The 576,716-nt window shown below is 37.8% G+C and overlaps 2 protein-coding genes and 1 non-coding gene across 9 annotated transcripts; 1 reads left to right on the plus strand and 2 right to left on the minus strand.

The window, feature by feature from the left end:
- Positions 1 to 19,889: 19,889 nt before the first annotated feature.
- Positions 19,890 to 99,606, minus strand: KIF18A (kinesin family member 18A). The gene is made up of 17 exons (XM_069552951.1): positions 99,444 to 99,606; positions 89,127 to 89,499; positions 87,419 to 87,576; positions 83,952 to 84,056; positions 83,417 to 83,527; positions 82,170 to 82,367; positions 80,190 to 80,366; positions 78,678 to 78,752; positions 78,374 to 78,480; positions 73,529 to 73,691; positions 66,463 to 66,627; positions 63,198 to 63,319; positions 57,154 to 57,389; positions 29,350 to 29,788; positions 28,524 to 28,631; positions 23,239 to 23,348; positions 19,890 to 20,534 (listed from the first exon to the last, which is right to left on the minus strand). The coding sequence occupies exons 2-17, from the start codon at positions 89,449 to 89,451 to the stop codon at positions 20,452 to 20,454; spliced, it is 2,682 nt and encodes an 893-aa protein (XP_069409052.1). The 5' UTR covers positions 89,452 to 89,499; positions 99,444 to 99,606; the 3' UTR covers positions 19,890 to 20,451.
- Positions 99,569 to 348,127, plus strand: METTL15 (methyltransferase 15, mitochondrial 12S rRNA N4-cytidine). Of its 7 annotated transcripts, XM_069552958.1 has the most exons (9): positions 99,693 to 99,796; positions 101,654 to 101,878; positions 105,269 to 105,555; positions 208,377 to 208,513; positions 280,838 to 281,029; positions 287,743 to 287,921; positions 340,104 to 340,170; positions 341,405 to 341,500; positions 348,043 to 348,127. In XM_069552958.1, the coding sequence occupies exons 3-8, from the start codon at positions 105,286 to 105,288 to the stop codon at positions 341,451 to 341,453; spliced, it is 894 nt and encodes a 297-aa protein (XP_069409059.1). In that variant the 5' UTR covers positions 99,693 to 99,796; positions 101,654 to 101,878; positions 105,269 to 105,285; the 3' UTR covers positions 341,454 to 341,500; positions 348,043 to 348,127. The 7 variants fall into 7 exon arrangements, with proteins under 7 accessions (XP_069409055.1, XP_069409058.1, XP_069409056.1 ...); XM_069552954.1 differs by lacking the exons at positions 340,104 to 340,170; positions 341,405 to 341,500; positions 348,043 to 348,127 and adding an exon at positions 323,520 to 326,555 and having other exon boundaries at positions 99,569 to 99,695; XM_069552953.1 differs by lacking the exons at positions 340,104 to 340,170; positions 341,405 to 341,500; positions 348,043 to 348,127 and adding an exon at positions 323,520 to 326,555.
- On the minus strand, positions 169,079 to 169,150 carry TRNAS-GGA (transfer RNA serine (anticodon GGA)). The gene has a single exon. It is a non-coding gene; the product is annotated as a tRNA-Ser (tRNA).
- Positions 348,128 to 576,716: the final 228,589 nt, after the last annotated feature.

A 576,716-nucleotide genomic window follows, 5' to 3' on the forward strand; every position in this document is an offset into this window, starting at 1 on the left:
AACTCATTGGAAAAGACCCTAATGCTGGGAAAGATTGAAGGCGGGGGAAAAGGGGACAACAGAGGATGAAATGGTTGGAGGGAATCAATGATTCAATGGACATGAGTTTGAGCAAACTCTGGCAGGTAGTGAGGGACAGGGAAGCCTGATGTGCTGCAGTCCATGGGCTTACAAAGAGTTGGACACAACTGAGCGACTAAACAACAACAATGCACATAGACAGCCAAAAAGTAATTCAAAAGACTTGGATTCTTCATGGCAAGAGTTTTCAGAATAGCTATGTAGGTAATTTCTTTCGCTTTTATTTTCCTTGTTGGGTAGTATGATGGTTAATTATGTGTTAACTTGGCTAAACAACAATGCTCAGATATGGGTCAGACATTATTCTGGATGTTTCCGTCAGCTATTTTTCGACAAGATTTACATTTAAATTGGTGGACTAGGAGTAAAGGAGATTGTCCTCCACAGTGAGGGTGGGCAACCCATTGAAGGTTTGAACAGAACAAAAAGGCTCACCTCCCTTAAGCAAGAAGGAATTCTCCAACAGCCTGATTTAAGGTTCTAACTGTAACTCTCCAGAGTCTGCACCTTGCCAGGCTTCCCCAGCAGATTTTGGACTCAGGAAGCCTCCACTAACACATAAGCAAATTCCTAAAATAAATCTTTGTCTATAAATATTCACAGCCTGTTGTTTCTGTTTCTCTGGAGAACCCTGACTAATACAGGTATGAACACTGATATAGAACACAATTTTGTCTACAAAAAAGAACTTCTACAACAAGCATGAGATAAAAATTTTAAATGACAAGGGTATATGTCAAAGTTTAGTTGAGCATGGGTTTATTTTCCCTATTCTTGGTTACGTAAGTTATAATTGATGGTGTCATGAACACAATGAAATATAATAGTTAAAGCGAACATTTAAAAATCGTCCTTGAAAATTTTCCTCACTAATAAAATGCACAGATTCAAGCTGTCCAAGCACTTCCAGGTACGACTGAAAAATAAAAAGGAAAAGGAAAAAACTACACTCACATATAGAAAATTTGTAGAAAGCTAAAGAGAAAATCTTAACAGCATTCAGAAAAAAAGATTATTTTTCAAAGGAGGTTCAAAAGGGAGGGGATGTATGTATATCTATGGTTGATTCATGTTGAAGTTTGACAGAAAACAACAAAATTCTGTAAAGCAATTATCCCTCAATTAAAAAATAAATTTAAAAAAGAGCAGCGCTAGGATTGACATTGACGTTTTATGAGCTAAAGTTGAAACCAATGAAATGAAGTCATTAAAGTACATAAAGTAAACACGTAGCAACCCAGAATTCTATAACAAGTTAATATTCATCAAGAATAAAGTGAAATGGGCAAAGATGATCAAAAGGTAAAAACTTCTAGTTATAAGATAAAAAAGTTCTGGAGCGATGTTATGCCTAGGATCTGGAGAAGGAAATGGCAATCCACACCAATATTCTTGCCTGAAGAATTCCATGGATGGAGGAGCCTGGCAGGCTACAGGGGTTGCAAAGAGTCGGAAATGACTGAGCTACTGACACACACAATGTATAGTATGGTAACTATAGTTAACAATGTGTGTGTGTGTGTGTGTTCAGTTGTGTCTGACTCTGCAACTCCACGGACTGTGGTCTCCCAGACTTCCCTGTCCATGGAGTTTTCCTGGCCAAAATACTGGAGTCGGTTGTCATTTCCTACTCCAGGGGAATTTTCCCAACTCAGGCACCAAAGCTGCTCTCTTCCGTCTCCTGCACTGGCAGGAGGATTCTTTACCACTGTGTCACCCAGGAAGCCCATAGTCAAGAATATTGTAATGCATATTTGAAAATTGCTAAGACAGTAGATCTTAAAAGTACTCATCACGAGAAAAAAAGTAACTGTGTGGTGATGGATGTTATGCAAATATATATATACACATACATATATTTCACTATATAAATGAAACCATTATGCTGTACGTCTAAAGTACTACAATGTTATATATTAATTATATTTTAATTTAATTTAAAAAAGAATAAAAGTGAAATAAGACAGTCCCAAGTAAATAAAAACTCATAGAATTCACAAAAGGAACTGGACTAAAGGGGAGTTTTCAGGTCAAAAGAAGAGTCTGACAAAGGATCAAAATCAACCAAAATGTAAAATGATGTGAGTAAATTCAAGCAAACATTGTATATAATATAATTTTGTTTGCAAGTTAAATACAGGACAAATTCATATATAAAACAAAAGCATGTAAGTCAAGTGAGGGTAAAAAGAGGTTGTGGTGATCTTTGTTTTGTCTAAGAAGAGGTGAAAAAACCAAGTCATTAGACTTTAGTAAGTCAGTGATGCATGATGTAATTCTTGGTGTCATCACTAATAGTAAAATAATCCATACTTTCAAACTAAGAGAGAAAAATGTGGTAAATACAATCTAATAGAGGGCAGCCACGAGGGAAAAAGGAAGTATAGAACAAGGAAGACAAAGAGAAGGTGATATTAGATTGATTCACATGAAATTCTTGGTTTGTAGGAAAAAGTATTCAAATGTTGGTGATTTCATATAGCTCAACCTATATGACATATTGGTGAAAGTTGCTCAGTCATGTCTGTCTCTTTGCAGCCAGAATACTGGAGTGAGTAGCTGTTCCCTTCTCCAGGGGACCTTCCCAACCCAGGGATTGAACCCAGGTCTCCCACACTTCAGAGGATTCTTTGCCAGCTGAGCCACAAGGGAAGCCTGAGAATATTGGAGTGGGTGGTCTATCCCTTCTTTAGGGGATCTCCCCAACCCAGGAATTAAACCATGGTCTCCTGCATTGCAGGCGGATTCTTTACCAACTCAGTTAGCAGGGAAGTCTTAAGCGGCATAGCTCTAATGCCATGACTCTGAACAGTACGCCAACCGAGAACTTCCAGATGTTCAAGCTGGATTTAGAAAAGGCAAAGGAACCAGAGATCAAATTGCCCACATCCATTGGATCATAGAAAAAGCAAGAGAGTTCCAGAAAAACATCTACTTTTGCTTTATTGACTATGCTAAAGCCTTTGTGTGGATCACAACAAACTGTGGAAAATTCTTCAAGAGATGGGAATACCAGACCACCTGACCTGCCTCCTGAGAAATCTGTATGCAGGTCAAGAAGCAACAGTTAGGACCGGACGTGGAACAACAGACTGGTTCCAAATTGGCAGGAGTAGGTCAAAGCTGTATATTGTCACTCTGCTTATTTAACTTATATGCAGAGTACATCATGAGAAATGCTGGGCTGGAGGAAGCACAAGCTGGAATAAAGACTGTTTCTGGGAGAAATATCAATAACCTCAGATATGCAGATGACACAACTTCACTTTTCTCTTGGGCAAAAAGCGAAGAAGAACTAAAGAGCCTCTTGATGAAGGTGAAAGAGGAGAGTGAAAAAGTTGGCTTAAAACTCAACAATCAAAAAACTAAGATCATTGTATCCAGTCCCATCACTTCATGGCAAATAGATGGGGAAACAACGGAAACAGTGACAGACTTTATTTTCTTGGGCTCCAAAATCACTGCAGATGGTGACTGCAGCCATAAAATGAAAAGATGCTTACTCCTTGGAAGGAAAGCTACGCCCAACCTAGACAGCGTATTAAAAAGCAGAGACATTACTTTGCCAGCAAAGGTCTGTTTAGTCAAAACTATGGTTTTTCCAGTAGTTATGTATGGACGTGGGAACTGGACTGTAAATCAAGCTGAGTGCTGAAGAATTGATGCTTCTGAACTGTGGTGTTGGAGAAGATTCTTGACAGTCCCTTGGACTGCAAGGAGATTCAGCCAGTCCATCCTAAAGGAAATCAGTCCTCAATATTCACTGGAAGAACTGATGCTGAAGCTGAAACTCCAATACTTTGGCCACCTGATGCGAAGAGCTGACTCACTGGCATAGACTCTGATGCTGGGAAAGATTGAAGGCAGGAGGAGAAGGGGACGACAGAGGATGAGATGATTGGATGGCCTCACTGACTTGATGGATATGAGTTTGAGCAAGCTCCGGGAGTTGGTGATGGACAGGGAAGCCTGGTGTGCTGCAGTCCATGGGGTTGCAAAGAGTCAGACATGACTGAGCGACTGAACTGTAACTGTACTATATGACATATTTACACTCAAACATATAAGAAAAAGTGTTTCCTAGGTGGCTCAGTGCTAAAGAATCCACCTGTCAAGCAGGAGACATGGGTTCGATCCCTGGGGACATGGGTTTGAGTAAACTCTGAGAGCTGGTGACAGACAGGGAGGCCTGGTGTGGTGCAGTCCACGGAGTCGCAAAGAGCTGGACACGACTGAACGACTGGACTGAACTGAACTGAAAAATTTATTGATCATTTATCTTATGTTTACTATTATTATTTTATTTGAAAATAACTATTACCAAATGGTTAGCATTACAGTCCCCTTTAAATAACTAGAAAGTTTTAAATGACTAGAAAGCAACCAAGCAGCATTTAAACAAATCTCACTATAGTACCTTCTTTCTAGTGGCTTTCTTGTCTCCTTCAAAGAGGACTGAGAGCTTTTTGATTGTTTCGTATTTTGATATTACATTTATTCCCTCTCTGGTCTGAATTCCTCTAAAGCCACAGTTTTATTCACATGGCAGTGTTGATGTAAGACATTTATTCATGTACTAATGTCACATTTAGCGATTACTTGCTGGGCATCACATTCTGTTAAGGGCTAAGAACAAAACTGTAAATAAGCCATACAGCCCAGTTGGAGCATTTTTGGGGAAGCTTTTGTCTTTTTGAAGAAAGGATATATCTGGGTAAAACCTTCCACTTTCTTTATCTTCTTGCCTTAAATATAGACAGTGACAAGAAAGACCAAGAGGATTGCAGAGAAAACTTTACTGAGTATTGCTGAGCTACTGAACAAACACCAGCAATTAGTTATCTCGATTTCTAATATGTGAAAAAATCAGCTCTCACTTCTTAAACTATTATAGTTGAGTATTCTTTTCCTTGGAACTGAAGGCATTTTTGACTCACACAGCATATGCTATCAATCAGGAAATGGATTGATGTTTCCCAGTCATGTTAGTAAGTACTTGTAATAACAGTTAATGATACTGCACAAAATTTTACATTAAGTTTAAGTGAGTCCATGGGATCGCTACGAGGCAGACGCGACTGAGTGACTTCTTTCACTTTTCACTTTCATGCACTGGAAAAGGAAATGGCAACCCACTCCAGTGTTCTTGCCTGGAGAATCCCAGGGACAGGGGAGCCTAGTGGGCTGCCGTCTATGGGGCTGCACAGAGTCGGACACAACTGAAGCGACTTAACAGCAGCAGCAGCAGCAGCATAAGTGGTAAAACGGGAGCAAAAGTTGTAGCCTCATTGCTTGCAAAAACAGAACTGAAACCAATGGTCCAAAGTTTCAGTGGGTCAGATTTGGATTCTACATAAATTAGAACTTTAAGCAGAGACATTACTTTGCCAACAAAGGTCCGACTAGTCAAGGCTATGGTTTTTCCAGTGGTCATGTATGGATGTGAGAGTTGGACTGTGAAGAAAGCTGAGGGCCAAAGAGTTGATGCTTTTGAACTGTGGTATTGGAGAAGACTCTTGAGAGTCCCTTGGACTGCAAGGAGATCCAACCAGTCCATTCTGAAGGAGATCAGCCCTGGGATTTCTTTGAAAGGAATGATGCTAAAGCTGAAACTCCAGTACTTTGGCCACCTCATGCAAAGAGTTGACTCATTGGAAAAGACTCTGATACTGGGAGGGATTGGGGGCAGGAGGAGAAGGGGACGACAGAGGATGAGATGGCTGGATGGAATCACTGACTCAATGGACATGAGTCTGAGTGAACTCCGGGAGATGGTGATGGACAAGGAGGCCTGACATGCTGCGATTCATGGGGTCGCAAAGAGTTGGACACGGCTGAGCAACTGAATTGAACTGAACACAGTGTACCATTAATGGAGTGTGCTATCTTGCAAAGAGATTAATTTCTGATCCATTAAACTTTTCAGGAAGAAAGAATTCTAGAACTGCATGGAAGGACAGATGAGAAACTACTAATATTCCTTCCTACTCCAAGGTTCTAATAGCAATCTTCAACAATGAGTGTCAAAATGAAAAAAGCTTAAAATCACAAATTTAAAAAATGGTAAATTCCAAATTCAAATAACCAGAACATCCCATTTCCTCATTTCTGATCATTTTATTTACATCTACAAGTGTAATTTTTTCTTTCTTCTATGAGTCAATAGACATAGAAAAATGAGACTATAATACAGAACCTAGACTTCTAAGCATATTCAAGAGGTAAACTTATACAGGGTTAATTGTTGTTGTGTTAGTCACTTAGTTGTGTCTGACCTTTTGCAACTGCATGGACTGTAGCCCTGCAGGCTCCTCTGTCCGTGGGATTCTCCAGGCAAGAATACTGGAGTGGGTAGCCATTCTCTTGGATCTTCCTGACCCAGGGATTGAACCTAGATCTCCTGCATTGTAGGCAGATTCTTTGCCATGTGAGCCATCAGGGAAGCCCACACAGGGTTAATAAAAGCTGTCTAACAGATGTGTAGCATGAGTTTTAATTCAGCAAAAGAAAGAATTCTTTACTTTTAGCTAAGAATACTCTATAAACAATTACAGTTATAACTCAAGGTGATTATTTAATAATCTTAACATTACAGGAAAGTTCAATATGTTAAGATGTGATTTTTTAAAAACCTCAACCGAAGTTATTATTAAACAATTCAATGTTTAGGGCTAAAATGAGAGCCTTGCTAAGAATGATATAGTCACATATTCCACTGCCCACACAGAGGGGAGAAATGGCATACATCTCTCAAGTTGCATGACTCACTCAGTACCTGAGAGATATAGAACATATGACCCAGGCCCCTCTGGAGAAGTCAGAATATATTTTAAAAGACAGTTATAATAAATAAATCACTTTGAAAAAAATTGCTGGTGAAAAACAAAATTCATGATGCCATTTGTACAGTATTGGAGGTGTGTTCCTCTAAACGAAGCAGCTTGCTTTTCTCTGGGAAATGCCAAACATGAACCATGGTAGGGCCTCCCACTGGATTTCTTGAACAGGGGGAACAAAAGTGATATGATCTTGGATTTCACAGAGCTTATAGCCTGGTTGCCATGAACATCACATGACTAACATGAACATCACATGACTAACATCACATTCCATGTGATGGAATATTAAATACTGACTTATTCTTTTTTAAGTGAAGTAACTTCTTTTTTGTTTTTCACACTCTAAATAGAAACTGCTCACTCCCAAGAAAGACCTTCAAATAACACAATGGGTTCTGCCCAACATTTATTGCTTATACAAACCTATTTGACTACTGGCTCTGATTTAAGTTAAGTAAAATAAATATAAATGACTCTTCTGAACCTAATGTGTATAGATTAATCTTATAATACCAAATCTAAGGTTTCAAAGTCTAATTGCCACATTAATATTTACAATGGGTATTTTTCTACTCAGCTTTTTGTTTTCATCTACAGTATATACAGTTCATGTTTGCATCAGTGATTTATTTTCACTGACTTTTCAACCAGTTGTGAATGCTTCTTAACATACACCCGTGGACAGGCTGATTGGTCCTTTCACAGACACATTTGAATACAAAAGGTCCATTCTCCTACATGTCTGCTAATACTACAACTGATCTCATCAATATAGTAGTCTGAAGAATTGGTTATTCATGAGTAGGTTTTCTCCCTTCCCCCAACACTAGCATTTTTCTTTCTAATGACACTTCTAACTGAAAAACATTCTAAGTCCAAACCACTTGCATTGTTGAGTCATGCTAAGTTGTGCAATATTATGTTCCGTTCCATCTGGCATTAGACAATATGATAGGATCTAGAATCTTGAATTTTTATTCAAATATGTTTCAGATATAGATGTTTCAAGGTATCATGAAACTATCTATAAATCAGGATTTATCTTGCAAATGTGTTCCATAGTCTTTATGATGGTCACCAAAAAGTAAACAACTACATTTTTCATTGTACCAAATGTGGTTTTCTTATCCAAATGTTAAAAATTATTGCCATTCATTTGAAGAACTTGTTAAGCATCTAAAATTTTGTACCAGGAAGTATCTGGAATATGCCTTGAAGCAACTTCTGTTTACAGACAAAGTCTGTAAGATATCCAAATACCGCTGTGATGTGTTTACAGTTTATAAAAGAATGAAATATCAAGTCCTTCTGAGTGCATATTTCTAAATGAGCATTAAATGAATTGGGAAAAAACTAGAAAATTTTCATGTCTGGTGCATGCCAAGTGAATGATTGCATTCATCTTCCCTTTGCAACTTGCTTTTGGTTGATGAGGGATTCGCTCTAATGGTCATTAAGGTCATTGCTGGGAATTAGTTTACTTTTGTAAATGGATTTCACCTGGAGATGTCATTTCCCTGCAATCAACTGTATCATCTTGGGACTATGAGCAATGATGCTGAACTACTGACAGATGGAGAATTTTGAAATGAGTTCCAACTAATTCTGACAGCCATCACTTCCCACCACCCTTAGCTAAAAATTAACTTTCAATAGTGGGAAAGAAAGATGATGAAACCTACCCAATACCTACAAAAGATGCTTAATATCACGAATTGTTATCCATCATTTCTTTTTTGGGGAGGGAGAATGAGTCGATCTACAGAGTTATTATGACTACTAAATAAAACTGAAAGTTCGTTACACTATATCACCTATGAAATTAAACTTATAGTCAGTCATGAGAAAGCAATCTCCCAGGAAACATCATTGTTACAGGAATCAAAAATATTGTGTTGAGACTTCCCTGGTGGTTCAGTGGTTAAGAATCCATCTGTCAATGCAGGGGACACAGGTTCAATCCCTGGCCTGCGAAGATTCCACATGCTGCAGGGGAACTAAGCTTGTGTGTCTCAATTACTGAGCCCGCGCTCCACAACAAGGGAAGCCATTCCAACTAGAGAGAAGCCCCTGCTTGCCCCAGCTAGAGAAAGCCAACGTGCAGAACAAAGAGCCAGCACAGTAAAAAAATAAACATTAAAAAAAAAAAAAAAGCATTGGTCAAAAAGAAGCACTAAAATTCACCTGCATAGCTTATCTAATTTAATTAATTCTTAAGGCTCATCTTTTAAAGTTTTCCCGAAATGGGGAATAGCAACAGTACATTTCTTCACTAGTCAAGATCATCCAAGTATTTAAAGTATTTCAGAGAATACAGTTGGCTGGCTGGGGCCACAAAGAGCTAACAGGCTTGATCACTGTTTCATAACTGAAAAGGTAAACAAGAGGGAAGCCTCTCTCATTATAAGCTCTGAAAGCGAGGTAGGATAATGGATGCTGAGCCTTCAGTAGTGTAAGCACCCAATTGCTGGAATAATTTATGGTCTCGTGGGAAAGTCTCTGGGGGGCTCTACCCAATTAATAGCAAAATAGGTAAGTTTGGCAGAAGCATTAGCTTGCAGCTAAACACTGCTTTTGGAAAAATCCAGGTGAAAGATGACCGAAATACACAGTTCTATGTTACTAGAATTACTGACAGATGTTCTACCTTTTTTCAGCATGTGTATCTGTTTTTGATACCATATATCCCTGCCGGCTTTGCTACTTTTGTGCCAGTGATGGCCAGGCAGAGAAATGCAAGCTCTGTTCATGCTAATATATATATAGCATATTAGGAAAAGATATAAGGATGTTTATGAGGGAAAGTTGGAATTTTATGAGATAGATAGGTAAAGAACAGTAATGTAAAAATCGTACATTTCAGTCATGTACCACTGTGAAAAAAACACTGATCATTATAATAAAGGTGTGTTTGAAATGGGGATGGAAACTTGAGGATAAATGGAATTGAATGATGTAGCTATGGTTCATCTGTACATGGGAGTGATTTAATTCAGAAACTCAGGATCATATTTGGTGTATATGTATATGAAAGGAAGAAAGAAGGAATACAGTGAACATGAACAGATCATAGAGTTTAAGTGAGCACTCTGATATAATAAAAAAGAAATATCAATTTAATTATGTGAAGAACTTAAACCTGGCCATATCTTTGAGAAGTCATATAGTACAAATAAGTATTACGTGTTGGGAGTTTTGGGAAAAACTAATCCCTCACATCTCAGCTGAGAAGTAGCCATGAGATCTGGATTGGAGAATTCATAGGGTATAGAGATTTTTACAACTTTTCTCCAAGTTTAGATCTTGAAATTCTTATCCAGTCAACCCCATGAAGGAACATGGCTTATACAGTGCTCTCTGACTGCAAATGAGGACTATGTAAGGATCGAGAAAATTTTTCTTCCTACACGCTTCTGCTATTTTTCTGCTTGTTTTATTCAAAACACTTTCAGTTTTTGTAAATGACAGAAAAATCAATGAAAAGAGCTCAACATGCAAAACCTGTATGTGAATGTGTGTAGTGATTTTATTTGCAATGTCCTCAAAATAGAAACAACCAAAATGTCCTTCAAGAAGTGAACAGTTAAATTATGGTATATTCACATCATGGGATACCAAATAAGAACAAGTAAAAATAAAAGAACTATTGGGATTTCTCTGGTGGTCTGGTGGCTAAGAATCTGAGCTGCCAATGTAGGGGCCCTTGGTTCTCTATCTTTACATATTCCTTCATTTGCCCATGTATTTTTTCAAAATTTTTTTTCAGATATATACCCAGAAGATGAATTGCTGGGTCATATGGTAGCTCTCTCTATTTTTTTTTTTTTTTGAGAAATCCCCATACTATTTTCCACAGAGGCTGCACCAATTTACATATTCACCAACAGTGTACGAGGGTTTCCTTCTCTCCACATTCTTGCCAATGTGTTATTTGTGTTATTTTTTTATGACAGTCATTCTGACAGGTGTGAGGTAATAAATACCTCATTGTGATTTTCACTTGGATTTCTTTTTCCTTTAACATACGGCTGTCTAGTTCTCCCAGCACCACTTGTCAAAGAGACTGGGAAACCACTGAATTTTGGATCAGATGTCTACCAGAAACCAACCATTGTTGAAAGGAAGTTGGGCTACAGAGTAGTCATGATGAACTGAGGGAATGCGTGTGTGCATCTGTGTGTGTGCAGAGGCAATTTGATTAGGATCTCACTGACGGAGAGTGGTTTCCCACAGAAAAAGTGAGATGGCTTCATCAAACTCAGGTTAGTTGAACCAAGCGAAACAAATGTCTGCTGTATTACTAAAATGTCAGAATAACAACTCTGTTCAGTTCAGTTCAGTTCAGTCGCTCAGTCGTGTCCTACTCTTTGCAACTCCATGAATCATAGCATGCCAGGCCTCCTGTCCATCACCAGCTCCCGGAGTTCACTCAAACTCATGTCCATCAAGTCGGTGATGCCATCCAGCCATCTCATCCTTGGTCGTCCCCTTCTCCTCCTGCCCTCAATCCCTCCCAGCATCAGAGTCTTTTCCAATGAGTCAACTCTTCGCATGAGGTGGCCAGCGTACTGGAGTTTCAGCTTTAGCATCATTCCTTCCAAAGAAATCCCAGGGCTGATCTCCTTCAGAATGGACTGGTTGGATCTCCTTGCAGTCCAGGGGACTCTCAAGTGTCTTCTCCAACACCACAGTTCAAAAGCATCAACTCTTCGGCCCTCAGCTTTCTTCACAGTCCAACTCTCACATCCATACATGACCACAGGAAAAACCATAGCCTTGACTAGAAGGACCTTTGTTGGCAAAGTAATGTCTCTGCATTTCAATATGCTATCTAGGTTGCTCATAACTTTTCTTCCAAATCTTTTAATTTCTTTTAATTTCATGGCTGCAATCACCATCTGCAGTGATTTTGGAGCCCAGAAAAATAAAGTCTGACACTGTTTCCACTGTTTCCCCATCTATTTCCCATGAAGTGATGGGACCAGATGTCATGATCTTCGTTTTCTGAATGTTGAGCTTTAAACCAAAGTTTTCACTCTCCTCTTTCACTTTCATCAAGAGGCTTTTGAGTTCCTCTTCACTTTCTGCCATAAGGGTGGTGTCATCTGCATATCTGAGGTGTTTGATATTTCTCCCGGCAATCTTGATTCTAGCTTGTGCTTATTCCAGCCCAGCGTTTCTCATGATGTACTCTGCATAGAAGTTAAATAAGCAGGGTGACAATATACAGCCTTGACATACTCCTTTTCCTATTTGGAACCAGTCTGTTGTTCCATGTCCAGTTCTAACTGTTGCTTCCTGACCTGCATACAGGTTTCTCAAGAGGCAGGTCAGGTGGTCTGGTATTCCCATCTCTGTCAGAATTTTCCACAGTTTATTGTGATCCACACAGTCAAAGGTTTTGGCATAGTCAATAAAGCAAAAGTAGATGTTTTTCTGGAACTCTCTTGCTTTTTCCATGATCCAGCAGATGTTGGCCATTTGATCTCTGGTTCCTCTGCCTTTTCTAAAACCAGCTTGAACATCTGGAAGTTCATGGTTCACGTATTGCTGAAGCCTGGCTTGGAGAATTTTGAGCATTACTTTACTAGCGTGTGAGATGAGTGCAATTGTGCGGTAGTTAGAGCATTCTTTGGCATTGCCTTTGTTTGGGATTGGAATGAAAACTGACCTTTTCCAGTCCTGTGGCCACTGCTGAATTTTCCAAATTTGCTGGCATATTGAGTGCAGCACTTTATTTGAAATAACTCAACTAGAATTCCATCACCTCTGCTAGCTTTGTTCATAGTGATGCTTTCTAAGGCCCACTTGACTTCACATTCCAGGATGTCTGGCTCTAGATGAGTGATCACACCATCGTGATTATCTTTGTTGTGAAGATCTTTTTTGTACAGTTCTTCTGTGTATTCTTGCCACCTCTTCTTAATATCTTCTGCTTCTGTTAGGTCCATACCATTTCTGTCCTTTATTGAGCCCATCTTTGCTTGAACTGTTCCCCTGGTATCTCTAATTTTCTTCAAGAGATCTCTGTTGTTTTCCTTTATTTCTTTGCATTGATCGCTGAGGAAGGCTTTCTTATCTTTTCTTGCTATTCTTTGGAACTCTGCATTCAGATGCTTATATCTTTCCTTTTCTCCTTTGCTTTTTTGCTTCTCTTCTTTTCACAGCTATTTTTAAGCCCTCCTCAGACAGCCATTTTGCTTTTTTGCATTTCTTTTCCATGGGGATGGTCTTGATCCCTGTCTCCTGTACAATGTCATGAACCTCAGTCCATAGGTCATTAGGCACTCTATCAGATCTAGTCCCTTAAATCTATTTCTCACTTCCATTGTATAATCATAACTCTGTGGACATGTATAAATACTTGATAATCTAACTTGCAAAACATTTGAGTAATTATATATAATAGTATAATGAAGAGAGGTTACAGGTTTAAATTATACAAATCTTGGGGAAGAAAAGTAAAGGCTAGTAAGAATGAAAAAAATTTAGTAATTAACTAAACACCTGCAAGGAATATGGTCCCAAAATTTGTGGCAAAATCAATTTCATCTACATGGCAATCCTAGTGAAGCTGATAAAGAAAAGCTAATTCACTTTGGTCTCTAAGTAAGAGAAACAAATTTTACAGGTAAAATGATGAATAGCTGAAAGAGGTTAAATTGAAGTTTTTGGAGAAAAAGTAGAGGCCCTTCAATATTGACTCCAATATTTAAAACTACTTAGGCATTCAAACTTGATAGTTCAAAAAAAACTATCATTTTTTATAGGGGAAAACTCCCACTGTAGTTATCTATTAAGCTCAGTGGTGTAACTGGGAACTTTTTTTCTGAGTTGGGGACATTTTGGGTAGTGCTCTGAAATGGCAAGACAGTAAAAAAAGTTGATGGCTGCTGGGAATCTATTTTGTAAGTAGATTCTCTTCAAACTGTAGGGGCTAACTGGGGGCTCAACGGTTCAGCTGTCTTGAAATTGAATAGGGAAGTGGAACGAAGGTGGATTTATTTGGAGAAAACAAAGGAAGCAGGACGAGTAGAGAACATACAGTCAGAGCAGTCAGGTGACGATCTTTCAGGCTTAGCTGAAATAGATTAATATTTTTTATCTGACATGAGTATTTCAAGGGAGCAATGCACTTGCAGCATTCTCAGGCAGCATTTTGAACTGAATGAGGATTGGGGTGGGAGTTAACCTACATTAATAATTGTTGTTTGGAAGAACAGGGGGGAAATAATAGTCAAAAAAAGATACTGTGATTCTGAAACAGGCACATGAAGGGAGAATGGGAAAGAAATGTGAGCAGAGGGTGGTGGTATTGGAAAGGATTCCTTATATTTTCTATTTGAGAAGTGGCTTGCAGAGAATAAGAATATTCTGCAGGGATAAGAAATGAGGCTGAGGACAGTATTTGTGTCCAAAGTCCTGATCATAGAACTGTTTTCCTCTCATGTCACTAATCTTCTTAATTATACCAAACAGACATCTTTCACCTTCCATCTGTTTGAAAGTATGAGAATAAACTACTTTTTCATTCTTAATTTTTTTAAAAATTATGGCTCTTGGCTTATTTTGTCTTACATCTGCTTTATGTACATATACACATGTGACAGAAATACCTCAGAACTAACCTTTCCTGGCAGCTCTTAACTTGATGGACTAATCCCTACAGTGGCTGTTATGCAGATCTTGCCATTTGCAAAGCTTGAGTGGTTTCTTAAATGATGTTCACTCTGAGAAGTATGGACTATCTGTCAACTGCCACCTTTTGGGGGAAGTTATAAGAGAGGAAGAACTCATCACTCTATATACACATTTCAAAAACAACCATCCTGTGCTGACTCCTGAAAACAAAGTTATATTTTGTCATAGTGTCTGAGTTGTATCTTCAAATTTTGATTATACACGAAAACATTTTGAATATAAACCAATGACTCAAGTTGAGTAGTTGCCAACAACTTTTCAGAAAGTTGTGAATATGCAACAAGTAACACCATGTGATATTTTGATTGCAAGACACACATAAAATTGTCCTTGAAAAATCAATACATAGGATTTGTGAATGCCTTTAGTAATATTAAGGGCTTCCCTTGTGGCTCAGCTGGTCAAGAAACTGCCTGCAATGGGGGAGACCTGGGTTCAATCCCTAGATTGGGAAAGGCTACCCACAATAGTATTCTAGCCAGGAGAATTCCATGGATTGATATAGTCCATGGGGTTGCAAAGAGTCAGACACAACTGAGCAACTTTCACTTTCACAGTAATATTAAAGACTGCTACTAATATTTAATAATACTCTAAATCATTTTCTTTTTGATATAAGCAATACAAGCTAAACCTAATTTACTTACAACTATATAAAACATTGAACAAATCTTTCTACAAATCACAGATGACCATGGGAATGGAATTTATTTTCTGTAGAAGATCTTTTTTGTATACTTTATTTATCTATCTATCTGTGCAGAGTATTACCCCACTGTAGATGGAGGCAATGCATGGACTAGGGATAGCAGTAACTCTTTTACACCAAACTGAGTTCAAAGTTCCAACTCTGCTACTGTGGCCTTTGACAAATTCACTTTTCTAAGTGTCATCTTTTTTTCTAAGTAGAAAAATAAATATATTTTGTCTATAAATCATCATGTAAAATAGTTGGGGCTAGCAGTTTGGGAATTCAAAATTTTCATTTTAGAAAATATGATATATATGCTATACTTATATAACTACACCTATGGGGACTGAGGCAACATCTCAAAATCAGACATTAACACTTCTGCAGTGGAAACTTTGAATGTTCACACTAGGTGGGATAAAGACCATCAAATAGTCCCACATTAGCAGAAGTAAGGTTTTACAGACAAAAATTACAAAAACAGAAAACTTCTGATTTTCAAAATTTGTGATGGTTTTTAGAACTGTAAATGAGGGACTGTGAGTCTGTAACATCTACTGTAAAGGCTTGTTGTGAGGAATAAATGAAAAATGCATTTAAAGCGATTATCACGTGACAAGAGTCCAAAAGAAGACTATTATTGAGTTACTGACTGACGACAGCTCCTTCACAAATGATGGGACACTATAACGTCTGTGACTGGAAGTTGCTCTCAAAGCAAAGTTAATATGTCTGATCTGATTCTAGGGCTTGAATCTCCATTAATACCAAAGGGCTAACTGAGCAGTTACCTCAGATATCCAAGTTATTTAAATGTGAAAGAACCAAAGGATAATTTAAAATAAATTTCTTATGCATGCAAATCCTTTTTCTGATTATTAGGCATACATTCAATATGTATAGTTGGTTCTGCTGTAGCTGTTTTGAAAATACGCTTGTGCTCTGACACCATTTATACATCAGGGAACAATTTCAGCATAATGTGCATTTTACATTTATGAGATTTCATCCAAACGCAACATTAGGTAAACACAGAAAACTGCACACAGGTAAACCAAGCCATGGGGTACACAAAACACACACATCACTCAAGAACAATGGGCCACAGCCATCCACATCTGATGTTACACGTTTCTACCTGATTTAGATCACCCACTGGCCTGCCATCATTTCATTTTAACCCATATGCTGCAACTCTCTTACACCCATTTCCATGAGCAAACTTCACTACTTTTTCAAGGCAAAGCGCCTTAATTATAGTAGCATTTATGCATTTCTTAAACATTTAATTAGGTTTTGGCGTTTACTGTGCCAATGACAAAGTTTTTGAGTGTGGTACCCTTAACTCCATTTGCCTGGTAAGTCCTGTGTCTTCATCACACAAATTTGGCATAGCTCAGTGATTCTGAGAAACATGTATGCCCTGTTATAGCAGAGCTGTCATTCATCATACATGGTATGTACTATACCTACCTCCTGGCATGTAAACAAAGTTAATACAATATCCAGGCACATGAGAACAAGCATTCCAACTAATTTACAAAAGTAGGAAAGTATAATAAAAACTTATTTGTATTAAGTTACTTTACCAAAACCAAACTTAAGTTTTAAGTTAGTAAAAATGAAAGACTGGTGGAGTTAGCATTAATGTGTGAAAGTGTTTGTTTCAAACTGGCAAATAATTTTCATGAATATAGTTTCAACTCTATTCTATAATGTTCTGTTAATTTTAGTCATTATCAATCCCTATATTTTTGCTCAAAGTATGTTCTTAGGGGTATCACTTAGTTCAGTTGCTCAGTCATATCCGACTCTTTGTGACCCCATGAACTGCAGGATACCAGGCCTCCCTGTCCATCACTAACTCCTGGAGTCTACCCAAACCCACGTCCACTTATTTGGTGATGCCATCCAACCATCTTATCCTCTGTCATCCCCTTCTTCTCCTGCCCCAATCCCTCCCAGCATCAGGATGTTTTCAAACGAGTCAGCTCTTCGCATCAGGTAGCCAAAGTATTGAAGTTTCAGCTTCAACATCAGTCCTTCCAATGAATACCCAGGACTGGTCTCCTTTAGGATGGACCGTTTGGATCTCGCTGCAGTCCATGGGACTCTCAAGAGTCTTCTCCAACACCACAGTTCAAAAGCAGCAATTCTTCAGCACTCAGCTTTCTTCGCAGCCCAACTCTCACATCTATACATGACCACAGGAAAAACCATAGCCTTGACTAGACGAACATTTCTTGGCAAAGCAATGTCTCTGCTTTTTAATATGCTATCTAGGTTGGTCACAACTTTCCTTCCAAATCTTTTAATTTCTTTTAATTTCATGGCTGCAATCACCATCTGCAGTGATTTTGGAGCCCAGAAAAATAAAGTCTGACACTGTTTCCACTGTTTCCCCACCTATTTCCCATGAAGTGATGGGACCAGATGCCATGATCATAGTTTTCTGAATATTGAGCTTTAAGCCAACTTTTTCACTCTCTTCTTTCACTTTCATTAAGAGGCTTTTTAGCTCCTCTTCACTTTCTGCCATAAGGGTGGTGTCATCTGGATATCTGAGGTGTTTGATATTTCTCCCGGCAATCTTGATTCCAGCTTGTGCTTCTTCCAGCCCAGCATTTCTCATGATGTACTCTGCATATAAGTTAAATAAGCAGAGTGACAATATACAGCCTTGACGTACTCCTTTTCCTATTTGGAACCAGTCTGTTGTCCCATGTCCAGTTTTAACTGTTGCTTCCTGACCTGCATATAGGTTTCTCAAGAGGCAGGTCAGGCGGTCTGGTATTCCCATCTCTGTCAGAATTTTCCACAGTTTATTGTGATCCACACACAAAGGGTGCAGACAATGTCCTGGAAGGCTGCTGCTTCCCACTCTTCGACACGGAGCCCTCTTCTTGGCAGGGTATCCAGCTGAGCCATGTTCTGTGGACTATACTTTGGACATCATGACGTAGAGATTATACTGACTACTCCTAAATATTCTCAGAAATCTTGTGCAGTGTTAGTCAAAAGAAACAGCATCATTTGGGTTTCTCTCTGATCTTTGACTTGCTTCATAAAAATTATTTGCTACCAATTGTCACTAAAGAGCAATCTATCTGCGATAGCGGTATTTATGAAATTCACACTTAGGAGATTTTACAAAGATGCCCAAGCTGCTTTCAAATGAGAATAAAAAAGTAAACTGTAAAACAAATCAGATGATACTTGAAAAAAAATTATAGAGGCTTGAATATAAAGAAATGACTTGGCAGCATACCTTAACTATTAGCAGTGGTTACAACTGGGAACATTGGTAGAAGGTGGTTGAGAGGAGGAAGCATATTTGTATTGTTTATGGAAAAAAATATTACCTTTTAACAAAAATAAATTATTTTAGTTAAAAATCAATCTATGGTGTTGGGATAGTGGTCAGCCTTAGAGGGAGGTGCGATATGAGAGAGGCTTCTAGGATTCTCTATTCCTTGATCTCAGGGCTGGTTACACAGGTGTGTTTATTCTGTGAAAATTCACTGAGTCATATGTTTATGATCAGTCTATCTTCTACATAAAGTTTATTTAAAAATTGCTTTCTAGTGACATTAATTATAGCATCTTATTTTAGTTTAAATGCATGTAGTTTTTCCTTATTCATATATCCAAAAGTCCTTATTCATATATTCAACAGGTTTCTTTTCCCACATTCATTACAATTTATTCCCTCTAATTTCTCCTTTATGTGGTTGTAATGCAAAGGTAGTGTTAGGAACTTTTATGGAAGGTGAAATCCCTAGTCGATAAAAGTGGCATATAAGAAAATCACTCATGTCTTATGGTATGAGGGGGACCACGAGGTAGGGTTATTTAATCCTGCTAGCTAGCCATTCACCAGTACGTGGTAAAAAGATTTCTTTGGAAACCTTATAATTACCTAAGAAAAATGGAAAGGAATAATAAAGAGGCCAATGTAGGCAACACAATCAAAGTCCTAATGACAAAGGGAAAACAAAAATTGTCTATGTTTGTTCTCCCTACAATACATCCTGTGTGTACTTTGATGAATATGGAATTATACGGGTCACAGTGGGAAAAAACTTCAAAGATCATTATTCCATCTCACACTCTTCCAATTAGATTTTGATTTGAAAAACATGATCAACAACTAAAAGGCCTAAAATATGCAGCTGATTGTTAAATGGCTGTTTGCTTAGATGGGATAGTTCCTAAGCCATATGAAATTAAAAGTGCATTTAACCAAATACTTATAATCAGAAGATCAACAGGCCAAACAAGGCAGGTGAACAAGGACATAAGATTAAGTTGCAGCTCCATGTACTTCCTATCACAGAAAAAATGATTAAAACATGTTCTCATTATCATTAAGAAACCTACAGATTATTCTCAGACTTGGTTCTGGTGCTGTTTATCTTGGACTAATTTGAAATACAAATATACAAAATTGACAGTTTATGAAAAGTAGTAGTTTAAGGTGTGTAAGGGAAGATCCCCGGGAGAAGGGCATGCAAACCACTCACGCACACACGCACGCAAGGGGTAGTCAGTCATGAGACAGAAAAGGAGGCATGATAAAGTTTACATATTTAATATATCAAGTAGCAAGAGACAATATTAGTATTTTATTAATGAACACTATTTAAATAATATTTACAACAGCTTTATCGGCACATATATGTACATTTGTACATCTAAATATGTTTGGAAAGAAAGGTCAGATATATGATTAAAACAATGTCAGACCAAATAAATCCTGGGTCATAATTTTATCACTCCTAAATTCTCATTTTAAAAAACCAGTAAGGGAAATTTAACTCTATTATTTTCTAAAATGTTCTAATCAACTTGCAGCATAGTAAAACTGAGCTGCCACCACACTGACTCAGGAATTTTAAAGGGAAGCAAATATTTTAGGAATGCAAAACATACCTTTTCTCTTGAAATTTTATATTTGCTTAGAATACAAAAGCACAAAACAAAAGGAATTTCATTTTTTGCTTGCTAAAGGTATTTGAGTACACCTAGTTTTTAAGATGGTCTTCTTTCAAAGAGTTTAAACAAGTTCCTGAAAGGGTCCTGGCAAAAAACTTTTAAAAGCAGACTCCTCGATTTTTTTCCCCTTGATTTCGAAGAGGCTTATCTTAGGTTTCCTTTTGAAATACTTCTTCCAAACTTTCTAACCATGCTCGGCTTTATTTTATGGATGTTTCTTTTATAGTCTAGAGAAGAAATAGAGAGATACATAAATATTGTAAAAGTATAATTCAAAAAGAATTTTCACCATTCACTAAACTTCACAGTTGGTAATTAATGATTTAAAGTATAACACCAACAAAGGAACATTAATACTTTGGCTTGAAAGTAGAAATAGATTTCTCTATATTACAGACTGAAGTTTTAGTGCAGAGGTAACATATGCCCCGCCCATTCCCCAAAGTCACCAAGTGAAGTCAGTGAAAAAACTCTCACATTTACTTCTGTTCTTTTTGAACTAGGAGAGACTACTATGAGCACAGTTCCCTTTCTTTTGTGCACCATCAAATTTTTTTTTCATTCTTTGGATTACTTCCCTGGACTTTGAAACTTCTGTATTTTTCTAACTTAGAAGTATCACTGGAATCAGCACTTCTTAATGTGCTGATCCTGATGCCACAGTCCTTTTTCCTTCCACTGCTACCTCACAAATGGGTTCCATTTCTCTGTGCCCCTCTTCTGGCTCTTTATCAGTGTTCACAACGATTCTCTACCCAATGTAGTGTTGTTACAACTGGAGGGCACTGACTTCTTTATGGGTCTGACTAATCAGTCATTTTCTTGGTCACATTTGGTTTTAGTTCTAGGGGCACATATTCTCTCGACACTTCTTGTTTCTCTCAATGCTCAGTGAACAGAGTTAAGGTCATTTTCACTGATGCGTCCCTTTTTTTTTTTTTTTTTTTCCCTTGGTACTCTGTTAGTTGGAGAAGTTAGTTGCATAGATTCTAAGGAAGGCAGCCCTGGTTCTCTCTTACTTCTTTAGTAATTCCTAATGTGTATTTGGGAATTTTCACTTGGATATCCTAATGGACACAAACCATTCAGTATGTGTGGGTGTGCTCAGTCACGTCCAACTCTTTGTGACCCCATGGACTGTAGCCCACCAGGCTCCTCTGTCCATGGAATTTTCCAGGCAAGGATACTGAAGTGGGTTGCCACTTCCTATTCCAGGGAATCTTCTCGACTAGGGGATGGAACCTGGGTTACCTGCATTAGCAGGTGGATTCTTTACCACTAGCGTTACCTAGGAAGCCCACATAAACCACCTGAAGTTGAGTTAGCTGGTCAGTCATGTCTGACTCTTTGCAACCCCATGGACTATAGCCTACCAGGCGCCTCTGCCCATACGGTTTTCCAGGCAAGAATACTGAAGTGGGTTGCCATTCCCTTTTCCAGGGGATCTTCCTGAGCCAGGGACTGAACCTGAGTCTCCTGTATTGCCGGCAGATTCTTTACCATCTGACTACCAGGGACCTTCATGTTAATACCCTTTTCTAAGGGCTCTGTTATTCTTAAATAAGACATAATTATTTCCCCTTTGGCAAGTACTGTAGTTTAGTATTCTCTCTTACTGTTCTCTCATCTCTCTTTACACATAAGATACTTGATGCATTTTATAGTATTCTTAGAAAATAAGCATATTAGGAAACCCAGATCTCTATTATTTGACAATTATCATAAATTTATTATTTAGTTGTAGAATTATGACTTCCTGGAGAATTTTTTCAGGAGACCAAAGGGACTATATATATCTATACCACCTGCATACACACACTATTAAACATTACTAAATATGGCATGCTAAATCAAATAGTCATAGTAAATTTTTCTTTTCAGGACTTCACTGATTTTTAAATTTGCATGAAAGACATTTCCACTAAACTTAAGGAACTCCTTGTGGCCACCACAAGAAGTAATGATTTATCAATGCAGCCTGACAACGCTATTGAGAAATTTTATATTACTCCAATGAAAAAGTGTTGACAAGAAAAAAAGTAATAATAGTTTTCATGTTATTCTCAGTATAATCACTATCTCATGAACTCCCTTTAAAAATTCCAAGTACTATAATCATAAGTTCCTTTAGGGAAGAACCAAACTGAGTCTTAATGATCTCTATATTCATCACAGAACCTAGCACATAGTGAGAATGTAGTAAATAAATACTTCCTAATTGAAGTCTTAGGAACTATAATGTCAGAAAAATGGGTCAGGACACAAAGGCCTAGGAACTGACGGGCACTATACACTCTAGTTTCATGAAGATGTTTTGTTACCATGGACTCATGTCACCTCTGTAAGCAACTGAGGGGATGTTGTCACCAGATGTGGTTGCAAAGAGTTGGACACAACTGAGCACAACACAAGCACAGTCACTGCCATCAGCATTCTTTTCAACTTGCTAACAGGAGTTAAAATATGATTACAACCAGATATAGACTTGAATCTCCCAATAATTGCACAAATGAGTCAGAGGCCAAATTACTAAAAATAATAGGCAAAGAGAAAAATTTCAGATACATTTACAGATATAGTTTATCTGTAAACCTATTAAGTAATATAGCTAATTATATCAAATATTAGTTAAATTAATTACCCACCCTTCTGCAATATAAGGCAGTTTCTATAACCAAAAGGGTACAGAATGTAGAGTCAGGAGACCCAGTTCTGAGTTCTGGCTCCATCAAGAATCTCTTTGTGGTCTTGGGTAAGTGTGTTTTCTATTTTGTGTCTTAAGTTTTCTTATCTATATCAGGGGTAGCCACTCACTATGTAATAAAGGTGATGAGTATATAAAAGGAGATTCTTATGAAAGCACTGTAAAAATGAAGCTTATACATGTTAGTTAACCATTTATTAAATATCAGAATAAGAGCTGAGACATACCCATAGTTGGTCTGTTTTCTTGTAAGTGCTTATCACTTGAATTATCTTGATGAACACGCTTGGCAGATCCAGAATTTAACTCAGCAGTTAATGAAGTATTTGATGCAGAGCTTCAGGGGAAATTTTTTATTTTAGTAAAGCATTCTTTTATATCTCTAAGTTCAAATACATATTCTACGTAAATTATGACTAAAGAAAAAGTGAAATACTAAATATTATGTTGTAAAATCCCATAGAAGTAACTGGAAATACTAAGTAAATTTTCGGCCCATAGGAGAATTCGGCTGTGTGTGGTTTTAATGTGTATTCAAATCAGAGATTATGATTAGAGGTATATGTCACAATTCTTTAACAGAACATTTCAGGGTGCTATGTTGAACTGCATGCAAACACTGTTATTCAAAGTGTAGAGATAAGGAGCTCACTCCAAGAGGTGAAACACTAAGCTCAGATTATAATACCTCTTATCTGGGGGATATAAACAAGTGAGATTGTTTGGAAACCTTGTTTTTAAATCAAAGCATGATAATAACTGAGTATCTCTCTCTGATTATTGCAATTATACAAAGCAAAATGAAAAGAATATCAGTCTCATGCTATTAACGGATCAAATTTCTATCTTAATTTGAGTTGACAAATTACTGAGCACCTACTGTGGCTTCATGTCACAAAACACACAAGTGAATTAGGGCATAAACAACCCATGTCCTGAAAATTTACATAATAGATATATGGTGGGGTGGGGGAAAAATAAGACACATAAAATAATACAAGACAGAGTAAAAAACAATCTGGCAGGTTTTCAATGCTGTAGGTTCCTGATTTCAGAAGAAGAAAGAAAAAGGGAAGATTCTGTGGATGGGATGAGTTTACTCTGGGCCCTGAAAACAGCGATCCAACCCTTCCCAGTCCTACAGAGGTCAAGTTTCAGCAGGCAGCGTTGGAAGTCAAAGTGGAAGATCTCTTTCTACACTGATTCAAATAAGCTAATTTTAGGAAAATTTCTTGCAAGTCAAGATATTCTACACCATTTTACAAGTTTATACTAATCTGATTGTCTGTTGGATTAACAATTAGAGACTTTTCCTTATGGCAACAACTTGTTCTGGGAATCCTAACCATGTGGGAAAGTGATGAGGGTTTATGTCTGTGGAACAGCAGAATATGGGTTAGTTATATGGTCATTCAAAATAGTCAGAAATGGCAATTTAATATGCTAGTAAAGAAAGACGGGTATAAACTCAGTGAATGCTGGGAAAAATAAGTCAGCCTGTGTATCTAAATTTTTTAGAGCCTGTAAGAGAAATGATCATGGTGTTCATAATGGTGATTTACCAACTCTGTTCAATAATGCAAATAATGCCTTCCCAAAATGGTTATAGAGAAGTACCTGCGTCATCAAACTAAATTCATTTGTAGAAATTCTCTATTCCTAAATGGTACCAAATAAACTAAATTATTATAAATCCATTTTGGATACTAAAGCACACATTTTTTATTTTATATATATAAAAACATATACATTTATAAAATCAAATTCTTTTTTGGTCATTTGGTAATTTTTTATTTCTTCAAGTATAAAGATCAGTGTCATTGGTTACTTTTGATAAAGTTTGTTTTTCCAAACAATTTATGTTAAAGTTGTCTTAATGATTTTATGGTATGATTCTTCACTTTGGCTAGTTCTAAGCCTTTTGTTTTCACTTGAAAATCAGGGTTTTACTTGAGTAAAACTCACATTTCTAGGAATGAAATCAAAGCCTAATAAAATAAGTTATATATTTATATAAAAGTAAAACATTTAAGTATTTTTAGGATTTAGTCAACTAATGAAACATTTGTTATAAATTTCTGTAAGATTTATTTTAGATCATAAGATAAAAAGGCCTAACATTGTTATAGGTACAAATTCAAATTATTTTAAAGACTATCTTGAGAAGAAACCTAGAGAATATTCTAGCTGTGTGCCAAATATATTTCCATAACTATTAATAAAAGATTAGCTCTTCATCTCTGTACATAGGTGGAATATTTCTGCTTAATAAATGTAATGCATCTCATATTCTTTCAGCTGAGATAATTTCTAATTGTAATCAAAGACTTTTTTCAAAACCAAAAATGTATGCACATGTGAGACCATTTTGAGTGCCAAGAAAGACGGTGGAACAAACAAAAAACCAAGCAACCAACCAGACATAAAGCAAACAAAACCTCAAATTAATAAATATAATTTATAAGTAAAAATTTACATATGTATTTTATTTGTATATTTGGCAAATTGATTCAGTTAGTTAAAATAGTCTGTTAGAATGATTAAGAAATGGAAATTATTACATATCTGATATTCTCAATTTAAGTAGTACTAAAAAATTCAGTCTGGTAGGTTTTTGGAATATCCAGTGCTTCTGGATGATAATGTTTTGTTTTTTTTTGAAAGAAAAACTGACAAAATAGATAAATAAATAACTATACACATGGAGCCATTCTTTATTTTTAAAAACGATAATGATATATACACACATCTAAATATGTATATAAAATTGCTAAGTGGAAAATACCAGAGTTTATTACTCTCAAGCTCATGTAGGTTTAATAGGGGGAAAGGAAGATTTTTAAAAAAAAGTAATTATGTACATTTCTAACATTAATCTCTTTTAACTTTAGTTAATGGCAGGATCTAATTATTGGTACCAGAGGGAATGTACCAGAGCAATTAATAGGCTATGAGAAATCTTACTTTATTTGTCCTTTAATATTATTTCACAATATTAGATGTTTGTGTGGAAGCCCTTTAATTTATCTAAACCCACTCCAAATACACCATTTATATACCTGGATATTTTTTGAAAAATCATTTCATTTTGATAATGTCTATGTTTGCATTTCGGTTATTCTTAGTTATAAACTTTTGTTAGATTTGAGTTAAAACAGCAGGGCATGTTACCAGTGAAGAACAAGTAAAGTCTCCAGCACTAATTAATGAAAAGAGTAACATGACTGACATAATAAAAATTAGTGAGAAGATGGATAAAACAGATGATGGTGGTTAGCTAGGCTCAGTAAATGATTGATTCCTATATATAACAAATTACACAATTCAAATTAGTGACATAGCAAAATACAAGATTGTAACTGTCATGGATAATCAGAGACATTCAGGAAAAATCAATCCATGAAATTTAAACATAAACATTCCAAGACTCTACTGTACTCTGGAGAAGAAAGAACAGATGTTGGATGCAGCTATGAGATCACACTCTATGTGGCACAAAAGAATAGGCTATTTGTAAATTTGTTAACATTAGCCCAGATGATAACAGGTCCACAGTGGAAAAAAGGAAACTTAAAAAAAAGTTATCTTAAGATTGTATACTCTTCTTTCCATAATCACATACTAAAGAAAAAGAGTTAAAGCAAATCAGATCCATTTTATAATTTAACCACTCACTATATCTTTTCCTGAATTCAGTGTTCTAGGATATAAAGAATATATAATAAACTTCATGTCATATAACAATATATTTAAGATATTTTTCCCTGTCTTTAACTTTTAGCTGCTTTACTGCTATTTACCTGGGTATGTTGCTTGGTATTAATGCTGCCTGCAGTTTGCAGTGCTTCTTGAGCCTATGTTCTCTTATCTTTGGTCAGTTTTGGAAAATTATTAGCTAGCATCATTTCAAATACTAGTTTTTTTTTGTTTCTTTGTTTTTGTTTTTACATTTTTTTTTCTCATTTCTTTCTGGGACTCAAAATGTATACATGCTAGGTCTGCTGTGTACCACAGATCTCTTTTTTGCTCTTCTCTGTATTTTAATCTTTTTATTCTTTTGTACATTAGTTTGGACATCTTTTTATTAACCTATCTTCTTTAATCAACCCTATCTTTCTTTAATGAAAGTTCACTAAACTTTCTTCTGTCATACCTAATTTGTTAAATTGATTTATTGTGTTGCAATTTCAGTAAATTTTATTTTTCAGCTCTAGAATATCCATTTGATTCATTTTAATAGAATCCAGTTCTCTGGGAAATTATCATCTGTTTTATTGAACTTAATCACAACTAAATTTAAGTCCCTACCTGATAATTTCAGTATCTTCATTACCACTTCTCTGTTTTTTTCTCTTGATTATCAGTCATTTTGTCCTGTCTCCTGGCATATTTGGTAACTTTTGCTTAAGTGGTAAACACTGCATATGAAAAACTGGAGAGGCTGGAGATCATATATTCTTCAGAGATGATTAATTTTCTTCTGGCAAGTGGGCAGAGAAGGAATTCAACTGGTCTAAATCTGTTTCAGGTTTTCAAGAACCAGCCTATTTCCAGTTTGCCCTATTCCTACCTAGAGCATAGGCCTGCAAAGATTTCAAATAACACCCTGGGTGTTTAACGGGGCTTCTTCTCATGATGATCCCTAAACGGTAATTTTTGTATCCTGGCCCCATGAGAAGATCAAAACCTTGTTTATTACTTTAGCCTTTTGGTAGCCACTTTTAGCTTGGTTTCTTGGTCTTTTATTCCATGGAGTTTAGAAACTGGTGAATATGCTGTAGGCAAAAGTTACACAGGATAATTTTGCTTCCCTAGCTCAGAGAGGTGCTGATAGCACTAGGCTTCCATTTTCTGCTTGACCTCTATATTTGATGCCATAAATTGAGGAGTCTGATGCAAATGCTGAATGGAAAAAAGAGGCAGAGAAAGTCTAGTTCTCCACAAGTTGTTTTCCATTTTTCTGGGATCTTAGACTCTCAAGTCCTGGCTGTGTTGGTTTTTTCCCCAGGGCTTTCAATCAGCTACTGGTTGAATTTCATTAGCTTTTATAATTGCTCCTGATGGAAAGCCAGGTCTGATATAAGCTACAATGTCATAGCCAGAAACAAAAGTTTATTTACTTATCACATTTTAACCAGATATCAAAATCCATTAAAACATTATAATTTTAGGACTGAAGAAATTCAGTAATGTCTAAAGGGAAAAATACCAAATGAGTAAAAGTTGTCAACAGAAAAAACTTAAAATAACTTTTTTGAAGGCCAGAAGATGTTTAAATTTATTTTAAATAATCTGAAACATGGAACATCTTATGCAAATATCAAGTGAAATATTTGGGCTTTATCAAGATCTTTGATAATATAAAAGTAGTGCCACATTCAGAGCAACTTATTATATGTATGCTCACATGTGAATTGCCAGTCTAATTTTAATAAAAAGAGCTGTAGGAAACAATGTGTAAAGATGATCTTACATACACACAAAGATCAAAACAGTTTATATTTAAATGTACCTTACTAGTTTCCGTTTCCTTCTGGCAGCAGCAGTCATTGCCATGTAGGATGGTTCTATGCTTGGTATAGGCAGAGGATGTTTGGTTGAGATTGAAGAAGGGGCAAGCCTGTATATTAAATAATGAAAAATAGAGTAATTTTGATTTGTACTATGGAGAAAAAATGGGACATATACTCCCATAATTTGAACAGCACCTTGCATTAATTGATAAAGGAAAACACTGTTCAATACTATAACCTTTCTTTGATTGCCTGAGGTTTTCTTTTCTCTTTTTTTATACCACAGATGGACATCAAGAGATTTCTGCAGCCCCACAGCATAGAAAAGTGAAGGTATCATTCTTCCCATAGTTAGATTAACTGTGAATATACAGATTAAGTGAGAAGGATATGTTTTTGCTTGGATGACATGTAGTCAACCATACCTTATATTTATGACTATTTCAGAGCAAGTTGAGAGGCTTGTTAATATCAATCGAAACTGTGGTATTTCTTTTAGTGAAGATATTAATGAATAATAATAAACATTTGATAATCCACCATTGATAGTTTGTAATATCTAATGCTGAAGTATGAACAAAATAAATATATCTTAAGGTTTTCTCTAGCCTAATGAGAGCCAATCAACTTAAGCTTCAAAATTAAAGACTTCACAATATTGTGTTAGTGGATTAATATTTAATGAAGGTAAAACACTGACTTTTGTAATCAAGACAGCATACTTCATCTATGAAATAGATCTTAAATATACCTACAGAGCAAAAAGAAAGCCAGTAGTTTAAAGGCTATATAAATAAAGAAGAATTGGCAAATACTCCTTTGTACCTTTGCAAAATGTTATTGTTTGGTAGGGATTCTTGTTCAGGTAGTTCACTTTCCAAGCTCCTGGTATCTTCACATATAAGAAATGTAGACTTTAAATCTTCCTGTCCATGTTCTTTTCTCATGCTGAGAGGGATATCTACTTCATACAACATTTTCAAAGAATTATCACTGTTTATATTTGAGCTGATGGTCTGAAAACTGGTAGTATGTAATGGTTTTAATAAGGTCCCTGTAGATGGATTTTGATAAGTTTTTCTACAATTTTCTGGAGTATACACAATGGGCTGAAGGTCTTTGCTGAGGGAATCATTAAGCTGCATATTTTCAGACTCTACAGACGTTTGGGTATGTTTTATGTTCAAGGGAGAAGGCATTAATTTTCTTCGGGTTCTTTTTTGTGAAGGAATTTTAAGCAGATTAGATTCACCTGGAGATGTGCCTGTTCAACAAAATTAAAAAGAAGCTCAATAATGTTTCCTAAATAGTTTTCTAATAACCTTATCAGTTAAAAGAAGAAAAAAACCCTAATAATAAGCATATTTTATGTTAAATTAATAAAAATTTAAAATAAAATAAGTCAGAAAGAAAAAAGCTATTGCTAATGTCAATAAACTCATTATAAAGCAATTCTAAAACAGAAAAAAGCACTAAATAGCAATATCAATATGAATTTATAAATATAGCTATCTTGAGATACTGGGCAATTATGACAACAAACTCCAGAAAATGTATACATTTCTCTAAGGATCAGTACTTGACCTTCTAAGTCCATAAGGTTTTTTTCTATGTCTGTGAACCTGTTTCTGTTCTGGACAATCAGCAACAAACAATAGAATAACGGAAATAAAAAATATATTAGAGGGAACCAATAGCAGAATCAGTGAGGGTGAAGACAGAAAGGTGGAAATAACTAAAGCAGATTAGAATAAAGAAAAAAGAATGAAAAGAAATGAAGACAGTCTTACAGACTCTAGGACAACATTAAGTGGACCAGCATTCGAAATACAAGGGTCCCAGAGAAGAAAAGAACAAGAAAGGGTATGAGAACCTATCTGAAGAGATTATAGTAGAAAACTTCCCTAATGTGGGAAAGGAAATAGCCATCCAAGTCTAGGAAGCCCAGAGAGTCCCCAGCAGGATATACCCATAGAAAAATATGCTAAGACACATAATAATCAAACTAACAAAAATTAAATATAAAGATTAAAGGCAGCAAGGGCAAAGCAAAAAATAACATACAAGGGAACCCCCATAAGGCTAACAGCTGATCTTTCAGCAGAAACTGCAGGCCAGAAGGGAATGGCAGGATATACTATAAAGTGATGAAAGGAAGAAACTTACAACCAAGATTACTCTACCCAGCAAGGATCTCATTCAGGTTTGATGAAGAAATCAAAAGCTTTACAGATAAAGCAAAAATTAAGAGAATTCAGCATCACCAATCCAGCGTTAACAACAAATGCAAAAGAAACTTCTCTAGATAGGAAACACAAGAGAAAGAAAAGTCTTATAAAAACAAACCCAAAACAATAAAGGTTTTGGTAACAGGATCACGTGTGTGCACTCAGTTGCTTCAGTTGTGTCAGACTCTTTGGAGCCTAATGAACTGTAGCCCATCAGGCTACTCTGTCCATGGGATTCTCCAGGCAAGAATACTGGAATGAGCTGCCATGTCCTCCTCCAGGGGCTCTTCCCGACCCAGGGACTGAACCTGCGTCTCCTACATTTCCTGTATTGTAGGCTGATTCTTTACCCACTGAGCCATCCTTAACAATAGTTACCGTAAGTGTAAATGGGTTAAATGCTCCAACCAGGCTGATTGTATAAAATAAGACCCTTAAATATGCTGTCTATAAGAGACTCACTTCAGACCTAGGGACACATACAAACTGAAAGTGAAAGGCTGGAACAAGATATTCCATGCAAATAGAAATCAAAAGAAAGCAGGAGTAGCAATACTTGTATCACATAAAATAGACTTTAAAATAAACAATCATTACAAGAGACAAGGAAGAACACTACGTAATGATCAAGGCCTCAATCCAAGAAGATATAATGATTATAAACACGTATCATTTTTTATATTCAATATTCAAGTGATAGTATATATTATTTGTCTTCCTCTGATTTACTTCGCTTAGTATGTAATTGCAAGGTCCATCCATGTTGCTGCAAATGGCATTACTTCATTCTTTTTTTTATGGCTATACACTCTTATTCTGAGTAACCTCTTGCCACTACTTTCTCAATCACCTGAGTCCAAAATAACTAGATTTTTACCTTTTCCTTGCATTTCCCAACCTTCACCAATCTTGCCTTAGTTAAAACATAATTCTGATCATCCCATTTTCCTGATTAAAAATGTTTAGTAATTTTTAAACAGAAACATACTATACAAAGACTTTTAGTAGGATAATTCTTGTCCCTTGCTCTAATACTTAGAGACAAATGGTTTTGTGTGAACTCCCACAATACTAGACATGATTAAATATTTAAGCAAATAGAGATTTCTCACTTTTTTTTAGTACAAAATAATGACTTGATTACATAAATAATAAACTTGATCAGCTTCAGTGAACTTATGCTGCGTTTAATTTTTTTTTCTCCTTTGCCTATTTCATTCTGGTAAACGTCATGGTGCCTGACACAAAGTAATTCTGCATGAAGTGTGCTGTTAAGGGAAGAAACTATAATGTGTATTTTACAATATAACAATAACTTAAATTACACTGAAAGTTGAATTAAATATGTGCTATGTAAATATTTCAACAAAACAGTTCAAACTTTCAACCAAGTTAAAAAATACAGTTATAACAATCAGCAAGAGTACATGCATTATTCTTATTACATTAGTTGACAATAGACTGCTGTGGCTAGGTTGACAATCACCCTCTAGGAAATATAATTTAAAAACAGGAAGAAAAATATGATCCCTATTCTACTAAGGAATTTTACTTTTCTGAGAACTAGATAAATGAGATCCAGATCTTAAAATAATTTTCCACTCCCTTTAACATGACATTTGTCAAATTTTCCATTACCAGATATTTTTATACTAATGCTGCAGTGTAAAGACAGTTACTTTTCTCCACTGTGCTGCTACCACCAATTTGGTGGCTATTAATAGCTGGAAGATTAACTTCTTTTCCCATGAGAGGCAGTAGGGGTATATAGAGGATAGAAAACTATATTGAGGATGGAGAACTGAATTGGAAGTCAGGAGACTTGGATTCTATTTCTGGTTTTACCAACAACACACTGAGTGACCTTGGGCAATTCACTTGAGCAGTATCAGTATTAATGCCCCCTAGAAAAACAGGGATATTACCTTTCTATGTACAGGGATTTTTTAGGATTAGATAATATCTATAAAATACTTAAGGTTCAAGGAAAGGCCCTAGAATTATAGGCTTCAACTGTTAGCATTATGATATTCACAGGGTAAGCTGTAATTTGCTCTTCAGTATTCCATCAGGTGGTTCAGTGGTAAAGAATCTGCTTGTCAGTGCAGGGATGCAGGTTCAATTTCCTGGGTTGGGAAGATCCCCTGGAGAAGGAAATGGCAACCCACTCCAGTATTCTTGTAAGAAAAATCCCATGGATTAAGGAGCCTGGCGTGCTACAGTACATGGGGTTGCAAAGAACTGGACACAACTGAGCACATTCCATCAATACCCAATGCATGATTATCACCAAAAGAATACATTTCAAACAATGTTTTGCTTTCAGTTCATGGAATACCCAGTTTATAAAATACCCAGTTTGTCAAGGCTGATGATAAACTGTAAGAGAAACCAAAGGTATTATTAAAGAAGAACATCTAAGTATTATTTGAACACGCAGGCTTCATAACAACATTGTAAAATTCAGAACACACAGGGCCATGAAATCTCAAGGGATAAGGATTATCCAGAGTAACTATTTTTCTTGCCCAGATCTACGGAGAGAGAACCGCTGGAGAGGCAGTGAGCAAATTCCCATGATAGTGGACCACATTTGCTCTATTGCTTATAAAGAGTATGAGAAGGGGGCACTATCATAATACACCAAAGAAATATTGACCTGTTCTTTGGGATAATCTAAACATACATCCAGTATCAAATGTTGATATGATCAAACATTATCTTTAGCCATAATTCTGCTCTCGTTAGGATATATTAATAATCTGAAGGAGAAACATGAAGATGCGGCTGATAATGGATTCACACACCACTGTTTTATTGAACCTGAAAGAAGAGATGCTACAGACACACAGCATGTACAAAATACAAGTCCAGGAGGTTCTTTTCTTTTATCCTCTCAATTAAGTACAGATAAAATAATAAGAGAGCAGAAATCTAATAGATAAGTAGTCCTGAATTGACTACTTAGACTGACTAGTTACTAAAAAATGTTCAGAAGTTAATCAGATCAAAGTAAGATTTAAAGACTTAAATAAAAATTCAGCAGTCAATTCACTGAAACTATAAGCATATGACTCCTTTTACTCATACTCATTATGACTCCATTACTTATAATTGTATAAATACAATTTATACATTATATATACTATATATATATTATATATATAAACTATATATAATATAAACTATATATAAATATATATATTACACATATATAATAAATAGTCATTCCCCTGTAGTTAGGTAAAGGAATACTTGAAGTGGGTATAGCAAACTAGAGAGTGCTGGGCTAGGGGCTGTAACAACTACTGGATATGCTAGGTGTATAAGAGAGATCTGCTGTACTTTTCCATTACAAGATGTGCAGTAACTTTCCAGAAGAGGAGGCTTAGGCATCTGTAGCTACCACAGATTCAGCCTGGGAAAATACTATCTAAGAAGATTCTGTAATTCTTGAGCTTATAGTGGAAATGAAAAAGAAAAAACCTGGAGGAAAATGATAATTCCTTTAAAAAGGGTCCCTAAAACAAGAAAAGAAATCATGTAGTTACGGATTTTCAGAACAAGAGGTTCTAACAGGCAATGTTAGGTAATGAAATACCTCAGTAATGGAGGTGCCACACAAGAGGTGATGGGACATTAAAAATGCAGTTTTATAAGGTAGGCTCATAAAACTGGGATGGAAAAGACTGGCAGTTGCTTGGGAGGATAGCAAGTCTTCTCTCTAGGGTCTCTCCATCTAAGGAATCAGCCTACTATATCATATACCAAGCACAGAAAATAGTAGGTACCCTACAGTCTGAAAAAATTTGTTACTTGTAGACCATGTCTTGGAACTTAATTCTCCAACAAAAAGTGTAGGTATACTGCATTTCTATTGCCCTGAAATGGTTATGATCCATGGTTATGTGAATATGACTTCATGTCCAAATAACAACAAAAACCATAATGTTGAGACTGTTAAAAGAAGTTACTACAATTATTTTCAGTACAGTTTCAATGTTTATTTGATTAATGAAAGAAAAAAAAAGTTGTAGTCAGCTATGGAACAAGAAATGTACTCAGATTTTTCTCCTACATGTCTAAAATACTGGTAGCTGGGCTTATACAGACTGTAAATGGGAAATCAAATAGTTCTTTCTAGATAATAAAAGCAATAAAATATAGCAATAAAAGAAGACCTAAGTATTGACATTTTCAGGTTCCCCTCAACTAATTTTTTAACTAATTTTTTAGACATTGCCATAAATCAAGGCTAATTAGCTGAAAGACCTATGTACACAGAATACATCAAGTCACCAGATATTTGAGAATAGATAATAAAGGAAACAGACAAGTATTTTAGGAAACCATGATTAACGTCTTCAGAGAAATGAGAAATTATTACAATCATGAAACAAAATCAAAGTGCTATGGAAAAAAAACACTGAATTATAAGATAGAATTCTTAGAAATTTAAAATGAGAGGAAAAAACTAAAAATAAAGGTTATAAGATAAAGCTGAAGACATCTCCTAGAAAGACTAGCAAACAAACAAAAAGAGGTAAATACTAGAAAACTGATAACAGAATTAGAAGATTAATCCAGGAGATCCAAAATCAGATTAATAACAATGCTCCAAAGACAGAAAAGAAAGAAGGGGAAAAAAATATTACAGAGGTTTATCTATGTAAGCATGTGTATGTACTTTAAAATAGGTGAAAATTTCCCAGAGTGAAAAAGATAAGGTTTCCAGAGAAAAAGGCCCACAAACTGTTTAGTATAATGACTTAAATAACACCAAGGTATAGCATTATAACATCTCAGAGCACCTAGGAACCCAAAATTTTCCTGGGAGAAAGTCTCACACAAAGTATGAAAAATAAATGATATTTACTTGATAACACTCAAAATTTATTTTTTAAAAGGTGAAAAACTGTTCTGGCAGAAAGGAGGAGGAAATGTATACATACTGTTAAAGGAGTTAAATCCTTATCTTCTAAAATAAAAAACAAATATTTAAAATTGGAAATTATAAGCAAGAATTAGCAGCATAAATCTGAAATTTAGAAATTAGGATGAAAAACCAAAATAAATAGTTAAAAGATGAATAACAATTGGGAGTGAGCAGTAATACTTCTTCAAATATTATAGTACTTTTTGGCTTACATAGGTATTACTATAAACAGGTATTACTTCATGCAGAGGCTTTTAATGAAAAGAAAAAGTCAGACTTTGGGGTTGTAAAAGGAAAGAACAGACCAAAATCATCTCTTGCCTATTCTGGGATAGCTTTACTCAAAATCTGTGGACAGAGTAGCTATGAAACTTTACATTCAAAAGTCTAATTAACTGAAACATGCAAGGAAATAACATGAAATGAATTGGCAATCAAATAGAAGGGCGAAGATCTTTTCTTTATTTAGCCCCATTCTCCCCTGGCTGACTATCTCACTCTCCCACTCATGTTTTCCCTAGCATTTAACAAAAAGAAAGGCAGGACAGTTACCTTCCTAGGAGAATTTAAAGAGGGCCAATAAGTAAAGAATATGAAAAAGAATGTATAATATACAACTGAATCATTCTGCTGTATGGTAGAAAACAACAACAAAAAGAAATTAACACAGCATTGTAAATCAACTGCTACTGTTGCTGCTGAGTCACTTCAGTCGTGTCCGACTCTGTGCGACTCCACAGACAGGCCGCCCACCAGGCTCCCCCGTCCCTGGGATTCTCCAGGCAAGAACACTGGAGCGGCTTGCCATTGCCTTCTCCAATGCATGAAAGTGAAAAGTGAAAGTGAAGTCTCTCAGTCGTGTCCAGCTCTTTGCGACCTCATGGACTGCAGCCTACCAGGCTCCTCCATCCATGGGATTTTCCAGGCAAGAGTACTGGAGTGGGGTACCATAGCCTTCTGTAAATCAACTATAATTCAATAAAATAATGTCAGGAAAAAAAGTAAAGGAGGCCAATAAAAATGTGACTCAATCAGCAAAAATAAATCATTCAATATGATGAGAATGAGCAAAACACATTTAAAGTCATGAGTCCCATGATGAAGGAAAATTCCTTTTCTTCGGGGAACAGGTAATCCATTCATGAAATTTGAATGTTCGCATGAGTAATTCTAATATACTTTAAAGTTTATAGTGAACTATAAATAGTAGAAATAAAAATAAAGTTTTATTTCTTAGAGAAATAAAAGACATATTTTGTACAAGGATATGGATATAATCATTTTGCTTCATATATTTTAAGTATCCTAAAGATCTCTGCATGTGTGCTAAGTCGCTTCAGTCGTGTCTGACTCTTTGTCACCCCATGGACTGTAGCCTGCCAGGCTCCTCTATTCACGGTATTCTCCAGGTAAGAGTACTGGAGTGGGTTGTCATATCCTTCTCCAAAAGATCTCTTGTTATAGTTATGTTTCTTATACCTTTTCTTTATCTTTACATTTAGATTCCATACAAAGGTAAGATGTACTTAATTTTTTTATAGGTTTGTTGAGAAATATTCAGATGATTAAACAGAGAGGACAGTACTTTAAGAATCAAAAAATTTTCTATTACTGTTTTCTGATTAACTAGAACACATCTAGGTCTAATAACAATTTGGGAATGTCCTGGAGAGAAACTGTTCATTGAAAAATAACTTTGGTATTGCTTTATCTATAAAGGTCTAACATAGTTTTCATGAAATTCAAATGGTCTTCTAAAGTTTATTACACCTAACATAGTTGAAGGCACATATTAATAAAGTAACAAGGTAATGAACCTGATTTTTGTTTTTATGGTAATGAAGCTTTTCCTAAAAACGATAATTTAGCAAAAGTGCAGAAACAATGCTAGAGATTTATTCAACAGCTCCTAGTTAAGGGAAAAGGGTAGGTGATGAAAGTTACATGATTAAATAACTTCCAAAATGATTATGAAATACCATTTAACCAGGCTTTTATAAGTGATCAGAGACAGATCAGAGCTAATGAAAGATACAAAAGAGCCTTTCTGCTACACCCTGGGGTAAGTTTTGCTTAATGAATCCAATCCTAGTCTTTGTAATACTTATCATTAATAGTTTAGGAAACATCTTAAAATATTTATATAATGTTTTAAGGCATCTTATATACAACTGAAAATGTGCATTTCAGAATAAAGTGGTTTAGTGTTCTATTTATCTGTTCCTACATTATGGCTAGAGATTCCCGCTTCAAAAAGTTTGTTTACTGTAAGTCTATAAAGAGACTTAAAAAGGAAGTAAAAAACATTTTGTTGAGATTGCCAAGTTTTAGAAGCCTTTCTAAAGTCTTTTAAGTATTAAAATGACTTTTAAAATTAACTGCAAGTGCAAAAGTTGTAGATGAGATGATGAAAAAAACTAATTTTCATCAGTAATAGTCTGAATTCTAACATAATATTACCTAGACTACAACACAAGTAAATTAACATTTGTGTTGTTTGTATAGCATTTTATAGATTAAAATATGCTCTTAATATAATCTACAGCTTACTATCAAAACAAAAACCATGAAAATAGTTATGAAGTTAGAATGAATCTGCCTTCCCACTAAATTATATTTGCCAAGTGGTTAGAAGAAATTATGAATAAATATTTGATAACTGGTTAAGTGGTTAATGAAGAACTAAAAACAATTTAGATATTAGTCTGTCATTTGCTATAATTCCCCCAAACTTTTTAAATTTTGAAGAATACGATGAACTGATGACAGTGCAATAAAAGCAGTAAATTTAGATATTTCGACTTTGTTAGTGAAATACAACTGAGTTTCATAAAGAAGTATAACAAAAAGACATTTGAGAAATTGCTTCACTTTAAGAGAAACATGGCTTCCCAGGAGATGCTAGTGGTAAAGAACCGACCTGCCAATGCAGGAGACATAAGAACTTGGGTTTGATCCCTGGGTCAGGAAGACCCCCTGGAGAAGGAAATGGCAACTTAATCCAGTGCTCTTGCCTGGAGAATCCCATGGACAGCGGAGCCTGGAAGGCTACAGTCCATGGGGTCGCAAAGAGTTGGACATGACTGAAGCAACTTAGCACACATGCACAAGAGAAACATCTAAAAATGCATTAATTGGCTGTATTGTTCTTTAAGCTATTTAAGTCTACCTGTGAGCACAATGTAGTTTGCTTCATTACTTCAATCTTTCAAATATTTCATTTCTTCAAGAAGTCTATCCCACAGATTTGGCTTAGGGCTCTAAAATGTTTCCAGTAGAAAGCAAGAGAAAACATAGTTGTTTCATGTCTGTCTTTCTGAAAACAGTTTTAAGAAATATCAGTACATTTTTATTTTTAAAAGAATTTTTAGTATATTTATTTTTTACTTATAAACAAATTTCCTTAATTAGGCCTTAGGATTAAATACTACATTTTTTAGTATATGCCACTTCTTATATGCTCCCACTAACTGACAAGCCAGTTCATTTCAGTTCAGTTCAATCACTCAGTTGTGTCTGGCTCTTTGCAAACCCATGGACTGCAGCATGCCAGGCTTCCCTGTCCATCACCAGGTAAAGGAGCTTGCTCAAACATATGTCCATCAAGTCGGTGATGCCATCCAACAATCTCATGTTCTGTCGTCCCTTATCCTACAGCCTTCAATCTTTCCCAGCATCAGCGGATGCTTTTCCAATGAGTTAGTTCTTCGTATCATCCAAAAAATTGGAGCTTCAGTTTCAGCATCAGTCCTTCAGATGAATATTCAGGACTGATTTCCTTTAGGATGGACTGGTTTGATCACCTTGCAGTTCAAGGGACTCTCAAGAGTCTTTCTCCAACACTACAGTTCATAAACATTAATTCTTTGGCACTCAGCTTTCTTTATAGTCCAACTCTCACATCCATACATGACTACTGGAAAAACCATAGCTTTGACTAGATGGACCTTTGCTGGCAAAGTAATGTCTCTGCTTTTTAATACGCTGTCTAGGTTGGCCATAACTTTTCTTCCAAGGAGCAAGCGTCTTTTCATTTTGTGGCTGCAGTCACCATCTGCAGAAACTTTGGAACCCAAAAAAATAAAGTCTGTCTACTGTTTGCACTGTTTCCCCATCTATTTGCATGAAGTGATGGGACCAGATGCCATGATCTTAGTTTTCTGAATGTTGAGTTTTAAGCCAACTTTTTCACTCTCTTCTTTCACTTTCATGAACAGGCTCTTTAGTTCTTCACTTTCTGCCATAAGGGTGGTGTCATCTGCGTATTGGAGGTTACTAATATTTCTCCTGGGAGTCTTGATTCCAGCTTGATCTTCATCTAGCCTGGCATTTCACAAGATATATTCTGCATATAAGTTAAATAAGTAGAGTGATAATATACAGCCTTGACATACTCCTTTCCCAATCTGGAACCAGTCTGTTGTTCCATGTCCATTTCTACCTGTTGCTTCTTGACTTGCATACAGATTTCTCAGGAGGCAGGTAAGGTGGTCTGGAGAAGAAAATGGCAACCCACCCCAGTACTCTTGTCTGGAAATTCCATGGATGGAGGAGCCTGGTAGGCTACAGTCCACGGGGTTGCAAAGAGTCAGACACGACTGAGCGAATTCACTTTCTTTCTTTCTTTCTATAGTTCCTTTTGGAGATGGAGATAGCAACCCACTCCGGTGTTCTTGCCTGGAAAATTCCATAGATGGAGCAGCTTAGTGAGTCAGACAAGACTGAGCAACTAACACACACAGGTAAGGTGGTCTGGTATTCCCATCTCTTTAAGAATTTTCCACAGTTTGTTGTTATCCACACAGTCAAAGGCTTTGGCATAGTCAATAAGCAGAAGTAGACATTTTTCTGGAACTCTCTTACTTTTTCGATGATGCAATGGATGTTGGAAATTTGATCTCTGGTTCTGCTGCCTTTTCTAAGTCCAGCTTGAACATCTGAAATTTCATGGTTCACGTTCTGTTGAAGCCTGGCTTGGAGAATTTTGAACAGTACTTTGCTAGCGTGTGAGATGAATGCAATTGTGTGGTAGTTTGAACATTCTTTGGCATTACCTTTCTTTGGGATTGGAAAGAAAACTGACCTTTTCTGGTCCTGTGACCGCTGCTGAGTTTTCCAAATTTGCTGGCATACTGAGTGCAGCACTTTCACAGCATCATCTTTCAGGATTTGAATTAGTTCAACTGGAATTCCATCAACTCCACTAACTTTGTTTGTAGTGATGCTTCTTAAGGCCCACTTGAGTTTGCATTCCAGGATGTTTGGCTCTAGGTGAGTGATCACACCATTGTGGTTATATGGGTCATGAAGGTCTTTTTTATATAGTTTTTCTGTGTATTCTTGCCACCTCTTCTTAGTATCTTCTGCTTCTGTTAGGTCCATACCATTCTGTCCTTTACTGTGCTCATCTTTGCATGAAATGTTCCCTTGGTATCCCTAATATTCTTGAAGAGATCTCTAGTCTTTCCCATTCTTTTGTTTTTCTCTATTTCTTTGCATTGATCACTGAGGAAGGCTTTTTTTTTTTTTTTTTAATCTCTCCGTGCTATTCTTTGGAACTCTGCATTCAAATGGGTATATCTTTCCTTTTCTCCTTTGCTTTTCGCTTCTCTTCTTTTCACTGCTATTTGTAAGGCTTCCTCAGACAACCATTTTGCCTTTTTGCATTTATTTTTCTTGGAGATCGTCTTGATCATTGACTCCTGTACAATGTCACAAACCTCCGTCCATAGTTCTTTAGGCGTTCTATCAGATCTCATCCCTTGAATCTATTTCTCACTTCCACTATATAATCATAAGGGATTTGATTTAGGTCATACCTGAATGGTCTAGTGGTTTTCCCCACTTTCTTCAATTTAAGTCTGAATTTGGCAATAAGGAATTCATGATCTGAGTCACAGTCAGCTCCTGGTCTTATTTTTGCTGACTGTAGAGAGATTCTCCATCTTTGGCTACAAAGAAAATAATCAATCTGATTTCAGTATTGACCATCTGGTGATGTTCATGCATAGAGTCTTCTCTTGTGTTGTTGGAAGAGGGTGTTTGCTATGACCCGTGCATTTTCTTGGCAAAACTCTATTAGCCTTTGCCCTGCTTCAGTTTGTACTCCAAGGCCAAGTTTGCCTGTTATTCCAGGTATCTCTTGATTTGCTACTTTTGCATTCCATTCCCCTATAATGAAAAAGACATCTTTTTTGGGTGTTAGTTCTAGAAGGTCTTATAGATCTTCAGAGAACCGTTCAACTTCAGCTTCTTCGCATTACTGGTTGGGGCATAGACTTGGCTTACTGTGATAGTGAATGGTTTGCCTTGGAAATGAACAGAGTTCACACTGTCATTTTTAAGATTGCATCCAAGTACTGCATTTCAGACTCTTTTGTTGACTATGATGGCTACTCCATTTCTTCTAAGGGATTCTTGCCCACAGTTAGTAGATATAATGGTCATCTGAGTTAAATTCACCCATTCCAGTCCATTTTAGTTTGCTAACTTCTAAAATGTCAATGTTCACTCTTGCCATCTCCTGTTTGACCACTTCCCATTTGCGTTGATTCATGGACCTAACATTCTAGGTTCCTATGCAATATTGCTCTTTACAGCATTGGTTTTACTTCCATCACCAGCCACATCTACAACTGGGCATAGTTTTTGCTTTGGCTCCATCTCTTCATTCCTTATATAATATCTTAGTGCCTTAGTAGATCAGGGAATTAAAAATAAAGTGGTGGTTCTTTATCTCTTAGAGTGATAATACCTCAATGTAGATGAAATCAAGAAACAGCAGTAAGCAAACTGTTTAGAAATAATAGGTGCATACTAATAATGTAATAAAAATATAATGGGAATGTAAGAGTGTGTGTAGGCAAAGGGGACAGGACTCATTAATAGGAAGGTTTGAATAAGAAGGCAGTGTCTGAAATAGACTCTCAATGAGGATAAGGATTTTAATTAACTAGGATGTGGAATGGAGAAGAAGTAGCACTCAAGATTGAGGGAAAAGCCTGCAAACCATAGAGGCGAGAAAATGAAAGCATGCTTAAGAGAAGGTTGGGCACCAAGTGCCATGGGAAAGTGAGTCCTTAGTCTGACATGGGACTGGGCAAGCTTTTAAAGGTTCTTCTAAGTAAGAGATCTGTACTTTGTGCAGATGATCATTTTAGTGTGAAGAGTAGACTGTAAAGGGGGATAGATAAGAAATAGCAACTAGTCTAGATATCACTATAATTATTTCTTACATCAAATTTTCTCAAAATGTTTTTAAAACAAATTGAATTAAACATTTTATTCTCTCTGTTTATATAAATCTCTAAAACTCAAGTACTAACTGGCAATTTCATGTGGTTTCTTAGGTTGGAGGGGTCTATATTTATTTTTCAGCTTTTTGAAATATTCTACAGATGGTTTTTCTAAATAAAGAGACTAGATAATTTATCACTAACAAGTTGAAAATCCCACTCTTAAAAAATGTGCAGACCTTCTGGGGTCATCTTTTGATGTGTCATATCATGTGTCCTGAATGATTTTACTCAAAGGAACTAATTTATCAAAAGCTTAAGACTGCAAATGTTAAAAGATTTACAGAGCTGTACGTTAGTGTAAAAAGCAGAATGCAGTGTTTAGCTAACATGAGTCACAGGCTGCAAAGTAGGGTTCATGACAGGGAGACACTGATGAATGGGATTAGATCTAATTGAGGTTTGGTACAAAATGATGGCAAGGATTTTTTCTTTTGCTAGCACTCATGTTAATATGTATGTGAGCAAGTATTTTGGGAAACGATGCTAAATTAAAATTAGTTGACAAAGTTCTAAAGTGAAATCAAGTATTAATATATGCATTTCAATAAACATTTCTGGGCTACAAGTGATTGATACAATTACTGTTCTAATCATAAATCTGGATTCTTTTTAACAGCCTTGTGACTCATGGAATTCATAGTTGCAAACGTACAAGTGAATGAATTACAACTATTTAAAAGATCTATAACCTTAAAGTACTAATGAATTAACGAAACTAATAACCATTTTATAATGAATTCATAAGACATTATTGTGGCTATTGTAGTATTAATGCCTATACAGATAATGTCTGTTATTTACAAATATCACAAAGAAAGAATACATCTTAAGAACTGTCATACTCCTTTAAATTAATCCAGCACTATGAGCAATAAATCAACCACAACCTTTTGAAACTTGTCTCCATGGGAAATAGCAGATACCATGTTTTCCTTTCAGTCTCATTTTCCTAGTATTCATCCTTTTTTAAGATGGGAAAAAGAAAAAGACAATACAGAGAATCTTTTAATTTGCAGCAGTATTTGCAGTTATGATGAGTAACTGAACACTACTTTGTGGACAAGGAGACTAAGGGCCAAATGAAATATATTTAGGCTTCAAAAATAACTTCCATTGTCTATTGGTATTGATTTAATTTTGTGGCCAAATGTGAAGATATAGGAAAGATTTAGCTTATAAACGTTTTGATATTTCATATTTTATATGAGGAATTAGTATAGATAGAGATCTTTTTTAAAAAATAAAATTTTTTTTGTATTCAACTAATTATAGGGGAAACAAACTTACATAGGAACCCTATGTAACCCAAGAATATCTGTACAAGAAACTGGTTCTACTAGTATCTTTTGTGTACTCTAAGATAAAACCACTGACACGGGGTGCAAAATTTAAGAAAAAGAAAGGTTAGAGACAGAAATATTACTAAATGTGAGTTTCCAGATGGATAATGAGGAAATCTTGACTTTTCATTTAATGTCAGAAATTTTATCAGTTCCATAAATAAACTCTGCAGCCAGCATCTCCACACTGCGTGGCACTCAGTGAGTGCATTTTCTGTTTTCCAGACCCCAAAATAGGTGTATGCTTCATTCCAAGTCAACAGACATGTAATTTGGAGTCAAGATTTAAGTCAAGTAAACATCAATCCCAAAATTAAGTACTGACCTTGGTGGAGTATTAAAATTAACAAAATTCAAAAAGTTAGTTTCTTCTTGAATAAGGAATACTATACAGGCTTATGAATATAAGGAAAACAGTCCATATAACAAAAATATAAAACCTATGGATGTCTTTAATAACAAATGTATAAGACATATATGAAGAAAATTCTAAAACTTTGCAGAGGAACATACAAGACGGTATGAATATGGAAAGACTATTCTAGACAGAGAAGGTTTGACAGCAGGAAAATGTGAAGACAAAACTGATTTACCAATTTTTAAAAGAATTTTACTTCCTTGGAATTAGAAAAATATTATTTCTCAGGGACAAGTAAGAACAGTTTAAAAACAAAGAATAATAAAGGAGGGTTAGCACTGCTACCAGAGAAGGCAATGGCACCCCACTCCAGTACTCTTGCCTGGAGAATCCCATGGATGGAGGAGCCTGGTAGGCTGCAGTCCATGGGGTCGCTACGAGTCAGACATGACTGAGCAACTTCACTTTCACTTTTCACTTTCATGCATTGGAGAAGGCAATGGCAACCCACTCCAGTGTTCTTGCCTGGAGAATCCCAGGGACAGGGGAGCCTGATGGGCTGCCTGTCTATGGGGTCGCACAGAGTCGGACACGACTGAAGTGACTTAGCGGCAGCAGCACTGCTATATGTAAAAAAAAATATTACAAACTGTTATTAAAATAAGTTACTAGCTCTAGGATAGACAAATAGGTAAAAAAATAAGAAACAAATCCAATAAACAGAATTATCCATGACTACTTACTGTATGTAAATTAAAGGTGCCATAAGGATAGATTGTGAATATATTACACAAGAATGACTAAATCCTTGGGAAATAATTAAGTTAGAGTCTTGCATGTTATCTTACATCAAAACAAATTTGGAATAAACAAAGTGAAAATTTGAAAAGATTATGGGTGAAAAGCCCTTATGAGGAATAATTCCAAAAGCAGGGAGAGAAAACAAAACAAAACAAATGAAGCTATTTTATTACACAAAATGTTAAAATTTCAGTATTAAAAAGGATGCCTCAAAAAAAGTTAACAGTAAATGATAAACTTGAATAATTTTGCAACATGTATCTTACAATAAAAAGTTAATAACGTTTGATGATCTCACCTAGTCCTACAGCCTTAAAAATCACCTAAGTGTTACTAATTCTCAAATTTATCTTTGAGTTTAGGCTTCTCTCATAAAGTCCAGATCCTTGGATCCAACTACTTACATGATGTCTCCACTTGGATGTATCTTAGACAAGTTTAAAATGATCCAAAGTGAACTCCTAATCTTCTAACACCTCCACCCTGTAGGCCTGCTCCACCATCTCTTTTAAGGTGACTCAATTCTTTCAGTTGCTGAGTTCAGAAATCTTAGTCATCCTTGACCTTTCTTTCTTTCACATCCCAAATACAATTTGTTACAATGTCCTGCTGACTATACCTTCAAAATACATTAGAATCTGACCACTTCTGACCAACTCCACTGCTACCAACATGGTCAAGCTACCATGATCTTTTACGTGGGTTATTGCAGTGGTGTCTTAAAGAGTTTCAGCCCTTGCCATATGACAATCTATTTTCAACACAGAAACCAGAGGGATCTTTTAAAATCATGACTAAGATATCCTACTTTTCTGCTTAGATCATGTTATGGTTCCCTGTTTCATTCAGAGTAAAAGCCTATGTCAGTAGAATGACCTACAAGGCTCTATATGACCTGCCTTTGTACTCTAATGTGTCCTTACTATCAAATAAGAACACAGGAGAAGTTCAATAAATATTACTGAATGAATGAATGAATATCTGTATCTTAAGCTCTTATAAATAAGTAACATTTTTTGCTATACAGACTGTGAAAAAAAACAAAAATCATCAAATGATGGCTAAGTCATTCACAGAAAACCTATCCTTAAATAGATGAAAAAATTACTCAAGTGTACTAGTAAACAAAAGAAAATTGGAAAGATGATATTTATGACTATTAAACTGGCAATGAATCAATATGTAATTAGCAAAGACAAAGAGGGAGGGAGAACCACAGATTTAAAAGGATTTAAAGATACATCAACCAATGACTAATAATAACAAGGTATGGGTTTTTTTTTGAATACTGAAATTAAAAAGCTATTAAAAATTAATCTGCTCCCTCTTATGTTTATATATGTGTACCTGTATATATATATACACACATATATATGTATGTGTATCTGTATATATATTTATATACATATATATATATTTTTTTGTTTGTTTTTTTTTCTTCTCTCTCTTTCCTATTGGGAGTCTGGTTTTACCTTCCAGGGGTCATTTCAAACATACTGTTATATTTTTCTTAATGTATCTGCTACTATTCTATATTTATTTCATTCTTTGTTATTGTTCTGCTTTTTTGTTGTTGTTGTTTTTCTCCCCTTTTCTTTCTTCTTTTTTTTTTGCCCTGCACCCAATGTCTTGGGGGATCCTTGAGGATCAGATCCTCAGGCCTGATCTCTGGGACCAGAAATCAGGCCTGAGCCCATGGAAATGCTGAGTCCGAACTGTAGGAGTAGCAGAGACCATCAGCCCCCAGGAATATTAACCAGAGTGAGATATTCCAGAGGTCCAAATCTCAACATTAAGATGGTCCTACTGAACTGCCTATAAACTCCACTGCTGGAGACCTCAGGCCAAACAACTAGCAAGACAGGAACACAGTCTCATCCATTAAAAAAAAAAAAAAAGAAATAACACAAAAATATGTTACAGATGAAGGAGCAATGTAAAAAGCTATAAGACCAAAATAAGTGAAGAGGAAACTGGCAACCTATTTGAAAAAGAATTTAGAGTAATGATAGTAAAGAAGTTTCAAAATATAGAAAATAGAATGGAGAAAATACAAGAAACATTTAACAAAGACCTAGAAGAAACAAAAAATAAACAAATAGTGATGAACAGCACAATTACTGAAATTAATAATACTGTAGAAGGAATCAAGAGAATAACTGAAGCAGAAGAATAGATAAGTGAGCTGGAAGATAGAATGATATAAATAAATGCTGAGGAGCAGAATAAAGATAAAAGAATGAAAAGTATTGAGGACAGTCTCAGAAACCTCTGGGACAATATTAAACACACTAACATTTGAATTATAGGAGTCCCAGAAAAAGAAAAGAAAAAGAAAGAGTATGAGAAAATATTTGAGATTATAGTCAAAAACTTCCCTAACATGGGAAAGGACACCCAAACAGCCACCCAAGTACAGGAAGCCCAGAGAGACTCTTACAGGATAAACTCAAAGAGACATACACCAAGATATATATTAATCAAGCTAACAAAAATTAAACACAAATAAAAAGTATTAAAAGCAGCAAGGGAAAAGCATAAGTAACATACTAATGAATGCCCATAAGGCTAATAGTTGATTTTTCAGCAGAAACTCTCATGCTAGGAATGGCAGGATATATTTAAAGTGATGAAAGAGAAAAAACTACAACCAAGATTACTCTGTCCAGCAAGGATTTCATTCATATTTGATGGTGAAATCAAAAGCTTTACAGACAAAAGCTAAGAGAATCTGATACCACCAAGTCAGCTTTATAACAAATGATAAAGGAACTTCTCTAGGAAGAAACACAGGAGAAGAAAAAGACTCACAAAAATAAACCCTAAACAATTAAGAAAATGGTAATAGGAACATACATATTTATAACTACTTTAAATGTAAATGGATTAAATGCCCCAACCAAAAGACAAAGAGTGGTTGAATGGATACAGAAACAAGACTTAGGCATATGCTGCCTAAAAGAGAGTCACTTCAGACCTAAGGGCACATATGACTAAAAGTCAGGGGATAGAAAAATATATTCCATGCAAACGGGAATCAAAAGAAAGTGGGAATAGCAATACTTATATCAGATAAAATAGACTTTAAAATAAAAACTGGTACAAGAAATAAGGAAGGACACTACATAATGATCAAAGGATCAATCCAAGAAGAAGATATAATAATTATAAATATTTATGTACCTAACATAGGTGCATCTCAATACATAAAGCAAATGCAAACAACCATAAAAGGGGAAATTGACAGTAACATGGTAATAGTAAGGGACTGTAACACCCCACTTACACCAATGAACAGATCATCCACACAGGAAAATTAATAAAGAAACACAGGCTTAAATCACACTTTATACCAGATGGACCTAACTGGTATCTTTAAAACATTCCACTCCAAAACAGCAAAATACACCTTTTTTGTCACGTGCACACGGAACATTTTCCAGGATAGAACAATTCTATCAAATATTTAGAAAAGAACTAAAAACCATCATTCTCAAACTATGTCAAAAAATTACAGTGAGAGCAACACTCTCAAACTCATTCTATGGGGCCATTATCATCCTGAAACCAAAACCAGAAAAAGATATCACACACATACACACATATACATACAGGCCAATATCAATGATGGACATAAATGCAGAAATCCTGGACAAAATATTAGTGAACAGAACCCAACAACACATTAAAGGGATCATACACCATGATCAAGAGGGTTTTTCCTTAGGGATGCAAGGATTCTTCAATATATACAAATCAATGTGATATACCATATAAACAAACTGAAAGATGAGAAACTCAATACATGTAGAAAAAGCTTTTGACAAAATTCAATACCAGTTTATAATAAAAATTCTCCAGAAAATGGGCATAGAAAGAACTGTAAAAACTCTATAGAAAAATGGGCATAGAAGGAATGTACCTCAGCATAATAAGGGCCAGATATGACAAACCCACAGCAAACAATATTCTCAATGATGAAAAACTGAAAGCATTTTCTCTCAAATCAGGAACAAGACAGGAGTGCCCACTCTTACCACTATTATTCAATATAGTTTCAGGAAGTTCTAGCTACAGTAATCAGAGAGCAAAAAGAAATAAAAAGAATCCAGATCAAAAAGGAAGTAAACAAAAAAGAAGTAAAACTCTGTTTGCAGATGACATCATACTATACATAGAAAACCCTAACGATGCCTCCAGAAAACTACTAGAGCCAATCAATGATTTTAGTAAAAAGTTGTAGTATACAAATATACAGAAATCCCTGGCATTCCTATATATTAACAATGAAAAACTAGAGAAATTAGGGAAATAATTCCATTCACCATTGCAACAAACAGAATATCTAGGAACAAATCTACCTTAGGAGACAAAAGACCTGTATACAAAAAACCTAAGACACTAATGGAAGAAATTAAAGATGACATAAAACAGACGGAGAGACATACCATGTTCTTGGATTGGAAGAATAAATCTTGTGAAAATGACTATGGTATCCAAAGCAATCTACATTCATTGTGACCCCTATCAAATTACCAGTGGCATTCACAGAACTAGAACAAAAAATTCCAAAATTTGTATGGAAACACAAAAAAGACCCCGAACAACTAAAGCAATCTTGAGAAAGAAAAATGGAGATGGAAAAATCAACCTGAGTTCAGACTACAGTTATTAAGACAGTATGGTTTGGTCTTCAAAGCTACAGTCATCAAGACAGTATGGTATTGGCACAAAAACAGAAATACAGATCAATGGAATAAGACAGAAAGCCCAGAAATAAACCCACACACCTATGGGCACCTTATCTTGGACAAAGGAGGCAAGAATATACAATGGAGAAAACAAAGCCTCTTCAATAAATGGTGCTTGGAAAACTGGACAGCCCCATATAAAAGAATGAATTATAACACTTCCTAATATCATACACAAAAAAAAACTCAAAATGAATTAAAGACCTAAATGTTAATGCAAAAACTATAAAACTTTTAGAAGAAAACATAGGCAAAACACTCTTTGACATAAATGGCAGCAATATCCTCTTTGATTGACCCACCTCTGAAAGTAAAGGAAATAAAATCAATAATTAATAAATGGGACCCAATTAAATTTAAAAGCTTCTGCACAGCAAAGGAAAGATGAAAAGACAATCCTTAGAATGGGAGAAAATAACTGCAAATGAAACAACTGACAAAAAAATTAATCTTCAAAATATATAAGCACCTTATATAGAAAAACAAACAACTCAATCACAAACTGGGAGAAGACCTAAACAGACATTTCTCCAAAAAAGACATACAGATGGCCAACAAGCAAATAAAAAGATGCTCAATACCACTCATTATTAAGAGAAATGTAAACAAAAACTACAATGAGGTATTACCTGACATCAGTCAGAATGGCCATCATCACAAAATTTACAAACAATAAATGCTGGAGAGGGTGTGGAGAAAAGCAAAAGCTTTTGTACTGTTGGTGGGAATGAAGACTGATATAGCCACTATGGAGAACAGTATGGAGATTCCTCAAAAAACTAGGAATAAAACTACTATTCGACCCAGCAATCCCATGATAGGGCAAATATCTTAAGAAAATTATAAATGAAAAAGAAATGTATACCCCGAAGTTACTGCAGCTCTATTGACAATAGCTAGGGCATGGAAGCAACCTAGATGTCCATTAATAGATGAATGGATAAAGAAGCTTGGTACATATATACAATGGAATATTATTCAGTCATAAAAACGAACACATTTGAGTCAATTCAAGTGAGGTGGATGAACCTACAGCCTATCATACAGAGTGAAATAAGTCAGAAAAACAAAAACAAATTTTCCATATCAGCAAATATATAAGGAATCTAGAAAAACGGTACCCATAAACATATTTGAAGGGCAGGAATAAAGACACTGATAAAGAGAACAGATTTGGGATACAGCAGGAGAAGGAGAGGGTGGGATGAGAAAATAGTATTTAAACACATACATTACCGCATGTAAAACAGATAGCTAGTGAAAAGCTGCTGTATAACACAGGGAGTTCAACCTGGTGCTCTGTAGAGGGGTGGGAAGGGGTTGGGGGTGGTTCAAGAAACAGGGGACGTATGTATACTTATGACTGATTCATGCTGTTGTATAGCAGAAGCCAATACAATATTGTAAAGCAATTATCCTCAAACTAAAAATAAATTTTAAAAAAGTTATAAGAAGAAACAATTTATGTTATTTGGCCATTGCTTCATGTTTTTAGAAATGGAAGCATAAATTTCACTATTTATACTTTTTTAAATGGACTACTTCAATATTCTAAGATAAGAAAAATAAATATTTATTAGTGGACTTGCTTACCCCTTCCCTATTATTTATTTTTGACTTTCTTTTCATAATGAATATAACATACATAATTCATGGAATGAAAAAAACATACTAAGCAAATAGTTAATCTATAAAATCACTTGAATATTAAAATAACAAAGAACAAAACATAATAAAAACAAAACCTACTTTCTAATACATTTAAAAAATCCTAATTATAAAGGTAACATGACCTCAAATCTTTCCTTTTGAATGCTATGAAAAAGAATTAAGTCAAATAAAAGTTTTGTTTTACTGTTGACAAGAATAGTCTATGCAACTGCATTGTAAGTGAAATACAGATTTTTAAATAAGGGATAATGATCATCATATAGCAGGTGGTATTTCTTAATCATGGTGTTAAAACTCTATTTCCTCTCCAGCATCTTGAATGCATTATAAATTAGGAATCAAGGCCCCAAAGGCATGAGATAATCTGAAAAAAATCTCAAGTTTTCTTTCTAAAGATCTCAACTAGGTCAGTTCTAATGATGATAATGCTTTATTAAGAGAAAAAGAATATACATACATCTGCAACTTGCCTGTCATCTTAATGTAAAGATGTAGTATAGGAAACCTGATAACAGAGACGAAGGTAATTCAGAGCAACCTGTCTATGGAATGCAAGTAAAAAAATCTGGGCAAAATATAAAAAACATATGCTAGAAGGCACAGGAGAGCTAACAAGATGGTGAAGAATTACAGGCAAGTATCAGGAGGAAGTTGAAGGCTCAGGAGAGTAATCTCTGCATTTATAGCTATTTCTCCCTTGAGGTGATTTGCTGATGCTGGAGGAGGTGGCAGAAAAGCTTAGCAACACTGTTGAGAGCTTTGTAGAACAGGAAGGCAAGAAAGAATTTAAGGCCTACTATAAAGAGTTCTCTGTAAACCCTGAGTTGAGTTGGGACACAGCTAAACTGGAGAGGGTAAACTAGGAGTAGTCAGGCCCTTGCAGAAGTGGAAGTTCAGAAGTTTCAAATTATCTCTGGCTCTAAAATTGTACTGAAACAATTTTAGACTGCTAACCACACAAGGAGTCTGGAATAAGCAAATGCAAATCCTCATTGAGGAAGACATTATCAGAAGCCTTAAATAATTTTATAAACAATTCTGAAAATACATGTGTGATGTACAAAAATTAGCATGCATTCAAGGCAAAGCACATGAAAGAAATCCAGCAGAAAGAGAACAGAAACAGACCTAGAAGGTTCTCGGCTTGGGAATTCTCAGACAGATTTCACCTACTGTATTCAGTGAAAATTTTTGCAAAGAAATGGAAACTATTAAAAAAAAATCAAATGGAAATTCTAGAACTGAAATATAAGTGAAATGGAGAACTTGATGGATTTAAGACTCATTTGACACAAATTTAAAGAGAAATTATAAAATACGTGAAAAGAAATTTCCAGGAAAAGAAAAAACAATGAAAAGCAGAAGAAAGCAAAGGCATGGATAAGAGAATAAGACGGTAACATGCAATATAACTGAAGCCTCAGAAGCAGAAAAGAGAACAAAAGTGGCAGAAGCAACATTTGAAGATACAATGGTTAAGAACTTTAAAAACTGATAAAAAACAGTATAGACAAATTCTGTGAACCCAGTAAGAGAAGTAGAAATAAAAGTACATTTAGGCACAATATAGCAAAACTATTAAGACCCAAAGACAAAGAAAAAACATTTTAGGAAGACAGAAAAGAAGTCAGATTATATTCAAGGGAGCAACATTTAGAATTAAAGCTGGCTTCAAAAGCAAAAATGAAAACCAGAAGATAATGAAACAATGTCTTTATCAAGTGTCTTTAACAAGCGCTAAAAGAAAAGAGTATCACATTGGAATTCTATACCCAGCAAAACAGTCTTCAAGAAACTTAAGTAAGACAAATACATTTTAAGATCTAATTGAGGTTATGAAATTTAAGATAGGGAGATTATCTTAGATTACCTGGTGGGCTCAATGTAATCATAGAAGCTTTTAAAAACAAAAACTTTCACTAACTGTAAGCAGGAGATAGGCAGAAGGAAAGCTAAGAGAGATTCAAAGCATGAGAATGACTTGCCTTTTGTTGGCTAGGAGATGAAGTGATGAAGGGACGCACATGCTAGAGAACAGAGTGAAGTTGCTCAGTCGTGTCTGACTCTTCGCGACCCCGTGGACTGTAGCCTACAACACTCTTCTGTCCATGGGATCTTCCAGGCAAGAGTACTGGAGTGGGTTGCCCTTTCCTTCTCTAGAGGATCTTCCCAACCCAGGGATTGAACCTGGGTCTCCCACATTGTAGGCAGATGCTTTACCATCTGAGCTACCAGGGAAGTCAGAGAACAGAGGTGACCTCCAAAAAAACGGAGTGTCTGTACAATGCCAGGTACTTGAGCAAGTTCGGACTTGCTCTGAATTTGATCTATCTGGCTAATAATCAACAAGAAAACAGAGACCTCAGCCCTACAGCCACACAGAACTGAATTCAGTTAACAACAGAAGCACATTCTCTCCCAGAATCTCCAAACAGGAGACCCAGTTGGCGGACATCTTGATTTTAGCCCCTGAAACTTGAGGCAGAGTAACTAGCTGAGCCTGCTGGACTTCTGATCTAAAGAACTTTGAGATAATAAGCCAGTGTTATTTTAAATTGGTATGTTTGTGTTAATTTCTTAGGGCAGCAATAGAAGTCTGAAATAAATGGAAAAATCCAACAGTAATAGATGAGATTGTTAATAGCTCACCTCAGTATATGACAGAACATGAATTAAAAAATTAGTCAGTAAGAACATGATTTGAAGAACACAGCCGATTTGACCTAACTTAATATATTCTTTAAAAACATAATTGAAACATTTATACCAACTCTATGCTGGCTTTAAAGAAGTCTTCACAAACTTCAAAGAATTAAAATCAGTAAAAATGAGTTTCAAATTTAAAAAGAGGCAACCCACTCCAGTGCTCTTGCCTGGAAGGTCCCATGGACAGAGGAGCCTGGTGGGCTGCAGTCCATGGGGTCACTGGGAGTTGGGCACGGCTGAGCGACTTCACTTTCACTTTTCACTTTCATGCATTGGAGAAGGAAATGGCAACCCACTCCAGTGTTCTTGCCTGGAGAATCCCAGGGACGTGGAGCCTGGTGGGCTGCCATCTATGGGGTCGCACAGAGTCGGACATGACTGAAGTGACTTAGCAGCAGCAGCAGCAGCAGCATGCATTAGTTTAGTGTTGCTGTTCTTACGTTGGGTTAAGGTGAAGATGAGATACAGAGATTTGTAAATGCAAAATCTCATAAATGTTTATATAAGAAAATTTTTGGAGCCTGACAGATCGTTTTTTTAAGTTATTTATCCTCTGATCTAGGAACCTAATTCTTATGAAACTAGTACACATGTTGAAATGTTAATACAGTAGTCTCCCCTTACCCCATGGGAGGAAACATTCCTAGACTCCTAGTGGATACCTGAAACCAGACAGCACTGCATCATATATTTCCTATTTGTGTGTGTGTGTGTGCCTTTTCTTATCTGGAGAATCCCCTGGACAGAGAAGCCTGGCAGGCTGCAGTCCATAGGGTCGCACAGAGTCAGACACGACAGAAGTGACTTAGCACGCACACATGCATGAAGCGACTTACCATGATCTATCTAAGGTAAAGTGCAATTTATAAATCAGGCAATAATTCTAAGAACATAATGTAATAAAAGTTTGCAAATGTGGACTCTGTGTCAAAATACCTTATTGTACAAAGTTAATGCCTTTTCCTACAGAAGGCAATGGCACCCCACTCCAGTACTCTTGCCTGGAAAATCCCATGGACAGGAGCCTGGTAGGCTGCAGTCCATGGGGTCATGAAGAGTTGGACACTACTGAGCGACTTCACTTTCACTTTTCATTTTCATGCACTGGAGAAGGAAATGGCAACCCACTCCAGTGTCCTTGCCTGGAGAATCCCAGGGACGCGGAGCCTGGTGGGCTGCCATCTATGGGGTCACACAGAGTCAGACATGACTGAAGCAACTTAGCAGTAGCAGTAGCAATGCCTTTTCCATCTTAACTAATCACTTATGCATTCTGACAGTAATTTTTGCAATCTGAGGTCCAACAGCAAAACTAACATGAATTTCTTCTTCCTTCTTCATGATTTCATGGATAGAATACCTGTTCTTCCCCCAAATTTTAGCACCTCACATGTGATTTATTTTTCTTTCCTAATTAAGCCAAAAACTTTCACTATTGCACCTAAAAGGAAGCTCTTAATGGATTCTCTATAGCATTATTGAATTGCTAGCATCACTTCTGCACTTTGGGATTATTGAGTAAAATACAGGTTACTTAAAAACAAGCACTGCAATACTGTGACAGCTGATCTGATAACCAAGATGACTACTAAGTGACAAACAGAAAGAATATGTTGGATAAAGAGATGGTTCTTATCTTGGGCAGGACAGAGTATGACCCCATGAAATTTTATGATGATACTCAGAATGGTGTGCAATTTAAAACTGATGAAGTATTTATTTCTGAAAATGTCCATTAGACATTTTTGGACTTCAGTTTACTGCAGGTAACTGAAATGGTGAAAAGTGAAACAGTAAAGAAGGGAGGACTACTGTATTCGGGTGTGTTCTCTGACATGCACTGTTCACCAATAATAGAACAATGGTTAAGTAAATGATTGCACAACAATTCTCACAGCTATTAAAAAAAATGCTAGATTCTTTATATATGTATCCTAAAAATGATGAAAATGTAACAAAAAGCTTAAAAGTTAGATAATCTGATACAAATATCATACACACACTGTAAAGACAACCAAACTGTTAATAAGCATTTATCTCTAACCTAGCATAGAAGATTGAGAAAATCTGGGAAAAGCTGAAGAGGGCATTCTGCTTCTATATTATCTGAATATTTTAAAGCCAAGATTATATGTTAGTTTTTCAATTAAAACGCCCCATGCAAATTTTTATGAAAGGAGAGATATTAAGTGAGCTGCCAACAGAAAAACAGTAAATTCAACACTGTCAGTTGATCTTAAGGACATAAAAGATTGTTATTTATTACAGAACATAATATTCTTAATCATAATCTTCAGTCTTTAATATAGGTAAAGTTTTAAAGAAGGGTGGAAATAAAATTATCTCATTAAAAACAGGTAAAATAACTTCACTGCTAGCATTGTTTAGAACATCAAGCATACTTCCTCTTACACCTTTGAAAGATACCAGTTAATTGAAATGATTCTGAAATTAATTCTCACAAAATAGCAAAATACTAAAACATTAACTGCTCTATTGATTAATATTAAAAAGATTAATGAAATAAAAGCTGTACTTACAACAAGGAGAAGAATGAACTGGTCCAAGTTGTGGGAAGGTCATAAGAATAGAAACTTCTGGTAGATTATTTTGCTTTGCAGGTTCACTAGTTTGATCAGCCCAAACCACCACTTTTTTCCTCTCGACCAAATGTTCAATTTCTTTGATGTCAGCCTCAATAGTAGCATTTAACAGGCCAGATTCTTTTAAAGCACAGTATTGCTTTCTTAGGGCTGGAAGTAATGCATTTAATACTCTACATACAGAAGGTGACAAGAAGAGAGAGATAAATACTAAATTTTAAATACTGTATTACAGATTTATGTAACATCCAAAGTATTTGTTGTTGTTGAGTCACCAAGTCGTGTCCAACTCTTTGCTGCAGCATGAGCAAAGATGCCACCCTTTGCCATGAACTGCAGCATGCCAGGCTTCTCTGTCCTTCACTATCTCCCTGAGTATGCGCAAACTTATGTCCATTGAGTCAGTGATACCATCCAACCATCTCATACTCTGTCACCCGCTTCTCCTCTTGCCTCAGTCTTTCCCAACAGCAGGGTCTTTTCCAGTGAGTCAGCTCTTTGCATCAGGTGGCCAAAGTATTGGAGCTCTAGCTTTAGCATCACTCCTTCCAAGGAATATTCGGGGTTGATTTCCTTTAGGATTGACTGGTTTGATCTCTGTGTTGTTGTGATCTCTCAAGAGTCTTCAACACCACAGTTCAAAAGCATCAATTTTCCGGTGCTCAGCCTTCTTTATGGTCCATCTCTTACATCCATACATGTATGTGTAATATGTTCTTAGTCGCTCAGTTGTGTCTGACTCTTTGCAACACCATGGACTGTAGCCCACCAGGCTCCTCTGTCCATGGGCATTTTCCAGGCAAGAATATAGGAATGGGTTGCCATGCCCTCCTCCAGGGGATCTTCCCAACCCAGGAATCAAACAGGTCTCCTACATTGCAGGCAGATTCTTAACTGTCTGAGCCACCAGGGAAGCCCAAGAATACTGGAGTGGGTAGCCTATCACTTCTCCAGTGGAATCTTCCTGACCCAGGAATTGAACCAGGGTTTCCTGCATTGCAGGTGGATTATTTACCAGCTGAGCTACCAGGGTAACCCCACATCCATACATGACTACTGGAAAAATCATAGCTTTGACTATACAGATCTTTGTTGGCACAGTGATGTCTCTGCTTTTTAATACAATGTCTAGGTTTGTCATAGCTGTTCTTCCAAGGAGCAGATGTCTTTTAATTTTTTGGCTGCAGTCACCGTCAACATTGATTTTGGAGCCCAAGGAAATGAAATCTGACACTTTTTCAACATTTTCCCCATCTATTTGCCATGAAGTAATAGGACCAGATGCCAAGATCTTAGTTTTCTGAATGTTGAGCTTTAAGCCAGGCTTTTTCACTCTCCTCTTTCACCTTCATCAAGAGGCTCTTTAGTTCCTCTTCACTTTCTGTCATTAAAGTGGCACCATCTGCATATCTGAGGTTGATATTTCTCCCAGCAATCTTGACTCCAGATTGTGATTCAAAGTATTAGCAGATGATTAAAATGGTCCCCTGTACATATCTTTCTTTAGAAATTTCAATCAAATACCTCTAATCAAATATCTTTAATACATTAAATATAGACTGGAAAGTACCTTGTATGGGAATTACAAGAACCAGGCTGCAGTGTCAGCTAGTATTCACTTGCTTCTATTTGACCTTGGATAAAGTACTAACTGAGGTTTTTCCTCTATAATATGGGCTACAATTGGATAGCCACTACCTTCAACAGGGGACTGTTTTCAGAACTAAATTTCATATAAAAGACTTTTACAAAGCATAATGTGATTTAACAATCGAAAACTGTGTTGTGGACTTCCCTGGTGGTCCCTGGTTAAGAATCTACCTCATAATGCTGTGGGCACAGGTTTGATCTCTGGTCTGGGAAGATTCCACATGCCAAGGGGCAACTAAACCTATGTGCCACAACTACTGAGCCTACGCTCTAGAGTCCAAGAGCTGCAACTACTGAGTCCCTGTGCCTAGAGCCCAGGCTCTACAACAAGAGAAGCCACTACAATGAGAAGCTCCTGCTCCTCCCAACTAGAGAAAGCCTGCATGAAGCAATGAAGACAGTGTAGCAAAAAACAAGTGTTGCTATTGTTACTAAATATTATGAGATTGAAATGAAATATTAATACACTCTGTCAAATGATGAAGCTCATCTTAGGTATATAAGATTAGAACAAAATAACAAATGAACAAAACTCACCTCTCCTTGAAGTTAGTTCTTTATGAGCTAAAGCAATAATTTGCCAAGGCATTCAAAGGAGAAAACTGCAGAAAAGTATGGTGGGTATAGGGCTTCTCTGGTAGCTCAGCTGGTAAAGAATCCGCCTGCAATGCAGGAGACCCATGCTCAATTCCTGGGTCAGGAAGATCCCCTGGGGAAGGGATAGCTACTCATTCCAGTATTCTTGGTGGCTCAGATGGTAAAAAATCTGCCACAATGCAGGAGAGCTGGGTTTGATCCCTGGGATTGGAAGATCTCCTAGAGGATGGCATGGCAACCCATTCCAATATTCTTGCCTGGATAATCCCATCGACAGTGGAGCCTGGCGGGCTATAGTCCATGGATCGTAGAGTTGGACACGATTGAGTGACTAAGCACAGCACAGCACAGCACATGGTGGATATGAAAAAAAGACAGGGTGCTGGATGCTTAGCTCTGATTCAAAATCTATCCTATTGCTGTCAATCAGAGGAGTACTAAACATTTCTTTTTATGTATTAGACCTCCATGAAGAATATTCACTGAAGAAATGCCAGCAACTAAAAAGTTATAAATGGTTCCTAACTTTTATACCAACAAGATGTCAAACAACATGAGTAACTTAAAATAACTTAGTCCTGGTGTTCCATATTACTAAGGATGTCCAGAAGAACAGAACCATTTGATGTATGGATAGGACAGTGGGAAAAGAACAGGCATTTTAATTTTAACACACTGGGAAATAACTGCTTTATTATCTAGGAATCTTAAATATTTAGATAGCTGTACAAATAAATAGTTTGGGATATATTTCTTTTTGGTGATTGTGGGGAGTACTCCATTTAAGCCTAGTAGGTAACAACTGTAAGAAAAACTTCTCAATCAGAAAGTTAATAAAAACAATTACTTGTTGAGCACCTATACTAATCAGATGCTAAGCATAGAAGAGTTAACACAGCAGGTCTGAAGTTGACATCCTTTGAAAGGCTTGTCAACAAGGTTGGCCCTTGGGTCGTATCTTGAAACACAAATTTTGAGAAGTTCAGATAACTCCCAGAACTATTAGAGTGGCTCACTGTGTTTAACTCTTTGTACAAACAATGTGGTTTATGCTGAACAACTGCTTTCCTTTTAGAAAGGTTAGAATTTTGAGCCATCATGCTTGGCAGACAGTACCTATGCAATCTGCTCCCAGTGAAAACCCAGGGCACGAAGTGTCGGCCTAATGACATTCCAAAGTAAGCACCATTTCACGTGGTCATCACAACTTTTGCTGGAACTGAAGCATATCCTGTATGGTCCACAGGATGAAGACACAAATGCCTGTAACTAAGTGATTTCCTTTGAACTTTGCCCCATTCACTTTTTCCTTTTGTTGATTGCGTCTTGCCTGCTTTTACTCTAATAAATCACAACAGAGGAGCCTGGGGGCTATACAGTCCATGGAGTTGGAAACAATCAGACACAAATGAGCAACTAAACCACCACCATGGGGTCAGCCATATGATGGATTCTATGAGCCATTCTAGTAAATCATCAAACATGGAGGTGGTCTTAGAGACCCAGGACATATGCCATTTATGCATGTATGTATGGCGTATGTTTATTTGTATGTATTTATGTATTCATTTGGGGCTTCGCTGATGGCTCAATAGTGAAGAATCTGCCTGCAATATGGGAGACCTGAGTGTGATCCCGAGGTCAGGAAGATTTCCTGGAAAAGGAAATGGCAACCTACTCCAGTATTTTTGCCTGGAGAAGAATTCTGTCCCACGGACAGAAGAGCCTGGCAGGCTACAGTCCACAGGGTTGCAAGAATAGGACATGACTTAGCGACTAAACCACTAATTGGATATTCTTGGCTACTTGGTTGTAAATTAACTGACCATATATGCATGGGTTTATTTCTGGCCTCTCTGTTCTGTTCCATTGATCTATGTGTCTGTTTTCACACCAGTACATACTGTTTTGATCACGACTGCTCTGTAATGTAGTTTTAAATCTGAAAGTGTGAGCTCTCAAACTTTGTCCTTCTCAGGAATGCTCTGGTTATTCGGAGTCTTTCATGGTTCCACACAAATTTTAGAATTATTCATTCCAGTTCTGTGAAAACACCCCATCTTTTATATCTTTTTATCTTGTATATTCCTTAAGTAATTATTATTACTTACAGTTACAGTTATTTTCACTACTTTTTTATCTTAACCTTCATACTAGCATTCTAAGTGATTAAAACACTACTTTAACTATATGTTCACTTTTACAAGTGAGATTTATACTTTCACATTTTTGTTACTAATTAGTGGCCCTTCTTTTCAACTTAAAGGAGTTTCTTTAACATTTCTTAAAAGGCCAGTTTAGTGGTGATGACCTCCTTTAACTCTTGGTTATCTGGAAAACTCTTATTTCTTCTTCAATTCTTATTGATAACTTTGCTAGGTAGTCTTCATAGCTGAAAATTTTTTCTTTCAGCACTTTGAATATGCACAAAATCTTTTTTATTTTTTGGTCTTCACTCTATAAGCTCAGGCTAAGACAGTTCATCACATCTGTTGCTTTTTGTTATTTAATCCTTACAAACTTGTTATAAGGAAACTGTTACAATTGAACAGATAAGAAAACTAAAGGTTAGTGAGGCAGGATAATTTATGCAAGGTTATACTGCTTACATAAACTAGAACTCAAGACCAACTTCAAAACTCATACTCTTTCTACTATATTGTATTGTCTCTGTTTTAGTTCATCAGTTTTCTAAATAAATAAGAGAATTTTTGCCTGTTTTGAGGCAAAAATTTATAGTAAATATATTAATCTATTTTAATGATAAACCAAATAAATATGGTTGAAATAAATTAATGTTTCTTTGATAACTTTTAACTCTTGCAGGGGGTGTGAATGCAAGTAAATGAATGTTCAATGTTTGCTCTGTGTATAAATATAGGAAGTATGGGAGAGCAGGGTGAGCTTCTATCCATAGGATAATATTTCCCTGAAGTTTTTCCCTTCCTTTTTCTTCTTCTTTTTAAAAGTAATTATGCTAATATAATTTCCCTTAAATCAAAAGTATGGAAAATTAATTATTGTTATTTGAGAACACTAGAAGAACTATAGTAGAATTTTAGACTGGCAGAAAGCCTTTAGAGAAATAAATTTGTTATTTTGACAGAGCATGAAAGTGACGCCTAAGGAAGTTGATTGACATGTCCAATGTAATAAAGATCAAGGCATACTTTTTTATTATTGTGTTTCAGTAATTAAAAGGAACTACTACTGAGTTAGAGCATGAATGAGATAGTATAGAATCACTTAAAAATTGGGACATGATGTTAAAAAATATATATATTTAAATGATTTCATTTTAATTATAGCAAAAATTCTTTCTGGAATTATGAATGCTTAAAAACTGTCTACTTAAAAATTCAGTTGGTATTAATAGTAGTAGTTTCTAAGAGGGGGAAAAGATGGCTAGAGGACAGGTAGAAGACGGGCTCCTTTTCACTGTAGAGGGATCTTTATAATTTTGTATTACATGACATATATTGCATAAAAACAATACATTAAAAAAGTGTTTTCAAAACTATAAAGCACTATAAAGAAATCCGAGGAGAAGAACCACATCCTTTACACTCACTCTGTGTTTCCTAACTCAGCATGATTTCTAATGCTGGCAGACATTTAAATAGTAATGTATTTTGTATTGGATAAAACTGAATTTTTTGGAAATGGAAACCTAAACTTCTATGCTTCAGGTTCCTTAGGTCTACAGTGTTAAAATTTTTAGAACATGTACTTACGCTTCTGTCTGTCTGTGTTGCTGTTCTTGAAGAGAAGCTAGATCCATCATATGTTTAATTTGTGCTTTCAAATCTTTGTTCTGGAGGTGCAGATGGTGGCAATGAAGTTCTTTACTGAGCTCCTGAGGAAAACAATACAAACTATATCTCAGATTCTTTTAAGAATATTGAAGTTAAATCAATATTAATAAAACTTATTTTATATTGGTGTTAAGAGTTTTAATTCTTAAAAATATGAAATAGTATGTATAGAAACAATTTGAAAAACAAGTATTCTGGTACAGGTAATCTATAACTTACAAGTGAGATAAGTTTCAAGTTTCCTTGGAAACTGAATGTCTCAGAACAAATTTTATTATAATAATAGTTTCTTGGTCTATCCAACTTGTATATAATACTGTGAAAATACATTAATTTGGTCCATTTTTGCTTAAATGTCACTTTTTCAGGGAGGCTTTCTCTAAGCATTACATTTAAAGATGGACACTCTTCACCTCCAATAGTCTCTGTCATAGCATTGATTAGTAACAATTCCATTTATTTATTTGCTTATAGATTCTCCATTCTAGACCACCATGAGAGGTGTTGTCTCAAACTAGTTCAGTGTTTAGAGTTGTCAACTGTGTCAAACTGTCCAACTGTGTCTAACAACTGCAGTGTCTGGAGTTGTATACAATAAAACTTTCTTGGGGAATTCCCCAGCAGTCCAGTGGTTACAGCTCTACACTCTCAAAGCAGGCGACATGGGTCAGGGAACTAAGATGACGCCTGGTGCAGCAAATGAAAAAATTCTCACCTTCACCCAATCTTGGTATAAGCTTCATCCTAGTGCAAAAGTGTAGAAAAGTTTTTGCAGTCTCCCATTTCCTAAGCCTCTTGTGCACATGCCCAAATGTTTTCTAATTTGCCACCTAAAATTATTTCTCTTTCCTGAATTCTACTAAGCCTTAAGTATGGAAAACGTCAGGTAAGTGGTTATACTAAATTATGAATGGTAATAATCCAAAAGCATTTTCAGAATTTAAATTGGGAAAATTTTAGTCAATAAAAGGGAGTGAAATATTTTGGACACTGTAAGAGGCTGAGACAAAAATACGGAAGCTGTGCCCAAGAAACTTCCTACAGATAACTCTCATAAGCCACTTTAGGCGTTCAATACTCCTTTACCAAACTGCAATTGGCCACTGACTCTCTATAAGCTTAAGGCTTTTTGCTTTTTCCTTTTTAGGTAATACTTCCTAAACCAGTGGTGGGTGCTCTGACAAGGAAACAATATAATTCTATATGTCTGAGATATATTAAAGTTGGGGGTTTATTATTTAGATGATTCATGATTACATTTCAGAAACAACAAGTATTTTAGAGCAAACTCTCTTTAGGGAGTCAGGTCAGGATGATACAATTAGAGCACTGGTTCATGAGTCATGTGGTTTTAAAGATGGCTCGACTATGACACAAATGCTACCTGAAGTCCCAAATATGGTCTTTATGGAGATGACTTTACTTGACTGAAAGTTAAGAGGTTTACTATATGATCTCTTTCATCTTTCCCAGTTAGAAAATTAAACAACCCTAACAGTATGAACATATTTGCCAAATATTCCATCTTTTCTCCAAAAAAAAAAAAAAAAAAAAATCCCTTACTTATTTCTTCTGATAATCTTGTTTTATCTTTCTGTATCACTCTTAAAGAGACAAGCCTTGATTCTATAACTATTTTATCCAATAATAATTCTTGGCTAGTCTGTCATCTTTGAAAAACCAAGCTTACAACTTTAATCTTTTTCATGCCTTGATATACTAGTGATTTAATATGATTGGGAGAGCATAGCCTATCATGAGAGCTACAGTTAAGTTAGTAATAGCTGAAGCAAGAATCTGAGAGGTAATATATAAAACAAGAGGTTTTTAGATGCCATGCTAGGCCTGGGAAATCATAATAGAGAGTTTATATATGGGAGAAAGCACTTAAGAGTGATTCAATCAAAGTTACTTTTTAGAAAGCTCATTTTAGTTGCAGTGTAGAGAATGATTGCAGTAGGATATGAATGGAAGTAGAAGGCCACACATAGCAGTCCAACAATGGGGGCTGGAAGTCTGAACTAGGGTACTGGTAATGGGAGATGCAGAAGTGGATAAATTTGAGAGGTTAAGAGGAGCAATATGAAAGTCACAGTACTGGGTCTCTATCTAGAGTTGTATGACTGTGAATAAATCTTTTCACAAAGTTATGTTTCAGTTTGCTTATATAAGAAAGAACGGCTTAAAAGTAGATACCTATTTCAGCTATGAAAATATCCACAAAAAAAAAAAAAAGGACTGAGAGTGGGACAGGTTGATGGGAACAGAAACAGTTTTAATTTTTTCAAATTATTTATAATGAAATGCATTAAAAAACAAGAACTGAAACACTAATTCTAGATTCACATTCAGGTGTGAAAAGTTCTGCTTATGAGAGTTATAGAAGACAGACTGCTAGAAAAATTAGATTGGACCATGGTAAATAAAATTTAAATTTACTGAAAATAACCTGAACAATATTAACTTCATAAATGCTAATAAGTAGGCAAAAAAAAGCAATAATAGTACTACTAAAAAGAATACTGTACCATTTTAAAAATTGGGAGCTTAAGATAATTATGGGAAAACAAAGGCAAACTAGTAAACATCAATGGATTTTTTTGCTTTTTTAATACTAAACAAGTTCTTAAGCACTTTTCTAGTTGGTGATGGGCTATATTTTAGACTGTCAATTACATGAATATACTAGATTATAAGTAAAATGCAAATTATACTTAATTTACATTCTAGATGGACTATTTTCAATTCAGTACATAAACATAAATGCATACAGCTTTCAAACTGGTTTTATTTGGCTATAATACAAATAATGGTGACCACATTTAAAACTAATATTAAAACTAATATCAACTGATTAAATTTAAATCACCTACATGAAAATTCACATACAGTCTGAAAGTCTGAAATAGAATTACTTCAGTTTGACTTAAGAACGACCTTATAAAAGGATGCAATCACTTAAAAAAATATTTAAATGTAACTTTATTCTTCTGAAAGTAAAGAAAAAGAAACTTAGTAGGTAAATAGGGAGGTAGAAGGCATATTTGGTTAAAAACAGTAAAATGAGTCAGTTAAACCTGAGGGAGATGAACCAAAATTTGCCTTATGAAAGATATTTACACAACAGTGAGTTTAAGAAGTTCAGTTCTAAGACAATAAATCTGAATATAAAACATGTATGTACCTTTGGAATACTACCATTTTGACCTAAGAGTCCCATTTCAGTCTGGACACGATGGAGCCAATTAGTATTCTCATCAAATTGCTTCAATTCTTCCTCCCTTTTCTTCTCTAGATAGCAGCGGCGAGTTTTCAACATTGCAAGTCTGTGATCTCTTTTGCAAGTGGCCTGAAAAATAAAGCATTTAATTGTCAATCTTTTGTGATATTTGATGTATGTGATATTAGTACAGTGGTATATTTCCTTTTAAGTGTGCTAGTGTAGCCTATTAAATTAGGCTATACTTTTATACTTAAAGCTATTTCCCCTTTGAAATCTCACAATACTGCTGCTTGCAGGAAAATAGGAAATTGAGTTGTGAGTCATTTTTATAAAATTACATGTTGAGAGTTTATGACTTTAAGAAAAACAATGGCCAAATTGAAGACTATAACTTTTTTGCTGTTGCTAAAATATATGCTTTTAAATGTTGCATTTGAAAAGTTCATATGGGGCCTGACTCCTGTGATTTCCTCATTGAAAACAAAGCAGATGCATGTACTGCTCTTATCTTGCCTTCAGTTTGAAAGATGTGAAGAAACAGAGTATTCTATTGTTCTAAGGTTTTGTCTATAAGGCCTTTAGACTGGCTGTTGTCAATGACAGAAAACAGAGCTTGTTTCTGAATATAATAAACGTCTGATCTCGCCTGATGGTTGGTTCAGGACACATAATGGATAGCCCAAATACTTTTGGTGTTTTATCTACAAATGAATTAGGTTCAAAACTGGCTTTCTAGTTTTTTACTCCAAGGGCCCTGCACACTATCATGGGCACAGTGTGGCAGAATGGTAGGACTTCTTTGGGCTAATTGCCAAAAGCCACTAAACTCAATAATCATCAGATATGATGGCTGGACCTGAGACAATACATCTCTAAAGGTTAGAAGAAGCACTTGCAGCAGTTTTGGAAGTAGGGATGAACATACCCTATGGCGGGAAAAAAAATGAAAAAAGGAGCAGGAAATACATTTGAACTGGGTTAAAGGCCTCACTCTCTAACTTTCTTATTATCTTTCATAAAAGGTTGACATTTTGAGGAAAAACCAGGCAATGAAAAAATCTGCAAAAATAGGAAACAATGTCACTCTTCTTACTGCCTCTTTCTGGTTTAGAAAACAACTACTTTCATTAAAGTGTTGCTTATGTTGTCATGCAATGGGTAATTAATTGTTCTTAACTAATACATAATGTACTTTTGAAAATCTCAGTTTAAATTTCATACAGAATATTGGTAGATGAAATCCATATAAACAAAAGCTGTTTAAGGTTCTAAAATTTTATTTTAAAAGTAGAATGGGGTCCTGAAACCTGAAAAGTTTAGAGCCGCTGATACAACAGAAGGTAGGATACATGGCTTCTTGACTTTTGCTGCTATGCAGCAGGTGCGAACATTTAGGCAAGTCAAATTTCTACGGCTCTTCAGTCACCTTATCTGAAAAATGAACATAAATGTATTGTGCCTGTCTGAAGGAAGGCAATTAAATCAAACTACCTTTATATTTCTCTAATGTTTACAAATATTGCAGATAGTCTTAGAATCAGGGAAGGAAATGATCTATGGGTCTGATGGCAGTCAATATTTAACTAAAAAATTTTGACTGACAATCTCAAGAAATATGTTTTTGAGTTTGTACTTATGCTCATGAAATGTATCCTCTATGATGGTTCTTTATGGGGACATTTTTCATCAGGGTAATCCTTACTATTTTGAAATAAATATCAAGTAAGTGTTTGGAAATAAGTTCTAAAATATGTATATTAAATCCTCACATTAAAGTAAATTGTTTCCTATTAAAGTTTCAAAAAAGCTTTATATGTTTTATTAATATAATTTCTAAAATACCATAAAAGGTCTTGAGCGAGAATAAACAGGTAATTTTAAAATTTAGGTATTATAACACCACTGCTTTGTGCAAAAGAACTGACCAACACAGTGAACTCATTATTTCATTAATATAACTTTTATATTAACTCTATACATTCATAAAATTACCCAGGAGCTTCACTTTAATACTATTCTCAGAGTCCATATTCTAGAACCATTCATAGCTGAATCAATGAGATTCTTTTAGCAATTATGAGAGTAAACCTCTTTGGAGAGGGTCCAAGACAGATATAAAATCCCTTACTCTAGCAAGCAGTTTAGTAAAACTATACTTTGACAATTCTGTGGGAACAAAGTAAATCTCTAGATATCTTTCTACATTTTTCAGTAGTTTACAGCCAATAAACTTAAGAGGTTTTATCTCCATTCCTTACCTAGTCTCATGAGAATAGCCATAAAAATTGGAAAAGCAATTGAAATGACCAAAAGTGAGGTATGAGAAAAGGCAAATGTATTGAAAAAAGCAGAATAAGGATGCAAACAGAAAAAAGAAATTAGCCAAATCTATTCCTCACTCTATGTCTCAATGTTTCCAATCACACACTGACAATTCAACAAGGTAAGAAAGACAGAGAAAATAACTATTATGTAAATTAGCTTGGTATTAAATAGATCAAACTTATTAAATGTACTAATATTCTAATGTTCAAAAAATGGCAACCTGAGTCTAAGCTCTGCTAATAACACTACTTATTTGCTTCAAAGATTGCCTCTTGACTATAAAAATAGACTATAAAATTCCTGGCAACCAAAGCTTCCAGAATTTGGCCCTCCCTTCAAAATAGAATTGATTAATTCCCAATATGGCAAAATATGTCTTGTATCATGTGCCATTTCCAATCTATTCACAGTGGTTAACTCTGGCTATTTCAGATTCAGAGAGGAAGAGTGCTACAACGACTTCAATGGTATCTGCTATGGCAAAGGGGTAGGAATTGGCAGGAAGTATTGAGTATAATTATGGACAACACTGTGCTCTGGTCAAACTGATGTTCTGTTTTGAATATTGTATTCCTTTTTTTTTTTTCCCCACTAATAGTTCTTATACAGGGTTTCCCAGGTGGCACTTAGTGGTAAAGAACCTGCCTGCCAATGCAGGAGATGTAAGAGATGTATGTTCAATCCCTGGGTCGGGAAGATCCCCTGGAAGAGCGTGGAAACTACTCTAGTATTCTTGCCTGGAGAATCCAATGGACAGAGGAGCCTGGTAGGCTACAGTCCATAGGGTTGCACAGTCGGAAACGACTGAAGCAACTTAGCATGCACTCAGTATTTTCATTAAAATGCCCAGTATAAATCTCATCTCTCTACTACGAAGCCTTTCTTCACCACAACCAGAAGTCACTGTTTTTTACTATGAATAGCTATAACACTTAGTACTTATAGTATAGTAGGATCCTCACAAGTACAGACTGAGGCCAGACAGCCAGAGTTTAATATTGGTTCAGTCATACTGATTAGGCATATATCTATAGATAGCTTACTTGAATTCTTTGTATCTTTGCTGCTCACAAACCGTGGTAATAATAGAGGATATACCTCATAGGCTTGTTATAAATCCTAAATGAAATAGCCCATGCAAAATACTTTGAAAAGTCTGGCAAACAGTTAATGCTCAATATTAGCCATTTTTATTATTGTACTATTCCTTACATGATAATCATACAGTGCTGTGTCATTTTTATATCATTTTATTGCTCCAACTAGTTTATAAATAACTGAAGTACTATAATGTCTGTACTTTGGTTTATCTCTATTGTGTTTAGCACAATGCTTAGGATATATATAAAAGTGTTCAAAACAAGCTGCTCTCAATCAGCTTTCCATGACTGAATTTCTTGTCTTTTTTCAAGACGTAAATCAGGTAATTGTACTTTCAGAAAATTGGCATTTATTTAAAGGAAACCTACACAAAATTGAAAAATATTACCATTACTGGAAATTATAATAAATGCAAATAATTGAGATATAACATATAACTTTTAGAATAGGTAATACAGCAGTTTCTCAGAATTCCATTTAACTAACATATGTAGGGATTTCATAATAACAAACTGACATATTGGTTGGCCAAAAAGTTTGTTTGGGTTTCTCAAAAAAACTTCAAATAAACTTTTTGGCCAACCCAATATTAATCCTATGAGATATTTTATTATTTGGAAGTCATGAAGGTTATCAAAAATATTGGCAACAATCTTGTAGTTCAAGAAAGTTAAAGTACATTGCAACAAATTTTAAACAAAGATATACATTCTAGTCTTCTGCCTTAAAAGGATGTGAGGAACATTTTAAATACACTTGGAAAACAAAATTAAAAAGAAATTTTCAGTATTCAATACATTACTAACTATAGGCCCTATGCTGTACAGTATTAGATCTCTAGGGTGCATTTGTTTTACATTTTTACCCTTTGACTGGTACTTCCTGATTTTGCCTTCCCTATAACTCCTGGCAACACCATTCGATTCTTCTTCTGAGTTTGATGATTTTAGACTTTTCATATAAATAGTATCATGTAGCATCCATCCTTCTCTGTCTGGCTTACTTCACTTAGCGTGTCTTTCAGGCTCACCTATGTTGTTGCAAATGGCATGATTTTCTTCTTTTTTAAAGGCTGAATCATAGTGTATTGTTGTATATTTAAGAATCATTAAGAGGATAGATCTTATGTTAAGTGTTTCTGTTAATATAATACTACTACTAATAAAGTGGGTGGGAGGAAACTTTAGGAGGTGTAATACAGGATTATGGCATAGATTGTGGAGATGGTGTCACTAGTGTATATTTATCTCCAAACCTGTCAAGTTGTCTATGTTTGTGAGTTTCTTTAAACATCAATCATATATCTCAATAAAGTGGTTTAAAATAAACATATTTTCAATAAGGCATAATAAATGCATATTCAGTAAATAAATTACTAATTTTGATAATTAGTTTAATAGTAACTGATATTCTCATATCCATGACACATTATTAATGCTTTATGATTAACTTCTTAGCCTATCACATCTTTCCCATTTCTTGGGCTGAAAAAACCTAAAATGCTAGTTTTTTAAAGTACTATCAAAGTTTGATGGCTTTCAGATATTAAAAAATATGTAAAAATTTTATAAATAACTGTTACTTCTGGGTATGTGGGAAATGAAGACTCAGTTAAGGTAGAAGTCTAAGAGGACTGGGGGTTATCTACAACAGAAAGGTTTTAATAAGTAATATGTGAATGCATCTCATGCATTTAATCTCTATGTGATTAAATTATATAAACTACTTTGAATGACTGATTTAATGTGTTATTAATAAACACATTAAATTACAAAGGTACTTAAAAATGCAATTAACCTTATCATCAGTGAACACCAAAACTGGGGAGAATCTCTTATTTTCAAAATGCTTATTTTTCTGATTTTCGGTACTCTGGAGTTGCACACCTCCAAGCACACATTTTCCTTTCCTGCTTACAACTCACGTTTCTTGAATTTACATTTTATTGACAACTTATTAGTTCTAGAAAAGTCTAAGCCCTAGAGCTTGCACATTATCCTTTCCCCTTTTGCATTAACACATCTCCTTCAATGTATCTACTAGATGAATGCGTGACTTTCTAGTTTTTTTTTTTTTACATAACAACATCCTGTTCACACCTGGCATCTTTTTATCTTGTATTTGGTGTGATTTCCTTGGATCTCCCAGTTCTTTAATTCTCTCTTTGTGTGCTGTGCTTAGTCACTCAGTTGTGTCCAGCTCTTTGCAACCCCATGGACTGTAGCCCACCAGGCTCTTCTCTCCAGGGACAAGACTCCAGGCTCCAGCATCAGCTTGCTTGAGTTCAAATAGTAGCTAGGACTCTATGAGCTGGGTGATCTTTGACAGAATGACTTCTCTGGGCCTTGGTTTCCTCATTTTAATTACAAGGATAATAATATTACACAGCCCACAGGATTTTTGGAGAATTAAATGTGTTAATGGATGTCAAGTATTTAAAATATTGCCTAGTACTATACCTATACGTTGAAATTTTAAATTCTAGTAAATAAATCTTTAATTTCTAGAAGTTTCATTTGTTTTCTTCTCATATATATATATATTCTTTTCATCTTTGATTCCTTCTTTGATGACTGTTTTTACAGGTTTTATCAGTTTGTTGTATCTGATGTTTTGCAGGGGAGGGGGTTCTATCATATTTACTAAGTCTGCTGACTTGCTTGTGGAGGGCTGTTTCACATGTTTTGTAATTTTGGACAGTGAGCTCTCATTTGTGGTTTGAATTGAAAATCCAAACCTAGGCTTGTTTCACTAGGCTGATTTTATATGGCTTCCACTTAGTTCCCTATAGATTATTACTGCTCTGATACCATTTCCTATGCTAATTTCTCACTTTAGGGATTTGCTAAACAAAACACACGGACTGTAAAAATTCAAACCTCAAAATCCTGTGAAAAGTGTATCAATAATGATGGTCATCAAAACAGACTTTCTTTTCTTACCCTAGGCTTGGTTTCTTATTTTCCTGTGCTAGTTGGTAACGTTTTCTTCTGGTGTACTTCCAATACTAAGAGCGAAAGTAAACGATTCATTTCTAAATCCCCGTCTCCCTTGGGCCCCTTATCTAAGTGTAGTGTAAGTGGTCTGTGTGTCTGTGTGTATGAGGGGCACAGCAGTGCGCTTTTTCTACATTAAATAATAAAACTGAATAAAAGTTTCTTTTTTTTTCAGCACTGATGCAATGGAAATTGTAACAATGTTAGTGACAAAACATCCTTCTGGGGTGGGTTGGGTGGAATCTCCTATTGATTTAAGCTGTAAACTACTGCCTGCATATGGGGTCAATTGTTCTCTCTGCTCCACTTTGGTACCCAACTCTCCCTCAGTGTGTTAACTTCCTGTTAAGCATTCTGTCAACCCTCACAGAAGCAACAGATTTAACTGAGATTTTACATCTATTTCCTTTTTGTTTCTGACACTTAGGAATTTATTTATTTTTCTTGTACACTTAACTATCCATTTCAAAGAATGTTCTCACTATTTCCTCTAGCATTTCCAGGTATTTATAGATGAGCGATTACGCAACACTATCAAATTTCTAGAATTATAAGTCTCCATGTTTTTCCCATCTCTAGGAATTAATGATAAAGATGTTAAATACCTTTTCTACTTTGTCTTCAGAACACATCATTTCTATTTGTTTATGACACTGTTGTTGATAGAATGATTTAAGTTCATTTTCTTTAAGCAACATTTCTAACTTCAGATATTCTTGCCTGATTTCTTCTCGATTCTGGAACAAGCAGTTCAGAATTTCTTGAAATCTAACAAAAATAAAACATAGAATCTCAGTATTTTGTGCTAGGCAATGCTGTTTACTTAGAGAATTGCATGAACAAGGGCATATGGTGCTTCTATGGCCCCCTAGGGAAAGTGAGATAGCTGGTAAAGGGTTATGAACATTATTTTCGTAACATTGGGTTGCTTTCTCTTTCTCTCCTCTCCAAGAAAGATCATATTATTAAAAGATAGCAGTATATTAAGGTCTATGGCATCAGTCATACACTGTATTTTTGTCTGCGTAATCTAGTAACTTACCAAAAATTAAATACTTTGTTTGTAAGAAAAGGATGATAATGTGGACTTGTACTATCTCAATCACAAGGCCCCAGAAACACAGTATTGTGTGTTGTTTTGGTGTTGGCTCGCTGTAAAGAAGTAAGCAGTGTGTGGCATAATCATATGGTGCCTCTATGGCCCCCTAGGGAAAGTGAGATAGCTGACTTTTAGCTTCAGAACTTGTAACAGTGAAAACACACCATACGGTCAGGTACCCCCTGCAGCCTGGCCAAGAGTCAGCTGACAATGCCAAGATCCAAAATATCCAAGTTCACAATGTGGTAAATCTACAAAAGCCACTCCACTGTGTTTCCTTCAAAATGCAAAGTTGGGGAGTATGACTCACATATCCTCCAAATGCATAACTACCTCAAGTGGAATCACTTCTGTGAAAGCCCTAAATGGAGTGTATGGGCTTCCCTGGTAGTTCAGCAGTAAAGAATTTGCCTGCCATGCAGAAGATATGGGTTTGATCCCTGGGTTGGAAAGATTCCTTGGAGAAGGAAATAGCAACCCACTCCAGGATTCTTGCCTGTGAAATCCCATGGACAAAGGAGCCTGGCGGGCTACAGTCCTTGGGGTCACAGAAGAATCCGACACAACCTAGTGATTAAACAACAAAAGGAGCCTCCAATCCTGCATCCTCCAGGGTCAGCAGAATATTGGTGACAGATCCTGTCTGAGCTACAGTAACAGTAGAGACAATCACATACAGGCAAAACTCTCAAAGAAAAATTAACTGTGAACCTTTTAAAATAAAATGGTAACACAGTATATGCATTTAAAAATAAATGTTCCTTGGCAAGAATGTTAGGTATATTTGTAAGGATTTGTGGTAAAAACCCTGACAGTTTACGTCAGTAGTAAAGAGTTCTTAACTCTTCTGGGAATGAATATAAACCACAATACATCGACTTCACTGAAGTTTTGTCAAACTGATAAATATTTCATAAGAAGTATGTACGGACATTGCAATTTCATTGTATTACATTACAACAACTCTAATGCCAGTAAATGATTTGATAAGTTATCTTTAGGTTATACCTGAAGATAATTTCTTATATTTTCTGTTAATACTTTACCCAAGGACATAGTTAAATATTTGTTAGTTTTGAAATTTTATGGTCCATTCTTATTTTAGTTGGTGGTGTTTAGTGATTAGGAAGGAAGGAAGGGAATTAGTATCAAAGAAAGCTCTTAAAAAAATCATTTTTTTATAAAGACAGTCTTATGGGATTGACTAATAACTATTTTCTAGTCATTTAAAACATTTGTATAGCTAGAAAACAAAATCTTTGCCAATAATTTCATGTGACATATGATGAACTCTAGACAATTTCTTGGTATAGTCATAAGTGAAGTTATATAGTTACTCTGGACATGAACAATTATACTTTTTCATGATTTTTTTGAGTATTTTCTCATTGTTCAGTTGCTCAGTTGTTTTTGACTTTTTGTGACCATGTGTACTGGGAGCACGCCAGGTTTCCCTGTCCTTCACTATCTCTGAAAGTTTGCTCAATTCATGTCTATTGAATCGGTGATACTAACCATCTCATTCTCTGCCACCCTCTTCTCTTTATGCTTTCAATCTTTCCCAGCATCAGGGTCTTTTCCAATGAGTTGGCTCTTTGCATCAGGTGTCAAAGGATTGGAGCTTAACAATTATGCTTTAAGATTTTTTTTGAGTATTATCTTTCTAATAGCTTTAACAGAGAGCAAATAGGACATAGTCTTCCCTTTACCTGTTTAAACTTCATAAAAATTATATTTCTTAAAGACAATAAAAATTCATGGCATTAAAGAAATTTTATGTGAAGTATGATTGATATGGTTCAGAAATATTACATATATTTATTTCAGAAGACTGATGCTTTGGTGAGAGAATGAAAAAGGCTTTGGGGTATATAACTGTATTATTACCTTCTTTATAAATACATGCAAATTATTTCACCTGTTGAGTGAATTACAACTCAAAGTTTTTATAGTTGGTTAAGTCACATTGACAGAGAAGGCAATGGCACCCCACTCCAATACTCCTGCCTGGAAAATCCCATGGATGGAGGAGACTGGAAGGCTGCAGTCCATGGGGTCGCTGAGGGTCGGACACGACTGAGCCACTTCACTTTCACTTTTCACTTTCATGCACTAGAGAAGGAAATGGCAACCCACTCCAGTGTTCTTGCCTGGAGAATCCCAGGGACGGGGGAGCCTGGTGGGCTGCTGTCCATGGGGTCACACAGAGTTGGACATGACTGAAGTTACTTAGCAGCAGTAGCAAGTCACGTTGAAGTGTCAAAAATACCCAAATAAGTGTTCGTAACTCAGGGCATCTCCTTCTTGAATCAACAACCAGAAAGCAAATGTCAATGATTCAAAGCCATATCAACTCCAGAAAAGTCTACCAATTTGTACAATTTCAACTGATAATTAGATCTGGTTAAGTAGAGCTGAGCAATTTCTTGCAAGCAATGATTCCAAATTTGAGCAGTGGGTGGCTGCTTTAATTTTCAAGAAACTTGCAACAACAAAGAGCTATCTGGTTACATGAGGACCAATCCCATATTTGACTAAAAAACACAACTAATGATATAGCAGCATTAGAAGCTTCAAGATTAAATGAATAATGAGGAGTCAATTTTACTTAAGTTATTTTTCAAAAGACAGTGTAAAGTTGGTAGAATATAACAAAAAGTATTTTAAGACTATTAAATATAACTTTAGCTTGACAATGGGTTGTTAGTGGGATTAACAGAAAATAATTTAAACACTATTAAGGAAATCTCTGGCATAAGCAGAGCTATTAATAATACATAGGTCAACTTTATGCTGTATGAAAAATGGACTCATTGTCACTGATAGAGAGAAATAATTGTTTAATTGTTTCTTATTGTATCTGTAAAATAGCACAGTATGGTAGCACTGGATTAAGATTTGAAAGGATGACATATAATCCTTGTTCTAATCTATGAGTTAGAAAATAATACCCCATTTCAAATTTCAGAGGAGTTGTAGTCATCAGATGAAATTAATGTGGGCTTAAATATCATCAAAAACTACAAAGACAGTTATAAAAATAAAGTGTTATTTTCCTAGAAGTTATCTTAATATCTAGGGTATTCTGAAGAAAAAATTATTTTATGTAAACTTCAATACACACTTGAAACTATGTTGAAAATCACTGTCAACTAGTCTTCCTTATGTACACTAAGACATCTGCAAACTCAAGAGTTCTAAGTGTGAGTAATCAGTGCTTTAAGATGTGGTTAGTTTCTCATATTATTGATAATAGAAAATTAGCTTTGGAGAAGGTTTACTCAACTTTCAATCAAAGGTGAACAGGTTCCTTTTCCTATGGGCCTCTTGGAGCTTTCAATATGTTCATGTACTTTGGAAACTTCTTAAATTTCCTTAAGTAAGGAACAATTTTCAAACTTGTTTGCCTCAAGAATTCCTTTCTGTCTTCTTAGAACTACTCAAGATTCAAAGCTCTTCAACTATTGCCCATCAGGACAATTTGGAAATTATCTTGGTGCTTGTGAGTACTGTATTACAGCTTTCATTTTTTAAATTTATCTGCTAAGAAACTTAGATGAAACAGATCATTTTTCTGTGTCAACTTATATCATTGAGAGATGTCCCTTTAAATAATTAATTGCGTAAACTCAATTAAGTGGATTAATAGAGTTATATCAAGTTAGGAAAGAGTAGACACAATTTATATGCACCATGTAAATAATGATAATGCCAGATGCCATTGCTTGAACACATTTGTGTCCCCTGAAATTTACATGTTGAATGAAACCTAACACCTAAGGTGATGGTACTGCAAGTGGAGCCTTTGGAAGGTGGTTAGGTCATGAGGGTGGAGACCTCATTGATAGGATTAGTGCCCTTATAAAAGAGCCTCCAGAGAGACCTCCCTCTCTTTTGCTTATGTGAGGATTGAAGAAGTCTACAACATGGAAGGCAGCCCTTACCCAACCACACTGGCACACTAATCTAGGACTTCCAGCTCCCAGAACTGTAAGAAATAGTTTTGTTTGTTTATAAGCGATCCAGTCTGTGGTACTTTGTTGTAGCAGCCAGAAGGGACTAAAACACCACAGAAGAAAAACATGGAAACTATTAAAAACCAATTTCATAAGTGACATAATTAGCTTTACTTTTTCCATCCCACACTTAAGACCTGCTTCTCACTATCTGCATAATCACAATTAAAATTACCTGATCTCCAAAGAGTACTATATAAGACTAATCTGTGACTTCCTGAACAGTTGAGAATACATAAAGACATACAACAAATGATGATAACAATAAATTTCTGACTTAATCATCTGACTAAAGTTTACAAAATCCTAAAACAAGATTTTAATGTCAATTTTACCTTTCAATTTCTTTTTTCTGAGGGTTTGAAATCATTAATTTGCTACTTTCATCAGTAAAGGCTTTCTGTTCTTCATAGGCCTTTAGTTTTTCTTTTAACATTAAAATCTAGTAGAGAGAAACAGTAGTTAAAAATTCAAATTATCTGTTTCCATTATACATAGCCACAGAAAAATTTTACTGTGAAAAATAACTGAACAAAATTTCAATTATAATAGACAATAGAGTTTTAGACAATAAAGATTGCAGAATCCCATAAATGAGGAACTGAGAGAGATTAGCAACAACGTAATGAAAAGACGTACCTCTTTCTTCTGTTCATTACAGATTTTTACATACTGAGTTATATGATTGTCAAGGTTAAGAACATTGCTCTTCAACTGTTAAGAAAAAGAAATTATGATTGTGCATATACGGAGGTAACAATCAGTTATATATGTAAACAAAATAGCATTACATCCTCATTAATTCAGCTTCATTAATTCAAAATTTGTGACAATTACAGTCATGACAATATAATCAACTATGCTCATGCTTAAAATCTATGACAAGTGGGTAAGGGTATACTGAGCATGTTAATAACATTTATAAAAGAAACTGCCTTCTTTACTATCGGAGAAAAAGTACTTTAAAGAACTTACAAAGCAGGCATTCATATAATAAAAATTGCTCATTTTTTCCTTTGTCCTTTAACTTTTAAGATACAGAGATAATTTAAAGTTTTACCAGTTTGTATGTTCAAGTAGCTTTTAACAAGTTCTCAATATATTTTATCCTTTTTATGAAAGTATGAGCCCTCTGGCAGCTATGGAATAGTGGAAAGAACATTAAATCCAAATACTTGATTTCAAGGCCTTGCCCACTTCTCACTTAACTTAGAATTTAATACTTACAACTTTGAACATGTAATTCCTCAACTGTAAAGAAGAGCTAAAAATGTCTTCCTCAGTGGTTTGGTGTAAGCAGTGCACGAAAAATATGTGTGAAAAACTTCTGTATACTCAATAAAGCATAACCTTTCCCAATTTATTATATAAACAATATATGAATAATTCTCTAAGGAAGACAATAACCCACTTATCTTCAATAAATGGGAGTAGCAGAGGGGTAAGTGGGAAGAGAGGCCATTACTTACCAGTTGAACTCTAGGTCTGTTATAACTCTGAAGTTTTGTGATTTTACACATCCATCATCATGTTTGACTTACATTAAAAAAAAGTTACTCCAAATTATTGGCAAAAATACCAACCTAACCACTCATTATTACATTGCTGTAGCAATACAGATTGCCTACATCAATATCATGAATGTGAAAATAAATTATTTTTAAAAAACTATTTACTTTATAAACTGAGACAGATATTTTATCTACTTTATAGATGAAGTAAATAACTAAGGCTTGAAGGGATTAGCAAACATGGCCGTGGTTTTCAGGTGGAGAACTACTGGTGCTGGGCTACAGCAGAGCATCAGCTTTGGCTGCAATAAATGTGTCAGAGGCCTTGACCAGTTACACCAAAACGCCATCAAAATATCACGTGTCATGATGTAAAAAAGGTTAGAGAGAAAGGCACTAAAACATCCTAATTCTCCAAAGATTAAATAATCGTATTTCTTATATATACAATTAAGATGTTTAATGTTTTAACTGTCCTAGTTAATGCTCAATTAACTGGGTTAGTAAAGACATTTCTAGCCTTGATTTCTTAACTCATTAGTAGAAATATATCTCTACTTCATATTTCACTAGAGGTATAAAAAAGAAAAAAAAAATGCACCAAGTACTCTTACCACAAAGGCAGAGTAAACACACTTACAGAAGATTTAATATCCTTTGCGCGGTTAGCATACTTAAGAGTGTTATATGTGTCATCGTAGAACACAGAGGAAGGACTAACAGCAGCAATCATTATAGTTTGACAGTTTCCTCCGAGAGAATCCTTTAACAAGCGAGTGAGCTTACTATTTCTGTAAGGAATATGCTGATTCTTTTTCTGAAAGAACAAAAACAGGATTCTTATGTCATTTTCCACATGCAAATGCAAATCTGCTACCATTTCACTATAAGAATTTAAGCACTGCACAACTATGCCCAGCCTTACACATCTTATGGGACTGCTCAGTGAACATAAACAACAAATTTCCCACTGAAAGATTATATCTCCATCTGATTAAGTGTGAATGTTAGTTAACCATAAAATATCAATACTGTTTCATTAGCTGTAATAAGTGTACCGTATTAATGTGACATACTAACAGAGGAAACTTGAGTGTGAGGTATATTGAATAAAATCTTCCTGTATTATCTAATCAACTTTTCTGTATTTAAAACTATTCAAAATCAAAATGTCTATTAAAAAAACTTCATTTTTAAAAAGAAATTAAAATACAAAAGTAATATATGCCCTGGAGAAACACTCCAGAGGAATAATAAGAATTCTGTATGGCAGAGAGCTACTTCTCTCTTTAAATAACCATTTAATATGAATACAAAATAAATTATAAACTTACAAATACTTTATCTGAAAGCACAACCACAGGTCTAAGAGAACTTTATTTTTCTGGAAAAAGCAATCTTATGCTATCCAGTGTAACTCTTTCATATTACAGAAGAGAAAAATGAAGCTAAGCAAAAAGCCACATGACTTGCCTCAGGTCACATGGGTGGTAATTCACAAAGCTAGAAACTACCGTGAGGACTCCCAGCTCCCAGTAGTACTATGCTTTTCATCAGAGCAGTCTTTCTCAAACGGTGTGGAGTGTGCACAGGCTGGTGCTACTTGAATTGATTTTGCATGTATAAGATATGTATTAAACACTGACTAACAAATGACTCAACAGCAGTCGATTATTAAAATTAAATCAGTTATGGAAAAAATTTCATGAATGGCAAAATTTAGGAAATCAGTCTCTATACCACGCTGTCTGCTCATATTCTGAGATTTTAATTTAGAATACAAAATATATTTTGCTTCTGTAATATTCATGTGATTTTAGAAACTTGCCTTTTTTTAAAAATAAAAGAGTTCCCAAATCATTTTAATATACTTCATATTTATCAAAATGCAAATTTTGAAGAGTTTAACAGTAACCTTCCTACAGCTTCTGAGCTTGGTTTGAACTAAAATTATCACGTATGTGAGTGCTCAGTTGTGTCTGACTCTTTGTGACCTCATGGACTGTAGCCCACCAGGCTCCTCTGTCCGTGAACTTTCCAGGCAAGAATACTGGAGTGGGTTGCAATTTCCTACTCCAGGGGATCTTTCCAACCCAGGGGTCAAACCCACATCTCCTGTGTCTCCTGCATTGGCAGGCAGATTCTTAACCAACAGGACCAATTAACTTTAAAAAAGAAAGGAAGTCATTTTTACAAATATAGAAGTTATCGAATATGCTGTGCTCCTGTAAGCACTTCTGGCGTTGAATAGACAAAAATATTTTTTAGTGACCCAAATGCATCTAGCAAACATTATCCTATTAGGTAATTTAATTATATTTTATACCCTAAGCTCCTCTTTTAAGAGGACTCAACATTCTTTAATATTTAACTCAATTTTACACGTATATATAAAATACTAACCAGACCAGAATTAACTTTTTCTAAAGTGTGCTTTGTCTTCATGCCAATTTAATTATCATGCTTATTGTGTAGTGCTCATTAAATTGTCATTTAAAAAATCAAATTCAAAATAAATGATAAGGAAATACCATAAATATTAAAACAAAATTATATGAATATGTTTCTGGGAATTATACATATTTCAAAATACTTACACAAATAAACATATAGTACCTACCTTTGTATCTGCTAAGGCATTGATAACATTCCCAAGAGCTAAAAGTGATCGATTGATATTTGTGCCTTCTATAAACCGGGTCCCTTTAGCGCTGGTAGCACTGGCTCTTTCAGACCCTGCCAGGTCAATGAGTGTCATCTTGGCAATTCGGACATTTTGATTGATACTTGCTGTTTTATCTTGTTGTCTCAAATAAATCTTTTTGAAATTACAGGTTAATAGGGAAAATGAGGATTAGATTTAAGAAAAATGTAAGGGAAATGTATACTTTATTTTTAAAAGAGCAAGAAATCAATTATTTTCACTATAAATACATACTGAACAAGGTACAGCTTGACTGGACTGGCTGATATCCAAGAGTATCGAAAGTAATTACTAAAGTTGAGAAAAATTTGAAAATGAAAAGACTTACTATATGTGTACTAGAGGGTAAATAGTAATAACTCCTTGTTTGATAGAAGGTTAAAACAGTTGCCTTTTATACTCTGGTAATACTTAGTCTAAGATATTTTGGGGAACTTTCAATGTCCCTGATAAACATTTCCCTCAAGATTACTGATAAATGCAGAAGAGTCAGTGGGAAGAAGAGAAAAGATTAATGAAGCTTTGTGGATTAGAGACTTTCTGAAAGATTTGATATCCTCAGATTTGAATTCTTTCAACTATAACTATTAGATGAGTTTCAAACAGCATAATCCAGAATAAAGCATATAATCGTTTGAATTTTAATAGAACTAGAAACTACAAATAATAAACTACTAACCTATGCTTTAGGCTTTTCTAGACCTGTATTCCTAAAAAGTACTGTATCAACTGAATCAAACTTTCTCTTAAAGAATGCAACTACTTACATGGTCACTATGGTGAAATCTTAATCAGTACCTCCCCAATTTATTGGTTCTGTAAATCAAGAGCTATAAAGAGAAAGTCTGCTCTGAATAAAATATTATCTTTTGGAAAGATTAGTATTTTTTACCAATTTAAGAAAACGAAAGAAAACCTCTAATACTTCCACTTTACTGTCATGTATTTTTACACAGGTTAAAAATTTACATGTTTCTAACTTATATCATCTCAATTCTAAATATTCTTGACTGAATCTTCTTAAAGCTGCAAAGTAAAGGAAGTGCTGAGAAGTAGAAAAGTTCACAGATGAAGAGATATTTTAGAATGTTTGAAGGTTACTATTCATAAATTTGGCTACATCTAAATCCAATTTTAAGAGCTATTGTCTAGTGAGCTATTACCTGGAAAACAGCATGAGAACGAGAAGATGTAGCATTTGTATCAGTGGGATGTTGCGTCCTGTTTCTGTTACCATTATCCAATAACTGCAAAATTTCCTCTGAAGATTTGGGCTAAATTAGTTGAAACAGAAGAAAAACATACAAATTAATCACTGGTCTTTAAAGTTTTTAATAAACCATCAACAATCAAGCAGACTTTTATAGGTAAAATAGAATTTATTTTCCATATATTAAATCCCACTAAATATCAATCGTGTATCATCTGCTTAGCACTTTTGTGCTATATGAAAAATAAAAGATAAAATCTAATCTCTGAGAGATAAAATAATGCATTAAGCAGAATAATATACTATATTAAATGTCCAAGTAGAGTTTTAAAAGAAAAGCCCATTTGATTATTATAAAGGAAAACAAAAGAAGACTGATGATAAACTTGATTATTTTAACTTGACACTTCATTATTTTAAAATAAGCACATGGCTAAATTACCATACTTGCTATTTGAACAAGCAAAAAAAGAAGTTTGTAAACATACCTGATGTAAAGTCAGTCCCTGAACAACCACCCCTTTTTGGGCATCTTCCCGGACAGCAAGTGGCCCTGAATTTACTAAGAGGTCACGAATCTGTTCATTATATACCTTAAAATAAAAAGGATTGCTTAACATTGATGCTTAGCATTGACACTGAAACAGTAGCAACAACGTCACACAAACATGTACACATTGCTGCCTTAAGGTTATATTAGAGTTTGTCTCAAAGAGAAGCAGCATCTCATCCCTCCTATCACACACTGCCATGACTTTTCTAACATCTGATAAAACAGAAGAGTTTGATAACCAGCACTTGAACTTAAAATTCAATGATGGAGTCCTTATATCCTCCTCCCGTAATTCCCCATTTGATGACTACAAGTCAACAGAAATAGGATAGCTGGAATTGCCTCTTCCTATTTTCCGGAAATATACGGAATAAACAGTCTTGGGAAACTCTATAATGGATTGGAAATGCAAGTTGTAAGGAAGTAGTGTGGTTCTTACTGGAGAAGATATTATTTCATGATGCCCAAGTAGCTCAAACTTTTTAAATTTCAGAGCTTAAAAGTTAAAGAAAACCCTTGAAAGATGGATGGTATTTATTTCACTTATCCTTCAATTGCATTAAGTTTAACATGTAATGATAATTCCATAATGGGACAGTCTCCCCCCAACCTGAATGAGGGATTTGCCCTAGTTCACAGTCACAAAGGTAAGAGCAGAGTCTGATATCCTCACTCTACTGAATGGTTCTAAACACACATCTGTATTTTAAATTTCTGGCAATTCTTTTTCTTTCTAGTAATTTCTGTAAGTAATGTAGGGCTTCCCTGTTGGCTCCCAGTGGTATAAAAGCTGCATGCCAATGCAGGAGACATGGATTTGATCCCTGGATTGGGAAGATCCCTTGGAAAAGGAAAGGGCAACTGACTCCAATACTCTTGCCTGGGAAATCCCATGGACAGATAAGCCTGGTGGGCTAGAGTCCATAAGGTTGCAAATGCGTCAGATATGACTTAGTGACTAAACAACAACAATATAAGTAATGTATAGAAATTGTACAATTGACATAATTTTATGAATTTACTAAAGGTACTAAGTTTTCTACTTGATAACAAAATGACAATTATACCTATTTGATAAGATTACAAAAACATATAAAATTTAACCTTTAAGAATTATTTTCTGTAAGTTATATCCATGTTCTAATAAATAGCCTACAGTGATAATTCATTGCTGGTAAAACTTGCTATAATGAATGATAACCATTTTTAAATGCAATAAATTCTTAGAAGTAGTAAACTGAGAAAATGAAGAGATTTTTTTTGGTTCTTATTTTTCTGATAAGCAACAGTCACTTTTTAAATGATTTCCCTTACCCACTTCAATCACACAAAATACATAATTATACAATTACTATCAAGCTGGTCTATGCATCAAAATCACCTGGAAGCTTTTAAAATACATAGATGTCTTGGCCACAATCCAAATCTATTAAACTAAAATGTCCAGGGGGTGAGGTCTAGGTGTGTCTAGTTTTAAAAAGCCCCACAGCCAATTTTGGTGCACAGACTTGAGTGGAAAGCCGTTAGATTAGACATTGCCTTACCATTAGTAAAATGAAAACAGATTTAAAGAAAGAAAAAACAATTAAAAACATTATAAAAACAAGCAAACTTCGAAATTCTCCCAGTTATAAAAGGATCTAAGGAAGAAATAATGAATACGGTGCCATGCTCTCTTTCTAATTAAGTTCAGAACAATTCTTTTCAAAATACTTAACTACAGAAAATGAATTTGATTTCTCTTTTACCACTAAGTTCTATAGACTGACAACAATTTTTAGCAACATAATCTTAAATCAATATTTGAAATGTGAAGAAACTCTCAAACAATAAGATGTCAGCAAGAGCAGTAAAAACTAGAAATTGACCCTCTGACATCACAAATGAAAAGGCAGTAAAATCAGGGATGTCTGTTTCTGCACTGGTTTCTAAACACTATCTGAACACAAAGTGAGAGTGCCAATACTTAGTTATTATTTGTTGAATGTCAGCTATTAAGAGGGTAGAAAGTCTCAAATGATGAGGTATGTCAAAAAAAACCATACACACACACACACACACACACACACACACACACACACACACGAGAGAGATAGCAGGAAGGAGCCTCACGTGGCCAAATTTGCACAATTTAAGCATACAGGTAAATACTTAGAGAAAAGGATTATAATCTATGAAATAATATTAAGAATCCGTAAGTCTACATTGATACAGTAGAGGAAAGGGAAAGCTCTTCCTCTTAGTAGAAAGCCAATGAAGAACTATAGAAGAAACGATGAAATTTGAAAATCACTATCACCTGCAATCATGATAGTAATTGATTCAGGCATGAATCATCAGTGGATACTAAAATGAACAGACCAAAGACTGAGGAGTCACAGGATTTACACTGTTTCCCTACAAGGTATTTATTAATTATAAAGGATAATGCATGCTCAGCCGATTGGCAACTCAGTGGACTGCAGCCTGCCAGGCTCTTCTGTTTATGGTATTTTCCCAGCAAGAATACTGGATGAGTTGCCATGCCCTCTTGCAGGGGATCTTCACGATCCAGGCATCAAACTGGCGTGTCCTGCACTGCAGGCAGATTCTTTACCGCTGAGACACCAGGGAAGTACCATAAAGGGAAATACAGTACCTTTATAGGGGAAAAACTTTGTAGACACCAGCGTAATGAAACTGATCAAAGTTAACACAGCCAGTATCAGGACTAACTAATTATATAAGCCTCTTGATATGTTATACAAGAAGAATTCATCAACACTTATGTGGTATTCCTGCCAGTTCATAACCTGAATGTAATCATGACAAATCCAACTAAAAGCTTTACAAGAGCAACATAAAATAGATAGAAAAAAGAATCCTGATTAAAGGACTAAAGGGATGAATTGCAACTAAATACAATACATGATCTTAGATTTTATTTTCAATAAAGGGAATTGTTAGAATAATTATCAAAATCTCATTATATCATTGTTAATTTCCTGATATTGATTACTATTTAGCTTTTATTTAAGAAATTTCCTGTTTTTACAAGCCTGTAACAAACAGTTCGGGGTGGGGGGAGGGGTGGGAAGGAAAACCACATATGCAGAAAGAAAGAAAAAGAGAGTAAAATGTTAACATATGGGGAATCCAAATGAAGGGAATCCGGAAGTTCTTTATACTACCTATACTAATTCTACTACTTCTGTATAAGTCAGCAGTTATGGCAAAATACTTAACAGAAAAAAATAAGATCTACAACAAATAATTGAAGACTAGGAATTTTAATAATTTTATATTAATATATTCATAAAAAAATTTCTGCCTGATAGAATCATTTGAAAGGACAATGGAATTTCTTATGAAAAGATTTCTCAATACTACTGATTAAACTAAAAAATAACATTGCCAACTTACCTCCAGATAAGAAACTGCGGTACTACATACTTTTTCTTCTTTAATCTCGTCCATGGATTTGTAAAGGTCCAGCATTGTTAGATACATCACTCCAGGGTCAGCAGGTGATCCTAGCATTGTGTGGGTCTTTCCAGCTCCCGTGGCACCATATGCAAGTACTGAGTTTATATGAAAAGGGATCAGAGTTCTTTGTTATGACACATAACATTACTGTATCTACTGTCTAGTGAACAGTCCCACTGGATATCCTAAACAATAACTTGTAAATCCAACAGATCCAAATTCATTTATAGCCGTTCTTAAATCCTGGCAATATACAGTATCATACTGTATTTCTAACTGTGAGTTCCACCAAAGCAGAGACTATGTATCCTTCCTACCTAGTAAGTGACTTACACTACTAGTAAGTGATCTGGCACAAAGCAGGTACTAAATATTAACACAAATTTGCAGAATTCCAAATAAAAGTCATTTATAATAATTCCTTTTAAAATTTTTGTTTTAGGTAAATTACTTTGCTTTCAAGACTCTATCCAGTACAACAGAACAGTAATATATTTCTTCAAATGCCAAAAAAAGAAAACCACTCTGAATTACATATGGCAAATACCCAACATAATATTCAGTTAAAGCAATAAGTCTTTGAGAATTATTTTTATAAATTAAATCTGCTAAGTTTGTTAACTACAAAAATACTTTTTAGTAGGATGGATTAAACTGATTCATGTTTCACTCTATTTTGTTTTATGTAAGCTGGCAGTACAACGTGAAGTCTTAAGATAGGTGGATAATATAAAATAAAATCAAGAAGAAACCAAAGATTCAGTATTAATTTTGTAGAGATTTTTTCATTTGGAGTTAAAATAATTTTTTAAATCTCTAGAGACAATATGGAGTTTCATGAATGAAGAAAAGAACATCTGCTTAAAAATGAGAATCAAAGAAGGTCTAATCAATAAACCACATTCCATTTTTTCTTGACCTAGAGGGTAAACCTTCTGCAATAAAAGTGAATGAATCAGTGAAAGACAGGGAAACATATTATAGTTTTGGGGTATCTTAAAGATAATGCCATAAATGGTGGTAATTACAAAAATATTAATAATGGTGTGAAGTACTTGGTAAGCATTCAATTAACTGGCATTTTGGAGAGCTCTTTTTCTAGGAAACCAACAGAATCATTTTGAAAGGCAAATTATTATAGGTCTAGTGAGAGCACTAAAGATGCTTCTTTGGGCTGAAGATATGCTAAAACAGCACATGTGTGATACTCAACATGGGCTTTAAAAATAGTTACTTCAAGGTATTATAAAGAAAAAACAGTGCTATGAAGAAATTGCTAAGTGTTCAGAAAGGTTCCACTATCCCCTAGGGATAGAGTGCTGCATAGGTAAACATTGGGAATATTTATGAATACAAATTGTGAGAAATCTGGCATCAACTATCTGAAGCATGTGGTTTTAAAACATAAGAAATGGAAAGGATGACCATCTATAGGAACCAAAGCAAGATCCAGGAAAAGAGAGTTTCAAAAATATTATACATGATGACTAAATTTCAAAGAAAATCTACATTTACCAAGTACTGAACTGAAGAATTTTTAGCAAACAAGCATCTTAAAATTGATTATATTTAGAAGAGTCAAGTAGATGTCCTGATATAAAAGTGAAATCAGATGGAATCATTAAATCCCAGCTGAAATAATTACCTGTGCAATTATATCCATTCAAAAAACTATGAAGAATTGGCTTAGTAGTATGTTCAAAAACTTCCAACTGAGTTGAAGTTTCGTCAAAAACAGCATCAAACACAAATTTAAGATCCTTATTTTGTCTCTTTGTAATGTCTCGATTCATAGTTTTCTTTCCATGGAAAAAGCTGATTTCTTCTTGTTTGGGATCAAAAACAAGAATATGCTTATCCACAACATGGAGTACTTTATGAAATCCAGAGGCCTTTTCTTTTGTGTTCTCAGGACGCACACGGACAACTACTTTCATGTGATGACACAGGTCTTCCTCAGTGACAGACATTGTTGGCTATCTTGATTCCTCTGCTTATGTGAGTGGTTGAATATTTCTCTGAAATTAAGGAGTATCAATATTAATTCTACTATATGCAAAATGACTAGCATGTAGTACTAACTAAAAAAAAAGGTGTTAATTGTGTTTCACTCACATAGTAAACGTTACTGGAAGTCCCTAGTTTGAAACTTTCCAATGGTTCTTATTTTGACCTGAATTTCTTTTAAAGGCCTAGGTCTTCTGCCTCATGTCCTATTGTCTTCCCCATTGCCCCTACTCCAATTAACGTGCCAAGTGCTCCAATTACGCCCTTCCGATAGCCATTCTGTCATAAAGTCCTTCCTCAATAATTACATGACTAACTCTGTCACTTCTTTCAAGTCCTTGCTCAAATGGTGCCCATTCTGCCCACCCTTATTAAAATTGCCAAACCGATTTCTAACTGCCCTTATACTGCTCAATTTTTTCCCAAAGCACTTATCACCTCCTAATAGAATATATATTTTCCATCTATTTAGCATGCTTAGTGTTTACTTTCTCAATTCTAGTTAAACTATAAGCCCCTTAAGGGCATTTAAAAAAAATCTTGTTTTGCTTACCAATGCATTCCAAGTCTAAAACAGTGCCTAGTACATGGTAGATACTATAATGTGCATGTTCAGTTGCGTCCGACTCTTTCCAATCCCACGGGTTGTGTGGCCTACCAGGCTCCTCAGTCCATAGAATTTTCTAGGCAAGAATACTAGGGTGGTTGCCGTTTCCTACACCAGGGAATCTCCCGGACCTATGGATTGAACCTGCATCTCCTGTGTCTTCTGCACTGGCAGGCAGATTCTTTACCACTGTGCCACTTGGGAAGCTCAACAGACATTACAAAAACTGGATTACAAAATATGCATAATTTTAGAGCAGAGACTAGGATCTATATTCAGAGATTAGAATTTCTGAATACACAAAAAATTAGGGAACTATACCATCTCTATTACTTTCTACCTGAACGAGCTAACTGACATATACCTGGAACTATTTTTAACTCTATGGGTCTCTGAGATACAGGTGCAGATAAGCCTGGTTGTGTCAGTTTCCAGTGCCAAGAGACTTGCAGCCAAGATCAATTTTATTAAAAACAGTTTGCAAGCCAAAGCTATCCCTTCGGTACCTTAATACAATTCTAAGAGACCCTTTCCTGTCCATTCTCATGACCCAAACTAAAGCAGTATTAGAGCTCTCCTGGAAAATCAAAGCTAGGTTTTTCCTGTGATTATATATGGTTTAGCTATAAAGTTAGGACTTCCCTGGTGGCTCAGATGGTAAAGCGTCTGCCTACAATGAGGGAGACCCAAGTTCAATCGGGAAGAACCTCTGGAGAAGGAAATAGCAACCCACTCCAGTACTCTTGCCTGGAAAATACCATGGACAGAGGAGAATGGTAGACTACAGTCTATGGGGCTGCAGAGTCGGACATGACTGAGCGACTTCACTTTCTTTTCTTTCAGCTATAAAGTCTGAGTTGAAGTGGAAGCCCAGGGTCTGATTAATATTTCGGAGATTTATGAAGTTTTTGTATTTGCGTATCATTTAATATTTTTGCATTTGACTTTTGCAATCTGATCACTTTCACTGTTGACGTATTTGAGGAAACGGAAACTACTGAGGCCACTGGAGTAATGCAGACAAGAGATTATGCAGTCAGCTTAGAACAGGGAGTGGTAAATATAGTCTGAAAGTAAAGACAAAAGAATTTTCTGATAGATGGGGGGAATGAGAGAGATAGGATTCAGGAATTACTCCAAAGTTCTTGGCCTGAGTTTGGAAGAACAGAATAGAACAGAGTAGCCATCAACTGAGATAGAAATAACTGAGGGTAAAGCAGGTTTTGGGGTGAAGATCAGGAGTTCATTCTGGGTATCTTAAATCTGAAAACATTAATCAACATTTAGATGGACATTTCAAGGCAGCTGAAAGCTAAGTCAAGAAAGTAAAGGCTGTCCTCAGAGTTTTAACGCAATGTGAAGCTTTTCAGTTTTTCAAGCTTATCATAGTATTAAAACTTAGGGGGGCCTTCTAAATTAAGGAGGAGAGAATGATCAGTTGTGCTAAATAACTGCTAATAGGTCCAGTTCACTTCAGACGCTCAATCGTGTCTGACTCTGTGACCCCATGCAGTGCAGCATGCCAGGCTTCCCTGTCCATCACCAACTCCCGGAGCCTACTCAAACTCATGTCTATCACTCCCGGAACTTACTCAAACTCATGTCCATGAGTCGGTGATGTTATCCAACCACCTCATCCTCTGTTGTCCCCTTCTCCTCCCACCTTCAATCTTTCCTAGCATCAGGGTCTTTTCAAATGAGTTAGTTCTTCACATCAGGTGGCCAAAGTATTGGAGTTTCAGCTTCAACATCAGTTCTTCTAATTAATATTCAGGACTGATTTCCTTTAGGATGGACTGGTTGGATCTCCTTGCTATCCAAAGGACTCTCAACAGTCTTCTCCAACACTATAGTTCAAAAACATCAATTCTTCAGCACTCAGTCTTCTTTATAGTCCAACTCTCACATCCATACACAACTACTGGAAAAACCAAAGCTTTGACTAGACAGACCTTTGTTGGCAAAGTAATATCTCTGCTTTTTAATATGCTGTCTATGTTGGGCATAGCTTTTCTTCCAAGGAGCAAGTGTCTTTTAATTTCATGGGTGCAGTCACCATCTGCAGTGATTTTGGAGCCTCAAAAAATAAAGTCTGTCACTGTTTCCATTGTTTCCCCATGTATTTGCCATGAAGTCATGGAACCAGATGCCATGATCTTAGTTTTCTGAATGTTGAGTTTTAAGCCAAATAGGCTAAGTACTTACTAAAAGTCATCATGGGATTTGGTAACATAGAAGCAAATAAGAACAACGTGGGGCAATGGTAGGACAAAGGCCTGAATAGGAAAAGACTCAGACAAATGTAGGAAGCACTACTGCACAAGTAAACAAAGAAATGGTGTGGGTAGAGAGGGATAGGGTTAAAAGAAGATATTGTATTTCCTAAAGTAGAAGAAATAATAATGATAAAGCTAACATATATCAGAAAACCATACACTTTTGAAAGGAATTCAAATCAAGGCCAAGACAATCTAAAAGCTGAAGACACTGGACATAGCACTCCCTTTTTAGGACTCTGTGAGTCCCCAAAGTAGAACACTGAAAAGGAAAGGATGGTTATTTAGATTCTAACAGTTAGGTCCCAGATGAATTACTACTCTGGTCTTTCTTCACCCTGAGCTTCTGTCTAGCCAACTCCCATAAATACCTATACCCCTTTTCTTTGACCTTGGACAAGTTACTTGACTTCACTGAATTCCAGGTTTCTCGTTTGTATAAAAGAAATAATACCTAATAGCTGTCTTTAAGCTAAAAGAGATAAAAAGCATTAAGCGTATTAAGGAATTCAATAAATGCCAATTCTCTTCCATACCTGCCTCTTCTTCCCAAAGATAACTGGCCCATCTTTTCATTGTTTCCCAGTGAGCTTATCATTGGCATTTTGGGTAGATCAATTCTTCCTTATTTGGAACTGTCTCAAACATTAGAGGATGTTGACATTTCTGATCCCTGTCTATTAAAGGCTAGTAGAATCTCACATTCCTTGTGATACCCAAACCTAACCTCTACATGGATTTCTAATGGGGGAAAGTGAAGAGAAACTAAAGAGCCTCTTGATGAGGGTGAAGGAGGAGAGTGAAAAACAGGCTTATAACTCAAAATAAAAAAAAAAAACAAAGATCATGGCATCTGGTTCCATCATTTCAGGGCAAATAGATGGGGACAAGGTGAAAGCAGTGACAGATTTCTTCTTCCTGGACTCTAAACTCACTGCAGATGGTGACTGCAGCCATGAAATTAGAAGATGACTGCTTCTTGACAGGAAAGGTATGACAAACCTAGACAGTATATTAAAAAAGTAAAGACATCACTTTGCCGACAAAGGTCTACATAGTCAAGACAATGGGCTTTCCAGTATGGATATGAGAGCAGGACAATAAAGAAGGCAGAGCATAGAAGAACTGATGCTTTCAAACTGAGGTGTTGGAGAAGACTCTTGACAGTCCCTTGGACAGCAAGGAGATCAAACCAGTCAATCTTAAAGGAAATCAACCCTGAATACTCTTTGGAAGGACTAACGCGGAATCTGAAGCTCCAACACTTTGGCCACCTGATGCGAACAGCTGACTTGTTAGAAAAGATCCTGATGATGGGAAAGACTGAAAGCAGAAGAAGAGGATGAGATGATTGGATGGCATCACTGATTCAACAGACCTGAACTTGGGCAAACTCCAGGAGATGGTGAGGGACAGGGAAGCCTGATGTGCTGCAGTCCATGGGACAGCGAAGAATTGGACATGACTTGGTAACTGAATAAGGAAAACAGATTCTCACATTCCTTGTGATACCAAAAACTAACCTTTACACAGATTTTTCTAGAAGCTTTTAGAAATGTTCAACAATGCCTTGCTTTTAAATGATATGCTTTTTTCCCCCCTCAATGATAGATAAAACATACACAAATGAAATGGTTAAAAAACATATAAAACATTAGGTGATTTCTTTCAAAACAGATCTTAGGTTGGAAGGTATCTCTTGTTAATTAACTCATTAACTCAGTAAGTTAACTGTTAAAATCCCAGTTCTTCTACTCACTGGCTGTGACAGTGGGCAAGTTACTGAATCTCCTTATGGATTAGTTTCCTCATCTGTAAAGTGGGACTAATAATAATACCTACCTTATAAAGTTCTTGTGAGGATTAGCACTTAGAAAAATACCTGGCACAGAGAAGGCATTATAACATCTGCTATTATTATTACATATAGCTTAGTGAGCAAAGAGCCATTGACAAAATAGTCGTGCAAATATGCAAAGCTGCAACTCTGATAAGTGCTATCAGATAAAGGTTAACAGTGCTACCTAACAGAGAAGGCAATGGCAACCCACTCCAGTACTCCTGCCTGGAAAATCCCATGGACGGAGGAGCTTGGTAGGCTACAGTCCATGGGGTCGCTAGGAGTTGGACACGACTGAGCAACTTCACTTTCACTTTTCACTTTCATGCATTGGAGAGGGAAATGGCAACCCACTCCAGTATTCTTGCCTGGAGAATCCCAGGGATGGAGTCACATACAGTCGGACACACTGAAGCGACTTAGCAGCAGCAGCAGTGCTACCTAAGATTTATGCATTCAATAAATATTCACTGAGTGCGTTATATGTGTAAGGCATTTTTCTGGGTCTTGGAACAGACAGTTAGAAGCGTATGTGTGGGTTCTTGTTTTAGATGGGAATGTTGTGGAAAGAGACCGAAGTGAGGGAGTGAGCAAGTAAGTGGCTCCCAGGCAGGAGTATTTCAGGGCCGCAAATCCAAAAGCCTGTGGTAGGAAACAGCTTGTGCAGAGGACATAAATGGCTGTGTGGTCAATTTGCTTAAATCTCATTTTGTTTAACCATTTAGTTTTATATGATTTTAATTCTATCTACAGCATCTAAAGAGATGCTCAGTTCCGCTTTGCTCAGTTCTGACTGTAGTTAGAGAGAACACAAGGGAATGGAGAGGGCTGCATTAAAAAGATTAAGCTGGATAAAAGTGGGGCCAGATCTAGAAGATTTGAATGTCAAGTTATAGAACTTAGATTTGACTTTGAAGTTAATTGGAAATTATTAAATGAAAAATTATGCTCAATTATGTTCAAGTATGTTGATGTCATTAGGAATTAATGAGGTTGTTCCTACATTAAAACATGACGACTGTTTTTTTTTTTCTCTTCCCTAACATGGCCAAGTAAAAGAGATAGAAATCCAGTTGATTCTGACTAAGGCACACAGAAATTACATTCCTTGACCATTTTTACTTAAGAAGCGGCAAAAGAAAAGACTACATATTGTTATCTGTGCAATAATGTGTTACCTGAAAAATTATTTTCAGATGATCATTCAGAAGATAGTATCACAGTCTCTGTTCAGTTTTGTCCTATCTACTTTCAAGTGATATCTGTTGAATAGAATCAAAAAAGCAAGCTGGTAGGATTTCACTGGTGGGACTAAAACATTAAGGACAAACATAACACCATTTCCTTTATAATAGAAAGGTATCTCTAGAGTGGGTAGAGTATGAAAGAGGGTGATGAAGGGGCTTTAGTAGTAATCTATAAAATGATAGGGTTGGACTACATTGATAACTAATGTTCTTTTCTAGCTCTAAATTTTATGATTATTGTGTATGACAAAAACGTAACATCTAATAGGACTATATGTTTCTACCTTTACATTCCTCCTTATCTCTTGCTGTGTGCTCGGTATATAGTTAAGTTTTCAAAACATCTGATTAATGAATAAATTAATGAGTTACAAAAAGTAGACATGGAATTCAAAAAAGCAATATAGCCATTTTTGGCAAACACATACTATACTTCTCTAAGAGAACCAACATACCATAGCAGAGTAAAATGGTTGGCAATAACAAGAAATCATAATGAGGACCCTGAGGCATCAAAAAAAGTTAAATAATGTGCCCAATTTCTTTACAAAATTAGGAAAATGAGATCATTTTTATGTTGATTGTTGAAGATGGTTAAAACACTATCACTTAAATAAGGGTAACATTCAATTTTCTGGGAGAATGACTTACACAGAGAGCCTCATTCTTCTGTTATGTTTAAGGAAGCAGTGTTAAAACTAATTCTCTTCAACAGTTGCAAGTTAATATAAACCAAGTTGAACAGGCAAATCCTCATCTTATATCTAGCTACTGTTTTCCTAGATAAAATTTCAGCCAGTTAAGTCAAAGATCATATGAACATATAATAAATTTGACTTAATTCATCAATTGTATGTACTGATACCATCTTCAAAAGAAATCAGATCATGTGACGTACCTCATCTTGTTCTGCTCCAATGACTTTCCAGCATATGAATAAAATGCAAACTCTTACCAGGTCCTATAGGATCTATACCTTGTTCCTGTCTAATGTTACCTTCCCTCTCCATTACTGTTTCAGTCTCACTGTCCTTCTCAGTGTTTGTTCAACACCTCAGTCTCATTCTGGCCTAACTTTCTCTTCTCTCTGCCTGGCAGGCTCTATCTTTAGGTATTTACAAATCTTAATATCTCAGTTCATCATTCAGGTCTTTGTTCAAACGTCACTTCACAGAGGTTTTCCCTAAAGATTTCATTCCAAACTGTATCACCCTGCCCTTGCCTCTCTAATTTCTTATCAGTTTTATTTTCCTTCCTGGCATATAAACTACTTGGAAAATATATATTATTTGGTTACATATTTATTGCTTAGTTCCCTTCTAAAATGCAAGCACTATGAGAACTGGAACTTTATCTGCACTCCAGAAACTAGAAAAGGGCTTGTCATATATTTAGAAATTTTTACATACTTGTTGAATAACTGAATGAATGAACTAATGAAGATTTTCAAGATACGTGTTCAAAAAATAAATGCAGAATAGTGGATATGGTATTCAACCATTTGTATTTTCAAAAGACATATACATACTTGTATGTGTGTGGGCTCTCTCAGGAAGAGAACACAAGAAATTGATAATACAGTTGCTTGATGTGGGAAAATAATTGACAAGCAGGTTTACTTTCTCCTTATATTCTTTTGTACTCTTTGGGTTTTAAACAAGTCTAGGTATTTTTATCTCAAAAACAAAACCAAAAAATATTAAAATTTACCTCAAACACAAAGTTTCTCTTAATAACTTTGGAATACTTTTTCCTGACTTGTTATTCTACAAATAGAAATGTGCTAAGCAATTTACATACTTATTTAATCTCTGTAACAACCCTATGATATAGGATTTTATATCATAGCATATGATACAAAATCATACCTATTTTATATAAAGAGAAACTGTAATACAGAGAGGTTAAGTTAACTGGCTGAAGTCACATTATTGGAAGCACAAGACATGAAATTTGAACTCTGACTGACTGAACCTAAAGTTCAAGTATTTAATCATCCTCTCTATAATGAGATAAATATATAACTCTAAGATATTTTCTGATAGAAGAAGTTAAACTATCTTCACTTTTGATAGAAACCTCAGGGCCTAGTACTGGGGCTCTTGCAATGAATGTTGAAACAAAACTGGAAGTTCATGATTTTTCTGTGCCAGCTGGGTAAGTATCTACTTCCAGAAAATGTTATTAATTTAGAACTCTGGAATTAGGTGGATATGGTGATAATTAGTAATAATGAACAGTGGCTGTCATTTGAGTACACTCTGTATGCCAGGCATTATGATAAACAATTGACATTCATCATCTCATTCAATCCTTAAAATATAAAGTAGACTCTATTACTGCCTCCAATTTACAAAAACAGAGACTTAGTTTTAGGATAAGGAATTTTTTCCAAAATGACATGCGATTAAATGAGAAGACAAAATGTGGATCCAGGTCCAAATCTACAATCCATGTTCTTAGCAGCTATGCTCTATTGGAATCAAAACGAAAGGCTTTCAAAAAATGGAGCAGAAGTGTTGTATAAATTTTCTTGAAGGTGTGGAGTAATACAGTTATAAATTATTTCTTAAATACAAATTCAAATTTGAATTTGATGCAGATTCCATAAACATTTTTTAGGACCAGGAACTACCTTCCACATTATCATGTACAGTCTCTATGTAACTTAATCCTCTTATTGGAAATAACTTGAGTGCTAGAGCCATTGATTCTAGTAACTTGCAAGCATCAAGGAAGAATGAAAATTTCGAAAGGAGGGAAGGGCAGTACTAACATCTGGACTATTTTTTTCCTTCTAGTTTTCAGAGTTGACAGCATAAAAGTCATTTTATTGTGTACCTTAATTGATTCAAGATATATTTAGAGTGGAACAAGATACATTTTAAAATGAAAACTTTGTGTATTTGTAAATACTTGTTTAGTAATAGAAGAGGTGCCAATTTCTACCGTTAAAAGGCAGGTAACCTTTGTGTACTGAAACAAACAATTCCTACAAAATAGTAGAAAGTAAATAAAAAGCAGTATCTAACCTTTGGATGTCATGTTCTCTGGCAACAAAGTTCATAAATACTTACCAAAATCCGAGATGGGGTCGCTGACCATGGTAGAATAACACTATCAACTGAAACCTGTAGAATGTCTAACACATCCTACCTGGTTGTTAAAAATTAATAACCTATACACAACACAAATTTTCAATTCTGGCCAAATAATGTCATAAACAGCAGTCAGCCTTGACTTCTCTGAAACGGAGTGCCTAATGAACACTCCTCAAGGCGAATCTCGCAGACACTTAAGAAACGATGGTAGAAGAACTGATTCTCAGTGCTTTAAGTATTTTTCATTTGCAGAGCATCAACTACCAGTATCTCTTCCATAGCCTGGCTGATCCTCAGCAAACCCATTAGTCACTGCTGGCAGGTTTTATCTTGATGCTACAACTGGGGCTCGGGGAAGGTTCCCAGCTGATCTTTGACAGGTTAACAGCAGAACCTCGCTGGACAAAAAGCTTGCAAGTTGGTGAACCAAGGCTCCTCATCTGATAGTTAAGCCTAGAGCTATACTTCAAAACAAAACACTCTGTATATGGAGTCCTGAAGGAACTTTGCACTGTAAGGTACTGAACAGTTAGTGTTCAACCAAAGTCTGGGAAAAGAGCCAGGATGCCCTTTAAAATTTCCGATTTCCTCAGAATTTCAGGTAGGAGATCTCTGATCTTCCTGCTGAGCCGTCGAGGACTCTCGTTCAGGCAGAGCCACATTCTAGTGCGTTCTCAAGTTCCTTCCTTTCACTTTATCCCCAAGGAACCTTAACCAGGCCCACCCGCAACCCTACCCCATCGCCGCACTTAACGCTTCCGTGTTTGTCAACAAGCCCACCGGGTCCTCTATTCCTGAGGCGGCGGGACCTCTCCGCTTCCACCGAGATAGGTCATCCAAAAAAAGCCCCCGAGACCAGTTTTCTCCTCTAGCCTTACACTCACCTCAGGCTCAAAAAGTTTCACTCGAATGTCCGCCACCCGGCTATTCAAACTCAGCCTCGAGATTCAAACTTAAGCCAGCTTCCTCAGCGCCTCTTTTCATTGGCTTCCGTCTTCGTGACGTCACCACGCAGGACGTGGCCGTGGCGCGCTGCAGATTGGCTCCAGGCGTCTTAGCGGCGCGGAGCACTAGAAGCTGCCTAACTCCGCGTCACCGTGGCAACGCGGAGGCTGCTTCCGGAGGCGTTGGCCGAGGTGGGCGGGGTTAGGCTGCAGCTGCAGGTGGGAGGCAGACACCTGGGATCTTCAGGAAGCCTTCAGACCGTGGGCACGGGCCCGGTTCCTGGGTTCAGGGTGTGAGTGAGACGAGTGCGGGCAGGGCTTGGCCATGCCCTCTGCTAGGGGGAGAGGGGGAGCCTGTTGGGTATGGATTAATGGGTTTTGGGTGTTTATTTTCTCCTGTTCTCTATTTAGCAATGAGGCCTCCAAGGCATAGGTCCCGTGATCTGGAAGCTATAAGGGCCTGTTCCTTCCAGCCACTTTCACGTGGACAAAACTGGGGTCAATTCATCTAAATTAATCGAAAGTCCAGGACTTTTGGTTTGAGAGCCCAGGCTTCATTGCTCAGGAACCCCAGGCTCATTCCCTTAGTGCCTGCTGACTGTGAAACTATTTGTTGTATGACTGTTTCTCCATTTCTTTCTAAGATGGCATTACAAAATAAATTTATTCAAATTTATTGGCCTAGTTCATTATTGGATGCAGTGGGCTTTTAAGTCCTGGGTTGTAGTTAGAATTTTAGAATGTAACTATAAAAAGGAAAAAAAAAATATATCTGGAAAAAAAAAAGGCAGATGTGTTTGCTAAGAGAATTCATCGTTTATTTCTCAGGATATTTTTAATAGTATGATCTGAATTTTTGTTATTCTTATGTTACTATTGTTGTATCCATTCATTTAATAGTTATTAATTGTATATTTTAAGGACATAATAGCACACAGTTGAGTCAAACTCCTGGCCCTCTTGGAGCTTATGTTCTAGTGATTCAACATCACCATATATACAGGATGGCACACCACCAAATGTAGAGTGTTATAAGTGAACAATGTAGGGGAGGCCCTCATATTATAGGCATTTATTTCCTATTGAAGAAAATCAGAAGCACTTTGTATTGTATATGATGCATAATATATGATTATTTCTGAGCACTGGATAGAGCATCAATAAAGTTAATTGCTGGCTGTACTAGATGGATCTTAGCTAGTGAGATAGTGATTTGTATGGTGCTGGGTCTGGTAGTAAAACTGAGAAGGCTTTTCATTTTATTTCAAATATGCACTCACTCTGTGGTACTTTACCTTTGATGTCCCGGGCATTTTATTAATTATATATATTATCCAATCACTTCCAAGTTTCAAAAGAGCCCATGAGATGTATATACTATTTATTTTACTGAAAAGAAAACTAAAGTTTTCAGAAAATCTCTTAAGAAAAATATTTCTTTTGAAGGGTACAACCCAGCCAATTTAGAATGAAGTCACTTGTTTCTGAAATACTTTCTAGGTTAAGTGATATTAAGATGATATCCTAATCTAGTTTGAAAATAGGCATGTTTTACCAATTCCTTGTAAAATTGTACTGATCATTGGGAAAGAAGTGTTTAAATTTCTTCCTTATTGATAGCCACATTGTATAAGGCTGAACCAATTTCACGGGTGTTTTTACACCTAATCTAGTGCTTATTTTACATTTAAATTCTGCATGACACTTGCCGTTTAAAAGCGTTCAGATTATGAAGTTCATATTCTTAAGGAATTGTCCATATGTCTTAAGGAGTAAGAGAAATTTTAACGTTACAATCAATGTCATTACTCTGGCAGCTGGCTTCTCTTTAGTGAGCAAGTCATTAGGAGTGTAATAGAAAGGATAGGAAACTGGTGTATTTTGTAACGAAATGAAGGCAAAAGAACCAAAATCTTTCAAACACGTAGTGCTAAGGAGATAGAAATTCCCACCTTTCGTTAGGAAATGAGTATAACTAACTGCCGTCTTTTAGAACACAGAAATTTAACAGGTTTAGAGTAAACTGAAAAGAGTGGAGAAAAGACAAAATGGAAAGTTAGATTTGAAGTTGCATCAGACATTAAAAAAAAAAGTAAAAGTGAGTTTAAAGCTGGCAATGGTTAGGAGTTTATATCTCACTCCACCCCCAGGAACACTTTTTGGAACCCGAGCGCCTGCGGGACCCTTTGGCAGCTGGGGACTGGAAGCAACGGAACCAAAGGCAGACGGTCCTCGGTTGCTGGGGCGGACGTGGGCCCAATCTGTCCGTCCCCGCAAGTTTCCCCCAGTGCTGGGACCTGGGCGAGCGGCAAATTCAGATTTTCCCGACTCGCGGGCCCGAGTTGGAGGCTAACTGGGAAGTCTTCGTTCCTCAGGTGAGGAGAAGGTGGTCGAGTCCCGGGAGCTCTTTTGGAACCCGCTCCACGCCTGTGAGGGAACTTCCAGGGGACGACGGATTCGCCCAGCGCAAAGGAAACTCGCGCCTCTGCTCTCATGCTTACTCTCCTCAGTATTCATTCATACCGAGCTCAGAAGTTTCTAAACAGTTTCCCTCGTCCGAGCGTAATTCTTACGCAAAAGAATGGATTTTTTTTTTTTCTTCTTCTTTAGGACCTTTTTCACGTTCTCTGCGTTCGGTTGCCAGCCTCCAGGTCGACTTTTTGGCCTTAGGAATTAAATTTCCAAAGAGTTTTCTCTGCAGGGGGAGCTGACTGCAATGATGGTAATTGGTAGTACCGTTGAGGAAGTAGTTTTCAAAGGTATCGCTCACCTTTGTGTTCCCACGTTTAAAAGAGTAACCTGGCTAATTCCGTGGTCTCAGCAGCTTAGACTGAATTTTGCTGGCAGGCAAAAGTTAAATGGCTTACCTAGAAAACCACAGAGTTGGCTCTAGAGCTTAGATTTCCTGACATCCGGCTTCTTTACTGTAAACAGAGGGAACTTAAAACTATCTTAAATCTTTTAGGGTGGCTGGTTCTTAGCAGACTGCAGGAGTACTCTGAGTTACTTGGTAGGAGATTGGGCTGCAGAAGAGAGGGGATTCCCTTTAGATCTTGCCCCCTTCCATTTTTAGGGACATATTAAAAAACACAACCAAAGAGGAAGGTTAATTATTGAAATGTTTTCTCTATGCTTACTCAGGTTAGTAGCCAATTCATGCATAATAAACTCTACAGGCTGTGTATTTTGAATATATTTGAGTAAATACAAAGAAATTGATTGCAGAAGAAAATTAAATGCTGTTGAAAACTTCTTTTTTTAATCCTACTTGCCTTTCCCTGCATGGTTCTGATTCTGATATTGGCATTGATGGACTTTTTTTATTTGTTCGATTGCTTGTTTTGTTAAAAAATTATCAAAATCTGAACGTCCAGTTTAGATTGTTTACATATATTGGATAGGCAAAATAATAGAAAAAGTTTTGGTTGTATTGTTTAAATACTCCAGATTCCAGTATTGAGGGCTGTACATCGTTAGTGTCTTCTCTTGGGTTCCACACTGTATACTGTTTCCAGGTGGAGTAGACCAAGCAGTAGGATATTGGCTCCTTAAAAAAGATGAGTCTAATTCATGGCATACTAAAAATACATAGTATAATCAAAGTATCTTTCAATTACATGACTGTATTAAATAAAGCCAGTGGGCTAGGCTTATAGATTAAGATGAAAAATTCTAGGGAAAGAATGCTGGTGTTACAGTTCTAGCTTTATGACTCTCCAGCTTTGTGACCTTTTGCAGATTACTTCTCTGTTTTCTCCTCTGTAAAATGGAAATAATAATAGTACCTACCTCTAAATGTTGGAGTAAGGATTGAATGAGTTAGTACATGTAGTGTGCTTAGGCTAGTAAGTGGTACTTAGTAAGTGCTCAATAAATGTTAGCATTTATTTTGAAATATGTTAGAAATGCCAAGTTAGAGCATAATTTGGCTTGTGTAAACTTTCTGGAAGCATAAGGCATAATTCATAATCTGGCTAATTTGTTAACTGGTAAACAACTAAAATTGTTTTACTGTTATATAACATATAGCATTTATATAATTGTTATACAGATATTATACTGAACATCTAAAATTAAAACACTCATTTAACAAACTCTTTTGGCATAGTTTTTCTGTGTCATATTTGCAACATAATTATGTGAATTATGTCTTTGGTACAGTTGACATATTATTTTCACAGTTATATCTTATGGATACTATATACAATATCAAATATATATTTTTATTTTACAGTTATTACATGTGGTTGACTTTTCAAAATCATTCTTCATTTTCTATTGCAAAAGGAAGTTAAGGCATATTTAAGCAAAATTTATCTTTCTTAGCTATTTTGAGAATGTGATTTTTCGTAGGGTTAGGGAGACAGGTGAAATTTTCTAAAGTAAGGTTTGATACAAACATTAATTCTATAGAATCTGGAATTTATCCAACCATTCCCCACCCCCCCCCAAAAAAAAAACACATATAAAGCACCTAGTATGTATCTAATTTTGTGGATATAAAGATGTGGTTCTTACTTCTAAGTAACTCATAATTCATGAGGAAGGAAGAGTAGTGTTAAATTGTTATTTATTGTAATAGTGTCAAAAATGTTGTTTGTGACCACAAACAACATTTGGAGTAAAGAGCATAATATTTTCAAAAAGTATTCTATTAATATATTTCATAAATTATGTTTTTTCTTCTGCAGTTTAAAGAGTAGAGCATTACAGACTAAAACGGAGCAAGTTAGAGGGAAAAAAAAAGAATGTATCAGTTATTCACTTGATTTTTTTGTTGGGGGCAGGGAGCAGACAATTAAAATAGTGTTGGATGTGAAATGTCAAAGTGTGTTCAGTGGAGTGTTTATAAAGTATAGTTTAAAATGATATATATGTCACTGATACAGGGCATGGTGAGATGATTTTGTCAAAAATTATCGTGACAAATTAGAAAGTTTTTTTCACAGACTGATAACCTCTTTCTTTTCGGTTGTACATGCATAGCCTTTTTTCAGTTTCTCAAAGTTAAATTGAAAATTAAGATTTAGCATTATGTGAAAGCCGATTAAAAGGGTTTGAAATTAAAGAATCTGTGAATCTAAAACAGAATGATATTTATAATCCCTTAAGCCGTCTAGATAGATTTTTCAGATTAATGGTTTTGATGCATTGAACCCGTTCTTTAAACTTAATTAAAATTCAAAAAAGCATATTTCAGAAAATGATCATTAATAAATATTCATATCTCTGATGGTTAAAACATTAATGGTCTTAGAGCTTATCTGCTGCTGCTGCTGCTAAGTTGCTTCAGTCGTGTCTGACTCTGTGCGACCCCATAGACGGCAGCCCGCTAGGCTCCTCGGTCCCTGGGATTCTCCAGGCAAGAATATTGGAGTGGGTTGCCATTTCCTTCTCCAATGCATGAAAGTGAAAAGTGAAAGTGAAGTTGCTGAGTTGTGCCCGACTCTTAGCAACCCCATGGACTGCAGCCTACCAGGCTTCTCCATCCATGGGATTTTCCAGGCAAGAGTACTGGAGTGGGTTGCCATTGCCTTCTCCGTAGAGTTTATCAGGCCACATTAAACATTATATTTTCAGATAGCCTTGGGGTTCTGTTGGGTTCTTTGCCTTATGTAAGGAGGGTAGTTACCTTCACTTGTTTGAAATGATGTTTTATATATTTTTCATGTGGTAAATATTGCACACTAATTTGTTTTCCCCCAAGTATTATAACAGTCTTTTTTAAAAAAAATCCAACAATCATGATTTTAATTTTTTTCTAGATTTGTTGATCTACAGAATGCTTCGATACCCATGTTTTTGTAGAATCTATAAAAATTTTCTTTCATGCTGGTTGGAATCTGGCATATTTAATTTGGGTGTCTGGCCAAAAAAAATACATGCTACAGCAGAAAGATATAATGAATATGAAGCCCAGGAGGAAAAAGATCAAACTGGAGTTCAGGAGTTACACAGATCTCAAGATAGAGATTCTGGAGTGATGACTAAGTTACATATTCCAGTGATGGTGGATGAAGTTGTTCATTGTTTGGCACCACAAAAAGGGCAGGTAAGTTGATTAATCTTTTATTTTCTAACACTTTTTACTTGAAATTACAATTCACTTAATGTTCACATTTAAGTGGTTTTTAGTATATTTACAAGGCTATATAATTATCACCACTGTCTAATGCAAGAACATTTTTATTATCCCAATAGGAAACCCCAAACCCATTAGCATTCACTCCCCATTGATTCCCTTCTCTTTGTGCCTGACAACCTTCTAATCTATTTTTTGTCTATATGGATTTGTCTGATCTGGACATTTCATATCAGTGAATTCATACACTTTGTGATCTTTTCTGCCTGCCTTTTACTTAGCATATTTTCAAGATTTATCCATGTTGTGTATCAGTAATTGTTTCTTTTTATTCCTGAATCATTCCATTGTATGGATATGACTTTTTTTTAAATCTGTTCATCAATAGATAAGGTTTACGTTTCCATGTTTAGACTACTCTGAAATGCTGCTATGAACATTCATGTAAAAGTTTTTGTGTGAACATGTATTCAATTCTTTTGGGCATGCGCCTTGGAGTGGATGCTGGGTCATATGCTAACTCTATGCCTAACTTTTTGAGAATCTGCCAAACTGTTTTCCAGAGTTGGTTAGTTTCATCAAATAACAGTTTTAAAAGGAAAAGAATGTTATATTCTATGTGGTTAGGATATGAAAACGAAATTCTATTGTAGCTTCTTGAGAATTTTAATATCTTTTTAGGAATGACTGAAGACGAAGGTGGAAATTTCAGTTCCTATCCTGTTTTCTTAGGCTGAGTTTTCAGCTACCCTTCTGTCTTACTGAGAATTCACCAGAGAAATAGGACCAACAGGATGTGTAGGGGAGGTGTGAGTATATATGTGGTTGTTAAGAGAGAAAGAGAGATTGATTGATTTTAAAGAATTGCCTCAAATGATCATAGAGGGTTGGTAAATTCAGAATTTCCATAGTAGGCTGGAGACTCACTTAAGACTTCCAGTTTGAGTCCAAATGACTGGAAGCATTTCTCCCAGTTCCAGGGAGGGCAGTGTTTGTTCTATTCAGGCTTTCCAGTGATTGGATGAGACCAAGACATTTTTTTGGAGGATAATCTGCTTTACTCTGTCCAGCAATTTAGATGTTAATCTAAGTTTAATTTAATTGTTATCTGAATGTTAAGTTTAAATTTTATCTGAACCCTAGTTAAATGTTTTCTGCTAGTAGCAAAAACCAAATATTTATTTTGCAGTAACCCATGAAGTAGAAAAATAACCAAAGGAAAACAAACCCCATAAAATCTCCTCCTAATTATGTATTTTATCTGCCCTTTTTCAAAAACCAAGTGGAATAAAATTAGGCAATTCTACAACTTGACCTACCCTGCTGTTTCATTGTTTAAGTTCCTGATAAATATAATGTTGGTTTGTTTTTACATTTCTATTGTTCTGATTTGAGTTTTCCAGTTAATTTTTATTGGAAGTTTAATTTTATGAATGTTATTTCTGAGAACTTTAATGTGAGGTACACTTAGAGACAGTGTTATTTCTTACCTTTTCTGCTGTCTGGCAGACAGCTTTATTCACTATTCCCTTAATCTTCAAGTAATAAAGAACTGCTGACAGTCCTTGGACAGGAAAGGTCTTCATTCTTCCAGAATCCATTATTTGCTGCTTTTCTTTCTGAGCCTTTTCTCCAAAATCATATTCCTTTGCAAACTATGAGTCATACATTCACCTGTATCAATCATCCACTTAATTACTGTTTTTCACATCACCTTCAATGATAAATTTACAAATGAAACTTTGGATCATAATAAGAACGTTAAAAAAATCTACATGCAGTTTTGAGTGAGGCCTTGATCACTAATAATTAATAATTATTTCCTTTTCTTTGATATTTAAAAGATGCTTACTTAAAATAATTGGTTTTGGGAATTTCTTCTGTATCATAGCCTATTCACTACATATTAATTGTACAAATATTTATGAGTTTGAATTAAAACAGAATTGCTCTTATCTTTGTCTTCCTTAGGGCTTTCCTGATAGCTCAGTTGGTAAAGAATCCGCCTGCAATTCAGGAGACCCTGGTTCAATTCCTCAGTTGGAAACATCTGCTGGAGAAGGGATAGGCTACCCACTTCAGCATTCTTGGGCTTCCCTTGTGGCTCAGCTGGTAAAGCATCTGCCTGCAGTGTGGGAGACCTGGGTTCAATCCCTGAGTTACGGAGATCCCCTGGAGAAGAGAAAGGCTACCCATGGGGTCACAAAGAGTCGGACACATCTGAGCAACTTTCACTTTCACTTTCACTTTTTCTCTTCCTTGGGAGTTACTTTTCGTGACCCCGTGGACTGTAGCTCACCGGGCTCCTCTGTCCATGGAATTATACAGGCAAGAATACTTGAATGGGTTGCCATTTACTTCTCCATGGAATCTTCCTGATCCAGGGATTCCTGCACTGCAGGAAGACTCTACTGACTGAGCCACCAGGGAAGCATTGGGAGATACAGAAGGAATTAAACAAATTATAGTTCTTTCTCCTTTCCCATTTTTCATCATTTTGTATTCTGGGTGAATAATTTTTTGTAAGAAGGTGCTACTTGTTCTAAAGACATTCTTCTTGCTCTTGAAGATGTTTTAGTATAGGCTACCTTGGTCAGTCTTTTATTCCTAATTTCTGAAAGCTGGAGACAATAAGCATGATCCTGTCTAGCTGAAGATGATAGCAGTTCAGACGATACAGGAGACTTGTTGTTCTTTGCCCAGTAGTGTTGCTAATGTAGCTTGGTGCCTTGAGGGTTTCTGTAAGAGTGATAAGTTATGAGGGACATGTTGGTCATGCAAGGACTAGTACCAGTAGCTATGTAATTTCCTTCAAGTAGCTTACTGTGGCTCTGCCTCAGATTCCTCATCTGTGAAATGAAGTACAACCTGTCTCATATGGTCATTGTGAGGGTTAAATGAGTTCCTTTATTTAAATTGCTTAGAATGATATCTTCTGAGTAGTATAAGCTCAGTAAACATTAGCTGATTCTATTATGGGGATTAAAAAGGATCAGCATTAGTAGCTAGATACAATAATATTCAAGAGAATATGTAAAATAGATAGCTAATGGGAAGTTTCTTATAACACAGGGAGCTCAAACTGGTGCTCTGTGACAACCTAGAGGGGTGGGATGGGGTGAGGGGTATATGGGAGGATTAGGAGGGAGGGGACATATGTATACTTATGGGTGATTTATATTGTTGTATGGCAAAACCCAACATAACATTGTAAAATGTAAAAATTTAAAAAAAAATCATGGAAAAAAAATAAGGAGAAAAATGCTAAGAGACAGCAAAAGTGGAAATAAAAGTACCAACAAAGATGAAACCAACATGTTTGCAGCTGGAAGGTGCTGTTTCGTCTGCCTTGAACCATTCTTCAGGTCTTGAGTTAAATTTCACTTTCTCAGGGAAGCTTTTCAAGAGCCTACAGAGGAGGATCGTCTCCTGGTTAGCACATTCATGGAGTCATACAATTTTCTTTCATAACATTTATAATTTTTTTTTAAATGAGATTATTTGTTCAGTGGATGTCTTTCGTAGCAGACTGCCCTCCATGAAACTCATGGACGTGTTGATCTTGTCTACCATTTCCAGGGCCTAGCATAAGCACTGTGACATGATGGATTTGTAATAATTTTTAAGGCAATGGATAAAAGTCAGAGTAAACTGGAGCACAGATGTGAGGGGTAGATAAAAGGAATATCCCTCAGGTACTAAGGGAGCCTCTCAGGCTCAGGACTTCTGTATGATTCCAGCTTCAGTGTGGCAGGCCCAGTCTGATGAAGTAGCTGGAGAAATCTGGTAAAGGAACAGATAGGAGAACTGAGAAAATGAGCTGGTATCTAATTGATGCAGAATAGGTTATGATAAACATCAGGTTAAGATTGTAAGGTTGGGTTTCTAAATACTCAAAATAAGTGTTTTATCTATTTTGATATTCTAATATTTAATATTAATTTCATTGTTACTTGATTTGCTGAAGTTGTCATGGTACAAGGTATAATTTTCTTTATAAAAATGCATTATACTCCATATAATGGATTTTCCCTAACATCAATAGCAGCATTTCACTTGTTTTACTTTAAATCTTTACAATCTTTAAATAGAGATTGAGCATAAAAGAGAAAATCCTGGAGCTATAGATTTACTTTCTTTGAATATTAAAAACTGATCAATCACAGAAAAAAGGAGCTTATCTTGTTTGACCTCAAATTATTGAGAAAGTTAGGAACCTCTATGAGACAGGCCTTGTACCACAGCACATATATGAAGATACATTTTTTTCCTAAAGAAAGGACTATATAAATTTCAGATGAAATGAACTGTGTTGACATGGAGTTGTTTCCTCTCCTTTATTTTTAAACATATAGCTTTCTTGGAAACAAATTTTTATTTCAAATTTTATTCTACCTTTGTTTATTTGAAAAATGTTTCTGTTTTAAAGCATCATGGAGCCAGTTAAGTGACCTTTGTTATCAAAATACCTTCAAAACTGTGATATTTCCAGGGTTGTACTGGTAAATATTTAACACCTGGTCTGTGGGTCAGGGTGGAGTATGGATTTCAACAAAACAAAAAACCCAATTTATTTTGTTTGTAGATTTTCATGAAATACAAATTTCTATTATCATCCATTTCAAGCTGCTAACCTGGTATCATTGAATGTACCTTTAAGAAGAAATATGTACAGTTGGCTGTCTCCAACCTGTGTGAATGACACTGGATATGACTCTCACGATTGAGGCCATTAGATATCTGTAGGTTATATATAATGGCAAAAAATTTTGCCTGACAATTCTGAAAATTCGTATAGTCTGTCAATTTTTCCCTTAGCTTATTTGACATTCCCTACTTAAGATCTGTATTTTGTATTTCTCTACTCTGGAAGGTACCATGGTATAGCCATAGAATATTGTATTCATTTACTTTTTTAGCAGTGACATTCTTTTTTTTCTCTAATAAACAATCCATCCCAAATATAAAACAGGTTAAAAATGGTATTCTATAGTGTGACTTTGTTTATATTATTTACTGGTGCTAAAATCCATAATGCATTATATAACAGTGAGACATTTTGTTGAGTACAAAAACTTTGAAATCAGCATCAGTGTCCTTTTATTTTTTGCACAGTTTGGGTTCACATTGATAAACAAATATAAAATGTAACAGTTTATTTTTTAAAGTTGTCCTGAAATCTCACCTTGATTTTTATTTCTATAGAAGTAGTAAGATAATTTTAATTAAATCAAAAGGGCATTTTAGTAATAAACATATAATTAAAGTTTCAATACAGCAATAAAGCAATTATAAATATTTTTGCACCTAATTTCAAACCACCAAAATAAATGAAGCAAAAACTGACAGAATTGAGGGGAGAAAGAGACAGTGCTATAGTAATAGAGATATCAGTACCCACTCACAATATTCTGTAGAACAACCAGACAGTACAAAGGAATAGAGATCTTAACACAATAAACCAATCGTTTAAGGCATATACAGAACACTGTACTCAATATCAGCAACATGCACGTATCTTGAGTACACATGGGATATTTTCCAGGATAGGACATATGTTAGGCTATAAGTTCAGTCTCAGTAGATTTTAAAAGATATCGTTCAGAGTATCTTCTCCAGTCACAATGGGATAAAATTAGAAATCAATAGCAGAATACAATTAAAATATTCATGAATTTGTGGAAATTAAGTAAAACATTCTTAAACAACCAATAGATCAAAGAAGAAATCACAAGGGAAATTAGAAAATACATAGAGATGAATAAAAACAAAATCACAACATACCAAAACTTAAGTTACACAGTGAAAGAAATCCTAAGGGAGAAATTTATAGCTATAAATACCTAGATAAAAAAACAAAGTTCTCAAGTCAGCAACCTAGCTGTACAACTGAAGGAACTAGGAAGAGAAGAGCAAATGAAACCCAAAGAAAAATGGTTGAGAGGATCAATGAAACCAGTCTTCAGGGACCAACAAAATTGACCAGTCAGTTGTTCCATACAAGGGTCTTGACCGGCATATAGGTTTTTCAGGAGATGTAAGATGGTTTGGTATTCCCATTTCTTTAAGAGTTTTCCACATTGTCTTAAGATCCACAAGTCAAAGGCTTTAGCATAGTCAATGAAACAGAGGTAGATGGTTTTCTTTAGTTCACTTGCTTTCTTTATCATCCAGTGAGTCTTTGCAATTTGATCTCTGGATTGAGAAAGGAGTATAACAAGGCTGTTTATTGTCACCCTGTTTGTTTAACTTATATGCAGAGCGCATCATGAGAAATGCTGGGCTGGATAAGTTACAAGCTGGAATAAAGATTGCTGGGAGAAACATCAACAACCTCAGATATGCAAATGATGGCACTCTGGTGGCAGAAAGTAAAGAGGAACTAAAAACTTGATGAGGGTAAAGGAGTAGAGTGGAAAAGCCGGCTTAAAACTAAATATTAAAAAACTAAGATCATGGCATCTGGTCCTAGCACTTCATGACAAATTGAAGGGGAAAAGGTAGAAGCTGTGACAGATTTCCTCTTCTTGGGCTCTAAAATCATTGTGGATGGTGACTGCAGCCATGAAATTAGAAGATGATTGCTTCCTGGTGGGAAAGCTATGAAAAACCTAGCCAGTGTGTTAAAAAGCAAAGACATCACTTTGCCGACAAAGGTCCATATAGTCAAGGCTATGGTCTTTCCAGTATTCATGTGCAGTTGTGAGAGCTGGACCATAAAGAAGGCAGAGTGCTGAAGAATTGATGCTTTTGAACAATGGTGTTCGAGAGGACTCTTGAGAATCCCTTGGACAGCAAGGAGGTCAAACCAGTCAATCTTAAAGGAAGTCGACTATGAATACTCATTAGAAGGATTGAGGCTGAAGCTGAAAACTTAAATACTTTGGCCACCTGATACGAATAGCTGACTCATTGGGAAAGACCCTGATGCTGGGAAAGATTGAAGGCAGAAGGAGAAGAGGGCGACAGAGGATGAAATGGTTGGATGGCATCACTAATGTAATGGACATGAACTTGGGCAAAATTTGGGAGGTGGTGAGGGCAAGGAGGCCTGGCATGTTGCAGTCCATGGGGTTGCGAAGAGACAGATGCAACTTGGCAACCAAACAACAGGAACAAAAACAATATTGACAGTCTTAGCTGGAAGGACTAAGAGAGAAAGAGAGAAGACTCAAATTAACAAATTGAAAATGGGGTGATAGCCACCAATTCTACAAAAATAGAAAGGTTTATATGAGAGTTCTAAGAACGATTGTATGCCAACAAATTCGATGGTGGTTTAGTTGCTAAGTCATGTCTAACTCTTGTGACCCCATGGACTGTAGCCCACCAGGCTCCTCTGTCCATTGGATTTTTCCAGGCAAAAATACTAGAGTGAGTTGCCATTTCCTTCTCCAGGGGATCTTAATGACCCAGGGATTGAACCTGGGTCTCCTGCACTGCAGGCAGATTCTTTACTGACTGAGCCAGCTTAGATTAAATGGATAAATTCCTGGAAACAACAGGACCTACCAAGACTAAATCAAGAAGAAATAGAAACTCTGAATCGACCTATAACTAGTAAAATCAACAATCTCTTGACAAAGAAAAGCCCCAGACCCGATGGCTTCACTGGTGAATTCTAGCAAACATTCAGTGGCGAATTAGTATGAACCCATATCAGACTTTCTGAAAAAACTGAAGAGGAGGGAGTGCTTTCTAAGTCATCCAATAAAGCCAGCATATTCTTGATACCAAAGCTAGACAGAGACACTACAAGCAAAGAAAACAACAGACTGATAACTCTTATAAGCATTGACACAAAAATCCTCAGCAGATACTTATATACAGAGTTAAGCAGCACATTAATAGAATTATACACCATTACCAAGTAGAATTTATTCCTGAAATGCAATGTTTTCATCAGACAAAAAAAATTGATCAATGTTATATGTCACATCAACAAAATGAAGGAAAAAGAAAAAGCATGTAATCATCTTAATCGATGCAGAAAAATCATTTTACACTAAACTTACCACCTTTTCATAGTAAAAACACTGAACAAACTAGAATAGAAGTACCTCCATGTAATAAAAGCCTTATATGAAAAATCTACAGTAAATATGATGCTCAGTAGTGAAATACTGAAAGAGTTTCCTCTAAGATCAGGAACATGACAGTGATGCCCATTTCACCAGCTCTGTTCAACATACTACTGGGAGTTCTAGCTGGAGCAGTTAGGCAAGAAAAACAAAAGGCACCCATATTGCAAGGAATAAGTAATGCTATAACTGCAGATCATATGATCTTATACATAGAAAACACTACAGATCCCACATACAAGAAATAACCCAAATCAAAACAACAAAAACCTCATAAATTAATTTAGTGAAGTAGCAGCATACAAAGGCAGCACACAGAAATCAATACATGAACAATCAACAATCTGAAATGAAAATTATGATACGGTTCCATGTGTAATATCATTGAAAAGAATGAAGTACTTAGAAGTAAATTGAACCAAGGAAGTGAAAGACACAACGAAATCTATATTTGTAAAACAAGCAAAAACACATAAAAACACATTATGTGTTCACAAGTTATAATACTATTGCTAAAATGTCAGTGTGACCCAAAGCTGCCTACTGATTCAATGAAATTTGTTCTAAAATCTTAATGATGTTATCTTAGAAACAGAAAAATCCATCCTAAAATTCATATGGAGTCTAAAGGAGCCCTGAATGGTCAAAATAATCTTGAAAAAGACCAAACCTGGAGAACTCATGTTTGCAAATTTCAAAACTTACTGCAGAAGTACAGCAATCATGAGTGTGATACTGCCATAAAATCAGACATATAAACCAATGGGATAGAAAAGAAAACCTGGAAATAAGCTCTCAGGTATATGTTCAAATGATTTTTGACAAGGGTGCCTAGGATAGACAATGGGAAAAGGGCATTCTTTTTAATAAATAGTGCTGAGAAAACTGGATGTCCATGTAGAGAAGAATTAAGTTGGACTCTTATATAATACTACAATACATAAATTTACTCAAAGTGGATCAAAGATATAAATGTAACACCTAAAACCATAACACTCCTGGAACAAAAACTTCACAACATTGGATTTAGCATTGATTTCTTGGGTATAACACCAAAGGTAGTCAAAGAAAAAGATAGATACATTGTACTTCATGAAAATTTTAAAAATTTAGGCATGAAAAGACACTAACAACATAATTGAAAAGGTGACTTATAGAATGGGAAAATATTTGGAAATCATATATCTGGTATCAATTTAATATGCAGAATATATAGAAAAAATTTAAAACTCAACAGTGCAAAACAACCTGATTCAAAAATGGGCAAAGAACTTAAATAGACATTTCTCCAAAGAAGAGATACAAATGGCCAATAAGCACATGAAATGATTCACAAGATCACAAATTATGGAAATGAAAATCAAAACTATAGTGGGATACCACCCCACAACCATTAGAATGACTACTGCCAAAAAATGAGAAAACAACAAGTGTTTGGTGAGGATGTGGAGAAATTGGAACCTTTGAGCACTGCTGATAGAATATAAAATGATATAGATGCTGTGAAAAACAGTTTGCCACTTCCTCATGAAGAATTTAAAGCAGAATATTATGATCCAGCAATTCCATTTCTGATAATATGTACTCAAAAAATTGAAAAAAGGATCTTGAAGCAAAATATTTGCACACCCATGTTCATGGCAGCATTCACAATATCTAGAACATGGAACTAACTCAAGCGTTCGTTGATGGGTGAAGAGAAGCAGAACATGACCTACACATATAACAGGGTATTATTCAGCCTTAAAAAGAAGGGAAATTCTTCAGTATGCTACAGCATGGATGAGCTATAAAGACATTTTGGTAGATGAATAAGCCAGTCATAAAAAGACATACTAACTGTATGATTCTACTTACTAGAGACACTTAGTGTAATCAATATCATGGAGACGGAAAGTAGAATGGCAGTTGCTAAGAGCTAGGGAAGAGGGGAATGAGGGAGTTATTGTTTAATAAGTATGGAGTTTGAGAAGATAAAATGAGTTATGTAAATGGATGGTAGTGATGGTTGTGTAATGCTGTGGATGTGTTTTAATACCTACCATTGAAAGCTACACTTAAAAATGGTTAAGATGATTAGGTTTTATGTAGCTTGTTTTAGCATAATAAAAATTTGTTTAAAAAAAAAGTTCCTGATTTGAAGAAAACACACTGTTTCATATTAATTAATGGCTACTAGAAATAGATGATTGTTTCATAATTATATGCAAACATTCAAGTAAAATATTGTTGCTTTTCTATTTTACTATCACACATTCTGTGTTTCTTGCAGATTGTTTTCTAAGTGTACTTCTAAAATATCTTTAATATATATTTTAAAGCCCCATTAATACTAGATTTCGTGATTGGTTTTCTGTTTATTATGTACGATATTTTATTAGTACCATGAAATCAAGTGGGCCTTAGAAAGTGTTACTGTGAACAAAGCCAGCTGAGGTGATGAAATTCCAGCTGAACTATTTAAAAATCCTAATAGACGTTGCAGTTAAAGTGCTACACTTAGTATGTCAACAATTTTGGAGAAGTCAGCAGTGGCTGCATGATTGGAAAATCATGTTCAAACTACTGCACAATTGCCCTCATTTCTCATGTTAGCTAGGTTATGCTCAAAACCTACCTTCAAGGTAGGCTTCAGCAGAATGTGAACTGAGACCTTTCAGATGTACAAGCTGGGTTTTGAAGATGCAGAGGAACCAGGGATCAAATTGCCAACATTCGTTGGATCACAGAGAAAGCAAGGGAATTCCCACATTTGCTTCTGCTTCATTGGCTACACTAAAGCCTTCGACTGTGTGGATCACAGCAAACTGGAAAATTCTCAAAGAGGTGGGAATACCAGACCACCTTACCTAGAAACCTGTATGTGGGTCAAGAAGCAATAGTTAGAGCTGGACGTGGAACAACTGAGTGGACTGGGAAAGGAACGTGACAAGGCTCTGCACTCTCACCCTGCTTATTTAACTTATGTGCAGAGTGCATCATGCAAAATGTTAGGCTGGGTGCATCACAAGCTGATATCAAGATAGCTGGGAGAACCATCAATCACCTCAGATATGCAGATGATACCACTCTAATGGCAGAACATAAAGAGGAACTACAGAGCCTCTTGATGAGGGTGAAAGAGGAGAGTGAAAACGCTGGCTTCAAACTCAAAAAAAACAAGATCATGGCATCCAGTCCCATCATTTCATGGCAAATAGATGATGAAAAAGTGGAAACAGTGACAGGTTCTCTTTTCTTGGGCTCCAAAATCACTGCAAATTGTGACTGCACCCATGAAATTAAAATACACTAGCTCCTTGAAAGGAAACCTATGACAAAACTAGATAGCATATTAAAAAGCAGAGACATCATTTTGCTGTCAAAGGTCCATATTGTCAAAGCTATGGTTTCTCCAGGAGTCGTGCAGATGTGAGAGTTGGACCATAAAGAGGCTGAGCACTGAAAAATTAATGCTTTTGAACTGTGCTAGAGAAGACTCTTTGGAGTCTCTTGGACTGCAAGGAGATCAAACCAATGAATCCTAAAGGAAATCAATCCTAAATATTCATTAGAAGGACTGATGCTGAAGCTGAAGCTCCCATGCTTTGGCCACCTGATGCGAAGAACTGACTCACTGGAAAAGACCCTGATGTTGAGAAAGGTTGAGGGTAGGAGGAGAAGGGGATGACAGGATGAGATAGTTGGATGGTATCACTGACTAAATGGACGTAAGTTTGAGCAAACACCAGGAGATAGCATGGGACAGAGGAACCTGCTCTGCTGTAGTCCACGGAGTTGCAAAGAATCTGACATGACTTAGCGACTGAACAACAATTTATTTAATATATTATCTGATATTTCAGATACTTGTCACATTTATAGGTGGTCTGCACTACCTGGTTATGTGATGAACATTTTACATACTCTTATTAAGGTATTTAAAATCTTTTAGACAGCTAATAGTAATAAACACAAAACAACTAGACAATTACATATTGAATTCTTATATTTGATCACTTAATTAAAATTTTTTATCTTTTTTTTTTTTTTGGTAAAAACTACAGTTTTTCAGCTCTAATGTGTACTAGTGAAACCCACGTTATTCAAACTATCAAATTTAGAATTTCCTCTTAGAGTTTTAAGGTGGAGTGTATGGGCATTTGGATCTCAATGGTAAATTTAGCATATTTTCTCTAACCGGAATATATATATATTTAATGCTATTTATAAAATACTTTTTCATATCATAAGAAATGTGAAAAACTCATTCAGAAATGAGTTTTCTGGTTGTATTTTCAAATTTTATTTGGCTTTTTTGTTGTTTAGTTGGTAAATTGTCTTCATCTCTTTTGCATTGCGCGGACTGTAGTCTACCAGGCTTCTCTACTCTTTGGATTTCCCAGGCAAGAATTCTGTAGTGGGTAATCATTTCCTTCTCCAGGGTATCTTCCTGACCCAGGGATCAAACCCACCCCTTCTGCTTGGCAGGTGGATTCTTTACCACTGAGCCAGGGAGCCTTTAGCTAAATGAGTTACTCATTTGGGCCAAAATGCTTCCTAGTTTCTTTAACAATTCTTAGTTTTAGAAATCCCTGAGCAATAGTCTAGTCATAGTTACAGAGTTTATAACTAAAAGGATAATAAGTTGTTCCTGCTTATTTTCCCATAAAGATATTAGTACTATTTAAAATACTCATATTATGTACTTTTATAATTTACATATGATTACAATAGTTTTCATAGTAAAATCTTTAATAATTGCAGTGTATTTCTTGAGTGTATATCCACCCTTTCTAGTAAGTTCAGTATCTGTGAGAATTTTCTGGCTTTCCTTTCAGTGACTTAGTACAGTTTTATCAGTGAATATAATTGTCTTCTTTAGAATTTAGAAGCACAGTATAAATACAGGACATTGGGCCTTTATTTACATAAATAAGACCAATAACGTAATCAGTTCTTTTTCCTACTCAATGTCTTTAAATTATCTTCTTATGATTTGCTCTTTTTATTGTCCAGAAACTGAATCCTAGTTTTTTGCCATTCAAATATGAGAATTAAATTTTTTTTTTGCTTTAAATTTAGCCTAAAAATTAATTAGAAATTACAGTTTTCCTGCTTTGATGATAACTTACAAATAAATGTGGTTCCATTGTTGTGAAAATGATCTTCCATTTAAAAAGTCAGATATATGTACTGAATTTTAAGTTTTATTTGAACCATTCTTTAAGTTTAGTAAACAGAGACCTAGGAAGAAACAAATGTCCATTCTGTAAGGGAAGCTCACGGGAAGAAAAAGAAACACATGAAGTTTTTCTGTTCACAAAGCACATTTGCATGAGTCATCCTGAGTACTGGTTACTCTCTATTTGGGTCAGCACTAGTCCCTGATCAATAGTCTAATCATAGTTACTGCAAGAGGCTAGGTCCAATGGTTCTTTCTTTTCCCATTGTTTTTCTAGGTCCCATATTATTTCTGTTAAAAGTGCTTGTAAGTATACCTTGACCTTGTGAGTTCTCAGAACATTTCATTTTACTCTTCTTCCACTGCCTTCTCCTCATATAACTACTTAGCTGTAAGTAGCATACTTAAAATGTTATTTTATAATAAACCAAGTTACAAAGCTTTATGGTGACTCATCTTACTGTAATGATCTGTGAACTCTCTCTTTTTTTTTTTGTTGGGTGCTAGTTTTTGTCTCCTTTGGGTGAAACAAATATTTACCAGGAGATAATGTACATTTAAAGATTTTATTTGCTTTTATGAATGTTGTTTCAGAAAGTATTTATATGCATTTTTATAGCTACTTACCTTTTCTTTTCTGTGTAAACGTTTCACTTGGTTGCTTGAGTCCTTAATGTATAAGATGTTATATTGCATTGTATATTAATTTTAAGGATATATTTTATCCTTGTCATATTCATTTGCTCTGTGTGATAGAGTGTTTCTGTATGTTTATAATTAAATTTCTAGAAAAGAAAAATAGTTATTTTGTTATATATATTTTTTTCTTTTTGAAAAGCAAAATAAATTAATTCTGGATATATAATATATTTATAAAGACAGGATTTTTCACATGAGGCCAGTGTATGCTGGGAAAAACATTATTAGTAACAACAACATGAAGTTGTAGAACGTTTAATGTTTGTGAAGCCCTTTTATATATTATTGTCTGTGCATTCCATTAGTGTTGATCTCAGTAGCATTTTGTACAAAGTAACATGTTAACTGCAGGAAAAAACAGAGGGAACATGTCCAGTCCTTCTGTTGTATTGGAACTGTGTAGTGATAAATGATATTCGTTGGAATTGAATGCTCCTAGCTACCAATCAGATTATGTGGTTTATGTTTTGTTTTTCCACCATTAGTATTAGTTCTTAGTACCTGGTGGTCAGCCCACAAAAGCTTCAGGACCTGTATTAGGTCTCTAAACTTATAGGTCAGGTACTTTGGTCTAACATCCCTAGAGCATACATCACTAGCTTCCTTGGCACATGGGGGCCTATATCAGTGCTCAGTTATTTGAAGTATGTTAATTCCAGAAAAACATCTGCTTCATTGACTACACTAAAGCCTTTGTGTAGAACACAAAAAACTGGAAAATTCTTAAAGAGATGGTAATACCAGACTACATTAACTGCTTCCTGAGAAACCTGTATGCAGATCGAGAAGCAACGGTTTGAACCGGACATGGAATAATGGCCTGGTTTAAAGTTGGGAAAGGAGTACATCAAGACTGTATATTGTCACCCTGCTTATTTAACTTCTTTGCAGAGTATATCATGCAAAATGCTGGACTGGATGAAGCTCAAGCTGGAATCAAGATTGCCTGGAGAAATATCAATAACCTCACATATGCAAATGACATCACTCTATTGGCAGTAAGTGAAAGGGAACTAAAGAGCATCTTGATGAAAGTGAAAAAGGAAAGTGAAAAAGCTGGCTTAAAACTCAACTTTCAAAAACTAAAATCATGGCATCTGGTCCCATCACTTCATGGCAAATAGATGCAGAAACAATGGAAACAGTGACAGATTTTTCTTGGACTCCAAAATCACTGCTAATGGTGGCTGCAGGCTTGAAATTAACCCTTATCTTCGACAAAAGAGGCAAGAATATACAATGGATTAAAGACAATCTCTTTAACAAGTGGTGCTGGGAAAACTGGTCAACCACTTATAAAAAAATGAAACTAGAACACTTTCTAACACCATTCACAAAAATAAACTCAAAATGGATTAAAGATCTAAACGTAAGACCAGAAACTATAAAACTCCTAGAGGAGAACATAGGCAAAACACTCTCTGACATAAATCACAGCAGGATCCTCTATGATCCACCTCCCAGAATACTGGAAATAAAAGCAAAAATAAACAAATGGGACCTGATAAAAATTAAAAGCTTCTGCACAACAAAGGAAACTATAAGCAAGGTGAAAAGACAGCCTTCAGAATGGGAGAAAATAATAGCAAATGAAGCAACTGACAAACAACTAATCTCAAAAATATATAAGCAACTTATGCAGCTGAATTCCAGAAAAATAAATGACCCAATCAAAAAATGGGCCAAAGAACTAAATAGACATTTCTCCAAAGAAGACATACGGAAGGCTAACAAACACATGAAAAGATGCTCAATATCACTCATTATCAGAGAAATGCAAATCAAGATCACAGTGAGGCACCATTTCACACCAGTCAGAATGGCTGCAATCCAAAAGTCTACAAGCAATAAATGCTGGAGAGGGTGTGGAGAAAAGGGAACCCTCTTACACTGTTGGTGGGAATGTAAGCTAGTACAGCCACTATGGAGAACAGTGTGGAGATTCCTTAAAAAACTGCAAATAGAACTGCCTTATGATCCAGCAATCCGCCTGCTGGGCATACACGCTGAGGAAACCAGAATTGAAAGGGACACGTGTACCCCAATGTTTATTGCAGCACTGTTTATAGTAGCCAGGACATGGAAGCAACCTAGATGTCCATCAGCAGACGAATGGATAAGAAAGCCATGGTACATATACACAATGGACTATTACTCAGCCATTAAAAAGAATAGATTTGAATCAGTTTTAATGAGGTGGGTGAAACTGGAGCCGATTATACAGAGTGAAATAAGCCAGAAGGAAAAACACCAATACAGTCTACTAACACATATATATGGAATTTAGAAAGATGGTAATGATAACCCTGTATGTGAGACAGCAAAAGAAACACAGATGTAAAGAACAGACTTTTGGACTCTGTGGGAGAGGGAGAGGGAAAGGGAGAGGATGGAATGATTTGGGAGAATGGCATTGAAACATATATACCATCATGTAAGAAATGAATCACCAGTCTAGGTTTGATACAGGATACAGGATGCTTGGGGCTGGTGCACTGGGATAACCAAGAGGGATAATATGGGGAAGGTGGTGGGAGAGGGGTTCAGGGTTGGGAACTCATGTACACCTGTGGCGGATTCATGTCAATGTATGGCAAAACCAATACAGTATTGTAAAGTAAAAAAAAAAAAAATAAAAAAAATAAAAAGATACTTGCTCCTTGGAAGAAAAGCTATGACAAACCTGGACAGTGTTTTAAAAAGCAGAGACATCACTTTGGCCACCTGATGCAGCGAAGTGACTCATTAGAAAAGACTCTGATGCTGGGAAAGATTGAAGGCAGGAACAGAAGGAGATGGGAAGACAGAGGATGAGATGGTTCGATGGCGTCACCGACTTGATGGACATGAGTTTGAATAAACTCCAGGAGATTTTGTAGGACAGGGAAGCACACAAAACACTTAAGTTCAATTAACAACTATTTACATGGTATGTACATTGTATCAGGTATTCTGAGTAGTCAAGGGATGATTTAAAGCATATGAGAGGATGAGCATAGGTTATATGAAAATACTCCATGAGGTTGCAAAGAGTTGGACACAGCTGAACAACTGAACAACAACATGCTTCTTTTGTTATCACAACACTCTGCCAAGGAGTTCTGGTCTGTTTCAAAGGTCAGGTCACTGTTTTTTTCAGAGCTTGTTCCCTGATTGATCTTTCACTCTAGGTAGGAAATCTTCTGTTTGTAATGATAGGAGAGGGGGATAAATTGCTCAAAGAAAGGTACAGGATAAATTGACTAGAACCATCAATAGACTGAGTCTTAGAGCTGGAAAGAAAGGGTGCTTGCTGTCAAGGGCGGGAAACTGTAAGAGAATGTTTTCAGGAAATAGTGTTACTGCTAAAAAGGGAAATGGACTTCATGATTTTCCATCTTCTGTATGTTTTTCCTTCTTTTTCTTGTCCCTTGCTACCTAATGTTTCTTCACTGTGGTTTTGATTTTACTCTTCTTTTATAGCAGAAATCATGAAATAAAGCAAATTCAGTCATCTGCCCTTCCTATTTTAGAAATGATCTTCAAAATAGTCTCATGAAGACTGACTTTTCCACCAGTCCAGAATATTTCTACTAAGGTGATTTCTTCTTTGAGTAATACGTGTGAAACCAACATTTTTGAATAGAAAGTCTTGATTTTGCTTTAATTTAAAATGATCAAAACAGCAAATGAATGAATGAACGTGAAGCCAGCTTTTCTTGCTAAGGACTACTTAGAACTTAAATACAATTTGAGCTATTTCAGAAAGGAGATTTAGATAATTATGAGAGAAAAATATTGTATTTTTCCTGGTTTAATATTTTTGAAACATCATTTTCATAACAGAAACTGCCCAGATTTTTCTAAATTATTTAGTTAATCATATATAATTATATCCACAAAGGGAAATTTATGATATAAAAAGTCAGATATTCATTTGCATTATGATATAAAAAATAAGGTATTAATTTGCTTTTTAAATAAGATGAAATACAGCATTCCTCTCTAGCTCATTAGGTCAGTTTAGGATGTTAACCACAGTATTGCAATCTCTGATACTTTTTACTTAAGTTCTATGATAATGAAAGATCAAGAATTAACTAGTTAGATACAAAAACAATCAAAACATTTTTAACCCTTACGTTTGATTTTGAGTTTGGATGATTGCATATTTCAGTTACTGCTTTAAGTTGTATAACTGGTGTTCATTTCTTTTGTTTTATATTGGTTTTGGGTAAAATGTCTTATAAGTCTTTCCAAAATGTAACCTTATAATGTCTGGGAATTTAAGTCAAACTCTTCTAAATGGCTCAAGGTTGTAATTTTGAATATCTATTCTTATTCTCTTCTACGTAACAGTGGTTTTGTTGATGCCTTAATTTCTTCCATCCCTAAATCCCTACATGGCTGTGTGTTTCTGGGTGCCTTTTTACTCTTTTTTGCTGGTATTCATTTCTTAGTATACTGACTTATAGCAAGGTCATCTACACTAAATTTTCCAATAGAGCTAACATGCCTGGCTCCCTCACTTCTGGTCTTTATTTGAGTATCACCTTTCTAGAGAGATCATCCTTGGTGACCTTATTTAAAATTTCAACTACCTTCCCACAATGTTTGATATCCCCTTTGCTTGCTTTTTTCCTTTCGCTCTAACACTTACCATGTTTTTTCATTTTCAATTTGATTTCTAACTGTCTCTTATGCCCTCCTTCTATGGCATCCTGGAATTTAAGTTCCACAAACTTGAATTTTTGTCTGTTTTTTTTCAACTGCCTCCTCAGTGCTGAAGACAGTGTCTGGCACTTAGAAAGTATCCTATAAATATTTGTTGAAATAATTATCACAAGGAAGAATGAAAAGTACTAGTAAGAGAAACATTAAGAAGGTGGGCATGGCAAGTGATTGGGCGAAGCGAAGAAGGCCTTGGGGAAGTGACAAAAAAGACAATGGGCTGTTAGGTCTAAGTTTCTGTGCAAAATGAGACCATTTCCACATTTTTTCAGTAAATATTCATTGAGCTTCTACTGTGTGACAGGTGCAGTTCTCTTCATCCTGGCAATACAATGTGGAACAAAATTGGACATGATTTTAGCCTCCAAGGAGCTTACAGTTTAGTGGAGGAGGCAGGCATTTATCAAATAATCATCAAGGTGAATGTGAAATTTCCACAGCTGTGATAAAGAATACAGCTAGCCCTCCTTATCTACAGTTACACATCCACAGACTCAACCAACTGCAGATCAAAATATTCAGGAAAAAAAAAAAATTTCCAGAAAGTTCCCAAAAGCAAAGCTTGAATTTGCAGCCCACAGGCACACAGAACAATTTATGTGCATTGTAATGATGTGACTTACCTACATCATGAAATGATTACCACAGTAAGTTTAGTGATATATCTATTATCTCATATAAGTACAAAACTGAAGAAATATAAAAAAAAATTTTTTTTCTTCTGATGAGAGCTCTTAGGATTTACTCTCTTAATAGCACTCAAATATAACATATAACAATGTTAATTATATTTATCATATTTTACATTTCATCCCTGCTGCTGCTAAGTCACGTCAGTCATGTCCGACTCTGTGTGACCCCATAGACGGCAGCCCAACAGGCTCCTCTGTCCCTGGGATTCTCTAGGCAAGAGTACTGGAGTGGGGTGCCATTGCCTTCTCCAATGCATGAAAGTGAAAAGTGAAAGTGAAGTCGCTCAGTCGTGTCCGACCCTTAGTGACCCCATGGCCCGTAGCCTACCAGGCTCCTCCATCCATGGGATTCTCCAGGCAAGAGTACTGGAGTGGGTTGCCATTGCCTTCTCCACATTTCATCCCTAGTACTTACTTATCTTATAACTAAGTTCATTCCTTTTGATTTCTTCCAGTTCCTCCTCGCCCACCTTCTACCTCTGTTAACCACAGTGATTTCTTTTTCAATGAGTTAGTTTGTTTGCTTGTTTTTGAGGTATAATTGACCCACAGCACTTTGTTAGTTCCTGTTATGTAACACAGTGATTCTGTATTTCTACACATTTCAAATCGTCACCACAATAAATCTAGTTAACCATCTGTTACTGTATAAAGATATTACATTATTATTGACTGTATCTCTATGTTGCTTTTTATTCCTGTGACTCACTTATTTTTCAGCTGGAATTTTGTACCTCTTAAACCCCGTCACCTATTTCTCTTCTTTTTTGAGCCCCTTCCTCTCTGGCAGCCACCTGTTCTCTGTATCTATGAGTCTGTTTTGATTATGTTTATTCATTTGTTTTTTAGGCTCCACATTTAAGTGAAATCATACAGTATTTGTTTTTCTTGTACTTCCTTCATTTAGAGTAATAACCTCTATATCCATTCTTGTTGTTACAAGTGGGCAGATTTCATTCTTTTATGACTGAGTATGATTCCATTGTATATATACATCACATTTTCTTTATCCACTTATCTCTATGTGGGCACTTAGGTTGCTTCTATATCTTGGCTACTGTAAATAATGCCACTAAGTGATGTGTATATTTTCCAGTTGGTGTTTTGTATCCTAGGCATGAAATTGCTCGATCTTCTGAATTTTTAATTTTTTGAGGGGTCTATGTACTGTTTTCCATAGTGGCTGCACTAATTTATGTTATTAGGTACTTAAGAGAGGAGCTAAGCCAGAGAAACTGGGAGCAGGGGTCTGTCACAGGAAAGCCCACAGGGTCCTGCTTGGTCACAAAATCAGGGAACATGATGCCACTAGCTTTGTTCTTTCTTAAGATTGTTTTGGCTATTTGGAGCCTTTTGTGTTTCCATACAAATTTTACAATTCTTTGTAATTGTTCTGTGAAAAATGCCTTTGGTATTTTGATACAGATTGCATTGAAACTGTAGATTGCCTTAGGCAATATGGTCATTTTCAGTTCAGTTTAGTTCAGTCACTCAGTTGTGACCAACTCTTTGTGTCCCCATGGACTGCAGCACGCCAGGCTTCCCTGTCCATCACCAACTTCCTGAGCTTGCTCAAACTCATGTTTATCAAGTCAGTGATGCCATCCAACCATCGCATCCTCCTCTATCGTCCTATCCCTTTCTCCTCCTGCCTTCAGTCTTTCCCAGCATCAAGGTCTTTTTCATGAGTTCATATCAGGTAGCCAAAGTACAGAGAAGGCAATGGCATCCCACTCCAGTACTCTTACCTGGAAAATCCCCATGGATGGAGGAGCCTGGTAGGCTGCAGTCCCTGGGGTCACTAAGAGGTGGGCATGACTGAGTGACTTCACTTTCACTTTTCACTTTCATGCATTGGAGAAGGAAATGGCAACCCGCTCCAGTATTCTTGCCTGGAGAATCCCAGGGATGGGGGAGCCTGGTGGGCTGCCATCTATGGGGTTGCACAACTGAAGCGACTTAGCAGCAGCAGCAGCCAAAGTATTGGAACTTTAGCTTCAGCATCAGTCCTTCCAGTGAACATTTAGGGTTGATTTCCTTTAGCATTGACTGGTTTGATCTCTTTGCCATCCAAGGGACTGTCAAGAGTCTTCTCCAACATCACAGTTCAGAAGCATCAATTCTTTGGTGCTCAGCTTCCTCTATAGTTTAACTCTCACATCCAAACATGACTACTGGAAAAACCATAGCTTTCACTAGATGGACCTTTTGTCGGCAAAGTAATGTCTCTGCTTTTTAATATGCTGTCTAGGTTGGTCATAGCTTTTCTTCCAAGGAGCAAGGGTCTTTTAATTTCATGGCTGAAGTCACCATCTGCAGTGATTTTGGAGCCCCCCAAAATAAAGTCTGTCACTGTTTCCATTGTTTCTCCATCCATTTGCTGTGAAGTGATGGAACTAGATGCCATGATCTTATTTTTTTGAATGTTGAGATTTAAGCCAACTTTTTCATTCTTGTCTTTTACTTTTATCAAGAGGCTCTTTAGTTCTTCACTTTCTGCCACGAGTGTGATGTCATCTGCATATCTGATATTGATATTTTTCCCAGCAATCTTGATCCCAGCTTCTGCTTCATCCAGTTTTGCATTTCGCATGATGTACTCTGCACATAAGTTAAATAAGCAGGGTGACAGTATACAGCCTTGACATACTCCTTTCCCAATTTGGAACCAGTCCATTGTTCCATGTCTGGTGCTAATTGTTGCTTCTTGACCTGCATACAGATTTCTCAGGAGGCAGGTAAGATGGTCATTTTAACAGCATTATTTCTCTCAATTCATGATCATGGTGTATCTTTATACCTCTTTGTGTCATTTTCAGTTTATTTCAATGTCTTATAGTTTTCTGAGTACAGGTCTTTTACCTCATTAGTTCAGTTTGTTCCTAGATATTTTAGTTATTTTTGTGTGTGTGTGATTGTAAGTTAGATTGTTTTCTTAATTTCTCTTTCTGATAGTTCATCGTTAGTGTATAGAAACATAACAGATTTTTGTATGTCAGTTAGTATCCCATAGTTTACTGAATTCATTGATGAGTTCTGGTAGTTCTTTGGTGATTTCTTTAGGATTTTTTATGTATAGTATCAAGTCATTTGCAGAAGAAGTTCTACTTCCTTTTTAGTGTGAATTTCTTATTTCTTTTTCTTGTCTGATTGCTGTTGCTCAGACTTCTAATACCGTGTTGAATAAAAGTGGTGAGAGTGGGCATCCTTGTCTTCTTCCTGATCTTAGAGGAAACGCTTTCATCATTGAGCTCTTCATCACTGAGTACTATCTTACCTTTGGGCTTGTCGTATATGGTCTGTATCATGTTGAGGTATGTTCTCTCTAAGCCCACTTTGTTGAGCGTTTTTATTATAAATAGATGTTGAATTCATTCCAGAGAGAAGGTAGGAGTATGGCAAGAATGAGGGTTGTAATCCATCCACTTGGTAAGCTGAAGATGCAAACTGGGAGGTGGTGAAAGATGAAGCTAGAGAGGAAAGTGAAGGTCAGAGATGGTTAAGTTTGGCTTTTGAAAAAGATTATTCTGTCTACACTATTTAGACTGGATTGGTACAGACTAATCATGAGACATTTGTTCAGACTAAAGATAAAGTGAGTGGTGATAGTTACAGATTTGGAGATGCATAGACAAATTTGAGAGAGAAATTTAGGAGGTAAAATGTACACGATGAAGCTAACATAAACACTATTTTCATGTTAGATACTAGGTACTAGGGATACAAAAAAGATAGCCTTCAGTAGAGGAGCTCTCTGGAATAATACATTCCTTTATACACAAATACAGAAGCATACACATCTGTGGATATTTATATATGTATATGTATTGCTTTGGGGTGATAGTGAGGGAAACTACCACCTGTTTTTCACAAAAGAGATGAATGAAGACTTTTATATATCTTCTGAAATAGCAAGGAATTTCCTTAGTGAGTAAGGAGAAGAAGGGAATTCTAGGGAGAGAGAACTATTTGAACAAAGTTAGAAAGTCATGAGAAAGCAACATTTGCTCAGGAAAGCAAATGTTTAGAACATGAAGGAATTTGTAAGGCATGCTAATGACATAGAATTTTCCTTTTAAACTGGAATAGCCTTAACACTGTCCTCCTCTCTCAGTGCCCTGAGGTTTAGCAAGGAATCTCTAGCGTTGATTGGGAATAGAGATGGAAAGATGTTTGAAGAGGGGGCTTTCACTTGAAATGTTTACAAACAGAAATGAGACTAGAGATAGAAAGTAGATATGGAGATTGAATGTACCATACAGGTGATGTCTAAGCCTTTGATAATAGGTCTTGTCGAGGCAAAAAGAAGGAAACCTTGTATAACACGTACATTGAATATCAAAGTTGTAAAAGAATTTGGGAGATGGAAAAAGAAGAGATGGATAAGAGAAGTTGGTAAATATGTAAAGTAAGTTGGAATATGAATGGCTGCCATGTCTAATTTGCTTCATTACTTTGGATCCCTTGGCCTAGGACTTAAGGAAAGGGTTGTTTTCTTGCTTTTTGAATAGGTTACGTAAAAGCTAAAAGTGATTTTTTTTTTATGCCTTCTAAACCTAGACTGTTTTCTTACTCATATTTAAGATTAACTGTTCCTTTGCTTTAATTAGCACTATTTTATCGACACTCTAAAACACCTGCTTGGTAGTCCGCAATGTATGCATTATTGTATTTCTACTAGAAACCTAAGTGTTGTAAAATGACTTTAATTTATTTCAAAGCTTTTCATTGTTGTTGTTTTATGTAAAATAAACATTACCACATAGATTCAACTAATCAAACTAATATTATTTTACTGCTAATCCTGACAGATTTGTTTACAAAAAAGATACTAAACAAATTACTCAGATAGTTCAAAGTGTGCCAGCTTGGAGATTATACATCTCTGGTCAATTATTTAAATTTTGCTGTATTTCTTTCCATGAGTTGATAGCTTCAGTGCTTTGGGCTAATATTCAGCCTATTAGTTGGCTTATTACCTTTCAGAAACCAGCTTGTGTTTGGTGTAAATTAAGTGACAGAGAATACCTACTTGAGTTATGAATGTGATTTCTTAATTTTATCTTTCTTGATCTACTTGATGAATTATTTGATTATACCTAATGGAGAAGAGGGAAGGATTTTCTTGTATGTGAATTTCCATTGAATGCTCTGCAGGTATTTCCTTATGAAAATTATTTTAATCAAGGCAGAGGCTTTTTCTTCATATTTATGTATTGATAGTATTAAACAGATAGGGTTAAAAAAATTAAGAGCAGAAAAACAATTAACCAGGAATAATAGTATAATCTCCAGGTTAATTCTAGATGATTGGATATTGCTTAGGTATTATATACCACACTCATAGTCTGTAATAAATTTTAAATAAGAATAGTTTAGCTTAAGTCTGTATAATACAAAAGTAAAGTTTGTATGGTGTTTAAGAGAGGCATTCAAGGAGTATGGTTTTTGTAAATGTATTGTCAGTTGCTGAAAATTAACAAAAATGTGTATACTTGCTATAAACATTTGATGATTCTTAAAAATTAGAATTGTATAATTTTCCCCTCAATAATGTCAGTGTTGGAGATAGAAACTAATTTTTCTGGGGATCAGAATGTTTTATATGAATCTTTGATTGTGGTTTGATTTTCTAGTGTCTTGCATAAAAATTCAAATGTGAGCAGAAAGTATTTAATAAATTTGGGGATATGTGATTCTAATAAAAGTGTAAGTGAGGAAACTAAATTCTTTGAAATGAGTTTTCTGATTATTCAGACTTTAAAGCCATCATGGTCAACAAAAGAGTCCGAAATGCAGCACGTGGATGCAGTCTCAAAAATGATAGAATGATCTCTGTTTGTTTCCAAGGCAAACCATTCAATATCATGGTAATCCCAGTAACGCTGAAGAAACTGAAGTTGAACAGTTTTATGAAGGCCTACAAGACCTTTTAGAACTAACACCCAAAAAAGATGTCCTTTTCATTATAGGGGACTGGAATGCATAAGTAGGAAGTCAAGAAACACCTGGAGTAACAGGCAAATTTGGCCTTAGAATGTGGAATGAAGCAGGGCAAAGACTAATAGAGTTTTGCCCAGAAAATGCCCTGGTCATAGCAAACACCCTCTTCCAACAACACGAGAAGACTCTACACATGGACATCACCAGATGGTCAACACTGAAATCGGATTGATTATATTCTTTGCAGCCAAGATGGAGAAGCTCTATACCGTCAACAAAAACAGGACCAGGAGCTGACTGTGGGTGGCTCAGATCATGAACTCCTTATTGCCAAATTCAGACTTAAATTGAAGAAAGTAGAGAAAACCACTAGACCATTCGGGTATGACCTAAATCAAATCCCTTTTGATTGTACAGTGGAAGTGAGAAATAGATTTAAGGGCCTAGATCTGATAGATAGAGTGCCTGATGAACTATGGAATGAGGTTCGTGACTTTGTACAAGAGACAGGGATCAAGACCATCCCCATGGAAAAGAAATGCAAAAAAGCAAAATGGCTGCCTGGGGAGGCCTTACAAATACCTGTGAAAAGAAGAGAGGCGAAAAGCAAAGGAGAAAAGGAAAGATATAAGCATCTGAATGCAGAGTTCCAAAGAATAGCAAGAAGAGATAAGAAAGCCTTCTTCAGCGATCAATGCAAAGAAATAGAGGAAAAGAACAGAATGGGAAAGACTAGAGATCTCTTCAAGAAAATTAGAGATACCAAGGGAGCATTTCATGCAAAGATGGGCTCAATAAAGGACAGAAATGGTCTGGACCTAACAGAAGCAGAAGATATTAAGAAGAGGTGGCAAGAATACACAGAAGAACTGTACAAAAAAGATCTTCACTACCCAGATAATCATGATGATGTGATCACTAATTTAGAGCCAGACATCTTGGAATGTGAAGTCAAGTGGGCCTTAGAAAGCATCACTACAAACAAAGCTAGTGGAGGTGATGGAATTCCAGTTGAGCTGTTTCAAATCCTGAAAGATGATGCTGTGAAAGTGCTGCATTCAATATGTCAGCAAATGTGGACAACTCAGCAGTGGCCACAGGACTGGAAAAGGTCAGTTTTCATTCAAATTCCAAAGAAAGGCAATACCAATGCTCTAACTACTGCACAATTGCACTCATCTCACATGCTAGTAGAGTAATGCTCAAAATTCTCCAAGCCAGGCTTCAGCAATACGTGAACCGTGAATTCCCTGATGTTCAAGCTGGTTTTAGAAAAGGCAGAGGAACCGGAGATCAAATTGCCAACATCCGCTGGATCATGGAAAAAGCAAGAGAGTTCCAGAAAAACATCTATTTCTGCTTTATTGACTATGCCAAAGCCTTTAACTGGGTTGATCACAATAAACTGTGGAAAATTCTGAAAGAGATGGGAATACCAGACCACCTGACCTGCCTCTTGAGAAATCTGTATGCAGGTCAGGAAGCAACATTTCGAACTGGACATGGACCAACAGACTGGTTCCAAATAGGAAAAGGAGTACATCATGGCTGTATATTGTCAGCCTGCTTATTTAACTTCTATGCACAGTACATCATGAGTAACGCTGAACTGGAAGAAGCACAAGCTGGAATCAAGATTGCCGGGAGAAATATCAGTAACCTCAGATATGCAGATGACACCACCCTTATGGCAGAAAGTGAAGAGGAGCTAAAAAGCCTCTTGATGAAAGTGAAAGAGGAGAGCGAAAAAGTTCACTTAAAGCTCAACATTCAGAAAACGAAGAACATGGCATCTGGTCCCATCCCTTCATGGGAAATAGATGGGGAAACAGTAGAAACATTGTGAGACTTTATTTTTTTGGGCTCCAAAATCACTGCAGATGGTGACTGCAGCCATGAAATTAAAAGATGCTTACTCCTTGGAAGGAAAGTTATGACCAACCTAGATAATATATTGAAAAGTAGAGATATTATTTTACCAACAAAGGTCTGTCTAGTCAAGGCTATGGTTTTTCCAGTGGTCATGTATGGATGTGAGAGTTGGACTGTGAAGAAGGCTGAGTGCTGAAGAATTGATGCTTTTAAACTGTGGTGTTAGAGAAGACTCTTGAGAGTCCCTTGGACTGCAAGGGGATCCAACCAGTCCATTCTGAAGGAGATCAGCCCTGGGATTTCTTTGGAAGGAATGATGCTAAAGCTGAAGCTCCAGCACTTTGGCCACCTCATGCGAAGAGTTGACTCATTGGAAAAGACTCTGATGCTGGGAGGGATTGGGGGCAGGAGGAGAAGGGGACGACGGAGGATGAGATGGCTGGATGGCATCAGGGACTCGATGGACGTAAGTCTGAGTGAACTCCGGGAGCTGGTGATGGACAGGGAGGCCTGACGTGCTGAGATTCATGGGGTTGCAAAGAGTCGGACAGGACTGAGCGACTGAACTGAACTGAACTGATAGGTAATGCTTTATTATCTAATTGACTTAAATGATATATGTATGTATTGACTATCCATAGAACTTTTTAGACTGTAACTTAAAGTAGTACTGATGATATTTTAAGAGAGTACAAAAGCATTAAATTGTTTACACTACATCAATTAGCCTTTGATGGTTTTTGTCTTTGTTATGCAAATTTATTCTCCTTACTCAGAAATGAGCGATCTTTTAGATGTTTATTTACACAGCAGGTCAGTAGACTTTTGGTCTACACATCTGTGAATAGGTACATGTGGTTATTTTGAACATTTCAAATTGTTTAGGTTTTCCTCCACTTTTCATAGCATTTTATATATTGATTTTGATAGATTAGAGAAGAAAGACACACTCATATACTTCGTTATTTGATTTTGTACTTTTAAAATTTCTAACATAATAACTGAGGGAAATCTTCAAGTCATATCAAATTAGTTTTGGCTCTTTTGTATGCCCTAAAAGGAATTTATAAAATTCAATCCAGTAAGTATGTTTTAAATGTTTTTTATGTGCCTAGCACTGTTGGGGAATCAAGAGGTTACCAAAATGGAGATTATCACCTGCCTTGGCATCCAGTTCATGTGTTACTCCTGAGTAATGATGTGACCTTGAAAATGTTACTTGATTATTTAAGCCTCAGTTCCTACTACGTTTATTTACTTTTATTTTTTCATTAAAATTTTTTTCTTTCTTTTTCCTTTACTTTTTTTTAACTCTCTTTTTTAAAAATTTTTCTTTTTTTCTTTTTGTTTTTGTTTCTTCCTTTCTTTCTTTCTGGTTCCTGCTATGGAAAATGAAGATTTTGGAGCTATATCCTCTGTAAGGTCTTACAAATGTAACATTATTTGCAGTTATCAGAGTTGACTTTCTAAAGGGCTAGATATCTTCTGATTACATTTCTAGAACCACTCTCTATTCTTCTCCACCCTGTATGTGTCCTGAGAGGCTGACTTTTACCAACTATATCATCTGGTTCCCCTTCCCTTTGACTTCTGATTGTATTATACCAGTTAAGGTACCAGCTGGAGATCAAAAGGTGAGGGGAAAGTGAATTCACTGTACTCCCTTGTGTTGCCTTGAGTTGGCTGCTTTTCTCTCCCTAAAGTCGGATATCCTGCCGGGGGCCCTTTGTGTATAACTAATCATTACTCCTCTTGCCCTTCAGGCTTAGGAATGGTAATGTCTTTGGTTGTTGTGAGATCTGGAACTGTGCACTGTTCCCCATTCTCTATTCCCTAAACTCTGTCTACATCTTTGTGAGTAGTTCCTTAGTTAAGCTGTCATTCTCAAATTGCCAAGATTGGGTGTGCTACTTTTTTCTTTTCTGCCAGAACTGAGTGAATTATTCTATCTTCTAGGAATCAATCTTGCCATAAGGTCTTACTACCAATAAGTGTCATCAAGAGTCTTTATAAAATGAAAATATTCTAGGAGGGACTACATGATAAGCTCTGTGACTAATGTTAATTTTCAGCAGTTACAGTTGGATTGTATGCTACTTATTTTAGAGACATGTGAATGTACATGTGTGTGCTCCCTTTTCTTCACTTTGTAATCAAGTGAGAGCTCAACAATTTTATTTAAGTAATTTTCCTTGCAGAAAATATCATTAGGCTAGTTAGATTAAGATATGTGGAATCTTTTCTTGTGGCAGTGGAGAATCTTTGAAGAGTTTTAAGATATGAAGTGATCTGGCTAAATTTCCACTTTTTTATAGGCTACTCAATGGCCATATGTTGGGAGAATTTGTAGGCAAGGAGACTGATGTTTTATATTAGATAAAAGATAACAACTGAACAAAACAGTGATGATCAGTGTGTTGAAGGAAGGAGTTGAAAAGTCAGCAGTTGTAGCAGTGGATGAGATGAAGGGGAAAATACTTGCCATCGTACTCTTTTTTGTGTGACTAACGAGACGGAGAGTGATGTTGCTCCATGATATGAAGAATAAGGAAGGAGGGTTAGGTTTGGGGGAAATTGATGAATTAAATATTGGGCTTGTGTGTTTGAAATGCCTAAAGGACATCTAAGTTTTCCTGTCCAAAAGACAGTTGATTGACTGAATAGTCTGAAATAAGAAGACCTGATTAAAAATTATTATTTAAGGCATCATCAGCAAGGCAGTATTGAAGCCAAAAAGAGAATGAAATCCCTCGTGGTTTGTTTGTTTGTTTGTTTGTTTGTTTTCTGTGTGTGTGTGTATTAAAAAATACTGTGCACCACAGAGGGAAATGCAGGGGATACTACTGCATTACAAATTAGATAGAAGAAGTTGACCTAAGGAAGGACAGAGAAGGAATGGTTAAAGAACTATGCAGGGATCCAGGAGACTGGTTGCATATAAGCTAAGGAAATAAAGGTTTTAAGACATAAGCCATCAATAAGGGCAAATTTACCCAAATTTCAGAAAAAATATTATTTTAAGCTGACAGTTAAGTGGTTATCTTTGGAAAAGCAGTTTCAAGGAGTAAGGATTTATTGGAAATCAGATTCCTGTATGGAAGGAACAGAGAGAGCCAGTATAAGTTGACAGGAAAAGATTTGGATGGGTAAAGGAAGATGTGCTTAGTTGCTCAGTCATATCCAACTCTTTGCGACCCTTTGGACTGTAGCCCACCAGGCTCCTGTGTCCATGGGATTTCCCAGGCAAGAAAGGAAGATGGAGGGTTTTATGTGTGTTTGTATGTATGCGCACATGTCTATGGTTGGTTAGGAGGGTAGGTAGGTAGGTGGGCAGTTATCCTCCTTATTTCTGTGAGGATAGAGCAGGCCAGAGTGAAAGTTTGAAGATAACAGGAGAAGGGATGTCATATAAAAGCTGGAGGGGAGTCTTGGTTCAGTAGCACAGTACAAGATTGGCCTTGAGTGGAGGAGAGACTTGAAGTGAGGACAGGTGTGATTGAAGATAAATTTATAGGTAATGGGTCAGAAAAATTGAGATGAATCTGGTCTGAGTGCCTTTATTTTCAGATGATGTCAAAGACAATATCTGTAAATCAGAAAATTGTTTATAGATATTATTGAAGTGGGGGTTCAAGGAAGTTGTTGAAAATTTAGGATAGTTGAGAAGTGAGGCAGTGTGGTGCAGTGGTTTAGAGCATGGGCTCTGGAACTCTTCTGCTGATTACTTGCATGACCACAAGCAAATTACACTATCTGTGCTTCAATTTTCATCTAAGAATGGGGATGATTATAGTTCCTACCTCATTAAAATATTGTATTAATAAATGTTTAAGTATAAATATATGTGTGAAGTTTATCTGGTACATAGTAAATATTCTATAAATTATACTTCTGATTTATACTGCTACTTATCAAGTTTTCTTATTCTCTTTCTCGCCCTTTCTAATGCTCTCGAAATGGAATACTACCTGACTTAAATGGTGCTGTGTAATTATAACCATGAATATATGCATGGGTGCTTCTCAAGTGGCTCAGTGGTAAAGAATTCACCTACCAATGCAGGCTATGCAGAAGACTCAAGAGACATGGGTTCAGTCTCTGGGTCGGGAAGATTCCCTGGAGGAGGAAATGGCAACCACTCCAGTATTCTTGCCTAGAGAATCCAATGGATAGAGGAGCCTGGTGTACTACAGTCTGTAGGTCCAAGAAGAGTCAGACACAACTGGGTGACTGAGCATGCATAGTATGGGTGGCATCTCTTTATTAAGTTATGTTCTTTTACATTAAGGTATATTAGGTTTCCAAAATGTTCATTTGAGTTTTTTCTGTATGATGGTATGGAAAAAACTGAATGAACTTTTTTGCCAATCCAATATATAATTTTTATGTGAGAGAAGTTAGATGTTTCATAAAATCCAATTTGTTCTTATCCCTTAACCTTAATATATTACTTAGTCTATGTGTTTCCATTTCTTTTACTCCTTTTATAATGGGCCCTTAATAATCTCAAAAGTGAACCATTAAATCAATTAAAAAATTAATTTGAGCTACTTTTAAGTTCATCTTGTGGAGGGAGATTCCTATGAGATTCTCATAAACTATAAATGAGTTTTTATTTGCCCGAAAGTGAGTTGTTCAGTCATCTGTCTTTGAAATTTTACTTTGATGTGTCATGTGGTACATTAGATGAGAATTATTTCTTTCTTTGACACACAATATAGTGTTTTTTGTTTGTTTGTTTGCTCATTTGTTTTACCGGTGCCTGAAAAGTTTTGTGAAAATCAAATTAAAAAAAGAAAAACTTTTCCTTCCCCATTGCATTCTACTATAATTTTAGTATGTTTTATTTGAATAAAGAATTAGTTGTTGTTTAGTCACTAAGTCATGTCTGACTGTTTTGTGACCCCGTGAGTTGTAGCCCACAAGGCTTCTCTGTCCATAGGATTTCCCACACAAGAATACTGCAGTGGGATGCCATTTACTTCTCTACAGGATCTTTCCGACCCAAGGATTGAACCCTCATTTCTTGCACTGGCAGGCAGATTCTTTACCACTAAGCTACTAGGGAAGCCTCCAATGAATTAGTAAGTATTCCAGAAATCAACAAAAGCTTGATATGATTAAACGGTAAATTGTATTTTTTAATTTTCAATTTTCATCTCAGATTTGGAAGTCCATAAACATATTGGAATACTGTTGCATAACAAAATTAAGTGCAACTTCTAAATTTTACAAAATAAAAAGTTTTAGTATATAATATTTGTTAAAATATGTCAAAACAAAATCCTATCTGGGACTATTACTTAAGAGTAATCTGATTTAGAAAAAGATAAAAGGTAAATCTCAGGATATGAAATTTTGTAAGTTTTCCTTTCTTGGAATATTTAGAAAAATTGAAGAAGTGTCTCTTGAAGTAGTAGGGCTAGAAATAGTTGTTGAAGGGCGAGAAGCAGGTGTAGAATGCTTTCAAGAGGATGTTTTTGGAACAAGGCAGGAAATAGGGTGCCTTCAGGATGGGAGCTGTGACTCAGATTAAGCATAAGACTTAAGGTAATTTTATTTCTTTGGAAGGAATGATGCTAAAGCTGAAACTCCAGTACTTTGGCCACCTCATGTGAAGAGTTGACTCATTGGAAAAGACTTTGATGCTGGGAGGGATTGGGGGCAGGAGGAGGAGGGGACGGCAGAGGATGAGATGGCTGGATGGCATCACTGACTCAATGGACGTGGGTCTGAGTGAACTCCGGGAGTTGGTGATGGACAGGGGAGGCCTGGCGTGCTGCTATTCATGGGGTCGTAAAGAGTCGGACACGACTGAGCGACTGTACTGAATTGATAGTTACTTCAGTCTAGGTCTTGGAGTTTAATCTATTAGAAGATTTAAAAACAGATCAGTTAACATACTATGATAGCCAGTGTCCACAAGATGGCTTCCATTGATTTTTACTCTCTGATGTTCGTATTATTTCACAGTTCCTTTCCATAATGAATTGGGTTGACCAGTGTGACTAATAAGATGTTAAGAAATTATGGTGCTTTTCATTTCAAAGGCTAGGTCAGAAAAGAAAGTGTATTGTATCCTGGATTACTTGCTTTGAGAGGCCAGTTCCATGCTATTAGGATGCTTAAGCAACCCATGGAGAGGCCTACATGGAGTGGAACTGAGGTCCCTTAACAACCAGCACCAGGTGAGTGAGTTCTCTTGAAAGCAGATCTTCTAGCTTGAACAAGCCTTCAGAGGAATGCAACCTTGGCTGACCCTGTTACTGCATCCTAAGAGAGACCCCAAGCCAGATACTTATATATCTCTGACCCATAGAAATGGTGAGATAATAAATGTTTCTTGTTTTAAACCCTTTAATTTAGGGTAATTTGTAACAGAACACAGAGATATAATATACACAAATAAGAACAGTTTCATCTGTGATAATTGCCATTAGAGAAAGTTGTGTACCTTTGTGAGAATGGCAAATAGACTTCTGAGTTAGTATGGGCATTTGGGAAAGGCTTATGAGCTCAGATCTAAAAATAGGAAAGAACATTCCCACCAGGGATAGCACATGAAATCCATTGTGGGAGAAAACAAGGCACTTCTGGAAACCCTGAAGACCAACCGATTTGCTAAAATAGACATCAGAGAAGAGATGGAAAGAGATGAAGTCTTCATCAGAAAATGGTAGGCCTGAGACTACATTAAGGGTTTTGATATTTATTTGAAAAACAGTGGGAATCCATTGAAAAGTTTTCAGTAGGAGATGTGGGTAAACTAGATTAGATATGTATTTTGTAACAACATTTTGTGAGCATAGATAAGAGGTTGTAGGCTGGGAATAGGCTATGTAAAGGTGGATGCAAGCAGACCAGTTAGAAAGTAATTGAATTTATTTAAAGAGATTTTGATAGAGTGGTGGCACTTTAGATGGAGCAAAGTAGACAGATTTGAGAGGTTTTGTATTAAAAATAAACAGAATGTGGTGATGAAGAGGTAGACATGAGAGGTGAAGCGGGATGAAGCTGTTAAGGGAGGTAGGTATATGACCTTGTCATTGGCTGCATGAAGACTCAGATTTTTTAAGGAAAATTTCTGTTTTGTTTTGGACATTTTTTACATGCTTTTCACATAGCTAACGTGGAGTTTCAAGAACTAGCTGGATAAATTGTTCGGGAACTCAGAGAAGTCTGAGCATGAGATAAGAACTTGTCAAATTTATTTCATATAAAGTCATAAATCATGTGTCGCAGTCCGAGGAGTATTATGGTCAAAAGAACATGGTTCATTAAAACAACAATTATTTCAAAATAATGCAAGATTTTTATGCATTTCTCAAAACTATGACTGGAACGCTTAATTCACAGTAGTACTTTCTAATATTGTTCTCGTTCCTTTTCTCATCTTCTGTCTTCATCAAATGCAGTGGCTCTACCATCTCTTTTTTCAAAACTCTTGAAGAAGCTACCCCTCTGCTCCCATCCAAGCTAACTTTTATTCTGATTCATCCTTCATCTGCTTTGCTGTTCATTGTTTAATGTAACTGTGTTTTTCTGTTTTGACAACTTACCATAAAGCTTACAGTGTAGTATAGGGAAAGAAACTGGGAGCACAAAGCCAGACGTTCTTTTGATGATTTAGGAAGAAAAAAGTCACAGAACACATGAGAACAGTTACACATTACTGATTTTTGTCAGGCCACCTAGTTATCAGTGTGTACGTCAAAGTTGAAGTCATGGGCTTATTCAGTTATTTTTGCCTTGATCTTTGAGTGAATGAAAGTGTCCCGATCCTTACGTAGCTCCATCATTTAATGGTTGGGGTAAGGAAACTGAACCTAGAGGAGGACTGATTGGGATTTCTGTTAACTTCTGTCTGGGAGCCCTGAGCTAACTGCTGCTTCAAGTCTCAGGTCTCAGCTTAAATGGTAGTTTCTTTGGAAGGCCTTTTTTAACATTTCATTTCCAGGTTAGGTGCTTCTCCAGCAGCCACTCAATTTTATCATTGTCTTTATCACTGCTGTAATTAGTTATTTAATTGCATGTGGTCCCCAGCACTCTAAACTCTGCTATAGGAGGATGGTAGACAAATTCAGCATTGTATCCCCACTAAGTACTACCTTATCTTTTATGTAATGAAACTCATTAAGCACTTGTTTAATTAATTCAAGCAGATGTTCTCATTAGATTCATTTGGCTTCCTATGTGTACATCAGCCACATTTCTTTTCCCGTTTAGCTTACTGTCGAAATATATAGACTTATTCTTTTGCAAATAACATAAAATAGCTAGACTCCAGGTTCTTGTCTAAGATTATGACTTTGAACTCTCAGCCACCTATAAAAAGTTTGGGGGAAATAAAATTTATGAAGGACTGCAGTGTACTTGGACCATATCGTTTTCACATTCTTAGAATTGGTTTAACTGAATCATCCCTCACTGTGTTATTCCATTGCTTATATTGAGGAATATTAAACGTAACACAACTTTTAAACTCATTGTTATATTTACTCTAAGGGTGGAAGAGAAGGTAAGAGAAGTTAGTTTTCTGTGATTTCTTTATGAAGACTGATTGGAATTTTTTTTTCAAGGTACAGTGGTAAGGAAACATTTTGAATGACTGTGGTTTGTGTGTATGTGTTTAAATTTTTGTGGATATAACAAATGATGCAACTACATATGTTTCTCTCTTTTCAGTGGCTTCTAGGAAACTCATACATTTTGTAGTCTGCCTTTATCAACTAACATAAACATTTTGTGTCATGTCTTTTGAGTAAGCCTTACTACTGATTTTAATTTTACCTTTTTATTTCTTCTGTCTTCATTGCCGTCTTCAAACCTTTTCTCTCTCCATTTCCTTGCTTTTTTACTTTCTGAACTAACTTGTCTTTATAAGTCATTTTAATTTTCTTTTAAATCATAAGGCATTAAAAAATTACATATGGATTTTTACAGCATAATGGATCTCTTATTGACAATTTGTTTAGGAACTAACTTGCTATTAACTTGATTTCTCTCCATGGATACTCTAGGCTCTCCAGAATATTAGGACTGGCTGAGTCCAGCCCCTCCCCTAGGTTCCAGTTTCTGAATAAAGGATCTTCTTTGTTTTTTCCTGAAGGGAGTAGTAGTCTTTCTTTGCTCTTTTCTCTCTCTCTCAGCCCCCAAATATTTCTAAACTATTTCAGAAATAGTTACCTATATGCAACTGTGATTTAATGAAATGTTTGAGTTAAGTAAAGATAAATTTTATAATAGAAGGAAGGAAAGGTAGTTACTTGCATTCTTTTTTTTTAACATTGTATTTTGTAGTTATTTTGAAGAACCATTTAAGACATTTTTATTCTAGAAAGGCCAGTAATGTTGGATCACACTAAGGATAAACTAAATCTGAAAAAAAATAAGTCATCTTCAATGGACTAAATATATATGGTGATTTTAAGCTCTTGTTCATGTCTAAATTTTGTTTCCGCTGCTGTTTTAAGAAGGTATGAAACATGGGATATTTATATATGATGAACCAGTGAATTTAATTAAACACTTTAATAAATATTGGTTATATTATTTATGTCATCTATATGTCAAATAACAAGTAACATTCTTTATAGATATATTTGCAGTAGCAGTTTTAAAGAATATATTTTCATTGTTTTGTTAACAAATCAAACTTTTCAAGTTATTTTTGACTATTAAACCTTTTTGGAAAGTTGTTCCATATCCTTCCGGTCATCTAAATTTATCACAGGCCTTTAACTAAGAAGGTTGGTGAACCTTCTTTCCTTTTGATCTTGCATCCTGGCGGGTGCTTGGATATTTCTTCTGTAAGAAAAGTTTTGGTGGATGAGTCAGTGCACTGAGTCATAGGCAGCATGAAGCCTCTAGTGTTCTATACTAACTAATTGGAAACAGTTTCAAAATTAATTAAGGCACAGTTGTCAGCTCAGTGTTACTGATTGACATCCCACCAAAGTATTTTGTTTTTTGGCAAGTTGCTTAATTGTTCTTTGGTATTTAGGTTTTGTTTTGCTTTATGATTTTTTTGGGGGGGAGGTCTGTTGAATAGACCTATAGTTACTATGTTGATTTTTTAAAAATCCCTTTTATTAACCCCATTTAATGTGTCTTTAATTTCTCCCTTGCTTGATTTTTTTTCCCTTAAAAATTATTTAATTCAATCCCTTCTCTTTTTAGCTTGTTGATTTATCAGTCCATGAGATAAGTCTTTTATGCTCCACAGAAACTAGTTCATATAATAATCGTATATTGATTTGTCAAATAAAAGCCTGATGTCTGATGAAACATTATATGTTTTATTTAAGAAAAACAAATTAAATGGCTTGGTTAGTTTCCTTTACATTGCATTAATTTTACCTTAATAAACTTATTAAAAATTATATGGTTTTGAAATAGTCTGTTTCTTCATTGTGGTCATATTTGTTTGAAAGTACTTTGATTTATATAAAGGATTCTGCAAGGGAGGATTGATTAGGTGTTCTTCATGTTTACAGAAGATTAAACAGGAAATCAAGACCAGGAAGGCATTTTAGCTGAAGTGATCAAATATGTTCTGGCAAGATGATAAAGTGCTAGGGTTAATTACTGAGAGGGAAAACAAAAGAAGAAGAAAGAGAAGGGGACTCACATATTAAGTGCTTACTAATTTCCTGGCATTTTACATATATTATTTCTTTAAATCCTCTCAGCGTCCCTGGAAGATGGGAATTATTTATCCATAATCAAATGTGCAACTTGAAGCCCAGCTAGTAACTTATTGAAAGTCTTCAACAAATCTGTGTAATAAATACATTAGGCAATTATGGCAACACATTAGAGTGCTGTCTTGTGCCAAATTTGTAAAGGAAATTTAAGAAAGTATGTGATCTAAATATACAATAGACAATCTATATGACAGTAAATTGGAAGAGAAAATGGCAACCCACTCCAGTATTCTTGCTTGGAGAATCCCCATGGACAGAGGAGCCTGGCGGGCTACAGTTCATGGGGTTGCAAAAAGTTGGACACGACTGAGCAACTAAGCACAGCACATGACAGTAAATAGATTACAATCTTTTAATCATTACTCTTAAATATTTGGCAGAGTGGTAAAGAATTCACCTGCCAGTGCAGGAGATGCAGTTTTGATTCCTTAATGGGGAAGGTCCCATGGAGGAGGAGATGGCAACCTACTGCAGTATTCTTGCCTGAAAATTTCCATAGGCGGAAGAACCTCGTGGGCTACAGTCCATGACATTGCGGAGTTGAACATGACCGAACAACTGTGCATGAGCACTTAAATATTACTTTTGAAGTTATTTGAAATAGACACATTTTACAATTAATGACGTCATAATTTATTAACTGCATTTTTTATAGTATATATTAATATTGCATCTTATAATCAATATGATCTTAGATTTGTTGGACTATAGTCAATGGTCTTTGTTCTTTCACTCCTTAGAAACATTTAAGAACAACAGCAACCATTTGACCTTTTGGTTTTTCATTCACTTTATTCTAAGTCTGTTCTAATGAGATGGGCTTTAAAAAATTCTATGGTTAAGTTTTAGAAACAGGAAAATCTGCCCTTCTGTTGGACATTCCTATTATACACTAGTATGTAAGAATCCTAGGACGGGGAAAAAGCGAAATGTTTTTAACTTTGTGTAGCCCATTGTACAAACTTATTTAACCAAAGGGTTCCCCCAACCCCACCTCTTTCTTATCCGTTTTTCAAAAACATTGTTAATATGCTTGGAGAACTTAATGCTCTGCATGTGTAATGTTGGGAGATGCTGAACTGCACACTCTTGTCTAAGAATATCTCCAGTTAGTCTCACCTTTCTGAGGGTCAACAGATTTTTCTCTTTTTCTTCCAGTTTTAGTGAGATACAATTGACATATAGCATTGTATAAGTTTAAGATGTACAGCGTAATGATTTGACTTACATCAGGAAATGTTTACCACAATGTTAGTGAACATCCATCATCTCATATAGATACAAATTGTGATGAGAAGTCAGGATTTACTCTCGTAACATTCATAAATAACATATCAGTGTTAATTATACTAATCATGTTCTACATTGTGTTGCTAGTACTTCTTAATTTGTCACTGAAAGTTTATACCATTGCACTGCCTTCATCCCATTACCAACTCCCCCACACCCTCCATAACTGCAAATGTAATCTCTTTTTTCTCAAGTTTGTTTTTGGATGTGTAATAGACCTATGACACTATGTTAGTTTACTGTTATACAATATAGTGATTTGATATTTTCCAATATCAAAATGTCTACATTACAAAATGATCATCCTGATAAATCTAGTTACCATCTATCACCATACAATGGTATTATTATTAAGTATATTTTCTGTGCTGTACGTTTCATCCCTGTGACTCATTTATTTTATAACTAGAAGTTTGTACCTTTTAATTTCCTTCATCTATTTCATTCCTCCCCCATCCCACCTGAAGGATTTTTTTTTTAGTCTTCTTACCCAACCTCGTTTTTATTTTCTGCTCATGACTTGGTGACACCACTTTACTAATTCCTTGACTTGGTGACACCACTTTACTAATTCCTTGTCTTTTTTTTTCCCCCTTGAGTCATGTCTTGGTATATAGTTTTTCCTCTTTTGCTAGCAAAATTGTGATATTTAAATATTATTAACTGGGTGTTTAGAGTTTTTATTTGGGATTCTAAGCAGCTAGAGAATTATTGATAAAGTATAAATTGCAAAGGAAAAAAACTCCATTTTCTAGCATTTTATGACATCTAAAGTTCAGTAGGTTATGGGAGCCTCATTACAATATCTTATGCTGATCTCTTCAAAGGTATGACATTTTTCATTCTCAAGAACTCATACTAAGAGGGAGTAAATCTCCATTCCCTGGTATATTTCTTGTTTATCTCTTTACTTCTTGACTCCCCTCCTTTTCTCTCCTCACTTCCCTTTGCCCTCTCTCTAAATCTGGAGTCAGTTTACTTACCAATACTGTGTTCTGCCAAGATTATGTAATCATGTAATAGTTGGAGCCATATTAACACTTCTGTGAAAAAGAGCCTACCTAAGTCTTTGGCTTTTTATACCTAAGCTAAAGTAGCTTCTCCTTATCAGTCTTTATGTTGACAAATAGATGACCATGTTTCTTCAGTCAGCAAGATAGTCAGTATACTTGATTTTATTGTTACCTTTTTCAGTTTCTTCATGTCTTACCTGTGGTGCTTGTCATCATTCCAGTCAACAGGTGTTCTTGAGTTTCTATTATGTTTTTAGAACTGTAGTGGCTATCATGGAGTTCATATTCTGTGCTATTAAGCATACTATGATCTCAGGGATGAAAAAACCATTAATGCATAACTTACTGCACTTATAAAGATGACCCAAAAAGTATAATGCTGCTTTGAAGGATATGGGGAATGACATTAGAAGTGTAGACTGGTGCCAGATTGTTAAGCAATTTGACTACCAGGCTAAGACACTGTTAGGTATCATTGCTTTGGGGCAGGGAATAATATGTTTCATTTTTTCTATGCTGCTGTTTATTTAGCCCAAAAACTAGAATTTATTTCAGGTAACTTGATGCTTTATTACCAGCACATCTTGGCTTCAATCTCTTTTCTGATTGTTTTAGCCTTTTCTACTTTGATGAATCTATGTCAGGATTTTCTAATATTAAATTAGACATTGTTCATAAAACATTTCATAAACACTGCTCGGTACATATGGAGATGACAATAATATGATGAAAAAGTGTACTGGATTATAGATGTAGCCAAGGTGTGTGTGTGTTAGGGGGTGAGGAGGTGGGTTGGTGAAACCACACAATCTGTTCTAGTCTAGGAAGCTTCAGTTCAGTTCAATTCAGTTCAGTCGAGTCCGACTCTTTGTGACACCATGAATCGCAGCACGCCAGGCCTCCCTGTCCATCACCATCTCCCGGAGTTCACTCAGACTCATGCCCATCGAGTCAGTGATGCTATCCAGCCATCTCATCCTCTCTCATCCCCTTCTCTTCCTGCCCCCAATCCCTCTCAGCATCAGAGTCTTTTCCAATGAGTCAACTCTTCGCATGAGGTGGCCAAAGTACTGGAGTTTCAGCTTCAGCATCATTCCTTCCAAAGAAATCCTAGGGCTGATCTCCTTCAGAATGGACTGGTTGGATCTCCTTGCAGTCCAAGGGACTCTCAAGAGTCTTCTCCAACACCACAGTTCAAAAGCATCAATTCTTTGGTGCTCAGCCTTCTTCACAGTCCAACTCTCACATCCATACATGACCACAGGAAAAAAAATAGCCTTGACTAGACGAACTTCAGTCGGCAAAGTAATGTCTCTGCTTTTGAATATACTATCTGGGTTGGTCATAACTTTTCTTCCAAGGAGTAAGCGTCTTTTAATTTCATGGCTGCACTCACCATCTGCAGTGATTTTGGAGCTCCCAAAAATAAAGTCTGACACTGTTTCTACTGTTTCCCCATCTATTTCCCGTGAAGTGATGGGACCAGATGCCATGATCTTCATTTTCTGAATGTTGAGCTTTAAGCCCACTTTTTCACTCTCCTCTTTCACTTTCATCAAGAGGCTCTTTAGTTCCTCTTCACTTTCTGCCATAAGGGTGGTGTCATCTACATATCTGAGGTTATTGATATTTTTCGTGGCAATCTTGATTCCAGCTTGTGTTTCTTCCAGTCCAGCGTTTCTCATGATGTACTCTGCATATAAGTTAAATAAGCAGGGTGGCAATATACAGCCTTGATGTACTCCTTTTCCTATTTGGAACGAGTCTGTTGTTCCATGTCCAAGGCCATTCTTGTAGCTTGCATGTTTTAGACATGCAAATCTCTTGATTTGCAAATCAAGAGACCCATGTTCTGATCCCAACTCTGTGTGACTTTGCAGATAACCTTCCCTTCCAGCCTGCTGTGCCTGCTGCTGCTGCTGCTAAGTCGTTTCAGTCGTGTCCGACTCTGTGTGACCCCATAGATGGCAGCCTACCAGGCTCCCCCATCCCTGGGATTCTCCAGGCAAGAACACTGGAGTGGGTTGCCATTTCCTTCTCCAGTGCATGAAAGTGAAAAGTGAAAGTGAAGTTGCTCAGTCGTGTCCAACTCTTAGCGACCCCATGAACTGCAGCCCACCAGGCTCCTCCGTCCATGGGATTTTCCAGGCAAGAGTACTGGAGTGGGGTGCCATTGCCTTCTCCAATAGATTAAATAATTGTTTTGAATTAGACTATTATTAACAAAGGTATGATTCTAGATTTACAGTATATAATTAGGGTGGGGCAGGCAAGTTGTGACTGAGGATGGCTTAAAGATATGATGAGAGTAGGGCCATCTCTTTTCATTGGAGTATTTCTGATGGATTACCCAAACGAAACTAGTGAATGATTGTTCAGAATTATTTTGCTTCCAACAGAAATATTATGTTAACTAGAAAAAGGACCTATACAAAAAGCATGATAGGAAGACAAAGCTTAAAGTACATTTGCATTTCTCAAATGAGTCAGTAAATAAAATTCTGAGGCAATAAAACATCCCCACAAGTGGAAACTACTCACTGAGACAACTGAGGAATTTAGAAAAAGAAGTTGGTTAATATCTGATACTTTCACACTCTTTACATGACTAGGGCCAATGTAGCCTCTTCAAATTTCTAATATACAGATTATAGGCCTTTCATTGCTTAGGATACATTTCTTGGGCAGGTAGTATTAAACTTCTTGCCAGGTTAGGTTTGAAAGGCTTAATCAAACCTTAATTGAATCAACCTTAATTGAAAGGCTTAATCCCTATTCTTCCCACACCCTCCAATCTCCTACAGTGCTCCTTCATGTCAAAATGTCCACAAAGTACTTTGCCTGGAAATATTTTCATTTTTTCAATTTGGTAATTATAATGCACTAGTATAGTACTGGTCTTTCTTCAGCTTGGTCCATATTTTACTGTTACTGATTCTTTTCTCTTTCTCTTTCCTGTTATTACCTGTTTCCCTCTTCTTTCTTATTACTTCTCTCTGGGTCATGGCATTGGTGTGAATGTGTGTGAGAGAGATTGTGGGAGCAAAGAAATTTGAATGTTATCTTCTTGTTAATACTTCTTCCATAAACAAACAGAGAAACAAACCGGTATCTATTGTCTTGGATCCGGAGAGGTTGGAGACAGAACAAAAATGAAAGAGAAGGTTGAGTTTATTGAGTTGGGAAACGTGCTTTAGGAATATCTCTACTGAATTTGAAGTGGGGATGATTTTAAAAAATGAAAGATTCTCTCCCTACACACCCCCTGAGGGAAAAAACAAAGCTAAACAAAAACTCCCTGACATTTATATAATTTCATTATAAAGGGTGGGGATATGTTGCTATCATTTCTAGGTATCAACAGTTTGGGAGTTCTACTCATAAGGGTTAGAATGTTAAAAACAGAAGAGAATAATGCTATCTGTTCAGGAGAGTTGAGACTTTAACCTTACTTTCATTTAAGGCTTTATTTGTCAAAGGTATTCTCAGGAGGTAATGATGAACCTGAAACGGTTCCAACCTGTGCTGAAATAATCCCACACTATGTTGTTGGAATAGATTTAAGCACTCTTGTAAAATCATGCCAGAAAGTTCTTACCATTTGAAGTTTCTGCCCTCAGTTGAATTAAGAGGAGGAATTTCCCATCTGTTTAGACAGAAGAACAGTGATCAAAAAATAGGTAATAAGAAAAGGTTTCCCTGTTTGAGATGTGCTTTTTATGGAGCAAAGCTTTTCACTGGAAGAAATTATTTGTTTTCACAAGACAAATATTTGGACCTGATATTCAAAATAGGTATTTGGAACTGAATTAAAAACAAACATATAGCTCTAAATATTCTACTATATAATTATTTGGTTGGTGCTTGAATTAAAAACCCAGTAGGTATTCTGGATTGGATTATGCTCACTTCAAAATCTCCCCCACTTTAAAACACCACATCACCACTTTCATATCCCTTACCAGGACTGCAAGAATGTCTTAATTGAGCACTTACTTTCAGTATATCTTCCACTTTGCTGTTCAGTGGATTTAACTTTACATCTGATCAAATCACTTTTCCATTTAATGGACTATAAATTCCTGGCATATGTACAAGTTCCTTTACCATCTGGCCTATTCTGTATCATCAACTTCCTCTTCTGCCACATGTCCTGCTTGCCATCCACAGCAGACCTATGAGTTTTTTCCAGTCTTTGCTCCCTTGTAGTGCTTCTGTTCTTTCTTTCATGGTGCCATTTATTATACTGTTCTTTCTTCCAAGGTATCATTTACTATACTTTTGTTCTTGTCTGCTAACCTACCTGTTTCTTTAAACCAGAGAGGTCATGCCTACTCTATATTTTTCTAACATTTAACTACACTGTCTCAGTTCAGTTCAGTTCAGTCACTCAGTCGTCTGACTCTTTGCGACCCCATGAATTGCAGCACGCCAGGCCTCCCTGTCCATCACCAACTCCTGGAGTTAGTAACTGTTTATTGCATTACTACCCCTTCTCCTGCATCTGTAAATGTCTGTGTGTCTTCACTCACCAAAGTTTAGAATTGCAAGTAAGTTTATGGCTGTTCCTTGAGACCTGTATTTTCTAAATTTTCTCCTGAAAGGGAATCTTTAATTTCTAATTTTTACCCCTGTTATTATTGGTTCTACACTCTTTCTTCACATTTCAGTTATCCGATACAGTTATTTGTTTCTGAAATAGGGCCAGCCGGTGGCATGAGTGTCTGCTTTATTCATATTATATAACCATGGCTATTATATATGTATTTCTGCTTTTATTTCCTGAGACTTTTAGAATTTCTTTCTGTCTCCTTGGCCACACTTGCTACTTTATGTACATTCTAGACAAGTGAATTTAGGTTTAGAGAAGGAAAATGAATCGCCCAACTTCACAGTGCAAGGAAGTGATAGAATTAGTTTTATATTTTGCTGTACCACACTGCTGCTTCCTTCTGCATTATGCCAAAGCTGCTTTTTAAAGGCATCTTGTAATCTCCCCTCTTTTGAATTCAGTTCTCATTTCCAAATGGATGGCAAGAAGGAAGTGGGGTTCAGGATACAAAATTTTTCTTTCCAGTCAATTTTACTGAAAAAGATTTGTGTATATAGTTAGTGATAGCCATATGGTGGTCATACCACATTCTTTTTATAGTTTGATAGTTCACGGAAAGCAAAAGAAAAAACAATGTTGTGAAACTTTTTTTTTTTTTAATTCATGGCCTTTGTGGGACTGTTTTTTATTCTGGAAAATAATTTTTTAAAAGAAATTTTCTAATGTGTGTTTCATACAGTTGGACTTGATAAATCGAGGTGGGGGGAAGACAGAAAGAGAGAGAGGTAGATGAGTCCATAAAAATATTAGTCTATTGGTTGCTTGTGTGTCCTTTGTTATTGTAAGAGAGAATAATTAAAGACTTAAAAAATTTCATTATACTGTTATCCCAAGTTTTGTCTTGGTGACCCAGTCTATTGAGTGGGCAAAAGAGTGTGCTCAGAACATGATGGAACTGGCATTTAGAAAATCCAGCAGATAAAATATTACACCCACTGAGTCATGAAACAGAAACAATTAAGGTCCCAATTTAGAATGATTCTGGACAGAGGCTCTAATCGTTAGACTCATTTAACAAACATCCATGTGGTAGAGTTGGAAGCATGAGCTAAGTGCAGAAATTAGTAGCTCTTGAAAAAGTTCTGTTTTACAGTTTGAGCCTCTGTTAATCTCCTTAATTGACTTCTTTGCATTTTAATATAAATACCTAATATCAGTTGGAATAACAGAGCTATTTAAAGTTTCAAACTAGGATTCTTATCTGATGTTTCTGCTATTGATTCTTTTCTGTGTAACTTATAAGTGCAAAGTTTATCTTATTTTTCAAGCAGGCATTTTTATTTATCAAGTCTCCATGAAGAGCTAGAAAGGGAATTAGAAAATCCAACTTGTAATTAAAAAGCAGGTTTTGGTGTAGTGACTAGAAACAAGACTGTAGAGGCCAACTGAGGACAAACCTCTGTTCCTCCTCTAACTTGTTACTTTATAATCTACACCAGCCACTTTCCTTCCCTTTGCTTCAGATTTCTCATTTATAAAATTTGCTTTGTAATAGTACCTACCTTGTAGAGTGATAAATTCACAGTGAATATTAGCAATTTGTAGTTTCTGCCCTGCCATTAACTTGTTCTGTCATCTTAGGTAGGTTACTTTATATCCTTGGGCTTTGTTTATATCATTTATTTTGTATAAGCTCCAGATCTTCTTTGGGAATGGTATGCTGTTTGGAAAAATTTGTATGTTCTCACATGCATCTAATGTGTTACTACTCTTTTTCTTTAGGTCTACAGTGTATGCTAGGATAGGAAATTAAAGTTGGAAGGGACCTCATAGAAATCTCATTCATCCTTTGTACTTTATGGGAGACATGATCTTGGAACAGTACCTAGTTGTAGAAGAAAAATAGATGAAGACCTGAAATTTCTATTAGGGCAAATATAACATGGAAACATTTTTTGATTCACAATAGGTAATGGTTAGAAACTCATTTTTCTGTTCATGTCATAAATGTGTTTTATGTTGATGGTTTTTAACGGATCTAAATGTATTAGGAAAGTATCTTTAGTTCAGTATGCCATAATTCTTTGTAACTGTGGATATTCGTTACAACAGAATATTTGAAGTCTTTAAAAATGACCTTTTCGAATAGATAAATATCTTTCCTTGTAAACATTTGTGTCGTCACTTAAATGTTTTAAATCTAGATGTTTTAAGTCACTCTTATTTGTTTCTCAAATGTTAAAAATTATCAGTGCTTTATTCCCAGGGAAGAGGGAAGGAATAAAAACAACCAAAAATATTTGTTCAAGATCATCTTATGAAATGATAGAAACTCTAAAAAATAATTTTTATGAGTTTTCAAACTTGTCTGTAGACAAATGTATTTCCCCTCTTCTATTATAAAATTATGTGTATGTACTGAAAAACTGGTCATAGCAAACACCCTCTTCCAACAACACAAGAGAAGACTCTACACATGGACATCACCAGATGGTCAACACCGAAATCAGACTGATTATATTCTTTGCAGCCAAAGACAGAGAAGCTCTATACAGTTAACAAAAACAAGACCAGGAGCTGACTGTGGCTCAGATCATGAACTCCTTATTACCAAATTCAGACTCAAATTGAAGAAAGTAGGGAAAACTGCTAGACCATTCAGGTATGACCTAAATCAAATCTCTTATGATTATACAGTGAAAGTGAGAAATAGATTTAAGGGCCTAGATCTGATAGATAGAGTGCCTGATGAACTATGGAATGAGGTTTGTGACATTGTACAGGAGACAGGGATCAAGACCATCCCCAGGGAAAAGAAATGCAAAAAGGCAAAATGGTTGTCTGAGGAGGCGTTACAAATAGCTGAGAAAAGAAGAGAAATTAAAGGCAAAGGAGAAAAGGAAAGATATAGTCATCTGAATGCACAGTTCCAAAGAATAGCAAGGAGAGATAAGAAAGGCTTCCTCAGTGATCAATGCAAAGAAATAGAGGCAAACAATAGAATGTGAAAGAGTAGAGGTTTCTTCAAGAAAATTAGAGATACCAAGGGAGCATTTCATGCAAAGATGGGCTCAATAAAGGACAGAAATGGTCTGGACCTAACAGAAGCAGAAGGTATTTAGAAGAGGTGGCAAAAATACACAGAAGAGCTGTACAAAAAAGATATTCACGACCCAGATAATCATGATGGTGTGATCACTCACCTAGAGCAAGACATCCTGGAATGCAAAGTCAAGTGGGCCTTATGAAGCATCACTATGAACAAAGCTAGTGGAGGTGATGGAATTCCTGTTGAACTATTTCAAATCCTAAAAGATGATGCTGTGAAAGTACTGTACTCACTATGTCAGCAAATTTGGAAAACTCAGCAGTAGCCACAGGACTGGAAAAGATCAGTTTTCATTCTAGTCCCAAACAAAGGCAATGCCAAAGAATGCTCAAACTCATCTCACACGTTAGCAAAGTAGTGCTTAAAATTCTCCAAGCCGAGCTTGAACAGTACGTGAACCATAAACTTCCAGATGTTCAAGCTGAATTTGAATAGGTAGAGGAACCAGAGATCAAATGGCCAACATCTGTTGGATCATCAAAAAAGCACGAGAGGTCCAGAAGAAAATCTACTTCTGCTTTACTGACTATGCCAAAGCCTTTGACTGTACGGATCACAACAAACTGGAAAATTCTTAAAGAGAATGGAATACCAGACCACCTGACCTGCCTCCTCAAAAATCTGTATGCAGGTCAGGAAGCAACTGTTAGAACTGGACATGGGACAACAGACTGGTTCCAAATCGGGAAACGAGTACATCAAGGCTGTATATTAAATAACTTGCATGCAGAGTACATCATGAGAAACAGTATGGTAGATGAAGCACAAGCTGGAATCAAGATTGCCGGGAGAAATATCAATAACATCAATTATGCAGATGATACTACCTTTATGGGAGAAAGCAAAGAACTAAAGAGCCTCTTGATGAAAGTGAAAGAGGAGAGTGAAAAAATTGCCTTAATGCTCAACATTCAGAAAACTAAGATATTGGCATCTGGTCCCATCATTTCATGGCAAATAGATGGGGAAACAATGGAAACAGTGGCAGACTTTATTTTTTAGGGCTCCAAAATCATTGCAGATGGTGACTGCAGCCATGAAATGAAAAGATACTTGATCCTTGGGAGAAAAGTTATGACCATAATAGCATATTAAAAAGCAGAGACATTACTTTGCCAACAAAAGTCTGTCTAGTCAAAGCTATGGTTTTTCCATTAGTCGTGTGTGGATGTGATAGTTGGACTATAAAGAAAGCTGAGGGCTAAAGAATTGATGCTTTTGAACTTGGTGTTGGAGAAGATTCTTGAAAGTCCCTTGGACTGCACAGAGCTCCAACTAGTCCACCCTAAAGGAAATCAGTCCTGAATATTCGTTGGAAGGACTGATGCTGAAGCTGAAGCTCCAATACTTTGGCCACCTGATGCAAGGAACTGACTCATTTGAAAAGACCCTGATGCTGGGAAATTGAAGGCAGAGAAGAAGGGGACGAAGAACATGAGATGGTTGGATGGCATCCCTGATTCAGTGGTATGAGTTTGAGTAAACTCCGGGAGTTGGTGATGAATAGGGAAGCCTGGCACATTGCAGACCATGGGGTCTCAGTGAGTCAGACACGACTAAGTGACTGAACTGAACTGAACTAATTTCCTCATATTATGTAAAGAAAAATGATTCTTAACTATAGGCCTATTGTTGGGAAGTAATCAAGGAGCAGATGATGGCATGATCTTTCTCTTAATATTGGGTTATTATACTACTTTGAGTATTGTTTGCGTTAATACAATGAAAGTGGAAGTGTAAGTTGCTCAGTTATGTCCCATTTTTTGCGACCCCGTGGCCTACAGTCCATGGAATTCTCCAGGCCAGAATACTGGAGTGGGTAGCCTTTCCCTTCTCCAGGGGATCTTCCCAACCCAGGGATAGAACCCAGGTCTCCCACATTACAGGTGGATTCTTTACCAGCTAAGTCACAAGGGAAGCCTAAGAATACTGGAGTGGGTAGCCTATCCTTTCCTCAGCGGATCTTCCCAACCCAGGAATCAAACTAGGGTATCCTGGATTCTTTACCAACTGAGCTCTCAGGGAAGCCCTGCAATTAACTCTCTGGCTTAAGTTTCAGACTTAGGTATTTTTTAGACTTTAATCTCTAAATTTAATCAAGAATGGTTTCCTTGATGTCTTTTATAAAAAAGTCTATGGTTAAATACTGATCTGCTCAATTTATTCTTAATGTGACCCTATCTTCTTAAATGGGACCCTTGTTATTTTCTAAAACCATTTTAAAAATATTGAAGTCGTTATATTTAATTTTGGCATAGAATATGTATATATGAAGTTAATATGGTAAGTGAGATTTTGTAGTAGCTCTGAACAATAGGAAGTGAAGTGAGCTCGCTCAGTCGTGTTCCACTCTTTGCGACCCCATGGACTGTAGCCCACCAGGCTCTTCCATCCATGGGATTCTCCAGGCAAGAATACTGGAGTGGGTTGCCACTTCCTTCTCCAGGGGAACTTCCCGACCCAGGGATCTAACCTGGGTCTCCCGCATTGCGGGCAGGCGCTTTACCCTCTGAGCCACTGGGGAAGCCCTGAACAATAGGAACCAGAGATCAAATTGTCAACATCTGCTGGATCATAGAAAAAACAAGGGTATTCCAAAAAAAAAAAAAAAAGAAACATCTACTTCTGCTTCGTTCGCTATGTTAAAGCCTTTGACTGGACCACAGCAAACCATGGAATGTTCTTTAAGAGATGGGAATACCAGACCACTGTGTCTGTCTCCTGAGAAATCTGTATGCAGGACAAGAAGCAATAGTTAGATCCAGATATGGAACAAGGGACTTGTTCAAAACTGGGAAAGGAATACGTCAAGGCTGTATATTATCACCCTGCTTATTTAACTTCTCTGCACAGCACATGTGAAATGCCAGTTTGGAAACTCACAAATTGGAATCAAGATTGCAAGGAGAAATATCAACAACCTTAGATATGCAGATGATACTGCTTTGTTGGCAGAAAGTGAAGAGGAACTAAAGAGTCTTTTGATGAAGGTGAAAGGAGAGTGAAAAAGCTGGCTTAAAACTCAGCATTCAGAAAAGTAGGATCATAGCATCTGGTCTCATCACTTCTTGGCAAATAGATGGGGGAAAAGTATAAACTATGACAGATTTTATTTTCTTGGGATCCAAAATCACTGCAGATGCTGACTGCGGCCATGAAATTAAAAGATACTTGCTCTTTGAAAGAAAAACTATGACAGACCTAGACAGAGTTTCAAAAAGCAGTGACATCACTTTGCTGACAAAAGCTATGTAGCCATGTACCAATGTGAAAGGACCATAAAGGAGGCTGTGCAGTTAAAGCTATGTAGTCATGTATGGATATGAGAGCGGACCCTCAAGGAGGGTCAGCACCAAAGAACTGATGCTTTCAAATTGTGGTCTGGAGAAGACTCTTGAGAGTCCCTTGGACAGCAAAGAGTTCAAATCCTCAGTCCTAAAGACAATCAACCCTGAATATTCATTGGAAAGACATGCTGAAGCTGAAGCTCCAATACTTTGGCCACCTGGTTTGAACAGCTAACACGTTGGAAAAGACCATGATGCTGGGAAAGATTGAAGGCAAGAGAAGGTGATATTACTGACTCAGTGGACATGAGTTTGAGCAAACTCAGGGAGATAGTGAAGGACAGGGAAGCCTGGTGTGCTGCAGTTCATGGGGTTGCAAAGAATCAGACATGAGAGCAACTGAAGAACAACAACAACATAATAGGCATATGTAAAGTAATTGATACTGGTAGTGATTATCATTGCCCTACTCTTTGTAAATAAAATATACTAAATAGACAAAATATTTTTAAATAAAGCAATAACAAACAATTCCTTCCTTTAATAAACCCAGTGAGTCAATAAAACTCCCTAAAGTAGCTCTTCATTTAGTACATTGATTCTTAATTCTGTTATCCCTAATGTCCTTTTTTTATTGTGAATGTTTGTATCATCCTTTTTTTATCCTGAACATATAATCAAATACACAATAAAAAAGCAATGTAATGTATCAACTGTAATTTAAAGAAATAAAAGTGAAATGAAACATAATAAATATTAAGTATTATATGTCAATGATAGAAAACAGCAGTATAGTGAAAAGTTGGAGTTAAGATAGAAATTATATATCATTCCATACAAGAAAGTTAAGTTGAAAGAGTTAATGTACAAATAGATACTAAAGTAAAAATGAGTGATGCTAGAATAACTTATCATAGACCACATTTCTTACTATTTGATTTAAGTAAAAGGGTAATAATTTTAGTCAAAGTACAAAAACAGGAGAAGACAAATTATATACTGCCAAATTGGAGAAAATGGATTGGAATAATCATCTAGATTATAATTTAAGATGGTACAGTAATAAATATTACTTACATTTTGAATTTCTACATTTAGAGAGAAAGCATAAGAAGTGTGATAATTTTGAGGTGATGGTGAGTTTTGTTTGGTGCCTATTGAATTTGTCCTGTTGGTAGGGCACTGTAGTGGAGATATTCAGCAGGTGGTTCAAAATGAGAATTCAGTTCAGTTCAGTTCAGTCGCTCAGTTGTGTCCAACTCTTTGCAACCCCATGAACTGCAGCACGCCGGGCCTCCCTGCCATCACTAACTCCCAGAGTTCACTCAAACTCATGTCTGTTAAGTCAGTGATGCCATGCAGGCATCTCATCCTCTGTCGTCCTCTTCTCTTCCTGCCCCCAATCCCTCCCAGCATCAGGGTCTTTTCCAGTGAGTCAGCTCTTCGCATGAGGTGGCCGAAGTACTGGAGTGTCAGCTTCAGCATCATTCCTTCCAAAGAACACCCAGGGCTGATCTCCTTTAGAATGGACTGGTTGGATCTCCTTGCAGTCCAAGGGACTCTCAAGAGTCTTCTCCAACACTGCAATTCAAAAGCATCAGTTCTTTGGTGCTCAGCTTTCTTCACAGTCCAACTCTCACATCCATACACGACCACTGGAAAAACTGTAGCCTTGACTAGATGGACCTTTGTTGGCAAAATGAGAATTAGATTTCTAGAAAGAGGTTACACCAGCAAAATTTACTTTTGAAGATTATTCATAAAGTAGAAATAATTGAAGCTTTAAGATTAGATAATATTACAAAGAGGATAATAGTAATAATAGAAATTAACATCATCATTGCTGTTAGCATTTGTTCATATTTATTATGTGCCATGCCCTGTATGTCTATTAGACATAATCTTTTTCACATATTTCTCATGCAGCCCCTATAAAATAGATATAGTACAACTCTTACCAGCATCTTTTTACAGATGGAACAACTAGCATACACAAGAGATTACCTTAGTTCACATAGCTAGTAAGTGGAAGAGTTTGAATACAAACTCAGGCAATCTGGTTTAAGAACTCACTTCCAATAAAGGGAATTCTTGAGACGCTCCTTCATTTTAAAATAAAGAGATAGCTGTTAGTGAAGAGAGTAAATTAGAGTGCACATTGTTATGGAAGTCCAAGGGCAAAAGTGTTTGTTAGTATCACAGACTTAAGAGCATTTTAGAAAAGGCTATGGGATTTGATGATTAGTAAGTTCTTGGGAAATAATCATTCAGTAATGTCATAGAGTCTAAGAAAATTGCCCTAGTGTTTTTTTTTTTATCAGAATTTGTTAAAATTTTTTATATTCTATTTATTTGTCCAATACCTATTCTGAACTTTTAATATACTCTATCAGACTGAATGTAAACCTTAGGAATCATGGTGTATTCATTCTTTTAATAAATCCTGATGCCACTCTCTAAGGAAATCTATCAGAAACAAGCAATCTAATTTTAGATTTGTTTGGGGCAATGGAAACTGTTGAAGATACCAAAAGCTACGATTAAATTAGTTCTAGATGAGAAGGGAAATACTGCAGAAAAGTTTGGTGCAGAAAATGAAAAAATTTTAAGTATGATTTGTATTATGTAGTTAAGAAAAGTAACTCATCATTCTTGGGTGTGATAATGAGGAAGAAATATTCATGTGGGTGTTTTGATGATTAATTAGTTGATGTGTGTAAAATGCTTGAAGGAAAAAAAAGTGTGGCATAAATTCTAAATATTTTATTCCCAGAATTCTGTCAGGCTTCATGGCTGCCTTCCCATGTGCTTGTCTTTCTGCACCTGTTGCTAAAACTTCTTTCCACAGTAGTGCCGCTTTTGCTGTCATTTGATGTCTATTCCAGATTTCTCATCTTATAACTCTCTCTACATGCTGTCACTTGGTTATCTAATTTTAATAGGATGCTACTTTAATATCAGTTTAATGAAACTATATGTATGTGTGTGTGTATAGCATATACATGTTACACAGTGAAGTGCATTTTCTCATCTTTAGAGATTTAGGTAAAACAATTTTGTTCATATAATATTTTCCCAGAATCATCTGCCCCAAAATGGCTTATCCCTGGGAACTTAATATCTTTAACTAAATTTTAGTTAGCTGTTTTACTAGCTGTTTTTTTTAATTCTTCAATGTTCATTTCTTTCTGTCGTCTGGATGCTTTTTCCTTGCCCATTAAAATAAGAACTTCAATTTGAAAACTTACCACAAATAACATATATCCCCTCCTTTATTAGAATATTTATTATTTATTAATATGGGGCTTCCCTGGTGGCTTAGAGGGTAAAGAATCTGTCTGCAATGTAGGAGACCTGGATTCCATCCCTGGGTTGGCAAGATCCTCAGGAGAAGGGAATGGCTACCCACTCCAGTATTCTTGCCTGGAGAATTCCCTGGACAGAGGAACATAGAGGGCTACAGTCTGTGGGGTCACAAAGAATCGAACATGATTGAATGACTAACACTTTCACTTTCATAATTTTAATAACATTTTCCAAATTATAATTCATATCTCTTTAGAAGAGGCTCTTTTTTATTTCTTAAGAATGAAGCCAAATTTTTTTCTAATGGGCTTAAGTTTATTTTAAAAAATTAAATATGAAGAGATATTTGTAAAGTCTGAATAAAACCCATGCATCAAAATACCATACGTATAGCTCTTTAAACATAAACATTAATTACTCCTGGGGATTAATCATTGGCAAGATGAAATCACTGTATTTCGTTGGTACTTTATTTTGACACTGAATTTATCACACAAATGCACACACACAATTTCTCACTATTGTGTCTGTCTTTACTGATCTAAAACCAAGACCAGTATTTAAAAAGTGCTTATCTGTGAACAAAACAAGTACTTCAACTAAATGGCACATTAGAGGATGGTGTTATCATGATGTGATCATTCTGTTCAGATCATAAAACAAGAAATGCTTCACTGTTGCCTTTAATGATTATCTTTATAGGCACCATTTTAATTCTGTTATTGGTACTGTAGAATGTACTTATCTGGAAAGAATTTATTTCTGCTTGAAAGAGAGTAAAACAGTCCTTGTCTCATAGTTTATAGTTGTCTCTCCCAATTTAGACATGTATGATTGTCTTTTGCTTTGAAAAACTTGATTATACTGTAATCATATCAGTGCTTTCTGCATTTAGTGGTATACATAACTAATTTGCATTTACTTTCTGTCCCATTTTGCACACACTGCTCTTTATGCTGATGACACAATTCTCTGTCATTAGTGATCTTAGATAATATTGTAAGATAGGTTTGTGTTCTTAATGATAATGTGAATTTATAGTTTAAATTGGTTCCTCTGGAAAACAATATAAGTGCATAGGAAATATCCCAATAAAAGTAAGAGGAATTATAGAACATAAATTTTGTAGCCCCATTGTCTTTGGGGCTTCCCTGGTGGCTCAGACAGTTAAGAATCTGCCTGCAATGGGAGGCAGATTCAGTCTCTCGGTTGGGAAAATCCCCTGGAGGAGGCCATGGCAACCCACTCCTGTATTCTTGCTTGGAGAATTCCATGCACAAAGGAGCCTGGTGGGCTGTTTTCCATGGGGTCGCAGAGTCATTCACGACTGAGTGATTAAATCACACTTTCATTGTCTTTCAAGCTTTCTTCTTGATTAGCATTCCCATTTCTGATATTATGAGCTATCTGAGCGTGTATGCTCAGTTGTTTCTGACTCCTTTCAGCCCCATGGACTATTATAGACTAGCAGGCTCCTCTGTCCATGGTATTTTCCAGGAAAGAATACTGGAGTGGGTTGCCATCTCCTACTCCAGGAGATCTTCCCAACTCAGGCATCAAACCCACATCTTCATCTTCTGCATTGGCAGGCAAATTCTTTATCACTGAGCCACCTGGGAAGCACATTATGAGCTATACTGTATCACTTAAATTTTCAGTTCTACAGAACTTAAGGTTCTAGTCTGGGATTCAGCTGTTCTTTTATATATTGTTGTTCAGTCTCTCAGTCATGTCCGACTCTTTGCAACCCCCTGGACTGCAGCATCCCAGACTTCCTTGTTCTTCACCATCTCCTAGGGTTTGCTCAAATTCATGTCCATTGAGTCGGTGATGTCATCTGACCATCTCATCCTCTGTCGTCCCCTTCTCCTCCTGCCCTCAATCTTTCCCAACATCAGGTCTTTTCCAGTGAGTTGGCTTTTCACATCAGTTGGCCAAAGTTTGGAACTTCAGCTTCAGCATCAGTCCTTCCAGTGAATATTCAGGGTTGATTTCTTTAGGATTGACTGAATTGATCTCCTTTCAGTCCAAGGGACTTTCAAGAGTCTTCTCCAACACCACAATTCAAAAGCATCAATTCATCAGTGCTCAGCCTTCTCTTTGGTCTGACTCTCACATCCATACATGACTAGTGGGAAAACCATACATTTTTATTTAAGTGGCTGTTAATTCCTAGACCAGAACTTCACAGTTTAACAGTAACTGCTTTAAACTGAAAACATATTTCATCTGTTTTTGATACCCAGCATTTCCAACCTAATTTTTTGATTGCATTTGTTGTTGTTTCTTTTTCCCCTGAGTTAACAAGTTATGCTGTTGAATGACATAGTTATTAGATAAAGGAGCTTCCGGGAACTTTTGTGAGATTTTTGTATTATAGTCAAACAGATGTATATCGCTAAACTTCAAGCACAAGTAGGGATGGGTTTTGGTAAGTCTGAGTTAGGGCTCTTTAATGCGAGCAACAGAAACTGACTTTGGCCATCACAGTGGAAAAGGAATTTACTGAAGTTAAGTGGGTAGTTCTCATAGTCAGCAGGTGCCCTAAAGAAGCAGATATATAAAATGGGCAGAAATCAAGGGAAGCTGGGCACTGGCAAACATTACCAGGACTGTGTCACTGAACAATCCAAGTTGGGAATCATTCCCTGGACCTTCTCCATTGGATTCTTAGTCCTGTTGCTGCTTTTGAATTCTCAGTACTTTTGCCACCACTGGACTCTAATCTCCATATGGATAGCTTTTTAAATGTCTCTGCATCTTAGCATTACTCCTTCAGGTTTCAGAATTCCAGGTGAAACATCTAATAGCCTGAATTCAGGTCACTTACTGCCAGGGAATGAAAGCAGAAGGGATGTTATGGTACCCTCAGCTTACATATGAGGAGACAGAATCTTTTCTTTCCAAGGAAGACCACACAGGGAGATTCACCTCCATAGGATATTGTTTGATGTGGGGCATAAAAAAAAAAAAAGATTAATCACAAGTTAAAACCTTGTAATCTTGATGTTGTTTCAATATCTTATCACTGTGTTCTGCTACTTAGATATTCTTTTATCCAGTATAAGTTAACTTTTTAAATGATTTTATTTCCTCATTTTAGTGCTGAAAGCATAGAAGAAATCTGGTTAGCATCTATCTATGAAAACTCTTTATATCCTATAAGATTGTAATGTGACAATCATAAAGAAAATCATTCAAAACCTTTAATTCAGTTTTTGCCTGTATTTGAGGAAAGATTCCTATTCTTACATTAATTTTTTCTCTTACCTTTTTTCCTACTTCCTTTCCTCCTTTTCCCCTCTCATTCTGTTTCTAGTTTTTCTTTTCTTTTGTCACGTATTTATAGAGCACTTCTATGTTCAGGCATGCATGTCTTTTTTTTTTTTTTTTTTTAAGACATTGACACCTTCAGCCTGACCAGTGTGGAAATGCAGATTTGAATGTTAACTGAATGCACATGATTACTGTTACAAGTGAGAAATGAAACAAATGCTACAAAATAAGAAATTCTGGTTTTGTGAGTCATATTGGTAGGATAACTAAGAAGCATAATCTTGCTCACTCTTTTTTTTGTTTTTTAAGAATCAGTAATCCTGGTGATACTTCTTTTAAAGAGAAATTCTGAAATATAAAAAACCAGAAACTGTAGTACAAGTAACACTCATATTCCCACTGTAGTACAAATAACACTCATTCTCATTTTCCTGAGTTTAAATTGTATCTTAATTTTCTTTAGTTAATTTTTTAAAGAAATAAAACAATAGGTACAACTGTAGTTCCCTTTAACAAGACTCTCAGTTCCATCCTCACCTCCTTTCCTCCATGGACAACTGTAATCTGGACTTCAGCTTGCAGGCAGCAAGGCAATCAATCACTAGTATTTTTTAAACAGGGAGTAACATGCTTAGGTTTGTTTTCTTAATTAGATATTTCAAAAGCCAAAGTAGAGTTTAGACCAAACTGGGAAGAGACTGGTAGAATTAATGAAAATACTCATGTAGTAATCTAGGTGAATGATTCTAAGAATTTAACTAATGCAATTTTTGTTACAGTGGAGATGGGAGAATATTTTTTTGAGAGTAGATTTTGAGGATGAATTCAGAGGACTGGATAAGTGGATGTTAGTGTTAAAGGAAAGTCAGATGTGGTTGTCAGTTTATGTGTTTTGAAAATTTCATGGGAGAAAGGTTCTCCAGATGCTTCTCTTGCTGTTCAAATCTTTGAAAGCTTCAGATTTGAAACTTATATTTATAAGGTAAGGGTTCTTCCTATTTATGTTCTTCTATAATAAAAATGTAAACATTAATTCAGAAATTCCAGGCAAATGTAATATAGAAGAATACTATACAGCCATTAAGACATTGATGTAGGTTTGTAGATCTGAAAGGTAATATACTGAAATTACTGGCTGTAGACTCACAGAAGGTGATTCCTGTTATTCAATATATTAAAAAATATTTAGTAATTTTCTTTAATAATGAGCATAATGTTTTTTACAATTAAAACTTGTTCTAAATAGGTTTGTGAAATCTTGGTAATTAATAATCTATGTTAATATTAATGATTCAAAGTTAATATAAGGTTTTTTTGGAAAAAGCATGATTTCTAAAATCAGTGCAAACTCCGACCAGATGAGAATAATTCTACTTGTTCTCTTGCTGCTGTAAGTAGTGATTGTTTCAAATAAAGTGATTTCTGAGCATATTTCCTCAAGCCTCAACAGAAGCAAAGTTCATCCTTGTTAATCTACTAATAATTTTCTCCCACTCTGGTGAGCTGGGCTATCTGTGTGTGGTTGAGTGAGGCTGATCTGGTTGTGAGGGTAGGGCATGAGGCTTCTCTAGAGAGTGACCAAGTTAAGATCTGGTTATTTTAATGGGAGAATCCAAGTATCACTAGCATTGGGTCTTTTCTCTTGGGCTGGTCAGTTTTTCTCAAGAAGAATCTTACAGTCTCTCAGCTACTCAGAACTGAGTAGAGGAGAGTCCCTGAGGTCTCTGGGCACAGGATGGGACTTGTACTCAGTTGCCTCAATTTCAGTGTGCACCTTTCTCTGCCCTCTGCTGTGCCTCATGACCTGGAACCCAGGTCTGTCTGGACTGTTTCACCAGAGAATGAATTTCCTGTCTCTTGGAAAGGGTGATGAGAGGAAAGGACAGGGCTCTGAGTGCTCCTTTACAGATTCTAACTGCGCCTACTTTGTCTTTCCTTGTTCTGCACCTTCTAAGGAACTCCTAGCTGGTATCTGTTTCAGGTTCGTAGGCTTTGACAAATCAGTTTTCACTTATTTGCACTGTCATGTGAACAGTTATTGCCATCTCTTATCTTTGTTTTGGGGAGTTTACAGCTTTTTTATTTATTAATAAAAATTCTTAAATGGAATTTTGGGAATGTGCATTAATTTTAAAATGAAAGAGAGATAAGTAAAGAATGACAGTTAAAGTATATGAAGAACACTGAACGAGGTCAGTTGATCTGAATGGAGCCCTGGCTCTGTGTGACTTGTAATATGACACTAGGTAAGTGGCTTGACTTCTTTCAGCCTTTATTTCATCATCTGCACAATAGAGGCAATATTAGCTATCACCTTGTATTGTTGTGAGGTTCCCAAGAGAGGATATATGTGAAAGTTTTGCCAGATGTTCTTAGATTCATTTTTTATATAGCTGAAAAATGAGATTAAAAGGTTTATCCTGACTGTAAGTCATTCTGAGATTATTTTAATCTCAATTTTTGTGATGAGAATAAACAATTTCCTAAAACATTTTAGGGGACATTTCACTTTAACACATTATCGTTAGTGATGCTAAATATAGTGATGCAGTAGTGTCCCTAACTTAAAACCTTATTCTTAAAGGTTTCTTTCTTTAGTATATTTATAATTATTGACATACCGTAGGAAACTTTCAAATCTTTGCTTTTTTAAAATTTACTTTGATCATAACCACAGAAATTAATATGTCTGATTCAGGAAAATGTGGTTTTATCTTTCGTCACAAAACAAAGCTTAAGAAATGGCAATGAAGAAACTTAAAAATTCTAGGGCTGTGTTTTGTCTGCCTGCCCTGCCTTGTCTTGCCTTTTCTTTATCATTATCTTTTCTAAGCATGTGAAGAAGTATTGGTATTGGTACTAAGAAATAAACACTTTTGCCAGATATCAGAAAAGATAGTTAGATTTGCAACATACTACGGCGTAAAATGAACCACTTTCTTCCTTAGTGAGTATTTGGGATTCTAGGTAGCATACAGAAAGTCTAAATTCCTCAGATCACAAATATAGATTAAAGCCATTAAATTTCTAAATATATTTATGTTTGTATCCAATTTTGATAACCTGCTTTTAATTAAAGGTGTTCAGCACAATTTTAGCCCATCTAAATGAACTGGAGCTGATCTACTTCAAGAGAACAGAAATAGATTGCTCCCTTTTTTTATATTGTTCTTGTACCTTAAATTATACTGGGGATGATTAGTTTACTGAACACAATACTTCCAAAAGCATCAGAATAGCTATATCTCAGGACCCAGCTTGATGAAAATTCATATGTTATTACTTTTTACTTTTATGTTGCATTAGAGAATATATATTTTCTTTACTCCATCACTATTTTCTACTCACCTATTACTCCTAGTAGCTTCAATTTATTATACCATGTTTTAGAATTCTACCCATTGCCTTGCATTATGTTTTACATTTTATCTTCATAGTAGCTCAGTAAATGCCCATTTTAGAGATGAAGCGACTGATGCTGAGAGAGGTTGAATTAGTTTTTCCATCTTCTCAGACACTGTATTTGGTACTACCAGCTTCCTGAGGGAGTTGAGAACAGTTTTTGATTTCCTGTGTCTTCTAATATCAGACTTATATGTACTTCTCAAAGAAGAATAGACAGAAAAAAGCAGTCTTAGTGAGAAAATTGTTCAGTCCAAGGAAAGAAGAGCAAGAGCAAATGGCTCTTGAAGAGCAAGAGATTATGAACAAAATCTCTCTTTTGTTGATTGTGTTTTTTTTTTTTTACCCCCTTTCAAACTTTGGTATTTACTTTAGTTTGCATCTTTATTAAGAGACTGTGTAGAAGAAATTAGTGAGTGATTGAGGCAGCTGATTTGAATGTAAATAATCTTAAAAGTTCCAAAGAATAACAAGGAGAGATAAGAAAGCCTTCTTCAGTGATCAATGCAGAGAAAATACAGGAAAACAACAGAATGGGAAACACTAGAGACTTCAAGAAAATCAGAGATACCAAGGGAACATTTCATGCAAAGATAGGCTCGGTAAAGGACAGAAATGGTATGGACCTACAGAGGCAGAAGCTATTAAGAAGAGGTGGTAAGAATACACAGAAGAACTGTACAAAAAAACATCTTCATGACCAAGATAATCATGATGCTGTGATCACTCACCTAGAGCCAGACATCTTGGAATGTGAAGTCAAGTGGGCCTTAGAAAGCATCACTACGAACAAAGCTAGTGGAGGTGATGGAATTCCAGTTGAGCTGTTTCAAATCCTGAAAGATGATGCTGTGAAAGTGCTGCACTCAATATGCCAGCACATTTGGAAAACTCAGCAGTGGCCACAGGACTGGAAAAGGTCAGTTTTCATTCCAATCCCAAAGAAAGGCAATGCCAAAGAATGCTCAAACTACCGCATAATTGCACTCATCTCACACTCTAGTAAAGTAATGCTCAAAATTCTCCAAGCCAGGCTTAAGCAGTACGTGAACTGTGAACTTCCAGATGTTCAAGCTGGTTTTAGAAAAGGCAGAGGAACCAGAGATCAAATTGCCAATATCCGCTGGATCATGGAAAAAGCAAGAGAGTTCCAGAAATTTCTGTTTTATTGACTATGCCAAAGCCTTTGACTGTGTGGATCACAATAAACTGTGGAAAATTCTGAAAGAGATGGGAATACCAGACCACCTGACCTGCCTCTTGAGAAACCTACATGCAGGTCAGGAAGCAACAGTTAGAACTGGACATGGAACAACAGACTGGTTCCAAATAGGAAAGGAGTACGTCAAGGCTGTATATTGTCACCCTGCTTATTTAACTTAAATGCAGAGTACATCATGAGAAAATGCTGGGCTGGAAGAAACACAAGCTGAAATCAAGATTGCTGGGAGAAGTATCAATCACCTCAGATATGCAGATGACACCACCCTTATGGCAGAAAGTGAAGAGGAACTAAAAAGCCTCTAGATGAAAACGAAAGAGGAGAGTGAAAAAGTTGGCTTAAAGCTCAGCATTCAGAAAACTAAGATCATGGCATCTGATCCATGGGAAATAGATGGGGAAACAGTGGAAACAGTGTCAGACTTTATTTTTCTGGGCTCCAAAATCACTGTAGATGGTGATTGCAGCCATGAAATTAAAAGATGCTTACTCCTTGGAAGGAAAGTTATGACCAACCTAGATAATATATTGAAAAGTAGAGATATTATTTTACCAACAAAGGTCTGTCTAGTCAAGGCTATGGTTTTTCCAGTGGTCATGTATGGATGTGAGAGTTGGACTGTGAAGAAGGCTGAGTGCCAAAGAATTGATGCTTTTGAATTGTGGTGTTGGAGAGGACTCTTGAGAGTCCCTTGGACTGCAAGGAGATCCAACCAGTCCATCCTAAAAGAGATCAGTCCTGGGTTTTCATTGGAAGGACTGATGCTGAAGCTGAAACTCCAGTACTTTGGCCACCTGATACGAAGAGCTCATTGGAAAGCACTCTGATGCTGGGAAGGATTGGGGGCAGGAGGAGAAGAGGACGACAGAGGATGAGATGGCTGGATGCCATCACTTACTCGATGGACATAAGTTTGAGTGAACTCTGGGAGTTGGTGATGGACAGGGATGCCTTGCGTGCTGTGATTCATGGGGTTGCAAAGAGTCGTACACGACTGAGCGACTGAAGTGAAGTGAAGTGAAGTGAAGTGAAGTGAAGTGAAATGAAGTCGTTCAGTCATGTCTGACTCTTTGTGACCCCATGGACTGTAGCCTGCCAGGCTCCTCCCTCCATGGGATTCTCCAGGCAAGAGTACTGGAGTGGGTTGCCATTTCCTTCTCCAGGGGATCTTCCCTACCCAGGAATTGAACCCAGGTCTTCTGCATTCCAGGCAGATGCTTTAACCTCTTAGCCACCAGGGAATCCCGAATTGAACTGAACTGAATCTTAAAAGATTTCTGAACTTAGGTTTTATACGGAGGTCTGAAAATTTGTGAAGATACTACAGGGAGTTTCCATGTAACCTGCGTCCAGTTTCCCATATTGTTTAACATTGCACATTATTTATAATTAATAATCCAATATTGATACAGTATCACTAGCTGAAGTCCATATTTTATTAAGATATTCTTAGCTTAATTACTGGCTCAGATGATAGGCTGAGCTACAGTCCATGGGGTCGCAAAGAGTCGGACATGACTAAGTGACTTCACTTAATGTCCATTTCCTCATCCAGGATTCCAGACTACATTTAGTTTTTCTCATTCTTTAGATTCCTCTTGACTGACAGTTTCTCATATTCTCCTTGTTTTTGGAGGTCTTGATAGTTTTTAGCTTATTAATCAGGTATTTTGTAGACCACCTCTGTCTTGGAATTTGGTGCTTTGCTCCTGGTTAGACTGAACTTAAGGGTTTTGGGGAGGAAGGTCACAGATGTAAAGTGTTATTTTTATTACTTTATGTCAAGAGTAAGTTCTAATAACATGACTTAACACTGTCGTAAGCTTCATCACCTGACTGAGTTAGGCTTTTCAGTTTTCACCATTCTTAGATTCTCTTTTTCCTTTCTCCGTGCTGTACTTTCCAGAAGGAAGTCACCACACGCAGCTGACACTTGGGGAGAGTGGGGATGGGGGATAATTATGCTCCCTTCCTTTTCCTTGTTTTTTGCTTTGTTCAGTCCTGTATTTATATCAGTATCGACTACTGGATATTTATTTTATATTGGGATATAATCCAGTACTTCATTTTATTAAAATTATTTCAGTTTGGCTCTTGGGAGCTCTTTCAATTGATTTCTGTGTCCCTTTGATAAACCTGCGTTAGTTAAAGTTTTTGATTTTTTTTTAAATTTAGTAATTTCTTTCTAGTACTAGAAATTCTACAGGTTCACTTTGTATACATTCTGCCTAGGTCCTAGAATCATCCATTTCTCCATTTTTTTGGAGAGTGGTATTAGAAACCAAGATCTGGGTCCTAGGTGTGTTCATTTCTACTTGGATGTCTTCACCCACTCAGCTGACAGAAGAAGGAAAGGAAATAAATGTGTGTATACCAATCTGTTTCTAATCTGTATACTAATATGTTTTTATATACATATCTAAATATTTATCTATGTAACTGTGTATATCTGTATTAAACTAAACATTATACTGTCTCTGCTGTATATTTTATTTCTGTCCTTACATATAAAAGTACTTTGGGATTTCTTCCTAGGTTCTAGCACCTTTTTTCTTCCTACTTTATACTTTTTCTTCTCAGTATCCAGCTAATAGACTTTTAAAAGTTTACTGTTTTTAATTTAAATATTTGAATTATCCATTAATAATAATAAAAATAATCATTAATATCTTTGTATCTTCTCTATCTGTCTAGAGATTCTTAATATATATGCAAGCAATGACAAATCTTTGTCTTTATATATATATATCAGTAAGATTTTCTCTTTGCTTATGTGAGTTCCTAGGATATTTCTCCCACTTGACTTTGCTTGAAGAGGATTACTTTTGTTTTATTGTTTCTGGATTTTGAGTCATTGTAAACACGAACTAGATTTCTTGCAGGCACCTTTTAAAATTATTCCAAACAACACTAACTTTCTCAAGCTTGTACCTTCTTATGTCTTAGTGAATGGTATGGCTAACCTATTGTCCAAGTCAAAAACTTGGGTATTCCTGTCTTTTTTACTTTCTGCATCTGATAGTAACTAAGCATGGGAAATAATCATTTTAAAAAACTAATGAAAATGTTTGTCGTACTTTGACATTTCCGAAGAAATATATATTAATTTTAGGAAGAAAAAATACAGATAAGTTTAATGGAGTCTGAAAATATCGCCTGTGATTTGGGATAACCACTGTCAATCCTCTTGGCGAATGTCTTTCAAAACTCTTTAGTGTGTATATGAATTTTCTTCTGTTAAAGAATTGCAATCATACTATTCATACTTTTTTGTACATAGTAAAATAATACAAAAACCTTTTTCTGTAATGTCTTCATTAAAAAAGTGACTCGGAAGCCAGAGTGTCTGGGTTGGATCCTAGCCCTATGACTTACTAATTGTGTCCTTAGGCAAGTTGCTCTGCTCCTCTCTGCATCAGTTTCTTCATCTATAAGGTGATAGGAATATAAGAGCTTCTCATGTGGCACCAATATAAAAGAATCCATCTGCCAATGCAGGAGATACAAGAGACATAAGTTAGATCCTTGGGTTGGGGAGGTCCCCTGGAATAGGAAATGGTGACCCACTCTAGTATTCTTGCCTGGAAAATTCCATGAACAGTGGAGCCTGGTGAGCTAAAGTCAATGGGATTGCAGAGTCAGACACGACTAAGCTTGCGCACACTCGATAGGAGTTAAATCAGTTAATGCTGGCAAAAGTTTGCAACACTGCCTGTTTTAAATAAGTATTTGGTATTATGATTATCACCCACAGTTATTGTACACTATTAATTTTTGACTGTATAGTATTACCTCATGTGATATCTAAAAAGGTGGTATAGTTTGTGGGATTTGTAGCCAGATGGACATGTCTAGTGCTTCTGGTTATTATGTGTGTAACCCTGAGCCATTGACCTTACCTATGTAAGATTGTGGGGTTATGATAGTACTGGATAAGTTTTTGTACAAATAAACTAAAGCTTTCATATATAACACCAACTTAAAAAACTTCTTGGTGTGGAATGCACACTCATTTAATTTTACCTATTATTCTTGTCAAAGTAAAATACCTACATGAAGGGCATGAAAAGTCTTTTTTTAAAATATTTTTTACTATTAAAAAGCCATGAATTTGATAAACTTTTATAAAATAATTCTTAGCTGGACATACTAAGAGAAAAGTTCTATATACGTAAAAGCTGATTTACATTACAGTTATTTCTGATGCATTATTAATTTATTTTATGTCTTAGAAATGAGAAATTTTGGTAATGTCTGAAAGAGCATGTGTAAAAGTTTGAAAATATTTTATATACATTTTTGATGAAATGGTAAAATGAAATGTATCTTTTCTGCAAAGAAAGGATTAATACTTAATATTTTATTGTATAAATTTCTACCAGTGAGTAAGAACTTGCTATTGAAAATATATAGTAGAGTTAATTTTTAAGTACTTAGCTTCAAATCAAGAAAAATGCTGATTTCGACAAAGATGATTGAAACAAATGTCTTCAAATTTGAAACATTTTCTGGCAAAGCAGATGTTTTATTTGAGGCAAGTGTTTCGAGTTGTGTGAAGACTCCAACTAAAATGTTTTCTATGCATGTAAAAAGCTGTATTTAATATGAAATATGTCAGTGTAGGCACAATATTTGGGTTGTATGCATTAGGTAAGAAAAAGTGAAGATCAGAACACTGAATTCTGGAAACTACAAAATTATATTACTCATTTACCTTATGAGATGAATTAGGAAAGCATTTGAACTTAGTTGCTTTCTTTGTTTAATTTTCTTGGCATTCGTTTCCTCATCTGGTGTGATAAAAGTAATGGAGTTTAATGGAATTTAGATCTCCTTGAATATCCTTAGGTTGTGAGAAGGAACATTGACTGTGAAAGTCTGAAGAGAGGTTATAGCTTCAATTGCTTTGTGTGGATGGCTGGATATATGGATTTAAAAAAAGAAGTTGAGCAGTGCTTCATGAGTTCGTGAGTTTATTGTATGTATATAGGACAAGAATTTAAGACATGACTATAATTTAAGACTATAGCTTTTGCTATGATATTATATCTCTGATTTGGGGCTATAATCCTTCTGACTTTAGGAGGAGAAATGCTTAACCCAAGTTGCTTGCTTTTCACTTTCCATAGAAGTGGAAGTAATTTGATGCTTGATTGCCTAGTTTGCTTCTATTTTCCTTTGCCTGCCCAAACATCTACTAAGGGAAATCTTTACTAGCAATGTGATTGCTTATTCAGGCATATGGCATTATGAAAACCTCCATATTTATACACTTAAAATGAATTTTTAATGTAGCAGTACATCATTAATATTTTTCATATTAATAAACATAAACAGTGCAAATACAGTGTTCTCCTATAAAAAAATACCACACATATTTAAACTATTCACTTCTGTTAGAAATTCACTGTTTCCAATTTTTGTTATGGTTTTCTGTTTTTCATGGGAACTTACTAGCTGCTTTATGTAATTATTGCATTGGCATTAATTACTTAACATGGACCAAAGGTTAAGTATATTTTATGGTGTTTGGTTCATCTTACCCGATTGACTTCTAGCAAATATCTGCCAGTTGACATTCTATAAGCAGTATTACATGTGGCCAAATATTACTACTCTTTATCAAGAGCAAGTTATTTCTGTTTTAACTTACATTCCCTTATTATATCTGAAGTTGAACACTTTAATAGTCTATATGTCTTAATAGTTTAATATGTCTTACTTTTAATGTGCTCACTTAAAAAAATTCAGGTATTAATCTTACTGTTTCAGATAAAAACTGTTATTGACATGCATAATTTCAAATCATATTCATTAAAATTATTTTATCTAGTTTGAAAAATTGATTTTTAGATTATCTTTATAGGTTTGTTGTATACTTTAGAAATTTTCATTTTTGTGAAACACAATCTGTTTTCCATTCAGTTAACTGCAATTTTTGGTCATTGTTTTTGTGCTAGGCTAGACCTTCTTCACTCCAGAACTCTATTGATAATCACTTATATTTTCTTTTTATATTTTAAATATATTAAAAAATTTTTAAAATATTTTTAAATATTAATTTTTAAAGTAACTGAAAATTTTTTTTACTCAATATATGTTAAAATCTTTTTGTACTGATTTAGTGTGTATGTTTTTGTGCATGTGCACATGTATATGTGTATTTAAAATCCAATCTAGACATATTTTAATCGGGACATTTAGTTCATTGCATGTAATATAACTGCTGATAATTGTGGGTTAAAGTATATAATCTTATCCATTTTTCTATTTGGTGGCTTAGATATATTATTGTTACTTTTACTGCTTGTTAATTTTCTAATTACATATTCTTTTTCTAATGATAGGTTTTATTAAGTGAAGTCTAGCATACATGCATGAAAATACATTCTAAGTGTACAGTTCCATAAATTTTTATAGATTAATATATACTTATAATTGCTGTTATAAATTATTATTCTTGTTCAGTCACCAAGTCATGTCTAACTCTTTGAAACCCTGTGGACTGCAGGACGCTAGACTTCCCTGTCCTTCACCATCTCCCAGAGTTTGCCCAAGTTCATGTTCATTGCATCAGTGATGCTGTCCAGCTATCTCTTCCTCTGACACCTTCTTCTCCTGTTGCCCTCAATCTTTCCCAGCATCAGGAACTTTTCCAGTGAGTCATCCATTCACATCAGATGTCCAGAATACTGGAGCTTCAGCTTTAGCGTCAGTCCTTCCAGTGAACAGTGAATCTTTAGGGTTTATCTCCCTAAAGATTGACTAGTTTGATCTCCTTGCTGTTCAGGTGACTCAAGAGTCTTCTCCAGCACCACAGTTTGAAAGCATCAGTTTTTCCCTGGTGGCTCAGATGGTAAAAAATCTGCCTGCAATGCAGGAGACCTTCATTAGATCCCAGGGTTGGGAAGGTCCCCTGGAAGAAAACTTGGCAACCCACTCCAGTATTCTTGCCTGGAGAATCTCCTTGGACAGAGGAGCCTGGTGGGCTACAGTCCATGGACTGGCAAAGAGTTGGACATGACTGACTATTATACATAGGTATAGGTATAGAGCAATCACTATTTACTTTACAACTTTTTCCTAGTTTTTGAATTTTATTTAAGGAAAATCATAAAGTTATATTAACTTATTCCAATCCCAAAGAAAGGCAATGCCAAAGAATGCTCAAACTACCACACAATTGCACTCATCTACACGCTAGTAATGTAATGATCAAAATTCTCCAAGTCAGGCTTCAGCAGTACATGAACTGTATTCAGGCTGGTTTTAGAAAGGGCAGAGGAACCAGAGATCAAATTGCCAACATCCACTGGATCATGGAAAAAGCAAGAGATTTCCAGAAAAACATCTATTTCTGCTTTATTGACTATGCCAAAGCCTTTGACTGTGTGGATCACAATAAACTGTGGAAAATTCTGAAAGAGATGGGAATACCAGACCACCTGACCTGCCTCTTGAGAAACTTGTATGCAGGTCAGGAAGCAACAGTTAGAACTGGACATGGAACAACAGACTGGTTCCAAATGGGAAAAGGAGTACGTCAAGGCTGTATATTGTCACCCTGCTTATTTAACTTATATGCAGAGTATATCATGAGAAATGCTGGGCTGGAAGAAACACAAGCTGGAATCAAGATTGCTGGGAGAAGTTTATCAATCACCTCAGATATGCAGATGACACCACCCTTATGGCAGAAAGTGAAGAGGAACTAAAAAGCCTCTAGATGAAAACGAAAGAGGAGAGTGAAAAAGTTGGCTTAAAGCTCAACATTCAGAAAACGAAGATCATGGCATCTGGTCCTATCACTTCATGGGAAATAGATGGGGAAACAGTGGAAACAGTATCAGATTTTATTTTTCTGGCCTCCAAAATCACTGCAGATGGTGATTGCAGACATGAAATTAAAAGACGCTTACTCCTTGGAAGGAAAGTTATGACCAACCTAGATACTATATTGAAAAGTAGAGATATTACTTTGCCAACAAAGGTCCATATAGTCAAGTCAGTTTTTTCCAGTGGTCATGTATGGATGTGAGAGTTGGGCTGTGAAGAAAGCTGAGCGCCGAAGAATTGGTGCTTTTGAACTGTGGTGTTGGAGAAGACTCTTGAGAGTCCCTTGGACTGCAAGGAGATCCAGCCAGTCCATCCCAAAGGAGATTAGTCCTGAGTGTTCATTGGAAGGACTGATGCTGAAGCTGAAACTCCAGTACTTTGGCCACCTCATGCGAAGAGTTGACTCATTGGAAAAGACCCTGATGCTGGGAGGGATAGGGCACAGGAGGTGAAGGGGACAACAGAGGATGAGATGGCTGGATGCCATCACTTACTTGATGGACATGAGTCTGGGTGAACTCCAGGAATTGGTGATGGACAGGGAGGCCTGGCGTGCTGTGATTCATGGGGTCGCAAAGATTCGGACACGACTGAGCGACCGAACTGAACTGATCTGATTGTTGTTCTATTGCATTCAATATGTTAGTGATAGTAATCTATATTTTGGTAGGATTAGTAGTTCTTTCTTTTTTAAATTGTAGTACACTATTCTGTAAACCTAAAGCAACATGTTTGTCCATTCTTCTGTTAATGGGCTGTTGGATAGTTACCAGTTTTGCCTATTGTGAATGAAGCTGATGTGATCTTCTGTACATACCTTTGAGTGTATCATATGCACTCATTTTTCTGGGGTATGTACCTAACAGTTTAAACACTAAATCAAAGTGTAAGCATATATTTAGCATGTAGTGCAAAGTTGCTTCGGGGGTCTGATTGTAGCACATCAGGCTGCTCTTTCCATTGGTATCTTCAGGTAAGAATACTCGAGTAGGTTGCCATGCCCTCCTCCTTCAGGGAATCTTCCTGACCCAGCGATTGAACCTGTCTTTCTTGCGTCTCCTTCATTGGCGGGTGGTTCTTTACCACTAGGGCTACCTGGGAAGCCCTTAGCATTTAGTAGGTACTGCTAAACAGTATTACAAAGTGACTTAAGCTCTTTACATTTCTATCAGCAATGTATGAATGTTCGAGTTGCTTTACCAACAACAGTTTTGGTATTATCAGTCTTTTAAATTTTAGCCTTTTTTGATATGTCTATAGTGGTATTTCATTGATTTCAATTTTTGTTTCTTTGATGAATAATGATAATTATCATTAATAATAATAAGCAGACCACCTTACCTGCCTCCTGAGAAAACTGTAAGCACGACAAGAAGCAACAGTTAGAATGAGACATGAAACAATGGACTGGTTCAAAATTGGGAATGGAATATGTCAAAGCTGTATATTGTTACTCTGCTTAATGAACTTTTATATGCAAAGTACTTCATGAGAAATGCTGGGCTGGATGAATCACTAGCTGGAATGAAGATTGCCAGGAGAAATATCAACAATCTCAGATATGTAGATGATACCACTTTAATGGCAGAAAATGAAGAAGAACTAAAGGGCCTCCTGATGAAGGTGAAAGAGGATAGTGAAAAAGCTGGCTTAAAACTCAACATTGAAAAAACAAAGATCATGGCATCCAGTCCCACCGCTCCATGGCAAGTTGATCGGGAAAATGTGGAAACAGCATCAGATTTCATTTTCTTGGCCTCCAAAATGAGTGCAGATGGTGACTGCAGCCACAAAATTAAAAGACGCTTGCTTTTTGGAAGAATAGCTGTGACAAACCTAGACAGTGTATTAAAAAGCAGAGACATCACTTTGCTGACAAAAGTCTGTGTAGTCAAAGCTATGGTTTTCCAGTAGTCATGTATGGATATAAATAAGAGTTGAACCATAAAGAAGGCTGAGCACCATAGAATTGATGGTTTCAAACTGTGTTGTTGGAGGAGACTCTTGAGAGTTCCTTGGACTGCGAGGAGAGCAAACCAGTCAATCCTAAAGGAAATCCTGAATATTTATTGAAAGGACTGTTGCTGAAGCTCCAATACTTTGGCCACCTGATATGAAGAACTGACTCATTGGAAAATGCCCTGAAGCTGGGAAAAATTGAGGGCAAGAAGAGAAGGGGGTGACAGAGGATGAGATGGTTAGATGGCATCACTGATTTGATGGAAATGAGTTTGAACAAACTCAGGGAGATAGTGATGGACAGAGAAGCCTGGCTGCAGTCCATGGGTTGCAAAGAGGTGGACACAGCTTAGTGACTGAACAATACTACCAAGAGAAATCAAGTCCTCATTCCCTTACTTCATATCTTACATTTTTAGCTAATAAAAGCATAATCCCACTCAATTGTTTAAATGAGAAGCTTGTGATGTCTTCTATGTGTGCTATGATATAGTGCTCTATAAAACTACTCATTAAATCTTTATTGTTGAGTGAATAAATGAACAAATGAATCCTTAACTCTTCTCATCTTTCTTTTCAAATGGATGTATTTTGATAATGTGTACATGAGGCATTTTAAAATATCTTGTTTAGTCCCTGATATCACTGCTTTTACCCTTATCTTTCCACTATCCAGGATTCAGCAAAACTTACTTAAGAGTAATATGGCCAATTTTCTTGTAAACTTGAAAGTGTCCTAAAAATAAGCTCTGTTGAAAAAAAAAAAGTAATATAAAACTCTGGTTAGTTTTCTTCTTTCTATTTTCTTGTTTACTGGCTTGGCCCAGTCAGTAAGGATGTTATTTACCGCACAGTTGCACTCATCCCACATGCTAGTAAAGTAGTGCTCAAAATTCTCCAAGCCAGGCTTCAGGAATATGTGAACCGTGAACTCCCTGATGTTCAAGCTGGTTTTAGAAAAGGCAGAGGAACCAGAGATCAAATTGCCAACGTCCACTGGATCATGGAAAAAGCAAGAGAGTTTCAGAAAAACATCTACTTCTGCTTTCTTGACTATGCCAAAGCCTTTGACTGTATGGATCACAATAAACTGTGGACAATTCTTCAAGAGATGGGAATACCAGACCACCTGACCTGCCTCTTGACAAATCTGTATGCAGGTCAGGAAGCAACAGTTAGAACTGGACATGGAACAACAGACTGGTTCCAAATAGGAAAAAGAGTACATCAAGGCTGTATATTGTCACCCTGCTTTTTCCATCTTATATGCAGAGTACATCGTGAGAAATGGTGGACTGGAAGAAGCACAAGCTAGAATCAAGATTTCTGGGAGAAATATCAATAACCTCAGATATGCAGATGACACCACCCTTATGGCAGAAAGTGAAGAGGAACTAAAGAGCCTCTTGATGAAAGTGAAAGAGGAGAGTGAAAAAGTTGGCTTAAAGCTCAACATTCAGAAAACGAAGATCATGGCATCCCATCACTTCTTGGGAAATAGATGGGCAAACAGTGGAAACAATGTCAGACTTTATTTTTTGGGGCTCCAAAATCACTGCAGATGGTGACTGCAGCCACGAAATTAAAAGACGCTTACTCCTTGGAAGGAAAATTATGACCAACACAGATAGCATATTCAAAAGCAGAGACATTACTTTGCCGACTGAGGTCCGTGTAGTCAAGGCTATGGTTTTTCCAGTAGTCATGTATGGATGTGAGAGTTGGACTGTGAAGAAGGCTGAGCACCGAAGAATTGATGCTTTTGAATTGTGGTGTTAGAGAAGACTCTTGAGAGTTCCTTGGACTGCAAGGAGATCCAACCAATCCATTCTGAAGGAGATCAACCCTGGGATTTCTTTGGAAGGAATGATGCTAAAACTAAAACTCCAGTACTTTGGCCACCTCATGTAAAGAGTTTACTCATTGGAAAAGACTTTGATGCTGGAAGGGATTGGGGGCAGGAGGAGAAGGGGACGACAGAGGATGAGATGGCTGGATGGCATCACGGACTCGATGGACGTGAGTCTGAGTGAACTCCGGGAGTTGGTGATGGACAGGGAGGCCTGGCATGCTGCCATTCATGGGGTCGCAAAGAGTCAGACATGACTAAGCAACTGAACTGAACTGAACTGAATAAGGGCCTGGTAATGCTCCCCTTTAAGGATGCTACTGTTTCTATTAGAGACATATTACTATAAATTATGGCAATCCTCTCTTTGTATGTCTGCTCTGTACTAGAGAATTAACATGGAATTTCTTAACAGTCTTATTTTTTCAGGTTGAAATGTGAGGTAGAAACAAGATGATCTCCATAAGCTATAAAAATAAAAAGAATAACATATTTTAAACTCCAATTTCCCCTGTTCCTTTATACTTTTTAGGAATTTTAGAGCCTTTTTTCTTCCAGTGATGCTCTCCATGACTTGAGTGAGAAAAATGAATTTTGAAAAATTGTTTTTATTTGTCACCAGTTTTTCCTTCATTTTTTTTGGTAAAGAAGGTAAAAGCATGAATAAATGAAATTTACACATACACTCTAAATCTTTCATATTTTCACTAAGTTTCATTTTCTTCGTCTCAGCTCTGACAATAGCTCCTGGAGATAATAACATTGATTGATGTAAATTTATTTTCCCTTCTTTTCTGTTTGTCCTGTGAAGCTAGAAAATAGCCAAAAGCCAAGATAAATAGTAAAGAAAATATTCATGCCCAGAGGCATCAATAACTAACCTGTTATAAAAAGACGTCATCTTAAATGAATGTGCAGAGACACACTGGTGAGTCACAACCAATTGTAAGCAATTTGTTGCTAAGAATATTTAAAGATAATACATTTAAATACTTAAGACTGCTTGGCTTATACATCTCAAGTGATATTACCTCTTATTATCATTACTACCAAAATGTTTGCTATATCTTGGTGATAGACAGGGAGGCCTGGCGTGCTGCGATTCATGGGGTTGCAAAGAGTCGGACACGACTGAGCGACTGAACTGAACTGAACTGAACTTAAAGTTTTAAAAATTATAGCTGATTCAAGTTTATGTTATTGTAATGTGTCACTTAGAAATTTGCAAATACACCCATATACACTCTTATAGGGGAGAAAAAGGGTAAATAATAGATAGTTATTATTGAATCCCAAGGATAGTCTCCAAGAAGTTTGTGTAACCTGTGAAAGCCATCTTCTTTCAAATGCATCAGAGAGAAACAAACTGCTCTGTTAGGGAGTTCCTGGGTAAAGAGATATATTGGTAGTTTGCTTTTAATGAGTAAACCACTTAATCCACATTTTACTTAATGTTTTTTAATTTTAAAATAGGTATTGTAAGAGTATCACATTTTTAAAAGCATGAAATAACTGCTCTGTATATTCTTAAAATATTTTCTTATTTGAAATCTATCTGTAATCATCTCAAATTATTTATGATAAAATCTGTAGGATCAGGGATCGTATCTTTTCTATGTATGTTTACTATCCTACTGTGGATTAGATACTGTAGCAGTTGGCTGATTTTTTTTTAATTAAATTGAATCCTATTAAAAAATCCTACTAGAATTAAGAAAGGCAGCCAGAATACAGATTTCTTTTAAAAGCATTAAAGTTGGTTTTTGTTTTTTAAATTGAAGTGTAGTTGATTTACAATGTTCTGTTAATTTCAGGTATACAGCAAAGTGATTCAGCTACACACACACACATATAACTGTAGATATAAGTGTGAGTATATATTCTTTTAAAAAATTTTTCCATTGTAGGTCATTGCAAGATATTGACTATATTTCCCTGTTAAAAGCATTGAGTTTGAGTCTGATGGATTTGGATTCAAATCCCAGCCCTGTTTTTCAAAGCTTAGGCAAGTTGTTTCATCTTGAGCTTTCTTTCCTATATCTGGCTTTATTCTTTGTGTTTGAGAGGATTATAATACCTATCTTTTAGAATTGTAATTAGAATTAAATAATTCAAAGCATCTTCAAATGACTAGCACATAATAGCGATTGAATAATTAGTAGCTATTACCATTTATATTTTTATTATTGGTAGTTCAGAATCAACTTGACTTTGTTCTGAAATCAAAGAGTCCGTTATTCTATACTGCATTTAGAAATAAATGTTAATTATTACCCACTAATGATTTTAGATTTAAAACCATTTTACATATTATGTTAAAGCCCAAGGTAAAAGCAAAGTGAAGAATCATTTTTTTTCCTAATTCTGTATGTTATTTATTCACTTCATAAGTATCTGTAAATTTCTGACTATGTTTCAGGTACTGTTTGTAGCACTGAGGTTATAAGTTAATAGGAAACATCCATGTTTTCATGGAGTTTATGATCTTTTGAGGTAGATATAATTAATATACAATCAAATAAATATATAAAATATGACCTTTATATGTTATATATACCTTAAAAATATGAATATTTGTGTATGCTATATATTTTTTAAATATAGTAGAATCAAGAATTCTGTTTTACCCATGTTAAGTTTTAGATGCATAGTAGAAATCCAAGTAGAAATGACAAATATGGCTTATTTGGGTTTTTGAGTCCAGAGAACAAGTGAAAAATTGGGCATTAGAAGGTGTTTAATCCGATAACTAGGGAAAACATAATCTGAATAATGAATCAGCCATTGTGTGAAATGCTATCATCAAGTTAAATATGATCTGAATTTTTTGTATAGAGGTCATTGGTGATTTTGTTAAGGAAATGTTTTAGGAATATGGTTAGGATTGAAAACCTGATTGAAGTGGGTTGAAGAGAAAATATTATAGGAACAGCAAATGATGTCTTTTCAAAAATGTTCTTTCTTTCTCTGCTGCTGCTGTTTAGTCATTAAATCGTGTCCAACTCTTTGCAATCCCATGGACTATAGCCTGTTAGACTTCTCTGTCCATGGTTTTTCCCAGGCAAGAATACTGGGTTACCATTTCCTCCTCTGGGGGATATTCCCTAAACAAGGTTCAAACCTGCATCTCCTGTGACCCCAGCAGTTCAGGTGAATTCTTTACCTAGTGAGCCAACTGGGAAGCCCTTCAAATTAGGAAATACTTGCTATTTGGAGTATTTCAAATAACACATAACAATGAAAAGTAGTTAAATCATAAATTAATCATAAATAAAAATAAAATTATACTCTGTGTCTAATGCTACAACTATAAGGTAATTATAAATTCTGTATTATTGTTAATCATTTAGAAATATAGCCAATAAAATGTATCATTTCTTAATGTTCACATGCTCATAATTTCTTTTTTTTTTTGTAAAAGTCTTAAAAATTTTTTCAATCTATATTACTGATTGATTTTTTTGAAGGATAGTTCTGTGAGTTTGGATTTTATACTTATAATAAAAATTGTTTTACTGGTTCCCCCCTTTAAAACTACATGTTTTTCATAAAAATTTATTGACTAATTATAAATAGCCATAATTGTCTAGTTTTTCATTCTATACAATAATATATAGTACTTCTATTATGGACAAAAATGACATCATTAGAGTGTGGCAAAAATTTTAAATCCTTCAAGTTTGATCTTATTTAATTGGCTAACAATTCTATATAAAATTTTTTTGAAATCCAATATACTTGTTTACCTTTAGTAATTGCCTTAACTGTCTTAATTTTACCCAATACCATAGTAAGATAACATTAATTTTTTTCTTTCAGAAAGAGGATACTGTGGTTCTGTAAGTTTAATCCATGTATACAGTATACTTGTCCAAAGCCTGGAGATTCCTTGGGTAGAAGAGAATGATGGAACTTGTGAAGATATACTCATGCTGGTTAATCTTTAAATATGTATTTCTGGAAATAAACCACTTTGCTAATCACATATTTTCATCCCAGGAATCAGATAGGATGAATGTAATGTTAATACACTTGAAAAGAAACTGCATAAAAATATAAAACAGTACTGTTCTTAATGAGCTTAAACAGTATAGCCTTGAATAATTTTTTTCTGAAAACTTAGAAGTACATAATATAAAGCTTCAGAAGTCAGTGAGATAATGGTAGCTCTTTAGAAATAAAAGTTAAGAAATATAAAAGTAACTAAGGTTTATCCATAAGTCCAGAGGTTTGTCTGAACTAAAGTAGGTGAGTTTGTAAGCTGTCACATTGGCCATGGTCCTCTTTGACTAGCCAAATAAATCCTGGCTGAACTTTGAATACATGTCTTCAGTTAGGTTGCTAAAGATTTTTAGAATGTTTTAAAATGTACCATTCAGGAAATACATGAGTAGAAGGTACATTAAGTATGAGTGTACATTAGTATACCATCTTAGAAAGGATGAGGTAGGGCTGGTAAGGGAGGTGGATGATACTAGTAAGTATAACTCAGGATCATTATGTGGATTATAAAGGTAGAACATATTAGATAGTATTCAGAACATAGGAAGCAGACAATAAATGTTAACCTTTTTTTTTAACATGGAAGGATGTCCATCTTATTAAAATATAATAAGCAAAAGAACATGCTTACCTCAGAGTTGCAGCATTAGACATATAGTATAATTTTATTTTTATTATTAATTTATGGTTTAATTACTTTTCATTGTTATTTGTTGTTTGAAGTATTCCAAATAGAAGTATTTCCTATATAAATATACACACATATACTTTGGGGAATAGCTTTACTGTATTGTTTGTATATAAAAAAGTGTAAAGTTTGAACTTTTATCACAGAAGTAAGTGATCAAGTTTATGGAAAAATATACCTTCGATTTTATAAAATAATAGTATGTAATATTTATAATATGACATAGATATGCAGGCATTGCTGTCTTTGATATTCTTCACTTTTAGCCATGTTCTCTCTTCAGGTTTCCCCAATCCTGATCCGTAACCAGATTAGGTTAATATTTTGTCAGTTGTCTTCTGTTATACTAGTTTTTGTGGCATTTGAAAATACAATGAATACCATATCACAAAATTGGGTATAACTAACCTAGATAGCATATCAAAAGCAGAGATATTACTTTGCCGACTAAGGTCTCTCTAGTCAAGGCTGTGACTTTTCCAGTAGTCATGTATGGATGTGAGAGTTGGACTGTGAAGAAGGCTGAGTGCCAAAGAATTGATGCATTTGAACTGTGGTGTTGGAGAAGACTCTTGAGAGTCCCTTGGACTGCAAGGAGATCCAACCAGTCCATTCTGAAGGAGATCAGCCCTGGGATTTCTTTGGAAGGAATGATGCTAAAGCTGAAACTCCAGTACTTTGGCCACCTCATGCGAAGAGTTAACTCATTGGAAAAGACCCTGATGCTGGGAGGGATTGGGGGCAGGAGGAGAAGGGGACGACCGAGGATGAGATGGCTGGATGGCATCACGGACTTGATGGACGTGAGTCTGAGTGAACTCTAGGAGATGGTGATGGACAGGGAGGCCTGGCGTGCTGCGATTCATGGGGTCGCAAAGAATCGGACATGACTGAGCAACTGAACTGAACTTTATAAATGGAAAGGCATTCTTGGACATCTCATAGTTGACTCAGGCTATTTCTAGCGTTTGATTCACAACATATGAATCACATGTTATTGAAAATAAATTCAAATATATCATTGGAAAGATATTTTAATATTCTGACAGAGTCTTCAACCAAGGCATGGATGTTGTTTAATTCATTGTGATTTTTAACATTGAAGATTATTAAATAACTTTGGTCTTTTGTTTGGACTTATTTGGAGGTAAAAATACCATGTCAGATACTCATTTACTGGAGTTCATTTACTATGAATTAGAAGTTAATGATGTAGCAATATCAAGCAAATATTGAAAAAGTTGACTCATGCCTAAATGTTAACTTACTTATTTGTAATATTCACAACAATAAATTGTTGAGTAGAAGAAACAGAAAGATATGAAATGTCTTTTTTAAAGTGAGGCAAAATAATAACTGCACAGCTTATGTGTGTGTGCACGAGCTGTTTCATCCATCTCTTTGTGACTCCATGAACTGTAGCCCTCCAGGCTCCTCCGACAATCGAATTTTCCAGGCAAGAATACTGGAGTGGGTTGACATTTCCAACTCCAGGAGATCTTCACTGCCCAGAGATTGAACCTGAGTCTTCCGTGTCTACTGTGTCTCCTGCATTGGGAGGCAGATTCTTTACCACTGAGCCTCCTGGGAAACCCATAGCTTATGCTGAAGTGCAAGTGTTAATCACTCAGTTATGTCTAACTCTTTGTGACCTCATGGACTGTACCCTAGAAGGCTCCTCTCTCCATGGAATTCTCTAGGCAATAATCCTGGAGTAGGTAGCCATTCCCTTCTCCAGGGTATCTTCCTGACACAGGGATCAAACCTGGGTCTGCTCCATTACAGGCAGATTCTTAACCATCTGAGCCACTAGGAAAGCCTGCAGCTTATGTTAGGACTCAAGTAAGTTCACATTCAACTACTTAGTTTCAGAGTCTTGCTGCTGCCCCTATATTCTTTTGACTGAGCCATACCTTTTGGAATTCCAGTTGAAGCATGATGTTTATATTTCCTCCAAAGTCAACACAAATGATATAATTATAGATTATTCTTACTTTCTCCTTTTATATTGTGAAATGCCATCAATAACTATTTTGGTGTGAAATAATTTTTATTTCCTAAAGGAAACTGATTGTTCATGTAAATAGTAGTATAAAAATATGTAAACTTTTTTCTTTAGTTCAGTCACTCAGTTGTATCCAACTCTTTGCAACCCCGTGGACTGCAGCATGCCAGGCTTCCCTGTCCATCACCAACTCCCGGAACTTGCTCAAACTCATGTACATCAAGTTGATGATGCATATAACCATCGCCTCCTCTGTCATCTCCTTCTCCTGCTGCCTTCTATCTTTCCCAGCATCAGGTCTTTTCCAGTGAGTCAGTTCTTCACATCAGGTGGCCAGATATTGGGGCTTCAGCTTCAGCCTCAGTCCTTCTAATGAAATATTCAGGACTGATTTCCTTTAGGATGTACTGGTTGGATCTCCTTGCAGTCCAAGGGACTTTCAAGAGTCTTCTCCAAAACCACAGTTCAAAAGCATCAATTTTTTCTGCGGTCAGCTTTCTTTATGGTCCAACTCTCACATCCATACATGACTACTGGAAAAACCATAACTTTGACTAAATAGACCCTGGTCGGCAAAGTAGTATGTCTGCTTTTTAATGTGCTGTCTAGAGTTGGGCAGACTGAGCGACTTCACTTTCACTTTTTGCTTTTCATGCATTGGAGAAGGAAATGGCAACCCACTCCAGTGTTCTTGCCTGGAGAATCCCAGGGACAGGGGAGCCTGGCGGGCTGCCATCTATGGGGTCGCACAGAGTCGGACACGACTGAAGCGGCTTAGCAGCAGCAGGTTGGTCGTAGCTTTTCTTCCAAGGATCAAGCGTCTTTTATTTTATGGCTGCAGTCACCATCTGCTGTGATTCTGGAGCCCAAGAATATAAACTCTGTCACTGTTTCCCCATATATTTGCCATGAAGTGATGGGACCTGATGCCATGATGTGATGGGACCTGATGCCATGATCTTAGTTTTTTGAATGTTGAGATTTAAGCCAGCTTTTTCACTCTCCTCTTTCACTTTCATCAAGAGGCTCTTTAGTTCCTCTTCGCTTTCTGCCATAAGGGTGGTATCATCTGTATATCTGAGATTATTGATATTTCTCCCGGCAGTCTTGATTCCAGCTTTTTTCTTAGTGATCCATTTATCTTAGCTTATTTTTAATGTTTTCACTTATGAAATATTGTTTACCGTAATTTCCTCAACGTGTAATTTAGATCTGCAGCTTATTTCATTATTGTTCTATTCCCTAGAATACATTTGAACTTATAATAAAATATAGCATATAGGTGGTATTATAAACTGATTGAAATACTGTGCTAGTAAGTATATTGCTAAATTTTCATTTCCCTCAGAAACCCACAAGAATGGATAAATAATTTAGTGTGGATTCATAATTCTCAGTTCCTTTTCTTTCTTTAGTGTACTGTTTTGAAATTTGGGGATCTAAATCTTACTGCAACATAACTAATTTGAACTACCAAATGAAATTTTTGTGTTTAATGTCATTATATTTTGTATATCTTCATTTTCTTATTTCCCAAAGAAAGCCTTCAGAAAGTCATGATGGATAAAGGGAGGATTATGTCTGAAGTCAGTATCAAATATTATTTGTGGAAAAAGAGATGATAAAACAACTGTGAGGATTTTTCTTAAAACTCTAACTTCTAAATTCAGTTCTAAATCAAACTATTTAATTTTGTTTATAAACTCCTTCTTTCTATACCTTGAGTTCTTATTTTGATAAATTAAATACATCTGGATCAATTTATTATAGTCTCACTTAACCATGGAGCAAGTGGTAATAAATAACAGAGGCTCCTTTTAAAACCTTCTAACTCCATCAGTACTCCATCAATTGAAGTGTACAAGTGGTTAATGATTATAGGAGTCAACGTCCATGAATGAATCATTTCCATTTGATGATTCCCTGTGGTGATGAGCTAGCCAATACAGTAAACTTCACATTTTATAAAGCATTGCTAGGATGCTGTACGGGAGTATTTTGTGATTTGTTCAAATAATATTGTAATGGAAATTTCAATAAAATGAAAGACTCCCAAATTGATCACAATCAGCTGTGTTTTCATTGCAACAGCACTTAAAGCAATACTACAAAGTCCTTTGAAACATATTTCATGTATATTTGCAATGCTTTATAATTTGTATTTGATTTATAATTTTTCTTTTCAGGGTTCCTGCTACAGACTACTGTGGTGCTCTCTATTTTGATTTATTGTAACTGATCTGCTCTTAAATGTTGATTATATTTTATTGACTGCTTTAATTTTTCCCCTCAGAAGTTGATTGAATACTGTTTATTATTGATGATTTTACAGTTACTTCTTATAAAGAGAAACTTCCTACTTCTAATTTCCCTTAATAGTTCTCTTGCCTGTGACAATAACTATGTAATCAAAGAAGGAAAATAGATGACCTCTTTTCTCATTTATCCTAGAACATAGATAAAATCCCTTCCTAACATGAACCTTTTTTCCCATGACTAACAATAGCAAAGAAAATTTATGTTTTATTAGATGATGAGTAAAGGTCAACTAATGTTTTCAGAAATTATAGGATAAAATTCATTGTTTCAAACACTTATCAATATTTTGATATTTATTTTTTGGATTTAAGTTTCTAGCTCACTTGATGTGATATTAAGTTATAGAGTTATTTCAAGTTTACTTAGTTGTATTAAATATGCAAGGGAAATATCAATTAATAGTCATATGTTCAGATGCTGTTTATTTTAGAATTACAGAATATTTGAGCTTGAAGAGATCATGTTTTTAATCTTCTTGATGTATCACTGAAAAACCTGAATCCTAGAGGTAAAGTGATTTGCCTGAAGTCATATAGCCACATTTTTATATAGAGAGATTAGCATGTTACTTATACACTAAATATTTAATAATTAATCTGTTGAATTATATGTGTTTCAGAACTGGATAAATGATCATGATAGAGGAAGCAAAAATATTGTTTACATTAGAATTATAATGTGAATTATGGCAAATTAAAACAATTAACAAAATAATGATAGAGTAAGTCAATAGTTGCTATATTTAGCTCATTTGCTTTAGTTACAACTTATTCAACCAAAGTAATAGATGTAGACTGGCTCTGATGAGAATTATCCTAGATTTCATTTATATCATACAGTGTAGTGAAGTTATAACACTAAGCCTACTAATAATACCTTTGCTTGATAGTAGAATGTTACTGTATATCTCCTAGAATGCAAGTATTGCTTCCTTCATATGATTATCGCATTAAGGTTTATATTCTGCAATTATCCCTGAAGTTATAAATTGTTTTGTAGAATTGAACTCTAGCATAGATGTTTTTAACTTTTGCTTGTAGAATTTAAAATCGGTCACAATACTTGTATTTAAAGTTTTACTTGCAGTTTTAAATAAATATTTATTCTCTGTGTAATTTGGTGAAATCTAGATTGTTTCCTTATAATGTCTTTTGTTTAGGTATCAAATTGTACCTATCAAGTTGTACCAGTAATTCAAATTGCTTTTCTTCCTCCTTTGTGTTATGGTTTTTTAGTACTTTGTGAGATACGCCTGAGAATTTAACAATTAACTAAAATTGGAAGACTTAGAAAAAACCTGAAATAGAGGTTTAAAGAGGCAAGAAGATCTAAATTTATTTAAACTTTATGTTAACATAGAAATTTAACTTTCAAGGACTGTACCATTTTTGTAAAAACAAATTTTTTTAGAACAATTTTTTATTTTTTACAACTTAAAATATTTCTGTAAAAATAGTGTATGGACGTACATCTGTGGTGTATTTCACATCTTGTGGTAGTATCCTAGTGTTAATTAAAACTCCAAATATAAAAAGCAAGCAGTGATATGTTATGGAAGAGTGGTTTTGGCATAGAAACATTTTAAGCAGTAACAACAATTACAAGTCTGAAATTAGATAAACTCCTGAAAGGCAAAGTTGATTTATTTTTAAACCTATTGTGAAAACTAGTAGTCAGAAAATAGTTCAGCATTGTCTTCTTACAGTAAAATATCTTGCTAATTAACCAAAAGTAGCTGGTTGGTTCTGCCTAATTTTCTCTTCCCAGCAATGATAAGAAAAAATTTTCTTCATCTGGTTTAATATTTTAATGTTTATTATCTTATATTAGCCTGTTCCTGATCTCATTTGATATACTCGGTGTTTATATATTTTAAACCTTTTTCAAATGATTAACCAGATCATTTGAAGTTATTTGAGGTATTTTTACTTCAATCACAGATAACTAAACTTCCTTCTTTGATTTGTTTGTTTTGTAGGATCAGGTATTCATTCAAAGGTATCTTTTCTACTTTGTATCTTCTCTTAAAGTGAAAGTGAAAGGGAAGTTGCTTAGCCGTGTCCGACTCTTTGCGACCCCATGGACACCAGGCTCCTCCATCCATGGGATTTTCTAGGCAAGAGTACTGGAGTGGGTTGCCATTTCCTTCTCCAATCTTCTCTTAAGATTGTGTCAAATAAATAATAGCCTTGATACTTTGTAATATGAAGACATATGATATTGTCTCATAACAAATGATAACATATTCTGTAACACACAACTTGGCATAACTTTCCAGGCTTTAACTGATTATCAGCTTATTTTGTAGTCATGTTTATTGTGACATAAATCTAGAACTGAAGATGGAGAACTGAGAGTAGAAACTTAATTTTAGGTGAAGGATTGAAGGAATAATCAGAAAAATTGACTTTTTGTATAGTTTAATAGTGTTTCCTTCTCAAATCCAGAAAGCATGATTCAAGTTGATCTAATTTAGAATGAATTGGAAATATTGGACATTTTTGGTTGTTGTTTAATAAATAGAAATAACTCTGAAGAAGCAGTTGAAAAGTGAAAGTAGACACACAGGGAAGACTAGCTTCCCTTTGTTATAGCAATTTATAGTTTTTTGTTTGTTTAAAGAAGTTGTTCCCTTTGTATTTTAACATAATATAGTCCTGGTGCTTAAAAAATATCCTTGTACTAGTTTTCAGGTTACACTTATTGTTTAGAAACCTAAATAATCTCTGCAGTAATGCTCATATTTGACATTTAAGTACCTTTATAACTATGAAATGCTTTTATTATTCTGGTTTATTGCTTCAAGTACTCCAGCCACACTTTTATTGAAAGTGGGAGCGGGGAGTGTCATAACTGCGGGAAGTATGGAAGGCTCACGACACAGGTTTCATGAACACAGGCCCCCAAATAGAGACCATCATATAGGCTTTTGAGGTTCCCGATGCAGTCAAGCTAAACAATTGGTATATCTGTTATAGTGAGACCTTGAAGCTCTTTAATTATTTTTCATAGGCAATAAATCATTTTAACTCTCTGACTTATTTTTCTGATTTTTGATTTATGCTGTTTTGAAAGACAGTATTTCTAAACATATTTGAGACAGAATTAGATGTCATGCTATTATTGTCACCATCAAATATTTAATAGCAATAATAATATTTTTAGTGATCTACAGTGTATAAAGTGTTTTTATATGAATTATCTCTTTATTTCATATAACTGTATTAAGCCTCACCTTTATTAATTGACTTTCCAAGGTCATAGAATGGAGACCCTTTTTTAAATGAACCCCATTTGTTAACTTCAGTTTCCATGGTCCTTAAGAGTACCCATGTGTTTTTCTAGCACTATGTTAGAAGATTCTGTTGAAGTAGTTGGGTAAAGTATTGGCATTTCTTATGCAATAATCAGAACGAAGAACTCCTAAAAGAATCCAAAATCTAATCTAAGATTCAAACCAAATAAAATTGACACTAATTCCAGTTATCTCTAATAAATTTTAAGGATATATAAATTAAACAAAATCTTCATTTAATATCTATCTAAACTTTATTAAAACAGTTTTACTTGACAAACAATATTTTCTTTAAGAATTTTATAGGCTTTCCTAGGTAAACGGGGTGAACAATTTCTATCTCTCACAGGATTATTAGTTGAATGTTTAGTGAGTTAATGTATGCCAAACACCTAGTAGACCTTCTGGCACATGTTAGATGCTCAATAAATAATAATTCCTTTTCCTCTTTATCCATTTGAAAACAAAATTTATTTAACTACCTATTGGTAGTTTATATCCTTACAAATATAGTATATTTGTATGCATTCAACAAATATTTATTCAGCTGTATGTGACAGGGCTTCCCAAGTGGCTCAGTGGTAAAGAATCTGCTTGCCAATGCAAGAGATGCTGGTTTGATCCCTTTATCGGGAATATCTCCTGGAAAAGGAAATGGCAACCCACTCCAGTATCGTTGCCTGGGAAATCCCATGGACAGAGGAGTCTGGCAAGCTACAGTCCTTAGGGTCACAAAAGGGTCACACATGACTTAGCAACTACACAACAACATCAGCAACAATGTGACAGGTACTGTTCTAGGTATTAGAGATAAAAAATTGTATTTCCTCTTTTAGAACTTGTCTTCTCATGATGTGACACAGATCATAAACATAAGAAGGCTATAAAGAAGGCTATAGCCAAAAGAAGGCTATAAAATTGATTATATTGCATGGATAAGTACTATGAAGAAAAAGTGAAGCAAGGAAAGAGTCAAGGGAGAAATAAAGATTGATGGTGGAATAAACTTTTATTTGGGACAGCCTTACTAAAAATTATATTTGAACAAAATCCTAGAAGAAAAGATAGAACAAATGCTCCATCCTTGAATATCTGCTGTGATCGGGCAGGCAGGTGGCACATTAAGTACAAATACTTTGTAACAGGCATGTGTTTGAGGAACAATAAGCAGGCTCTGCTAACAGAATAATGACTCAGGAGGAGAGGAGTAGAAGTTAAGGTGAAGTAGAAGATGGAGTCAGTTAAGTTAGATGAGGTTTGCTGGTTTTTTTTTGTTTTTGTTTTTGTTTTGGAAGGGCTTTGTGAAATAGGAGGTCATTAGCCTTGAGCAGAAGAGGAATGACGTGATTTGATATTTGTGCCACTCAGAAATAAATTATAGAAACTATAGCAAGTTTTGTTAAGAGCATATCAAAGGTTCAGATAACTCTAATGTATTAACTATGCAACCTTAGGCAAATATTTCTCCACGTGAGATAGAAACAATAATAACATCTACCTAATAGATTTGTCATGTAAAGTAGCCCCTAGTTGTTGTACATAGAAAGGATCTGGTGAATCTTTGCTATTATTAGTAATAATGAGGATCGATTTATAGGATGATCCATTCTGTGTTAGTGATCTAGAATTGATTCTTAACACCTGTTAGTGTCATTGATTTAAATGTAAAGCTATGTGATAAACTAGAAGTGGTCATGAGTATGAAGGAAAAAAATGCCTCTACTTGTAAACTGGTACTTTAGATTTTGAGAGGATCATGTTGATTCCCAGTAAAACAGATTACTTATTCTGATTATAGCAGAGGTTTTTGTGGTCAGTGCTGTCATCTTTCTTTGATCCAAACAGGTTTGAAAGTTTTGTGACAACTTTGACGTTTTTTACAGCTTTATCATCTGTATCTAAACTAAGCTTTGGTTCTGGTGAGTGCCTCTTCATGGTAGCTTTCCGTCTGTCATTCCTCACATGAACCCTTCCATCCCTACCTTTCATTATCCTAATGCAAGTCCTGTACTTCATGGCCTCTCATCTGTTTTTGTGCTTCTTGAAGGTGGAAGTAGTAAGTATCATTATTATTATTATCATCACCTTTATAATTATTACTTTTAATCACTCACTGTGTGCCAGGAAGTATTCTAAGCAGTTTATATACACAAATTTATTTCATTCTCATTGTAACCCTGTAAGGTGAGGGTTTCAGAGTTCATTTTATAATGAAGAGAGCAGACTCAGAAACATTAAACAACCTAATATTCAATCTAGTCTATTCTTTTTACAAGTCTTGTATGCTATACAATTAAACCAGTTAATGATTCAAGGATAATGTTCCTTTGACTTTATTTCAGATTTTTCCTTTCTTCTGGTGCCCCTTCTTTCCTCTGTTATGCTTAGCTGGTTCTAACCAAGGTTTGACTTGGGGCCGTCTTCTTTGAGGAGGGAGACTTTTCAGACCATGACCCCCTATAGTATTACTTGCTTTCATAAAATATAATTTACTGTTTGTTAACATTGACATATAACTATACATTGACACTTGACATGTCTGGAATTTTGTTATTTAATCATTTCCAGGGATTCATGTTTGGTCTCTTCAAGTAGACTGAATGTCCATTAGGAAACTAGCAGTATATTTTATAATTCTTTTTATCTCCCTGTAAAATTTATACTCAAAAATTCTCTATACTCCGTATAGAATTTATACAATAAGTATATAATTTTTACTTTATTATCAAGGTAATTAGATAATTGATTTTAGTATGACTGTCGCTTCATTTGGTCAATTTCATTTGACCACAATTGAAAGATGTATAAAGTCTTCCTGGTCAGTTAAAAATTGAGAAATTTTGGATTCTTTGTTTCTAGTAATATGTCAGAATACCAGTGTAGTTAAATTAGGTCCTGCTGTCCAATTCATTTGAAAATGCAGTTGTTTATGCTCCAAAATATGATTAATATTGTGATAAAATTTTAAAGAGCTATACTAAAAACCTTTAAATGTGTTACTATCTGAACAAGAAAAGTAATAATAATATTTACATTTTAAACATTTGCTTTTAAAGAGTATTTAAATGATCATCTAGTAAGCTGTATTTTTTTTCATTTAGGCTGAATTAGAAGATAATTCAAAAATATTTTCTTAGTTTTAAGATATAGCAAAGTAGGAGTAATTATGAAATTGTCTTATTACAGATATATCATAGGTGATTTTTATTGCATTTAAAATTCTTTGAAACTTCTCCTTCTAGAAGTCTTAGCATTATTAAGAGGCTCCTTTTAAAGACCATCTGCCAACTGAAGATTCTCTTTGTGTTCCTTCAAATTAAGAAGCTATGAAATGTTTTTTGTATGCTAAATTAGTATAAATTATTTGAGCTTCCCAGGTGGTGCTAGTGGTAAAGAACCTGCCTGCCAGTGCAGGAGATGTAACAGACAGGGCTTCAATCCCTGGGTTGGGAAGATGCCCTGGAGGAGGCATGGCAGCCTACTTAAGTATTCTTGTCTGGAGAATCCACATGGACAGAGGAGCCTGGAGCACTACAATCCATAGAGTCGCATAGCCTTGGACACAACTGAAGCAACATAGCCTGCGTGGATAAATTATTATGGAATTTAGGCCTTTTGTGAATAACTATTTTCTTAATTAAGCTGTATTTTATTAATATTATTTACATAGTACTATACCATTTGCCAGACTTTATTTTTTAGGGCTCCAAAATCACTGCAGATGGTGATTGCAGCCATGAAATTAAAAGACGCTTATTCCTTGGAAGAAAAGTTATGACCAACCTAGATAGCATATTCAAAAGCAGAGACATTACTTTGCAGACTAAGGTCCGTCTAGTCAAGGCTATGGTTTTTCCAGTAGTCATGTATGGATGTGAGAGTTGGACTGTGAAGAGGGCTGAGCGCCAAAGAATTGATGCTTTTGAACTGTGGTGTTGGAGAAGACTCTTGAGAGTCCCTTGGACTGCAAGGAGATCCAACCAGTCCATTCTGAAGGAGATCAGCCCTGGGATTTCTTTGGAAGGAATGATGCTAAAGCTGAAACTCCAGTACTTTGGCCACCTCATGTGAAGAGTTGACTCATTGGAAAAGACTTTGATGCTGGGAGGGATTGGGGGCAGGAGGAGAAGGGGACGACAGAGGATGAGATGGCTGAATGGCATCACTGACTCAATGGACATGAGTCTGAGTGAACTCCGGGAGATGGTGATGGACAGGGAGGCCTGGCGTGCTGCGATTCATGGGGTCGCAAAGAGTCGGACACGACTGAGCAACTGAACTGAACTGAACTGAACTGATAGCATTTTCAAATTTCCTTCAAGGATATTGTCTTGTTTGCATATCCCACTAACATGGTGATATGGGCTAAAATGGTACATTTGTCTCCATATATACATGATGGAGAAGGCAATGGCACCCCATTCCAATACTCTTGTCTGGAAAATCCCATGGACGGAGGAGTCTGGTAGGCTGCAGTCCATGGGGTTGCTAGGAGTCGGACACGACTGAGCGACTTCACTTTCACTTTTCACTTTCATGCATTGGAGAAGGAAATGCCACCCACTCCAGTGTCCTTGCCTGGAGAATCCCAGGGACAGCGGAGACTGGTGGACTGCTGTCTCTGGGGTTGCACAGAGTCGGACACGACTGAGGCGACTTAGCAGTAGCAGCATACATGAGGAAATTGAGATTCAGAGAAATTAAGTAACTTGCCCAACCTTTATGGCAATTAAATGATAGATTCTGGATCAGAAATCAGATATTTTGACCTTTGATCTCTTTCTTGTATACCTTGCTGCCTCATTCATATCTTATTTTTCAATTAATGTAATACTTGAAAGTCACAGAAGCAATTTGTTCTAGATTAGATAGTTTCTTGAACTTGCCTCTTCTAATTGTTTTGAATTTTTAAAGACTTGTTTGACTATTTTTCTTCTTCCTAACTTATGAAACTCTTTGTAACTTAAGTTTTACCTTCTAACATGTACTCCACATGAGGATTTCATGGTTGTGTAGTGTAGCTTAGTCTGAAACTTGTCCAATCTTGAGTCACATGTTTAAACAAGTTAAGGAATATGGAAGTTCCTCCTCACCCACCCTTATACATGTGCATTTGCACATAGTCACACATACACACAGTGAATTGAACACTAATACTTAGGTATATGGGACTTCCCCAGTGGCTCAGTGGTAAAGAATTCAGGAGATGCAGGTTTGACCCCTGGGCTGGGAAGATCCCCTGGAGAAAGGAAATGGCAAACCACTCCAGTATTCTTGCCTGGAAAATCCCAATCCATGGGGTCACAAAAGAGTCAGACACGACTGGGCGACTAAACAACAGCAACTTGTGTATATTGGTTTGCTCTGATGTGTATAAAATTAATGTTATTTGGAGGCTGAGTAATAGAAAATATTACCATCATTGGTTTTAGTTTAATGGCGATTAAGATTTAATACTTAAACCGTGTTGAAGCCACCATCAGTAAAATGACTTGTGCCCCCCACCCCCACCAAAAATTTTTGGAAAGAGCATTTGCTGAACACATTTATGTAAGGATTCAGTATTTCATTATTTTCACATTATTTTTCCAAATCTATACACTTAATAATCATTAGAAGAAAATAACTGTCTATCATGCTTGGTAGTTGTGTGTTATTCCTAGAAAAGCCTGTCCAGAATATATTATCTGAATTTCTTGATGGTGTTGAATAGAAACTATTTTTCTTATTCCAAAAGATACTGACAGATTAGCATTGTCTGTGCCTGAGACCTTTGAGAAATTAAGCTTATTGAGACCACTCATGCCATATTGTTCTTAGTCATTTGTGTTAATTCAACCATTGTATTTGAAAGCAGATCAAATGGCAGTCCATTGTACAGGGCTAAGATTTGTGATTGAAATTCATTCCTTATTATAGGTAAGAGTAAAAGTTACTCATCACCAGCAAGGATGAATACTCTAATTGTTTGATATAATTGAAGAACATATTTTGTGAAGAAGAGAAAAAATAAGTTTTGTTATGACAAGTAAGATTTCTTTTGTGAATAAGATAGAATTTAAGCTACAAGATGAAATGTTTGCAGAATTTAGGCAGAATGAGTCATTATAGTAACACCAATACTCTTGATAAAATGAGGAAGGAGATAAATTTATTGCAATGCGTTGATTGTTTTGTTTGTCGTATAACTTTTATGTTCTTTTGAGATTTTTTCCTTTTACATAAGCCCATGTAATAGTTACAAATAAAACAAAAATAAGCACATAGCAGATGGATACTCAACAGACCTTGACAAGACAGTAATAAATCAAGGGGTTTTGTAGGAGAAATGGTTGCTGACTATGAGGTTGGTGGCCTTCTATGTTCACAGTTATATGTTCTAATTTATTTCTGGTCTGCAAATGCATCAGTATGACAAATGTCTACCTGTCAACCGATTAGACAGAAAACATAAGTAAAGCCTTACAGAATTCTCTGAGAGTCTGAGTGATTTAAGCACACAATGGTGGAATAATAGCTTGCCTTAGCAATTATAAACATCTCAGTGACATTATAAATCAGATTACTTTGTACTTTTTTTTGGGGGGGGTCAAAATATCTGTCATATCTTATATCCAAATAACTAGCTCATCTCAACACTTTTCTCACTAGCTACATCAAAGAGCTCTCCTCTGTTCCATTTGGTAAATGTATGCCAAGTGCATTATATTTGGGACACAATGTTTCCAAAGGCTGCATGGTGTAATATATAGTATAATATATATAATGAAAATAAGTTACTTACTCATATATATATATATATATATATGTTTGTGTGTGTGTTTTATTAGGATGAGCTTTTAAAACTACAGTTAGGACTTAATGTTCTTCAAGTACTTTCAGGAACCAAACTTCTTGCTTCCTCTATGTATTACTGCTATTATCATTGGGCCTATTACACTTGAGTGTGTTTGTGTGTGTGTGTTTTAAACTCTCTTCATAATCTCTGTTCAGCAATAGTCCTCACTTCACTGTTTCAAGTTTACTACAAAGACTTATTCCACTCCTGTTTGAAATTCTTAAACCTCTTTGTTCTCCCTCTCAAGCTGCATGTAACCTCACATATTTTTAGTTTTCTCTCTTCTGGAGTAAGAATTGATACTTGGCCCTTCTGATCCTAACTGGGAGGTGGCAGGGCATGGAGGGCAGTGCAGAAGTGAGGGAAAGGAAATGCTTATTTCTGCCTCTGTCTCTAATTATACCACTAACTCATGTTTTCTTAAGTAAATGACTCTGATATACTCATCTGTAAAGTAGAATTATTTTACCTACTGTGCAGGCTGTGGTAAGAATTATATGAGATCAAGTTTTTAAAGTGTGTGGCATAGTTAACATAATTGCAAAATAAATGGTGTCAGTTATCCTCTTAGTTACCTAGATAGCATGCTTTGTGATCCTTTAAACAATTCTTACTTCTTCACTTACCATATCTATAATAATTACTGTCTTACCTCTGTAAGCAGGCTTCCTTGGTAGCTCAGATGGTAAAGCATCTGCCTACAATGCAGGAGACCCGGATTCGATCCCTGGGTTGGGAAGATCCCCTGGAGAAGGAAATGGCAACCTACTCCACATGCCTGGAAAAATCCCATGGACCGAGGAGCCTGATGGGCTACAGTCCATGGGATATCAAAGAGTTGGACACGACTGAGTGACTTCACTTTTTTCACTTATATCTGTAAAGGAGCAAAGTAATTAGTAGTACATGTTCAGGAGACAGAACTGTTTTTGAAATCAGGTTTCACCATTCATTAGCTGTGCCTCAGACAGCTTAAATGTGCCTAGCCCTCTCTAAATCTCCCCTTTCTCCTCTGTAAAATAGTAATAATAATAGTGACTTGGCTCAGAGTGTGGTTTTGAAAATTGCATTCAATTAACTAAATGTGTGTGTGTATTTATGCCTATGTATAAAATGATTGAAAACTACAGATAAAATATGTAGCACCACATTTTGCATAAAATAAATATGAAATAAACATGCATACATTTGTTATTAGTCTCCAATCCTGTTGACATTTCAGGCTTTTGTGTCCTCTTAGCTGAGTGCTTCACACCAGGTCACTGCTATATTCTCATACCATCCATCTCATACTGTTGGCAGTCAAACTATTTTTTGTATACAAAAACAGAAGCCCTCAAAGCTGTCCAGTGTCTAGCAAATATGGGATAAATGACTTACCCTGGCCTTTTAGGACTGCTGCAGTAGGATCTCACACTGCCTTTCCTGCATGATCTCTAGTTTGGCTATCTTATACTGCTGCTATGTGCAGTAAGACAGGCTACATACTGTAAAACTAACCCAGTATCTGGAGCATAAGTGAAAGGTTTTTTTTTTTTTTTTCTTTTTTCATTTCTCTTGTTTCCCTTTTTCTCCTTTCTACCCTCTTCTTCTAATAAATCCTGGAGTCTAGTCGAACATGCTCTCCTTGTACCAGACATATCCTTTCCTATGTCTTTTTAAAATTCTTTTCAAATTTTTTAAAAATTTTAATTCTCTTTGTTTTTATTTATCCAGCAGGTATTTATGGATTACGTTCTGTATGTTATTTATTGTTTGGCACCAGCGACACAAATGTTTAGGACACTTTCAGAGGTCATTATATAAAAAAATATAATAATAAGATACTATATTAGAGATATTAGAGATACTCAGGCCTCCAGGCTGAAAACTACATGAGAGCAGCACCCGTGTCTATTTAGGCATACTGTTGTATTTCTAACTTTTGGAATAAAGCTGTGGACGTATTAGTGTTCTCAAAATTATTTGAGAATAAAATTTGAGAGAGAGAACAAGACAAAAGGGAGAGAAGTCATGAGACAGCTTGGCATATTTGATTATTGCACATACTTCTGTATGGCTGTAGAATACATTGTAAAATTCATGCCTGGGTGTAGTGAGAGATAATGTTGGAAAGAAATGAAGAACATTGTCCATTTTGCCTAGAAGTTTGGACTCTATCATGGACTTTTGGAGAGCCTGTGAGAGGCTTTAAGTAGGAATGCCACATGCTGCTACTTTATTTTAGAACGGATATCCTGTTAACAGTGTAGTGAGAAGAATCAGAAATGAAATTAGAGGTATGGATATGAGTTTTGAGGTTATTGCATTAATAAAGCAAAGAAGTTTGGGTACTTTGAATTGATGATGGAAATAGAAAGACTTAAGATATATTTGTATGATAAAACTAACTGAACTTGATAACTGATTAGTTTTGGAGACTGTGGAACATGAGAAGAAAGGGTAAGCTCTGACTTCTGCCCAACCTTCAAGGCCCAGCTGAACTATAACCTACTACACTTTCATTCATCTAATTTCTGATTAAAATTAATATTTATTTTTACTCCTTGTAAAATATTTTATATATCTTTCTTACAGTGTTGATTTCTTTTTACTAATTGTTAATTGTAAGCATGTCTAAAGTTTCTCACCAAATTGGAAGTCTCCTAACTTATCTTTGTGTTACCTTCTATGACCTTATCTATATTGGATATTCCATAAATACACAGATTATCAATTAATGCTATGCATTTTAATTTAATAACCTCCTAAAAAATCTCTAGAATGTTAAGTATATTCCTGAGACATTTCAGTATTTTCAAAATGAAACTAGGTACAAATAGGTGAAATTTAACTAACATTCTTTCAAAAGCATTTTAATTTGAAAAATTCAAAATGAGTAATTGCCAGAAAAGAAAATATTCATAGGAAGAAATTTTAAAGTGAAATCAGGCCATATTGTTTCCAAATTCAGATGAGGAACTTACTATTAAAAATCTTGCACAGATTGGAAATGACTAATCAACATTAGAAAAATGAAATTGGAAGATCTGCCCTCGTACTGTTCGTGGCTAAAAATGTTTTCCTGTCCAATTTTAACATTGTTTTTCCAGTGTGAAAATGTCAAGGATTAGAAGTTTTATGGTGGAAAAAAAAGAAACATTTAAGTATCTAGTCTATGGAGGGTGATCTGGGGCAAATCCCGTGATTTCTGTCAGTCTCACCCCTTCAGAGAGAAGCCTTAGCTGTCTTAAAGGATATCACATTTGAGAGATATTATATAAAAGGGATATAGATATAATCTAAAAGACAGAGTGGTATATAATGATGATAAATTTGGATTATCTTTATAGATCCTTCTAGCTTTAATCACCTGTGAGTCTATGATTTTAGGTGTATTAATTTTTTGTTTTCAGTTTCAAGATCCATTTGAAAGCTGTAACATCTCAAGAAGTAAGTCTTCACTAGTTGCTCTCGTATGTAATGGCCAGAAATTTTTTTTCAGGTCACATATAAAACATAATTGTCTTTGGAATTTACTTCAACATACTTATCATCATGAAGTCTTAAGAAAATTAAAATGGTGGAACAGTAATTGTTTTTAACTGTGTTGGAGGCTCATTGTTCAGAGTTCTCACTTGCATATATCTTTGTATTAGGAAAATGCTTTTCAATGAGGAATTGCTTTTATTACAATGTGATTATATAGTTTCAGTGGGGGAGTATTATGAGATGAAGTGGAAAGAGTACAGGATCTGCTTTTTGTATTAACTTTGCTCTCAACTAGCTACCAGCTACCTTCTTTGGGCCTTGGTCTCTTCATAAGTAAAATGAGGGGGTGGAATAAATAGTTTGTTATGTCCCTCTGAATCAGTCCTGAATATTCATTGGAAATACTGATGCTGAAGCGGAAGCTTCAACACTTTGGCCATCTGATGCAGAGTCAACTCAGAAAAGACCTTGATCCTGGGAAAAATTGAAGGCAGCAGGAGAAGGGGACAACAGAGGATGAGTTGGTTGGATGGCATCACCAACTGTATGGACATGAGTTTGAGCAAGCTCTGGGTGATGGTGAAGAACAGGGAAGCCTGGAGTGCTGCAGTCCACGGAGTCGCAAAGAGTCAGACATGACTGAGCGACTGAACAACAGAGTGACCCTCTGAGCTCTGAAATAAGAAAAATATTCAGTGTTTGTACCGTGTCCATATCAGATCCACAGCTATTCAAGTGTGACTCATCATGGTGAAAAGTAAAATCTAATCTTTTCTATGATATTTAGAAGACCATGGGGATAAAATGTCATTGAGTTGCATTTGATCAAAAGAGCTAACCCAAACTAAGAAGTGTCATTTTCGTACTTCAAAGGAGAATGATCAGTAAATAAAAGCATGTTATAGAGTTTTATAATTATTTATCATTAATAATATTCTGAAGAAATTCTGTTATTAATGAGTCTATTGCTAATATTAGAATACATAGATTTTAAGTGGGTTAAAAGTTGGGCATCTTGTGACTCTTTTATATGATCCTATCATAATGAGTCTTAAATCTTGAAGAGTATCTCTGAATTCATATATACAGATGAGTATTGCTGTCTTCATAGTTGCTTTGGGAGACTTGGCTCTTTTTTTCATTCACATCATTAAATACATACTACACACCTACTACTGTGCACTGATACTACCATATTAAATTGGAGGCAAATTGAAGAATTGTAGTTATGCATCCTATTCTGCAAATGCTAGTTTTTTATCTTCTCTAAATAACCTTCATTTCAATTCTGTTCCTCAGTCTCCCTGTTCTGTAAAGCTTTCAATTTCATTTATCCCCTAGGCCCCGCACACCATCCAGAGCTATGCCCAAGCCCTGCATCATCTTACTCACCTCATATCACATTGAATTTCCCCTAAGATGCCTTCTGTTTTAACCTGTGTAGACCCACTAGGACCAATGGTTGTTTTTGCTGCTTCTATGCCATAGAGAGGCATGGAACTCGAGTAGCACGCAGAAGCCCATGACCAAGGATCCATCCCCTTCATTCTGTCATCTAACTAGCAGCTCTGAGATCTTACCACCTGTCAGTCACTTCACTGGTCCTGCACCTCTCTGGAATTTGTTCATCTTTTCCTCATCTCTTCTATTCAATTTCAAAGAAATCTCTTTCTTTTTCTTAAAGATACTACCTACCCAGTGTAACTAGCTTTCTCTCTTTCTGAACTTTGTTGTTTTTTTTTGTAACTAAAAGATATAAAAGTGGTTGTAGAAAGTTTTTCTTTCTTTTGTGCAAAAATCCTGAAAGAACCTACTTTCTAAAGCTCTAGATACCTAATGCTACCGCTAAGTCACTTCAGTCATGTCCGATTCTGTGCGACCCCATAGACGGCAGCCCACCAGTCTCCCCTGTCCCTGGAATTCTCCAGGCAAGAACACTAGAGTGGATTGGCATTTCCTTCTCCAATGCATGAAAGTGAAAAGTGAAAGTGAAGTCACTCAGTTGTGTCTGACTCTTAGCGACCCCATGGACTGCAGCCTACCAGGCTCCTCTACCCATGGGATTTTCCAGGCAAGAGTACTGGAGTGGGGTGCCATTGCCTTCTCTAGGTGTCTGCTTGAAACAGGAGAAGAGGAACAGAGACGGGGGGAGAGAGAGAAGGAGGGAGGGAGGGCGGGAGGAAGGGAGGGGGAAAGAGAGAGACAGAGATGCATAAAGATGGATTTTCAAGAGCCTGAGTTCCAATGGGAATGAGTCATCTATAAAACAGTAAATTTTTCTTGTATGCTTTTTATAAAGCCATCTCAGACCATCCACTTATTTTTTTTTCTTATTTTTGTTTTGTTCCTTCCCTCCTTTTTTCTCTTTTTTTATTTCTCTCAGAAAGAGCACAGAAATCAGAGATGGTGAGCCCTTGTTTAGAATTCTCTTTCTCTCACTTAACTAGTAATATGATCTTCAGTTCAGTTCAGTCACTCAGTCGTGTCTGACTCTTTGACACCCCATGAATCGCAGCACACCAGGCCTCCCTGTCCATCACCAACTCCTGGAGTTCACTCTGATTCACGTTCATCGAGTCAGTGATGCCATCCAGCCATCTCATCCTCTGTCGTCCCCTTCTCCTCCTGCCCTTAATCCCTCTCAGCATCAAAGTCTTTTCCAATGAGTCAGTTCTTCGCATGAGGTGGCCAAAGTATTGGAGTTTCAGCTTTAGCATCATTCCTTCCAAAGAAATCCCAGGGCTGATCTTATTTTCTCTCTGAACCTGAGTTTTCTGTTTGCAAAAATGTGGATAATGCCACTTTTCCATACTCCCTTACAGACTTTTGTTAGACCAAGTAGGAAAACATTAATGCTTGGAAAGCCATAAAGCAGTGTGCAGATATATAGACTTTATTGATTTAATGCAGTCAGAGTGTTTTGGAGCCAGATACTCCTGTATTCAGCTGTTGCATTTGCCACTTACTAGCTTAGTGTAATTTTAGTTTCTGTGTGTAGAAAACTTACTAACACCTACTTCAGGGTTGTAAGGAAGAAATAAAATAATCTTTATAAATTTCAAGATAAACAAGGGTATGTTTTATTCCCACGTCTTAGATGAAGAATTTGAAACTTAGGCAGTTAAATCATAACTCTGATTTGGTCAGGGTTATGCCAGTATTCAATGAAAGGACCAGAAAAAAACTCTTGGTATCAAATATGGGTTTGGCTTTTTAGATAAATTATATCAGGTAATTCAAAGAATTCCATATGTTTGTAGCATAAACATTTACATATATGTACAGTTGAGAATCATAAAAATATTATCTAGAAACATTCAGATTAGTTCTTGTACATTTGTTAAGCAAAGAAAAATTTTCCAGTTTCCTTATTTTATTATCAAATTGTACAAATTAAAAAATGTAATCGCATGTCATGTTAATGACCCAAGAGAAAGGAGAAACTAATTGGCTCCTTTTTCAATTGTAGTGCTGGGTAACTCACAAAGGCTAGATGTAACTTATTATTTTTGATGGGCATTGTGTATTAGAATTTTAAAAATGAAATTTGATGGCTCCACTCACCTATTAACCCAAGACATATGGTAGGGTTCAGTTCTCATTTCATAAATCCCATTTGTCTCCTATTTCATCCTTTGTGTTACACTTGACTGGTAATAGTAGATTATGTTTTTACTATGAAAACTTCCTTTATTTTCAGTATATCACCAAGGGCATAATCATGATAGATTAAAAATAATCATGTAAATTATAATAATCTAATTCACATTTTCCAGAATATTTTTTAATAATGAGAAGTTTTCTTTTTACATACTGATTGGGGCTTTCCTGGCTCGAGAGAAGGCAATCATGTTCAAATTACTTTATTTGGTATTTGTTGTTGTTGCTAAGTCACTTTAGTCGTGTCCGACTCTGTGTGACCCCAGAGACGGCAGCCCACCAGGCTCCTCCATCCCTGGGATTCTCCTGGCAAGAACACTGGAGTGGTACTCTTAGCTTAAACCTAGGGTTATATAGGATTTGATATTAGGGATTAACAAGAAAGCATGACCAGAATTCAGCTACTTGGTTCACATGTATAACTTTTCCAAGCCTGGAAAAGTGCTCTGTTTGAATCACGCTAAACCACTAGCAATTTTAAAACTGAGGTGAACTATGGTGGAAGATTTTTAGTTTTTCATAGATGTATAAAATAAGTATACAGCCTGGAAGAGGAAATTATTCAATCTTAAGATTTAAGGATATACTGCTAGCAGCCATAAAAATAATAAGACTTCAAGTATTGTTTTAAAGTTACTGTTTAAAAAGGTGAAAAATGTATGTAGCCATACCTTTCGTGCTGACCGTTATAGAAGTGCAAGGTTAAGTTATGCTAAAAAATTTATGTTAAAAAGCAGTGCCTGTACCTTTTCATCACATTTACATCTGATATAATGCTTTATATATTTCTTATTCTCAATTTTCATCAGAAGACTGCCTCCATATTATTCTTTGAATAGTAGGCTAACTTTTCTGAGGGCATGATTGGAACACAGGACTCAGCATGGTAGCTTGTAGCAAAAAAAAAAAAAAAAAAAATCAAAGCATAATTGTGCCTTGTCTCCCTGGAAAAAGTTATGACATTCAGGACAGAGAAATGTTCAGATCCATTACAGGAATTTCCTTTGTGCAATGTACACATGAACTTTTTAAGAAGTTTAATGTTTAAACATTTTTAACAGTCTTCTAGTGTATGTTGTCATAATAGTATTATTGGAATAATTGTTTTTATTTTCATCATACCAGTGAAATTTATTGAGAGAGTGCATTAAACTAAAGAGCATAACTTTCAGAGGATGTGTTGAGAGTATCTTGACTTCCAGTTCAACAACCTGTTTACATATATATTTCTTGTGCTCCAGGCTTGATTTCTTCCCACTTGGGCTTTTTGTTTTTTAATTGAAGTATAGCTGATTTACAATGTTATGCTAATCTCTGTTATACAGCAAAGTGACTCAGTTTTACACACACACACAAACACACACATATCTATCTATATATAAATATTTATAATCTTTTTTTAATATTCTTTTCCATCGTGGTCCTGGTCTAATTTCTAGTTTCTTGCCCAACTCTCAGCTGGCTTTTTTTAGTGCAGCTAACTAAAATAGCTAAGAAATAGATTCAGATCCATAACTTCATTAACTGGATCTTGAATGTATCCAAGCACTTAAATGCATGTACCCGTGTATATTGGATCCTGTTTTCCTGGTAAATCTTTTACTTCAAAAGTGTTTTGGCCACTACCTAGAATTTTGGGGCTTCCCTGGTGGCTCAAAGAGTAAGGAATCTACCTGCAATGCAGGAGATCTGAATTCAAACCCTAGATCAGGGAATGACTACCCATTCCAATATTTTTGCCTGAAGAATTCTATGGACAGAGAAGCCTGGCAGGATAGAGTCCATTGACTCACAAAGAGTTAGACACGACTGAGCGACTTTCACTTTATATGAGAAATTATATGTCACCTTACCAATCAGGCAGATATTGGGATATCTTTTTCTAGACCTTCTTTTTCTTTCTTAACTCTGAAAAAGTCTAGACACCCTGGAATTTTAAGTGACATTTCCAGGGCAACATAGCTCCTTAGTGGCAAAGATAGATTTTATCACAGATGTTTTGACTTAAGCCCTGGGCTTTTTCCTGGTCTGATTTGTTAATTAAATATTCGTCCTATGACTACTGTTAGGTATAATCTCTCTCTCTCTCCTTGAATATCTTTATGTTTATCATAAAGTGTTTATAGAGAAACTGTGACAAAGTGAGTCACACCAATTGCAAACTGTTTCAAATGATGAGAAATTGTTGGAAATATTTTTAGCCAGGAGCTTAAAAGCACTGAAAAACTAGCAGCACAACACAATGGCCAGTATGACCTCATGAGAGGAAATGTAAATTTGTCGTGAACTGGCCAGCCTATGACAAAAATTATCATTTTGTTGATACTCGGACAAATTCTTTTGGACTGATCAGTCATAATTGATCCAAACTTTATGTAAGATAAATTGAACTCTAGGCAAAAATAAATATATTACTAATAGTATAATTGTTTCTCTATTTGCTATCAGCTCTGAAAAGCATTATGTGTGTTTAGAAATAAAGTAAGCTGGCAAGAATAAATTTTGTTCTTACTAAGTGGTAATTTTCTCTTTCTGTGTTGGCTAGGTTTTTCTAGATATGACATTTGGTTCAGGAGGACACACAAGAGCCATTCTGCAGAAGGAGCCAGATATTACTCTGTATGCATTAGACAGAGACCCAACAGCATATGCAATAGCTGAGCAGCTTTCAGAATTGTACCCGTAAGTAATACTCTTGTATAGACAGTTAATTTTGTTGCTCAGTTTTATGTATCTTGGTTTACCTTTTGGAATTTGTGTTCCCTTGTATGATATTATACTTAATGAAATATTTCCTCCCTTTTTATACAAAAAGAATTGATGTAAATGATATTTTTAGAACCACTTAAGAATATTACTGCATTTATCCTTTGTAAATAGGTATAAACACAAAAAAATTATTTTTGGCAGATATTTGAAGATGTGTTGAAACCCATCCTTCAGTAGTATTTTGCCAGATAATCCATACTTTAAAAACATTAAAAAATATTTTATTTACAGTTTCTAAGAATTTAGTGGAGTAAATAAGTATGTAAAAATTCTTTAGAATTCATGAGGTTACATACATCAATGTAATACAGTTTTCTTTGAAATCTTTTGGCAGTTCACAAATAAATTTAGACCTTTCTATCCCTCTGTCAAAAATAGTGAACATTTATGGTAGAACTTTAAAAAAATTTAAGGTTATTGTCTTTATAAGTCATAAAAGCATTTTCCTTTAGAGAAAAACATTTGAATTAATGAGTTATGTCCTTTTGCCGTGTTGTTTAAGACATCAGGCCGTAAAAGACAAATATCTTGGAATTCAGATGGCCATCTCCAAATATGTAAAGGGCTCTTTTCTGTAATGGGGAGTTGTTCTATTGTGCTAAGCTCCAGAGACTGAAATTCAAAAAAAAAAAAAAAAAAAAGGTGAGAATTTTAGAGGTAAATTGTGACTGGACATAGAGTTTTTACCAGTTGTAGCTGTCCAACAATGAAAAGGTCTCTGGTGAAGTAGCGAAAGTAAGACCATGGAAAGGTTTAATCACAGGCTAAAGTTAGAAAGTTGGATTACAAATCTAGAAGAGTCTTTTCAACCTTTCTAAGGTCCCAGACTCTTTGCAAATCTATGTGATTACATCTCCCAATAAAAGGGTAAATATACCTAGATTTTTGTTTGCAAAATCACAGTGTTTGTGAAGTCCCTGCTGCTGCTTCTAAGTTGCTTCAGTCGTGTCCGACTCTGTGTGACCCCACAGATGGCAGCCCACCAGGCTCCCCCGTTCCTGGGATTCTCCAGGCAAGAACGTTGGAGTGGGTTGCCATTTCCTTCTCCAATGCATGAAAATGAAAAGTGAAAGTGAAGTTGGTCAGTCGTGTCCAACTCTTCGAGACCCCATGGACTGCAGCCTACCAGGCTCCTCCATCCATGGGAGTTTCCAGGCAAGAGTACTGGAGTGGGATGCCATTGCCTTCTCCTGAAGTCCCTAGAAACCTATTTGACCCCAGGTTCTTTATTTCTAACAGAAATATGAGGGTGAGTTTTCATGGAACAGTATTTTTTTTTAATCATTCTTTCATTTTAAGCAAACTAACTTAAAATGCACCTTCTTGAAGTATTGTACTGGGGCATTCATATTTGTGAAACTTTTTAGGAATTTACTTGATTATGATCTGAACATTTATAGAATGAATATAGATCTCCATTATATATCACTAGCATAGACAGCCTGGTTCTCTTAGATATTACTGTTCTAAAGGTGGTGATTCCCAAGGTCTCTTATTCTTCCAGACACTCTAGTTTCTTAAATGGAATCTCAAGACTGTATTCTCTTTGCAGTTTACAAATGTGGAAACTATTAGCTACTCATATTAGTTTGCTAAAAGGCACATATGACTTAACAGTGACAGAAATGGGATGTATATTTTGCCCATCACCCAATAATCTCATTTTATTAAAGTATAGTACCTTATCTCAAATTTTACTGAGTTTTTTTTTTTTTTTTGGTTCATGCACAAAGTAATTCCATTTAATAAATTAAACAACAAAAAGATAAAACAGAAAGAGATAATTCAGCTGAGTTCAGTTCAGTCACTCAGTCGTGTCCAACTCTTTGTGACCCCATGGACTGCAGCATGCCAGATATTCCTGTCCATCACCAACTCCCAGAATTTGCTCAAGCTCATGTCCATTGAGTTGGTGATGCCATCCAACCATCTCGTCCTCTGTTGTCCCCTTCTCCTCCTGCCTTCAGTCTTGCCCAGCATCAGGGTCTTTTCCAATGTCAGTTCTTTGCATCAGGTGACCAAAGTATTGGAGCTTCTGCATCAGTTCTTCCAGTGAATATTCAAGGTTTATCTCCCTGCAGTCCAAGGGACTGTCAAGTCTTCTCCAACACCACAGTTCAAAAGCATTAATTCTTCGGTGCTCAACTTTATGGTTCAGCTCTCACATCCATACTTGACTACTGGAAAAACCATAGCTTTGACTAGACGGACTTTTGTTGGCAAAGTAATGTTCCTGCTTTTTAATATGCTGTCTAGGTTGGTCATAGCGTTTCTTTCAAGGAGCAAGTGTCTTTTAATTTCATGGCTGTAGTCACCATCTGCAGTGATTTTGGAGCCCAAGAAAATAAAGTCTGTCACTGTTTCCATTGTTTCCCCATTTCTTTGCCATGGAGTGATGGGACCAGATGCCATGATTTTAGTTTTTTAAATGTTTGAGCTTTAAACCAACGTTTTCACTCTCCTCTTTCACTTTCATCAAGAGGCTCTTTAGTTCTGCTTCACTTTCTGCCTTAAGGGTGATGTCATCTGTATATCTGAGGTTACTGATATTTCTCCCAGCAATCTTGATTCCAGCTTGTGCTTCATCCAGCCTAGCATTTTGCATGATGTACTCTGCATGTAAGTTAAATAAGCAGGGTGACAGTGTACAACCAGAGAAAATTTAGAATCAAAGATACTGAAAAGAAAAAAAAATAGAGAAAGAAATCTCAAATGATCATTCTTTGAAAATAGCAAAATCCCTTTCAGCCTGATTGTTAAGGGTAAAAGAGAGCAAAAATATTTATATGATTAAGATTGAGAGAGAAAATCAACCATAGTCACAAGGTAAATTGTTAGGTGATTTTATTGCAATTCTGTGGCAACATGTGAATCCTAGATTAAATGAATAATGTACTAACAAAATATAAATTGTTAAAATTGACTCAATAATTATAAACCTTTAATCGATTTTTTCCATAGAAAACGTTAGAAAGGTAACTAAAGTATATAGAAAAATGCATAGTGACCAGGTTAGGAATTGTTATCTAGCTCTTAAAGAGTAGGAAAGAGCATTGGCATTTATGCTAGTCCTGACCTTGGTAAATATGAAGAGCTCTTAAAGTTCATTTTGTATTGAATTCAGCAGTGTTTTAATGCCTAATTCTGCTAGAGATAGTATAAAGGAAAAAGAGAAAAAGTTCAACACCATTGAAGCATATAAATGCAGACAAAATGCAATGCTAGTATATCTAAGTCACCCATAATTTAGTTAAAAGAATAATAGTCCTTGGGGTTTCAAAAAGAATAATCAGTTCAGTTCAGTAGCTCAGTTGTGTCCGACTATGACCCCATGAATTGCAGCACGCCAGGCCTCCATGTCCATCACCAACTCCTGGAATTTACTCAAACTCATGTCCATTGAGTCATTGATGCCATCCAACCATCTCATCCTCTGTCGTCCCCTTCACCTCATGCCCCCAGTCCCTCCCAGCATCAGAGTGTTTTCCAGTGAGTCAACTCTTCGCATGAGGTGGCCAAAGTATTCGAGTTTCAGCTTTAGCATCAGTCCTTCCAGTGAACACCCAGGACTGATCTCCTTTAGAATGTACTGGTTGGATCTCCTTGCAGCCCAAGGGACTCTCAAGAGTCTTCTCCAACACCACAGTTCAAAAGCATCAGTTCTTCAGCCCTCAGCTTTCTTCACAGTCCATTTCTCACATCCATTCATGACCACTGGAAAAACCATAGCCTTGACTAGGTGGATCTTTGTTTGCAATGTAATGTCTCTGGTTTTTAATATGCTGTCTAGGTTGGTCATAACTTTCCTTCCAAGGAGTAAGCATCTTTTAATTTCATGGCAGCAATCACCATCTGCAGTGATTTTGGAGCCCCCCAAAATAAAGTCTGACACTGTTTCCACTGTTTCCCTATCTGTTTCCCATGAAGTGATGGGACCAGATGCCATGATCTTAGTTTTCTGAATGTTGAGCTTTAAGCCAACTTTTTCACTCTTCTCTTTCACTTTCATCAAGAGGCTCTTTAGTTCCTCTTCACTTTCTGCCATAAGGGTGGTGTCATCTGCCTGTCTGAGGTTATTGATGATATTTCTCCCAGCAATCTTGATTCCAGCTTGTGCTTCTTTCACCCCAGTGTTTCTCATGATATACTCTGCACACTGCTGCTGCTGCTGAAGTCGCTTCAGTTGTGTCCGACTCTGTGTGACTCCATAGACGGCAGCCTGCCAGGCTCCGCTGTCCCTGGCATTCTCCAGGCAAGAACGCTGGAGTGGGTTGGCATTTTGAAAAGTGAAAGTGAAGTTGCTCAGTCGTTTCTGACTCTTAGCGACCCCATGGACTGCAGCCTACTAGGCTCCTCCATCCATGGGATTCTCTAGGCAAGAGTACTGGAGTGGGGTAGCATTGCCTTCTCTGATGCTCTGCGTAGCGATGGCCTAATAGGATTAAATTCAAGAATACAAGTATGGCTTTATGTCATACAGTTAATGACAGGTTGATAAGTATCACAAGAATCAATTAGCTGTTCTGATTAAAATCTCAAACACTTGTAGATGTAGGCAGGACATCTCTCAGGCTTCCCTGGTAGTTCAGCTGGTAAAGAATCTGCCTGCAATGCAGAAGACCTCCATTCGATCCCTGGGTTGGAAAGATGCCCTAGAGGAGGACATGGCAACCTACTCCAGTATTCCTGCCTGGAGAATCCCCATGGACAGAGGAGCCTGGCGGGCTACAGTTTATGGAGTCACAAAGAGTTGGACACGACTGAGCGACTAAGCACAGCACAACACGGGGCATCTCTCACTTGAGGCTCTTATGACCTGCACGTGCCATTTCACATATTCTTTCAGTGTAAAGATATTCAATATGCCAAGGTGCCATAGTCTAAGATAACTTTTCCTGAACCGTATTAATATTTATCAAATAGAGTTCTCTCAAAATCGATAAGAAAACAAATTCCAATTTGAAAAGTAGACTAATAATAGAAGGGTCAATCACTAAACATCAGTGTGTGAAAAGATGCTCCACGAAAGCAGCCATGAAAAGGGAAATGAAATTAAAGATAATAATGGTATAAAATTTATCCATAGTAAACTAGAAGACAGTAGTTTTAAAAATGAGGATATGGGGGAAAGGATTCTTATTTTTCATGGGTATCTTTTAATATTAAAAAATAAATAGGCTGCTTAGAATCTATCACATCTAAATAAAAGAAGCAGTATCTAAAGAAACATATCCATAGGCTTATTACAGACTTTGTATATGCATTTTTGTATGTATAATCATAGAGAACTTGAGAAAGAAGAAATTAATGGTGGAGAGAGGTACAGAGAAAGGGAAAGTAATAGTTAAGAAAAACAAGACTAGATGAATGATTACCATCCTTGCATACATATGTAAAGTAGAAAAAACTAAGTGATACTATATATTATGTATATATATATCGCCAATTATAGTGATAGTATAAAGTGTACATAATGAAGATAAACACAAATTTGGGCTAGGAATTATTTCTGAGGATAATGGATAAATGGATGGATGGTTGGTCGGAAGGATGGACAGATTAGATAAATTGATTATATTCTTAAAAATACATCTATAATTACAACATACAGTAAAGTATGCCAAAAGGAAATATTTTGTCATTTCAATGTGCACATCTTTTGAGGAATTAATTTCTTTCTCTCTTTTATTCATTTATTTTTCTGTTGTCAAAGAGTAGCCTATGCTTCTGAAAAATCCCAAGTTCTTCCCTCTGTTAAAACTAAGTCAAAAATAGAAACTAACATTTTCACAAAAAAAAATAACCAATTCATAGGAAAGCTGAATTTTAGGCTAACCCATTTTAGCACTTTCAGAAAAGATGACATGTCAGATCACCTGTTGTTTGAAAACTGAAGCTTTTCCCTAGTGCCTCTGAGGACTGTACAAGAGGAAACACATTAAAATCGGAGCATTGTGGTGTTAGCTGACTTCTACCACAGTGGAAGATGGATATTGGGAGACAATTTTTTTAAAACTTTTTTTTCTGAATTTAGAGTTAATATGTGCTCTGCATATTGAGTTTAGAGAATATACACATGTGTAAAGAAAATAAAAATTATAATTGATTACATCATTTGACTAGCATATTGAGAAGCAGAGACATTACTTTGCCGACTAAGGTCCATCTAGTCAAGGCTATCGTTTTTCCAGTAGTCATGTATAGATGTGAGAATTGGACTGTGAAGAAGGCTAAGTGCCAAAGAGTTGATGCTTTTGAACTGTGGTGTTGGAGAAGACTCTTGAGAGTCCCTTGGACTGCAAGGAGATCCAACCAGTCCATTCTGAAGGAGATCAGCCCTGGGATTTCTTTGGAAGAAATGATGCTAAAGCTGAAACTCCAGTACTTTGGCCACCTCCTGTGAAGAGTTGACTCATTGGAAAAGACGTTGATGTTGGGAGGGATTGGGGGCAGGAGAAGGGGATGACAGAGGATGAGATGGCTGGAAGGCATCACCGACTCAATGGATGTGAGTGTGAGTGGACTCCGGGAGATGGTGACGGACATGGAGGCCTGGCGTGCTGTGATTCATGGGGTTGCAAAGAGTCGGACACGACTGAGCGACTGAACTGAACTGAACTGAAAGGAGTTATGGTGCTTCCCTGCTTGCTCAGTGGTAGAGAATCCACCTGCCAATGCAGGAGATGCAGGTTCAATCCCTGGCTCCGGAAGATCCTTCAGGAGGAAATAGCAACCCACTCCAATATTCTTACCTGGAAAATCCACTGGACAGAGGAGCCTGGCAGATTACAGTCTAGGAGTTGCCAAGAGCCAGACATAAATTAGTGACTAACAAAGAACAACAACAACAAAAACTAAATTATAAAAATACAAGAAGCTGTTGCTTTCAATAGTTTGTAAAAGTAGATATTCTCACTTGGGTAAACTTATATAGAAAAGTACACAGAAAAAAATTAAACTCACTTGTTAAACCACCACTTAAGTAGTAACGATTTTGTATATTTCATTCCATCTTTTTAATTGCTGGTGTTTCATTATATTATATGTATTACTTCTTTTGTGAACTTCTGGGGATTTTTTTTCCTTTTTGTACCTTTAAAGCTTTGAATATCTTGGCCAAGTTTAAAAACCATTTTGATCAATTGTGGTAAATACATATTAAAGAATTGACATCTTTACTCTGCATTCCAATCCAGAAGCATGATATATTTTTCCATTGACCACTGTATTTGTGTTTCTGACTAATATTTTTTCTTAATTAAAATGACAAAGTACAGAAAAGTGCTGAGAAGTAAATTAAAATAATTCATAGTCCATGACCACCAAAATAAGCAGCAACTTAGTTTACTAGAATTCTAATATAGTCTTATCTTTATCCATATTACTGCTATTCTAAGTCTTTCTATACTATTTTATTTTAGGTGTATTTCCATTAAACAAATACCAGATGTACTTTGTGTAAACAAATCTGAGCGTGTTTTCTGTAAAGGGTAATTAAATCAGGAGAAGCTTACTGTTTCTATGTCATCTTGTCTTACACTTTCTATTTTTGTGTTTTATTGAAATTTTCTTCAGCATTTAAATTTTCTCTTGTCCATTGTCAATGTATATATATTTGTCTTTGCCTTTCTCTACCTATTTTGACAACATTTAAAATTTTTTTTTCAATTTATTGACCGATGTCAATATTTTTTAAGATTCAGTTCAGTTCAGTTCAGTGACTCAGTCGTGTATGACTCTTTGTGACCCCATGGACAGCAGCACACCAGGCTTTCATGTCCATCGCCAACTCCTGGAGTCTACTCAAACTCATGGCCATTGAGTCAGTGATGCCATCCAACTGTCTCCTCCTCTGTTGTCCCCCTCTCCTCCTGCCTTCAATCTTTCCCAGCATCAGGGTCTTTTCAAATGAGACTGTCCTTTGCATCAGGTGGCCAAAGTATTGGAGTTTCAACTTTATCATCAGTCCCTCCAATGAATATTCAGGACTGATTTCCTTTAGGATGGACTAGTTGGATCTCCTTGCAGTCCAAGGGACTCTCAAGAGTCTTCTCCAAAACCACAGTTTAAAAACATCAGTTCTTCAGTGCTCAGCTTTCTTTATAGTCGAACTCTCACGTACACGTGACTAATGGAAAAGCCATAGCCTTGACTAGATGGACTTTCGTTGGCAAAGTAATGTCTCTGCTTTTTAATATGCTGTCTAGGTTGGTCATAACTTTTCCAAGGAGCAAGAGTCTTTTAATTTCATGGCTGTAGTTACCATCTGCAGTGATTTTGGAACCCAAGAAAATAAAGTTTCTCACTGTTTCCACTGTTTCCCCATCTATTTCCCATGAAGTGATGGGTCCAGATGACATGATCTTAGTTTTCTGAATGTTGAGTTTTAAGCCAACTTTTTCCCTCTCCTCTTTAATTTTCAACAAGAAGCTGTTTAGTTCTTCTTCACTTTATGCCATAAGGGTGGTGTCATCTGCATATCTGAGGTTACTGATATTTCTCCTGGCAATCTTGATTCCAGCTTGTGCTTCATCTAGCATAGCGTTTCTCATGACATACTCTGCATATAAGTTAAATAAACAGGGTGACAATATACAGCCTTGACGTACTCTTTTCCCTATTTGGAACCAGTCTGTTGTTCCATGTCCAGTTCTAACTGTTGCTTCCTGACTTGCATAAGATTTCTCAAGAGGCAGGTCAGGTGGTCTGGTATTCCCATCTCTTGAAGAATTTTTCCACATTTTGTTGTGATCCACACAGTCAAAGGCTTTGGCATAGTCAATAAAGCAGAAATAGATGTTTTTCTGGAACTGTCTTGCTTTTTCGATGATCTAGTGGATGTTGGGAATTTGATCTCTGGTTCTTCTGCCTTTTCTAAATCCAGTTTGAACATCTGGAAGTTCACGGTTCATGTACTGTTGAAGCCTGGCTTGGAGAATTTTAAGCATTACTTTACCAGCATTGGTCAAACAGGAGATGGCAACAGTGAACATCAACATTATAGGAATCAGCAAACTAAAATGGACTGGAATGGTGAATTTAACTCAGATGACTATTATATCTACTACTGTGGGCAAGAATTCTTTGGAAGAAATGGAGTAGCCATCATAGTCAACAAAACAGTCTGAAATGCAGTACTTGGATGTAGTCTCAAAAATGACAGAATGATCTCTGTTCATTTCCAAGGCAAACCATTCAATATCACAGTAATCCAAGTCTATGCCCCTACCAGTAATGCTGAAGAAACTGAACTTGTACAGTTCTATGAAGACCTATGAGACCTTCTAGAACTGACACCCAGAAAAGATGTCCTTTTCATTATAGAAACTGGAAATTTTTTAGGATTAAAGTACTTAAACATTTTTATTGTTAATTATGCAAAAAGAAACATTTATTGGTTAACCACCCCATGTAAAGTGAGAACTTACTAGTCTAATTTTTGCTTCCTATTTTTCTCCTAGATCTTGGCTTTTAAAATATTATTTTTGCTTTTAAACATTAATATCTACTATTATGATGATTATCAGATTGCATGTGTATTGTTTGGCAGTAATATCTAAACTTAATTATACTTAAATTAGCTTTATTCATTTTAATGCATCCCACTAGCCTTTTTCTAACACTGTAAATTCCATTTTGAGTTCTTTATATAGGCTCAGTTTTCTACCAATTGATCACATCTTAGTTTTTCTATAAATATGTAAAAGGGAAACATCTGTGTATTTGTCTACCTAAGACTGTGTTACTAACGCTTTCTTACATAGGTAATAGTTTATTTAGGGTAACACTTTGGAAGTTGTGTAGATATTAGTCTTTTGTTTGTTTGTTTCTTGCTTGTAGTGTTGTTTGTCTAATCTTACCTTTGATAAGAGATATTAATATGTATCCTATATTCTCACATCCTCGAGGAGCATCATGTTATTAATACTATTTGAACTTCCAGGGTTTTGTTTGTTTTCAGAAAAAATAAGTATCAATAACTGGCTTTTTGTGTGAAGTTTGTTCTATGATCATTAACTTGGAAAGTTACAGGTGAATTTACTTATAGGATGTGATCTATTCTAAATTATGCATATAATCTGTCCAAGTTGTATAGTCTGTTCTGTAGCACTTGAATTTTACCATTTACCTTCTTGGCCAACGTTTCTTATTTTTCATTACATTTGAACAGGATATCCTGGCAAAGGCAAGTTTTGGCTTCAGGTTCACTGCTTGGCTTCTTGCTACCACACTATTTTATATATACCTGTAAATATATAAAACAGCAATTTGGTCGCATTCAGTAGCAGAGTCCAAACTCAATCCCAGGCATTTTGTCTCTAGGACCAATGTAAAAATCATGTGAAATAAATATACTATCTTCTTAAATAACCGTATTTACCTAAAATTTAGACTGCAAGGATAAGATATGAGACACAGTTATTATTAATCTTACTAACTGGAAGAGATTAGTTATGCTATGATTGTCAAAGTGAAAGAATTTTTATAAATATAAACAAGCATTAAAATAAGAAAACTTGGAAAAATTAACTAGATCTTTTGTTGATGATGGTATGTCGCCTCTTCAGTCTTTTTGGTAATATAAACATTACCAAAATAGAACCTTGCATTTTGCCCCACTGGATACTTTTAAATATAACCTTTATGTAAGGGATATCAATCATTACAAGGTGTTTTAGGAGATGAAAGTACTTGACTCTCTGGTTTACTAAATGTTCAGTTCTGAAGCTTGGAGAAAAGCATACATTGGACTAAGTAATTTTCAGGCATTCTGACAGTTCTAATGGTTTCAAAAGGATTAGGAAATATAGTCCCCGCCTTCACAGAGTTTTGTTGTTGTTTAATTGTTAAGTCATGTCCAACTTTTTCTGACCCCATGGATTGTAGCCTGCCTGGCCCTTCTGTCCATTACAGTGAAGCACACAAATAATTCCACTATTTGTAATTTAAATACAATTGTGATTTGTCAGAATGGATATAGTATGTTTTAAGAGAAATATGAGTACAATATGTTTTAAGAGTGATATGTTCTTATCTAGTCTAGAACATCTTGAAAGGCTACCTGAGTATGTGAATTTAAGTCAGAATCTGAAGTAGTGACTGGTAGCTCAGTAAAGAGGGAGGGGTGGTGAAGCAAGAGGAGCATTTGTAGTAGTGAGACCAGAATATTTAAAGATCTTCAGCAGGAAAGAGACTGTTATATTACTGAAGGGACTGTAAAATGAACAGTGTGAGTGGATGATAGAGAGCAAGTGTGGCTAGAGAAGTAAGCTAGTCCCAAACCATAGGACCTTATTAAAGATTTTGAATTTTAAGAGCAATGAATGGGCAGCAGTGAAAGAAAGAATTGATATAATCATATTTGCTTTAAGAGATTATTCTGCCTGCTATATGAAGAATGGGTTGGAGAAGGGTAAAATTGAAATGGATTCAGTAAGACTGGCACAGTGGTAAAGAATCCACCTGCCAATGCACGGGTCACAGGAGACGTGGGTTCTGTCCCTGGGTTGGGGAGACCCACTGGAGCAGGAAATGGCCACCCACTCCAGTATACTTGCCTGGAAAATTCCATAGACAGAGGAGCCTGGTGGGCTACAGTCCATCTGGTCACAAAGAGCTGGACACGACTGAGAAACTGAGCACACACTGAGACCATTTAGAAGGCTAGGAATTGCCACTCTCCCTGGAAGCCGATGGCGATTGAGACTTAAAGAGTTTCTTTTCCTTGTCTTCCTATTAACATTTTGCTTTGCTTAATGGTCCCTAGCATCCCATTCCCATTTTGATAGTATTCTAAAAATAATTCATTCCAAAGTAAAATTATGTTGCGTGCTTACAGGTGAAACCGATGTTAATATTGTGGCACTAAATTTTAAAAGACCCTTCAAGTATTCCCACTTCTTTGACTTGACCAATATAAGGAAGAAGAAAAAGGATAAGAATATTCAATCCTGCCATTTTTCCTAATTCCTGCCAAGTATTTGCATTCTCACTGAAGACTTTCAGTAATTTTAATTCCTCCAGAATCTGCTCCACCTCTTGTCACTCTCTGGGAGAATGGCATCAGCTGGGAAACATTCATTCATTTGTTGGGTGAATGAGCCCAGGCAGTAGTCTTGTTTAACTGTTTCCTTTCGCTCACCCTTTGTGTGTAATCAGCAGTGAGGGTCATTTAGTTCTCCCTCAAGTCTTGGTAACTTAAATATTTAATCTCTCTTTTTCTTCTTTATTATAAAGTTCTACAGCCAGACTGCTGCTTTTTTTTTTTTTTGATCACAGCTCTGATTTTCTCACTGAAAAACTGGACAAATTACTTGACCTCTCTGTTTCTCAGTTTTCTCTTCTCTAAAATAGGGATAATAATAGTATCTATTTCCTAGGAATGTTGTGAGGATTAGACTTAGAACACTGTATTGTGTATTCTTTTAGAGAATACATGAAATCATTTTTGAGGGTCTTAACATTTTATGGAGTAGAATGGAATAGAATAGAAAATATATTGCATAATGGAAGTTAAGTATCGTTTCCATGTATGTGTATGTATGTGCGTGTGTGTGTGTATGTATATATATGCATATGGGCTTCCCAAATGGTGCTAGTGATAAAGAACCCACATACCAGTGCAGGTAGATGCAAGATACATGGGTTCTATCCCTGGGTCAGGAAGATCCCCTGGAATAGGAAATGGCAACCCACTCCAGTATTCTTTCCTAGGAAATCCCAAGGAGAGGAGCCTGCTATCCATAAGGTTGCAGAGAGGTGGACATGACTGACGCAACCCTGCACACACATGCATATATGCATATTTTATATTTTTGTATATGGGATTGCAGTTGAACCATATTTCTATGTATCGTGATCAAAAAATTTTTAAAACTACCTATCCTTATATGGTTCTGTTCTACATATTTGTTCACATTGTGTACTAAATGTTCATTGAAGACAGAAATACATTTGTCTAATATATGTTCATACCCCTAGAACCTAGGTCTGCTTGGAATATATTAATATATGTAAGCTAGCAAGTTTTCATGATTCGAACAAAACACAGACCAATGTATAGATGACAGTTAAACTTTCCAGGATCCTGTCGCCTGGAAATCCCAATTTGCCTGGAGAATTGGAAGCCCCTGAAAACTGCCTTCTCTTAACTTGTGCTTTGCTTGACTGTTTTGCAATGAATGAAACAGATGTGAAATATAGACACTGACTATGAACAAAGGACATATAGTTGGGGAATAGAATTGAATTTCCGAGTAAGAGATGTCTGTAGTCAAAATATTTACAGTGTATACCACTGAATTGTATACTTTAAAAGGGTGAATATTATAGTGAATGAATTGCATCTCAATTTTTAAAATTATGATTGCTTTAAGATTCATATCTTTTAATTTAGATTTATATGAAATAAATGCCTTATGGCAGAAAGCAAAGAAGAACTAAAGAGCCTCGTGATAAAAGTGAAAGAGGAGTGAAAAAGGTGGCTTAAAACTCAACATTCAGACTAAGATCATGGCATCTGGTCCCATCACTTCATGGGAAATAGATGGAGAAACAGTGGAAACAGTGACAGACTTTTTTTGGGGGGGTTCCAAAATCACTGCAGATGGTGACTGCAGCCATGAAATTGAAAGACCCTTGCTCCTTGGAAGAAAAGCTATGACCAACCTAGATAGCATATTAAAAAGCAGAGACATTACTTTGCCAACAAAGGTCTGTCTAGTCAAGGCTATGGTTTTTCCAGTAGTCATGTATGGATGTGAGAGTTGGACTATAAAGAAAGCTGAACGCCAAAGAATTGATACTTTTGAACTGTGGTGTTGGAGAAGACTCGAGTTCCTTGGACTGCAAGGAGATCCAACCAGTCCATCCTAAAGAACATCAGTCCTGAATATTCATTGGAAGGACTGATGCTGAAGCTGAAACTCCAATACTTTGGCCACCTGATAAAAGAGCTGACTCATATGAAAAGACCCTAATGCTGGGAAAGATTGAAGGCAAGAGGAGAAGGGGACGAAAGAGGATGAGATGGTTGGATGACATCACTGACTCGATGGACATGAGTTTGAGTGAACTCCAGGAGTTGGTGATGGACAGGAAGGCCTGACGTGCTGCAGTCCATGGGGTCGCAAAGAGTTGGACACAACTGAGAAAATGAACTGAACTGAACTGGCGTGACTAAACATTTTAATCAAATCATTTAAAAATTTATAGTATATGAAAGTAATTTAACTTTTCTTCTTATTGGGGATTACGATCATACCTTAGAAAAGGGAAGATGGACAGGCTCATAAAGGTATTTTATCCTAGATTTACCAAATTGACTGCTTTTCTCAGTTTTCTTTGTCAACCCTTACTCTTCTGAATTACTACCAGTTGTGTTAAATACTCTCCATTTGTCTTTAGATCCTCTCTCTGCCCTTGATCCCAGGAAGATGACTTTTATAGATAGATCAACAACATTTATCTCCTGGCTTCTGATTGGGTTCAGAAATTAGTGAAAAGGGCAGAAAATTGGAGCACAGAGGAGATAAGATCTGAGTGTGTCTTAGCAGTGACCACATTCGTCTGCAGACTTCATTGTTCATAGGCCTCTTCTACTACATAACAGCTCTGGCTTTTGAGAATTTCAGTCACCGCTTTTCACCCTTGACTCTTCACCTCTTAGCTTTAGGATACTTCTCACTTCCTTTTTTGTCTCTCCTTAAACTAGTCATGTGTTTGTAAATAGTCTCTTTATTAAACTTTTCAGTTACCCTGCTTGGATGTTTTTTCTTTTTTTTTTCCTTGCCAGAGACTTGGTGGACTCACAAGATCTGTGAACCTTCTTTGTCTCTATCTGGATCCTTACCCCTTGGACTCTTCTGGGTATATCGTATGACAGATATCCAACTATATCCAGATATGAACTGCTGGAGAAGCAGTCTGGATTTTGGAATCAAACACTCCTGTTTTGGAGTGTTAGTTCTGCCTCTTTCTAGCTGGATTTAAAAAGCGTGACTTAAGCTTTCTGAGTTTTTATTCTCATCTGTAAAATGAGTTCCTATTCACACACACCTTATGGTGTTTTATGAGGATTAACTAAAATTCTGTAATTAAATGCTTTAGCATAAAATTTATAAATATTAGCTATGGTTTCTTTGTTATAATTATTATAGAAGACAATGTTATTGTCATTGTTCAGTCATGTCTGACTCTTTGTGACCCCATGGACTAAAGCAGGCCAGGCCTCCCTATCCTTCACCATGTCCCGAAGTTTGCCTAAGTTCATGATCACTGAGTCAGTGATGCCGTCCAGCCATCTCATCCTCTGACACCCTCTTTTCCTTCTGCTCTCCATCTTTCCCAGCATCAGACAGTTTTCCTGTGAGTCATCTGTTTGCATCAGATGACTAAAATTCTGGAGCCTTAGCTTCAGCATCAGTCCTTCCAGGGAATATTCAGGGTTGATCTTCCTGAAGATTGTCTGGTTTGATCTCCTTTCTGTCCAAGGGACTTTCAGGAGTCTTCTCCAGCACCACAGTTCGAAGGCATCAATTGTTTGGTGTTCTGCCTTCCGTATGGTCCAGCTCTCACAACCATACATGACCACTGGGAAGACCATGGCCTTGACTATATGGACCTTCGTCGGCAGAGTAATGTCTCTGCTTTTCAACACACTGTCTAGGTTTGTCATTGCTTTCCTGCCAAGAAGCAAGTCTTCTGATTTCATGGCTGCAGTCACCATCCGAAGTGATTTTGGAGCACAAGAGGAAATCTGTTACTACTTTCACCTTTATACCTTCTATTTGCCCATAGGAGATTAGCCCTGGGATTTCTTTGGAGGGAATGATGCTGAACCTGAAACTCCAGTACTTTGGCCACCTCATGTGAAGAGTTGACTCACTGGAAAAGACTCTGATGCTGGGAGGGATGGGGGCAAGAGGAGAAGGGGACGACAGAGGACGAGATGGTTGGATGGCACCACTGACTCGATGCACATGAGTCTGAGTGAACTTCGGGAGTTGCTGATGGACAGGGAGGCCTGGCGTGCTGCAATTCTTGGGGTCACAAAGAGTCAGACACGACTGAGTGGCTGAACTGAACTGAATGGGGCCGGATGCCATGATCTTAGTCTTTTTAATATTAATCTTAAGCCAGCTCTTTCACTCTCCTCCTTCACCCTCAGCAAGAAGCTCTTTCGTTCCTTTCACTTTCTGCCATTAGAGTGGTATCATCCGCATATCTGAAGTTGTTGATGTTTTTCCTGTCTGTTTGATTCCAGCTGGTAACTCATCTAGCCCGGCATGTCTCATAATGTGCTCAGCGTATAGGTTAAACAAACAGGGTGACAGCAGACAGTCCTGTCTTACTTCCTTCTCGATCTTGAACCAATCAGTTGTTCCATACAGGGTTCTAACTGTTGCTTCTTGACCCATATACAGCTTTCTCAGGAGACAGGTAAGATGGTCTTGTATTTCCATTTTTCTAAGAGCTTTCCATAGTTTGTCATGAGCAACACAGTCAGAGGCTTCAGCATAGTCCATGAAACAGATGGATGTTTTTCTGAACTTCCGTTGCTTTTTCTATAATCCAGTGAATGTTGTCAATTTGATCTCTAGGACCTCTTCCTTTTCTAAACCCATAATGATGACAACAATTAGTATAATCATATATTATTATCTTATATGATTATATATAATTATAATAATTGTTATCATCATTATTCTAAGATCCTGAGAAATTTCATTGGTGTATATCAAGATGATCGGCTCTTATTTCCTGTCTCTATCTGCTTGGTTCCTTAACATGGATCTATCAGAGATGGTTTAAAACTTAAGGTAAGGGACACTGCATCCAACATTCCTCATGATGCAGAGTGTTTTCTTCAGTTCAGTTCAGTTCAGTCGCTCAGTCGTGTCCGACTCTTTGCGACCCCATGAATGGCAGCATGCCAGGCCTCCCTGTCCATCACCATCTCCCGGAGTTCACTCAGACTTACGTCCATCGAGTCCGTGATGCCATCCAGCCATCTCATCCTTGGTCGTCCCCTTCTCCTCCTGCCCCCAATCCCTCCCAGCATCAGGGTCTTTTCCAGTGAGTCAACTCTTTGCATGAGGTGGCCACAGTACTGGAGCTTCAGCTTTAGCATCATTCCTTCCAAAGAAATCCCAGGGCTGATCTCCTTCAGAATGGACTGGTTGGATCTCCTTGCAGTCCAAGGGACTCTCAAGAGTCTTCTCCAACACCACAGTTCAAAAGCATCAATTCTTCAGCGCTCAGCCTTCTTCACAGTCCAACTCTCACATCCATACATGACCACAGGAGAAACCATAGCCTTGACTAGACGGACCTTAGTCGGCAAAGTAATGTCTCTGCTTTTGAATATACTATACAGGTTGGTCATAACTTTTCTTCCAAGGAGTAAGCGTCTCTTAATTTCATGGCTGCAGTCACCATCTGCGGTGACTTTGGAGCCCTCTTTCCCACTGTCAGTGTAAATACTGAAGACTACATGTGAACTGTATTATTGTCTTCCTCTCCCTCCCACCCAGACTTACTGGTTGTAAGTTTTGATTTCTCCATCAACTCTTGGCTTCAGGCCAAAATAACTAATATTTATGAATGTCACCAACCAATCAGAAAAATTTCCTATGTGTCTCCTGTTCTTTGGCTTTCTCCTTCTTTATTCATAAGTTGCTGATTTCCTGAATGCTACTTTTTCCTCATTAAAGAAGGTTGAAGGTTTTTCCATATTTAATTTTTAGTCCCTTCTTATTCTGAAACCTGAAAATTCTGGAAGGTGATTCTTGAGTTGCCTTCCTTTTCTGTAGGTTTAAGTTCTTATTATTATTTAACTCATTGCTGGCATAAGTAGACAGTCTGCAAGTGTTTATTTCAGATAAACTCTCGGGTGGTTGTTTTCTGACAATACAAACTTAACTGTAGATGTGTGTTGCTGCTGCTGCTAAGTCGCTTCAGTCATGTCCGACTCTGTGCGCCCCCATAGACGGCCCCCCACCAAACTCCCCCTGTCCCTGGGATTCTCCAGGCAAGAACACGGGAGTGGGTTGCCATTTCCTTTTCCAATGCATGAAAATGAAAAGTGAAAGTGAAGTTGCTCAGTTGTGACTGACTCTTTGTGACCCCATGGACTGCAGCCTACCAGGCTCCTCCATCCATGGGATTTTCCAGGCAAGAGTACTAGAGTGGGGTGCCATTGCCTTCTCCAGTAGATGTGTGTAGACCTATATAAGTAGCATCTCCACACTCATTCCCAAATAGTGTTATAGATTTATTTCTTCAGTTAGAATATTTGGTTTAAAGCTTACAAAACCGATTCATGGAAGTCAACATGTATATTTGAAATGCAAATGGTGTTTCGTATTATCATAACTATGTGAAAATGAATTACCTCTTCACAAACTTAAGATAATCCATTTTTATTGCCTACGTCATTTGAACATAACCATATGGTACCAGGATAAGAATAGCAGCTTGTTCAGCACAAGAGTGACTATACCTAGAAAGACTTCATTTTATTTTATCTTGTATAAGCAATACATATTTAGAGACATATTTTATTACATGCGAGAAAATTTTAGTAAAACCCTTTATGTTTGGGCTTCTGAGTTATTAAAAGAATGAAAACAATAGTTGTATTTTCTCTAACATCATAACCTAATTAAATCAAAATACATTTGCTGTAATTATATGTATAATCCTGTTCTCTACACCCCCATTTTGTCTGATATTTAAAGTAAAACTGAAACAAACAGCTGCTGGATTGGATTATCTGCTTTAGTATTTTATTCTTGTTTCCTGAGAGAATGCAATCTAAATTTAATGCACAATTCAACATTCATTTTAGTGCCTGCTGTGTATAGGGAAATAGGCTAGGGAATGGGAATGCTCAGAAGCCCAAGATTAGGGCACTGTGTCTCTGTACCACAGAGACAGCTCATTATCAAATATATAGGTAAACCACTAGTGATATCAGGTAGGTAAATCTCCTGGAAGGGAAAATATCAAATGCATTCTAAACTCAACCTTAAATTATTTTTGGAATATCTGTTCCTATTTTTGCTTTAAGTATTGTTTGTTGCTCATTTAGTTCAAGAAACTATTTTGGAGCAGATATTAAACTGCATTCTGGAAATATAGCTCGGTAAAAAGAGCAATATAATCTTTCTACTTTGCCATGCATGATAGATACTAAACAGGAATTTATAATGCAGAGTAATGAGTGCCAGGACTCTTAGATATTGTGGCAATAAGCTTTAAAAGTATGGAAGATCTTACTCTATGTTATTTAAATAAAATGCCATTGTTATCAATATTTATGAGGAGGAAGGATATACATTACATAGGACATATTATGGACATTTCATAGGACAAGTGAAATGTTTATAATAACAGAATGTCACCGATCAAATTAAATAAGCTATCCAAGTAATACTCCCATACAGCAGGCTTTATTCCATGTTAAAATTATTAAAGTTTTTCAATGATGAACCATAGCTTTCCAAATAAAGTTAAACTTCTTGGCTTACCGTAGGAGGCCATTGAGCATTTGACCTTTGTCATTTCTCTAGATTTATTTCCTGTGACTCCATACCAGTCTCCTTATACCTTCCATGATGTGTTAAACTACTTTTACATAATAAATGCATCATGTTTTGTCCTACCACTCTCTATGTCTACATGCGTTCATTTAACTGTTCAGTATTTACCCCACTTATCTTTCAAGACTAAGTACCTTGTCCTTTAGGAAGTCCTCAGTAACTTCCCAGTTTGATTTAATATCCTTCCTCTATCTCCTTATTACACCCTTTGCAATCTTTATCCAGGCTCTTAACACATTATTCTGTTGGTTTACTTCCATATGGTATACTCTGTAAAGCATGACTGTGTCTTACCTGACTTTGTATCTTCCAAATTCTATAGCAGATACTGGATTAAGGTCATATGGATGGATAAATGAATGGATGATGATTTCCCATTTTTTGCATCAAATGTGTAAAATAAAAAAATTAGATGCAGTTTGCTGAGTTTATCTTGCTTTCTACTTTCACAGTGTAAATAGAACTAGTAAAATCTCCAGACCACTATTTAAAGTAATGTTGTTAGTCTAGATCTAGGTTCCAGAGAGAATTAAGGGGCTAACTGCAGACTCAACTCCTCATTAAATACAAATTTTCTCACTGAAATAGTAGGAGATAAACTTTGATTAAATACAGTATACCTTCCAATGAACTCAGAGCACTTATTACTAGCTTTTACTATATAGAAACCACTTGAGGTCCTGCACACCTAAGGAACCTCTATGGGAATATACATAGTCTGTTTTCCTTTCACTGAAATTGAAAAATTCAGATTTAAAATGTCAAATCCCTGAAAACAAAAATAATCATATCTTTGAAAGAAACAAAGCTAATTATATGACAGGAAATTGTCATGTGATAATTGAGGCTCTCAGGAGACATAGAATAAATGTAGAAAATATTTTTTGTCTTAACACCCTTATTTTCTATCTTAGAGAATTATTTTTCATATCAGCAAGTATATTAAAAGGAACATATTGTGTGCAGTGTGTAGGCTCAGCGTAGGATTTTCTGCATGAAAATTTTGCAATGATGTTGGTTAATTGCTAGATTTCAGGCACCTTTCTAACCTTTTTTTAGTGGGTGTGAAAGGGTTTATTTGTAAGAGATAGTGCCACTGACAGAATTTTATCTTTTTCTCATGGAATCTCAACAGCAATTCCCATGTTAAGAGGCATCCCCAGAAAGCTCGTCAAAGGATTTCCACCCACACTCTGAATATCTAACAGGGCTTGACCCATTTTTTTCTCCTTATTAAGGTAGCAGCATACGCATCATGAGGAAAAATAGAATAAGAACTAGTCTAAGCGTGGAATTTCAAAGTTATGTACCTGTATGGAAGGAATTCAAGTGGAAACCAAAATCAGTCTTTATTTCTTATTATATCCCTAATAGCAATCTAAATTTCTCACATTAAGGAACCACATTTGGTATTATGAATATGGTTTTAAGTGGTTTAAAATTTATATTTATATTATCAAATGCAATGAATATAAATACCCCAAAAGGAGCACATTATAAGTCAAGAATACTTCTTTGTACTTATTTTTATAACACAAAGTAATTTTTTGTAAACCACTTTACTGAAAGTGAATGACATTTTAAAACCTGTACATATTAGACATATACAACTTGATGGATTTGGAGATAAGTACGCATCCCTGAAACATCACAACAGTCTGTGCCATAAGCATGTTCATTACCTTGAAAGGTTTATTTCCATTTATTTATTTATTATTATTCTGTGATAAGAATACTTAACATAAGATCCACCCTCTTAGCAAACTATAAAGTATGTAATGCAATATTGTTTACCAGAGGATCTGTGCTGCACAGTAGATCTCTAAGACTTACTTATCCTGTGTAACTGAAACTTTGTACTCTTTGCCTAATATCACCCCAGTTACCCTTTCCCCTAGTACCTGGCAACCACCATTCTGTTCTGCTTCTGACTATTTTAGATTAGAACACAAAGTATTTGCCTTACTGATTAAATAATGCAAATAGTAATAATAAAAAGCAGACTAAAACTTTGAATATTAATATTAGAATTCTTTAAAAGCAAGCAAAATATTAGAGAATAGGAAGGTATTTAAAAAATAATTTTGCTCCTATAAGTAATTACATATAGATATTAAATTTCTATATCCATCTGAACCATAAAGCTCTTCCCCCATCCCCACCCTGTGGCATACAAATACTCATATAGATTGTAGATACCTGAAGAATGAAAGTCCTTTGGAAGACAAGACTACCTGCAGTTTTTTTCCTCCTGTTAACTATGTGACTTTGGTAATTTACTCTATGTGTCAGTCACATCATCTTCATGATGAATAAAGTATCATAAGTGAGAAAATAATGCCTACTTATTTAAATGAATCATAACTATTGTTACCATAGCAGTTGCATCTTCTGTTTTTATTATTTTGGAGGCAGTCTCCGAGTTAACATTCAAGTACAAATACAAAAGTGGTGTATTCACTTCTCTGTTGTAGTTATTCCATCATCTAAGTTCAGTGTTGAACTTCTTTTTCTCTTCTTACTTGGGTTTACCCAAGTAACGTTTTCACCTGCTCCACCTTCCATCTCTACCAAAAATCTTCCTATCACAGAGACCAGTGATATCCACATTACCAAATTCAATGGTGAATTCTAATTTCTTACTTGAACTGTCAGCATTGTGTGATGCAGTTTCCCACTTCCTCCTCCTTCAAACTATATTATTTAGATCCTTTTGCTTTTCTCCTCCCTGTTAGTTCAGTTCAGTTCAGTTGCTCAGTTGTAACTGTCCATGGACTGTTTTTGCAATCCCATGGACTGCAGCATGTCAGGCTTCCCTGTCCATCACCAGCTTCCGGAGCTTACTCAAACTCGTGTCCATAGTATCGATGATGCCATGTCCCCTTCTCCTCCTGCCTTCAGTCTTTCCCAGCATCAGAGTCTTTTCAAATGAGTCAGCTCTTCGCATCAGGTGGCCAAAATATTGGAGTTTTAGCTTCAGCAGCAGTCCTTCCAGTGAATATTCAGATTTCCTTTAGGATGGACTGGTTGAATCTCCTTGCAGTCCAAGAGACTCTCAAGAGTCTTCTCCAATACCATAGTTCAAAAGCATCAGTTCTTTGGCGCTCAGTTTTCTTTATAGTCCAACTCTCACATCCATACATGACTACTGGAAAAACCATAGCTTTGATAGATGGACCTTTGTTGGCAAAGTAATGTCTCTGCTTTTGAATATGCTATCTAGGTTGGTCATAGCTTTTCTTCCAAGGAGCAAGGGTCTTTTTATTTCATGGCTGAAGTCACCATCTGCAGTGATTTTGGAACCCCCCAAAATAAAGTCTGACACTGTTTCCATTGTTGGCCCATCTATTTACCAAGAAGTGATGGGACCAGATGCCATGATCTTAGTCTGAATGTTGAGTTATAAGCCAACTTTTTCACTCTCCTCCTTCACTTTCATCAAGAACCTCTTTAGTTCTTCTCAAACTCCTTTAGAAGTTCCTTCTTACCTTCCCATTTTATTTGTGCTTCTCTGGGGATCATTCTGCAGGCCTCTTTTCTGTTTACACTGACTCCCTCAGTAATCTTATTCAGTCTCAGAGCTTTTAAAACTACCCATTGTTGACTCTTATATTTTTATCTCTAGACATTTTCCTCCAATTGCTTAGTCAACATTTCCACTTGGCTGTCTAATAGAAATCGCAAATCTAACACATCCAAACAAAGCTCTTGATCTTCCTCTTAAAACCTGCTTTGCCTTGAATCCAACCATCTGTTAAGGGCGATTATATTTTTCTATTTGCTCAGGCAAAATAAAATACAATTTTTAATTCGAAAAAAGAATCTTCTCTCTTTTTTACTTGCAATACAATTTCCTCTAGAAATCCTGTTATATACATAAACTTTGGCCCCATTTACCACCTTAGCAATACCATGCCAGATCAGTTTGTCATCATCTCCTAGTTTCATAACCAGGACAAGTTTTCCTTTTTTAAAAACAAATTTGTTCATTCCAGTCTGCTCTGTGCCCACCTCCATTTTACTCTGTTCTCGCCTGACCAACCTCTCAGCCTGTTAGCTTATGGTGAATGTGTCCAATGCTTGATCTCCAAAGAAGAAGATTTAGCTTTGGGACCAGGGACCAGGCTTGATCACTCAAGAGCTCTTATGTAGCAGAGTTTTATAAAAGTATGAAAAGGAACAGAAAAAGCTTCTGACATAGACATCAGAAGGGGGACAGAGAGTGCCCCCACTCATTAGCCATATCAAGGCCTTATATACTTTATCAGAACCACTCCCACAACATATATCTTAAATTAACAAGGTTGAAACTAACAATAGAAACATATTACCAGATCCACTTCCACAATATAAGTCTTAAGATAACAAGATTAGTCAGAAAGTTCTTGTTAGGGAGAAACATCCTTGAGCACCATACTTTGTTATATTGACTATGACAAAGCAGTGTAGAGAAAAAATGTTTGTCCTTTTCTTCTTGAGAGCACCAGACACCTTTCTCCTTCTCAAAGGCTCCGGACTCCTTTCTCCTCCTAGGGGACCCTGGACTTCTTATCAACCTACCTAGGAATTGATTCTCTCACCTCCTTTCTATTTCAATATTCCAAGTGTGCTTGAAACAATTAGAGAGATCTGAGTGAAAAGATACCTGTTTGACAAAGAAAGTGATAAAATGATAGAGAACATTTTTAATTTGCTGATGCACCCCAAACTTGAAAAACAATAAAAGCCAAATGGAATTATTTAGCAAGATAAATATCAGAAAGCAAAAGATATATTTTGAAGGAATTTATCAGATTTCTCAAAATAGTAATATACTCTGGAAATGTTGTTCATTCTCTATGTTGTGTTTAACTCTTTGTGACCCCATGGACTGCAGCAGGCAGTCTTTCACTATCTCCAGGAGTTTTCTCAAATTCTTGCCTGTTGAGTCCATGATGCTGTCTAACCATCTCATCGTCTACTGCCCACTTTTCCTTTAGCCTTCAATCTTTTGCAGGATCAAGGTCTTTTCCAATGAGTCAGCTCATCTCATTAGGTGACCAAAGTATTGGAGTTTCAGCTTCAGCTCTGGAAATTGTATTCTTGAAATAGCATTCTAGAAACATGCTCATTTGTTCAACATATATTTGTTGAACCCCTACAATGTGCCAGGCACTTTTCTCTGTGCTTGGGCTAAATCAGTGAACAAATCAGACAAAGAGCCCTGCCCCCATGGAAGTTTATCCTAGCAGCGGAGAACATATAATAAATAAAAGTAAATTGTCTATGTGAGAAATGTGATAGGTACCCTGGAAAAATACCAGAACAGAACAAAGAGGATTGAGAATCTGGGGGAATGTAAACAAAGCTAGTTGCTGTTTTCAGTGGGGTAAAGAGGGTCTCACAGGAATGGGACATTTGAGCAGATGCAGAAAGCGTTAGATATTAGCACATGATAGGTCTGAGAGAATAAGCATTGAGGAGCAGCAGCAGCCAGGGCAGGGCAAAGGCATGAAGGTTATACCACACATGCCTGATGTGTTTAGAGAAAAGCAAGGAAGTCTATATGGGAAGTAGATAATGAGCAAGTAACAGTTAGTTAAGAGTAAGAGATGATGTCAGAAAGCTAATAGGTGGCAGGGAGGGTGGTGGTGCTCAGATGACAGATCAGGCAGAGCTTTATAGGCAGTTGTAAGAGCTTTGGCTTATATTCTGAGTAAAATGGAAAGTCATTGCAGATTTTGAGCATAGGAATGAATGACATTGTCTGACATGTTTTAAAAGCGTCACTCTGGCTGCTATGTTGAGAGTACTCTCAAGGGGCCAAGGGCAGGAATAAGGAAGCTAAAACAGGGGGCTATTAAAATAATATCAATAAAACTCTGTTTAAAATGGCACTTTTCACTAGAATTGTGAAAATGTCAGAACCGAGTTTTTGATAGAAGAGCACTAATATGTTTGCATGTTTTAGCATGCACTTGTTTGTCAGTTGTTCTTAGATATTCATATTAAAATTCTGGTTACTATATTTAGTTTTATTGATTTCCTCTCATGCTTTGCACCATCTCTGCCCTGGAGAATGAGCAACTCAAAGACAGAAATGATGTCTTATTCACCTCTGTATTCTCGGTGCTCAAAATTTGTTTTTTGAATTAAATTAGAACATCTCAAATATACTGTTAATATGCAAAAAAATTATCCTAGAAAGAGAGCTAAAGGTTACTTCCAAATAGTAAACTTTAGTCAGTGATAATTTGGACAGCATCATCCTAAAATGTAAAAATGCTCATTTCTTCACATATAAGAAAAAGGATTTCATCAGGTTATAAAGTTGTGTGGTATTTTCCTTCTCTGTGTTTGCCCATTATATTATTGCTTTTTACTTTCATCAGTGTCTTTCCTTTTTTTTTTTTTTGGTACATAAAATTTTAGTTTTACCTTATTTAAACTCTCTATAACTATTTTATTTCTAAGAGGTAAAATAGATATTTTTTTTAAAAAAAAACAAAACACTCTTGAAGAATTAGGGGAAAGGACTTCTAGAGATCTGACTAGTGATTTTCAAAATGTTCTCTGTGAACCCTGGAGTTTCTTTGAGGCTGCTGTAAGACTGAGAACCAGATCTCACAGATCTAGCCCAGCCTTCTGTAAGAGCTGGTTACTGGCAGACACCAAATTTCTTACATTGTTTTCTAGACATCATATTGCTTTAATAATTTTGTTAACCTAGGTTGAGTGAGTACTTGTTCTTCTGAAAGAGGCAATGTGGCTTAAGCTTTATAGCCAAGGATAATTACACGTAGTTTTATGATTTCTTTACTAATCGGAGACCTTACTGAGAAAAAAATATAATTCTGTGCCACAGTTGAAGGATAAGAAGAAACAATGTGGAAATAAAAATAGTATATTTTAAAACTTGCATTCTAGAGGGATTTTGGATGATTTGAAAATAAATGCCAAAGAGTAGTTCCTAAAATGTATGACGTTTTGATGTCATCACTGGTGTAAGTGGAACAGTAGCCTTGCAGGTATGCTTCAAGTGGAGTATTACGTTAGCTACAGAAATATTGCTGTGTTTAGAATTAGTCTCATGATTTCTTTTGGTCACACTTTTTCTCTCTTAGCAATAGAAGTTTATGCAATATGGTATTTGGTACAGTTAAAATAGTTGAAGAGGGAACGAATATCTAAAAACACAATTGTAGTCCCTTCTATCTTCCTACCTGATTTAATAAAATGATATATATCATACTGTTAACATTTCAGCTACTTTTTTGAGAGGGAAACTGTTTTATTCTAGTTTCCTTCCATTAATTTTACTGCATTCAAATGCTGAAGCAAATATTAATATTTTAGTATTAAAGTTTAGTTCAAATTAAGAATAGCACTCTGGGATCTCCAGGTAGGTTATAGTAGCAATATATAAAGTAAGGGAAAATCATTAATTTTCCTGACCATTGAAAGCTCATCCTAATTATGCCTGTGCTAAGTCACTTCTGTCTTGTGCAATTCTGTGTGACCCTATGGACTGTAGCCTGCCAACCTCTTCTGTCCATGGGCTTCTCCAGGCAAGAATACTGGAATGAGTTTGCCATGCCCTCCTCCAGGGACATCTTCCCAATCCACAGATCGAACCTGCGTCTCTTACATCTCCTACATTAGCAGATGGGTTCTTTACCACTAGCACCACCTGGCAAGCCCTAACTATGTATCAGTTTCAGTTCAGTTCAGTCCTGTCTGACTCTTCGCGACCCCATGGACTGCAGCACACCAGGCCTCCCTGTCCATCACCAACTCCCAGAGTTTACTCAAACTCATGTCCATTGAGTCAGGGATGCCATCCAACCATCTCATCCTCTGTTGTCCCCTTCTCCTCCTGCCTTCAATCTTTCCCAGCATCAGGGTCTTTTCAAATGAGTCAGTTTTTCACATCAGGTGGCCATAGTACTGGAGCTTCAGCTTCAGCATCAGTACTTCCAATGAATATTCAGGACTGATTTCCTTTAGGATGGACTGATTGGATCTCCTTTCAGTCCAACGGACTCCCAAGAGTGTTTTCCAACACCACAGTTCAAAAGCATCAATTATTTGGCTCTCGGCTTTCTTTATAGTCCAACTCTCACATCCATACATGACTACTGGAAAAACCATAGCTTTGACTAGATGGACCTTTGTACAGCCTGCTGCTACTGCTGCTGCTAAGTTGCTTCAGTTATGTCTGACTCTGCGTGACCCCATAGACGGCAGCCCACCAGGCTCCCCCATCCCTGGGATTCTCCAGGCAAGAATACTGGAGTGGGTTGCCATTTCCTCCTCCAACGCATAAAAGTGAAAAGTAAAAGTGAAGTCGCTCAGTCGTGTCTGACTCTTCTCGACCCCATGGATTGCAGCCTACCAGGTTCCTCTATCCATGGGATTTTCCAGGGAAGAATACTGGAGTGGGGTGCCATTTGTATGAAAGCGAAGTAGCTCAGTCACGTCCAACTCTTTGTGACCCTGTGGACTGTAGCCTACCAGGCTCCTTCCTCCATGGGATTCTCCAGGCAAGAATACTGGTGTGGTCTGCTATTTCCTTCTTCAGGGGATCTTCCCAACCCAGGGATCGAACCGGGGTCTCCCGCATTGCAGGCAGATGCTTTAACCTCTGAGCAACCAGGGAAACAGAGGTTGTTTCCTCATTGGACCTTTGTATAGCCTAACCTAATTCAAAATATATGCTCTGAGAAGGTTGTTTCCTCATCTGTATTCTCCAGGAAAATGTTACATATTCAAAGAACAAATAATAACTTTACTAAAAGCTTGTTTTAGTTATCTGTAGGTATTCAGTTCAATTCACTTTAGTCGCTCAGTCATGTCTGACTCTTTGCAACCCCATAAATCGCAGCACGCCAGGCCTCCCTGTTCATCACCAACTCCCTGAGTTCACTCAGACTCACGTCTATCGAGTCAGTGATGCCGTCCAGCCATCTCATCCTCTGTCGTCCCCTTCTCCTCCTGCCCCCAATCCCTCCCAGCATCAGGGTCTTTTCCAATGAGTCAACTCTTCGCATGAGGTGGCCAAAGTACTGGAGTTTCAGCTTTAGCATCATTCCATCCAAAGAAATCCCAGGGCTGATCTCCTTCAGAATGGACTGGTTGGATCTCCTTGCAGTCTAAGGGACTCTCAAGAGTCTTCTCCAACATCACAGTTCAAAAACATCAATTCTTCAGCGCTCAGCCTTCTTCACAGTCCAACTCTCGCATCCATACATGATGACTGGAAAAACGATAGCCTTGACTAGATGGACCTTAGTCTGTCAAAGTAATGTTGGCAAAGTAATGTCTCTGCTTTTGAATATGCTATCTAGTTTAGTCATAACTTTTCTTCCAAGGAGTAAGTGTCTTTTAATTTCATGGCTGCAGTCACCATCTGCAGTGATTTTGGAGCCCAGAAAATTAAAGTCTGACACTGTTTCCACTGTTTCCCCATCTATTTCCCATGGAGTGATGGGACTGGATGCCATGATCTTCATTTTCTGAATGTTGAGCTTTAAACCAACTTTTTCACTCTCCTCTTTCACTTTCATCAAGAGGCTTTTGAGTTCCTCTTCACTTTCTGCCATAAGGTTGGTGTCATCTGCAAATCGGAGGTGATTGATATTTCTCCCAGCAATCTTGATTCCAGCTTTTGTTTCTTCCAGCCCAGCGTTTCTCATGATGTACTCTGCAAGTTAAATAAGCAGGGTGACAATATACAGCCTTGACGTACTCCCTTTCCTATATATAACAAACCATCACAAAACAGGGCAGCAATCGTTTTTTTATATTCATGATTTTATGAATCAGAAATTTGGGCAGGACACAATTGGGGATATTTCATCTTTGCTCTATAATGACTAGAACCTCAGCTGATGGCTCAAATGGCTGGACATGGGTAGGAGAGCTGGTTCAAAACAAATTTTTTAAGATGTTCACAAACATAAATAATATTTGATGATGTCTACATAGAGTAAATGAACCATGAAGAAAAGCAAGGGAACAATTAGTGCAGAATTCTGGTTTTTGGCTATATTTTGTTGTGCAAAAATATTATATTGCAGGTGGTTGAGACAATTTTCTATTTCTTTACCTGGTGAGTGTATGCTAGACTATCCATTTTATTGTTCCTTAATCTTAAAAGAATAATTTATTATAACTCTGTTGTTTTCTTGTCCTAATGTTTTTACTCTGTCTCAATTATCAACATGCTATCATTTACATAAATGTCAGTCAATGATGATTTTATATATACTGTGGGATTTAAGTAGTTCTAATTTCAGCTGCATAAGAGTATTGAGAATAATTTTTTATTTGTTTCTTTACTTCTCTGTCCTCCCTCTAACCTCATGCCATACAAATTCTTAGCTTCTAACTCCTTTTTTTTTTTGTTTCATTATGATCCCAGAATCTGCATTACTAAAAGTTCTTCTAGGTTATTTTTAGATATGTCCAAATTGATAACTACTATCTGTCATTCAAAGCTTATACTTACTGGAAAGAGTATTTATAAGCAAGTGTCAGAAGGACTCGAGAACAAAAGGAGACTCTCTCACTGAAGGGCTTTGTATACAGTAATTAAAGATCTGAGAAGCCAGACTAGGGAAGCCATCTAGGAATTAGCCAGGTTGGAAGACACTACTGGGCTGAAGGGACAAAGGTGAGGAGTTAATTCTGGTGCTCAAGAACCAGGTCACCTGGCTAGAGCTGCAATTGTAGAAAAGAGACTGAGAGGAAGTAGAGAAATGTCCCAACTTCTTTCTTCCTCCTGCCATCTGGTCTGTTGTCAATATCTTCTGTTGCCTGATCCTGATAGAATCTTGGGGAGTGCAAACTACAGAGTTTAGCACCCCTGAAATACAAAGCAGATCAGAAGAAGGGCAGACGGTAGATCTGAAGGCAAACTTGTCTAGGACTTGAACTGATGTCCAGCTAGATGGGGGATAATATGCCTTCTTAACTGATTTGGCTTCTTATTCTTTGGGCTGGGAATCAGAAATAAAGAATTATTAAAAATCACAGATAATGGACATGGACATCATTGTGTTCAAAACCCAGCTCTACCCTTACTCATTATGAGACTTTGGGAAAATGACTTGATCCCCATTCCTATTTCCCCGTTTGTAAAATGATAAGAATAATAATTAGTTTCCTCTCCACCTCTGAAGGGCTTCCCTGGTATATCAGCTGGTAAGGAATCTGCCTGCAATGCAGATGATGCAGGTTCAATTCCTGGGTTGGGAAGATCCCCTGGAGAAGGAATAGGCTACTCACTCCAGTATTCTGGGGTTTCCCTGGTGGCTCAGATGGTGAAGAATCTGCCTGCAATGTGGGAGACCTGGGTTTGATCCCTGGGTTGGGAGGATTCCCTGAAGGGGGCATGGCAACCCATTCCAGTATTCTTGCCTGGAGAATCCCCATGGACAGAGGAGCCTGGCAGGCTATAGTCTGTGGGGTCTCAAAGAGTCAGACATGACTGAGCAACTAAGCACAGCACAGCACCACCTGTGAAATTGTACACCAAGAAGTCTAAATGGACCCGTGTGGCTACAAAAGGATACTTTATATTTTCAAGGGAAATAGTTCAATACATGCTGTATACAGCCAAGCTGTTAGTTCAAGGCAGTCCACAGTTTCAACATTGTTATTGTTCAGTCGCCCAGACATGTGTCTTTGTGTGCAACCCCATGGACTGTAGCACTCCAGGGCTCCCTGTCCCTTACCATCCCCTGGAGTTTGCCCAAGTTCATGTCCATTGAATCAGTGATGCCATCCAGCCATCTCATCCTCTGACGCCCTCTTCTCTTTCTGTCCTCAATCTTTCCCATCATCAAGAACTTTTCCAGTGAGTCAGCTGTTGGCATCAGGTGACCAAAATACTGGAGCTTCAGCTTCAGCATCAGTCTTTCCAATGAATATTCAGGGTAGATTTCCTTTAGGATTGACTGGTTTGATCTCCTTGCTGTACAAGGGACTCTCAGATGTCTTCTCCAGCACCACACTTCAAAGGCATCAATTCTTTGGCACTCTGCCTTCTTGACGGTCAACTCTCAAAACAGTATGTGTCTATTGGGAAGACCATAGCCTTGACAATATGGACCTTTGTTGGTAGAGTGATGTCTCTACTCTTCAACACACTGTCTAGGTTTATCATAGCTTTCCTGCCAAGAAGGAATCGTCTTCTGATTTCATGGCTGCAGTCACTATTCACAATGATTTTAGAACCTAAGAAGAGGAAATTTGTCACTGCTTCCATCTTTTCCCTTTCTATTTTCTGTGAAGTAATGGGGCTGGATGCCATGATCTTTAGAATTTCCAGACGTCCAGGCTGGGTTTCAACATTACATTATATTTTATTTCTTTCAACAGTGTCATATCTTAGTGAAACTTGATATGTAATGGTTGTTTTGATTAAAAAAACAACTAAGATATGAAAATTAATATCAAATAACAAGTGAGAGTGGTAGTATTCAACCTGATGCCAAAATTCAAAAGTTGGACATTGTCTAACAGGCACATATATATCTTTACTATGGAGTTATGATTAAAAATAAAAATGGTATTTTTTTCTTTTAATTAATGAATATTTCAGGTAGCTCTAAATTTTAAGATGTAAATACTTAGTAAGTTGCTTGACCCAAAATACTTAATATGGAACTTTTATATATTTATTTTGTTCTAGAGGTACCGTACTGAGGCACTAAGGGTACATGAGCCAAGCAAGTTTGGTAATCTCTCACCTACCTCATAGAATTGCTAAGAAGATTAACTTAGCTCAGTCATATCCAACTCTTTGTGACCCCATGAACTGTAGCCTGCCAGGCTCTTCCATGCATGGGATTACCCAGGCAAGAGTACTGGAGTGAGTTGCTGTTACCTTCTCCAGGGGAATCTTCCCGACCCAGGGATCAAACCTGGGTCTCCCACATTGCAGGCAGACACTTTACAGTCTGAGCCACAAAGGAAGCTTAACTTAGCTAATAAATGTCAAATGATCTCTAAAGTGCCTATCAAGCAATAAGTACTGTGTGTCACATATTATAGGCCAAAAGACATGAATAATAGAATAACAGCTCTAGCCACTGTTATTATTATCATTAAAACCAGTGAAAACTGACCTGAAGCTTTTATGGTATTGTTATGGGACTCCTTTCCAGACTTCAAGCTGATGTCTCCTGCTAAGATATGTTAGTGAACTAGATGTCTATAAGGAAGAATGACCATCTTTGAGAACTGCACTGTCTAATATGGTAGCCCCTAGCCACGTGTGGCAGCTCACTGAGCCCTTGACATGAAGTTCATGTGACTGAGGAACTGAGTTTTTAATTTTAATGAATTTAAATTAAAAAATAATTGATACTTGATTTAATTATTGGGAAACTTTTAAGAATAACTTAGACATGTGAATTTACCCTTTTAACTATACATTTTATGAAATCAAAATATGGATTAAGCATTTTTGATGAAATGTTGGCACCTGAATTGAGATGTGCTGGAAATGTAAAATACATACTAGATTTCAAAGACTTGATACAGAGAAATAGAAAGTAAAAGATCCATTAATAATCTTTATATTTTTAAGTTATCAATGATAGATATATTTTTTCATATAAATCTGTATGTGCCTGTAATTTCTCAAAAGAAAAATTATTGAAAATGGACTATGTGAATTTAAAAGTATGCATATTTTAAATTATGGTAAATATTGCCACAATTGTTACAGTTTATAATAATAGAGTTTTAATTTTGTTTTGTGACTGATTTTTTTTCATTTATTAGGACATTGAATTTGTTCAAAAAAGGGAACTTCTCCCCAAAAGTATGTTTATTTAATTCCATCTTAATTGGTTTATGAAATGAGTTGATTCATACCTTGATTCCATAAATATCTGTTTAGTGTCTTTTATAATCTGACCCAGAAATCAAGCCTCATAATAAGCCTTGAACCTGAGAACATTCTCTGACTGATTGGTTATTCAAATAGAATTTTCTGAGGAGGAGAGAAAATGCTGTGCTGGAAATCTGGAACTGAAAAATACATTCTCTCCCTACCCATTGCTGGCATCTTTGTCCCATAATCAACTTTTAGAAGTACAGTAGGTGGCTTAAAGATAAAATGTGTTAAAAATAAGCCTTTAAAGGCTTTTTACATCACTTCTTATTTTCAAATCATTTCCTAACAAGTTACCTAACGAGTTGAAATCAACCAGAAAAATATAAGAAAACTGTTAAACAACTTTAACCAATAATGACTGGTCAAAATAAATTAAAATAGGGTAACTATAATAATAATTTAAAATTTTTTTAATTGTTCAGGATAATATTTTTAAGTTTGACAATAGCTTTTATCAAATTCTTGGTAATTTATATTAAGAGTTGAAGACAGCCATGAGCATGTTTGAAAGGGAGCACTATTTGTTTATTCCACAAATTTCATCAGTTTAAACACTTTAAGTGGTTTCTTATCTTTTAAGGATGAAATTCGAAGTCTTTTTGTCAGAGGTTGAGAACCATTTATGAGATGGTCTATCTACCACTCAGTTCTTATAGCCTATCCGTCTTTTATTCCAGCCTTCAGTTCTTCTGTTTATTATATCTTTAATGCTTTTCCTGTTCCTTCACCTAAAAAACTCCTACACTGTAGCAAGCCTTCTTGGCTTTCCAAATCCAAAATAAAGTGTCTTAGTGTTCCCATAGCATATACTTTTTATCTCTGTCATAACAATTATTATATCATAGAGTTTTTACCTGTTTGTCTTATCTACTACATTTGAATATCTTGACATAAGGATTTTTTTTCAATCCTCTTTGTTTAAAACAGTGGTGTAAAGAAGACCTAATAGATGTGTGACAAGGAATAAATTATAGAATAAGGCATTCCACTTAAGAATGAATCAACTGCAGATGATTTTATATTCAAAGCAGGATACTTTTAACCCAGAGAAGCTGATATTATATAACTTTGCTAATTTTAGTTTATTTTTTATTATAAAAATAAGCCAATGGAAATCACTATCAGATTTGGATTTTTCTTTCATCTTCTTAAAGCCTTCCCTCAGTCATCATAAATAAGCTTCATGATATTCTTCCCTGCCATTTGTGTTTGTTTGTGTTTGGTTGTTTGTTGAATGTTGAAATCTCTGACCATAATTGTGGAATTATAAATTTGTCTCTCTCTCTTTTTTTTCCTTGCTGTTCCATTAGTTTGTACTTCATGTATTTTGAAGTTGTTACTAAGTGAATGAAAATTAGAGTACTATTAGGTTCAGTTTAGTTCATTCTCTCAGTCATGTCCTACTCTTTGTGACCCTGTGGACTGCAGCACTCCAGGCTTGCCTGTCCATCACCTACTCCCAGAGCTTGCTCCAACTCATGCCCATCGAGTCGGTGTTGCCATTAGGTACTAGAATAAAAATTATAATACCCCTTTAGTACTCTGCCTAATACCATAACATATAAATGTATCATTTTTAAAATTAGGTTTTATTTTCTATGAGGGATGTTTATGCTTAAATCTTGGTATTTCCTTGTTGCATTACATTTTGTTAGAGATTCAGTTAAGTGTTCTTCAATTGATAAGTCCTTTCTTTACATCATTAAACAGGTAATGCTCATTATTATACACATTATTATGTTGTGTAATTTAGCTTCCTTGCCCTATTAAACAGATGATGTTATTATGTGATGTTGCACTAATTTGGTATGACACTAAGGATATATTTTAGAACTTATTTTCCATTTTTAAAAAATAATGTTTCTCCTACATCACTAGCTTCATTTGCTCCTCGTTCATAAAAGTAGGGGTGAAGGAACCTGACTGTATAACTTTCTGGGCAGTATGCATGGCTGATTAGGCCAAATTAATTATTGATTCAAAGGCCAAAGCAGCCTTCTCTTAGTTGGTTTTCTTGTCTAGAAATTCACCTTCAATTCTGCTTTTCACCTGCCAGAAAAAGCATCTTCTCTCTTGTTATCAGTGACCTTTGACTTGTCAGTAGCATTCAAAACATTGTTATTTCTGCATCACTAATAAAATGTATCAGGTCAACCACCTTGTCAGTTTTAGCTCTTCACTTTCCTATTCAACTTGCGTTATTTGTGGTTGGAGTGCTAGAGAAGAGTTTCAGGAATTTCTGCAGATATTTTGAAACAGAGCATGATTCTTGAATCAAAATCACTATCAGATTTGGATTTTTCTTTCATCTTCTTAAAGCCTTCCCTCAGTCATATCTGAAATATATCTTTTTCTTTAAGTCTTTGTGAGTTTCTAGCCTCCCATTTGCTTCTTAGTAGTGCAGATTTATCATATATTTACTAGTGTTTGAAGTAGATTCAAAAAGATGCCAACTTACTACCTTTGCTTCACTCACCATTCTTTTGCCTCAATATATATCCTCTTCTCAAGGTAAAGGGTGAAAGAGAAGGATCATTTTTTTTAGACCAAATCTCTGTTGTTAAAAATTAGAAACAATAATAGAAATATTTTGGCCAGAATTTTGCTTCATTCCTCACACATAATCCTCTCTGCAGTATATTTTGTAATTAATAAAGCTTCTAGCCTTGAGGATTTGGTCTCCTCAACTAACTTGAAACTCATAATGTTCTCTCTCAAGAAATTATTGAAGGTCAATTTTATTCTTGCTAGGTCATCAGCTTTCTTGTATAATTGAGTCATTATTCCAGAGCTCTGAGATTCCCTGTGCCATTCAGAAGTATATAATAGCCTTTCTTTGTAACAACTCACAAAGCCCTAGATGCTTCACAGATGCTAGGTACTGGGTGCTCTAGGAATCATTAGAAATATGTCACTGACCACCCTAAATTCCATTCAACATCCTGGTCTCTCAGTTCCCTAGGTTCCTTAACCCTATTGATTTTTCTTTAATCCCACCTCAGCCATTTATTCACATGGTCACACCCTATATCTCTAAAATTTCCTTTTAAAACATCCCACTCTCTAATCTTGACTTCCTGTCTTTGTAGATCCCCTACTCAAATATTCCCTTTGTTTTTCACCTCTGGTGAATTCTAGGCTCTAGTCAATTTTAATGACTGTAATTCTTTTTCAATATTCTTGACTCCCTTATGTCATTATTCATCTTTCCCCCTTTCTTTCTCTATCATGTTGTCATGTAACTCCCAAATTTCTTTAAACCTAACTAACTCCTTACTCTGCACCTGCATCTGAATATTTTTGGAGAAAAGAGTGTAATTGTACTGACTGGACTAATTTAAAGTTTATTTCTTACCAGAAATTCATTCAGTCAGTTGATATTACTGGGCACCAACTGTGTGTGAGGCATGCTGAAGATATATTAGTAAAGAAAAAATACAAAAATCCTTTCCCTCTTAGGGCCTACAGTCTAGTGAGAGGTAAAATATCTGTTATCAGCTGGAGCTAAGGAGAATATACAGTGGGGAAGAGAATAGGAAGGGTTGATGAGAGGAAAGGGGAACAATTGCAATTTTAGTTAATGAAGACGACATCACTAATTTCAAGTGGATTTGTTATCGCCAGTAAAATTCATTTCCCAGACAACTATATCATACCTCTGTTCTTCTTAAGGGGCTTCCTTGGTGGCTCATTGGCTCCACCTGCCAACACAAGAGACATGGGTTCGATTCGTGGCTCAGGCAGATCCCCTGGAGAGGAAAATGGCAACCCACTCTATTATTCTTGCCTGGGAAATCCCATGGACAGAGGATCCTGGTGGGTTACAGTCCATGGGGTTGTAAAGAGTCAGACACAACTTAGCAGCTGAGCATGCACATACTCTTCAATCTCTTAGCTCCTTTTCTCTCTCTTTCAGCCAATGACCTTGCCACCTACAGATACAAAGATGAAATAAAATAGGAACTGTATCATATTTCTACCATCAGTTTCACCATCTTACCTGTGTCTGTACTCACCCACAGTGCCTTTTCAGTGTTCACAGCCATACTGTCTTTTCTATATTGAGGACATGTTCAATTTCATTTCCATATCAAGTACTTCAGTTCAATTTAGTTACTCAGTTCTGTCCAACTCTTTGCAATCCCATGGACTGCAGTATGCCAAGTTTCCCTGTCCATCACCAACTCCCAGAGCTTGCTCAAACTCCTATCCATCAAGTCAGTGATGCCATACAACCATCTCATCCTCTTTTATCCCCTTTACCTCCTGCCTTCGATCTTTCCCAGCATTAAGGTCTCTTCCAATGAGTCAGGTCTTCCCATCAGGTGGCCCAAGTATTGGAACTTCAGCACCAATCCTTCCTATGCATATTCAGGAGTTATTTCCTTTAGGATGGACTGGTTGGATCTCCTTGCAGTTCAAGGGACTCTCAAGAGTCTTCTCCAACACCACAGTTCAAAAGTATCAGTTCTTCAGCGCTCAGCTTTCTTTATAGTTCAACTCTCACATTAATACATGACTACTGGAAAAAACCATAGCTTAGACTAGACAGAACTTTGTCGGCAAAGTAATGTCTCTGCTTTTGAATATGCTGTCTAGGTTGGTCATAGCTTTTCTTCTAAGTAGCAAGGGTCTTTTAATTTCATGGCTACAGTCACCATCTACAGTGATTTTGGAGCCCAAGAAAATAAGGTCTCTCACTGTTTCCATTGTTTGCCCATCTATTTGCCATGAAGTGATGTGACTGGATGTCATGATCTTCATTTTTTGAATGTTGAGTTTTAAGCCAACTTTTCACTCTCCTCTTTTACTTTCATCAAGAGGCTCTTCAGTTCCTCTTCACTTTCTGCCATAAGGGTGGTGTCATGTATGTTTCTGAGGTTATTGATATTTCTCCCAGAAATCTTGATTCCAGCTTGTGCTTCACCCCGCCCAACATTTCACTTGATGTACTCTGAATATAAGTTAAATAAAAAGGGTGACAGTATATAGCCTTGATGTATTCCTTTCCGAATTTGGAACCAGTCCCTTGTTCCACGTTTGCTTCTAACTGTTGCTTCTTGACCTGCATACAGCTTTCTCAGGAGGCAAGTAAGGTGATCTGGTATTCCCATCTGTTTAAGAATTTTCCAGTTTGTTGTGATCAGATAATTAGCTCCTGTTATTCCTTTGCTTAGAACAGTCTTCCCTATTGTGTTACTGCCTCTTTCTCATCATTCAAGCTAAACATTTCAGCCTTTAGTGAAGACCTTTTCTTCATCTAAAAATGAAGTAGCCCCTTTCCTTATCTCCACTATCAGTTCTCTATTTCCCCTTTTTTATGTTCTTTATAACATTTATCAGTACCTGAAATTATCCTTTCTAATTTGTTGGTATAAAGGCTTGATTCTTTTTTTCCCTCACTGTAATTTCCTACATGCATGGACCTGTTGTCCTTATTCACCTCTTGGCTTCTCTTTTGTGTTGAGACATGGTAGTGATCAACAAGTATTTCTTAACTGATCAATTTCCAGGCAAGTCTAAAGACACAGAAGAGCACCCCTAAACTCTCTGAGGATTCATTGAAGCTGAATCTCTGATATTTCCTTGCTGGAGAATTGGGCTATAGTATATCCCAATTGTCCTAGACCTGTATAGTCTCTGGCTGAAAGAACATAGAATACCAGCCAAACCAAAACAAAATTATATCAGAAGCTCCCTATTTTGTATGTCATAGTTATCTAAAATACTTAAAATTGTGTCTTTGAAGGATGTAGCTATTTTTCATGAGAGCTGTTCATTTTTAGCTAATAATTTAAGGGATAAATACTTCATATTATCGCTCCTAACTGAGATAAGTGCTCCATTTTGAAGAGTACATAGCCTAAAAGTTTTAGTAATTCTTCTAGTTCTTCTAGAGGCAGGAATAAAAAATGTTTGACTACTATAGTTAGATCTATTTCTTCTGTAACCTGGGCCAGTAGACCAATTTAATAATCCTGCTATTTTTCACCATAAATGTTCTAGTTATTAGGCTTTAAGAATTGTGTCCTGAGATTCCCCTGGTGGTCCAGTGGCTAAGACTTTGTCCTCCTAATACAGGGGGCACTGATTTGATCGCTGGTCAGGAAACTAGATCCTGCATGCTGCACTAAGAATTTGCATGCCTGTGACAATGAGGATTGGAGATCCCACTAGCTGCAACTCAGACCTGGTGCAGACAAATAAATAAACAAATATTTTTTAAAAAGCCATTCCGCCTAAAACAAGAATGCTGCACACAATGCAGTTAGGTTTGTACATTTGGATTCTTAACTACATTTAACTGTGTAGAATCTTAAAGTTAGAGCTAGAAAATTTGTGTAACTTTACCTCAGTTTCACAGCTGGTTTACCCTTACCATTGTAACTGTTATTCAAATCTTGTGATTAACATTGTGAAAAGGATACTCTTTTAAAAATATGAGATTCCTATGTGATCAGGAAGAAGACAAGATGTTCACTCTTGCCCATTCCTATGCAACATAGTAGTGGAAGTTCCAGCCACAGCAATCAGACATGAAAAAGAAATAAAATGAATCTAAACTGTAAAGAAAGAAATAAGACTATTACTGTTTGTGGATGTCATGATATTACATATAGAAAGTTTTAAAGATGCCACCAAATAACTATAGGGTGCATCAATGAATTTGATAACGTTGCAGAATACAAAATTAATATACAGAAATCTCTCACATTTTTATACACTAACAGTGAATTATAAGAAAGAGAAACTAGGAAGATAGTCCCATTTACAATCACATCAAATAGAAAAAATAAAATAAATACCTAGGCATAAATCTACCTAAGGAGGTAAAAGAGTTATATTCAGAAAACTATAAGATACTGATGAAAGAAATTGAAGACAACACAAACAAATGGAAATATATATATATATAATACTTATGAATTAGAAAAATTAATATTATTAAAGTGATAATACTAGGCAGTCTACAGATTTAAAGCAATCCCTATCAAAGTACCATTGGTACTTTTCACCAAACCAGAACAAATAATTCTAAAATTTGTGTGGAAACACAGAAGACCCCAGATAACCAAAATAATCTTAAGATAAAGCAAAGTTGAAAGAATCATGTGGCTTGATTTCAAACTGTATTGAAAAGCTATAATAATCTAAACAGTATGGAACTGGCACAAAAATAGACACATGGATAAATGGGACAGAATAGAGAGCCCAGAAATGATCCCACATACTTGTGATCAATTAATTTATGACTTAGGAAGAATATAAGTGGGGAAAAGCCTGTTCAATAAATGGTGTTGGGAAAACTGACAACTACATGCAAAAAATAAAAGTGGACTGCTTTCTCATACCATGCACAAAAATAAATTCAAGATGCATTAAAGACTTAAATATTAGACCTGAAACCATCAAAATTCTAGAGAAAAACAGGCTGTATGCTTTTTGACATTGATCTTAGCAATATATTTTTGGATATATGTCCTCAAGCAAAGATAAGAAAAGGAAAATAAACAATTGGAACTGCATCAAACTGAAAACCTTTGCATAGCAAAGAAAACTATCAGTGAAAAGAGAAGGCCACATATTGAATGGGAGAGGGTATTTGCAAAGAGTATACCCAATAAGTGGTTAATATACAAAATATGAAAAGAACTTATACAAGGCAACATCAAAAAATGAACAGACTGATTAAGCAGAGAACCTAAATAGATGTTTTTCCAAAGAAGACATACAGATGACCAACAGACACATGAAAAGATGCTTAACATCACTAATCACATATTCAAAAGACAACAGGTAACAAGTGTTGACAAGGATGAGGAGAAAAGGAAATGCTCTTGCACCGTTGGTGGGAATGGATTGTCACAGCCACTATGGGAAACAGTAAGAAGGTTCTTCAAAAAATTGATAGTAGAGCTACCTTAGGATACAGCGGTTCCACTCTGGGCATTTATCTGAAGAAAATGGAAACACTAGTTTAAAAAGTTATATGCACTTCTATGTTTCTTTAAGCCTTATTTACAGTAACCAAGATATGGAAACAGCCTAAATGTCCATCAACAGATGGACAGTGGAAGATTGCTCAGCCATAAAAAGAAATGAGATCTTGCCATTTGTGACAATATGGATGAACCTAGAAGGGAATTATGCTGTGTGAAATAAGTGAGACAGAGAAAGGCAAATGCTGGATGATTTTACTTATATATAGAATCTAAAAAGTAAAACAGATGAGTAAATACAACAAACAAAACAGAAACAAAGTCATAGATACAGAAAACAAACAAGTGGTTGTCAGAGGGGAGGAGAGTTTGGGAATGGGAGAAATAGGTGAGGGAGATTAAGAGATACAAACTCATGGTTAAAAAGTAAATGAGTCACAGGTGTAAAATGTACACTGTCGGGAGTATAGTTAGTAATTATATGACCTCTTTGTAATTATATGACCAAGCTACAGACGGTAGCTTGACTAATGTGGAAAGCATTTTAAAATGTAAAGAAACATGGAATCACTATAGTATGCCCCAGGAACTACCATAGTTGTGTATCCAAGTCAGTTTTACTTCAAAAAGAAGCAAATTAACAAACTTATGGAAAAAAGAGATCCAGTTTGTACTTACCAGAGGCAGGGAGTAGGGGAAGGGGAACTGGATGAAGGTAGTTAAAGGGTACAGACTTTAAGCTATAAGATAATCTGTTCTAGGCACATACAACATGATTAACATGATTAACATGTTACATATTAAATATAAAAATTGTTAATAGAGTAAATCTTAAGATTTCTCATTACAAGGAAAAAGCTTTTTTTCTCTTTATTTAATTTTATATCTATTTGAGATGATGGATATTCTCTAACTTGTAGTAATCTTTTCGTGATGTACCAAAGTTAAATTATTATGCTTTATGCCTTAAACTCATACAGTCCTGTATGACAGTTATATCTCAACAAACCTAAAGGAGAAAAATGTGTTTTTTTCACCCTATTTCTCTAGTATAATAATAGCTGTAATATTGGTGGCTGAAAGTACAAGCCTCTGTCATTGATGGTGATCAGGGTAATTGCAAAATATGGAATGAGCCAATCAGAGACTTGTGTAAAATGAATTTAGTGCTGTGATGGGAGCAAATACAATACAAATACCAAAGATGGCTATAAAAAACAGACAGAACAAGAAAGGTTTTTTATGGTCTGTAAATACTCTTGCCTGGAAAATCCCATGGACGGAGAAGCTGGTAGGCTACAGTCCATGGGGTAGCAGAGTTGACACGACTGAGCGACTTCACTTCACTTCACTTCAAATGTAAAATTAGACCAAGCCCTACTTAATGAACATAGGCAGATACAATCCCTTCATATTTCCCATTCCTTCCCTTTGAAATCCCGAAATCTGCAAGATATGAATTATCTAACCAAATTAATAGCCAATGGAATGTGATGATGAAGCCTGTATCCCACTAAAGTAGAAAGCCTAGACACAAGTAGCTTTGAAAAAAGCATGAAAGACTGGCTGAGGAAATGAGTCAGTCCTGTAGGCCTTCTCTTTACTGTCTTTTATTTGGAGTCTTAGTTCAGTTCAGTCGCTCAGTCATGTCCGACTTTGCGACCCAATGAATCGCAGCACGCCAAGCCTCCCTGTTCATCACCATCTCCCGGAGTTCACTCAGACTCACGTCCATCGAGTCCGTGATGCCATCTAGCCATCTCATCCTCTGTCGTCCCCTTCTTCTCCTGCCCTCAATCCCTCCCAGCATCAGAGTCTTTCCAGTGAGTCAACTCTTCGCATGAGGTGGCCAAAGTGCTGGTGTTTCAGCTTTAGCATCATTCCTTCCAAAGAAATCCCAGGGTTGATCTCCTTCAGAATGGACTGGTTGGATCTCCTTGTAGTCCAAGGGACTCTCAAGAGTCTTCTTCAACACCACAGTTCAAAAGCATCAATTCTTTGGCACTCAGCCTTCTTCACAATCCAACTCACATCCATACATGACCACAGGAAAAACCATAGCATGGACTAGACGGACCTTAGTCAGCAAAGTAATGTCTCTGCTTTTGAATATGCTATCTAGGTTAGTCATAACTTTTCTTCCAAGGAGTAAGCGTCTTTTAATTTCATGGCTGCAGTAACCATCTGCAGTGATTTTGGAGCCCCCCAAAATAAAGTCTGACACTGTTTCCACTGTTTCCCCTTCTATTTCCCATGAAGTGATGGGACTGGATGCCATGATCTTAGTTTTCTGAATGTTGAGCTTTAAGCAAACTTTTTCACTCTCCTCTTTCACTTTCATCAACAGGCTTTTTAGCTCCTCTTCACTTTCTGCCATAAGGGTGGTGTCATCTGCATATCTGAGGTTATTGAGATTTCTCCTGGCAATCTTGATTCCAGCTTGTGCTTCTTCCAGTTCAGCATTTCTCATGATGTACTCTGCATAGAAGTTACATAAGCAGGGTGACAATATACAGCCTTGATGTACTCCTTTTCCTATTTGGAACCAGTCTGTTGTTCCATGTCCAGTTCTAACTGTTGCTTCCTGACCTGCATACAGATTTCTCAAGAGGCAGGTTAGGTGGTCTGGTATTCCCATCTCTTTCAGAAATTTCCACAGTTTATTGTAATCCACACAGTCAAAGGCTTTGGCATAGTCAATAAAACAGAAATAGATGTTTTTCTGGAACTCTCTTGCTTTTTCCATGATCCAGCGGATGTTAGCAATTTGATCTCTGGTTCCTCTGCCTTTTCTAAAACCAGCTTGAACATCAGGAAGTTCACGGTTCACATATTGCTGAAGCCTGGCTTGGAGAATTTTGATCATTACTTTACTAGCATGTGAGATGAGTGCAATTGTGTGGTAGTTTGAGCATTCTTTGGCATTGCCTTTCTTTGGGATTGGAATGAAAACTGACCTTTTCCAGTCCTGTGGCCACTGCTGAGTTTTCCACATTTGCTGGCATATTGAATGCAGCACTTTCACAGCATCATCTTTCAGGATTTGAAACAGCTCAACTGGAATTCCATCACCTCCACTAGCTTTCTTCGTAGTGATGCTTTCTAAGGCCCACCTGACTTCACTTTCCAAGACGTCTGGCTGTAGATTAGTGATCACATTATCATGATTATCTGGGTCGTGAAGATCTTTTTTGTACAGTTCTTCCGTGTATTCTTGCCACCTCTTTTAATATCTTCTGCTTCTGTTAGGTCCATACCATTTCTGTCCTTTATTGAGCCCATCTTTGCATGAAATGTTCCCTTGGTATCTCTAATTTTCTTGAAGAGATCTCTAGTCTTTCCCATTCTGTTGTTTTCCTCTATTTCTTTGCGTTGATCGCTGAAGAAGGCTTTCTTATCTCTTCTTGCTATTCTTTGGTACTCTGGATTCAGATGCTTATATCTTTCCTTTTCTCCTTTGCTTTTCACCTCTTTTCTTTTGACAACTATTTGTAAGGCCTCCCCAGACAGCCATTTTGCTTTTTTGCATTTCTTTTCCATGGGGATGGTCTTGATCCCTGTCTCCTATACAATGTCATGAACCTCATTCCATAGTTCATCAGGCACTCTATCTCTCAGATCTAGGCCCTTAAATCTATTTCTCACTTCCACTGTATAATCATAAGGGATTTGATTTAGGTCATACCTGAATGGTCTAGCGGTTTTCCCTACTTTCTTCAATTTAAGTCTGAATTTGGCAATACGGAGTTCATGATCTGAGCCACAGTCAGCTCCTGGTCTTGTTTTTGTTGACTGTATAGAGCTTCTCCATCTTTGGCTGCAACAAATACAATCAATCTGATTTCGGTGTTGACCATCTGGTGATGTCCATATGTAGAGTCTTCTCCTGTGTTGTTGGAAGAGGGTGTTTGCTATGACCAGTGCATTTTCTTATTTGGAGTCTAGATAAATATAATACCTGATGGGCATCTTAATGAATAATATTATTACAATTAATCAATATAACATGTGAGTTATGATTTCATCAGTATTCCTTCCTCAGTATTATTTTTAGAGTTCCTTGGTTTTCTTCTATTCTCTGTCTGGATTCCCATTCTGTAAATTCATCAAGTTTAATGGCTTTCAAATATTATCTTCATGTTAATTTTCTCTCTGGAACTCAACTTGTATCACTAAATATCTTTTTTGACATTTCCACTTGGATATGTATAAGAGATCTCAAATTCAATGTGACTAAAGATGAATACTTGACTTGTACCTGGAACTTGCTTTACTTACAGCCTTCTTTATCCTTCTTATTGATTTGTCCAGAATCCTTGTTTTCATCCTTGATCTATCCCTTTCTCACTCACCCTTCATCAGTCCATCAGGCCTTATTACCTGTAACTTCAAATACATCATGAATATTTAGATGGCACCTCCTCCAGTGCTAGGACTTCCCTAGTGGCTGACGGTAAAGTGACTGTCTACCATGCGGGAGACCCGGGTTCGATCCCTGGGTTGGGAAGATCCCTTGGAGAAGGGAATGACAATCCACTCCAGTACTATTGCCTGGAAAATCCCATGGGCAGAGGAGCCTGGTAGGCTATAGTCCATGGGGTCGCAGAGTCAGACACGACTGAGCAACTTCACGTTCACTTTCACCTCCAGTGCTACTACCCCAATCCTAATTGGATCACTCAATAAACTCTTACCCAACCTTCTTATCTCCTCAGTGTATTCTCAACACATCAGCCTTTGATGATCCTTTTAAAATATAAGCCAAGTTATGTCACCCCTTTGCTCAGAACTCTGCAGTGGCAACCACTTCACGCCAGTCAGAATGTCTGCGATCCAAAAATCTGCAAGCAATAAATGCTGGAGAGGGTGTGGAGAAAAGGGAACCCTCCTACACTGTTGGTGGGAATGCAAACTAGTACAGCCACTATGGAGAACAGTGTGGAGATTCCTTAAAAAATTGCAAATAGAACTACCTTATGACCCAGCAATCCCACTGCTGGGCATACATACCGAGGAAACCAGAATTGAAAGAGACACGTGTACCCCAATGTTCATCGCAGCACTGTTTATAATAGCCAGGACATGGAAACAACTTAGATGTCCATCAGCAGATGAATGGATAAGAAAGCCTGTGGCACATATACACAATGGAGTATTACTCAGCCGTTAAAAAGAATTCATTTGAATCAGTTCTGATGAGATGGATGAAACTGGAGCCGATTATACAGAGTGAAGTAAGCCAGAAAGCAAAACACCAATACAGTATTCTAACACATATATGGAATTTAGGAAGATGGCAATGACGACCCTGTATGCAAGACAGGAAAAAAGACACAGATGTGTATAACGGACTTTTGGACTCAGAGGGAGAGGGAGAGGGTGGGATGATTTGGCAGAATGGCATTCTAACATGTATACTATCATGTAAGAATTGAATCGCCAGTCTATGTCTGACGCAGGATACAGCATGCTTGGGGCTGGTGCATGGGGATGACCCAGAGAGATGTTATGGGGAGGGAGGTGGGAGGGGGGTTCATGTTTGGGAACGCATGTAAGAATTAAAGATTTTAAAATTTAAAAAATAAAAAACTGAAAAAAAAAAATGAATTACAGTAGCTTACAAAGCCCTGCAGTGTTCAGCCTCCTAATTACTTCTCTGTCCCTTTATCACTTTGCTATAGCCACACTGTCTTCCTTGCTGTTCTTCAGAAGTACTGGGCATGCCTCTGAATTAAGGCTATTGCACTATATCCTCTGCCTGGAAAGTTCATCCCTCTCTTTTTCCCTACTTCAAGTCTTTGCTTAAATATCACCTTCTCAGTGAGGCCTACCTGACCACTTTATTAAAATTACGCACAACCCTAACACTTCTGATCTTACTCTTATATTTTCTGTTGTCATTTATCACTTATTAAACACCATAATTTATTTATTTAAAATGTTTGTTATTATACCCTACCCCTACTAGAATTTCAGCTCCATGAAGCAGAATTCTTTGTTTGCTGATGATTTTCAGTAGCCTGTGATTGTGCTTGGGAAATCACTGCATGTAGGGGGCATTGCTCCAGAGAGTTAGATTGTCTACCTAAATCTTCTCTTTGCCTCCTTATACAGAGTAAGTGAAAATAAGGGGAAAGAAGAAGTACATATATATTGATGGATTTATGTGTTATTGCATGGTTAAAACACATAAAATTGTCCAAATATAAAGATTTTATGTCATAATATAGAAATAATTGAGTAATACTAGAATTTGAATAGTTTCTTACACATAAATTGCTGCCTTCATCAGTAATTAAGATATATATTGCTTTGTTTTGATAATATTTCAATAAATATTCTTGCTGATAAAGAAATTATATTTTCCTTCCTTTTCTACACATATATATCCTCTATGCTATCCATAGCAGACACTGGTATAGAAAAACCATTATCATTCTGATTGTATATTCTGTTTGATGGATTTGTCAAACCTTACAAGATCTCATTTACATCCACTTTAAAATGAAAGTGACTGTGTTAATTAGCATCTTTTCATTGTTAAAGATAATACATAACTGGAACATATCTTTCAGGGATTCTCAACTTATAGTTTCAATTCTAGTTCTAGGGTAAGGTGGTATAATTGCTCCATTTCGATTGTAAATTCTATATTTATTTGAGCAATATCTTTTCTGAAAAGTGACTGATATTCCTGTATGGCTAACATGATAATCCTTTTTTTCCCCCTTTTTTTGCATTCTGTAGATTTACTGTTTGTTTTCTTCCATGTTCCTGGTTAGAATATTATTACTATCTATCAAGGGAGATTTACTAGTCCATAAATCACTTTGTCTTTGGGGCGTGTAAATATTTCTAATTTGATACTTGTGCTAACAGTGGGTAACTCAGTAATATACCACTTTAGGAAAAGACAAAGTAAAATATAGCATTTTTTTTTTAAATCTAAAATTTAAGGAGCAGGGCATCTTAAACCACCAGATACTATTTTGGTGTAATCTATCACCTTTGTTAACATTTTATTGGATATAAATCATAACATATCAGGTTGCATAGCGACAATATGGTTCACCAAGCATTCTATTTTTATAACTTTATTTAAAACTGACATGTAACTTGCTGTACCTGAAACCCCAAGTGAGCCAGTTATTGGAGTGTAACAAAGTTTTGACGTCAGAGTAGCTATTTATTCCACTGGAAACCATTAGCAATGCATTACCCTTTGGCACTGCTGTTTTTTTTTTTTGTTTGTTTGTGTTTGTTTTTTCAGAAACATGGTTAAAATTTTATGACTGATTTTGACCAATTAGATTTCTTTCCCTCTTAGAACTAAAAACTTGCTTATAATACATAAATATATACGTGGATATGTGTATATATAATATGCATATGATTTCCTAAAAGATATATCTTAATATGCTTGTATATGTGTATGTTTATACTAACACTGTACATATTAAGCCTTTTAAAAGTTTCTCTTTGAAAACCAAGGATTATTGTTTTATTTTTCTTAATTTAATGACAGATTACTATTTTATAGATGGGGATTAGTTGCATGTTATTATTGTTACTTATTACAGTGGATATAGATACTGCATAATTCTGCCATATTTATTGGCATTATCACTATTGCCCTTATTTTAAGAGGACTTCTTAGCATTTCACTTGTTTATTTTGAACTGTAGAGTGTTTAGAAGCAATGGGGTGATACCATTTTGTACAAATGTAATATAATCAGTTACAGACAGGTTTTCCTCCTGCTTAGCTTTACTGCTTTTTCCCCCAAAGGCACTTAAATATGCACAGTGCATCCATCCATGGAGTTAAAGTCCCTTGGCTTTTGAGCCAGCCAAGCACCAGCTTACATGCTGAGCTCTGCCAGTGCATTTCAAATTGGATCTGATGGGACCACCATTTGGAATTAAGAAGAGGAAAAAGATTTCAGTTTTTTATTTAATGACCTTGCTGCTCTTAAAACCCTGTATGAAACATTGCCAGAATTGTGTGTATGGAACAACTCATTTGTGTCAATTAAGGAGAAGCTTGATTTAATCTGAGAGAAAATTATTCTCTCAAACTCCTGCATCAGACCTCAAATTCAACAGTTATTAGTAGTGTTATTTTTAATGTGATATCTACTTATGAATTCTCACATGTTTAAATTAAAGTGATTTACAGTAGTTGATTTACAATAATTGTGTTAGTTTCACTTGTATAGCAAAGTGATTCAGTTATATGTAAATATATTTCAGATTATTTCCCATTATGGATTATTACAATATATCAAATATAGTTCCCATAGTAAATCCTAGTTGCTTTTCTGTTTATGTGTATTAGTTTGTATCTGCTAATCCAATATTGATTGTTTTTCCTTGGAAAATTCAAATACTTATATGTAAAGTTAGTAGGAGAGCTCCATGCTGGTAACCCTTCCAACATTTTTCCAACTACATGTTTTTCTTCTAAAACCCACTGAGACTCTTTTGGGATGAGATGAGTTCCAACTCCAAAAGTAGTATATTTCTTACAAAGCATCATAATATTGCCCAGTGGTTAAAAGTAGAAGTACTGGAAACAGAGTAAAGAGGATGAGAATTTCAACCTGCCATTGCCTCTGACAGTGAACAGATTATTTCAAAATTCTGAGTTAGTTTCCTTACCTGTAAAATAGGTACAATAATAACTACCTCAGAGATTATTGTTTTTATAATAATTAAATAACAAACATAAAGCTCTTAACTCAATGTCTGGCACATAATGATAAAAGTAAACAGTAGTATATTGCCAGTCCTGTTCACACTGACCTCACTGCTGAATCCAGAGTAGGCAAGGCTCAAGCTAAGAGGCTGGAAGAAGATGCAGGGAGTCATAGGAACTGCAGACATGTTTATTCTCTCCTGGCTGGCGTGGCAGCCTTGACACAGCCTGTCTCCTATCTGACGCAGCAGCTGTAGCAATAGCCGTGACATAGCCTCATATAACATAGCCATGATGTCACTCCAGTGTAGCCCCGATGCCGCAGCAGCCAGGCCTGTCATGGTGAAGCTCATACAGGCGTACCACACAAAGTAGCCAGGGACCAAGTGGGTAACTCATGACGTGCATGCACAGAGCTATAAGTGATCTCAGCTGTTTCACAACCATGCAGTCATTATTTACAGAACGTGGGGCAAGAGGGCATGAGAGCGTGGGGCAAGAGAGCCTAACTGGTTCCGTGTTGTTAATTTCCCCGCAGGTAGCTATCATTTGTGCTATTGGACGTGGTAATTCTTGTTGTCTCAGAGACAATACAGCATGGTGCTTAATAGTACAGGCTTTACAGCTAGACTACCAGGTTAGAATTTCAGTTCTGCTACTTGTAACTTTCAAGATGTTTCTTAACTCTGCTGCCTTAGTTTCCTTATCTAGTACAGTGGAAGAATATAATAGTACCTACCTCAGGTGTGTTTGAAGATTATATACTTTATACAAAGAGAGTGCTCAGAGCAGTACCTAACACATAGGAAGGGTTCGTCAGTGTTAGCTATTGTTGTACAGAAATTGTTGAATATGGGCTTCCTGGTAATTGAGGGATGTTTTAAGTCCAGCTCTGCCATTTTATAATGATTAAAAACAGGCCCAGCTATAGCTGGGCTTCCCTGGTGGCTCAGTTGCTAAAGAATTCATCTGCAGTGCAGGAGGCACAGGAGACACAGGTTTGACCCATGGGTCGGGAAGATCCCCTGGAGGAGGAAATGGCAACCTGCTCCAGTATTCTTCCCTGGCAATCCCATGGACAGAGGAGCCTCCCAGGCTACAGTCCAAAGGGTCACAAAGAGTTGAACACAACTGAGCCACTAAGCAAAAGCACAGCTATAGAAATGATTTACCCAATGACACACAGCATCTCTGAATGTTTTAACATTCAACTCAGCAGTCCTGAAAATGCCTTTCAACAAATATTCGTTGTAAAACTAATTTAAACACAAATGAAATAACCTAAGTAACTGACACCAAGATCTGAATGAGTTCATTTTAGTACTTACTTCCCAAATGTGTTATTTCAGATTTTATTGTTGCACTTTTTAAAGTTGAGATACGTAGTTCTTTCAGGAAACCTTGTGCTGGTTTGAAGCTAAGCTGGTTAATTCTGATTCAAGAGTGATATTTGGATAGTTCTTGTTCTCAAGTGCACGTAAGTTTTCCTTCAGGTAGATAATTTCAGTCTGATAATACCTGCCAGTGACCTAACTACCCACATTGGTGACACAGATGCTAGATCTCTATAATTCATTTCTTTACTGCCTCCTCCCCTTCAGGGTGGATGCTAAAACTAGAGCAATGAATAGACTTTCTCCTGGCATGCCATTTCACCTTTAAAAAAAAAATGTGTACATAGCTTCAGAATTACTATATTAAGAAGTTGTTGAATCAGTTTCATCAGAGATGTGCAAACAGATGCCCTGAATCAACCTCTCAAAGCTATCTATAGTAATGCTTTGACATCTTCTTGGTCTTGGAACTAACTGACCTAAGTTTAATTCTTAGCTTTACCACTACTAGCTGTGTAACCTTGAGCAATTCACTCGTTGTCAAATATTTATTGAGTACCCATTCTGTTCCCTACTGCTGTGCTAGATTATTTTATAGAAAGGCATGCAAGAAAAATATTCTTTATTCTCACATTTCAATGATTACAAGTAAGGAACAAAGTGTTTACATTGTATAATTTATAGAATTGCAGTGAAGGTCAATACATGATTATCTATGTTAAAATATTCTGTAAATCATAAAGTTGCATACTGTTACGAACTCTGAGAATAGGAACCTCTAGTATCTAACATGGTATCTGATGTGTAGAAGTATTTAGAAAATGCCTGTAGCATACTGATTTCCTTAAAAATCTCAAAAGTATCTATCTGTGCAGAAAGAATATTATTTTAAAACTTACAAATATAGATTACATTCTTTTAATTTGATTTTCTAACTGAATTCCACATATACTCAGAATTATATCAAACCATCATGTGGAATTAACTAAAATAAAAACTAGTGTTGTTATTGTTTAGTTGCTGAGTTGTGTCAAATTTTTTGCAACCCGGTGATCTTAAAGTAATTTTTACGTTTGCAGCAGGCTCGACTTTCTGAAATGTAATATAGAGTGTGAATTAAAAAATACAAAATTGGTTTAATCGATTATGGCCTACAACTGGTAATATTTTTATGTACCTAGAGCCACAGCCTCCAGATTTTAGAATAATTTATATGTCATATAGAAATCATAAATTCCAGGTTTGGACCCAATCACCCAATCGTTTTTTGCAAAATAATGCCACTCAAGATATACATAAACTAAATTTATGCTTGGTTTGGGATATTATCTCTTGCTAATCTACACTTGACTATTCTTTTAAAATGAGAATTGATACACAATAGTTACAGAAATAAAGTTAAGCAACTGAAAAGTACAGAAAAGGCTTTTCAGAGAGAGGTCATTGGAACATGGTATGGCTAAAAATTTTGCTTCTGACACATATTCAGCTAATTAATTTACATTTACAGAGGGAATGCATTTTTCTTACTTCCTCATGTAATTTAAAAAAGCAATGAAAATTCACTAAAATCTCACTATCAACTTTAAGTTTTAATTTTTTTTTTTCAAGAGGTCAGAAAGGCCATATTTTCTTTTCTTTAACCATTAGCTATTTGCCATAATCTTATTATGTAATAACACACTGAGTTTTGAAACTAATAAGAACCACCAATAGGAGAAAGGTTTACAGGCTTTCTTTTCCTTCTTTGGATGCATCATTTTAATATGCTAGTATTCAGAAGTGTTTGTTGCCGGTGAGTATTTAAGATCACAGAAGAACATGGTTATGTCTCCCGAGAGCAACCATTTGACTTGTTAAATTAAACATTGTTTTATAACTAAGCATTATTTTGATATTAAAATGAATATAGATACAGAGTAGATTAAAAATGTACATTAACTTAGAAGTTCAAGCACCGGACTGAATTTTTAGCTGCTATCTTCATTTGAAAAGTGCTGCTGCTGCTAAGTCACTTCAGTCGTGTCCGACTCTGTGTGACCCCACAGACGGCAGCCCATCAGGCTCCCCTGTCCCTGGGATTCTTCAGGCAAGCACACTGGAGTGGGTTACCATTTCCTTCTCCAATGCACGAAAGTGAAGAGTGAAAGTGAAGTCGCTCAGTCGTGTCCGACTCTTAGCGACCCCATGGACTGCAGCCTACCTGGCTCCTCCTCCACTCTTTCCCAGGCAAGAGTACTGGAGTGGGATGCCATTACCTTCTCTGTGGGAAGTACTCCTGACTTCCATTATACGTTTTTCCTTCATTTTAAAATACGTGGTTTCATTTAGTGATTTTTAAATTTCTGTATTTAAACTGAATTTATAGTGCCATTTTAAATGCTACCCATCAGAAGATAAAAGGTTAGGCACTAGTAATTTTAGACTTATACACTAGAGTTAGGACTGACTGATGCATCAGGACAGCTTAGTGCCCCCACAAGACTTCTCTGTCAGTTACCTTATTGCTCATCCCCAGTAAGTGGAATTGCTTTTTTCTCTCTGGAAAGGGGCTATACACTCACTTAATTCCCAAACCTCAGAATTCCTAGCAGCTATCACCCCTTACCTTATGTGGCAACTGTTATCCTTTATCATAACAGTAAGCATTTAATTTTTCTTACTCATTTATATAATGGTTGTTATGTGTATTTAGTGTATAAAAGCTGTCATGAGCCTCAAGAATTTGCCATTCCCCTGATTTGATAGACATGCCCAAACTCTTTCCTTTTTGGCCATATCTAGCCATTGCTCCTTACAGATGCCTTAAATGAGAACCCTTCAGGAAAATCCCCCAGATATAGTATGTTTGTCTTGATATTGTTTTTTTTTATTTTAGGGTGAAAGTAAAACATCCATAATTTGTAAACACTCTTCAGATGGTGGTGATATTCATCCTTAATTAGAGACCATTAGATTGAATCATTCAGACCTGGGTTCAAGCAGTCATCCAAACACCTTCCGTCATCAATGCCAAGCATTCACAACTATTGTTTAAGTCATGAGAGAACTTCCTGAATAACTGATAGAATCAATGGGATATTTTGACAGTATATATACATGGTGATTTTTTAAAGGTTGAATTCATTAGAACTACTTCAGAACATGTAAGTCTTAGAAAATGATGCCCCAAAGAGATGGACATTTCTTATTCCAATTACCACACTAAGCTTTATAGAAAGTTGGATAAGAAGGTAGTATGAAGGAAATGGGGTTATCTAGCATAAAGAGTCAGAAATATTAGAAAACATAGAAGGAGCATTTTAAAGGTCATTTTACAAATACTGTCTGATAATTATTATGCAGAGAAAACCAAGACTGTGCATAAAATCCCTCTACATATGAAATAAAATGCATTTTTTTCTGGAACTTTTTAAAGTGTTCCAGAAGGGAAAAAAGGATACTCCAGGAAGGAATTTTGTTTAAATAGCATTGTAATACTATCCTTCAAAGTAAAGCAGTTCAAAGTTTTCTTCCTTATTGAATGTGTTAAATTTAACTTTGACTGAATTCACTGGCTTTGATTGGAATGAATTGTGAATTTTATTTCCTTTGTTAATAGAATAAGCTAGCATTTTTTCCTTTGAGTTTATTCAAGTTCTTCCTTGATAATGTAGGTCACAAGACATCATGAACAAAAACTTTAAAGTTCTTCCGTGATAATGTAGGTGGCAAGATACTATGAACAAAACCTTAAAATACACCAGTGTAGATTGATTGTGGTTATAAGGTAGTTCCATAAAGATCTCATGACTCTTAAAAATGTGAAGAATGAATGTCTGAAACGTGTGCCCTTATGACAAGTGTATTGAGTTACCTTTACAGGGTTCACACTGCATAACTGTCCCTGTGAGACCCGTGCCAGTTTACTATGTATACTCTTCTCCTTTAGCAAAGTATGATGGAAAAAAAAAAAACCAGTTACCAGGTTTTCATCTTTGATGCCTTTAAAAAGATTAATGCCTTTAAATCATCACCACTTTCATCATCAAAAAAACTTTCACTGAACTCTTGCAATCTTTTAGGTACTGTAGATACCAAAAACTGTGTAACATGGTCTATATGACCTGTAATAGGTTCAGGCTCTTGTTGCAGAGGCAGCATGAGAAAAGATAAATGACATTACAAAGCAGCATGTACTCCGTGCCAAATGAATCATAAGTAAGCTCTATTGCAGTCTAGAAGAAGAAATTTTCACAATCATTGAAACAGTATAGTCCTTAATGAGAGAGAGAATGAGGGGGTAGGTCTGGGCTGGGGTATTCAAGCACAGACAGTGTAGGTATTTTTTATGTGAGAATTACATGGACTCAAGGATTCAGTGTTTGAATATCATTAAAAAGGAGTAAAGTGAGATGCTAAGAAAATTAAGCAAGGAAGCAGTTCTTACCAAAAACATTTTCTTACTAGAATTCTTACTTGTTCATTTTCCAATGTCTTTTATAATATAAAGGAAACATAATGAAACTTTCTCTAGGCATGTATTTTGGAAAATTACATTTTTATTTGGTATTTCTTTTAATATTAGACATCTATTTCCCAATTAGATTGGCCTGAAACAGAGACTAGAAGAATTCTTCCTTTTTAAAATACTGCTGTGTATTCATTTAATAAACTTTTACTAAATCCCTGCCATTTTAAAACAATTACAATAGTTATTTTTCCAGCCCTGACCTCTTTACTTAGCTTCAGTACTATTGCATGTTCCACTGCTTCATGGATCTTGCCAACTGGATGTCAACCTAGTGATATCATCCCTTATGTTTGTGGCTGGATTCGATATGTTCATATTTTATTAATTTGGGTTTTTTTTTTTTTTAATCCATGAGAAAGATTGGCCTTTAGTTTTTCTCTTTTTTTAAACGTCATAGTAGTGTTGTCAGTCATGTCCAACTCTTTGCAACCCCATGGACTGTAGCCAGGCTCCTCTGTCTATGGGATTTTCAAGGCAAGAATACTGGAGTGGATTGCCATTCCCTTCTCCAGAGTCTCTTCCCAACCAAAGGATTGAACCCAGGTCTTCTGCATTGCAGGCAGATTCTTTACTATCTGAGCTACAGGTTTAAATGTAATGCTGAATTTCATAGCAGACTTTGTGCTGCTTTGTGCTGGCTTTGTGACTGTCTCTTTTCCTGTTCTCTGGAAGGGTTTATATATAAAACTGATGCTATTTTAAATGTTTGCAAGAATTCATGGTGAAGCCATTTATGCTTGTTGTCTTCTCTGTGAAGCATTTTATAATTGCAGATTTAGTTTCTTAATGGATTTAGGACTATTTATATTTTACATTTCTTCATAGGTCAATTTTAGTAAGTTTTGATTTTTCTGGTAATTTTTTTCATTTATCTAAATTTCAAATTTATTAGCATAAAGTTCTTAATAACGTCGTATAGTATTTTTAATGCCTGTAGGATCCATGGTGTCTTGTTCTTTTTTTATCCATCATGGTAGTACTTCGTTCATTCTTTCTTCTTGATTATCCTTAGAGGAGATTAAACAATTTTCTTAGTATTTTCAAAGAACAAATTTTTGATGTTTCTTTAATTCTTTCTATCGTTCTATTTTTATATTTTTTGGCTCTTATATATATAATTTTCTGCCCTTTTTTAGGAGTTTAATTTGCTGTTGTCTTTATTATTATTGTTGAAATATAGTTGATTTACAATATTTTGTTAGTTTCAGGTGTAGAGCATAGTGATGTGATTTTGGGGGGTTTTGTTTTTTGCAGGTTATATTCCATTAGAGGCTATTACAAGATACTGGGCATACTTTTGCTGTGCTATACAGTAAATCCTTATGTATAGTAATTTCTGTTAATCCCGTACTCCTTATTTGTTGCTCCCCTCCTCTTCTCTTTGGTAACCACAAGTTTTGTTTTCCATGTCTGAAAATCTATGTTTGTTTTGTACATATATTTATTTGTATTATTTTCTCATATATAAGTGATATTATAGAGTATTTGTCTTTCTCCATTTGACTTATTTATAATATCCTCTAGGTTCATCCATATTGCTTCAAATGGCAATATTTCATTCTTTTTATGGCTAACATTCTATTGGTGCTGCTGCTGCTAAGTCACTTCAGTCGTGTCCGACTCTGTGTGACCCCATAGACGGCAGCCCACCAGGTTCCTCCATCCCTGGGATTCTCCAGGCGAGAACACTGGAGTGGGTTGCCATTTCCTTCTCCAATGCATGAAAGTGAAAAGTGAAAGTGAAGTCGCTCAGTCGCGTCCGACTCTTCGAGACCCCATGGACTGCAGCCTACCAGGCTCCTCCGTCCATGGGATTTTCCAGGCAAGAGCACTGGAGTGGGGTGCCATTGCCTTCTCCAACATTCTGTTGCATGCATGTATGTGTGTGTATAAATTATATACACACACACACATATATATTTACGGGTAGCTGGAATGGCTACCTACTGCAGCATTCCTGCCTAGCAAATTTCATGGACAGAGGAGCCTGGTGGACTACATACAGTCTGTGGGGTCACAAGGAGTCAAACACAACTCTGCAACTAACAGTTTCACTTGTACACACACACACACACACACACACACACACACACACACATATATGTATATACCACATCTTCTTAAGTCAATTGTCTGTTGATGGGTACTTGGGTTGCTTCTGTGTCTCAGAGTGCATGTATCTCAAATTAGTTTTCTTTTCTTCTGGATATATACCCAAGAGTGAAATTGCTGGATCATATGGTACTTCTATTTTTTGTTTTTTAAAGAAGCTACATGGTGTTTTCCATAGTGGCTACACTAATTTATTTTCCTACCAGCATGGAAGGAGTGATTCCTTTTCTCCACATCCTCTCCAGCATTTATTATTTGTAGACTTTTTGATAATAGCATTCTGACCAGTGTGAAGTGATACCTCCCTACAGTTTTGATTTGCATTTCTCTAATAATTAGTGATGTTGAACATCTTTAATTTTATGTGCCTGTGAACTATCTTTATGTCTTTGGAGAAATGTCTGTTTAGGTCTTCTGCCTGTTTTTTGTTTGGGTTCTTTGTTGGTCTGATATTGAGTTTTATGAGCTCTTTGTACATTTTGGGTATTAACCTCTTGTCAGTTACTTAATGTGCAAATCATTTTATATCCCTTCCATAGATTGTTAATGTTGTCTTTAAATTTCTAAAAAATGAATGTATAGATCACTGATTCTCATTTTATTATTTTATTTTTTAATTTTAAATTTATTTATTTTAATTGGAGGCTAATTACTTTACAATACTGTATTGGTTTTGCCATACATCAACATGAATCCACCACAGGTATACACGTGTTCCCCATCCTGAACCCCCCTCCCTCCTCCCTCCCCATACCATCCCTCTGGGTCATCCCAGTGCACCAGCCCCAAGCATCCTGTGTCCTGAATTGAACCTGGACTGGCGATTTGTTTCATATATGATGTTATACATGTTTCAATGCCATTCTCCCAAATCATCCCACCCTCTCCCTCTCCCACAGAGTCCAAAAGACTGTTCTATACATCTGTGTCTCTTTTGTTGTCTCGCATACAGGGTTATTGTTACCATCTTTCTAAATTCCATATATATGCATTAGTATACTGTATTGGTGTTTTTCTTTCTGGCTTTCTTCACTCTATAATCGGCTCCAGTTTCATCCACCTCATTAGAACTGATTCAAATGTATTCTTTTTAATGGCTGAGTAATACTCCATTGTGTATATGTACCACAGCTTTCTTATTCATTCATCTGCTGATGGACATCTAGGTTGCTTCCATGTCCTGGCTCCTCTAAACAGTGCTGTGATGAACATTGGGGTACACGTGTCTCTTTCAATTCTGGTTTCCTTGGTGTGTATGATTTTATGTACATTTAATTATGTGAATTTTTCTCAGTAAGGGTTTTAGAAGCATTCCACAAGTTTAATGTGTTGCATTTTCGTTAAGTTGTAAGTTTTGTTGTGTGTTTTAAGTATTGGTTAGTTTACAATATTTATTAATTTCCTTTATTTTCTGGATTATTTAGAAACCTATTACTTAATTTCCAAATATTTGAGGACTTTCTAGTTATTTTTCTCTTACTGATTTCCACTTAAATTTCACTCTACTTAGAAAATACACCCTATATGATAGCAGACCTTTGAAATTTGATGAAACTAGTGTAATAGCCCCAGCAGATAGTCTATTTTTTTACATATTAAATGTCTTTTAAAATATATACATTGTGTGAAGTGTGGAGTTTTTTATGTCAATTACATCAAACTTGATGATTAAATATTTCACATTTTTTGTATGTTCTTTTGCTTAGTCAGCGTTTACTAAGAGTAATATTTTAAAATCCACTATTATGGTTATATGTTTATCCATCTGCTTTTAGTTCTATCAATTTTGCTTTATATTTTAAAATTTATTAGAGATATAAAGATTTGTAATTCACATGCCGGTTGGCAGATTTGACCATTTTATCATGATAAAATATCTCTTTTTACTTCGAGTAATATTTCTGTCTACTGTATCTGATACTGTATTATCTTTCCTTTATGTAATGTTTGCACAGCACTTTTTCCATCTTCTTATTTTTGACTTCTCAGGGATGGGGGAGCCTAGTGGTCTGCCGTCTATGGGATCACACAGAGTCGGACACAACTGAAGTGACTTAGCTTAGCAGTGTGTCCTAACAGTTGTCTTTTATAAGCAGCCTATCATTTGATTTTGGAAATCTTTTTATCATTAGAGTATTTAGTCCAAGAATATTTATTATAATTACTGGTGTATTGGGGTTTGGATCTATCACCTTGCTGCTAGTTTTTAATGTGCCATCTTGTTCTTTTTTCCTTTTTCTCTTCTTTATTGCCACCTTTTTTGTTATTTTTTGTTATCTTGTTATCTGTCTGGTCTCTCTATCTGCTCATTTGTTATACATTATTTTACAATATTTTTAAGATTACCCTAGAGACCACAACATGCATAATTGCTTTATGAATGTCTAATATAAATTAGTACTTTAGCCTCTTTCTAGACATTGGAATTTCAAGGATTTATAACATATAACTACATAGTGTCTTTTGTGCCACTGTTGTCTATTTTAACTTTACATATACACATTGAACCTATAAGAAATTATTTTTATGTAATCATTATTCATCTGGATTTACCCATATATTTACACATTTTACTGCTCTTTCTTCCATCATGATTTGCCTTCTTTGAGAACATATTCCTCCTACTTGAAGAAAACCATTTTGTAGTGGTCTTTTTGTATGGGTCTCTTATTGGTGAGGCTTTCCTGGTGGCTCAGAGATTAAAGTGTTTGCCTGCAATGTGGGAGACCTAGGTTCGATCCCTGGAGGAGGAAATGGCAACCCACCCCAGTATTCTTGCCTGGAGAATCCCATGGAGGAGGAGCCTGGTGGGCTACAGTCCACGGTGTCACAAACAGTCAGACATGACTGAACAACTTAACTCCCTATTGGTGAATATCTCAAAATATCTTTGTATTTTCAGTTTTTCAGGCAATTTGTCAGTTATTTTTGTCTTCTGGGTTTATTTTGGTTCTGACTGTTACTCCTATGAATCTAATGTATTTTTTTTTTCCTGTCTGATGCTCTTAATATTTAGTTTCCTTTTGTCTTCACAGATTTTACTGTTATGATCCCAGAATGTTTTATATTTGTATCCTCTTTGAAGTTTATTGTTATTTTTGAATATATAGCCTTCAAATGTTGACTCATTTTTTAAAGCTCTTGGCTACTATATCTTTAAATACTGCTTTTATTTGATTTTCTGTCTCCTCTCCTTTGGAATTCCAGTTATACATATGTTAGATCTCCTTACCATGTTACATGTCTCTTATGCTTTGTTCTGTATTTTCAAATTATTTACTGTGCTTGAAGTCTTACTACTTTCTACTAAACTATCCTCCATGTCACTAATCCTTTCTTGAGCTATTTCTAAGCTGCTCCTAAACTTACCTATTGAATTTTTAATTTCAATTATTATATTTTCCTGTTTTCCATTTTGATATAATTTCCATCTTGCTATTTTCTGTAGAGTCATTTTAAGGCTGATATTACCTAATTTGTCCTCTGTGTCTCATGAACATGTTAGTCAATATTTTAAAGCCCATTCCAGTAATTCTATTCTGTATCCTGTTTATCTATTTCTGCTATCTATTGCTTAGGGTGGGCTTATCTAGTTATTTTTTATTTGATTCCACATGTTGTTTTTAAGAGGGCTTCCCAGGTGGCACTAGTGGTTAAAAAAAAAAAGAAAAAAAAAAAAAAAAACCGCCTGTCAATGCAGGAGATGCAAGAGATGCAGGTTCAATCCCTGGGTCTGGAAGATCCCCTGGAGGAGGAAATGGCAACACACTCCAGGCTGCTTTTAAGAAGTCTTGGAGTTATTCTGAAAGCCTGAAAGATAGTTTCCTCCAGATGCCTACTATTGCTTCTATCAGGCAGTTCATCTAAGAACATAACACCCTAGTGCAACATGAATTGAACTGATTGGAAATTGGATTTCTGTATTTGTGTGATATATTTTTGGTCTACTCTTCCACTAGTTTTAGCCCTTTTGTGTCCCAACTGAAACTCCGGGACTATGATCTGGTCACATCCATTAAATGGATTCTAAATTCAGTCTTTGTCCCTCATCCTATGAGGATACTCAGAGTTCTCAGTTTCTTAGTCTCTCAGCTTCCACTTGCAAACAAACAAAGGCTTTGATGGGGGAAACCACTCCAGTGTTGGGTTCACTTGTTTACACTTCCCTTTTCTCTCCTCAAATCTCAGCTATGTTCATAGCTCTCTGATCCCTTCAAACAACTACTTTTAATTAGTTTATTCAGCTTTTCTAGGGATTTTTCTTTGGGATGATTGGTCTGATCAAGCTGAACTGCTGTAGACAGATATATAAGTCATTGAATATACTGATTTTGATTATTCCCTGGAACATATGCTCTGTAGTCATTGGAACATTATATTTTATTTATTTGTATTACAAGTATCTAAATCAGTGCCTGACCTTTATTAGCTTCCCAGTAAGTATTCATTTGTTATTTGTTCTTGTAGCTGAGTATTGGATAGTCTAATTTCTTTCCAGTGGTGATGTACAGATGTGAGAGTTGGACTGTGAAGAAAGCTGAGCGCCAAAGAATTGATGCTTTTGAACTGTGATGTTGAAGACTCTTGAGAGTCCCTTGGACTGCAAGGAGATCCAACCAGTCCATTCTAAAGAATATCAGTCTTGGGTGTTCATTGGAAGGACTGATGCTAAAGCTGAAGCTCCAGTACTTTGGCCACCTCATGCGAAGAGCTGACTCATTGGAAAAGACTCTGATGGTGGGAGGGATTGGGAGCAGGAGGAGAAGGGGACGACCGAGGATGAGATGGCTGGATGGCATCACCGACTCGATTGACATGAGTTTGAGCGAACTCCGGGAATTGGTGATGGACAGGGAGGCCCGGTGACCTGCAGTTCATGGGGTCGCAAAGAGAAGGGCATGACTGAGTGACTGAACTGAGCTGTGTCTGGAATTCACAGTAGCCTTCCAACTATCTGTTTTATGTTAGCAAGTGGAAAAGTAATCCAGCCTCCTATACTGTTATTCCAGAACAGATGAATATTATTCTATTGAATATATTTTGAAAGGGTTACATAAAGATAGAAATATAATTATATTTCATCGTTTCTAAAATGTGCTTTCTTTAAGTCAGTATATGAGTTGTGAATGACCAGATCAATTTTTATCAAGTATTTCCTGAAGGGAAAGACAATAGTCAGTAAAGATAATGCTGTCAAAAATTTTGAGCAGATTACATGGAACAAAATAATGTCTTTTCATTCCATCTCTACAGAGTATAGAAATATTCTTTGAGGAAGAGTATCTTTTAATAGTACTTAAAAAGTGATTGCAGTTAATATCAGAATCAAAATATCTTGGACTCTTATGTGGTATGGTAAGCATTAACATATCAAAAAGTGAACGGTTCTCAAACTATAACAGGAGCATGGTGAAATGGAAGAAGAAATACAGCCCAGTAGCAGCACATAACGGAGAAGGCAATGGCATCCCACTCCAGTACTCTTGCCTGGAGAATCCCATGGATGGAGGAGCCTGGTGGGCTGCAGTTCAAGGGGTCGCGAAGGGTTGAACATGACTGAGCAACTTCACTTTCACTTTTCACTTTCATGCATTGGAGAAGGAAATGGCAACCCACTCCAGTGTCCTTGCCTGGAGAATCCCAGGGACGGGGAACCCTGGTGGGCTGCCGTCTATGGGGTCGCAGAGAGTCAGACGTGACTGAAGTGACTTAGTAGCAGCAGCAGCAGCACATAAGAGACTGGAGAAGAATTCTTTATAGTCAGTATGGCCCTGGATTTGGTGTGCTTGGAGCAAATCCTTGCCATTGCTGCCAGCTTTCAATTGGCAGCACAGTGACCAAATCATGAAGAGAATCTCTAAGGGAAGAAGAACAGCCTGGGGCAGAAGGAGAGGTAGCATTTCTTGAGGGCCTCCCTTTGCATAGGCCCCTTATTGGGTGTTCTCATATACACTGGTTAACATACACTTCACAAAAGCTTTGTGAGTTTGGAATTGCTCTGTTGTCTAAATGGTACAAGTGAAGAATCTGAGTTGTAAAGGAATAAATGATTAAAAAGTTAATGATCTGATTCAGTCTGACTCCAGAACTTACTGAGATACTTCTACCATATCAGGCTGCTTCAACAGGGAGAACCTTAAAACACCACAAGATGCATGGAACTAAGACTGAGGGATATTAAATAACTTGTCCAATACCACAGGGTTAATAAGTTTCATAAGCCCATTACACAATAAGTATCAGAACTAAGATTTAAATGTTAAGTTTTATGATGCAGTTTCCCCTCTGTACTCTCTACTGTTGTTTTAAGAAATAAACCATCTCCACAGTGATTTATATACACTTGTATATATGCTTTCTATATTGTGTGCTCTTGTTCATTTGTATGTTCCTATATCCAGTACCTTGTAGATAATCCTTATTCAGCAAGTATTTGTTGAGTACTGAATCGGTTGACCTATAGCTATGAAGAGATGGCAAACATTAAAAATAACTAAAGCATTTTAATTAAAAAAAAATCAGACAAACTAGGCAGATTTATGGGCCGTGACAAGGTTAAAATGGTGAAGAATTTGAGATCTGAAATAGCGCTAAATAGAAGCTTGAGAGGTTACAGTGTGGTGGTGAAGAACATGAGCCAGACTGGACTGAGTTTACACTCTAATTCCACCATTTACTAGCTATATGCCTTGGGTCACTGGCTTCATTCTCTCCTCCTGTTTCTTCATCTGTAAAGTGTGTGTTATCATGCACCTAGCTCATAGGGTTATCATAAAGATGAAATGATTTAATAAGTATAAAGCAGTTAGCCCAGGGTCTAGTACATGGAAAGCATTCCACAAATGTTTGCTCTTACCATTGCCCAAATAGGAACTATACTTTTATCCACTGGTTTAGCTCCCTCCAACTTCCTTGCTTGAGGGTTGCCTAATGAAGTGATTAAAGCAGCCAAGGGCCCTGCTCTTTGCCTACAGACCAATAAAATTTAATGACTGGAAAACAAGTAGCACACTGGGATTTCATGGGTTAATACTGATACTAATGTTAGAAGGGCTTGGCTCTACCGTAATCAAACCATCACCACCACCCCCCAAAAAAGCAGGTTGTGTTTTACTCTTCTTATCTTATTATGGAAGTTATCACCTGGATATGCCCGGGAAATGCACACACAAAATGAATGATTAAAGTATATGATGAAGTGAACCCTGAAATGAACTTTAAGTATCTTCTTCAGAAATGTGTGTTTCCTTCCGTTCTTTACATTGTTCTGCTTGTGAGTCTGCTCCATATGAACAGAGTTCTCTGCATATTCCTCTGCTAGCTCACTGTACTCTCAGATTTCACCACAGGGCTTCTGATAACGGACTGATGATGGCCCAAGTATGCAGCATAGGTGACTTAACATTAAGTTGCCTTTGTTGCTGATCCTGACTTGATGCCTCAGTTTTAGTGACTGAGTCAGTTCTAATAAATTACATTGCTAAGTATTCTTTCAAGCCTGAATCTCTTTCCATATCCATGTCTAAGATCTCAGTTCCTTCATTGGTAAATGATTTGTTCTAGGAAAAATCTAGGTCCACTTTTATAATGTGTGGGGTAATCTATCCTTGGCTTCCCAGGTGGCTCAGTGGTAAACAATCTGCCTGACAACAGGAGATGCAAGTTTGATCCCTGGGTCGGGAAGATCCCCTGGAGATGGAAATGACAACCCACTCCATTATTCTTGCCTGGGAAATCCCGTGGACAGAGAAGCCTGGCAAGCTATAGTCTATGGGGTCACAAAAGAGCTGGGCACAACTTAGCTACTAAGCAACAACACAACAGATCTATCCTTAACTCCTATCATTAGACTATGTAATTAGAGGAATGATGAGGTTCCATGTTCAATTCTAAATCAAATACAGAATGTGTAGTAGCTACTCTTAAATCACCAGCCTCAGTATGTACTAGAGTCCTTTATAATAAGACAGACCCAGAGTTGTAATCTAAGTACAGATGACTTGCCAGTCAAGATTGCCAATATTTATCATAGTCAAAGCCTCAAAAATGGCTTCCAGCAACCAGGGTATTATTGACACACTATTGCTAAGTGCCTTTATTTTCTTGGGGTTGGACTGTAGAATCATTCTCATGTAACATGTGCTTTGAGTTACAAGCAACACTGTATTTACATCCTAGGGATCCTAAAGTAATGACAAATGATGACAATGATTTAAACAAATTCTGTATTTGTAGTTATGGCTAAATGTACTGGTTTTGCTCTGCTTTTGTGAATATTGTGATCCTCTCTGGCCAGTTCACATTTTGTTGTTGCTTGTAATATAACACTTGTAAAATACATATGCAGAAATACTAAGAATCCAAAATTTGAATAGAAGAAGAGGGAGGAAGGGAAGGAAGAGAAAGGACCTGAGGAAGTGGGGGAGGGAGAAAGGAAAGAAAAAAGTGAGCATGGAATTGTTTATCCAGGAAAATTAACCTCATTATTGTTGCATATGTGAAATAATGCCCCAGGGTCTGAAGTTAAGATTACGTTTTCGACAGTTGGTTGGTAAACTTTTAGATGATTTCTTCACTCTGAGAATAATCCAACTCTAGAAACATAATTGATTGAGCATCAGAAAACTCTGCCTTAAACACATGACTTCCTTTGTGGTGTTGCCTCATGGTACATTATCTCCCCACATGATATTTTTATACTTGTATATGATTATGGTGAGAATTATATTTTTCTTACTTACTCTTTGTCAAGCCTAAAATTATCATAATGTTAGTGCTAAACACTTATGTTTGAGGGCATCCAAGAATGCAAACATCTCCTATAAGATGTTATTTTTTAAAAAATATATATATTAGCTTTAAGTAGGCTAGGGCTATACTTTAGTCTACTTTGCCAACAAAGGTCTGTATACTCAAAGCTATGGTTTTTCCAGTAGTCATGTTTGGATGTGAGAGTTGGACCATAAAGAAGGCTGAGCACTGAAAAATTGATACTTTTGAACTGTGGTGTTAGAGAAGACTCTTGAGAGTCCCTTGGACTGCAAGGAGATCAAACCAGTCAATCCTAAAGAAATCAATCCTGGATATTCATTGGAAGGACTGATCCTGAAGCTGAAGTTCCAATAGTTTGGCCACCTGATACAAAGAACTGACTCATTTGAAAAGACCCCAATGCTGGGAAAGTTCGAAGGCAGGAAAAAAAAGGGGATGACAGAGGATGAGATGATTGGATGGCATCACTGACTCAATGGACCTGAGTTTGAGCAAGCTCTGGGAAATGGTGAAGGACAGGGAAGCCTGACGTGCTGCAGTCATGGGGTTGCAGAGTCAGACATGACTGAGCAACCAAACAACAGGGCTCTAATGCCTAAGGAATTAAGACTTGGCAGTAGTGATTTGTTTGAGGCTTTTGCTGCAGTGTGAAGAAGATGCCTGTAGTTCAGGATAATAACTTGATCCTGGTTGTAGAAAATAGTAGGTTAGAAATTGTACTAGATCTATAATAATTAACAAAACAAAATCACACAGTACAATATGGAGGAAACAGACTTAGTAGTCACGTACAACAGTTTTAGATAGTATAAGTCAACAGTGTGAAACCAATTCTAAAGTCATTTTGATCTTGAGCTGTGTTAATATCATAACTAGAACAAAAGAGGCAAGAATTTATTTCATGCTGATCATTATGGAGTTCAGATTGAGGGACATGGTCAACTGGGACACGTTTAGAAATGAGTAGCTAGCATGGTCAGAGAAGGCGATGGCACCCCACTCCAGTACTCTTGCCTGGAAAATCCCATGGACGGAGGAGCCTGGTAGGCTGCAGTCCATGGGGTCGCTAAGAGTCAGACATGACTGAGCAACTTCACTTTCCCTTTTCACTTTCATGCATTGGAGAAGGAAATGGCAATCCACTCCAGTGTTCTTGCCTGGAGAATCCCAGGGACAGGGGAGCCTGGTGGGCTACCGTCTATGGGGTCGCACAGAGTCGGACACTACTGAAGCAACTTAGCAGCAGCAGCATCTAGCATGGTAAAAGACTTTTTGTATGGAAAATAGCAGAAGACACGAGGTGTATGATGTAGAGAAATGAGCACCTGAGGAGCATGATAGCTATGATGTTTTCCATTGCAAGTAAAAGAAAAATCAAACTGGTTTTAAATAACAAAAGTAATTTATGAGCTAACTCGAAAGTTCAGAGACAAGTTGGATTTTAGGTGAGGTCAGTCTAATGGCCTGTTTAATCTTTCTCTCTGCTTTGTAGAGTTTTGCCAAATTGGCTTCAACCCTCTCTATATCTTGAGTCAAGATATCTGCTGTCAATGATCAGGGCTATGTGCTTTTTCATATTAAGTGAGAGTCTGAAAAAAAAACATTTTTCTTCCCATAGCTCATTGGAAGAAAAGAATTTTCTTCCCTCAAATCCCTGGGAAATATCTCTTGTACCTTACTGGCCAGAGTTGTGACACTTGCCAATCTTAGAATAAATTATAGGGCCATAGGGTCAAGTGTGCCAATTAGCTTATCAGGAGAAATAAACCAGTTGGAGATACACACACACACACACACACACACACACACACGTCTCAAGGAATTGACTGGCATTATGGGAAAATGGTAGGGTAGGCCAACAGACTAGAAACTCTGATGAGAGATAATACTATAGTCTTGTGACTAAATTTCTTTTTCCTCTGGAAACCTCATTTTTTGCTCTCAAGGATTTTCGTCTGATTGGATGATGCGTATCTATATTACAGAAAGTAATATCCTTTATTCTGTCCATGGGATTTCCCAGGTAAGAATATTGGAGTGGGCTGCCATGCCCTCCTCCAGAGGATCTTTCAGACCCAGGGATTGAACATCAGCTTCTCCTGCATTGGAGGCAGATTCTTTACCACTGAGCCACCAAGGAAGCCCATCCTTTACTTAGATGGAACTGATTTTAATGGTAGCCACATCTAAAGAAACCTGTACAGTGTTTTATTAAATCATCAGGTACTTTTGCCAAACCAACTTGACATATAAACCAGCATCAATATGATCAGTCTCTCCCAAAATACACGGGACCTCAAAAAAAATTTTGAGGTCCTGTTGGAACAGAGTCTTCCCTAGTGGCTCAGATGGTAAGCATCTATCTGCCTGCAGTGCAGGAGACCCAGGTTCGATCCCTGGGTTGGAAAGATTCCTTGAAGAAAAGAATGGCAAACCACTGCAGGATTCTTGTCTGGAGAATTCCATGGACAGGAGTTTGGAGGGCCACAGTCCATGGGGTTGCAAAGAGTCGAACATGACTGAGAGGCTCACACTTTCATTTTCTGTAACAGAGAGACTGGAAACTCAGAGGCAGCCAACAAATATCACTGCAATAGCTAACAATAGATGTGTAAGAGGCTGCCATGGTTTTTAATTGTTTTCCATGGGCTGATACCTGGGACAAAAGTTATAGAAATAGTGAGGCAGCAGCTGTCAACTTAACTAAAAAACAACTGACCAAAACAAAACAACAAACAGTAGTGAGTTTTTATTGCTGGGAATGTTCAAACACAGGCTAAGTGACCGTGATGTAAGCCATAAAGTTTAAACCAAGAATACACCCAGATATATTCTTGACATCTGGGGCAAACTGGAAGAACTGTGAATAGCCTAACCCCAAGTTCCCTACCCCACTGTGCTTCCACTGAGAAGGCTCCTAACCAAACAACACTCCTTATCAAAGGGATCAGGCATAATACCTGCTTATCCCCGATTAGCAGGTTTCGGTTCCCTTCCAGCCCATGGGATTATTCACACAAGCCAACACATTCATTTGTGGGCATGTGGCACTCCACTCTCTTGATACTATAACATCTGCTTCCCAAAGCCGCTGCCAGTCCACTCTGTTCCAGAATGTAGCACCTGTGTAGCTGCATTTGGTGTCCCCCTCCCCTGAGCTGTGAATGGATGTGATTAACAAGCTGTCAATCTCATCTGTCCACTGTTGAGTGTCGAGTGTTTGCTTGACCATTTTCATAATCTTAGAATGGAAATCCCTTCCTCACCAATGGGATGAATGAAAAATGATTAAATGAGTCTCCTCCCTACTCTGCCCCCCAGCAGTGATGGTGGAAAGGGAAAAGATTGAAACATCAGTTAAATAATTGGAATAAGTGATTTGTGAGTAGCTGTCCGATCCCAAGATTCTACTATTTCTGTTTTCGATGCTAGTATTAGCATTACTTTTATATTTTCCAAATACAGAAGTAGCAGTTTGTTTGTCTCTCTTCTCTTAGCACCCATTGGGTTGTTTTGCAAATTATTTATACATCTTTTCGTGTCAACTGAAAGCTCAGACAGCCATGCCTTATTAGTCTTTGTATACCTCAGAATAGCATAATGTTTGACACATAGCAGATATTCAGTGAATATTTGGTGAGTGAATTTGAAAATCATTTTCTCCATTGAAATTTGAGAAAAATATTGCCAATGAGCTGTGAAATTCTCCTTAAACAACATCACATATAAGTAAATCTAATAAATATGAATTCCCAACACTGTTGAATTCCACACTTACTCCACACACCTGTAGATGGAAGAATGAGGTCTTGGGAGTGTTGACCTTTTTTTTTTGCCCTTCTCTTTCCCCTTCCAAAATGCGTGCCAGTTGCCCTTGGGCTTCTGAAGAACCCTGAAGGCAGCATCTCACTTTGTGTAGGAAGGAGAATTAATATAGTTGTAAGGTGATCCCAGCTCCTTGCCTGTCTGTTGATTCTGAATGTTCCATTCACTTCAAAATCCCTGCTGAGAGCTAAAACATAATTTCTGCAAGAAGGCATTTATTTTAGCCATAGTTTCAGTCTTCAAGTGTGCAGCTGCATAGCTCCTCTATCCTGAATTATGTGAAGAATATGGAGAAAGTTAAAATGGTTGTCTTGAAGATGTTTGACCTTTTTTCTTTTTTATTACATACTATATTTAAATTTATTTACTAGGATAAATTTATTTTTCCAGCTTTATTGAGATAGTAATTATATAGCGACACATAACACAGTATATAGTTTAGAGTGTCCAGCACAATGATTTGATTTACATATATTATGAAATGATTTCCACGTTGTGTAGCTAACACCCATCATCTCATAAATACAAGAGAAATACACATAAATACAACTTTCATAAATACTACACATAAATAAGTATTAACTATCATCATCATGTTGTCCATTACATCCCTAGTACTTATTTATCCATAAGTTTGTACCTTTTGACCACCTTCCCATTTCCTCACCCACCACCTCTAGAAACCACAAGTCTGCTCTCTGTTTTTTACGAGCATAGTTCCCCTTCACCCTGCCCCCCCTCAAGATTTCACATATAAATGAGATCATAGAGTGTTTGTCTTTCTCTGACTTTGCATAATGCTGCAATCCATCTTGTCACAAATGGCAAGATTTTCTTTTTTATGGCTGAAGAATAATATATGTATACATATATATGTGTAGATTTATAAATACATACATATGTATCTCAAGTTTTCTATCCACTCTCCCTTTGATGGACACTTAGGATGTTTTAATGTCTTGACTATTGTAAATAATACCGTGATGAATATGAAGGTGTGCTGATATCAGTCCAACATAGTGTTTTTATTTCTTTTGGATATATTCCCAGAAATGGAATTGCTAGATAATATGGTAGTTCTATTTTTAATCTTTCGAGGAACCTACATACTGTTTTCCATAGTCCCTGTACCAGTTTCCACTTCCATAAACACTGCACAAGGGTTTGTTCCTTTGATGGAATGGCATATGTTTCCCAGCCCATAGGTTTAAGAACCTTTTTTTTCTTTTTTTTTACGAAAAAAATAAAAGGACTGGTCTGACAAGGGAATTTTTCTAATTCATTAACTTCTATATCTTCACACAGGTGTAAATAAATTGTGTTCATTAGCAGGAATAAATTTATGTTAACCCACCTCTGATGTTGAAACCAAAGATACAATTTCCTTATCCAAATGTCTTTATATAGTGCAGAGCATGTGACTGGCAGTTAGTAAATATATATTGGTTTAATAAGCTAATAATAGAGTGTGCACCTTTTCATTGATCCTGGGCCTTAAGAAAGACTTTAATATAACAGAAGTGTTTTTTCCATCTCCTGGTCTTATTCCCAGTAAACAGATCCGAGCCATCCTAGGCCAGTTCAGCCAGGCAGAAGCCTTACTAATGAAAGCTGGAGTACAGCCAGGGACTTTGGATGGAGTTCTTTTGGATCTTGGGTGTTCCTCCATGCAACTTGATACCCCTGAAAGAGGTTTTTCCCTTCGGAAGGATGGCCCCTTGGACATGAGAATGGATGGTGACAGGTGAGTATTGATAAAGCATTTTTCTCCTCACAGTAAAAAATCAATTTCTCAAAAAACATTCTGAATTTAATTTCCTTTTAAGACTGTAGAATTCCCATTACACGCCCACACCTAACACCATCCATACATAATAAATCAGTTTTGTTTGCTACTCATTATAGTCTTCAGTCTTTCACTAGATTTGGGATTCTAAAAGAAAAATCATTGCTGTCTTTAGACAAAATAGTGAAGAGGATAACTTTTGTATTGATTTTCTTTTTTACAGATACAATATGATCTTTTAGGCTTCTAATATTGATAAATCTGATTTAGAAACAATGGTTGCATTTTGGTGCAGACCCAACTATTCCTTTTGTGAAAAGTAAAAGGGACTATACTTAATCCATATTCTTTTGAATACTGCATAAAAGGCAAGATTCCAGAGGTCAGCAATTGTGTGTTTTGTCCAGTTTCTTGTACAGTCACAAAGATTTCAACCTTCTCTGGAGAATCTAAAATATATGGTACTGAATCAGACATAGTGCTATGTGTAAGACAGCTTTCCATTTCTTCTTCATTCCTCACCACCTTGGAATTACATTTGTTTTCCATCATTTAAACAGGTAATATATACTAAATAACCACAAAGAGGGTCACATTCTAGGAAAGCATGGGATAACTTCTTTTAAATCTAAATAATTATAAAAGCTTAGATTAGCACTTGTCTCTATGCCCAACTCTGGCCCAGGAACTGAATAGCCTGCATCTACAAAACAAGGCTTAAACATTTTTTTTTTTCTCATTTTATGCAACCCCACCACCAAATTATGTATCATGGTCCATATATTTGGGAAGCTTACTTTCTAAAAAGAACATTAGACTTTCTCATATCTAGATTTATAAACTATTGAGTTACTAATCTGCAGTCCTAGACCTGCACAAACATTTGTACTGAAACATAGATTTTTCAGCATTTTTTCCAGTCTGTCAGAAGGACCTATATATGAGAAGTTTAATGTCCAATTTAAGTCAACAATGTAATATTGAGTTGACTTTGACTTTTGCCCCCCACAGACTTCTTCATCTCGTGGAAATTATTCACACATAGACTACATAGACTGTTGCCCATGTTTTGCTATGACCTGCTAACTTAGAGTGTGACCCATACTTGTTGGAACCTTTTTGTTCTGCACCTTATACCCTCTTTTGCACAAATTGGTGTTCATGGAATGAAGAATGTGATCATAAAACAAAATAATAAAAATCCTTTAAAGACCAGTGACTAATAGTAAAGGTCAAATATCTTCTCATGTTTGGAGATTGAGGTTGTTGGGCAGAGGTAATAAAATGTCAAGCAAATTTCTGCTGTTCCTGTGTCTTGCTAAGAATGCCTTCTAAAATACAGTGAACAAAGATTTGAGTTAGTAGTAGTAAATCCCCATATTGTTAGTGTAAAATCATCATCCAACTGTAGTCTGTGAATCAAGAGTTTCTGAGGTTCTTCCCTAAGAACATGAAAACAAGCCCTTGAGAATTAAACTCTAAGTCGATATGTAATAGATAAGAATAGTATTGAGCCAGTATATCTTGAAAAGCAGGATGGCTTCCAGGTAGATAGCATAGACTACTCAGATATGTTAACAGATCTGAAGGAATTACATGGCATTCAGAAAGGAGAAATTGGTTCACATGGCTTCATAGAAAAAGGAAAGTTAGAGATGAAAATATGTTTAATGCTAATCTAAGTGGTATTATGGGAAGAGGGAGTCCAAGCCAATAAATCTGGCCAGTCAAATCCAAAAGCAAAGCTGATATTTCCCTTCGCTGAAGATGGATACAAGAGGCTTTCCTAACCTGTTGCTATTTAACACTGAAATGTTATAGCATAGTTTATTCTGTACTGTCCCAAATTCAGCAATAGCTTTCAGATTATAATAAGTTTTTATATAGAAGAAAGAAGTTCTGAGCTACAAGGACTTGTGGGTCTAGCTCTGCTGTCAGTTGGATTCTTCACTGTAAGGTAATGAATAGATTGCTACTTACATTACTATTTTCTTTCTCTCCTAAGTGTGGTAATTTGTAAGCAGGTGATCTCAGGAGGAATGACAAGATCTCGTAACTTTGAATTTGGAGGGAAAGATTTTGTATCTTAGCTTCTCTACTATTTGAATGCCTGTTCTCAACAGTAAAGGATGCACCTGCAATGCAGAAGACGCAGGTTTTGCGAGGCTTACAGGCAGGATGGCTAGGCTCCCCAGGTGGAAGAAATAGGCTGCGAGTGTCATAGACTGCACGTTTTCTTTCTCTCTCTCTCAAGCAGCAGGAGGAAACAAACTACAAGTGTCAGACATCGTTTCCCCCTTCTCTATACAAAACTTAAAGGTTTCTTTTAAACTTCTGTGTTGCCACTACCTGGTTCCACCTGAACTTAACTTTTCTCAAACCTTGAGGTAACCAATGCGTTTTTCTTATGGAAAGATTTTTCTTAAGCTATGTAATGAACTGTGTATTTGCTTGGAAATCTGCCTTTCTTCAAGATTCATGTCAGTTGTTTTAAGGGCCAGGATGACTCACCTTGTGCCAGTGCTATCTCAAAATGCATGTTGTGGGTGAGGGGCCTGGTGCCACTCTCAGTTTTGAGGCATTTCCTTTCTCCAATTAGCAGCTTGCTAATATCTGTGGTGTTGGAGAAGACTCTTAAGAGTCCCTTGGACTGCAGGGAGATCCAACCAGTCCATCCTAAAGGAGATCAGTCCTGGTTGTTCATTGGAAGGACTGATACTGAAGCTGAAACTCCAATACTTTGGCCACCTCATGCGAAGAGTTGACTCATTGGAAAAGACCCTGATGCTGGGAGGGATTGGGGGTAGGAGGAGAAGGGGACGACAGAGGATGAGATGGTTGGATGGCACCACTGACTCGATGCACATGAGTTTGAGTGAACTCCGGGAGTTGGTGATGGACAGGGAGGCCTGGCGTGCTGTGATTCATGGGGTTGCAAAGAGTCGGACACGACCGAGCAACTGAACTGAACTGAACTGAATAGGTATATCACTTCTTGCTGTAAACTGGGAAGGGGGCGCTGTTTCTGTCCCCTTCTGATGTGTTTGTCAGAAGCTTTCTCTGTGTCTTTTATACTTTAATAACACTTTATTACACAAAAGCTCTGAACAATCAAGCCTCTTCACTGGCCCCTGATTGAATTCCTCTCCTCCAGAGGCCAAGAATCCTGGCGTCACTCACGGCTCCTAGCAACAATCTTTCACTTTGATCCTTGGGTTGGCAAGATCCCCTGGGGGAAATGGCAACCCACTCCACTATTCTTGCTAGGAAATTCCATGGACAGAGGAGCCTGGCGGGCTACAGTCCGTAGGGTTTCAAAAGAGTTGGACAGAGTGACTACACAGCACAACATCTGAAACCTCCTAGCACCCTGTCAGTTTTCCAGAATATTGTCCCTTTTGCCCCATTTACCTATGGAAACTTCTACACTGCTATTCAGTGTTATCATGACAGTAAAATAAAATTACTGAACCATATTTGAGCAAAATGCTCTTTTAATTTTTTAATTCAAAAATAGAAGGTTAAAGAAAAAAAAACAAACTACTAGGTACATCCATACTAATCGTAGGATTCTGCTGGTAGAACTGAACATATGTTCTATGGTAGAACTGGATATACCCTGTGAGTCTAAATTTATCATCACTAAGAAGATTCATTCTGACACTTGGTGGTTTGGGCAGTTGAATTAATAGCTAGGTAAAAATCTAACAGGAATTTTTTGGTTGGGCCAAGAATGACGTTTGGAAAATCTAGGAATAGAAAATCTCTAAAGGACAGTGCTGCACTCAATATGCCAGCAAATTTGGAAAACTCAGCAGTGGCCACAGGACTGGAAAAGGTCAGTTTTCATTCCAATCCCAAACAAAGGCAATGCCAAAGAATGCTCAAACTACCACACAATTGCACTCATCTCACACGCTAGTAAAGTAATGCTCAAAATTCTCCAAGCCAGGCTTCAGCAATATGTGAACCATGAACTTCCAGATGTTCAAGCTGGTTTTAGAAAAGGCAGAGGAACCAGAGATCAAATGGCCAACATCCGCTGGATCATCGAAAAAAGCAAGAGAGTTCCAGAAAAACATCTATTTCTTCTTTATTGACTATGCCAAAGCCTTTGACTGTGTGAATCACAATAAACTCTGGAAAATTCTGAAAGAGATGGGAATACCAGACCACCTGACCTGCCTCTTGAGAAACCTATATGCAGGTCAGGAAGCAATAGTTAGAACTAGACATGGAACAACAGACTGGTTCCAAATAGGAAAAGGAGTACATGAAGGCTGTGTATTGTCACCCTCCCTATTTAACTTCTATGCAGAGTACATCATGAGACATGCTCGGCTGGAAGAAGCACAAGCTGGAATCAAGATTTCTGGGAGAAATATCAATAACCTCAGATATGCAGATGACATCACCCTTATGGCAGAAAGTGAAGAGGAACTGAAAAGCCTCTTAATGAAAGTGAAGTGGAGAGTGAAAAAGTTGGCTTAAAGCTCAACATTCAGAAAACTAAGATCATGGCATCTGGTCCCATCACTTCATGGCAAATAGATGGGGAAACAGAGGAAACAGTGTCAGACTTTATTTTTTTGGGCTCCAAAATCACTGCAGATGGTGATTGCAGCCATGAAATTAAAAGAGGCTTGCTCCTTGGAAGGAAAGTTATGACCAACCTAGATAGCATATTCAAAAGCAGAGACCTTACTTTGCCAACAAAGTTCCATCTAGTCAAGGCTGTGGTTTTTCCAGTGGTCACACATGGATGTGAGAGTTGGACTGTGAAGAAAGCTGAGCGCCAAAGTATTGATGCTTTGAACTGTGGTGTTGGAGAAGACTCTTGAGAGTCCCTTGGACTGCAAGGAGATCCAACCAGTCCATTCTAAAGGAGATTAGTCCTGGGATTTCTTTGGAAGGAATGATGCTAAAGCTGAAACTCCAGTACTTTGGCCACCTCATGCGAAGAGTTGACTCACTGGAAAAGACTCTGATGCTGGGAGGGATTGAGGGCAGGAGGAGAAGGAGATGACGGAGGATGAGATGGCTGGATGGCATCACTGACTCGATAGACATGAGTTTGAGTAAACTCTGGAAGTTGGTGATGGACAGGGAGGCCTGACGTGCTGCAGTTCATGGGGTCACAAAGGTTCGGACACCACTGAGCAACTGAACTGAACTGAAAGGACAGTGACATTCATTGAGTTTCTCTGTGCCAGGCACTATGCTGTCTATTTCTTAAGTGCATGAACCTTTAGTTTTCTGAACAATTCTGTGAGATAAGCATTGTTACTTTCATTTTACAGGTTTGAATTGAGCCCCCAGTAGGTTCAAATACATAATATGAGTAGCACAGTTGTGATTCTAATCAAGGTTGATGTGACTCTACAGACTAAATATTTATCCTTAAAGCCATTATTGAAGGAGCAAAGCATGTTGGATGGAAATAGGCCACCTTACAGGACGTTCATTGATCTGGGGGTACCATGGCAGCCAGAAAAAAAGAATAGGGTCTGGGAAACACGGTTACACACATGTGCGCACAGAGAAGGAGAGAGAGAGATGGAGGTCATGGCGATATAGGGGACAAGCCAAGGACAACAATAAAAGTTTTTTCCTAGAGGCACTAGGTGTGTTAGCAAGGCTCAGTGTTGTTTTGGTGTTTTTTTTGTTTTTGTTTTTTGCAGTGTTATATTTATGGATGCAGGTATTTGTTGACAATCCCACTGTGATTAACAGGTCTTAAAACTACCTGATCTTCATTATTTAAAGTTATTATAGTATGGTACCAACAACCAATCCAACACAATAACTACAGGAGCAAGAACTGTACTATCAGCAAAGCTGTCTTTCTAATAATTAAGATCTCAGCTGACAATTATCATTCCTGACCCATTTCCCTAAAGTAAAGTATATTGGAATGACCTGACAAAGTGAATATTATTTCTTGTTACTATAATTTATTCTATTTGACCAGAGGTCAAATTGCTTCATCTCCTCCACCTGAAATTACCATATAGGCCTGTTTAGTGTTGTTTAACTATCAGATTTTACCCCATGGTGACTTTTGTCATGAGTGTGTAGGCCACTATTGTTAACATTTTGAAGTAATATATGGTATTACTGTTAGGGTCATTCTGGTTTTTGTGAGGGAAACTGACCAGCAGCATCTTCTTATTTAGACTTTCTCAATTTAATTTGTACCCTCTTATAAGTAGTAGGTTACTTTACATCCTTAGGTTTAGTTAAGTTCCTGAGATACAGACTCATTTAATATCAGTCAGTAAGTCTTGTATCTTCTGTACTGAAATAAAAAATTCAAGCAGTAATTTAAATTTGAACAAACTAAATCTAAAATATTTTCCATTATTTTAGTTTAGGAGAAATCTTCATAAGCAATAATAACTTCTTTCTGAACCAAAGGCTAATAAAGTATTTTAACTTTCTGCTGCCCTGGACCTTATTGAATGTCCTACACAGTCCCACTTCCATAATCATGGGTATTTGAAATGAAAAATCTGTTTCATTTGTGTAAGATTTCAGTCTGTGACTTTAAACACTTCAGAAGCCTTCTTAGACTATGTGTGTATGCCTGACTTGATCTCAGTTCTGTGAAGTTTTACCTCTTATCAATGACAACTGACATCAGTGAACTAACTGACCCTTCTTGTGCGTAGGTACCCTGATATGCCCACCGCAGCTGATGTTGTGAACGCGTTAGATCAACAGGCACTTGCGTCCATCCTGAGAGCATACGGAGAGGAGAAGCACGCCAAGAAAATCGCTTCAGCAATTGTTCAGGCACGCGCCCTCTACCCCATCACTAGAACCCAGCAGCTTGCCAGCATTGTTGCAGGTACCCTCGTTAATTCTAAACAGTGTCTGAGAGAAGAAAAAATATATATACATATATGTGTGTATGTGTGTGTATGTATAAATCCCCTGAAGTCCCAGAGGGATTTATCTGTACTTGAAATCATGCAGGGTAGAATCTTGCCTATCCTTCTCTTATGCCAGCTTTTTTTGGTTTTATAAGCCTCTACCCTCCAACACCTCTCTCCCACAAACAATTTTTAAAAATATACTGTAGTTTGCTGATTAGTTTAATAATAGAATTTTTTGTTTTTTGCGTGAGGTGATTTATCATTTGTGCCTACCAAGGTGAAATGTGGAATGACAGGAGCAGAAGAATTTCTCGATCCATCACAGTAGTTGATAAGCATCCTGTATAAGATCTGACATTACCTCTCTTAGTTTCACATTTCTGCATTTTAATATTTTGGGCAAAAGGAGAATTGCATCTCCCAACTGCTAAAATAAAATCCAGTGACTCATACATCTATTCTAAACAACCAGCTAACAAAGAGTATGTGATGTATAGGTTATTCCACTTTGTGAATGCTAACTAAATCAGCCTGAGGGGGTTATTGAAACATTTCATCTTTTCTGCTCTTCGCCACTATAAACCTCTTGAACTTAAGTCTAGCTAGGAGGTGCTTTATTATAGCCTTTCTGTTTGAAGCCAAAGTTGTTTCACAGCTGTGTTCCATGATGAAAGTTTTCTAAGGCAAAAATACAACTCCTGCAGTTATTTAACAGAATTCCAGTGGTAAATTCTTCATCTTGTTGGACCATCTGAAATCCTACATCATTTTCATTTACCAAAGGTAATAAGATTTGTTTCAAAAGTTCTTAGTAAGTTACTTTAAGTAGCTAAAGAAGGAAAAAAGAGAATACTTACGTAGCTTGTAGAAAGAACCTAGTTTTAGTTGCCTCTATCTTAATATTATCCATAGTTTAAGGAATAAAACAATATAAATTCACTAAGATCAAGATTTAGAGATCCTGTAGCCATTGCTCTATAACATAAGTTAATAAGACTATGTTTTACTTAGCTACTAATCATAAAATATGAAGAGTGGACCAAGTCTTTAGTTTTTTGCTATATACCTCAAGGCCCTTCCCTCTTACCGTTGAAATTCCTGTAGCAAGTAAGTAAGTAAAGTAAGTAAAATCTCGTGGGTTATGTGGGCATAAAATATTCCATGATTTTCTCCCCCAAAGCATTTATACCAGCAGATTGACATCACATTCACCCTGTCTTCTGTCCCTTCCCTTCTTCCTACTCCATATGCACTAACACATCTATCTCCACCCTATCCTTTCTGTCATTAACTAGCTGTGTTCTCTGTCTTCCATTTTGGAAAGAAAAGCAGTGAGAAGTCACATTATTTTTTATTAAGAAGAAAATCCAAAACTATCGGTGCTGAAAAATGAGGACTCAGGGTTAGAGGGCATCCTAGAGATCATCCAGTCAAAGAACCTTATCTGGTAATTGAAAAAACCAAGTCAAGGGATTCTAGTCAAATCTAGAATTTGAACGGTCATGTATTTGAGGCACCATGGAGAATCTGCCTTTAAGAAATTAAGCTACCTTTTCTGTCTCAGAACTCTAATCTATGAACTTGGGAAAAGAGCAGTATGGTATTCGATAGAGATTATATGAAGTTGTAGAACAGGAACAATTTAAGTGTTTTCAGAAAAATCATGTTGTGAAAAGTGTATTTTGGCTATGACAAATGATATAAACATGAGAATTTTCATGTATGTATAGGTAAATTCCCATTTTAGTAAATGCCATTGAAAACTTGAATTCTTTATAATCCATTTTTATGGCACAAATCAGCCCATATAATACAACTTTATTGATGATGATAGAATTCTTTCAGTCGGTTTAGTTCAGTCGCTCAGTCATGTCCGACTCTGCGACCCCATGAATCGCAGCACACCAGGCCTCCCTGTTCATCACCATCACCCGGAGTTCACTCAGACTCACATCCATCGAGTTGGTGATCCATGCAGCCATCTCATGCTCTGTCGTCCCTTTCTCCTCCTGCCCCCAATCCCTCCCAGCATCAGGGTCTTTTCCAATGAGTCAACTCTTCACATGAGGTGGCCAAAGTACTGGAGTTTCAGCTTTAGCATCATACCTTCCAAAGAACACCCAGGACTGATCTCTTTTAGAACGGACTGGTTGGATCTCCTTGCAGTCCAAGGGACTCTCAAGAGTCTTCTCCAACACCATAGTTCAAAAGCATCAATTCTTCAGCGCTCAACTTTCTTCACAGTCCAACTCTCACATCCATACATGACTACTGGAAAAACCATAGCCTTGACTAGATGGACCTTTGTTGGCAAAGTAATGTCTCTGCTTTTGAATATGCTATCTAGGTTGGTCATAACTTTCCTTCCAAGGATTAAGCATCTTTCAATTTCATGGCTGCAGTCACCATCTACAGTGATTTTGGAGCCCAAAATAATAAAGTCTGACACTGCTTCCACTGTTTCCCCATCTATTTCCCATGTAGTGATGGGACTGGATGCCATGATCTTCGTTTTCTGAATGTTGAGCTTTAAGCCAACTTTTTCACTCTCCTCTTTCACTTTCATTAAGAGGCTTTTCAGTTCCTCTTCACTTTCTGCCATAAGGGTGGTGTCATCTGCATATGTGAGGTTATTGAGATTTCTCCTGGCAATCTTGATTGCAGCTTATGCTTCCTCCAGCCCAGCATGTCTCATGATGTACTCTGCATAGACGTTTAATAGGCAGGGTGACAATATACTGCCTTGACATACTCCTTTTCCTATTTGGAACCAGTCTGTTGTTCCATGTCCAGTTCTAACTATTGCTTCCTGACCTGCATATAGGTTTCTCAAGAGGCAGGTCAGGTGGTCTGGTATTCCCATCTCTTTCAGAATTTTCCACAGTTTATTGTGATCCACACAGTCAAAGGCTTTGGCATAGTCAATAAAGCAGAAATAGATGTTTTTTATAATTCTTTGGAGAAGGGAAAAACAGAAAAAATTGTTTTCTATTTTGTGCTTATTTATTCAAAAAATATTTTGGGAGAAGCTGCTATATTCCAGGCATTTTACTAAATACCAAAGGTAGAATGAAAAGCAAATCAGAAAGCTTCTATGTTCATGAAACTAACAGGCTAATAAGTGGATAGAATAAAAACATGGTATTAGAAACTTGTACTTAATAGTTGTAACACTCTTATTTATTGTAACCTGAAGTTATGATTGTGTGGCTCATAGAAAAAGTTGATTCAAGTGGAGAATTATAGAACATATATATGTATATGTGTTTGTGTGTGTGTTACATAAACCACACCTTACATAACCACACCTCTGGCATATATTCTATAAGCTCTAATTTTGCTTTTATTAAAATGAAATAAGAATTTAAAGATACTGCCAACGCAATCTGAATGAGCACATTTTCTTGATTTTCATTATTTTTGTCTTAAAAATTACCTCACCCACATCTAATTTGATTGCATTTGTACATGACTTACCTTTATAAGAGAAAAGTTTCTAAAGTCTCCAACTTAGTATTCATGGAAACAGCAACTGTGTTTCCTTTTGTATTCATATTTCACCCATTCATGTGATATTTCATTAAATTATGTATTGACAATAGTAAGTGCCCTGGGCTGTAAGCAAACAGATCTGTGGTTCTTTTGGTGGGAACAGGACTGTATGGAACACTGGAAAGTAGAATGCAATTTGTTTAGTAGAGAAAGAGATTAATCTTGAAGTCCTTTAGACAGAAGTCTCTTAAGACAGCTGCTTCATAAAGGAAATACAGGAAGGAATGGAGAGCCCAAGAAGTTTCCTGTATTAGCTTCATACTGCTGCTATAACAAAGCACTGCACACTACATGGCTTAAAACAACAGAAAGTTATTCTTTCACAGTTCTGGAAGGCAGAAGTCCAAAACCAAAGTTTTAGCAGGGCTCTGGGAAGAATGTTTCCTTGACTGTTCCTAGTTTTTGGGAGTTGCCAACAGTCCTTGGTGATCTGTATACGCCTCGCTAAGTCTATAGGCCACACCATCATCACATGGTGTTCTTGTGCATCTGCCTTTGTGTCCAGAATTCCTTATTATAAGGACATCAGTCATGTTTGATACAGGGCCTACCCTAATCCAGTACACACTCATCTTAACTTGATTGTCTCTGCAAAGTTCTTATTTCCAAATAAAGTCACATTCACAGGGTTCTGGTGGACATGAACTCTGGGTGACATTGTTCAGCCTAGTACAGTTCCTAAGCAATATCTTTATTTAACAAACCTGTATTTTATCAGGCTATAATATGCAGGATTATATTTGAATGTCTTTTTTGGTTCTTCATAAATTCATGCTAAATATGTTCAATATTATCAAGCACTTTGGGAAATATGCCAGTGTTCCTGACACATAGTAAAACCCATATATGGATGAGAATTTAAATTGCTTCCTTTGCTTTCAAAAAACTAATAATCTGTCACAACAAGAAAGACCACCACTCTTCTAATCACAATATACTTAGTGGAATTATATAATAATTCAAGTGATTAAGATGTATTTCTAAAACCTAAAGCCTAGTGCCATTGTACAAATAACTACAGTTCGAGTATTTTCCCAATCATGGGAGTTCCAGAAGACAGATTTGGGGCTTTCAGTCGGAACAGAACACTTAAACTACCATGAATTACTTTGTAAATTACCAAGTCAGTAATTTGTAAGATAATTCCAAAAACAACCTGAAGGACTTCACTGATTATACACACTATTTAAAACTCGTAGCCAGGAATTTTCATATAAATAACACATATACAGTTGTTCCCTCCACTAAAGTTCCCTACACCTACCCTTTCCTGTGGCTAATGTCAGCTCTTCCTTTTGAGCTTAGTTGAAATGTCACTTCCTTTAGGAATTTTTTTCCAGTCCTACACAAATTAGTTGAGATTCTCTCCTTTTTGCTCCCATAGCACTGCATTAGCTTGTTATAGCATTTGTGCTGTTCTTATCTCTTGCTTACTATTTATCTTTTCCCCTGGACTTATACTGTCTAATATAGATGCCACTAGTCACAGATGTCTGTTGAGCTCTTGAAATGTGGTTGCTCTAATTTGAGAAGTGTCATATATGCAAAATACACACAAATTTTGGGGCTTAGTTTGAATAAAGAATTTAGCATATCTCAAAAAATTTTATGTGCATTATATGTTGAAATGGAAACAGTGAATCTCCCATACCAAAACGGTCTAACATTAATACTAAAATACTCAGGTAAATTAGAAAATACACATTGCCCTCCCTTATAATTTTAGGATACTCTGAAAAAAAATACTCATACAATATTTTTACTAATTAAGAATCTTTAAAGATGAGAAATGGTACATATAAAATTACTCAAGCTCTTCAGGAAAAAGATTTATGCATTTAATTTTGACAAAATGGCCATGGCCTAGATTTTGCAGAATTAATGTATATTCGATTTGTGTAGGCTTAAAAATGGTTTTGGCTCTGGATATCTCTGAATAAAAAAAAAGTCTGATTATTTTCCTCAATAAACTGCTCATATTTCATACAGGGCTATTCTTTATTCCATTTCTCTTTCAATTCTCTGGATACATCAAAGGGGGAAAAATGACCATTTAATCTTAACTATTAAATTTAGTTTAATGTAAAGATCTTAGTTAAAGTCCTGGTTCTACAACTTGCTTTCTGTGTAAACTTGAACAGTTCTACGCTGCATCTTTCTCATCTTGAAATGGAAGTAAATAATATTTATGGTGAAAGTGAATAATATTTATGATGATGATCATCTTTATTTTTGTTTAGCAAATGTTAATCCTATTAATCATATTTTACTTTAATGAATATTGAAATTCACTTGGAGTTTCCAAGCTCATGCAAAAATCAGAGAAATATACTGATCCCTTTTCAGGTCATTGGGATTTGGATTCAAATTCACAAAATATATAATTAATACACTGATTATCAAACATTGACAGAAGGCTTATACTATCAATTTTTCAATGGGAAAAGAGGGGTGGGAAGAAGCTTCTTAGATATGTCTAATCCTTGTTGATTAAACATATAGACATTATTCCCTGGCTAACACTTTGATATAACCTTTATTCTGACTCATGTACTGGTTACATGGCCAGAGCTTAATGATGGCTTACTGAACAAATAAATCAATAAAAAGAGGTGTACATTCTCAGCCAAAGTAAAATAAAAATTCAGGAAAAACAATTATAAATTGTTAGCTATTACTGAGAATCAATTGTATTCTGCCCTTCATGTTGAAGAGCAGGGAACCTAAACATCGAAGTCCTCAGTATCAGTTAAAGCAGCTTTAGGAATAGGTGAGACTCAAGTTCTATTTCTGTTTCTGCAGCTTAATAGATTTGTGAACTTAAATAAGTCACTTATCTTGTCTGATACTTATTTTCTCATCTGGAAGAGAGGGATAGCTAATTCCTAATATGACCAATAAAGAAGATCATATTTGGAAAGTTCTCTGTCGTTCAGACGGCAAAGCATCTGCCTGCAATGTTGGAGACCCGGGTTTGATCCCTGGGTCGGGAAGATCCTCTGGAGAAGGAAATGGCAACCCACTCCAGTACTCTTGCCTGGAAAATTCCATGGACAGAGGAGCTTTGTAGGCTACAGTCCATGGGGTCACAAAGAGTCGGACATGACTGAGCAACTTCACTTCACTTCACCTCACTGTGAATTTTAAAGTGTAAATACACTTTTAAGCATTTTATTCTCTTTGTCCACTACTTGGATGATCCAAAGAGCAAATAAGTGCACTAGGTAGAACCCTGAGTGTGGTCTTCTACCCTGGAATTCCTGTCCACAGGCAAATCACAGTGTGATTCCAAGCTGTTTTTTCTTTAGAGGTTACTTGAGAGGGTACATGAGTTTTATAAAGAATAGTCATTCTTTTCTTCATTGGTACATGTAAGGTGTATCTTTCCACAGTAGCATTGGTGGCTTAGGCCTCAACTTGCCTTTGAAATCACTCCCTTTTCCCAGCAAAATTTTGTTGATTCAGAGAGAATTTTTAAAAGTAAAAAATAAATAAAGCATTCAGTAAGAAAGGCATTGCCATCAAATTTTAGTGGAACATAAACTGTTTCCTGATGAAGCTAATCAAACTGGTTTGCCATTCCTTTATTGTTTTAATAGCCTATGTGTTGCTTCCTCCTTCTTTCCCAAAAAGCACTCTTTTTAGTAATGTTGCCATAATAAGAAATAAACAAAGATGTCCAAGAGTTCAATTATGATGCTAGTAAAAAATGGTATGGTTAAACCTATAGTCGAATTTGGATGGTTTGCCAATGAGTCATAGTTGTCTTTGCTACTGCCTATGATAATGCATTTATTCTCCTGTCATTTTAAATTTCTTGAGTTCAATCTGTTATACCCTGTGTGTATTGGTATGGTAACTTCATGCCAACTAAATTATCAAATGACATTTCATAAGTAAACTTATTCTTATTTTAATAAGTAATCTTTCCCAGAGACATTCTGTACAAGAAGGTCAACTCAGAAGAGAATGAAATGAAATGTGGGGGGGTGGGGAAAGAAAGGGAAACCTGAAAATTTTCCTTCTAAAAAATCTGGTTATGCTCAGTTTGAAGTACCAAATAGGATGTAGGAAATGCTAATCCCAAGTGACTGTGACCTAATCCTAATGTAATAATGCTGCTGCTGGTGCTGCTGCTGCTGCTAAGTCACTTCAGTCTTGCCCGACTCTGTGCTACCCCACAGACGGCAGCCCACCAGGCTCCGCCATCCCTGGGATCCTCCAGGCAAGAACACTTGTGTGGGTTGCCATTTCCTTCTCCAATGCATGAAAGTGAAGTCACTCAGTCGTGTCCGACTCTTTGCGACCCCATGGACTGCAGCCTACCAGGCTCCTCCGTCCATGGGATTCTCCAGGCAAGAGTACTGGAGTGGGGTGCCATTGCCTTCTCCAATAATAATGCTGGCTAACACTTTTTGAACTAATACTTGGCACTCTCCTAACTTATTTTCAATTATTAACTCAGTCCTCATGACTACCCATAAAGCAAGTACTATTTTTATCCCCATTTTACAGATAAGGAACTAAAAACTTGTACAAAGAGGCTAGATAGCTTGTCTCTTGTTAAGTGGAGCTGGAATTGAAAGCTAGTAATCTCTCTCTGGGGGCTTCCCAGGTAGCTCTAGCAGTAAAGAACCCATCAGCCAGTGCAAGAGATGTAAAAAGATGAAGGTTCTATCCCTGGGTTGGGAAGATTCTCTGGAGGAAGAAATGGCAAACCACTCCAGTATTCTTGCCTAAAACCATCCCATGGAGAAAGGAGCCTGGTGGGCTACAGTCTATCAGGTCACTAAGAGTCAGACGTGGCTGAGCACAGGCATACAGACAATTTCACTCTGGACCCTGTACTCTTATGTACAACACTACTCCAAATCCCTTTCTTATGATAGGGCCAGCATGAATTTTCAGTGGAGAACACTGACAGCTCAATCTTCCAGGATCTCATATACTCATATAGGAAATAGTCATATAAGCAACTCACTCTGTCACCCTATAGTAAATGATATGGATAACAGAGTCAAAAACAAAAAGGTATGGAAATACAGAGAAGGGAGCAACTGATTTTAATGTGCTGAGAAGGTCTAAGTTATTGAGGAGAGGGTTTGAATAGAGTTATAGACAAAGAGACCTTTGAATTGAACCTTTTAGAGGGAGAGTGATGACTATTTATAGAAAAGACCCTGTCACACAGTAGAAACTTATTAATAACAGAAATTTTTTTAAAAAAATCAATGAACAAATAAATGAAGCAAGTAAGATTTCAGGGAGCTGTGAGGAATAGAAAATGGGTAACTCATGGTCCTGTCCCAGGACCCAGCACAATTACAATCCCTGGAATTCTTCATTATCTTGAGATCTTCTATCTTAAATGTGACCTTGAATTAAGTCAGATTCTTAATTTAGAATAACCAAGTCCTCATGTTTTTCCTGATTATGGCAGAATTTCAGACTGCTTCTATGGTATAAGAGAAGGGAAATGCATTCTTTTACATCATTATTCCATTTCTTACTGTTTTATACTCTATACTTTTGCAAGTGAAAATTAAGTCATGTCTAAGTCATATCCAACTCTTGTGATTCCATGGACTGTAGCCTGCCAGCCAGACTGTATATAGGCAGACTAAATCCCATCTGTCTATGGGATTTCCTAGGCAAGAATACTGGAGTGGGTTGCCATTTCCTTCTCCAGAGGATCTTCCCAGCCCATTGCAGGCAGTCTCCTGCATTACTTTATGTACTGAGCCAAACTGTTCTTGGTTCCTGGCTAATTTGATTTCTTTCAAGTTCTATACCTAGCTAACTGTGGCTAGCCTTCCTTAGTCCTGACCCGCTTCTACTTCATCTTTTGTCATTCTGGGCCCAATTTTCTTACTCTTTCATCTTTACTTCACTAACCTAGGAATCTTTCATTTTGCATCTTTAACTCTTCACATGGAATATTGTTTTTATCCATTTCCTTGGGAATCTTGGGATACCACCCCACTCCACCAAGGTCCAATTTTTATTACCACCTACTGCCCAAATCTCATTTTCCTGATTCTTAATTCCTTACTCTGTCACTAATTGGCTGCTATTCAAGACAAGTCAATTTTCACTCTTGTCTGTTTTATTTTCTTACAAAAGATGGGTGTATTAGACCTCCCCCACAATCCCTAATGTTTTATGAAACTATAACAGACATTTTCCTAGCCCACAGTGTGCAAACTTCAGAAACATCTTTGAATTATTTCCAAGTTACCTCCCCTCAATTTGATCAGTTTTTAAATTCTGTCCTGATCCTCACTGATGATTGACTCCCCTCCTTTTCCATACCTATCAGGACCACTGTTTATCCCTGTTAGATTATTACAATAACCTCCTTAAAGATCTACCAGCATTCATTTTCCTCACTCAGCTCCATCATACACATATTTTGGAGTATCCATCCAGCATACATCCTCTTTCCTTGCAATTGCATAGGTCCCTACCAACTCCCAATACCTGATAAGGAAAGGGTAAAACCTATGTAGCCATGTTCATTATATCAGGTTACCCTTGAAGCAACTGATTATAAAGTCATGTAAATTAGATACATCTCTCAAATTTTGAACCATGAAGACCAGAATCTATAATTATTATATGGTATTGGGAATGAAGAATTAGGGCCAGGTTTGCCTCTTTTTCAATCAAGAACAAGGTGAAAGCCGTAATTAGGAGAATTGGGAATCAAGAACAGAGTGAAGAAAATTAGTTTACCGAAATAATAGACATCCAGAAAATGGAGATGTTTCAGAGATATACACACACAAATCCATGTACAAACATGTGAAAAGAATGCTTGTCTGTTAGCTTTTCAGTTCTTTTAAGGTCTACTGTTACTCCCTACAATTGACTTCCTGTGATTCATGAGTATGAGTGAGTGAGTGTGAAGTCACTCAGTTGTGTCCAACTCTTTGCGACCGCATGGACTGTAGCCTACCAGACTCCTTAGTGCATGAAATTTTCCAGGCAAGAGTACTGGAGTGGGTTGCCATTTCCTTCTCCAGGGGATCTTCCCAACCCAGAAATTGAACTCGGGTCTCCCACTCTGCAGGCAGACACTTTACTGTCTGAGGCACCAAGGAAGCCCCCTGTGATTCATACATTTCCTTTTAATAATTGTTTTTTTATCTTAAGTTCATTTGAGTGGACTTTGTACCATTCTTTAACATCCAGTCAACCCCCTAAGACATCACAGCTTTACTAACCATGTCATTTACTTGTTTAAAAACTTTCAGTGGCTGTCCTTTGCTCACATGTTTAATCCCAGACTCCCATACTTGATATATTTGTGTCCATTCTGTGGTCCAGAACATTCTTTTCACACCTCTCTCATTATCCTCTGTATTCCTGCCTAAATGTTCTGTCCTTTTTCCTCCAAACATGGTTTTTTTCTCCAAAAAATAAAAAGTTCTTCTTCCATCTCTACTGGTTGAAAACCTGTCCACCATTAAAGCCCAACTTAATGATACTTTATATTTCTCATGATTCCATCCTTGATCTCCCAACTTGGTCTTTGATTTAAACTACTATAGCAGCTTGTTCATCTTTTAACTTCCTCGTAACAGTGTGGCATGACTGGAGAATATAGGCTTTCGAATCAGACAGAACTACATTCAAGCCTGGGTTTTGCTATTTAACAGTTGCATAACTTTGCCAAGTTGTTTAATCTTTCTAGGCCTCAGAGAGAGAATCAGGTATTAAGCAAATAATCATGCAAATAAACAGATAATTATAATTTGTATAAGTGTTATAAAGAAAACACATAGGGTTAGTATTAACTTACATGATTTAGTATAATTGTACAAAGTTTGCAGTTGGTGGTAGTGGTAAAGAACCTGTCTGCCAATGCAGGAGACTTAAGAGTTGCAGGTTTGATCCCTGAGTCGGGAAGATCCTCTGGAGGATGGCATGGGGAGCTACTCCAGGATTCTTGCCTGGAGAATCCCATGGCAGAGGAGCCAAGAAGACTCAAGTCCATAGGGTCGCAAAGACTGAAGCAACTTAATACACACAAGGCTTACAGAGAGTACAGTAGGGGGCCCTAGCCTGGTTAGGGGTTTTAGGAAGGTTTCCCTGAAGAAGTAGCCTTTACACGAATCTAAAAGAATAAGCAGCCAAGTGACAATTCTAGGAGAAGCATTCTCAAGACAGAGAAACTAAGCAATAACAAAGGCACTGAGGCCCTGCTGTACCTATTCCATCACTAGTATTTTCTCTTCTCCTCTGGGGTATTGCTTCACTCAGTCCCAGTTTTTTGTTTGTTTGTTTTTAATCTCATGATTCATATCACGATTTGTGTTCTGTTAGTAAGTTTAATTCTCATTGCCCTATTTCTTTGTGACATTTTATAGTGTAATCTTGATAATTGCAAGCATCAGTTTAGTGTATCTGTTAGCTATACCACTCTATTGGCTGACTAACCTTTGCTGCTAAAACATTAGAATATGAATAGACCAGGATAAGCACTGTTTTTTTTAACCTAGTATTTTTTTATTCTTTCCTTTTAATGATTTCCCTTTTCTTTTGGTAATTTTTTAAAAGATATGAACTGAAGTGAAAGTCTGTCAGTCGTGTCCAACTCTTTGTGACCCCATGGACTGTAGCCTGCCAGGCTCCTCTGTCCGTGGAATTCTTCAGGCAAGAATACGGGAGTGGGTAACAATGCCTTTCTCCAAGGGATCTTCCCAACCCTGGGACTGAACCCAGGTCTTCCTCATTGCAGGCAGATTCTTTACCATCTGAGCCATCAGGGAAGCCCTGTGGGATGTTGACATCTGAGCAAATAATTCTAAATTAGTCTTTCAGTACTAATTTCTCTTCCTTTCCTTGTGCCTTAAATGCTGTTGTTTGCTGGGAGTTCAGTCCTTGGTTCTTTTCTCACTGTACGTGTAATGCTGAACATCCGCATCCATTTCTACAGATCTGACATCATCCATTTGCCCATGTGCAGCTAAAATCTCTTCTGAACTCTAGACCCATATTTGTCACTATTTTCTGAACGTGTCAACTATTTACCCCACCAGCAAATAAAGTTCAGCATTCCCAATCTCACCTTGCTTAGTACCTGTGACCATGCCTCTTCTTCTGTTTCTAATGCACCTAATCACATTTACTCAAAAGCCCAAATCAGAACCTTCAAATCAACCTTAATTTGAAGAGAAATAGTGTATCACTAAAACTTTTAACTTCTGCCTCCTTAAATCCTTATGATCCTTTCCACCCCAATTTCCACTGTTGCTGCTTTATTATACGCCTTAATTATCTTTGCCAGAATATTCAGCATAGTCTTCTAACTGGAATCTATACCTTCTGTGTCTCCAGTCCCCACCCTCCCAACCTCTAGCAGAATTATATTTATAAAATACAAATCTCCTACTATCACAGCTCTCCTTAAAATCCTTAGTAGGTTCCCTATTATCTGTAGGACAGAACCTGAACTCCTAACATAAAAAAAGTCGCTTCGTGATCTGGCTTCTGCCTATCTTTTTAAAGTAATTTCTTCACCACCTTCTCCACTCTGCCTCCCCCCTCCACCTTACCGCCCCCGCCCCACACCCAATGCACTCTGTGTCTACACCAAATTGCTTACCATTCATGGTCCAAGAACTCACTTTATGCTTTCTCACTTTCATCATTTTGTATGTGATCTTTCTCTGCAAGATATGTTGTTTCTCATTTCTCCTTCCCCTCAAAAACAAAAAAAAAATTGTCTACTTTTTTCACGACTAGACATTATTTTGGATCCTTTGGAACTTTTCCTTTTACTGTCTTCCTGAAGTTACTTACTTGCCACATGCTGTTCACTTCTCCAATGAGCATTTACTTCATTATACCCTGTCTTCCTCATAACCTGCAAGAGCTTTCTGAATGTAGAGTAACCATATCTAAGTTTCCAGAGCAGCCTCAGCACTCATCTTCTGGGAACTGGTTTAAAGGATAAAAGAGTGGGTTAGAAGAAGTAGGAACTATTCAATCAAGTAGATTTGAAGTGACACTGTCATCTAAATTTGTAAATTTGGGCATTTACTACCTTCTCTGAATTGATGTTTCTTAATCTGAAAATTTTGATCTCTGGTTCCTCTGCCTTTTCTAAAACCAGCTTGAACATCTGGAAGTTCATGGTTCATGTATTACTGAAGCCTGGCTTGGAGAATTTTGAGCATTATTTTACTAGTGTGTGAGATGTACGCAATTGTGCGGTAGTTTGAGCATTCTTTGGCATTGCCTTTCTTTGGGATTGGAATGAAAACTGACCTTTTCCAGTCCTGTGATCACTGCTGAGTTTTCCAAAATTCCTGGCATATTGAGTGCAGCACTTTCACAGCATCATCTTTCAGGATTTGAAATAGCTCAACTGGAATTCCATCACCTCCACTAGCTTTGTTCGTAGTGATGCTTCCTAAGGCCCACTTGACTTCACATTGCAGGATGTCTGGCTCTAGGTGAGTGATCACACCATTGTGATTATCTGGGTCATGAAGATTTTTTTTACAATTCTTCTGTGTATTCTTGCCACCTCTTCTTACTATCTTCTGCTTCTGTTAGGTCCATACCATTTCTATCCTTTATCGAGCCCATCTTTGCATGAAATGTTCCCTTGGTATCTCTAATTTTCTTGAGGAGATCTCTAGGCATTCCCATTCTGTTGTTTTCTGCTATTTACTGACTATGCCAAAGCCTTTGACTGTGTTGATCACAATAAACTGGAAAATTCTGAAAGAGATGGGAATACCAGACCACCTAACCTGCCTCTTGAGAAACAACATTCAGAAAACGAAGATCATGGCATCTGGTCCCATCACTTCATGGGAAATAAATGGGAAAACAGTAGAAACAGTGTCAGACTTTATTTTTGGGGGCTCCAAAATCACTGCAGATGGTGATTGCAGCCATGAAATTAAAAGACTCTTACTCCTTGGAAGGAAAGTTATGACCAACCTGCTGCTGCTGCTGCTGCTGCTGCTGCTGCTCAAGTTGCTTCAGCTCAAGATGCTTCAGTCGTGTCTGACTCTGTACGACCCCATAGATGGCAGCCCACCAGGCTCCACCAACCCTGGGATTCTCTGGGCAAGAACACTGGAGTGGGTTGCCATTTCCTTCTCCAATGCATGAAAGTAAAAAGTGAAAGTGAAGTCGCTCAGTCATGTCCAACTCAGATAGCATATTAAAAAGCAGAGACATTACTTTGCCAACAAAGGTCCATCTAGTCAAGGCTATGGTTTTTCCAGTGGTCATGTATGGATGTGAAAGTTGGACTGTGAACAAAGCTGAGCACCGAAGAATTGATGCTTTTGAACTGTGGTATTGGAGAAGACTCTTGAGAGTCCCTTGGACTGCAAGGAGATCCAACCAGTCCATCCTAAAGGAGATCAGTCCTGGGTGTTCATTGGAAGGACTGATGCTGAAGCTGAAACTCCAATACTTTGGCCTCCTCATGTGAAGAGTTGATTCACTGGAAAAGACCCTGATGCTGGGAGGGATTGGGGGCAGAAGGAGAAGGGGACTACAGAGAATGAGATGGCTGTATGGCATCACCAACTCGGTGGACATGAGTTTGCATAAACTGTGGGAGTTGGCGATGGACAGGGAGGGCTGGCGTGCTGCAGTTCATGGGGTCGCAAAGTGTCTGACATGACTGAGCGACTCAACTGAACTCAGCTGAATCTGAAGATATAAATTATAGCAACTACCTTACAGAATTCTTGGGTAACTGAAGCAGGTAATATATTTTAACTACTAAATGAAGACTGATCCTTAGTAGACTTTTTTTTTTTTTACTTTTGTTGAATGAACACATAAAAATGAGTGAGTGAGCAGGTTATTGAATGATGAAATGCATTTGAGTGAATAGAACAAATGCTGTAAAAAAATTTTGTAATGGATTCACCAGTAGAGATTTCCTACACATGCAGCAGGTGTCTCACTTTTTGAAGGGATTTTTAAGATGTCAGCAGGCAGAGACGTGACAGTCAACAAGCTAGGAACCTGAAGCTTGAGAAGCAGTGTTAAAAAAGACCAAGAGTGGAGAAAACATTCCTTTTTTGTTGAAAACATTTCCTGCTGTTACTTTACTTTCCCCCCCTACCGCCCCCCCCCCTTTTCTTCATCATATCAAAGAACTCTAAAGATGGGCTGACTGCCAAATCATTCAGGATGCATCAGAATCTCATTAACAAGGTGACAAGCTAGCCCTGATATAATTAGCTCTAGGCTTGGATTTTAAAGAATGTTATTGTTGTTGTTGTTTAGTCACTAAGTCATGTCCAGTTCTTTGCCACCCCATGGGCTGCAGCACACTAGGCTTCCTTGTCCTTCACTGTCTCCCAGAGTTTGCTCAAACTAATGTCTATTGAGTTGGTGATGGCATCCAACCGTCTCATCATCTGTTGCCCTCTTCTGCCCTCAATCTTTCCCAGCATCAGGGTCTTTTCCAGTAATTCGTCTCTTCGCATTAAAGTGTTGGAGCTTTAGCGTCAGCATCAGTCCTTCCAATGAGAGAATGTGGTGATTATTAAAAATAATATAAATTATTATTGTTGAGTGAAGATCTCTGATGCCTAATTATTATTATTCAGTGAACGGTTTTAGAGATAGTATCATGGTAATGATTTGAAGGTACTACGTTTTCTTATTAAAAAAAAAAAAAAGAATGTTAGCATTTATGTAAAGTCCTCTAGACAGCATTAATCTCGAGGCCTATGTGCCTCAGGTACCTATCTCAGAAGTTGAAACAGAATGATCATCTAGCAGGTAGGATATTTTCATTGTTAACTTCATCCCTGTGCTCTTTAGATGAACATGGACTTTGATGATAAATTTAAATTAAAAGCCAGGTTGCTTGTCTTGCTATACTGCTTGCATATTTGCATTATTAGTCAGGGTTCACAACTCTTCATTCTGTTCTATCACTGAGTAATGGAAAAAGAAATTCATTTTGGAATTGCACAAAAACTCGGATTCAAATTTTAGCCCTGCTGTTTACTAGAGGTGTGAAATTGCACAAGTTATATAATTATTCTAATTCTCTCTAAGATAAAGATACTTCCTAACTTATAAGATTATTGTGATGATTAGAAATTATATTTTAAAACTACCTAGCCATGTGCTAGGCATATGATAGAATTTGACAAAAACTAATCAATATGAGGAATTTACTTTTATCTAGTTGTTGATAGAATCTTCTTCACAAATACATGTAAAAGTGATTAAAATTCATGATCACAGAGATAATGTAAAATTTTCTCTAATATACAGACCTCCTTAAAACTCTGTGCTTCCATTGCAGGATGATCCCTGGTCGAGGAACTAAGATCCCACATGACCAAAAAAAAAAAGAAAATTTTCTCGATTATAAAAACATCTTCATTTAAGTCATACAACATTAAGAAATTCAAGTGAAAGCTTTAAAAACCTTTACTACTACTCTACCATCACAACATATATATATAATTTGGCAAATTATCTCTTTGTTTTTATTTATTCTCACATTTTTGAGTTGAAATGATTGAAAGTACATAACTTTGAGTTTATTCACTTAACGTTTTATTATGTTACTTATTTTTATGCTAATATACTAGTCAATACAAAATACCATAGTTTATTTAATCCTATATTCATTATTAGGTATTTGACTTACCTCCTTTTGGAAGCTCTATAGGAAATATTTTTATGCACATTTAAGGGATTTTGGATCAGCAAGGAATATTTCCTTTCTAGGCTAAATCCCCTAAGTGAGATTAATGGCATCAACACACACACACACACACACACACACACACACACACACATACCTTGAGTCCTTGAAGCATTGTTTTTCAAAATGAACATACATCCTTCTAGAAATTGGTAGCCTTCACTGAACATTATCCAAAGCACTGCTCCTGGAACAATATGGTAGGCTAAAGCAGGCAGAAAATAAAAGTTTGGGTCAGGGGCTGAGTTCAGTATTAAATTTTGATATGGTAGGGGAAAAAAGCAGATACTTATAATCTATGTTTTAACTAAAATCTATGTGCTCTAGGCCTTTGGAGAATTTTGTCATCTATTCTCTAATTCAATAAGATAGTCTATTAGTCTTTCAATAAGCCTGTTATGAGAAAAATGACAAAAACATAATCCCTGCCTTCTGGAAGTAACACACAATCCTGACATACTTTGGAAGCTTATATTTCAGTGGGAGTAATAATTTTTTTTTTAATAATTGCAATACAGTTGAGAAGTGTTCCGTTGCAGGTTAAGTATGCTACAGGAGGGCAACCAACTTTACATTGGAGCATGAGGATTAATTATGCATATATACTGACCTCACAAGAAAAAGAGGGCATTGTCAAATATCTTTTCCTGCCACCATCTCCCAAGTCTGGGAAATGTGTCCAGCTCAAATCAGAGTAGTACTGCTTGCCCTATAGACTACTCCTAAAGGTTCAAATGAAGAATCTTATTATGGGTCTTTAATATGCCAAAACTCCTGTGTAGACTTCTGCTTTGTGTTCACAGGACCTAGCAAATAGTCCTCAACCCTGGCTTGAAGATACAAGTAAATTTAATATTGACTATCTAAGTAAATGATAGGAATCATGATTCAGTTTAAATTATCCCATCTGTGCTAAATATCTTAAGACATAGGTAGGATAGAATTCGTTTTATTGAAAAATAATGTGTGAAAATATCCATCCTTTAATTTGATATTCTTTTAAAAAAATTTTTATTGGAGGCTAATTGCCTTACTTCCACTGTATAATCATAAGGGATTTGATTTAGGTCATACCTGAATGGTCTAGTGGTTTTCCCTACTTTCTTCAATTTATGTCTGAATTTGGCAATAAGGAGTTCATGTTCTGAGCCACAGTCAGCTCCTGGTCTTGTTTTTGTTGACTGTATAGAGCTTCTCCATCTTTGGCTGCAAAGAGTATAATCAATCTGATTTCGGTATTGACCATCTGGTGATGTCCATGTGTAGAGTCTTCTCTTGTGTTGTTGGAAGAGGGTGTTTGCTATGACCAGTGCATTTTCTTGGCAAAATTCTATTAGTCTTTGCCCTGCTTCATTCTGCATTCCAAGGCCAAATTTTCCTGTTACTCCAGGTGTTTCTTGACTTCCTACTTTTGCATTCCAGTCCCCTATAATGAAAAGGACATCTTTTGGGGGTGTTAGCTCTAAAGTCTTGTAGGTCTTCATAGAACCGTTCAACTTCAGCTTCTTCAGTGTTACTGGTTGGGGCATAGACTTTGATTACCGTGATAGCAATACGTGAACCGTGAACTTCCAGATGTTCAAGCTGATTTTAGAAAAGGCAGAAAAACCAGAGATCAAATTGCCAACATCCTCTGGATCATGGAAAAAGCAAGAGAGTTCCAGAAAAACATCTATTTCTGCTTTATTGACTATGCCAAAGCTTTTGACTGTGTGGATCACAATAACCTGTGGAAAATTCTGAAAGAGATGGGAATACCAGACCACCTAACCTGCCTCTTGAGAAATCTGTATGCAGGTCAGGAAGCAACAGTTAGAAATGGACATGGAACAACAGACTGGTTCCAAATAGGAAAAGGAGTACATCAAGGCTGTATATCGTCACCTTGCTTATTTAACTTCTATGCAGAGTACATCATGAGAAATGCTGAACTGGAAGAAGCACAAGCTGGAATCAAGATTGCCGAGAGAAATATCAATCACCTCAGATATGCAGATGACACCATCCTTATGGCAGAAAGTGAAGAGGAACTAAAAAGCCTCTTGATGAAAGTGAAAGAGGAGAGTGAAAAAGTTGGCTTAAAGCTCAACATTCAGAAAACTAAGATCATGGCATCTGGTCCCATCACTTCATGGGAAATAGATGGGTATACAGTGGAAACAGTGTCAGACTTTATTTTTGGGGGCTCCAAAATCACTGCAGATGGTGACTGCAGCCATGAAATTAAAAGACGGTTGCTCCTTGGAAGAAAAGGTATGACCAACCTAGATAGCATATGGAAAAGCAGAGACATTAATTTGCCAACAAACATCCATCTAGTCAAGGCTATGGTTTTTCCAATGGTCATGTATGGATGTGAGAGTTGGACTGTGAAGAAAGCTGAGCGCCGAAGAATTGATGCTTTTGAACTGTGGTGTTGGAGAAGATTCTTGAGAGTCCCTTGGACTGCAGGGAGATCCAACCAGTCCATTCTGTAGGAGATCAGCCCTGGGATTTCTTTGGAGGGAATGATGCTGAAGCTGAAACTCCAGTACTTAAGCCACCTCATGTGAAGAGTTGACTCATTGGAAAAGACCCTGATGCTGGGAGGGATTGGGGACAGGAGGAGAAGGGGCGACAGAGGATGAGATGGCTGGATGGCATCACCGACTCGATGGATGTGAGTCTGAGTGAACTCCGGGAGTTGGTGATGGACAGGGAGGCCTGGCATGCTGCGATTCATGGGGTCCCAGAGTCGGACACGACTGAGCGACTGAACTGAACTGAACTGAACTGAATTGCCTTACAATATTGTGCTAGTTTCTGTCATACATCAACATGAACCAGCCACAGGTATGCATATGTTTCTTCCTTCTTGAATCTCCCTCCCATCTCTTACCCCATCCCACCCCTCTAGGTTGTCACAGAGCACTGGGTTAAGCTCCCTGTCACACAGCAAATTCCCACTGGCTATCTATTTTACATATGGTAACGTATATGTTTCCATGCTACTCTCTCAATTTATCCCATCCTCTCCTTCTCCTACTGTGTCTACAAGTCTGTTCTCTATGTCTGTGTCTCAAGCAATTGATATTCTTTTAAATTAATTCTGAGCCATCTCTTTTATTTCATCTCAGTGGGTAATGTTCCTTGTTACCTTTTTTGTTCAAGCCTATAACTTTTTTTCCCAATTGTATGAGGATTTGTAAGACTCCACCACCCGTAGTGAGATCATGTTGTCATCAGATTTAACCTAGTAGGAGCTGGGGATTAGATGAGCCTCTGCAGAAGTTTCAGAAGAACCTCACTGAGTAAAGCCAATTTTATCCAGAACCACTGAGGTTCACAGATTTTAATTAACAATTTCAAATTTGTAATATTACTTAAATTTCAGATGAGTGAGAATTTAACACTATATTAAAGGAGCCCAGGCAAAAGGACACAAGTTGCGTCACAGAGACTTATTAAATGTGATGGAAATTCAACAGACGAATGCTGGCAAACAGGTGCAAGAGCTGAATTAATTTCCAAACCCTACCACTCAGGGGGAATTGCAGTGCATCACGTTGACAACCACAGCACATTGTTAATTTCATTCACAAGCTTAAAAATCTCAATACATTTGAACATGTGAATGTATCAAATTTTAAAAAGTATAAGTAGCACAAAGGTATCCCAGAACTAAAAATGATAATTTTTCTCTAGGACCTCAAGTCATTTATCTAGCCAGAAGCATGGTGTTTTTTATGAATGAAATCTATCTTACCACTTCCACATACAAATTGTGTTCTATTATTATACGTCGTGCAGCCTGTTACTAAGCAAGGTTTTCTCTTACTTTTAATATGAAATTCCTTGTGAGTCAGAGGAAGACTGAATATTCACTGCTGTAGTTTCCAATGTCTGCTGTCATGCATAAAGGGGATTTTTAACAACGCTTCTGGTGGTGCTAAGTGGTAATATTCCTGGAGTTAAAGAAAAATGTAACAAACCAAAACTAGATAAATGCAAAGGATTATTTGGTGGTATTATTAAAAGTGGTGAGTTGTAAGCTAAAAACCCAGTATCCTCAATATGTTTTCACCAAGAATTTACCTACTTTGGAGTCACTGGTATATTTGAGCCTTTGATAGAAACCCTGAAGTATTTCCACATAAATCTGCATGTATATACAACATCTTACAAAGATTTCAGGGATTTTATGATTGTCTACCTTCAGCATACCATTTATGGTACATCTTGATCTTTGGGGCTGGAAGATTATTTCTTATTTAGTGGATTTTTCCCTTTGCCACCTACCATACACCAGGCCCTAAGCCTGGGCCTGGGCATATAAGGAAAATACAAAAAGTTTTTGGACTTTTTACAACCTGCTGCTGCTGCTGAGTCGCTTCAGTCGTGTCCAACTCTGTGACCCCATAGACGGCAGCCCACCAGGCTCCCCCGTCCCTGCGATTCTCCAGGCAAAAACACTGGAGTGGGTTGCCATTTCCTTCTCCAATGCATGAAAGTGAAAAGTGAAAGTGAAGTTGCTCAGTCATGTCCGACTCTTAGCGACCCCATAGACTGCAGCCTACCAGGCTCCTTTGTCCATGGGATTTTCCAGGCAAGAGTACTGGAGTGGGGTGCCATTGCCTTCTCCTTTTACAACCTAGAAGGGGTTAATAGGTAAATAGTATAGAGTAGTAAATATATAAAAATAAAAAAATTTATTTTTGATAAAAATATATATTAATAAGGTCACTACAAAAACTTTCTCGAGAAGATTGCACTTTAATGAGTATTACGGATGAGTAGACATAAGCTGTGGGCTTCCCAGGTGGCTCAGTGGTAAACAATCCACTTGGCAGTGCAAGAGATGCAGGTTCGATCCCTGGTTCAGAAAGATCCCCTGGTGAAGGAAATGGCTAACCCGTTCCAGTATTCTTGCCTGAGAAATCCCATAGACAGAGGAGCCTGACGGCTACAGTCCATGGGGTCGCAAAAAGTCAGACACAACTGAGCAACTGAGCATACACATGCACAGAAAAACTGTAAGAAGAGGGAAAAGGTCAATCTAGGCTGAGAATGAGAGCAAGGAGCACTACCTTGTCATCACTAAAATTGTTTATTTACAAGAAATGCATATTAACAAATGTATAGGAAAATCTTTCAGTCTTCTTTCACCATTTCTCAAGAAGCTTTAAAGAAAAAAAAAAAAATTAAAGGATCTTGGTTTAATTCCCCAAGATATTAGCCACCTGAGCCCTTTATTCCTAATTATACACAAGCTTGTCCACCCTCATTTTGCTTAGCTGAAAAATTTTAACCATTCATTTTTCGAACATAAAAACAACTGTAAAGGGCCCCCTTCCTAACAGGTGAGTCAGGAAAAGCCCAGTATGTACTTCATTGGATGAGTCTAGATTCTTAATCAAAAACGTGTAATCACATCAAATATGGCTTTACACAATAACATAAGCTCTCTAAAAATATCTCAGATTCCTCCACTAAGACAATAATACTATTCCCTCCTTGTTTTTTTCATCTTACTAACTTTATTGATCACACTATATACTAATAAAATTATTAATATTTATTTTAAAAAAACAACATGTAATCAGTACCTGCCCCAAAGTCTTTTGATAATGGCAGCAATAGCAACTGTTTCTTTTTTAAACTCACCATCAAGAAAGCTGATGAAAAACAGAAAAATGCACAGTCTAATAACCTAAGCTAACAATATATTGTTTTCAATGGAACAAAAAGGACAAAAGCCAAAGGTATTCATTACCGTTCCCAGGGTAAGAAACCAGGGGAGTTGCTGCCTTTGCCAGATGCGCAGTCTTTAGTCTTGACAATGCACATCTCCCCAAGGGAAATGTGGAGAGAAAGCCAAACTCTTGCAACTTGATGCAAAGTGATTTGGGTTCCATTACAACATCTCTCAGTAAAAGGCTATTCAGGCTTAGAGTAAAGATTCCACACTCATTTTCTCCCTGAAAATGAGGTTGTTATATAAAACACCAGAAACATGGAATCAGAGCTTCTGGAAATCACTCTAAACCATGTGATTTAATCTTAACTTCCTTAAAGGCTTATCAGGAAAAAGGAGATGAGATGGTTTAGTTATATACAGTCTGAAAATTGTTACCTTGTTTTGGGCACACTTCAAAACTCAAGAACATTTTAAAGAAATTTTAAAAATTACATATATAATAAAATAAAGGGTGTGTTTTTTTTAGATGAATTAATGCTAATCTGGGTTTTTCAGAATGTGCTTCTTAGATGAACTAGCCAGAAATGTTATGCCTTTCTTCTGGGCAAGTTAGTTCATTCTGTATTACAAAAAAGGGAGTGTTGGAGTGGACTTCTTATTAAAAAAAGACCTGAGTTCTCATTTGACTCTTGTGAACTTGGAAAGATACACATACTCTTTTGTCTTTCACCTTTAAATGGCAATAGGGATATTTATGTCTTACCTCTCAGAATTATTATAGGAATTTAACAGCATAATTAAGATATTTAGAAAGGATTAACACAAAACCTGTTTTCAGTATTTTCCCAAGTGTGTTACCCAGCAAAGGAGTTCTGTGGAATAGATGTGCTTAGTCATTCAGTCATGTCCAACCCTTTGTGACCCCATGGACTGTAGCCTGCCAGGATCCTTTGTTCATAAGAATTCTCCAGGCAAGAATACTGGAGTGGATTGCCATGCCCTCCTCCGGGGGATCTTCCCAACCCAGGGATTGAACCCTGGTCTCCCACATTGCAGGCAGATTCTTTACTGTCTGAGCCACTAGAGAAGTCTGTGGAATAAATAGTTGTTATTAAAAATTAAAAGTTGTTTCAAAAAGTTTAGACATCCTAGGTAAACAAAGTTATATGGTTACCTTCAGAGCTTTACCATGCTAGAGGGTATTGTGGATCTCCAAGAAAAAAGTATAATTAGTGCTGGGTTTCTTAGACTTGTGAGACAGCAGACACCTTGGTGTTTGGTTGGGGTGCAAATGCTACAGTTTATGAGATTACTATTCCCCAGCACAGCAGCTTGAAAAATGAGAGTCAAGGTCCTCCTTCCACTCCCTCCCTCTACCACCTCCTTTATCGTTGAGTAACTATGCTTAAGAAAGCAGATAACTTGTGCATAAAAATGTTCCATGAGAACTATTAATAGGGCAGTAATAAAAAAAAGAACAGAGGAAAAAATTGATGCACTTAGAATGCCATAATATGTTAACTTAGAAGTGTACCATTAATTTTTACATAAGGAAAATTTTAACTTCAAATGCCAGATGCCAAATGTTTTAGTCTAATGCCTAAATCCAATAAGCATTACTCAGATGCTTCAGGGGTTTTCAACAGCCCTCTATCCCACCTACTCTGCTATTAGTTCAGGATGAAAGTAAAATTAGTTTGGAGCCTCAAATTAACATATCAAATCCTCTCATCACTCCATTTTATAACTGAGAAGAGTAAATAAATGTGTGAAATCACTTTCACATTCATAAAGTGACTACTTCATACAAAGTATGCACTAGGTGCTCCTGAGTATTTTCTTTACTTGATTTTTAGGATAATCCTGTGAAAAGTGTTATCATCTCTTCTAATGGAGAAACAAACTCAGAAGTTGTGTTATTGCCCCACATTAAACAGTCATAAAAATGTAAAATATCTGATCACTGAACCTAGTTTTTCCTTTCTCAAGTTTAGCACTATTTCTATTATATCATGTCATCTTCATCTAATATCATTTCTAATGCTTTTCCATAGGAATTATTAAAATGTGTATGTGTAAACACACTACTTACAAATAGCCTGGCCATGACTTAGGTAAAGACACCTATTTAAATTTAATGAAGGACATATAAAATATTAATGGAAATACTATGTTCCATGGCTTCCCTGGTGGTGCAGAGGTTAAAGCATTTGCCTGCAATGTGGGAGACCTGGGTTTGATCCCTGGGTCGGGAAGATCCCCTGGAGAAGGAAATGGCAACCCACTCCAGTATTCTAGCCTGGAGAATCCCATGGACGGAGGAGCTTGGTGGGCTACAGTCCATGGGTCGCAAAGAGTTGTACACGACTGAACGACTTCACTATATTCCATAGATGGATTGTTTGATATGATAATATAAATTTTATCCAAATCAGTTTAGATATTTACTGCAATTCCAAGCAAAGTGTTTATCACTATATGCTTTATTATTTCTAAATTTAATTTGGAATAATAAGTGAAAATACCAATAAAATTTTTGAAAAGAAAGATAATGGTATGGAGAAGAGGGGCTTACTCTACCTGAAAGTCCAATATCCTGGAAAATTTTTTAAAATAGTAATAATGTGATATTAGCAGAAAAATAGAGAAATACATCAGTGAAACACAATTGAGAATCCAGAGGCAGATCTATTTGTATCTTAAAATGTAGTATTTTATCAAAGCAGTACTTCAAATGAGTAAGGAAATAATATGCTATTTCAGGGCTATTAGCTATATAGTTTTTAAAAAAATAAAGTTAGATCTCTTCTTCATATTATACTAGAACTTCAACTGCTTGTGTATCAAATACTTAGATGTAGAAAGAAAACCAGAAAAACACAGTTGATTATAGCTATAATCTTGGAGTAAGGAAAGCCTTCCTAAACTTGACAGAATCTAAAAGACATGAAGAAAAGTCTATAGAAAAAAATCCATAAACTGTAAAGACAGTCACAATCCAGGAACATTCTTTGCAACTAAATAGAGAGGCAAAGGGTTAATGTCATTATTTCATAAGCAGTTCTTCCAAATCAGTAAAGAAAAAAGCAACATCACATTAAGAGTTTGTTCATAGACTTCATAGTGAAAATCAAATGGTCATTAGATTTGAGAAGATTCCTACTTCTACTAATAGCAAAAGAAGTGCAAATTAAAACAGCTATAAGGTATCACAATGGCACCCCACTCCAGTACTCTTGCTTGGAAAATCTCATGGACGGAGGATCCTGGTGGGCTACAGTACATGGGGTCGCTAAGTGTCAGACACGACTGAGCGACTTCACTTGCACTTTTCACTTTCATGCATTGGAGAAGGAAATGGCAACCCACTCCAGTGTTCTTGCCTGGAGAATCCTAGGGATGGGGAAGCCTGGTGGGCTGCCATCTATGGGGTCGCATAGAGTCGGACACGACTGAAGCGACTTAGCAGCAGTAGCAGACTGATCAAAGTTAAAAAAGTGATAGTGTCTAGTACTAATTGAGGACGTGGGGAGCAAGACTCTCACAAATACTATTGGTGGAAGTAAATTGACACAATCTATTGATATTTAGACAGTAAATTTAGAAGTATTTATTCAAATTTAGATGGGCATAAACAGTTTTTACCTAACTAATTCTACAGGCATATTATCACAAGATCACATTTAGTTACAAGTATTTTTCACTCATCTCACAGGTTAGCAAAATAATGCTCAAAATTCTCCAAGCCAGGCTTCAGCAATACATGAACTGTGAACTTCCAGATGGTCAAGCTGGATTTAGAAATGGCAGAAGAAGAACCAGATATCAAATTGCCAGCATCCGCTGGATCATCGAAAAAGCAAGAGAGTTCCAGAAAAACATCTGTTTCTGCTCTATTGACTATGCCAAAACCTTTGACTGTGTGAATCACAATAAACTCTGGAAAATTCTGAAAGAGATGGGAATACCAGATGACCTGACCTGCCACTTGAGAAACCTGTATGCAGGTCAGGAAGCAACAGTTAGAACTGGACATAGAACAACAGACTGGTTCCAAATAGGAAAAGCAATATGTCAATGATGTATATTGTCACCCTGCTTATTTAACTTATATGAAGAGTAGATCATGAGAAATGCTGGGCTGAATGAAGCACAAGCTGGAATCAAGATTGCCAGGAAAAATATCAACAAGCTCAGATATGCAGATGACACCACCCTTATGGCAGAAAGCGAAGAACTAAAGAGCCTCTTGATGAAAGTGAGAGTGAAAAAGTTGGCTTAAAGCTCAACATTCAGAAAACGAAGATCATGGCATCTGGTCCCATCACTTCATAGGAAATAGATGGGGAAACAGTGGCTGACTTTATTTTCTTGGGCTCCAAAATCACTGCAGATGGTGACTGCAGCCATGAAATTGAAAGATGCTTACTCCTTGGAGGGAAAGTTATGACAAACCTAGACAGCATATTAAAAAGCAGAGACATTACTTTGCCAACAAAGGTTCGTCTAGTCAAGGCTATGGTTTTTCCAGTAGTCATGTATGGATGTGAGAGTTGGACTGTAAAGAAAGCTGAGCACCAAATAATTGATGCTTTTGACTCTTGAGAGTTCCTTGGACTGCAAGGAGATCCAACTAGTCCATCCTAAAGGAGATCAGTCCTGGGTGTTCACTGGAAGGACTGATGTTGAAGCTGAAATTCCAATATTTGGCCACCTGATACGAAGAGCTGACTCATTTGAAAAGACCCTGATGCTGGGAAAGATTGAAGGCAGGAGGAGAAGGGAACGACAGAGGATGAGATGGTTAGATGACATCACTACTCAATAGACATGAGTTTGGGTAAACTCTGGGAGTTTGTAAAGGACAGGGAGGCCTGGTGTGCCTCAGTCCATGGGGGTTGCCAAGAGTCAGACACGACTGAGCGACTGAACTGAACTGAAGTGTTTTCCCCAGATCATGATTGCCTTTTTTACTGTGTAGTTTTTCTGCTGTATAAAATTTTTGAATGTGCGGCTCACATTTTACTGCAGCATTTGTGTGTGTGTGTGATAGTAAAAATAGAAAACATCCCTAATATTCCTGCTGTGTTGGCAATTTGAGCTCTACCAGCGTAGAGATTGCCTCTGTCTTAATTACCATTCCCAGTTAGGTACTGTTCTTGACAGTACAAGCATTTGTTAAATGAACAGACAAAATGGACCATAATGTGTCTAGGCAACTGAAATTATTTTTAAAAGTAAGGAAGGTAAACAGAAACTTGCACATACTGTATAGATCATTCTCTTTTTATAAATATTTACATTTATATACAAAGTATCATATCTATTAAGAAAATGTTAGAAAGTATACGTCTTGATTACTTCTTGTATGGAATTTGAGTAGTGACATTAACATTTTACTTCATATACAACATATTTTTTTTCTAACAATGACTGTGTGTATAACTTCAAAGTGTAAATTCAACCATTCTTTCAATCTACTAACTGTTTTTGGTGTAAAAGATTTATAGCAGTAAACAAAGTCTCTGTTTTTACTGAGTATATATTCTAATGGAGGAAAACAGATGGTGAACAAATATTTATCCCTGATATTTTGAAGAAAATAATAAAACCATATAAGTAAACTCCAGTGACAAGGTGCTATTTTCCTTCTTTTCTAATGCTGCAATGTTTAAGAGACCTGAATAAAGTAGGGAGCTACCCATCCAGGTATATGTTGGCAGACAGATATTCTTGGTACAAGTCAGAGGACCCAGTCTGGAACACTTCATGTATTAGTTAAGAGTACAGAGTTTGGGAAAATGGGGGTGGTGAGAAGCAGAAGTTGTATATGACATAGGAACATTTGGCCACAGTAAGAACTTCAGTTCCCATTACATGTGATAGAAAGACCCTAAAAGTGTTGAACTGTGAAATGACATTGAATTTTTGTATGCAAAAGATCTGCCAATAACTGTGTGGAAAAGATGATGATGGCTGGCACTAGGGTGAGGGCAGTGGAATTGGCGTGAAACGGTGGGGTTATGGATGCATTCCAGATAAAGATAAAAAGCCACCAGAAGTTGCTGATATGAGAAGAAGAAAAGAATAAGGATATGAAACTGTCAGGAATTTAAAATATCACTGCAGACAAACCTGATCTGGAATGTGAGAATAAATACCTCTAATGAGGCAGAACACTTCAACCATTTTCTTGAATAGGTAGGGTCAATCTCTTATGGTATGAATTTTCCCTACTTTACCGTGAGAGATGTAAGTGCCAAATAGTGTCTAGAAGTTATACCGAAATTAGAATTTGTTATCCCTTAGTGGATTTAATGTTCATTTATTCTTAAATATACATTTTTTTAAGTGTTCAGTTCAGTAGAATTCAGTCACACAGTCGTGTCTTACTCTTTGCAAGCCCATGGACGGCAGCACGCCAGGCCTCCCTGTCCATTGCCAACTCCCAGAGTTTACTCAAACTCATGTCCATTGAGTCAATGATACCATCCAACCATCTCATCCTCTGTTGTCCCCTTCTCCTGCCTTCAGTTTTGCCCAGCATTGGGGTCTTTTCAAATGAGTCAGTTCTTCGCATCAGGTGGCCAAAGTATTGGAGTTTCAGCTTCAGCAACAGTCCTTCCAATGAATATTTAGGATGAATACTCCATCCTTTAGGATGGGCTGGTTGGATCTCCTTGAAGTCTAAGGGAACCTCAAGAGTCTTTTCCTCCAACCCCACAGATCAAAAGTATCAGTTCTTCAGCACTCAGCTTTCTTTATAGTCCAACTCTCACATGCAAACATAACTACTGGAAAAACCATAGCCTTGACTAGACGGACCTTTGTTGGCAAAGTAATGTCTTTGCTTTTTAATATGCTGTCTAGGTTGGTCATAGCTTTTCTTCCAAGGAATAAGCATCTTTTAATTTCATGGCTGCAGTCACCATCTGCAGTGATTTTGGAGCCCAAAAAAATAAAGTCTGACACTGTTTCCACTGTTTCCCCATCTATTTGCCATGAAGTGATGGGACCAGATGCCATGGTCTTTGTTTTTTGAATGTTGAGCTTTAAGCCAACTTTTTCACTCTCTTCTTTCACTTTCATCAAGAGGCTCTTTAGTTCCTCTTCACTTTCTGCCATAAGGGTGGTATCATCTGTATATCTGAGGTTATTGATATTTCTCCCGGCAATCTTGATTCCAGCTTGTACTTCATCCAGCCCAGCGTTTCTCATGATGTACTCTGCATATAGGTTAAATAAGCAAGGTGACAATATAAGCCTTGACGTACTCCTTTTCCTATTTGGAACCAGTCTGTTGTTCCATGTCCAGTTCTATGCAAAAATAAAGTTCACTCTGCCCAGTTGCTCATTTCAGATAATAAAGGTCTTTCTGTTTGCAGGGCCTCAGTTTCAAATTATTTGCAAGTGATCCCCTGCATGTGCAAACAATATTAAGGACATTCCCAGTCTGTATCAGATATCATTAAATACATGCATGCAGTTGTATTCAGACAATGAAATTTTTAGCAAATGTAAGAGTTCAGTTGTTCCATTAAAATCATAATTTAGTACCCACAATCACATTTGGCCAAAAAGTGGGTTATAGAATGGAATTTGTTTCATGATATCATTAAAATTCTATTCATAATGTTTTCTCTAGGAATATTATGTTCTTTATTTAGTCACTTATTGATGTGACTGAATGTTATACTCTTTGTTTATTCATCCAGTGATGTGAATAAAACTGTTTGTAGTTATGGTCCTAGATTTTTATTCATTTGCCCATATTTTTTGTTCATTATCTATTCATTATCTTTTTAACAAACATTTACCGAGTGTTTACTACAGTAGTTTTTAATCTTGGCTGCAAATCAAAATCCTCTTTGAAGCTTTTTTAAAGTACTGATTCCTATGTAATAAACCCCTGAAACTGATTCAATAGGTGTGGACTTCAGCCAGGCATCTTTATTTTTTCAAAAGCTCCACAGGTGACTCTGATGTACAGTCAGGATTAGCAATCATAAGTGTCTCTATTAAGCAGGAGGAATATAAGAGTTAACATAAAATAATTCCTATTCAGAAGGAGACTGGAGTCGAGTGAGACAGACAAGTAAACTAGTAATTACAGTAGTGTGATAAGTGCTCCATGAAGGGTAAGCACACCTCTTCCAATTTAGAACTAACATACATTGGCTTTGTGTTAAGTTAATCCATTGATGGACCATAAAATAGAAAAGGGAGATTTTCTCTCAGTACCAATCCAAATGACCCAGATTGTGCTTGAGTCCATATTTTCTGTGTTACCTGCTCTATGCCTTAATCAAATGAATTAGCCATACAAGACTCTGTGATTAAACTCAGGAAATGGAAAAACAGAGAGACCAGTTTCTATTTCTGATAACAGGATATGGGAGATGAGAAAGCAGTGAAGAAAGATTGCAAAACAGCCAGCTCCTCAGAGTTAGGGAGCAGGTATCGCTAGTATTTTTCTTCCTATGGTCTGAATTAGTCCAGCTCATAGGTAGACCTTGGTTCTAATATAGCTTTTGAATCTTTTTTCCTGATTATTTGTAGGCAACTGTTCCTACCTAGTCTATGCATACTTAAGAGGACTCTGTAGCAGAGTTACGGTCTGACTAATGACTCTCACAGGAAAATCATTTTTGCTACCTCAGACATTTACTGATTGTCCTTTAACTTTCCAATTCAGACAGAGAACCTTGTTTAATTCTTGATAGTAGGATTGTCTTTTCTTATATTTTTGTCTGTTTGTAACATTAACAGTTGATGTTTTGTTTTTACTGTTTTAATTTCCATTACCATATTGTATTTTATACACTTTTGTTTCTTTTTTATTTCATTTTACACAGTCTGCATCGTCAGCCTCTCCTCCCATAATTACAGACACAAAAGTGCCAGTATAAAGGAAGAGAGGATATAGTGTCTTTGGATCCCCAGAGCAGCACTAAAAAGCTCCACAAAACCACACATCGTCCATTGCAGTCCCTTGTCATCTCCCTAAAAATGCAACTTGGGGAGGCTGACAGGACCACTCCTAGGAATCCTACTCAGGAAACCCAGTGGACATAGTCCAGGTTAGAATTCCCTATGCAGAAGTAAACACCAGAAGGAAAGCTTCATGAAATCTAGTTATCCTATTATCTTCAGGATCATCCATTCCTAAATATAAATGAAAGCTCTTATTTTCTTTCTCCATGATCTGATAGTGACAAGCCTAATTAGACCTTATAAAGACAAGCTTATCTGGTTACATTGGTGTTAATTTGTGAGCTCCAGATTCATATGTAGGGTGAATGAACTTAATGTGAACATGGATTATATAAACTTGAGGTTGTATAATTTATTAATAAAGTCACTTTATCTGAATACTTTGAAATAAAAACAGATTTCTTCAATTAAAATAATTAGTCAGGAATCTCATAGTTCTATATCTAGCTGGCTACATGAATTGTAAACTATAATTATGATACAGGAAGGTACCATTTTAGCTGGTAAACAAAAATGCCTACCATATTTTTTCATATCAAATGAACCAATGCTGGAACCCACTCCAGTTTTCCTGGGCTTCCCTTGTGGCTCAGCTGGTAAAGAATCCTCCTGCAATACAGGAGACCTGGGTTTGATCTCTGGGTTGGGAATATCCCCTGAAGAAGGGAACCACTACCCATCCCAATATTCTGGCCTGGAGAATTCAAAGAGTCGGATACGACCAAGCAACTTTCACTTTCATGGAGATTTCAGACATACTTCATTATTTTAGCATTTCCTATTTTTATTAGCTTTCAAAAATATATCTAATGATAATATCAACAAAGTATTAAGCTTTCTCCTTTCTGTCATTTCCTCTATTTAGTTAACACATATCTAGGCATGGTTGATTCAGTGGGCTATGTTAGAAAACCACATCCTCAAATATTTATCTTTAAAATGTGATAAAATACAAGGAAAGCTAAGCAGTTACCATGTTGAGCCATAGTTTAATTTCTACAAAATATTAGAGATGCTAAGAAAAAAAAAACAACTGAAGCCTTGAAGCAGAAATATCCTACAGTATTTCTTGATCCATGTGTTCCATGAATGTTTGCCTCCTACTTTACATTAAAATCCATGTATATTAAAACATATTTTATATTACATTTCCCCTTTGAAAAAATTAGTGTTGAATTCGGCAAGGTTTGAATCACTTAAGGTCTTCAGGAATGCAGCCTTCCCGAAGCATACTCTAAGTTCAAGTTCTAAGTCATGCATGTTTGTTGAGATCCTTAGAATGTTTTGAAACGCATTGCCCAGTGACTAAAACTCTTGCCCTGGAAAATGGAGAAATTGAATATCAAAGGGAAAGAAGTTGAACTCCCTCCTCAACTTTGACTTTTGTTTTTGAGAGACTTGGTTGTTGGAAGATAAATTCCCTAGTATCTAATGTTTTCCAGCCTTTCAATGAAGTAGATTTTGTGGAGGGAAAAGTGAACACATAACACTGATTCGGTTAATGTCAGATGGCCAGGTTCTCAGCTCTGAGATACATATAAAATATTATTTGTCCCCTCTCTAATCCAGTTTCCTAAAATGATTAATCAGATGTGTTTTAATGTACTTTATTACCAGAGTTAAGGATTACTAAAATATGTACTATTATTAAGTTGTGAGATTCCCTTATATGTGAATAAGAGAGTTTTGTCAGATGTATATTTTATGGTTTTAGTATTTGCTCTTAGGTTCATGATCCACTTTGAATTAAGTTTTGTGTATGGTGAGGTGTAAGGGTTGAAGTTCATTTTATTTTGTACATATAATCACTTTCATTGAAAATCTGTTCTTTCTGCATTGAATTAACTTGACATTTGGTCAAAATACAATTACATATATAAATGTGGGTCATTTTTCTTAGAGGTGTAAAATTTTGGAGCTATGTTATTTGGTGCATATGCTTTTGTAATTGTATCTTACTGCTATTTTGATTATTTTCTCCATAGGAAATGTTTATTTGGGGGTCTAGCAATTCTCCCTGGTGGCTTAGATGGTAAAGAATCTGCCTGCAATGTGGAGACTTGGGTTTGATCCCTAGATTGGGAAGATCCCCTGGAAGAGGGCATAGCAACCCACTCCAGTATTCTTGCCTGGAGAATCCTCATAGACAGAGGAACCTGGTGGGCTACAGTTCATGGGGTCACAAAGAGTCAGACTAGTGACACAGTCTGTTGGACTTCATGCCCAGACACAACTGGGCACCTAAGCACAGCACAGCACAGCACAGCAATTCTCCATTTTAGAAGTTTATTTGTCTAATGGTAATATAGTCTCTCGGGCTATTTTATGCTTACTCTCTACATGATATACTTTTTCACAGTTATTTGCTTATTTTTATTTGTATTTTTAAATTTAATATACATTTCTATAATGTATAATTATATAATTAATTAGGTATAATGTATAATTAGGTCTTGACAATGACAGTGTATAATTAGGTCTTGCTAGTTTTCAGTCATACAGTCTCTACATTTTTATTCATGTTTAGTACATTTATATTTAATGTGATTATTTTTATATTTGGATATATTGTCTTCCATTTTTCGTATTTGTTTTCTCTTTGCCTCATTTTTATTTTCCTGTTTTTCTCCCTTCTTTTATGTTAAAATATGTTGTGGATTATTTTTATTCTCTATTAATTTATTGGCTTTATTTCTTTGCATTATTTTTATTGAGTGTTTTAGAGACCACAATCTGCAACTTTAAATTCCCGTAAAACACAAGACCCTTGTGATAGTGTAGTTTCACTTATGTACTCTGCATCCTTTGTGCTACTGCTGTCATATAAAATATATTTATATCTATATTATAAACCCTAGAATATTGTTATAATTTTACTTAGAGTCCTGAGTTTTAATGAAATTAAGAATGACAGAAAGATAGTCCTGTCTTTTAAGAAATTAAACATATTTCTTATCTTCATATATCATTCATATTTTCATTATCTTCTCTCTCAGTCTTCACCTGATGTTATTTCAGACTGAAGTATTGGCTTTTGCATTTCTTGAATTTAAAGCTATTAGCAATGAACTCTCTCATTTTTAAAATTCATTTGAAATGTCTTTGAACCTTAACTTTTGAAGAATGGCTTTAAAATAGTTTTCTTGGAAGACAGCTTTTTTTCCCCCTCAACAATTTGAGTTTTGTTCTAGTATTTTTTTTCTTTGTTGTATTCAAAGTTTTTCTTACTATCGTCAGCTTGTAGTAGTTTAATTATGATGTGTCTAGGTGCAGTTTTCTGTGTTTATTCTATTTGAGATCATTGAACTTTTTTAGATGAGTTAACATTTTTCATCAAAGTTAGTAAGTTTTTCATTATTATTTCTTCAAATATTTGTTCAGCCTTTTGTCTTTCTCTGTTCTTGTTTGACTACAGTTAGCCTTAAGAGTTCTGAAAGATGTTACTGACACAATAGTTTTAAACTTTGATGGAATGCTTGGAAATAAAATGGAGAAATATGGATGAAATGACACAGTTTTCTAAGGAAACAATTCCTTAAATATATAAAAAATACAACCCGGTAAATTTACAGTTGAAAATATTAATGTGACCCATTTGTCCTCTTTTCTTGTTTTAACAAAATCTGTCTGTAGGTGCATTTCCTCCCTCTGCTCTTTATGCACGAAAAGATGTGCTACAGCGATCCACCCATATAGCTACAAAGACTTTTCAAGCTTTTCGCATATTTGTGAACAATGAGCTCAATGAACTTTACACGGGACTGAAGACAGCTCAGAAGTTTCTGAGACCTGGTGGTCACCTCGTTGCCCTCTCCTTCCATTCACTGGAGGATCGCATCATCAAACGATTCCTGCTTGGGATAAGCATGACAGAAAGGTTTAACCTAAGTGCTAGACAGAAGGTGATACAAAAATCCCAGTTGGATTCATATCAGGAAAACAAGGAAGGCGTCTCTACACGAAAGGCCCCTTTAATGTGGAAATTGATACACAAGAAGGTACTTACTCCAGAAGATCAAGATGTACAGGATAACCCCAGAGGACGTTCTGCCAAGCTTAGAGCAGCTATCAAATTATGAGAAAGTTTTCATCATCTAATCCTTCAAGATTTTCCTCACAGTTTCTCATGTGATATTCCTGGACAACCTAATGTAAGAAAGTATGGGATTTATGAAGTTATATAACTATATATGTGTGGATCTAGTGGGTATTTAGCTCTTTTTATCCCTCAAAAGGAAAATGTGAAAATATTAACATGACATAGAAAGCTCAATTCAAGGAGCAGCAGTACCTCAAAACTGGAACAGTATGTTTATCTTAGCAATATATTTGACTTTTGAAATGGTTAAATTCTGGTTAAATCCTTTCTTTAACCAGGAAATTTTTTAAAAGAAGAGGAGAATATGTGTATGTAAAATCCAGTTGTGAAAAGAGAGATGATAATTATATCTGCATGCCCAAATTTCTGAATTTAGATATTCAGATTTGCAATAGACTGTCTATGATTCAAATAGTTAATAATGATCATGGAATTTATTTTAATTTTTCTTCTTGGGAATAGCTTTCTCGAATACAGGTATTACTATTTTAAAAATGTGTTACACTGATAAATTTAAATACTGAATTATAGTATCATTGTTTTAAAGAGATTTTTCGGTATGATATGTGCCATGTTTTCATATATTACAAACTAAAAATATAGAATTGCTCTAATAGCCTTCACAGAGGATGTTTCATAAAACTTATATTTGAATTCAGTTGTGTTTATTATAGTATTAGTCCAGAATGCTTTTGATACAGTCTAGCAAAGAAGAGCGATGGTAGTTAACTAATCACAAAAATTAATATAAAATCGTCCAAGTGGTAAGGGCTGTATAGATGTAGTATGCTGTGCTGTGCTGTGTTTAGTCACTCGGTCATGTCCAACTCTTTGCAACCCCATGGACTGTCGCGTACCAGGCTCCATAAAGTATCATAAATACATCCAATAGCGATGAAATCCCATCACTGATGACATGGTACTTGATTTATGACTCAAAGAATGAATAAGAGATAATTAGTCATGGGATACATGGGCATGTTGATTAAAGGGACATGTCAATGATTGTTTTCTTAAGTAGTTCCCCTTGAAGTCATATTTATACTGTTAATTTGCTCAGTAAACTATTTATTCAAATACAGGGAAAATTCATTTTATCAATTATGATTACAGAGCTTAAGTTGGCGAATCCAGTGAATAAAATATCAACATAATTAGATGGGCAAAAGATAAGAATTAAAAACTTACATGTATCTCAGACTTGCTTTATCTACCTCTGTAATAGTTAACTTTAGTTCCCAAGTTTGTTTACCACTTTTAATTTACAGACTGCTCAAACCTGAGGATGTCCCAGGTGGCGCAGTGGTAAAGAATCACCTGCCAACACAGGAGACACAAGAGACATGGGTTTGATCCCTGGGGTCAGGAAGATTCCCCTTAGTAGGAAATGGCAACTCACTCCAGTATTCTTTCCTGGAAAATTCCATGGGCAGAGGACCCTGGCAGGCTACAGTCCAGGAGATTGCAAAGAGTTGGACATGACTAAGAAACTGAATACACACGCACATTCAAATCTGAAGAATTCGGCAGTGAAATCAGAATAAGAAAATATTCTAGGGAGCGATGTGCTCATATTAGAAATGAATGTACCTAGCTTAATCTCTGAATCCTTCCTAAAGAATTTTGTAAGTTCCTCTTTGTATGTAAGTCATATTTGTGAATGAGAATGATTCCCAAAGGTAGTTACCCATCTGAGTATGTGATTAGAATACAAAAGATTACATGTAATACTCAAGAATGATTCACCTATGTCATCAATCATGTTTGAATGTTATATAACATGGAAATTTTTTCATTAACGTTAAGTGGAAACTGCCTGCACTGACTGGGTTAGATGACATCCTTCCAAAATTCATGTCCTTTCCGAAACCTCATAAGGTGACCTTATTTGGAAATTCAGCTATTACAGATGTTAACAGTTAAGATATAATACTGGAGCAGAGAAGGCCCTTAACGCCATATATCTGTGTCCTTGAAAGAAAAGAAGAAAGAAACACAGGGGAGAATGCCACACGAAGACAAGGGCAGAGACTGAAGTGACATATCTACGAGCTAGGGGACACCAAGAGTTGCTGGCAACCATAAGAAGCGAGGGAGACGCATGGAGTAGTTTCTCCCTCGGGGACTTTAGTAGGTATTAATAACTGCTGAAGCCTTGGTTTCAGACTTCCAATCTCCAGAACAGTTAGAGAATAAATTTCTGCTATCTTCTGCTGGCCAATCTGTGGTGGTTTATTATGGCAGCCTTAAGAAACTGGTCCTCTGACCAAAAAAAAAAAAAAACCTTGAATAATATGCATGAAAAAAATCCTGCATCAAAAAACACAAAATCGGCTTCAAAATATTACAGTATAAAAACACGTTATCTATTTTTTATAATTAGGCATTTGCATCAATCGTTCTTACCTTCCTCTTAGTTGTAGGATGAATAATCAAATACCTGATGAGTTTCAAATGATTAACAATGGACAATGACTTTGGGGAATTTAAACAGTACATATGGGAAATAAAAAGTTTATTAAAATGAATGTACATTGCTTTTCCAATAAAATATAAATTATATAAAACAAGCAGTTGTTTTGCATTTCTGAATCTTTCTATTGACTGCCTCTGCCAGTCATATTATATAACATGGATCCCATTGTGTAGGACATCAGTTCTTAACAGTTTTAATAATTATTCATTAAGAAATGAAATTTAATAACTATATACAATTTTTAGCTGATACTCCTATTTTATATGTTCATTTTGCTTTGACAATTATATGTTGGTTTTTATATAATCTTTGAAATTTCTAGGGTAATTTCAGGGGAAGACACTAATAATATCAATTTTTTTCGATTTCATGTAATATGTGATATATGGTTTATGCTAAAATTCATTTATATTGAACTATTTATTACAACCAATAGTTTATAAGAAAATACAGTATGCCTCACTAGGTTTTTGAGGTTAACTAAAACCTCTTAAAATTCACTTGTAAATATTTGAAAATCATATTTTCTTTAGTCTTTGCAGAGTGTTATATATCTTCAGAGGTTATAAAATTCTTTCTAATTTTTGTTTTTAAATAAGCAGAAATAATAATGAATTTATACTGTAAAATTTTTAATAAAATCTAAACTACATTTGAAATCTTGGAAAATTCAAAAGGTACAAAAGATACACAATTTATATCAGCACTTTCATTTGGTTATAAAAGAATGTATATATATTTATTCAATAAATATATGTTAAAGCCTGACCTTTTAGGAAGAAATCAAAAACACCTCTCTCACTTCTTTCTTTTTATACTCCTTCCCTTTCCCTTTCTCTGTTCAGATGTGAATTTCTTATGCCAGCAGCTGCTGCTGCTAAGTCGCTTCAGTTGTGTCCGACTGTGCGATCCCATAGACGGCAGCCCACCAGGCTTCCCCGTCCCTGGGATTCTCCAGGCAAGAACACTGGAATGGGTTGCCATTTCCTTCTCCAGTGCGTGAAAGTGAAAAGTGAAAGTGAAGCTGCTCAGTCGTGTCTGACTCTTCGAGACCCCATGGACTGTAGCCTTCCAAGCTCCTCTGTCCGTGGGATTCTCCAGGCAAGAGTACTGGAGTGGGTCGCCAGCAGAGATGACATTAATTTATATTTCACATTTACTCTGGAAAAAGAATTATGCAATATTAGTATGTACTCTCACCAACTAAGCTCTACATGTTAGATTATTAGTAATGGGCAAGACAACTAAAAATTGCTTCTAGTTAAACTTCTCTAATTTTTATTTTAATGTACCTGTTTTTCTATTGTGTTTTTGTGATTGCTGCAGTATTCTAATAGATTTTGTGTGTGTGTTAGCAACAATCTATAATAGAAAGAGATAAGCATTAAAATGTAAAGGGAATTTTGTGAAGTGCTTGATAAATATGAATTTAATGACAGAAATCCTGATCAGAGATATATTTTTTCTCAGAACCACAATGCCATATGTTCAATGTTGAATGAAGTATGGTTTGTAAAAATCAGCATCATATTCTAAAGAAACTAGATTGTATAACAAGCATAACTATTTTTATATTATTTTCTCAAATTTCATCTGTTTATAGCTACTATTCCCAACTAATGTTTGGTAACACACAGTATGATCTGCAGGAATACTAAGAGATAGTATAAATATGAATTTTTTAAAGTCTTGTTACAGCCTAAATTTTCAGAAACATTAAATGTTCAATAGAATTAGTTAATACAAGATGCAGTGGTGATAGTTCATTATACTATCATTTAGATAGGCCTTAAAATTCTTCACAAAGATTTTGACCACTTTACTCTCTTTCTCAGATAATTTACAAAGTAAAGAAAAACAATGTAACTCTGATGTGCAGACCATAAGTTTGCCTTTTTGATAATGTCACAACTCCTTAGGCAATTCTTTACCTGAAACACAAGGCATTTAAGTACAAATTTTCTACCATTAGCATATGCCCTATTAAATATATCACTGCCCAGATGCTAGAATAGAAAGCGGAAATCAAACAAGAGGACATGCTCCATTTCTGATTCTTGAGTAATACAGGTTCTGTTCTTTAAGCTCCATCTTTATGCCTGGCCAGTAATACTTGTCTGCCTTATACAAGGTAAGGATTTGTATTGTTAAACAGTCAAATGGTATGGTTCTTCATTCTTTCACAAGGGAAAGCATTATCATCCAACTCTTAGAAATGCTAAATTGAGGAGAAGTCTGTATAGCCTTGTAAATAAAACCATTGGCTTTGGAGTCAGAAAAAAATGAGTTTAAATTCCAGGTCTGCATATATTAGCTGGATATGCAAGCTGGGCACGCTCTTAAATATCCTGAATCCTCATTTAGTTCACTTTAAAGAGAGGACGGTATTGGTACTTTCTCATCAGGGTGCTATGAAAAAAATAGAAAATAATAGATATTTATGAGTTAAAAGTCATAATTACCAAAATATAACACATTTCTGGGCATCATGGCTAAGGAAATATATACTGTATTCCTAGTGGTCTTAAGTGAAGCCTCTGCATCACAAGCAGCAGTTGATTGGGTTTATAGTCAGTTTTATTTTGGGGGAATTTTATTCCTATTTATTATTTATTTAACACCCCCAGTATTTGCTATAGTTTGACAAGGCATAATAAAACACACAGTCTTTGCCCTTGTGGAGTTTCCATTTGTAAAAAAACGAACTGGGAAGAAAAGAACCAGTTATTTGACATTCATTTAGGTTGGAAAATATTATTTGTCCTCCTACACTTCCATATCAGTAAGTGCCTGAAACTAAGTGGTCCTTGTAGTAAGATTCTCCAAAATACATTTTGAGGGGGAAAAGGAAATGAGTATTTTACGAGATAAGAGATGGAAGATTTCTACAGGAGTGTTTTAAAAGTTTCTTATTTCTGCACTCTAAAGTCAATGCAGACAAACTACAGGACCAAAAAAGTGTGTAAATTGCAGGTTTTAAACGGGAAAATAGCATGATAGGTAAATGGAGAGTTCACACTTAGAATGAGCTGACGATCTCATTTACAGAGCCACAGAAATGTATGTTACTAAAACAAGATCCATATAATTCCCACATCCTTACCTTCATTTCAGAGTTTATAATTTTCTCCCTTTATCTCCATTTTATTCTCCTATATCTCAATACAAAGCTTATCTTTGCTCCTTTTCTGTCTTCTCTAGGACTTATTTCAGTCAATTTTGCTTTCCCTCATCAGTCTTCAGTCCATTCTGCACTAGTATCTTTTTCTTCAGTCTACAAAAGTGTTCAAAAATGAACCATGCTGAAAGCAAATCATAATGACTAAAATCTCCCCTTGACTACTTTCTTTACGCAAATACCACCATCATTCTGTTTTCTTTCATATCTTGACCTCTTGTTTGTAAATATTTATTTATCTGGCTATGCCGGGTACTAGTTGTGATGTGCAGGGATCTTTAGCTGTGGCATGCAAGGTCTTAGTCGCAGCAGGTAGGATCCAGTTCCCTGACCAGGAATCCAGCCTGGGCCACCTGCCTGGGAAGCAGGAGTCCTAGCCACTAGACCACCAAGGAAGTCCTGATATCATGACTTCTTAAAGTCTCCACTGCATCTAACTTTTCATCTGTATTTCATTTATCCAATTCTGGTATACTTTCTGTAGGAACTATTTTCTTAAAAATTAATGGTGACCTCTTTATTACCAGACCCAATATCCTAACTGTCCTCTTCACGTACTTAACCTCTTCAGCATTTGATACTGTTAATCCATCCTTCCATAAAAATCAGTGCTCCATTGCAGTTTCCAGACACTCCTGTAGCTTTGTCTCTCTAACTGATTTTTTCACAAAATCCTCTTTCTGTGTTCCATGAGTCAGACCATGTCTTCTGTGAGTTGTTCACAAGGTATAGGTAGTCCTCGAGACGTGCATTTAGTGAAGGCGGTACGGTGAAATTCCTCCATGATCATCCATGGAGTACATGAGAGATGAGTAACTTGCCAGGATAACAGATAATGGAAAGAAGAGAGATAAGGGTCTCCCTGGTTGTTAAAATTGACATCAAATTAAGTAAGGTATGTACTAATAACCAGGACTTCAGCTTTGGTAATGGCAGACAATAATTTGGAGCAACCATCCCACTCAGAACAACTACAAAAAAATCTAGAAAAGATTTTTTTTTTAATAAGTAACTTTGAAAGCACCAGAGACTTAATACTGCAGTGAAAAATATACAGAAGAAGCAAACCCAAGTGGTTAGCCCAGCATTTGTAGCTGCCACTTGCCAGTTCCACAAGTGGCAGCTGAGAAGCTAAATATTCAGTACAAAAATACTGAATCACTGTGTTGTACACATGAAACTAATAATTTTGTAAATCAACTGTACTTCAAATAAAAATGAAAGAAAATACAACTGAAAGACTATGCAACTCATGGAACTTTCAAATGATAGGAAACATCTTACATTTCTGCACAGCGTTTTTATGGTAAGAAAAAAATACGTCCTCTTCCTAGATTTTTATTGTTTATGATTTTGCTTTTCTCTTTTTAATGACACCATACCTACTTCTGAATCTATAAATTACAGTTTTCACACAGAAACCTCTTTGATGATGAAAAAAACCATGTTTAAAACCCAGCCAGATGGTTCTCCCATTTCCTATTATGTACATTTGTGATATTCATGGGGTAGGGAGGGGTTAGGGTGAAGGGGAAAAAACAACTATCATGAGTGTTGAACCTATCTAGTTATTCTAGAATCTATCATTGTTCCTTTGAAGAAATTCAACATTTGTCTTACAACCAGAGAATAAACATCAGCTGCTAGAGAAAGCTATTGAATTTCAAAATCCCTTTGAAATGTCACGTTAACCTGTTTAACTTTCAGTCAGTTCTTTAAAGCACCAAACATTTCCTGATGACTCCCAGATCTAAGACTGCTTATATTTCTCTAACTTAAAAGTTTGTTTCCTTCACTTGCAAACGAACTGTGGTGAATGAATCAGCATGTTTCGGCCTGGGAGAAGTGTATCACAGCTGCAGTCTGTGTGTAGTTGTTCACAGGTTAGTTCAATTTGTGAACAGGGTCAAATGGAAAATCTGATTGACTAAAACCACAAAGCTCTAGCCTTCTTTATTTTTTAATAGCTGTCCATTAAATTTTAATCTTTTAAGTTGTATTTGTTTCACTGATTATCTTTTATTCTGAGATGTGTAGAAATCAGACAACCATTAATTTAATATTTGACTCAACAATATCTGCGTAGTCAGTCATGTCTGACTTTGCAACACCATGGACTGTGGCCCATCAGGCTCCTCTGTCCATGGGATTTTCCAGGGAGGAATACTGAAGAAACATCTCAACTGAAGCCACATTTCCCAAATCTGACCCTGTGTTAGTTAAAGGATGCGTTGACAATTTCTTCCTGTTAAACTCATCTGGCTCCTTTGTTCCTGATGCTCCCTACTTTGTTTTAGAAGATCCCAATCTTGCCATCCAGAGAAGGCAATGGCACCCCACTCCAGTACTCTTGCCTGGAAAATCCCATGGACGGAGGAGCCTGGTAGGCTCCTCCATGGGGTGCATGGGGTCACTAAGAGTTGGACACAACTGAGTGACTTCACTTTCACTTTTCACTTTCATACATTGGAGAAAGAAATGGCAACCCACTCCAGTGTTCTTGCCTGGAGAATCCCAGGGACGGTGGAGCCTGATGGGCTGCCTTCCATTGAGTCGCACAGAGTCGGACACCACTGAAGTGACTTAGCAGCAGCAGCAGCAGCAGCAATCTTGCCATCAACCAACCAACCCAGGCAGTGTACCAGCAAAGCTAATCTGAGTAGGAGTTTTGTGCTAGACACAAAGAATAGAAGGGATGGAATGATTTCTCATGGTCTGCATAGATCAAATATTCCAGACTAGTGCTATCCAATAGAAATATAATACAAGTCACCAATTTGAGCCACATTATAATTTTAAATTTAGAGAAGTCACACTGAGAAAAGTATAAGGAAATCAATGAAATTAGTGATATAATCTAGTTTAATATATCCAATATACTTTTAATATGTAAACAATATAAAAATGAGATAGTTTACATTCCTCTTCTTTTGTATTAAGTCCTTGAAATCTGGTATATGTTTTATACTTAAAGCACATCTCAACCTGCATTTCGAGAATTATAGGTTCTTGAAAACTGTAAATGTGTAGTGGTTACCAGATTGGACAGCATAGTTTTAAACTCAGAATAAATGCCAGATTTTTCTGTATATCTGGCTTTGTCATAGAGGTGACCAGCTTTTCACCTTTTAAAAAACCTTCTCTTCCATAATAACTGTCTGGTAAGAAATGAATACAGTTTCTTCTGTTGTACTGCGTCATACATGGAGGAGGATATAAGCCATATCCCCTGAAGTCATGCAGTGCACTGACCCTGACCATGAAGAAGCTGCATCATTTCATTCTTCTCTAAAGGGCTAGTGGATTTGATAGAGTTACAAAACAGCCTTAAAGGTAAAGTAAATAAAACAGATCTTTGTACCAACATCCAAAATCAAACAAAATGATTCTAACATCCTCTCTAAAAAATTGCTTCAGCATAACTATACCAGGGTTGCCATTCAGATCAACATTAAAAGTTGAGTGTAAATTCTGAGTTAATTGGGCATTCCTGACAAGAAACAAATAACTATAGCATATATGCAGCCAGGAATGGTGCTTCCAATGAGAGATATTTAAAGTTAATGGTTACTTTTAAAGGAAGGTGGGGCTTTGTCCCTCCCCATACCCTTCACCACACACAAAAAAGCATATTGCTATCTTACTCAAGTGTTATAGAGTATTGACCTGAATAGTCTTGAAGACTAAATGCCAAGAAAAAGAAATGTAAAAAGGCAAAATGATTGTCTGAGAAGGCCTTATAAATAGTAGAGAAAAGAAGAGAAGCTAAAGGCAAAGGAGAAAAGGAAAGATATACCCAGTTGAATGCACAGTTCCAAAAAAATAGCAAGGAGAGATAAGAAAGCCTTCCTCAGTGATCAGTGCAAAGAAATAGAGGAAAACAATAGAGTGGGAAAGACTACAGATCTCTTCAAGAAAATGAGAGATACCAAGGGAACATTTCATGCAGAGATGGGCACAATAAAGGACAGAAATGGTATGGACCTAACAGAAGCAGAAGATATTAAGAACAGGTGGCAAGAATACACTATACAAAAAAAAAAAAAAAAGCCACAATTATAGTTCATATGCAGCAGCTATTTTACAGAGACATCTTTAGCATGACTTCTGTTAAACTACTTCTTACATGCATTTCATTTTTAGAATAACAATTTTCTTGCCATTGAATGAAAAAAATTCCCCCAAATTCTTCCAGGCACCAATTTGTTTTTACCCAATGAAGTGCTCTGTGGTGTTTTTAAATGACATCATTTGGAACAGCTACATCATCCTTTGAGGAAAGGGCACATTGTTAAGTTTGTTAAAAGCTATAATAGGCATCTTGAATCTTTTCCTCAGAGGTAAAAAAAAATCTCAATGCTAGCAGTTAATAAATGTTAATAAGAATATTTTAAAATAGTGGCTACAATATTGCAGTGTTAATTGCATTACTCACTGAAAGAAATGCAATGAGTCATATTTTATAGTTGTTACTTATGCAATTTACAGAACTTTTTAGGCCCTTGATAAAGAATGAGGGAACTCCAAACCTGATAAAATGAGTCTAGAAAAATAATTTCCTTTCTTTAATAAGGTTTAGGAAATTTGTAATTAAGACGAAAGCAACCTGAAACTGTGTTATGAATTTATAGTCTTTTCAAACTCAACAGGATCAGTTGATTTGAATTGTTCCCAACCTTTACAAAATCAAAGATCCTTTTTGCAATTCCTTATTACCAGCTTTTCTGACAATATGAACCTGTTGTTTAAGGGGAAAAAAGATGTGTTTTTACCAAACAGAAATAGAATTTATTTTCCTATCTTATTCAGTTCAGCTCAGTTCAGTTGCTCAGTCGTGTCCTACTCTTTGTGACCCCATGAATCACAGCACGCCAGGCCTCCCTGTCCATCACCAACTCCCGGAGTTCACTCAGACTCATGTCCATCAAGTCAGTGATGCCATCCAGCCATCTGATCCTCTGTCGTCCCCTTCTCCTCCTGCCCCCAATCCCTCCCAGCATCAGAGTCTTTTCCAATGAGTCAACTCTTCGCATGAGGTGGCCAAAGTACTAAAGTTTCAGCTTTAGCATCATTCCTTCCAAAGAAATCCCCGTGTTGATCTCCTTCAGAATGGACTGGTTGGATCTCCTTACAGTCCAAGGGACTCTTAAGAGTCTTCAACACCACAGTTTAAAAGCATCAGTTCTTCGACACTCAGCTTTCTTTATAGTCCAAATCTCACATCCATACATGACCACTGGAAAAACCATAGCTTTGACTAGATGGACCTTTGTTGGCAAAGTAATGTTTCTGCTTTTTAAGGTGCTGTCTAGGTTGGTCATAACTTTTCTTCTAAGGAGCAAGCATCTTTTAATTTCATGGCTGCAATTACCATCTGCAGTGGTTTTGGAGCCCAAGAAAATAAAGTCTGTCACTGTTTCCATTGTTTCCCCATCTATTTGCCATGAAGTGATGGGACCGAATGCCATGATCTTAGTTTTTTAAATGTTTAGTTTTAAGCCAGCTTTTTCACTTTTTCACTTTCATCCAAAGGCTCTTTAGTTTCTCTTCACTTTCTACCATAAGGGTGGTGTCATCTGCACATCTGAGGTTATTGATATGGATCAAAGTAATTCTGGAGAAAAGGAAGACAGATGGATCAGATGAAACACAGAAGACTTAACTACACTAAGAAGCCAAAGCAAGTTAGTGGGTTCTTGAAAATTAGGTGTCCATGTTTATTTACTGCAGACTGATAAATGTGCTCACAGCTCAACTCAGAAATGCCCGACTCCTTCCTAACTAAAAAAAAATTGATACTTCAAAAAGAACAAGGTGAATGCTTGAATGTAAGCTCCTTCACACCTCTTCATAACAACTTTTTCCTCTTCTGCCAATTAAGTCCTTTTCATCATCCAAAACTCAAATGTTCTGGTCATGAGAACGCTGCCGCCTACTACAGGGAACATAAGTGACTAAGGGTCTAAGCGGCTGCTCTCAGAAGTTCATTCCTGCATCTGCTTTAAGGCCGTGCCTGCCATGGACTGCTTCCCACCAATAACTGAGTAAAGTAGGAATCCAATTACCCATTCCAGGGAGACGCAGGAGTACTTGACAGCCAGCCTTGGCTGAAGACTCACAAACGGCTCTGCTGAACCTTCCATCCAAACTTCCTTAACTCTCTTCACCCAGGGTCAGATTACATCATAGCCCAGTGACTCCCCCAAACTTTGTCCGCTTCTTCCTTCTTTCCGTTCATGCAGGCATTCCCTTAATACACCGTTTGCATATTTAATCCTTGGGATCTGCTTCTCAGAGGTGCTGCACTAATACATCAACTCTAATGTCTCTGTCAGTTTCTCAAACTGCATGTGTTCATGACCCTGCACAAAAGGAGAGGAGAGTGTGGCCCTATTATAATCTAACCCCTCCCCCCCAGTTGCTCTACCATCCCTCTGTGATCTAGGTACACCCAACTCGCTACCGTACTCATAACACTATGTCTTTGAAAATGTCTTCTATGCCTAAAAGGACTTCCTCTCTAGTTGTGTAAAACCATTAATGTTTCTGGATTTTATTGGAGCCTTTCTACCAGAAGGAAGAACTTTCTCCCCATCTATTTTGTCATTTATTTATATCAGTGGAGTATTAGTTTATTCCATGAGTTGCAATTTATTATGGTATCATTTATTTTAATGCTCCAGTAGTCCTTGATTTGGCTAGGGAAAGCCAAGTTCACTTAGGCCCTCATCCTTCTTTGAGCATTTCCTTACTTGCTGTTACCAAAGATGTTCTAGGCTTATTGTGTTCTTTCCCAGTTCTAGCCCTGGATTTGGTAATTTCTTCAAGGAATTCTGATCACTTTGCTATTTGAAACCCACATGTGATCACTATGTGCTCATTACCACTGGACACCACTGCTTCCTGACCTTTTTAACAGATAGTTAGGAATTACATGTACCTTTATAGTTATATCTATTTCTTTACCTACCTATAATAGCTATTGCTCACCTTGGTACATTCAATTCTAATCCAATGCCAGCTGGGTTTATTCTAGTTTTATCTTTTTCCATATTTATAACTCCCTTTCCCATAGTGAGAAACCTGACTTTCATTGTTCTTGATATATTTATTAATTTGCTTAATCTCTCTGCATGTAGCTGATTTTCTGATACTGCTAGGCCCCCACCCTCTTTGCAAATAGACCTGCCCTTTGCTGTGGTTGATGTCCTCTGCTTAGCATGCAGCTTATTTTGTTAGGCCTGACTCATGGCCATTTGACAGCAGAAGGAAGAAGACTAATAACATTTTTTAAAGAAAAGAAAGGGATAAGGGTGAAAGGGAGATGAAGAGACATAGCTGTTTTTAGCATTCTTTTTATTCTTTTTTTAACACTATATCTCTGTTTTGGGGAAGGGGCATTATTATTATTATTATTATTTAATAATCTCTGTTGTAAAGAAGAGAGAGCAGGACTTCCCTGGTGGTTCAGTGGTTAAGACTCTGGGCTTCCAATGCAGGGGCCACTGGTCATGGAACTAAGATCCCATATGCCACATGGCAAAAAATTAAAATTAAAAATAAAGATATATTTAAAACAACAATTATAGAATTTAATAACTTTTATTTTAATTGTGATTGTATTTAAAGTTACCTAATCTATTTCTTTTCTTCAAATATATTTTTTAATGAGGGGAAAAGTTACATATTTTAATCAGCACAGTTCTTAAGTATACAATTCAATGAGATGAGTTTAAATAAATCTCTATATATATCACAAATTTATATATATGTATGTGTGTGTATATATATAAACACACACACACACACACCATTGAGATGTAGAACATTTTCATCTCTCTAAAAAATGCCAGTCAATCTCCACTCCCATAGGTATCTGCTCTTCTGATTTGTATCAGAATTGGTTTTGCTTCCTTTGTAAATATTTTTAAGGAAAAAGAAACGTTAAATAAGATAAATGGTAAAGATGATGCAAGGGATATAGTATAGCACAGAAGGCAGTGCGTAAATGATGGGAGTTTGGGCACAGTGGTTTGTTTCATGGACATTTAACCTCAGAAATACTGCTGTTGCTAAGATGGAGACGGCTGCCAGTGCTATTTAAGCTGTTAAATACAAGTTATGGCCTCCTCTCTCTACTCTTTCCATATGTACTTATCCTTTAAACATCTATTATATATCTACTATGTGCTATGTTGTCCAAGGGCTATAGATAAATAAAAAATGCCTGCACCCAAAATAGAGATGATCACCATAACCTGATGACCATTTCATCATGTGAAGTTATTTACAAATCTGGCCACAAATTCTCATGACCATTTTATTGATGATGGTCAAAATTTACAAGTTCACTAATTTGCATGAGGACAGTTTCAGAGGCACTTGAAAGACATGTTTTCTCAAAAAAGAAGAGGAAAAGCAGAGGGTAGAATTCCGATTTCATAATTTGCATGTTTTTTTAAATATACAATTTGTTTTATTATTAAATTACACCTGACATTAAAAAAATACATGAAAGGGCCAACCATACAGTACAACTTAAGCGTATTAAACACTGTGTTAATCCAAATATGCTGACATGGTTACTCCTCACATAGTAAAATACAGCTAGAAAGAAATTAAGTTGGACTGAAATTTTTTGGGTAAAACTTTAAATGGTACACACTCCCTTCTTTTGCTCTACTTGTTTTTACCTTGATATATTTTTATTGTCCAGCAACTGATCCATTTTGTACTACAGTTAGCACCTTGTGAAAAGGCACAAAAGTAGACACAAAGTCTGATGCTGTCAACCAGTCACCTGATGTTCACAGACTGTCTGGGCCATGTCCCCACAGAGCAAATGCTGTACTTAAAAGGAGAATAAATTACACCTAAAATTTTTAACTTTACTTTTGAGAAATAAGAATTATAAACTCCCACATAAACATTTCCCACCCTAACTATTAAAATACATTCACACTAGGTCATTTGTTGCCAAACAACTTTTACCAACAAATATCACTGACTTCCCACCTACCAAATTTGACAAGCTTCACCATTCTGCAAAGTGGAATAAATTTTAATTTCTCTTCACAGAGAATAGGTAAATAGTAGGAGGTTCTACTTTACTTGTAAAACCTAATGAAATTTGAGACAGGCTACTTAAAGCTATAAGTTCAGGGACAATCATTCATCAACACAAATAAATAAGCAATGTGAACATCTGGAATTTTTTTTCTAACTTTTTGTCATATTTCTTTATAGCAGTATCTCAGTATCTGCCTCACAGGGATCAGTGAGATATTGTGTGTGTGTGTGTGTGTGTGTGTGAGAGAGAGAGAGAGAGAGTTTTATAAAGCATAGTGCACTATTCAAGTGTCAGTTCAGTTCAGTCGCTCAGTCGTGTCCGACTCTTTGTGACCCCATGAATCACAGCACGCCAGGCCTCCCTGTCCATCACCAACTCCCAGAGTTCACTCAGACTCACGTCCATCGAGTCAGTGATACCATCCAGCCATCTCATCCTCTGTCGTCCCCTTCTCCTCCTGCCCCCAATCCCTTCCAGCATCAGAGTCTTTTCCAATGAGTCAACTCTTCGCATGAGGTGACCAAAGTACTGGAGTTTCAGCTTTAGCATCATTCCCTCCAAAGAAATCCCAGGGTTGATCTCCTTCAGAATGGACTGGTTGGATCTCCTTGCAGTCCAAGGGACTCTCAAGAGTCTTCTCCAACACCACAGTTCAAAAGCATCAATCCTTTGGCACTCGGGAGTGCAATCCTCATAAGTCTAAACAGTTTGTTGTACAAAGCCATGGTATAACACATGTGCCAGCATTTGAATATCATTTAAGTATAAACTTAAGGCAGTTTAATGTAACAAACAGAACAGTATTCACCAGTCATAAATAATGGTGAATGAGGCATGGCAGGAAACTTATAACAGCAGAATTATCATAGGCAGCTTTGAGAGATCTTAAGTGAAGACAAGGGCTTGCCTGGTGGCTTAGCAGTAAAGAATCCACCTGCCAATGCAGGAGACATGAATTCCAGCCATGGGTCAGGAACATCCCCTGGAGAAGGAGAGAGCAACCCACTCCAATATTCTTGCCTGGGAAATCCCATGGACAGAGGAACCTGGTATGTTACATACAGTCCATGGGATCGCAAAAAGTTGGACATTACTTAGCAACTGAACAACAACAACAAAACGAAGACAGCTCACGGTTGTGAGGGCTCTGAAGCCAACACTTGAGATGAACTAAGCCTAAGAAACTCTGCTGGAAGGCTCACTTGGCCTGGAGCCATGAAGCAACTTGCTTGTTCTCTTGCCTGGATTTCCCTCACCAGGATCCCACTTTATAAAGGTGAAACTGACTCTGTAGATGAATATTATAAGGCAGAGGATAAAGTATAGATATTATAATTCTTTGTGATGTAATTTATTATTCTATTTATATTAAATCTACTTTGTTTGTCTGCAAGTTGAGCTTGAGAAGCTGAACTGTTTTAGAGATGCCCAGGACCTAGCCTCCACCTCTTCACAACACAGGTGAGAAAATATTGCCTTCTCTTTCTTTTGGGAGGAGGGGCTGTTTGGGCAAAAATGATTAACTCATGAATCAGTCCCCATGGCTCTCTCACTTTGGTGCTCCTACAGGAACATAATGGCTGGAGGAGAAAACAGATGGAGAATAGGATATTGGAATGGGAAACAAGTTGGCCATGTCCCTTTTCCCATTGCTAATTTATAGAATCCTTGGGTCATTCCATATGAGGAAAGGAAGTACCTAAAATTCAATGACAGATTGGATATTTTAGATTGATATTTCCCCCCTTAAAATTTTTGTTTTATTTTGCATTGGAGTATAGCCAATTAAAATGTTGTGATAGTTTTGTGTAATGTGTAAACAGCAAAGGGACTCAGCCATACATAAACAAGTATCCATTCTCCCCTAAAGTCCCCTCCCATCAAGGCTCCCACATAATATTGAACAGAGTTCCATGTGCTGTACAGTAGGTGCTTCTTGGTTATACATTGTAAATATAGCAGTGTATGCATGTCAATCCCAAACTCCCTAACTATCCCATCCATGCCCCTGGCAACAATAAGCTCATTCTCTAAGTCTATGAGTCTCTTTCTGTTTTGTAAGTAAATTCATTTGTATCATTTCTTTTAGAGTCCACATATAAGGGATGTCATATGATATTAGATTTATTTTTGATATTTGAAAACAGTGGTATTCTTCTGTTATTCAGAAATGGCCAGAAAAGAGATAGAAGTAGCTTGAGAGGACAGAGAAGAAAGACCTGGTAGAATGGTTTGAGGGCAGCAGTAGAAATAAAAAATAAAACCACCTTTATTGTTTCCTTCTTACTACAGCTCATTCAACAAGCAGAAGCTAGAAAGGTCAGAGCAATAAACATTTCTACCCATGCAGTGACATAGAGCTTAAGGGAAATGGGTGTTGTAACTGGTTACATTTCAATTTTACAAAACTTATTTTTAAATCAGTTTTGAACTTTTAATCCCTTCATGTGTGTTTTCAGCTTGCTAAGTTATCCTGCCAAGAAAAAGTTATTGAGAATCACTGTGGAAGTGAATAGGAGGCATGGAATTGAGAGGAATATTGAGACTGGGCATAGATTTTAAAAATCACCAGCACAGAGGTGGTTGAAGATGACTGTATTTGCCTGTCTCTTGACCTGTTTTCAGTTATTGGCTTTATTTATTTACTTATATTTTATTTTAATTCACTTATTTATGTGGCTGTGCCTGGTCTTAGTTGCAGCACACTGGATCTATTAGTCGTGGCATGCAGAATCTTTCACTGAAGCATGCGAACTCAGCTGTGACATGTGGGATCTAGTTCCCTGACCAGGTAAGGAACCTGGGTCCCCTGCATTGGGAAGGCAGAGTCATAGCCCCTGGACCACCGGGGAAGTCCTGTGTTATTACTTTAGATAGATGGAGTCATATAATTTCATGCCTAGTTCACTATTTTAAAGATGGTTCTCTTGAAATATTTTGCAAAAATTCTTACTTTTCAATAAGTTCTGGAATTTTCTGGGCCTCCTCAATCCAAGGGTGGGGAAACAGAAGTTCTATTAGAAGAATTTCACTTATGTGGCAGTTTGGAACTATTCTGTAGGTTAAAGATAGCTCTACAAGGCCAGGTCTTCTTGGTCTTTAGATGAAATCCATCATTCAGTTTCATTGCTAGAAAACCCACTACTACTTAACAGGTTTGTGGAAGGATCAACATGAAAGAATATATGCGATGGCCCACAGGGCTGCCCCTCCCACCCTGTGTTTTGGATTCTCTCTACCTGTCCAGCTTGATCTCTCACCATCATTTTCCTTCACTTACTACCCTCCTGGCACACCAGCTGCCTTTCTCGTCTTCAACCATACCAAACTGTTTCTTACCCCAGTGCCTTTGCAAGTGTTCTCTATACATGTAATTTTTACACGTCCAACTCTTTACTCCTTATTTTCAGGCTTCCTCTCAGTATCATCTTCTCAGTGAGGTCTTTTCTTGCTTTATGTCTGAAGTCATCTCTGCTGGATATTTGGTATTTCATAACCCTGCTCGTATCTCTCATATCATTTTTTACAACCTGCAATTATGTTATCCACTTATGTATTTACTTATTACTGGTCTCCCCCCACTGGACTTCACAATATATTTTGTTGAGACATAATTGGCATATAATACTTTATTAGTTTCAGATATAAAACATAATAATTTAATATCTGAATATATTGCAAAATTATCACAATAAATCTAGTTAACATCTGTCACCATAATGGTTCAAAATTGGTTTTTGTCCTGATGAGAACTTTTAAGATCTACTCTCTTAACAACTTTCAAATGTGCAGCACAGTATTACTAACTATAGTCATCATGCTGTACGTCTCCATAACTTATTTATTGAATAACCAGGAATCTGTGTCTTTCACCCATTTCTCCCCCTCTTCACCCACGTCTCCCCGCCACTCCCCATTTCTGACCCCCACCATCCCGTGTCTCTGGCAACCACCAATCTGTTCTCGGTATCTATAAGCTCATTTTGTTTTTCTTTTTTCGATTCCACATATAAGTGAGATCATACTGGGTTTGTTTTTCTCTGACTTCTTTTACTTAGCATAATGCCCTCAAGCCTCAACCATGTTGTAACAAATGGCAAGACTTTATTCTTTTAATGACTAAATAATACTCCACTCTTTGCATGTGTATCCGTGCGTTTTGTTGCGTGTGTGTGTCACAATTTCTTCATCCGTTTGTCCATTGATAGACACTTGGGTTGTTTCCATACTTGGACTGTGGCAAATAATACTGCAGTGCTGCTGTGAATATGAGGATTTATATTAATATATCTTTTCAGTTTAGTTTTTTTTATTAGATAAACACTCAGAAGTGAAATTGCTGTATCATATGGTAGTTCAGTTTTTAATTTGGGGGGAACTTCCTTGCTGTTTGTATGGTGGCTATGCCAGTTTACATTCTTCCCAACAGTGCACAAGGGCTTCCTTTTCTCTATATCCTCACCAACATTTATGATTTCTTGTCTTTTGATAAGAGCCACTGTTACATGTGTGCGATGACATCTCATTGTGTTTTGATTTGCATTTCCCTGATGATTTAGATTTCAAGATCTTTGAGATCAAAAACCTCACCTGTCTTGTTTACTTCCGCACCCAAGGTAGCTAACACGGTGCTTAGCACATGTTAGACATTCACTGTTTGTGGAAAGAATGACATGAGTCCTCTGTATATGAAAGTCCATGGGAAGGTTAGCTTGAACATTTTGAAATAATAAAAAAGTAAAGAAATGTAGGTTATACTCTTTCTGAGAAAAAGTTGCTCAGGCATGTTTATATGAAGGCATGGAGAGGAGGTAAGAGAAGGCTCTCCATACAGGAAAGGTTCTAAAAGCCAGGGTTAGTTTAGAAAGAACCAAACCAGAAGCTCTGACTGAGGTGGATTTCAGCCTGGCATTCTCTGACCCCAGAAATGGTTCCTGTCTATGCAAAAATTCTCATTTGACAGAGCATTTCAGACCAGATGAACCTACCAAATGAAAGGCCTGGAGACAAAAACATCATTTTAATGATACCATTTTGTAGAGCAGTCTGGAATGATTTCATAGGCTAATACCAGCATCTCTTTGTGCTGAGAGTTAACCCACCTTTAAACCATCATTTGTCATCTTCAAATTAATCAGAGACCCAGATGGCATTCTGGCTGAACCAGGATGTGCTCCTGGGAAGAAGAGGTATTATCTGGCATGGTCGTGGCTGACACAGGTATGTTGGCCTCCAGATTCATTTCTGGAGGAGACTGGGCATATTCAGCTCCACATTTGGGCCTGGCTCCATGGACATGTCCAGAGGCCCACATTTACCAATTACATCATGGCTCACTCCACACATGACATTGTTTCTGTTTTAATTTCCTGCTCCTTGTAGGCAGAACTTTTTCTTATAACTTTGGAATGCTGGTAAAGTAAATTGAAGGACCATGGACTTTGGAGTTACACATGGTTCTCTGGCTTTACCACTTGCAAATTCTACCATCTTTGCAAAATCACTTAACCTGACTGAACTTTCCTCCTCTATATATGCAGAAGAGAACACTAAATAGAGTATTTCTGAGGATTCCATGAGATAGTGGGTGTGTGAATGTGTTTGACACATAAATATTTCCTTCTCTTTCCCCTCTTTCTTCTTCCCAATGTACTTGATATATAATATCTCTGGTTACAGGCAGAATCAGCATTAGTGTTCTCAAGGTACATAGCCTTGAGTTCACATCTCAGGATTCACTGTCCACATCTACCTTCACTGGCTACCCTAAAATGTGGTAGGAAGTTTGAATGAAAGTAAGCCTCAAATTAAGACTATGTGACTTTGAACATCTGACATAACACAAAGAAATCTTTATTTCTTTAGGCATTGCCTTATACATCTTCTTTCTCAAGTCACTTCTTATAGTGATTCCAAAGAAATTGGCAAAGAGAGAGGAAGAACATACACATATTGGATGTAGTAGACAAAATCTTGGCCCCATGACTGTTTGTCTCTCTGGTGTTGCGCCCATGTTGTGAAAGTCATTCAGTCATGTCCAACTCTGTGACCCCATGGACTGTCCAGTCCATGAACTTATCCAGGCCAGAATACTGGAGTGGGTAGCCGTTCCCTTCTCCAGGGGATCTTCCCAACCCAGGGATCGAACCCAGGTCTCCCACATTGCAGGTGGGTTCTTTACCAGCTGAGCCACCAGGGAAGCCCAACCCATATTATGTTACATGGCAAAAGGGACCTCACAGTGTAATTAATGTTAATAACCGATAGACATTAAGATAGGGAGATTATATTATCCCTTTAAAGCAGGATTGGAATTCTGAAATATTCAAATCATGAGAAGGATTCTGTGCTGTTGTTGAGTCGGAAGATGCAGGGAAATGGGAACTACAGTCCTACAACCACGTGGAACTGGATTGTGCCATTGAGCTTGAAAGAGGATCCTTGGCTTCAAGAGTCTGAGAACTGCAGCTCTGGCTGACGCCTTGATTTTACCCTTATGAGATCCTAAGCACAAAATCTAATCATGCCTTGCTGCACTTCTGTCAAAACTGTGAGAAACTAAAAGGTGTTGTTTTAGGCCATTATATTTGTGGTGGTTTGTTGCAGAATCAATTTTTAAAAATACACCAGGCTTACAACTTTCTCTGAAGCATGATAAAAATACAAATTAATCAGGACAGGGAAGAAGTGCCTCCTGTTGAAAATAGCACTTTGGATCTGATGTAAACAATACAACACTTCCATAAAAACTATCAAAATCCACATTTTGAGACCTTCAAGTTGATCTTTGCTACTGCCCACTCTGGACTCCTTCAATAGCTTTTCGTAGTTGTATTGTAGTACTTTTCATTGTCTTGTTATTTTCTTGTCTGTGTGACTATATCTACAACATATTGGCGTCTTAAGAGAAAGAATATGTAATTTACTTTCGTATCTCCCAAACCTAGCACAGAGCCTGACATGGCTGGAGGTGCTAGATGTGCATTTGTTAACTGAAACTGTGAATGGATGCAATAGAATTAATAAATTAAACTAACACTGAATTAATAAACTTTTGACACTGACCTTAATAAAAGGTCGAAGTATTTGCTGTGATCACAAAGTGGAATTTAGTTTTACATTGACATGTGTAGAAATTTTTATTTGCTCTGCACTGCATTGCAACTCATAAAAAAATACCCAGCCTGCTCTTTGATGAGCCAATTTAGTTAAATAATGACTGTTAAATTTACCAAATCAGTTAACCTTCCTAACTGAAGTAACCTTAATTATATGTTTTATATATAAATGTTAACTTCCAAGTCCTAACATTAGCTCTCTAGAATGATTTCTGGAAAGTTCAGTTGTTTTACTTTGATGCCTGTGTCCATTTATCCACTTGTTCTAGAAACAAATTTAATTCTGAAGATGTTCTTAAAGGACATAGAAAAAAAAAACTTACTCCTCAAGAGAAAGAGTGCATGATCCCTGGAGTTATAAAGTATGAAGAGACACTAAGAGAGAGTCTCTTTTGCCTTTAAGAGAGTATCTAAATCACATCCTAAAGTGAAAGTCACTTAGTTGTGACTGACTCTTTGTTACCCAATGGACTATACAGTCCATGGAATTCTCCAGGCTAGAATACTGGAGTGGGTAGCCTTTCCCTTCTCCAGGGGATCTTCCCAATCCAGGGATTGAACCCAGGTCTCCTGCATTGAAGGTAGATTCTTTACATCCTTAAGCCTTTTATTGATAACTTCTAGGGATATAGTTACCATAACATTTTTTTTGTAGCCCATTTCCAATTATCTGGAAATTCATTCTTTCAGTTGCTAACTTCCTTCCCTTAGAAATTTTCCCCTGGTACACAAGTGTGAGATGGACTCACCAGATATATTTATTTGCATTTTATCATTCTACCATCTCACCTTCCATTCTACTTCATTGTCCTGCCATGGATAATTGGAACTGGGTTAAAAACATGATCCAAGATGAACCAAGCAGAGTCTTTATCCTATTCCTTCTCATGGTACTTGATGTTTGGATCTAAGAAGCAGCTTGTTAGTTTGTACTGTAACCACGTAAAGTAAATTCAGAAGCTGTTATACAGCCAATTTCCCTTGAAGGACAAGATAAATGGAGAAATTCAGTCTGTGGATAAATGGAATTAATAAGCAACAGAGAGAATCTCAGGCAAGATATGAAGAAGGAACACTGCCTGGGTTCCAGAAGCTGTTCTATGCTCAGTGAGACCTGGATTCCTACTGCTTTTAAGGTCTGTAAAGCATCTATCGTCAAAATATACCACCCCCCCCCCACCTCCTTGCTTTTGTTTTCTTAAACTAATCAGCTTGTTTCTGCTACCTTTTAATGAGGAGTTCTAATGAGTAAACTACCAGGAATTGATCCTCTCTTTAAGCACATTCTTCCTTTCTGGGAAGTGAGAGGAGAGGAGAGCACGAAGTCTTATGGTTTTGCTATTTTATATAATAAACTTTACTTAATGCTTATTACATGTGAAAAGAGATGACCATTGGCTCCTAAGAGGCTGAAGTACTAGAGCCTGGATGTTATTTCACTACACAGGACTCCTCTAATGAGAAGTCTTCACTCTAGAGCTCCTCCTGATTTGGACAAGACTGTTTGAGGCTCTCTCTGCCTAGTTCTGTTTCCTCTTGCTGTTGCCTTTAACAGGCATTGCTCCAATAAACTGTGTGCATTCATAATTCCATATCCATGTCAAATTCCTGAAAGACCCAACCAATACAGATAGCCTTCAAAGGAAAATGGAAGGAGCGTTTTCTTTTACTCAATAAATATGTATTACTACAAACAATGGCCAAGCAATGTGCTTAAACACAAGATATATCAGCAAACATAACAAAGTCATTTTCCTTATGGAACTTCACTACAATCAAATTGAAATGGCATTAAACAAATAAATTGCACAAAACACTGGGCCCACCAAATTATAATTGAACAAAGAAACATAGTTGTGATGTTAAGTAAAAAACAAGTAAAAAGTAGAGGGAAACTTGGATGAGGAAGATGAAATATCAGAGTATGTAAGTAATAAAACCTGTCATTTTATATTTTAATCATTCCACATTTAGGACTCCAGGGCTTGAAACTGTGGGATTTCTTCATAAGTGCAAAATAATGAAGACTTGAATTGGTATCATTATACCTGAAAAATATATAGGGAATTAGAAAAGAAAAAACAAGTCTAACTTGTTGAGCTGGCTTTAAAAAAAAAAGGAAGAGAAAAACTAATTTAAAGAAGGATCCCATTGTCCATTGTCAGGAAGAAAATGAGTCCATAGTAGGAAGTAACTGTTCTCCTGCTTTATCTAGATCAGATACCACCTGAAATCCTGTGGTCAGTTCTGGATTCCTTTGGAGAACATTTTAGGAGTGGCAAAGTAAATTGGACTCCACAGCGGGTATGAGGATGGAGATAAGACCTTGGATCCATATGGCAAAAGAGCCTCGAGATGTTCATCTAGAATCAAGCCAATCAAGAGGGAGTCATTATAACCACCTTTAAATAAAGAACTGTTCTACATAATTAAAATAAATAAATAAATAAAAATCTCAGGCCTACTGGTTGTAATTTCTCACAAGGGTAGGAATAGGAACACTGAGTAGAAGCTCAGGAACATTGAGTAGAAGCAGATTACAGTTGAGTATAAAAAATAAAAGTCAATTTCTGAAACCTAGAAAAATGAAGACAGCCTAACAGATTCATGGGACACCATTAAATGAAGAAATATGTGCATTACAGGAGTCCCAGAAGGAGAAGAAAGAGAGAAAGAGAGCTTATATGAGGAAATAATGTTTGAATACTTCCCAATCTGAGAAAGAAATTGGACATCCAAATTCAAGAAGCCCTAAAACTCCAGCTGGGAAGAATCCAAAAAGGCCTATACTAAGATATATTAAAAATCAAACTGTAAAAATTCAAAGACAGAGAATCTTGAAAACAGAATGAGAAAGTGACTTGTCAAGAGTACTCCTATTAGTATCAAGTGATGTATCAGCAGAAAACATGTCAGAAGGAAATATGATGATATATTCAAAGTGCTGAAAGGAAAAGGAAAGCTGGCAACCAAGAATATTCAGGAAAAACTGTCCTTCAAAGATGAAGGAGATATAAAGACCTAACAATATAAACAACACCTGAGGGAGTTCATCACCACTAAATCTGCCTTACAAAAAGTGCTAAATGGAGTCCAAGCTTAAGAAAACATAAAGCTCTATGGTAAAGGTAAATATAAAAACAAATACAGAATAATATATTTGATTTTAGTATGGAATTTAAATTTTAGGATGGAATTTAAAAGATAGAGGTATTAACAAATAATTATAAGACTATATTTTGGATGTAAAATAAAAAATATCACTTATGACAGGGTTAAACTGGAGGGAGATATGTAAAGGAGGTTGAAATTAAGTTGTTAGCAGTTATAATTATAAGATGTTTTATATAATCCGATAGTAACCATAAAGAAAATACCTATAGACGATGCTGAAAGGAAAAGATAGTAGAATCAAAGCACATCACTACCAAAAATCAATAAAATCTAAGGAAAAAAGCCAGAGATGAAAAGGGCAAAATACTCTAGCCTTACAGAAAACAATAAACAAAATATCAATAATAAATCCTTCCCAATTAGTAGTTACTTGAAATTTACATGGATTAAGCACTCCATTCAAAGGCATAGAGTGACTGAATGGATTTTTAAAAAGCAAACAAACAATATCCAACTGTAAGTTCTCTATACGAGACTCATTTTAGATATAAGGATACACAGGTTGAAAATAAAAGAATGGAAAAAGATATTACAAGCAAATGGTAACCAAGAGAAAGTAGAGTGGCCGTATTTAAATCAGCTGTAATAGGCTTTAAGGCACGACTTGTCATTGGAAACAAAGCAGAATATTATATAATCATAAAAGAATTAATTAACCAGAAAGATACAACAGTTATAAATATATATATGCAACTAACATCAGAGCACCCAAATATAGGAAGCAAATATTAGCAGAATTGAAGGGAGAAGTAGAATTAAATCTCTAAAAACAGGAAGAGATTTCAATGCCCTAATTTCAATAACAGAACAACTATACATAAAATAAATAAGGAAATAGAGGATTTGAACAGTAGCATAGACTAACTGAATATCACAGATACATACAGAACACTCCAACTAATAAAAGCAGAAAACACATTCTTCTGAGGTCCACACAGAACATCCTGTAAGACAGATCACACATTAGACCACACAACAAGTCTTAATGCTAAAAAGATTGAAGCCATACCAAATATCTTTTTTTGACAACAATGGGATAAAACTAAAAATCAATAGTAAATGGAAAACTGGAAAATTCACAGCATGGAAATTAATGCACTCTTGAAAAACCAAGAGATAAAAGAAGGAATGACAAGGGAAATTAAAAAGCACCTTGAGACAAATGAAAATGAAAACATAATAAAACATATGAGACAAAGACAAGTAAACACCTGAATTAGTAAAGAAGAAAGACCTCAAATCAAAAACCTAACCATATACCTCAAGGAAATACAAATGAAGAGCAAGCTAAACCAAGAGTTAGTATAAGCAAGGAAATAATAAAGATTAAAGTAGAAATAAACAAAATAGGAAATGTAAAAATGATAGGAAAAAATCACCAAATTAAGAGCTGATGTTTTGAAAAGAACAGTAAAACTGATTATGCTTAGTTAGACTAAGAATAAATCAGAGAAGACTTAAAAAGCAAACATCAAAAATGAAAGAAGAGACATTTTAGCTGAAGCCACAGAAATTAAAGCGATCATAAGAGAATTCTAGGAACTATTGTATACCAAAAAATTGACTAGCCCAGAAGAAATGGATAAATTTTTAGAACATGCAACCTCCCAAGATTAAATTATGAAAAAATATCTGAACAGACTATCTGAACTAGCAAGAAGAAAGACTATAGTCAAAAATCTCCCAAAAAGAAACACTCAAAATTAGATGACTTTGCTGGAGAATCTTACCACATATTTAAAGAAAAATACTAACAGCCATCCTTCTCAAATACTTCCCCAAAATTTATGAGAACACTTCCAAGCTTATTTTATGAACTCAGCATTATTCTTATATCAAACCACAACAAAGTAATACAAGAAAAGAAAACCACAGACCATTATTTTTGATGCATATTAATGCAAAAAATATTCAACAAAGTCCAACAGAACATTAAAACAATTTTATACTGTGACCAAATAGAATTTATTTCTGGAATGCAAAGATGGTTCAACATATAAAAATCAATGTAATACACCATTTTAACAGAACAAAGGGCAAAAATCAAATAATTACCTCAATTGATGCAGAAAAAGTTTTTGACAAAGTTTAACATGTTTCCTGATGAAAACACTCAACAAAGTAGGAACAGAAGGAAACTTCAACATAAAAAAAGAGCATATATGAAAAATTCACACCTAACATCATACTCAATTGTGAAAAACTGAAAGCTTTTCTTTTAAGATTTGAGTGCAGGTCTTAAAAGGCTTTGGAATGACTGCCATCTTTCTTGCAGCAGGCAAGGCATGCATGGGGTGCACACTGAAGCCCCATTGTGGCTCAGGTGTTCTCCAAGTGTGCCAGCAAGTCCTTGGCTGGTCATCAGACATGGGCACTCCAAGGTCAGCTACATCCTGGAAGCCAGGCCAGGCTTTGGCATGATATACTAATGCACAGTATGATGCCCAGGTGCACCAGAAAATTCTTCATGGCCTCTGACAAGGAAAGGATGCCCTCTCTTACTATTTCTATTCAACATAGTACTGAAAGTCCTAGCCATAACAATTAGGCAAGAAAAAAAAAAAAAGGCATTCAAGTCGTAAAGGAAGATGTAAAATTATCTCTGTTCACAAATGACATGACCTTATATGTAGAAAACCCAGGAGATTCCACACACAAAAAAATGTTAAAATGAATAAATGAATTCAACGAAGTTGCAAGACAAAAAATCAACACACGAAAATAAGTTGCACTGTATGTGCTAACAGTAAACAATCCCAATATGAAATTGAAGGGAAAATTCCTCATTTATAATAGCATAAAAAGGAATAAAATACTTAGGAATAAACTTAACCAAGAAGGTTAAGCAACTGCGACAAACCAGTTGCTCTGAGGTCACTGGGACCACCCTGCCTGTTTCACTGCTGTTGGCCCACATAGTCCTCTTGCTATTTCTCAGGAGCTTCAGCTCAGTGGCCATCACTAAGCTAGTGGTGCTTCTGGGCATGGTACTGTGCATTAGTATCCCAGCCTGGCCCTGGCTACCAGGATGTAGCTGACCATGGAGTACCCATGTTTGATGACCAGCCAAGGACTTGCTGGCACTCTTGGAGACCACCTGAGCCACAATGGAGGCCTCATTGTACATCCCACGCATTTGCCTCACCTACTGCAAGAAAAATGGCAGTCATTCCAATGGCTTCTGCACTGCCCACTTGTAGCACCATGACCTCAGCTTCCCAGAAAGTGAACAGCACCAATGCCATAATGGTGCCCAATTCCAATTTCTGATATAAGGAGGCCCTGCAGTCTCAGTCCTACTTGCCTGAGGAGCCTTTGGGACAGTTTTTCCAAATGAGAGGGAATGAGCTCCAGAGTAAGGTGTAGTTGATTAGCATTTGGGGAAGGCTGATCAAACCCTCCAGATAGAGGTTCTTGGAGTTTCCTGCAGCTTACAGTTGGGAAGAGACATTTCTGACATGAGGGTAGTCTTTTCTGTCCTTCCTCATTGGCATGAAGTGTTTTTGTTTTCTGCATCTTCCTGAATGCAGCTCAGAGTGTCTCTGCTCTGTCTTGATGGTAATGTGTAGGTCTGTCCTCTGAGGAGGGGCCGGATAACCATTTCTCCTTTATTCAGCCTCAATTTATTGTCAGGAAAAATCAAAACTGTTTGAACAATGTTAGGCAGAAAGACATTTAATACAGAAAGGTCAAGGCTGGGAGCCAAAGTCAGGACATCAGGAAGTATGGGCATCATAGGGATCACCCTACTGATCCTACTGTCTACAATCTAATGTAGGGGAACTCTGGCAGGGTGCCTGGGAATACTGGCAAAGCCTTGTTCCTGCCACCTTCTTGAGCATAAATAATTATGAATATTTTTTTCTAAATCTCAAACTCCTAAAATAAGATAGTGGGAGAAAGAAATAAATAATTGAGAAATATATGTGAATTATGGATAATATAGTCCCTGGTTAATATATACAAATATATATCCACAATAAGATAACTAATAAAAAAGAGAAATACTGAAAACTATAAAAAAAATGATGAAAAAATTAAATGAAAACGTCCCTGATGATCCAGTGGTTAATGTCCACCTGCCAAAACAAAGGACACAGATTCAATCCCTGATCCAGGAAGATTCCACATACTCGGCGCAACTAAGCCTTGAGCCACAACTGCTGAGCCTGTGCTCTAGAGCCCATGCTCTGCAACAACAGAAGGCACTGCAATGAGAAGCCCATCCACTACAACTAGAGAGTGGCCCCCATTCAGGGTAACTAGAGAAACCCTGTGCACAGCAATGAAGATCCAGTGCAGCCAAAAATAAGTTAATTTACTTATTTACAATTAATTTATTGATTTTTTTAATTAAAGGAGAAAAATAATTGGGAAGGCATTCATGTTAATTGTTTGGAAGATAATATTGTTAAAATGTTCAGACTACCCAAATAATCTATAGTTTCAGGGCAACCCCTTTCAAGTTTCTAGTATTTATTTTCAGAAATAGAAAAAGTATTCTAAAATTCATATGGAATCTCAAAGGACTCCAAATAGCCAAAATAATTTTGAGAAAGAATAACAGAACTGAAGGTGTCATGCTGCCTGATATCTAAATATATAATAAAGTTATAGTAATTAAAACACTGTGGTCAACTGTCATAAAAATAGATGTAGAGAGCAATGGAACAGAACTGAGAGCCCAGAAATAAACTGTAATGTATACGGGCTAATTATTGTCAACAAAGGTACCAAAATTATACAATGGGAAAAGGCTAGTCTCTTCAACAAATGCTGTAGGGGAAACTTCACATGAATATCCACATGGGAAGTTGAACTCTTACCTCATACCATACAAAAAAATAACTTATTAAGGATTAAGCACCCTGATATAGATTGAATATTTGTGTCCTTCCCCCCAAAATTCATATGTTAAACCCCATCCACAGTATGATGATATTTGGAGGTGGGACCTTTGGGCAATGATTAGGTCATGAGGATGGAACCCTCAATGCTCTTATAAAATAGACCCTAGAGAGTTTCCTTGCTCCTTTCACCATGTGTGGACATATAGAGGGCAGCTGTTACATGACCCAGGTAGCGGACTAACTTTCACCAAGCACCAAATCTCCTGTTACCTTGATCTTAGAATTCCCAGCCTCCAGACTGAGAAATAAATTTGTTTGTAAACCACCAAATCTGTGGTATTCTTTTAGAGTAGCTATAATAAACTAAGACAGAAATGGTACTAAGAAGTAGGGTGCAATTCTAACAAATACCTTAAAATGTGGAAGTAGCTTTGGAACTGGTTAATGGATTAAGGCTGAAAGAGTTGAAGTGCCTGCTAGAAAAAGCCAACATCATTGTGAACAGACCATTAAGGGCAATTCTTGTGAGAGCCCAGAAAGAGATGAGAACAGTAGAAAATAATTGTTTTAGAAAATACCTCAATAATCCTGAACAGACTATTAGTAGAAATATGGATGGCAATAATCATTCAGTTGAGGTCTTAGACGGAAATGAGCATCATGTTATTGGAAAGTGGAGGAAAGGTCATCCTTATTATAAGTGACAGAGAACTTGGCCAAATTGCGTCATGTTCTACTGTTTGGGGGATGGTGGAAATTTCAAGCATTCAAATTGGATATTTTAGCTGAAACTATTTCTAAGGGAAGTGTGAAAGCTGTGGCTTGGCATCTCATGACTGCTTATAGTAAAATATGAAAAGAGAGAGTGACTTGAACTTGTTCAGCAAAAAGAAATAGAACATAAAAGATTTAGAAAATTCTCAGCCCATCCATATTGCATAAAATGAAACACTAAGGGTGTGGCCAAGTGACAGTTTAATGAAATAAATAGAGATCAGCCATCTCAACAGAAACCAGGAGCTATTCTCTAAGACTATGGAGGAATCCCAGGTGGAACTGCTGTTGCTGTTCAGTCACTGAGTCCTGTTCTACTCTTTGTAGCCCCATGAACTGCAGCACGCCAGGCTTCCCTGTACTTCACTATCATCCAGGGAGTGAAAGTCACTGAGTCGTGTCCTGCTCTTTGTGACTCCATCCATGGAATTCTCCAAGCCAGAATACTGGAGTGGGTAGCCAGTATTCTTCTCCAGGGGATCTTCCTGACCCAGGGATCAAACCCAGGTCTCCCACATTACAAGAAGATTCTTTACCAGCTGAACCACAAGAGAAGCCCAGAGTTAGCTATCATCCAGAGTTTGCTCAAACTCATGTCCGTTGAGTCGGTGATGCCATCCAACCATCTCATCCTCTGTTGCCTCTTCTCCTCTCGCCCTCAGTCTTTCCCATCACCAGGGTTTTGTCCAATGAGTCAGCTCTTCACATCAGGTGGTCAAAGTATCAGCTTCAGCATCAGTCCTTCCAATGAATATTCAGGATTGACTTAATTTAGGATTGACTGGTTTGATCTCCTTGCTGTCCAAGGAACTCTCAAGAGTCTTCTCTAGCACTACAGTTCAAAAGCATCAATTCTTTGGTGCTTAGCCTTCTTTATGGACTGCCTCTCACATTTGTACATGAATGCTGAAGAAACCATAGCTTTGACTATATGGATCTTTGTCAGCAAAGTGTTATCTCTGCTCTTTAAATATGCTGTCTAGTTTTGTCATAGCTTTTCTTCCAAGGAGGAAGTGTCTTTTAATGTCATGGCTGCAGTCACCATCCACAGTGATTTTGGAGCCCAAGAAAATAAAATCTGTCACTGTTTCTACTTTTTCCCCATCTATTTGCCATGAAGTAATGGGACTGATGTCATGATTTTCATTTATTGAATGTTGAGCTTTACGTCAGGTTTTTTCAGTCTTCTCTTTTACCATCATCAATAGGCTTTTTTGTTCCTCTTTGCTCTCTGCCATTAAAGTGGTATTATCTGCATATTTGAGGTTGTTGATGTTTCTCCCAGCAATCTTGATTCCAGCTTGTGAGTCATCCAGCCTAGCATTCAATATACTCTCCATATACGTTAAATAAGCAGGGTGACAATATACAGCCTTGACTTACTTCTTTCCCAACTGGAAATCAGTCCATTGTTTCATGTCCAATTCTGTTGCTTCTTGTCCTGCATACAGGTTTCTCAGGAGACATGTAAAGTGGTCTGGTATTCCTAACTCTTTAAGAATTTTCCAGTTTGTTGTGGTCCATACAGTCAAAGGCTTTCACACAGTCAATGAAGTAGAAGTAGGTATTTTGCTGGAATTTTCTTTCTTTTTCTGTGATCCAGCAAATGTTAGCAATTTGATTTCTGGTTTCTCTGCCTTTCCTAATGCAGCCTGAATATCTGGAAGTTCTCAGTTCACATACTGCTAAAGCCTAACTTGAAGGATTTTGAGCATTACTTTGCTAGCATGTGAAATGAGTGCGATTGTATGGTAGTTTGAACATCTTTGGCCCTGTCCTTCTTTGGGATTGGCCTTCTGCAGTCCTGTGGATACTGTTGAGTTTTCCACATTTGCTGACATATTGAGTGCAGTACTTTAATAGCATCATATTTTAGGATTTTAAATAACTCAGCTGCAATTTCATCACTTCCACTAGTTTTGTTTGTGCTAGTGCTTCCTAAGACTCACTTGACTTCACACTCTGAGACATCCAGCTCTAGGTGACTAGCCACACCATCATGACTTTCCAGGTCATTAAGACCTTTTTTTGTATAGTTCTTCTGTGTATACCTACCACCAGTTCCTAGTCTCTTCTGCTTCTGTTAGGTCCTTGCTATTTCTGGCCTTCATTGTGCCCATCTTTGCCTGAGATATTCCCTTGGTATCTCTAATTTTCTTGAAGAAATCTCTGGTCTTTCCCATTCTATTGTTTTCCTCTATTTCTTTGCATTGTCCACTTTAGAAGGCTTTCTTCTCTCTCCTTGCTATTCTCTGGAACTCTGCATTCAATTGAGTATATCTTTCCCTGTATCCTTTGCCTTTCACTTCCCTTCTTTCCTCAGCTATTTGTAAAGCCTCCTCAGAAGGCTTTGCCTTCTTGCTTTGCTTTTTCTTTGGGATGGTTTTGGTCACTGCCTCCTGTACATTATAAACCTCTGTTCATAGCTTGGCTTCCCTGGTGGCTCAGAGGTTAAAGCATCTGCCTCCAATGTGGGAGACCCAGGTTCGATCCCTGGGTTGGGAAGATACCCTAGAGAAGGAAATGGTAACCCACTCCAGTATTCTTGCCTGGAGAATCCCATGGGCGGAGAAGCCTGGTAGGCTACACAGTCCATGGGGTCTCAAAGAGTCAGACACGACTGAGCGACTTCTCCCTTCACCCTTCATAGTTTTTTAGCACTTGGTCTACCAGATCTAATCCTTTGAATCTATTCATCACCTCCACTCTATAACCATAGGGGATTTGATTCAGGTCATACCTGAATGGCATCACGGTTTCCCCTACTTTTTTCAGTTTAAGCCTGAATTTTGCAATAAGGAGCTCATGATCTGAGCCATCGTCATCTCCAGGTCTTGTTTTCACTGACTGTATAGAGCTTCACCATTTTTGGCTGCAAAGAACATTATTAATCAGATTTAGTTATTGACCATCTGGTGATATCCATTTGTAGAATCATGTCTCGGGTTGTTGGAAAAGGGTGTTTGCCATGACCAGTGTGTGTGCTGTTGACAAAACTCTGTTAGCCTTTGCCCTGCTTCATTTTGTACTCCAAAGCCGTACTTGCCTGTTGTTCCAGGTATCTCTTGCCTCCTACTTTTGCATTTCAATCCCCTATAATGAAAAGGACATCTTTTTTGGTGTTAGTTCTAGAAGGTAAGTCTTCATAGAACCAGTTCAATGAAGAGTCTCTATCCTTTCCAAACTGTTCACCACAAGACTGCCATGGTTCATCTGAAACTCAGTTTTGACCAAGTCCTGTTACTGAAAAATTGGTTCACTTCTTGGTAGGTGTTGAGCCAAAAGACACAACCAAGCCAAAGTTTTGGAGAAGGAAGGATTTCTCATTACTTGTAGCAAGTAAGGCGATACAGGGATCTTTCCCAAAGCTGTCTTCCCAAACCAAAATTAGGAAAGTTTTAAGCTAAGAGTACATTCATCCCCATGAAGGGCTTGGGCAATATACAGTACAAGCTTTAGTTGATTCAAGTCAGGAGGGTCACAAAAGGTCAACATTATCATCCCTTAAGCTCTAGTTGATCCCATGGTTGAGCACTTTAGGTTAATGCAGGAGGCAGTGACCAAAACCATCTTAAAGAAAAAGCAATGCAAGAAGGCAAAGTGGTTTTCTGAGGAGGCTTTACAAATAGCTGAGGAAAGAAGGGAAATGAAAAGCAAAGGATACAGGGAAAGATATACTCAATTGAATGCAGAGTTCCAGAGAAAGAGAACTGTGAGTTTTTACAACTGATATATTAATTTTTTTACTTCTCTTTCCTCTCATTTTTTCTGCATTCTTTTGTTCCCTTAAGATTATTAATTCCTGAGACCTGTTTTAAGGACAAGCATTGTGGTCAGGCTTAGGTCACAAAATGGCTTCTCTCATATCAAGAAAGCCATGCTTGGTTCTCTTTCTCCAGGGAACCCCTACCTGATCTGCTTATACTTCTTTTCTTAAACAGTTGTTTGTCAATTGCTCTCCATTTGTCAGCACATACTTAAATTTTCATGGACTTGGGAATCAGCTGAGGTCATTATTAAAATTCCCCAGGGGTATTTTAACTCATCTGAATTGAGTGATCCAGAGAGCCCATTTTGAGAATCTTTGTTGAGCTCAACTTCAAGTTCTTTAACTCAGCGAACAAAACCCTTCATGACTTGGCTCTGGCTACTGCTCCATCCATATCTTTTACTTTCAATCCTAAAATTAACTCAACAGTACTAGAGCTATTTGTAAGGCCTCCCTAGACAGCCATTTTGCTTTTTTGCATTTCTTTTCCATGGGGATGTTCTTGATCCGTGTCTTCTGTACAACGTCACAAACCTCTGTCCATAATTCATCAAGCACTCTATCTATCAGGTCTAGTTCCTTAAATCTATTTCTCACTTCCACTGTATAATCATAAGGAATTTGATTTAGGTCATACCTGTGTGGTCTAGCAGTTTTCCCTACTTTCTTCAATTTAAGTCTGAATTTGGCAATAAAGAGTTCATGATCTGAGCCACAGTCAGCACCTGGTCTTGTTTTGTTGACTGTATAGAGCTTCTCCATTTGGCTGCAAAGAATATACTCAATCTGGTTTCAGTGTTCACTATCTGGTGATGTCCATGTGTAGAGTCTTCTTTTGTGTTTTTGGAAGAGGGTGTTTGCTATGACCAGTGCGTTCTCTTGGCAAAACTCTATTAGTCTTTGCCCTGCTTCATTCCACATTCCAAGGCCAAATTTGCCTGTTACTCCAGATGTTTCTTGACTTCCTACTTTTGCATTCCAGTCCCCTATAATGAAAAGGACATCTTTTTTGGGTGTTAGTTCTAAAAGGTCTTGTAGGTCTTCATAGAACTGGTCAACTTCAGCTTCTTCAGCATTCCTGGTTGGGCATAGACTTGGATTACTGTGATATTGAATGGTTTGCCTTGGAAACAAACAGAGATCATTCTGTCGTTTATGAGATTGCACTCTTTTTTTTTTTTTTATTGGACTCTTGTTGACCACGATGGCTACTCCATTTCTTCTGAGGGATTCCTGTCTGCAGTAGTAGATATAATGGTCATCTGAGTTAAATTCACCCATTGCAGTCCATTTTAGTTTGCTGATTCCTAGAATGTCGACGTTCACTCTTGCCATCTCTTGTTTGACCACTTCCAATCTGCCTTGATTCATGGACCTGACATTCCAGGTTCCTATGCAATATTGCTCTTTACAGCATCGGACCTTGCTTCTATCACCAGTCACATCTACAGCTGGGTATTGTTTTTGCTTTGGCTCCATCCCTTCATTCCTTCTGGAGTTATTTCTCCACTGATCTCCAGTAGCATATAGGGCACTTACTGACCTGGGGAGTTTCTCTTTCAGTATCTGCCGGGAGCCAGTGTGAGGAATCCCACCCGTGACAAGGTCATGCGGCAGAGGCCTTGATGGGCAAGGCGAATCAGGCCTCAGGGTTTCCACCTGGTATTTCCTGAGCATGTACCCCCAAAAAATAAGAATCTGCCTGCCTTATTGTACTTTTCTACTTTTCTGACACTCTCTGGAAAAAGTTAATTCAGGGCTTCAGTCTCCTGCAAAAGAATGTCTTGACTTAAAACCCCCTCTGATAACTCTCTAACTTGCCTAACAGGTTCCCCCGGACCTTTTACAGCTTGTGAATTGCTTACAGCCCCCCAATGGCAAGAGGCACTAAGCTTAAAGCATCTTAAGATACAGAGCCTTTTCTAAAGAGCTAAAAATCATATTGGTGATGGGATTTCACTGTTGACTCAGTGATTGCTGCCAGGCCTCCATATGTTAATCAATGTAAACAGATATGGAAAAAGATATATAATAGTTTTGATGTTAGCAACACTTGACTTTTGAGTTAATTACTTTTCTTTGTTATAAATCACTGTACTTCTTTTACTTGTTACAAATTGTTGTATCTTTGCTATGTAAGAATGTAACTTTATTTAGTGCTTTCTGAGAGTGGCACCAGACTTTGGGCAGAACAATACAAATAAGTCTTCTGGTTGACAAACCCTTATCAGAAAAAGGCCGTAAAATGTTAATTGACCCTCTGGCCAGAAGATGATGTAAATCACCTAAGACTTGTGTATACAATTAGGTATGCTGAGAGAAAGCCTGGTTTTGATAAGAGTCAAGGCTGCTGATGCTGCATAATTTTGTATTACCCATTGATCTCTATGTACAATCAAAAAGGTATAAAAGGCCTTTCTAGACAATAGAGGCTGGGCCAGTCACTGGACTGGTTTCCCCCGTGTCTCCTCTTTACTCTACTTTCTGGCTGAAATCCCATCTGGGGCGTGGAGGCTCGCCATGTCTACTTACTTGCCCAGGCTTCTAAGATCCACACGAGAGGGAGCCCAAGGTGGGGCACCCACCAGCTATTCAAGAGGTTGCCGGTGGCCTAACGTAGATGGTACAAGCTCCTTGTCTGGAACTTTATTGGCTTTCCATGTAAACCAAGTTATTCAGCATCTTTTCTCCACTTAATTTTCCTACTACACTATTTCTTCCTAATCTAATCTTATATTTCTAATTAAATAAATAAGTTTTTCCTTGCCAACACCGTCCCCACTTCGAATACCCTGGATCCACTGGGGCTGGCCCCAGCAAGTATCCTATCATTTTTCCTTTTCATACTGTTCATGGGGTTCTCAAGGCAAGAATACTGAAGTGGTTTACCGTTCCCTTCTCCAGTGGACCACATTCTGTCAGACCTCTCCACCGTGAAAGCAAAGGAGAAAAGGAAAGATATAAGCATCTGAATGCAGAGTTCCAAAGAATAGCAAGAAGAGATAAGAAAGACTTCCTCAGCGATCAATGCAAAGAAATAGAGGAAAACAACAGAATGGGAAAGACTAGAGATCTCTTCAAGAAAATTAGAGATACCAAGGGAACGTTTCATGCAAAGATGGGGTTGATAAAGGACAGAAATGGTATGGACCTAACAGAAGCAGAAGATATTAAGAAGAGGTGGCAAGAATACACAGAAGAAGAACTGTACAAAAAAGATCTTCACGACCAAGATAATCACAATGCTGTGATCACTCACCTAGAGCCAGACATCCTGGAATGTGAAGTCAAGTGGGCCTTAGGAAGCATCATTACAAATAAAGCTAGTGGAGGTGATGGAATTCTGGTTGAGCTATTTCAAATCCTGAAAGATGATGCTGTGAAAGTGCTGAACTCAATATGCCAGCAAATTTGGAAAACTCAGCAGTGGCCACAGGACTGGAAAAGGTCAGTTTTCATTCCAATCCCAAGGAAAGGCAATGCCAAAGAATGCTCAAACTACCGCACGATTGCACTCATCTCACACACTAGTAAAGTAATGCTCAAAATTCTCCAAGCCAGGCTTCAGTAATACGTGAACCATGAACTTCCTGATGTTCAAACTGGTTTTACAAAAGGCGGAGGAACCAGAGATCAAATGGCCAACATCCACTGGACCATGGAAAAAGCAAGAGAGTTCCAGAAAAACATCTATTTCTGCTTTATTGACTAGGCCAAAGCCTTTGACTGTGTGGATCACAATAAACTCTGGAAAATTCTGAAAGAGTTGGGAATACCAGACCACCTAACCTGCCTCTTGAGAAACCTATATGCAGGTCAGGAAGTAACAGTTAGAACTGGACATGGAACAACAGACTGGTTCCAAATAGGAAAAGCAGTGTGTCAAGGCTGTATATTGTCACCCTGCTTCTTTGACTTATATGCAGAGTACATCATGAGCAATGCTGGTCTGGAAGAAACACAAGCTGGAATCAAGATGCCGGGAGAAATCTCAGTAACCTCAGATATGCAGATGACATCACCCTTATGGCAGAAAGTGAAGAGGAGCTAAAAAGCCTCTTGATGAAAGTGAAAGTGGAGAGTGAAAAAGTTGGCTTAAAGCTCAACATTCAGAAAATGAAGATCATGGCATCTGGTCCCATCACTTCATGGGAAATAGATGGAGAAACAGTGGAAACAGTGTCAGACTTTATTTCTTGGGGCTCCAAAATCACTGCATATGGTGATTGCAGCCATGAAATTAAAAGACGCTTACTCCTTGGAAAGAAGGTTATGACCAACCTAGATAGCATATTCTAAAGCAGAGACATTACTTTGCCAACAAAGGTCCGTGTAGTCCAGGCTATGGTTTTTCCAGTTGTCATGTATAGATGTGAGAGTTGGACTGTGAAGAAAGCTGAGCGCCGAAGAATTGATGCTTTTGAACTGTGGTGTTAGAGAAGACTCTTGAGAGTCCCTTGGACTGCAAGGAGATCCAACCAGTCCATTCTGAAGGAGATCAACCCTGGGATTTCTTTGGAAGGAATGATGCTGAAGCTGAAACTCCAGTACTTTGGCCACCTCATGTGAAGAGTTGACTCATTAAAAAAGACTTTGATGCTGGGAGGGATTGAGGGCAGGAGGAGAAGGGGACGACAGAGGATCAGATGGCTGGATGGCATCACTGACTCGATGGATGTCATTCTGGGTGAACTCCAGGAGTTGGTGATAGACAGGGAGGCCTGGCGTGCTGCAATTCATGGGGTCAGAAGGAGTCGGACATGACTGAGTAACTGAACTGAACTTACTGAACTGATAGTACTAGAGATTCACTTTTACCCCCACACATTCTTAGCTTTTGCTGTTTCTCTTTTTCCCTGAATACTTTCACTTTTTCACCCAGTGATTTCTGTGAACTTCACCTGCCCAACCCTGCCCAACTATATTAGTTATCTATTGCTGCATAGCTCATATTAGTTATCTATTAATTAGTATAATTAGTTATAATTAATTAGTTAATAAAATTAATTTTAATATAATTAGTTATCTATTGCTGCTTCCCTTATAGCTCAATTGGTAAAGAATCTGCCTGCAATGCTGGAGACCCCAGTTTGATTGCTGGGTTTGGAAGATCCACTGGAGAAGAGAGAGGCTACCCACTCCAGTATTCTTGGACTTGCCATGTGGCTCAGCTGGTAAAGAGTCTGCCTGCAATGTGGAAGACCTGGGTTCGATCCCTGGGTTGGAAAGATCCCTAGAGAAGGGAAAAGCTACCCACTCCAGTATTCTGGCCTGGAGAATTCAATGGACTATATAGTCCACGGGGTCACAAAGAGTTGGATACGACTGAGCAACTTTCAATTGCTGCATAACAAATTATCCCAACAGTAGCTTAAAGCAGTGGTGATCTTTATGATTATTGGGGATGTCTATGGACCAGGAATTTAGAAATGGCTTAGTTGGGCAGTTCTGCCTTGGTGGTCTTTTAAGAGTTGTGGTCAGATGTCACTTGAAGCCATTTGAAAGCTTAACTTCTGAGGGATTTGTTTCCAAAGTGGCACAGTCACAGGGTTGGAAAATTAGGGCTGGCTATTGGCCCTGTGGGCCTGCCATCAGGGTTGCTTGAGTCCTAACAGCATGCAGGCTGGCTTCCCTCAGTAGCCAGAAATACATACATACATACACACACACACACACACACACACACATATATACATACATAAAATTTATTTTTAACTGGAGGATAATTGCTTTACAATGTTGTGCTGTCTTCTGCGATATAACAACATGAATCAGCCTTAAGTATACATATGTCCCCTCCCTCTTAAACCTCCCTCTCACCCCTCCTCCCATCCCACTCTTCTAGGTTGTCACAGAGCACAGATTGAGCTCCCGGTGTTATATAGCAACTTTCCACTAGCTATCTATTTTGTAGGGAGGCCTGGCGTGCTGCGATTCATGAGGTCGCAAAGAGTCGGACACGACTGAGCGACTGAACTGAACTGAACTGAACTGAATGTATCTCTTTTGTTTTCTTGGCCTAATTGTCTAACCTTATGTCAATATCACATTGGCTTGATTAATATAGTTTTGTAATGAGTTTGAATCAGACAGTAAATGTTTTCCCAGTTTTTTTTTTCTTTTTATAGAGTGTTTGACTTTTTAAGGTCCTCTGCATTTCTATACAAATTTTAGAATTATGTTATCAGTTTTACCCGAAACAAACTGAAAATCTGATCAGATTTGGATTGAGGTGTCACTTTATCTATATATCACTTTGAAGACAGATGATAGTTTATTTATAGTAAGTGTTCTAAACAATTCATTTAATCAGTTCAATCAATCCAATTATCAGATATCCTTTAATTCCTCTCAGTAATATTTATATGTATATTTATTTTGTAAACTTCCTAAATATAATAGCTCTAGGATATTTTTAGTAGATGCAGTAGGACTTCTTGCATTCATGTTGTATGTAAATAAAAATGGTCTTTTCAAAAAAAAGACAGTGAAGTGAAAGCGTTAGTCACTCAGTCATGTCTGACTCTGCAACCCCATGGACCATAGCTCACCAGGCTTCTCTGTCCATGGAATTCTCTAGACAAGAATACTGGAGTGGGTAGCCATTCCCTTGATCTTGACCCAGCAATCGAGGCCCACTCTCCTGCATCGTAGGCCGTAATTTACCATCTGAACCTACTTCCCCCTTTGAAGGTTTGTCTTTTGTTTTACTTATTTTTTGTTTGTTTTTGTGTGTGTGCTCAGTTGTGTCCAGCTCTTTGCACCCTGCCATGTTCCTCCATCCATGGAACCCTCCAGGCACGTACAATGGAGTCTGCCAACACCTCCCACTCCTGGGTATCCTCCCCACCCAGGGACCAAACCTTCATCTCCTGAGTCCCTGGCACTGGCAGGCAGAGGAAGAACCAGATTTATATATATATATATATATATATACACATATATATATGTATACATATACACATATACATACATATATATATATATCTCGAACCCACATCCCCGCATCCCCTATATTGGCAGGCAGGTTCTTTACCACTGAGCCACCAGGGAAACAAATATATTTGTATAATATATAGAATCTGTATGATATATTTAAAAATATTTAACATGGAATAATATATATACATACATATGTATATATATATCATGTATGTGTATATATGTATATACATAGACATACAATGTGTTCATTTTAAGTGTATATGCACATATGTTCATTTTAAGTGTATACATTGTGTTATAATTTTCCCCAAAGCTCAGAGGTTCCAGCAATGCAGGAAACACAAGAGATATGGGTTTGATCTCTGGGTTGGGAAGATCCACTAGAGAAGGAAATGGAGAAACTAAGCAACTAAGCATGAGCATACGGGTCTGACTTCCACCAGGCTGAGTACACTGTGGGTAGGGATCGTGCCTTATTATTTTTGTATGTCATGTTTTTCTCAAAGATTAGTCAAGATAGAGGGAAAGGAAGAAGACAAGGGGGTAAAGGAAGGAAGGGCCAATTTTGAGCAATCAGATTTGGTTGTCATAGGACTCATGACACATAAGAATTCTGTTAATTAGCAGATGGTTAACAAAAATATCTTTGTACGGACAGTTGGGAAGAAGCAGGCAGAGTTAGAAAAGCTTCCAGCCACGACGACACAGATGTTGAGGACTGCGTGTGCACTTTGGCCTCATTCAGTCTGCACAGCTCTGACAATCATGTTCAGTCATATTTGGGACTAATTTTCTCTTCTGTTTTTGGTATTTCGCTGATACACCCTAGCTCACAAGCAGGGGAGGAGGGAAGTTATAAAAAGGAGTGTGGTCTTGGAGATGGCCGAGGACAAAAGTTCTCAATGGTAGAAAGTTCTTAGAACGTTTCATGAATTTTTTTCAGTTCTAATTTTCCTAAGCTGGGAGGTCCACATGTACCGGAGAAATTGGATTTTTTTTTCTTTTGACATGATTATCCACTGACAGAGAGTTTTACACATTAAAGATATTAATGATGATTCATGTTTTTAATGACACTTGCTGTTCCATACTGGACATGGCTCCTATAGTTTTTCAAAACAAAATTCTTACCTGATTTTCTATAATCATTAGTTTGTGCTGGACTATGAAAGAGCCATAATGTTATTTGTCGTTATGTATCAGGCCCGATACACAATAGATATACATCAAATATAAGCAGAATGAATTAAATCACTTATTCAAAAAATGATTTATTCAATCATTTATTCAAAACAATTGTATTTAAGATTTTACCTTGCCAGATTCTTCCCCACCAAACATACAACTTATTGAAATCTGTTGAAACAGTGAGCTGATCCTTATTAATCATAGTTACAATAAAATATAAAGAAATCCATTTAAGTGAGTTTCTGCCATATGTATATTGTGTATAGAGCATTCTCTAACATCATCTGGCAATTATCCTTTGCCGACAATTCCCGTCTTCTTCAGAAGAGACTTCATCCTGCCTTCAGAATTTGAGGACCCAAGATTTCTTATCTTCGGAGTTTAGTGTCAGATAAAACAGAAACCTGACTCACATCTTCAGGGGAATGCTGGTCAGCAAAATTTCACTGAGCATTTTCTGGGTGTCAAAAATTGTGTTAAGGCGCCGGCACAGTAAGGTAACGACTACTGCGTCTGCCTTCTAGGAGAAAGTAGCTGACTTCCTCGCAAACCCCTAGAGACTGAACAGAGGTTGCTATAGCTGTCACTGGTGCCAGGGCCTGAGTCCACGTCCCACCTGTCTCAGGACTGAAGCGCTAGTTCTCCCATCTGCTCTGTGGTGGTAACTGATAGCTCATGGCTGAGGCCTCCTGGGAGACTAGACTCACCTTGAAGGGAGCTGCCACTCCCAAGGTTCTGTCCCCTGGGCAACATGGGATATAAAAGTCTGCCCCTGCCCTGATTTGGGACAACTCTGCAGGGTCATGCCTGCTCCAGAGCTCCCAGTAGGATCAACTGGGCCTTCACTGTGACCACTTCATAGTTTGACTTCTCTCCTGCCCACTTCTGCTTCCTTCACTCCCTCATGTGTGTTGAGAGTGAACCAGTGAACCAGTGAAGTTGCTCAGTTGTGTCCTACTCTTTGCAATCCCATGGACTGTAGCCAGCAGGCTCCTCTATCCATGGAATTTTCTAGGCTAGAGTACTGGAGTAGGTTGCTACCTGATAAATCTCTTTTGCTTTCCAGTGAACATGCTCTATGAAAGTCACAATACTTAGGGTATTGTTATGGAATAGCCCCTGGGGCTATTCTGTAAAGAACCTGCCTTCCAAGGTAGGAGACTCAAGAGATGCGTGTTCAGTCTCCAGGTTGGGCAGATCCCCTGGAGGAGGGCATGACAACCCCCACTCCAGTATTCTTGCCTGGAGAATCCCATGGACAGAGAAGCCTGGTGGGCTACAGTCCATAGGGTCGCAAAGAATCAGACATGACTGAAGCGACTTAGCATACAGCATACATACCTTTTTTAGGAAGAAATTAGCTTCAGCCAAAAATTTTGGGTAACACTAATAAAGCATAACATAGTTGAACAACAGAAATTTAATTTACTTGTTTTCATGTTTATCACACTTGCCTACATGTCAGAACTAGAACTGAAAATTGAAGGTATACTCAGTATTAGCACTCAGTACTTATGATGTAAGTGTGGATTAGTTTCAAGGACTAGGACTAAAGGAAGTTAATTCCCTTTTACTTATAGCAGCTGCTATAAGAAAGAGTAAAAGAAACTATTTTCATCATTTTGAAGAAAATTTCTAGATAATATGCTCATATTGTATTTGCAGAAGGTGTTATTATAAAGCAGTGTATACAAATTTCAAGGTTTTTTTTTTAATCATTTGTCTTCACATCACATATAGTGAAATATTAGTTGGCTATTTTCATGATATCTAATTTTGAACTGTGGTGTTAGAGAAGACTCTTGAGAGTTCCTTGGACTACAATGGGATCCAACCAGTCCATTCTGAAGGAGATCAACACGGGGATTTCTTTGGAAGGAATGATGCTAAAGCTGAAACTCCAGTACTTTGGCCACCTCATGCGAAGAGTTGACTCATTAGAGAAGACTTTGATGCTGGGAGGGATTGAGGGCAGGAGGAGAAGGGGACGACAGAGGATGAGATGGCTGGATGGCATCACGGACTTGATGGACGCAAGTCTGAGTGAACTCCGGGAGTTGGTGATGGACAGGGAGGCCTGGCGTGCTGCGATTCACGGGGTCGCAAAGAGTCGGACACGACTGAGCGACTGAACTGAACTGAATTCAATACTATATTAGTGTCACATACATATCAAGTGGTTAATACAAAGTTACTTGCTATATACTTTCTCTCATAATACAGGATTCAGTATATTATGGTATAAAATCTTAACTAATCTTTGAAAACATCAAAATGTATCTACCAAATGAAATGCCAAAAATAAAATAAAATAATTTTATATATAATTTTTACAAATATTGGGGGTATGTAAATTCAAAGTAGGTATAAGTCATTCCCAAAGTCTTTTCCTAAACTTTTCTTTGGTTAACGTGTTCAGACAGAATGATAGATTGCTGTGTTCCTCAACTATTTGTCAAGGTGGTGCCCGAAGCCATAAGCTAAATATTTATATAGAACAATATAGACTTTAAAATTTACATGAACTTAAAAGAGGAGATATGACTTCAAAGAATTTCTTTCAATGAGCTAGTTTTTCCCTAATCTTAGATAATCCTTTTTCTCCCGGCCTCATATTGTTTTGCTGCGCTTAAGCAGTAAAGTGTGAGAAAGATTGTTGTGCAAATTTGATTCTGGCTCATAGATGCAGCTTTTTGTCTAGAGGTGGCCACAATTTATTTATGCAGTCATCAGTTGTTGATAGCCTACTATGTATGGCACTGTAGAAGGAAAATTTTCTCCTCTGCTGCAGTCTTATACTGTATAAGGCAGTTTCCACGCAGCCTCTTTTATCCAAGCTCCACTTTAATCCTATACATTTTTGAACCTTTAATAAAGCCTGACTGCACTCAGTGTCATTAACATGGAGTGGAGCTATAATGTCGTGGACTGGCCTTCAGCTCAGAGGTGAGCCACGGTGAGTGCTGAGGTCCAGCTCCTCAGTGAGCTGGCTTCCTCTAATTAGGCATCTTTCCAGGTGTTTTCTGGGCAAATAAAGGAGACCTGACATAGATAAGGTGAGAAATAGTTTAAAAACCAACTTAAATTAGTCAATGAAGTCTCAGTTGCCCCCACTCCCACCCCTTCCTTAGGCCCAGAGGTTACATATTTTCCTGACATTTCTGCGTTCAGCTTTCTTGCTCAGCAAGCTTTGTAGAACCCGAGGGGTTTACATTACCCAGATGAGTGTGGAAGAAATCAAACTTTCATCCACTGTTGTGGGTGGGCTTGGACAAGGGAATGAAAAATGTTTGCTAAATTTAGATGGCTCCTGTAATGCTCACTAACCGCAACAATGTGTTTTCAGAACACTAAATTTGGAAAGACAAGCATTTCCCCCCTAAACAGCTTCACTCTCCATTGAATTGAACAGAATTGAAAACACTTGAGAGCAGCGACTTACTTGGTCTTTTTAACTGCAAGATTTCCATCGAATCAGGGTGACCAAAAATTAGTGTGTGTGAACAGCTGTCAAGAGGAAGTCATTTCCAATCTCTGTTTTGAAAATAGCCAAGAAATTTTTATTACAGCAACAGTAGATTTTTATTTGGTGAAATTGCCCCTCAAATAAATGACATGCTGTGTGGTATGTCTTGTCATTTTAATTTTGACAAAAATCTTCTGATTTCAAGTGGATGTAAGACTACCATGTTTGTGGTTTTGATCTAATGAAATGCTCCAGTTAGGAAATCAGTTACTTTCTCTGATTCCCTAATAATAATAATATTAGTAGTAGTACTTGCCTGGAAGAAGAATCAGCTGATGGTGACTCCAAGAATATCTGCCTAGGGTGATCCTTTTGGTGGCTTTTACTTGTAGAACTTCCTTAAGAAGTAATACTGTAACATATTTTTAATTAATTATCACTCAAGATTTTTAAAAATCATTTTCATTTTTTCAAACTTAGAGAACTTCCTGACCCTCTCTCATGTTTTATTTGGTTTGTATGTTCTTTCCTTTTGTTGACCATACTTTTCAAATCTCTGCTGTTACATTGTGTAGTCATTTTGATGATTGCTGTCTCATTTATTTAACATCTTTTTCTAATTTGTCTTTGCAATGAGGTCTGTAAACAATAGCATGGGTTGACACCCATACAAAGCAGCCAGTGCCACACTTTGAGGATAAATAGCTGAATGCCTTCAGAGGGCCCTGCAGACCTGCAGTTGGCCCTTTCTGTCTTCTAGCTTTGATGAAGATCTCAATCCTCATCTTGGCTGGCTAAGAGAAAGAAAAAAAAAAAAAAAAACAACTTGCTCTCTGATAATCCATAAATTCTAGAGGCAAAATTACAGTAGAGGAGGATACTTCAAGGATAGCTCAGAGAAGTTATTTTGTCTTGTTCTCAGTATGCTTCAAAGTCTCTATGAAAAAAAAACGATAACTTTAAACTATAAAGTAAAGCTTCATATTAATGTTTTATGATACATTTGTTTCCTTATCAATTAATGTGAAATAAACATGTATAAAGGAGAAGGAAATGGCAACCCACTCCAGTACTCTTACCTGGAAAATTCCATGGATGGAGGAGCCTGGTAGGCTACAGTCCATGGGGTCACAAAAGGTCAGACATGACTGAGGGACTTCACTTTATTTCTTTCTATAGTTCCTTTTGGAGAAGGAAATGGCAACTCACTCCAGTGTTCTTGCCTGGAGGATCCCATGGATGGAGGGGCCTGGTGGGCTGCAGTCTGTGGGGCTGCAAAGAGTCAGACACGACTAAGCAACTAACACATACATAAACATGTATAACTTTCACCTAAGTGAATCATCCAGTTATTTACATGATACTTTCCAAGGCCTGCCCCGGACTGCTTTGGTAGTTCACAGAACTTCTACAAAAGATGTCAGATTCCAAGTCAAGAAAGTTGTGAACACACTGGTTCCCCTTCCTTTGGTTTCCATTTTAGGAAATGTCACCATTATCTAAGCCAGAACCTGGAATATCATTAATTCTACCTCTTCTCTCCAGTTTATGGATTCTGCATCCTAAAATTTTTTTAATAGATTTCCTTCCATCACCCTCGATGTCTGAAGCAGACTCCTAACAGCCCCCTTTTATTGTTCAGCCTTGGCTCTCTCTCATTTTTTCTCTGATTTTTAGCCACAGAGATGTGAATCAAGTGAAATATTACCGTTCACTTCTATCTGCTCCCAGGTATAGTTTCCAGTGCTTCTCTGATCTCAGGATGTAGTCAAAATCCTTAAATATCATCCAAGACCTTTGCGCTCTACACCCTAATTACTCTCTCTCCAATTACTTTCTCACCTTGAGATCTGGTGACAGTTTCTACAAGTTTCCCATATATGCCTCTTGTCTCAGGGCCTTTGCACCGTTTCCTCTACCTGAAAACTTCTCTTGCTCATTTCCTGGCTACCTTCGATTCATTCTTCAAGAGGTCATTTAAATGTTACTGTCTCTAGGGAATCCGAGATCAGGTTAGGAGTCCTGCTTCTGTGCTCCTGAAACTCTCTCTGGGATTCAGCCAACAGTACTCATCTAATCAAACTCCTCCCAATCCATTCTCCCACAGCTTTGTATAACCTGACACCTGGCACAGACCTGATGAAAAGCTGGCTCAATGAATCTTTATTGAATGGTTCAAGTAGTTAATTAATGAACAAATAAATAGATGAGCACTGACTCTTGCTGTGTTTTACTTCTCCTTTGGAGGCTGCTCTCAGGCACTGTAACCTTCAGGTGTAAACCATCCCTGTATCTGCTCTCCTGGGGCAACATTCACCAATAATGTGTACTTTTTGGAGGGCAATGGTGTGTTCTGCTGTTTGAAGATTTCCAAGAGAGTAGTAATAAAGCTTCAAACACAGCTTCAACAGGAAAGAAACAAATGACAGTCATAGTAGAGCAGGACAGCTTGAAACCACAAGAACAATCAGTGAAATCCTCTTATTTTCAAGTCATGGAAACCAAGGTCTGGAAAGGCTAACTGGCTGCCATGGGTCATAACCATGTTAACCACAAAAGGTCCAGAACCTCAGGCATCCTGATTCTAGCCTGTATTTCCTGTGCAATGTAAGGCTTCTGTGTTTTACAATACTGTAACCACTAGCCTCATGTGACTGTTGATACCTGATATGTGGCTGGTATGAATTGGGGCGTGCTGAAAGTGTAAAATACATGTCAGATATAAAAGAGTGTAAAACATCTCAGAAACAAGTTTTATATTGATTATAAATGTTGAAATAGTATTTCAGATATGTGTGTTTAAGTAAAACACTAAAAATTAATTTCTCCTCATTTTAATTTTTTAGATTAACTAGCAGAAAATTTTAAATTATATATTAAATCCAGGTAGAATTTAACAACGTGGTTTTGTTTTGTTGTATTTGCTTTTCCCTGGTGTTTCAGATGGTGAAGAATCCATCCGTAGTGTTGGAGACCTGAGTTCGATCCCTGGGTTGGGAAGATCCCTGGAGGAGGGCATGGCAACCCACTCCAGTATTCTTGCCTGGAGATTCCCCATGGACAGATGAGCTTAGTGGGTTACAGTCAATGGGGTCGCAAAAAGTTGGACACAACTGAGCAACTCAGCATAGCCCATTTGCTTTTAGAATTGTCCTCTATTTAGGTTAAGTGATACTGGTTTTCAATTTAGGTTAAGTGATACTGGTTTTCAATTTATTGTGATGAAATAAACTTTCATTTATAAATATATTTATTTAACTAAAATGAGTATATTACATAAATACTAGTGGAGATAGCACAGGACTGAAAGAAATCATGAAGGATTATGTAAATGGCCAAAGTTTGGGAAACAGCCTTGTACAATGTACAGTCTGTTCCTGGCCAGCCCAGGACACTCAGTCTTCTACATATAATCTGTAAAATGTGACTGTTCAGAATTTAACTCCAACTTTGATAGGGCCTTTGCAACAGAAATGCTTCCGCTTCTAATTTGGTTATGAAAGATTGGATTTAGGCACAATTGTCCAGCAAGGGGAGAAGGAAATGGCAACCGACTCCAGTATTCTTACCTGGAGAATCCCTTGGACACAGGAGCCTGGTGGGCTGCTGTCCATGGGGTCGCACAGAGTCAGACATGACTGAAGCGAGTTAGCATGCATGCATACATTGGAGAAGGAAATGGCAACCCACTCCAGTGTTCTTGCCTGGAGAATCCCAGGGACAGGGGAGCCTCGTGGCCTGCCGTCTATGGGGTCGCACAGAGTCGGACGCAACTGAAGTGACTTAGCAGCAGCAGCGGCAGTCTAGCAAGGAGTATGACAGTCAAGGTCCATCAAAGTTCTCCTGTGTCATGAACTGAGATGACCATACCTTTTGACCACGGGAAAAATGCTGGCAGTTTCTGGTAGTTGAACCTGGAGTTAATTTGGGGACATTCTGGGTGGGAGAGCTGAGGGAGAACATCATGGAAAAAACTGGGATGATGAGAAATGAGGGGTATGTGGCCAAATTCCTGAGTTACATATTTGAGCCCAAACAGCATAATAAGCTCTAGAATAGGATTGTTTGACTTTGAATCCTGCTTTGGGCATCATCTAGCTCTGTGACCCAGGATAAATTACTTAATCTTTCTACAGTTTAGTTTCCTTGTCTGTAAACATGTTAATAATAGTCACAACCTTAAAAGTTTTCTATGAGGCGCATACCAAATATGGATCAATATTAGCTGTGTTCATCATTGTCCACATTTTTCTCACCATCACTGTCACAGGATGATGATATCCAAAGGTGCATGGAGGTATTTGTGTGATTTTAATCTAGAACAGACATTAACAAATTGAGATCTGAAGTCCAAGAACATGCAGAAGATAGTGGATGACTGAATTATAATTCAGGATTAGGCTAAAAATTCGGAGAAGGCAATGGCAACCCACTCTAGTACTTTTGCCTGGAAAATCCCATGGACGGAGGAGCCTGGAAGGCTGTCGTCCATGGGGTAGCTAAGAGTCGGACACTACTGAGCGACTTCACTTTCACTTTTCACTTTCATGCGCTGAAGAAGGAAATGGCAACCCACCCCAGTGTTCTTGCCTGGAGAATCCCAGGGACGGGGGAGCCTGGTGGGCTGCCGTCTACGGGGTCACAGAGTTGGACACGGCTAAAGTGACAGCAGCAGCAGCAGGTTAAAAATTGCCAAATTGTCCTACAGGCAGGCTTTCTTAAGAATTCTTTTCTTAAAGGACTAATCGCAGTGGACTATGTCCTAGTCACTTTGTTGGCACTGGACAATCCTACAGAAATGCTTCTTTTTAAAGCTTCTAAGAACATTAACCCTACTAAATGGGTAAATATTTTTATCTCCATTTTTGCCAATGATGGCACTTTTATGTGGTTAATAGTTGTTTTTATAACATATAATTAAGACATTTTTCCTACAGTTTTTTTTTTCCATGCAGTGAGTGGAGCCTGAGGAAGGAAAGAAAAGGGGGAAATGTCTCTAAACAGCCTCCCCCCCCCCGCCCCTTTTGCAATCATGCTGATTTCTATACCCTGAGGTTTCTACTCCCGCACATTCTAAATTAGCAATTATTAGATCAGTGTTTTCAACTCGAGCATTAATTTGTGCCTTTTTTTTTCCTTCATATACCTTCTTAAAACCTGAATAAATCTATAAGCAATAATTTTCAACTTTTTAAAAGCTGCCATTTGAGAATCTGTTGAAAGGTGTGGCGTGGATCCCCAGAAAGATGAATGTTCCCACGTATAAAAGAAAATGTTCTACACAATTTCATGGGGTTCAGGGACCCCTCAAAGTCTGCTAACTCAAGGTTAAATATCTCTACTCTAAGGACAAATAAACCATTGACCAACCTGAGACTACAAAATAATACAGAAAATGTAAGTGGACAAGGTCCCTGATCTCTGAGGCACAAATGTCTGTGAAGGCAAAAAGTGGAAAAGAAGTGCTTTTATTTTTTTTTATTGATAGGAAGTTGAATAACTATATTTTTCTCTTGGTTTATGTCTTTATAATACAGTGTCATTATTAAACACGCTGTGGATCTTAAATAGAAAATAAGATTACCATCACAGCCTAGGATGAGACCAATCACAGAGAGGCTATGTGCATCTTCCTGAAGTCAGTGAATGGCACCAGGTGAGAATAATTGAAGGTTTCTGACCCTCTAGTTCAAGTTAGTCATAGAACAGCCATTCATTTTGCACGTGTGCCAAGCAAAGTTAATTTTCTAAGGTCACAAAGCTAGGTAGCGGCAGAGCCAACACTCAGTCCCAATTCCTCAGCTGGGTTTTGTCACTATATTATATGGCCTCCACAAAATATGTCATGGTGAGATAAAGTTCACAGCCTACCAAATGTTAACTTTTGTATAGAGCTATGCATTGACAGTCCCAAGGACGGGGGAGCCTGGTGGGCTGCTGTCTATGGGGTTGCACAGAGTCGGACACAACTGAAGCGACTTAGCAGCAGCAGCAGCAGCATGCATCGACAAAAGAAGGGTATATATAGGTTATTCAGCATTTTAAAAGACATAAAGAATTTAAATTGAAAGAAAGATTTCAAGTCCTGCAAGGCTTGCCATAGAACCATTTAACCTAATTTAACTTGATCTGATTTGTTTTTTCCATGGCCCTTGACTATAATGCACTTTTCCTCAATTCTGTTCAAGTACTTTTGCTCAATCTGGTGTTCCACAAAACACTTTTCTCTTGATACATAGTGAACCAAAGATTTTGTGATCAAATAGGTTTGGGAAATGTCTCATGTTATAGTCTGTGTTTGGTGTGTTAAGAAGCATATAGGAACATTATAATGTTCTAGGAAGTCCTGCAGTAAAACATAATAGCAAAAATCTTGTTTGGCTTTGAGTCTGCATTTCCTCAAATCCCTGCCCATCAGAACACTTCTTAATGCAATACCTGTTAAAATGCCACACGATGGATGCTCTGCAGCACACACTACCAAGAATTCTGTTTTCCAAGGGTTCAGTGTAAGCTCCCATTTTCCAATGATTGTTGCAAATGCAGGGCAACTATTTTATAAAAGCTTGCTGTCTTAGCATATCCTCCTTTCAATTCAGTTTTATAAACAATGCTAACTAAAACCATTTTTTGTTTCAAGCTTTTGTCTCTCCAGTACACTGGTATGATGTTCTGCCATCTTACATTTATTCACACCCATCACCTCACCATTTCTGTTTCAGAAATATAGTGTAAGGAAATAATTATATATGGGAATGATTATTTAATTTATTTAACAATAAAAAATTGGAAACAACATAATCTCTTATAATGGGAAACATAATCTCTTATAATGGTAAATTATCCATGTAATAACATGTTAGGTACAAAAATTATAATTTTTTATTGAAGTGTAGTTGACTAACAATATTTTGTTAGTTTCAGGTGTACAGAATAGTGTTTCAGTTATTTTTCCTGTTTATATTTCATTATAGGTTATTATAAGATACAGAATATAATCCTCTGTGCGCTTGCTGCTTATTTATTTTATGTAAATTGTTGGATCTGTTAATCCTATACTCCTAATTTGTCCCTCTCCCACTCCTTTTCCCCTTTGGTAACCATGTTTTTCTGTTTCTATAACTGCGTTTCTGTTTTATATATAGATTTACTTCTATTATTTTTTAGATTTCACATATAAGTGAAATCATAGAGTATTTGTCTTTGTCTTACTTCACTAAGCATAATAATCTCTAGGTCTGTCCATGTTGCTGCAAATGGCAATATTTCATTCTTTTTATGGCTTAGTAATAGTCCATCTCACATCTTCTTAAGCCAATTATCTGTTGATGGGAACTTGGGTTTCCATGTATTGGCTATCGTAAATAGTGCTGCTATGAATATTGGGGTGCATGTATCTTTTGAATTATAGGTTTTTGTTTTTCTGAGTACATACCCAGGAACAGGATTGCTGGATCATATGCTTGTTCTATTTTTAGTTTTTCAAGGAACCTCCATAAATTTACATTCCCACCAACAGTGTATGAGGGTTTCCTTTTCTCCACACCTTCTCCAGCATTTATTATTTGTAGATTTTTTGATGGTGGCCCATTCTGACCAGTGTGAAGTTATATCTCACTGTGGTTTTGATTTGCATCCCTGAGAAACCTATATGCAGGTCAGGAAGCAACAGTTAGAACTGGACATGGAACAACAGACTGGTTCCAAATAGGAAAAGGAGTACATCAAGGCTGTATATTGTCACCCTGCTTATTAACTTATATGCAGAGTACATCATGAGAAACGCTGGGCTGGAAGAAGCACAAGCTGGAATCAAGATTGCCAAGAGAAATATCAATAACCTCAGATATGCAGATGACACCACCCTTATGGCAGAAAGTGAAGAGGAGCTAAAAAGCCTCTTGATGAAAGTGAAAGAGGAGAGCAAAAAAGTTGGCTTAAAGCTCAACATTCAGAAAATGAAGATCATGGCATCCGGTCCCATCACTTCATGGGAAATAGATGGGGAAACAGTGGAAACAGTGTCAGACTTTATTTCTTGGGGCTCCAAAATCACTGCAGATGGTGATTGTAGCCATGAAATTAAAAGAGGCTTACTTATTGGAAGAAAAGTTATGACCAACCTAGATAGCATATTTATTTTTATTTATTTATTTGTTTATATTTGTTTTACTTTACAATACTGTATTGGTTTTGCCATACATTGACATGAATCCACCACAGGTGTACATGAGTTCCCAACCCTGAACCCCCCTCCCACCACCCTCCCCATATCATGTCTCTGGGTCATCCCAGTGCACCAGCCCCAAGCATCCTGTATCCTGTATCAAACCTAGACTAGCGATTCATTTCTTACATGATAGTATACATGTTTCAATGCCAAACACCCTCTCCCTCTCCCACAGAGTCTGAAAGTCTGTTCTTTACATCTGTGTCTCTTGTTGTCTTGCATACAGGGTTATCATTACCATCTTTCTAAATTTCATATATATGCGTTAGTATACTGTATTGGTGTTTTTCTTTCTGGCTTACTTCACTAGATAGCATATTTAAAAGAAGAGACATTACTTTGCTAACAAAGGTCTGTTTAGTCAAGGCTATGGTTTTTCCATTGGTCATGTATGGATATGACAGCTGGACTGTGAAGAAAGCTGAGCGCCGAAGAATTGATGCTTTTGAACTGTGGTGTTGGAGAAGACTCTTGAGAGTTCCTTGGACTGCAAGGAGATCCAACCAGTCCATTCTGAAGGAGATCAGCCCTGGGATTTCTTTGGAGGGAATGATGCGGAATCTGAAACTCCAGTACTTTGTCCACCTCATGCAAAGAGTTGACTCACTGGAAAAGACTCTGATGCTGGGAGGGATTGGAGGCAGGAGGAGAAGGGGACGACAGAGGATGAGATGGCTGGATGGCATCACCAACTCGATGGATGTGAGCCTGAGGGAACTGCAGGAGTTGGTGATGGACAGGGAGGCCTGGCGTGCTGCAATTCATCGGGTCGCAGAGAGTCGGATATGACTGAGCGACTGAACTGAACTGAACTGAACTGAACTGAACTGAATAATTTGTTAATGAGTATCTTTTCATGTGCCTGTTGGTCATCTAAAGATCACATTTTTCAAAAATCATTTAATGATATGGAAAAGTTCATGTAATGTTTTTAGTGACATATATAAGATAAAACATTATATTGAGCACATCAATCCTATTTTATATATATATGTGTGTGTGTGTGTGTGTGTGTGTGTGTGATTTTTACCCAACATACACATGCACACCCATACACACATATATGTGTACCTACATACCAAAACTTGAAGGAAATGTATCAATATATTCAGGTTTTTATCTCTGAGAAGACTAAAAAACAACTTATGGGCTTCCTTGGTAGTTCAGCTGGTAAAGAATCTGCCTGCAATGCAGGAGACCCCTGTTTGATTCCTGGGTTGAGAAGATCGCCTGGAGAAGGAATAGGTCACCTATTCCAGTATTCTCAGGCTTCCCTGGTGGCTAAGATAGTAAAGAATCTGCCTGCAATGCGGGAGACCTGGGTTTGATCCCTGGGAATGTTTTTAGTGACATATATAAGATAAAGCATTATATTGAGAGCACCAATCCCATTTTATTATATGTACACATATGTGATTTTTACCCAACACATACACACACATGCACACCTACAGGCACATATATATGTATACTTACATATCAAAACTCAAAGGAAATACCTTAATACATTCAGGTATTTATCTCTGAGAAGACTAAAAAAATTTTTAGAAATTTAAATTTTTTTAAGTATTTAAATAAAATTTACAACAAATATATTCTTGTTAAAACAACAACAAATATACCATTAAAGAACTGGCTTTTCATCTTTGGCTCAAACTGGAAAAGGACATGTATATTTTATCCAAACAGTGATTATCAAGTAGTTTTATTTCCTTTACCTCCAAGTTTACTATTCTTATTTCTGCTAATTCATTCTTCCATGAAGTTGATAGGACCCCTTCCCTGGAATTGTTTAATATCATATTTTTACAAACCAAGCTTTGAAAAGCTAAGATGTTTTTACAAGGTAATTTTAGAAGATCTTAAAAAAAGATCTTTATTAGTTTCTTACAGAATATGATCTTTATAAGTAATACAAAATAGGATATATGCAATTATTTACAGTGGGTCTCCACATAGAAGTGCCCTTGAAATAAAAAGATGAACTGGACTTCAAACTTAATATCCATGACTTCTGAATTGTTGAGCACTTGTACAGGTTTTTTCTCCTTAACTATACAGTGATAGTTTTTGTGGTAGCAAGAGTTCAGATGTATTTAAAGGAATAAAAGGAAGTTTATGAGATCATAAAAGCATTTATTTTCATAAAGGAGAAGATTTACTGACTGCCAGGACAAAATTTACCAACCTTTTTAGGAAAATAATACAATCAAACTCACTATAATGTATTATCTTAAATGTCTTCCATGAAATAAAAATATTAGATATATGAAGAAATATAAAAATGTGACTCAATTCAGTTCAGTCGCTCAGTCGTGTTTGACTCTTTGCGACCCCATGAAACGCAGCACGCCAGGCCTCCCTGTCCATCACCAACTCCCGGAGTCTACCCAAACTCATGTCCATTGAGTCGGTGATGCCATCCAGCCAGCTCATCCTCTGTCGTCCCCTTCTCCTCCAGCCCTCAATCTTTCCCAGCATCAGGGTCTTTTATACAAATCATGAAACTGAAGCAACCAAAAGGAACAGATTCCAGGGAAGTCAGATGTTGGAATCAGCAGATAATGCTTTTAAATTAGCTGTTGTAAGTATATTTTAGAATTTAAATAAAAGATGTATATACAATGGTAAATCTCATCAGAAAAATGGAAACAATGAAAACCAAGTAGAACTCTAGAACTAACAATTATACTATCTAAAATCTAACAATTGATTGACTTGTATTAATAGGTTAGATATTGGGGAAAAAAGTCAGTGAACTTAAAGATAGAAAAATAGAAATTATCCAATCTGAAGAACAGAGACAAAAATGATTTCTTTAATGATATTTTCTTAGTGACTCATGGGACCATATAAACTGGTCTACTGAAAGTATAATCGAGTCACAAAAGTAGAGAGACTGAATAAGGAAGAAAAATATATCTAAGTAATCAATGACCTTCCCAAATTTGGTAAAAAAGAATAACAACAACAAAAACAATGACTCCACAAGCATATCATGGTCAGTTGCTGAAAATCAAAAATAAAATGAAACTGAAGCAGAGTTATTCACTTAATTTCTTTCTCCAAACTTAAATATCTCTGTTCTCAACACAATTCCCTATTCTTAAAATTACTTCAGGAAGCCTTTATGAGGGATTCTTGAAGAACATGATAATTTGACAATCAGAAAGTAAAGAGCTTGAATTCAATCAAAAGTTGCCAAACATCACATTCAGTACCCCTATATACTACTATATTTTAGAAAGTAAGAAAACCATCTTTTTTTTTTTTTCCTTTTAGGACTTAAGATGGACAGATTACTTAGGAAAAAAATCTAAATGTGGATTGGCTGTTTTTTCTATGGAGGTTTTCAACTTTTGTTTGATATTGGTTCAGTCACTGCCTTTACCCCCTCAGGCCATGAGCTCCACACATCTAAGGGATATTTTTCCTTCCTTATTCAGGGGTATATTTATAGGGTCCAGGTAGATGGCTCATGGTAGATATTCAATGATTAAATGAAAGAAAGAGATAAAAATGAAAGTAAATACTTCCATGATGTTGGTTTATATCATACTAGACATTTGTTTTGTTAACAAACCAGACATAAGTTTTTCAGGTGTTACCCTGAACTGTTTGCAATTAACATCTTTTTTAATTTTTTAATATCTTAATGCAATCTATACTAGGTTATAAACCTACCAGCCCAAGGTCAGAATTTTATTGATTTATTCATAAATGTTTACTTGGCTACACCAGGTCTTAGTTGCAGCTCATGGGATCTCTCCTGCATCATGTCAGATCTTTTGTTGTGGCACATGGACTCCAGTTGTCGCATACAGGCTCAGTAGTTGCAGCTCAGGCTTAATTGCTCTGGTGTGTGGGGTCTTAGTTCCCTGACCAGGGACTGAACCTGTGTCCCCCACATTGCCAAGCAGATTCTTAACCACTGGACCACCAGGGAGATCCTAACATCAGAATTTTAAACAAGTCAGTAACTGTTATTGCATTCACTACTCACCTAGATATTATCTCACCTGGAGAAAAAAAAAATGACCATCAAGTTTCTAGATTCCATTGATGCTTCTAATCCCGTTGGTCTTTTCTTGCTGGGGCATTTTATCCCACAGTTCATGTTTCACTTCCTGTAATGTCCTGAGAAGGACATTAATGTCCATGGAAAAGAAATGCAAAAAAAGCAAAATGGCTGTCTGGGAAAGCCTTACAAATAGCTGTGAAAAGAAGAGAGGCAAAAAGCAAAGGAGAAAAGGAAAGATATAGGTGTCTGAATGCAGAGTTCCAAAGAATAGCAAGAAGAGATAAGAAAGCCTTCTTCAGTGATCAATGCAAAGAAATAAGGGAAAACAACAGAATGGGAAAGACTAGAGATCTCTTCAAGAAAATTAGAGATACCAAGGGAACATTTCATGCAAGGATGGGCTCGATAAAGGACAGAAATGATATGGACCTAACAGAAGCAAAAGATATTAAGAAGAGGTGGCAAGAATACACAGAAGAATTGTACAAAAAAGATCTTCACGACCCAGATAATCACGATGATGTGATCACTAATCTAGAGCCAGACATCTTGGAAAGTGAAATCAAGTGGGCGTTAGAAAGCATCACTACGAACAAAGCTAGTGGAGGTGATGGAATTCCAGTGGAGCTGTTTCAAATCCTGAAAGATGATGCTGTGAAAGTGCTGCACTCAATATGCCAGCAAATGTGGAAAACTCAGCAGTGGCCACAGGACTGGAAAAGCTTAGTTTTCATTCCCATCCCAAAGAAAGGCAATGCAAAAGAATGCTCAAACTACCACACAATTGCACTCATCTCACATGCTAGTAAAGTAATGCTCAAAATTCTCCAAGCCAGGCTTCAGCAATACGTGAACCGTGAACTCCCTGATGTTCAAGCTAGTTTTAGAAAAGACAGAGGAACCAGAGATCAAATTGCCATCATCCGCTGGATCATGGAAAAAGCAAGAGAGTTCCAGAAAAACATCTGTTTCTGCTTTATTAACTGTGCCAAAGCCTTTGACTGTGTGGGTCACAGTAAACTTTGGAAAATTCTGAAAGAGTTGGGAATACCAGACCACCTGACCTGCCTCTTGAGAAATCTGTATGCAAGTCAGGAAGCAACAGTTAGAACTGGACATGGAACAACAGACTGGTTCCAAATAGGAAAAGGAGTACGTCAAGGCTATATATTGTCACCCTGCTTATTTAACTTATATGCAGAATACATCATGAGAAACGCTGGACTGGAAGAAACACAAGCTGGAATCAAGATTGCCAAGAGAAATATCAATAACCTCAGATATGCAGATGACACCACCCTTATGGCAGAAAGTGAAGAGGAGCTAAAAAGCCTCTTGAGGAAAGTGAAAGAGGAGAGCAAAAAAGTTGGCTTAAAGCTCAACATTCAGAAAATGAAGATCATGACATCTGGTCCCATCACTTCATGGGAAATAGATGGGGAAACAGTGGAAACAGTGTCAGACTTTATTTCTTGGGGCTCCAAAATCACTGCAGATGGTGATTGCAGCCATGAAATTAAAAGAGGCTTACTCCTTGGAAGAAAAGTTATGACCAACCTAGATAGTGTATTCAAAAGCAGAGACATTACTTTGCCGACTAAGGTCCGTTTAGTCCAGGCTATGGTTTCCTATGGTCATGTATGGATGTGAGGTTGGACTGTGAAGAAGGCTGAGCACCGAAGAATTGATGCTTTTGAACTGTGGTGTTGGAGAAGACTCTTGAGAGTCCCTTGGACTGCAAGGAGATCCAACCAGTCCATTCTGAAGATCAACCCTGGGATTTCTTTGGAAGAAAAGGTGCTAAAGCTGAAACTCCAGCACTTTGGCCACCTGATGGGAAGAGTTGACTTATTGGAAAAGCCTCTGATGCTGGGAGGGATTGGGGGCAGGAGTAGAAGGGGACGACCGAGGATGAGATGGCTGGATGGCACCACGGACTCGATGGACGTGAGTCTGAGTGAACTCCGGGAGATGGTTATGAACAGGGAGGCCTGGCGTGCTGCGATTCATGGGATCGCAAAGAGTCGGACATGACTGAGCGAATGAACTGAACTGAATGTCCTGAAGTCTATAAGGTGACTTAGGGTATGCAGATTAGTTAAGATTTCTATTGGTGCAGTAATAGTTATGTGCATTGTTTCAAAATTAAGTGAATTATATTATCAACCAGAATCTAACCAGGAAAGTAAAAATCTGTTTAAGATTTTTCCACAGAGTTAAGTTAATTCAAGGACTTCCCTGGTGGCTCAGGTGGTAAAGCATCTGTCTACAATGTGGGAGACCCGGGTTCGATCCCTGGGTTGGGAAGATACCCTGGAGAAGGAAATGGCAATCCATTCCAGGACTATTGCCTGGAAAATCCCATGGACAGAGGAGCCTGGTAGGCTACAGCCCATGGGGTCGCAAAGAGTCGGACATGACTGAGCGACTTCACTTCACTTCACTTCAAGTTAATTCAGGGGAATTATTGCATAGATTATGAAATGTCTGAGAACCATAGATGGGATGATAGGTAATGCAGAGATAAACAGCAGAAAACCACTATCATCTGTAGGCTGGAAAGATGAAACATTCAGTAGTATTATTGGCTAGAGGGTCATCAAATGGCAGGTGGAACTAAAGGAACCTGTCAAGCAATGGGACCGAGGAGTTTTTGCCGCAAAGAAGAGGCAACTGCTAAGAAACTGCCTCCGGTACAGAGACAGGAGGAGACTGTTCAGACTCCTTCCACTATCTTCCTTTGTCAAAGTTCTACCAGAAGATAGCTGATATAGGATCCTGAGAAACAGGAAGCTGCATGGCTCAGTGTTCCTCTCTAAGAGAGAGCTGAGCTAAAGAAAGACAAGGAATGGAGCCTAAGCTCCCAAAAACCTATAAGTGTAGTGATTGTTTATAGAATGTAAAGCCCTTTCTCAGAGGTTGTATATAGCTTCAGCTATTCAATGCCATGTCTCAATGATTCCACAATTCTAACTAATTACTTTTTGGTGCAGAGAGCTTTACGAGATTGACCATTAGAAACTAGAAAATTCTTTCAAAAAATAGAAATTACCTAATGCAGTTCCTGCTCATATCATCATGGATTTTTAGGTATTTAATTGAAATATGGCAAAAAATGACTTTTGATATGTTCCCTTTCCAAGTTTATGAGCCACAGAAAGCTTATCTTTCTGCTAGCACCAGCTACCATTATAGTAGTTTCTTAATCTGAAAACATAATGAAAAGGAAATACATCAGGTTGTGAAAGCTCTTTAAACTTGCATTGCTGTAGGACGAACTCTAAAAGATTCCTTAAGATTCAGAAAATCAAGAAAACCCAAGAGGAACTTAAATGCTTGAATCCTTATCTCTGCTATTGCCTATCATGCCATTGGATACTCCAGAAAATGAATATGTCCTGAAGTGGATGGAGTGTGTCATTAAATCCCCAAGTAGGGTGAGTATGACATAATAATGCTTGACAAGTGTTGAAGAGTTTAAATAGCAAGCAAGTGAGAAAATGGTTTCCTGCAACAGAAGAAGTCAGAACTTGAAGTACCAAGATGGAATTGGAAAATGGAAACATTTGAATGACTTTCTAGAAATATTTCCTAATGGAGTCATAAGTTAAGACAATGGAATTGGGTCTCCAGAGGGAAGTGACTGGAGCACAGGTTTTTGAATTAAAAGAAAAAGGACATCTGAGCATATACCACAGGGAATGTACCTCTGGAGTCAGCTATTATTAACTCTTTTCTTTGGTTCCAACTTTAGAAATGGCAATGTTACATCTGCATAGACCTATTCAATGAAGTGTATGTATACACACTATCATATTTGATTGTTGGTTGGGAAACTAGGGTTTAGAGAAGTTAGAAATGGCTTGTTCAAAGCACAGACCTGTTAAGTGTTAGAGTTGAGTCTCCAACCCAGGCTTTCATTCAACCTTGAATACTCTCTATACTATACTGCAGAACCTTGGGATCAGGAAGAGTCACAACAAACAGAAGCTGTGTTTGACACTGAAAGAAAACCATATTCTTGCACTTCATGTAGACTTATCCACAAGAACAGGAAACTACAACCCATTTCCAAACATCTAGGGAAGTGTAACTCTTGGTTTTAAAGAACAAAATTAACTTTGAGTAGTTTAGGCAGAAAGGGATTTAGAGCATCAAATAGCTTACAGAATGCATCAGGGGCTAACGAACTAAGTAGTCCTTAGAATTTGTGGGATCTGGGGGCAAGAGTACAAGTAAGTACTCACATAACCTATCTGAATACTTAAAAGTTAAACAGAAGCTTCAAACTGTTAAATAAAATACATGCTGTGTTTCCATCTTGAGAGATTTACCTTCGAAATGACATAGGAAAGTTAAGATTGACTAGAATTCTCAGACTCCTTTGGTTTGCTCACCGAAGCATAGTGACCTGGGAAAAGCATGGCTTCAGCCCCCAACAGGGGTTCTCAGTCCTCTTCTCGTTTCTGGCTCCATCCTGGGCTGCAAGGGACCCTCATCTGCATGTGTCTGGATGTTATCGCCCATGTGTCCAAGATCTATGTATACCCCTGGCAACAAGCCACCCTGTGGCCACCTTCAGGCCTAAAAGCGTCCTCACAGGTAGTGTGTCCCACTCCCAAGAGAACAGTCCCAGGCTAGAGAGTCCCCAGAAGTAAGCTCAGGGCTATCTGGGCAAGGAATCTGGGTCCATGGACACAGTTTGGGGTTAGAGTTCCAGTTAAGTATGTCCTATTGGCCCACATACTTCTCTCTGAGGTTTTCGTATGTGTGCTTTTTGCCCTTTTTTATTATTTATTTATTTATTTTTTTGATGAAGGAAGGTGGCCAGAGGAAAGCCAGAGAAAGAGCCTCTAAAGTGTTGGTCCCAGAGCAGGAGCCCCTCTTGCCTGGATCTACGGGTGGAACCAACTGTATGTCCTGACCGTTCAGGAACAACGTGGCCCAAGGAATTGCCCAACCATACCAGGAACTTGTTCAGAGAAACTCCACTGCCATAGATACTGGCTGTGCTATGCCTCTGATGCAAGATTCTGTCCTATAGAACCTTCTTCACAGCTGCCTCAGGAGAACCAAACCAAACAGGCCCAGTTTCTTCACCAAAGGCTGCTATCTCACATTGCTGATTTCAAGTTTTGTGCCAGTGTATGTTTAGTGGAAACAGCTGAAAATGTAGTTTGGTCTTTACAGCTTCCATTACTCAGGAAAACATATTAGAAGTAGATTGAAATGAGTGACCACGGGAGACCAAACCTTTTGCAACATCTTTGAAAAATCCCATTTATTGATACAAACGGCACAAATAGAAATGACTTGGATACATGGTAATACCACCATTATGGATTTATTGGTCATGGTTATTTGGACACCCTGCTGTGAAGAATTCTGAGGCTTTCTCTGGACTCAGTGAGAAAAAGCAACTTCTAATTTTCATTATCTGCTCTGATTATGGGAGGGGCCAAAGGTATTGCCCAGGCCAATTTTGGAGGCAGAGCTGTAGCAGCAGCCTCAAGGAAGCATATGTAGGTAAGCTGTTTTTACCATACGTAAGGAACTAAAGAGCCTCTTGATGAAAGTGAAAGAGAGTGAAAAAGTTGTCTTAAAACTCAACATTCAAAAAACTAGGATCATGGAATCCAGTCCCATAGATGGGGATACAATGGAAACAGTGACAGACTTTATTTTGGGGGGCTCCAAAATCACTGTTGCTGCTGCTGTTGCTGCTAAGTTGCTTCAGTCGTGTCCGACTCTGTGCGACCCCAGAGATGGCAGCCTACCAGGCTCTTTTGTCCCTGGGATTCTCCAGGCAAGAATACAGGAGTGGGTTGCCATTTCCTTCTCCAAAATCACTGCAGATGAAATTAAAAGACACTTGCTCCTTGGAACAAAAGCTATGACAAAACTAGACAGCATAGTAAAAAGCAGAGACATTACTTTGCCAACAAAGGTCCGTCTAATCAAAGTTCAGTTTTTTTCAGTAGTCATATGTGAATGTGAGAGTTGGACCATAAAGAAAGCTGAGCACTGAAGAATTGATGCTTTTGAATTGTGGTGTTGGAGAAGACTCTTGAGAGTCCCTTGGACTGAAAGGAAATCAAACAAGTCAATCCTAAAGGAGATCAGTCCTGAATATTCATTGGAAGGACTGATGCTGAAGCTTACTCCAATACTTTGGTCACCTGATGGGAAGAACTGCTTACTGGAAGAGACCCTGATGCTGGGAAAGATTGAAGGCAGGAGGAGAAGGGGATGTCAGAGGATGCAATGGTTGGATGTGTCACGGACTCAGTGGAGATGAGTTTGAGCAAGTTCCAGGAGTTGGTGGTGAATAGGGAGGCCTGGCATGCTGCAGTCCATGGGGTTGCAGAGAGTTGGACATGGCTTAGCAACTGAAGTGAACTGAAGTAAACGTTGAGTAAGGTTTTGTTGAATGAATAAAGTATAGATAAGTGAATTATAGCTAGTACCTTAAGCAGAAATTAAAATGATTCTGAGTTTTTATACCCTATAATCCTAATCCATTTTACTTTTTCTATTATCACAGTGAGTTAGAGAAGAAAACAGATATAACAAAGGAGAATCAAAGCAGGTGACATTTGCAGAAGTTAAGGAGGCAGAGGGATTTCCCATATAACTTAAGGAGAGAAAAATGATAATGATAAATATTTGATGGAGGGTCAAGATTCTCTTGACCTTCTTTCCAGTCTTCCCAATGTTAGGTAAGGTAATACAACCTGCTGTTAAAAAACAAACCTCTATATTTCATGGCTTAACATGATAGAATCATTTTTTCCTATAGTCATCTTTAACAAAAAACCTATTTTTAAACTGAAAAAAAGAGAATGTACATTTCTAACAAATTCTTAGGTGATGTTGATCTAGGTGATTCTTGTCAGTGGGGAAGGTGGCTCAGGCTGATGAAGGCTTTGACTTCAAATATGAGCTATTATGTTGCCTCAGGCGTCAAGATGTAGAAAGCATATGGGAGGAGGAAGTGGGAGGAAAAGGCACTTGCTTTTTAGCTGCTTTAATTCCAGGGATGACACACATCACTTTTGCTAATATTTCTTTGGTGAGAATCAGTTATTCGGCCCCATCAAGATACAAGACTGAGGCTGGGACGCATAATATCTGTTTGGATGGGTGCTTCCCAGCAATATAGGTATCATTCCTACTCAAAGTATGGTCAATGGACCAGCAACATTAGCATCACCTAAGAACTTGTTAGAAATGTATAATACTTTTTTGTTAAATGATACTAACTGTCATCTGAGTCTTCAAGGAATCATAGCCTTTTCATAGTAACATCAAAGATCATTGGTCACAGATCACCAGAACAAATGTACTAATAATGACAAAGTTTGAAATATTGTGAGAACTAGTCATGGAACAACAGACTGATTCCAAATAGGGAAAGGAGTACGTCAAGGCTGTTTATTGTCATCCCGCTTGTTTAACTTATATGCAGAGTACATCAAGAGAAACGCTGGTCTGGAAGAAGCACAAGCTGGAATCAAGATTGTCGGGAGAAATATCAATAACCTCAGATATGCAGATGACACCACCCTTATGACAGAAAGTGAAGAGGAACTAAAGAGCTTCTTGATGAAAGTGAAAGAGGAGAGTGAAAAAGTTGGCTTAAAGCTCAACATTCAGAAAACTGAGTGGTCCCATCACTTCATTGCAAATAGATGGAGAAACAGTGGAAACAGTGTCAGACTTTATTTTAGGGGGCTCCAAAATCACTGCAGATGGTGACTGCAGCCATGAAATTAAAAGACGCTTGCTCCTTGAAAGAAAAGTTATAACCAACCTAGATAGCATATTCAAAAGCAGAGACATTACTTTGCCAACAAAGGTCTGTCTAGTCAAGGCTATGGTTTTTCCAGTGGTCATGTATGGATGTGAGAGTTGGACTATAACGAAAGCTGAGTGCTGAAGAATTGATGCTTTTGAACTGTGGTATTGGAGAAGACTCTTGAGAGTCCCTTGGACTGCAAGGAGATCCAAGTAGTCCATCCTAAAAGAAATCAGTCCTGAATATTCATTGGAAGATCTGATGCTGAAATTGAAGCTCTAATACTTTGTCCATCCACCTCATGCGAAGAGTTGACTCATTGGAAAAGACCCTGTTACTGGGAGGGATCGAAGGCAGGAGGAGAAGGGGACGACAGAGGATGTGATGGTTGGATGGCATCACTGTCTCGATGGACATGAGTTTGAGTAAACTCCAGGAGTTGGTGATGGGCAGGGAAGCCTGACATGCTGTAGTCCATGGGGTTGCAAAGAGTTGGACCCGACAGAGCAATTGAACTGAACTGAAAATTACCAAAATGTTCAAAGAGACGTGAAGTGAGCAAATTCTGTGGGGAAAAATGATTGCAGTAGACTTGCTAGAGGCAGGGTTGCCACACACTTTCAGTTTGTGGGAAAAAAAAAAAAGCAACATCTACAAGTGCAATCAAGTGAAGTACAAAATGAGATATGGCTGCATGTAAAGAAATGCACATTTTTGGGCTGCATCCAGGATTAGTGAATTAGGGCAACTGGGTGGGCCCAGTTAATAAGGTCTTCACAGAATTCTTAGGTCTGCTGAAGTTTGAAAAGCCCCTATCTCTGACATTTTTGCCATACTGCCTGTAGCGACTGCATTTCAGAGCACCAGTGTTTGAAGTCTCTCCCTTTGGGGCTTATACTTCTTTCTCCCTTAAAAGCCATCCAGGTAGAGGTTCTAGAGGTGAACATATGTGATGAACATTTGCTCCTTTGTTTTGTCACTAAGAACTCCAATGACCAGATACTAGCATTCTGTGAGCCTACATCCTGGAGTGATGAAGAACCCCAAGGCCCCCACAGTGGACATGTGGCATGAGAAAGAAAGAGCCCTTTGTTGTTTTAAGCTTTGGATTTGGGAGTTTGTTCATCACTGTAGCATTATCCTGACTGATACACTCTCTTTCTCCAACCTATAACACCGACTGTGGCTTTTTATGAATGGCTTTGCAAAGCTTTTCTCTGTAGGGTTCTTTCCTCCTAAAAATGTTAAAAATTTGACATGCTATCCCCAAATGGGTGGTGGTCCCCTGGTGTTTGAACACGTCTCCTTTTATTCTTTTTTCACTTTTACTTCAAGTACTGAGGCTGTCTAGAAACCTTGACCATTAGTATAGCAGAATTCTTATCTCAAGTTTGATCTGGCTTTGGTTACTCTGATTTTTTTGCTGTTAACATTTCTGAAAAAAGTCATGCAAAATGTCCCCTATATAGATTCTTGCTCCATATTCTAGGTCCCAGTCTATCTATTATCTTTCTCTTCTAGATTCAAGAGTACAGCTTTACTGGGTGATTTCTTGAGATTCTGACTCAAGGGATTCAAAGATGAATTGAGTCACAAAAAGTTCAGACAGTTAGATTAGAAGGATGTCTTCTAATGTGGTCTGCTAAAATTGGATTTAAATTTGGTCATCATGTATACTAACATATATTGCCTATCATTGGCAGCAGGCAGTGGCATAGATTACTCAGGAGTCATATATTTGGGCCTGAAGTAGCAAGGGGTGATTTTATTTTGGGGAGGTGGTAGTAAATTTATCTACCTAATTTTGTTAAGCTTAAGGCAGTATTAGCATAATGACATTGTGTTTCCTGAGTGTGACTTCCTGGTCAGTGAGGGGCAGGAGGGACAGATAGCTTGAGATTAAAATTAGGACATAACCAATGTACAATAAAATGTTAACTATCCATCTTGAACATTAAGGAAATGAGTTGTTCTGGTTACAAAGTTCATATGTATAAAAATAGGTTCATTTAAACTATTTTTGGTGAGCATCTTTGAAAATGTATATATATATTTCTCTGTTTTATTAAATAGAACATTCTAATTTGATCTTGTCATGATGACTCAATCATAAATTATTCTAGAGGACTGTAATAGAGCCTGTTGAGTGCAGGGCTATGTGTTAGAGTTCCGGTCTCAACTTTTCAGAGTTTTTCTGTCTACTTCATCAACTCTTGGGCTGCCAGCTGATCCTTTTTGATGCTGCCAGTGTGTGTCTCCTTGGTGACCTGCTGCCTCCAGGATACCTTGAACTGGGAGACTAGATAATCATGCTCGTTAAAGTCATGCCTAAAATATAAGTAAATGTGAGCCCAGGACCATCCTTATGAATAAAGTGTATGAGCTTTATCACATCGCCTTAATGTGGTCAGTGACCTATGTCTCCCTTTCTTTTCTCTTTATTTTTCTCTCTCCCTCTCCCCTTCCCTCCCTCTTTCTTTCCCTTCCTTCCCTCCTCAGGAAATTGAGTGAAGATCTGTTTTTGTGTTTTTAAAACCATGTCTATTTTGAACGTGGATGATAGAATGTTGCCTACAGGTGGGATGCCACAGCTATTTGGGGCTAATGAGAAAATTCGACATAATGCTTTGCATTTTTAGAGTCCTTTAAACTGTTCAGAATGTTCTCCCTACTGGCATTTGCATCTGTCATTTTGATATAATGCTAATACTGAATCACTTTTGTAGTCATAATAGCTAGAAAGTTGTCTTAAACTAACCTCGCTAATAAGCAAAAATGTCTTAACTTACTTTTACAGAGAAGTGAAACTGCCTAACCTATTGCTTCTTTTATTCTTTTTAAACATTTGCCCTTTCTTTTTCTAGGCTGTGTGGTCTTGTGAAAAAGACCTAAAATCATCATTTCTTGCTTTGTCTTCAGGTACCCAAGGCAAGTAACTACTATAGGCCCCTCTCTCCCATCTAGTGCTCTGCATGGAGGATAAGATGGGGTAAAAGTGTACAGAAAGCACATAATTATGACAGGAAAATGGTAGAAACACAAAGAGGGGCATAAAGTCAATACAACAGTTAGAATCTTGTAGTCAAAATTCCTTCCGAAAGGCTCTTCAAAGCTCTTTGTTGGCAGTTACAGAACTTTATATTCTATGAGCACCTGAATTGTTAAAACATGTGTGATGGTAAAAGATTTGACCCCTGTCAACCTGTGTCTCAAATGGGCTCATTTAATGCTGGGAGAAAACCATTTGGCCACATGCAGAAGAAATGAGCCCCTTTCAATTCTTCCACTGACAGATGGGGAAGGTGTGATTTATCACATAAAGTCAAGACCTTTAACATGATTGGGATTACATTCCAGACCTCTTCTGTTGCCACTTTTCCTCTGTGTTGAGCCACAGTCTGTGGGTCTATGGTAGGGACGTGGAGAGAGCAGAAAACATATGTTTTCACTGTAGTAGCGGGAGAGGGTGGTAGATGACTTGTCAGAGCTGTAAACGCTGGGCATGGAGATCAAAAACCACTGGAGGCCACGTGGCTGGGATGAAGGTCCGAGGGGCCACTCAGAGCCTGAACGAAGCAACCATTAGATGAAAACCACTGTTTCCTTGTGAGAACATTGCTGATGGTGGACTCAGCCTCCATGGCTGCCTTCTGGGCTCTGGGCCCTAAGGGAAGCCTAAGCGGGCAGATGTCCTGCAGGAGCAGTTAAAGCTATTGGGCCTGGTTCACGGAGTATGAGGAGCAAGAGCTGGGCTCTCTTGTTTGTTTCAACATTTATTTCTTTCGCCTGCACCAAGTCTTAGTTGTGGCACACAGGACCTTTGTTCTTTGTTGGGGTATGTGAGATCTTTAGTTTTGGCATGTGGGATCTGTTTTTTTTTTTTTTCTTTTTCTTTTTCTTTAAGCTGTGGCATGTGAACTCTTAGTTGTGGCATATGGGATCTTGTTTCCTGACCAGAATCGAATCCAGGCCCCCTGCATTGGAAACAAGGAATCTCAGCCACTGGACAAGCAGGGAAGTTCCAAGAGTTGGTTTTCTATTCATCCATGCCAAAGAATTGATGATTTTGAACTGTGGTGTTGGAAAAGACTTGAGAGTCCCTTAGACAGCAAGGAGATCAAACTAGACAGTCCTAAAGGAAATCAGTCCTGAATATTCATTAGAAGGACTGAAACTGAAGCTCTAATACTCTGGCCACCTGTTGTGAAGAGCTGATTCATTGGAAAAGACCCTGATGCTGAGAAAGATTGAAGGCAGGAGGAGAACGGGACAACAGAGGATGAAGTGGTTGGATGGCATCACTGGTTCAATGCACATGAGTTTGAGAAAACTCTAAGGGATGGTGAAGGACAGGGACGCCTGGAGTACTGCAGTCAATGCGGTAGCGAAGAGCTGGACATGACTGAGCAACTGAAAAACAGCAACAATTCTTTCTACATAGAAATCAATATGCACATCTAGTCATGTGACTCTCAAATTCTTTACTGGCCTTTTCATCAGGCTGAGTCCAGACTCCTGAGCATGGCTTCCCTGGTCCTGCATAATGGGACTCTGCTTATGTCTCTGGGGACATCTCTTATCTCTTCCTCCCACCTCCTTACATACCCTGCACTTCTGTCCATAGGTTTTGTTTGGTAACTCGAAGGGAATCCTGCTCTTTCTTGTTCCGAGGCTTTGATAAAGTTGCTTTGTTCCCTTTACTCTCCATTCTTTTCTTTCACGACCACTGATCTTCCATCACTTCCTTTAGGATTGCTGGGAGAAAGATCAGTAACCTCAGATATGCAGATAACACTGCCCTTATGACAGAAAGCGAAGAAGAACTAAAGAGCCTCCTGTTGAAAGTGAAAGGGGAAAGTGAAAAAGCTGGCTTAAAACTCAATATTCATTTAAAAAATGAAGATCACGGCATCCAGTCCCATCACTTCATGGCAAATAGATGGGGAAACAATGGAAACCGCGACTGATTTTATTTTCTTGGGCTCCATTATCACTGCAGATGGTGACTGCAGCCATGAAATTAAAACACGCTTACTTCTTGGAAGAAAACCTATGACCAACCTAGACAGCACGTTAAAAGTAGAGACATTACTTTGCTGAAAAAGGTCTGGCTAGTCAAAGCAATGGTTTTTCCAGTAGTCATGTATGAATGTGAGAGTTGGATTATAAAGAAAGCTGAGCACTGAAGAACGATGCTTTTGAACTGTGGTGTTAGAGAAGATTCTTGAGAGTCCCTTGGATAGGAAGGAGAACAAACCAGTCCATCCTAAAGGAAATCAGTCCTGAATATTCATTGGAAACGACTGATGCTGAAATTGAAACTCCAATATTTTGGCCACCTGATGCAAAGAACTGACTCATTTGAAAGGATCCCGATGCTGGGAAAGATTGAAGGCAGGAGGAGAAGGGGACGACAGAGGATGAGATGGTTAGATGTCATCACCAACTCTATGGACATGAGTTTGAGCGAGCTCCGGGAGTTGGTGATGAACAGGGAGGCCTGGCATGTTGCAGTCCATGGGGTGGCATAGAGTCAGACATGACTGAGTGACTGAACTTACTTACTTACTTATTGTCGGGGAGTATTGGGTCCCAGCATTAAGTGCTTTCATAGCACCCTCTTGCTTTCCATCAGAGCCCAGGAGTAAGTGTTACTCTCTTTAGAGAGTATAGTCTTCCCATTATAATCTAAGCTCCTTAAGGGCATAGGTGATATCTATAACATCTAGCATAGGAGCTAATGGTGGCACAGTGGTAAAGTATCTGCCTGTTAATGCAGGAGACGCAGGAGACATGCGTTTGGTCCCTGTGTCAGGAAAATTCTCTAGAGGAGGAAATGGCAACGTATTCCGGTTTCCTTGCCTGTAAAATCCCACGGACAGAGGAGCCTGGCAGACTATAGCCCATGGTGTCGCAAATAGTAGGACACAACTAAGCAACAGAGCATGTACTCACACACACACAAAGATGTATGACCAAGCGTGCAATCTAGTTTAAAAGCTGGGTTTTGTTAAGCTATTTGTATATTTATTCAGTGTCATTATTTATTAAATGCATGACTTCAGACAATTGACTTCCTCTACCTGACCTTGAATTCCTTATCTTTTAAATAGGAACGTGACATGTGACATGTGAAGTCACTCAGTCATGTCTGACTCTTTGCGACCCCATGGACTGTAGCCTACCAGGCTCCTTAGTCCATGGAATTTTCCAGGCAAGAGTACTGGATTGGGTTGCCATTTCCTTCTCCAGGGGGGATCTTCCCAACCCAGGGATTAAATAGGAATAATAGTATATATTTCTTGAGATATAGTATAGTTCAGTTCAGTTCAGTCTCTCAGTCGTGGCCGACTCTTTGTGACCCCATGAATTGCAGCATGCCAGGCCTCCCTGTCCATCACCAACTCCCGGAGTTCACTCAGACTCACGTCCATCGAGTCAGTGATGCCATCCAGCCATCTCATCCTCTGTTGTCCCCTTCTCCTCCTGCCCCCTATCCCTCCCAGCATCAGAGTCTTTTCCAATGAGTCAACTCTTCGCATGAGGTGGCCATGAGATGAAACATGTCAAGCATCTAGAGTAGTGCCTAGCACATAGAAAACACTGAGTTATATATGATTATAGTTATGTATCTTCTACATGCTCAGGTCTCTGTACTTAAACCCTTGGTGGAATATAAAATTTTATAATCTAGGAGTCACTAAAGGGACTGACTTAATCCCTCTAAACCACATCAATGACTTTCTGAGCTAAGTTGAGTATGAACATAGAATCTGGGAGATATCTTGCCCTCAATCTGATTTAGGGTTCACCACATCCTACCTGCCCAACTTTTGGCCCCTGTAACACAGCTGCCTGTCTGGATTGACAATCCCTGCTAGATTGTCAGAAATACAGCTGGGTCTGCCTCCTGTTGTTTACTTCACCTATTTTGTATAATAAGTCCCTCAAATTAAACTCTCTTCTCAGTTTTATCTTCTTCCACCTAACCTTCTATTTAGAGTGTCTACCATTAAAAACTATAATATCTTAGAGAACATAATGCATGTCCTTACTTGACAATTAAAGAATGTTGATAGAAGTATGTTGGCACATTGGTGGAAGTTGTCTGCCTATAAAAATACTTTAAACAGGAGAATGAGGACATTTATGTCCAGTGAAATCTATACTGATACTCCAAGAAAGAGACAGAAACAGCTTATTGGACAGCCAGCAAACTGTCTCTGCAGGACACTCATCATAGGATTCTTGACTCACTCCCAGCCCTTGTTAGGAATAGAGAAATCCTTCCATTAACACCAGAATATGTAACTAAGGGTGTAGGAAAGACTCCAGCTTTCCACTCCACAAAACCTTATGAGACTTGGCATCCATCTCATGAAGAATGCCCTTTTGTGCCATCCAAGGGATTATAATTGGGATGACCAAAGTCTTTGCCAAACCATATAATCTTACATGGGTAGCATAAATGGTTTGGATAGCAATTGAGGATGCAAAAGAAAAAAGAGACTGAGCTGGGAAAGAATAACAGCTCACACTATTTTATTTCTCTGTTACTACTTAGTCTTCATGGTGTTGTGGTTTAATCAAAGTTGAGTGTATTTCTTTCTTTTTAAGAAATTAAGTATAAGACCAACCATTACTGATATAATCATTTAATTGACTGGAATTGATCATTCATGTTTATTATTCTTTTCTCTCCTTGGAAGTATATTGGAAGGGAAAAATATTTCTTCCTCAACATTATCTGTTGAAGGCCACTTTTCTCTTTCAGTCAGTTACCTGGCAGTTCTGTTTGCATGGTATAAGAAAACAAGAATGGGTTTTAGTGTTAGAAAGATTCAAGTTTGAACCTAGCAACCATTTTCTAACTAAATGGTCTTCCTTTCACTGAACTTTACCCATAAAAATGGAATGATATTGACCTCACAGTGTTGCTGTGAGAATTACATTATGGAGTGCATATGGGGGGTCAGGCATAGTGACTAGTACATGTAGGGACATAATCAATGAATTTTCAGTTGTTCTTGCTAATTAGGTCAGTGCACGTGGAAGCAAGTGCACCCTGTGAAGAATGCTTTACAGTATGACCATATTTGACTACATCTTGTAGAACTATTCCTTCTCAGCAATAAACTCCCAGACTTTGTCCATTCACTTATTTTGATGACATCCTTTCTCTGTTTTTGCCTTTTGCCTCCACGTATGCAAGGGTCACTCATATAAATAACCTAGTTGCCTTTATGTTGACAATGTCAAAAATTAACATTCATTTAATTTTTCTCATATTCCATCCTGTTAATTTATTCTTGAATGCTTGGAGGAATTATCTTCTTAGCATAATAAGGTAAAGTCTTCCTACTCCTTCCTTAAGGTCCTTCTCTTAGCTTTTTGTCTCTGACATTGGTACTATCATTTTCTTATGTTTTTGTTCATTGATTTTTAATTCATACCTTTTAAAAAATTCATTCATTCAGCAAATATTTATGTACCTACTGCTGCTGCTGCTGCTGCTGCTGCTAAGTCGCTTCAGTCGTGTCTGACTGTGCGACCCCATAGACGGCAGCCCATCAGGTTCCCCTGTCCCTGGGATTCTCCAGGCAAGAACACTGGCGTGGGTTGCCATTTCCTTCTCCAATGCATGAAAGTGAAAAGTGAAAGTGAAGTCACTTAGTTGTGTCCAACTCCTAGCGACCCCATGGACTGCCCACCAGGCTCCTCCATCCATGGTATTTTCCAGGCGAGAGTACTGGAGTGGGGTGCCATTGCCTTCTCCGATTTATGTACCTACTACTTGCCAAACCTGAGTTAACACTGGGGAGCTAATAAGTTTCTTAATAAGAGGGGCAAAATAAGGCAGTGTTTAAGAGTAAGTGCTTTGAAGTAAGAGAGAGACATCTGTTTGAATCCAGATCCACTGCGTCCTAGCTGTCTGACCTTGGGGAAGTTACTTGAAGCTCCCAAGACTTTAGTTCCTCATATGTATAACAGGGGTAATATCAGTTCCTATATTTTAGGGTTTTTGTACAGAGTAAACAAGACAATTAATGAAGTATACTGCTGACATAACAAGTGTAAGCAGTCAATAGATGTTAGCCTTTGTGAAGATAATGATGATGATTTTTAATGACCCAGTTCTTCATGGAGCTTAGACTTTTGAGGAATATCACATCAATTCCCAAAGGCCATCAAGGTTCTTAAGCAGATTAATGACTGAGTTGTGATCATCTTTAAGGCCCCAGTTTTCATACTTCCCCATCCACAGTTAGACTGTAAGACTAGTTGGTTTCTCCTTTGATTATGTCTCATAGATGAATCCTTTCTTCTCTAATCCCACCAAGACTCCTCCATTCATCTTAAGTGTGATTTTTATTAAAGAGATATCTAATTACCAAATATAATTAAACTAGACTTATTTCTAAAGACTGAATGATCTCATTGGGAATTGTCCTGCCTTGAAGAGGCTGGGCCATGCTGTGATAGAATAATCACATCTCTGACCGTGGCTATTTTCAGTGATTCAGAAGCTGACTTGTTGAATTCATATATTGGGAGTAGTCTCTCGGCTCTCTTCTGTTTAATCTGTTTGTAAATTTAGAGGTCACTATCTGGCTGAGATTTTATGCAATCGTTATAAGATGAGTCTGTTAACTAGGGAATATCCTTCAAATTTGCCCTAATTAAACTTCTTCAAAGGGAACTTTTAGTACTGAGATGGCAAATAGATTCCATCTTACATACTGTCTGTTTCAACTTACTTTTGCAGTATAGCATACCACCCTAAACTTAGTGTCCATATTTCACATATTTCACATGTGTCTACAAGTTGGCAAAATGATTTTGCTGATCTGGGCCAGGCTCAGCTCATTTTGGCTAGGCTTTCTCAGGCAGGTGCAGTCAGCTGGCATGCTGACTGGGGAATGTCTGATCTGCTATCAGTTCAGCTAGAACAACTTAACTTTTTTCTGCATGTCTCTCATTATCTCCAAGAGGCTATCCCAGGTATGTGCTAATGGCAGGGTCAGGTATCCAAAGAGATGCACAAGAACTAGTTCAAGTCTCTGCTGGTGTCAGTTTTTTCCCATTGGTCTAAACAAACCCAGAATTAGAGTGAGAAAACGACAAAAAATATGGATAGAGGCAGGCATGGAAGCCTAGGGCCTCTAGTTCAAACAATCTACCATAGTTTGCTTTCTGGTCACAATTACCAACATGCCATCACATGAAAAGTATGTTCATTCCCATTCCAAGACCCTCCTAAATCTCAAGTTGTGACCTTATGCTTGAAGTCTAGGGTGTTTTGATCTCCATCAGGTTCACATAAACACTTCTTGATCCAGAAAGTTACATACTAGAAAAAAAGTTATCTAACCTATACACACCCACCATAGAGTAATGAAATGAAAACAGAATAACCTATACAATAGTCCCATTTGGAAAGGGTAAGAATAGAAGGTATATATCAGTTACTGATCCATAGCTATTCTGAACTTTTCCGGGGTAAATTCTGCCAATCTCCCTCACTCTGGATATGAGGAATAACCTTTGATTAGACTTTAGTTCTGCTCCCTGGGAATGACTCCCAGTCCATTGTTCTCCATGGCTCTGGGCTCAGCCCTCTATCACATCACTTCTTTTATACCCTTTTTGGTTTCTTCTTGGGGCTTCCCTTATATGGTAAAGAATTGGTCTGCAATGCAGGAGACCTGGGTTTGATCCCTGGGTCAGGAAGATTCCCCTGGAGAAGGGAATGGCAACTCAGTCCAGTATTCTTGCCTGGAGAATTCTATGGACAGAGGAGCCTGGCGGGCTACAATCTGTGGGGTCACAGAGTTGGACAGGACTGAGTGACTAAAATTTTCACTTTCATTTTGATTCCTTCTGAAGAGGGTATTGGACTATACCCTCTATAGGCTTCCCTATAGAGAACTGGTGCATAAAGGTCTTTCAGACATTTTTTCGTACAGTCTAAATTCCTTTTGACCCATATAGGCAGAACATTGCCATTTTAGCTGGATTAAAAACCACTGTGCATTTCCTTTGACTATGATGTGATTTTACCCCACAAGCTAAAAGCCATAAGTTTAATACTGTAATAAGCGTTTCAGCAGAGCAGAGTTCTACTAGCCCCACCTCGATTCTTTCATGGATCTTTAAGGCCATGAAAGAATGAAAGGCCTTGTGGCCACACCTGTCATTTGATCTTTTGTCCTCAAATGGCGTTTTATTTTGGTAAGTTTTCTGCTTCCCAGAGAGGCTAGAGACGAAAAACAGTTTTATATTCCCCACTAGAAAATCATGAATCCTCTACATTTCTTCTGTGTTCTGCTTATAAACCAGCTAGTTTTTTCTTTAGAACGTCTTGTAGCAGTTTATCACATACTGTCAATAAGAGCTGGTCAGCATCTTGAAAGTTTTGCCTGGAAATTTCATCACTCAAATTCAAACATTAATTATTACATTTTCTGTCTTCTTTGTTATAATAGGTGACATCTTTAGCAGTTGTTTCACCATTATATGAAAGTACTCAATGAATATTTTGAACTGAGTGGATAAATGGAAAAAGAAGGTTTACATATAAAGATGCAACATAGACAAAATCTTTAGTCAGGAATTCTTTAACCTGTTCAGATGTTTCTACCTCCAGTTCTTAAACCCACCCTATAAAACACTCATCTTGTATACCTTTTCTCAAATATTAGATAGACATATTTGCCTTTTCCTTGTGATTTCAACAGAAGGGTATTCTCATGTCTGCATGACAAAATTAGTTGCTTGTCTCAGACCCGTTCTTTTCAGTCAGCTTTGGCAAAAGTAATCTTATTTTTGTACTTAGTATTCATTTTATTTTACCCAGTATGAGAATCATTCATTTTGATCTCTGACACCACAGCTAGGTTGAAAGCTGCTTGATGGCATGGCCTATGCATGATTTGTCTAAAGATACTCTATAGTGTCCATTCCAGTGGTATGTTTAGTAGTGTGTTTAGTAAATTTGTTAAACAAATGATGGATAAATGAATAAGTGAATAAATGAACAAAGTTTTCACCTCACAAGGACAGAGTCATTTTTCATCATGTTTATCCTTAGCAATTACACCAGTGCCTGGTATGTGGGAAGTGCTCAGTAAATATTTATTGAATTAAAAATGAACAAATGAAAAAGTAAATGAATCAATGAATGAATTGAAAATAAGCAAATCCAGATTCATTATTCCTATTTTAAGAAGTTCCAGCCTACATTATAGTACGAACTTCTTTTGTGATTAGTTTTAATAGTGATTTCTTGAAATGACCCAGGAACTCAATTTTATTATTATCTCAGGTTTCATTCTTGCTCAAAGACCTTTTCCCAGACAGTGAGAATGAGGAACTGTGCACTATGCTCACCAGGAGCTTCATAATTATGGTGAAATATTTCAGATTTTCTAGTAAGATGGAAAAGATGTGCACGCTTTTTCAGGCTAAGTGGGGCTGGGCTTATCCTTGTAGGCAGAAAGGACTAGTACCTGTGTCCAGGATCAGGTAACCTCATACAGATCTCAAATGTCATCCCCTTGACCATAAACTAACTCCTTTCTAGCTGAAACATATACCCTGCACTTGAGAAATTAAGGGTTCAAGGAAGTGGCTGTCTAACTTTATTGTCTGACTGAGTCTCACTTTCCACTCTCCAAATATTCTAATTTAACTGGCCTGGCTAGAGTAGGTACCAGAAAACTTTTTTTATCAACTACCCCATTTCCACGAGTCTGATGTTGATGGTCTGTAGGCACACGCTTTTAGAAACACCAATTGTCTGTGTGTGTGTGTGTGTGTGTGTGCACGTCTGTGTGTGCAGAATGCAAGGAAAAATGTCATAGCATGTTATAGGAGATTGGTGGATGTCTGTGTAGGATTGAATCGGGGCAGGAAAGAGTTGGACACGACTGAGCGACTGAACTGAACTGAACTGAGGGAAGAGGAAGCTGTCACCTTTTATTTGAAGTCCTTGTTCAGAGTCTTGGCTGGATAAGCGTTTTCTTTTTGCAATAATTTGTAAATTTTTTAGATTGTAATTGTATTTACAATTTAAATACAAATTAAATGTAAATCCATGGAGGGAATGATTGAAGGACAAAGTCCTATAAGGACTAGGGCATGCATGAATATTGCCAATTATGTTAAGAGTACTTCTTTCTAGAAAATCACAGGAGAGTACCTACATATTTCTGAGAATCCTTCCACTGAGTTTTCTACTGCAAAAAAGAATAATAATAATAATAGTGAAAGTTCAGTATACTGGGCTTATATCCAGGATATGGACAGCAGAGATGGAGGAATATGTGGGGACAAATCTGCTCCATGAGATCTCAGGAAAACTCATTCCCAAGCCAACCAGTTAATGCAATTTAGACTAACTGAATTTCATCTGAGTGACATATCTGATCATGTGCTTAAACTTGAATTTGTTGTAGAGTACTTCACTTAGCACTCTATACCTGTCTTCCTCCTTTATCCTTGTGTGTGGAACCAGTGGGAGGCGGAGGAGAAAAGATGCTCAGTAAGTACTCAATAACTCTACTAACATCACAAAGCCTTGGGTAGTTGGGGATGTGCTTTATAAGCACTGTTAAGTTTCACCTCTTTTACTCCTGCTATAATTATCTGTTGGAATTTTATAGGACTGTGGACATTCTGAGTGGAGGGATTTAATCGTTAAGTACTTTCAGCCTAATTGGTTCTCAATTGGAAGAGAAGCCTTGAATTTGGAAACTTGCCACAAGTTAGCAGAGCATGTTGGTTCATTGCCCACCTGTGGAGCTGACAGATACAAGAGAACATTTTTGACTTGGCATCGTTTTTAGTGTTCAGTTGGCATATCTGTCTTCAGTCTGCTCCTAAGGCTTTGTATTTGTCAACTGTGCCTAAGTTGGGCAGATATGCAGGCTTTTGCCAAGTCTTTCTCATCCCTGGGCTAAGACCCTAACTGTGGCAATTAGTGTGGGATGGGATAGATGGGAGAGATGCAGCTATATAGTTATTGCCTCTGGAAAGCTGTGCTTGGGAATTTAATGATAATCAATCTAGTTTTCAACATCAATTTCATTGTATTTTAGCATGCCAAATCAAACTGGTGAGCCAGTTATTTGTGTTGCTAACTACAAAAGCCCCACTCATTTGGAGGAAATTAAGGGCCAGAGAAGGATAAATGATTAAAGATTGCTAGATATTCATATTATGGCTAGTGTACAATCATTACAGTCATAATATGAATATTAATTTATAATATGAAAAATTACTCACAATGGGTTATTATTTAGTAATAGCTCTAGCATTTAATTTTTTTTTTTTTTTTTGCCAGAAAAGAAAGTTAATAAAACAAATCCCATAAACTTTAATATAAGTTCAGTGCAAGGATTCTGAGATGAGACTGGTCTGGCTGAAAGAAGTTAGGTAACTTTTTCAAAGTTATTTAAGTACTAAGTAAATTTTTTGTTGTTGAAATATAGTTGATTTACAATATTGTGTTAGTTTCAGGTGCATAGAAAATCTTTTTCAAATTATTTTCCATTATAGTTTATTCAGTTCAGTTCAGTTCAGCCGCTCAGTCGTGTCCGACTCTTTGCGACCCCATGAATCGCAGCACGCCAGGCCTCCCTGTCCAGCACCAACTCTATAGTTTATTACAAGATACCGAATGTGGTTCCCTGTGCTATACAGTAGGCCCTTGTGGTTTATTTTATTAGTTAATTTGGCTACACTGGGTCTTAGTTGCAGCACACAGGATCTTTAGTTGTAACATGCAAACTCTTAGTTGCAGCATATGGGATCTAATTTCCTGACCAGGGATCAAACCCAGGCCCTCTGCTCTGGGAGCATAGAGTCTTCAGCACTGGACCACCAGGGAAGTCCCTGTTTATCTAACAGTAGTGTGTATCTTCAGAGAAGGCAATGGCAACCCACTCCAGTGTTCTTGCCTGGAGAATCCCAGGGACGGGGGAGCCTGGTGGGCTGCCGTCTCTGGGGTCGCACAGAGTCAGACACAACTGAAGCGACTTAGCAGCAGCAGCAGCAGCAACAGCCGTGTGTATCTTTTAATCCCAAACTCCTAGTTATTCCTTCCTCCCTTCCCCAGTGGTAAGTCTCTGACTATGTTCTGTTTTCTAATAAACCACATTTGGTGTCTTGTAATAAACTATAATGGAAAAGAATTTGAAAAAGATTTTCTATGTACCTGAAACTAACACAATATTGTAAATCAACTGTATTTCAACAACAAAAAATTTACTTAGCACTTAAAGTAACTGAAAAAGTTACCTAACTTCTTTCAGCCAGACCAATCTCATCCCAGAATCCTTGTACTGAACTTATATTAAAGTTTATGGGATTTGTTTTACTAACTTCCTTTTCTGGCAAAAAAAAAAAAATTAAATGCTAGAGCTATTATTAAATAATAACCCATTGTGAGTAATTTTTCATATTGTAATTATTCATTTGCATATTTTTTAGATTCACATAAAAGTGAGATCATATGATATTTGTCTTTCTCTGTCTGATTATCTTCATTTAGTATAATGTCCTCTAGGTCCATCCGTGTTGCTGCAAATGCATTATTTCATTCTGTTTTATGGCTGAGTAATATTATATTGTATATGTGTGTATATATATACCACATATTCTGTATCCATTCTTCTGTTGATGGACACTTAGTTGCTTCCATGTCTTGGCTGTTGTAAAGAGTAAGTGCTGAATAATTTTGAAAAAATTTACTTAAACTTAAGACATTCTTAACTTGTAAAATGAAAATAATGTTTATAGTACTTACTCCACAGAGTTTTTTCAGTTAGCTAACAGACTAATATATTTTAAATACTATATTCATTGCCTGGTGTATAATAAAAACATGATAAATGTCATTTTAAGTACCCACATAGTACAGACACATAAATCCCACATAAGCACACAAACATACATGCTTCATATGCTGCTGCTGCTGCTCTTTAGCCCCTGTTTGCCTCTTTGCCTCATGGACTGTGGCCTGCCAGCCTCCTCTGTCCATGGGATTCTCCAGGCAAGAATACTGGAGTCGGTTGCTATTTTCTTCTCCAGGGACTCTTCCCGACTCAGGGATTGAGCCCATGTCTTCTGCATTAGCAGGCAGATTCTTTACCACTGACTCATCGGGGAAGCCTCACACTTTCATATACCTTCTCACGTTTTCTGTCTTGGTAATCAGTTTTTCCTTCCCCTACAAACTTCTGTTATTAATGCTGAGCTATAAGGAGTGGGAAGGTATCATTTAGAATCGTACTGTTCAGTACTGTTGTCCTGACCCACATACAAGTGGAAAAAAAACATAAAGAATCTTGGTAATTTTTATTATTGTTTACATGCTGAAAAGCTATTTCTGATATATTAAATTAAATGTGTTATTAAGTAAATAAAATCCATATATTCTTTTGGTAAAGGCAACTCTACAGACCCTCTGTGATCAAACTGAATGGAATATTCTTCCCAAACTATGTTCAAAGATGCTCTTCTGCTTTCTAGTCTCGCACCTTCCGTTGTACCTGCCTGATGTTTCTGTTTGGATCTCATTGTTGTCTTAAACTCGCCATGTCCTAAACCGCATGTCCATTTTCCTCATGATCTTATCCTATTTCTGACTCCCCTATTTTGGTTCACAACCTCACATTTACATGTCAATAGAGTTTCATCTGGGGGCTTTTCTATTACTTGATCCTTTTCAATCTTTTCTTACCAAATTCATATGCATCTTGCTAAAATCGCTTTAAAAAATATCTCATCCTTGTTTTCAGAAGCCTTCAGTGACACCCAACTGGCCATGAGACAAGACCCACAACCATTTAGCTTGTTATTTCTCTGATCTCTCTAATTTCTTGAATGATCTTTCTGTTTTAGAAAATAAAAATTATTTTCTATCCTTCAGTTGCAACTTCTGGGGATAGTAGACATGTACTAAGGTGCTTTGTACGCAGGAAATGGAGTAAGTTTTGCAAGCTGTGAGGAGAGGGAGAGATTTCATTTTTGGACATATGAAAGTTGGTATGCCTTTCTGATGAATTAATAATTCTTTCTTCACTAACTCAGAAGAAGACAAGAAACTCTCATTCTAATGAAAATTGAGGTAAGGGAGGATGTATATAAAAAGAAAAGAAGTGGTCATGGACAATTTCGCAAGATATAAGCCTTCTTATTGTACTACAAAAATTCACTAACCATTGAAAGGGGATGTTTCAGATTCAGTTATTGGGGCATTTGCTCTGGACTATTTTTTCAGGAAAGAAGGCAGTTTTGAGGTCTGTCTCCAAAGGGAACATCCTCTGTAAGGTTATTGAGATAAATAGAACTGTCCATGGCCTCAAATCATATTAATATTATAAAAATCAAAATCATAAAGTTGTTTATAATTTCCAAATAATTTTATGATCATTAATTTATAGAATTGACTTGAGATTATGAGATTGACATATACAGACATTAACACCATTTTGGAGAAGATATGGACACAAAATTTAGCTGATTTACTCAAGGATACAAAACTACATTTTGATACTAGCTTTTATTACTTTGCATTTGTAAGATACAGAAATCACTCATTGCTGGAACTGTCCAGTCTTGATCTGTCAAGAAGTAGATGTTTCCTGTTTTATCTATAAGAATTAGAGTTTTACTTGCAGAGGTGAGTGTCCCCTGGGAAACCCATGGCAAAGTTTTCATTATGTACACTATTCAATTATTATTTACATTGGCATTTGGTTGAGGGAAAAATAATATCCTGCTAATTCTTACCTTTACAATTCAAAGAAGTTTGACATATGCAGTAATCCCACCTTCGTTCCTAAATGTTTATTTTTTATTATAAAAGTAATGAATGTTCATTAAAGTAATATTGGAAAATGCAGAAAGGTAAAAAATAGAATTTATTTATTTTTTATTGAAGTATAATTTGCACACACTGAAATGCACAAATCTTAGGTGTACAGTTTGATGAGTTTTGAAAAGTGTTCCTACCTGTGTGACCCACACCCTAGTTAAGAGGTAAAAAATTTGCATCACCCAGGAAGCTCCCTGACATCCTTCTCCTAACCTCCCTTCCCCACTCTAGGCAACTACTATTCTGATTTCTAATGGAAGACAGAATTAATGACAGCAGTCTCAAGTTCTAACACGCACTGACAATCCCTGCTTAACCTAACAGCAGCTTTGACACCACTGATCATTTTCCATTGTGATACCCCACACCTTGGTTTCACTTTTGAGGAAAGGTGCCCTCTCATCACTCTCCTCACCTGACTGGCTACTACTTCTCTGTCTCCTTTGCTCGGTTGTCCTCCTTATGTCTAACTGAGCAGGCACAGTGTTTGTCTCCCTTCTGCCTCTCCCCTACCTGCACATAGTCCTCATGGTCTCATGAAGTTGCACGGCTTTCTGTGCTATAACTTTTGAAATGTCACTACATTTTATGAAAATAATTTTCAATGGCTACACTGTTATTCTATAGGGATGTGCACCACCATCTACTTATCCATACCTTTATCGTTGGACATTTAGGCTATTATCTTAACTATTGTGAATAACACTGCAAGGAACATCTTGGCACACAAAGTAATCCAACCTCCGTAGTTGCAATACTGGATAGATATCCAGGAAGGGCTAGGTTAAAGGCTATAGACATTTTGAGGCTGTAGTACATGTTGTACTTGTAGCACAAGTTTGTTTCTCAGAAAAGATGGACCAGTATATAATCCCAACGGTAGTACTAGTAATAAAGAAAGGTCTTTTCTCCTAAACATGTTGAATTTTAGTCAAAATTTTATAGGAGATAAAAATGAAAGATCAGTATATAAAGTGGCTTATATTTATTAGAATTTAACAAAATAGTTTATGTAAATTAGTTCAGAGCTTATTTGCTATTACTAATTATAGGTTGGAACAAGATAATATTGGATTTCCCTAGTGTCTCAGTGGTAAAGAAAGAATCCATCTGCCATTGCAGAAGAAGCAAGAGACATGGTTCGATCCCTGAGTTGGGTAATATCCTCTGGAGGAGGAAATGGTAACCCACTCGAGTATTCTTGCCTGGAAAATCCCAGGGACGGCAGAGCCCAATCAGTTGCTGAGTCGTGTCAGACTCTCTACGGCCCTATGGACTGTAGTCCTGCAGGCTCCACTGTCCATAGGATTATCCAAGCAAGAATACTGGACTGGGTTGCCATGCCCTCCTCCTGGGGATCTTTCTGACCCAGGGATCAGACCTGTACTTCACGCATCTCCTGCATTATAGCAGGATTCTTTACCCACCAAACCACCTGGGAAGCCCGCCTATCTAATCTTTGCTCCTTAATACTTCAGTGTCTATTTCCTAAGGCAATGGCACCCCACTCTAGTACTCTTGCCTGGAAAATCCAATGGATGGAGGAGCCTGGTAGGCTGTAGTCCATGGGGTCACAAAGAGTCAGATACGACTGAGCGACTTCCCTTTCACTTTTCACTTTCATGCATTGGAGAAGGAAATGGCAACCCACTCCAGTGTTCTTGCCTGGAGAATCCCAGGGACGGGGGAGCCTGGTGGACTGCCGTCTATGGGGTTGCACAGGATCGGACACGACTGAAGTGACTTAGCAGCAGCAACCTAACAACAAGAATTTTTTTCTCTTACATACTGATAGGATTGTTATCAAATCTGAGAAATTAAACAATGTTACAATACATTCCAACTTCAGCTATTGGCCCAGAAATGTCTTTTATAGCCTTCCTTCTCCTCAACTCCACCCCATCCCATTATATGATACAATTCGGGATCACCAGTGGCCTTTTCATCGATCTCATTTCGTTTCAGTTTCCTTTAGTCTCCTTTAATCTGGAATGTGACTCTGCCTTACTTTGTTTTGCACGATATTGACATTTTTGAAGATTGTACGTCATTCAACTTGGGTTTTGTAGACATCATGTTTTGTATTTGCTTCTGAACAACTTTTATTTTTTTGTTCGAGAATGTTATTAGGAGCTGGGCTTGAGGACTGTGGGTATAGCAGGATGTGGGGAGCATTTGTAGCCCATGGAGATAAAGAGCGCAGGTGAGGCCTTCTGGGTGAGGCCGAGCTCTTGTGCCTGAATGAGGGTTGTAGGCCCGAGTCACAGAACAGGAAGGGACCTTGAGGGGTCACTAAGTCCATCTGCTTGGCCTTTAGCAGAAATACATTTTCACTCACTCAGACACGCCAGCCTATTTTTAAAGTCCTCCAGGGAAAGCAATTCCGTGTGTGCCTCTTGCTAACCCACACTGATGCCACTTGCTCCCACTGTGTGAAGTCTTCCCTGTACCTCAGCTAGCTTCCTCAAGGAGTAGGTCATAAGCTTTCTTCTCATCCTGCTTTTAGGGAGGACTCACGTGTAAATCACAAGCTCTTCACTGTGCTTAAAAAACTGTGTTTTATCACTTGTCCCTTAGGTTTGTTTTCTTTAGTTTAATCTAAAGAATAAAAAAAGCAACTTAACCTATACAAATGTGTTGTTATAATAGCAATAATGATATAATAACATATTATCACGTCAATAACTACACATTATCATAGCAATAATACATTTCATTTTATAATTGGATTTTCCATGGACTCGACTAACAACAGGTCACTTTAGATTTATCATTTCTAGTTACCTGTTTTTTTTTTAAAATTTAAAAACAATACATGTTTATTATAAAATACAATTTCAAACATTGGAAAAGAATAAAAGAAAAGAAGTGAAATTATTCTCCTTTTGCCCTCTACCCTCAATCACATTTCCAAATTTTGTCAACTATTTCTAGTTTTGATGTCTGAAATTCCAGATTTTTCTATACATATTCAAGCATATATGCATACATACATTCACACACATGCATACTCATTTTATGAAAATTAAAATGGGATCTTATACATATATATTGCAATTTGATGATATTTTCTCAGTATAAGAATAATATATGTTCTTTGAGGAACACATAAAACAATTATAAAGGAAAAACAATTTAAATCACCTCTAATTGTACTGCTCATCTCTGATGTTGTTTGGATATTTTCTGATCCTTTTCTATTTATGTGTGTTATTATATATCTTCCTGTTTAATATTGTTCTTTTCCTTGATCAACTTTGAGCATCTTAGGCTGTTTGATGCTTTTCTTCTTAATTTGGAGCTCAACTGGGAAACAGTTCTCTCGTGAGATTAGGTTATAAGAGGCAGTGGAAGGAAGGCACACTCATGGAAAGGACAGCAGGCTGGCAAAGAGCAGGTGATCAGGCATGCAGAAAGATTTCCCTCCTAAGAGGGAACACAGCATCTGTTACCCACAAATCACTTGGTGAACAGGACTTCTGACAGCCCAATATAGTGTTTTGTATATGCAAGGCCAAACTCCCTTTATTCACTATAAATTCATCACTATTGGCAGTGCTGGTAGTAAAGCATTGAATAAGACAAGCATGGGCCTTGACTTTTTTTTTTTTTTTTGCAGAGTTGTTTGTTTGTTTTGAGGTTTTTTTTTGGTTGTCTGCTTGTTTGATTGGTTTTTGTTGTTCTACAGAAACCAAGGGCTAGATCTCATCAGTTTAAGGGGGTTTCTTTTTGTGCCATAGAAACCAATGGTTAGATCTCATTAACTTGTGGTCTGTTTGGATTTGGAGTTTTTCTTTTTCTCCTCTAGTTTTACATTATAAATTCTTATACAAAAGTCACCATGGATAATTTTTCAAATCAGTTCTTGATGGATTAGAAAGTTTAGAGACTGGATATTATATGCTTTCTTGTTGAAAAATTCTTCAGATTTAGAAATATCTCAGGAGGAGAGAGACTGTGGAACGTCTTGCTCTAGGGGTTAAAATTGATTATGTCAGTTTCTGCTTTTTTCTTATACCTATGTCCATCCACCCCTTCAAGTTGCTATGGCATGGCCCCCAGTTACTGAGTTAATTAAAAGAAAAAGTGGGTGAATTGTGATGTTCTTACATTATCTTTGCCTCTGAGTAGAGTAAATCTTGCAATTATGTCAGCTATCACACTTCAGATCGTATGATGTTTCCTCCACTCTGCCCCCATACCCCTTTCTGTTCATCAGACTTGAGATCTGAGTGCCCAAGTGATCGTAGGATGCAATAGCCTTATACTTCTCTGCTTTCCTCAGTTTCAGCACAGAATAGGGATTCTCTCTTTTTAGCTCTGGTTTGTCTCTCTGTTTAGTACTGAGGAGATCCTCATTACACACTATCTAACGGGCAAGAGCCCCAAGACTTGCCTCCATGTTGGCAGGTATCTTTGTTCCTTTCTCTTATGCCACAGACAGAGTTCCTATCGCACAAATACATCTCCAGTAAGTACACCCACATTCAGTTAGCCTCCTGGATCCCTTTCAGCCAGTGCTCATGAGCTTCATTTGTTAAACTGAGCAAACATTTATTGAGTGCTCATTAGATGCCAGGTGTTGTTCTAAATGTCTAGAATATATTAAAGAGCAGAAGACCAAAATCTTGCCTTCCATGGATCTTGCATTCTAATGGATGTTTTAGGAATGAAAGATTGTGATACTGAGGCTGGGACCATTGTGCCCCATCAGAAACAAAACAGTTCTCTCAGATGCCTTCTATGGGGCTAACATCTATAGTTTCTATCAAACCCATCTTGTTTGTTCTCTCCTTTGTTCTCATATTCTAAGCTTTCCACATTTGTGTCTAAACTGACCTTAGTTATGGCAAGTCTTGGGCTTCCCTGGTGGCTCAGACAGTAAAGAATTTGCCTGCAATGCGGGAGACCTGGGTTCAGTCCCTGGGTTGGGAAGATCCCCTGGAGGAAGGATGGCATGGCAACCCACTCTAGTGTGCTTACCTGGAGAATCCCCATGGATGGAGGAGCCTGGCAGGCTACAGTCTGTGGGGTCGCAAAGAGCTGAACATGACTGAGAAACTAAGCACACAGCACGCACAGCAAATCTTAAGTTTGTAAAATGTCATCTTGCCAGTATACTGAGCCATGACACTGAAAGTTCCAGTGAGCCCAAAATAACTCAAGTGCACCTTTGCATTTGACAAAACCAACCTATTCCTCTATTTTGATCAGTTCATAGGGAGCAAACATCCTGGGTCATTGAAAATAATGTGTAATGTAAATTTCTGTGATATGTCGAGATTAAGATCATGACACAGTGAGGTAATAAACCTTGTGCTTGTTGAAATAATTTGAATTTGTAGAAGTAAGCATTAAAACCATCAGAAGTATAACTCCTCAAAATATGAAGCCTCTAGAACCTAGTGTTGAAAATAAACTTTAGCTCTCTTTGGGATTGTCTGAGATGCCCTGTGCTTGTTTGTGCTATTTGTATTTTCTTTCTTCTATGTAGTTTCTGGGATCGTTGTGCTATTTTAGATCTTACTTAGCCATACTCCCTGTTGAGATGCGAAAATATCCTGAAAGTGGCAATGCTGACTTTTTTGCATGCCTAGGAGGTGGGTAGTGCAGGATTGATTTGTAATGACACTAATGTAGAGTAAATTTTTAGCTGTAATGTTATTTTGGGCTGCTTGATCCCACCAGATTTGGAGAAGTTTGAATTACCTTAAAGAACTAGAACACAGACACTCCTATGGTACCCCTGAGACATGTTCACTGAAGCCTGAAAATTAGTTCAGATATGCATCCAAGCTTCATTGACTCTAAGGGTTTATAGGATTATTTATTGATAATTGGGAAATGAAAATTATGCCACGACAAAAGTCTGATTGAAGGTGGCAACAGGAGCAATGTCCTAGTTGATTGCTTGTGAACTTTCTGTCTTGGCTAAGGAAAATGTAGTAGATTAACAGTGGCTTCCCATTCTTTGTTATTCTTTCCATAATCACATGGATCTATTTCCGCACCCCTTAAACCATGGGCCAGCCTGTGACTACTTTGACCAATACAATCCAGTATAAATGATGCTGTTTCAATTCTAGACATAGTGCTTTAGTGGCCTGTAGGTTTTGCTTCTTCATCTTGGAGCCCAGTGCTGCGGTGTAAGAAGTCCGACGATCCTGCTAGAGAGTCAAAGCAAAGAGACTCCATGGCGAGAAAGAGGAGCTTCATTGCGACCACGTTCTACCAAGGGAAAGGCAAGTGCATGAAGAAGTTAGCTTGGAAATGGATGTTTTAGCCCCATTCACCCACCTCTGATACCATGGAGCTTGGAGACAAACCAGCCAGCTGAACCCTTCCCAAATTCTTGATCCAGAAAGTTAAGAACAAAACAAAATGGTTGCTTTAAGTTACCAAGTTTTAGGCAGTGATAGATAAACAGAAGGGGATGACAGACGACAAGATGGCTGGATGGCATCACCGACTCAATGGACATGAGTTTGAGCAAGCTCCGGGTGATGGTGAAGGACAGGGAAGCCTGGCGTGCTGCAGTCCTCGGGGTCGCAAAGAGTTGGACGTGACTGAGTGACTGAACAACAAGATAAACATTTTTTGGTGAAGTTCAGGTTCCATTTTTTGCAAAGGTTTTATTTATTCATCAGTTTATCTACCTACCCATCAATGAAACATTTACTGAGTTCATTATATCTCTGATGATACTGGGCTATGGTCACAAGGAAGTTCTAATAGAGTTTTGCCTTTGTGCTTATTTACCCTCAAATTGTTACCTTATTATTTAGAAATAAGAATCCTCTTTTTACATTTTCCCTTCATTTATCTCAAACGAGTACCTTGGGTGCTACCATGTCCAGGTACTATATAAATTGTTGGCAAAACAATGGTGACTGAAACAACTCAGGTTATAGACTCAGGAGTCTTGTTTATAATGGCGAAATACAGAGTAAATTTTTTTCTTCCAATCTGTATCTTAAAATAAGATAACAACGTAGACTTCACAGGATTTTTTTGAAAGATTATGTGATATGATGAGTGTAAAAGCCCTTCTAAGTAGTTATTTTTTATAAAAGTAAAAGCATTTGTTGAGTCTTGATGATAGTAGCAGTGGCAGAAGAGCTCAGAGACAAAGCAGATATATAACATTCACAGTGGAAATATGTATGCATATGCCATAAGCAACCACTTACAAGAGAAATTATTATTTGGTTTTGGTGGGCCCTTATTAGACTTCAGCGGATCCAATGAATTTCTAAAACTATATGAAAGAAGTTGTGTAGATATGTATATGCACATTATTTTTGGATCAGACAGTCAGTGCTTGTTAGGTTTTCAAAGGTGTGAGTGATCCTAAAAGGTAAAAAACTGTTGATCGAGAAGATAAAGGCAATTGCAATATATTAAACCCCTCTGGGTGCTGAATAGTATTCTCAGATATCACAATCTCTGTGAGGGAGACTCTCATTCCCATTTTACAGATTAGAGACTGAGGCACAAAGAGGTTATGTGCTTATCCAAGTTTAGTAAGTGATGGGTTTGGCATTTCAATTAATCTCTGTCTGGTCTCAAAGGTCTTCCCACTATACCATGTGTATCAGTTAGAGTTCTTTGCTGCAAATTATAGTAACCAATCACTCTGGCTTAATCAAAAAGGAAATACATTGAGAAAATGTTGGCACTCACAATTTTCTGGGAAGTGTGGAGAGGCAAAGTCATTCCTATGATTCTGACAGGGACTTTCTATGGACACGCTATTACTCCTTCAAAAACAAACATCTGGAATGTAAGCCCAACATGCCAATGGAGTTAATAGGTGTTTAGAGGCAACCCAAATGAACAGATTCATCCTTACTTTTGTCTGATCCTCTTTCAATGAAAGATAATGTATTTTCTTCAATATTTGGAACACCTAAAGAGGAAATAATGACAATATGGATTATATCATTATAATCCTTATTACTTTGTAGTTTATTCCAAACTTGCACAAATTATCAATTTATATTTTGATCCACGCAAGCAGTCTGGAAGATTGATGAGGACAAATGCTTTTATCTGCATTTGAGAAGCAAGGAAACTGAAGCTGGAAGATGCTACCTGAAGGCAAGGAAACTGAAGCTGGTAGGTGCTACCTGAAGTGTGTGTGAAAGTCGCTCAGTCGTGTCTGACTATTTGTTTCCCCATGGACTGTAGCCCAGTAGGCTCCTCTGTCCATGGAATTCTTCCCTTCTCCAGGGGATCTTTCCAACCCAGGGATCGAACTCAGGTCTCCTGCATAGCAGGAGAGTTCTTTACCATCTAAGACACTAGGGAAGCCCCCAAAGTTCACATGACTGTTGGGTGCTCTGATCCCCCATGTCTGGGGTTTCCTTTCTACTAGATGTCCCGCAGAACTCAAATGGCTCCACCGCCCACAGAGTTGAGGCAGTTAGGCCCTCACTAGGCAGGCTTGCCACACTGTGCCCTTCTTAGGATCAAACCTGGGTCTCCTGCATTGTAGGAAGATTCTTTACCATCTGAGCCCCCAGAGAAGCCTTAAAACATAACCTGAACATAATGAAGTAAGGTGGATTGGCAGCACTATGTGGATTTGTATCCAGACCTAGCTGTCAGTTTCAGGTGACAGCTTTTACAAATATATGCATCAGTTATACTGGAGTTCCAAACTGTTGTTGGAAATATAAGAGCCTTGAAAAGCCCCCACTTAGCACTTCTGGCCAGATCTCATTCTGCAAAGACAAAACATTATGATACCTGAGTGCATCTCCCAGGGGAAAATGAGGGAGTTTTAAAGCTGTACCCAGTGAAACTCCTTCAGTCCAATATTCTCTGGTAGCTTTAGTCAGTTGCATTTAATATACTTTTATAAAATATGATATTATTTCATAACACAAGCTGTTATTACATCCTTTGGCTTCATTGGGGTTCACCAAAACTGGTGCAGGTTTAGGCGTTATTTATTTTTGTGAAGCCTCATCTTCAATCTTCTGTGGGATTCCTTTAGTACCAAATGCAGAAATGGACAAATGACTGTTTCCTTTCCTTTTTTTTCTCCCACTTAACCATAGCTACATTTATTGAGTGTTTACTATATAGTAGGGGCCTGTGTTGGGAACATCCCCTGGAGGAGGACATGACAACCCACCTAGAACTCTTGCCTGGAGAATCCTGTGGACAGCGAAGCCTGGTGGGCTACAGTCCATGGGGTCACAAAGAGTCAGACACAACTGAAGTGACTTAGCATGCACATACAGGGGGCTGTGTTACATAATTTTTATAACTATGCTATTTAATCTGTACCATAACTCTATGAAGTAGTTATTATCCTATTAATTTAACTGAAATTTATATATAAAAATACTTGTCCAGTATCTTATAGTTCCCAGCTGTCTTTGGAGAAATATAAATCTAGTCTTTTTTTCCCTCCATTGTTCAGAACTTTTCATATCACTGCTCAAAGAGAAGATTCTGTATCCCTTTCAAGTCGACATAATTGGAGAGTACATAGTGTGATGTGTTCACATCTTAGAACTGTTGTTCCTTAATTTTGTGACAGAACAAAATGTGTTACCACACAGAAACCCTGAAATATTATCTCACTTTGGTCCACAAGTTGACTGCTGTTGCTACTTCTTTGATGCTGTTCACAACAACATGTAGTCTATGTCTATCCAGAGGGATACTCCATCTATCTGTATGACAATCTGCGGACAGAAAAATCTATTCCTTTTTACACTGTTGTAGATGCAAGACTTTTGGAGGATTAATCATTGAAGGAAGAAAGGATGTCCATTAGTGGAAAGGAAAGTCCCATGAAATGTTCAGAAGTTCACTCTTTTAGGCAGTCCTAGGATTCTAGACTTCTTAGCCAACTTGATATATTTATAAGCCCTCTTCCAATGATCTAGTGCTGTGGAGATGCCCCTACTTTTATTCTCAACCTGTTCCCTTTCAGTCTTGTTCTTTGTCTCAGCTCTTCATCCTTAACATTCTCCTCTACTGTGTCTTTACTAAACACAGGAACATTAGTAATGTCTCCCATACACTTTGGTATTCTCTACTCAAAATAGTAATTAATACTTAAATTAACCTTAATTAAATAATCAGTATACTTCTATACAGTGAGTATGTATTACTTGATATGTAAGCATGTGTTAAATACTAGGCTAAGTCCTTTATAATATAATTTTCAATATTCACAAGCTTTTATGAAATCAGTTTTTTAAAATCTCAGTTCCACAAATGAGGAAGCTAATGTCTGCTGGGGTAAAAATTTTACCCACATTCCCACAAGCCCAAAGGGACAGCCAGGAAGAGATAAAACTGGAACTGAAAATGGTATATCTCTAGAGTTTATGCATTTTTCACAGTGCTATATCACTTTTAATTATTTAATTAAAATTAATTAAACTATTTAATTTCAGGACTAGTAAAATAGTTTGTAGTAATTTCTTATTTCTCACCCTACCATCATTTTTGAAGTCCTAACTTCTTTTGAAATCAAGTTGCTCCTGTGATCAATTTTAGGAATTGGGAAATTGTATAGGTTGAAAGATCCCTTAAATGAATGTTACCCTCTAAAGAGAAAAGCTCTTTAAAGCTGTTGGAATCTGGGCTGAAATAACCAATTTCTATCTATGCTCATGTTAGAAAGGCTTAACCTAGAATAGCTTTTTGAGTGAAGTCATTGACCTCATTTTTCTTCTTCTCCTAAATAGAACCAGTTGGAGATAAGTATATGTTTATCCCTTGTCATTTATTGTCGGTGTCCATAACAGTTTTATAGACTTGCTGCTTTATGCCCTCATGTGTGCATAGAGAAATTTCCTTTGTTTTCAGCTAGTGTTAATTTCCAGATACCATGATTGCTAACTGGCATAGCAAAGACCAATGAAATTTTCTGGCACTGTGAAGCCCATTTATTTATGTATCAGATCAAATTGCCAACATCTGCTGTATCATTGAAAAACCGAGAGAGTTCCAGAAAAACATCTGTTTCTGCTTTATTGACTATGCCAAAGCCTTTGACTGTGTAGATCACAATAAACTGTGGAAAATTCTGAGACAGATGGGAATATCAGACCACCTGACCTGCCTCTTGAGAAACCTGTATGCAGGTCCAGAAGCAACAGTTAGAACTGGACATGGACCAACAGACTGGTTCCAAATAGGAAAAGGAGTACGTCAAGGCTGAATATTGTCACCCTGCTTATTTAACTTCTATGCAGAGGACATCATGAGACACGCTGGGCTGGAAGAAGCACAAGCTGGAATCAAGATTGCCGGGAGAAATATCAATCACCTCAGATATGCAGATGACACCACCCTTATGGGAGAAAGTGAAGAGGAACTAAAAAGCCTCTTGATGAAAGTGAAAGTGGAGAGTGAAAAAGTTGGCTTAAAGCTCAACATTCAGAAAACGAAGATCATGGCATCTGGTCCTATCACTTCATGGGAAATAGTGGAAACAGTGTCAGACTTCATTTTTCTGGGCTCCAAAATCACTGCAGATGGTGACTGCAGCCACGAAATTAAAAGACACTTACTCCTTGGAAGAAAAGTTATGACCAACCTAGATAGCATATTGAAAAACAGAGTCCGTCTAGTCAAGGCTTTTCCAGTGGTCATGTATGGATGCAAGAGTTGGACTGTGAAGAAAGCTGAGTGGCGAAGAATTGATGCTTTTGAACTGTGGTGTTGGAGAAGACTCTTGAGAGTCCCTTGGACTGCAAGGAGATCCAACCGGTCCATCCTGAAGGAGATCAGCCCTGGGATTTCTTTAGAAGGACTGATGCTAAAGCTGAAACTCCAGTACCTTGGCCACCTCATGTGAAGAGTTGACTCATTGGAAAAGACTCTGATGCTGGGAGGGGTTGGGGGCAGGAGGAAAAGGGGGTGACAGAGGATCAGATGACTGATCAGATGGCGGATCAGATGGATGGCATCACCGACTCGATGGACGTGAATTTGAGTAGGTTCCAGGAGTTGGTGATGGACAGGGAGGCCTGGCATGCTGCGATTCATGGGGTCGCAAAGGGTCGGACACGACTGAGCGACTGAACTGACTGACTGACTCAAGTGTTTTTCAGTGGGCCTCAGAGGTGGCTAATTTATTTTCCCATAATAAGAAATGTTAAATAAGCGCATTTTAACCCTTTTATTATTTTGTAACATGTACCAGTTTGAGGCTTCTTTCTTATAAGAGTGTGAACTTTCAAAGCTGAGACTACATCTCTGTATCTTGGTGCCTAGCGTGGGGGCAGATGATCTGTGTTATGAAACAACTTTTTGTTTCCTTTAGCATACTGAGGAGGAAGCAAAGACTTGTCTAGTGTACAATAAACTGCGCATTTACTTCTCCCTCAACAACAACCCTCCATGGCTTTATTTTGGAAGTGAGTAATGGTTAATTCATCTAACAAATGTTAGAGTTTTTATTATATTTTGGGAATTGTGACTGGTATATGCTTTGATCTCTCAAGGAGCTCAGAGTCTAACAGAGACAAAATAAATCAAAAGATAAATTACACAGAACATGTTCTTAGTCAATCAGTCATGTCCAACTCTTTGTGACCTCATGGACTATAGCCTGCCAGGCTCCTCTGTCCATGGAATTTTCCAGGCAAGAATACTGGAGTGGGTTGTCATTTCCTACTCCAGGGGATCTTCCTGACCCAGGAATTGAACCTGCAGAACATGAAGATGTGTTTATAACACAGAACATCACAGAACATGAAGATGTGTTTACTGAGGAGTGAGGGGCTAGATCTTCAGCTGAGTGAACAAAGATAGGATATTCCTGCTAGATAAAAGGGAATAATTGTCCCAGTTTAAAGGTATAGCTTGCTTGAATGTACTTATAAGTGTCAACAAAGTGTTTGGATAAACTGGAAAAGTTACTGGCTTTGGAGTAGAATGGTAGAGATAGTGGGAAAGGTGATAGTTAGGGGCCATATGAAATCATGGAGGATCTTGTGAGCTAAAGTCTGAAATCTGGGATTCCCGAAGGAAATGGCAACCCACTCCAGCACTCTTGGAAAATCCAATGGACGGAGGAGCCTGATAGGCTACAGTCCATGGGATCGCAGAGTCAGACAGGACTGAGCGACTTCACTTTCACTTTCTTTGTGTAGGCAAAGGGGTTAGGATGAAGAGACTCAAGAGGGTAAGTGAGAAAGATGATTTCCTTTTTTTCCTTCAGTAATGGGGACATATAATACCAAAGAAATATTCACTAACTCTGGTCCATCAGGAAAGGCAGCAGGTGAGATGGGAGGCACCATTAAATAATACAAAGAGAAAACCAATTCCATTTATCTCCCCCTTGTTTTGATTAGCATTTTGCTTCTCTGATTAAAGTTAATTCATCTGAACGATTACAAAGTGGGACTTTGGATCAATCTTTTCAGGAAGGTAGATAGGAACCTCTGGCATTTTCTTCTTTATGTTTTGTTTTTATTGAATAATTCACTAATGATTTTTCCAGGAGGGGCACAACTGTATCCATCTCCAGAATTTCCTAAGGGATCACATTCTTAGCCTTCAATCACATGAGCAGCCTTATTAAGGATTTCATGTTTTTTTTCTTCATTCACATGGTCTCAGGAGAGGAGGGAAATCTGTTTGTTATACAGTGTAACTCATTGCATAATGGGTCATTGCATATTTCTGCAAAGAAAGAGGCAAAGGGAACTTGGAAGGAAACAAAAAATGGCATTGAAATGTGATGTGTCAGTGGAAAAGGGAGACAGGGAATCACAGAGGGAAGAGAAGTGGGACAACTATTTTTACTTTCTACATCTCATCAGTTATTAATTCTAAACTCTATAAAGTGTTAATGGGATATACTTTTTAAAAGAGAAGAGGACTGGAAATTGTAAGGCATATAAACAAAAAAGTGAGAACCATCTTTAAAAACAAACAAACAAACAAACAAACAAACAACTCTTTGGATGTGATTCAGTCCATTCACCTCAACAAATAGTTGTTGAACTTTGCCTGTGTGTTCTTGAGGATTTCAGCATCTCCTGGAAGAACTGGACTTGTGAATCACTAGCTATGATACCATGTTGTAAATTGGAAAGATGTATAAATTGATTTGAGTATTTAAAAAACAAGGACACTTAATTTTGCCTTTAGGGCTGGGGAAGCTTTAGAAGTAGAAATACTTTCATCCATATTTACACTAATGCTTGAAGGATGAATTGGAATTTTTCAGAAATGAACAAAGGGTATTATAGGAAGAGGGAAAATTAAGGACAAAAGCTTGAAAATGGAATGGAAATATATAGAATGTTGTAGAAACGGCTCCACTTCTTAAGGTCCTGGAATCTAGGATGTGAGAGGAGAACCTTGGGAGGATGTTAAAAGGTAGAGTACTAGTTATAATTATCTGGTTATAAGCAACAGAAACTGATGCAAGAACTCACGCCCAGCATACACACAACATCACCATCCCCAACACACACACGTGCACACACACACACATGTACTCACACACACAATTAACTGGAATCATACAGTGCTACTCACAGAATCATAGGAAATGCTGAAAAGTAAGGATTCAAAACAGAATCTGGGGCATCAGACACTCATGGTGGTCTCTCCAGACAGCCTCATGAGGTGAGTCGTTTTCAGTGAATTCCCTTAAACATCAGAGTTTAGTGAGATGGCATCTAATTTGTTACAACTTGGACACCTCTTGGCTTGAAGAGAGGAAAGCCCCTTGATAGAGAGTGCCATTAAGCTCATGGTACTGATAGGGGGAAGTTAGATTCCCTAATCTATTTGGTTGCTATTACCAAAATAGCTGAAAACAGAACAATGACACATGTCCATGAAAAGTAAGATGGAGCTGACTCATGAAGGGCTTTGTGTGTCAGCCAAGACTTTTGAAGCATATTTTAGAGGTAGAATCAACAGGGCTTCATGGTCCATTGTCTGTTGGTGGGATGATAAAGGAAGAATCAAAGAAGACAACAGAGTTTTGCCATAGATGAATTCATGGATAATAGAAAATGTTATTGAAATAGGTGTTATGGGAGGGTGATAAGTTTATTTTGAGAAGCCTGCCAGATATGTAAGGTGAGGACATAGAAAAATAATTTATAAATAAATAATTTATATAAAAATTTATATATAAATAAATAAGTTATATATAAATAATATTTTATATATTAATATATAATGTATTAATATATTGTATATAATATTATATATAAATAATATTTATATATATAAATAATTTATATATATATATGTCAGAGTAGATAAATCTGGAAATTTCCAGAGCAATCCCATGAAGTTTTGTTAAACATATGGTAGTCTATTCATGTCTTATCTGAAAATTACTGGTTGATAGCCTCTCTGAACTGAGCCTCTCTGATCTAGAACATCACTCAAAACAAGGAAGGAAGTGAAAAAAGACCTCTAAATCATCAAAATGGAGATCAGAGGAACTGCCTGTGCTACTGAAACATTTTGATCACAAATTCCCTCAAGGACTTCCCTCAGAGACAATTCATTTTACTTCATAAATGGTTATAGAGAGTATAAATATCTGTTTTATTAGCTTACAGAAGATTAGGAGCAACAAATTATAAGTGAATGTGAGTATAGAACATACTGATAATGGCTTAAAATGACAGCCTCGTATTGAAGAGAGAAAATATAAAGTTTCAAATATTGAAATGCTCTAAAGTATGTGGGTCTGGAATGCTACAACATGGAGGAAAGCATTCTTCTGCTGACAAACATTCCATCGGCTATTGCATTAGTCAGGATAGGATAAGTTACACTGCAGTAACAAACACTACCAAAATCTCAGGAACTTAACACTAAAAGAGATGAGTCCTTACTCCTGATAAGGAATCAGGATCAGGTCTGCTCCTGATCTGGCAGCTCTCTTAGGCTACCAATCTCTACATGGCGTCTCACTGATGTAGGCTACTGCATATTTGTACACTTAGCTCTCTCAACACATTATCACTGAGGGCTGGTATAGGGCATAGTTATCCCTGTGGGCCTCCCTCTGGGCAATTAAGTGTTTTTGTCCAAAAGTGACACATACACACGTCTACCACTGAGTAGAACTAAACATCTAACCCTGTCAACATGCATGGGGGGGGTGGGCAGGAGAAGAGTCAAACTGGATATGGGGGGGGTAGGCAGGAGAAGAGTCAAACTGGATATGGGTGAGCACCAAAGAGCTTTCCTGCAATCATTTCTGTACTACAACCTTGTGTCATAGTTTAAGTTTACGGCAATGCTGGAGTCATCTCAGCACAGATCAATCATATTTTTCCTTAGAAAAAAAGAAAATAAGGCATTTATTTAATTTTATTTGTAAAATGGTGCAGAAAGCAGAAAGATAACTCTGTTATCTTTTGTCTATGAAAGGACCATCTAAAGTATTTTGCAAAGGATTCTACTAATAATGATGAAAATAAGTGAAAAGGATTTAAGCATATGAACAGAAAGACCTCCATGACTTAGAACAGGAGTTGATGAGATTCTTCTGGAAAGGGCCAGATAATAGTTATTTTTTTATTTTATGGATCATGAAGTCTTGGTCTCAACTACCCAACTCTACCATTGCACTGTGAAAGCAGTTATACATGGTATGTAAGGAACAGATGTGTTCTGATAAAATGTGATTTACAGAAACAGCCAGTAGGCCAGATATGACCCATGGTCCATAGTTTACTGTCCCCTGATGTAGAATATTTACTTGTTGACCCCTCTGTGGGAACTTTAGGGCTCCCCAGGGTACCTTTTGAAAATTGTGAAATGGGGATCCTTTCTAAATATACTATTCTTCTCTAGTGAGATTGGACTACTTTTTGTTCCTCAAATGCTATCACATGTCTATATTCTTATGTTCTTTCCCCTTCTAGGAATGTCCTCTCCTCCTAAAGGTCTACTCTTTCTTTGGGGACCAGATTACAGCTTCCTCTTTGAGACTTCTCCTTGAGGACCCTATCACCGCGAAGAACTAGTTTCTTTGAATTCTAAACTGTCTAAGTCAGTGTCTCATTGCCTATTGTTCCTCACTGTGGATATATCTTTTCTTTTCTCTGGATTTTAAGTTCCTGGAAGGCAGGAGAACTGTCCTAGATTTAATCTCATGTGTCACTAGTAGTTAAGAACCCACCTCCTAATGCAGAAAACGCAAGAGATGTGGGTTTGATCCCTGGGTCGGGAAGATCCTCTGGAGAAGGAAATGGCAACCCACTCCAGTATTCTTGCCTGGAAAATCTCAGAGACAGAGGAGCCTGGTGAGCTACAGTACACTGAATTGCAGAGGATTGGACATGACTGAAGTGACTTAGCACAGCATGCAACATAAAATAGATCTCTTTTAACTTTCTTCCCAATAAAAGCCAAGCTTCTGCAATACTGGCCACATTGATTCTATTTCCTTCTCTCCTGTTTGCTTATCTTTTTTTATGTCATCTGCCTCCCACCTTCACCATTACACTAGTGCTGCTCTTGACAACACGGCCAAGCAACTCTTTCTTGCCAATTTCCAATTGGCATTTACTTATCAGAAATTTCCCATTTGCTGTTTTCTTGCTTGAATCTTCCAGCAGCATCATACTAATGATCCTCACCCTCTGGAATATTCTGTTCATTTTACTTCCTTAGTACCACCCTCTCCTATTCCCCAAGCCCCATTCCAGACATCTCTCTAAGCCTCCTTGCTGAGACTTTCTTCCCCTTTAAACACTGATGTTCTTTAAGGGATCCTGTGCCTTTCTCTTTTTATTTGCACATTCTTTCCAGAACAGTATTATTACACCTATGTCTTCAGTTAACCTTCATATCCTGATGACTCCTTTATCTGTTTTTCTTACTCAGGCCTCCCTTCTGATTCCCACACCTATAAATTAGCTGCATTTGAGACATCTCTACTTGGATAACTTAGAAGCCTATCATGGATAGTCTCTCTAAGGCTAAACTCTTCATCTTGCCTTTCATCCTATATATTTTCTTCAGTGAATGGTATCACCATCTTACTGATTGCAAAATCAGAAAGTGGTCAACCATCCTTGATGCTCTGCTTCTGTTAAGATGCTCCTTAGATTTACATTTAATCATGTGTTTCTTTCTGAGTTCATCTTGCATCACAGCAAGATTCTCCTAATCAGTATCCCCTGATCTAGACCTCCTGTCTAGTCATCTTAATCCACTGTACATATCACAAACAGAACTATGTTCTAAAATGCAAATCTAATTCTCAAACATATTTGTGGCCATCTTAGCTTCAAGAAAGGGCTTTACAGGCGGTACTAGTGGTAAAGAAAAAGCCTACCAATTCAGGAGACGTAAGACACATGGGTTCAAACCTTGGGTCAGGAAGATTCCCTGGAGAAGGGGATGGCAACCCACTATAGCATTCTTGCCTGGAAAATTCCATGGACAGAGGAGTGTGGCAGGCTACAGTCCATGGGGTCACAAAAAGATGGACATGACCGAAGCAACTTAACATGCACAGAATATTGCTTTGAGATGATCGTCACTCAATTTATCCCACATGTAGTGTGCTAGGTCCTGTACAGTCTGGCCTCTCAGCCTTCTCTCTGGCCACCTCACTACTCTGCCTAATTAGTTTTCTCAAACCAGGCCTGGAATCACCCCATTCCATCTTGTGCCTGGTTAATTCCTGTTTTACTGTGAGCTCTCAGCTAAAATATTACTTCCCAAAAGAAGTTTCTCTCCCTGTAATGCTAACTTAGGTGGCCATTATTAAGGCTATCCACAGATGTTCTCATTTTTCTCCTTTTGGGCACATGGTTGGATTGCATGTTCCCTCAACCTTGAAGTTTGTTGTGATCATGTGGCCTGCTCTGGCCAACGAAATGTAAGCAGAAACAGTGTGTGCCACACCCAGGTAGAGACTTTTAAGAGCCAGTATGTAATTCACAATACCCACCTCTCTCTCTCAAGGCAACTGCCTAACTCTAGTTAGTCTGGGTCCCTGATTGAGAAGACTTGGAGCACAGCTCCAGCCATCTAGCAGCAGTGTGAAGTATACTCATTTGGTTAATCTTATAAGCTGCCAAGATTTGGGGGTTGTTTGATGCCTTGACTTAATCTAGCCTCTGTTTATTAATATAGTGCTCCGTAGCACTCCATACTTCCCCCTTCACTGTACCTACATATTCCTAAACAACTATGTGTTCTATGAGGATAAAGGTTATATCTGTTATTCATCTTTTTGTTTTCAGTACGTAGCAAATATCTGGCACTGAATAACAAGCATAATGATAGCAGACACTTCTGTAATGCACTTTACACATATTCATTCCCTTATTCTGTGCAAAAAAACCCTGAAGGGAGGTTCTATTATTATCCCTATTTTGTAGATGAGAAAGTAGAATCACAGGGAGGTTAAGAACTTGCTAAAAGTTGCACAACTAGGAAATATCAGAGCTGAGATTGGAAACCAGGCAGATCCAAATCCAGAGTGAGTACTCTTGACCACTATGCCACACTTCCTTTCTCAGTAAACGTTTATGGACTGGATGAAGCTAAATGAATAGGTAGGTTGGTGCTTGAACAACTACTTGTGTTTCTGTACATGGAAAACCTTTCTCTCCCTTCCTCTTCTTCTCTGTCTCACCAGCATTACACATCCTATAAAAGTCAGCTCAGGTATCAACTTCTCCAGGAAGCTTCCTTGATCTTCCCCGTGTTAGATACCTTTCTGTTGACCTGCATTTATCTACCATGCCTACCTCCAATATTAAACTCAATTTAGTTAAGAGTTCAGAAATAGGATGAGTTCATATAATGGATTTTCACTTTAAGATTCCAGAAACCACCAGGAATCAGTTAATGAGAGAAGCACAGAGACCCTGACCTCACTGCAGGTCAGCCCTATTTCTTAAGATGTGCAGGGGTACATTAGTGCCATTTCCAGTGTAGACAGGAAAGCCTCAGAGGCTGACCGTCTCCAGTAACTAGAAAATTTTGTGTTCCAGAGCTAGTCGCAACCTCAGTCTTTCCATCTGACTAAGGTGCTGTGGCTCTCTCTGTACATTCACAAGGCGCCTGATTGTCTACATATTTGCAGCAACTCCAGAACCTCATTCACCCTCAGCTATTTGCAAATTGTTACCCCTCTATTTGACCACAGGTTTAGTTTATCCTTCTAGGAGCTGGTGTATGGAACGCATGCCGTTGGAGAGGGGTAAAACACAAGCATTTGGGCTCCGTGGTTTGGATACTGACAAAGCTGAGGTTTATGGCTCAGCAAAAAATGTGAAGCTTTAGGTCTGTTGGGGAGGAGGAGGTGCAGAAAACTACCACAGTAGATGTACTTTCTGCCCTCAGGACATTTTTAAAACCTTAAGTCCTTTTTGGGGAAAGCGTCTATGAATTTCTTCCCTGGTGGCCTGGCCTGAAATTTCCTTTTCCCAGACTCTGGCAGGCTGCCTTTAAGGATTCCCCTTGATAACTCTTCTAAGTGATCATCAGACCGTGATTCTACTTACTGCAGAGGACGTTAGATGGAGAAGGCACAGGCGGGAAGTGAATTATGGCTGGATGCACTGGAGGTGCCATAGTTCCTCCCCTGGTCATGGGGGACTCATGCCGGGGACAGGGGCGTCATAGGGTGGCAGAGATGAGAGAGCCCAGGTAGTGGCAACATAGAGATTTGAGAAAAGGATTTTGGTGTTTCAGAAACATTTTTGTTCTCAGTCTAAACAAAGATCAAGCTGCATAACACCTCCGTAGGCAACTCCTACTCTGCTGACTCAGGAAGAGCTCCGTTCCCAGGCTCCTGACTGCCCCCCCCATTCCCCGCCCCCTCTTCCCTAGCTGTGTCTAATCCCCCACAATCGAGCCTCTGTTGTCTAACCTTTTCTTGACTGCTTACCTTTCATTAGGGCTGTGCCCCATGGTCCAGAAGTTCTCCTCCATGGCCTTGCGTCAGTCACCTACATAGATCACAAGAGGTCTGTAGCTATCTTGTCTCTCCCCCGCCGATTTGCCATCTGGATTTGGCTTCACCCACTCAGGTACTGGGTGTCTTCTCAGAACCAGATGCTTTATTGGGCAACAGGAACACAATGGTAAAAAGAGAGACTAGGATTGTATGTTCCAATGCAGGGGGTGGCAGTGCAGAGAGAGACAATAAGCAAGTAAATTAATTTTCTGGATGCAATATGTACTATGAAGGAAATAAAAGGGTAATAGGATACAGAACCACAGGGAGTGTTTTAGTGGCTAGGCCAGAAAGCGTTCTCGGAAGGGATGATGGTTTAGCTGTGACTTGAAGAAGAAGCCAACCATGTGAATTTCTCTTCCAAAATATGGATACTTGTTTGTTGTCCTGCACCATTCTGAATAAAACAAGAGCTAGGAAGTGTTTGCTTTACTATTGGATGACATAAGTTGCAGACTGTGCATGAACTGCCCCTTAAATGCTTACACTTAAAAATCTCTGCATAAAACTTAAATTACATTTTAGCCATTTCATTTCAGTGCAGCTAATGTCCCCGTGTATCTTAACACTGTTACCCCCAAAGTGACTAGTTTCCAGCGCTTCCTCCGTTCTTGTGAGATTTTGGACAAGCCCTTTAGCCTTTCTTCATCTTAATTCCTTAGTCTGTAAAATAAAATTCCATGTTTTGTTAGAACTTTTTTCCAGTCACAGATTCTATAGTTGAGATCATTCCTTCATGGGCTGAAGGTAACTCATGGGAAAGAGCACCAGGGAATCAGGATAAAAACGCAACGCGGGAGAATGAAGAGGCAGAGCTGAGGCTGGGGCAGGGCAGCCACGAGGAAACAGCATGCTTCCCCAGGGCGGCCACAAGCACGACCAGTCTGGGCCAGTCAAGCCTGTCAGGCCCATAATTTAGCCGGTTTATCAAATAAATTTGGTATCATTTTGTCTCAGCCTAGTGCATGCCATCTTAAGAGGCCAAAGGGTTATTCATAAATCTGTGAAGAAACTCTATTTGTATGCAAAACGGTTATTATTTAATGACATATGCAGGCATAAATTGCCAGAACACTCACATTTCTCTAAGTGCCCCTAGTGTAGGTCTCCTGGAGGGTGAGAGAAGATTGTTATGGACCTTTCCAAGTAACCCCTTGAGTCCCAAAGTCAGCAAATGGAGCTTCCTAATAGGGACATCCACACTGGCCACAGTCCTAGCTGACAATTTACATACGGTTCCAGGGCTCTGTCCCACACATCCAGCTGAGTGTATTTTTATGTCTTTTGATCAATGAGCATTTTCTGGTTGAATGAAAGATTGGATCCCAACTGGCATTCAAAAGGTAGATCTCTATTTTGTATGGCAGAGGCAAGGCCAGTCTTGGGGAATAAACAGAAAATCAGGTTGAGAATTGATTTTAATTTCTGCCACTTTATAAACATGATGTAACATTTTCAAAAGCTCCAAGACCTTTTAGAAGGTTTTAATAGAATGCCATAGTAAACATTGTTTTCCAAGTTTCCTCAGTTCATGCATTTAGTAATTTATTTAGTCATGGGTGTGTGTGTGCATGCACATGTGTGTGTTTATGAGTATGTGTGTGTAGAGAGAGATCTCACATTTCTGGTGCCATGCAGCACACCATTTGGGGAATAATATTTAGATAGTATTTATTTGGGTCAGTTTCTGATACCTGGCTTCTGCCTCAGAGTCACCAGTGTTTAATATAATAAATAGACTCAATTTGTCTCACTACTGATTAAACTTAACTCACCAAATTCCCTCCTCTTCAGGTGGGAACCGAGGGGTTCTGTTGATTTTTAAATTTTTATTTTCTAGATTTAAAACTTAAATGTGTTAAAGTTGGCTTATCCCAGGATTCCCCAGTTATTTGACCAAAAAGCATCTCTTTTTTTCCTTCACTTAACATCTTTTAATACTTCATGAAAGATATTTTGGGTAACTTTGTGTATAGAATTGTACCTTGAGAAATGTTGATTTGAGTTAATCACATTCCCTGGGAAACCTTTATTCTGTATATTAATTTTTTTCTCTGTTCTTGATATCCCCCCACTATATTTGGGGGCAGAGTTAGTATATATTGCTAGGAAAGTGTCTAACATATTACATATGCTTAGTAAATATTTGACAAATTCAATTCAGTTCAATAGCTCAGTCATGTCTGACTCTTTTCAACCCCATGGACTTCAGCACACCAGGCCTCCCTGTATGTCACCAACTCCCGGAACTTACTCACACTCATGTCCATTATGTCGGTGATGCCATCCCACCATCTCATCCTCTGTCATCCCCATCTCCTGCTGCCCTCAATCTTTCCCAGCATCAGGGTCTTTACCAATGAGTCAGTTCTTTGCATCAGGTGGCCAAAGTATTGGAGTTTCAGCTTCAGCAACAGTCCTTCCAATGAATATTCAGGACTGATTTCCTTTAGGATTGACAGATTGGATCTTCTTGCAGTCCAAGGGATTCTCAAGAGTCTTCTCCAACACCACAGTTCAAAAGCATCAGTTCTTTGGCACTCAGCTTTCTTTATGGTACAACTCTCACATCCACATATGACTACTGGAAAAATCATAGCCTTGACTAGATGGACCTTTGTTGGCAAAGTAATGTCTCTGCTTTTGAATATGCTATCTAGGTTGGTCATAGCTTTTCTTCCAAGGAGCAAGCATCTTTTAATTTCATGGCTGCAATCACCATCTGCAAAAATAAAAATAATAGTATAGTTATCAGTTAGTGATGTTTTCATCTACTTGTTAGTGTGTAAAATATTCTTCCATAATATGAAAAGATACAAAAAGAATTTTGAGTGTACAAGTAGTGTTCAAAAAACATCCAGTACTTTTGATTTGATTAAGAACAATCCACTGCCTTGGGTTGGTCACAAATTTTAGGAAATATAGTCAAAGTGTCTGTTGTCTAAACAAGATATTTTCCAGTCACTGTGATCGGTTCTTTGGACAACGGAAGGAAATGGTTTTTTATTTATTTATTTTGAAATAAATTTTTCAGTACTATACACTCCTTGAAGATACATAATATAGGCTGAACTTTTTGTTTAAAAACTCCAATGTTTATTTAACCTATTAGTACCTTGTCAGATAGCAACTTTTTAAAAACTTAAAAAAAATAGTCTAGGAAATAGATAGCTGTGTTATAACTATACAATTAATACATAGCAATTAAAATGAAAGTATTAGATCTATATAAATCAATAAAGATAAATATAAAAAGATTTTTGTCATGTCACTTTGCAGAATGGTACAAATGGTAGCATTTATTGAAACTGAAGAAAGGACTTGCATGAAACAATACCACTTAGTGTTCTTGAGACATAGTAGCCATTTCTATTAGTGATTTTAAAAGCACATACTCTGTTCCGAGTAAGCATGCATGAATTTGCATACTGGCTCTACTACTATTGGTTGTAGGATCGTGGAAATTATTTAATCTCTCTGTGCTTCAGATTTCATCTGTAAAATGAAGATAATAATGCTACCTACCTTTTGGTTATTATGAAGGTAAAATGAGTGAACATTGCAGAGCACCTGTAAGAATGCCTGCACATAGTAAACACTGTGTTTGCTCTCATTGCTATTATTATTAGAGGAGGTATTATAATGCACAATTGATACACAAAATTCATGAAGTGAGATGCATCTAGACAGGAACTGAGGAATGGACAAGGGACTTCAATTTTATCTGTATTTTTTGCTTTCTAAAAGAAAAAAGGAAAAGTCTGTATCCTCTATTGAAACATAACAGTGTTTGCTAATTTTGAGTGTCAGGCTCATGAACACATTCTGATTTTTGAATTAAAAATTTTTGTACAAAAGTCAAAAAACAACAAAAGCAACAAAAGGAAACAAAAATAAGATAAAATCCCCATGCACACTCTTTTATTAGATAAATGAAGGGTCATTAGTACTAGTGATGCCATTAGTAACAATTTTCAAGAAAGAAACAATTCCATAGTGTTAAAAAAAATCTTGGAATCATAGCAATTTCTACTTTCATGCCATGAATAATTTTTTTCTACTTTAGCTTTCATTCCCTTTTCTGTTGATAACTGCATATGTTAGAGATTGCTAGTTGTCTTCCAGAAATTTTCTTCTTACATAGTAACAGAAACTTTATTTAGACATAAGGCCATCAGTAAAAACTGCATTTCCTGACTCTTAAAGGTACATACCCTTATGGCAGAAAGTGAAGAGGAGCTAAAGAGCCTCTTGATGAAAGTGAAAGAGGAGAGCAAAAAAGTTGGCTTAAAGCTCAACATTCAGAAAACGAAGATCATGGCATCCGGTCCTATCACTTCATGGGAAATAGATGGGGAAACAGTGGAAACAGTGTCAGACTTTATTTTTTTTGGCTCCAAATCACTGCAGATGGTGACTGCAGCCATGAAATTAAAAGATGCTTACTCCTTGGAAGAAAAGTTATGACCAACCTAGACAGTATATTCAAAAGCAGAGACATTACTTTGCCAACAAAGGTCTGTCTAGTCAAGGCTATGGTTTTTCCTGTGGCCATGTATGGATGTGAGAGTTGGACTGTGAAGAAGGCTGAGCGCCGAAGAATTGATGCTTTTGAACTGTGGTGTTGGAGAATACTATTGAGGGTCCCTTGGACTGCAAGGAGATCCAACCAGTCCATTCTCAAGGAGATCAGCCCTGGGTGTTCTTTGGAAGGAATGGTGCTAAAACTGAAGCTCCAGTACTTTGGCCACCTCATGTGAAGAGTTGACTCATTGAAGAAGACTCTGATGCTGGGAGGGATTGGGGGCAGGAGGAGAAGGGGACAACCGACGATGAGATGGCTGCATGGCATCACGGACTCGATGGACGTGAGTCTGAGTGAACTCCGGGAGATGGTGATGGACAGGGAGGCCTGGCGTGCTGGGATTCATGGGGTCACTAAGAGTTGGACACGACTGAGCGACTGAACTGAACTTAACTGAAAGGTACATATGATCAGTTCTAGTGAACTGAATATGAGTGAAATTTAATGTGTGATTTTTTTCATTCTTCCCTTGAAGAGAATGAACACATCCTTCCCTTCAATTTTTACCCTTCCTACCGACGGAATATGACCATGATGGATGGAGTTGGAGCAATCATTGTAAGCCAAGAGATGGAGTCTATGAATTAATATTAACCTATGTCAAAGCAATTATTAAAAAGCAGAGACATTACTTTGCCAACAAAGTTCTGTCTAGTCAAAGTTACGTTTTTTTCAGTAGTCACATATGGATGTGAGATTTGGACTATAAAGAAAACTGAGCACTGAAGAATTGATGCTTTTGAACTGTGGTGTTGGAGAAGACTCTTGAGAGTCCCTTGGACTGCAAGGAGATCAAACCAGTCCATACTAAAGGAAATCAGACCTGAATATTCATTGGGAAGACTGATGCTGAAGCTGAAGCTCCAGTACTTTGGCCATGTGATGTGAAAGAACTGACTCTCTGGAAGACTCTGATGCTGGGAAAGACTGAAGGCAGGAGGAGAAGGGGACAGCAGGATAAGATGGTTGGATGGCATAACCCACTCAATGGACATGAGTTTGAGCAAACTCCAGGAGTTGGTAATGGACAGGAAAGCCTGGCATGCTGCAGTCCATGGGCTCATGAAAAGTCAGGCACAACTGAGTGACTGAACTGAACTGATGGCAAGGTAATAAGATTAAAAATATTCCAGGTTCCTGATGCCTTCAAGAAAGAGAGGTGATGCATTGTTTGAACTTACATGTGAGGAATAAATTAAAATTTTTTTAAAGCTGTTATGTAAATTTTGGGTTTCTGCTACTAAACCTGAAGTAATACCTACCATAAGTGCCTCATTTTGCTTAGGGAATTATTCCTCCTTTCCTCTTAGTCTACATGTTTATTAAAAGTATTTATATCATCTTTGGCTTGAGGAGTGGGCTTATGGCCCAAACAAGGCCAATATGCACCAGGCTTGGGGTTGTTGAGAAAGAAAAGCTCTCTTTGCACTGGGGCTTCCAAAGGTTAAGTTTCAAGCTTAGCCCTGTTGGTGGCTACTTTTAACCCAGAGTAAGAGCCTGCTTGAGAGTAGAGCTAACTGAGGAGCAGAAATAAAGGAGGAAGATCAATTCCCTACTACATCTTTGAGGACATAGGTCTATTTATGATTGGAGTTTTCTGCACCTAAGATTTTCAGGTGGGCTCCCCAATGGCTCAGTGGTAAAGAATCCTCCTGCAATGCAGGAGACGTGGGAGACATGGGTTCGATCCTTAGGTCAGGAAGATCCCATAGAGGAGAAAATGGCAACCCCCTCCAATATTCTTGCCTGAAAAATCCCATGGACAGTGGAGCCTGGCAGGCTATTGTCCAAAGCATCACAAAGAATCAGACACAACTGGGTGACTGAGTATGATTGTGAAGATTTTCAGTTACCTGAATTAATAATTTCCCTTTTTAACTGCTTGAGTCAGTATACATTTGTTTTTAAGATTTTCAGCTAAAAATTCATGTATAATGCAGGACAAATGCCATGTAGCCCTTGGAGTCAGTACCTCTAACTTTATAGAATATTTTCCCTGATATCTACTATGGTGTAACCACATCATGATTCACCTACTGCAATCTTAGTGACTTACCAGCAACTTATTTTTATCTCTTGGTTTCTCTGGTGAATGAGCTCAGCTGGGTAGTTCTGGCTTGCTTCTTCTTGTGTGTTGCAGTCAGATGGCACCTGGGCTTAGAGGCATCATGAGATGTCCAACTGGGTGGTCATCCAAGATAGCATCCTCCCATAGAGGTCAGACATGTTACACAAGGCTTGTTCCCCCAGAGTAAGCATACCAGAGACCAAGGTAAAAACAGTAAGGCTTCTTCAGACCCAGTCTCAGAAGACATGCAGCATTTCCTGCATTGTATCTTATTTTCAGGAAAATCAAAGTCCCAACCCGGATTCAGGGGATGGGGATCTCACAAGAGCATGGATCCTGAAAGGTGTGATTTATTGTGGGACATCTTTAAACATTAGCTGCTACCTACCTCACCCACCCACCCCCGCCTTTTTTTTTTTTTTTTTCATTTTTATGTTCAAGGAAAGTCCAGTTCCCCTTTGTGGTCTGAATCAATAGAGTAACTGACCATTACTCAGTTGTGAAGCAAGATTTGAGTACAAGGGGCTGAACGAACTTCTGGGATTTGTGTACTTCTGATTGTAGCCCTCTCTTCACGTGGGTGTTATGGCCTTCCAACCCCCTTCTCTTGCAACATCGCTTTTCTGCTAAAGCTTTTGTCCTCTCTGGAATAGAACAGAACACTGTGAATCAAGGTCTGGATACACTACAAGCTGCTCTGAGCAAGTACTAGATATTTCTTTATAACTCCCACCCCTGTAGACTTCAACATCATTGTTTTTAGAGGAAATGTCTCCAGCTGGTAGATTTTAAACCTCCTGGTACAGGTGGAAAAAATTGTCCTTGATCATAGAAAAAGAACTGGCTGGATTCTATGCTAATCAGAGCAGACTTCATTCTCTGTGGGGGGAAGAAAAACCTCTCAATGAAACACTTTGAGGCAAAAGCTATTTGAATGATTTTTCTGAATGACGTAAGGTTGGGCTCAGGAGAGACAGATCAAATACGGTGAAAGAGACTAAGATGTTGAAAAGGCATGAATGTCCAGCTGGGATTCATGCTAGTCACAGGCTTGCAATAGCAACTTTGAGAAAATATGACCTTTTTGAAGTTCAATTCTCCAGGGAAAGTAAAGCAATTTAAATTGAGACAACGAATACAAGAAATGATCCCCAAAATTAACACATGGAGAATCTGATAATAGATTTGTTACGAGTCTTTGTTCTCTTATTTACATCAGATATCTGAAACTAGAGAATCTTGGCATACCTGGGAGCTCACCATTGAGAGTTATCAATCTGGAGACTTAGCAGCAGACTTGGGTTCGATCTCTGGGTTGGGAAGACCCCCTGGAGAAGGGAATGGCTACCCACTTCAGTAGTCTTGCCTAGAAAATCCCATGGACAGAGGATCCTGGTGGGCTACAGTTCATGGGGTCACGACTGAGCGGCTAACACTTGCACTTTTTCTGAAACTAGAGAAACTTGGCATGCCTGGGAGCTCACCATTGAGAGATATCAGTTTGGGGACTTAATTGCTTTTAAAGCATTAAATAAAGTAGTCATCAATTTGCTAACAGAGCTATAATTCACCCACTTTCTGACTTATAGGGGCTCAAGTTGGACTTCCAGGGGCATGCTGGCTAAGGTATTCTACCTGAGGTTTCACGAAGCAAGGGAAGCAAGTTGGGGTACATCTAAAGCAGACTCCATGAGGGAACTCAAAAGTCAGAATCCCAGAAATATCAGAAGTAAGCGTCTAGTCTGAGGGTGCTAAGAACAGGATGAAAGCACATGTGTACTGAATGAAGGAGAAGCAGAACAGAAAGGAGCAAGGAGACGTGGATCAGTTCTCTGAATTCAAGAAGGCTTTTATCTCACTTTACATGCCAACCAAGTACATGATGAATAATAATATTTGTTAATATTATTATTACTACAACAGCAGCAAAACAACAGAATAACATTTATTGGCAACTATTATGTGTCCAGTTCAGTTCAGTTCAGTTGCTCAGTAGTGTCCGACTGTTCCCGACCCCATGAATTGCAGCACGCCAGGCCTCCCTGTCCATCACCAACTCCCGGAGCTTGCTCAAACTCATGTCCATCGAGTCGGTGATGCCATCCAGCCATCTCATCCTCTGTCGTCCCCTTTCCTCCCGCCCCCAATCCCTCCCAGCATCATGATCTTTTCCAATGAGTCAACTCTTCGCGTGAGGTGGCCAAAGTATTGGAGTTTCAGCTTCAGCATCATTCCTTTCAATGAACACCCAGGACTGATCTCCTTTAGGATGGACTGGTTGGAACTTCTTGCAGTCCAAGGGACTCTCAAGAGTCTTCTCCAACACCACAGTTCAAAAGCATCCATTCTTGGGTGCTCAGCTTTCTTCACAGTCCAACTCTCACATCTATACATGACTACTGGAAAAACCATAGCCTTGACTAGACGGACCTTTGTTGGCAAAGTAATGTCTCTGCTTTTCAATAGGCTCTCTAGGTTGGTCATAACTTTCCTTCCAAGGAGTAAGCATCTTTTAATTTTATGGATGCAGTCACCATCTTCAGTGATTTTGGAGCCCCCAAGATAAAGTCTGACACTGTTTCCACTGTTTCCCCATCTATTTCCCGTGAAGTGATGGGACCAGATGCCATGATCTTCATTTTCTGAATGTTGAGCTTTAAGCCAGCTTTTTCACTCTCCTCTTTCACTTTCGTCAAGCGGCTTTTTAGTTCCTCTTCACTTTCTGCCATAATGGTGGTATCATCTGCATATTTGAGGTTATTGATATTTCTCCTGGCAATCTTGATTCCAGCTTGTGTTTCTTCCATTCCAGCATTTCTCATGATGTACTCTGCATAGAAGTTAAATAAGCAGGGTGACAATATACAGCCTTGACATACTCCTTTTCCTATTTGGAACCAGTCTGTTGTTCCATGTCCAGTTCTAACAGTTGCTTCCTGACTTGCATACAGATTTCTCAAGAGGCAGGTCAGGTGGTCTGGTATTCCTATCTCTCTCAGGATTTTCCACAGTTTATTGTGATCCACACAGTCAAAGGTTTTGGCATAGTCAATAAAGCAGAAATAGATGTTTTTCTGGAACTCTCTTGCTTTTTCCATGATCCAGCGGATGATGGCGATTTGATCTCTGCTTTTTCTAAAACCAGCTTGAACATCCAGAAGTTCATGGTTCACATATTGCTAAAGCCTGGCTAGGAGAATTTTGAGCATTACTTTACTAGCATGTGAGATGAGTGCAATTGTGCGGTAGTTTGAGAGTTCTTTGGCATTGCCTTTGTCTGGGATTGGAATGAAAACTGACATTTTCCAGTCCTGTGGTCACTGCTGAGTTTTCCAAATTTGCTGGCATATTGAATGCAGCAGTTTCACAACATCATCTTTCAGGATTTGAAATAGCTCTACTGGAATTCCATCACCTCCACTAGCTTTGTTCATAGTGATGCTTTCTAAGGCCCACTTGACTTCACATTCCAGGATGTCTGGCTCTAGATGAGTGATCACACCATCGTGATTGTCTGGGTCGTGAAGATCTTTTTTTACAGTTCTTCTCTGTATTCTTGCCACCTCTTCTTAATATCTTCTGCTTCTGTTAGGTCCATACCATTTCTGTCCTTTATCTAGCCCATATTTGCATGAAATATTCCCTTGGTATCTCTAATTTTCTGGAAGAGATCTCTAGTCTTTCCCATTCTGTTGTTTTCCTCTCTTTCTTTGCGTTGATCACTGAAGAAGGCTTTCTTATCTCTTCTTGCTATTCTTTGGAACTCTGCATTCAGATGCTTATATCTTTCCTTTTCTCCTTTGCTTTTCACTTCTCTTCTTTTCACAGCTTTTGCATTTCTTTTCCATGAGGATGGTCTTGATCCCTCTTTCCTGTACAATGTCATGAACCTCCATTGATCAGGCACTCTGTCTATCAGATCTAGTCCCTTAAATTTATTTCTCACTTTCACTGTATAATCATAAGGGATTTGATTTAGGTCATTATGTGTTAGATACTGTTTTAAATGCTTTGAGTGGATTATCCCATTTACTATTCAAAATGACTCTATGAGGAAGATGCTATTCTTACTTTATAGATGAGGAAACTGAAACCAAGAGGAGAAGATGTTTCCCCAAGTCATATATCTTGCATGTGGACAGCAGAGCTGGAATTGGAACTTATATCCATGTGGACACAGAGCCCAGGCTCTCAACTGCATGATTTAGACACTGATCCACAGATGATTCAATACATTTACAGTTTACACATGAATTTTGAGCAATGAAAGTAGACCTTAATTTTCCTTTGAGAGTCCCCCTTTGAACATTCTGTACAGTTGCCTCCATAAGCACCCTCATACTTGCTGGAAAATGCATCCTTGCTTTTGATTTGTGTGATGGTATCACCTTTCTCTAGGGATCCTCTTCTATGAATGAGAAACCAAACCACTAAACTGTTTAAGGAGACACTTATAACTAGTCCTTTACTAAGAGATGGGGTGCCTGCAGCTTTCACTTCTCCATGTTCACTTCTCTGATGAATCATTTGTTATTTCTGAGAGCTAAACTGGTTAGTCATTATGTTGGATCAGTAGTTTTTAGATTTGGTCTATTACCATAATCATCTGGAAATCTGTAAAAAGTACATATTCTTGGTTCTTCAGACCAGGCCCCTTTAATCCTCAGGAGTTGTTATCCAGTCACTAAGTTGTGTCCAACTCTTTGTGACCCCATGGACTGTAGCATACCAGGCTTTCCTGTCCTTTACCATCTCCTGGAGTTTACTCATATTCATGTCCATTGAGTTGATGAAGTCACCCAACCATCTCATCTTCTGCCACCCTTTCCTCCTCAAGAGAAGAGTACTGCAATGTGTGTTTTTTAACTGTGTCCCCTATTCAGGTAGTTGTAATCTATTTTATTTTTTTCTCCCTTCAAGGAGGAGAGTCTCACTCAGATCTGAAAGTCTAAGAATAAGTGTAATGAAATTGGCAACTGACTTCAATATTCTTGCCTGGGAAATCCGATTCACAGAGAAGTCTGGTGGCCTACAGTCCATTGGGTTGTAAGAGTCGGACATGACTTAGTGACTGAAACACCACCGCCAAGAATACAATAAGTTAGCGACTGTGCCAAGGCCTAAGGCAATGTGGGAATCACCCTACAACAAGGCTGCATGGAACAGGAGCTTGAGAACCAAGATGTCGCTGAGGATAAGTGCTGTTCCAATAGCATGATTCCCTCCGCCTCTTCCCCAGACTCCGGCACTTCATGAGCTGTCCTTTCTTGCACACGTTTCTTCTTTTTTTGACTAAAAACTTTCCTCTCTCTCCTACATTCAGAGTTGTGAGTGAGAAGATCTGATTGGTATGGTTCGTCATTTTCATCCTCATGACAGAACTTCTGAGCAAGCCTATCTCATAGCCTTCTAGTTGGTCTACATGTTGGCCAGATGTGAAAAAGCTGACTCCCTCTGCCCCAACCAGCTGTGACCAAGGTGGAACTGGGATATAGTAATGCACATTGCCTCCTAATTTGAAATTAATGATACAAAACCAAAAAAAACACAAGCAAATAAGAGTGATGACCTCAATAGAAATAGTTGGATGGGAAGCTTAAAAGGAAACTGAGGCTTCTACTAGTGTGCTGAGACTTGGTTTACCTGCTGTGCACTACTCCTGATTGGGGAATAAATTCCATGTTGATGTCACCTCAGTCAAATAGCCTCTGTCCTGATGGTGGCAGGAGAAATTTGGTCCAGGGAAATAAAAGGTATGTCTGGGACACTTGCTGTTATTAAAAATGCATGGGTCAGAGACTAATCAGTGGCTCATTGGATTCTGAGCCCATTATTCAGTATTGACACTGGAAATTAAATTCTTGGACCACCTGGATAACCTCATGCCTTTTTATTTTGTTGGAGTTAATATGTCTTTCTTCTTTCTTCCTTTCTCTCTCTTTCATTTTTCTGAAAGACTTCAACATTAAGAATAGACTTTGACATAGGAGATTTCCTATGCCCCCAAGAATGAAAAGTTTATACATGTGGAAAATTCCAAATGCCTGTTGACCAAAACTTAATTCACTCTAGGCTAATTGATTGACTCTCTAATGGGAACTAATATTTATTTTGCATAGTCCGTCTCTTCACGATGAGCCAGCAAAAGATGGGTTATTCTGGAATCATTCCAGTCCTTACTGGTTCTGCATGTGTTTATTTCAGCTCATCTAAGAAGCAGATACAAATACAAAATTAGATGAGTCAGACTCTGATTGGGAGAAACAACTGAGAGAAAGTTGGGAAGCTGGTTAAACTTGCAGAATATGATACAGGTTGGATGTTGGGTAAAGGAAAGAGAGAAGGAAGGGAAGTTGTGGAAGTATCTTAGACTGCAGTGTTATCCCAGTGAGAGTTAGGCAAGGCAATCAGGGAGTCCTCAAGCCAAAGCTGTCAGAAGAGTCCCTTGTCTCCTACGCATGAGCCTGCCTTAATGTCTCTGCTTTGTTCAGACTTCAGTCATTGGCTGGGGGTATCCCATGGGCCTCCATGCAAATGGATTGATGGAATTCAGAACACAACACCTAGAATACCGCTCCATCATAGTTCCTACAGTCAGAGATCTGACAGGCACATTCTCATGGCCACAACAAAACCCATTCTTACCGGGTAACCCAGAGACATATTTGTTTGTTTGTTTGTTTTTTGTAAGAAGTAACCCAAGGGCTATAGCAAACTCTGGGGCTCTTTGCAACCCTATGAACTATAGCCTGCCAGACTCTGGCCATGGGATTCTCCAGGCAACAATACTGGTGCGGGTTGCCATGTCCTCCTCCACGAGATTTTCCTGACCCAGGGATTGAACTTGCATCTCCTCCGTCTCCTTCATTGGCAGATGGGTTCTTTACCACTAGTGCTACCTGGGAACCTCTGGGTCATTCCAAATTGAAAAAGTCGAAGGAAAGCAGCTTGGTTCAAGAACCATTGGTTTCAAAATACGTATTTTATTGTAATTCAAAGATGCCAAAGCCAAAAATCAGCAGACAGACACTACTGAAAAAATTACTTGCTTTTCTCACAGATCCCAAGAGGTAAGGGCAGGTCATACCATGGGGTTCATATGGAGGAGCATTAGGATTGGTCAAGAGGCAAACAGTATGAGCAGAAAATGTGGGCAAGAGCTTTTTTTGCAGTTTCTATGGCAAGGAGTGGGCAAGGCAGGTAAACAGATTTAGGATTGGTACTCTGAATAATCTTGGTGGCCTGTGGAGCATAGGAGCTGTGCCTAGTTTTCTGTTACTTGAATCTGGGGTGATTAGGGCAGGGAGATTGTGGCCCTAAGTGAGAGAGCTTGACAAAAGAGGTGGCGAGAGGGAAGGGCTCTGAATTGGTTGGTCTGCTTATGAAAGCTGTGCTTGTATGCCATTCATTTACTATTGCTAGGAGTTTGCTAATTCTGGGAAGGAAGATCCCTCTTCAGTCAGCAAAGCTCCACTTGGGTAGGGGAGAGACAGAAAATAAAAAATGTGATTATTACATCATTGCTTCGTTCTCTTTTGAGAGTTGAGTTTAGTCTCTAACATCTCCAGCAAATTCTGGGATTATGATGTTTTAGGCCAATCCAAATATTGAAAGCATTATACACTTCCTCTTCCTGCTTGCTTCTGTTCCTTGACCTCCCAGCTCTATCTTAGGTCAAGTTCTTGACATCTGTCTATATCAAGCCTGTGATGATGATGTGATAACAATAAACCATATGCAGAGAAAGGCCCTTAGAGGACTGGCTGGAAAGAGAGTCTCATGGAGAGACAGGCTGTGACTCCAAGGGCTAGAAAGCAAGAAAATATTGCAGAGATATTAAAGAGGAGAGAAAACAAAAACCATGGCAAGTGCCAGCAAAACGGAGCAAGTTATCTTTGTAGTTAAAAGAGGAAGAACGAGCAAGAAATCCTTGTGACGTTGTAGCTGACATGGGCCTTTGAGAAGTTTGGAAATCAAACATTCAGTGGAAATAATACTTTAAAAAAAGTCTATTTTTCCCTTTAGTCTGTGAGCTGCAAAAGGGTAGGCTCTAGATCTGTTTACCTGGTAGATCACAGAGTCTGGCATGTCATAAGACTGTGAAGAAGGCTGAGCGCCGAAGAATTGATGCTTTTGAACTGTGGTGTTGGAGAAGACTCTTGAGAGTCCCTTGGAGTGCAAGGAGATCCAACCAGTCCATTCTGAAGGAGATCAACCCTGGGATTTCTTTGGAGGGAATGATGCTGAAGCTGAAACTCCAGTACTTTGGCCACCTCCTGGGAAGAGTTGACTCATTGGAAAAGACTCTGATGCTGGGAGGGATTGGGGGCAGGAGGAGAAGGGGACGACAGAGGATGAGATGGCTGGATGGCATCATGGACTCAATGGACATGAGTCTGAGTGAACTCCGGGAGTTGGTGATGGACAGGGAGGCCTGGCGTGTTGCGATTCATGGGGTCGCAAAGAGTCGGACACGACTGAGCGACTGAACTGAACTGAGGGGGATAAATGAATGAAGAAGCAGACAAGTAAAAAAAAAAAAAAAAAGCTCTGAGTTTTAAATCAGGAAGGAGCATGTAGCCTAAAATTCCTCCAGGAAAAGCATGTAGTGCTAGTGGATGCAAGTGATGTGAATGGCGTTCAATGAAGTGAGATGGTTCTGAAACGGCTATAAAGTACCCATATCTACATGTTACACAGACACCACTGCTTAGTGTATAGATTACCTAGGAATTTCTTTCCATTTGATATTTTAATAGACTTTTCTGGAGAGAATATTTGTCTTGAATTTCAGTTATTCCCGAGTACCTGGAAAATGATGACAGTGTCACCAACAAGTCATGAAACTAACTGATCACCTGGGAGAATGCAGTTGCAACTGCAGTAACACACGCTGCCTATTGAACCAATCCTGGATAGTTGGGACTTCCTGTCTCCAGGGTGAACAAATTGGATGGCGTTGCTTTTCTGTTCACCAGTTAAGGAATATTTATTGTGGGTCTAAGTTGCAGTGCTCAATGGTGGACAGACGTTCTGCTGTGCTCCGCCCCAGCGTTCATGGCAAACTCGCACATGCTCACGGTACAGTAGTCATAGCTCTTTTCTTCCCGGAGCTCCAAAGAGATCGCAGAATCCCTCTCAACATGGTATTTGGGGTTGCAGCTATGGACCAATCAAAATCAGGACTCAGAATGTCACCTGAGACATTTGAATCTATGGTTTTTCAAAAGACAAAGAATGATATAAAGATTTCCCTGTAATTTTGCTTTTGCCTCATCAAGCTTATCTTGTCCCTTGACCTGGCCTACTAATTCATCTAATTATAGACTATACTCCAGTAGGGTGTTTGCCTTCTATCTATGTCTGTTTAGTGAGAATGAATGTTTTGTTCAGAACTCAACTTCTCTGCATCACCTTTTCCGAAGTTTTAATACCACACCCTTTCCTTTTCCCATTCCCACACCTTAGGGCAGAACTGACATCTTCTCTTCGGTGCCTCCCCTCTACTATGGAAGATTCTAGGAGCCTATGTCACTTGTCTCCCTTTCTGTCCTCCCCAATAGCAGTGAGTTCCAGGGCAGATATGGTCCAGTACATAGACAAATGCACACACATACACGTATGTACACCCACAAACACATATCTATATGTATATATGGATAGAAGCTTTTGCTTTTATGGAATAAATTACTATAGCTTTGTGTGCTTTCCAAATTATGAGGGATGTTGTGTTGTGTTAGTCACTCAGTTGTGTCTGACTCTTTGCAACACCATGGACTGTAGCCTGCCAGGCTCCTCTATCCATGGAATTATCCAGCTAAGAATACTGGAGTGGGTTACTATTCCCTTCTCCAGGGGATCTTCCTGACCCAGGGATTGAACCCAGGTCTCTGCATTGCAGGCAGATTTTTTACTGTCTGAACCACCAGGGAAAATTATTAGGGATATATTTTATAAATATTTATTTCCATTTTTCTCATCCTATTCTACTCCCTTGTAATAAATTCTCAATAATTTATGGTTTTTCAATCATAAATCTCCTGTCTTTAATCCAAAAAATAACCAAAAATTTTTATTATGTTTTATGGTTTGCAAAGCATATTGATAATACTCCTGTTAGGTAGCAGAGCAAGTATGATTTGACTCTTTGGTTTATTTTAAATAATGCATCTATATTACTTTTTAAAAGAGTTTATGAAGTTTTTTCCCTAAAACTACATGTTAGAAGCATTTCTAGGCAAAATAGCAAGAAAATTAGATGCTACAAATGCCTCTGGAAAACAAGTCACTAAGCTCACAGTTGAAAAATGTAAGCAAGCCCCCTCAAAATATTGTAGAAATAAATAGATATTCATGAAGCTGGATGTGAGAAAGTTAGCTCCTTAAGATAGTTGAAGGTGACCTGAGCAGCAAAATCCAGCTTTTCTGGCAGAATACTCACAAACAGCCTGACAGTCTTAAAGTGGATGGCAGGTTACTAAGAGATAAAGCTATGAGATTCCCGGTCTAATCTGTAGGCATTCAAGGATGATGCAGCCTGCTAGGTCTTGCACCAAGAGAAGAGCAGATGATGTGAAAGTTCAGGCAAGTACTACATTTTTCTGAGAAAAGCTCATATTTGGAAATGCTTTTGACTCAGAAATTACCTATGTGGAGGATCTGGCCAGGCAGCGAAGGGTGAACTCTACATGAACATGTCAATGAGGGTAAGTGGTTTGTTATGACAATACAATGTTAGACTCCTATACACTGTTGGAAGTGTAGCATTTGATCATTGACCCTAATGGGACTCAGAATGAGTGCCTTGTATCTAATGGAGTTTGTAAAGCAAACTGACTAGCTGGTGATATGGAGGACTAGGGGGCAGAGGTCTTCCATCCTGTCCCTAGCTCTCATTTAGCCAGATTGTTTTGATACCCAGAGATGATAGGACTAAAGCTGGGTTAGCAAGAGGTCTGCGGGTAACGTAGCAGTTGTACTTCCTTTCAGGGACTATAGTCAGGTCTGGAAGCTCTCAAAGTAGGTGGACATATTAAGGCTGCCTTGACTAAAACTCTGAATTGTCTAATGAAACTTGTATGATCCTCTTAACCCAACTTGGTGGTGAGAATGAGGTCACTTCTTATTCTTTTTTAATATTCAGACTAATCACTGGATTGATCTGAGATTTTCCCTCATAAATCATCCAAGAATTTGATTTACACTGTCCGAGAAGTCCAGGCCTGCTTTTAAATACCTGGAAAAGAGACCTGGACAAAATGATCAGTCAGATCACAGGACCTGGGTACCACCTAGACTGCTTCTGTCAGAAGCACATGGTTTACTGTTGAGAAATGCTGTTCTTCTGTGGTCTGATACCTCCATGCTCCCTGCAGCTCTGATGCCACTGTGGGTTTGGGTCCTCTTGCAGGCAGCGGTCACTCTTCCAGAGTGAATTTTTCCACTCCCTTTAGCATTAGGCTCTATGAAGAGGGCTCTTTTTTGGGGCTCCCAAGGTCGCAATTCTCTCTACTCGATATTTTCTTGTACTTAGAGAATTCCATGGAGCCAGGGAGGCTGGCTGGTCAGGAGGGAATATCAGTTTTGACCATGTGCTTTCCCAAGAACCAGTTCTTCCAGGATACCCTTAGATGACTCTCTCTTTACAGCTAATACAACTGAGCTCCACAGAATTGAAGAGATGTGCCCATGCAGGGGGGCGTCGCCAGTGGCTCAGTGGTAAAGATTCTGACTACCAATGCAGGTGCCGCAGGAGATGCGACTTCAATCCTTGGGATGGGAAGATCCCTGGAGAAGGGCATGGCAACCCACTCCAATATTCTTGCCTGGAAAATCCCATGGGCAGAGGAGGCTACAATCCATGGGGCTGCAAAGAGTCAGGCATGGCTGAGCACGCAGGCACATCCATGCAGGGAGCAGATGAGGCAGGGACTGTGTGAGCCTGTGTCTCGGTCAGACCAGTGGCAGTCCTCTCCTCTCCTGCTGCCAGCCAGGCTGCCTGCTGTCCTCTGGGGCATGAATGCTCGCTGGGAAGGAGGGAGCTTCTGCTGAGCTTCGTGTAGGAGCCTTGTCCTCATACCCTCTTCTGCGTTCTGTTTGCCTCTGCAGAGCCAGGCTTGTTGGGGGTAGTAGACAAAGAAAAGGAAATGAATAATTTATATTTCACTTTCTCACAGAGGCTCCCCACTGGGTTGCTTTCTAGGAAAAATATTCCTGGCTTATAGTCTCAATGTGAGAGCATGTGCCAGGTCCAACCCATTGTCCCTTCTTCACACTGGGATATAACCCAGACAGACGTATCAGGCTGCGGGCTCAGATTATTGTCTTTTTATCTCAGTCCCTGGAAAAGGGAATGCTCTCTATCATTCATGGGCGAAACCCTACTTTCTTAGTGCTTAGTTGCTGTCAAAATGACCCAGAAGGTGTGTAAGGCCACAGTGGTGCCTCTAACAGGACTACGAGAATTCTTACTTTATATCATCTACCAGTTTGCCTTTAAGGCTAGGCTGTGGGGTGTTTGTATTCATCTTCTTTGCATACTAACTTCCAGTTGTCAGAATTATAGACTGAGAGTTGAGTCAGACTTTATTCCATTCTCTTCCTGCCCACTCTTCTAAATGGGTTAATCAGGATGCCCACCATTCATTCCTAAAACAAACAAACAAACAAACAAAAAACCCTAAACAAACAAAAAAACCCATACTATCTACAGAGCATGTTGAATGGCAAACTCTGGGCTGTTGTGTTCTTCACCATATAACCTCATTCTACTCTGGACACCACTGCTGGGAGCAGATGTAAGGATCTTACCCAAGTGTAGGCAAACCTTCAGCTAACTGGTGGTCTGTGATATAGCTTAGTGCTGGAAGCTCAACCAAACAGTTGATTTTTTTATGGGATAATCAAGTCCCTTCCCTCTACTTTACTGTGCTATAGAACAAATTGTTTTGTGAGCAGTGGGAGCATAATAAAGGGCTAGGATAGACATGAGTGAGCAAAGTTATGAGTAAGTTAAAACTATGACAAGGCAGAAACTATGGGCAAGCAGAGGATGGTATTAAGAGGAAGTGGCTCAGACAGTAAAGCGTCTGTCTCCAATGTGGGAGACCCAGGTTCGATCCGTGGGTTGGGAAGATCCCCTGGAGAAGGCGATGGCAACCCACTCCAGGACTATTGTCTGCAAAATCCCATGGACAGAGGAGCCTGGTAGGCTACAGTCCACGGGGTCACAGAGTCGGACACGACTGAGCGACTTCACTTTCACTTTCTGGTAGAGAAGATGCGAGAGACAGAGAAACAGACAGGGAGGGTAGCTGAGAGCTTAGTCACACTAGTGACAACTCACCTGAAACTAAAATCCCCAAACGTGTGCTTCTCAGATCCCTTGAACTTCAACAGATAGAGAAAAACTTTTTATTCCAATTTCTTTAAATATGGCCACATTCCAAATTTTTCTGTACCTTCTGCCACAATACTCTTTAAAGCAATTATGAGCTGGCCTGGATGAACTCTGTATAACAGCCTTCATTTCTCACTTCACCTAACATAAGAATATCCTCTGTAGCATCCCTGGCAAAAATATGTTCATTTTTTGCTTTAAGGCCTGTAAGGTTGAGGTTGCTATATATGACAAGAAGGCTCATCACATTTTTGTCACTTTGGAGGGTCAGTCCTGAGACCATTTCCCACTAACAGCCCCTCATAGATTTCCATGTTCATCTCAACCTCACACATCATTCTTGAACTCCACTTTAAAGTATATTATTATTATTTTAAGATTTTTAGCTCTTATGGAATTTGTTGATGACTAACCTCAAGCTGCTGTTAGCTTTCAATTTTATTTTCCATTTTAAAATGCATCCAGTGGTAACTGACTTCATGAAGACTCGGTTATTATATGCTGTTGGTCTCTCTAATAATGCACACTACATCCTGATCCTAAATTTTCTTTTCAAACTTGTTTTATTCTTTACCTGTTTATTACCATGACCAGTCTCTATATCTGAGCTATAAACTTATAATTCTATTAATTTAGACCTAGATCTGTGATCTTGAAACTTTAGTTAGATGAACAATAGGACTTCTGGAAAAATCTAGAGCCTGTAGACATTGAACTTAAAGACATATTATCCTGTGAAGAAATTATCTTCGTCTTGCCTTGGTTAAAATGTTAGCTATTTATATTTTAATTCAAGCTCTGTTTTTTCATCATAAACCTATAAATCTAAAGATTACTCCCAGATATGGTAATGAAGGAGTCTGTTTGTACCATAACTTTGTGCCTTTGAATTAGACAACCTATCACCCTATCATTCAAACATGGCCAATAGGAGACAAACATTAGATGAGTTTATGGCCTCAATCACGGTCATTATCTTGCCTCTCTTGATTTACTTCAGCCTCTGTTATCTGTGTTGACTGCCTTTCAGTGTCTGCCTACCCCCAGAGCCTTTTGTATTTGTCTCCAACTTTGAGTTGGCAAACTCAAATTTACCAACAGATCTGCTTTCCCTGCTTTTGATGTTTGGAACACCTGGGATGATTTCTTGCATTCTTTGACTTGTTCTATACCTGGAAACTCATGGTTACCACCTGACATTCATTCATTCTCCAGGAACTATGAAGAGTTAAGTGAAATGATAACTTGAAGAAAGTTCACTACGCTGTCACTGCTACTTTACAAATGAGTTTCAAATTCTTGGGAGTCCCCAAGAGCCCATGGATGCCTTAAAACAGAAAACAGTTTGGGTTTTGATTTGCCTTTGACTTGTAAGAAGATTAGATCCAATTAGCCCCTAAGAAGCAGAAAGCGATATGGACCCTGCCAAAGGAGGCCATATGGTTGAGGCTTGGACAAGGTAAGAAAACTAAACAGAATTCCTGTTTTCAGCAAGCATTCTTATTACCTACTATAGGAATGAAAACCTGTGCTCTGTGATCTCTACTCTAAACATTTGCTTATTTCTCTTGTGTGTGCATATGTGATCAGCCATGATGAGTTGAATTAAGAATAAAAAATGAGTCATGCTTCCATTTTGTTTTAAATATTGACTATTTAACTAAGTATTTGTTAATGCTTGCTATATGTCATGGCTATACCAGACACCAGGGTCAACAGGATGAATAAGACAGATATAACCTCTTGCCCTCACAGGGTATACAGTCCATAAATGTTCTGTAGGACAAATAGGAGGGAAAGCCAGATCACCCAAAATGAAAGCATGTAGAAGCGACAGAATCCAAAGAGAGGAATGACATCTTAGAGGCCGAAAATGGGGGAACCTTTGTAAATTCCTATTAACTTCCTTTTCTCTGAGTATTGGCTTTCTCAAGAGCCCTCTTAGTGGGGCCCTGAGATTTTATTTAGAGTTATCCTTGTAGAGTCTTGCATTCTGCCTACCTTACACACAAGGCTTTGTGATAAATTTAACACAGATTCCATCCAGTTTCCCTCCAGTCTCTTTTCCCATTTTTAGGTGCATATTCTCAAGCCTCTATTTGGGATCAATGATATGGCCTTAAAGTATTCTCATTCTTCTTTGTAACTAGTCTTTGTGGGTAAGTTTCTCTTTCTGAAAAATATAATCAGTGACATGGCAGTAAATATTTAACTGCCAGCTCTACCAAAAATGTGTGCATATTGGGTTGGCCAAAAAGTTTGTATTTTTCCATACCATCCTACAAATATAAAAATAAACATGTTTCTAAATTTATTAAAGAATTTACTGTCACACAGTATGAACATTACAAGGAATATACAAATCTTTATCATAAAGTCTGAATAGTGAACTGATTCTCACCTAGTGTTTTTGATGGTTTTTGCTGAGCTCCTTAATCCTTACCCAAACTACTATTGCAATTTAAGAATGAGTGTAGTTCATTTTAACATGAATGTTGCCTGGTATTTTCATTTACATTAGCTAGTAAGACGAAACTGATGAAATGAAAACACATGTTGGAGCTTTACTAATTTGCTAGTGATGTGTACAGCTCATTTGCTGAGTTGGATAAAGGTTTTGATTACAGGAAGATTATTTCCTCAAAAATTATAGACAGAACGAATTTTACAGTGCAATCTGCATTATTAACATTTTCTCCATTACGTTCTTAAGCTTAGATAGTCAGCAAAACAATAAATCAGGCCCCGACTTGTAGCCTTTCCTGATCTCTATGCCGTGACTGTTCCTACCACGACTGATTTTAAGTTACCATCATGATGACATGGAATGTGGAGCTGGGCAGGGATGGTTGCAATGCACCATTACATAGTATTTCCACCTCGCAGCTGAAGTAGATATGAATAACCTCAAGAACATATATAACATTGAAATATAGTAAAATCATTCATTAGGAGTGATGGGTTTTGACAATGTATTGGCTTTGTTTTTAATATTACTTAGTTATAAATCTATATAATACAATTTTTAATAATGGCTGTTTTTATCAGCTTGCTGAATTCCTGGAAACTTAACCAGCTGGCTCTAGCATACCAGAGCCTTTTGATTTTAGCAGAGCGTCCCCAGTCTTATTCCCCCAGAGCGGAATGAGCAAGGTTCTGTTACAATCAGTGGTCTGGCTTTGCAACCATTATTGTTTCACGTATTCATCCTTGTTTTGAGATTTAAGATTTTTGAATTCCAGTTTTCAGCTGTGAGCAATTCTGATTTGAAAGCTAGAGAGAGACTGTGGATGTGCTTTCTTGGTGGTAAGCTTTTCACCTTGCAGCAGTTTCAGAAAAACGAAGGAAACCCTAGGTCTCATTTGCACATTCTCAACTCCCGGATGCAGAGATCTTGGTCCACACTTCAAGGGAGAGGGGTAGGTCTTCCTGGCACCTGAGAATGAATCCCCCAAAGTCACCAAAGAGGCCAGGAGGATCCCCTTCCATCCTGGCCCAGAGCAGCACAAGCCACCGCCTGGGAGGGGAGGAGATTCTTCGAAGCCACAGCTCAGGCTCCCGTGCAGAGCCCGTGTGACAGCTCCATTAGAGGGGTGTGTCACACAACCATTATCCAGTCACATCTTAAGTGCAGCCCGCTGGGCTCAAATACCACTTTGGGAAGCAACAAATAATTTTCTGTTATTGGCGAGGGTCGCTGCGTGTCTCCTCCTGCTCTTTGGCACTTGTTTCCACAGCCCATTGCTGTTAGGAAGTGAAAACCCAGCATTAAACGTTTAATTCTGAAATATATTTTCTCAAGAGGTGCTCATTTGAGCTCCCTGGATTTTGAAAGTTTTTTTTTTCCCCACCCTTGGCTGCAAGCTCTCTCAGCCCTAGGCACCCCTGCTGCTGGTCATTGAAGGATGAAGGAGAAAATGATTGCTTTCAAAAGTGGGTAATCACTGGTCTCAAGCACTCCATCAAATAGCATCATCAGCAGAGGGCAAACTGGGAAGCTGTCTTTGCTCTTCTGATGCCTAGGAGCTGTGGCTGCTACCTGTCACCAGGAGCCCTCGCTTTCTCCTGCATTCTGTGATCACGTAAGCAATTTCAGGTAGAGCTAGGAGATGAATTATGCCGATCTGAGGAGTTTAAACATGTGCTTTGGCAAATCTGATCTCTGTTGGAATTGTGGACCTTTTACTTCCTAGCGGTGGATCTTAGACAAGGTACCTCTCTTGAATCTCAGGGTTCTTGAGAAGTGGCTCAATACCGTGGGCACAATGGGAGCTATGTGCTTTGAGCTCACTGCACACTGCCTGGCATTTGACGAGAAGATTGAAGATAGCCAGCTTATCTGATGGATATCAATGGCGGGAAATGCTGCTGACTCATGGGCCTGATGTCAGATGTTTATGTGACTAATTGATGTTCATAGTTACATCTGCTTATTTCATCAAGCCTCAGAGGCTTTCTCTTGGTCTTTACATGACAACCAATAATTTTGGAGACTGTAAAATAGTGGTTGGAAGTCTGAGCTTGAACCCAGGTCAACTTGGATTTGAATCTTTTTTCTGAAGCTAGCTATGCAATCCTAGACTCAGGATTATTTCTGAGTCTCAGTGTCTTCATTGCTTTGGAGGAGGGCTCAGCAGACTTTTTCTGAAAATTGCTGTCTCATCTAATAACTGCTACCATAGCATGAGCATAGCCATAGATGATATGTAAATGACTATGTTCTAATAAAGACTGTTTATGAAATAGTCTGGGCTAGATCTGGGCTGTGATTTATAATTTCCTGAAGGCTGCTATAGAGGAGATGGTAATAGTGTTTCTTTTTAGACTTATAAAGATTAAATGTCATAATGTATATAAATCTAGGACTTGGTGTTGAATAGGTATATAAAAATTGGTATTTATTATTTTTGTAGGCTGTATCAAAATGACACATTGGTACATATTTAAACAAGATTTCTAGATGACAGAACTGATAGACTGAATAAGGGCAAGATGATACATCTTATTTTTAATTAGCTTTTCCTGCTTGCTAGTATCTAGAGGGATTTATATGCTTATTTATGATGATGATAAAATAATAACAGTACATACATACATACAAAGTACTTAATCTAAATCTGGAATAATTCCATGTGCTTTCATGCTTGTGCTCACTCAGTCGTGTCCAACTCTTTGTGGCCCTATGGACTGTAGATCACCAGGCGCCTCTATCCATGGACTTCTCCAGGCAGGAATACTGGAGTGGGTAGCCATTCCCTTCTCCAGTGGATATTCCTGACCCAGCGATCAAACTCCCCTCTCCTGCCTTGGCAGGTGAGTTCTTTACCACTGAGCCACCTGGGAAGCCCTAAGTACTTTACCTGTTCTTTATTTCATTCTCATAGACAACCCTGTTAGTTCTGTAGCAATTTTAGCCTCCTTTTATATACAAAGAAATCAATGCACAACTTGAGTAATTTGCCCGAGATAATGCAGCTAGTAAGTAGCAGGACTGAGATATGAACTTAGGCAGTCTTGTGTCAGAAGCAACCCTCCTAACAGATAGGCAATACTGCCTCTCTAGTGCACTTCAAAGGCCCACTGCCCCCGTGATACACTGAGTACTGTGGAGAAGAAATGCCCCAGGGGATACTCAACCTGCTTGGCTTTCAACCCTAGCTCCCTGTGGAATGCTCTTACTGGGGTTTCCAGCTCCTTTGCTACCTCCCCCATCCCCTTCTTCATCCAGTCTCTACTTAACCATACAGTGGGATATTCCTTTTGGGGATCTACTCATCGCTCTTCATGCTAGCTCTATTTCCCTTGGCTTCACAATATCACAGGCATGTTCATAATGACACTGACAGCGTCTCTGATGGCTCCCACCTGCCCATTCATTTCCTTTTTTTTAACAGAAACCCCTGCTCTTCTTATTGGGAACTCAATAGTTCTGAGTGGAGATATGAGAGACACAGAAGGTGAGACCTGACCCCAAGACATCAACCAGGATTTTCCCAAGATGCTTAGCAAGGAGTTTCTAAAGAGTCTGGGGTCCTGCCTTAGGTCTCCTGACCACTTCTCCTGTTGGTCCCATGTCCCAGGTTAGTGTTCCACTTGTTCATGAGCCTTAGGTGTCTCTGATGCCTTTTCTATCTCTTCCAGGCAAATGGAGGAATAAGCTGGGGCCTAGCGAGGGACTATTTTTAGATTCTTTTCAGATTTTCCTTTGCTCTGGTTATGAGTGCCTGGTATTTAGTTTGTCCTGGTATATGATACCTACAACCTAAAGAGAAATTCTCTCTCTTTATCCACCGCCCGCCCCACCCACACCAAAGGGCCATAGGCATTCTTTTTTCAGCTGTTTATTTGGACTAACTATGCCTATTCTTATTGAATGCTAGAAAATAAGAGAAAAATAGTTTAATTATAATGTCAGGATGCTGGGTAGTAGCAGTGACAGTAGCTACATTTACAGGGTTCACTATGTGCCAGGCACTGTTCTAGGGTACTGGAGGCCTTTTCTTACCAATGACAAATTTATTAGTCAAGATTAAGTGCATCCAGCATTGAGGACATAAAAGCCAAGTGACCAAGACAGAACATTCAGAAATTCAGACCAGTTGTTAGGATGAGGATGGAAACATTAAGGTCAGGGGGGAAGGAGAAGAGGTGGGGGCAGAATAAATTATATTGTTGGAAACTTCAACACATGTTGGGCAAACATCTGCATGGGAGGGTTACAGGGAGGAGACAGAGTAGAGAATAAGAATAACTTTACTGAGCACTTAATATGTGATATGTGTTTGCTATAAAAATTTTAATTTAGTTCTTCCCTGACAACACCATCTTAGTCAGTTTGGGCTGTCATAGCAAAATTCCATAGACTGGGTGACATATACCACAGATTTCACTTCTAGTTTAGGCTTCTAGTCTGAGCTCAGGGTGCCAGCTTGTGAGGGCTCAGGTGAGCGCCCACCTCCTGGCTTCTTGATGACTGCCTTCTCACTGTGGTCTTCACAGACTTTCCTTGGCGCAAGTGTATGGAGAGAGAGAGTTCACTTTCTCTCTTCATCTTCTGATAATGCCGCCAAACCAAAGGGATTAGGATCTTACTCTTATGACTTCTCTCTCCTTAATTACCTTCAAAAAGCCATATCTCCAAATACAGTCACATTGCGTGTTACAGCTTTGACATATGAATTTAAGGACACAGCTCAATTCACAGCAAACACTCTGATAAAAATATTATTAGTACTACAGTGAACATCAGGGTACATGTGTCTTATGTTTCCTCAAGGAATACGCCCAGTAGTGGGATTGCTGGGTCATATAGTAGCTCTATATTTAGTTTTTAAAGGGATTTCCATAAATGTCTTCCATATTGGTTGTATCAATTTACATTGCCACCAACAGTGCAAGAATCTTTGCTTTTCTCCACACCCTCTCCAGCTTCCCTTGTGGCTCAGCTGGTAAAGAATCTGCCTGCAATGCAGGAGACCTGGCTTGATCCCTGGGTTGGGAAGATCCCCTGGAGAAGGGAAAGGCTACCCACTCCAATATTCTGGCCTGGAGAATTCCATGGACTGTATAGTCCATGGGGTCACAAAGAGTCGGACATGACTGAGTGACTTTCACTTCACTTCAGATTTTTTGATGATGGCCATTCTGATTGGTGTGAGGTGATACTTCATGTAGTTTTGATTTATGTTTCTCTAATAATTAGTGATGTTGAGCATCTTTTTTATATGCCTACTGGCCATCTGCATGTCTTCTCTGGAGAAATGTATATTTAGGTCATCTGCTGATTTTTTGATTGGATTGTTTGATTGTTTTGATGTTGAGTTGCACGAGCTGTTTGTATATTTGTGATGACCCAGATCAGGTGGGACAGTGTGTGGTGGGGTAGAAGGGTGGTCCAAGAGGGAGGGGATATATGTATACATATAGCTCATTCGCTTTATTGTACAGCTGAAACTGATACAACATTATAAACCAATTATATGCCAATAAAAAAGTATGATTAGGTTTTAGTTTATAGATGAGAAATGAATGCTTAGAGCAAGTGATAACTTGTCCATGGCCTCACATACTGCGTATGGTAAAGCAAGGTCCAAACCCAGAAACTCCAACTCCTGAGCCTCCTTCCATCCTAGGCCCCTTAGGGGGTGGGGCAGGCAAGTTCCTGGGAGCCCTCGGAGGTCCTGGAGGCTGAGTTAGTCCTCCTAGACGTACTCCTGTGGTAGTCTTTCCCACCTGGGGCTGGTTCTCAGGTGAAGAATGGTGGGAATATCTTTTTCCTCTCTTTTCTCTTCTCTGCCTGTCTTAGAGTATTGGTTCAAGCAGATGTACTGTTACTTTGTAGAGAAATTGACAGGCCCTGGAGATACCAAGTGGACTTCTGTGATTTTCTCCTGTCTGTGCCAATGAGAATGAGCCTTTTGCTGCTTCTCTTTCTCCCAGCGCTGCCAGGGTTATTAATGAAGCCTGCACCTCGCTGGTAGCAGAGGTGGCCATCTGCCCTCTAGGCCATCTATCTCGTTGGCCGGAAGTAACCTTCCTTTTCTGTGGTGATAAATTCAAGCTGGGAGCCTCTCTGACAGAAAGAACTTTTACAATCATCACAGCTGTCTTCTCCATAATGTATTTACAGTGTCTTTTTTGCCAAGGCAGAACTTTGGAGGCAATAACTTATCTTTTTCTATCCATTCAGCTTGGAAGGATGAACAGGGGCCTTGTTTACCTTGTCGGGAAGAATCAGCTCTTCAATGAGAAAAGAAGCCTGAGAAAGCGCCCAGCTTGGTTTAAGTGATGGCCACATTCTTTAGTGCCAGCTGTAGATAGGCACGCGCGGAAGGCTAAGAAGACCTCTAACCAGGCACACATGAAATGAAAATTAAGAGAGACATATGATGCCATCTCCCTTTATCTAACTGGCCAAGAGTTTTTTAAAGAATCATCCAGGTATTCAGTTTGGGGAGATTACTGTGAAATGCCCAGTGCATTTGTTTTCACAGCCCTTTTGGAGGGCATCATGTTTCAAAAGTCTTCAAAAGACACCTACCCTTTGAAACAAGTGAATCTACTTTTTAAAATGCATCCTAAGAAAATAATCATTCATCTGCACAAAGATTTTACTGGGAAGCATTCATGGCCACATTTTAAATTGTGAAATTTGATATAACTTAATGCTTGTATTTACGTAGTTAAGCAATTCATGGTACATTAATGCAATAAAAAATGTTAGGTATACTTAAAATATTTGTTGACCTAGATAGGTATTTATGATATATATTTTAATTTAAAAAACAGGTTATAAGCTAGTATATAAATTAAAATCTATTGTACATAAGAATAAGAAAGTTGCTCAGTTGTGTCTGACTCTTTACAATCCCATGTTCTGTAGCCTGTCAGGCTTCTCTGTCCATGGAATTCTCCAGGCCAGAATTCTGGAGTGAATAGCCATTCCCTTCTTCAGGGGATCTTCCTAACCCAGGGATCAAACCCAGGTCTCCCACGTTGTAGGCCGATTCTTTACCATCAGAGCCACCAGGGAAGCACATAGAGTATGTGTTATATGTATTTAAAGTTATATACTTACATTCTTCAATAGTGATATAGAGGTATATGGTTACAGTTTTCTTTACCATCTTATATTTTTATTAAAAATTTTAATACAATAAATGGGTCTCATTTCACTAACAGAAAATAGCTTATCTTAAAGTTATAGGAAGAAACAATTATCTAGAAGGTAGACAAGACCACAGACATATAGGTATAGAATCTGCTGCTAAGTCACTTCAGTCGTGTCCGACTCTGTGCGACCCCATAGACGGCAGCCCACCAGGCAACCCCGTCCCTGGGATTCTCCAGGCAAGAACACTGGAGTGGGTTGCCATTTCCTTCTCCAATGCAGGAAAGTGAAAGTGAAATTGAAGTCACTCAGTCGTGTCCAACTCTTAGCGACCCCATGGACTGTAGCCCACCAGGCTCCTCTGTCCATGGGATTTTCCAGGCAAGAGTAGTGGAGTGGGGTGCCATTGCCTTCTCTAGGTATAGAATCTAGCCCTACCTAACGCCCCACCAGCCCCCACTCGCTTCTCTTTTCTGTTATTGCTTCTTTCACACTCTAGCTCCTTTCTGTGGCTGTCTGTGATGCTGCATGGTTGTATTGCATGACATTTTAGAAACTTTTGGATAAATTTTCTGCAGTTCAGAAGTAAGAAGGAAGACACATTTATTGCGATGATTGGCACCACAGGAAAGGAACAACTTATCTCTTTGTTGTTGTTGTTCAGTCACTAAGTCGTGTCTGACTCTTTGCAACCCCATGAACTGCAGCGTGCCAGGCTCCTCTGTCCTTCACTACCTCCCAGAGTTTGTTCAGATTTACGTCCATTGAATCGGTGATGCTCTCTCTAACCATCTCATCTTTTGCTGCCCCTTCTCCTTCTGTCTTCAATCATTCCCAGCAGGAGGGTCTTTTCCAATGAGTCGGCCCTTCGCATCAGGCGGCTAAAGTATTGGTGTTTCAGATTCAGCATCAGTCCTTCCAGTGAGTATTCAGGGTTGATTTCACTTACGATTGACTGGTTTGATCTTGGTGTCCAAGGGATTCTCAAGAGTCCACCAGCACTACAATTCAAAAGCATCAATTCTTTGGCACTCAGCCTTCTTTATGATCTGACTGTCATATTCACACATGACTCCTGGAAAAACAAGAGCTTTGACTATACAGACTTTTGTTGGCAAAGTGATGTCTCTGCTTTTTAATATGCTGTCTAGATTTGTCATAGTTTTGGGTACCATGGAGAATCATAACTAAGATCTGAACTCTAGCTAGTATCAACAAGGAGGACAGGGTGAAAAGCATTTTAACAAATTATATTCTCACCTTCTCTGGTAGTCCTACACTTATATGCTTATTTATAAAAGGATTAGCAACTATGCTTATTTCATCAATATTTTTGAAGTAAATTTTATTTCCTCTTGGGAACAAGTGTTAAATGTTTTGAGGTTAAAGCAAAATTACTCTCTTTTAAAATTTTAGTCTTATGAATAGAAGTTTCAGATGAAGCACATTTCATGAGCTAACTTGCGCTTATTCAAAATATTAAGTAATTGTGATAAAACAAATAATATCAAATTAAATTCTGTCACTGACTTTTTCTATTCTTACACTTATTTAAAAATATTTTCATGTGTTTGAAAGATAACAAAAGACACAGTTTTGCAATAAGAGTGTTGTGTGTTGTTTCTGTCACTTCTATTTTCTCATCTGGAATTAATTTAAATGAATATCAGCTTAGCTCTCCACAGGATCTAGGCTATTTATACCCACTGACTTTAACTGGGCTAGTTTCATTATGCCATCATTGACACTACAGTGCTTCACCATGTGAGGAGTTGAATTCCCACTTCTAAGGTGGTCACTGGGACGTGCAAGTCCGAGATGCAGGAGCTGTGACTATGCTCTGTCCAGCTTAGCTGGATTTTGCACTATAATGGAAGTGTAGTTCTTACGACATGAGTTCCATCCACTCTGTTTCTGGTCCTTGTAGTCAGCCAGATATGCCCAGATATCTCAACTAATTCTAAATAACTCTGAACCCACAAGATTATGTGGATAGATTTACTCTCCTCATTCCTTCTTTATCTCATCACTTACTTCTCTATCTTGACTCTCATCTGTTGGCTTTTAGGATTCAGTGTCTGTATTTGGTAGTGAATCAAATGCCAAGAAGACCTTCACTAAGAGATGTTAATGTGAGTGGCACTTTCCTCCCCTTTCCTTACCCCTGGTTCAGTTCAGTTCAGTCGTTCAGTCATATATGACTCTTTGCAACCCCATGGACTGCAGCACGCCAGGCCTCCCTGTCCGTCACCAACTGCCACAGTTTACTCAGACTCCTGTCGGTGAGGCCATACAACCATCTCAGCCTCTGTCGTCCCCTTCTCCTCCTGCCTTCAATCTTTCCCAGCATCAGGGTCTTTTCAAATGAGCAAGTTCTTTGCATCAGGTGGCCAAAAGTATTGGAGTTTCAGCTTCAGCATCAGTCCTTCCAATGAATATTCAGGACTGATTTCCTTAGGATGGACTGGTTGGATTTCCTTCCTATCCAAGTGATTCTCAAGAATCTCCTCCAATACTGCGGTTCAAAAGCATCAATTCTTCGGTGCTCAGCTTTCTTTACGGTCCAACTCTCACATCCATACATGACCACTGGAAAAACCATAGCTTTGACTAGATGAACCTTTGCTGGCAAAAAATGTTTCTGCTTTTTAATGTGCTATCTAGGTTGGTCATAACTTTTCTTCCAAGGAGCAAGCGTTCTCTAATTTCATGGCTGCAATCACCATCTGCAGTGATTTTGGAGCCCAAAACAATAAAGTCTGACACTGTTTCCACTGTTTACCCATCTATTTGTCATGAAGTGATGGGACCAGATGCCATGATCTTTGTTTTCTGAATGTTGAGCTTTAAGCCAGCTTTTTCAGCGTCCCCTTTCACCTTCAACAATACGCTCTTTAGTTCTTCACTTTCTGACATATGGGTGGTGTCATCTGCATATCTGAGGTTATTGATATTTCTCCCAGCAATCTTGATTCCAGCTTGTGGTTCTTCCAGCCCAGCATTTCTCATGATGTACTCTGCATATAAGTTAAATAAGCAGGGTGACAATATACAGCCTTGACATACTCCTTTTCCTATTTGGAACCAGTCTGTTGTTCCATGTCCGGTTCTAACTGTTGCTTCCTGACCTGCATACAGGTTTCTCAAGAGGCAGGTCAGGTGGTCTGGTATTCCCATCTCTTTCAGAATTTTCCACAGTTTATTGTGATCCACAAAGTCAAAGGCTCTGGCATAGTCAATAAAGTAGAAATAGATGTTTTTCTGAAACTCTCTTGCTTTTTTGACGATCCAATGGATGTTGGCAATTTGATCTCTGCTTCCTCTCCCTTTTCTAAATCCATCTTGAACATCTGGAATTTCATGGTTCATGTACTGTTGAAGCCTGGCTTGAAGAATTTTGAGCATTACTTTACTAGCATGTGAGATGAGTGCAATTGTGTGGTAGTTTGAGCATTGTTTGGCATTGCCTTTCTTTGGGATTGGAATGAAAACTGACCTTTTCCAGTCCTGTGGCCACTGCTGAGTTTTCCACATTTGCTGGCATATTGAGTGCAGCAGTTTCACAGCATCATCTTTCAGGATTTGAAACAGCTCAACTGGAATTCCATCATCTCCACTAGCTTTGTTCATAGTGATGCTTCCTAAAACCCACTTGACTTCGCATCCCAGAATGTCTGGCTCTAGGTGAGTGATCACACCATTGTGCTTATCTGGGTCATGAAGATCTTTTTAGTATAGTTCTTCTCTGTATTCTTGCCACCTCTTCTTAATATCTTCTGCTTCTGTTAGATCCATACCATTTCTGTCCTTTATTGTGCCCATCTTTGCATGAAGTGTTCCCTTGGTATCTCTAATTTTCTTGAAGGGATCTCTAGTCTTTCCCATTCTATTGTTTTCCTCTATTTCTTTGCATTGATCACTGAGGAAGGCTTTCTTATCTCTCCTTGCTATTCTTTGGAACTCTGCATACAAATGGGTGTATCTTTCCTTTTCTCTTTTGCCTTTAGCTTCTCTTTTCACAGCTATTTGTAAGGCCTCCCCAGAAAATCATTTTGTTTTTTGTTTCATTTCTTTTCCATGGGGATGGTCTTGATCCCTGTCTCCTGTACAGTGTCACGAACCTCCGTCCATAGTTCTTCAGGCACTCTGTCCATCAGATCTAATTCCTTGAATCTATTTCTCACTTCTACTGTATAATCATAAGGGATTTGATTTAGGTCATACCTGCATGGTCTAGTGGTTTTCCCCACTTTCTTCAATTTCAGTCTGAATTTGGGAATAAGGAGTTCATGATCTGAGCCACAGTCAGCTCCCAGTCTTGTTTTTGCTGACTGTATAGAGCTTCTCCATCTTCGACTGCAAAGAATATAATCAATCTGATTTCAGTGTTGACCATCTGGTGATGTCCATGTGTAGAGTCTTCTCTTGTGTTGTTGGAAGAGGGTGTTTGCTATGACAGTGAGCTCTCTTCGAAAAACTCTATTAGCCTTTGCCCTGCTTCATTCTGTACTCCAAGGCCAAGTCACTAAGAGTCGGGCACGACTGAGCGACTTCACTTTCAATTTTCACTTTCGTGCATTGGAGAAGGAAATGGCAACCCACTCCAGTATTCTTGCCTGGAGAATCCCAGGGACAGAGGAGCCTGGTGGTCTGCTGTCTATGGGGTTGCACAGAGTCAGACACGACTGAAGTGATTTAGTAGCAGCAGCAGCAGCAGCAGCAACAACAGAAGCAGACATTGCTAATCAAACACCATACTCTTTTCCTGCTAAGCCTGGATGCAGTCTCAGATCATTTCCAGTAGTGCTCCTTGAGCAATCATCCCAACACAGAGGGTAAAGTATGTGAGATAAAGTCAGCTTGTCATTTCTGAACTGATCTTGCTAGCTCTTCTTGTTTTGGGCACCTGCTAATTTAAAATCCTTCCAAATTTAGAGCATTAAAACAGTTCCAGCACTGACCTCTTGACTGGTACTCCAGTCCCTTCTTATGCAGTGTGTATATTTTTTCTTTTATGCACAAACTGTCCATCTTTTTAAAAAAAATTTGTTTATTTATTAAATTTTTTGGCTGCACTGGGTCTTTGTTACTGTGTACAGGCTTTTTCTAATTGTGGGAAGCAGGGGCTAGTCTTCATTGCAGTGGTTTTTTTTTTGTTGTAGAGCACAGACTTTAGGGCATGTGGGCTCAGTAGTTGTAGTTTGAGGGCTTAGTTGCTCCACAGCATGCAGGATCTTCCCATGCCCAGGGATCGAACTGGCAACCCCTGTCCTGGAAGACAGATTTCCAACCACTGTCTCACTACCAAAGTCCCCAGTGTATCAGTTCAGTTCAGTTCAGTCGCTCAGTCGTGTCCGACTTTGCAACCCCATGAATTGCAGCACACCAGGCCTCCCTGTCATCACCAACTCCCAGAGTTCATTCAAACTCATGTCCATCAAGTCAGTGATGCCATCCAGCCATCTCATCCTCTGTCATCCCCTTTTCCTCCTGCCCCCAATCCCTCCCAGCATCAAAATCTTTTCCAATGAGTCAACTCTTCGCATGAGGTGGCCAAAGAACTGGAGTTTCAGCTTTAGCATCATTCCTTCCAAAGAACACCCAGGACTGATCTCCTTTAGAATGGACTGGTTGGATCTCCTTGCAGACCAGGGGACTCTCAAGAGTCTTCTCCAACATCACAGTTCAAAAGCATCAATTCTTCAGTGCTCAGCCTTCTTCACAGTCCAACTCTCACATCCATACATGACCACTGGAAAAACCATAGCCTTGACTAGATGGACCTTTGTTGGCAAAGTAATGTCTCTGCTTTTCAATATGGTTGAAAACTATAGGTTGAAAACTATAGGTTGAAAACTATACTAGGTTGGTCATAACTTTTCTTCCAAGGAGCAAGCATCTTTTAATTTCATGTCTGCAGTCACCATCTGCAGTGATTTTGGAGCCCCCAAAAATAAAGTCTGACACTGTTTCCACTGTTTCCCCATCTATTTCCCATGAAGTGATGGGACCAGATGCCATGATCTTCATTTTCTGAATATTGAGCTTTAAGCCAACTTTTTCACTCTCCTCTTTCACTTTCATCAAGCGGCTTTTTAGTTCCTCTTCACTTTCTGCCATAAGGGTGGTATCATCTGCGTATCTGAGGTTATTGAAATTTCTCCCAGCAATCTTGATTCCAGCTTGTGCTTCTTCCAGTCCAGCGTTTCTCATGATGTACTCTTCATAGAAGTTAAATAAGCAGGGTTACAATATACAGCCTTGACATACTCCTTTTCCTATTTGGAACCAGTCTGTTGTTCCATGTCCAGTTCTAACTGTTGCTTCCTGACCTGCACACAGGTTTCTCAAGAGGCAGGTAAGGTGATCTGGTATTCCCATCTCTTTCAGAATTTTCCACAGTTTATTGTGATCCACAAAGTCAAAGGCTTTGGCATAAAAAATAAAGCAGAAATAGATGTTTTTCTGGTACTCTCTTGCTTTTTCCATGATACAATGGATGTTGGCAATTTGATCTCTGGTTCCTCTGCCTTTTCTAAAACCAGCTTGAACATCAGGGAGTTCCTGGTTCACATATTGCTGAAGCCTGTCTGGGAGAATTTTGAGCATTACTTTACTAGCATGTGAGATGAGTGCAATTGTGCGGTAGTTTGAGCATTCTTTGGCATTGCCTTTCTTTGGGATTGGAATGAAAACTGACCTTTTCCAGTCCTGTGGCCACTGCTGAGTTTTCCAAATTTGCTGGCATATTGAGTGCAGCAGTTTCACAGCATCATCTTTCAGGATTTGAAAGAGCTCAGCTGGAATTCCATCCCCTCCACTGGCTTTGTTCATAGTGATGCTTTCTAAGGGCCACTTGACTTCACACTCCAGGACCCAGTGTATATCTCTGATTAATTGAATTTTTAGTTTTAAAACAAGTGCTTCCCGGTCTCAAATCCTTTACTCAAAACTTTACTTCAGACTTCAGAGCATAAATTGCTAGAAAAACAAACAAACAAAAAAAGTCAGCTATTGAAACATACACTTCTTCACTTCCAAATCCATTCAGTTTTCACCTTTTGTTGATTGGCTATGTTCCATGCCAAATATTGTACTGCCATAATGGGGACACAAATAAACTGGATATAGACAGTAGTTTTAGAGAGTCAAGCTCTATAGAAAGGGGTCAGAAATTACCACAACATGAAGCGCAACAGGACATGTGTTTAGAAAGGGAAACAGTGCTATGGAATCTCAGAGTAAGCTATCACTTTCTATCAGTGGTTAGGGATGCAGATCATAGGAGAAGTAGCTGATTATTAGCTGTGTGACCATGAGCATATTATCTGACCTCTCGGAACCTCAGATTCCTCAATTCAAAGTGAGGATAATACTGATAACTCTACAGAGGATTGCAGCATGGATAGAAAGATGAGAAAATGAAGAGAAACTCAAGCTAGAATACTGTCCATGCTCAATAACTGTTAACTCTCAGAATGCCCCCAGAATTAGACCAGGAAAAGAAAAGTAAGCATCTATGTACTGGTGACTCTCTGTAGTTGACCCCGCTCCTGCCCTTTCCCCCTTCACTGTATGTCCACTTCGGAATTGCTAGCAGTGGTGCTAATGGCAGTAGTGGAAGCAGAAGAAGGAAGAAAAGGCAAAAAAGAGGAGGAGAACATCAAGGGAAGCTTATAACAGATGAGGATCAAGAAAAAAAGATCAGGTTACTTGAAAAACTGCACTTATCTTTTCAATGATGAGTAGTGGCTGAGAGAGGTATGTGAAAGAGGACTTCAATCTGGTCCATGGGAGATGTCAATTTCTTCTCTCACAGGCTGACATGTCCTTGCAGGTGTGGTGGTTTTAGAATTGTACACTTCTTAAACCCCAAGAGACCTCTCAGTAATTGTTCATCTCCACCCAGTCATCATGCTGACTAAATGTCCTCTGTGGTCTTGAATCTTTAGAATTACTTCTGCATTAATTTCCCTCTAAAATCCCTCTCTCCTTGATGCCCTACTGTTGGCTTCACATATTTGTCAAGGATAATATAAACACCTAATGCCATGAACACAGTTTTGGTGTCTTAATTCAGAATGTCTCAATCTTGGCTGCACCTTAGCATCATTGGCAAGTCAGGGTCTCCTCCTTCTGGGATTTCGATTTAATTTATCTAAGGTGAGACCCTGACCTCAGTCGTTTTAAAAGCTCTCCAGGTATTTCTTAATGTACAGTTAGGGTTGAGTGCTACTAAGTGAATTGAATAAATTGTTGAGATGAAAACCTCAGCCACAGTTTGCCTATTAATTCTAACATACAAAAAATTGATGAAAATTAAAGGAGAGAAAATAGTCATTGTTTGTTAGAAAAATATTTGCTTTTTAAAATATTGAGGAAAAAAAAGGCAGCATTCATGACCAAGGCTATTCATAAATAGATAATTTTTGTCAAAAATCTTGGCTTATTTGGAGCACTGAATAAAGATAGAGGTGCTCCCAGCATTTGAAACTGGTCCCAGGATTAGAAATTTAGAGGGATTTGTGTTGAATTATGAAATTATAACATGGTCTAAGTTTAGCAAAAGTAATTTTCCAATGAGTTATTGCTCAATATTATCTTTACACATTAAATCTTGGCCTGCCTAAAAGGGGAATTGAATAACTTTATGGATTCTTTTTTAATACATATGGCTTGCCCTGGATATATCCATAGGCAAACAGCTCAGACTTGATATAAAAGGGGCTAGAGAAACAGATCATCTATATAGTTTGACCCACTAATTTGACAGATGAGGAAACCAAGGGTCAGCCAGTGGGAGGAATTGTGTAGTAATGCAAAGGTGGGGCCCAATTTTTACCTTCTGGTCCATTTTTTCATGTTGCTGAATTAAACACTGAATGTTTACTGAATATCTGATATGTGCCTGATTGTATCAGGGGCACTCTTACTCAAACTGGGAGACAGGATTGGCATTGTTCGTTGTTGTTTTTCAGTCACGAAGTCATGTTCAACTATTTGCAGCCCCATGGACTGCAGCCCATTAGGCTTCCCTGTCCTTCACTATCTCCTGGAGTCTGTTCAAACTCATATCCACTGAGTCAGTGATGCCATCCAACCATCTCATCCTGTCACCTCCTTCTCCTGCCCGCAATTTTTCCCAGCATCAGGGTCCTTTCTAATGAGTCAGCTCTTCACATCAGGTAGATAAAGTATTGGGACTTCAACGTCAGCATCAGTAATTCCAATGAATATTCAGTGTTGATTTCCTTTGGACTGGTTTGATCTCCTTGTCTCCAAGAGACTCTCAAGAGTCTTCTCCAACACCAGAGATTCAAAGCATCAATTCTTTGGCACTCAGCCTTCTTTATAGTCCAACTCTCACATCTGTACATGACTACTGGAAAAGCCATAGCTTTGACTATGCAGACTTTTGTTGGCAATGTGATGTCTCTGCTTTTTAATATGCTGTCTAGGTTGGTCATAGCTTTTCTTCCAAGGAGCAAGTGTCTTTTAATTTCATGGCTGCAATCACCATTCACAGTGATTTTGGAGCCTAAGAAATTAAAATCTGTCACTGTTTCCACTTTTTTCCCATCTATTTGCCATGAAATGGTGGGACCATATGCCATGATCTTTGTTGGTTGAATGCTGAGTTTTTAAACCAGCTTTTACACCCTCCTCTCCACCCTCATCAAGAGGCTCTTTAGTTCCTCTTCACTTTCTGCCACTAGAGTGGTATCATCTGTGTATCTGAGGTTGTTGATAGACTTCCCTGGCATGTTGATTCCAGTTTGTGAGTCATCTAGCCTGGCATTTCTCATGGTTTACTCTACATAGAAGTTAAACAAGCAGGATGACAACATACAGCCTTGACATACTCCTTTCCCAATTTGAAAGCAGTCCATTGTTCCATGTTCAGTTCTAACTGTTTCTTCTTATCCTGCACACAGGTTTTTCATGAGACAGGTAAGGTGATCTGGTATTCCCATCTCTTCCAGAATTTTCCACAGTATGTTGTGATCCACACAGTCACAGGCTTTAGTGTAGTCAATGAAGCAGAAGTAGATGCTTTTCTGGAACTCCCTTGTTTTTTCTATGATCTAATGGATGTTGGCAATTTGATCTCTGTGTTCTCCCTTTTATAAATCCGGCTTGTACATCTGAAAATTCTTGGTTCACATACTGCTGAGGCCTACCTTGAAAGATTTTAAGCATTATCTTTTTAGCATGTGAAATGAATGCAATTGTATGGTAGTCTGAACATTTTTTGGCATTGCTTTTCTTTGTGATTGGAAAGAAAACTGACCCAGGTTGGTAGGATAGGAGCTTGGATAGAAAAATTAGGAAAAAAAATCCCAAGTAGTAACTAAGACCCTCATTTATTCAAATGTCTTGTGAAACTTATTTTGGTCATGCCAAGTGCATGATCTGAACGGTGGCAAGGTCTGTATTGTTGAGCCACCTGGGCTGTTGACTCCTCTGATAAAGAGAGATAGGGTCAGAGCCTGGGTGGGTTTGAACCTGAAGGTCAAGATTAAATGTCACCAGCTATTATAAGGATGGAAGAACAGAGTCTGGTAGTTCATTCCTATGTGCAGTCAGGAGACATCTCAACCTCATCCTTAATAAATCAAGCCTTCAGGAGAAACATCTTCCAGCATTTTCCTAAGACTCAGTGAGGCAACTCCTTTGGGAATAAGATTGCCACATGTAATATAGGATGCCAGTTAAATCTGAATTTCAGATAGACAACAAATACTTTTTGAAGTGTAAGTATATTTCATATTGGCCCCAAATACACTCAAAAGAGTATTAGTTGTATATTCAAAATCAGACTTAACTTGCACCTTCTATTTTTATTTTCTAAATCTGGAAACCCTATGAGGGAAGCTCCTCTGGGCCTCCTTTTCCCATAATCTGCCTTATTTTCCTTTCTTCTTTGTTCACATAGGATTGAGTACATGGTACCACTATTAACTACTAATACTTCTCCTCTTCTCCCTTTTTGTCAGGTAGGGTACAGGCAGGCCCCCAGGAGGCTGGCACAAGTTGGCACTCAAGAAAGGTTGTGGATAGATGATGAATGGAATGAATGTGTCTGAACCCATGCAGAGTGTGGCTGGCTCAGGACAAACTCTTTCCTGATTTGGAAGAAGCAATTCCATGTGCAGCTGACAGTGGTGTTACATGAAATGTTTCTGGGGCTGCGTTAAGTTTTGTTGTTCAGAACCACCCTCTCTAGTCTGGCTTTCTAGAAGCTCCATGAACCACTTTCTGATGTCTTCTTACCCTGTGACGGGTCTGGGGTTGGCCTGATAGACCAGCAGAGTTGAGAGGCAGGTACTCTTCTGAAATGCCCAAAGGAATCGAGAGGCAATTGCTCTTGAACTGTCCAAAGGGTCTGTCTTCCTGTTGAACCTCAAAGCTGCAAGCCATTGAATCAGATTCTACAGGGGGTGGTGAGTGCATAGGTTTCCTTTGACTTTGTGTTCGTGCTGTGTGACAATGTCAGAAAGTGGTAAATTTTAGAGAAGGGAACTTGAGACCACCCCCCCAAAAAAAAGAACCCTCTGAATGCTGACTTATTCCCATTGTCATGAGCAATTCATGATTCACCTGCATGTTGATACCTCCTGGAAAGCCTATGTCATGTTTCCATTTGTGACTTTCAAAAATCAATTCTAGCTTTTCACTCTATGAGTACAAGTACAAAGTTCATGGCTTTCACTAGCATTATCTGGGGACAAAGATAAAAATGGTAGTCCCTTCCATGAGTACAGGATGCTGCGATTTAATGTATGTAAAGCACCTAGTATGGTGTCTGGCTTCAGTAATTGGTAGTTGAAGGTCAGTAAGGAATTTTTAGATACATCAGGTACTTGATGAGGTAGGCACACCGTGAGACTGAGCAGCTCAAATGTATGTAGTTAGTATAAAGCAGAGCTAGAACTCGATCTCCATTTTCCTGATCCTTAATTCCATAAGTGTTCCTACTCAACAGTGATGAGTCCTGAATCTCCTGAGTGATTCTGGCATCTTTGCTGTAAACTAGAGGAATCCATTTGGAAACCATTCTTGTAAATTCATAAGCACACACCTTTACATTCCTAGCTCTATGCTTCCCAAATCTGGCAACTCATGCCCTTCCTCTCCTTCTCTTACCACCCAATGTGAAGGAACACTATGAGATCAGTCAATATTTGGACTCCGTGGTTCTTACTGTAAGCTGGTAAGGTTAGGAGTCTTGTGGACAGAATTGAGAGTGAGGCTCCTCCCCAAGTTTAATCCATCACATGGTCTCTATTCCATCATATCGCATCTTAGCTGTTGGGCCTGAAGACTAAGAATGGAGCATCAATAATTGAAGGTACAATCACAGCTGAAGCTTCCGCTAGTTATTTTTCTCCAACCCTGACATTTTATGAGTCAACAAAGCCAAAGCCATCAATATGAAGCAGATTATTTTTAGCAGTTTCTTAACCAGTGTGCTCTAGCTTTAGATTAAACATTGACGTTGGTTATTATTAAAATTCTGAAAATTCTGGGCAGAGAAGAGCCCACGTTAGTACAGTAAACACTGGGCTTTCATTATCTTGTTTTGAAAAATATCGACTCGCTGCTGCTCCCACCAAATACTACTTCGTAAAACTAAGGGATTGCGGATTTGCTAAGGATTAGTTGTTCAAGGTCAGAGTCTGAATGTGTGGGTGTCGTTTGCATGGTTGGATATTACTTTGGACTTCAACCTTTTCAGATTTGCAGTGTCTTAGCAATGGCATTATCTTATTATCATTTAATTCTGTGAAGATTGTCCCATTTTCTGACCAACATCAAAAATATGGTGCCACAGATTTTTGAAGTAGATTATCACTTTTGCTTTGAGACTTTTGTTATATCCTTCACAATATGAGATAACTAGGACAGCCTCTGGCATCGTGAAACTAGGGTTGGGAATCAATTCCCCTGGCATGATGTAAAGGAAAGAACACTGATGTTGGAGCCAGAAGACCTGCCACTTGCTAGATATGTGTCCTTGGGCAAATGTTTTAAGATCTTAGATTTCTCATTGTTTAATTGAAGGGATCTGGACTAGAACTGTGGCTGCTGCTGCTAAGTCGCGTCAGTCATGTCCGACTCTGTGTGACCCCATAGATGGCAACCCACCAGGCTCCCCCATCCCTGGGATTCTCCAGGCAAGAACACTGGAGTGGGTTGCCATTTCCTTCTCCAGTGCATGAAAGTGAAAAGTGAAAGAGAAGTCGCTCAGTCGTGCCTGACTCTTAGTGACACCATGGACTGCAGCCCCGCCCCAGGCTCCTCAGCCCATGGGATTTTCCAGGCAAGAGTACTGGAGTGGGGTGCCATTGCCTTCTCTGAGACTAGAGCCAATACCCAAACTGAGTCCTACATACTCAATGAGATTCTTTAGGGTCACCCATGGAAGAGGGACAAGCAATCTTCAAACAGATGTCTCAAGCTCTCCATCTCCAGCCCATTTCAACTACGCATCGCCATTCTTTTAAACCTCTTGAGCTTCTGCTAAAGATTTCATCTGGAAAAGATTTTTCCCAGGAAAGGTCCCATTGCTAAGAAAATTTGAAAACCACTGGGCAATATGCTTTCCAATCTTTCCAACATTCTAATGTTCTGCTGCTGCTGCTGCTGCTGCTGCTAAGTCGCTTCGGTCATGTCCGACTCTGTGCGACCCCATAGACGGCAACCCGCCAGGCTCCCCCGTCCCTGGAATTTTCCAGGCAAGAACACTGGAGTGGGTTGCCATTTCCTTCTCCAGTGCATGAAAGTGAAAAGTGAAAGTGAAGTTGCTCAGTTTTGCCCAACTCTTAGTGACCCCATGGACTACAGCCTACCAGGCTCTTCCGTCCATGGGATGTTCTAGACAATACCAAAGGGTTGAAAATATGTCATCAAAATAATCACTGACAACTTTTAACGAATTCATTTGGAGTTTATTTTGTAGAAAGATAGCAGATCTGAGAGGGGTCCCAAGGATTCTTACTCCTCCACTGTAGTGTGGCGCACAGGAGCTTAGGCTCTGGGGTCAAGCGGCAGAACTTCAAGTTCTGCCTCAGGCTCTTGCTGTACATCTTGAGCAGTTCACTTTGCCTCTCTGTGCTTCAGTTATCTCTGTAAGCCTTGTTGTCACCTCCTTTTGCAGACAGGAAACTGAGGCACAAAGACAATATTGGGATGAAGAAGATAGCAGTTCCCACCTTGTTGGGTTTTTCTGATAATTAAATGAATTCATGTGTAAACCATTGACTGTAGCAACTGGCACATAGTTTATGCTGAACAAATACCAATTATTGTCACAAGTTCATTTATTTGTCAAATATCTATTGTGAATCTGTTATGTTTTGGTCACTGCGCTAAATTTTAGAGATTTAGAGTGACTACAATATAATTCCACATTCGTGAATGTCCTAGGGTAGTAGGAGAGAGACAGTATAGAGATGGCTGAGTATAAACACATATACAGCTGTGTGATAACTTTTGCTAAGGCTCTGAGGAAGGTACATGTAGAGGCAGAAGGAAGAACTGATGCAAAGAAGATAACTCATGACAGTTGTTTGAGATGCTCTCAGTAGGTTGGAAAGGCTGGGGGATGGGTTGTAGGGCAGCACAAAAGGGTAAAGGAGGGAACGGGCGGACTGGGTCTGGGTCTTCAGTAACTGATCCCTCTAATGTGTGAGCTCTCCTCTAACAAAGACGCTGAGCTAGTGATGAGTTTCTTCACCAGCATCTCTGTCTCCCTTCCGCATCATTTCTGACTTGTTCCATCCAACCACAAGGAATTATTCTGTACATCTTCTTGCCAAGTCAGAGCCTGAAGGTTTATGTTTGCGTGCATGTTTCAGTTATTCATGGAGAACTCAAGGATTTCAAATAATTTCCAGACAAATCCCTTGGAAAAAAGAGAGGGTGGGAGAGAAGCTTAAAGACCTGTAGTTTTTTCTAATAACACTTAAACCCGAACAAGCTATCTTTCTGAGAGCCAAGTGAGGCCCTCACACCGAAATCTCTGCTGTCTTTAGTTGGAGAGAAACTCAGGCACAATCTAAGCCTAAATAAGAGATTATGCCAGAAAGCTCAGTGAAAAGGAACAATACATTTAGGCATGAAAAGCTCCTTGTTGAGAAATGAGCCCAAATATAGCAATATTCTCTCTTTTGTACCCTGCCCTTCTTCCCTTACGGCCCACCAGTTCCTCAGACATTGGCTTCTGCGTGCTTCGGAGGCTCCAGAGTTTTTATTAATGTTATTTAGCTGTGTGGCATAATTATTGATCCTGGCACAAAGCTGACTCTCTATACTGCACTGTAAAAATAAATGAAGAATGAGTGAGCAAAAGATCAAAGGAAGCAGAGGTGAATATCCGAGGGGCTATTTGAGCCACCACTAAATCTATAGGCTTCATAGGGACAAGGGTTATGACTTTTGCTGCCCTTTGTGGCCACCACGTGCTTTATGGGCATGTGGTCGATGCTCAGCAAGACACCTGCGGGCCTTAGTGAATATTCAGTGCACTTCAGCATCTTGGTTTGTGTCCTACAGTGAACCAGCACTAAGGGAAAGCCAGTATATTCTTTGTGTGCCAGTAAATAATGATGTAAATAGGCAGTCAAGGCTGATTCTCTAGGCTGCCTTTAACTCTTTCTAATTTGTGAAATTTGCATATTTCTCCCTGAAAATTCAGGTCTTTCCAAAACATGAGGCTGGATCATTAAAATGGCAACACCTATTCTAATCTTTCTTCGCTCATTTCCTCTGAACCTCCCTCTTTGTCTTAACTGAGACTCCCATTTAAGCCAGTTCAAGGGAGCCAGTCAATCCTAAAGGAAATCAGCCCTGAATGTTCATTGGCAGGACTATTGCTCAAGCTGAAGCTCCAATACTTTGGCCACCTGATGTGAAGAGCTGACCCACTGGAAAAGACTCTGATGCTGGGAAGATTGAAAGCAAAAGGAAAAGAGAGTGGCTGAGGATGAGATGGTTAGATAGCATGATCGACTTAATGGACATGAAGTTGAGCAAACTCATGTGGAGGACAGAGGGTACAGGACAGATGGCAGAGGACAGAGGACCGAGGAGCCTGGCAAGCTACAGTCCGTGGAGTCACAAAGAATGGGACATGACTTAGCAACTGAAATGACAACAACAACAACAATGGAGCCAGTACCAGGCGCTGCCTCTGTATTTGGCATTGAGCTCGGCATTGAGGTCAGTGCAGGGGAAGATGACGACTCTCTGCCATTCAGATTTTTGTAATCCAATTTGGGAATAAATGACACAAAGTTAACAACTGGAGGACAGCTAGCAAGCACCATGATAAAGAGCTAAATCGCATTTTAAAGTTCAAAGAAAGGACAAAATGTAGCAAAGTAGGGTGAAATGTTACTTTTCTTTTAGCTTTCCACCCCTCAGAGACCTCCTGGTGGCTCCTGTGAATTATTATATTATTAATGCAAATATTAATGTTTGCCTCATACACGAAGACTTTTAGCTATAATGACTTTTAGTCAGACAACATAAATTCTCAGTCCCCATGGAAATGGTACTATAAGGAGGTGTGTTGGGGTGAGAGGAGCTTGATTTCAATCAATGCCAAGAAAAAGAGGGAGAATGATGTTCTATACATTTTGAATGTCCTTCCACAGAACCCCTTATATTCTTTAAGGATATAGGTACTTCACTGGATTATAAACCCTTTGAGTGCAGGGATAACCATTTCTTATTAATATAGCCTCCAAATTCCGTCATTCAAGGATCTAAAGAGGCTCTCAGTAGTATTTGTTGAATCAATTATATATCCAGAAAAACTGAGCAATTATTTTAGTGATTATCAAAGAAGACAATTCCTCACATCCCTCCGATCTCTTTCCCAATTCCATTTGTCCTTTTCCTTTGTACTGAACTGGCTAAAACTCCCTCAGTTGGTGCAGATATCTTTGTTATTTGGAGATTCATTCATTTATAAAAACTCTGCCTCCTTCCTAGTGTCCTTTCATTAGAGACAATATTTATGGGATTATTTATCTATGAAATACATAACATTCAATTACTGATGCATTTCAGATTTTCATGATACAGCATGGTACTTGCAAGCCAGGAGCCCTCATAGATACCCAGATATTATGCATGGCCTACACCCTACACTGTCTTGACTTAACAATTGCCTTATTACATTTCTCAACTTTTTCTCATTGCAGCTACTTCTTCACAGTTGTGTGTGTGTGTGAGTGTGTGAGAGTGTGTGTGTGTGTGTGTGTGTGTGTGTGTGTGTGTGTGTGTGTGTTGGGGGGTGGTTGGCCATGCAGCATACAGAACTTCCCTGACAAGGGACTGAACCCACGCCGCTGGCATTGGGAGCACATAGTCTTGACCACTGGACCACCAACGGTGCCCGTCTTAACTACTTCTTATTCTTTCTCTTAAGATTCTGATTCCATGTTCTAGGAGGTGGAGGGGATATTCAGGGTGATGGAGAGGGCAGGGTCTGAAGTCTGTCTGTTTGGTTTTACATTGTGACTATGCCACATAACCATGGGCAAGCTTGTCTGTTCATATCTCAGGGTTGGTACGGGTGGTAAGTGAGAGCTGGTGTATGTTATTTTGCTCCTCATATGCCCTTCGGCTTTCTCCCTTGATTCCTATCATACCTGTCCTGTGGATCTGCTCATCTCAAGCAGACCTGTTTGATCCTGCCCTTCTCTTGGACACTTCCCTAGTATAAATCACATTTCTTATTGTTATTGTTTAGTCAATAAGTTGTGTTCAAGATTTTTGCAACCCTATGGACTGTAGCTCATCAGGCCCCTCTGTCCATGGGATTTCCCAGGCATTAATACTGGATTGGGTTGCCATTTCCTTCTCCAGGGGATCTTCCCAACCCAGGGATTGAACCCATGTCTCCAGCATTGCAGGCATATTCTTTACCACTGAGGCACCAGGTAAGCCATAGATGACATTTCCACCCCCCACCCCCAGCCTGTTCTTGTCCTTTCCAGTGAGGTAAAGTGGGAAAGTCTGTGATCCAAGGTCACAAAGGGACCTTTTGGAGTCCTTGAGGAGTGTTTCGGACATTTAGCTAATATATATACATAGCAATGCCAACATGCTCACACTCTAACTGTCATTATAATATCTAGGTATGGCACTTCCATCATTTCTTTTCCCTAATAATAAAAATGTCTTTGTAACTAACTATAGAAATGGTGTGATTTCCAGCCTAAGAAATAAAAGGAATGTTTCCGCATGAGCTGAAAAAAAAAGAAAAAAACAGGCATTTTTTTTCTTCAGTTCTCTTTATTCTTTGGATGATACCTATCTTTCAGTTCCCATGCTAAGATTTGATGCCAGTCAAAATTGTGACCAATCCAAGATTCTTCCTATAACTTGAGCTGTAATTACAACCTGAACGTAATATTATTAGCATTAGCATCTCTTCCCAACTTTTCGGCACCTGACAAAATAATTCCCAGAGTGACCACTGAATAAGTAACCAGATACCATTTTGAGTTGTGACATCACAGTCTGTAGAAATTATAAGATAATCACAGAGAAAGGCATGTTGGCAAGCTTTAGGGATCAGGAGCTATAAATATAGGGGACCCTCCAGAGCATACATCTCTGAGTTCTTTTCATGGTTCAAGTCCGAACTCAGGCTAAACCTTCAATAATCATATGGGAAAGCTAAGATAGAGGGATATTCGATGAGATTCTGACAGACTGCCAAATTGGAATCTAACTTTGCTTATGCATGTGGTATTCCGGGTAAAGCAATTGTCCTTTTAGTTAAAAGTAATAAATATATTTCTGTTTAAAGGGCAGGTGTTTGGGATTGCTATATTTTGCCTGTGGCAAGCCCATAATGAAAACCAATGTGGTCTGGATGGGAGGAAATAAAGACCACATGAGGTCCTAATCCCTTAGGAACAGAGGGTCATGATATAGAAACTTAGGTAGTGGCTCTGAATGGTTATACATGGCTACTAAGTGGCAGGGTCAGGATTCAAATTCAGGTTCATAAGACCCTTGACTTCTTCCTCCCACTACTATCAAACACTGCTTCATTTTGAAATTGATTCCAGAGCTGAGAGTGACCTCAATCAATTTCCATTCCAACCACTTTATTTTAAAGAGAGGGAGAGATGGGTTAAGAAATGTCCATTAATGCAAAGAACTAAACCTGTGCTCTGTAACAACCTAGAGGGGTGGGATGGGGTGGAAGGTAGGAAGGAGGTCCAAAAGGGAGGGAACATATGTATACTTATGTCTGATTGATGTTGATATATGGTAGAAACCAACACAACATTGTAAAGCTCCCACTCTTTGCGACCCCATGGACTGTAGCCCACCTTGCTCCTCCGTTCATGGGATTCTCCAGGCAAGAATACTGGAATGGGTTGCCATTTCCTTCTCCAGAGGATCTTCCTGACCCAGGGATTGAACCTGGGTCTCTTGCATTACAGGCACACTCTTTATAAAGACAGACTCTTTATAATGATAAAGCTATTATCCTCCAATTTAAAACAAATAAATAAATAAATAAAAAGAAACACATTTCCTTGAATGAAAATCTCACCTTGTGAAATATCTGCTCCACATCTAGGGGTTGGGAGTGGATCTAGCAATCTTGATTAAAAGGAAGCTTGAAGGTGGTCTCTCTGCGCTGGTGGTAGGATTTCCCTATGTAATTTCTAATGCGTTTTTCATGGGTGCTGATCCCTTCAAATGGATTTGATTCTGTGATATGTAAAGTGAGTAATATTTTTGGAATGCTTTCAATGTGTTATTTTTTGCTTTTCAGTGTACATGGTTTTCTCCCCAGTAAGCCCAAGAGCTACATCTATTACATGTTTCAGCAAGAATGAAAAGAAAGATAATATTCAGCTTCTGACATTCCAATTAGTGTTTTTCAAAACTTCAGCAGTACAATAGTCTTCACGCCCCAGTTTGTTGAGAGAAAATAATACGCCCATACGCATTCCCTCATCTTGCCTTGATTATAAAGTAGGCTTTATTGTAAAGTTTTGCAGAGATTTATAGGCATCCTGCATATAGAGGAAGTACAGGTGGAGGTATTTGCTTTACCTTGAGGGATTGGAGGAGAGACAGAAGTCGAAGCATGGTCATTCATGTGGCCTACCTTCCCTCTTTTAGAATGAAATAGCAGAATATTGGGTGAAAAGGTGGGAATGCTGAAGGCTGAAATATTTCTGCTCCCTTTTCTACTCAGGATACTGGAAAGTGATTTCTTTATAGGTCATCTGCTCCACTTGAAACTAGGCATCACAGAATGGTTAAGCAGAGGGAAGGCATGAATGCAGCCTTCTCAAAGCATCCTTATTTCCCATGAAGCACATGAAGGACCCAGAATTTTGCCCATGTTCCTGGGATAGTATATGGCGTTTACCTGAGATTTTGTCTGGGGAGTTTGCCAGAAAGGATTCCTGGCATAAAGAAAAAAGTGGTCTTAAGACTGTGTGCAAGTTTCAGCTGGCCCTCGATGGGCTCTGCAAAATCACCAGTGGTCAAGTGAGCAGGGAAGGTACTATACCCTCACAAGGCAAATGAGAGCACACCGCAGATGTCGCCAGTTGCAACCTGGACAGTGAATGTCAGCAGAACCCTCAGGAATAGGACCAGTCTCATGTCAGTGCTCACTAGTCCAGGGAAAAATTCATACCAACCACTACTTAGTAGACGTGAGCAAGAATCCAGAGGGTACCACACGCACTGAGGACCTGGTCTCCCCCCTCTCTTTATGCCATAGTTACAGAGATCACATAAGCTTTAAAACCCAGACTTCATCTTGGAGAGGAGTTGATTGAAGAAAGAGAAATATGAAAGACTAAGAGCTTCATCTCAAAGGGACTGATCATTTACTTAAAGAGAAATTTTTTTCAGAGACAAGTGAACTTTACATGAAGAGATAGATAATGAATATTATAGACTTTGTGAAATACATGAACTCTTTTGCAATTACTGAACTCTACCCTTGTAGCCTGAAAACAGTCGTGTGTGTGTGTAGGTGTGTGTTAAGTCACATCATTAGTGTTTGACTCTTTATGACCCTATGGACTGTAGCCCTCCAGGCTCCACTGTCCATGAGATTCTCCAGGCAAGAATACTGAAGTGGGTTGCCATGCTCTCCTCCACGGGATCTTCCTGACCCAGGGATTGAACCCATGTCTCTTACCTCTCCTGCTTTGTCAGGCAGGTTACATCTCCTGCCTTGGCTTATCACTAGTGCCACTTTGGAAGCCCCAAACAGTAATAAACAATATGTAAATGAATGGGCATAACTGTGTTCCAGCAAAACTTTATACAAATAGTCAGTGGGATTACAGGTGCTAGCTTGTCAACTTTCGGTCAGTATCATTGAATCAAGCTAAGTTTTTAAAATTCAACTGAAGATAATTTTCTCCTGCTGCACAAAAAAGGTAGGAACTTCAGAGAAAAATGAAATTAAATATAGGAATAATTTGTGTTTTATTTGCACATCTTTGTGACATATGAATAAAACTGTGCTTTCTCTCATATTGAAAGGAGAGAAGCTGTCTTACTGTAAAGAGGAATGATGTCTTTTGTTCCCTTCCCCAAAGCCTTGTGATCACTAGGAGTGTTGAAGGCTGTAAGAATACAGGAAGATAAGCTCAAAGTGGGTGATAAAATAGGGAGGGAAAGAGCAGCTGACCACAGAGGATAGGGCAGAGATTCTGGTGTCTTTGCCAGGAGCTCTGGAAATAAAGGAAAGGAAGGCCTGGCATGGGAAATAACTTTGAATAGTCACAATTATGATAATGGTAGTGATGACACTAACAATTTCCACTACAATTTCAGTCAGAATGGGCTACACTGTTGTAACACACACCTCTGAAATCTCAATGTCTTAAAGCAAAAATATTTTGAAAATGAAAATCACTCAGTTGTGTCTGACTCTTTGCAACCTATAGACTCTATATAGTCTATACAGTCTACGGAATTCTCCAGGCCAGAATACTGGAGTGGGTGGCTATTCCCTTCTCCAGGGGATCTTCCCAACCCAGGGATCAAACCCAGGTCTCCTGCATTGCAGGCAGATTCTTAACTAGTTGAGCTACTTATATTTCATTAATTCTCCATGTCTGTTGAGGGTCAGCCTAGTAGCTCTCCTCCATATTGTACTTGAGCTCCTTCCAGGACTTGACATTGAGTGGGCCACTATCTGCAGTATCATTGCTTACAGTGGTTCAGCAAAAGTGATAAAGTACAAACTAGCCATTTCTGGAAATGACACACCTTACTTCTGCTCACATTCCATTGGCGAAAGCCAGTCACACAAGTAAGCCTGACTTCAGTGGAGCAAAAAAGAAGTGTGATTATTCTCTAGGGAGGAAAAGTTACTATTAATGTAAAAGTAATTTAATATCCCTCAACTGCTATACTGGGTGACAACATACTGAATGAGCATTGTGCTAAGCATATGCTAATTTTATCCTTACTCAGAGACCCTGTAAGATAGATATTGTCAACATTGTACTGATGAAAAAAATGAAGATCTTTGGAATTAGGTAACTCATTTTGACAACCAATAGATGGTAAAGATTTAAACCCAGGTAGATCTGATTCAGTAGCTTGTGCTCCTAAGAACTACATCGTACTTTCCTGATCACTTATGATATTAGATTAGGGATCTCAACCTCAAGTGTATTCAGGGGCCAGGAAATTAATACAAATTTGTGAAGCTGTTCAGATATACTTCAACTTTGGATAGGGTTGTGGCAACCTAGAGAGCCCATGCTGTGTAAGTCATCTTAAACTGATTGTTACGATGTAAAAATATGCTTATTATTGTTGGTTCTCCAGATTCTTTAAAAAGTCCTCATAAATCTGATTTTTACATGTAATTTCCTGATTTCAAAATGTTAAAAGACAATCCAAGATTTTTAAAAAAAAAATATGGGCTAAGTAAAATAAATCTAAGAGCCAAACATATCCTATAGGCGAATAGTTTACACTCTTACTAAGTCTTCTGTGCTGTGCTTAGTCACTCAGTCATGTCTGACTCTTTGCAACCCCATGGACTATAGCCTGCCAGGCTCCTCTGTCCATGGGGATTCTCCAGGCAAGAATACTGGAATGGGTTGCCATGCCCTCCTCTAGGGGATCTTCCCAACCCAAGGGTCGAACCCAGGTCTTCCGCATCGCAGGCAGATTTTTTACCATCTGAACCAACAGGGAAGCCCACTAGGTCTTCTGGTAGGTTCTAATTGGTTCACTGGGGAAGCACAAAACTGGGGATAATGAACTCAGATTATTAGTTAGATTAGGCCCAAGTCTACGTGTTATTTCTGGTTAGTTGCAATGCCAGTATACTGTGGAAAGGCTGAACACTAAATTAAAATGATTATCATCAAGGTGCATGAATGTGTATATATGTTGGGGACATAATTGTGTATGGACATTTGATTTTGAACCCATTCAAATGTTTAAGCAGCTATGGAGCAATTTTCATTTTCAAACTGTTGTCATGTAACATGCACTAATTTCTTCTTTCTCTGGCCAGTGTGGAGCTGTCATCATTCACCAGGGAGCCTTCCTAAGGAGGTGGATGTTGAGTGCCCTCCAGTCTAGTTCATGCTGCACCACCAGACTAAGCTGGCTCATGGTTTGATGTGTGCATTAATTACAACAGAACAAATGGAAAGGCCATTCTCAGTCTGGAGTAATGCCAATCCCAGTGGCATCTGGTGGAAACCGTCAGGACTAGGCTTGGCAGAAAGCTGAGTGGATACGTTTTTTCCTGGAAAGGTGATTGGATGGAGTTTTTGAAGGAATTAGGAAAGAGTGAAACTGGTAACTTCTTACTTGGCGATCCAGGTATATATTTCTTGAGGGACGATCTGCCACTTTCATCGGATTCTCAAATAGGCCTTGCCACCACTCACCATGAAGCCTTTCAAGTTGAAACATCTTCAAGAAGGATATGGAAATACCTGCCCCCATCCCAGATCACCTTCCTTAAAAAAACATGCGGGGCAGGAGAGTTCACTGACCCCTAAACACAAGCTATAGTTTCCTGCTCTTTTCTTTGCCTGAAATTCTCTTTCTGGCCTTCTCTGTCTATCCAATCCCCCTTCTTAAAAGCAGAACATCATCCTTCCCCACAAAACTAATCTATGAAGCTTTTCCCAACCCCCTTATAGGATATTTTTAATCTTTGTACTCTGAGAACATTTTTTTTTTTAGTTTCCTGATAGCATTACAATTCTGCCTCTTATAGTTATGTGTGTGTGCATATATACCTCATTTTTTTTTCAACAGAATAGTAAACTCCATGAGTTTACTACAAGGGGCTTCCCTTGTAGCTCAATTGGTAGAGTCTGCCTGCAATGCAGGAAACCCGGGTTTGATCCCTGGGTTGGGAAGGTCCTCTGGAGAAGGAAATGGCAGCCCACTCCAGTATTCTTGCCTGGAGAATCCCATGGACAGAGGAGCTGTCAGGTTATAGTCCATGGGGTCACAAGAGTTGGACACAACTTAGCAACTAAACCACCACCAAACTCCATGAGGATACTGAGAATATCTGGCCTGAGAAAAAGGTACTAAGATTTCTTTCCTTAGAAATCTAAGAATTCTTTCTAGTCAAGGAAAAAGTTCAACCAGAAAGTCAAAGGGAACCATTAAGGGATAAGACCAAAGTACTTTGTCCTGCTCTAGCAAGTCAAATGAGTTGGCATTAGGCCAAGGTGGGCATGGTTTAGTAATGTTGACCTAGATACACATCTTTTGAAGGTTGTACACAGAGGAGTCTTTTTCATATTACTTGATCATTCTATGTACTGGTGCAGTTTCCTGGGCCCCCTTTTTTGACCAGTTATTATCTATCTTTTCATCAATGATAACAACATTAAAATGCCTCTCCGTGCTTGTTTTGCAATTTCCACTGTTTCACAGTATTGAAAACATCATAGAGTTAAAATCAGGTCGCATCTGTTGCTTGTTAGGACTGTAACTTTGCCATATGTTCTAAGATCTGTGAAATGGAGAATAAACCCCTCATAGATGGAGATTTTCAGACCCTTAGCTCTCAGTGTGAACATAAAGGTGTTCTGCTTTTGCAAGGACTGCGAGGAGTCTAAGTGATTTGACCACACCATCTTAGAAATCCAGGAGCCAGCGTAGTGCTTAATACAATGTCAGTGTGTAATTGGTGTATGAGATCTTTCCAACTTTTCCGTAACTGGTCAGTCATGTAACCAGTGTAAGACTAATCTGTCTTCTTCTTCTGTGTTGAGTCAATGCTTTATAATTTTTTAAAGATAAATCAAAATAGCAAAGATTCCAAAGTCTTTTGAATGGTTCCTCTGTGTCCTTAAATCTCAGGGATAGAATGATAAGAACCCTGAGCAGACAAGCAAGAGAACTCTTTCTGCTTCAGCACAGGCCAGTAACTGAGTATGAGTTGCTATATCTCACTGGGCTTCCGTTTCTTTATTTGTAAAATGAGGATCTCAGATTAGATTTCCTAAGAGATCGTCTATGTTTCACATTCTGTGAATCTATTGCAGAGATACCCCCAACGTTATGACCAAGAAGGCTAAGTGAGAGCATATTATGGGGAGCTCATTACACTTCAGGTGTTTTCCTCCATACTAAAGTAAATCCCTCATTTATCTTTCCCTCGGCCTCATACCTCCCGCAACTTTATTTTAGATTGTAGAGTTTGCTGCCAGGGTGTTCTTTTTTTCCTAAATTTCATTCTTCTTGACATAAGTAGTAAAAGAGTTACTATGACGACCAAGTAATTTCCTGGATGGCCACATTCAATTTGCTTAAGTAGATATTAGAATTGTAACATGTTTCATTAGCTCAGAGGCCCTTGGGATGTAACCCTGAAGTGCTGAGCAGACCAGAGCTTCAGGTTAAGCCCATTGAAACCTGGGTCTATTGACTGTGTAGAGATGGCATTTTCTTTATAGGGTCTCTGTCTTAGTTGCTTAGGCTTGGTAAGTACCAAAAGTAATTACTAAAGGAAATTATAAGAAGATCTGCTATTTTAGCTAATAAAAAAGAAATGAAAGAAAAACTTTAAACACACTGCTGGATAGCATAAATCAGAAAGTAAATAGCCAAGATATTTAAAAGATATGTTTTGTATCTGTTTGTTTATTTTCCTATTATATGAAAGAGGAAATTAGACCTTTATCTAAATTAAAGCTTAGATTCCCAAAGGCAGTATACTAAGCAGATGGAAATTATATGCAACTAATGTCCAACAGTAAGGAAACAGAATGAATTTGGTTATTTGTGTAAAATGCTAATTCTTTTTTAAAATTGAAATATAGTTGATTTACAATATTATGTTAATTTCTGTAGAGCAAAGTGACTCAGTTATACTACACAAATACATGTTATTTTTTCATATTCTTTTCCATTGTGGTCTATCCCAGGATATTGAATATAGTGCCCTCTGCTATATAATAGGGCCTTTCGTCCATCCATTCTATATGTAATAGTTTGCATCTACGAACCACAAACTCCGAGTCCGTTCCTTCCCTTTGGCAACCACGGGTTTGTTCTCTTATGTCTGTGAGTCTTTCTGCATCATAGATAGGCTCATTTGTGTCAGGCAATGGCACCCCACTCCAGCACCCTTGCCTGGAAAATCCCATGGACGGAGGAGCCTGGTGGGCCACAGTCCATGGGGTCGCTAAGAGTCGGACACAACTGAGCAACTTCACTTTCACTTTTCACTTTCCTGCATTGGAGAAGGAAATGGCAACCCACTCCAGTGTTCTTGCCTGGAGAATCCCAGGGACGGGAGAGCCTCATGGGCTGCCGTCTATGGGGTCGCACAGAGTCGGACATGACTGAAGCGACTTAGCAGCAGTAGCAGCAGCAGATTCCACGTATAAGTGATATTATATGGTATTTATCTTTCTCTGACTTACTTCACTTAGTATGATAATCTCTAGTTGCGTTCATGTTGCTGCAAATGGCACTCTTTCATTCTTTTTATATCTGAGTGGTATTCCACTGAATATATGCACTACATCTTATCCCTTCGTCTGTCGTTGGACATCTAGCTTGTTTCCGTGTCTCGGTTATTGTGAATCATGCTGCTACAAATGTAAGCATGCATGTATCTTTTTAAAGTTCTTTTTTATTGGAGTATACTTGCTTTACAATGTTGTGTTAGCTTTGCTGTACAGCATAATGAATCAGCCACACATGGACATATATCCTCTTCCTTTTGGACTTCCTTGCCATTTGGGTCCCTTTGCATTCAGGTCACCACAGTGTGTGAAGTAGAGTTCTCTGTTCTATACAGCATATTCTCATTAGTTATCTATTTTATATACAGGATCAATAGTGTATATGGGTCAAACCCAGTCTCCAAATTCCTCTCAGCCCCAGTGTATCTTTTTGAATTATAGTTTTGTCCAGATATTCGCCCAGAAGTAGAATTGCTCAGTCATATGGTAATTCTATTTTTAGTTTTCTGAGGAACCTCCATACTGTATTTCATAGTGGCTATACCAACTTACATTCTCACCAACAGGGTAGGAGAGTTCCCCTTTCTTCACCCCACCTCCACCATTTGTTATTTGTAGACTTTTTAATGATGGCCATTTAGACTGCTGTGAGATGGTACATCATTGTAGTTTTGATTTGCATTTATTTAATTAATAATTTAATTATCAAAAAACAATATTGAACATCTTTTCATGTGCCTATTGGCCATCTGTATGTCTTCTTTGGAGAAATGTCTCTTTAGCTCTTCTTCCCACTTTTCAGTTGGGTTGTTTGCTTTTTTTGTTGTTGAGTTGTATGAGCTGTTTGTATATTTTGGAAATTAAGCCCTTGTTGGTAACATCGTTTGCAAATAGTTAATCCCATTCCGTAAGTTGTATTTTTGTTTTGTTTATGGTTTCCTTTGCTGTACAAAGGCATGTAAGTTTGATTAGATCTGACTTGTTTACTTTTGTTTTTATTTGTTTTGCCTTGGGAGACTGACCTAAGAAACATTAGTATAATTAATATCAGAGAATGTTTTGCCTGTGTTTTCTTCTAGGAGTTTCATGATACATTCTTTTATATTTAAGTCTTTAGGCCATTTTGAGTTTATTACTGTGCATGATGTGAGGGAGGGTTCTAACTTCATTGATTTATATGCAGCTGTCCAACTTTGCCAGCACCACTTGCTGAAGAGACTGCCTTTTCCCTATTTTATATTCTTGCTTTCTTTGTCAAAGATTAATTGAACATGGGTGTGTGAGTTTATTTCTGGGCCCTCTATTCTGTTCCATTGATCTATATGTCTGTTTTTGTGCCAATGCCATGCTGTTTTGATTACCATAGCTTTGTAGTATTGGCTGAAGTCTGGAAGATTTATGCGACCTACTTGCTTCTTTTTCCTCAGGATTGCCTTGGCAATTCTAGTATTTTATGGTTGCATATAAATTTTAGGAATATTTGTTCTAGTTTTATGAAAAATTCCATGAGTAATTTGATAGGGATAACACTAAATTTGTACATTTCTCTAAGTAGTATGGCCATTTTAACTATATAAATTCTTCCAATCCAAGAGCATGGGGTATCTTTCCATTGTTTGAAGCACCTTTAATTTCCTTTATTAATGTTTTATAATTCTCAGAGTATGTCTTTCACCTCCTTGGTGACATATTTAATTCTCATTTTATTCTGTGAACTTCCAGATGTTCAAGCTGGATTTAGAAAAGGCAGAGGGACCAGAAATCAAATTGCCAACATCCATTGGATCATAAAAAATGTAAGAGAGTTCCAGAAAAATATTTACTTCTGCTTTATTGACTATGTCAAAGCCTTTGATTGTGTGGACCACAACAAACTCTGGAAAATTCTTAAACAGATGGGAATACCAGACCACCTGACCTGTCTCTTGAGAAATCTGTATAGGGACCCAAATAGGGAAAGGAGTACATCAAGGCTGTATGTTGTCACCCTGCTTATTTAACTTATATGCAGAGTACATCATGAGAAACACTGGGCTGGATGAAGCACAAGCTGGAATCAAGACTGTCGGGAGAAATATCAATAACCTCAGATATGCAGATGACACCACCTTTATGGCAGAAAGTGAAGAACTAAAGAGCCTCTTGATGAAAGTGAAAGAGGAGAGTGAAAAAGTTGGCTTAAAACTCAACATTCGGAAAACGAAGATCATGGCATCTGGTCCCACCACTTCATGGCAAATAGATGGGGAAACAATGACAGACTTTATTTTGGGGGGCTCCCAAATCACTGCAGATGTTGACTGCAGCCATGAAATGAAGACACTTGCTCCTTGGAAGAAAAGTTATGACCAACCTAGACAGCATATCAAAAAGCAGAGATGTTACTTTGCCAACAAAGGTGCATCTATTCAAAACTATGATTTTTCCAGTAGTCATGTATGGATGTGATAGTTGGACTATAAAGAAAGCTGAGCACTGAATAATTGATGCTTTTGAACTGTGATGTTGGAGAGGACTCTTGAGAGTCCCTTGGACTGCAAGAAGATCCAACCAGTCCATCCCAAAGAAAATCAGTCCTGAATATTCATTGGAAGGACTCATACTGAAGCTGAAACTCCAATACTTTGGCCACCTGAGGTGAAGAACTAACTCATTTGAAAAGCCCCTGATGCTGGGAAAGATTGAAGGTAGGAGGAGAAGGGGATGACAGAAGATGAGATGGTTGGATGGCATCAACGCCTCAATGGACATGAGTTTGAGTAAACTCTGGGAGTTGGTGATGGACAGGGAGGCCTGGCGTGCCACATTCTGTGTGGTCCCAAAGAGTTGGACATGACTGAGCAACTGAACTGAACTGATACTACAGTTATAGTTTAGTAAAGGCAATACTAACATATTTATTAATAAGCTTATACATAAGTTCTAAAATTTAAGTGGCTTAACAAAGTAGAAGTTAGCTATTGTATTCATGTAATACATCAAGACTGGCAATCCTGATCCGTGTTGCTGATTTTTCTCCATGTGGAATTCAGGTTCTTGGCCTTTTTCCATCTCATGCTCTGCTTTCCTCCAAGGCAGGGGTTGGCAAATTATGTCATATGGGCTAAATATGGCCCTCCACTTATTTTTGTAAATACAGTTGTACTGGAATGCAGCCTCAAATGTTTGTTTGTGTATTGTCCATCGTAGCTTTTGCACCCTAAAGGCAGAGTGGAGTAGTTGGGACAGACCATATGGCAACAAAGCATAACATATTTACTATCTATCCTTGTACATAGACAGTTTGCCGGCCTTTGCTCTAGGGTCCTTTTGTCATCTGCATTGAACCAGCAGGAATAAAAGAGGATGAAGAAGTTACAAACACTTCTTTAAAGCCTTAAATTAGAGAAGCCATATGTTTCTTCTACTTCCATTCCATTGGAAAATATTGGTCACGTGGCTGCAATAGACATGAAGGGTGCTGGGAAATGTAGTCCCTGGCTGAAAAGCTTCTTTCTAGCAACACCATGATACCGTGAGAGTGCAGCACACATTTTGGTAGGCAATTATTCATCTTTGCTACGGAACATCTAATCATAATCTTGAAAGCGACCATAGAAACACACTTATTTAATTCCTACTCATCAAATGTGTGCTATGTTTTAGACATTATGTTGGGTTCTTAAAAAATAGAGATGAGTAAGGCTCAGTGAAATAAATAAAACCGCCATTTACAGATTTTTTTTTCAATCTTACTACAGGAAATTCAAATTAAGACAGTCATTTAGTATAATTGTGGAGGGAATAATGGACTAGTAGGGAATACTCTTGTTGGGAAAATCCCATGGATGGAGGAGCCTGGTAGGCTGCAGTCCATGGGGTCGCTGAGAGTTGGACACAACCGAGCGACTTCACTTTCACTTTTCACTTTCCACTTTCATGCACGGGAGAAGGAAATGGCAACCCACTCCAGTGTTCTTGCCTGGAGAATTCCAGGGATGGCGGAGCCTGGTGGGCTGCCATCTCTGGGGTTGCACAGAGTCGGACACGACTGAAGCAACTTAGCAGTAGCAGCAGCAGGGAATAGGAATGTGGTTTCTGTCTGGTCTTAGGTCAGTGCTGACCCAGATGTCAGCTGTTGGTTATTACTGGGTGGTGGGAATATCAAAGAATGGTTTGTTCAGATTCAAAGACTGGGATCAGAGACTGTCAGAGTTGGAGTTCAGGGGGCACCTGGGCATAGAGAACGAGGGCACAAGGGACCATGCCATGGGACTTACCAAGGAACTGTGCTAGCAACTAGAGGAGCCTGAAGAGGAAGATGACAGCAGAAAAGTGAGCTTCTGCTGGTGAGTTTGAGAGGCAAGATAGGTTTGCCCATCATGTCTTTGTAACTGAAGTTCAGTGCTTTTTCCCTCTAGTACTTCATACTACTCTCTCTTTCTTTGATTAAACTCGCTTAAGTGTCTTGTTGCTTGTCAGTTGGAATAAGACATCTTTTCCCCTAAGAAGCACATGACTTAGTAGAGGAGAAAAATATACAAATAGATAGTTTCAATAAAATATGGTGATTCCCCTGAGGGTGTCATGCTCGGGTGCCTAATATCATGTGAGGAAGTGGTTTGATGTGTTAAGAATGACTCCCTAGAAGTGATGACATCTGAATCACATCTTGATAGATGAGTTGGATTAGGCAGAGGGAAAAGAATGAATAAGGGGAGAGGGTTGGCAAGGGAGATAGAATTGGAAAACCTACATAGACCTAAAGTAACATAATGATTTAGAGGAAATTAAAATTTCTGCAATTATTAAAACATATATCGTTTAAGAGGCAAAATATTAGAGTTTGGAGCTGAAACAATAAGCAAGGGTGAGATTACAGAGGTCCACGTAGACCATGTTGAAGACCTTCAGTTCAGTTCAGTTCAGTCGCTCAGTTATGTTCGACTCTTTGGGACCCCATATCACAGCACGCCAGGCCTTCCTGTCCATCACCAACTCCCGGAGTTCACTCAGACTCACGTCCATTGAGTCAGTGATGCCATCCAGCCATCTCATCCTCTGTCGTCCCCTTCTCCTCCTGCCCCCAATCCCTCCTAGCATCAGAGTCTTTTCCAATGAGTCAACTCTTCTCATGAGGTGGCCAAAGTATTGGAGTTTCAGCCTTAGCATCATTCCTTCCAAAGAACACCCAGGGCTGATCTCCTTCAGAATAGACTGGTTGGATCTCCTGCTGAAGACCTAGGATTCTATCATTTTGGTGATGAGGAGACATTGAAACATTGTATCTCTAGTTTGCATTTTTTCCTAATGGGACAAAATTAAGGCATTTAGAATAGGCACTGATGACTCCTCATGATAACTATAGTGTAAGGAAAAACATGGAAGATGCTGTATATTCCACTAAACAAATAAGATCAAAAAGCAAAATCCCCAGTAAGCTTCTGATTACTAGTAGCATTCTTATTTTGGCCGTGGCTCAGCTAAGGTCAGGGAAAACCAAGGGTATTCTTTTCCTTGAAATTATGAAAGGTGGGAATATATTTTGAGGGATCTTCTAGGCTCTCTAAATATTGTATATCTCATGTTTTACCTTCAAGCATGCTTCTCTCGGTTGTTCTGGGCCTTGTCTTACATACAACAAATTAAAAAGCAATCTTTTCCTTGTGGGAGGGAGTAGAAATCCACCCTGGAATTCTGGATGAGCCATTTGTTATCTGTTTACCCTTAAAAATAAGTTTGCTTTTGGTCCAGCTTTGCTGGATGATGAAAGGCACTTTGAGCTTTTAGAGGAGAAGGAACTCCTTTCCCTTTTTAGCAACTTCTCTTTATAGCAATGCTTTATTCCTATATTTCACTCCATCTTGCCACTCTTTCCATTCTCAACTGTCATTGCCATTTGCTTTGGCAATAAATAAGGAATGAAAGGCAAAACAAAACAGCCTGCCACGGTTGCTGACAATGATAAGTCTGTGGGGAAAATTTTCAGAAACCTCAGAGAATAGACTCCAGTGGTTTCTCAGCCCACAGGTTTCAGCTGCACTGGAAACAATGGCTCTTCTGCCTACCTCCAAAAGACAAGATGAGACTTGGGCCTTGTTTTTTTTTTTCCTTCCAAGCTTCAGACTTGAGCAAACAATCTTGACTTAACCCACATGGAAAACTTGCAAACACAAACACATTCCTCCTCTCCTATTAGTGCTAGGATAAAAAGCAAACTTCAAATTAGTTAATGTTCATGTAGTTAAGTGGTTCCCTATTGACTGGGAAGATGTCAGTGGGGGAGCTGACTTGTAGAGGGGCTTTTGCTATTGGGCCAAAGGCAGAATGAAAGCCCAAACTGCTCAAACTGCAAGAGAAAGGCTTTTGGGTTTTTTGTTTTTTGTCTTTTTAAAAGTATAAAGAACTCATGTATGTGTTACAGAACCTCATCTACGCTGTATGCGAGTGTTCCCACTCCACATGGCACATCTGGGTGGCATGTGAAAAATGGAGGCAGACTTTTGGGAAGGGCCCATTCTGTGCCTTGTCATGGTCTGTGAATATTTATGGATCAGCCCCTTATAAGAGTGCTTGATGCCACCGCATAGTTTTATTGTTTGGCAGATTGAAATCTAGATCCAAGCTCATTCCTTGGCCCTCTGAAAAGAATGTCTAGGCTTTCAGCAGTGATGTGGCCACATCATTCCTCTTGGAAGACATGACCCTCGTGTTCCACAAGCAGGACTGTCTATGCATCCAGTCTGAGAAACAAATCAGTCGGGAACTGAACAGTCCTTACAGCAAGAATCTTGGAACAGCACCAGCTGGTTTGCTGGAGTTTAGCCGTTTCATCCTCATACCTGTAGTAAAGTGAGCATTTAAGGAAAATTCAGGATGACACTATTCCTGGTAATTAATAAAAGCAAACAAACAAACAAACAAACAAACACCCAGAAAATACCAACTACTTTGAACAAGTTGGAAATTGGGTTAGAAGCTATAAGTTGGAGACCATCTTTGGTTTAATACAATATCGGCAACTAAGAGAGTTAGGTTTAATGCCAGAAGAGTTCCTTCTCTAATGAATCACCACATTCATCCTGAAATACCACTGTTAAGTCATAGATATCATAGGGATTTTAACTATCTTCCCATCGAGTGTCCATGATGGACAACAAGGAGATGGATAGCTAGATATTTAAGTTTGCTGTAATTCAAGATGAATTTCACGTGTGTGCCTGTATACATGTGTATTTGTGTGTTTTTGCACTTTTCTCAAAAGTGGGAAGGCAATGGCACCCCACGTCAGTACTCTTGCCTGGAAAATCCGATGGACAAGGAGCCTGGTGGGCTGCAGTCCATGGGGTCGCTAAGAGTTGGACACGACTGAGCAACTTCACTTTCACTTTTCACTTTCATGCATTGGAGAAGGAAATGGCAACCCGCTCCAGTGTTCTTGCCTCGAGAATTCCAGGGATGGGGGAGCCTGGTAGGCTGCCGTCTATGGGGTCGCACAGAGTCGGACAAGACTGAAGCGACTTAGCAGCAGCAGCACTTTTCTCAACAGAAGATCCATTTCTTTCTTTAGCTTTCCAATGACTTTGTAAGCCTTAAATATTGAGCAACACTGCTAGAGTATTGGAGAAGAAAAAGACTTCAGAAATATCTGGTCTGGTGCTTTTCAACATGCTCAAATTTTTGTGTTCATGAGATTCACTTGAGATGCTTATTTAAAAAAGGATTCCAGAGTGCCAGCTCTACACAGGCTGATTTAGTAGATCTTAGAAGGGGTACCCAGAGTTCTGCTTTTTAATAAGAACTTCAGAGATCATAAGCCACATGCGTGGGCCAAAGGTCATACTTTGAGTGCCAAGTGAACTTGAGATACGGGGGAAGTGTGATTGTCAAGTGCACAAGATTGGTGGCAATCATTTTCCCTTCAGACCAGAGGAGGCTTTTTCTGCTTCACATGTTGAGCTTCCATGTAAGACTTCACTTGAACAAAGGCTAAAAAAATGGCCTGGAAGTCACTGACATGAACCAACACCTTTACGTTACGGAAGAGGAAAATGAGACCCAGAGAGATAAAGTGACTATGCCAAGATCACAGTCTCTTTTAGTGGCAGGATTGAAGCAAGAACCTCATCCCCCTGATTTCTTGTCCAGCTCTTTTCCATCGTGGATAAATCTCCTTAAAGCCACATACTTCAGTTGAAACACCAAACTCTTTTTAGCATATTATCTAGGAAGGAAAATAGGAAGGTTAAGCTTATCCAACCAAATATGGAAGCCTTCCTGCCTGGGAATGTTTCAGTCAGAGGAGACCTGAATCACCGGGAAAGCCTGGGTGAGGCAGCTCTGGGAGCCTAATGGAAGAAGGCAACTGGATGGAGCACATGTGACTAAAGACGTCTTCACCATTTTGTCTAGAGTCAGACTTGGCACCAAAGAGATATTGTCTCCACAACATTCCCAAGAAAATCATTTAGTGTTAGGTCACCCTGTGAGTTCTTTTATTCATCTCTAAATGTAAGTCTTTTCTTTGGTTGGATTATTATCTGGCAATTAATGGCTTCAAGGTGATTTTTCAAAGTTGGCTTTAGAATTTCCAGTGTGAAATGCAGTTCCAGCTGAGCATAATGGTGGGGAGGGGGAACATTTGGCATCCCTCACAGAATTTAGAATTATGTTCATTTAGGAAAGTGAATTTCAAAAGTCTTCAAAGCTCAGTCAAGGTAAGTTTGGGTGGTGATATCAATTATCTAGGCTAACAGGAGTTGTAAAACCAGTCTGAAAATATTTGCCAACCTCTCTCATGGTTTCTGATGTTGTTGCATACTGACTTATGAAAACAGTTTCTTTTCTTTGTTCTCAGTATCCATTTTGGGTTCTGGCCAGTATTGAGAACTAGAAATTTCAAGGCTGGTTTACAAAACTATTATATCAAACTTTAAAAAGAAACAAAAAAAAGCTTCGAAAGCTATTAGTTTGGAACTTGTAGTGAAGTGCTATTCATCCAGGATGCAAATCAACCTCTTTAAAAAAGGAATATTTTATACAGTTTTGTGCAATGACTACTGACATTCAGAACCCTGGGGCCCTGCAAAATCCTGAGGTATTTAACTCATCCAATGAAGATTCCATTGTAATCAGTTGCTTTTTTAGTGCCAAGTGCATATTTTATTGTGTCAGGGAGGTCCTAGCATCGAGGTCCTAGCATGGACATGTCCAGCCAGTTTTGACTTGTCAGAGCCTGTCCCAATACCTGGAGGGATGTACACACTAGTCTCTTTCTTTGAATAAACAAGAAGGTAGTTGGGAAAAGGAAAGCACTGGACCAGACACAAGAGGATTTCACCCTGATGTCAAAGAGTTGAGTGTATGGGTTTGTGAGGTGGATGAGGCTATGAAAGAAGGTGGGATTTATCCCAGAGCAGCCATATGAAGTTAGTCCCTTCTGGGGCAGAGCCAGACCATTAGGAAGGTGGGGCAATGTGCTGAATATCTGATGTTCATGGCTCTTCCAGATTGACTCTCTGCCCTTTCCTGTCCTGCTCTGAACTCCAGGGCTGACTTTGGTTGGGCTCCTTTTGTCCTCTGGCTTCCAGCTGGGTTTGGTTGGGGCATTGCCTGGCCAGTAGGTAGGAGGAGAGCGAGATCAAGTGATTACCACTCTAGTTCCATCCAGATCCTCGGGCAGAGTGTTTCCCTCATGTAAAGCTGTATATCTCCTGCACTGGTAGGGTGGGTTCTTTACCTCTAGCGCCACTTTGGAGCCTCCCTTAAATAAAGACCATGGTAATTCTATCAGTTGTTCTTCCCTGCCCCACTCACTCTGTGTCTCCGGACTCCCTGGTAACTCCTTTGTCACACTGCTTCAGGCCCGGGCCTGGGCATGGTCATCCTCTGTCCCTTGGCTTGGGGTAGTGCGCTGCTCCGTGCAGTTTTCCTGTATGTTCACCATTCCAGCAAGAATCCTTTTATTAAGTTCACTTTAATTTTCCCAGTCTGAGTGTGTCATCTGTTTCCTGCAGGTGTGTAGTCACTAATGAGTCAGTGAAATGAATGGTGTCTCATCGACAATCAGGTCAGATACTGAGAGCATATGAGGTAGCAAAGCTCTGGGCCTTAACATGGACAGGAGGAAGCAGTGTTCTGTCACTGACGTGAGCGGATGATTTCTCTGGGCCCCAGTCATCCTTTATTTGTTAGAAAGTGTTTAGGGCACTGTCACTGCCCATCTAGCTCTGGCATCTTGAGATGAACTGGCTTGCTCAAATGAGGGCAAACAACACTCTGTTTTCAGAACTCAGAGTCTCCACTTGCTTGCTTCACTCAGATCCCAATTTCTCAGCTTCTGCAATCTCTTCTTCTGTCTCAGCGCTCATTGTGCATTTTTTTTCGATTTAATTTTCTGGCTCTGCTGGGGCTACATAGCTGCCCGGGCTTTTCTCTAATTGTGGCTAGCAGGGGCTACTCTAGTTGTGGTGCGCAGATTTCTCTGAGTGGTGGCTTCTCCTGTTGCAGAGAGCTGGCTCTGGGGTGCACAGGGCTTCAGTAGTTGTAGTATGAAGACTCAGTAGTTGTGGCTCTTGAGCTCTAGGACACAGGCTCAGTAGCTCTGATGCATGGGGCTTAGTTGCTCCACTGCATGTGGGATCTTCCCAGATCAGGGTTCAAACCCATGTCTCTTGCTTTGGCAGGAGGATTCTTTACCACTGAGTCATCAGGCAAGTCCTTACAGTTCAGTTTTATTCTTAGCTTACCTTTTGATTAAGGACTGTTTGGACTGATATCCTGGCTTGACCTTGATACCTTTCCAAGACACAATTTGGGCATAGCTTGGAGATATTGTGAGTTTAATTTCCAGACTATTGCAATAAGTGCATATTGCAGTAAAGTGTGTTACATGGAATTTTCGGTTTCCCAGTACATGTAAAAGTTGTGTTCACACTACACTGTAGTCTATTAAGTGTTTGATATGTCTAAAAATTTAATGTATATATGTTAAAAATACCTTATTGCTCAAAAATGTATCATTTAAGCCTTGAGCAGGTTGTAACTTTTTTGTTGATAGAGGGTCATATCTTATTGTTGATGGCTGTTGGCTGATCAGGGTGGTGGGTGCTGAAGGTTGGGATGGCTGTGGCAACTGCTTAAAATAAGATAGCAATGAAATTTGCCATATCAATTGGCTCTTCCTTTCACAAATAATTTCTCTATAACATAAAATGCTATTTGATAGCATTTTATCAACAGCAAAACTTCTTTCATAATTAGAGTCAGTTCTCTCAAAATCTGCCTCTGCTTTATAAACTAAGTTTATATAATGTTCAAATTTCATTGTTGTGTTTTCAATAATCTTCAAAGCATCTTCACAGAAGTAGAACCCATCTCAAGAAACCACTTTCTTTGTTCATCCATAACGAGCAGCTCCTCATCCATTAAAGTTTTGAAATGAGATTATAACAATTCAGTTAATCTTCAGACTCTACTTTTAATTCGAGTTCTCTTGCTATTTCTCTTATGTCTGCAGTTACTTCCTCCACTGAAGTCAAACTCCTCAAAGTCATCCATGTGAGTTGGAATCAGCTTCTTCCAAACCTCAGTTAATATTGACATTTTGACCTCTTCCCCTGAATCATGAATGTTCTTGACCTGCCAAGGTCCATCACTCTCCGTCGCAGCTATAGCTTTATGAAATATATTATTTTAAATAATAAGAACTTGAAAGAAGAAATTACTCCTTGATCCATGGGTTGCAAAATGAATGGTCTGTTAACAGGCATGAAAACGATGTTAATCTCATACAAATCCATTAGAGTTTTGGGTGACCAGGTGTATGGCCAGTGATCAGTGATATTTTGAAGTGAATCCTTTATTTGAGCAGTAGGTCTCAACAGTGGGCTTAAAACATTCAGTAAACCATGTTGTAAACAGTTGAACTGTGATTCAGGCTTTGGTGGTCGATTTACAGAGCACAGGCAGAGTAAATTTAGCACATTAAAAAAATTATTTTTAAATTTTTAATTGGAGGATAATTGCTTTACAATGTTGTGTTGGTTTCTGCTATATGACATCAAAAATCAGTCATAACTGTATACATATCTACATATAGAGAGAGCACAGGAAAAGTAGATTTAGCATAATTCTTAAGGGCCTAGGATTTTCAAAATGGTAAATAACATTGGCTTCAAGTTAAAGTCACTAGCTGCATAAGCCCCTAATATGAGAGTCAGCTTTTCCTCTGAAGCTTCAAAACCAGGCTTTGACTTCTCCTCGGTAGCTATGAAAGTTCTAGATGACATATTCGAATTGAAAACCTGTTGTGGAGTGTAGTCACTTTCATTAAGTTGTCTAGGTCTTCTGCATGACTTGCTGTAGCTTCTGCGTCATTGCTCACTGCTTCATCTTGCACTTTTATCTCATTGGGACAGCTTTATTCTTCAAACTCCATGAAACAATCTCTTCCAGCTTCAAATTTGTCTTATGCATCTTCTTTGACTTTCTTAGACTTCACAGAATTGAAGAGTTTTAGGGCCTTTCTCTGGATTAGATTTTGATTTGATTTTCTATCCAGACCACTAAACACTTTCTCCATATCAGCAGTTAGGCTGTTTCAGTTTCTTATCTTTCACTGGAATAGCACTTTTAATTTTCTTCAAAAAAAACTTTTCCTTTGCATTCATGACTTGGCTAAGTAGTACAGGAGATCTAGCTTTCAGAATATCTCAGCTTTCGACATGCCTTCCTCACTACGTTCAATCATTTCCAAATTTTGATTTAAAGTGAGAAACATGTGAATCTCTTTCATTTGAACATTTATAGGCCATTGTAGGGGCATTAACTGTACTAATTTCAATGTTGCTGTGTCTCAGGGAATAAGGAGACCTGAGGAGAGGGAGAGAGAAGGGGGAACAGCAGATTGGTAGAGCCGTCAGTATACACACATTTATCAAGGTAATCATCTTGTATGGGCACAGCTCTTGGTGCCTCTCCCCAAATTAAAATAGTAACTTCAATGCTCATCAACCAGAAATCACCATGACAAATATAATAACAAGAAAAAGCATGAAATAGCTTGAGAATCACCAAAATGTGACCTAGAAACATAAAATAAACAAGGGCGGTTGGGAAAACGGTGCTGATAGATTGATGCAAGATTATCACAAACCTACACTTTGCAATATCAAAACAAGCAAACGGTCAAAACAACCTAAAACCCATTGTATCTGTGCAGTGCAGTAAAGTGAAGTGCGCTGAAACAAGGTACAGCTGAGATAGCTACTAATGCTTAGTGTTTGTTGCACTCTTACTATCTTCAGGCATTTTGATAAATGCTTTATATTCTTGGTCTCACTTAATCCACACCACAGCATGATGATGTAGCATTATTGTTATTATTATGGTGATTGATGATATGGTGATGATGATGATGCCCATTTTACAGAAGAGAAAGAAGCTAAGACTTGAAAGGTCACATGACTAAAGAGCAGCAATGTTACAACTTAAACTCAGGTCAACCCAGACTGAAAAACTGCTTCAGGTATTTTGAGTTTGGCTCCCCAAGTTCTTCTACAAGAAGGTGAAAAAAAAAAAAAAACAGCCCAGGCCCTGTATGTTTGCCTTAGTTTGTCCCTAAGGGAACACATTCAATATATAACTATAGTTTAGTTATACTGTATGACCATAATATCCTGAAAGTAATCAGAAATATGGGAAAGTGGATAACAGTGATGGTTTGGGGATCACACCAGAATTTTCCTTGCTTTGAGCCAGATGAAAGGAAAAATTTGTGATGGAGACTTGTATTTTAACATGTAAGTATTGAGCCATTCATTTATTCATTCATTTAATTCAGCACACTTTAAAAAATCTTCTATTATGGGCTGGCTGCTAGGAATACAAAGATGGATACAATACAGTATTTGCCCCCAAGGGGCTAAAGTGAAAGTGAAGTTACTCAGTCATGTCCGACTCTTTGTGACCCCATAGAATGTAGCCTATCAGGCTCTTCCATCCCTGGGATTTTGCAGGCAAGAGTACTGGAGTGGGTTGCCATTTCCTTCTCCAGAGGATCTTCCCCACCCAGGGATCGAACCCAGGTCTCCCGTATTGTAGGCAGATGCTTTACCATCTAAACCACCAGGGAAGTCAAGTCAAGGGGCTAAAAGCCAAGTGAAATAAATCAGTTTGGGGCTAGATAAGTAGAATCTAGTTCCTACAGGTTTTGAGACCACTTTTCATTCCAGACATGAATGCAGCTCTATATAAACTCTTTGGAAGTAGGTAGTCGTGTAAAATATAAGGGCAATACTGTTACTTAGAATGACATCTGGAATCAGTACATGTACATGAGCAGTGTATTAAACTTTACCATATAAGCAGAACCAATAGGATATTATATGATTTGCTTTATGGAATTGGCTCTCATGATTACGGAGGCTGGCAAGTCCTATATATGAAGGGTGGGTTGGCAGACCAGAGGCCCAAAGACCCAATGCGGCAGTTCAAGCCTGAAGGCCCTGTGCTACAGAATCCCCTCTTGCTTAGGGGAGGCCAGTCTTTGGTTCTATTTAGATCTTCAGCTGATTGGATGGGGCCAGTCACATTATGGAGGGCAATCTTGCCTCCATAAAGTCTACCAATTTAAATGTTAATCTCATTCAAAAGAGTATCATAGAAACATCCAGAATAATATTTGATCACATATCTTGGCTCATTTAAGCTGACATACAATTTACCGTCACAAGCAGCAGAAGGAGACTCAGGAACTAACACGATCAGTAAAACCTGGATTCTGGAATCTCCAGAGCCCTTTTTCTCCTTACTGTAAGGTAGAGAGCAGTGCTAGATGTAAATAATCCAAGTAAGCAGGGTAAGCATGAGACCATGTAATCAGAAGAGAAAGTTCTTGGCTTCTACACTGAACTCTTTCTTACTTGCATCCCTGTGTGTGTGTGTGTGTGTGTGTGTGTGCGTGCGTGCATGCTTAGTCACTCAGTCATGTTCAACTCTTTGCAACCCTATGGACTGTTGACTTCCAGGCTGCTCTGTCCATTGGATTTCCCAGACAAGGATACTGGAGTGGGTTGCCATTTTCTTGTCTAGGGATTTTTCTGACCCAGGGATCGAACCTGCGTCTCTTGCATCTCCTGCATTGCAGGCAAATTCTTTACCACTGAGCCACTAGGGAAGCCCCCATCCCCGTCCTTACCTTCCCTCACTAGGATATTCTGCTGTTCTGCTAGGACAGCCAGACATTATCTCTTGTTGACCGATGTCTAGATCTGCATCTGGCAAAGAATAATTCATTATTGTAAAGATTTACTAAACTATGTCTAAATCAAGTACCATATCTATCATATTAATCAATCCATTTATTTATTCTTTTATCCATTCATTTAACAAATCTTTACTGAGAAAGTACTCAATGACGAGAACTTTGCTAGGTCTGGGAATACAGCATCAAACAAGATGGATATAGTCCTGGTCTTTGTGGAGTGTATTGCCCTTGAGGAAAGATAGATAATAAACCAGTAGCTGATTAAATAGTTGCTTTATTATAATTGTGATACATAAAAGTGTGATACATACATATATATATAATTGTGGTACAAAAATAAAATAATTACTTTATTACAGTTGTGATGAAAAAATACAAGGTACAATGAGAGGATATAACAATGATGAGTAAAAGCAGCAGACACTGAGAGCAATCTTCAAACTTATTTCCTTATATCCCAGTGCAGCTCACAACATCTTCCTTTATATAATACTCCATATTCTTTCTGTTTATGACTTGAAACATATGAACATGGCGATTCTTGAAGCTACTTGCTGAAAATGACAGAACTAACACAGAGACGCTGGGGTTTCTAAAACCCCACATAGAAGGCTACCCACCAAGTATCAGAATTGTATTTTTACATGTAAGAGATGAATTTATACTGGGGTGTGTATGTGTGTATATTATATATATATATAATATAAATGTTGGTATATGTTTATTCTGAATCTAGAATTACCATACAGAGAATAATTCTGCAATTATGATTCCACATTAACTTGAAATGTAGAGCTATCTGTAACAAATATTTAAAATAGGTGATACTGACCTCTCAGTACTGTGTTAGGTAGTCAGGAAACTCTCAAAGGTTGGAAAAATGGAGGCCCATGCTATAAATTTGAGCAAGATAAATGTATTGCCTGTGATAATTTGAAAGCATAAGATGAGCCTATTGAGCCTGTGGTTTCAGTTCTCAATTGGGGGTGACTTTGCATCCCAGGGATATTTGGCAATGTCTAGAGATATTTTTGTTTGTTATAACTAGAGATGAAGGTGATGTTACAGAATTGTAGTGAGTAGAGGTTAGGAATGCTACTAAACATCTTATAATGAGTAGGATAGATCCTTTCAATATGTAATTATTGATCTAAAATGTCAACAGTGGTGCGGTTGAAAAACTCCGTCTAGGTGATGTAGCTGAAAAGACTCAGAATAATCATGTAAATTAGATTTTACTTCCTCCTTTCAGGAAAAATAAAGAGAAATCCAGAATAGTTGGATGGTTGTCAGACAATAAGAGAATATTGAGAATCTCAAATTTTGGTCCTCTAAAAAATCCTGTCTGAAAACCCCAAACCATAATAAATGAGATCTAAAGAGGCTTTGAGTCACATTGTCCGATTTATACAGTACTCTGGAGTGAAGACTAGATTAAGGGTGTGAGGCTTCCCCAAGTCTCTGTCTCTAATTTTGGCTGGTCTCAAGATATGTACTATTAAGTTGAGAAATATTACCCTGGGAGCTTCAAAAATAAAGACTCAAATCAGCCTTGAAAATTTTATCTAGGAAAGAACTTAGGACATGATTATTCGAATGTAGAACTGATTGGAAACTAGATTAGAAGCCTATCAGGTATTTGAAGGAAAGGCATTGAGAAGGAAATTATCTTTGATAAACCAGAAAGTATTACCTTAATGAATAATTCTGTATAAGGATTTCAAGACAATGTCTTTGCAGAAATAGCATTTAAACTGAGTCCTCAAAGATAAAATGGAACAATCAACAAGTTAAAGGAATAGAGCTTTGTGTACACCATGATGCCAGGAACTGAATGAGAATTAGACTAATTGAGGTATAATAAATTAAAAGGGAGTATGATGATAGGTGATACTACCGTGTATGGACAAAAACATAAAGGACTTCAGAAGCTATGGTGAGAATTTTGTTACCTTGTATCTTTCTAGAAAATTGCCCATTTCATCTAAGTTATCTAATTTTTTTGACATAGAATTACTCATAGCATTTCTTTATAATAAAAAAAAATTTTTTTAGCAGTTTGTATATGTTATTCTACTGCCTTCTGTCTTCATAGCATCTGATGAGTTAGCTGTTAATTTTATTGAGACTCCTCAGTACGAGTCATTTTTACTATTTTCAAGATTCTTGCTTTGTCTTTGACACAGACACACATAGAGGAAGGACCTTGTGAAGACAACATGGAGAAGAAGTTTATCTACAAGCCAAGGAGAGAGGTTTGGAAAAAACAAGTCCTATTGACACCTTGATCATGGACTTCTAGCTTCTAGAATGTTGAGAAGTACATTTTTGTTTAAGCCACTGAATCTGTAGTATTAGTTATAGCAACTCACTCCAGTATTCTTGCCTGGAGAATCCCATGGACGGAGGAGCCTGGTGGGCTACAGTCCACGGGGTTGCAACGAGTCAGACACGACTGAGCGAATTCACTTTCACTTTCAAGCAAACTAGCAAATTAATATGAAACCTGACATAAGCTTCATGCAATTCAATTCTCTTTGCTGGGTTGTAATTTTCTTGTCTGCTAGATCAAAACTAAGTGTTTATGTTATCATATAAAGAACAGCAAAGAAAATCAAAACCCTGCTCTTAACTGATCTACCTATTTTAGGAAGTGTCTGCTTTTTACAGCTAAGCGGATGCAGACTTATAAAATACAATCCTGTTCTACTCTCTTAAAAAAAATAAGTATAAATTTTCTGAGGAGACATTTCATTTGACTTAATGATGTTTACTTTGCAAATAATCATTCACCCGGAATATTGCTGATGGTCACTTGATTTATTTTTACTACCCTGATGAAAGCAAATTTGGTTAGTTAGTTTATACTTGTTGTTGAGTCAGAATGCTTTGATCTATAGTTTTTCAGATAAGATATATTGGGAAAAGAAACTAAGACAAGGGGTTGAGTCCTACCCAACTCTGTTACTGAGTTTATTAACTACTTTGTAACATAGCATTAATCTCATAGTTGCCTTGCCTAGTTATTCATTCATAATTCAATAAATAAATAAGTACTGACTACCTCGTGCTTAAGTGGCACTGTACTAGAGGCTGGTGACTCAGTGGAGAATTAAACCAGGTCTGCGTCCTTGGGCAACTTGTAGACATTTGCCAAAGAAATGCACAAATGTAAAGTTTCAAGTTTGGTAACTCCTACAAGAAGAGAATTATGATGCTTTTAAAGTTTATCATAGGGATGTGGGCAGTAGGCGAGGAGGAGGGGATTTGACCTAATCAAGGTGTTTGAAGGTCTCCCTGGGGAAGCGATAACTGAACTGAGATGTGACAAAATGGATCAATACTGATTAGGTCATTGGCTTCCCTGGTAGCTCAGTAAAGAATCTGTCTGCAATGCAGGAGACTAGAGTTTGATTCCTGAGTCAGGAAGATCCCCTGGAGAAGGAAATGGCAATCCACTCCAGCATTCTTGCCTGGAAAATCCCATGAATGGAGGAGCTTGGTGGGCTACAGTTCATGGGGTCGCAAGAGTTGGACACGACTTAGTGACTAAATCACTAACAAGGAGAAAAAGGCAATGGATATATATATATATCCAGTACTATATATGTATATAGTACTGTTTACTTAGTTATTTAATAAACAGAGACTGACTCAGCTTTTTTAATCTAGTCAGTAAAGTTATAGCACATCTTATAATACCCATCTGGAATAAATCTTTCCCAACTTGAAGCTGATTTACCCTGAAAAATTTAGACTTTTAAAGTAATTGCCAACTGTCACATTCACGAGAACTAGTTAAAAACAACAACAACAACAAAAAAAAAACCTTGATGTAAATCATGGCCTTTTTACATTTTCCTTAATCTTATTGCTATTTTCCATTCTCTATGTATATTAAAAATAACTTTTATATCTACTATATTTCTCATGTTAAACCTGAATTAATGGAATTCTTTCTGTTTCCTATGTAAGGCATTGGAGAGTTAATTCTTTTCATCTTACTCCTACTCAGTTTAAAACCCTTGTAATAATGTACTTTATTTCTGACAGCTTCTGATCAGTAAACTGCATACTTCAAAAAAGAACTATCTAAATCAAAAAGATACTATCCAGCAACAAACCAGCTGATTTCCTAATACCAGGCAATTAAATAATGACTATCCGAACTTAATAAAGCACTATTTTCCCCTCAAGGGAGGATATAAAAAGATACCCACCTATTTCTGCTCCTTTCATATAACATAGCTGCTTTCCCATCTGAACAGAAACCAAGTCAACACTATGGGTTAAGCTCTTTTAACTGAGAGCAAACTGAACCCAGATGTAAATTGGGGAAGGTGGGCCAATTTAGCTTTTGGTCTTGGCAGTGCTAAAGGGCAATTTTTTTCAAAGATTTATAGTACCTGGCAACTTTGGGCCAGGCTATAAAGTTCAAGCTCATAAATGTTCATTAGCAATTCTCTGATAATTGCTTTGACATCAATTTTCTAAATGGACACAAAACTTAAATTGTCTCATTATTTCTTCCTTCTGGTATGTGTGTTTGCACTACACAGATACTACACAGCTGGATTTCAGATCATTCTGGACTGGTTTAACTGAATACTTCTTAAAATAGAAAAGAAATTCAGACTTTTCATATCTGAGCAATTCTGAGGCAGAGATGATTTGATGGGTCTTTTGACAGGCCTAATTTTGAAAGGTGTGAATAAAAATGCCCCTGTAGAGAAACAGAATGGATGAAGCAAATGTTTGACATGATAATATAGCTGGAATGAGGTAGAATCCTTACCTCAGATCTAGCGGCTTAAACTTAGCAATTACTAGGATCTAACTGCTGAGTTCATAATGCTGGAGTGTTTGGAAAATATGAAGACATAGGTGAAAGTCCACTTGCATTGAAAAGAGAGAGATTTTAAGATCAATAAACAGCACTTAGTTGAAACCACTAATGAGCTACACAACATGTCTCAGAAATCACAAGTTTATTTTGCTTTTGTGAGAAATCGGAATAACTTGTGGTTGAGGCTGTCAACACGCTAGACCGCAATCCTGTGGCAGCCTCTGATCTTTCTAGTGCCTGAGAAGTGTAAAGTTCCAAGACAAGGGCAGAAGCCCTGTCATCCGAAGCACGCAGTTCATCAGCTTCACGATAGAAAACAACTTGAGACGTATCATCTTAAAACACCAAGGATGTAACTTTACGAAAACCAATTTCTTGATGTTCTTCCACTCTTCCAACACTCCCACATTTTAAAGAAAAATATATTCTCCTGCAAAGCTGGCACTTTGAAAGTATGGAACGCAGCATTTCACCCTAGTCCCAACCCTTTTTTCTCTTTTGTGAATTAACGAATATACTTAAGAATTTTTTGTGTGTGTGTAGCGGGAGGTAACAGGGTAGGGAGAGAGAAAATAAAATGGAATAAAGAAAATTTGGTTTTATTCTTCTGTTTGGTATTTAGTTAAGGCTTGAATAGTTTTGGGGGGTTCTTTCATTTCTCTGTCACAGATTTATCTTCAAATCATCATAATTTTTAGCTATACTTGGAACAATATGAGTGCCCTCTGGTGGACAAAATGTCATTTTAAAGTTTTGTATATATGGACTGAACAACGTTAAGTATGGAGAAAATAAGTCTTATATTTCAAATGTCTCTGCTGAACTACTGAAATCCCTAGAAAATTAGTTCCTTATGTTCTAGGGTGGTGACAACTATGAAAATAGTTACATAAAATACAGGGATAAAAGGCAAGTGGGGTTGGCACTCCAAAACCTATTTGCCACCGAAATAGTGTCTTGGCACTATACATAGTTTGGATCCTGAACAGGGAAATCAGATGTCTAAGGAAAGGCTAACAACCCTACTTCTTGACCATCAATGCAAAGATCTGAAATGCTCTCATTAAGAATAAAACACTAATGACACAACTTGGGTATAAGCAAAGGATCTGAAAATCTGTAAGCATTAGCATTTAGTGGTTAGAATTCAAAAAAGAAAGGAGGAAGGAAGGAAGGAAAAAGGAAGAGAAGGAGGGAGGAAGGAAGAGAAGAAGGAAAGGAACAATGGAAGGAGGATGAAAGAAAGGTCACATGGGTTGTGTAACTCATTCCCGTGCCTAATGAGTGCGGAGGACAAAGCCAACACAGGTCTTTCGGGCTCATAAAGCATGCTTCTTCGTTGCTTATACAGACACCATGTATACTCTGTTGGAGGTTGACATGCTAAAGGCAGATTGTCTGGTTCTTCTTTTGAATCTCTTCAATTTTTGACTTAAGACAAAGATAGCAATCTGATTTAAGATTCACCAAACTGATCAAGTCCAAAGATTGTGGACGGTGGTTCGTTAATAAATGCTTGACAACTGGTCAGAAAAGTCCAGCTTTGTAACATTTGCCAATTTCCATGGTGTAAATAATCTCATTATGATTGATTTCAGGCTACCAACACAGTATCACTGAACATATCATTTGGAAGAGAAAAAAACAATTGACTTTCACAAACTGGTATTAGGCAGCTCCAGCACATCATTACATAGAGGACTTTTAATTATTTTTTCTGTAACTTTGACACTTTGAGCCATGAAGATATATTACTTTTGTAATAAGGAAAGAAAAGCTCAAATAAAAGTTATTTGAAAAGTTTACCTCCATTGAAGAAACTGATAATAATAAGTGTCTTTCGTATTGACACATGTTCCATATGATACATCCCAGTCTTTACTGCTGTCTAAATTGTTTCCAAACTTACTATGTCATTGGCATTTTGTAAAAAGTCTATGAAGTCTACATACTACCACTTGATGGAGAAAGAATATGAAGACCAAGAAAGTTGCAGCAATATATAGAAATGCCCTAGAATTCTAGTTTTCTAGTTGTTAATCCAGTGATTTGTTGTTTTACATGGATATTAAAAAGAAAACTAACCACTGAAATTTGTGAATTATAACTGCATTCAGAGTTTTCATTCAACAATAATGTTTATGCTGGTCACTGCTTTGAATAGAGTTATCTACAGCTATCTCTTCAAGAGACTTCTGACTTCACAAAGTAATTCATGCCCACATAATGCTATGCTATTAGTGCTAGGGTCCAAAATAATTACAAAACCCGCTAGCCCTCCCTAGCCTCCATGGACCTAGAAAATAAGAGTAGAATCTGATTCTATTTTCCATTCCATTTTCCATTTGTCTCATTCTCTTGTTAGTTCACTCAATGTTGATAGAATCCTTGATAGCTCATTTCTGCTGATGATCCTTACATCCCTGGGCTTAAGAAACTCAAGTGCCTAGTTTCAGTATTTTCTAGGCTATCCCAAAGAACTAAACCATGTGAAAATCAATAGCTAAAGATATCTATAAAAGTATAGATATACTTTTTCAGGTTCTTTTCCATTATAGGTTATTATAAGATATTGAATATAGTTCCTTGTGCTATACAGTAGGACCTATTGTTTATCTATTTTTATACACAGTAGTATGTATCTATTAATCACAGGTTCTTAATTTATCCCTCCTCCAACCCTCTCTCCTTTGGTAACCATAAGTTTGTTTTCTATGTCTGTAAAAATCTTTCTGCTTTGTAAATAAGTTCACTTGTATCTCTTTTTAGGTTCCACATATAAGTGATATTGTATTGTACTTGTGGACCTCTGACTTACTTTCCATATATGATAATCTTTTGGCTCATGCATGTTGCTGCAAATGGTTTCATTTCATTCTTTTTTTTTTAGGCTGAGTAATGTTTTATTGTATATATGTCCCATATCTTCTTTATCCATTCATCTATTGATGGACCCTTAAGTTGCTGCATATCTTGGCTATTGTAAATAGTGCTGCTACTGCTATGAACACTGGGATACAAGTATCTTTTTGAACTGGAGCTTTTCCCTGATGTTTGCCAACAAGTGGGATTGCTGGGTATATGGTAGCTCTATTTTTAGTTTTTTTAAGAGCCCCTTGAGCCTGGTAGGCTACAATCCATGGGGTCGCAAAGAGTCAGGCACGACTGAGCAACTTCACTTAGACTATTCTCCATAGTGGCTGCACCAGTTTACTATCCCAGCCACAGTGTAGGAGGGTTCCCTTTTCTCCACATCCTCTCTAGCATTTATTATTTGTAAACTTTTTGATGATGGCCATTCTGACTGGTATGAGGTGATTTCTCACTAGAGTTTTGATTTGTATTTCTCTAATAATTAGTGATGTTGAGCATCTTTTCATATGCCTATTGACCATCTGTATGTCACCTTTGGAAAAATGTCAATTTAGGTCTACCCATTTTGGTTGGATTGTTTGTTTTTTAATATTGAGTTATATGAACTGTTTGTAAAAATATCTTCATGTAAATACTACAGTTACTTGTAATTTTCAGCAAGACAATTTCTCTGATCTGTTTGCTCTTCTGAAAATAGCGATGTCTACCTCATAGGAAAGTTGAGAGCACTACAATGAACAGAATACAACGGTATTGATAAAGTGCTTTTCAAAATGCCTGGCATATTATAAACACTTAAAAAATAGTAGCAGTAGTAATGGTAGCAATATTTTTATTTTTATTATCGATAGTAAATTATTATTACATAGTATATATTATTTTGTGATATATTATCATTTTATAACACTATATAGTATATTATATAATAACATGTTAACTGTCATTAAAATGTTTTGCTGACTGTCTAGCATTTCATAATAGGTACTCAATTAAGATTGGCTGGTGGCTCAGAGGGTAAAGTGTCTGCCTGCAATGCAGGAGACCTGGGTGTGATCCCTGGGTCATGAAGATCCCCTGGAGAAGGAAAAGGCAACTCACTCCAGTACTCTTGCCTGGAAAATCCCATGGACAGAGAATCCTGGTAGGCTACCGTCCATGGGATCGCAAAGAGTTGGACATGACTGAGTGACTTCACTTTCACTTTCTAAGATTGGCTGCTTTTATCTCACTTTCACATGTGAAGAAAATCTCTGGTTAGGCAAATGCAACACTACATGGAGGAGATGAGTCTTTTAAAAACATTAATTTCCTTTTCTTTAAATTCGTGACAAACATATTGTTAGACATTATCCATCTATCATCCAGTTATATCTATCTATCTATATATCTCATCTATATTCTATCAACTATATATCTCATCTATATTCTATCAACTATCTATTTAATCTATCCATGCATCCATTGGTTAAAAGCATCTCCATGTTGACTATATGCTCAGAGATTTATCTTGTTGAATAACTGATTCACTGAAGCCAACTGATTAAAAGTTTTGATTCTAGAGATTACTTTTTGCTCCCTGTTTTGATGAGATCAGCAATTAATCTTGATCAGAAAGTATTTTTAAAAATAAATACCAAGAAAACCAAACAATGAAATGCTTCTATTCCCTAACTATATCTGGGATTATAGGTATTCCCTGAATTTGAAATTTTCGCTATTTCAATCATTTCTGTGCCTTTTCAAAAATGTGTGTTTTTTTCTAATTATGTAAAGAATTAAACTTTATTACAGAGAATTTTAAGGTTGCAGAAAAGCACAAGCAAGGTAGTACAAGTCACTCATCATTCTATAACCCTGAGAAAACAACCATCCACATTTTTTATTTGCCTGTTACAAAGGTGTCTGGGTACATGTGGGTGTCTTCAGGTATACATATGCTTAAAAATAAAATTTATATTCACTGCCTCATAACAGCTTTTATTTAAATGTAGTAATATAGCAAATCATTTCTTCATGTCATTCAATAATCTTCTGTGACCTCAGTTTTAATAATGGCATGCTTGTGTATTATGGGGAGAAACCATGACTTACTCTACTAATTGTTTAGTGTAGAACATATAGTTTCCAGGTTTAGATATTTAAAATGCTGAGATTCATATTCATGTTCTTGGTCATAAGCTAGCACTTAGTTTTAATTGATGAGTTAGAGGTAGACATAGACATATTCAGGACTCCCCCACTCTCCTGATGTCTTCTCCCAGGCACAAGATTTAGATCTTCCAACTATATTACTGCTGAATTCAGTGATCTTAAAAGATTTCTTGGTACTTCCTTTCCTAAAGGGTCATCAGCAAAACAGTTCAAGCTTTGAGAGATGGCTCCTTTCTCATAGCCTAGGGGTATATCAAAAGGAGAAGCAAGAAACACCAAAGAAGAATGTTTACTTTATTTGTTGCTGATGGTTTTTCTCTCAGCATTCTTAGAGAAATCCGTTCCTTTTCCTGTCTAAGTGGCAGGGTTTCCTGTAGGAAACAGAACTGCTCACGCAGATGAGAAGGCTGTAGTCAAGGCAGCCGTAGCAGGTGCCATCGGCACAAAGCGGGTGGTAAGAGCATATGTGAGCTCAGTGTTAGAAAGAGCCGCGGCAGTGAGTCAGAAGACTTTAATGAATCCAGATTTCAAGGCACAAGAGCCAACTGTGCAATGCAGCAACGCTAGAGGCAGGACTAAAATCCTTAAATAGGCATCACTGGATTATCAACTTGTCAGGGATTGGTGGTCAAAACTAAGCATATACTAATATGTTTATAATTAATTATATTTAGCACAGCTTCTCTGGTATGTTTGTTTAGTAATTTAATGCTTGCATCATGTAATATATCATAGGAAGTACATGAATAGTGTTCAATTAATTCCTTTCTCTAGAGTGTAGAATATAATACCAGATGAGTGTATGCATGCTGAGTCACTTCAGTCATATCCAACTCTTTGTAACACCTTGGACTGTAGCCCACCAGGCTGCTCTATCCATGGGACTCTGGCGGCAAGCATACAGGAGTGGGTTGCCGTTCCCTCCTCTAGGGGATTTTCCCGACCCAGGGATCTAACCCGTGTCACTTAAGTCTCCTGTATTGACAGGCAGGTTCTTTACCACTAGCACCACCTGGAAAGTCCATATTATCAGATAGAAGAGAAAATATTTTAATATATTAAATTGTACATTATATGAGTGTGTATGTAAATATATGTAAGTGGATACACACACATGTGCATAGATATTTTAACTCTGAATTTTCCAGTGTCCAAATAAGCAAGAGAAACAATTAGTGTGTTAGTTGAGTACAGTGAAGAGAGAAAGTACAGAGTCATTTTAATAGAGAAAGTTTAATACAGTTCATTTCGGTTCAGTCGCTCAGTCATGTCCAACTCTCGCAGCATGCCAGGCCTCCCTGTCCATCACCAAATCCCAGAGTTCATTCAAACTCACGTCCATCGAGTTGGTGATGCCATCCAGCCATCTCATCCTCTGTCGTCCCCTTCTCCTCCTGCCCCCAATCCCTCCCAGCATCAGGGTCTTTTCCAATGAGTCAACTCTTCGCATGAGGTGGCCAAAGTACTGGAGTTTCAGCTTCAGCATCATTCCTCCCAAAGAATACCCAGGACTGATCTCCTGTAGGATGGACTGGTTGGATCTCCTTGCAGTCCAAGGGACTCTCAAGAGTCTTCTCCAACACTACAGTTCAAAATCATCAATTCTTCGGTGCTCAGCTTTCTTCACAGTCCAACTCTCTGACACTGTTTCCACTGTTTGCCCATCTATTTCCCAACAAAGAATTATTAATTCTGCCTAGAAGTTAGAGTAAAAAGGCATTGGGTTGTATGAATAAAAGAGGATACATAAAGAATATAGGAATAGCAGATATAGGGAGCAGACACTACCCTTAGGGCTGACGTAGAGAACCGAAGGAAGATAGCTCTTTCTTTATCCCAGGCAGGACTGAGATCTAGTCCTTGTGGAGAGGGCAGCTGTGGCTCTATGGGTGGTCAGTGTGCTGCTGGCAATACGCCCTTTGGAAATTGACAGAAAAATCTGTTCTCCAGAGCACCAGGAAAGCTGCACATGGGAAGGTGTCTCACCCCCACAGCTTGAGAGGGATGCAGGGAGAAGCCACTGGTGAGTGGGTCCTTCTGGCCAGCACACACTGGAGAAGTTGTACATGCTGAGGAGTCTGGTGAAGAAGATGCTGAGCATTACAAAAAAGGTCATTACACAGTTAGTAGCAAGAGTTTTGCTATAGTTACTGGGCATCAAGGAAACTACATGCTCTTCTCCAGGAGCATGCTGAGAGAACACAAAAGAACTTGAGAGCAAAACCCTTCCCCCTGCGGTGTCTCTCCAATGCCAACTATTGACAAAGCTTAACAACGTGCCAGTTGGCAAAGGAAACATGTTTAAGGGGCCCATATCCATTTTGGCAAAGCAGGCGATGAAGGGTGAATTTAGAGCTGAGAGGGAACAAATTGATAAATGGAACAACCAGTTACTGTATACAGTTTGTCCTTACAGTAAAATCATGCCAGTTGCCAAATTCTGAGACATTTTCTCAAGCATCCTCATACAACTCCCTTAAAGGAGATAATCCATAATGTAATAATATATTTAGTATGACTTTTAAAAATAGCTTTATATATTTTATTTGTGTTTTGCTGTGCTGGGTGTTTGCTGATGCCCGGACTTTTCTCTAGCTTCTGAGAGTGAGGAACTACACTCTAGTTGCTACGCATAGACTTCTCTCTGGGGTGTCTTCCCTTGTCTCTGTGCATGGGCTTCAGGGCACATGGGCTCCAGTAGCTGCAGCTCCTGAGCTGTAGAGCATAGGCTCAGTGGTTGAGCATGGGCTTGGTTGCTCTGCAGCACGTGGGATCTTTCTGGATCAGAGATCAAACCTGTGTCTCGTGCATGGGAAGGTGGATTCTTTACCACTGAGCCACCAGGGAAGCCTTGATACAATAAATGACAATGTCCTTAATAAAACACTTGTAGAAGAGTTAGTTATTTCTTATAGTATCTTTCTCAATATGCTTGCACCAACTTATCTACAGTGGAATTACTCAACTTCAGTCTTATCCGTATAATGTTTTAACTAAAGAATCTTAGTCAGTTAGTGTCTGAGGTAGAAATAACTCAGTCTGATTGAATTTTACCAACCATGTGATCAACAGGCCTGCTGTCTGGGTTAACAGGGTTTGCACCTTTACAACTATTTATATTTTCAGTAGCAAAGAAAGAGTAACAAGATGGAGCACAGAACATGAGAAGCTAGAAGGGCAAAACCATGAAAGGAAATTTAGCCATCATGGTTTAAAAGGCTTTTGGAAAACCCTTTTGTGTCCCTCAGTTCTGAGCAGTCAGAGGTCATTCATTATATAATAAGTAGTTAGAGTGTTCTCACCGTTCTATGTTAGAGTTGGCAAACTTTAAGTTATCAAATAATTAATTATTTAGCCTTTGCAGGCCATAATGTCTCTGTTATAACTACTCAGCTCTGCTGTTATAGCTCAAAAGCAGCCATAAATCATAGTAAACAAGTAAACAAGTTAGTTTGCTATAGGTTGTTACCCTGTCTTTTGCGCAAGAGATACTATACAACTGTGTTAGTCTTCTGGGGTTTCATGTTATACCTTGCCAAGCAGAAACATGCTAGTTCGGCAAGATTTTGACTAGATATCAGCAAACTTCTTTTACTGAAGGGTTGGGTGCTAAATATCTCCTAATCTGTAAGCCTTGTATTGGTCTTGTCACTTTTCTTTCTTCTCCTCTTCCTTTTCTATCTTTTTCTTCTCAACAACTCCTTAAAAATATAAAAATCCTTCTCAGCTTGCAGGCCCTACAAAACAAACCATGGACTGTGGTTTTCCTACTCCTGGTCTAGAAAAATGCTTTTAAAAGTTTTCCTTTTAAATGTTACAGATTTCAGTGGCAAACTTAAGGGGAATAAATCACATCTACAGTTTTTCAGTTATTTCTTAGCACGGTGTGGCTACTTGAGTGTAATTGTTTATTGTCTTGACCTTACTCTCTTATATATTCATAATTCAAGGTTTTCTCATGCTCCAATAAATACCTAATCTTTCTTGCATTGCCATTTGACATTATACAATATCTTTTATTCCTTGCAAATTGTATGCCATTCTATAGTTATTTGCCTGGCCCACTTAATTTAACATTTTATTGTAGACATTGCCTTAAAGATGTTTATCTCTGTTGAAGCAAAACATTTTCTTATCTGTTGAAAAAGTTTGGCTGCGTACCTTTAAAGTTTTGTAGCAAACAATTTTTTTCCCCCTCTATTAAGGTGTGGCAGTATTTGAGCTATGTGAACTACTTAACTGCGATGCCTTTACTGTGCCTGTGGGAAGCTGCACCAGAGAAAACTGTTATTTTCAGGCAATGTTTAACAGCATGTAGAAAGTGTTTCTATGTCCATCCAGGCTATAGGTGGACTGTCTTTGAGATAAATATTTGAGAGTTAATAAAAAAGAGGGTTGAGGGCTATTTAGAGACTTATAATACAAGACTCAAACCACGTTCTCCTTGGAAGCACAAAGAATTCTTTTTCTGGTGTTAGACCGAGTGTTAAGAATCAAATGAAAATTATGCATGAATTCACATGTTGGTTCATTGTAGTCCCACTTGTTTATTTTAACTTTTGTTACCTTTACTTTTTGGTGTTGAATGTAAAAATATCATTGTCAAGACCAGTGTCAAGGAGCTTACTCCTACGTTTTCTTCAAGGAAATTTACAGTTTTAAGTCTTAAATTAGACTCTTCAATTCATTTTGAGTTGATTGCTATGTGTGTTGTAAGGCCAAGATCCAGTTTTATTCTTTAGCATGACTGTCCAGTTTTCCAAACACCATTTATTAAAGAGACTTACATGCTTAATGTGCTTCATCACTCAGTTGTGTCCCACTCTTTGTGACACCATAGACTGTAGCCCACCAGACTCCTCTGTCTATGGGTTTTCCCAGGCAAGAATACTGGAGTGGGTTGCCATTCCCTTCTCCAGGAGATCTTCTTGCCCCAGGGAATGAACCCTGGTCTTCTGCATTGCAGGAAGATTCTTTACCATCTGAACTATCCTATGTCTATTCCACATTACTTGGCTCTTTTTCCATAAATTAATTTATAATACATGCATGGGTTTATTTCTGGGCTATCTATTCTGTTACAGTTTTGTACTGTTTTGATTTCTTTAGCTTTGTGATATAGTTTGAAGGAAATGTGATGCCTCTAGTTTTGATCTCAAGATTGCTTTGGCTGTTCAGGGCCTCTTGTGGTTTAGTACAAATTTTACTATTGTTTTTCCTATTTCTGTAAAAAATGCCATTGGAATTTTGATAGGTGCTAATAGTTGATAACTTTGTATGGTATAATTGAAATTTGCTAATGCAGATGGTGATTTCAGCCATGAAAGTAAAAGACCCTTACTCCTTGGAAGGAAAGTTATGACCAACCTAGACAGCATATTGAAAAGCAGAGATATTACTTTGCCAACAAAGGTCTGTCTAGTCAAGGCTATGGTTTTTCCAGTGGTCATGTATGGATGTGAGAGTTGGACTGTGAAGAAAGCTGAGCACCGAAGAATTGATGCTTTTGAACTGTGGTGTTGGAGAAGACTCTTAAGAGTCCCTTGGACTGCAAGGAGATCCAACCAGTCCATCCTAAAGGAGATCGGTCCTGGGTGTTCATTGGAAGGACTGATGCTAAAACTGAAACTCCAATACTTTGGCTACCTCATGTGAAGAGTTGGCTCATTGGAAAAGACTCTGATGCTGGGAGGGATTGGGGGCAGGAGGAGAAGGGGACGACAGAGGATGAGATGGCTGGATGGCATCACCGACTGAATAGACATGAGTTTGGGTAAACTCTGGGATTTGGTGATGGACAGGGAGGCCTGGTGTGCTGCGATTCATGGGGTCACAAAGAGTCAGACATGACTGAGTGACTGAACTGAACTGAACTGAAGGGAGTAGAACTTAAATGTTCTTACCATATATATATGTGTGTGTGTGTGTGTGTGTGTGTGTGTGTGTGTGTATAGTGATTGATGTGTTAAGTAGATAGGAGAAATCTTTTCACAATGTATACATATATCAAATCATCATGATTGATACTTTATGTCTTAGAATTCAGTTGTCAATTTTACCCCAGTAAAGCTGAAATAAAAGAATTCACAAGTCAGAAATTTCTATTATAACCTGGATTTTTTGCTATTATTGTAAATTTGGAACAATTCAGTTACCTACTCTCATTAGTTTCTTTCTATATGAAATTGTAGTTAAAATCCTTTATTTTGATATAATGATTAAGTAAGATAACATACACACAGCAAAGTGCTCTATGCATAAAAATGATACCAATTTATTAGACATTGCCCCTGTACCAAGCATTTTTATGATCTATTCCCTGTTAAAAATACCTCTGTGTTACACTGTATCATTTCCTTAAGTGTCTGATGAAGACAAAAACACAACAGCTAGTTTATTATAAAGAATGTATACATACAAATAGTATTTAATAAATTATCTTTCTCAAGTCACATTTATATTTGAAAAGGATCCAGAATTTTTTTTGAAGTGAACACCTATTGAACAGAATTGAGTTGATCATGTTCAGTATATGGCACACCATCATCAACCATTGTAAGGCATTATTTTTTATTTTATTATTTTTATATGAATCACTTAATAGCAACTTGATTCCCCCAATAGCCACTTAAAAATTCCCCCATCCTTCATATATACTCACCCCACTCTAACGTATGTATTGTATTTTCTTCCAATTGAACTTCCACATATTTATGGGGATATATGTTTTTTCCTTGAAAAAGTAATTGTTTTTTCATTAATGTGTTTTTAAAAATCACTATATTATATATATATTATGTTGTATATTTAATTTCTGATTGCTTCTTTTTAAACTCTGAGCTTAGTACTTAGATAAATGTATCCTTGCTAGTATATTGAAATGTATTATCAGTTCTAAGGGCTACATAAAACAACAGATGTGTATGTCATATATTTTTCATTCATCCCCCTTCTTGGTAGCTAGACAAGCTCTTGACCACTAGGAATAGTGCTGCAGTGAACATTCGCTATAGTAGACCACGACTGTTAATCAACATTAACTGACTGTCTTCTGGAGGACTATTGTTCTCCACTATGTTGAGCTTAGAGTTAATCATGTGAATCACTTTGGTGGATGGAATGTGAGCAGAAGTGACACATATCATTTCCCGGTGGAGATATTTGTCGTATGTACTTGTGGTTCTGCTACGATCAGTGATGTTCTAGTTAATTCCTGCTCTGTCAGCCTGGGTCCTAGAGTCAGAATGATTATGACCATCCCACCACAGTGTACAAATAGCACAGATGAAAAGTAAACATTGCTATTTATAAGCCAATAAGTTTTGGAAAATGTTACTATGAAAAAAAATCTATCCTATGCTGACTGATGCAAACACTGGTATCATGAATATATGAGACTGTAAAGCTTTTCCATTTAGAGTATTTTGTTTGTTGAAAGGAGAACAAACCCAGTATCTGTGACCACAGAGGTGAACTGTCATGGGCATTAGCACTGTTCTGAAATGTCAGTGTTCTTACTCTAGAAATAGGGTAGCATTGTATTTGCTACCCCATTTGGCCATGTGTTCATGTGGACCTTGATGTGGAAATTCCTTTAGCCTTTTTACTCAGGAAAAGACTTCTAAATTATAACCTACATAGCTTTTCATAGTGAATATACCAGGTTACCCTCCTTTTAACAACGTTTAGTATATTTTTATTGTCTTCAGAATAGTTTTGAGTATTAGTGAGATTGAAGACCTATTCACTTAATCTTGATCATTTCGAATTTCTTTCTATGAACTGTGTAGGTGTCACTTTTGGCCATTTAGGCATTGTGTTTCTTATCGTTTTCTTGCTGATTTTCCGGAGTTCTTCGTATACTTGGTATGTTAAACTCTTGTCAGATTTTGATATTGCAAATATCTTCTCTCAGTCTGCCACCCATCTGTTAACTTTGACAATGATGTTCACTAAACAAAAAATTCTTTATTTTGTATAATTTCATTAGTTTCTTTTCATGGCCTGAAATTTTGGACTCTTTTTAAAGAAATTCTTCCCTAGTCCCAAAGTAGCAAAAATAATCTCCTACTTCAATTTATATAATTTTATACCTTCACCTTTCTCATTTAGATGTTTAGTCTATTCAGATTTTAGCTTTTATGTAATATGTGAAGTGGAAAATATGACATTTTTTTCCTTGGCATCATTTTCTGAGTAATTTATTTTTTCCCACTGATGTTTTATACCATCTCTATTATATGGTGAAGTGAAGTGAGGTCGCTCAGTCGTGTCCGATTCTTTGCGACCCCATGGACTGTAGCCTACCAGGCTCCTCCCTCCATGGGATTCTCCAGGCAAGAGTACTGGAGTGGGGTGCCATTTCCTTCTCCAGGGGCTCTTCTCGACCCAGGGATTGAACCCTGGTCTCCAGCATTCCAGGCAGATGCTTTAACCTCTGAGCCACCAGGGAAGCCCCATATGGTAGAGTCTCATATTAATGGATCTGTTTCTAAGTTTTCTACCATATTTCTTTGTTCTATTTGTTAAGTCCCTGCTAGGACCACACTGTGGACAAGTATGACTTGTTAGTTATTGGCTAACACGTTCCTGGATGTTTATTTTTCGTTAAAAATTTTAGAATAAATTTAATTTCTCAGTGTTATTTGTTTTGGAAATACATTAAATTGATATGTCATTTGGTGGAGTTGCCATGTTTGCAATGGTGCCATCTCCATGAATCAAGTATACTTTTATATTCATTGAAATTTTGGGGGGAGGTGGGAAAAATCATCTAAAAAAGTTAAAAAAAATTTTTCCCACAAAGTCTTGAACAGTTTTTTTAATTTCACTCCTAGATTTTTTTTTTTTTATTGCCATGTCATTAGCTGGTTATTACTGATAAAGATGAATGCTACTGGTTTCAGGGAATTGATTTTGTCTCTGGGTACTTTGGTCAAATCTTATTAGTTCTAATGATTTGTCTCTTGATATTCTTTTTTTCAGGTAAATAATATTATTTTTTATGCATTAAAGTTGGTAATTGCTTTGTATTCTCCTTTATAATCTCTCTTTCTCCTTCTCTCTCTCTTTGTATGCTATCTTATTGTGTTAGTCCGAATCTCTAACAGCATATTAAACAATTGATACGATAACATATACCCTTGTCTTCTCTAAACCTCAAAAGATGTAAATTTAACATTTCACACTATTTATGATGTTTGCTCTAGCTTTTGGCAGGCTATTATCATCATTTATATCAAGTTAGCAGTTTCTATTTCTCATTTTCTGAGGGTTTTATAAATCAAAACAGAGTGTCTTATTTTTAAAAAATAATTTATTGATTTTAATTGGAGGATAATTACATTACAATATTGTGATGGTTTTTGCCACACATCAACATGAATCAGCCATAGGCTTACACGTGTCCCATCCTTCCTTAACCCCCCCTCCCACTTCTCTCCCTCCAGGTTGTCACAGAGCACTGCTTACTTTTATCAAATGGCTTTTCTTTATTAAAGTGACTGTAAGAATCGCCTTCTTTAATGTATCATGTAGTAAATTACATTTTGGTTGATGTTTAGCCAACTAAGACTTTATGAAGTAAACCCTGCTTGTCTTAATTTTTTAAGCATACAATTAAATTTAGTTAGCTAATATAAGGTTTTTGCATACATGCTTGCAAATAAAATTGGCTTAAATTTTCTTTCCTTATTATGACTTTATGTGGTTTAAATATAGATATTATCTTGATATACTAGCTTTTAAAATGGACTGAATAAAACTTCCTGATGATTTAATAGTTAAGACTCTGCACTTCCACGGCAGGGGCATGGGTTCAATCCCTGGTCTTCAGAGAACTAAGATCCCTGCATGTGATGTAGTGTGGCCAGAGTAAATAAATAAATAAAATGGGATGAATAAATTTTATTGCTTTTACATATTCTGAAACAACTTGAGTACATGATGGTTATCTATTTCTTTAAAGTTTCTCACTCATGCAACTCTCTGGGTCTGAAATGTTTGGGAGAGATTGTAGAAGATGGGAAGTTTTTAAAATAATTATCATAAATTTCTTTGGTAATTTTGGTATATTAATATACTCTATTTCATCATATGCCTATTTTGACACTTTGCATCTTTTCCAGAATATTTAGTAATTTAATATAGATTTTTTGGAATGAACTTCTTTTAGGTTTTTAATGAATTTTTTGCTATTTAAAATTTTTGTCTGTATTAATATAATCATATGGTCAATGATAAAATTCAAATCCTAAGTCTTGCCAGTATCTATAAATGCCAGCATTTTTTTACTTGTATTATCAGCTATCCAGTAAGTTTGAATTAAGAGTTTAACTTCTTTTTCTTTGAGTTATATAACTCCACATATGGATATTTCTAGTATACTTCTTTGGAGAGCAATTTTTTTAAAATTGTAGTGTAATTGATTTACAACATTAGATTTGTTTCTAGCATACAACATAGTTCTTCAATATTTTTGATAGACTATCCTTTAATTAAAGTTATTACAAAATAACAGTTATACTTCCTTGTGCTGTATGGTATTTCCATATTGATTGCTTATTTTATACCTGGTTCTTTGTGTCCTTGCTCCCATGTCCCTATCTTGTTCCTCCTCCTTCCTTCTCTCTGCTAGTAACCACTGGTTTGTTCTCTATAGATATGAATCTGTCTGTCTTTTTATATACATTCATTTGTTTTATTTTTCAGATTTAACCTATAAGAGATAACCTAGAGTATTTGTCTTTATCTGTCTGACTTTGCTAAACATAATACTCTCTAGTTTCATCTACATTGTTGCAAATGACTGCATTTCATTCTTCTTATGGCTGAGTAATATTCCAGTTGTATATATATGTACCACTTCTTTATTCATTCATCTGTTGATGGACACTTAGGTTGCTTCCATACTTGGGTACTATAAATAATGCTGCTGTGAACACTGGGGTGCATGTATCTTTTTGAATTAGTGTTTTTGTTTTTGGGGGGATATATACCCAGGAGTGGAATTGCTGGATCATACAGAAGCTCTATTTTTAGTGTTTTGAGGAAACTTCATATTATTTCTATAGTGGCTGCACCAAATTGCAATCCCACCCACAGTGTAGCATGGTTCCCTTTTTTCCATATCCTTGCCAACATTTGTTATTTGTAGAGTTTTTGATGATACCAATTTGACAGGTGTGAGGTGATTTTTGCCTTGCATCTCTCTAATGATTAGTGATGTTGAGCATCATTGTATGTATTCTTTGGGAAAAATATCTATTCAGATCTGCCCATTTTTTAATTGAATTCTTTGTTTTTTGACATTAGTTGTATGAGCTATTTATTAATATATATTTGGGAATATTAATCCCTTATAGGTCATACCATTTGCTAATATTGTCTTCCATTCTCGTAATTTGTCTTTTTTTTTTTTGTCAGTGATTTCCTTTGTTGTGCAAAAGCTTTTAGGTTTAATTAGGTTCCACTTGTTTATTTTTGCTTTTATTTCTTTTGCCTTAGGAGACAGATCCAAAAAATTATTGGTACAATTTATGTCAAAGAGTGTTCCGCCTATGTTCTTTTCTAGGAATTTTATGGTTTCAATTCTTACTTTTAGGTCTTTTAATACATTTTGAGTTTGTTTTTGTATATGGTATGAGGAAATGCTCTAATCTCATTCTTTTACATGTAATTGTCCAGTTTTCCCATCATCACTTATAATTTCATCTAGATTTTAAAATGTAATTAAATATGGTTGTTCATGGTGTTTTCATAATTTTAAAAATCTCTTATTTTTTGTAGTTGTCTCCTCTTTTTAATTGTTTAATTGCATCTTTCCTCCCAAACAAACCTATCTAATTACTTTTTTTGTATTCTGTTATTCTTTTCAAAGAACTAGCTCTTGGTTTGGTTAATAATGTATTTTTCCTCTCTTTTTTCTTTATTTCATCAATTTCTAACATTTTTATTACTTCCTGTTTATCTCTTTGGGTTTATCTCTTCCTGTTTATCTCATTTGCAATTTTTCTTTTAGTTCTTAAATTGAATACTTAGATCATTTGTCTTTAATAAAATCTAGTTCACGGAACAATCTGATTTCTGCAGGATACAAACATAAAGCAGTTTTATTATTCTTTTCAATTGCTTCTGTCAAACATTTTCTGCCAAGTCTTCCTTTCCCAGCCCTTAGGATGGTCTCAGGCAGCTCTCATCATTTCCTGGTCACTCTTATGTATTAAAAAGTCAGTAAGTGAAAAACTACAGCAAGTCTTACTTACTGTAGTTTAAAATTTAGTCTCACACCAGTCAGGTGTTCACCCTCTTGATAGCCTTGATTTTGATCAGGCTAAGTCTGAGTAGGGAGGAAGGTCTGTTGCCTTTTCGTTTCTCCCTCATTATTATTTTAGTTTTAACGTCTCTAATGTTGTAAAATGGAAGGAGAGTTTACATATTAGAAACCAAAACAAATGTTTTTTACTTACATGATGTTTTAACTTTGTCTTGGCTGGTAGTTCCTTCTAGGGAACAAGGGTCCGAATGTTGACTTTCATGGGGGCACCTCTGTGTGTTTTTCAGAGCTTTAATGGTTCTTCCCACTGCTCTGGTTTTTGGTCATGGGTACTTTGCTATGACATAGTGCATCCCTTCCCAGTTGTACTCTTAGAAATACACCCCATAACTTCTTGTTGGAGGACACTTCACCGTGGCACATAGCTCTTTAGAGCAAGAGTGTTTGTGCCCATCTACTTTCCATTGTGTGGCTTATGGGGCACTCATACATGATACAACCTTATCCACTGTAGCCCTGTTTCAATATTAGGGGACTTCCCTTGTGGCTCAGCTGGTAAAGAATCCACCTGTGGGAGACAAGGTTTCAATCCCTGGGTTGGGAAGATTCCCTGGAGAAGGAAAAGGCTACCCACTCCAGTATTCTGGTCTGGAGAATTCCATGGACTGTATAGTCCACGGGGTCGCAGAGTCAGACACAACTGAGTGACTTTCACTTTCACTTTGCAATATTATGGACTGTCTATTTTGTCTATCCTGGTTATCTCCTTTCTGTCATGTCTTATTTATTGGTCAATATATTCACAGTTATACATTTTCCTCCAGGCCCTTCCTTGACTACATTTCACAAATATATATAGCATTTTATTACTATTCTGCTTAAATTTTTTGAAATTTCCTTCATGCTTTCCCCTTTGCTGAAGCATTAGTAGTATTTAAATGTTATATATAGTTTTAAAGTTGATTTTTAATTACATTTTAATTTCATTATATTTTGGTAATTTGTAGAAATATAAAATGTATGATTTTGGCTGTAGATATCAAAATACAAGCAATTGACTCCAATATGTACATCTCAGGCACCATGGGCGGGTACAAGAGAAAATGACCTGGGTCAGGGAATTTTTGTATATGGTGCTGACTCTATATTGCTCATATATAACATGATAACAGGAGGGCATAATTAACCAGATGTCTATAATTCTTTTTTGTTTTTTTCAAGTAGAAGAGTGGGGAATCTCGAAGATGACGAGGGAAACAAAGACTGGAGGATATGGAAAGAAAGTTTCATCATGGAATGCTCTCACCATGTTAGTCTTTCCCCTTTTAGGGGTATATATTGAAAATATTCAGTTGTTCAAGGCATTGAAGTAGGCCTTTGAAAGTGAAAGTGAAGTCACTCAGTTATGTCCAACTCTTTGCAACCCCATGGACTGTAGCCTACCAGGCTCCTCTGTCCGTGGGATTTGCCAGGCATGAATACCGGAGTGGGTTGCCATTTCCTTCTCCAGCGGATCTTTCCGACCCAGGGATCAAACCCAGGTCTCCCGCATTGTAGGCAGACGCTTTACTGTCTGAGCTACTGGGGAAACTGTAGGTAGGCCTTTGAGGGACTCCAGTTGAAACTGTAATTGGACACTGTGGCAGAGACTGGCTAGATGCTCATCAAAGACATTTCCTCTTTTTCCTGTGCACACTGCCAACTTACCCTCCTAGCTCACCTGTGCAACCATGCAACCACTCCTCATAAATGAGACCAACGCTGCCTAGGGTGAATACAGCTTCTCTGTCCTCTTTTCCTTTCCTTGCTATCAGGCAGATTCAGAGGCTCCAGTGGAGCATCCCAAGGCCTTAAGGGGCGGCTGTGTCATGGAAGGAGCAGCCTGGAATCCTTACTGACCAAGAAAAGCAGAATCTCCTCCCTCCTCCCCCCAACTCTATTCTTACTGAATCACGCTGAATTGTGATATGAGTCACAAGCAAATATTTATTTTGTTAAAACACTGAGATCATGGGATTGTTTTACACAACAGCTATCATTTCCTCTGCCTAACAGAAGGAACTTATGGACTGAGTAGAAAAAATAAGATATATATAGAAAATTACAATACAAATTGGAAAGTGAGATATATATACCATGTGAGAGATGAGGAAGATCTTCTATTCCTGTGGGAGAATCAAGGATGATTTTATCAGAAGAGATGATAGATGAGCCAGGTATTAAAACTTTAGATAAGATGTAGAAATGAGAGAGTCAGAGTAAATAATTATCTCAGAGGTAGAAATAAAAGAATAGAGGGGGCAAGATTGGGAGGTAGAATAAGAATAGATAGGGAGGTATAAATAAGTTACCTATCATATGTTACTTTGGGTAGCAAGAAAGATACATGATGGAAGGGAGGTGAGAAGTAAGATTGGAATGGTAGAATTCTGAATTAGTCAAAAGAGCTATAATTTTATTCTCTATGTTTTTGTTTCTTTGTTTTCTTTTTAGAACAGGGGAGTAAGAAAAATAGTTTGAAGTAATGTTTAAGATGACCACTTGACCTAGAATATGACACAAGTGAAGTTATCTATGAAATAAGAACAGACTTACAGACATGGAAACCAGACTTGTGGTTGCCAAGGCAGGGCGGAGGGTGAGGGAGGGATGGCGGATTAGTAGATGCCAATTGTTACATACAGAACAGATAAACAAGGTCTTATTGTGTAGCATAGGGAGCTATAGTCAATATCCTGTGATAAACCACAATGGAAAAGCATATAAAAAAGGGCGTGTTTAGTTCAGTTCAGTTCAGTTGCTCAGTCGTGTCCAACTCTTTGAGACACCATGGACTACAACACGCCAGGCCTCCCTGTCCATCACCAACTCCCAGAGCCTACTCAAACTCATGTCCATTGAGTTGGTGATGGCATCCAACCATCTCATCCTCTGTCGTCCCCTTCTCCTCCTGCCTTCAGTCTTTCCCAGCATCAGGGTCTTTTCAAATGAGTCAGTTCTTCGCATCAGGTGGCCAAAGTATTGGAGTTTCAGCTTCAACATCAATCCTTCCAATGAATATTCAAGACTGATCTCCTTTAGGATGGACTGGTTGGATCTCCTTGCAGTCCAAGGGTCTTTCAAGAGTCTGCTCCAACACCAAAGTTCAAAAGCATTAATTCTTTGGTGCTCAGCTTTCTTTATAGTCCAACTCTCACATCCATACATGACCACTGGACAAACCATAGCTTTGACTAGATGGAACTGTGTTGGCAAAGTAATGTCTATGCTTTTTAATATGATATCTAGGTTGGTCATAACTTTTCTTCCAAGGACCAAGCGTCTTTTAATTTCATGGCTGCAGTCACCATCTGCAGTGATTTTAGAGCCCCCAAAATAAAGTCTGTCAGTGTTTCCACTGTTTCCCCATCTATGTGCCTTGAAGTGATGGGACCAGATGCCATGATCTTAGTTTTCTGAATGTTGAGTTTTAAGCCAACTTTTCACTCTCCTCTTTCACTTTCATCAAGAGGCTCTTTAGTTCTTCTTCACTTTCTGCCATAAGGGTGGTGTCATCTGCATATCTGAGGTTATTGATATTTCTCCTGGCAATCTTGATTACAGTGTGTGTAAATAAACCATAATGGAAAAGAATATAAAAAAGAGTGTGTGTGATGCACATGTAGATATATATATATATATATATATATATATATATATATATATATATGTATATAAAACTGAGTCACTTTGCTTTACAGAAGAATTAAAACAACATTGTAAATCAAATATATTTCAGTAAAGTAAATTTTAAAAATAAAAAAAAATTTAAATGACCCATTCAAATATTGAGATCAATAGCATCTCATCCCATTGTTGCAATAAAGTCCCTAATCATAGAAATGCCTAAATAATAGGGTAGGAGACACAAACAAAATGTTGTGCAAGATGAAGTTAAAGAAGAGATAGAAGCCAGATCATAGAACTACATTCAGAAGGGTGGATTTTCATCTAAGTTCCATGGTACGTCATCAGAGGATTTCATGTAGAAGAATGCTATGGTTTGATTTGTGTGTTTAAAAGACCATGACTGCTATGTAGAAGCTGGACAATGGGTGGGTAGAGTGAAAGCAGGCACCAATTAGGGGGTGATGACGGAAGTGGAGCAGGTCCTTCCAAAGCATTTGAAATCCTATCAGTATGTTCATTCGGGGAAACAAATGCATTTGTAGGTCAAGGCAAGTTAGAATCAAAATACATTTTTGTGATTCCTTCAAGTAGAAGTACAAAAACAAATAGCTAAATGAATAAATGAATTTATAAATAATCAAAATAATAATAGCAGAAATAAGTGCCAGTCTTTCTTGGTAAAAGAATGTGGACTGAAAACATCTCAGAAAAGCTGGCTCTGAACACTCTGTGATTTAGCCCACCCTACTGCATCTCATTTATCCTGCTTTATTTTTTTTAGAGCATACATCTCCACCTAGGATAACATAACTTTAAAAAAAAGAAAAACTAATTTATTGCTAGTCTCAAACCCCTTAAAGCTGAGTGCCAAGAGGAGGACAGGAAATTCAGTTTTTCACCATTGTATATCCCATACTTAGAATAGCACTTTGGAGAAAGAAGATAGTATTTGTTGAATGAATGAATAATAACTATTCACAGAAATATGTTTTCCAGGACAAAATATGTTGCCATATTGGAAATCCTGAAGGCTCAGGAAAGCTAGAGTCACATTTAAGAGTGATTTTTACATTGTGTGTGTGTGTGTGTGTGTGTGTGTGTGTATATATATACCGCGTGTGCTCAGTCGTGCCCGACTCTTTGTGAACCCATGAACTGCAGCCCACCAGGTTCCACTGTCCATGGTATTTTCCAGGCAAGCATTCGGGAGCGGCTAGCCATTTCCTTCTCCAGGGGATCTTCCCGACGAGGGGCTGAACATGCGTCTTCTGCATTGGCAGGTGGATTCTTTTCCACTATGCCACCTGGGAAGCCTATTTTTACATTACATTACATAAATATTTAAGACTAACTATCTAAAAGTTATTCTTAAATAGAGGAGGCCAGCATGGAATAAATGGGAAAAGCATGACCTTTGGAATCTCACAGGAGTGCACTCAAATCCTGGCTTCTTCTTATGGTTACCAGAGGGGAAGGAATAGTTAGGAAGTTTAGGATTGACATGTACACACTGCTATATTAAAAATGGATAACCAAAAAAAATTTAAAAAAAAAGGATAACCAACAAGAACCTACTACTGTACAGCACAGAGAACTTTGCTCAATAATATGTAACTTTTCCATATTTGAAAAAAATTTGAAAAAATAGATATGTATGAGTGTGTGTGTGTGGGGGGGGCGGGGGTTCCCAGGTGGCTCAGCAGGCAAACAATCCACCTGCAATGCAGGAGATGCGGGTTTGATCCCTGGGTTGGGAAGATCCTCTGGAGAAAGGCACAGCAACCCACGCCAGAATTTTTGCCTGGAGAATCCCATGTACAGAGGAGCCTCAAGGGCTACAGTCCACAGGCTCACAAAGAGTTGGACATGACTGAAGCGACTCAGCATGCACGCATGCGGATGTGTAACTAAGTAACTTTGCTGTATACCTGAAACTACCACAACACTGTAAATCAGCTACATTCCAATATAAAATAAAAAGTTATAAAAATTCCAGCTTATTCTGTTTGCAACTCCTAATCCATGCAAATCACTTTCTTCACCTGGAAAAGTGTACAGAGACTCTAATGTATATAAAGCATGCTGCTGCTGCTAAGTCGCTACAATCGTGTCTGACTCTGTGTGACCCCAGAGACGGCAGCCCACCAGACACCCCCGTCCCTGGGATTCTCCAGTCAAGAACACTGGAGTGGGTTGCCATTTCCCTCTCCAATGTATGAAAGTGAAAAGTGAAAGTGAAGTCGCTCAGTCGTGTCCAACTCCTAGCGACCCCACGGACTGCAGCCCACCAGGCTCCTCTGCCCATAGGATTTGCCAGGCAAGAGTACTGGAGTGGGGTGCCATTGCCTTCTCCGATATACAGCATAATACCTGGGTAATACCTCCCAGCTTCATTTTTAAAAAATCATCTTTAATTTGGTGAAAGGAATGTTTGGTTTTTTCCTGGAAGTCAATTTTTCTACAATTCTTTTTTAGAATTCACATTTTACACCCTGAAAATTTGGCTATGATTAAGTGGTATATCTTTGTTCCATCCCTACCCTATTAAAATAAATAATTCCATCCTTCTTCCCTTCACTTTTCTAGAATCTTGTTTCCTACCCAGTGCACCACCCTGAGCCACTGAAAACTTGTTTAACTGCACAGCGTTGCCTAGCAATGTCATGCTTTGCTCATGATCTCACTCTGGGATACGGTAACTGGACTCCTGCTACTAATTCTTCCATCTTCATATCTCTATATATCCAGTCTCTTAATACCTATTAGAACGGACAGTCTGCTTTTATTAGCAAAAGGTCTTATAGGAGAGTCACCATTGTTATTCATCCTAATAGGATTAAGCTGAACTGTTTCTCTCTCTTTTCTCTAAATCACTCAGGTTCTGTGTTTAAAAGGTCAATTACATTTATTCTGAATTGGTCAGACAAACATTTCCTTTGCAACCTGAAAATAAAATGGCCCAATGAACAGTCTCTTGAGAACAATTTGTTCATTTTCAATATGTATCTGGCAATGAAATGTGTCTTCCCCAACCTTAGGACTGTGTGGTAAGTGCTATTGAGCATATGCTGGGATCTGAAATGGAATCTGCATCATAGGAAGCTGACACCAGGAGTGGTGTGGATGAGGTGACCTGGCCCTGTTATTATATCCTTCACCACTAAATGATCATCTTGGCCATGCTATGAGTTTGCAAGCATTAAACAGAAAAAGCAACAGCCCACTCACAGTGCTACATCATGGAACGCTGGAGGTGGGCCAGATGTAATAAGTATAATTGGAAAGAGAAGTCATTTCAAATCACTAATCTGTAAATGACAAGATCTCGAAGAATCAATCTATGGTCGGCTGGTTTTTAGAAATCCTCAGTGAAGGAATATTCAGATGTTCAGATAAATGTAAAGATAAATGTTTTCTCTTCAGAGAAAAGAATTTTGAGAGTTTCCTCCTGTGTGGACATGGGATTTGATCTCTTACCAATGGCTTCTGCAATGCCCTCAGAGGCCTAAGCTGTCACCTATCGAGTCAGGAATCAGATCTAGGCCTGTCAACCATGTGAGTTTAACTGCTACATTAGACTGCATGGGTTACAAACTCAAATGCTAGCTAGGCTATCAGGTAGCTGGTCACACTGGAGAGTGTGCCTGTTTAAAAGGTCAGCTACTACTTGGTTCTGGGAGAGCACTGCCTGCAGGAGTGCAGACTCAGTGAAGCCAGACCATCTGCTTGAAGAGAGTCTGGTTGTCTGAATTGTACAATAAAATGTCTTGATTTTATAAATGTTGACAATTTAGTAAGGCAATGCGGTCGGACACGTCTTTGTGACAGAGAGACGCAGCAGAGGGTCCAGTGTGTTATGGGTACAGTCTCTGCGATCTGTGGGCATAGGCTGAATGCATCAAAGATTATACATGGGGTCCCACGGGCTCTTTAGGGAAAGCACAGTGATGTCCTGGGTGAGGGGCTGCAGGCCGAAGATCACCCAACAAAGCCCACTTTCAAATGGAGAAAATACAAATACTCCGTTTATATAGTCACTCTTGCACCACAAGAGGGAAAGAAGTTCCCAAAGAAGAGAATCAAGGAGGAGGAAGAAGGGGCAGAGGGAGGGGAGAGAAAGAAAGAAAAAGACATGACAGCAGCAGCCCCGGGTTGGATTCCATTCTCCTGTTCTGTTGGGGAGGGTGACCTGCTGTCTATCACTGAGCAAAGTTAAATTCTGCTCTGGCTTTGACTGACCTGGAAATGTAGAGCTCATTTCAATGAAACACTGTGGCCTTGGGCTTCAATTTTTGGTGAACTCATTACCACTGTGAAGGGAAAATATAGCCCGTTGTCAGTAATACTCATTCTCTTTTCTCTGGTCCTGCAGGAATCTGGCCCTTGCTTGGCTACTGCACACCCTGCCCTGCCTCCCCCAAGAGAAGGAGATAAAGGGACCTTTGCTATAAGCAGGGTGGTCCAGGGAGATCGTGCATTAGTTGGGAGCTATCATTGTACTTAAATGCATGGTTGGAATACCTTCAATTTAATAAGTGAAGTCAGAACCTGAGTCTGCCTAGTCAATCTGGTGAAGGAAATACCCTGTAAAAATCTATCTTTGGGGCAGCCCTCTGAAGTATGCCATTCCTCCATCCCCTGACTGTCCCATTCCTCCTTCTTCATGGTACCCAATCAGTTCCAGGAATCCATCTTAGGTTCAAACTTGGTTGATGAAGTTCTGCAAAGTAAAAATGTACAATCCTTTCCAAAAGATGTGTAATTTCAAAGGTTTGAAGATGAGAGTAACTGACTTCAGAACCTGAGAGACTGAAGCTACAGTTCCTAGGAGAGGAATTTGTTTAGCAGGAGAGCAGCAAGCAGATAAAATAATCCAGGAAGTGTGGAAAAGTCACGGTGGTAAAAATTTAAAGTCTGGGAACAAGAGCTTCCCATCAGTGAGCTCAGTCGCACACTCTGGGTCAGCAGTATCATTGTATGACCTTTAAAGCTAGGTGATGTTGTCAGGGCAAGAAGGTGTGTTGTTAACAAGACTAAGAGCAGAGAAAATGGAAATATGACTGTAGTACTAGAATTTAGTTACTGGGTATAGGGCACAAGGTTGATGTGAGGCTGAGCTTCTGAGCTATTTAAGTTGCCTAGTATGTGTGTGCTCAGTTGCTTAGTAATGTCTGACTCTTTGCAACCCCATGGACTGTAGGCTGAAAGGCTCCTTTGTCTGTGGAATTTTCCAGGCAAGAATACTGAAGTGGGTTGCCATTTCCTACTCCAGGGAATCTTTCCCACCCAGGGATTGAACTTGTGTCTCCTGCATCTCCTGCACTGGCAGGCATATTCTTTACCACCGTACCACCTGGGAAGTTGCCTAGACCATTGAAGAATACAGGTGTGACAGGCAAAACAATGGCTCCTCAATATGTCTATGCCCTAATCCCCTAAACCTATGAATATGTTACAAAGGGACTTTGAAGATGTGATTAAGTTAAAGATTTGAGATGGGGAGATGATTCTGGATTATTCAGTTGGACCCAATGTAACTACATGGGTCCTTGTAAAAGGGAAACAAGAGATTCAGTCAGAGGAAACTTGTAGATGCTTTCTTGTTGGTCTTGAAAAGGAAGGAAGGCTCTGTTAGCCAAGGAATGTAGAAAGCCTCTAGAAACTGAGAGGCAAAAAAAAAAAAAAAATCTTTTCGAGTCTCCAGAAGGAATGCAGTCCTCTCAGCTATTTGATTTTAGCCCTGTGAGACATATTTTGGATTTGACTTCTAGAACTCTAACATAAAATATTTGTGTTGTTTTAAATCCTGTATTCATAGTAGTTTCTTACAGTAGCAATAGGAAACTAAGTGTTCAAACATGTTTTGCTTCAAAAAACAAAAAGTCTCACCTACTTAAAATCCACTTTTATATGAAAACCTATATTTTTGATGTCTTAAACCAGAAGCTCTGCTAAAGGTGGCTTGTGTTTGTCATGACAAGAGTCCTTTGGAGCAGCATAATGTGGAGTCCTTTGGGTGAGCATGGACTCTGAGGTTCACCGTAGTTCGCAGTACCCGCTACCATCATAGTTATGTAGCATCTCTTTTCATTACTATACCCTAGGTTTCCATTTGGTCATTTGAGTTTAAGCACCTTTCTGGGTCATGGTAAATCATCCTCTCTGTCAAGTAGCAAAACTGGCTCCAGAGCTTGGAGCTAGGCTTAATTTGCAGGTTGGTGTTAAGCAAGCCCAGCTGTCTATGTTGGATAACTAAGGGAGACCTAGGCCATCATCAGTAGAATGTCAGGTGATGGGAAGATTGCTTGGTTTCTTTAAAAAAAAAAAAAATCAAGTTGAGTAGGCACCTGCGAATTTCCCCTCTTTTTCAGGTTGGTCTTATCAGAAGCTCATCAAGCCCAGTGAGGGGACCTCACAAAACCAGCCTGGCCTGTGGAAGAATCCCTCATGACCCAGTCTCTGTGGAGTTCTGCCCACAGTCATCCACCGAGAGAAGCAGAGGACTCAGCCCTGGATGTCAGCACCTCTGATGGCAGGTGCCCGGAGACTGCCCGGTGACGGGAATGGGTGCAGTGAGAGGTGGCTGACGGTAGCTCACAATGGCTCTCGCTATGAAACGTGGGGCTCGTCATTTTCCCAGAGGGCCTCGTTTACTACAGACGAATAACTTGGTATAGACTTACCAGCCCTATACAACGCTGCTCCCTATTACCCAGCGTGGAAATACATTGGGAGCATTTGTTCTGCTCTGTTGAGCATAATGGTGTCATGGTGAGTTTCCCAGGATTTTATTGGCACAGATGCAAAATAGCTTTTTTTTTTTTTTCTTCAACGCTATAATTTTCCATGTTCTGATCCTGCAATCATAGCACCATTTGGGTTAACTCAATTGCTTTGTCGCTTTGGTAAAGACAGCCCACACATAATGGCAATTTAAAAAATCATACAATTTTAATAATTGAGTGACTAAGAACCAAAGTGTCTGATACAGGAAGCTCATAATATTTTGTAATATGATTTTGAAAAGATAATAGAGGGTAGAGAAATGAGTCTGACAAGGAAATGACAACACTTTCTTTAAGTACTGCTATTAAGTGGGCATGACAAGCCCAGCTGGTTACTTACAACATTTAGCAAAGAATGGGATCCTTCCCTGTTGCTGCCAGAGGCGACGCGCGTGCAGTGAGGGGAATGTGTGGCCAATTTTTCTTTCCTTTTTCCTGCTGCCTTTTCTCCTAAGGATCATTTTACTCCTCTCCCACCTCTCCCTGTTCCTGACAGACCTGGTGGAGCTAGGAAACACCAGAACCTGCTGCATTTTTAAGCTTTCTTTTTAGTTTTTCCTGCTTGGAGCAAGTGGTTTTCAAATTGTTTTTCCCCAAAGCACTAGAATACGAGAATCCATTCTGCGGAAGAAGGTTGTTTTCTTTGTTTTTTTTTTTGAAGTTCAATGTATGCTGTATGTAATAGCAGGCTTCCCTGGTGGCTCAGCAGTAAAGAATCTACCTGCAATGCAGGAGTCACAGGAGAAATGGGTTCAATCCCTGGGTCCGGAAGATCCCCTGGAGGAGAGCATGGCAACCGACTTTAGTATTCTTGCCTGGAGAATCCCATGGACAGAGGAGCCTGGTGGGCTACGGTCCATAGGGTCACACAGAGTTGGACATAACTGAAGGGATTTAGCATGCAGGTGCGCATTTATAAAAGCAGCACTCTCTGACGGAAGAGTCAGAAGAGGCAGAATGAATTCTGATAATTAAGGCTTTCCTTTCCCTCCATGCCTCATGAGGACACATGGGAAAATGTTTGAAACCCATTGGCTTGGAACTTGCTGAGAACCCGTGAAAATGCTCTGAAATATTTCCGAAGTTTACTCCAAGACAAGGTTATAGAATTTCTAATTCAACTGTGCTTCTAAAATTTCTGTGAATTGAGCACACTCTGTGGGTAAGGCTCAGAGGGCCTCATTTAGATGAAAGGGGATTTCTTTTATTATTTTTGGGATAATTGCTTTGTTTGTTTGGTAAGCTTGAGGAAGTCTTAGAATTTGAAAACTTCCCCTCAGTGGTCTGTAGGATCGTAATTTATCTAAAGTAATTCCCTTCAGACTAAAAAAATGCTTGTGAGAATTCCAGCTTCCTAGGCACTTGGTTTTCTCTTTAATATTGCTTTCTTGTCCCTGGGGATTATGTGAAATGGTTTCTACTTTTGCTTGATCACTCAGAGATTCTGGGAGGTTGATGTATGGTCATCCTTCCGCAAAGCAGCATACCCTTCAGGCCTTTCTGTGTCAAGTAACTGAAAAGGGTAAAACTGGTGCCCAGGTCATGTCACCTCAAGTCTCAGTTCTGCTACTTACAGATGAGGTCAAGAAAGCTCCATGAGGCCAGTTGATTTTCTGATGACATATGTTACTCTTTGTTTGGTTTCTAATGCGTCAATTAAACTCCTGTAGGAGATGTGCAGAGCTCTAGGTGAGACAATCTCCACTTTGATTAAGGAGTCATGAAGGCACCGAAATAAGCTGAAATTTTATCCCAGGTCATCAGTCACCAAGCAGACAGCACAGATTTATCTGATGTTAACACCAAACTTCCATTGACACTTTGGCATTGTATAGATAGCTTAGGTGAAGTCTTGTTGGAGTAGAGAGCTCACTGTAAAATTAAAGAAAAGAGCCCACATATTATTCTTGATCCCAGGATCAAATTCAGAAAGTAACCTTAAGGCAATCTCAACCCTTCAGGGGCTCTGTTGTTTCCCAAGGGAAAATCACTCCAGCTGTGTAGTTTGCTTTAGAGAAAAAATGGTGTTAATGGAAGAACTGCCTTTCTTCCTTCAATGCTGCGGACAGTAAGTGGCCAATTTACTCAGATCTGAGGGATGTGAGCTTAGACAGGTGGTTTTGGATGCCCAGCCCAGCTCAAAGTTGTGAGAGTAGATCAGAGCAGACAGTGGTGTTTGGTGTCACTGTTAAATTGTAGTTACTATTGCCAGTCATTTAGGCACACTGTAGGGAGGAGAAAGTCCCTATTCTGCTGCACGTCTAAGCAGTCTTTTTTATTCCCCTCTCATTCACTCACTCTCTCTTAAACTGTGTCAGGTCAGCCTATGGTTACTCCCCAGCCACTGTCCTTTTTTGTACCTCTTAACCAATGGTCCGTATGGACTTGAAATTCCTCTCTCGGTGAGTGTTTAAATGGTTACGTGTACAGGGATTAGAGTCAAGTTTAGAATATTCCTCTACTTAGAATATTAATTCCCATTTCCACTTGTCTAATCCTTCTGTAACAGAATTCCCAAGGACTGCTGTCTCTCTCTTGGAGAAGGCAATGGTACCCCACTCCAGTACTCTTGCCTGGAAAATCCCAGGGACGGGGGAGCCTGGTGGGCTGCAGTCCATGGGGTCACTATGAATCGGACACAACTGAGCGCCTTCCCTTTCACTTTTCACTTTCATGCATTGGAGAAGGAAATGGCAGCCCGCTCCAGTGTTCTTGCCTGGAGAATCCCAGGGACAGGGGAGCCTGGTGGGCTACTGACTATGGGGTCGCACAGAGTCGGACACAATTGAAGCGACTTAGCAGCAGCAGCAGCAGCAGCAGCAGCAGCAGCAGCAGCAGCAGCTGTCTCTCTCTAGAAGAGAATTCTGTCTCTGTATGCCATTGACAGCAGACTTGACTTATAAAAGGCTTTGTCTGATGAAATGTGAATGAAAACTACCTTAGTCAATTCATTTTAAATGCTTTTGAAAATTTTATATAATTTTCAAGGTTATTTTCCACATACAATTATTATGAAATGTTGGCCATTTATTCTGTCTTGCACAATACATCCTAGAGCTTACCTTATACCCAACAGTTTGTACCTCCTAGTCCTCCCATCCCATATGACCTCTCCCCACCACCCTGCCCCACTGGTAACCACTAATTTGTTCTCTATATCTGTGAGTCTGCTTCTTTTTTGTTATCCTCACCAGTTAATTATATATTTTTTAGATTGTCATTTTTGCATAAAAACTTTAAAAGCCATTGCATGGTCCCCTCAATTGTTCTTTTTTCCCTCGGCTCTCAATCAGGTATGTTCCAAATAGGGAAAATTCTGTCAAACTAGTTGCAGAATTAAAAAAAAAAAAAAGATGCACAGTTAAACCACAGGGGACATGAAATACAAGAAGAAAAAAAAATTGTTTAGATTTTGGACTGGTTGTTATCACAGCAGGTGTGTGTGTACTCCATCATGTCCAACTCTTTTGGACCCCGTGAACTGTAGCTTGCCAGGCTCCTCTGTCCATGGGGTTTACCCAGCAAGAATACTGGAATGGGTTGCCATTTCCTTCTCCAGGGATCTTCCCGACTCAGGCACTGAACCCATGTCTCTTACATTGGCAGGAGGATTCTTTACCACGTAGCCACCAAGGAAGCCAGATCACAGCATATTCTAGCATAATCTAACTAATGCACTTGTTCATCTTTCAATATTTAATTCAATGTCATCTCTTCCATGAATTCTCTTGCCCCTGCAATATGACAGCCCTGGATTTGAATCCTAAATTCACTGCTTTGTAAGTAATATGACACTGGAGAAGTTATTTAATCTTCCAAAGGCTTAATTACTTTACCTGACAATAAAGAAAATACTACTACTTTAAGGATTGTCACAAGGCTTAAAATAATTCATGCAAAGTTCTTAGCACTCTCTAGTTGTTAGCTATTATTCTTAATCTCTTAGTTTCCCATTTATCATTCTTAGTAGCTGGCACACTGCTTTGCATTTAGGAAATGTTCAATTTTTGAATAAATATATGAATAAAACATACCTATTATCCATATTATTTTACTTTTTTTCTTAAACATTAACAGTGGACACACTATATGATCTACCCTGGAATTTTCCTTGAACCAGAAGAGAAGAGCAAAGGTTTCATTTGCAAATCACCTTGAGTTCTTGAGAAGCCAGAGAAGAAAATGGAAAAGGATTTCCTAGTCTCCCATTTGACAGAAAATACTTGAGATTCTCTTCCCAGGTTGAATGAGGCACCAACCATATAGTTTTGCTTAGGTGTCTTCTGTCACTCTTTGCCAGAAAATTCTATATGAATGAACTAAATAGTGGTTATAGATGATATTCTTACAATTATCAAAGAGAAAGGATGATTGTAAAATAATAAAATATAAGGATGGATTTTATTGCTCCCTTAATTCTTGTTTAAAATGTTCTCATTTCATGTAGCAAGCACTCATGCTGCTTTTATACTTATCCTTTAGGGTAATTTCCTTTTTCTATTCAGAATTAATTCTTGTTTTTAATGGCTCCCCAAAGTCTTCCTTTTCTAATAGTTGCTCACCCATCTGTGCATTAGTATGCCTTTCTATAATTCTGGTTTCCAAGCACAGAAAAATTTCGTCTCCCCAAAGGTACTAACTGTAGAACAGAGAAATAAACGTCTTAGTGATTATCTCCCAAACACTATCATTGTGGACAACAGAGTTCAGGAGATAAGAGGAAATATGAAAGAGATTAATAATTTAGAATCTAGTTACCTTAGTCCATATCAGTTTTGTTTTCCCCCAGTTATATATGAAGTTCTTTGAGTACATTGTCTGCATGCCTTAGAACTGAGCTGGAAAGATAAACATATTTCTGTCAATTATTTGTTGATTTACTGATTAAGATTATGCTCACATGATGATTCTTACTCTGCAACACTACTGCTAAGTATATGTGCAAAGCCAAATGCTAACTTCTATGGTATTGAATATGAGTATGGCGGAAATTAATTAAATGGTCTGAATGACTAACATAGAGCCAGGTACCAGGCAAAATGTATGTTTTAAGGAATTTGGCAGTGACAAGAAATCAAGACTAGTTTGCCTTACAATTTCTTAAGGGCATCATAGACATAGATATAAGCTACAGAAGGGACGCAGGAGAGTGGGAAATTGCTCTGAATAAATCATAGAAGGTGTTGCATAGTTTTGTTTAATCTGGATCTGAAGCACAAGTTATTATATGGCAAAAGGATAATGTGAAAGGATAAGAACCCTAATATCAGAAGCATGTGGCATAAAACAGTAACATGTTTTTAAAACTTTTGTTTCAAGAGGGTTTGGTTGAGAGAGAACTGAAAAAAGATTCTGTAAATGGACTGAAAGCTATTTTGTAATTTTCAAGGTGCAATGCGGAGGGTAGGAATAGATAGAGAGACAGGTGTTCTAGGAGGATGATCAGGAAGAATGACAGGAGGGAATCAGAGTATAAGCTAAAGATAAAGAATAAACATGGCATTGAGTCAAGTGGATCTGAGGTTTGACTGAGTCTCCTGAGACTAACCACAAGCTCACTTGTCCTAATCTGGCCCAAATGGTAAATGTAGGTAGATTAAAAAGCTCCTTGAAGACAGGTCCAAAAATACATCTTACTCATTTCCATGGACTATGACATGCTTGTGCTCATGTTGAATGACTGCTTAGCAAAGGAACAAATTTGATCAATCTTTTAATTGTTTTCTGTTGTATCCATTCAATCCTGTCTACTGTTTGTTGTTTAGTCACTAAGTCATGTCCAACTCTTTTGTGTTCCCATGGACTGTAGCCAGCCAGACTCCTCAGTCCATGGGATTCTCCAGGCAAAAATACTGTAGTGGGTTGCCATTTCCTTCTCCACCTGCCTATCAAATACTCTTATCAGTTTTATCCCCTAGTGCTTTGATTTACAATGATGATAACTATTAATAACAATCTCAGAATGTTATGAACCGGTTGCATGCTAAGTGCTGTGTATGGGTTACCTCATGACACATACACGGTGAAGAAGGTAGGGCTGCCTCTGTGTTACCTCAAAACAACCCTGTAAGGAAGCTGGTGCTGCAGATGGAGTTCTTCATTAAAGACTCTATGAAAGAGATAATAGAAATCACAATAACTGAGGCATATGAAGCAAATTTCCCGGTAGATGAAGTGGGATTTGAATTTAAGCACTCTGACTCCACAGACATAGCATTTCTCCACCCACTCTCCTGGTTCTCGAAGAGAGCAAACATGCTTGCTGGTAAACCTAGCAGTGCAAGTGTTTGTGTCCAGTCTGCCTTATGGTAGGTTTAACCCTCCTAAACCTATGGTTCTTGGCAATGTGTTACACCATTTCTGAAAAGAGATGAGTGGAACAGCAGAGTGAGTGGAGGGAACATCTGCTTTGGGATCAGTCTGGACTCCACATTGTGCTAGATGCAAAGCCTTTGTAAGATACTTGACTTCTTTGCAACTTTCCCTTAGCTCTTCGTTTGTCAACTGGGAATGGAAATTTACACACTACAGGGTTGGTGTAAAGATTACGACTAAATTAAGGTAAGTTTTTCTGGCATATATGGAGTTCTCTGTAAACTTTCACCATTAGAATTAATTGTTTTCATAACTGTGGTGACCACCTGCTTCTTTTGCATCTCTAGGCTTGGATACTTGCGAGAACAGATTCGATACTAAATAAAGCCTGGCTGACTAGTTGACTGGTATTTTTTGCCTTGCTTGGGGGAAGACATCTCAGAACAATATGTTACTATTAGTCATTTTTCTCTAATTTGTACACAGTCTCTTTAATAATGATTTGCATTTGCACAGCCCTCTATTAAACAGAATCAGTTTTACTAATATTAAGGAGATTTGCAGATACCTATGTTATGGCAGGATTCTGTTTTCCATTAAAATTTGTCGGATTTTAAAAATGACTGGTTTAACAGAAAAACCAAGATTAGAATATTCATATTTTCCAGAGACTGGTTGTTTTTTTAGACGGTCTACTGTTTGAAAGTGTCCCCAATTTTCCCTTCTCATGACTGTTCCCAACTGAAGACCACTGCTGACATCAAAGGCACTGATGATGTGGATTATTTGTGTTTTTGTCATTCTTCTGCTTTAGCCTCAGAGTAGGTTGATGATTTATACTAGGTTTCTGTCTGTTGAAAATCCTCTAGATCTGGTAGATAACGGAAGACATGCATTTAAGTCTCAAACAGTACAATTTTAAATAAACTCTTTGGAAAGAAGCAAGTCACACTATTGACATGAACCAATGGCCTATTATATTATGACACACACACACAAACCCTACCAATATTTGTTAGCATAATAGCTAGCTCTCTGGATTGCCAGTATTCCATTTTACAACCTAAACACACATAATTTTTGTTCCAAAGAGTAAAGGAATCTATTTATATAATGTGAACATTTTTTTTTTTAAACTCAAGCAACAGATAATGAGACACTCACTAATCCCATGTGGCAAATCCTACTCACAGAGTACTTTTTCTCCTCTTGCAGCCAATCTGTTATTTGTTATTGTATTTGTTATTTAGTGTTCTTCTAAAAATTGGGTAGAGACCTCCTAGCCTTTTGGTTTGCAAGGCAGAAAAATACTGTCCTACTTGCTACTCCTCGAGATCACCATATGTAGAACAGATTATTCAAAGCTGTCTCCTCCTTTTTGTTATTTTTTTTTCTCATTGTCTCACAACATAGGTGGTCTCCCTGAGGTTTCCCCGCCAGCTAGATATGTAATCTTTTGCTAGTTTCTTTACTTCTTTGCGCTTCAATTTAATCTGTATTATGGGAGAAAGGTTAAAGGTAACGTTTTTAAAGATTTTTTTTTTCAGCTCTAAATCCTATACATGTTGTACTAGATTGTTAACAATTCAGTTTTACTCAATAAAAGATTTTTGAGCTGAAGTCAATCAGAAAATGTGTTGAATTTCTGTGGACAAAGCAATGGTCCAGGTTATTGTATTCATTTTCTGTTGCTGCAGTTAACAAGTTATCACATATTTAGGGACTTCAACAACACAGATTTATTATCTTACAGTTTTTCAGATTGGAAATCTTTTATGGGTTTCACTGGGATGAAATCAAGGTGTTACCAAGGCTGTGTCCTTCTGAAAGGTCAAGGGGAGAATCCACTTCTTTGTACTTTACAGAGGGCTTCCCTGGTAGCTCAGGTGGTAAAGAATCTTCCTTCAATGCAGGAGACCACCTGCAATGCAGGAGACCTGGGTTTGATCCCTGGGTTGAGAAGATCCCCTGGAGAAGGAAATGGCAACCCACTACAGTATTCTTGCCTGGGTAATCCCATGGACAGAAGAGCCTTATGGGCTATAGTCCATAGCGTCACAAGAGTTGCACACAATTTAGAGACTAAACCACCACCACCAGAGGCTGCCCCATTCCTTGGCTCACGTGCTTCTCTCTCCAACTTTGAAGCTAGCAATGTTGCATGTCTGCCCATGACTGTCTCTCTTTCCTAGTCACATCTTCCTTTGACTGATTCTTTTCTTCTGCTTCCTTCTTCCTCTTTTATCTTCACCTAGACAATCCAGAATAATCTTTTTATTTAAAGGTCAACTGATAAGCAAATTTACTTCCATTTGCAACTTTAATTCCCTTTTGCCACATAATACAACATATTCAAAGCTTCCAGGGATTAAGACATGAATGTCTTGGTGAGGGGAGGAGTACATTATTTTGTCTGCTACAGTCATATATGCATTTATTTAACAAATAATTCTTTATTGGAGTATACTTGCTTTATAATGTTGTGTTAGCTTCTGCTATACAATGAAGTGAATCAACTATACGTATACATGTATCCCCTCCCTCCTGGGGCTCCCCTACCCTATCCCACCCATCCAGGAGTTCACAGATCTGAGCTCCCTGTGATTTACAGTAAGTAGCTTCCCACTATTTCACATGTGGAAGTGCATATATATGTGTTGCAGGAAGGGGGACCCCTTCCAGGGCCCGAAACTGGGCTCTTGTCTAACACTCAGAAATGAATTGTCCGAGGAGACACATGTGCTGACAGTAGGGTAAGGGAACCCAGGAGAACAGCTCTGCCACTTGGCTTGCAGTCTCAGGTTTTATGGCAATGGGGATTAGCTTCCGGGTTGTCTTTAGCCAATCATTCTGACTCAGAGTCCTTCCTGGTGGTGCATGCCTTGTTCACCCAAGATGGATACCAGAGAGAAGGATTCTGGGAGGTGGTCGGGCATGTGGTGTCTCCTTTTGACCTTTCTAAAACTCTTCCAGTTGATGGTGGCTTATTCCATGTTCCTTACCAGGACCTCCTGTCGTGAAACAACTCATGCAAATATTTACTATGGTGCCTGGCCAGGGTGGGTGGTTTCAATCAGTGTGCTTCCCCTAACATATGTATATATGTCAATCCTGATTTACCTATCCATCCCAAATTTTTATTTTTATTTTTTTAATTTTAATTTTTACTTTGTTTTGCTTTACAATACTGTATTGGTTTTGCCATACATTGACATGAATCGGCCATGGGTCTATGTTGGATACAGGATACAGGATGCTTGGGGCTGTTGCACGGGGAAGATCCAGAGAGATGATATGGGGTGGGAGCGGGGAGGGGGGTTCAGGATTGGGAACTCATGTACATCCCAAATTTTTAAAAACAACTATTATATGGCAGGCATCCTGCTGGGAACTGGGAATATAACAACAAAAATTGATTGTTCTCTACCATCTTAGAATTTTTACTGGGAGGTGACATGACATTAATTAGTTTGCCATAGATCCAAATATTAAATTGCTTGAATAAGGAAAGAGTGAAACTATGAGAATGTACAAAAAGGTTCATTGACCTAGTAAAAGAGGCCAGAAAGGGCTTCTTTTGAGAAATAGGGACCATTGAACTGAGATCTAAAGGAGAAGCTGGAATTTACCAAGCACGGAAGGGAGAAAAGAGAGAAAGAACAAAGGCCTTTGGAACAGGAAAGAGAATAGCCAACAAGAGGCTGAGATGAGGCCACTGCGGCTGAAGATCCAGTAGGAAGGTGCTATGATTCCTTACGAGATGGAGCGGAGGTGAGGAGGAGCCAGATCACGCTCTGCCATCTGTGTTGGTCCTGCCCAACTTTGTGTGTGCTGATGGCAACAGAAATCCATGCAGCAGTTTAAGTAGGGTGATGACCTAACCAGATTAGATTTCCAGAAGTTGATTTTGAGAATAGAAGACTCAGTCTCTGCCTTCAAGAAACTCAGTTTTTTAAATAAAAGTTTTGAAAATACACATGAAAAGTGAAATACATGAGAACTGAATAGCCAGATGAGACAAGCAACAAATATGTTGTTAGGTGGTGCAGATAAGAGCTCTGAATTTATAGGACGAACATCAGATAGAATGATATAAGACATCTTTCTAGAGGAAGATAGATTTATACTTCAATATTGATACTTCATTAAGGTTGTCATATTTTTTTCCCATTGTGTAGGTTAGTTGCTCAGTTGTGTCTGACTGTTTGCAACTTCATGGCTCCTCTGTCCATGGAACTCTCCAGGCAAGAATACTGGAGTGGGTAGCGGGGGATCTTCCTGACTTAGGGATTTAACTTGAGTCTCCCATATTGCAGACAGATTCTTTACTGCATGGGCCACCAGGGAAGCCCCCCTTTTTTTCTATTGCTGTGTAATAAATTACCACACACTTAGCTTAAAACATTTATTGTGTCATCAGTTCTGTAGGTTGATCTCCAGGATAACTTGTCTGGGTTCTCTGCTCAGGGCCTCAAAAGCTGAAATCAAAGTGTTAACAGAGCTGCCTTCTTTTCTGGAGGCTCTAGGGGAACAAACTTCTAAGTTTATTCAGGTTGTTGGAAGAATACATTTTCTTTGGTCAGAGGTCTGAGGTCTCCATTTCCTCATCAAGTAGCCCTCTCCAGACCAACAAGAGCAAATTCTTCTCATACTTTGAGTCCCTCTTTTCTTTCTGCTTTTCTCTCCTGCTTTTAGGTGATCATGTGATTACAGGGGGCCCAGTCCATGATCCAGGATAATCTCCTTATTTTAAGTTCAACCAATTAACCTTAATCACATCAGCTAAGTCCCTTTTGCCAGGGAAGGTAGCATATTCAAAGAGCTGAGATTAGAGCATGGACTATTTCTGGAGGCCACAATTCTCCTTGCCATAGACACTAGCACTAGGCAGAATTCAAAATTTCAAAGGACATGCCTTTAAAGTTTCTACATTATAGCTAAGGAGAAGTTTAACTATAATAATCACCACGTTGGGCATGTGTGTGTTTGATATCATTGTCATAAATGCTTATAATACCAGGAACATATACCTATTTTAAACAAAACTTCAAGGCCTTTAGTTGACTGCAGAACAGCTAGCCAACATAAAGGCTTTCAAATTCAATATTTTAAAACAAAGTCTGCACAAAATATATTTGTGGATAAATTTGGCCCCATGGCTACCAGATATGAATCTTGGAATATATTCTCTGTAAGCTTTTGAAAAAAATGCTGTAGAAAACTGACACAATTTGAGGCATATGGACCTAGAAACTATTTCTTTTGTCACTTGAGAAAACTTCTGCCTGCTTGAAGTACATTCTCCAGGACGCCACTCTCCTTTGGCTCTCTTCCTACTTCAGGGTCCTTTGTCCCTCAAGTCAGTTTAGTCGCTCAGTCATGTCCAACCCTTTGTGATTCCGTGGACTGCAACACACCAGGCTTCCCTGTCCATCACCAACTCCTGGAGCTTGCTCAAACTCATGTCCATGGAGTTGGTGATGCCATCCTACCATCTCATCCTCTGTCGTCCCCTTCTCTTGCCTTCAATCTTTCCCAGCATCAGAGTCTTTTCCAATGAGCCAGTTCTTCCCTTCAGGTGGCCACAGTATTGGAGATTCAGCATCAGTCCTTCCAATGAATATTCAGGACTAATTTCCTTTAGGATTGACTGGTTTGATCTCCTTGCAGTCCAAGAGACTCTCAAGAGTCTTCTCCAACACGATAGTTCAAAAGCATCAATTCTTCGGTGCTTAGCTTTCTTTATGGTCCAACTCTCACATCCATACATGACTACTGGAAAAACCATAGCTTTGACTAGATGGACCTTTGTTGACAAAGTAATGTCTCTGCTTTTTAATATGTTGTCTAGGTTGGTCATAGCTTTTCTTTCAAGGAGCAAGTGTCTTTTAATCCCACAGCTGCAGTCACCATCTGCAGTGATTTTAGAGCCTAAGAAAATAAATTATGTCACTATTTCCATTGTTTGCCCATCTATTTGCCATGAAGTGATGTGACTGGATGCCATTCCTGTGCCCCTATACTCCCCCAACTCCAGATGTTGGGGTAACCAAAGACCTGGTCCTCTGGCCTCATCTCATTCCACATTTTTCTAGCTGATATCATTCAGTTCTTAGTTATAAATGTTACCTTGAAGATGATGACTTCATGTTTTTAAGTTCTGACTTCTCCCCTGAATTACTGTCATTTCTATCTAGCTTCCTGTTGGATATCCCCACTCCCATGTGTAATAGCCATCTACATCTTAGTTTGTCCAAAGCTTAACTCCTTTTTTCTTCCAAAACCCTCTCCTCTCACAATCTCCTTCATCACAGTACATGGTAACCCCGTTCTTTTGGCCACTTAGTCCCCAAACCTTGGTGTAAAATACATGATGTCTTTCTTACTTTTATATCCTACATCTTATCTACAGCTAGTCTATTAACTAATCATGTTGTCTGGATCTTTGAAATGTATCTCAGGTTTGATCATCCCTCTCTATTCTCAGTGCTATTACCCAGATCAATCTAAAACCATCTGTCCCCAGGATACTGTTCTACTCTTTGTTTACACCTACGCCCTTACCTTCCTGATCTCGATTCTCCATGGCAGCCAGAGTGATAGTGCTTTTTCGTCTTTTTAAACTAACTTTTTATTTTGTATTGGGTATAGCCGATTGACAATGATAGTTTCAGGTGAACAGTGAAGGGATTAGACCATACACATACATGTATCCGGCCTTCCCCAGTGGTTCACTGTTAAAGAATTCACCCGCAACATAGGAGATATGGATTCAATTCCTGAATTGGAAAGATTTCCTGGAGAAGGAACTGGCAACCCACTCCAGTATTCTTGCCTGGGAAATCCCATGGACAGAGGAGCCTGGTAAGCTACATTCCATGTGGTCATAAAAGAGTCAGACATGACTTAGTGACTAAATAACAACAATATATGTGTTCATTCGCCCCTAAACTTCCTTTCCATTCAGGCTGCCAGATAACATTGAGCAGATTTCCATATGTTATGCAGTAGGTCCTTGTTGGTTATCCATTTAAAATATAGCAGTATATACATGTCCATCCCAAACTCCCTACCTATCCCTTCCCCACTATTTTTCCCCTCTCCCCCAGGCCAGCAACCATGTTTGTTCTCTAAGCCTGTGAATCTCTTTTTGTTTCGTAAGTTCATTTGTATCATTTCTTTTTAGATTCCACATGTCAGTTCAGTTCAGTCACTCAGTCCTGTCTGACTCTTTGCGACCCCATGAACCGCAGCACACCAGGCCTCCTTGTTCATCACCAACTCCCAGAGTCCACCCAAACCCATGTCCATTGAGTCGGTGATGCCATCCAACCATCTTATCCTCTGTCATCCCGTTCTCCTCCTGACTTTAATCTTTCCCAGCATCAGAGTCTTTTCAAATGAGTCAGCTCTTAGCATCAGGTGGCCAAAGTATTGGAGTTTCAACTTCAACATCAGTCCTCCCAATGAATATTCAGGACTGATTTCATTTAGGATGGACTGGTTGGATCTCGGAGTCCAGGGGACTCTCAAGAGTCTTCTCCATCTTCACAGTTCAAAAGCATTGATTCTTCGGCGCTCAGCTTTCTTTATAGTCCAACTCTCACCTCCATGCATGACCACTGGAAAACCCATAGCCTTGACTAGATGGACCTTTGTTGAAAAAGTAATGTCTTTGCTTTTTAATATGCTGTCTAGGTTGGTCATAGCTTCCCTTCCAAGGAGTAAGCGTCTTTTAATTTCATGGCTGCAGTCACCATCTGCAGTGATTTTGGAGCCCAGAAAAATAAAGTCAGCTACTGTTTCCACTGTTTCCCCATCTATTTGCCATGAAGTGATGGGACCAGATGCCATGATCTTCGTTTTCTGAATGTTGAGCTTTAAGCCAACTTTTTCACTCTCCACTTTTACTTTCATCAAGATCCTCTTTAGTTCTTCTTCACTTTCTGCCATAAGGGTGGTGTCATCTGTGTATCTGAGGTTATTGATACTTCTCCCAGCAATCTTGATTCCAGCTTGTGCTCCTCCGCCCCAGTGTTTCTTATGATGTACTCTGCATAGAAGTTAAATAAGCAGGGTGACAAAATACAGCCTTGACGTACTCCTTTTCCCATTTGGAACCAATCTGTTGTTCCATGTCCAGTTCTAACTGTTGCTTCCTGACCTGCATACGCCACATATAAGGGAATGCAATATTTCTCCTCTGTCTGACTTCACTCAGTATGATAATCTCTAGGTCCATCCATACTGCTACAAATGGCATTATTTCATTCTTTTTATTTTTTTTTACATTCTTATTTCTTTTTTTTTTAGTTTTTTATTTTTTTAATTTTAAAATCTTTAATTCTGTAATATTCCATTGTATGTATGTCCTACATCAACACAGAGTGAGAGGGTTTTAAATGTAAAACTAAAGTGAGATCACCTTTCTTCTCTCCTAAAACACTCTGGAATAGCTTCCAATGTCCCTTTCTTGGCTCATCATCTGACTCTACCTCATCTCCAACTTCTTTCTCTTGTCCTTGTTATTTCAGTCACATCAACCATCTTCCTTTTCCTTGATGAGATCAAGCACAGTCCATCATGCTTCTCTCCACTTGTCTTACCCCGTGGCTTCATTTGGTTATCTACTCACATGGCAAATAGTCAAGGTTCTTTCCTTGGCTACCTAAGATGAAATAGCAGGTCCATCCTACCACAACTCTCTACACCCTTTTTTGTTTTTTGTTCCATTTTTAAACAGGATTTATCATGTGCATGCTCAGTCACTTAGTCATGGCCAACTCTTTGGGATCCTGTGGACTGTAGATCCCAGGCTCCTCTCTCCATTGAATTTTCCAGGCAAGAATATTGGAGTGGGTTGTCATTTCCTACTTCAGAGGATCTATCTGACCCAGGAAGGATCGAAACAGAATCTCTGCATTGGCAGGCAGATTCTTTACCACTGTGACACCTGGGAAGCCCCAAATAACATTTATACTGCATGGCAAAAGACAAATTATATCAGGTTGTATAATTTAAATGCTTACTGATCTAGTGACCGTCTTTCTTCACTAGGATGTAAGATCTAAGAAAGCAACAACTTTGGTTGACTGAAGTAGTCTATATCTAGAACAGGAATAGACATGTATTTGCTGACAGAAATAATAGATGAGATTTTGCTGGTAGAGATTTTTCTGAGTTAATGAATCTTAAATGGGGCTTTGCATGAAGAAATGATGGATCGATAGAGGAGAAAATCAAAGGCATTTCTGAGGAAGGAGATTTTCCTATAAGGAAACAAGCTAGAAGTAAGCAAGTCCCAAATCCAGATATAATTAATAATAGTAATAATAACAATAGCTAGTCCTTATTGAGTTCTTACTGTGTGTCAGGTACTGCTTCATTCTTTCAAGCCATTTGATTCTTGTAGGAATGTTATTAAGTAGTCGGTCAGAGTTCTGTACCTTAAAATCCACAAGTCAATGTATTAGCCTAAAAAAAACCCTCAAGGCTTTTGAGTCATAAACCAAAGCTCCAATCTGGGCTCTGTCATTTATAAAAAGAGAGACTAGGGTTCTTTCCCTTATGAGTCTCAGATTCCTCATCTGTAAAATGGAACTAGCAAACACATTATATCATAGGAGACTTAGGAGGAGATTGTTGCTCCTTTCTGTCAAAATCAGACTCCTTCCATGTTTCTTGTGCCCCTTGGGGATGACTTGCGCCACTGTATATCCAGTTCTGTGTTTTAGAATCTACGTCTTATCCTTAACATCTCTCTTGCTTTCTTCGTTTTCCTCAAATCCTTCGATCTGGCCAGTGGCACCACATACGCATCTATCATAGCCACTCACCTCACTCTCTCCCCTTTATGTCCCCTACGTGTTCCTTAGTACAGACCCTTGGCTCCTGCCCAAGTTACTGTGACAGCATCTAAAGAATTCACACCAACAACTTGGCCTTCTTTCTCTCTATTTCTACACTGCAGTGAAAGTAACATTCTCACAAAGGAAATCTCATCAGATTTCCAGTCTAAACTCTCCAAACTTCAAACCTTTCTGTTTTCTCTTTGTTCATAGATTTATACTAAATTCTTACCTTATCTCACCTTACCTATCTCTCAACACAGATTCTTCTCTCCATCTTTCTTTGTTTTTGAATTTACTGGCTCTATTTGAATTCTTCAAACATGCCACACTCCCTACTGTTTCGGATCTTTTGTGTTCCCTTTGATCAGACTGTTTCTCCTTCTACGCAACCCACTTTTGTTTACTGATCTTCCTGAGTCAGTCTTTCTTGACCTCACAGTCTGTGTTGGGTTCTTTTCTTTCTTATATGTTTTCCAAGAACCTTGTTATTGTTCCTGCACAGCTCTGTTGTCAATTCATAATTTTAATTTATGATCATTTGACTAATCCTCCCAGTGGACTCCATGCTTCTTGAAAGTTGAAACCTATTTCTCATTACTGACCATTGTATCACAGTGCTTAGCACATCTTCTACGTAGTAGGTGTTCCATTAACATTTGCAGAATGAAGAACTAAGTAAGAGTTTACACAATGTCTGTCCCTGGAGGAGGAAATGGCAACCCATTCCAGTTATCTTGCCTGGGAAGTTCGGTGAACAGAGGAGCCTGGCGGCTACAGCTCATGGTTCAAAGAGTCTGTCCCATCACAGGCTCTTACAATAGGCTCTCTCAGTCACAATAGTTACTACAATTACATCTTTTAGCTGCTTCAGCTGTAAAATCATCTCCGTTTATTCCCTGAAGAATGTGCAACAGGCTCCACCATTTTGCAAGAGCAGACAGCAAGTGTCCCCCAGATAGTTGTAAAACTGTCCAGTTGTGTAGAGTTCTAGAAGTCAACATTTAAACCTGTATTTAAAATGAAAGAATGAATATCAAACTGATCTCTATTTTTGTATAGCATACAAAGAATAATGTGTCTGGTAATTAGCAGAAAGAATCCATCCTTTTCTCAAAGCCACTCCCAGTTTATAAAAATAAAACAGTTGTCAGCATAGAGGAGGCTGCCAGGTTCCCTTTGGTAAGTAGGCAAGCAGCCCATTCTTCTAACAACTGAATCATGTTCATGAAACATAAATTAAAAAAGAAGGGGGTTATGACCCAACTCTCTCTTCCAATAAGTATAACTGGAGTTTCATCTGTTAAAAGAGCATGTCTACCTACTCTGATTTTACACTCAGAGTTGGTTTGAGTCCTCTGTCTTTCAGATTTATTTCCTGTTATCTTTTTTTATTACTGTGTTCCATCCCAACAGCTACTTGCTGTTTTTTGTTTTTTTTTTTAAAATATATATTCCAAACTTTCACCATCTCTGCTTTTCCTACAGGCGTCTTTGCTGTGTAGAATGTTTTATCTCTCTGCCAGCATAATCTTACCAGTGCTTACTCAAAGGCATTCTTTGCTGATCTCACACTTCGAAGGGAATCTCTACCTTGTAGTCTTCCGACAATTGTTTTCTAAAAAATTTCTCCATTGGCGTTTGTCATTTTTATCTTTCATAACCTTGTATAGTGAAAGCCGCTCAGTCGTGTCCGACTCTTTGCAACCCCATGGACTGTCCATGGAATTCTTCAGGCCAGAATACTGGAGTGGGTAGTCTTTCCCTTCTCCAGGGAATCTTCCTTACCCAGGGATCAAACCCAGGTCTCCTGCAGTGCAAATGGATTCTTTACCAGCTGAGCCACAAGGGAAGCCCAATTTTGTAATGTATGCATTTTTTATGTCTTCTGCTAGATTGTAAGGTCCCTGTGGGAAGAGTTCACGTTGGATTCAATCATTTGGCATTGTATTTGCACAATGATGAACTTAAATAAATATTTACTAAATGAATAAATTAATAAGTAACTATTTAAACAGAGGAAGGCATATATAGATTTCAATAAAACAATGTAAAGAAGAATCTAGAGATCATTGGTGGCATATGTCCACATACTTAGGTTGCTGCTGCTGCTGCTATGTCGCTTCAGTCGTGTCCAACTCTGTGCGACCCCATAGACGGCAGCCCACCAGGCTCCGTTACTCATAATCATTTTCTTGAGGTGTGTTTTAATTTGATTTGCTCATGATATAACCTATTAGAAAGAAAAACACAGGTCTATAAATTGTTTAGTGGACACAAGTAGACGAACATGAATCATATTGAAGGTAGAACTGGACACAGCAAGCCCATTTATAGACTTCATCTACGGAGGTAACGAGTCTATGTAAATAATGGACACTAGCACTGAAAATGGTGTCTGGATCGAGGGTGGCAAAAAGCAGGTATACACAATTTGCTTTTCTATTCAGTGGATAGTACAGACATCACTAATCAAACACGGCATTCTTTCCCTCTAACACGTGTGACCTAAGAACATTTCCCAGCCCAGTACTCCAGACAGCCACTACCAGTTGATCTGAGTTGACATTTTAGAGAAAGTCCAATTGCTATACCTCCCATCTAAATGATCCTAAATGAAGGAGAGTTTTCCTAAGGTGTTTCAATTTTGTTTGTTGCTTTAAACAACAATTTTTTTTATGTGGCTGATAACATATTTTAAGTCATGTGAAACTTTTGGGATCCAGGTGAAAGATATGTATAGATCATTATAGAGTCAGAAGTGTGGGTGAGACAGTTTCTCTAGTGGTCACAAGAGACTTGCTCTTCTTTGATGCCTTCTGCAAAAGCTACATTGCATGCAACAGTCCTCCATAAACTGCGTTCATTATTGGATCTGATAGATACCAAAGCCTCCCAAGCAATTCATTTAGTATCTTTTATTCCCCCTGAAAATAATAAGTTGCTTGGGAATGGTTTAAATTTTATAAGTGTGACCTCATCTGAGTTATATTGAGATGTTGTGTCATAAACTTTTCCAGGAAGCCAAAAATAGCCTAGAAGTTATATTTGAACCAGGAAATTTAGGAGACCTGGACCAAGAACAGTACAGGGAACTTCCACCAATGACAGTTACTAATTGGTATTCGCATCAAGACCAGTGGTCCTCAACCAGGCACAACTTTGCCCCCAGCTCCTTCCCTGGGGACATTTGTCAACATCTGGAGATTTTTGGCTGTCAGTAATGAGAAAGGAGGTGTCACTGGCACTAGTGGTAGAGGTCAGGGATAAATATCCCAGAGTACATAGGATACAGTTCCTACAACAAACAATCATCTCTGACCCCAAACATCAATAGTGTCAATTTTGAGAAACCCTGCTTGAGAGGGAGTCTCTCAAGAATGTTAGCTCATTAAGATCAAAATCTTTCCTTAGGATTCCTAGTATGAGGCCTGGAACATGGTAGGCACATATAAATGGCTCAGGAACTCGTGATGTTATTTAGGAAAATGGAGTAATTTTTGCTTTGTCTTCAGTTTTATTTCAATAGTCTCTCTGTTTGACCAATGATCCTGGCTACTCTTCAAGATAGTAATGATGAAGACGCCAATGTATTTAAGCCACAGATATTTTGCTTCAGCTCAAAATATCAATCTGAAATGAGGAACTGACAATGAAGAACTGATGCTTGAAGCATGGACCACACTATATCCTTAGAAACATAAGACTTTCTATTTAGGCTATGAACGGACTCGTTCAATTTCAGATTGTGAGGAAAAATTAATTTTAAACCGTTCTATTATTGCCCAGTTATCTTTAGCAATCATAGCAATTATTATAAGAAAGACACAAAGGAGGCTTACTCTTTCTAGCCCATGTGCTGAAGGGTTAAATCTTTGACAAAATTATTTCTAAATATTAGTCATCAAAATTTACAAGTTGGCTAAAAGACCTTTATATAAAGTTCAATATGCTGTCATAAGGCCTCCAGGAATTAGAAAAGATATTATCTCTAAATTCTAGGGATTTTATTCTCCCTTGGGGGTGAATTTCGGCTTGAAGCTCATCTAAGACAGAGTTGGGTGTGGACCTGTCTAGGTTTCTCTGAGAGCCATCTCCTTGGTTTGGTCCTGGGACCTCCAGCAGCTACTGGGTTGCCCTAGAAAGCATGCAATAAAGAATTGACATTTGCCAAGCAACAACACAATGCCAGGTTTTTTAAAAGTATACTTTTCTTAGTTAATCCTTACAGTCACTCCATGAGTATCATGATTTGCTTATTTTATAGATGTGGAGGTTGAAACTCAGAGAGGTTAATAACCTTCAGCAGGATCACTGAGATAAAAGTGGTGGAGTTTACATAGGTCTGCCTTATTCCAAAGCTTTAATTCTTTTTGGCTTCTTCATCTAGTCTTCATTTACTAGGGCTCTGGCTAACTATAGGTGTGTTCCCTTACCCAGGTACTTCCTTTTCCCTATTTAAAAGAACATGCATGAAGTATGCAGAAAGTATGGGAAGCAGCAAAATAGATTGAATATACTTTTATTTTTTAAACAGTAAGGTAGCAAGAACATTTCTCTCCTGAGGTAATATATTTAAAATTAGTTTAAAAATGCTCCAGGCAACTACTGTAATAAGTCTAGTTTCTTTTCAAGAGAAACAGTTGCAAGGGGCTTCCAGATCATTCTAAATACAGCCTCCCCTTCTCTGTTTACACACAAACACACATATACATGCTCCTCCAAGCAGGCTTGAAATGCTTACTACCTATGATTTGTGAATCACTTGAGTTTTTTAAACTCACAAGTAACAATAGTAATTCCTTCCTCACAGGGTTATTGAAAGTATTAAATAAGTTCATGAAGATAAGAATGTAGAACAGTGTAAGTACTTGGTGGTGGATTCTTTCTCAGACCTTAGGAGAGGACAGGTGCCTGAGTTTCCAGCAGCACGATCTTGATGTTACAGGTGAAGACAACTTTGATGATATCCCCTTGTTCCATCATTCTGGTGGATTTCCAAGGAACCTCTTCAAGTTAGTTCATTGTCAACAAATGAACTGTGCAGAAATTGCTCTCTCGTCCTATTCCAACAACCTGGAAATCATCTTCAAGTTGGCTCCAGAATAGTCTGAAGCTAGGTATTAGCACTGCTTTATTCCCAAGACCCGTCAATCACTGGGGAAAACAGAATGCAATAGAAATTCTGGTGGCCATTGGTAACATATGTAACTCTATAATGATAACTTATAATTTGAGTGTATATGTGTTTGTGTTTATTTTTAAACATACCTAACCCTTGGACAGCAAGGAGATCAAACCAGTCAATCCTAAAGGAAATCAACCTTGAATATTCATTGGAAGGAGTGATGCTGAAGCTAAAGCTCCAATACTTTGGCCACCTGATGTGAAGAGACGACTCACTGGAAAAGATCCTGTTGCTGGGAAAGATTGAGGGGAGGAGGAGAAGCGGGCAACAGAGGATGAGATAGTTGGATGGCATTACTGACTCAATCAACATGAGTTTGAGCAAACTCTGGGAGAAGTGTGCTGCAGTCTGGTGTGCCACAGTCCCATTGGGGCACAAAGAGTCAGACATGACTGAGCAGCTGAACAACAACAAGAACCAAAACTCAAGGTGCATATAATCAAGAAACCTCCTATGGCTCTTCAACATACCAGGTACCCCAAATTCTCTAAATAAACTAGTCATGTTCCCATGATTATAAGCAGAATTGCAATTAGGCCTTTGTAAAAGTTCTTTCATAAATTAAAATTTTATTTGTTCAAGAAGATCTCTTTCTCCAAATGACATTTCCCAAAGGGGATATTTTTTTCAACACACTAGGGAAAAATGTGTCTATATTAAACCTGATTCTTATTTTAATAGAAGTAGGAGATCTGTTACTTTTTTCCTTCCGTGGTCATTCTTTGACTGAACAATGTAATTGACACTGAGAACTCTGCTCTCAGACTAGATATCAGAGTTCAAGAAGGCTGGAAGTCTTGAAAAAATTGTTCCCTTTTCTCATCACTTTGATGACTGATCTTAATAATTCCAGTATGAAATTTTCTTCACCAACCAAATGTTTAACTTTGCATTTTTGGTATTAGCATAGAAAGCAAATTAGGCTAAACGTATCACCAGCCAGTTGGCTTTATATAATGAATAGCCTTCTTTTCTGCCAATCAGGAAAATTACCTTCTTGGACAAAACCTGTGATTAACCTTGAAGAACTCAAACTTGTATAAATGAAAGGATTGGTTTTGAGATAGGCCATTAAACAGATCCTGGTTTATTCAGGAAAAACAAAAAAATTGCAGTTGTTACCTGTTTCCCTCAAAATACTCTACCCCATCTTGCTTCTTCAGATTCAGTCTTCATTCCCAAATCACTCCCCAACTGCAGCTAAATATAGTACTTTTTAAACTTGTCAAGTTGTGACTCCCTGAAAGTTGACTTGGAAATATCTAAGTGTCACAGATATTGACAGAATGACCGAAGCAGACCTGTGATTTTATTTTAGGGAGAAGAGCCCAGTGGGGAAACCAAGTGATGTTTTACTTCAAAGGATTAAGTCAGGCTAAGAGAAAATGTGGTGTCTGGAAATATTACACTTACTGTTTCCTCATCTTTTAGATGCTCACATTAGGGGAAGAACAAACATGGGAGATTACAGTCAATTCAACCAAGCAGTCACAAAGAATCCAAAAAAAGAAACTGTGTGTATGTATTCTAGAAACTGAAATCTCCTGGGTTGGTTAGTAATGAAATGTCTGTGGAATTAAAAATAGCATTAAAAAGTGTTTTAGAATAATAATAAACTATCAAAAGTATATCCCTCCCCAAGATTCTGCTTGTTCCTTGCAAAGAGTTTCCAACATATTCTGGAACAAGAGGAAAGTTCGCATCTGCAAAAGTATAGCTAAAAGGATGGGGGAGAGGAGGAGAGAAAGCTTTGTCTTTCCTTCCTTCTTCATTGTGGCCGTGATAAAAAGCTCCAGGGCCTCCAGTTCGTGACCTTAGTCTTTTGGAGAGGGCCAGGGGGGTGCAGGCCGGGCTCAAGCTTGCCTTTAGTCAGTGATCTGTGAATAGCTCTCGGTCCCTTAATGACGTGAGCACAGGCTCCAAAGGGAGCGGGTGACTCAGAGCGCAGGAGGCACGGAGATTGCCTGAGCAGCCATTAGCACGTCATTGGTAATCCCAGCGACACCTTTCACATCCGCGGTATTTGTCTCCATGCTCTCCGCGGAAGGCAGTGAGAATGTTTTATTTAAGGGCTCTGGGCTGCCTTCTGCCTGACGGATGGCTTGTCGGCAGAGCTTACTAACTCTTACAGATCTTACAAGAGGAGAGGGGTGGGGTGGGCGTGTGCGGAATTCCTAGTCTAGCTCCAGACCACTTCCGTGGATGCAGACAGAATGCTTCTGCACTTGGCAAATGAAGACTGCAGCCCAGGTCCTTTCACTTCATGACAGAAAGAAGCAGAGCCTCAGTCCGTGATTGTGCACAGCAAATTCTCTGTAATTCCATAAATATCTGTTAAACACCTAGGGAAGTATATGGAACAGTAGGGAAGAGGTTGGTTTGGGTAGTCTGACAGGACTTCAGCTAAATGCCAATTCTCTTGCTTTCTATTTCTGAGACTTTAGGTGAATGGTTTAGTCTTCCAGCCCCGATTATGTTGTTATCTGCAAAATGGAAATAATGGTGACCTCGTAGGATCGTTGTAAAGATTAAATGATTGAAAGTGTATATATCACCACTTGACAAATAGTAAGTACAGACTATGCGGTACCTATTTCTGCTTCCTGGGCACTGGGCTACAGGGGTCCATAAAATGCAGTTCATCCTTGGTGGAACCACAGTGTAGGCAGAGCCAGGCAACAAATAGCTGTACTGCAGTTTGAGAAGTATACATTAGCAGTACTTCTAGAATTTCAGTGTGTATAAGGATCACCTGAGAAGCTTGTTAAAAAAAAAAAAAAAGATTTTGATTCAGTAGGTCTAGGGCATGGTCTGAGTCTGCATTTTTTTTTTTTTTTTAAAGCACCCAGGGGATCATAATGACTCTGGTCCAAGGACCCTGATTCAGGCAGCAGGAGCCTAGCGGAATGTCTACAGTGCAACAGGGATAATTAAAGGCACAGCAGATCTTGATTGTTCATTCTAAGTTTCTGCCTTGTGGATGTTAGACTCTGTACCTTCTCTTCCCATCCTTCCATTCCCCTGCCTGCCCCCAGACCTCGCTCACACCCAACAGCAAAATACCTAGCCAAGGAAGAGCTCAACAAGAGGCAGGTTTAGCAAGGGACAACTTTTGGGAAGGTGACATTTTGAGCCCAGTCTTCAAGACAGGTTTGAACATGGGGAGTTACCCTGAAGGGTGAAAGGAAAAGGAGCAGAAAAATGTGCCTTTCTTGTCAACTGTGTGAAATTGTTGGTTTAATATATTTCAAAAGCCAGGGAATATGCAACGAGAGTTAAATATAGTTATTGAACGTTTGCCACATTTATGAATTTCAAAAATGTTGAGAGAACATTTTTATTTTTTCCTTCTCACACGGGAAGCTTTGGAAATGTGTACAATTAGCTTGGATTATCAACCCCAGTGGGTGGGGAGTTCCATGTGCACCTCCCACGATTTCTTACGAGTGTAACTCCTGCAGCAGCACCAAGCAAACACAGCCCTGGCTGCTTTCCTTTTGACAACCAGTTTGATTCCAAGTCAGTCCTAGAGGCAATGCTTAGGCTTAATTGTAGGGCATTAGAGTAGTTAGATTAGTACCCAACTGTGTCTGGGGATCTGACACTTTCTGGTGTGGCTTCTCTCTATCACCAGTACGCCTTCTATTCATTCACACCTTCTGGGCTCTGCTCACCCTGACGCTCCTGCCTGAGGCACCCTCTCAGCTCCCGTCACCCGACTGAATTTTAAAACCCAATTGATGATTCATTGTTCTGGTCAAGGGGGTCTTCATTTCACATTGAATACTTTTTTTCTTTTTAACCAGACTGTCTTGGCAATGCCTGTAAGACCTTAAAGCCTCTATGTGCTTTGGTCTGTGTACATCATTTATACCACTTAGCTCTGAGCCATCTACACTGTAGGGGCCACAGGCCTACTCACTAACAGTGATTATCAGCGTCTGCTTGGAAGTTGGATAGCCCTGGATTTGAATCCAAACCTTGCTGCTCAGTAGCTGTCTAACCTCAGGTAAAGCACATTAACAACAACATGACCACACTAACATTGTTAATAACAACTCTTTTCTGAGTCCTTACCAGGTACCAGGCCATTGTGCAGATATCTCATTCAATCATTATAGTGACCGTATGAGGCAGATACAGTGTTGCTTGATCAAAGTCTCAACTTCATTTGTAAAATATATTATTTATTGTAATTACTATTTCAGCAATAGTGATCTCTCTTGTAAATAAGATAATGTATGCACAAGATTTGTCACTGTGTGACACTAGTGAGCATGCATGTGTAAGCCTGCATGCACGTGACACACACACACACACACACAAACACACATGCATGCTGACCCTATATACTTGGTTAGCACGAGTACCTCATACTTATCATTTTGAAACATTTGCTTCTACTTTTCCCTTCCACATCTTGGTGATTCACATTACCACTCACCCACTCACCCACTCACCCAAGCCTATATGTGCTGTGTTTAGTCCCTCAGTTGTGCCTGACTCTTTGCGAATCCATGGACTGTAATCAGCCAGGCTCCTCTGTCCATGGGATTTCCCAGGCAAGAATACTGGAGGGGGTTGCCATACCCTCCTCCAGGGGATCGTCCCAACTCAGGGATTGAACCCAAGTCTCCTGCTTTTCAGGCAGATTATTTACCATCTGAGCCACCAGGGAAGCCCATGAATACTGGAGTAGTTAGCCTATCCCTTCTTCAGGGGATCTTCCTGACCCAGGAATCAAACCATCTCCTGCAGTGCAGGTGGTTTTTTAACCAGCTGAGTTACCAGCCTAAGACATATCCTAGCTCATTTCTTTAGTACATTGTTCTAAGCACTCTGTCATACCAACCATGTGAGGTCCTGTGCCATTGTAATTCACATTTTAAATTTTATTAAAACCTTAACACACATGGACTCCTGTGAGGTAAGTACTATTAATGACCTCATTTTACAGATGAGTAAACTGAGGCACAGAGTGAATAAGTGACTGGCATACGGTCCCCTGAGGAGGAACTGTATTTTATCCCAGCCTGACCACAGTGCTCTTTTCATCCCCATATCTAATTGATTGTACTGTGCTTAATCGCTCAGTCGCGTCTGACTCTTTGTGACCCGGTGGACTGTAGCCTGCCAGGCTCCTCTGTCCATGGGGATTTTCCAGGGAAGAATATTGGAGTGGGTTGCCATGCTTTCTTCCAGGGGATCTTTCCAATCCAGGGATTGAACCCAGATTTTCCTGCATTTCATTGCAGGCAGATTCTTTACTGTCTGAGCCAGCAAGGAAGCCCAAGAATACTGGAGTGGATAGCCCACCCCGTCTCTAGGGGTCTTCCCCACCCAGGAATTGAACTGGAGTCTCCTGCATTGCAGGCAGATTCTTTACCAGCTGAGCTACCAGGGCAGTCTATCTAGACAATTACGATGCCCTATTACTCTATTTTCTGAATCACTTTTGAATTCCTAGTGTTTTGCAGTCGCCACTGTAATTGTGGAACTGTGGCCCCGGTTACCTAGTTAGTTTCCCCAGCTCCAGTTTTCCACCCTTCGTAAATCATCCTCTACCTGCTACAACCCTGAGCTTCCTATGTGCACATTTAATTACTGATCCTTAACTTACAATCTTTCAATGGTTTTAATGGTCTTTAGAATAAAGTCTAAGTTCCAAGGTCCTCCGTATGTGGCCTCTCATCTTTTGTTTTCACTTTCCCATTTGTATAAGTGGATGAACTATTTGCAGGTACTGGAGTTTCCTCTGTAGAAACTTTTGATGGAAAAATAGTAATAATATGGAACCAGATAGTGTATTAAACCCTTAACTTGTGTTACTTACTCATTCAGTCCTCACAACAGCCCCATGAGATATGTACCACTATAATCACTGTTTTAAATATGAGACACAGAGTGACTTATAAACTGAGGCACAGTGTGCTTAAGTAACCCGCCCAATTTCAAGTTGCTTGGATTTACATCTACGTGGTGTCAATTCCAGCATTCCTGCTTTTTGCTATCATGCTTGGAAAAGCAGGTAGAGTCTGCTGATGCAGTGAAAATGTACTTAGGGGAAGATCAGCTCATCACCCAATCAGATGATTAAAGAGGGCTTAGTCTGGTCTACATCCTTGGAGGGTCCAGAAATCTGTTCTTGATACTATTTCTACCCACAGTCACAATGACCTGACGTATGAAGCCAGAGTGCCAGTTTACTAAACTGTAATAAGATCTAAAACTCTCTACTGGATCAGATATACTGCATAAACACATCACTCATTTAAGAGCACAGTGAGGGGGAGTAAGTTGAATGCTTCTTTCTTTTTTTTTTTTTAACACTTTATTTTATATTGGAGTAAACAGCAGAAATAGCCAATTAGCAATGTTGCGATAGTCTCAGGTGAACAGCAAAGGGACTGACTCACATATACAAGGTGTCCATTCTCCCCTAGCTGCCCTCCCATCCAGGCTGCCGTGTAACATTGAGCAGGGTTCTCTGTGCTATACAGTAGGACCTCATTGCTTATCCATTTTAAATACAGAAGAGTGTACTTGTCAATGCTTCTTATGCTTTGTAACCTCAAATTCTGATAACATCCTATTCATCACTACTGAGGTATACCTTTGAGGTAGGCAGGATACTTGTAGAGAGCATTCTCTCCTCCCCACCTTGCAGATAAGACTTGGATAGGCACTGGTCATACTTCCCTGGTGGCTCAGCTGGTAAAGAATTGGCCTACAATGTGGGAGACCTGGGTTCAATCTCCAGATTGGGAAGAACCCCTGGAGAAGGGAATGGCTATCTACTCCAGTATTCTGCCCTGGAGAATTCCATGAACTGTATAGTCCATGGGGTCACAAAGAATTGGACATGACAGTGACTTTCACTTCAGCTCACTTCATCTTACTCATCCTATGAAAACTTCCTATGATTATTTCTTCACATATTTTAGTATTCTTAATCTGGTTATAGGTGTAAGAGCCATTCTTGCTTTTAAAGTTTGTTTTGAATATCTCAATGCTAATTCATAATGTATAGATTTCATTGTTTAATGCCTGGAGAATAATCTTATTTCCTGTCCATTCAAAAATGGTGGTTACTCTCATAAACTACATTCTGAAGTTTGCTTACAACTCTGTAGCTTTGCATAGCTGGGTCCCACTACTTGAGTAGCATTAAATCTAACCTTTTGCCTCTTTCTGTGATGCATTGTTCAATTTTGCTAGGCCAAGTTGGGTAACCTGCTTCTATGTGTGTGCTCTGTCTCCACAATAGCAAATCTCATAATGTGTCTAGTTATTCACACTTGTAATTAGGTATTTACTGTTTTTTCTCACATATCTGGCTTAGAGTCTTCCACGAAGTTGCAGTCAAAATGTCAGTGGGACTGCAGTCATTAATGGTTTCACTGGGCCTGAAAGATCTGCTCCCAAGTCAACTCACTCACATACCTACTCAATTACTGCTGGTTGTCGGCAAGAGGCCCCAGTTTCTTGCTGTGTGACCCCGTCTATATGACTCCTTGTGTATCCTTATGAAACATCAAGCTGGCTTCCCCCAGAGCAAGTGACCCAAGAGAGAAAGATAGAAGCAATGGTGTCATAAATACTATGTATAAAATAGATTACTAATGAGAACCTACTGTATATCTAGGGGAACCCTACTCAATGCTCTGTAGTGACCTGCCTGGGAAGAAAATCCAAAAAAGCTGATTCACTTGGCTGAATAGTAGAAACTGACACAACATTGTAAAGCTTTTAAGACCCCTCCTCAAGAGTCACAAACCATCATTCCCACAGTATCCTATTGGTTACATAGATCATTCTGGAAGGAGATTAGCAAGGGTGTGAATACCATGAGGCAGAGATATTGGAAGCTAATTATCACAGTCTTTACTTGCCAAGGTTCTCTAAATAGTAATGGGACTAAGGAAAGAGAGGAAGAAAGACAAGGAAGGAAAAAGGAAGAAGAGCTAAAGGGAACAACAATGAAGAAAATAAGGAATTATAGTTATTTCTTTACCTCTTACCTGACCAGATTATTAACTGCTTGAGGATAGGAACTGGGATATTCTTTAAAAATCATATTAGTTGATGTGCCCCTATGTTGTCTGACTCTGTGCGACCCTATGGACTGTAACCTGCCAGGCTCCTCTGTCCATGGGATTCTCCAGGCAAGAATACTAGAGTGGGTTGACATTTCCTTCTCCAGGGGATCTTCCAGACCCAGGGACTGGACCCATGTCTCTAACATCTCCTGCATTGGCAGGTGGGTACTTTACCACTAGCACCACCTGGGAAGCAGCTGATGCAAAGTACTCTTAACATGGAGTACTATATATTCATGGATGTCAGTTGACTGGATTATTTAATGTATGAGTGATGATTGCATGAATGAGTGCTGAATTAAATAAAATTGCCTTGTTTTCTGACTGAGCAAAAGCTCTCTGAGGATAAGAAATAGATCATTTTCTTTTTTACCCTTTTTATGCTCATTATACCCTTATTAAGTCCCCAGGGGCTTCCCTGTGACTCAGCTGGTAAAGAACCCACCTGCAATGTGGCAGACCTGGGTTTGATCCCTGGGTTGGGAAGATCCCCTGGAGAAGGGAAAGGCTACCCACTCCAGTATGCTGACCTGGAGAATTTCATGGACTGTATGTGGAGAAGGCAATGGCACCCAACTCCAGTACTCTTGCCTGGAAAATCCCATGGACGGAGGAGCCTGGCAGGCTGCAGTCCATGGGGTCACTAAGAGTTGGACACAACTGAGCGACTTCACTTTCACTTTTCACTTTCACTTGGAGAAGGCAATGGTACCCCACTCCAGTGTTCTTGCCTGGAGAATCCCAGGGACCGGGGAGCCTGGTGGGCTGCTGTCTATGGGGTCGCACAGAGTCGGATACGACTGACATGATGCAGCAGCAGCAGCAGCATAGTCCATGGAGTCACAAAGAGTCGGACATGACTGAGTGACTTTCACCTTCACTTTCATGCCCATTATGGTACTGAGCTTATTTTAAGTCCCTTAAACATTTTTTTAAAGTTAATGAATGGATGACTGAGCAGGTCAAAGAGATCACTGCTCAATGAAACTTTATAAATAGTTTTAGTTAGTTTCTTTGGTTTGGGAATATTGCATATCAGCCCAGAGCCCAGTTTCTCTTCTTTCTCGTCATCTCAGTCTAAATAGCAAAATAACAGTAGCTGGTATGTCAATGGACAGTGTTATTTTACTTTGAAAAATAGTAGAGAGAGAGTCTCTACTGTTTTCAAAATAAAGGATTCTCAAATACAAGAATGTCTTGCTGGATTGTGCTTTGGTTTATTGTTCTTTTCGGATACTGCTTTTTTTTTTTTTTTTTTTACAAATGGAAGTTTTGTGGCAACCCTGTGTAAAGCAAGTCTACTGGTGTACACTCCAATAGCATCTGCTCATTTTCTTTGTATCACATTTTGGTAATTCTTGCAGTATTCAAACTTTTATATTATTATTAGATTTGCTATGGTGATCTCTGATCAATGATCTTTGATATAACTATTGTCGTTGTTCCAGGGAGCCATGAACTGAACCCATATAAGATGGTGACCTAAATTGAAAAATGGTGAATGTGTTCTGACTGTTCCATTGACCAACCATTTCCCCATATCTCTCCTTCTCCTTGAAAGTGAAAGTGAAAATGAAGTCACTCAGTTATGTCCGACTCTTTGCGACCCCATGGACTGTAGCCTACCAGGTTCCTCTGTCCATGGGATTTTCCAGGCAATAGTACTGGAGTGGATTGCCATTTCCTTCTCCAGGGGATCTTCCTGACCCAGGGATCGAACCTGGGTCTCCCACATTGTAGACAGACGCTTTACCATTTGAGGCACCTCCCTATTTCCTAAGATAAAATAGTATTGAAATTACTGCTCTGATAAGAAAGTGAAATGATCATATTGCTGAAATGAGAGACTTCGAGTGGTCTGAATAGAAGATCCAACCAACCACAACTTTCCCTTAAGCCAAAGCCTAACCCGGAGCATGGTCATGACTCTTCAATTTTTTGAAGGCTGAGAGAGGTGATGAGCTTCAGGAGAAAAATTTGAAGCTGGCAGAGGTTGATTCCTGAGGCTTAAGGAAAGAAGTCATCTCCATAACATACAAGTGCAAGCTGAAGCATCAAGTGCTGATGAAGAAGCAATAGTAAATTATCTGCAAGGTCTAGCTGAGAAATTAACGAAGGCAGCTACACTAAACAACAGATTTTCAGTGTAGGTGAAACAGGCTTATGTTGGAAAAATATGCCATCTAGGACTGTCATAGCTAGAGAGGAGAAGTCAAAGCTTTAAAGGACAGATATTCTTTTCTCACTGCAGCTAGTGACTTTAAGTTGAAGCCAAAGATTGTTTACCATTATAAAAATCCTAAGGCCCTTAAGAATTATACTAAATCTGCTCTGCCTGTGCTCTATAAATGGACCAACAAAGCTTAGGCGACAGCATAACTATTTACAACACAGTTTATTGACTATTTTAAGACCACTGTTGAGGCCTACTGCCTAGAAAAAAAAAGTTTCCTTTCAAAATGTCACTGCAGATTGGCAATATACCTGGTCACCCAAGAGCTCTGGTGAAAATGGATGAGATTAATGTTGTTTTCACACCCACTAATACAACATCCATTTTGAAATCCATGGATTAAGGAGTAATTTCTACTTTCAAATATTATTATTTTAAAAATATATATTTCATAAGGCTATAGCTGCTAAAGAAAATGATTCCTCTGATGGACTTTGGCAAAGTCAGAAAGAAACTCTGGAAAGAATTTACCATTCTAGTTGCCATTAAAAATGTTCATGTTTCATGGGAGGAAGTCAAAACTTCAGTATCATCTGTAGTTTGGAAGAAGCTGATTCCAACCCTTACAGATACATGCCTTTAAGAGATTCAGGACTTCAGTGGAGGAGATAACTGCATATGTGATGGAATTAGCGAGAGAACTAGAATTAGAAGTGGAGCCTGAGGGTGTAACTCAATTGTTATAATCTAATGACACAACTTTAATGGATAAGGAGCTGCTCATTACGAATGAATGAAGAAAGTGGTTTCTTGAGATGGGATCTACTTCTGTGAAGATACTTTGAAGATGGTTGAAATGACAACATTGAATTTCAAAAATTACATAAACAGTTTATAAAGCAGAGGTTTTGAGAGGACTGACTCTAGTTCTGGAAGAAGTTCTATGGTGGGTAAAATGCTGTTAAGCATTTTATGTTACAGAGAAATAATTCGTGAAAGAATGAGTCAATTGTTGCAAGAAACCTCATTGTCCTATTTTAAGAAATTGCCATAGCCTTCAACCTTCAGTACCCACCACCCTGATCAGTCAGCAGCCATCAACAGTGAGGTAAGACCCACTACCAACAAAAAGTTTACAATTTACGGAAGACTCAGAGGATGGTTGACATTTTTGAGTGATAAAGTGTTTTTTAATTAATGTGTGTACATTGTTTTAGACATAATGCTATTGTACCCTTAAAAGACTATAGTATAGTGTAGATACAGCTTTTAGATTCACTGGAAACCAAAAAATTTGTGTGACTTGCTTTATTGAGCTATTCACTTTATTGCGGTAGTCTGGAACTGTACCTGCAGTATCTCTGATATACCTCTGCATATAAAATGGAATATTATACAGTCACAGGAAATGCAACAGCATAAGTGGAATTTGAGGACATTATACTAAGTGAGATAAGTCAGATGGAAGAAGACAAATACTGTATGATATCAGTTACATGTGTAATTTGAATAAACTGAACTTGAAGCAGTGTAGAATAGAATGGTGGTTACCAGAAGCTGGAAGGCAGAGGAACTGGAGAAATGCTTACGAGTATCAACCTGCCACTAGTAGATGAATAAAACCTGGAGTTCTAATGCACAGCATAGTGATTACCATCAACAGTAATAAGTGTCTCAGAGACTAGATCTCAGCAAATAATAGGAATGATAATTATGTAATGAGGTAGATGTGTTAGCTAACAGTACAGTGATAATTATACTATAATATATAAATATATCAAATTAACTCATTGTAAACCTTAGACTTACATAATGTTATATGTCACTTATATCTCAAATAAAAAATGTAAGCTTCTGAGTTTACTGGTATTACTATTGAGATAGTAAATATATTAAATATATTTCCTATAATGGAAATGATGTTTCCTTATTTTTTGTGTAGCCCTGAATGGCTCCCAGAATATTTTCATATTCATTCTCTCATTGAATCCTTACAATAACACCAAGAGATGGGTAATATCCCTGTTTTTAAGATTAAAAGATTGAATTTTTGCTAGGCCACGATTGCCCAAGGTCATGTTATTTTGGATGCAGCAGAGCTTGAAATAGAACTAAAGATATTCTCTTGGAATTTTCAACATTTCCCTCCTGAACTGGAAAATTACAGTGCATTTGTATGTATATGATTTAATATTCTTTCTTTCTATATCCTAAAAACTCTCAGAAGTTTCTATTTTTAAAATGTGGGTCCCACCCTTTGTTACCCATACACTTGTTAAGAGAATGACTTATACAGTGAATACAGGAGTGAATCTAGGCAGCAGACTGTTTCTCTTACAAAAGATCTGGACATAGCCAGAGGGCAGAGGCTGCCTTTGGGAGCAGAGTGTTGCAGGCAGGTGGGAGGTGGAGTTAAGACAGTCGGGGCAGGAGACAATCTACCCCAAGACTGATTCAAAGATAGGACTCTTAGCCTCATGTGTTGGTCATATTTGGCTGAAAAACAGCAACAAAATAAGAGATACATTCATATAACTTAAGAACAGGGAATGCATTGTGCAGTCACGGGAAAAGTATCCATAAATAAAATGCTGGAGTTACAGCCAAGCCTCAAGGGATCTGGAAAGCCGTCAACCATCCACTCTCTGTCCTTGCTCTGTTTCTGGAGATACCCTGGCTCTCATCTCTCCTTCCCTAGGCAAATTTTTCATCCCTCTCTCTCAGCAGATTGAGGATTTCTACTCACTCACATTGGTTTATATCTCCCCAGCTTGGCAGTCTTTGCTCTTCACGGACAATTTGCTTGGCTTGCTACAAGATGGAGTAGCTGTTTTGTGTCCATATTCCAAATACATGCAAGAGGAGATGTGATTGGCTAGTCTTGGGTCAATGCTTGTCACTGGTTCACTCGGCCATGATCAAACAGTGAGACCACATTTTATTAACATAAATAGCATAGTTCAAGGATATAGGCTGGGCAGTACTCTAAGAAAGAAGTATGGGTATCAAGAAAATTCATACAAAACTTTAGTTCATCTTAAGACCCTATGAAACCAAGGCTCAAAGGACTAAAACTAGGACACATCTGAAGAGCAGTGCTCGATCATTTGTAGGATGATTTAAAGCTGAACTTCTAGGTTATTTGTCCAGAAATCTTGAAGATGGCTATATACAGGGGTAGTATTGCCCTTCTAGTCTGTGGTGCAATAGAACTGACAGGGGAAGCAGGGAGTGGTTTTAGCTAAGACAGAAGGCCACCAGGGCAGAAAGTTGAGCAGATCATTAGGTTCTTTGAAAGCAATAGAAGCCAATGCCTTATCTGGATTAAGGCCCCTCTGAAATTAAAAGGTAGACTTTCTGCATAGTCCCAACATATAGGCCTGGCTGCCTCCATAAAAATAGCAACATAAAATCCCCAGGCAGCTACTGGAACAGTACCTGTCATTGAGGAAGGCAGAAAACCAACATATGACGAGCAACTATGTGCCAGGTACTTTCTTTTGTTATTTAATTCTCTCATTGCAATCCTCTGAAGTAGTCATCAACATCATTCCCATTTTATAAAGGAAGAAATGGGTGGTCATAAACAAGCTCTCTGATGCTCCAGCTATCAGCCAGTCTAAGCTCCTTTTAGTTTCAATGCTCTTCTCCCTTTCTCTTCTCTCCTCTCCTCTTTTTCCTCCCCTTCTTACCTTTCTACTTTCTTTCCCCTTTTTTCCCTTTTCCCATCCCTTTCTTTCCACCCCTTCCCCATTCCCTCTTCCTTTACCTTTCATTCTATTTCATTTTTAATTTGAAGATTTTGAGTCAGGCTATGTGTTCCAGAAAAACATCTATTTCTGCTTTATTGACTATGCCAAAGCCTTTGACTGTGTGGATCACAATAAACTGTGGAAAATTCTGAAAGAGATGGGCATACCAGACCACCTGACCTGCCTCTTGAGAAACCTATATGCAGATCAGGAAGCAACAGTTAGAACTGGACATGGAACAACAGACTGGTTCCAAATAGGAAAAGGAGTACATCAAGGCTGTATATTGTCACCCTGCTTATTTAACTTCTATGCAGAGTACATCATGAGAAACACTGGGCTGGAAGAAGCACAAGCTGGAATCAAGATTGCTGGGAGAAATATCAATAATCTCAGATATGCAGATGATGCCACCTTTATGGCAGAAAGTGAAGAGGAACTAAAAAGCCTCTTGATGAAAATGAAAGATGAGAGTGAAAAAGTTGGCTTAAAGCTCAACATTCAGAAAATGAAGATCATGGCATCTGGTCCCATCACTTGGGAAATAGATGGGAAACAGTGGAAACAGCGTCAGACTGATTTTCTGGGCTCCAAAATCACTGCAGTTGGTGACTGCCCCCATGAAATGAAAAGATTCTTACTCCTTGGAAGGAAAGTTATGACCAACCTAGATAGCATATTCAAAAGAAGAGACATTACTTTGCCAACAAAGGTCTGTCTAGTCAAGGCTATGGTTTTTCCAGTAGTCATATATGGTGTGAGAGTTGGACTGTGAAGAAAGCTGAGCGTGGAAGAATTGATGCTTTTGAACTGTGGTGTTGGGGAAGACTCTTGAGAGTCCCTTGGACTGCAAGGAGATCCAACCAGTCCATTCTAAAGGAGATCAGCCCTGGTTGTTCTTTGGCAGAAATGATGCTGAAGCTGAAACTCCAATACTTTGGCCACTTCATGTGAAGTGTTGACTCATTGGAAAAGACTCTGACGCTGGGAGGGATTGGAGGCAGGAGGAGAAGGGGACAACAGAGGATGAGATGGCTAGATGGCATCCCCGACTCGATGGATGTGTGTTTGAGTGAACTCTGGGAGTTGATGATGGACAGGGAGGCCTGGCGTGCTGCAATTCATGGGGTCGCAAAGAGTCGGACACGACTGAAATGAACTGAACTGAAGTGCTTCAGGACATTTTCAGATTCCATATTTGCTATGGCTGTCACTAGTCTGACCTGTGAGTGTTTGATTCCCTGCATTCACCTATCCCATTGATACTGGTGATGCTGGAAACTCTGATCCTATCCAGAGACCCAGGATCACCTGTTTCTATTATGCCTGCCCCTCCGTGGCTGCCCATCCAGGGTGCTTGAGAGTCAAGCACCATTGTTCTGAATGTTGTCCTTTGCTACCGTCATCTCAGCCACTATTAACTATTCTTATATTATGGAACCCCCTTTATTTCTTGGCAGTCAAGAGTTAGCATTTCTTTTTCAAACTAGAAATGCCCAAAGCATTTCTCATTATTAGCAAAAGGGTCTCAATACTCACACTTTCATTCTAGTCAGATTTGGGTCCAAATGTGATTATAGTGAAAGAAATTGTGATGATAAATCTGGCCAGCTCCTCTGTAACTCAATCAGTTAGACACTAACAAAGGGAATTGTAGGGGCTTCAGGGAAGAGCCAGGACAGCAATTATAGGGCTGGCCTTTAAAAGAGATATTGGGAATATTTAAGCCTTTACATTTAGGCCTGGTGGCAGAGCAAGAAAGGCTATGATCACAGTTACCATCCTGAAGAGTAATCTCTTACGTGCTGTTATAGTCTGTGTGATATTTAGGCCTGGTGGCAGAGCAAAAAAAGGTTATGATCATGTTACCATCCTGAAGAGTAATCTCTTATGATGTGCTGTGATATTTAGGGCTGGTGGCTGCACTGACGCTTTGCATACAATGCTCTGTGAGATTTTTAAAACAACTTTATTGAGAAATAATTTCATGTAAAAATCTGTATGAATCTAACAAATACAACTCAATGAGTTTGAAGATAAATATAATCATGTGAATCCATCATCACCATCAAGAACATATATATATATATACATCACCTCCCAAAGTTTCCTCCTGTGTCTTTGTTATTAATATCATGTGTGTGTGGTAAGAGTTTTTAAAATAAGATCTGCTCTCCTGCCAAATTTTAAGTATACAATATAGAACCAATACACAATACAGCTGTAGATACTATGCTTTATAGTAGATTTCTAAAATCTATTTATCTTATAAAGTTGCCACTTTTCCAAGAAGGAGAAGAGAAAAAGAAGCAGAAAGCTTGTCTTGAGAAATAATGACAGAAAACTTATAAAGGAACCCCTATAAAACTCTCAGTGGATTTCTCAGCAGAAACCTTGCAGGCTAGGAGAGAGTGAGACAATGTATTCAGAGTGTTGAAAGAAAAATACTATCAACCAAGAATACTATACTCAGCAAAACTGTCTTTCAGAAATGAAGGAGAAATAAAAACATTCCAAGACAAAGAGAAGCTGAGGGAGTTCATCATCACTACACCTGCCTTACAAGAAATTACTGAAAGAAGTTATTTTCTTTATTGACGTATAGTTGATTTACGATATTATGTTTGTTTCAAGTGTACAGCATAGTGATTCAGTATTTTTGGCAGATTATACTCCATTATGGGCTTCCCAGGTGGCTTAGTGGTAAAGAATCTGCCTGCTAATGCAGGAGACACAGGAGACTCAGATTGATTCCCTAGATTGGAAAGATCCCCTGGAGGAGGAAATGGCAGCCTACTCCAGTATTCTTGCCTAGAGAATCCCACGGACAGAGAAGCCTGGCAGGCCACAGCCCGTGGGGTCACAAAGAGCCAGACACAACGGAACTACTGAGCGCTAGCACAATACTCCATTATAAGTTATTATAATATTGTGATTAACATTTCCCACACTACACAATATATCCTTATCGCTCATCTGTTTTACACATAGTAGTTTGCATTTGTTAATCCCATACTTTATTTGTCCTCCCCCATGCCCTCTTCCCTTTGGTATTCACAACTTTGCTTTCTATGTCTGTGAGTCTGTTTCTGTTCTGCATGGACATGTAATTGCATTATTTTTTAGATCCCACCTTTAAGTGATATCATATAGCATTTGCATCTTTCTCTGTCTGACTCATTTCACTAAGCATAATATTCTCTAGGTACATCCATGTTGCTGTAAATGTAGAATCTCACTTCTTATGACTGAGTACTATTCTGTTGTATATATACCACACCTTCTTTATCCATTTGTCTGTTAGTGTGCACTTGAGTTGCTTCCATGTCTTGGCTATTGTAAATTGTACTGCCATGAACACTGGGATGTGTGAGTTGTTTTTTGAATTAGTGTTTTCTTTTTTTTTTTTCTGGATTCCACTCAGAAGTGGAATTCTGAAAGGAGTTCTTAAAGCTGAAATAAAAGGACCCTAATTAGCAACATGAAAACATATGAAAGTATAAAACTAACTGCAAAAGTAGATATGTAGTCAGGTTTTCAAGGTTCTAATACTGTCATAATGGTGTGTAAGTGACTTGTAACTCTCTGATTTTTTCTTTGCTTCCTGCTTTATCTCCTTATAAAAGTCACAACAATATTATTGCTGTTGTTAAAAAAAGGAGACAACAGATCAGAATTTCCTCCTTATCTCATGCTGGTCTTTCACCCCTATCCTCTACTCCACCAACATCTCTGTAACATAAATGAAATGTTAATGTTCTAGTCCTCATTGTATATAAACTTTCAGCAAGATTCAACACTGCTTTTTTACTTTACTCTCCTGATGTTTTCCCTCCTATTCCTTCGGATATTCTTTTCTAGGATCATTTGGGAGATTCTCATCTTATATCTGACCTTCACACAGCCAGCATTTATGTTGCATTTAATATACACCACTCACTCATTCTAAGTACCCTATGTATATTTTATCACTAAATCTTTGTAACATCCTATGAGAGGTTATTCTGGTTTTACAGATAAGGAAATTGAGACACAGAAAAGTTGAGTAACTCTAAAAGCTGGTGATTTGAATCTAGGAAACATAACTCTAGAATTCCTGTTCTTGACAACTACTCTAGACTGCTTCTGTTATTGGAATTCCTCAGGATCTTATTCCTAAGCCTTCTTAGCTTCTCATTCTAGGCAGTCACAGCAGTTACGACAGCTTGAATCACCATTAAAAGCCTAACTGTAAGTTACATGGATAACTCCAACCTCCCTTTTTACCTCTAGATGCTTATGTTCAATGTTTTACTAAACATTTCCACTAAATATCCAACAGAGATCTCAAATGAAACATGTGCTTATTCTTAGAATCCTTACACATCTTTCATACCACTTGTCACAACAGCAATTACATAATTAACTGTGTAAGGGCAGAGAATCTGACTGTCTTGCTCATCATGATGGCCACAACTCTTAATACAGTGCCTGACACATTGCAGTGGCTCAAAAATACTTTTTGAATGAAAGCATAACTGAAGGGATAATAAAGGGATGTGTAAAAAGGAAAAAGAGTCATCATCAGTCCTATTATACTTTTCATGTCACTGTGCAACTCTCTGTTAATCAGTTGCATACATTTTAACTAAACTGTATTCATAGGGAGTCAAAAAATTATTGTTCTGTTCTTTTTACCCACCACAAAATATTTAAATAGTTGCCATAGATATCTTATCATGTTAATGTTGTATATGTTAAACAACAATTCTCTATTGTTGGATTTTCTCTCAGCATCCAAATATTATAGACATATTTGCAATAGTTTCCTTTTTAGCACATACTTGTATTATTCTTGTGAAATATTTCCTAAGTTTAAATGGCATGAACACTGTTACTATTCTTGATATATATTATGAAATTATTATACAAAATTGTTGTAGTGATATCACCAGAAGCATTAGATAAGGGTTTCTTCAGCATTGGAAATAATATATCAGATACTGCATGCAAACTGGGGGGGACTGCAGAAGCACAGATGCAGTGTTTTTCATGAATAAAATAATCTTGTTCCTGGTAGCTAATCTTGTCCAATTGTTTTGACTTAATTTATGTCTTTAAGATATTTTTTACTGTGGTAGATGCTTATAAAAGTAACCATTTTAACAATTTTAAAGTACATTAAAAGTGGCATTAAGTCATTCACTATGCTGTACAACCAACATTAATGTTTAGTTCCATAAACTTTTCATCATCCTAAACAGAAACCCTGTACCCATTAATCAATTATTCCTCTTTCCTTCCTTCCCATAGGTGCTGGCATCACCAATCTACCTTATGTCTCTATGGACTTATCTATCCAGGCTATTTCACATAAATGAAATCAGATGTTTGAACTATGACTTGGACTTGAATATTCATAGCAGTTTTATTTCTATAATAGACAAAAGGTGGAAATAGCTCAAATGTCCATCCAGAGAAAATGGATTAAAAAATGATATATGTAAAAGTAGAAAATTATTTAGTCATTAAAAAAGTAGTGAATTACTGACACACGCTACGGTGTAAATAAACCTTGAAATCATCATGCTAATTGAAAGAAATCAGACACCCCTCTCTATTCTTCACTAAATCATTTAAACAGTGTACATCAGTGAAAACAGCCTAAGATGAAGTACATTTGAAAGGAGCCAAAGATGCAGCAAAAGGTCAACCTAAAACACTCATTTGCTGGGACTGACTTTATGCTAAATGAATTCAGCAAGCAGTTATTAAGTACCAACTGGGAGCCAGGCCCTGCTCTATGTGCTACAAAATGAATTAAAAAACAACCCCCCAATTTAAAGCAGGTCATACCTTCATAGAGATATAAACATGTAAATAAATCATTAACATAGTATATTGTGCAGAAGCGTATATTCTGTGCTATGAGAGCTCAGATGAGAAAAAACACTAACTCTATCCAGAAGGGTTCAGGAAAAATACAAAAAGGAGGTCTCAATTTTTGTTTGCTTCTAAACTGTGAGTAGGGGGTGTCAGAGAATGAATTGGAGTATGACTTTATGGGGGCAAGAAAGCGTAGAACAGGAAAATGTCTTTAATGGTCTGCTTACCTTTCTGCTGACTCAGGTCTCTTCTCTTGGCCCCAGAATTGGTGGTTCATCCTCAAATCACCGGTTTTAACATAAAACAAATAATTTTGGCTTTATTTTAATAAGATCTTCTACAGCATTATAATATAGGGGAAGATTGGAACTTTTGTTCTTGCTCAATGACTTGTCAATATCGATATTGTCACTATTAATTGACAATAATAATGTGTGTGTTGAATTCTACCTGATTTCCTATTCATTTTCATTGGCTTGTAAGAACAGAGTAGGGATTTAGTGATGCTATAAGGAAGAGTAAAGGTTCACTAATTGTTAGAACTAAAGTCATGTTAATTTCAAGTATTTATGTATGAGCCTTACAGTGAATGAAAAACCAAATCTACAGTCCCTGACTCCGAGTCCATGGAGAACAGACTGAGCACCGCAAACATGCAGCGTATGTGCCCTGACACGCCCTTGCATTTCATGGCAGGCATCTCTGATCAATATTTGATGATGTCAGCTCTTATGACATCTTTTGATGACCTGAACATGCATGCCTCTGAATGCCTTTTCAGGTAGGCAGCCATGCCATGATGAATCCACTGCTGCTGCTGCTGAAACCCCCACGTGCTATCCCTAGAGAGGAGACAATTTTGGGTTTTAGTGGTAGTAGTTGAGGGTTTGTGGCCTAATTTTTTTTCTTTACTGAGGTTCTTTCTCTGAACCTCAGTTTCTTCAGCAGGAGAAATCGGCTAATAGCTACTTTTAGGGTCGTTGCTGGAGGATTGAAAAGATCAAATATGTGAAACGGCAAAGCTCCCGTAACTTAGCAGGTGCTCAATAGATAGGATAGTGAAATCAGGATTCCTGTGACTTGCCTAAAACCTACTGCATCTTGCTTTCATGCATCAGAATGCCAGCTGCTTCTATTATTTCCAGTGTTGCTGCCATTCTTCTTTTTACCCAAAGGAAAAAATTGGGAGCTCCCTTCTACCTCCCTCTCGTTCAGTCTTCACCACTGAATTTTGTTCATTTATTTCAAAGTCACTCTTATTTCGCCCTCTTCTGAGCTGACCTAGCACCACCTGACACCTGTGATGGTTCATCACCACAAGCTTGAATAATTTCGTTAGCTTTTTGCCTTTCCTTCCTCTTATTCCAGGGTTTTTCAACATTTGCTCTGTTAACATTTTAGGCTGGATGGTTCTTCATTGTGAGGGGCATTGTAGGAGGTTTAAAAGCATTCCTGACCTCTAATCACCAAATGCCAGTACCACCTTTCTGGTTGTGCTAAACAAAAATGTCTCCAGACACCGCCAAATACCCCTTTATATGGCAAAGGGGGATAAGATTATAATAAATCAAGAACCGCTGCTCTAGTCTCATTTTAAACCATTTCACGCAAGCTGGGAAATTAATAACATGACCTACAAACAGTGATCTTGCTATGTTGTCTCAGTTCAAGAATAGTCAGTAGACCCCTGTTTCCCAAAGATTTTCATATTTTTGCCTAGCTGTCAAGTTAATCAGTAGCTGAACCCTATTCTTTAGGCCTTTTCAAACTTTAATACAGCTTTTCAAACTTTAATGTTCTTATGAATCACTGAGTGAAATCTTTTTAAAATACAGATTCTGCTTGAGTGGGTCTATGTGGAGTTTGAGATTCTGCTCTTCCCACAGGTCCCAGATGAAGTTGATGCTGCTGGTCCACAAGGCACTTTGAGGAGCAATGCTTTGAAAGACATCAATCCAGTGATTCAGTATCTTCTGAGGATTCATAAAAGACAAGGTCCTGCCTGAGAGGAGCTCATAGACCATCAGGACAGAGAGAAGAGACAACCATAAGAAAAGTTTGTATTTGTTATCATGAGTATGGCTACAATGATACAGAGATGTAAATTA

The sequence above is a fragment of the Ovis canadensis genome, chromosome 15 (assembly GCF_042477335.2).
Source record: "Ovis canadensis isolate MfBH-ARS-UI-01 breed Bighorn chromosome 15, ARS-UI_OviCan_v2, whole genome shotgun sequence".
NCBI classification, from domain to species: domain Eukaryota; kingdom Metazoa; phylum Chordata; class Mammalia; order Artiodactyla; family Bovidae; genus Ovis; species Ovis canadensis.

Coding starts and splice junctions, on each gene's coding strand:
- METTL15 (XM_069552954.1), top strand. CDS start 105,286: ATGCTTCGATACCCATGTTTTTGTAGAATCTATAAAAATTTTCTTTCA. Junction 105,556..208,376: donor TGGCACCACAAAAAGGGCAG/GTAAGTTGATTA, acceptor TGTGTTGGCTAG/GTTTTTCTAGATATGACATT. Junction 281,030..287,742: donor ATGAGAATGGATGGTGACAG/GTGAGTATTGAT, acceptor TCTTGTGCGTAG/GTACCCTGATATGCCCACCG.
- KIF18A (XM_069552951.1), bottom strand. CDS start 89,451: ATGTCTGTCACTGAGGAAGACCTGTGTCATCACATGAAAGTAGTTGTC. Junction 82,368..83,416: donor GTTCTCATGCTGTTTTCCAG/GTAATAGCTCAC, acceptor AATTTCAAAAAG/ATTTATTTGAGACAACAAGA. Junction 63,320..66,462: donor AAAATGGTAGTATTCCAAAG/GTACATACATGT, acceptor TGTTTTCCTCAG/GAGCTCAGTAAAGAACTTCA.